At 46.3% G+C, this 552163-nt stretch overlaps 3 protein-coding genes and 1 non-coding gene across 6 annotated transcripts in view; 1 reads left to right on the top strand and 3 right to left on the bottom strand.

Moving 5' to 3' along the window:
- Window positions 1-76479: 76479 nt before the first annotated feature.
- On the bottom strand, window positions 76480-123389 carry GPD1L (glycerol-3-phosphate dehydrogenase 1 like). Its single transcript, XM_004603849.3, has 8 exons — window positions 123252-123389; window positions 101372-101549; window positions 96207-96347; window positions 93121-93259; window positions 87261-87373; window positions 81960-82193; window positions 81302-81408; window positions 76480-79286 (listed from the first exon to the last, which is right to left on the bottom strand). The coding sequence occupies exons 1-8, from the start codon at window positions 123296-123298 to the stop codon at window positions 79190-79192; spliced, it is 1056 nt and encodes a 351-aa protein (XP_004603906.1). The 5' UTR covers window positions 123299-123389; the 3' UTR covers window positions 76480-79189.
- An 89026-nt stretch (window positions 123390-212415) lies between these two features.
- Window positions 212416-512193, top strand: OSBPL10 (oxysterol binding protein like 10). Of its 2 annotated transcripts, XM_004603949.2 has the most exons (12): window positions 212417-212943; window positions 318560-318735; window positions 322743-322822; window positions 381912-382103; window positions 434784-434994; window positions 445897-446051; window positions 487607-487756; window positions 497075-497552; window positions 502960-503146; window positions 505143-505325; window positions 509885-510038; window positions 510954-512193. In XM_004603949.2, exons 1-12 carry the CDS (start codon window positions 212666-212668, stop codon window positions 510996-510998), a joined length of 2289 nt encoding a protein of 762 aa, XP_004604006.2. In that variant the 5' UTR covers window positions 212417-212665; the 3' UTR covers window positions 510999-512193. The 2 variants fall into 2 exon arrangements, with proteins under 2 accessions (XP_054992164.1, XP_004604006.2); XM_055136189.1 differs by lacking the exon at window positions 381912-382103 and having other exon boundaries at window positions 212416-212943.
- LOC129404536 (U6 spliceosomal RNA) lies at window positions 353934-354039 on the bottom strand. The gene has a single exon (XR_008629934.1). It is a non-coding gene; the product is annotated as a U6 spliceosomal RNA (small nuclear RNA).
- Window positions 512194-526114: 13921 nt separating the features above from the next.
- Window positions 526115-552163, bottom strand: part of STT3B (STT3 oligosaccharyltransferase complex catalytic subunit B) — an 82513-nt gene continuing 56464 nt past the window's right edge. For both annotated transcript variants that reach the window (XM_055136438.1, XM_055136439.1), the window contains 11 exons: window positions 545775-545873; window positions 544881-545027; window positions 543775-543823; window positions 541012-541166; window positions 539948-540159; window positions 537374-537561; window positions 536203-536374; window positions 535033-535206; window positions 532582-532695; window positions 529746-529958; window positions 526115-527736 (listed from right to left, as the gene is read on the bottom strand). In XM_055136438.1, coding sequence (XP_054992413.1) covers window positions 527656-527736; window positions 529746-529958; window positions 532582-532695; window positions 535033-535206; window positions 536203-536374; window positions 537374-537561; window positions 539948-540159; window positions 541012-541166; window positions 543775-543823; window positions 544881-545027; window positions 545775-545873 — 1604 coding nt within the window. In that variant the 3' untranslated portion in view covers window positions 526115-527655. The remainder of the gene's footprint in view (window positions 527737-529745; window positions 529959-532581; window positions 532696-535032; window positions 535207-536202; window positions 536375-537373; window positions 537562-539947; window positions 540160-541011; window positions 541167-543774; window positions 543824-544880; window positions 545028-545774; window positions 545874-552163) is intronic.

Here is a 552163-nt window from a genome sequence, read left to right as displayed (position 1 = left end):
AGCGGGACTCAGGGGGCCAAGGAAGGAGCGCGCGGGCTGGAGAGGGGGACGTGGGGGGCCAGGGAGGGGCGCGGGGGCCCGGGAGGCTCGTGAGCCTGGGAAAGGGACATGCGGGAGCCGAAGTGGGGGGGACGTGGGAGGCCAAGGAGGAGCGCGGGGGCTCAGTCCAGAGAAAGGGACCGGGGATACTAGGGAGGGCGCGAGGGCCCAGTCCAGAGAGGGAGGTTGGGGACCAGCGAAGTGCGCAGGGGCCGGATACGGGGACGTGTGGGGCCAGGGAGGGCCGCGGGGACCCGGGAGGCGCGCGGGCTAGAAAAGGGGACGTGGGGCACCAGCGAGGAGCCCAGGGGCCGGAGAGGGGATCGTAGGGGGCCAGGGAGGGGCGCTGGATCCCAGGAGACACGGGGCACTAGCTAGGTGCGCGAGGACCGGAGAGGCGGACGTGGGGGACCAGGGAGGGGCGCGGGGTCCCGGGAGGCGCCGCGGACCCGCTTCCTCCCCTTCGCGGGCCCCCGCTGGGAGGAGCACTCGGGGCGGCGGCGCGGCGGGGAGCGCGCGCAGCTAGAATTGGGACCCAGCCGGACCTTAGACCCGCGATCGATACCGGGTCGGCAGGCCGCAGCGTCGCCCTCCCGCCCCCTCCCGCGGGGCAGCGGCCACCAAAGTCCGGCCTCGCTTCCTGCCCCTCCTGTCGCGGACAATTTGAGGAACCGACCTAATCTCTGAACTTCAAGGGCGAGACGCCTCTGGCCGCGCACGGGGAACCCCCGTTGCCGGGCCGAGAGAGAGGGGCTAGGAGGGGGGGCGGGCTGCGAGGTCACCCCCGCACCCTTGGCAAGGAAATGTTAGGGAGTGGAGGAGTAACACCCAAACAAGGCTTGCGGGGCGGGAGCTGCGCAGAGTGAGCCGCATCCACGCATTCCCGCCGAGGTGGGGGGAACGGGAGGGGCGGCTGCTGGCGGTCAGGTGAGCCCTGAGCGCCCACGTGGCAGCTGGCATGACTCTAAGCCGGCGCTGCCGCGTCCTGAAGATGCAGGGGAGTCAACTAATATGCAGGCTTGGGTAGGACCTCTGGCCCTAAAGCACCTGGGCCAGGGAGTAGGGTGAGGGAGGGAGGGGGGGAGGGGGGCATCCCTCAGGTGTGAAAAGATGCCTAGAAACATGAGATTGTAGTTTATTCGGGATCCACCCGGAGTTAGAGGTCACTTGTGGTCACAAAAGAGGGGTTGCTTGGGGGGTGGGCGGGAGGGTCACAGCTAAAGCAACCTACATTTCTAGACATGAAGTAAAAGGTCAAGGTAAAGAGGGGTTGCTTTGGGGGAATCACAGCTAAAGCATCTTGCATTTCTAGACACTTAGTAAAAGGTCAAGGGACATTTTATCCATAAAGCCATGTCAGCTGAATAGAAAGCAAAAAAAAAAAAAAGTTAAGGGCTGGGGAGAGAGTTTGTCTTGGCTGGGTCCCCAGCACCGCAGGGAGCGACCCCTTGAGAGCAGGCCGGGTGTGCCCTCCTCCCCAGCCCCTCCTAAGAAAGGAAAGGAAGGAAGACCAAGACTAGCCTCAGGAAGTAAAAGTTAAATACTTGAAAGATAAGGATTTGGAGGAATTCCACCCTTGAGTCAGCCCTGAGCACCTCAGGCTCTGGGTAAGTGCAACAGAAGTGAAAACAGGTCACTTTCCCTAAAGACTTGTGTGGTCTGGGATTGCAGGACCCAGACCAAGCCGCGTCACTGGGTCCTGGGAAAATCAGAAATGAGCGTTCCCAAGCCCGTCCCAGGCCCAGGAATCAGAAGCTGAGGGAGAGCCCAGGAAAGTGTTAGCCCCAGTCCTCGCCAGAGCTCTGCCTTGAGCCAGTGAGGCCAGGGGAGGGAGGCAGTCTGTGCAGTGTGCTGGCTTTTAGGGAAGGCAGGAAGGAAGTCTAAAAACTCTATTTCTGTAATACAAAGGACAGTTCCTTCTCCCACAACTCTTTCGGACCAGATAGACTTCAATATTCAGATTTAGGGCTGGAAGGGACCTCCAAAGGCTGCGTAGTATGCTTTGCATATGGGAGGCCTAGGTTCTACCTCTGTCCCACGTGCCCCACTCTGCATTGTGACTGATGTAGCCTCTGAGCATCTGTCTGCAACTCCCTTCAAAAAAAAAAAAAGAAAAAAACCTTCATAACTCTAATGATTCTACAAAAAACAGTTTTTTTAGAATAAACCGAGCCAGAAAAGTTGTCACAAAATCAACACACAAAACTCAGTTGTTGGGGCTGGAGTTATATGCCTTGCATGTGACCGACCTGGGTTCAATTCCCAGCATCCCATATAGTCCCCTGAGCACTGCCAGGGGTAATCTCTGAGTGCAGAGACAGGAGTGACCCCTGTGAATCACCAGGTGTGACCAAAAAAAAAAAACCACCTCAATATGCAAATAATGAACTAGAAGAGAAGGAAATCAAGATATCAATCCCACTAAAAATACTGTTCAAGGGCCAGGGATATGACCCCGTGGTATAGAGGTGCGGTAACTGTACGTCAAAACCATAAGAATCAACATTACTGTAAGCATGGGACCCAACCTACAATCATTAGTTTAAAAATGATTTTTCTTAGGTGGTGACGTGAGGCTGGGGGTAGGAGGTAACTTTGGAGCATTGGTGATGGTGAGTTGGAACGTTGTATGCCTGAAACTCTACTGTTAACAAGTTTTATAAATCATGGTGCTGAAATAAAAATTGCAAAATTAATATAAATTTTAATATAAAGTAAAGGAGTATAAAAACCATATTCTTTTTCATTTAGAAGGATGAAGTGTACTTATCCCTTATACCACATAATAGCCCCAGTGAAGTCTTAAATGACACTTTAGTCAACTACTCTCATTTTCTGCAATAAAACTATACAAACAGCATGTGTGTGTGTGTGTGTGTGTGTGTGTGAGTGTGTGGTGTTTGGGTTATCTACTGCAATGTAACAAATGCTTCCCAAACATTCGTCCTTGAAAAGAACAACCCTCTTATCAGGCCCAGGAATTTGGGCCAGGCGTGGCCATCGGGTCCTTCTGCTCCTACAAAGCTTTCCTCTGTGAGTGCTCATCACTCACACTTACACTGCACTCCTGAAGCTTCAGTGTCCTCACAGCAGGCTGGCGCCCCGCTTCCAGGAGGGGCCATTCCTGGAGGGGCTAAGACTGCAGCTGCAGACCTCTTTGGCCCCGTCTGGAAAGCTGTACAGCAGCAGGGCTGCCTCATGCATCAGTCCTGAAACTCTGGACTTTATTCTAAAGTGCAGAGAAAGATCAAAAGAGAAAAGCGAGTCTGTCCTCCCATCAAAGACTTCGCGTAGCGCAGAGATGTGAGCTGAGACTTGGAGAAGGATGTGATCTGTGAAAATCTGGAAGGCAATATTAGAGCCATCAGAGCAGCCTACAGAGGTGGACCAGTGATAGCCCGATGACCAGAAGGAGAAGGCCATGTGCACACAAGACTGAAGAACCAGAAGGAGTGGGCTGTGTGCACACAGAGGCTGGAGAACCAGGAGAGGACCGTGTGCACAGAGATGCTAGAGAACCAGGAGTGGGTTGTGTGCACACAGATGCAGGGGAGCCAGAAGGAGTGAGCGGTGCACATAGAGATGCTGGGAACCAGGAATGAGCTGCGTGCGCACACCAATGTTGAGGAATTTGGGGCAACTGTGCAGAGAACTTGGGCGATACATTAGGTGGAGGTGTTTTTACAATGGGCTGTGTTACTCACTAGGCCAGTGTGATGTAGCCCTCACCCTTTGATCTGCTGTCTGACAAGATGACCCAGGGTCATACTCATTTATGTGGTACTAACCTATATTGCTCAACCCTTTTCCAACCCTAGCCCCATTCTGACCTTGCTTTTTTTTTTTTTTTTTTTTTTGCTTTTTGAGTCACACCCAGCGATGCTCAGGGGTTACTCCTGGCTTTGCACTCAGGAATTACTCCTGGCGGTGCTTGGGGGACCATATGGGATGCCGGGGATCGAACCCGGGTCGGCCGCGTGCAAGGCAAACGCCCTACCCGCTGTGCTATCGCTCCGGCCCCCTGACCTTGCTTTTATCCTATTTCCCCTCCTCTCCTAGCAGGTGGCCCCCAGTCTTGTGCCATGGTCCCCCACATACATAATTTTCTGATGCCTTGTGGTCCATGATTGAGAAATGCTGAGTAAGACCTTTCTCTTTATTGTTATTCTAATTTAAAATTAAGTATGCTGTTTCAGGTCAGATATGTCAATGGAGGTTAGAATTAGTGTATGAAAAAGTAGAAGAAAATTATTCTTTTGCTTGTTTGGGGACTATACCCAGCAGTGCTCAGAACTTTCTCCTGGCTCTGTGCTCAGTTATCATTCCTGGCAGAACTGGAGGAGATTATATGTGGTGATGGGATCGAACCTGGGTCAACTGCATATCTTACTTACCATAAAATCTCTTCAGCCCTAAAGAAAATTATCCTTTTGTTCACTCAAAGCAACTCCACATAGTTACTATTTTTCCGTAAAGACGCCGCCCCCCCACCCCCCACTGCCCCAGGTAGCAGGGTTTCCCCAAGAGGGCTGGAGCGATAGTACAGTGGGTAGGGTGGCTGACCCGGGGTCGATCCCCAGCATCCCATTTGGTCCCCCAAGCACCGCCAAGAGTAATTCCTGAGAGCAAAGCCAGGAGTAACCCCTGAGCATCGCTGGGTGTGACCCAAAAAGCAGCCAAAAAAAAAAAAAAAGAGTTTCCCCAAGAGCTTGGACCTCTTGATCTGATGCAGGGAGAAGAAGGTAGAGTCACTCCTGGAACATCCTGACCAAAATATCTGCCCTGAATCCAATCATGAGGAAAGCACAGCCAGACTGAAACCCCAGGATGTTTATCCATATCAAGTTCCTGAAAGACAAAGAAATATTGCAGAACTGCTCTACGCTACAGACAAAGGTGCCCTGGGCAGCTAAGTGCAATGTGAAATCCTAGAGCAGATCCAATGCCAGGAGAATAATATTAGTAAGACAATTAGTGAAATCTGGATAATATTTAGGTATTAGGTAACAGGTAGTATCAACGTGAATTCCGTGTTTTCTTATGCTCTTGTTACATAAAGCATTACCGTTTAAGGAATCTGGGTGAAAATTTACAGGAGGGGCTGATAGTAGAAAAGTTAAGGCATTTGTTTTGCATGCAGCCAACCTAGGTCAATCCTTGGCACTGCATTTGATCCCCCAACCACTGCTAGGAGTGATCCCCTGATTACAGAGTCAGGAGTAAGCCCTGATACGTCTGGATGAACCAAAACTGAACCAAAACGAAACATGGGGCTGTAGAGAGGAGAGAGAGTACAGTGGAGAAAACACTTTTCTTGCACATCACTGACTTGGATTAGATCCCCAGCACCACATATGATTCCCAAGCCCTGCCAGGATTGATCCATGAGCACAGAGCCAGGAGTAAGACCCAAGCACTGCCAGGTGTGTCCAAAAGTCAAAAAGGGAAAAAATAGCAACTTTTTTTGTTTCTCTGAAATTATTTCAAAAGGAAGTTATAAAAAATAAAAATGATCCAGGATGGATTAAAAATAGAGTTCTGTAATTCCAAATGTAGTTGCCAGTCTCCAAGTGCATTTAATTTGGTGTCTAATCCGCTCTGCAATTTCTGTCCCCCCACTTCCCTTTCATGTTAACGTTGTTGTGCAGAAGAGCTGGGAACTTAGTGGGGGAGTGGAAATGTTCTTCCAGCCTAGTGCCAAAGACTGATCTGGTCTTTCTTCGGTTATAAAAAAGAGTGAAAACAGAAGCCCAAATCCATCTGTTCACCAAGGGACCTATGGCTGTGGGCTTTGTTTGGGTTTGAAGAGGCTTTATCAATTGATCAGAGGTTTTCAATCCTTGGTGAGGCCGATAAAGTGCAACAAATAAATGGATCAGGGCAGATTTATTTCAGCACATCTGCTTGGATTGTGTTCTTCTGAACCAGACACACTTGGCCTTAACATTTAACTTCACAGAAAGTTCTTTTATTCATACAAAGGAGTAGTGTCCCTCCTTTTTTTTTTTTAATCTTAATACATTAAAGATTGTACTGGGTTGTACTTGCCTTTGTCAGTTTTCATGTGAGGCACAGGAACCTGAAATGCTTCACTTTCCTCTTACCATAGGGATATCCGCCCCTGACGTGCAGCTCAGACGAGAAAGATGTAATAGGGCTGGGGAGCTCGGCAGTAAGCATGGGCATTTACGCTCTCAGGAACATGGTTGTTGTCATGAATAATTGGAACCTAGTATTACTAGAAATCCTGGTTGTTTTTAGGAGGTTGACCCCATGGCTTCGAGGCTGGCCTCACGTTCCGGGGAAAGGGCAACTCAGAGAAGCGATCACCAACTACATTGTAGTCGAAGGCCATGTGGGGGAAGGGAGTTGCGGGCTGAATGAGGGCTAGAGACTGAGCACAGCGGCCACTCAACACCTTTATTGCAAACCACAACAGCTAATTAGAGAGAGAGAACAGAAGGGAATGCCCTGCCACAGTGGCAGGGTGGGTTGGGGGGGAGATGGGATTGGGGAGGGTGGGAGGGACACTGGGTTTACGGGTGGTGGAGAATGGGCACTGGTGAAGGAATGGGTTTCCGAACTTTGTATGAGGGAAGTATAAGCACAAAAGTGTATAAATCTGTAACTGTACCCTCACGGTGATTCTCTAATTAAAAATAAATAAATTATAAAAAAAAAAAAAGAAATCCTGGTTGTTTTTGTTGTTGTTGTTGTTTGTAAGCTACCCCTAGCAGTGCTCGTGGCTACTCCTAACTCAGTGCTCTGAGGTTACTCCCACTGATCATGCAATGCTGAGATTTGAACCCAAGTCTTATTACACACACAAAGAATGTGCTCCAGCCCATTGCACTGTCTCCACCCTAGAGGACTCCTGATTTTTAAATAGTTGGCAACTCAAGCCCGTTATGATGTGAGAGTATGTACATGGTGCCAGAGATTAAATCCAGCACCCTTATACATGCAAAGCATATATTCTACCACTGAGCTGCACTGCTGATTCCTTCATTATTTAAAACGCTGATGGGCTCTTTTTTTTTTTTTTTTTGCATTTTGTGTCTCACCTGGCACACTGCTCAGGCGCTACTTCTGGTTCTGCACTCAGAAATTAGTTCTGGCAGTACTTGAGGAACTATATGGAATTCTGGTGATTGAACCTGGGTCATCTGCATGCAAAGTAAAGGCCATACCAGCTATACTATCACTGTAACTCACCCCTCCTTTTTAAAAAAAGAAAAAGAACACAACTAGTGGTGCTCAGAGCTTATTTCTGGCTCTGCATTCAAGGATCACTCCTGAAGGGCTTGGGGGGGTGGGGGAGGACCATACGGATGCTGGAGATTGAACTCGTTTTGGCCGTATGCAAGGCAAGCGCCCCATGTACTATGGCTCCAGCTCCCTGATGGGCTGTTTTTGTGGGGAGAGTCATCGGTTGGCACCCACTGATTCAAAGAGGAAAGGCTCTCTTCTCTCTCACTAGTTCCCTTGGGCCTCCTGACTCTGTGGCCTTCTAGAAGACTGTTAGGACAAAGCATTTAGACAGAGAGAGGAGGACTCTAAGAGTCAGGTGACTGGGCAAAAAACTGAGGTCAGAGTCCAGGGGAATATAGAATAAATATTATGTCCTGAGGGTCAAAGAGAGTTTGAGGAAACCAAGAAAGAGTGTGACTAAAAGAAAAGGGCACTGGGCTAGCCCTGTAGTAGGGAGGCTGCCTTTTGCAAGCATGAGGCCCCTGAGGCCTTGAGTTATGATCCCCGAACCTGCACACATGCCTAGTGTGATCCTAGAGGCTCTGCTCTTTGGAATCCCCAAGATCACAGCCAAGTGTTCATTACCAAAACACAGCAACAAAGGGAAAGCTGCTTACGCTTGCCTTGCTTGCAGTTGATCCCAGTTCAATCCCTGGTGCCACATATCGTCCCCAAGCACTGCCGGGAATGATACCTGAACACAAAGCCCTGAGCATTGCCAAGTGCGGCCCAAATTCCTCTCCCTACAAACAAAGGAAGAAAGAATTAAAGAAAGGAAAAAGAGAAGGAAGGGTAATGGTTTTTTGTTTGTTTTTGTCCTTTGGGCCACATCCGGCTATACTCAGGGTTTACTCCTGGCTCTATACTTAAGGATCATTCCTGGTGGGCTTGGGGGACCATATGGGGGTGCCAGAGGTTGAACAGCCAGGCTAGGGGGCAAGAGACACTCTGTGTCACCACAGCCATGCTCAAGGCCCCTCTCCACACGTTCAGATGAGCCTCACGCATGAAGGAACTGGCGTGTGGGACCCAGGGCTGAGACCTCCAAAACTGCTCGGATTGGAACTGGGCTTCCTCGGCCCAGTTAGCCGCATGCATGCAAGACAAGAGTCCTGCCCACTATACTATTGTTCAGGATAAGGGTAATCATTTTGTTTGTTTTGTAGCCACACCACATCGGGCTGGAACGATAGCACAGCGGTTAAGGCATTTGCCTTGCACACGGCTGATCTGGGTTCGATTCCTCCGCCCCGCTCGGAGAGCCTGTCAAGATACCGAGAGTATCTCGCCCGCATGGCAGAGCCTGGCAAGCTACCTGTGACATATTTGATATGCCAAAAACAGTATGGAGACGTTACTGGTGCCTGCTCGAGCAAATCTATGAGCAATGGGATGACAGTGACAGTGACAGTGCAGCCACACCCAGCTGTGTTCAGGGCTTACTCCTAGCTCTGTACTCAGGATTCATTCTTGGCAGTGGTCAGGGGACCATATGGGGTGCTGGAGATCAAACCTGAGTTATCTGCATGCAAGTCAAGAGCCTCCCCTGCTGTACTATATCTCCAAACCCGAAGGGTAATAATTTTAAAAACAACAATTAGGGTAATACGCGTAAGAGTGTTACAAATCAGCTTTCAATGGGGTAGAGAACCTTAAAAGATGTAATGATCATCAGAACTAACTTAGGAGTGCCACATTGGAGGCTCTTTTAGGGTCAGGGGAATGAGATCCATCATTGTTACTGGTTTTGGCATATGAATACACCATGGGGAGTTTGCGAGGCTCTCCCATGTGGGCAGAAAACTCTCGGAAGCTTGCCAGGTTCTCCCAGAGGGAGAACTAGGTTATAAGATGTCTCGCGGCCGCTTTGCGCTTCTGGGAGCTTAATTTTATAGTCTCTGGATGTTGGCCATTGGTGGCATTACATGGCGCCAAGGGCAGTCCCTGAGTGTGACCGCCTAGCTACTGGAAAATGGGGAATCTGGGCAGAAGAGGCCAGTTCCGATCTGAGCAGGCTTGGAGGTCTCAGCCCCGGGTCCCACACACCTGGGTTCCTCTGCTGGTTCCTTCATACGTGAGGCTTGTCCGAACATGTGGAGAGGGGCCTTGAGCATGGCTGTGGCTGGGTTCCGGAGGTCTTTGGCCTTGGGAGCTCTGCTTGGGGCGGGGAGGGAAACTGAAACCCACCCTCTCCGAGGGGCCTCCGGGGAAGACAGCCAGGCTAGGGGGCAAGAGACACTCTGTGTCACCACAGCCATGCTCAAGGCCCCTCTCCACACGTTCAGATGAGCCTCACGCATGAAGGAACTGGCGTGTGGGACCCGGGGCTGAGACCTCCAAAACTGCTCGGATTGGAACTGGGCTTCCTCTGCCCAGATCCCCCATTTTTCAGTAGCTAGGCGGTCACATCCAGGGACTGCTCTCGGGGCCATGTAATGCCACCAACGGCCAACATCCAGAGACTATAAAACCAAGCTCCAGGAAGAGAGCGAGGCAGAGAGTCTCTTGCCCCCACGCCTGGCTTCTTCCCCGGGGCCCCTCAGAGAGGGTAGGCTCCAGCTTCCCTCCCCACCCGGAGCAGAGCTTCCATGGCCAAAGACCAGCTAACATAACTAACTTAAATAGTAGCTAATTTATGACCAACTTACTTATGTCCAGCATGGCCTTAATGCCTTCATTTTATCATCAATGATTTTGGGACTTCTTAGGCTTCCTGATGATAATAAAAAAAAGCTTTTGGTTGCTTCATTCATGGTGCTGGGAGCCTTGCACCACCCTGCCTGGCCAGGTGCTGGCTTCCCTTGAAGACTGTGTCGTGGGACAAGAGACAGCAAGAGGCCGAGCACAGGCTGTGGTGGGAGCTCCCTGGGAGGGAAGCCTGAGCGGAGCTGCGGTAACTCGGCCCCCAGCCCAGCTCTCCCCTGGTGTGACTCCAAAAGCCAAAAGAAATAAAATGGCATGAGGGTGAGGGCGGGGACACCGGACAAGCCAGGGAATTTCTGTCAGGCCTAAGGGGTGGTGGCAGGTCAGGCCCACAGAGGGGAGGACGGCAGGTCAGTCCAGGACACTTCAACCAGGAGGGGCATTGAAAGTGTCTAAGTGTCTTCCAGGACCTCTCAGCGTTTAGGACGAGCCTGATCGTCCGGGACAGATATTCATGGGCCTTCCCTGCACTTCTCTTTTTGCTCAAGAAACATTCTCTGTGCTGGAGTGATAGCACAGCGGGTAGGGCGTTTGCCTTGCACCCGGCCTACCCGGGTTCGATTCCCAGCATCCCATATGATCCCCCAAACACCACCAGGAGTGATTCCTGAGTGCAGAGCCAGGAGTAACCCCTATGTATCGCCGGGTGTGACCCAAAATGCAAAAAAAAAAAAAATTCTCCTTTTTTTTTCTTTCTTTTGTGGGTGAGGGGCACACCTAGCAGTGCTCAGAGCATACTCCTGGCTCTGTGCTCAGGGATCATTCCTGGCTAGGAATCTGGGGAGCATATGGAGTGCCAGGGATTGAACTCAGGGCAGCAGCGTGCCAGGCAATTACCCCACCCGCTGTACTCAAGAAGCATTCTTCAGTAGGGACTGGCAGAGGAGGGATAAATGTCCCCCTCATGCCGACTTCTGTGTGAGAGAGGAGCAGGGGTGCGCCTGTCTGAGCTGGCACCTGTCTGAATCGGGCAGAGATACATGACACTCTTCTGATTTGCAAACTTTCTTGATTTTTCAGCAATTTCACAAGTTAGTTGAAATTAAAAAAAACGAGTTCTTTCTATTTATAATATTTCCACAAAAACAAAGATTATGTTCAGAGAGATAGTACAGAGGTTAAGGCACTTACTTCGCCTGTTGCTGACTCCAGTTCGATCTCTGACCTTGCTTCTATCCGGGCCGTTCACAGTGGCCCTGAGACACCAGGAGCACTGCTGGGTGTGGCCCCAAATGCCCCTCCAAAAAGATTAACAAGAGGACAGGAAGGGGAGTGAGTGGGTAGCAATTAGCCTTCTCCCATAGGTGGGTGACCCCCAGGCCAGCTTGCGGAGTGGAAAATCCCTGAGGTTTGCTGAAGGAAGGGCACGCTTTCCTTCCACACGCCTTGCTGGGGCCCATTTATCACAGTGAAACAAGGAAATGGACACAAACAGGCAGAAACCCCTGACTAGACTGGTGTCCAGGAGGAGGAGGAGACCCCAGTGACTGGGGTGTCGGGTCAGAGGGGATATCTGCTGAGACCCGAGGCTCTTCCCTGTAATCTGAAGACAGCTGGGGCTAAGGTACCTTGGACTGGGTTGTAAGAACTGCTCCAGGTTCCACAGGCCCAAACCTATACACTCAACTAAGAGGACTGGGAAAAATTATAGACTCTCTTAAGAATTTGGATCAACAGCAATACCACTCCTGGGAATATATTCCGGAGAGGCAAAAAGGTATAGTAGAGATGACATCTGCATTTCCATGTTCATTGCCGCTCTGTTTACAATAGCCACAATATGGAAAAAACCAGAGTGCCCGAAAACAGATGATTGGCTAAAGAAACTCTGGTATATTTACACAATAGAATACTATGTAGCTGTCAGAAAACATGAAGTCATGAAATTTGCATATAAGTGGATCAACATGGAAAGTATCATGCTGAGTGAAATGAGTCAGAAAGAAAGAGACAGATATAGGAAGATCGCACTCATATGTGGAATATAAAGTAGCTGAGAGGTACAAGCTTACAATGTTGTGATTCCTGGCAGACATTTCTCTGGACTTAGTTACTAAAATACTAAAATACAGAAATCCAAAACTATGCTGCTGCTAGTGTGGCCTCCTGACCTCATATCTCTTCATTCTCAGCAATGGAAAACAAATTACCAAATGTTTTCTTTTCAGCAGATCGACTTTAGGGGGGAGAAACTCCAAATCAATAATAGTGAATTTTTTGTTGAAATATTGAATGTAATCAAAGTAAAGTGAAAGTAAAGTGAAATTTACCAGTTACATAAGCGGGGTGGGGGGCTGGGGAGGTAGGGGGAAGAGGGAAGGTATACCGTGATTCTTGGTGGTGGAATATGTGCACTGGTGAAGGGATGGGTGTTTGAGCATTGTATAACTGAGACTTAAACCTGAAAGCTTTGTAACTTTCCACATGGTGATTCAATAAAAGAATTAAAAAAAAAAGAATTTGGATCAGAAGTGAAATTTAGGGTTCTAGCGCCAACAACTTTTATAGCATTCAGATGTGAATTTGTCTGCTCACCGCTCTGGGTGGGAAAAGAAGTTTTCTCCCAAGATCATGATACCCAAAGCGCCAGAAACCTTCCAAGTGAAATCAGAAGTGCATCCCTAAAGTGGACAGCAGAAGTGAAAGAGGAAAAAAGATATATCACTTGTATCAATTGTCATCCCGTTGCGCCAGTAACGTCTTCATTCATCTGTGCTAGTGTAGCCCAATGGTATCTGCTCACTCCACGAACATAAAGAGCCTCAAACCATTCATTCAGGGTTTTGACAAAGAAGTCTGACCATTTCGTAGGTGGGCGGGCAGGCATTCTTTTGATGTCCCGTGGAATCCAGTCGGTAACAGCTCTAGTCCAGCAGTCATCTCTAAACCACATTATGTGTCCAGCCCATCTGATTTTTCATGCCTTGGCTAATAAGACAGCGTCCCTGATTCTTTTTTTTTTTTTTTGCTTTTTTGGGTCACGCCCAGCAATGCTCAGGGGTTTCTCCTGGCTCTGCACTCAGGAATTACTCCTGGCGGTGCTCAGAGGACCATATGGGATGCTGAGATTCAAACCTGGGTTGGCCGTGTGCAAGGCAAACACCCTCCCTGCTGTGCTGTCACTCCAGCCCGGTCCTTGATTCTTGATTATCAACGGAGGTCGAAACTCCGGATTCCTTCTCTCACTTGCGTATATGTGTATATATGTGTGTTTTTACATATACATATATATATATGTACCCCAAGAGGAATGATGCATCACATATGTCTCACCAGAAAACTCTGAGAAGAACACTTTAGGCCAGTAGTTTAGGGAACAGATATTTGCTTACCAGCTGGTTTGGCTTCAGAAAGACTTAATTGGAGGTTTTTTTAAAAAATAGATGATTAATGGTTTGATTGAGAAGAGTTGATAATGCTAAGGAATCTGAAGGCAGCTAATGTTACTGTCCAAAGAATCAACATAGAGCCAGATAGATAGTACAGCAGTTAACTCACTTGCCTGGCATGTGGTTGGTCCCGATTCAATTCCTGGCACTGCAATGTTCCCCCAAACAACATGAGGAGTGATCCCTGAGTCCAAAGCCAAGAGTAAGCCCCAAACACATTTGGAAGTGGTCCCCCACCCAAACCAATGACAATAAATCAAGCAAAACCCCCAAAACCCAAAGTATGCATTCTAGAAGAGTTGCTGTGAAATAAAGGTAACATGAATTATGAGGCTGCTCTAAAAACTCTACTGCCTACTTATTATTATTATAGCTTAGGGTACATGATTACAATAATGTTTTTTTTTAATTACAATATTTTTTTTGTTTTTTTGTTTTTTGCTTTTTGGGTCACACCCGGCGATGCACAGGGGTCACTCCTGGCTCATTCACTCAGGAATCACCCCTGGCGGTGCTCAGGGGACCATATGGGATGCTGGGATTCGAACCCAGGTCGGCCGTGTGCAAGGCAAACGCCCTACCCGCTGTGCTATCGCTCCAGCCTCACAATAAGGTTAATGGGGTTTTGTTTATTTGTTTTGGGGTCATACCTGGTGATGCTCAAAGGTTACTCCTGGCTCTGCACTCAGGAGTCACTTCTGGTAGTGCTTGCAGGACTATACGGACTCCAGGGATCAAACTCAGGTATGCCTCATGCAAGGCAAGCATCTTTCTTGCCGAATGTTTATGCCTAGCTCCTATGCCAACTTCTCCCTCATTTATTTCCTTTCTGGTTCTGTTTAATTTCGGGGCTACATCCAACAGTGCTCAGGGCTCACTCCCAACTCAGTGCTCAGGGATCATTTCTGCTGGGTTTTGGGGGCCCATATGTGAAACTAGGGATCAAATCTAGTAAGCCACATGCAAGGCAATACCTTCCCACGGTACTATCACTCCAGCCCATTCCCTTGTTCCAGTCTACTCTACTCATGGGAGAGTAGCTGTCCCTGGGGCACCACAATGGCTTGCTTTGGGTGTGTTGTGGGGGGGAGCCTGGGGGGTGGGTAACAAGGTGGGGTTATAAGAGCTCAAGTCATCCTTGCATCAGCTTTGTTATTGGATGACAAACCTCACTCTTAGTGAGTTTAACCCTTCCTTGGCAAAGTGAATCTGTAACCAGAAAAGCCAGTTAGCTCTCCTGGCTCCCTCAGAGGTGAGGCCTGAGGGAGAAGGAGCGGGTGGGATCATGCTTCTCCAGTGCCAGCCCTTGCCTTGCCAGTGAGTGCTCAGCGGTGCCCTGAGCTGAAGAGGTTTAAGGCAGTGCCAGTGAGGACGGATATCTCCGTGGACTCAAGCCTGGTTCAGTGCCGGGCAGCAAGAGCGGGAGAGAGAATGGGGTAGCAAGCAAGGGTCGTTCTCATAAACCCAGGACATTGTGAGGCCTCTAAAGATATTGGTAGGGGGTGGGGGGAGGGGCAGAGCGATACTACAGCAGGTAGGGCATTTGCCTTGCACTCGGCTGACTCAGGTTTGATCCCTGACATCCCATAAGGTTCCCCGAGCACTGCCAGGAGTGATTGCTGAGTGCAGAGCCAGGAGTAACCCCTGAGCATCACTGGGTGTTACCCAAAAAGCCAAAATAAATAAACAAATAAAATAAAGAGATCTGGGGGCAACCAAGATCGGGCTTGCTATAGAACTTTCCTCTATCATAGTGTTTTTCCTTGATTGTCTCCATTCCTACCAGTGGGTCCCCTCCACCCCATCACACAAGGAGGAATTTATGTAGGAATTTTGGGGACCCAAACTAGAAACTGCAATCCCCTCTCATTCTGAGTCTTTTTAGTTATTTTAACAACTCAATTGAGAGTCTAGTTGTCCCTGGTTGTCCTCTCTCCTTTCCTTCCTTTAATAAAAAAACTTGAATGTTTTAGTTGGATACACATTCACCTGCTTAAGGATACTTCTCTGATTTTATTGCAGTTAGGTGCGGCTGTCTTGTTAAACAAGTGAAAAATAATAGCTTCCCTTCGTACAGGTGGCAGGTCACTCTTCCAGAGGCTTTTTGTGTGGGAACCCATTTAAATTGTACCATAACTTCATGAAGTATTAGGAAACAGCGATCTGAAGTGGGTTGGCCAAGACCACACAGGTAGTCATTGGTGATGCTGGGATTTCCACCCGGAAGGTGGGGCCCCATGGTTTGAGGTCTGGTTCACAGGCAGTCCAAAGGGAATGTGGCTAGAACATTCAGGCCATGCCCTCAAAGGGGAGAGGCTCATTTTCTGTGACGTCACTCTCCCTCTGCTACGTGGCAGTCTCAATCTTAAACTCCAAGGGGGAAGCCAGATGTTTAGAAAGGCAGCACCATTAGGAAGGAACGAGAGAGCCCAGCTCCTTGAATTCTCTCAACCAGATTCCTTCTGCTCCACTTGGCTCATGAGAGAGCATGAAACTATCTTTAACCTTTGTTATTTGCGGCAGGGAAGGTGGTCTTTATCAGAGTAAAAGCAGAATAAGGAATGTATTCTAACTAACCTACCGAGGGGAGAGGGCAGGAGGCTACAGGGAAGAGAAGCCTATGTTTTTGGAAGGAGAGGAGGAAGAGGCACACTCAGAAGTGATCAGGGGTTACTCCTAACTCTGCACTCAGGAATTACTCCAGGTGGGCTCCGGGAGCTTTATGGGGTGCAAGGGATTGCATTCGGGCCAGTCACATGCAAGGTGGTCTATCCGCTGTCCTACCGTTCTGACCGTTCTGACCCAATGGATGCTATTTTTGAGCATCCATTCTAAAGCCAGAGTTTTCGCACATCCTCTCCTTCACGGCCCACAGAAGTTCTGCAAATAGGCTCTGGGAGCAGCATCGACACAAGGAAGCCGGGCTCTGGGGATGGCTGGAATCATGCTGCTGGTAGGTGGAGAGAAGGAGATTTCCACAGCCTCTTTCCAAAGGCATCTTCCTCAGTAGTCCACGGTGACCCCTCGGGGAGAGCGTGACTCATTCATAAGAGGCATTTCTACAACATCCATATCATGATTCATAACCCTTTTATTAGCTACCCCTCAAAGCAGGCCGATCAGATTGCTACTCTGAGTTCCACTTGGTAGATGAGAAAACAGACAAGACAAGCAATTATAACCCCACAGTCAACAAAAGGCCTAGATTTAGAAGCCACAGCTGCAGAACTTCCAGGCTGATGATTCTTCTACAATTAGAACCAACGTGGGAACCCAAGAGTCCTTATTCTTGAAACTCTTGTGGAAGGTCTTACTCTGCATCAATTTCAGTGGTGCAGGCTAGCTCAGTCAGGGCGGTCAGTAGCAGACCACCATCAAGAATGACCCCCGAGGGCCGGAGCGATAGTAAGGCAGGTAAGGGGCTTGCCGTGCATGTGGCCAACACGGGTTTGATCCTCAGAAGAGAGACCTAAAGACCCCCAGACTCTAGTTTTCTGCAAGATCCTGACTTCCTTGGTTCTAAGGTACTTGAAAGTAAAAAGAGTGGCCAGGGGGTCCCCACTAGGCATGTGCAGGTCAGCTGGGGCAGCCTGAACAGAACTGTGCATCTTCCACCATGACTTCCTGGAAAGGAAGTGAGTTGTCTACACTGTTTGGCCCTTCATTCCGCCAGCAAAGACTGGATATCACACCATGAGCACTGAGGAGAGAGCCATTCCCATCAAAACATGGGTGACTTGATGATTCAATAAGATCCTAAAATTTCATTGCCAGGAGGATCATGGGAGGGGCCACAAAAGAAATTACCCCAGGGGTTGGAGAGATAGTACAGGGGTAGGCACTTGCCTTGCACACAGCACACCTGTGTTTCCCTTCCCCTCACCACATATGCTCTCCTGAGCACCACCCGGAGTGATTCCTGAGCACAGAGCCTAGAGTAAGCCCTGAGTTCAGCAGGTATGGCCTGAAAAAAAAAAAAAACCCAAAACAATCCAAGTCATTTATTTTTTTATTTTTTATTTTTTTGGTTTTTGGGTCACACCCGGCGATGCACAGGGGTTACTCCTGGCTCTGCACTCAGGAGTCACCCCTGGCGGTGCTCAGGAGACCATATGGGATGCTGGGAATTGAACCCGGGTTGGCTGCATGTAAGGCAAACGCCCTACCCGCTGTGCTATTGCTCCAGCCCCAACAATCCAAGTCATTTAAGTTCTGTCTTAAAAACCTTCTCTTCCCAAGTTTGCTACCCTCTCCTCTCCTCTATTCACCCACCTATCACTGTATCACTGTCACTGTCATCCCGTTGCTCATCGATTGGCTTGAGCGGGCACCAGTAATGTCTCCATTGTGAGACTTGTTACTGTTTTTGGCATATTGAATACGCCATGGTTAGCTTGCCAGGCTTTGCTGTACAGGCGGGATACTCTCGGTAGCTTGCTGGGCTCTCCAAGAGGGATAGAGGAATCGAACCCGGGTCGGCCACATGCAAGGCAAATGCCCTACCCGCAGTGCTATCGCTCCAGATAACAAAGATGTTTTGTGACAATACACATACTTAAGCATTTTAGTGTATACAAGCTCTAATTCAGTCTCAAAGTGAACCCTTCTACACCTCTATCAAGTCGGCTTGGTGAATTGAAGCTAAAGGAACCAGGCTGTGAAACAGGTACTTCCACCTCTCCTCTGTGTGGCTGAGAAAAGAGTCTTGTGGTTGATTCTAGTTGAGAAATTTAGCTGTGAAGCTCAGCTATCATTCTGCTCAATACATCCAAGAGTGAGGGAAGCCAGCAGTTAAATAGGACAATCCCCCTGAACTACACTAAGTACCATATTGCAAACCCTCCACAAAAAAACATACTGAGTTGGTAGCCAGGATGACCAAGATTTCTACTCAGTAGAGGGGAAGTGATATAGGAAAGGAAACTAGTCATCTTCACTGGGTATTTTTCTTGGCTTCTTAATACAAATGTGCATTTTATGCCTGTAACTAATGGGAATAAAAATATCAAAATCACATGTAAGTGCATTTTAAGCTTATAATAGTCTAGTCAGTAATTGATATATATTTTTAAGTCAACTTAACTGTTTACTGAATACTTACTATGTACTCCCTCTCAGAGAGCCCGGCAAGCTACCAAGAGTATCCCGCCTGCACATCAGAGCCTGGCAAGATATCCATGGTGCATACAGTATGCCAAAAACAGTAACAACAAGTCTCACAATAGAGACGTTACTGGTGCCCGCTTGAACAAATCGATGAGCAATGGGATGACAGTGATACAGTGCTACAATGCACCGAGCACAATGTTCCTGTTTAGATTTAAAACAAACTGATTACCAAGAAGCAGTGAAAGCTGTCAGTGCTTCTGCGACAGAGAAAAAGGTAGAACAACAACATTGGGATGTAAATAAGTTTATGGACAGAAATTTTCATGGAATGGTCCTCCTTTTACTTTCTTACATTCAACAATGGCTGCTTAAAATGTTCAGAAACCTAACAGCAAAGGGCCACATACATCCATCTGACACACATTTCATTCATTTCTCTTACACACTCAATCATTTAATCAAAGTTTTTGAGCTTTTTCTCTATGCCATTTTTGGTGTATGACTAAATTATCTCTGTATTACCAAAATAACATATTAAATACTCAAAAAATAGTTCCATGAGACAGTGAGGGAAAGTATGCCAAGTCGGGACTTCTTTCCCATAAATATTGTTCAACTCTGCCTTCATAAACTGCCTTCAACCCCCAAACTGAATAAAGATGCCTTCGGAAATTGGGCTATCTTTCCGCCCTGGCATTAAAATCAAGCATATTTACTAGGGAAACCAAAAACATACCACATGAACCTACAGAAACTTAGCAAAGAGCTGAAATACAAAAGAAGTCACGATTCTGTTCCTTCCTCTTCTCTCAAAGCCATGGCCATGGCCTCTACCACATCTGGACTCTACCTGCAATTCAGGCTTCTACTTCCTGTTTTAATAAACAAAGCACTCTAGGGGGTAAATATTGAAAAGCCCACCTCTGTTTCTTTACAGGAACTGGTTGGGAAACTTCATTTTCTATCGCCTGCCAGACCCCACTCCCAGAGGTCAGTCTGCAGCCCTTTCTAAACTTCCCCCTTCTCTCTAAGCCCCTCCCCTCGATCTCAACTCCTCCCTTCTCTTTTGGGCCACACCAGCAGTGCTCAGGGCATACTCCTAGATCTGCGATTAGGGATCACTCCTGGGGGCACTCAAGCGCATGTGGGTTGCTGGAGACTGAAACGGGCTGGCCTTGTGCAAGGGAAGCGCCTTAGCCCTGTACTATCTCTCTGGCCCGCGCGCGCGCGCGCGCGCGCGCGCGCGCGTGTGTGTGTGTGTGTGTGTGTGTGTGTGTGTGTGTGTGTGCGCGTGTGCATTTGTGCTCACTTTGTGAAGGCAGAGAAAAGGGAAAAGTATTAGGCATCCTGACCCTTACCTCCAGCCCACATCACAAAAATTTTGCCTATCTTTTCCTTCCTTCCTTCCTTCCTTCCTTCCTTCCTTCCTTCCTTCCTTCCTTCCTTCCTTCCTTCCTTCCTTCCTTCCTTCCTTCCTTCCTTCCTTCCTTCCTTCCTTCCTTCCTTCCTTCCTTCCTTCCTTCCTTCCTTCCTTCCTTCCTTTCTTTCTTTCTTTCTTTCTTTCTTTCTTTTTTTCTTTCTTTCTTTCTTTCTCTTTCTTCCTTTCTTTCTTTCTATTGAGTCACCATGAGAAATACCATTACAAAGTTCTTCATGATTAGGTTTCAGTCATACAATATTCCATCTCCCATCCCTTTACTAGAAAAAGTCTAGTATTTTTTTTTATCTGATGTCCCAACTCAGGAGTTGTCTACTTCGCCAAAACCCTCAGCCTTATGAGCTGTCAAACCTGAGTTTCATCCTGGAAGTTACTGCAGATCCAGCCAGCTACTGTTTGCTTGGGGCCAGACAGTATCAGCGGGGAGATCTCTGAAGCCACTGTGGAACAATGTCCCTTTATACACAGCCACCTTCCCCAAGAGAGGGGATTCTGTGCCTCACTGTCCTCTCATTAACCTCCAGGAGAGAATCAGTACTCTTCCCTGCCCCCTCCCTGAGTGTCCATCATCACCCCAGCTCTAGGCTTCTCAATATTCCCATCAAATCTCCCCAAATCGCTTCTTTTTCATTTTTTGCTTTTGGGCCACACTGGATGGTGCTCAGTGCTTACTCCTGGCTCTGCACTGGGATCCCTCCTGGCAGGTGGTAGGTGGAGGTGGGGGATCTTGGGTGCTGGGGCCAAACCCAGGTTTGGTTTGCAAGGCTAGGCAAGCACCCTATGCACTGTTCTGTTTTTTCCTTTGGGAAAGAATCCTGTTTCAGGGCCAGGAAGACAGTTCAGAGAGCTGGAATGCCAGTCTTGCGTGCCCAAAGCCCAAGTTCGACTTCAGCATCTCTGGGTGGCCCCTGAGCATCAATGGGAAGGACCCTCTCAAAAGAGGAAGAATCATGTGTTTTTGGAGCAGGTTGAAACAGGTGTTGAAACTGAACCTAGAGGACTTAAATCCACAGGAATTGGGTGGCCGTAACAGGGCTGAGTCAAGGATAGAAGACTGAACAATGGTGGGATAGGACAGGAGAGGCCGTGCTAATCCTGCATGCTTCCGCCTCTGCTTCAATTCCTAGTTCCGCTATGGTCCCACAGCACCACTTAGGGGTCACTCCTGATACAGGGCCAAGAACAGGCCCTGAGCACCATTAGTATGGCCTGAACCCCATGCCCCTCATTCTCCCATAAGAAAAAAGACCTAATAAATAAATCAGGCACTTCCTCACATCTAACGCAAATAAGAAATATGCCCCCATTCCCTGTATCTTCCTGAATCAGGTCTTTGACGGGAAAGGCTTCTCCAGTGGCTGGGGGCCATGTGAGCCACATTCTATGTTGTTCTGGAGGTCATGTGGACAGAACCCGGGGCCTTGTGCATGCAAGACTTGTACCTCGGGGCTGGAGCGATAGCACAGTAGGTAGGCATTTGCCTTGTACGCGGTCGACCTGGGTTCGATTCCCAGCATCCCATATGGTCCCCTGAGCACCTCCAGGAGTGATTCCTGAATCCATGAGCCAGGAGTAACCCCTGTGCATCGCCGGGTGTGACACAAAAAGCAAAAACAAAACAAAACAAAACAAAACAAAAAACTTGTACCTCAGCCTTCTACACTATCTCCCGGGACCCCAAATCAGGCCCTGAAGATACAGGAGGAGTCCATGAACTGTAGCACTGTTGTCCAGTTGTTCATCGATTTGTTCGAGCAGGCACCAGTAACATCTTCATTGTGAGACTTGTTGTTACTGTTTTTGGCATATCAAATACACCACGGGTAGCTTGCCAGGCTCTGCTATCGGGCGGGATACTCTCCGTAGCATGCCGGGCTCTCCGAGAGGGATGGAAGAATCAAACCCAGGTCAGCTGCGTGCAAGGCAAATGCCCTACCCGCTGTGCTATCACTCCAGTCTGAGTCCATGAACAACAGGACAATTTTCATGGTTCATTTTTATTTTAGTTTCTGGGTCACACCCAGGAAAGCTCTGGGATCATTCCTGGCTTTGCACTCAAAAATTACTCCTGGCAGTTCTTGAGGGACCATATGAGTTGCTGGGAATTGAACTTGGGTTGGCTGAATGCAAAGCAAGCACCTTACCACAGTACAAGGCAAGGACCTTACTATCTTTCCACCCTCCTGCCCACCCCCAGATGTTGAGGAGGTACCCTCAAGAACCATGAAACCAGGGTAGGATGGAACCTGGGGCCCTGTGCATGCAAGACTTGTACCCCAGCCTCCACCCTACCCCCATTTTCATGATTCTTGGGGGTACCTCCTCAACATCTGTCAGATCCCTGCATCTGTGTGGGGTAGAGGGGTCAAAGGGTGAGGTCGACCCCTTCAGTGGCAGGACCATTGGGTGTCTGGGCCCTGAATGTGTTAAGGCTCCGAGGGTAATCGGCCTCTCTTTGCCACCCAAATAGATCAGTGCAGCAGGAGTGACTGACTGTGAACCAAACCTACCAGTGGGGGAAACTGAGCTGAAAGACAGATGGAAACCCTAGATGATGGCTATTTTTGGGAATTTTTTGTGGGACAGTACTTTGGGGGGGGGCTCCTGGAAGTGCTGGGGTTTAGACCCAGGCTTCCCACGTGCAGAGCCTGCGCACGCTCATGGAACTCTCCCTCTGCTTCTGACCTGTCAGCGGTGGTGTGCAGAGCCCTTCACCAGCTCCCTCAGCCTGGGGGCCAGGGAGAATTCAGAGGCTGCGGCATCATTTCTGAGACATGTGCTGAGGGACTGGCCTCTGGGCTGACTGAGCTTCTGACTGCACCGCCTTCCTGCGTCTCTGCAGCACAAACTCCCAGGTGTACTTCAAGGCCCAGTGCAGGCTTCTGGGACCAGAAGTTGCCGTTCCTGGGCCCTCTAGTTAAAGAATGAGTGTGCACACACACAGGCACATCCTTTACTCTTTCTTCCTTCATCATACTCCCGAGCACTTCTCATCACTGGCCATTTATATTCTGTTTCCCCTCTGCTAGGGAGAGCCTGTGAGAGCAAAGACTGTCTTAAAAAAAAATGTTTACCATAGTTTTCCCTTTCTTTCTCTTTTCTTTATTTTCTTTCTTCCTCCCTCCCTCCCTCTCTCCCTTCCTCCTTCCCTTCCTCTCTCTTTCTTTCTTTCTTTCTTTCTTTCTTTCTTTCTTTCTTTCTTTCTTTCTTTCTTTCTTTCTTTCTTTCTCTCTCTCGTTCTTTCTTTCTCTCTTTCTCTTTTTTCTCTTTCTCTTTTTTCTCTCTTTTTCTTTCTTTCTTTCTTTCTTTCTTTCTTTCTTTCTTTCTTTCTTTCTTTCTTTCTTTCTTTCTTTCTCTCTCTCGTTCTTTCTTTCTCTCTTTCTCTTTTTTCTCTTTCTCTTTTTTCTCTCTTTTTCTTTCTTTCTTTCTTTCTTTCTTTCTTTCTTTCTTTCTTTCTTTCTTTCTTTCTTTCTTTCTTTCTTTCTTTCTTTCCTTCCTTCCTTCCTTCCTTCCTTCCTTCCTTCCTTCCTTCCTTCCTTCCTTCCTTTCTTTCTTTCTTTCTTTCTTTCTTTCTTTCTTTCTTTCTTTCTTTCTTTCTTTCTTTCTTTCTTTCTTTCTTTCTTTCTTTCATAAAATCACTGTGAGATAGAATCTTACCTTACAAAGATGTTCATGATTAGGTTTCAGTCATACAGTGTTCCAACACCCATCTCTCCACCAGTGTACATTTCCCAGCACCAGTGTCTCCCATTTCCCTCCCATCACCCCCACCCCAGCCTGTCTCTATGGCAGGCACTTCTCTTTCTCTCTCCCTCCCTCCTTGCATCCCTCCCTCCCTCCTCTCTCTACCCACCCTCACTCCCTCCCTCTCTTCCTCCCTCTCCCTCTCCCTCTCCCTCCCTCCCCCCCTCTCTCTCTCTCTCTCAATGCTCAGGAGTTCTGAAGACCCCACTGGTGATTCTCCACCACTCAGCCTCACAGTTCAGTGCCAGGGGTGCTAGGAGTGCTGGGGTCTCCAAGGCTGTACCCAGTGGTACCCAGCAGACCGTGTGGGCTGGTAATCAACCTGGGTCAGACATGGACCTAACCACTAAACTATCTCCCAGCACTCTGGGTGGTTTGTGTTTGTTTGCCTTTAGTTTGGGGGCCACACCTGACAGTGCTCAAGGTTCACTCCTGGTCATGCATGGGGGACCATATCATCTGTGGTGCAGGGATCAGACCTAGGTCAGCCTTACCTGCTGGACCTTGACTCCAGTGCCCTGGATATATTTTTAAAAGATCCACCAGGATTTGTTGCTGGTTTGGAGGTGAATGTGAGTGAAAGAATTAAAAAGGACTCCAAAGCTTTGTCCTGAACACGAGGAAAGATGGAATCACCATTAACTCACTAAAATGGAAAGTGGGTAAAAAGGAGTGGGAGGTGGTGAAAGGGACTGTCAGGGGCTGGAGTGATAGCACAGCGGGTAGGGCGTTTGCCTTGCACACTGCCAACCCAGGTTCGATTCCCAGCATCCCATATGGTCCCCTGAGCACAGCCAGGAGTGATTCCTGAGTCCAGAGCCAGGAGTGACCCCTGTGCATCGCCGGGTGTGACCGAAAAAGCAACAACAACAAAAAAAGGGACTTTCAATCATTTCCCAGAGTGACATCGCAATTGTTGAAATAAAACCCTCTCTCTAGCTGTTTCCTGTCTTCTGGAAAACCCAGGGAAATATAAATACCAAATGAAAAGCAGTTTTCCTCGGAGACCTTTCTGAGGCCAATAGTGTTCAGTGCTGACATCAGGATTTTAGCCTGAGGTTCCTGGAGAGAAGTTGCTCATTTCATAAATAAGAATCCTGGAACAAGCTTGGCACAGACAGAAACCAGAGGGAAGAAATAAAAGGCAGCCAGAACACCCCTTCGCTGCCTGTTGCTGTTTGTTTGTTGTTTGTTTGTATTTTGCTTTTGAGCCACATTCAGTACTGCTCAGGGCTTACTCCTGGCCCTGCTCAGGGATCAATCCTGGTCATGATTGGAAGATTAAACCGGGGTCTACTGTATGCTAGGGAAATGCCTTTCCTCATCTATATTGGTTTTGTTCTTGATTAACAGATGAATTCATACATTGATTCATCTTCTTCAGCCCTTGCTGTATTTGTGTGGCTATCATCAGGGGCCACCGTCTCTTAGTGGCGTTTTTCCTGCACAAAGTATGTATCTCTTTGGATTTGTGCTGTTAGGGAGTCTGCAACCAGATGTGGGATAACTGGGTTGTACCGGATTTAATAAATATGGTCAGGAGGCTGAGCTCCACGGGGTTTGCACCTGGGCCGTTCACTGGGGCAGTCCCACAGTGGGGCTTGATACTTGGCACTGGCGAATCCCAGAGTAAGCAGCCTGAGAGAGCCAAGCGGAAGACATAAGGTCTTTCCTGGCCCAACAGTAGAAGTCACTCAGCACTGCTTCCTCCCCAAGTGAGTCATCAGGCTCAAGGGCTGGGGAGTTAGACCCGCCTCCTTTTGGAGCTGGAGCAATGTCAAATCAGAGAAGAGTACATGAGAACAGGAGGTCATGTAATGCTTTAGAAATATCATATGAAGAGGCTGGAGAGATAGTACAGTGGGTAAGATGCTTGCCTTGCACACGGCTCACCCCCAGTATTCCATATGGTCACTGAGCACTGCCAGGAGTGATTCCTAAGTGCAGAGCCAGGAATAACCCCTGAGCATCACTGGGTATGGGCCCCAAAGGGGGGAAATAAAACAGAACACATACTAGGTATAAGGCAAATCTATATATATATATATGGAGAGAGATTTATAAATATAGAAATCAAAGCAAGCATCCTCTCAGATCACAATGCTATAAAGATAAAAAAAAATAAGCATAAAAATGTGGGTGAAGGGGCTGAAGTGATAGTACTGTGGGGAGGGCGTTTGCCTTGCATGTGGCCGATCCAAGTTCAATTCCCGGCACCCCATATGAACCCCCAAGCACTGCCAGGAGTAATTCCTGAGTACAAAGCCAGGAGTAACCCCTGAGCATCGCTAAGTGTGGCCCAAAAAAAAAAAATGTGGGTGGAAAACAACAATTGAAAACTGAACAAAATGCTACTAAATAATAACTGAATGAAAGAAGGAATCAGAGGAAATTTAAAAAATTCTCAAAACAAATGAGAATGGAAAAACACGCTATCAGAATCTTAGTACAGCAAAAGCAATACTAAGGGAGAAATTTATAACAATACAGGTCAGCTTTCACTTATATTGAATATAGTATTAGAATTGGGGCTGGAGGAATAGTACAGTGGGTAGGGCATTTTCCTTTGCCTTGCATGCAGCTGACATGGGTTCTATCCCCACCATTCCATATGATGCCCTGAGCACCACCAGCAGTAATCATTGAGTGCAGAGCCAGGAGTAACCCCTGAACATCACTGGTGTGGCCCCAAAACAAAGCAAAGAATTCTGTTGCATTTCTACCTGTAAATAATGAGCTAGAAGAGAAAGAGATCAAAAAGACTACTCCATTCAAAATAGTCAAAAATATCAGGAGTCCAAAAACCTAGGAATCAAGTGAACAAAATATATTAAAGATCTATACCATCAACACTATAAGTAATTTATGAAAGAAATAGAAAAGGATCTCGTAAAATGAAAAAAACATTCCATGTTCATGAATTGGAAGAATCAAACTGTTCAAATGATAATCCAAACTAAATTATTATACAGATTCAACTCAATCTCCAGCAATATTCTGATGATAGTCTTCAGGGAATTGAAGCAATCACTAATAACAAAGTTTGTATAAAATCATGAAACACTCCAAATAGCTAAAGCCATACTGAGGATAAGAAATTAGATGAATTGTATTACTTGGCTTGAAGCTATACTGTAAAATTATAGTAATCAAAACAGCATGGTACTTGAATAAGGCTATATTCTCTGACCAAGGGGCTTGAATCAAGACCCAAAAGACAAACCTCCAGATCTATGAACAGTTTTTTTTTTTTTGCTTTTTGGGTCACACCCGGCGATGCACAGGGGTTACTCCTGGCTCTGCACTCAGGAATTACTCCTGGCGGTGCTCAGGGGACCATATGGGATGCTGGGAATCGAACCCGGGTCAACCATGTGCAAGGCAAACGCCCTACCTGCTGTGCTATCGCTCCAGCCCCTCTATGAACAGTTTACAACAAAAGATCTGGGTACATGAAGTTCAGTAGAGGTAGCCTTTCTAACAAGTGCTGTTGGGAAAACTGGATAAGCACAAATGAAAAAATGGAGTTGGACCTATATCTCACAACTCACACAAAAATAAATTCGAAGTGGATCAAAGACCCTGAGATTAGACCAGAATAAAATACACTGAGGAAAATATAGGCAGGATGCTTTAGGACTTCATATCACTCAAAGGTGTTTTCAATGATATGATTCTATTGGCAAAGATAACAGAAATAAAGGGGAAATGAATCAAATTAAAGAGATTCTTCATAGTAGAATTATTTTTTTTTTGCTTTTTTTTGGGGGGGGTCTCACCCAGCGATGCTCAGGGGTTACTCCTGGCTTTGCACTCAGGAATTACTCCTGGCGGTGCTTGGGGGACCATATGGGATGCCGGGGATCGAACCCGGGTTGGCGAACTCGGGTCGGCCGAGTGCAAAGCAAACGCCTTACCCGCTGTGCTATCGCACCGGCCCCTTCATAGTAGAATTAAATTGAGTTTAAAGTGTCATCATCATCATCACCCCGTTGATCGTCGAATTTCTCGAGCGGTCTCAGTAATGTTTCCATTCGTCCAAGCCCTGAGATTTTAGAAACCTCTCTCTACTGGTTCTTCCAATGATGCCGTACTAGAGGCTCTTTCAGGGTCAGGGGAAGGAGACCCAGCTTGTTACTGGTTTTGGCACATTAATACACCATGGACCTTGCGAGGTTCTCCCATGTGGGCAGGAAACGCCCAGTAGTTTGCCAGGTTCTCCCTGAGGGAGAAGTAGGCTATAAGGTATCGCGTGGACGCTTCCTTTTAAGTCTCTGGATGCTGGTCATTGACAGGATTACACAGTGCCGGGGCAGTCCCTGGGTGTGACCGCCTAGCTACTGGGAAATGGGAAATCTGGGCAGAGGAGGCCCAGTCCCAATCCGAGCAGCCTTGGAGGTCTCAGCCCTGGGTCCCACACACTTGGGTTTCTCTGCTGGTTCCTTCATGTGTGAGGCTTGTCTGAACATGTGGAGAGGGGCCTTGAGCATGGCTGTGACTAGGCTCTGGAGGTCTTCGGCAGCTGGGAGCTCTGCTCTGGTGGGGAGGGAAGCTGGAGTCCATCCCCTCCGAGGGGCTCCAGGGAACACAGCCAGGCGTGCAGGCCAGAGACTCTCTGAGTTTAAAGTGTACAAAGTAGAAAAGTTTAGAGTGGCTGTTCTGGTAATCTATTGCTGGTAGCAAAACATCCCCAAACTTGCTGAAGTAGAAAAATCTCCACTTTTATGTCAGGCAGGCACCTTTTAAATTTGGTTAATAAATTTGGTCACATATTCAGTGTTGTTAAGTCTGTGGTTTGGATATTTATCTCTGTCATTCCTTAATGACAATGTTCCTGGGTCCCCTTGATCCCTACCCCAGTTGCTTCTCATCTATCTCTTCTCCTCTTCCTCTTCACTCTATTTCTTTCCTTCTCCCTAAACTCTGGGAGGTAATCTAGGCATCCCTACTTTAAACGATTTTATTTCCTCATCCAGCTACTCTAAATACCACATATAAGTGATATCTGTGCTTGTAGCAATGAAGTTAAACATTTTTCCATGAAATTATTGACTATTATCATGCCTTCTTTTTTTTTTTTTTTTTTTAGGTTTTTGGGTCACATCTGGCGATGCACAGGGGTTATTCCTGGCTCTACACTCAGGAATTACTCCTGGCGGTGCTCAGGGGACCATATGGGATGCTGGGAATCGAACCCGGGTCGGCCGCGTGCAAGGCAAACGCCCTACCCGCTGTGCTATCGCTCCAGCCCCATGCCTTCTTTTTTTTACCTAAACATTATGTTAGTGAAATATTCATCACCCAAACAAATGTTCATAACTTGAACAAATGTCCTGATCACCTGTCAACTTTCTCATCCCTCCAATCCCATGATTTCTCCTTCCTTGCATTCTCATTTCTAAAATTAGGGCCAAGTGCTTACCAATATTTGATATTTTGAATTCCAGGTTATTTTTTAAACTCTATATAATACAGATAGTTAAGAAAATATGGCATTTGTCTTTCCTTCTCATACACATCACTTAAAGTTATACATATTGTTCATTTCCATAGAGGTTGCATTATTTCATCCTTTCTTACATCTGCATAGCAACCCTTTGTGTTTATATACCACAACTTCTTTATGCATTCATCTGTCATTGAACATTTGGGTTGTTTCCATGCCCTATATTTTATTACATGAAGCAATAAAAGATACATAAGTGTACAGTTTTTTTTATTAAATTTTATTTTTTTATTGAATCACCTTCTGGAAAGTTACAAAAGTTTCAAGTTTAAGTCTCAGTTATACAATGCTCAAACACCCATCCCTTCACCAGTGCACATATTCCACCACCAAGAATCACGGTATACCTCTCCCCTTCCCCCTACCTCCCCAGCGCCCCACCCCGCATATGTAACTGGTAAATTTCAATTTACTTTCACTTTACTTTGATTACATTCAATATTTCAACAAAAAATTCACTATCACTGATTTGGAGTTCCTCCCCCCTAAAGTCGACCTGCTGAAAAGAAAGCATTTGGTAATTTGTTTTCCATTGCTGAGAATGAAGAGATATGAGGTCAGGAGGCCGCACTAGCAGCCGCACAGTTTTGGATTTCGGTATTTCAGTATTTTACTAACTAAGTCCAGAGAAATATCTGCCAGAAATCGCAACATTGTGAGCTTGTATCTCTCAGCTACTTTATGTTCCACATATGAGTGCAATCTTTCTATGTCTGTCTCTTTCTTTCTGACTCATTTCACTCAGCATGATACTTTCCATGTTGATTCACTTATATGCAAATTTCATGACTTCATGTTTTCTGACAGCTACATAGTATTCCATTGTGTAAATATACCAGAGTTTCTTTAGCCAATCATCTGTTTTCGGGCACTCTGGTTTTTTCCATATTGTGGCTATTGTAAACAGAGAGGCAATGGACATGGAAATGCAGATGTCATCTCTACTATACCTTTTTGCCTCTCTGGGATATATTCCCAGGAGTGGTATTGCTGGGTCAAATGGGAGCTCAATTTCTAACTTTTTGAGAATCGTCCATATTGTTTTCCAAAAGGGCTGAACCAGTCGGCATTCCCACCAGCAGTGAAGGAGAGTCCCTTTCTCCCCACATCCACGCCAACACCGGTTGCTTTTGTTATTTGGGATGTGGGCCAGTCTCTGTGGTGTGAGATGATATCTCATTGTTGTTTTGATCTGCATCTCCCTGATGATTAGTGATGTTGAACATTTTCTCATGTGCCTCTCAGCCACTCAGATTTCTTCTTTGGGAAAGTTTCTGTTCATTTCATCACCCCATTTTTTGATCGGGTTGGCAGTTTTCTTCTTGTGGAGTTCAACCAGTGCATTGTATATCCTTGTTATCAACCCTTTATCGGATGGGTACTGCGTAAATATCCTTTCCCATTCTGTAGATTGTCTACATTCAGATAAAAAATCAGATCAAAATGGATTAAAGACCTCAACATCAGACCAGAATCCCTAAGGTACATTGAAGACAAGGCCGGAAAACCCTCCATGACATTGAAGCCAAAGGTATCTTCAAAGCTGACACGCCACTGGCCAAGCAAGTGAAAACAAAGATAAATAAATGGGACTATCTCAAACTAAGAAGCTTCTGCACCTCAAAAGAAACAGTGACCAAAATACAAAGACTATCATGTTTCTTTTGAAAAAAAAAATCTTCAAGTTCTTTGCCTGTGCTAGTTTTTTCCTGTTGTGTTTCTTTGTTTAGATATTAACCCCTTATCAGATAGATAGTTTGTACATATATTTATGGGCTAGGTCATCGTGATTGTAGAACTTTCTAAACTTTTTATTTTATAATTGTATATTTATCTTATATTTGTAAATTTTATTATGTGCTAAGTTCCTCCTTAAATACCCCTTTTAAACTTCAAACCGCGAGCATTTGTAATTTTAGATACTATGGATGTAAATTTAATAAAGAGACAGCACTCTATTCATGATGTGAATGAAAAGAAAAACGAAGGGCCACTTCACTGGACCTGGAGCTGCTCCCTGCTATGTTGTTCTATAACCAGTTCTTTAAGCTGTTCCCGTAAGACTCATCCTTCCAAAGCTAGGCACATTCCCTGCCCCGGATGATTCTTATTTGGGTGGCCAGGTTTGCATCCACTCCTCCACGATTTCCCTGACCCTCACTCACCCCACTCTATTTACGTGTGTGGATATGTGTATGTGTGTGTGAGTGTGTGTGTGTGTGTGTTCACTGCAACATCAATTATTAAAATCAAGTTACAAACTTGCTATGAACTTAGTTCTGACACTATTTAAATCATGATCAGTTGACAATATCAGTTATTGGGGAAAGCAAGTATTTGAGTACTTGTGTTAAAACAATTTTAAACTTAAATTTAAAAAATTTACAAAGTGATCAGACTGGAGCAATAGCACAGTGTGTAGGGCACAGTGTGTAGGCCTTGCACTCGGCCAACCCGGTTTTGATTCCTCTGTCCCTCTCGGAGAGCCCGGCAAGCTACTGAGAGTATCCCGCCATAACGGCTGAGCCTGAAAGCTACCCATGGCGTATTCGATATACCAAAAACAGTAACAAGTCTCACAATGGAGATGTTACTGGTGCCCGTGCTACAAAGTGATAGCAGAGTCTTACACAGACACACACACACACACACACACACACACACACACTACAAAAACACACCGTCTTTCTGCATGTGAAAAATTGTTCAGTTAATATTTGCGTAGAACATACCAGACACCAATTTGTAGTGCAGACATTCTAGGGGGAGAGAGAGAACCATAGCAACTACATGGAACGCAGGATCAAGAGTGTGGGAATAAGAGACAATAAAGAAAGGAAGGCGAGAGGACATGTGAGTGAGGCAGAAAGACTCAGATATGAGGCACTAGAAACGGCCTGCAAGGTAAAAGAGGTAGCAAGAGCAAAAGGAACGGTCAGGATGGATGAGCCAAGTGACAAGAGAAAGTAAGAAAAGTGAAGATCAAGGATCTCCCTGGGCGGAAGCAGCCAGTCTGAGTCAATTTTGCCAGAGGAGGCAGGAAGAACAAAAAGAGTTCTCACATCTTCAAGCCAGTTTCATGCTGGGGCTCCCCAATGGCTAAAGAGGTAACCTGGGATCAGAGAGGTTCCCCATTGGCCAAAGAGGCGACTGAACCAGGGAGGCTCCTCATTGGCTAAAGATGGAAACAAGGATCAGGGAAGTTCCCCATTGGCTAAATGAGAGACTAAACCAGGGAGACTCCTCGTTGGCTAAGGATGGAAACACCATCCTTTGGAAAGTTTCCTGTTGGTTAAAGAAGAGACTGAACCGGGGAGTCTCCCCATTGGTTTAAGAGGGCAGCTTGGGATCAGGATAGAAACTAGTGAATGCAGCAAGTGGCATATGGAAGTAGAAAATAACCCACAAAAGGGCATATGGAAGTCTCCAACCCAATCTCCCCAGAGGGTGAGAAAATGACAAGTCACAAAGGTGCAAAAAACCAAACCAAAACAAAACAAAAAGAACCGCAACTTCACTTTTCCCAAGGATACAAGAGAATAGATCACACTTTCTAGAAAGAGGGCCTCCTTATTCTCCTCATAAATAAGATTGAGCCAAGTGCTATTATCAGGGGAAGATGACTGATTCTGAATTTTCATGGTGGTGGTGGAGGGAGATAATCATAACTCAAATATATCCACATCTCCCTTTAAATTATATTCTTATCAGGCAGCAATCTTGAGAAAAATTTCTCTTACCAGGGTAGGCCTAGGGCTCAGCTAAGATAGAGAAGGGACCAACAAAACAATAATAGTTGGAAATGATCCTTTGGGACAGGAATTAAGTGTCAAAAGTAGGTAAAGGGATATACCTGATAACCTTTCATTATGTGTATTGCAAACCATAAGGGGCAAAAGGAGGGGCTGGAGTGATAGCACAGCGGGTAGGGCGTTTGCCTTGCACGCGGCCGACCCGGGTTCGAATCCCAGCATCCCATATGGTCCCCTGAGCACCGCCAGGGGTGATTCCTGAGTGCATGAGCCAGGAGTGACCCCTGTGCATCTCCGGGTGTGACCCAAAAAGAAAAAAAAAAAAGGCCAAAAGGAGAGAGAGAGAGAGAGAAGAAAAGTGCCTGCCATAATGGCTGGGGTGGGGGAGGGGCAGAGGCAGCAGGGAAACTGGGACCATTGGTGGTGAGAAAAATACACTGGTGAAGGGATGGGTGTTGGAATATTTTATGACTGAAATCCAATCATGAACAACTTCATAAATGTGTATATCACTGTGATTCAATAAAAAAATAGGTTAAAAAATTAATGCAGACAAGTTACCAAAAAAAAAAAATCTCCCCTGGAACACTGAAAGTCTTTGTCTCCCTGTATTTTTTTTTTTTTTTTTGCTTTTTGGGTCACACCCAGCAGTGCATAGGGGTTACTCTTGGCTCTGCACTCAGGAATTACTCCTAGTGGTGCTGGGGGACCATATGGGATGCTGGGAATTGAACCCTGGTCGGCCGTGTGCAAGGCAAACACCCTACCCACTGTGCTATCGCTCCAGCCCCTGCCCTGTATTTTTTTGTTTGTTTGTTCTTCCAAGGGGTTTTTCTAAGACTTTACCTCAGTTCTTCCTTTCCTCTTATGTTTCCTGTAAATCTGGGTTCTAGTGAGACTGAGCACATTTGCATCCCTTGCTAGTGAACAGTCAATGTTTGTGGTAAATAAAGGCTGATACCATAGGTAAATTCAAGAGAGGCCGGGGTTGGCTGCAGGCAGAAACAATCGCTGACCTAGTTTACTCTATGTGATTTCATGTTTTAGATTTCTGGGCTATCTCTGCAGTGCTCAGGGGCTACTTCAGACTGGTGTGCAGGGCGGGGGGGGGGGGTTCGGGGGGCTGGGTGATGCTGGGGATAGAACCGAGGCCTCCTGCGTGCAAAGCAAGCACTCCAGCCTGCTGAGAATTCTACAGCTCAGACAGCTGATTCTAAATCTTGCTGCCCATTGGATCTCCCCAGACCCTATCTAGGAGCAAAGAGGATAGCGAGGAGCATCCATTCTAACCTCCGGATGCCTGACCCTGCCTCCCAGCTCCCACCTCTCTCTAGCCGGGTAACTACTGACAACTCCTTTAACCCCTTGGCTCTTCGTGTGAATCCCAGGAATCTGCACAAGAGCAGCTGCTGCACAGAGCTATTGTTAGAACTGATCCATACTGTGTGTACAGCGCTGGGAACAGCCGCCACCTGTCGCCAAGTAACAATAACCGTCGGCAATTATGATCTCATGATATCATTGTAAGTAACAAATGAGTTCATCTGGATAAAATTCTCAGCATAGTTCCTGGACACAGGAATGTTAGGTTTCAATTTCAGCCTTTGTTCATTTATGCAGCAAATATTTGCAAGCTGTGACTGTGTGCCAAAGTCTGAACCGGGCACCGGGAGGAACAATGGTGAAGAAAATGGACCATAAATCCCCGATCCCCCTTCACCCCGCTGCCCTTTCTGATGTCTACATCAGTGGTTTTCAACGGCCAGTCCTGGGACCTGTGCCAGTTCTCAGGTGTAGAAAGGTTGGAGGTAGCACGCTGGTCTGCCTTAGCAATAGGGGTCAGGGCAGTCATAGCAGCGAGCCTACAGAGCTTGAACTGTAAGCCCCTTAGCTGTACAGATCCTTGCAATGATTCCGCAAGGGCCCTCAGTGTCTTTGCGGTTTTTCTGTTTTCAGTTTTGAGGACCAGACCTGGCTCTGTAGTCAGGAGATCACGCTGTACCAGAGGTCAGACTTGGTGGTACTGAATGCAAAGCTTAGGCTCCAGCCCTTTGAGCTCTAGCCCTAGCTCTGACTTGACTTTTCTTTTCTAACATTTAATTGAACCTACTTTTATCTATTGTCTTTGCCTTACCTGGTGGTACTCAAGACTTACTCCTAACTCTGCATTCAAGGATCACTCCTGGCAAGGCTTGGGGGAATCATATGGGGTGCCCCACCCACTATACTACCTCTCCAACCCCACTAGCTTTAAATTTTGGGGCGAGGGCAAGGGGGGGGAAGAAAGGGTGTTGGGCCACACCTGGCGGTGCTCTGGGCTAATTCTGGCTCTGTGGTCAGGGCTTACTCCTGGCTCTGTGCTTAGGGATCATTCCTGCTGGTGCTTGGGGAGCCCTTTTTGGTGCCAGGGATCAAGTCTGAGCCCACCATGTGCAAGGCTAGTGCACTCCCTGCTGTGCTATAACTCTGGACCTTGACTTTACATTTCTTATCTAATTTTATATATATAGCAGTGTGCCTTCTCTGGCATGCAGGAGGCCTGTGCTTAGTGGTCCCCTGAGCACTGCCAGGAGCAACACCCAAGCACAGAGCTGGAAGTAGCCCCTGACCACTGCTGGATGTGACCCAATAATAGAAGGCGGTACCCTTAGTAAGGATGTAGCTCTGGTAGTAGAACACATACCCTGCATGTACCTCATCCCAAAAGAAAAAATTCCTGATCCCAGTACCTATGTGCCTCTTCTGACTGTTGCCAAGTATAATTCTGGGTTCCAGCACTGCTGGGTGTCGTCTTTATTTCTTCTTTTTTCTCCTTCTCCTACTTCTCCTCCTCCTCCTCCTCCTCCTCCTCCTCCTCCTCCTCCTCCTCCTCCTTCTTCTTCTTCTTCTTCTTTTCTCTTCTTCTTCTTCTTCTTCTTCTTCTTCTTCTTCTTCTTCTTCTTCCTCTTCTTCTTCTCCTCCTCCTTCTCCTTCTCCTCCTCCTCTTCTCCTCCTCCTCCCCCTCCTCCCCTCCCCTCCCCTTCCCCTCCCCTTCCTTCCTTCTCCCTCTCCTTCTCCTTCTTCCTCTTCTTCTTCTTCTTCTTCTTCTTCTTCTTCTTCTTCTTCTTCTTCTTCTTCTTCTTCTTCTTCTTCTTCTTCCTCTTCTTCTTCCTCCTCTTCTTCCTCTTCTTCTTCTTCTTCTTCTTCTTCTTCTTCTTCTTCTTCTTCTTCTTCTTCTTCTTCTTCCTCTTCTTCTTCCTCCTCTTCTTCCTCCTCCTCTCTCTTCTTCTTCTTCTTCTTCTTCTTCTTCTTCTTCTTCTTCTTCTTCTTCTTCTTCTTCTTCTTCTTCTTCTTCTTCTTCTTCATTTTGGGCCCACACTGGTGGTGCTCAGTGATTACTTCTGGCTCAGTGCTGAGGGAATACTCCTGGCAGTGCTTGGAGAAGGTGTGTGCTGGAGGATGGATGCTGGAGATTGAATCTGTCAGCCTCAGGCAAAGCAAGTGCCCTACCTGCTGTACTATTTCTCTAGCCTCTGAGCATATTTTTAAAGGAGAAAGAGTCCTTAAAGTTACAGAAACTTCTGACTCCATAAAAATTGGATATAGGGACCTGAGTGTCCCTCAGGCTGTAAAATGCTTGCCTTGCAGTCATGGAGCCATTGGTTCTATCTCTGGCACCCCATGCACACCAAGTGTACAGCTTTCAGACCAGGAAAACCCATGTTGGTCAGAATACCACTTCTCTCCAGATGATTTTCCACAATGCTCCTACTGTGCAGGTTTCCGCAATATGCATGCAAATATACTTTCCAACCCGGCCCCATGAAGAGGGTGTTTGGATGGCAAACAAGACTTTGCTCTCTTTGAGTGCTACTGTACATAAAGTCTGCAGCCTCCCTCACCCCACACAGTTGGTCTGGGAAAGCACAGGCACAGCTCTTAAAGTCACATGCGCATATGGTTGCTGGAGCCCCACCAGGACAGGACTCTGAGCACAGAGCCTGGAGTAAGACCTGTGTGCTGCCACATGTGGCCCAACTAACTTCCCTCTCCGATGTCTTCAGCACATGCATAAAACTTATTTTGCAGGGGTTATCTCTCTGAGGGAAAATATTTTGGTTTTAGGAACTGGGAATGTTTAAGCAAGAAAGTTTGAAATAGTTCGACATTTTAACCTTAGTAAGGTGTGGTTTCATATCAATATCTTTCTAATATCAATAACTATTTATTTTCCTCCTTAAAAACAGCAGCATAAATAGAACTACCCATCATATAGGTCTTGGTATAGGGTAGATTACACAAAAAGTTAATTTACTCCTTAAGCAGAGAAGCACATATAATTATCTGCTGTGGTGGCTAGATTTTATCTTAGAGAGTTTTGGGACTAGCCGTGGGTGGAAAAAGAAAAGATTTGGATGGGAGCTTTCAAAAAATTACTCCATTAGAACTGGTTTATTAACTTTTGATATTAAATGTATATACCTATGGTCTACTTGTTCCAGAAACAAATTATATTTAACCTTCTTTTTGTATCCAAATGCCCACACAACTTTCAAAAATTATGCTAGGCAACCATGCTTTTAAGACTGCCCTTCTTAAAAACATTTCTAGAATGAAGGTCCTTCACAGATTAAATAACCTAATTTCACATGATTTTTTTTACAGATTAAATAACCTAATTTCACATGATTTTTTTTAACACTTAACTTTAGTGTACTGGGTATCTGAAATGGATGGTAATTTTTACTTCATTGTTTCCAGCTAGTTTCTTCCTTTTTATTCCTCTAGCACATTATGTTTTATCAATGTTCATTAGAGTCAGGGACATTCTGAGCTCCCATGTTTTGTCTCGGGGTCACACTAATAGTATCCCTCAACTCATAGCTGTCACATATAAATTATACTATCACCCTCATTATAAATCACTTTAGGTTCTGGTATCTCCCTGAAGAGACTGGGGTTTCCTTGTAGAGAAGAATCCTTCCTTCTTCCTTCCTTCCTTCCTTCCTTCCTTCCTTCCTTCCTTCCTTCCTTCCTTCCTTCCTTCCTTCCTTCCTTCCTTCCTTCCTTCCTTCCTTCCTTCCTTCCTTCCTTCCTTCCTTCCTTCCTGTCTTCTTTCCTCTGTCCCTCCCTCCCTCCTTCACTATTTCTCTCTCTCTTCTTCTTTCTTCCTCTCCTCCATTCCTCTCTCCTTCCTTCCTCCCTTCCTCCCTTCCTTCCTTCCTTCCTTCCTTCCTTCCTTCCTTCCTTCCTTCCTTCCTTCCTTCCTTCCTTCCTTCCTTCCTTCCTTCCTCCCTCCCTCCCTCCTTCCCTCCCTCCCTCCCTCCCTCCTTTCTTTCTTTCTTTCTTTCTTTCTTTCTTTCTTTCTTTCTCTTTCTTTCTTTCTTTCTTTCTTTCTTTCTTTCTTTCTTTTCTTTCTTTCTTTCTTTCTTTCTTTTGTTCTTTTTTTCTTTCTCCCTTTATTTTCTTTCTGTTCCCCCATGCCTAGAACAGGATCTGACTCAGTAAGTATTGACTCAAGGTTTGACATCAATTACTAAAGAACTGGTATTTCCTATTGAGATATATGTTAAGCCCAGTCTTAATGATTTTTCCTATTTACAGAATTGTGCTGGAGCCTGTTCACTAATCATCAATTGACCTTGGAGAGCTGGAGAAAGGAAGAGGTAAATGATAAAAATTAGAAGTTTATAGACAGGGAAAGCAAAGGAGAAGTTGACCTCAAGTCAGTATAAGTTAAAGCTAGGCAGTTTCCAAATATAAAATGACTTCAGGGGAATAGAGTGATAGCACAGCAGGTAGGCGTTTGCCTTGCATGCGGCCGACTTGGGTTCAATTCCCAGCATCCCCTATGGTCCCCGAGCACTGCCAGGAGTGATTCCTGAGTGCAGAGCCAGGAGTAACACCTGAGCATCACCAGGTGTGACCCAAAAAGCAAAAAAAAAAAAAAAAAAAAAGACTTCAGGCTATTTTTTTAACACGTTGTACTACTGTACATTTAAAGTTTGATTAATACATGCATAAACTAAGATTTCTTTTTTTTTATTTACAGAAATACCATGGCTGGGAAGATAAGTAAGTATAGGGTATGGTGTATCTGTGGCTGTAGAATGATATAGTTTGATCTTGAAAACCTGCAAATGGTACTATCATTTGCATTGTTATAACTATATGATCCTTTATGAAAGATCTGGTACCCTTGTGGAAAGGGATATTAAGATTTTATCTTAGGATAATGTCGTAGTTCACCTTCATTTAGCAGAGTCGTATAAATAGCAGCTTTGATTTGTAATTTGTTCCTCTGGTTGGTGAGGTGCGGAGAGAGCCACAGAACTAGGAGCTGGTAAGACAGAAGAGGAAAGAGTTCTCCGCGCTCCTGCTCGGGCCTCACAAATAGCCTAGGGTGCAGTGACATGAGGCCAGGACTCAGAGATGCCTTCGGATCTCTGCCCAGTGCCCTGGCAGCCCTGTGGGTTACCCTTAAACTGCAGCAAGCCCCCCACAATGTGTCTGGCACAAGACTGGTCCCACCGCCCAGATTTTTTGGCCCCGGTGTTCTCAGGCTGACGGGGGAGGGGCGGTGGGGGGAGGTGCATGTGGTCTTCCCAGGGGGAGTCAGTGTTCGGTCCAGAGCAATAGCACAGCAGGTAGGGCACTGGCCTTGCACACAGCCTGCCTGGGTTTGATCCTCAGCACCCCATATGGTTCCCCGAGCACTGCTCGGAGTACTTCCTGAGTGTAGGGTGAGGAGTGACCCCTGAGCATCGCTTGGTATGACACCCCCTCCACACACATACACACACACATACCCAAAAGAAAAAGAAGTTAGTCCTGATCCTAACCCAAGTCCCTGAGGTTTCTTGCCTCTTCCCTCAGAAAGGAATTTCCAGAGAAGATGAAAAGCCAACTCCAGGCATTTAATTCCAACTGAAGGAGAAGAAAGGACCTTGAGAGCCAGAACAGGGGTTAAGGCACAGGCTTCGTACGTGGCAGGCCTCAGAGCCTGGCACCACATTTCCCCATATCAGGGTGTGGCCCTGATCAGCACTGGGAGTAATCCGGAGTTCCCTCCACCCCCCCGCACTGCAGGGCTTCAGTCGGGTCATACCCTCCAGCCCTTACATTAAACTGCTACCCCAGGCAGCCTTGGCGACATGCACACACATATACACACATGCTCACACATGCACAAAATACATACCTGCATATGCACGCACAAACTCACACATACACATGCAGACACAGGCACACACATACAGATGTTCATGTGTGCCATATACACAAACAGTGCCACTAGAAAGGAGGGGAAGTGAAGGTGTTCAAGAGCAGCTGAGGGCCGCGGCAGAGGGAAGAGAGAGTTTCAAACAGCTTTGGGAAGGGCTTTTCTGTGGGGTTTTGCTAAGCGACCTTGACCTGGCATCCTCTGTGCTAGGGCATCGTCACGGAAAAGAACTTAGCACTTTTGGTTGTTTGTCTCTAGGTCATACCCCGCACGGTGCTCAGGGTCTCCATCCAGCTAGAGGCTAGAGTCTCAGGAGTCACTTCAGGGAGTGATGGGGAGACCACGTGGTGCTGGTGATGGAACGAGGCTCTCCCCATGCAAAGCTTGTGCTCCAGCCCTTTGAGCTGTCTCCCTGGGCCAAGGACTTTGAGTTTGCTGTGGTTTACTTTCACTTCATGATTAGGCCTTTCTTCCTGCTCATCACTCCTAGCAGGGTTGTGGGGGGGGGGGTCATGTGGGGTGCCTGGGACGGAACCCAGGTCAACAGGTGCGCCTACCCACTGTACTCTCCTCCAGCTCTCATTTTAGTTCTTTTTTTTTTTTTTGCTTTTTGGGTCACACCTGGTGATGCACAGGGGTTACTCCTGGCTCTTGCACTCAGATATTACTCCTGGCGGTGCTTAGGGGACCATATGGGATGCTGGGAATCAAACCCGGGTCGGCTGCGTGCGAGGCAAACTGCCCTATGCACTGTGCTATCACTCCAGCCCCTCATTTTAGTTCTTAATTTAAGCAAGATTTTATAAAAGGTAGAGCTGGAGAGATAGTAAAGGGTTATGGTGCTTGCCTTGCATTAAACCTGACCATAACATGGAGAGTATCATGCTAAGTGAAATGAATCAGAAAGAGAGGGACAAACAGAGAACAACAGCACTCGTTTGTGGAATATAACATAATATAATATGATACTGACACCCAAAGACAGTAGAGACAGGGCCAGGAATATTGCGCCATGGTTGGAAGCCTGCCTCATGAGCTGGGGTGGAAGACAGTTGGGATAGAGACGGGATCACTAAGTCAATGATGGTTGGCGGGATTGCTCGGGTTGGAGATGTGTGCAGAAAGTAGATAAAGGACCAAACGTGACAGCCTCTCAGTATCTGTATTGAAAACCATAATGCCCCAAAGTAGAGAGAGAATATGGGAGAAATTGTCTGCCATAGAGGCAGAGGGAGGGGTGGGATGGTGGTGGGGGGGGATACTGGGGACATTGGTGGTGGAGAATGTGCACTTGTGGGGGGATGGGTGTTCGATCATTGTATGACTGAAACTCTAACATGGAAGCTTTGTAACTGTATCTCATGGTGATTCAATAAAAACTTTTTTAAAAATTTAAAAAAGAACAACGCTGGCCATAGTGAAGCAGCACATGGCTCCTCTGATCACTGCCAGGGGTCACTCCTGAGTGCAGAGGCAGGAGTAGCAACTGGCACCACTGGGTGTGATCCGTAGCCCCCCACCAAATACTTTAAAAAGAAATCTACAGGGAACAGAGCATTAGTACAGAGGGTAGGGCTTTTGCCTTGCATGCAATCAAATCCAGGTTTGATCCCCAGCATCCTGTATGGTTCCCTGAGAACCCTCAGGAGCAATTCCTGAGTGCAGAGATAGGAGTAACTCCTGAGCATCACCATGGGTGACCCAAAAAGGCCCCCAGCAAAGGAAATCTATAATTTTTAAAATAAACATGATTTGTACAAAAAATATAGAAAGAAAGCCTTGAAAATGTAATTTTTTCCCAGAGGGTCAGTTTTACAAAATCTTATCGTTCCTATAAGGCAGAAGCAATCAGATTGCAGAAAAGCTAAGGGGTGAGCTATGGACTATAAACTCGGGTCTCTAGAACGTGAGTTGAGTTGTCGGACATGGCGATTGCTGCGTGATGCCTAGGGCAGCTGTAAACACACAGCAGAAACTCTGAAGACAGCTGGGGTGGCCGTGCTCTTCTCCCTCACTGTCCACAAGAACCCAAGGGAACATCATCATCTGCCGCCACAAGAGCAAGAACTTGTTCGAAAAAAGAGGGAAATGACCTGAGAAAGAGTAGAAGACAGCAAAAGACGAGTCCAGCCTGAGGAAATGTGAAAAGGAGCCTCGCAGAGTCCCCCTCATTGCACTCGGAGTGGCCCCCAGCTTCTAGCTGTCAAGTGACACTGGAGTCTTCAGGCTGCCTCGTGCCCGGTCAGTGTTGCAGTAACACTGTGCAGTCAGCACCTGCAGGGAACCCCATCTGCTGCTGAGATCTCACCGGGAACACGGAAGCTCCAGGGCCAGCCTTAAATACCTCAGTCCTTCACTGTGTCGAATGGATTGTTGTTTGACTGATGACTGTAACGCTGCCTCTGTGTAAGTGAGTCCATAAACCATTCCTAAGAGCCTGCAGTTCACTGGTGAAGTAGAGAAGATTAGGTGTGAACTACTTCAGAACCTCCGACAAAGAAACTGCAGCTTATCTCAGTAGCTGCCAAAGGTGGGTTCTCACCTCACCTCCACTTCCAGAAAGCATGAAAGTGGGCCCTGCCCGGAGGCAGAGACAAGTGCTCCACAATTAGTTCAGTGCTTCTTGTCAGAAGTTTCAGTCAAGCTGATCCTATGAGAGACGCACATCTTGTGCTGTGCTTCGTAACAACTGGATGCCCAGCACCACTGTGCCTGCCTGACCGTTGAACCATCCAGCCCTGGGGTTGAGTATCACTGGGAGTATCCTTGAGTTCCCTGAGTACCGCCTGGGAGCCTCCCGCCCCTCTGCCCCCTGGGATGGGGGAGTGTTACCTCAGATGCCTACTCCTGTTTTGTTTGTTTTGGGGCCATCCAACAGTGCTTAAGGAATACTCCTTGTTCCTGCAATCAGGAATCATTTCTGTTGGACTCAGGGGACCATATAGGGTGGCAGAGATTGAATCCAGGTTTACTGCATGCAAGGCAGGTGCCCAACCCACTGTACTATCTCTCCTGAGCGTGTACTTTTTAATTTTATTTTTTTTTCTATTTTGGGTCCAGAATCTGCAATGTTCAGGGGTTATTCCTAACTCTGCACTCAGGAATTACTCTAGATGGTGCTTGGAGTGTCATATGGAATACTGGGGATGGAACCTGGGTCAGCCATGTACAAGGCAAACATCCTACCCGCTGTCCCATTGCTCTGGCTTCTGTGATATGTAAGTCTTAGTTCTCCCTTTGAGATAAGCCCACACTCTCTCTTAATATTATTCTCTCGCTCTTTCCTTCTTCATTATCCCTAAATAAAACCGACTTCGCTCTTCGTCTTCACCTGAAGTTTTTTTCCTGTGAGCAAGAAAAGGCTGGGTAAGAATTAGGACCGACTGCTTCCCTGCAGAAAGCAGTTCCTCGCTGCAGTCTGGGCTCCATGTCTCCCTGAGGGATGGGGTGGCAGGAATCATTCCCTGTGCTGGTGAATAAGCAGAACCCAGGTGCAGTTTGATGACCACGGTGTGAGAATGGTGGGACATCAGGTCTGAATCGTGCAGGGACTCATGGCAGGCTCCGGTCAGCCCTACCTAGGTTTGGTGACTGAGAGGCAAGCTGTAGGCATCCTGCTCTGGCTCCCAGCTCTCTCCTCCCCACTTCACATTAGTCACTTGCAACAGTTGTGTCTGACGGGATGATAGTATACTAGTCAAAGTAGAAAATGGGGGAAATCCTTTTTTTTTAAAACCAGGTGTTTTAAAAAATCTTGCTGTAAACATGGTCAGAAGCTCCTTCGGTTCTTTATTCTTTTTTTTTTTTTCGCTTTTTTGGGTCACACCTGGCGATGCTCAGGGGTTACTCCTGGCTCTGCACTCAGGAATTACCCCTGGCGGTGCTCAGGGGACCATATGGGAAGCCGGGAATCGAACCCGGGTTGGCCGCATGCAAGGCAAACGCCCTACCCACTGTGCTATCACTCCAGCCCCTCGGTTCTTTATTCTGAAATAAAATTATTCTACTAGGCATCTCTATATATAGTATAAAGAACTATTATCATCATATTTAACTGAAAAAGAAGATGACAGGCCTGGGTATATGTCAATATCGAATGCCCCGTTATACAGAGGATTTGATGGGCTCTGTATTGGTTCCCATTCTGTACCACTTTACCTTAAATAAGATGTCTTAAAAGTGACAAACGATTTTGCTAGACCAGACACACTTATATTCATAATGAGACTAGAAAAAATTTATTAGTTGAATAAGAAAAAATATTTTTTTCTTATTACTTTTAAATATGTTATACACAGTAAAGGTTCTGCTTCTGACAGCAACCGACAGCATCTGCTCACAATCACAGATTTAGGGCGCGGAGGTAACAGCTGCTGCATACACATAGTCCCCCAGGGCCACACCTGAGTTCCTCAAAAGCCCCCGATTTTCATTTACTTTGGAAACACTTTCATCTGGTACATCATTTCGTTCCTTCTTCTGGTTGCATTTAGCAAAACTCAAGAAAACAAATAATACAGTGAGTACTTCCACCATGCAGTTTATGGTTAATAAGCAGGTGGCTTGGAAAGCATAATGGCAATATATTTGTATAGCCTGGAACCACGAAATAAGAAAATAACAGGTCAGAGAAATCCTTAAGGTTGAAAAAGGTGGGGCTGGAATTATAGTACAGCGGGTCGGGCCTTTGCCTTGCAGGTGACCAACGAAGGTTCCATTCCCAGCATCCCTTATGGTCCCCCAAGCCCTTCCAGGAATAATTCCTGAGTGCAGAGCCAGGAGTAACCCCTGAGCATCTCTAGGGATGGCCCCAAAATAAATAAACAAAAATATTTTCAAAGGCGCTGGAGAGAGAGTACAGGGGTAAAGTGCTTACCTTGTAATCTGCACCTCTGCACCAAACTTCCCCTGAGCACTGTGGGCATAGCCCCACCTCATAAAAAAAAATTTTTTTTGGCTTTTTGTGTCACACCTGGTGATGCACACGCATTACTCCTGGTTTATGCATTCAGGAATTACTCCTGGCAGTGTTCGAGGGACCATATGGGAAGTTGGGAATCGAACCCGGATCAGCCACATGCAAGGCAAACGCCCTACCCACTGTGCTATCTCTCCAGCCGCTCATAAAATATTTTTAAAAGATGAACTTATTGACAAAAGAAATGTTTTCTGGGGACCGGGAGCGTTTACCCAGGTTCAATTTGTGCCACCACATGGTTCCTTAACTATCACCAGGTACAGCCCCAGAGGTCCTGGCACCAGTCCTGGTACCCCACCCCCAGAGTCCCGGGGCTCTTGCACTGAACTGCAGACAAAGGATCTGGGCCTCTCTGGGCCTCCGTTTTCTTACTAATCAGTGGGCTATTAATAGTACCTGCCTCCTGGGGCCTTGACAGGATCACACACAATCAACTGAGCGAAGCACGGAACCCCGCCCAGCGCACAGCAGCTGTGTGACTATTGTAGAGTTGCACAAGATCAACTGAGGGGTCCCAATTCCAGGTGAATGGGGGAGCATGGAAGGAGGGGCTGAATTGGAAAGCCTTAGAGTGGCTTGGCTGAGGGGTTTTTGTTTGTTTGTTTGTTTGTTTGTTTTCGGAGCATTCCCAGAAGTACTGAGGGGTAATTCCTAGTTCTGTGCTGGGCTGTTTTTGTTTTTGTTTTTCCTGGACCGTGTGGTGCTAAGGGTTAAAGCCTGGTCTCCTGACACAGAGTATATCCTCCATTCCCTCACACCGTCTCTCCCAGACTTTTGAAACCATCCTTCAGGAGTTCACCAAAAGTTGACCAAATCTATCTGTGGGTGGGGGAGGGGGCAAGGGGAGGGTTGGAACGGAGTGGAACGAGGAAGAGTTTTTAGGGAGAAGGAACAGCCCTGTGAAGGAAGGAGGGCAGGAGTGAGCATATATATTGCACATGGCTCCCACAATTTTCTGAGAGAATCTCAGAAATGGTGGGAATGAGCTGGGCAGAGTAGGCGAGGGCCCTGTTATTGCAGGTTAGGAGAACTTTCAGAAAGCCTGGAAGTAGTTAGACAACTTCGACTTTCATTGTCTTCCTGAGTAAGAGATGGTAAGATTGCATCCTGTGTGCTTTGCTGCTCACTCTCAATGAATAGCCTCCTCATAAATGAATAGATTTGTGCCTGGAAGAGATGCAAGTCCTTTCTGTCCCGTGGGGGAGATTATCTTACAGGTTACAGGCTACTGTCCTTGTAGGATGTTAACCAGCTTTGTATCTAACTTAGCACACTCATTCTTCACTAAAAAGGTCTTTATAAACTTCAGTTCCTCACATGGTTCTTGAGCCTTCTTTTTTACTGCTTTACTCTTTACTATTGCTCATTAAATTGACTGCACGTTTATTCCATATTTGTCTTTAAATCTTATTTAAATGTTCGAATTGGGAGAGGTGCTGGGGGGTCACACCCTGAGATGCTCAGGGATTACTCCTGACTGTGTACTCAGAAATTACTCCTGGCGAGGTTGGGAGACCATCTGGGATGCTGGGGATCGAACCTGAATCAGCCATGTGCAAGGCAAACACCCTCCCTGCTGTACTATTGTTCTGTCCCTATTTAAGTGTTTTAAAACTATGCTAAGAGGTAAGAACTTTATACTGAAAAAGAGTCAGCAGCAGGCAGACCATGTCTTTCACGGGTGAAGCCCTGAGCTTGTCCCTAGCAGTGCCCCTGGCCCCTGCAAACAGGCAAACAAACAAACAAAAAAGGAAAGCATTGAAGTGTTTTACACAGGAGAGTGGTGTCACTCCACTGGGGTATTAGAAAGTTCATTTTGCAGCAATGTGAAAGGAATAACTGTCACTTACCTGAAACCCGCATGGAAGAGCCTGACAAGCCCCACGGGGAGCCTGGCAAGCCCCCCCCCCGTGGCATATTCAATATAACAAATATAAAACAATAACAGGTCGCATTCCCCTGACCTTGAAAGAGCCTCCAATCATTGGGAAAGATGAGTAAGGAGAGGCTGTTAAAATTTAAGGACTGGGACGAATGGAGACATTACTGGCGCCCGCTCAATTAAATTGATGAACAACAGGATGACAGTGATGCAGTGATACAGCGATACCGGAACCAAAGCCTGGAAATCCCTGGACATTTCATGGTGAAGACATCAGACCCAGTTTCTGGATATGCTGGGGACAGTCATCATTTCTGTATAGGGGTCAGAACCAAGGTGGAATGGCATTCTCACTGCAGTTCAGAAGGGCACCCCACGGCACAATGTATTAATAATCACTGTGGTAACCAGTGATCATAAATATGGCCGATTTACTGATTATTTCCCCCTTTCCTCCAGATGCTGTGGAAGTGATAAGGGTCAGGCACTCCTGGTTCAGTGCTCACACTCTCTGGTTGTAGTGCTTATCTTAGATCACACACTTGGGGTGGTTCCCCAGATCACAAAAGGATCTGAGTCCCCCAGGATCACACTCAGCATGTGAGGGCCTGCCAGAGGTTCCACATCCCTGGACTCAGCCTTTTTAATTTGTTTGGTACAGGGAACGGAGGGGGAACACAGAGTTGCACACAGAGCCTCATACAGCAAGGCAAGTGTTCTACTGCTGGGCTACATCTCTGTCCTCATATGCATATTTGGGAGTCATACCCTGCAGTGCTCAGGGATCACCTCCGGCGATGCTCAGAGGACCATATGTGGCAACAGGGATGGAACTGAGATCACCTGTATGCAAGGCAAGTACCTAACCTCCTACCCTATCTCTGCACACCATCCTTGTTAGTATTTTAATCTGTATTTTAGTATTTTAAGAAGTTGTGCCCCTGGGGGCTGGAGCGATAGCACAGTGGGTAGGGTGTTTGCCTTGCACGCAACCGACCCGGGTTTGATTCCCAGCTTCCCATATGGTCCCCTGAGCACCACCAGGAGTAATTCCTGAGTGCAGAGCCAGGAGTAACCCATGTGCATTGTCAGGTGTAACCCAAAGAGCAAAAAAAAAAAAAAAGAAAAGAAAAGGAAAAAGAAGCTGTGGGGCTGGAGTGATAGCATAGGGGGTAGAGCGTTTGCCTTGCACGCGGCCAACCCGGGTTCGAATCCCAGCATCCCATACGGTCCCCTGAACACCGCCAGGAGTAAATCCTGAGTGCTGAGCCAAAGTAACCCCTGAGCATCACACCGGATGTGACCCAAAAAAGAAAAAAAAAAGAAATTGTGCTCTAGGGTCACAGTGGGAAGCACATTAGCCAAATGGACTCAAACTAGACATTCAGAACAATGACTTAGTTGCAGCTCGCTTTCCCCTGGGCAGGACTCAGTTTATCTGATCTGAAGCTTCTCCAGGGCTCTCTGTTCTTCTCTCCATTACCTAAATCCCGGGAAGTGATGGGGAATCAGAAATACTCTCAGGAAGCTCAGGATACTCTGAGTACAATGACCCTTGTGGGAGAAAGTAGGGCTGAGGAGGACACACTCTTCCTGCCTCTTTCTGCTTTGATCCTGCAGCTATTCTGAGCTCGCTGTGCTGCACCAAGTCGGCCTCTGCAGCCACCACACGGAAGGCCTGGTACATACATTTGATCAGAGTAAAAATAACTTGTCTAGCCATTGTCATCAGCACATCTCTGCTTGGGAGAGTCTTTTTGGTGTAAATGCACTGAAAGGGCCAGGGGCCTTGTGAATAGCTTTTTCAAAATGTATTTTTAAACATGAATAGGTTGCATGCCTAGGGTCCTCAGGGCTCACATGCTGACTTAATATATATATATATATATATATATATATATATATATATATATATATGTTAGAGTTGCCAACACAGAGCATTTATCATTAAAATAATTTTACTTTAATGAGGGGGGCAGTTAGCAGGGGGAGATATTCCATTACTACACCAATTTTTCTACCATCAGTGGACCTATTTCTAGAAGATAAGCAGGAGCCACAGATTCTTTGCCCGAATGAGCACGAGCAGGCTTCTCCTGTCTGGTGCTATTTTCACGCATATGGTCTTCTCCACAGATGATACTTGTCATTTTTCAAGATGCTTGGTTGGGTCTGGAGTGATAGTACAGCGGGTAGCGCATTTGCCTTGCACATGGCCCACCCAGGTTCGATCCCTGCCATCCCATATGGTTCCCTGAGCACCACTAGGATTGATTCCTGAGTGCAGAGCCAGGAGTGACCCTTGAGCAATGTCGGGTGTGACCCCAAAAGTTAAAACTATGTATTTTTAAAAATAAGATGCTTGGTCTTTTAAAAATATTGCTCTGGCTGGGTTTATTTGTGGTGGAGAACGGGCACTGGTGAAGGGATGGGTTCTCGAACTTGTATGAGGGAAACATAAGCACAAAAATGTATAAATCTGTAACTGTACCCTCACGGTGATTCACTAATTAAATATATATATATATATATATATATTGCGGGGCTGGAGTGATAGCACAGAGGGTAGGGCATTCGCCTTTTACGCGGCTGACCCTGGGTTTGATTCCCAGCATCCCATTTGGTCCCCTGAGTATGGCCAGGGGTAATTCCTGAGTGCAGAGCCAGGAGTGACCCCTGAGCGCATTGCTAGGTGTGACCCAAAAAGCTATATATATATATATATATATATATATATATATATATATATATATATTGCTCTGGCATTAAAGGATGTGGCTCAGAAGGTTGAGCTCATGCCTTGCATGTTGAAGGCCCTGGGTTAGAGGGTTAGATCTCTGGCATTGCATCCTCTACCACCAGCAACATAGCAACAAAACATTGGGCTGAGTTTCCTTGGAGAACCAGCCTTTCCTCATTCTCAGCCCTGTGATTTATGATGACTGGGTCCTACCTCAGTTCTAAGGTGGGTTTAAGTCACCCACCTGACCACGTGGCTGAACCAGGAGAAGGAGCAGAACCCAGACAGAATGAGGGGGGCAGGGGGATGTTTGCTCAGCACCTTCCTGCCACGCCAGAGAAAATGGTTAGGCTCTCAAGGGAGGGCGATCAGCATAATATGAGATTAAACCACAAAACATAAAAAAAGATCTGTTCCTGGTGCCATCATTTGGACCCCAAATTACACTGCTCCTGAAACCAGCCCTGCCACTGGGTATTGGTTAGAGGTACCAATACAAAGCATTTATCATCGAAATAATTTTACATGGAGGTGAGGGGTGGGAGGGTTGGCAGGGGGAGATATTTTTGTTGGTTGATTTGTTTTATTTTTATTTTTATAATATGAAGAACACAGATGCTTGCCTGGTCCAGTCTGTTGCTAACATGCTTTGGATTTATCCATTTCCAGACAAATGACTCAAAGTATAAATTCAGGCTACAATTGGGGGTGGGGGGTACAGCTGGCTGTGCTCAGAGATCACTCCTGATGGTGCTCAGGGACGGAACCCAGATCAGCTGCATGAAAAGCAAATGTCTTTCTCACTGTACTATCTCTCCAGCCCCCATAATTGTCCTTTAAGATAATTATTTATGACTAAAAGCACTTAGCACAAATTGCTATGAGAGCTTCATATTATCTGAAGATTAGAAATACATCATGTGGGGCTGGAGTGATAGCACAGCGGGTAGGGCCTTTGCCTTGCATGCAACCGACCCGGGTTCGATTTCCAGCATTCCATATGGTCCCCTGAGCACTGCCAGGGGTAATTCCTGAGTGCAGAGCCAGGAGTGACCCCTGTGCATCGCAGGTGTGACCCAAAAAGAAAAAAAAAAAAGAAAAAAGAAATACATTATGTGGGTTACTCAATCAGAACCAAGCACCCTAAGTACCTCTCTGGACATTCTCCTTTTGTAGACATGCTTGCATATATCACCTGCGCTGTTACATGGGTACAGCAAAGAGGGAAACCCAAGCAGTGGGTTAAATAGGTTAAGTGTGGCTGAGGAAGTATTCACCTCTCGGAAAAGACTGGATCAAGACCAGGAGACCTATCGCACTGCAGGGCACAGAAGAGAGCCCAAGGTCACTCCTGGATGGGGCTCAGGTCTTGCGGGATGCGTGGCTCCACCCACTGGACCTTGGAGTAGGTAGATGATTGGACCACCAAGCCCGGGCAGGTCTGCAGCTGCTTGGAAACAAAGGCCTCCCCCTGGAGGTGGTGGTATGTGGTGTGGCCAGCGATGAGCACCCCCGGGAGGGCCACACATTATGGTTCTTACTCAAGAGGACTGGAGAGATAGCTCAAAGGGCAGAGTCCTGTGGCCACAGGTTGCATTCCAGCACCATGAGAAAATACCCCCGCACTGCCAGGATCACCTTGGTGACCATTCCTGGGAATGACCCCAGGCCTCCTGATCTGACTTGCGAGATTCCCTTAAAAACGGAAGGCCATGGAAAGGTAGCCAAGGGAAAGCTACCATGTCCTAGAGGGACTGTGGCCAGGAAAGGCACTGTCAATGTCTACAAAGCCCTTCAGCCATGGGGGTGGACGCTGGAGATGGCAAGATAGTCTCCACTTCTTTATGGCTCCTCTAGACTCTATATGGAGAAGGCTCGTGTGATGCCACACTCCACGCACAGGAGGAGTGCTTCAAAGATTCCTCCCGGGCTGGGGATGCACCTAAATAGTGGGGAACGCAGCCTGTGTGAGGCCCTGGAAGGAAGAGGAAGAGAAGAAGGAGGAGGAGGAAGAGGAGGAGGAGGAGGAGGAGGAGGAGGAGGAGGAGGAAAAGGAGGAGGAAAAGAATTCTGTAGTTCAGAGTATATGTTAAAGGGTACATTTGGAATTGAGGAGTGAGATATTTATAAGTGGGAAAGAAGAGTTGGTGTGTGCCCCCTCTCCCCTACTCTGAGTTAAGGCCTTCCTAAAACCATTACCAGTTTGGGAAGATCTCTCCCAGAGGGTGTTCTGTGCACTGGAGTGAGTGAGGCAGGAAAACAATGTGTAACTTTGCACTCATCCAAGGTACACCCAGCCCCCGTAATATGCTAACATGGAGAGTTTCCTCCAAATGATGCCATCCTGACAAGGAAGCGTTTGATAATTAGTTTTCCATTGCTGAGAATGAAGAGTACTTTAGTAACTAAGTCCAGGGAGATTTATGTTCGAAATTGCATCATTTGCCTTCCTGGGGCAGCATGGGGCTATGGCTTAGTTCACATTTTAGACCCCTGTGGCAATGAAGACAGTGTTCAGCCCGTTCCCTCATTAGCTATGCATTGACCACCTGTTGTCATCAGGCATGTCCAAGAGGACAAGGTGACCTGTACCTACCTCAGAGCTCAGGGTGGCTGGAGGAGAGAGGGACCTGCAAGGTAGCTCAGTCAGATTTGATTTTCGGCACCATGACACCTTTCTTCTTCTTTCAAATGGAATCACCACTAGATATGCAGTTACAAAGTTGTTACTGAGTTTTAGTTCTTCAACAGTTCTAATACTCATTCCTTTACCATAGCTGTTTTTTTCCCCTGCTTTATCAGGAAATATCAGTAACCTAACACTATAATTTGCCTTGATCTAATCCTTTACATACAGCCCAAAATGTTGCCTTGCACCTGTCGTCCTGTATATATGTATGTTTATTCTATTATCTTTGGGGGGGGGGGACACACCCATTAGTGCCTAGGGGCTCTTCCCAGTATGGAGCTGCGGGGAGGGTTTCACTCCTAGCAGTGGGGGAACATGCAATGCCAGAGGTCAGGGCAAAGTTTGTTCTCCAGCCTCTGTTCCATCTTCCTGCCCCCTGTCTAGTTTATTCTCCAATGTAGCGGTAGTTTATTTAGCTCTGCAAGACTTCCGGCCATAGATGGAGCCCAGGTCCTACACACAGGACATGCCAGATACTCTCCTGAACCAACCCCCAGGCCCTCCCTTTCATCTTGGTTACAGTTTAGCATTCTGATCTGTGAAAATCGCTTATTTAAAAGAGTTTGGGGCCAACCCAGTGGTGATCAGTGGCTCTGCTCTGGGATCAATCCTGGCGTTGCTTGGGGTATCATATGAAGTAACGGGGCTAGAACCAGGGTTGGCCATGCGCAAGGCAAATGCACTAACGCCTATACGATCTCTCCAGTCCTGACATCATTTAACCACTGATCATGTATCCTTTATGTATGGCATTTTATATAGTCAACAAAAAAGTTGACAACCATACACTTTAAGGATTTAATTATTTTTGGGGGAGAGGCTGAAGAGATAGTGGACTGAGTAGGGTACTTGTCTTGCACACGACAGCCTGGGTTCAATCCCTGGAACCCCATGGGCAAAGTATTTGGGTGGAGGGCTCCCGGGCAGGGGTGTCAGAGGTCCTGGGGCCAATCTCAGTGTTACTCATCGACTGAGCCTGATAGCTCAATCCACAGGGTTAGTGACTGGTGCTGCCCTGAGGTGACCAGGGCCACAGTGGGTGGGGGCTGGGCAGGAGCATGTGGTGCTGAAGACCCAACCAAGAGGCTTGTGAGCACCGGGACGCACCCCAGGTCCCTGAGAGCCCTTTCCTACCCACTTTCATTACTATATTCATAGTTAATTTTACAGAACAGGAATGGACATTTTGAAATACCACACCAATTTAAAAACCTGCAATAAAATACTTGAATGTATATATATATATATATATATACTGTTACCTGACATTTGAAAAAAATCTTCCTATTCTTTTTTGCCATTCAATTGATAATTTTCTTCTAATAGATCCTGACAGTTAAATGGAATTATACTAGTCAAAGCCTTTCAAGCACAATTATTGACATAAATACGTCCAAAGAGCTGGAATAATGTATATCCTTCAACCTAAAACTCTGTCGTGTGGAAGACTGTCTGAGTGACAGTTGCTCCACTAACATTTTTTTTTTTGCCTTTTGGGTCACACCCGGCAATGCACAGGGCTTCCTCCTGGTTCTGCACTCGGGAATTACTCCTGGCGGTGCACGGGGGACCATATGGGGTGCTGGGAATCGAACCTGGGTCAGCCACATGCAAGGCAAACGCCCTCCCCACTGTGCTATCACTCCAGCCCCTTCACTAACATCTTTAGCGAGATGCTTCTCACCTTTTTAGAAGGAAGCTTCGATCACTTAAGCATGATGTCATGGGCTGGGATGATAGTACAATAGGTGGGGCATTTGTTTTGCATGCAACCGACCCAGGTTTGCTCCCCAGCATCCCATATAGTCCCCGAGCACCTCCAGGAGTGATTCCTGAGTGCAGAGCCAGGAGTAACCCCTGAGCATCTCCAGGTGTGATCCACCTCCCAGAAAAAGCAGAAAACAAACAAAAGAAACCATGATGTCCAATTCACCCTCATTTGTGTGTTTCAAAAAGAAAACCCCTTACATCCTTATATTTGAGTCCTAGAAAGTCATCTGCTAAACCATTTTGTAGGCAAATTTAAAGCCTGGACCAGTCAGAATGATTCTATTCTCGAGCTCATTATTGAGCTCATCAGGTATCCACAGGAAAGCAGGCCCTACTGCATGAAGCCAGATAGCTGGACATTGTCCACTGGCCACTGTTTGAGCACTGGGAACTGCTCCTAAGACTTCCGGCCCCAGGTGCTTCACAGGGTGGAGGGCAGAGCCACAACAAGGAGCCTGGATATCGGCCAGCCTCTGATTTGTGCTGAGAGATAAAATGGGGAGATAAAACTGGCGCAAATCAGGAACCTCAAACTGGTTTCCATTTGTGCAGAAGCAGGCTGTGACCCAGGGCCTGTGTGTAGATGTGAGTTCTCCAAATAATTCTGATGAGGCTACAGTGAATGACCTCCCTGTGTATGCCTTTCCAGTGCACACAGACGTTAGACAATTCTCTGCTTTGCAAAGGCTTGTCCTCTGCCAAGGAAATTCCACATATGACATAGTGCCTTCCTGAGGTGAAGAAATAAAAGGGAAGCCTGTGGAAATAAACCCCAGAGTAAGTGTGACTGGGAAAGAAAATGACAAACTGGGTAATACCAATAACTAGTACTGTCACTGAAATAAAAAATATATATATTTACTGGGGCGGGCCGGAGTGATAGCACAGCAGGTAGGGCGTTTGCCTTGCATGCAGCCAACCCGCGTTCGATTCCCAGCATCCCATATGATCCTCTGAGCACTGACAGGAGTGATTCCTAAGTGCATAAGCCAGGAGTAACCCCTGTGCATCGCCGGGTTATGACCCGAAGAGAAAAAAAAATGTATATATCCTGGTTCAGAAAATTCCCCCAAATATAGCTGAAGTGAGAACCTTACTGACACAGAGAAATCATAATTTTCTCTGTAATTTAAGTCTACCAACTGCCCAGCCAGCAGCAGAACAGAACAGCACTGTGTGTACCTGTATAGAAATAGAAAATCAGTTCCCCCCACTCCCTCTAAGCAAATGTTTAACAAATATCAGTTTGAAAGGTGCCAAATTATTAAGCCGCCCCAAAAGTCTACATATTTTATTCTGGTTCTGAGGGAAGTAACTTCTTTTTCTTTCTTTCCTTTTTTTTTTTAGGGTCACACCCAGTGATGCACAGGGCTTACTCCTGGCTCCTGCACTCAGGAATTACTCCTGGCGGTGCTCAGGGGACCATATGGGATGCTGGGACTCAACCCCGGTTGGCCTCATGCAAGGCAAACGCGCTACCCGCTGTTCTATTGTTCCAGCCCCCCAAGTGCCTTCTTTTAAGAGAACCATAAAGCAAGAGAAAGCCAAAATTGGAAGGAGAAATAAGGACCTGGTCTCGGGGCCAGAGATCTATTATAGCAGGTAAGGCATTCACTTTGCATGTGCCTGACCTAGATTTGATTCTTGGCATCCCATATGGTCCTCCAAGCCCACCAGGAGTGAGCTCTGGGTGCAGAGCAGAAGTTACCCTGAACATTGCTGGGTGTGGCCAAGCACAAACACAAACAACCCCCCCTCGAGTGCACACACACAGCAAACAAACAAATAAAAAATAAAGATTCTGTAGCATCAGTAGAATTTGACCAGAAACCAGATCTGAGGTACACTGGCCCACGTAAAGAGAAGCTGGAATGACCCCAAAGAGGCCAGCTTTTCTCTGTTCCCGCCCGCCTCGTGTTGAAGCCCTTACTCTAACTGAAGAGAAAGCAGTGCTGTGGCTTCTTTGCTGAGCCTTTAAACAGTAAGTGATTAAGGGGCCAGACACTCACAGGCGCCTGGGCTACAGTCATTGACAGCTGGCCCTGAACCATTTTATTGAGCCATTTTATTTAGTCTCATGTCATCAAGGTTCATCTATATTTTCGAGTCAGCATTTTCTTCTTATTTAAAGGTTAAATAATTTTCCTTTGTTTATCATTTTGTTTATCCACTCATCTATCAGTGGAGACATGCTTTGTTCCTGTTTCAGGCTGCTGTGAATGAATAATGATGATAGGAGCGTGGTGGTATACAATGTATTGAATCACAATTGATTCTGAAGTCAAATTGCTGAATCCCACAGTGATTCAATTTTTAGTTTTTGGAAGGATCACTTTCTTGTTTTCCTAAACTGTTATACCAATTCACATTCCCACCTACAATGTACCAATTTATCTGCTTCTGACTAACACTTATTATTATTTTTTAAATGCTTTATTTGGTCAGGAGTGATAGTACAGTGGGTAGGGCATTTGCCTTGCATGTGGCCAACCCAGGTTTGATCCCTGGCATCCCATATGGTCCCCCAAACACCACTGGGAGTAATTCCTGAGCACAGAGCCAGGACTAACTCCTGAGTATCACTGGGTATGACCCCAAAAAGCAAAATAAATAAATAAAAAATTAAAAAGCTATATTGGGCAGAAGAGAGCACAGAGGGTAAGGAGTTTGCCTTATGTGCAGCAGATCCAGGTTTGATCCCGGCACCCTTTTAATCCCCGAAGCCCCACTGGGAATGATTCCTGAGTGCAGAGCCAGGAGTATTGTTGGGTGTAGCCCCACAAAAAAAGATTTATTGTTTTAATGGGGGGGGGGCAGGGTTTGACACCTGACTGTACTCAGGATCTACATCCGACTCAATGCTTTAGTATCATGCTGCTCGGTGCTGGGACCAAGGAGTGCTAGAAGGGAGGAATGCAAGAAAAGTAGTTCATTTTATTGGTTCTTTTAAACTACACCCACAGAAAAGGTCTTCAGTTAAACTTGATAAAGGGATGGCTGGGGTGGGAGAGAGGAGAAGATGGAAAGAAGGTCCCAGCAGGCAGCTTCCTTTCAGGGCCCCTCGCCTATGTCACGTCCATCATCAGGGATCTTACCCAGGCACATGTGACCTGCACAGAGACGAAGGAAAGCCAAAGGGACAGGGAGCAGCTGGGACACAGGCCTAGAGAGATCCAGTGACAAGTTAAGAGCAGCAGGCCACAACAAGGGGGACACAGGAGACAGAGTTCCAGTGCAGATTTCAGGTCAGGGAAACATATACTGGATAGAGAATGGCGGAGGGACAAGACCAGGCCATCATTTATACACTGGAGGTGAGCAGACAGTGAGGGACAGGACTTAGGGTATTGTTCACTGGACCAGGACATTGAGAGATAGGACAAGTGATGTTGTAAAAGGAGAGGCCTGAACATTGCAAAGAGAGCTGGACCCAGCAACTGTACAGTTTTTTTTCTTGTGAGTTAATTATACTTACAAAAATTTTTAAATGTATTGATTTTTGTTGAATCACCATGAACTAAAGTTACAAAGCGTTCATGATTGAGTTTCAGCCATACAATGATTGAACACCCTTCCCTCCACCAGTGTACTTTCCCACCACCAATGTCCCAGTATCCCTCCCGCTACCCCCACCGCACACCACCTCTGCCTCTATGGCAGGCACTTTCCTTATTACTCTCTCTCTACTTTGGGGCACTACGGTTTGCAACACAGTAGACATGACATCTGCACTTGTATGTTCATTGCAGCACTGTTCACAATAGCCAGAATCTGGAAACAATCTGAGTGCCCGAGAACAGACTGGTTAAAGATACTGTGGTACATCTGTACAAAGGAATACCATGCAGCTGGTAGAAAAAAGTGAAGTCATGAAATTTGCTTGTAAGTAGCTGGACATGGAGAGTATCACGCTGAGTGAAATGAGTCTGAAGGAGAGGGACATAAAACGTTAACTTCTTAAGCATCTGAGCTTTGTATAATCTTTCATTCAATTCTCAAGAGCCCATGAGTTCAGGAAGAGGCCCGCTTTCGAGCTAACAGTCCTGGGGCTGGACCTCCTTTATATCACAGCCTGTCCTCTAGCCTTTGAGCTCTCTCCTCAGCCCACTTTTTAAATAGCTCCCCCCTAGCTGAAGAGATAGTACAAGGGGTTAAGGTACTTGCATGAGGTTTCATCTGGCACCGCATGGTCCCCTGAGCACCACTGTCAGAAAGGATCATGTTCCAGCACGGAGCTGGGAGCAACCCCCAAGCACCACTGAGTGTGGCCCCCAAAGCTTAAAATAACCTTCTTTGTGGATGGGGAAATTGTTGGATTGTAGTTCTAAATATTTTAGGTTTAACATTGGTTCATCCTTTCTCCTCCTTCCTTGCCCCGGGGAGTTTAGCATTAAACTAAGCTTTGGGTCACACCCATCACAGTACTCCAGATGCACTTCCATTCCTCTATCTTTTCCTCTGTTTTGTTTTTTTTTTTTTTTTTGCTTTTTGGGTCACACCCGGCCGTGCACAGGGGTTACTCCTGGCTCTGCACTCAGGAATCACCCCTGGAGGTGCTCAGGGCACCATATGGGATACTGGGAATTGAACCGGGGTCGACCAGCCACATGCAAGGCAAACACCCTCCCCGCTGTGCTATTGCTCCAGCCCCTTTGTTTATCTTTAAGTTCTTTGTGTTCTGCTTCCCCTGTTAATCACCTACATTCCCAAATCAGACCCTGTGACTATAAGGTCAGATCTTTCTAAGGACTCTGGACTTTGTATTTGTAAGTGTAATACTGCTTTTCTCTTTCCCTTATGTTTGTTTGTTTGTTTTGTATAGTTTACTTTAGAGCAATGTCCTTTTTATATAGACAGAGAAAGACAGTTAATGCTATGCTTTTGTAACTTGGGAGTTAATCGACTCTGCATAATATTGACTTCTGGGAATCTGTCATATTTACTTGCTTAAGCCTCAGTTGCCCTTAGTTCCTAGCACCCCAAAAAGAGGGCCCCAACAAAGGGACTTGGATGGACCCAGGGCAAGCTGTGAGCTACCCTGGCATCTAAACGGGACAGGCCAAGTGCCATAAAACTTAACAATAAACTAAGAGCTCTATCATGGACAAATTCTGTCTTGATCTAAAGGATAAGGACCCTGCTGGGGTTAGGAAGGACTAACGTGGCCTGAGGACTGTAGTCTGGGATCTATAGCCACATGTCCCCAGGAGAGCCACTCTATATGCTTATCTTACTGTGTCCATACAAAATGACTAATGTAGAATGACTAAGTAGAATTAAGATGAATGTTTAGGTGGTTATTGGACTAAGGAAAGGAAAAATACACTCCCCTAGATGGTATTTCACCCTGAGGGGGTCACCTCGCTGGATGAGAAGAAACTTGCTAGAAGAAACTTCCCCTGATGAAAGAACTTTACATCTGTGACTTTACAACCACTCCTATGCATAATTGCTACCCCCAACCCCTCATGATTTGCTCTATAACTAAGGCTGTAAGAAGTGCGACCTCTCATGATATTCAAAATGAGCAATAGAAAATAAATTATCTAGCATCTGCCCCTGGCAGGCAGACTTGATGGCAGTTGAAAAACTCAAGCAAACTTTAATGCCCAAAAGTAGAGAGAGAGTATGGGGGAAATTGTCTGCCACAGAGGCAGGGAAAGGGGTGAGGAGAGGGAGATACTGGGGACATTGGTATTGGAGAATGTGCACCGGTGGAGGGATGGGTGTTGGATCATTGTATGGCTGACGCTCAAAGATTAAAACTTTGTAACTATATCTCACGGTGATTCAATAAAAAAGAAATCAATAAGTCAATTTGTGATGATTAGAAAGAAAATGAAACTAAGGCTGTGAGAGTGGGCACAGGGAGGAGGACTAAGGGAGTGGGAGAGACTGGAAGGAGGCAGAGGGAGACTAGGTTGGAATAAGCTGCAAATGATCACCAACCGGCCTGGCCCTCACTTCCTCCTCTGTCTGCCCATTGCCATCAGCCGTCCAGGATGGGAGAAACGGCTCCTGACCACCAAACACACGGAACACGCCCACATTATTTGTGAACACACGGGACATCTCATTGTGGAATGCTGCTTAATCTGGTTAGTGACATCAAACATTCTTTTAAGTGTCTGTTGACCATTTGTATATCTTCTTTGAAGAAAAATCTATTCAAATTCTCTGCTCATTTTTGTTTCATTTTATTATTATTATTATTATTATTATTATTATTATTTTGCTTTTTTTGGTCACACCCGGCGATGCACAGGGGCTACTCCTGGCTCTGCACTCAATAATTACTACTGGCGGTGCTCAGGGGACCATATGGGATGCTGGGAATCGAACCCGGGTCGGCCGAGTGCAAGGCAAACGCCCTACCTGCTGTACTATCGCTCCAGCCCCTCTCTGCTCATTTTTAAATTGAGTCATTTAGCTGTTTGTTGATGAATTGTGTTTTTTCTTTTCACTAAAAAAATGTAACCTTCTAGTGAAGGGGGCCACTCCCTGCAGTGCTTGGGAGTCCACTGCAGCTCTGGCCTATAAAGTATGTGAAAGTATGTGGTCCAGTCTTTTGAGCTATCTCCCATCCCTAGGTAACTTCCCTTTTTTTGGGGGGGGGGTCACACCCAGAGATGCATGGGGGTTACTCCTGGCTCTGCACGCAGGAATCCATATGGGATTCTGGGAATCGAACCCGGGTTGGGCACGTGCAAGGCCCTACCCGCTGTGCTATCACTCCAGCCCCGGTAATTTCTTTTTTATCAGAGATATGATTGGCAAATAATTTTTTCCCATTCCTGGCTATCTAAAGGAAATAGAAACAGATCTGGGAAACCTTTATAAGCTAGGTAGTAAAACAAGTGATAAAGAAATCCATGGATATAAAATTAAGTTAGGGGCCAGATAGACCTAGAGGAGGTGATACACTTACCTCGAATGCATCCTGCCCCAGTTCAGTCCCAGGCACCAAATATGGTCCCCCAAGCACAAAACCAGAAGTAGCTCCTGTGGGTGTGGCCCCAGACAAAGCGTTAGCTATGATAAAACTGTCATAAAAGTGAGGTAGTACAGGGGTTAAGGCTCTTGCTTTGGGCCGGAGCGATGTCAAACATTCTTTTAAGTGTCTGTTGATCATCTGTGTATCTGTCATGTCTGTATGTCTGTTAGCTGTCGTAGCTAACACTTTGGGGCCACACCCACAGGAGCTAGCACAGCAGGAAGAGCATTTGTTTTGCTTGTGGCCAACCCAGGTTCTATTTCTGGCATCCCATATGGTCCTCCTGTACCTCCAGGAGTAATTCCTGAGTGCAGAGCCAGGAGTAGCCCCTGAGCATTGCCAGGTGTGACCCAAAAAGCCAAAAAGAAATCTCTTGCTTGCATGCAGCCAATCCCGTTTCAACCCTTGGCACTGCATATGGTTCCCCAGACACCATGTATGGCTCCCTGTGCCCTGCCGGGAGTGATCCCTGAGCACAGACCCAGACGAAAGGCCTGAGCCTGCTGGGTGTGCTCCCCCCACCCCCAAATCCTAAGACAACTCAAAAGCCAAACAACACATGTTAAAATTTTATAATATACAACAAATTTCTAAGATAAACGACATATAGCAAGTGAAAATATAGCTTTCAGGGGCTGGAGCGATAGCACAGCAGGTAGGGTGTTTGCCTTGCCAACTTGGGTTCGATTCCCAGCATCCCATATGGTTCCCTGAGCACCACCAGGAGTAATTCCTGAGTGCATGAGCCAGGAGTAACCCCTGTGCATTGCCAGGTGTGATCCAAAAAAAGCAAATAATAATAATAATAATAATAATAATAATAATAATAATAATACATATAGCTTTCAATAAATGGAAACAGAAAAGATGCAGATAGAGTTATAAAAGAAGAAATGCATGATCCTTTCACACATTAAAGATTTTGTGGATGGAGGCTGAAACAATAGCACAGCGGGTAGGGTGTTTGCCTTGCATGCGGCTGACCTGGGTTTGATTCCCAGCATCCCATATGGTCCCCTGAGCATTGCCAGCAGTAATTCCTGAGTGCATGAGCCAGGAGTAACCCCTGTGCATTGCCGGGTGTGACCCATAAAGCAAAAAAAAAAAAAAAAAGGTTTTGTGGAAACAAAACCAACATCTCAACTTTCTGAAGGCCCTGATTTGGAGAAAAGATAGATACTCTTTAAGCTCTTTTTGTTGTTGTTGTTCTAGCCCACACATAATGAACTCATGAGCATTTCCTGAAGTTTCTTAAATTTCTGACTACACAGATGATTTTCTCCCTGGTTTCTGAAATGCTGCTCTCTGCAGATGGGCCACAGCTTCTGCAGAAATGATAACCCAGGAAGAAAATTGCTGGCTTTCCAGCTTGAACATTCCAGCTTACAGACTGAAGTCTCCTTAGCGAATTTTTATTCAGCTTTGTTCAACCACCCGTCTGTGTTTGTAGTGGATGAGCAGGCTCTTCTGAATGTCTTTAATTTCCTCCTGTTTTCACTGAGTTGTATTTAATCAATAAAGTGCAAGTCAAGATATCAGTTTTACCTATTTACTGAAAGAAATTTTCATTTTAGTTATGTGAAATGAGTGCCATGCCAGGCTCCCTGGTGTGACTGGTAAGTGATTTGATTATATCTATTGAGAGCTCGAAAAGTATACCCTTTAAGTCCCATAGATCTCATGCTGTCAATTCAACCATGTGTGTAGTTATGTTATATATACTAAAAATTTAAAAATAAAAACTTAAAAAATGCCATTGTGGCATTTTATATGTGGTTGAATATATTTTCTAAGAATGTTTCATACTACAAGAAAAACTCTTGATTTAATGTAAAATTAAGTGGGTTTAAAAAAAATAAAAAGAGAACAAGATAATCAATTTTTTATGATAAAGCCATAAATATAATATTAAAAGACTGAGAAGAAAAATAAAATATTTTAATTACTTTCTCTTTATCTTTTTGGATGGGGGCTACACCCAGCAGTCCTGTGCACCATGCTCTGTTCTATATCTCTCTGGCCTCTGCTTCCTAGAAATAATTTTATTCTGCTGCCACTTAACGATGGAACACTAAAATTCATTAAGTTTAATTTGGAATTGTGTCTGATTTTCTGTAATAAGGTCACTTAAGATGGGTGGGACTGGATGTGGTAGTTAGACATAGAAGAAATTGTGGGGGAAAGAGAGATGGGTTGTCAGAGGGGAGAAGGGAGGAGAGACAAAATTAAGCAATATGATCTAATCAATCCATGAGTCGAATGTGCTTGCTCTCTCTCTCTCTCTCTCTCTCTCTCTCTCTCTCTTACACACACACACACACACACACACACACACACACCCCACCCTAGGATGTGGTCCAGGAGTTTCTATGTAGAAACCAGTAGAGAAGTCAGCCCTGAAGTCAGAGAAATGGTACAGTGAGCAGTGCACTTGCCTTGCACGTGGCTGACCCAGATTCAATCCCCGGCATACCATATGGTCCCTCAAGCCTATCAGGAGTGACCCCTGAGCACAGGACCAGGTGTAAATCCTGAGCACAGCCAGATTGCTCAATGTGCTCAGTGTCCCCAAAATTAAATGAACAAAAAGAAGAAACAAAGAAAGAAAGAAGGAAAGAAAGAAAGAAAGAAAGAACGAAAGAAAGAAAGAAAGAAAGAAAGAAAGAAAGAAAGAAAGAAAGAAGGAAGGAAGGAAGGAAGGAAGGAAGGAAAAAGAAAGAAGGAAGGAAGGAAAGAAAGAAAGAAAGAAGGAAGGAAGGAAGGAAGGAAGGAAGGAAGGAAGGAAGGAAGGGGAAGGAAGGAAGGAAGGAAGGAAGGAAGGAAGGAAGGAAGGAAGGAAGGAAGGAAGGAAGGAAGGAAGGAAGGAAGGAAGGAAGGAAGGAAGAGAGAGAGAGAAAGTTAGCTCTCTGTTCTGTGACAAGAACACAGCATCTTTCACAGTCACAAGTTCTAAAAACAACAACAACAACAACAAAAAGATGTTCCCATCAGGAGATGTGGAGCATACGAGGCTGGAGCCTGTAAAGGGCTTCGAAACATCTCAAAAGTCCCAAGTTGCTGTCCTGGAGGGAAGGCTAATCTTGTTGCTAGGTCTCCTTAGAGTCACCAGTAAGCACCACCGCAGCCGGCAAACATCCGGCTCCGGTTACTGGGTCCGTTACCGGGGGTTTTATTTGAAAGAATGAAACCAGTTTTTAGAGTGGAAGAGGGCAGGGCAGGGGAGGAGACCAGGCCTGGCTGAAAGGGGAGAACAGGCGTTATTGACAGAGTACACACACAGGTGCGGGCTGTCACGTGACCAAGAGCCCAGGGACCTGCGCGGGAGGAGAAATTCCTTAGCAAAGATCAAACACGGGCTGCTGGCTGGGCCCAGGTCATGGAGCCCTGAGCCAGCGGCGCTGGCTGTGCGGATAAGAACAAAAGCCCCTGGAAGGAGTTTGCCTGACTGGCTGCCCTCTGACCCTGAATGGCCCATCCACCATGTTTGAAAACCCTCAGCAGGATCCAACCCCTCCAAGGAGTCAGTAGGAGAGAAATAAGTGTCCTGGAGTGGAGTTAGGGAAGCGTCAAGTGCAGGGGAGTTAACACTCTCTCATGTCTGGAAAATAAAGCAGGGCTCCTTGGCCCAGGATGAGAGGAACAGATCAAGTTAAACGCTGGGCCACTCAGAGACCCAGGTGGGGAAACTGAGAAGCCGATTGACCTGCGTTGAGCCGGGCTCTACCGGTGGGGTGTGGGTTTCAGGAAGCTCCGGGCCTTTGATTCCTGGGGAGGTGCTCCTTGCACCGAGCCCGGCAGGCCAGGTTCTGGGGTGACTGAAGCCAAGCAGACTTAGCGTTCAGGGCACCTCGCAAGGCGGGGTCTGAAGGCACAGAACCCAAAGAACTTCCTGCTGAGGGTCCCTCTCCAGCTTCCTTTGGCTCAGGAAAGTGCCCTCAGCCCAAGGGGGGCTTGCTGGGAGGGCCTGGGAGGCAAAAGCGGAGCAGGGTCTGCTATGGCAAGGAGCAGCAGACAAAGCCCCGATAAGTGAGAAAGCCTGCGAGGAGGTGGAGGCCGACACCCTGCCCGGCCCGGTCTGGTGGATGGGGAGGGCAGCCACCGACAGACACATGAACCCATGACATGACCGGGACCAGACATGAACCCCCAGGGATACAGAGATGCCTGGGAGGGAATCCTCAAGAGGGAGAAGGAGGGAGGGAGACAGACTGACCCCTTGGCAACCACAACTTCCTAGCAACCATCAGATCAGCTTCAGGTGGTATGAGAGAAGACAAATGCTGGTGACAGGCCCAGTTCCGAGGACACTGGTTCTCAGTGTAGTGCATCTGTTGGCAGGAGCAGGGAAAAAGTCAGACGGGGGCAAATATCAGGGTGGGAGCCGGTCCTTGCAGCGCAAAGGTGTAAACTTGAAAGTGAACAGAGAGAGAGAGAGAGAGAGAGAGAGGCAGAGGCGCCCACTGAGCTCCCTTAGGACCCTCCTGTCCATAGAGCCCGGAGCCCCCCTGCAGGAGGTGCGGGGGGGGGGGGGGGAGGGAGCAGGGGACCTGCCTGTACACTCTGTGCCTTCGAAAGGGCCACGTGGATCGTGGATCAGTGCCCTCTGCTGCACACAACGGGCGACCATGGGAGGCCTGTGGAAAAAATACTTTGGAATTCAAGTGACTTATGAAAGAGACTTGGGTTGGCTTCTAAAAGCAATCTATTGCAGGGTGTCTCGGGCCTGGTGGCACTGGGGAACCACTGGGGTCTGGCGGCGGGGGGGGCAGTCCAGAACCCCCCAATGACCCGGTAGACAACATCGTAGGTGAGGTCAAAGACCAGTATTGAACAAGGACTGGCCTTGCTCCAGGCCTCAAGATAAGGCCATCTTATCCTCAGTTTTCCCTTCTGCCAAAACCTAACCCTTTACTTTTGTTTAGGTTTGTAGATAAGATGGAGTATACCTCTGGGGACCAGCCTGAGGTGGGATTTTATTTTTTTTTCCTGGCACCCAACTAGTTTTTTTCCTGGCAGCCCACTTTCCCTTTGTTCTTTATCATCGTTAACACTTCACCCCCACAATTTGTATTAAACCACAGCCGGGTGTAAGCCGCAGGTGGAATGAGTTAAGTGGCTGGAGAGACAGTCCAGGGCTGAGGGACTTTCATGCAACCAACTCAAGTTCAATCACTGGCAAAACATAAGGTCCCCTGAGCCCCATTAAGAGTGACCCCTGAGAACCACTAAGTGAATGATGCTTGGAGGGCTCGCTCGGGATGGGAGATGCGTGCTGAAAGTAGACTGTGGACCAAACATGATGGCCACTTACTACCTGTATTGCAAACCATCACACCCAAAAGGAGAGAGAAAAAAAGAATGCACCTGCCACAGAGGTGGGGGGAGGAGGGGCGGTGGGGTAGGGGTGGCGGGAGGGATACTGGGGACATTGATGGTGGAGAATGGGCACTGGGGGAGGGATGGATACTCAATCATTGTATGACTGAACCGTCATCACGAAAGTTTGTAAGTCTGTAAAAAAAGAAAGAGTGACCCCCGGGGGCTGGAGCGATAGCACAGCGGGTAGGGTGTTTGCCTTGCACACTGCTGACCCGGGTTCAATTCCCAGCATCCCATATGGTCCCCTGAGCACTTCGAGGAGTAATTCCTGAGTGCAGAGCCAGGAGTAACCCCTGTGCATCGCCAGGTATGACCCAAAAGGCAAAAACAAACAAACAAAAGAAACAAAGAAAGAGTGACCCCTGAGCCTAGAGCTAAGAGTATGGCCTGAGCACTATGAGCACTGCTGGATGTGACTCCTCGCCCCCCCCCCAATTTTTTTTTAAATTTTTGGTTTGGGGTCTATTCATGGCAGTGTTCAGGGGCTGCTCTCTGCTCTGTGCTGAGGGGTCATTAGACCTGGTGGTGCTCAGGGGACCATATGCAGTGTCGGGAACTGACCTGGGGTCTGCTGCATGCCAAGCCAGCACTCAGCCTGGTCAACTCTCCTCCAACCCCCACAGCCCTCACTTTCATCCCCATCTTCCCCCTATACAAACCCTCCTGCAGAGAAGATGAAGACATCAGTCCACCCACTGTCAACCTTTATTGGCTTGTAGCCAATCAAGATTTCGGCAGTGGGACCAAGCTGGTCCAAGTGCCCGAGGTGCCAGAGGAAGCGCAACAGACTCAAATGCAGGCTTTGTACTCTAAAGGCCGGAGGAAACCCCAGCCCTGCACGGTCTGCTGGGCACGGCAGGGTGAGGCCCGAAACAAGTGAGGAAGGAAGGGAAACCACTCAGGGGGGTTGAGTGCATGCTGTGTGTGCGCAGGTGGCCAGGTTTCCACCCCTGGCCAGGTGTGATCGCCCAGCACGGCCAGGGAAAAAACTAAAAAGGGAGGGAAGAAGGGAGAGAAGGTTTCACTGTGCACAGCAAGTGGTGGTAGGTCTTGGGCACCGTGGTGGTGGTGGAGGTGTATAATTTCTTTCTTTCTTTCTTTCTTTCTTTCTTTCTTTCTTTCTTTCTTTCTTTCTTTCTTTCTTTCTTTCTTTCTTTCTTTCTTTCTTTCTTTCTTTCTTTCTTTCTTTCTTTCTTTCTTTCTTTCTTTCTTTCTTTCTTTCTTTCTTTCTTTCTTTCTTTCTTTCCAGGACCATACCTGGCTATGCATAGGGCCTGCCCCTGGCTCTGTCCTCAGAGATCACTCCTGGTGGGGCTTGGGGTACCTATGGGGTGCTGGGGATCAAACCTACATGACTTCTTGCCAGACAAGTGCCCTGCCCTCTATACTGCCTTTCTAGCCCCATGCAGTAACTTTTTCTGTCAAAACAATGAATATTAGATAATTGCAACCATATTATATAAGATGCAATAAAAATTTTGTTGGCAAAGCAGGTGGAGAGAGGGGAAAACTCAACGGAAATTGTACTAGAACATAGTGTTTCCGACTGGGTGAGTCACACAGGGCCTCCTTCAGCTTCCATCCTGGATCCAGGCAGTGCTTGGATCCAGCTAGATTCCGTCAGGGAGGGTTGGAGGGCATCTTAAGGGGCTCCGGCTGAAGTAGATGCTGCTGCCTGCCCATGAGACTGCATTTAGAATGATAAGGGTCTCAAGGGCTAATTCTTTGATTATGGAGATTGGACCTAAAGATTTTTAGTTTCCAGGTCACTGAAAGATCTTTTTATCATTGGGATTAAAAAGGCCTTTTAGACCTCGACCTGACACCATGCACAAAAGTCAGATCAAAATGAATTAAAGACCTCAACATCAGACCACAAACCATAAGGTACATTGAGGACAAGGTCGGCAAAACCCTCCACGATATTGAAGATAAAGGTATCTTCAAAGATGGCATACAACTGGCCAACCAAGTGGAAACAGAGATAAACAAATGGGACTACATTAAACTAAAAAGCTTCTGCACCGCAAAAGATACAGTGACCAGAATACAAAGACAATCTACAGAATGGGAAAGGATATTCACCCAATACCCATCCAATAAGGGGTTGATATCAAGGGTATATAAGGCACTGGTTGAACTCTACGAGAAGAAAACATCCAACCCCATCAGAAAATGGGGCGAAGAAATAAACAGAAACTTTCCCAAGGAAGAGATACGAATGGCCAAAAGGCACATGAAAAAGTGCTCTACATCACTAATCATCAGAGAGATGCAGATCAAAACTACCATGAGATACCACCTCACACCACAGAGACTGGCACACATCCAAAAGAACAAAAGCAACCGCTGTTGGAGAGGATGTGGTGAGAAAGGAACACTTCTACACTGCTGGTGGGAATGCCGACTGGTTCAGCCCTTTTGGAAAACAATATGGACGCTTCTCAAAAAATTAGAAATTGAGGCCGAGATGTGATCCCGGTGAGTCCCCTCCGCAGCTGCACGAGCATGACTCCAGAGGCCAGCTAAACTACTTTTGGTATGGGCAGCTTCTTGCAGAATGTCTCCAGACTGAGAACTAAGCCGAGGCCCCATGCCTGCCCAGGAGGGGAAAGGTATTTCTCTCTCTCGCCTCTTCCTTGCCAGGGGTGAAGGGCGAGGCGACTGCCATATTATGACGACCACAGATGAGAGTTACAAGCTTGCAATGATCCAATATCTGGAAGAAATCTCCCTGAACTTAGTTGCTAAAGTACAGAAATCCAAAATGCCGCGTGACCTCATATCTCTTCACAACAGGTCTGACTCTAGTGGGGAACTCCTAACAATAATAGTGAGGTTTTTGTTGAAATATTGAATGTAACCAAAGTAAAGAGAAATTAAAGTGAAATTTATCAGTTCCGGGGGAGGGGATGGGGGCGGGATGGGAGGTGTACTGGGTTTTTTTTTTTTTTTGGGTGGTGGAATATGGACACTGGTGAAGGGATGGTTGTTTCAGCATTGTATAACTGAGACTTAAACCTGAAAGCATTGTAATTTCCCACACGGTGATTCAATAAAATATAATTTTTATTAAAAAAAATAGAAATTGAGCTCCCATTTGACCCAGCAATACCACTGCTGGGAATATATCCCAGAGAAGCAAAAAAGTATAGCCAAAATGCTATTTGCACTTATATGTTCATCGCAGCACTGTTTACAATAGCCAGAATCTGGAAAAAACCCGAGTGCCCTAGAACAGATGACTGGTTAAAGAAACTTTGGTACATCTATATAATGGAATACTATGCAGCTGTTAGGGAAAATGAAGTCATGAACTTTGCATATAAGTGGATCAACATGGAAAGTATCATGCTAAGTGAAATGAGTCAGAACGAGAGAGACAGATATAAAAAGATTGCACTCATCTGTGGAATATGAAATAACAGAGTAGGAGACTAACACCCAAGAATAGTAGAAATAAGTACCAGATGATTGACTCCATGGCTTGGAAGCTGGCCTCACATTCTGGGAAAAAGGCAGCTCAGATAGAGAAGGGAACACCAAGTAAAATGTGGTTGGAGGCCACGTGGGGGGAAGGGTGATGTGTGCTGAAAGTAAACTAGAGGCTGAACACAATGGCCACTCAATACCCCTATTACAAACCACAACACCCAATTGGAGAGAGAGAACAAAAGGGAATACCCTGCCACAGAGGCAGGGTGAGGTGGGGGAAGATGGGATTGAAGGGTGGGAGGGATGCTGGGTTTATTGGTGGTGGAGAATGGGCACTGGTGAAGGGATGGGTTCTTGAACATTGTATGAGGGAAACACAAGCACGAAAGTGTATAAATCTGTAACTGTACCCTCACAGTGATTCACTAATTAGAAAATAAATAAATTTAAATTAATTAATTAATTAATTAAAAAAAAGGCCTTTTATATATTGTTTAGGATCGGGACTGGGCCTCTTCTGCCCAGATTCCCCATTTTCCAGTAGCTAGGTGGTCACACCCAGGGACTGCCCCCGGCGCTGTGTAATCCCTCCAATGGCCAACATTCAGAGACTATAAAACTAAGCTCCTGGAAGTGCGTGGCCTCGAACATCTTATAACCTAGTTATCTCTGGGAGAACCTGGCAAACTACTGAGAGTTTCCTGCCCACGTGGGAGAGCCTCGAAAACTCCCCATGGCATATTCACATGCCAAAACCAGTAACAATGATGGGTCTCATTCCTCTGACCCTGAAAGCCTCCAATGTGGCACCATTGGAAAGGATGAGTAAAGAAAGGGTTCTAAAATCTCAGGGCTAGGATGAATGGAGACGTTACTGAGACTGCTTGAGAAATTCAATGATCAACGGGATGACGATGATGATATTGTTTAAAATCATGATGCCTAAAATTTATAAATTAGGAAAAAGACCTTTTTAATTAGACAGCGGGGACACAGCCCAGTGTCGGTGCTCACCCTGTGCCAAGCTGAGGTGCTGGGGCCTGCTGGTCACTTACCCCCTGGCCAGTGTCTCTGTCCTCTAATCAACAATATCATCAGCCAGACGCCAAGCAGGACACAGTCCCCTACTGGTCAACTCAGGTGAGACCTGGGCTGTGCCTCTATGAGGCAGGAAAGTTTGGCCACATTCAGCTGGGAGAGAACCAACCTCCGTGTTCTTGTCACGCAGTGAAGCATTTCGTGGCTGGTGGAGAGAAGGACGTTGTGGCAAAAGAGTTTAGGCTTAAAGAAAGGCTGGTGGGCGCCATGCCTCTATGCCTTGGTTGAACAAGACTGAAGTCAACTACCTGGATTGGTCTTGAGTTGAGCAGAAATATGGACACCAGGGGCTGGAGCAATAGTACAGCGGGTAGGGTGTTTGCCTTGCATGTGGCCGACCAGGGTTCAATTCCCAGCATCCCATATGGTCCCCTGAGCACCGACAGGAGTAATTCCTGAGTGCATGAGCCAGGAGTAACCCCTGTGCATTGCCGGGTGTGACCCAAAAAGCAAAAAACAGAAAAGAAAAGAAAATGGGCACCAGCAGCCTCTCTATGCATTGACCAGAATCTAGACTGTTCGCGCTAACCCTGACCTCCTGTCACTCCATCCCATACGTGCAGCTTCCACGGCATCGTCCTTTGCCTTCCAGGCCCTCTGTCACGGCAAGGCCATGGCAGATCCTGGATACTTGAAACACTTCGCCCTCTCCTGTCTACCGCCTAAGGATACAGGCTGGGGGTCCCGGATGACTCCGCATCCAGCGTCCCTGAAGGTCCTGGAGGGCTAGGTCCACGCCCTGCTTACAAACTCAGCGGTGTGTCCGTTGCCAATACTGTTGGCTGGATAACTCTGTCCCATGTTGCCCTCCAGTGGTGACTCTGGGCACTGCAGCTCTTGGTTTTAAGCAGGTTCCCCATGGCAGGATTCAGGGGGGAATCCAACAGATACAGGGCCCCATCTCACTCACCCTGGGAAACACAAACAGACTACGCCCCCATGAGACACCGCTGCTATACTACTTGGGTTGGTCGCTATCGGAATGACTCAGGATGGGGGCTAGAAGACAGTATAGGGGTTAAAGCACTTGCCTTGCTCGCGGCTCAATTCTAGCACCCAGTATGGTCTCCTGAGCCCTGCCAGGAGTGATCCCTGAGCACTGAGCCAGAGTAAGCATCACCAGGTATAGCCCAAAAGCAAAATACAAGACAAATAAATGGAACTTTAAAGTGTGGGACTTGGGCTGGAGCTATAGTACAGGGGGTAGGGTGTTTGCCTTGCATGCGGCTGACCCAGGTTCAATTTCCGGCATCCCATATGGTCCCCCCCAAATACCTCCAGGAATAATTCTTGAGTGCAGAACCAGGAACAATTCTTGAAAAAAAAAAAAAGTGGCTTCAGCCGACTTTGCCTGGAGCTGGAGGGTGGAGGAAATGAGGTGAGGCTGAACCCAAGGGCACAAAGTTTCAGATACGAGATGATTAAGTTCTGGGGATCTCGTATGGGGACTGTAGTGTGGGGACTGCGGTTAACAGTTTGTGTTGTTCAGACATCCTCACTGAATCCCTTTGATCTACAGACCAGAATGTTCTCTCACCTCCTGAGCAGTTCCCTTCACAGGGCCACCAGCAATCTAAGTGTGGATTTGGCTTTTTCTCCACGGATCCTGCCACCCGGAAATGCCTTCAGGAAACAAGGAAAGGCAAACCACATGTTGTTGTTGTTTTTTTTAATCACTGTCTCTGTCGTCCCATTGTTCATCGATTTGCTTGAGTGGGCACCAGTAACGTCTCCATTGTAAGACTTATTGTTAATGTTTTTGGCATATTGAATACGCCATGGATAGCTTGCCAGGCTCTGCCATGTGGGCGAGATACTCTCGGTAGCTTGCCGGGCTCTCTGAGAGGGGCGGAGGAATTGAATCCTAGTTGGCCGCATGCAAGACGAATGCCATACCCGCTGTGCTATCACTTTTTCTGACACTATTTACAATTTTGTTTGTTTGTGTGTTTATTAGGGGGCCACACTCACAGTGGTGCTCAAGAGTTACTCCTGGCTCTGCACTCAGGGATTATTCCTGGTAGTGCTCAGAGGACCATATGGAATGCCAGGGATTGAACCCAAGTCAGCTGCAAGCAAGACAAGTACCTTACCAGCTGTGCAATCTATCCAGCCCCCTGCATTTTTCTTTTAAATAGAACCTCAGAGAGAGACTAACTTGTCCAAAGTCACACAGAATGTGACCCCCAAACCCTGCAAACTATGAAATTTCATGCTTTCTCATTGCCAAATAGTTTTTGTTTTGTATTATAGACAGTTCTTTATCCGTTCACCTATTGTTGGGCATTTGGGTTGTTTCCAGGGGGGCAGCAGTAGCCTCGGTGTAACTGGCGGGGATTTTCTGTTTGCTCACTTAAAGAAGGCAGATTTCTGGGGTGGGGCGGAGGAGCACTGAGAGTGTTTTGGTGTTTTTTCTGAAAAGGGGCCAGTCGACTACAGTAGGCATAGTCTGGGAAGCTCTGCTTTAGAAGCTTATGTTCCTGGAACTATTCCTGAGAGAGAGAGAGAAAGAAAGAAAAAAAAGAAACTAGTAAGCAGATGTCTGAGCACTTATTAGCACGCTAGAGCCAGAAGGAGAGCATGAAGACAAACGTTTGTAACCAAGGTAGACCCAAGCGGATGTCCAACAAGGCGGGGAGATCCAGAAGCAACAAAATCCAATCTAAGACACAGGCCAGAACAAAAGTAAAATCGCTGTATATACAAGTGTGTGGCTGGTTTTGAATGAAAAAGTCAAAATGAGACAACACACCCACACAAACCCAGCTTGTTTATAAGGAACGTTCCAAAGACTTGACCGCGACCAGGGAGCCAGCACAGGAGTAAAGGCAGAGCCCAGTTTGATTCCCAGAACCATATGGACCCTTGAGCATCACTAGGTGCAGCCCTCAGGGCCCTGAGCTTCTCTGCAGTGGCCCAGGGAGTCACTGGGCCAGAGCAACAATATGCCACGGTCCTAGCACTCACCACTGACCCCGTTTGCTGAGAATCACTGGGATTACCGTACCACGCCACCCCCACGCCACCCCTGCCTACAACTCCTTAACACTGTTTGGGAGATCTAAAGAAAATAAAAAATAAAAAATTTAAGAACCCCAAGAAAGAAATGATGTTAATTTTTGCTGGTTGCTAATTTAGAGAAAAGTCATTCCAAAGAGTGACCTCTGGTGGTCAGGAGGATCATAGTTCACTGAAACAGATTTTTCTCTTAATATGATTTCAGCTTTGTTTTGTTTGGGGGCTATACCCTGCAGTGCTCAGGGCTTATCCTGGCTCTGCACGCAGGGATCGCTCCTGGCGGTGCTTGGGGGACCTTATAGGGTGCTGGGGATCACACCCCTGTCAGCCACATGCAAGGCAAATGAGTACTGGTACTTTCAGTACTTTCTTTCACTGGTACTTTCTCTCCAGCTCCACTCATGACTTTTTAAGTGTTTTTAATTTTTAATTTTTATATTTTGTTTTTTGGGTCACATCTGGCAATGCTCAGGTGTTACTTCCTGGCTCTGCACTCAGGCATCACTCCTGGGGTTCTCGGGGGACCATATGGTATGCTGAAGATTGAATCTGGATTGGCTGTGTGCAAGCAAACGCACTACCCACTGTACCATCTCTCAGGCCCTTCACTCATGATTCCCCCACCCTCTTTAATATATTATAATTTCAGCCAGAAAAAGGGCTCAGTGGTGAAATATTTGCCTTGTGTGTTAGAGACTTACCTTAAAAAATACAACAAAAAACCTAATCAAGATGTCCTACTTTATATATATATATTGCAACCAGTGCTGTTCAGAGGTTACTCCTGGCTCAACACTGAGGAATCATACCTGGTGGCTCAGAAGGCTATTAGGGGTGCCAGAGATCAAGCCTTGGTTGGCTGCAGGTAAGGCAAGCACCCTACCTGCTGTACTATTGCTCCTGTCCCAGTTTTACTGCTTTGGACACTTTTTTAATTGAGTCACCATGAGATAAACAGCTACAAAGCTGTTCATGATCGGGTTTCAGTCATACTATGTTCCGACAACCATTCCTCCACTAGTGCACATTTCCCACCACCAATGACCCCAGTTTCCCTCCCACTACTTCCTGCCCCTAGCCTGTGTCTATGGCACTTTTCTTCTTTCTCTCTCCTCTTTTTGGACAGACTTTTGCAGTAATCCCATTACTATGAGCCACACTGCAAGGATATTATTTATATTTGCCAATATGGAAGAACTTCAAGGAGGTGACAACATGGATACTAAGAAACTAGAACCCAGGTCTTGGCCCAGAGAAGCCGGAACTTTCAATAACTAGAATTCCTACATCCCTCTTGGAGAGCCCGGCAAGCTACCGAGACTATCCCCCCCATATGGCAGAGCCTGGCGAGCTACCCATGGTGTATTCGATATGCCACAAAAACAGTAACAACAAGTCGTTACTGGTACCCACTCGAGCAAATTGATGAGCAATGGAATGACAGTGCTATGTTTATCAATAATAATAATATTAATTTATTTAGGGGGGATCCACACCCAGAGATACCCAGGGGTTACTTCTGGCTCTGTGATGAGGAACAACTCATGGTGGATTGGGGGGGCAATATGGGATGCCAAGGATCAAAGCCGGGCTGGTTGCATGCAAAGCAAGTGCCTTACCTCCTGTACTATTGCTCTGGCCCCAGATTAGTTATATCTAATAGCATGTCATGTACAGTCAATAAGATTAAGTTATTGTGCTTATTAGATCCTTATAGTTCTAGTTTTTTTTAAAAAAGGAGATCATAAACTTAGTGTATAAGACTACATGGTAAAATTTTAACAGAAAAATAGGGACTGGAATGATGGTACAGCGGGTAGGGCATTTGCCTTGCATGCAGCCAACTGGGGTTCCTGGCATCCCATATGGGCCTTTTAGGGCTATCGGTGGGGAGATTTTAGTTTTATTTTGCTTTTTGGGTCACACCTGGTGATGTATGGGGGTTGCTCCTGGCTCTGCACTCAGGAATTACTCCTGGTGGTGCTTGGGGGACCATATGGGATGCTGGGAATCAAACCTGGGTCGGCCGTGTGCAAGGCAAACACCCTATCCACTGTGCTATTGCTCCAGCCCCTGATTTTAGATTTTTCAGTTTACAGAATGGCTAGAAATGGAATAGACCGCATTTTCAAATTACAATCATATGAAAAATATCAGCAGTAAGCCTTGGAAAGGACAGGCCAAATGAAACAGAACAGATGTTTGAGGAGTGGGATTAGAGATGAAGCCATCTTTTTGGGAAAAAAAAAGACTTTTTAAAATTATGGTTCATGCAACAGAATACAGGCGCGGGAGGTGAGGGGCTGACTCAAATAAATAAAACTCTTAGCTGAGATTTTTAAAACATAGGATCAGCTACACAGATTTTGGTTAGGGTGAAATGTTTATTAAACCAAGCTTTTAAGTGATATCCATCTACAGTCTGTACACAAATATAGTACACATACAAGAACAAGGCTCTTTGATGGAAACAAGTGGGGAGAGCAGAGGCCTTTGGGAAGTGTAATACCTCACCACTCCTGGGCCCGTGCCAGAGGCCAGTTCCAGCTGAGAGTTAAATGAAAATCCACAGATGTGGGGAGAACAAAGAAAAAAAGATAAAGAAAAACCCAGAAGCATTCAAGTCCCATCCCTCCCTCCCACTAGGAGAGATTTCAAAAACAGATTATTTGTTCCAAATTATAGTAATGGATTATACCAAGGCATCAGTGTAAGTTTTACATTCACAGATTGGCTAAAAGAGTACAAAGTAAGCATTTCTTCTAGATGTCCCTTTCCCAGTTACCAGGATAAGAAATATGAATTTAAATAGATGAACCACAGGAAGTTATAAAACAGGTAACTCATAGAGTAATAAATATCTGTCACCAGCAGAGTACACACTTCGGAAATTTGCCTCCTTCCATAGGGTGCAGGAAAGTATAAGTCAGTCTAAGAGGTACAATCAGATTTGTAAAGAAAAAAACACTTAACTATAAAACCCAGGGTCAGAAGCTGAATGCAGATGAGAATAGACAAGAGACAAAATCCTGATTCCTTGCATCTAATTCTCCTGCTGAGTAGACACCACGATGAGCTTACAGCCCTTAAAAAGTCTTAAAAAGTATCACTTTGTTACCTATGTACAAACTTTTAAAAAGATTGCTCACTAGACAGGCGAAAATGGACTGATCCAGTAGTGGCACTAAACTCAATGGAACTTGGAGTCTATTTTCTGTGCTTTCATAGTTTTTGTTAGGGGGCTTAGAAGTTCCCCTAAAGTGTTCTGGGTAGTTTAAAAAATTCCCACAAAAACCTATTCTATAATTGTTTCAGGTATGGAAGAGGGTGGGGGGGGGCGGGAAGCCCCAAACCAGAAAAAGAAAAAAGCTAAAAATCTTAAAAAGGGACCGAGAAGCCGAAAACATGTAAGTGACTGTCCTGGTTACCCCTAACACGGGTCAGCGCTTCCAATAGTATCTGCGACGCCCTCCAGAACCGATGCCATCAACAGTGGCAGGCCGTGATTCCTGCGCTGCTTCTCGTGCTAATCCTGGAATCAGCAGCACTCGCTTGACATAATGTGCATTTCTTCTATCTTCTTCTAGGTGGCAATGCCAGGGTCAACATCAAGCTTCACGGCAGATTGAATGCACATGTCCCCAACTAAGAACCCACGTGAGCTGGCCTAAGGTCACCTCAGCCTCGAACAGTTTTCCCTGGGAACTCTGGGAAATTTCCGAGCCAAAAGCAATTCCACGGTGGGAAGGATGTCAGAGCTCGCAGGGTCCCACGATCACGCCGACTCACTAACAACACACATTCAACACCTCCCAGATGTGGCCCTTCCCAAACTCAGCTGGCCTCGTGGGACCCCCACGGCAGAGCCTGGGCTCTTGGGCCCCTCCTTTCTATGGAGCACGGTTTGAGAAAGGGACATGAAAAGTCCCTTTTCTCCTGTAGTGGTTCTCATCATGTAGTGGGCACCAGGAGGGGATGGGCAGGGCAGACCTGGCACAGCAGAGACCCTGCCCCTTTCTGGAGGGGCTCAGGTGGGGCCCTGGAACCTGCCCTGATGCCAAGGGAAGCAGTCGCTGCAGAGCCTGAGGCCACTCTGAGCAACAGCTGCCTGGACGAGGGGACGCCTCGCAGCAGCAGGAAGCCCTCCGGTGGCAGGGGAAGACCACCCATGCCCTTTGCTACCACCCAGTAGCTGGAGATCAGGTCATCTCAGTGGCACCTAAGAAAGTCCCAGTCCCTTGATGGGAAGACAGGATGGGACTGACCTCTGGATCCGCCTCCCCCCACATCACCACCAGGGGACCGGATACCATGAGTGCCTCGTTCAGGGCATCAGGGAAAGGCCTCAGGGAAACATGGGCATCAAAGGTAAAAGCATCAGACAAGAGTTGAGAAGGAGAAGAATGTGTCTCTCGCTGCTGGCAAGAATGGGGTGCACTTTCTCTTCTGCCAATGAACGCACGTCCTGGCAGCTACTCAAGAGGAAAGAGACTAAAAACGCAGAAAACTGCAGCAAGAAGAAGAGGGGGAAGTGGATTGATTGCCTGGTTACAAACATCCAGTAGTTAAAAAGAAGATCAACTCACAATCCAGGTAGTTAATTATGCTGGCTTTGAGACAGTGTTGAAAAGTTACAGTATGTGGATCTGATACCCAGCCAGGTTAGTGCTGGTTACATTTTAACATCTGCAGAAGGGGGGGAGGAGGAAGAAATCCTTCCAACACCTATGATCTAAAACACCGCGCTGGGATCATTCCAATCTTTGAAGCTACCCCAAGCGGGAGGATTTCCAAAGTAATTTTTAAAAAGGCTTTTTAATTTTGGTTCAGAGGAACATCTGCAGAAGGAGAAAGGAACTCAGGCTCCCGCCTTCATATTGGTGTGTCCAGCTGCTGCCCCGTAAGCCTCAGCCACCAGGCCACACCTCAGCATCCGAAAATGAAGCTGTACAAATTCATACATTTCCATAATTGGATTATCGTCAAGCCAACGTCCGGTTGTCAAGTCCTGGTTTCTCCAAAAGGCTGATCAGAGAGGCAGAACTTTCCTTGACCCAACAGCAGGATTCACTTTTTACAAATGCTCTGGGTGGCTCTGCAGACAGGACAGCATCTCCTGGACGGGCCTGCCTTCGTAGCAGATCTGGTAGACTGCGGTGAACAATGGAAACCTAGTTGGGGAGAAGGGAGGAGAAGAATCAAGCCACCTGGTTTTATCTGCTGGCTTTTCCCTCCCTCCTAACTGAGAGCAGGAGGTCTCTGCTCTACTCCCAGAAAAGTGACCACCTTCTACTTCCTTTCTGATCTGCTGGGTGCTGACACTGTATATATATATATATATATATATATATATATATATATATATATATATATATATATATATATATATATATTTGGCTTTTTGGGTCACACCCAGCGATGCACAGGGGTTACTCCTGGTTCATGCACTCAGGAATTACTCCTGGCGGTACTCAGGGGACCATATGGGATGCCGGGAATCGAACCCGGGTCGGCCGCGTGCAAGGCAAATGCCCTATATGCTGTATATTATCGCTTCTGGCCCCTCAAGCAAACTTTCAAAATAGGCAGAGTCCAGTGACCATATACACACACAGCCTAAAGTGAGCATCTGAGAACGCTGTTTTAAAGAATATTCTGAGCATGAATAAACTAGAATTCTACCAAAAAAAAAACAAACCCCAACATCCTGAAGAGATAGTACAGGTGTTCAAGTGATTGCTTTGCGCACAGCTGAACTGGATTTGATCCCCGGTACCATATCCCATCCCCCAGCACCGTTAGGAGTGACCTCTGAGCTCAGAGCCAGGAATCAGCCCAGAGCACAGTCTGGGTGACTGTCAGATGGTGGGGACCCAGTATGTCAGAAGCACAGGGCTGTCCTTTCTGCCATTCCTGGGCTGGGACGATCCCCCACCCTCCCCTCCGTCAGAGGCTGGTTTGACTTCATCCCTGCCCAGCTGGATGAAAGTCATTTCAGAGAAAATGCCAATGGCACAGCAGCGACCAATGCCCTGTCTGCCCCATCCCGGTACTGCAGAGGGCGCTCTCGGCTGGTGGGTGCCGGGGGAGGGCAGGCGGGGTGGGGTAAGGCTGCGGGGAGCACAGGCCAGCAATGCACAGTGCTCCAGGATCCTGAGCGCCCCACTGGTGCTCAACACGGCTGGAGCTCCACTGTGCTGACTGGGGGAGGGACACCCATGTGTGCTCCCTGAGCACTTTTTGGGGAGGCTCTTCCCAACACCCACCCCTCTCACCTGGCTCACCCCCATTCCCACCAAGGCCGGTCCTCGACGCCCCCCTCCCCTGGGCTGGTCAGCCTCCCTACAGGATAGTTGTCTTTCTATAATCACAATGAAGCCACTATGCAGGGGGCATGATTTGGCCACAGAGCGCACGTGCTCCCCACACGAAGACTGGGGTTCTGTCCCCAGCGGTGCACTGTAGCACTGTAGCACTGTTGCCCCGTTGTTCATCGATTTGCTCAAGCGGGCACCAGTAAGGTCTCTATTTTGAGACTTCTTGTTATTGTTTTTGGCATATTGAATATGCCACGGGCAGCTTGCCGGGCTCTCCGAGAGGGACGGGGGAAATCGAACCCGGGTTGGCCGCGCTACTCGCTATGCTATCGCTCCAGCCCAGCAGTGCAAACAAGAAAAAAAAAAAAAACAAATCATGACTCAGGATCTGCATTGCCAGGAGGGACCCACAGCCCCCAAACACCACGGGATGTGGCTCCTGTTCAAAGACTCTTCAGAGCCAGGGAATGGGGGTCGGGGAGCCGCAGTGCTGGGCTCAGTCCCTGGCCAGGCCTGGCCTCCCTAGCCCCACGTGGAGTGGCCCCCGAGCACTACTGGGACATAATGCCTAGATGTGGGCATCCAGCTCGTCCCAACACCTGCCAGGACTCTGCCAAGTGGCTGACGTCCTATTTTGTGAAACGGCTCATAGAACTGCACCTGGGTCCCGGAGCTCGGGCCTGGTCGGGCATTCTACAGGAACACTAGCGTCTGGGAGGGGGTTGAGGCTCACTGCCAGAAATGCTGCCATGCCCCAGAGCTAACTCAGTAACGCTCTAACATGCATGCTCCCCACGGAGGGACACCCACACCCTGGAAAAGAGGGAAGAGGACTTTCTTCCTGGGCTCCAGGGCCCCGGGGGACTTACTTGTCCACCAACCCCTTCTGTTTGAGGATGCGGTACACTTCGGCCGAAGTCTGGGGACCTTGCAGCTTCTGCCCGTTCAGCATCTCCTTCTCCAGCTCTTCAATGGTCTTAGAAGCAGAGCGCAGAAAACACGCGTGGTCAAGACGAGACCCAGGGGCTCAGAGCTGGCTCAGGTGGGGCGGGGTGGTGTCTGCTTTGCTGGCGTGGGGCCATGAGTGCCATCCCCACACAGCCCACACGCCCCGCACGGGACCCCCAGCACCGCAGTCAAGTGTGTGTGTGTGTTTCCTGGCACGGCACAACCAAACGTGCAACCCCTGGTGAGCGTGACAACGAAAAGTGAGTGAACACTGCAACCAGGTCCGGCTCTCGTCACCGCGAGAGAGCAGGGAAGGAAGGAAGGAAGGGGGAGCCTTTAGGATTAAAGAAGGAAGACTCTAGAGGGAAGGAAAGGAGGGGGCCACAACACCTTCCCCCACCCCCACTCCCGCCCCCACCCCAGCAAGTCCAGGAAAAGCAAAAGTGGCTACAATTAAGGGCAGAGGCCCGGGGAAGCAGCAGCAGCCCAGCAAACATCTTTCCATGCCCAGCTCCCCCCGCAGGGGCTCCCCCAGCCCAGGGTCTGTGCGGGGAGGGCAGGTCGAGGGCGGGGGCTCACCTTTCCGGTCTTCGCAAAGGCCTCGGCCACCCTGCGGTTGCGGCCGCCATAGCAAGTGGTGATGAGGTCGGCCACGCCGCAGCTCTCCAGGAAGGTGGCCGTGGACACCTGGCCCTTGCAGAAGATCCTGGCGAAGGCGATCATCTCCATGAGCCCCAGGCGGATGACGGCCGCCTTGGTGTTGTCACCGCAGCCCAAGCCATCGCTGAAGCCGGCTCCCACCGCCACGATGTTCTGGAAGGAGAGGAAGGGGGCTGCAGCTCCGGGTGTGTGTGTGTGGGGGGGAGGGTGTCCCGTCACACCCAGGAGGGAGGCTGTAGTTCGGTGTGTATTGAAGTGAGGCATCCTGTCACACCCAGTTGGTGTGTGTGTGTGTGTGTGTGTGTGTGTGTGTGTGTGTGTGTGTGTGTGTGTGTGTAGAAGTGAGGCATCCTGTCACACCCAGCCCTGGGCTCAGATCTGGGCCCCAGTCTGAGAGAGGAAAAGTCTCTCCCTCTTCCCATTTTGGGGACCCTCAGGTCAGGCTGGGCTGGCAAAAGATGCAGACAGAAGGGAGATAGAACAGTCAGTAGCTGTCTCAGGTGAAATGCTGGACACATTGACGTTCTGTTTGGTTTTGGGGTGCCTGCTGCCCCTTTCGTTAGTTAATTATTAGGCCACCCCTGGGAAGTGCTCAGGGGCCACGTCTGGGTTCTGCGTTGGTGATGCCCGGTGGAGCATATCCCGTGCTGGGGTCTGAACCTCCGTTGTGGTGTGGCTGCGCCTAAGGAAAGTGGCTTCACACTTCTGCACTGTCTCTGCCGGCCCAGCAGAAGTGGCAGGGCTGAGCCCGGAGCTCCAATGAGGGTGCCTGCGATTGGGGGGCTCCTGGCTCTCTCCCAACCCCTCTTCAGTCACGACCACCTCACGAGTCCCCCCCTCAACTGAGAACCTCATGGCTCCCCCTAGGTGACACGAGGGGGGAAGTACAGGGTTAATTCCCTGTTTTGGGGGACCCTGGCCCCGGCCCAGCTTAGTCACCCTATCATGGCTCTGGAAATGCTCGCTCCGCCTCCCCCGTCACCGATCACTGTCAAAAGGAGAAGGTACACCAGGGCAACTCAGAAGGGGTCTGAAGAGCATCCCAGCAGATGTCCTCAGAGACCGCCCAGCTGTGCATGAACCACAGAGTATTCCAATCGGCTGTGAAGGATTCTGGAGCTAAAACTGGGCGTGGCGCCTGGAGGCGAGGGGGGCTACCCTCCCACCCCATTTCCTGGAAAGGCGGCTCTCGAGGCCTGTCTCCCATCTCTGCCATTCCAAATGGAGCACACTGGACCCCGCCGGATTCCCGAACCTCTCCACTCCCACAAAGAGAGCAGATGGCCAAGGAGCCCTTGTCAGAACACCCTCATATGTTTATGCACACACAGACACAAAAGGTAAATGAAGTCATGAAATTTGCCTATTCATATAAATGGATGGACATGGAGAGTATCCATGTGAAAGGAGTCAGAAGGAGAGGGACAGACATTGAATGACTGCATTCATTTGTGATATATAAAGACATATAAAGTAGAAGACTAATATCCAAGGCCAGGGAAAACAAGGGCCAGGAGGGCTGGTCAATGGTTGGAATCTACCACAAGTGTGTACGGGGGGAGGGTAGATAAGATAAAGAAGGGGGCAGTATGACAATAGTAGCTGGAAATGATGACATTGGACAAGAACTGAGTGTTGAAAGTAGGTAAAGGATATTCCTGATAACCTTTCAGTAGCTGTATTGCAAATGCCCAAAAGGAGAGGGAGGGAGAGAGGGGAAGAGGGAGAAAGGGGGAGAGAGGGGAAAGAGAGGGAAAGAGAGAGAGAGAGGGACAGAGAGAGAGAGAGAGAAGGAGAGAGAGAGAAAGAGAGAGGGAGAGAGAGGGAGAGAGAAAGGAGAGCGAGATCGAGAAGAGAGAGAGAGAGAGAGAGAGCCTTTCCATAAAGGCAGGCTGGGGGGTGGGGTGTGATGGGAGGGATGCTGGGGACACTGGTGCTGAGAAACATACACTGGTGGAGGGGTGGGTGTTGGAACACTAAGACTGAACCCTAATCATGAGGAGCTTTGTAAGGGTTTATCCCACAGTGATTCAATTAAAAAATCTTAAAAACAAAACAATATTGTAAATTGGGGCCGGAGTGATAATACAGTGGGCAGGGTAGTTGCCTTGCACACGGCCATTCTAGGTTCGATCCCCAGCCTCCCATAAGGGGCCCCTAGCATGTTTGGGCTTGGAGGCCTCACCGAGTGGTGGTCAGGGCTAACTCCTGATTCTGACTCAGGGATCACTCCTGGTAGGATTCAAGGGCCCCTATGTGGTATTGGGGACCAAAACAGATTCAGCTGCATGCTAGGTAAGTACCTGAATCCCCCTGGCTATCTCCGCAGCCCCAGTCCCAGTTATTATTAATTATTATTTTTTTTATTTTGTTTTGTTTTGTTTTTTGGGTCATACCTGGCAATGCACAGGAGTTACTCCTGGCTCTGCACTCAGGAATTACTCCTGGAGGTGCTCAGGGGACCATATGGGATGCTGGGAATTGAACCTGGGTCAGACACGTGCAAGGCAAATGCCCTCCCCACTGTGCTGTCGCTCCAGTCCCCCTCCCCCAGTTATTATTAAGAGAAATAAAAATATGTTCATGTGCTAGAAAGAGGAGAGGACGGGGAGATGGCTCACAGGACTAGAGCACAAGCGTGGTATGTGGGAACTCTTGGTTGCATCCTATCACTGCATGATGCCTCCCCACCCCCCCACTGCTGGGTGTGGTCCAATAATCAAAATACTAAAAAGTAAAAGGCGAGAAGGGCATATAACATTGGGTGTGGAGATATTACCAGTGGCCTTCACTTTAACCCTTCTACTTCTCTGGAATGGGTACGCCTCTCAGCGCCAGGAAGAACCAAAGTGATCCCGACAGGAAAGAAAGCCATGGGCATCAGGCCTTGGCAGGTTCCACCCACCCGGCTTCCTGGACACCCAAACCAGAATTCTAAGTCGGTCTGCCCAGAGGAACCCAGGAACTGTGCTCCAGTGTCTGAAACCCGTGTCCACTCTGCCTGTGCAATACTGCTTTGAGTCCTTCCCCCTCTCTGTGCAACGGGTGATTAGACTCCAGGAATGCCAAAGTGCCTTGAGTCTCCGTTTGCGAAATCGCCTCTCTTATGCAAGCGGACAAGAAGAAAGGCAACAGATCCGGTTCCAAAGAACAGCCAAGGGAAGGATGATGAGTGGCCCTCCTCCCCCACGACACCATTTCCGGGAGGTGGGAGCAGGCACAGACCCACTCACCGACTTCCTGCCAAAAGAAATGAAAAGCGGTGCTGAGGTTAGCCACGGCCCGGCCCGGGCTCCCATTAGCCGGCGCTTTTCCGGAGCCCGCCCCCGAGAACCTTTCTTCCCCTGCGCACCCTTCGTTCTGGGCAGGATCTCAGTCTCTCCGCCGACCGCCCTGGCTTATTCAGTCACTTAAAAACAGCTTTGGAAAGGCACAGGCCAGTGCTGGGCAATTAGGCATTCACGGTACCCCTGCTGTCAAGTGGTCATTAGTTTAATGAAGGACTATTAAAAACACATAAAAATCCCAAGCAACAAAAATAAACAAGCTGCGAAACCAGCGTCTTGAATGTGCAACAGGGCTTGCACGTGACAAGCAGAAAGATGCACACAGGCCTAGGGAAATAGGCCCGGGGCTGTCTGTCAGCCAGTAATTGACTTTTTTTTTTTTTAATGCATATCATACAGGACATATGACCGCACAGCCACATGTTATTATTGTTCCAGAAAGTAACGTACAGTTCTCACTTAAAGAATGAATAAGGGGCTGGAGCAATAGCACAGCAGGTAGAGTGTTTGCCTTGCACGCGGCCGACCCAGGTTCGATTCCCAGCATCTCATATGGTCCCCCGAGCACCGCCAGGAGTAATTCCTGAGTGCAGAGCCAGGAGTAACCCCTGTGCATCGCCGGGCATGACCCAAAAAGCAAAAAAAAAAAAAAAAAAAAAAAAGAATGAGGTGGGGGTGGGGTGGAGACAGTATAGTGGGGAAGGCACTTGCCTTGCATGCACCTGGGTTCGGGACCCAGCCAGCACTACAAATGGTTCCCCAAGCCCCATCATGAACCCTGAGCACAGAGTTAGGAGTAAATTCTAAGCACTACTGGGTGTGGTCTGCGCCCCCCACATACTACAGGAATTTTTAAAAAGAATTTTCAAAAGGATTGCACAATTTCTAGCAAGTGTGGCAGGCGCTCTTTTAATCTTTGTTAAGACTCACCCTGACCAGGCAAGACAAAAGTCAAAATGCCAAATTCCTTTCCTTGGTCACTCAAATTCCTGAAAGGCAGCTTCTTCCAGGAAGGAAATGGCTCAAGACTTCAAGGGGAGTGTCCTCTCTAGAGTATTGGCTTACTCCCCTGTTTTTGAGGGGCGAGGGGTGCTAAACAGATCTGGTTCCAAGGGGAGAAGTGGCAGAGATGGCCATGTTGGGTCAGCCAATGTGGAAATTCCCCTTTTCCCTCTCAAGTCCCTGGCCAATGGATGTTGTCTCCTTAATCCAATCTTTTCCTTTAACTGAAAAAGGTGAAATTATTCCTTTCTAATTTCTTTTTTTTCTTTTTGGGGTCATACCCAGAGATGCTCAGGGGTTACTCCTGGCTCTGCACTCAGGAATTACTCCTGGTGGGGCTTAGGGGACCATATAGGACTCCGGGGATCAAACCCAGGTCAGCTGTGTGCAAAGCAAACAAACGTCCTACTGCAGTACTATCCATCCTGCCTTCGGTGAAATTATTCTTAGAAATGCCTCTGTGAGTAGCCAACTATTTCACCTCTATAAAGAACAAAACTGAAAAAAACCACTGACCCACTAGAGTAGCCTGCAATGGAGAGACCAAGTTCCTTGTTCCGCTCCAGATAAGTGGGAGAAATATTAAGAATTAATAAAATGACTCTGCTCCCCAGTGGAACTCTACAATCATGCTGTTCTCTATGTATTCCAAATATTAAGGCTGCCAATTTCCCAAAGAACAACACGCCCAAATAACAACACGCCACAATTCTCCCAGATTTACAAATCAAAGCCAGCCCTGATCTAGAGAGAAGAACTCAAACCACCCAGGAAAGCCTAGCGCAAAACAGGAAGTGACAGACAAGGCTCCCAATTCACCATTCTTTTCTGCCCTGAGCCCGGAGAACACAGGGGCCATTCTTCCGGGTGAGACTCAATGATGTGTGCCGGGGGACTCGTGGGGGAGTGAAAATAACAAGGCTGGCTTTACCTTGAGAGCGCCACAGAGTTCAACGGTGTCAGCATCATCGACCACGGTGATTCGAAAATTTGGAGTCTGCAGAAGTTCCTTGAAGAGCAGGCCATTTGCCATTACTTTGCTGCCTGTTGAAAAGTGAGCAAAAAGGAAATGATTTAAAAAAAAAAAATCTCAGGGATAAAAATTGGAGCAATAGTACAGCGGTTAGGGCATTTGCCTTGCACGTGTGGCCTACCCAGGTTCGATTCCTGGCATCCCATATGGTCCCCCGAGTGCAGAGCCAGGAGTTACCCCTGAGCATCACTGGGTTTGACCCAAAAAGGAAAAAAAAAAAAATCTCAGAACGACAATACTAAAATCAAGAGGCCCCAACTTACAAAGGTGCTGGTCAAGATCGGGGGTGAGGGCAGGGAACACTAGTGGTGAGAAGTGGACGCTGGGAGTGGGATGGGTGATGGAACATTGTCTAAAACCCAATTACGAATAGCTTTGTAAACCACTGTGCTTTTATAAAATGTAATTAAAAAAAAAAGAATCTCAGAACATTATACACCTGAAACTCAACTATGAATAACCATGTAAATCCCAGTGTCTGAGTATTTATGAACTAATTTTTTAATGTAAAAAGAAAAAAATAGTTTGTTCTTGGGCCATACCCGGTCATATTCCTGGCGCTGTGCTCGGGCCCCCATGTGGGATGCCAGGGACTGAAGTCAGGTTGGCCATGTGCAATGTAGGCCATGCCCTAGCTAAATGTACTATCACTCTGGCCTCCCTGAAGTAGAGTTTTATTTTAAAAAAAAAAAAATCTCTCATCTGAACTTTCACACCCAAGAGCAGTTCAGAATAACTTTTATTATAAAAAGTAATATACTTGGTGGGGCTGGAGCAATAGCACAGCAGGTGGAGCGTTTGCCTTGCACGCGGCCGACCCGGGTTCAATCCCCAGCACCCCGTATGGTCCCCTGAGCACTGCCAGGAGTTAATTCCGGAGTGCATGAGCCAGGAGTAACCCCTGAGCATTGCTGGGTGTGACTCAAAAAGCCAAAAAAAAAAAAAAAAGAATATACTTGGTAGAGAAAACTTAAAAATTAATAGGCATAAGTATCACAAATAGAAAAAGATTTTATATTCTACCAATGACCCATAATTCCAATGACTGCAAGGGTCCAGATGTTCATCAGCAATTTAGCCTGCCTCTTTCACTTACTCAAATATGAATCTACATAGCTTTTTCCAAAATAAATGGGAATAGAATGGATGTGTGGTTTTATAATCTGCTTTATTCCACACTATGACATGAATAATTTTCTGTGACAGCTGTTCTTTTTTTTTTTTCTCCCAGGTTTTGGGAAACAACCAGTAGTGTGGGAACTATTCCCAGCTCTGTTCAGGAGTGCGATGTTGGGGATTGAACAAGGGTTGGCTGCATGCAGGCAAGTGCCTTAACTAGCCCTGCACCATCTCTCCATTCCCTCCGTGGTATCTCTGCAACACCATTTTAAGTGCTTGCTCAGGGGTCAGAGTTACAGCATAGGAGGTAAGGCACTTACTCGCCTTGGCATGTGGCTCTGTGAGCCAAACCCTGGTTTGATTCCTGAGTGCTGCTGGGGGTCACAGCTGAGCCAAGAGCCAGGAAAAGCCCCAGAGCACCACTGGGTGTGCGTCCAAAATAAACAAAACAGAAAAACAGACCCCCCCCCCCACCAAAGCCTCTTCAGTATCTGACTGTGTACATGCGCCACGCTCTGAGTAGGGCTCCAGCGTTGGATCTGTTATTTTTTACTAAGTTTATAGCCTGATGTCTATGTTTACATCTGTGAAAATTACTACTCAACAGCACTAACTCGCTCATTTCCCGGGAAAGAGAATACGCTTTTCCCTGCCGTTAGGCTTGATGGCACATCGTCTCTGGACTGACGGTGGGGTGGGGCACGAACATCTCCGCCAGTAACTGTGAATTCATGCACACACTAACAGACACAACTCAGCAGCAGCTGGAACGCTGTTTGTGCAGCGGCGGATGGGTTCTGGGCCCTCCCTTTCTGTGTGAGACCAGGTCCCTGCCAGGAGGAGGGGCCAACAGAGGTCGGAGGGCAGAGTGACTAACCCTGAAGCCCAGCCAAGACCAGCCGCCCCTCAGCAAGTGTTTATTTTGTCTGCCACCAAGATGTTGGGATCGTCTGTCACTCAGGATCACCATGGCCCCAGCGCCCTGGTCCACATCCACGTGGCTATCCATTGCCTAAACCATGGAAATGCATTCCGAGAACATGTCTACTAGAAACCCATTTTCTCTTCTCCATGCATTACTCTGTCAGGAAGACGAGTTCCCCTCTTTCCAAATACTGGAACCAAATTCATGTCAACGGGAGCAAACGGCCCCAAAGAGTCCATCAGACCAAGTGGCTGAGTCTACACAGTGCAGTTCCCTTGTGTGGGTTGAACAAACAGCCCCTGCCCCCATAACTGCATTGCTGTACTTACCTCCCTGCCCCTCCCCATGGGCCACTGCTCAAAGGCCTCTAAAGTAAGGGATTCTCAGGTCTACAAAGGCCCTTTCCTCAAGTGCTTTATCGTCTGGCTGACGGGAGCCAGAAACCTGATCGCTGACCAAGGCCCAAGAGGATCGCTGACCAGGCCTTTTATTTGCTGCTGAGACAAGACTGGATCTGCCAGTTCCCCTGTGGCTGCAAATGCGTGTCCACTAAGAGAGGTGGGGTTGGATTTAAAACTATCTTCAATGTACTCAACTTTCCCTTTAAAAAGAAATTGGAATTCTAAGAATGCATCTGGCATATTACAATAGCCACAGACAGTGGTGTGGTAAGCTGGAACCCACAGCATTGGGTACAGAACAGGTAATGCCCAAGGACACTCAAACTCTACAGAAGCAAAATCAGAAGAATCTCCTTTCCTCACACCCAGCTTTAGAGGCAATCTTCTGAATGAGACTCCTGGAACCCTACGTCTATCTGAGCCTAGACGTTCCACATGGAGCTAGCGTATCCCTAAACTTAGCGTGCCTGATACACATTAGGGTTTTTTTTTTTTTTTGCTTTTTGGGTCACACCCGGCAATGCACAGGGTTACCTCTTGGCTCTGCACTCAGGAGTTACTCCTGGCGGTGCTCAGGGGACCATATGGGATGCTGGGAATTGAACCCAGGTCGGCCGTGTGCAAGGCAAAAACACCCTACCCGCTGTGCTATCGCTCCAGCCCCACACATTAGGTTTTGAAAAATCTCCTGAGTTGACGAAGAAGAGATTCAGTGAAGGGAGGGGGGGAGTGAGGGTGGGGGAGCTTTTGCCACTAGAGGTCACCCGAGTTCACTGTGCCCGCACATCCTGGTAGGACAAACTGAAAGCAATGCCCGTTTCTGCCTCTCCAAGACGCAGGGGTGCGAAGATTCCTGAGTCAAACATGATTAAAAAATGAGTTGGCGGTGGGTGTCATCGGGAAGAGAAATCTAGGTGACACAGTGCCGTGATCAAACACGGGAGAGTTAGCCTTGGTAGGGAACAAGCAATCCATATCCAAACCTCTATCACCTTGGCCCGCCCCCGGCCCAGGACCCTAACTTGAGTGCTCCTGTCTACAGTTCCCTTCACTCAGGTCCTCAAAGCTGACTGTAGCCAGGGACTCGATGGCTTTAGCCTTTCATCGTCTTCCACAATACTGATACTGCTCAGAAGGACAGGCTTGTGTTTTCTTACCCACTCCTTACTTTTGGCTTGTCCGGTATTTCCTCGTGATTGAAATCAGGTTACATAAGACAACTTAGAACAATGACCTAACAGTTCTTGAACTGTTTTGTTTAGGTCAGGTTGCCCCTAGCAAGCAGCTCGGCCAACAGGTAAGGTGCTGGAAGCAGGGGAAGAGGCACCGCTTACATGCATTTGCCTTTTTACAAAGATTAATGGGCCCACCAGGAAACTGTCCTGTGAGAAATCTGACTGGAGGCAGGTTAAAAAAAAAGGGGGGGGGGGAGTGGGGCTGGAGCGATAGCACAGCGGGTAGGGTAGTTTGCCTTGCACTCGGTTGACCCGGGCTCGATTCCCAGCATCCCATATGGTCTCCTGAGCACTGCCAGAAGTAATTCCTGAGTGCAGAGCCAGGAGTAACCCCTGTGCATCGCCAGGTGTGACCAAAAAGAAAAAAAAATCCTAGACAAAGTCTCCAGGTACTACAGTAAAGTTAAGTTTTTTTTTATTTGTTTCTTTCTTTGCATTTTGGTGCCACACCCAGCAGTGCTTAGGGCCAATTTCTGGATGTGTTCAGGAGTCACTCCTTGTGGTTCTTGGGGAAAGAGCTCATATGCAGTGCCAGGGATCGAACCAGGGTCAGTCTATGCAAGGCAAACTTTTTTGTTTTTTTAAGGCAAACATTTTAACCCCAGTAGTATCTCTCCAGCCCCAGATGCAAAGATGAAATGAAGGATTGAAGATGGGAGTCCCATACAGACAGAAAATGTGGCACCATTTCCAACCATCAAATCTGCAAAGCTGCTAACTTTTTGGCAGGGAGGCACACCTAGCAGTGCTCAGGGCTTGGTACACACGCATTGGAGAAAAAGAATTAAAACCCTTTTATGAAGGTTTTCCTAGCATTAGTGTTGCATGAAAGCTGCCAGAGTTCTCTGGTGGAGGATCTGGGGACCCACATTCATGTCTGGGTTCTCAACTGGAGGCATAAACCTGGGGCAGGTCACTTACTCTCAGAACCGTGGCTTATTCACCTGATTTTTAAAAATATTGTTACAAGGGGCTAGAGTGATATTTCAGCAGGTAGGGCGTTTGCCTTGCACACAGCCAACCCGGGTTCGATTCCTCCACCCCTCTCAGAGAGCCCGGCAAGCTACCAAGAGTATCTCGCCCATATGGTAGAGCATGGCAAGCTACCCATGGCTTATTCGATATGCCAAAAACAGTAACAACAAATTTCACGATGGAGACGTTACTGGTGCCCGCTCAAGCAAATCGATGAGCAACGGAATGACAGTGCTACAGTGATTGTTATGAGGGTCGGGAATGGTTGGGCCTTACCTGGATGTTTTGGGAGCCACACTGTGGGGCTTGGGATTTACTCCTGGCTCTGTGCTCAGAGACCACTCCTGGTAGGGCTCCGGGGACCATATACAGTGCTGATACCAGGGATGGACTAGAGTGGACTGCAGGCAAAGCAAGTCAATGTCTTAGTTCTTTCTCCAACCCCAAGAAAAATGGAGCTTCAAAGGCCAGCAGAGTGGCCCCTGCAGGTAACAGGCTGCTTCTTGGTTTGTTTGGTTCTTTTGGGCTTTTTGTTTCTAAGTTGTCGGTTGGTTGGTTTTGGTTTGGAAATGCCACTGCATTTTGATGCTCAGGGCTTATTCCTAGCTCTGCGCTCAAGGGTCACTCCTGGTGGTCTCAGTGCTTGCACAAGAAATATTTGGGAAAAGGTTACTCCAGATGCTTATGTGTGCCTGAAAATTAGGCACCTTTGCTTTTTTTTTTCTCCTTCAATTATTATTATTATTTTTTTGTTTTGGGGTGTGATATCCAAGCTGTGTTCAGAGCTTCCTCCTGGCTCTGCTCTCAGGGTTCACTTCTGGCCGGGCTCTGGGGGTCATGTGGATCAAACCCCAGGTCAGCAGCGTGCAAGACGAGAGCCCTACCTGCTGTACTGTCACTCAGGCCCTAACAGCTGCTTCCAGGAACCAGCAGCCTTGCCCTTTCCTGTGAGACCCTGGGATGTGTTCTGAGTTGACGGTGTGTCATTCAGATTCTCTTGGCTTTACCTTCCGGAGGCTGTTGGAACGCCTCGGTCCCACACCAAGGGCCCGTCACCCATACCCACACCTCAGAGCTGCCCCCGGGGCCCCGCGAGCGCTCACCGATGGTCGTCTCACAGAACTTCTCAGCGGCCACCTCGCTGGCGATGTTGGCACCCATCAGCACGCTGATGTCGATGCCCATCTTCTCCCGGATGATGTTGGAGATGAGCTTCAGCCCCTCGGGGCCCTCGTCAATGCCCTGTGAGGACAAGGGGAGTCAGGGGTAAAAAAGCAAGTCGAAGACTCCCAGAGGCCTGTAGGGCGAGGGCTCTTAAGGGGTGACCTGTATGTAGCCAGGCCGCCACGGGTGCCGGCTGCTGGCCATCTTCCAGAGTGGACCTGGGCAGGGTGCACAGACAGTCCCAAGAACAGCAGGAGGGGGCTGGATCGATAGTACAGCGGGTAGGGCGTTTGCCTTGCACACAGCCGACCCGGGTTGATTCTCAGCATCCCATATGGTCCCCTGAGTATCGCCAGGGGTAATTACTAAGTGCAGAGCCAGGAGTGACCCAAAAAGCAAAAAAAAAAAAAAAAAACCACACACCAAAAAAAAAAAAAAAAACAGCAGGAGGCGGAAAGTAAATGCATGATGGCCCCAGTGCAAGAGCAAGAGAGTGGCGAGGGACACACACACACACACACACACACACACACACACACACACACACACACACACACACACACACACACACACACACACACACACACACACACACACACACACACACACACACACACACACACACACAGAGTAGCCTGAGCACATTATTTTGCATATAGGAAACCGAATTCCACCCCTAGTACCAGATGTCCCCAAGCACTGAGCTGGGAGTGCCCCGAAGCCAAAACAAACCAAACCACCCAAACAGAAACAGAACAGGACACTGGAGAGTTCCACCCCCCCCCCCCCCCCCCCGCTTCTCTCATCCCCCACAACCCAGCCCCACCCCCCGCCAGCAGGATGCACTACCGAGTTCATCCTGGACACTATGGGTCTTACCTTTCTTGATCACCTTGCACATGTCCTGAAATAAGGGGTCATTATGTACTTGTATCTGTGTTTGCTTTTTTTTATTTTATAAAGGACACACCCGGCAGTGTTGGGGCGGGGAAGGGCACCAGATAACGCCCAGGATTTCACTGGCTGGGCACATGGTCTGCCACTGGAGTTCTCTCAAGTGGCACACTGCTTGTTTTCGGGTTTGTTTCTATTCACTCCAGTGTGGTGACCAGAAGGAAAAGGTTCCTATTTGTTTATTCATTCTATGACTGATTAGCTTCTGGGCTGATTCACTTTTCTTTTTTTTCTTTCTTTGGCTTTGAGGTCAGATTCAGAAGCATCAGGACTTACTCTGCACTCTGTGCTCAGGAATCACAGAATCCTGGTGGGGATCCGGGGACCATATAATAGGGTGCTGGGGATCGAGCTAGGTCTGCCATGTTCACGGCAAAGTGCCTTACAAAGTGTCTACAACCTCTCTGGCCCTCTAACTTTGATTTAATAAATAGTCTCATAAAAAAACTGCAATAGAGGTGCACATGCTGCCCGAGCCCATTGCTGCTTATGCCCATGTGGCCGAGCACATGTGGTGCCCGCCTCTCCCCTCTTGAGATGTGTACTCTCATGCTTTCATGTCTAACACTTGGATGTACTGCAGGGGTGCTCTCTGCTCTTGGAGATGTCCGCCTTCTCCTTGAGTGCACTACTCTCCACTATCTTCCGCTTTCTCTTCCTCCTCCCCTTCAAAACCTCTGAATAAAATCTGTTTCACTTCAAAAAAAAAAAAAAAGAAGAAGAAGAAAACTGAAGTAGAGTCTCTAGGAAATTCTAACCATTCAGAAGCTGCGGGTCTACCCCTGACAGTTTGGTGCATTTTTTTAAATGGACTATTCTAAGAATTTCATATGCAAAAAAAGCAAATATATATAAGATTTCCCAGGAATTTAATTATAGTGAAAAATAGTTGCCAAAATGATTTTTAAAGAAATACTGTCTTAAGAGCCAGAGAGATAGTATAATGGGTAGGGCACTTGCCTTGCACGTGGCTGACCTAGGTACAATCCCTGGCATCTCATAGGGTTCCCTGAGAACCACCAGGAGTGATTGCTGAGTACAGAGTCAGGAATAAGCCCTGAGCATTACTGGGTGTGGCGCTCCCAAAAAATGTTGTTTTATTAATGTAATTAGAAAGAGATATCCTGGTAGGTCTAATAATAACAATTTCAAAGTCATGATTAAAAATAGATGATATCTGGTATTTTTTTCTCCTTTTTGTTTTATTTTGTTTTGGGTTTTGGCCCCAACCCAGCAGTTTTCAGGGCTTACTCCTGACTCTGAGCTCAGGGTTCACTCCTGGCAGGCTCTGAGGACCATGTGGGATGTCAGGGATCAACCCCACGTCAGTCGCAGGCAAGGCAAGCACCCTACCAGCTATACTATCTCTCTAGCACAGACAAATGATATCTTTCGATAGCTGAAGGAAGCCACTATAAAGTGATAGAAAGCTTATCTGTGTTTTACACAGACAGTAAGGTCACAATAATACTACTGTCATGAATAGTCTGGGACCCAACAATACAGCTCAGTGAGGCAGAGGAGGAAAAAGCAGCAAACAAGCATAAATAAAAAAAGATACACCCCACCCCAATCTACATTCATAAATAAAAGTGCGGAGAGATAGTGCAGGGGACTGCAGACACAGATGGAGATGTGGGTCCTGCCAAGGCCCCCCTAGCACAGGACTGTCAGGAGGATGCACTTTGCATCCCTGCTGCTGTCCAGAGAGACCGGGAGCCGCCCCCCGCCCCTCCATGATGGGGGCTGGGCTCTGCGACCCGCTGACCTCCCAGCCAGCAGACTGTTTGGTTTTGTGGTCACACCTGGTGGTGCACAGGGATCCCTCCGGGTGGGGCTGGGCAACCATCTGGGGTGCCGGGATAGAACCCAGCTTGACTACACGCAAGGAAGCACCTTACTCACGGGTCCTATTGCTCTGGCCCCTCCTAGGTCATTTAAAAACAAAATGACAAACGCTAAGCTGGGCCACCTCCCCCTCTGTTCTGTATCTCTGGCAGGTGCAAGGGAGAGAGGGAAGATTCCCAGGGCCCCGGGCCAGTCGGCCGCGCTCGTGCCTGACTCACGTTACCTTGATCAGGGTGATGCCCAGGGCTTTCTTGGGCACTCTGCCGGTGATCTCGTCGCAGACTCTGTGGATGAACTGGTGGGGGATGACAAACACCAGCAGGTCTGCGTCCTGCACCGCCTCGCTGAGGTTCGGGACGGCGACCTGCAGGGGAGAGGGGAGGAGGCTTACTTCTATCCCCAAATCTGCCCTCCCAATGCTCCGATGTCCCCTGCACACACAGACAAGACAGATCACACACAGGATATGTGCTCGGCTTCCTTCTGCAGCCTTTATCCCTGGGCATGTGACTTAGTCACACCATGCCTCAGTTTCCCCATCTGTAAAAGGAAGTCAGAGGGGGATCACAGAAATACTGCAGAGGTTGCTCTGTGTTGCTTTCCCAAGCCCCTCTTTCTGCCTTTCCTTGCCTCACTGTTCCCCTGGGATCAGCTTTCTTGGGACTATTTGCACAGGCGCATTACTCTCTGCCTGCTCCATGCTTTCCTGTTGTAACCAAGCCATTAGTGTGGATGTGGCCCCTCCCCTCCAACAGGAACTGTTCAAGCCAAAGGGTATAGAAACAACTGGAACCAAGAACATATTTGCCAGGGCTTCTGGGGAATGTTTGGGTGTTTTCTGGAACAGTGTGGAATTTGGCTGTGAGGTCCGGAACAGCTGCAGTCATTTTATACACAAGAGGGAGAATCTGAACCAGGGGCTTCCGTGCACATCACGTCAACTTTGTAAAAGGCAAAGAGAAAACAAGGGAAGAAACCAGGCGTGCTGCCATCATTGAAGGCATTCACTGCTCCCGCACCACAGTGGGTTCAAACCACAGACTTAAGGCACTGGCTCAGCCTTTTTTTTTTTTTTTTCTTTTTGGGTCACACCTGGCGATGCACAGGGGTTACTCCTGGCTCTGCACTCAGGCAGGAATCACCTCTGGCAGTGCTCAGGGATGCTGGGAATTGAACCCGGGTCGGCCGCGTGCAAGGCAAACGCCCTACCCACTGTGCTATCACTCCAGCCCCAGCCTTTGGCTTTGTTGTTTTTATTCTTTGTTTTTGTTTTCAAAGCCAGGCATCAAACCCTGGTCTCATGCATGCAAGGCAGTGCTTGGTCACTGAGACATGTCCCGTCCCTCCATGGCGACACAGTCACTCCCCACAGGCCAAGGCTTTATCCATACCCACAAAGGTCTGGGGAATAGACTCCCCCCTTCAGAGGGGCTCCTTCCGGTGGGTGAGAGATTTGAGGACAGGTGGCACAGATTTATTAATTGGATACTTGTACCCTGGTATCGGGAAACCAATGCCTCCACTAAAGCATTTCTTCCGTGTGAGCCTCTAGGTGCCAGTGCACGAGTCCACCGAAGCTGTGTCCGGGGTTCACTGTGCTCACGTGGGCACCAGTGCCCCCCTCACACTCTGCCCACTGTCCCCTAACTCGGTGATGCTGACTGTGGGGTGGGGGCTCTGCTCTGTCCTCTCATCGCCAGAGCCCAGTGGTCTGAATTTTCAGTACAACCTTCCCACTCTTCTCAACCTGGCACTTTCCCATCCATCCCCAACACACACGCACACACGTGCACATGTACATACATACACACATACACACGCGTGCACATCCCCAGGTGTCTGTTAGAGCACTTCCTGACATGTGAAAGAAAAGACTGCAGCACTGCAGAGAACAGACCCTGGCTGCTTGTGCCCTGGTTGACCCCTTAGCAGCCTGGGACGCCGAAGAAATCACCTCTCTTCTCTGACCTTTTTGACCCCAGCAGGGATGGGATTAAAAGGCACCTAGGCACCTTCCTCTCCAGCTACTCACAGAACTCCTTCCTTTCTTTTTCTTTCTTCCTTTCTTCCTTCCTTCCTTCCTTCCTTCCTTCCTTCCTTCCTTCCTTCCTTCCTTCCTTCCTTCCTTCCTTCCTTTCTCCCGGCAATGCTCAGGGGTGACTCCTGGCTCTGCACTCAGGAATTACTCCTGGCAGTGCTCGGGGGACCATATGGGATGCTGGGGATCGAACCCAGGTCAGGTCAGCTGCGTGCAAGACAAACGCCCTACCCACTATGCTATGGCTCCAGCCCCCACAGAGCTCTTTCTAATTAAACATAAGTGTCAAGAGATGGGGGTCTCCCGGAGGGGCCTTGCCAGGGGAAAGGGGGTAAACTGAAGATGGTAGGAATGAGGGCCGGTAGGACTAGTCCGAGGGAGGAAACCTGCCACGAATGGGGGAAGGAGGAAAGGTGCAGTCAGGACAGAGAAGGAGAAGGGACCGCTATAACCATGGTAATTGGAAATGATCACTCTGAACAGGAACTGAGTGCTGAAATGAAATAGAGTGATATACATAATAACCTTTCAGTTAGCAGTATTGTAAACCACAGTGCCTAAAAGGGAGAAAGACAGACAAACAGAAAGAGAAGAAAGGTGTCTGCCATAGAGGCAGGCTGGGGACCTGGGGACGTGTCCAGGGTGGGGGCGATATGTGGGGAGAGAAGCTGGGGACACTGCTGGTGGGAAATGTACACTCATCAAGGGACAGGTGTTGGAACACTGCATGACTGAAACCCAATATCACAACAACTTTGTAATGGTGTATCTCACTGTCTAGCTGATTCAATAAAAGGCAGGAAGAAAAAAAAAAAAAGAGGTCATCAGCACAGCACTTAGCTCTGGGCGTGAGGCAGGATGAACTCGGCCGTTGGCAAACAAGCCCTGCAGACCAGCTGGCCCATGTCAGGGGACAAGCCTGCCTCCAGGGTGGAAGGAGGCGGAGAAGGGACGCAAAGGGAAGCAGATTCTCGGCAGCCGCCCCAGCTCTGCACAGTGCCGGCCCCAGAGTCTGGGCTCATTGCACGCAGCAACAGGTATTCCCCGGGCACAGAGAGGGCTGGCGGCACAGCCTGCCTTTCAAACAGCCTATTCAAGGAAGTGCAGCTGGCACCACGGGTTCAAGGCCACATGCAGACCGGCGGCAGTGAGGCCCCTTCGCCTCCCCCAGTTCCTTCCTTCCTCCCCTGCAGTCTCGGGAAGGCGGCCAGGCCATGGTGTTCCCCTCCCACCGCTAACGAGCTTGAATTTTAAAGTGCCAGTCATACAATGTTCTCTTTTCTCCTCTGTCTCACTCGGGAAAGGCAGCCTTGGCTCCAGGCACCAGGCGTCCTGGTGAGTCCACCCACTCAAAGGGGGCACCCAGGCGTTCCTGGGCACACAAGCTGCCCAAGGCTATCAGCGATTCCGGCTTGGGGATAACCGGAGCCATGAAAGTCAAGGGGCGAACTGTGTCCCCACCCCCGCCCCACATGATCGCAGGTGCGCTGAGGTGCTGACTCCAGCATCCCAGAAGGGGGTCGCTGGCAGCCGGCTAGGACGGTGATGATGATGGTGATGATGTTTGTTTGGGGGCCATACCTGGCGATGCCCAGGGGTCACTCCTGGCTCTGCACTCAGGAATCACTTCTGGCAGTGCTCGGGGAATCACCTGGGATGCCAGGGATCGAACCCAGGTCTGCCACAGGCAAAGCCAGCGCCCTACCCGCCCACTGTACTCTGGCTCCGATCCCCACAGACGGGCTCTTGACAGCTGTGATGCTGGGAACAAAGGGCTGGACCCATGGGATAAAGTCCACCTTGGAAGCATCGGGCTGCGGGTTCGAACCTGGCGCTGCCCTGTACGCCCGAGTGTGATCCCGGCAGCCCTGCCCTCAGGACTCACCGGCGCCACCGGTGTGATAGCCAACGCAGCTCAGCCAAGTGCGCATGCGCACCGAGACTCAAAGCACACCCCCGCCTGCGAACCCCACAACAGAATAAAAGTGGGTGAGCGTGGCAACCCAGTGTGAGACCCCCCCCCCAAGTTGTCACCGCCACAGGAAGAAACAAAGAAATGGGAAGGGAAGAGGAAAAATTAGTATATTAAGAGTGATTTGGAAAAGGCAATTTGGTCTCACAGTGACTCAATAAAATTTAAAATTTTTTAAAAAGAAGTAAAGGTAATTTGGTTAAAATGAGGTCGTGGGGTGTTTTTTTGTTTTGTTTTGTTTGGGTTTTTTCTTTTTTGCGTGGGGGGGATGAGGAAGGGGGACACTAAGAGATGGGTCAGTGACTACAGCACCCGATTTGCAATCCTTTGGCCACAAGTTTAATCTCTGGTGCTGTGCACGATCCTGCCTGTTCTACTGTCTGTGATCCTGGGTGCCATGAGCCTCGGGCTTCAGTGTGGCCAGGGGAGCACCCACGGCAGCTAGGAGTGAGTCCCAATGAGTACAGGAAAAAGCAGTGAGAGCACTTTGGCCAGGAGAGTGAGCCTGAGGGCACGGAAGGGGCTCCTGTGAGCATGGTGATGGAGCGAAAACCCTGGTCTCTGCAGCGGAGGAAACACCGTGGGGAAAAGGAGTCGGTGAGGAAGGGGTCAAGAGAGCAGGCCCTGGGAAGGTGACCAGGCCCTGAGAGGAAAGGGCAAGAGGAGCTACAGAAGCAAGCCTAGCAAGGACACAGGGGTGACGGTTAAGGAGAGGGCGTGAGACGAAGCCCAGACAGCCGACCCCTCAGATCTCAGACTTGAAGCCTCCAGAATTGTGAGAAAACTCGTGCTTGGGAATCACGAGACTCAGGAACAAATGATTGGGGGTCAAAATGAGGATGGACCCAGAGGTGACAGTAGGACAGTGTAGACTGAGGATGGGAGACACATCCAGGGCACCTGGGTGAGGTGCAGTAGCTTTGTACATCATAAAAGTGAACACTACTGTAACCCTAACCTAAACCGTCACATTCATAGAATGAAAAAGAAAATGAGGGGCTGGAGCGATAGCACAGAGGGTAGGGCGTTTGCCTTGCACGTGGCCGACCTGGATTTGATTCCCAGCATCCCATATTCCTGAATGCATAAGCCAGGAGTAACCCCTGAGCATCGCTGGGTGTGACCCAAAAATCGGAAAAAAAAAAAAAGAAAAGAAAATGAATGGCATTTAAGCCACTGGGTCTGTGGCAGCCCTCACTGACTTTCAAAGCAAAACTACTCACCCAAGCAACCACTAGGACAAGGGGACGAGAAAAGGCAAGAAGCTTTGCCATGGCCTTGTGTCCAGACACCATGGCAGAGCGTGTGGAGCTTGGAGAATGTAACCAACTGAATGAAACTGAATGTTAAATTTTAACATTTCACCCCCCAATCTTACCACATTTTCTGGCAGCTTGTGTCCAGGGAGATATTTCACATTCTCATGGTCGTTATTTATGATGTCCGTCAGTTTTCTTCCATTAACCGTTTCTTCAAAGACCCACATCTTGACCGTGGAGGCAAACTTGTTAAGGTTCTTGACATTATTACCGATGATTTTCGCAACAGCTGAACCCCTACAAAAGCAACCATGCAAAGAGAAAAATATATTGAACTCAATTGAGCAGAAGATAAGATTCTTTTTCCGCTTCTGAGTCAGATCAAGAGTTTCCCCAGGCATTTATTTATAGGGCCTCAGTCAAGCCAGGTGGAACTTAGTTGTTTTGAACTTATAAACAATTCCTGCAATCAAGAAAACCCCAGAGTCTGGTACAAGACATGAAAAGCAGCACCCTGGGGACTAGTGGGCCTCAGCCTCTGATGGAACAGAGTAGCAGAGGCATAAGCAAAGTCCACCTTGAAAAGAGAAGCAAAAAGGGCATGAAGAAGGGGCTGGAGAGATAGCACAGCGGGTAGGGCGTTTGCCTTGCACGCGGCCGACCCGGGTTCAAATCCCAGCATCCCATATGGTCCCCTGAGCACGGCCAGGGGTGATTCCTGAGTGCATAGCCAGGAGTAACCCCTGTGCATCGCCAGGTGTGACCCAAAAAAAAAGCAAAAAAAAAAAAAAAAAAAAAAGGGCATGAAGAAGACTCCACTGGGTTTTCACAGCCTCGGTGCCAGTGGGTCATATTTTAAATCCAACAGATTTAGATGTGGCTTACCAGGGCTGAAGCAACAGTACTGGGGTAGGGCTTGCCCTGCACACAGCTTATCTGGGTTCAATCCCCAGCACCATGCATAGTATCCGAGACCCCCCCTCAAGAGTGATCCCTCACTGCAGAGCCAGGCCCTAAGCATCACCGGAAGTTACATCACTGGATGGCACAAAAACAAATTTAAATAAATAAATAAAAGGAAAAGGATAAAACGTGGCTAAAAATAAACCGTCTCCCACCAACTACAACAGACCCGTGGAGGGACTTGGATCAAAAGGTCAGACCCAAGTGGATTCCAGCAAAGGGACAGAACGGGGTGCAGATTCTGGGCACCTGAGTGTCACGTTTCCCACCAACATCCGGCCCTTCTCATCCCCACCCTTCATCTCTAGTCACCAAACACACCTAGGGACAAAGTCGTCTTGAGTTCCCTGAGGGGAAACTGGTAACGGCACTCCTCTGGGCACCATGGAAAGGGTTGTGGCGATGCTCATCCTCACTTACAGCCCCCGTGCCCATCTCACTGCCGGTGAGGGATTGATGGGCCATAACCTGCTCATCAGAACTTAGCACCACTGCCGGGGCCACTGGATTGGACCAGGGATGGGCGGAGGGGGCGGGTCCTGACCCCAGCTGAACCAATAGGCTTCTCCAGCAGGATTCTGAGCTGGGAAATAGCTGGTTCCCCGGGCCCTACCTAGCTTCTGAAAATGCGGGTTGCATAAGCCCTGAGCAAAGCCGGCTGTGGCCCAAAAACCAAAAAGGAAATTAATGAATATTGTTATGAAAACAAACAACAAAAAGACTATTCGTGGGCTGGAGTGAGAGTATAGCGGGTGGGCATTTATCTTGTTTATAGCCAACCCGAGTTCGATCCCTGGCAATTCATATGGTCCCCTGAGCACCGCCAGGAGTAATCCTGAATGGAGAGCCAGGAGTAACCTCGGAGTATTGCCCAAACATACTATTTGACTTTAAGTGTTAGGACATCATTCTTCTAATACTCATTCTCAGGACAATTTGTTGTAGGGGTGGTAACAGAATGAGGGAAGGAAATTGTGCCCTTAAGGAGCAGCCTCCGGAGATCTTTCTCCTTAGTCTCTGATAAATCTGTCTTTCAAATTCACCACGTTAACCCATGCACTTGAACAACAATTAGAAAATTTCAAGTGATTGATTTTCCCTTTCTAGACAGCAGGTGGATAAACCAAGCCAGGATTCTCCACTTTGGCTCCACACTGAGAATAACCCAGGAGGATTTAAAAATTCAAAGTCACAGGGGCCAGAGAGCTATTACAGGAGTGAAGGTGCTTGCCTTGCACACAGCTGCCCTAGGTCTGATCCCCCTGAGCTGCCAAAGCACTGGGGGCGAGGCCAACCTGCCCCCACAGAAAAGAAAAGAGGCAGGAATCTCCCAGCATATCTCTATCACCTTTATTTTAATCTTGAAAGCATCTGCTCACCTACTCACAGGCAGATAGCATCTCGGCTCCAACTGTTCCCTGGCATCATTAATTACACTCACACACAGCCAAAGAAAGCACAAGGGATTCTGGGAATGGAGCAACTTCCTGGTGGACAAGGGTGTGTGTGTGTGTGTGTGTGTGTGTGTGTGTGTGTGTGTAGGGGGAGGAAGGAAGGAGAGAGGGAGAGAGAGATAACACCAGGAATCCAAGTTGAGTAAATCAAATGGAAAAATAGATCAGAACCATGACACCCCAATATCTTACTGATGCAATACTATACTTGCTTCTCCCTTTAAATCAGCCTCTTTCTTGGGTGGGCCAGATAAGACAGTATAGTGGGTAAGGCGCTTGCCTTGCACTCGGTCAACCCAAGTTTGATCCCCAGCACCGCAGCAGGTCCCCCAAGCAGGAGTGATCCCCGTGCACAGAGCCAGGACTAAGACCAGCGCACAGCCAAGTATGGCCCCAAATCAACATAAAATAAATTAATAAAATAAAGCAGCCCCTTGACGAAATTAAGCATTCTGTACCCAGAAGCAATCACGTAGCACCTGCTGAAATAGAAAATTCGAATGAAATTTGGAACTGTGAAGAACTAAGGTCACCACGCTACATCGTCACACTGTTGGGGGAGGGGGTCAGTGGGGCTTCAAACAAGCAAATAGAAATTCCGATTAGATTATTTACTCATGTGATGTCAGAAGCTTATTCATCATTTACTTTATTCTGGGGCTGAAGAAATAGTACAGCGGGTAGGGCATTTGCCTTGCACAAGGTCAACCCTGGGTTTGGTCCCAGGGATCACATACGGCCCCAAGTATTGCCCGGAGGGTTTCTGAGTGGCTCCAAAACAAACAAACAACAACAAACCAAAAGCATTGTTCACTCTCTCAGCTTCACTCAGTTATCAATGCACTACTGCATTTCAGGCACTGGGCGAGATGGTGGTGACAAAACAGAGCAAGGGCCAGCATTTGCTGCCCGCACAAAGCCTACCGCCCCCTCAGAGAAAGGAACCAGGCTACAGAAATTCCCAATCCTGTGTATAGTGAGAAGGGCAGGACAACCTGAGACGGACACTAACACGTTGGCCTCGACCATCACTGGTGCTTGTCCAGGAGCAGCCAGTTGGCAGCCACCGACAGAGAGCACTGGGCGAAGACTCAGGACCCTCGAACCTCTCCTGAGAAGCAAGGACTTCACAGACAGGCCGGGAGGAGCAGCAGAGTGGAGTTTTCCACAATGCACAGCAAACAGCAGGTATGCCAGCGAGCCAGGCCAGGCCAGCAGCCACCCAGGGGAGCCAGACTCAAACAGCCAAGGGACAGGAAGGCACAAGACAAAGCCTGAAGCAACCAGAGCAGATGAGCTCTGGACGGACAGATGAGCTCAGGACAGAGAGAGAGAGAGAGACAGAGAGACAGAGAGACAGAGACAGACAGACAGGCAGACAGACAGACAGACAGACAGACAGACACACACACACACACACACACACACACACGGTCCTTCCTTCCCCCTTCTGAGGAGGCAGAAACGGAGCTGCTACCCTAACCCGTGGGCAGGAGTGGTGGCATCTGTTTGAGGAAAGAAACGGTGACTCAGTTCAAAGACAAAGCCAGCGAGGACAAGCATGAAACAGTTCTAGCGCTGGAAAGGCCCCTTGACAATCCGAGGATTTTGAGCTCCTATGGTCATCGCTTATGATCACGCATGAGCTAAGTCCCACGAAACCCAGGTAATGCGGAACTTTGTGATCCTGGACGCTGGGCTCAATGGGACCCGGGAGCAGAGATCCTCTGCCTGCTTCTTCCAATCTCAGGGGACGGGGGTCACACCCTTAAACCACCTCCTGCTGGCGCCAGATAATCTCCTCATTGGTCACCCTCTAGAACTCACAGCTGCTTCTCCCGAAAGGGAGCAGAAAATGAGGCCCCCATAACCATGCCACGGGACTCTACACCAGGGGTGCCCCAGAAGGGGGCGGGTGAGAGCCCTCCCTGCCCCCAAGGGACCCAGCCCCAGTAGCCGACCTCCACTACCCCACCTCCGCCATGCTCCAAGCCGCTTTCCACATACTCGGGCCGAGCCTCACGCATGAGTGAACATATTCCTGGACCGCGAGGCTGCACATCATCATAAAGCACTGTAGCACTGTCATCCTGATTTGGTCAAGCGGGCACCAGTAACGTAAACACAGACTGGCGGGGGCGGGGGGGGGCAGGGGGGAGCTCCCCGTGTTGTATTTGATATGTCAAATACATAAAAATAACAGGTCTCATTCCCCTGACCCTGAAAAGAGCCTCCAATTGTTGGAAAAAACAAGTAAGGAGAGGCTGCTAAAATCTCAGGGCTGGCACCAATGGAGATGTTACTGGCACCCGCTCGAGTAAATCGATGAACAACAGTATGACAATGATACAGTGATGATCATCTTTCCTGGGGCAAGGGCAGGGACTCAAAGAACTGAAGCCTGTACTTTGCACCAAGAGCCCCAGGTTCAATTTCCTGCAACTGACCTGAACCCTGGACCCCTGACACCCATATGGTGCCTCTCCACTGAACCCGCCCCCCATGTCACCCCATATCAGGAGTGATCCCTGAGCAGTCAGGAGCATAGTTGGGCATGGCCCCCAAACCAACAATAGAGAAAGGGTGAAAAAAGGACTAAGAAGATTTTCCTTCTCTCGTCCTTCCTTCCTTCCTTCCTTCCTTCCTTCCTTCCTTCCTTCCTTCCTTCCTTCCTTCCTTCCTCCCTTCCTTCCTTCCTTCCTTCCTCCCTTCCTTTCTCTCTTTCTCTCTTTCTTTCTTTCTCTCTCTTTCTTTCTTTCTTTCTTTCTTTCTTTCTTTCTTTCTTTCTTTCTTTCTTTCTTTCTTTCTTTCTTTCTTTCTTTCTTTCTTTCTTTCTTATAATAAAGGAGCTGTCAGGGCAGTAGCAATAGTACAGTGGGTAGGTACCCAGGTACCTCTTAGGGTCCCCTGAGCACTGTCAGGAGTGATCCCTGAGCTGAGCATCACCAGCTGTGCCCCCACCCCCCAAAACAAGCAAATATAAATAAAGCAACCACAGTTCTTTTAGTATGCTCTTTATCTTGAACCCAACATTTCCTTTGTTGTTTGCCTGGCTGAGGGATGGTTGGGCCATACCCAGCAGTGATCAGGGACTATTTCTCAGGCATCACTTCTGGTGGTGCTTGGGGGATCATCTGGTGTCAGAGGATCAGGCAAGTGCTTCACAGCTCCTGTGTGCTCTCTCAGTCCCTCTCTACTCTGTCCCCTCCCCCTTCCACAAGCCTGTGTTTATAAAACTTCAAAAAAGTAGATCCACCTTGTCATCATAAAGGCCAAATGACGAGCTCCCAGCTAGCAGACCATGTGGTCAAAACACTGAAAGTTCTTCCTCTCTCAGATCAGGAACAAGACAAGGATGCCCACGCTCACTGCTTCTACTCAACACAGTACTGGAAGTCCTAGCTTCTACTCAACACAGTACTGGAAGTCCTAGCAGATAAGGCCGGAGAAAGAAACCGCGTAGGCAAATCTTGGACACGTGAAACGTGCTGTTTCGTGATTCTATGTGTTGAAAAAGATGTGCTCATACACAAATCCTGTTAGAACTAACAAATCAATCCAATTTCAGGAGACAAGCCCAACATAGAATAATCATCTGCACTTCTGTACATTGGCAAATGTACAGAAAAGTACAAGAAGAAAACAATCTCATTTACAGCGGCATCAAAGAGAAGAAAATTGGAAGAAACCCAATTAGGGAGATGAAAGATTGACAGAACTACAGAACACTGACATCAGAGCCCAGGAAAGTAAATGAAGGCTGCACGCAGGGCATGGAAGGCTCAAGTTACTGAAAATGTCCATTCTGGAACTGGAGAATGGACGTTTCTCAGTACAGCATCTAGGGCACTTGCCTGGAGCAAGACTGACTTGAACACCAGGTTTGATCCCTGGCACTCCGTAGAGATAGGAGAAAGCCCAGAGCACAGAGATAGGAATAAACCCTGAACACTGCCAGGTGTGGCCCACAAACTGTCACTGTCACTGTCACCCCATTGCTCATCGATTTGCTCTAGCAGGCACCAGTAACGTTTCTCCATTGTGAGATTTGTTACTGTTTTTTGCATATCGAATGTGCCACGGGTAGCTTGCCAGGCTCTGCCGTGTGGGCGAGATATTCTCGGTAGCTTGCCGGGCTGTCCAAGAGGGGCGGGGGAATCAAACCCAGGTCAGTTGTGTGCAAGGCAAATGCCCTACTGCTGTGCTATCGATCCAGGCCCACAAATAAACAAGTAAAAATATCCACCCTTGGCTGAAGATAGTACAGCAGGTAGGTGCCTTGCAAGTGTCCCATATGGTCTCTTGAGCACCACCAGGAGGATGTTCCCTAAAACAAACACAAAGGTCTATCCTACCCAAAGTAACCTATAGATTCAATGCCATCCCCGGCAAACTGCCAGTGGCATTTTGGTGGGGGCTGGGTTTGGGGGGGTGTGTCACACCTGGCAGTGCTCAGGAAATCAAAATATTGTCAGCCTCAGACAAGAACCCATTCTTCCATTCGTTACTTATGTGTTTTGCCCTGACCCAGGAGAAAGGGCCCCACCCACCGTTATTTTGTTGTTTGGGGGGGGGGGTTATACCCAATTGTGCTCAAGACTAACTCCAGGCTCAGCTTGGGAGATTACACATGGTGCAAGAGATTGAACTGGGGTCAGCTGCATGCAGGGCAAGTGTCTCACCCACCGTTCCCTCTCTGGCCCCTCTCAGTAACTTGTAAAACAGAACTAATCCGAAAACTCATGTGGAATCACAGAAACCCAGAAGTGCCACACAAAGAACAAAGAGAGAGGTCACATGCTTCCTGATTTCAAAATACACACATGATCCTTGAAAGAGGAGAAAAAGGTGGAAGGGGAGGTTCCTCTTTTTTTTTTCTTTTTTCTTTTTGGGTCACACCCAGCGATGCTCAGGGGTTCCTCCTGGCTCTGCACTCAGGAATTACCTGTGGTGGTGCTTAGGGGATCATATGGGATGCTGGGAATCAAACCCGGGTCGGCCACGTGCAAGGCAAATGCCCTACCCACTGTACTATCACTCCAGCGACCTCTCATTCTTTCTAAAAGTAGAAAAAACATATAACTTTGACTCCCCCCAAATTTAACTAGCACCATCTCTTGGTATCCAAGGAAAGCTGATTTCAGGGTGTACTTTCCCACAGCTGAATCTGAGGACATTTCTCCTGGGTGCCCTCTGAATCCGAGGTTCTCCATCTACAGCTTCAACCAACCAAGCCCAGTTGGCAGTGTTAAATGTGGGACCCCTGGAAATGGAGGGACAAGAGTATGTACTGGAGGGGGCTGGAGCAATAGCACAGCGGGTAGGGTGTTTGCCTTGCACGTGGCCGATCCGGATTCAATTCCCAGCATCCCATATGGTCCCCTGAGCACTGCAAGGGGTAATTCCTGAGTGCACAGCCAGGAGCAACCCCTGAGCATTGCCGGGTGTGACCCAAAAAGAAAAAAAAAAAAGAGTATGTACTGGAGGTGGGTGGGATCCACATAAATGCAGACCCTCACTGTTCAAGCCCATGCTTTTCAGGGGCAACTGGATAAAGATGCTACTATAGTAATCAGAAAGTCTTATAATGGCATAAAAACCACAGACAAGCCAATGAACATAGAACAGAGAGAGAGCCCAGAAATAAACCTGTGCACATACATACAGTCAACTGATCTTTAACAAAGTGTGCCAAGAACACAGCTGGGGAAAGGACAGTCTCTAGAACAGATGGTGCTCGAACAATCTGGACGTCCACAAGCTGATGACGGAAACTGGACTCTTCATGCCACGCACAGAAATCAACTCAAAATGAATTAGAGACTTAAACGTCCAATTTGATCTTGTAAAACTCAGAGGAGAAAACAGGGGGAGAAGTATTGTGTCACGGGTCTTGCAGAGAAATCTCACACAGGACACCTCAAGCCAAACAATGACAGCAAAGAGTAAAAAAAAAAGTGAGATAAGAGCCAACTAGGAGGAAACCACTTTTCCTTTCCGCAGCTCAGCGGTGGGGGCGGGGAACAGCGCGGGGTGACTGGGGGTTGCTGTGTTGGCCCCAGTGCCCCTCACAAAGCACCGGGCGGCTTGAAGACTCACGCAGCAGGAAGAGCCAGCAAGAATGCTCCAGGGTCTTGGGGCTGGAGGGACAGCACTGTGGGTAGGGTGTTTTGCCTCGCAAGCAGCTGACCGGGATCGGATCCCCAGCATCCCATCTAGTCCCCCGCCAGATAGAATTCCTCAGGCAGAGCCAGGGGTAACCCCTGAGCATCGCTGGGTGTGGCCCCAACACCAGCCCCACCAAAAACCAAACCAGCCAAAAAACTTGTTTAGTCAACAGTGGCCTGTTGAGCTTAGACGCACGGCTCCCGGGCGTGCTGTAGAGCAGAATCACCCAGCCTGGACAGCCACCGAGCCTGGACAGCCACCCACAGATACCTGCAAGCGGCAGCCAAGGTCCCGCCTGGAACCTGGGAAATGAAGGCGGGTGCTGCCTCCTCACAAGCATGCAAAGGGCTGAAAGTAGCCCACAGTGACCAAAGTGGCAAAGCAGGTGACACTTGGTGGACTACAGGGAGGCGGGAGAGAATTGGTGGTCCCTAGGGCTGAACTCTGAGTGGTTTGGGGGTTCTGGGGGGAAGAGGGCCTAGCTTCAGGGAGAAGCCAAGCCTAGCAAGAAGCCAAGCCTAGCAGGGAGAGAGGGTCAGGGCGGTGGGGAGGGGGGAGAAGGGGAGGGGGAGGGGCAGTGGGTGGGAGGCCGACTCTGACTTGGAGAGTTAGAAGTCCATCAGCTGTTCCAGGAACTGACTGGACACAGGGTGGAGTGAATCTGACCAGCTGAGGCGTGCTCGCGCGGCGCTGATTTCCAGTTTCTCCAAGCCTCAGCCGCCGTGGGATGCAGGCAGCACCCCACGCCCCATTCTTCACATAAAGAAGCTGAAGCCCTGGGCAGAGACCCGCGGAGGGAGATGAGGCTCCAGCAGGACGGCAACGAACCTCGGTTTGATTTCGAATCACCGCCAGGGGTCACTCCTGAGCACAGGGCCAGGACGAGCTCCTGAGCACTGCGGGTCCAATGAGCCCCCACCTAAACTCCCTCTCCCCCCGCCCCCAAAGGAAAGAAACTGAAGCCCAGAGACCCCCCCAGGGCAGGCAAAAGAACAGAGAGACGAGGGGTATGCTTCACCATTCGGCTCCCCTCACCCACCTCCAGCTGGCTTGCCCCTGCGCCGTCTCCTGCCCAATGCAGCAGCTCACCATGTGCGCAGCTGTCCTGCCCCGAACTCTCTAAAAGGGGGCCCCGTTTTACCAAGGGGTCCATCGCGGCAGCCAGGGAATAGCGACCTAGCATGGGCGCAGTCTATGGCCCTTCATGGGGTGCGGAATCTCTGAGCTGAAAAGGACCCACGGTCTCCTTCCTACCCAGGAAACTGAGATTCAGCCGGTCTCCATCCTTTAATACCTCTCCTCTGCGCTGCCCCCCTGAGCTGACCCTGAGCAGGAGCCGTGGGAGGGGCTTTCTCAGAAGGGCAATCCAGGAAGAGAAAAACCCCAATTATGAATAATTTCCCCACCCAGGGAGAGCTGCTGTTAATAGTCTGTGCTAATTCTTTGCAGTTACCCGGGGCTTTTCAAGTGCGTTCAAATGCCAGAGATTTAGATGCAAATGTCAGAAAGGAAGCTTTTTAAAAAATAGATTCGACCGGGTGCATATCTATTTGATCTCTAGACAGGGAAGCTTTCTAAGCTTAAAATGAAAGAAAGAAATCACAGAGGCAAAAAAGATCAATGTGAACAACTTCATATAAAGGAAAGAAGGGGGATGAGGGGGTGGAATTGTAAAGACTTCCGCCTGTCAAAACTCAACGCTGAGAGGAAGTAGCTTAGATACAATGTTACAGCTGGCAAGGGGGCTAAGTCCCCGACAAGGATATGAAATTAATGAAATGCAAAACACCTCATACCTGTTAGGAAGGCTATAGTCAAGAGAAGGGAAAGCCCAGAAGCCCGGGTGGTAGCTCAAAGTGCTAACGTGCATGTTTTTCGTGCAGAAGGTTCTGATTTGATCCTGGCATTGTATGGGCCCCTGATCACCCCTGGGAGGGACCCCCGAGTACTGTACCTTGGGTAGTTCCTGAGCTCTCAAGTACAGCCCCAAAAAATGAAAGAGGAAGAGAGAATGAAAGAGAAAAAAGAGGAAGAGAAAATCCTAGGTGTTCTGAGGATGTCTGAGAGAATTCGGGGCCTTGAGCTTTGCTGGTGAGGCTATAAAATGCTAGAATGGGAAACTAAACAGTGGTTCCCCAAGCCCCTAAAATAGAATGCTCATGACTCTACCATTCCACTTCAGTGGATGCTGCTAAAAGAATTAGGAGCTGGGTCATGAACAGAGAGCCTTGTTTACAACAGGGCTATTATGTTGTTTTTTTGGGTCACACCTGGCAGTGGTCAGGGCTTACTGCTGGCCTTGCTCTTGGGAATCACTCTCTGCCCCGGCGGCGCTTGGGGGACCACATGGGGTGCCGGGTATGGAGCCCAGATGAACCTTGTGCAAGGCACGCGCTCTACCGCCCTGCCGTGGCCCCGGCCCATACAGTAGTGCGAGTTACCAAGGACGCCAGTGCGAATAACCCCAGTGCCAGCCTGTGCCGACGCGCTGTGTGCGTTCAGTGGGGGCTGGCCTGACCCGATAAAGGAAAGCAGTTCTGACAGACTACACAGCACTCGGGAGCCTTGGCAACATTATGCTAAGTGAAATAAATAAGCCAGTAACCAGCAAGTCGGATGCTGGATGATTGATTCCACTTGCATAAGGTTGGGGAGGGCCAAGAGACAAGGCCGCAGCAGCGTTTAACCGGGAATCAGTTCCGGCCCTGGGAGTGAAAAGAGCTGGAGCGATAGCACAGCGGGTAGGGTGTTTGTTTGCCTTGCGCGTGGCCGACCCGTGTTCGATTCCCAGCATCCCATATGGTCCCCTGAGCACCACCAGGAATAATTCCTGAGTACAATGCCAGGAGTAACCCCTGTGCATCGCCAGGTGTGACCCCAAAAAGAAAATAAATAAATAAATAAATAAATAAATAAATAAATAAATAAACAAACAAACAAATGAGCTGAGCCCCAACGAATAAGGGCAATGTGGCGTGGCCTGAAGGGGGTCCACTAAGGCCAGTTCCCACCAGGGTGCAAAGAGGAGGAAAGGGAGAGATGGGAGTGGCTGGTGAAGCATCTGGACCCCACCGTCCAGCACCTCCCTCGGACTCTGCCCACTCTGTCGACCTGCATACGGAGTGGGCACAGGGTACTATCAGCCCACACACAGTGTGGGCACGAAACTCCTCTCCAAAGGGCCCAGACCTGTTAACAGTATTTCTCAGCCTTTCCCAGCCACGACTTGCCCCCTGAGCCCCCTGGTCTCTGCTGTGTCCTCCACATTTACTGAGTTTCACCTGTGACCCACTGGAATATAGGTGATGGGCACACACACAGGCCCCCATTAGGAAACCGCTGAAAGAAGACTGTGCTCCAGGCACTGCTTCGAGAACAATGAGTGGAAGTTGGAAGCAACAGACCTATTTTTTTATTCAAATATAAGATTTTTTTCTAATAACTGTCCTGCTACCTTAATCTTTGGATGAGTTGCTTTTTTTTTTTAAAAACACTGTAGCACTGTCGTCCCATTGTTCATCGATTTGCTCGAGCGGGCACCAGTAACATCTCTATTGTGAGATTTGTTATTACTGTTTTTTTAACATATCGAATATGTCATGAGTAGCTTGCCAGGCTCTGTCGTGCGGGCGGAATACCCTCTGTAGCTTGCCGGGCTCTCCGAGAGGGACGGAGGAATCGAACCCGGGTCAGCCGCGTACAAGGCAAACGCCCTACCCGCTGGTATATGGAATTAATTCTGAAAAACGCTACAAAATGAAATTTTTAATTTTCTAAAAATCTCATACTATCAATTTTTGATAATTTGTTCTATGAAATTGAATTTTATGTATCGCACAATTTTGTATGATACTAATTATCAAAAAATGTACCAATTTTAGGGGCTGGAGCGATAGCACAGGAGGTAGCGGCTTGCACGCAGCCGACCCGGGTTTGATTCCCAGCATCCCATATGGTCCCTCAAGCACCACCAGGGGTAATTCCTGAGTGCAGAGCCAGGAGGAACCCCTGTGCATCACTGGGTGTGACCCAAAAAGAAAAAAAAAAAGTACCAATTTTAAACCCACTATTTGATGACATAGAGCCTAGCTAACTGAGCACTTTCAACTAAGAACATCTGACCCACTGTGGATGTAAAAAAAAAAAAAATCACAGAAATGAGGAACAAACATCAAGCTAGGTTGAATGAGGAACAGAGTCAGAAAAAAGATAAGAAACATTGATGGAGATTGGAGACTAACAAGCTGTCACATAGAGATATGGACACTTAAAAGCAAATACAAAAGAATTCTGAAATAAGCCACTGACCAACCAAGTGGAAACAGAGATAAACAAATGGGACTGTATTAAACTAAAAAGCTTCTGCACCACCGCAAAAGATACAGTGACCAAAATACAAAGACAATCTACAGAATGGGAAAGAATATTCACCCAATACCCATCAGATAAGGGGCTGATATCCAAGATATACAAGGCACTGGTTGGAACCTACAAGAAGAAAACATCTAACCCCATCAAAAAATGGGGCAATGAAATGAACAGAAATTTTCTCATGGAAGAAATACGAATGGCAAAAAGGCACATGAAAAAATGCTCTTCATCACTAATCATCAGGGAGATGCAGATCAAAACAACCATGAGATACCACAGAGACTGGCACCACAGACAGAGACTGGCACACATCCAAAAGAACAAAAGCAACAGCTGTTGGCGTGGATGTGGGGAGAAAGGGACCCTCTTACACTGCTGGTGGAAATGCCGAGTGGTTCAGCCCTTTTGGAAAACAGTATGGTCACTTCTCAAAAAATTAGAAATTGAACTCCCATTTGACCCAGCGATAGCACTCCTGGGAATATATCCCAGAGAGGCAAAAAAAAGTATAGTTGAAATGACATCTGCACTCAAATGTTCATTGCAGCACTGTTTACAATAGCCAGAATCTGGAAAAAACCCGAGTGCCTGAGAACAGATGATTGGTTAAAGAAACTTTGGTACAGCTACACAAAGGAATACTATGCTGCTGTTAGAAAAGATGAAGTCATGACCTTCGCATATAAGTGGATCAACATGGAAAGTATCATGCTAAGTGAAATGAGTCAGAAAGAGAGAGACAGACATAGAAAGATTGCACTCATCTGTGGAATGTAAAATAACAGAATGGGAGACTAACACCCAAGAATAGTAGAGATAAGTACCAGGAGGTTGGTTCCAAGGCTTGGAAGCCGGCCTCACATGCTGGAGGAAGGGGCAGCTCTGATAGAGAAGGGAACACCAGGTAAAGTGTGGTTTGAGGACCAGCAGGAGATAGGAGATTTGCGCTGACAATAGACTATAGACCAAACACAATGGCCACTCATTGTCTCTATTTCAAACCACAACACCCATAAGGAGAAAGAGAACAAAAGGGAATGCCCTGCCACAGAGGTGGGGTGGAGGGGATAGGGTGGGAGGGTGGGAGGGATACTGGGAACATTGGTGGAGGAGAATGGGCACTGGTGGAGGGATGTAACAAAATGCAAATATGAAAGTTCATAAGTTTGTAACTGTACCTCACGGTGATTCACTAATAAAAATTTAAAAAAAAATTCTGAATTAAAACTGGCCTCTAGTACTGTAGTCCCACTGTTCATCGATTTGCTCGAGCAGGCACCAGTAATGTCTCCATTGTGAGACTTGTTGTTACTGGTTTTTTGTTTGTTTGTTTGTGTATGCTTTTTGGGTCACCCGGCAATGCACAAGGGTTACTCCTGGCTCTGCACTCGGGAATTACTCCTGGCAGTGCTCAGGGGACCATATGGAATGCTGGGAATCAAACCGGGTCGGCAGCATGCAAGGAAAACGCCCTACCCGCTGTGCTATGGCTCCAGCCCTTGTTACCATTTTTGTCATATTGAATACCTCACGGGTAGCTTGCCAGGCTCTCAGAAAGGACGGAGGAATCGAATCCGGGTCGGCCACGTGCAAGGCAAATGCCCTTTCTGCTGTGCTATCGCTACAGTCCAAAACTGGCCTAATAAGTGAAAATCACAAAAACCCCTTTCAAAAAGGGGAGAGCATATCTACATAAATAAGCAGAAAGTATATGTCTAAACATAAAATCCATCTTGAAGTCATGAATTATACCTTACACTTATAAATGAATTATGTATAGTATATATTTTACTGTTATACCATACACCTAATAAATACATTTTTTTTTTTGCGTCACACCCAGCGATGCTCAGGGGTTACTCCTGGCTTCAGGAATTACTCCTGGCGGTGCTTGGGGGACCATATGGGATGCTGGGATTCGAACCCGGGTCGGCCGCGTGCAAGGTGAATGCCCTTCCTGCTGTGCTATCGCCCCAGCCCCCTAATAAATACATTTTGATGATCAATTTGAATGATATTCCATCCTTCCTGTCTACACATGGTGAGAAACTGTACTTCTCTGTAAACTGTATACACAAGAGTATTCAAACTATGCTGAGTGTTTTGTTGCCATTGTGGAGCTTCATATCTGGGGAATTATTTATGAGTTTTGTTTAAGTTTTCCAAGGAATCTACAGGTTCCAAACTTGGGTTACTCCTGGTTCTGCTAAGGGGACCATATGGAATGCTGAGAATCAAACCCGGGTTGGCCACGTGCAAGGCAAATGCCCTACCCGCTGGGCTATCGCTCCAGCCCCAGGTTCCAAACTTTTAAGAGCACTGAAGCCTACAACTCACGTAAGTCTGGAGAGAAGAATCGTCATAGGACATAACAATGCTGGCTAAGGTGATAAGACAGTAAGGAAGAAGCTTGACTTGCACGCTTCCCAACCGACTTGCACGCTTCCCAACCGATTAGATTACAGAGCACTGCTAGGAGTGACTCCTGAGCACAGAGTTAGCAATATCCCCTGAGCATTGCCAGGTGAGGACTCTCAAGCCTTAGAGTTCAAAACCTATAAGAAAATAGACTGAGGGGCTGGAGTGATAGCACAGCGGGTAGGGCGTTTGCCTTGCACGCGGCCGACCCGGGTTCGAATCCCAGCATCCCATATGGTCCCCTGAGCACCGCCAGGGGTAATTCCTGAGTGCATGAGCCAGGAATGATCCCTGTGCATTGCCGGGTGTGACCCAAAAAGCAAAAAAAAAAAAAAAATAGACTGAAATTAAATCAAAATTCCTCTTAGATGGGTTAGGTCTGATATTCACCCAAATGAAATGAACGCACCCAGGAGTAAGTTCTGACTACCACTGGGAGTGGCCCCATAAAACCAAACCCAAAAATAGCAGTTCGTATATGTTTAAAAAAAAAAAAAAAAGGTCAACTCTGACTATTTTTAGTTTGGGTCTGCTCCCAAGGGAATCTAAATTCACCATTTTTTGGCCGGGTCGGGGCACACTCAGCTGTGTTCAGGGGTCATCCCTGGCTCTGCACTCAGGCTTGGCAGTGCTTGGGGAGTGATATAGGAAGCCAGGGATTGAACCTGGGTCAGCTGCATGCAAGCCAAATACCCTACCCACTGTTCTATCTCTCCGGCCCCTGAACTCGCTGTTTTAAATCCTCATTTTGGTTCTTTTTCTTTCTTTCCTTCTTCTTTTTTTTCTCTTTCTTTCTTGTCACACCTAGTGGTGTTCAGGGTCTACTCCTGGCTCAGCGCTAGCTGGGGGCACTTCTTTGGGGGTGCCAAAAGTGGAACCTGGGTTTCCTGCTCAAAAAGCATAAGCTCCAGCCCATGAAGCTATTTTTCCCCAGCCCTCCGTTTGATTTACTCCTAAAATACTTCCATGACAATGAAATGTGTCCTTCAAGTAAAAGTAGGTCTCTCACTGGAAATGGTCCAGAGTGTATGCTGGCCAGAGAGCCCGCTCAGAGGGCCGAGCACAGGTTCTGTATGCAGGAAGCCTAGATTGCCTCCTGAGCACAGCGCTGGGAGGAGCCCCCCACAAACTGCTAGCTATGGCCCCAAACCAGGAAACACGAGAGTGTCTGAACTCAGGGATGCTGGAGTTTGGAGGACCTGGGCTCCACTACTCCCTTACTAAGTAAATAAATCACTGGCATTGGAACCATTACTCTCAGTCTCAGTTTTGTCTAGGATTGCGCAAAGACTAGCACCTCAGGACCTGTAATGGGATTTAAATGAAGACCCAGCAGTCAGTGGTCATTGTAATGTTGATGTTGCCACCTCAGGAGGGAAGGGAGTGGAGGAGAATGATAAAGGAGGGTGGGGGGAAGAGGAGAAACTGCGATCCGATAAGGCTCGCCCGCCTAAGGCAGGAGACCCTGCGTACCGCGTGTCCAGCAGCAGACCGGGTTGTCAGTTCTACCAAGTTAGCTCAGCCCGGCCCTGCTCCAACCCACCGGCCTCTCTGTAAAGCGCCCTGTAGCTCCCAAAGCAGAGGTGGGTGTCACAGAGAAGGGACTATTTCTGACCTCCAGCAGCTAATTTCCTGACACTATTTCTGAGCTCTCCACGTGGGAGGAGGGCGAGAACTGCCGCTGGAATGGAGCAGCACAGACAAGCATTCAGAGGGCACCGGCTGACCCGCCCCTGACAGAACAAACAAATCTTGGGCACACCAGCTCGCGCCGGTGCAGGGGATCCAAGCTCTCCCTTAGCCTCCAGTGTCAAGGGTCAAACCAGCTGTGGGGGGATGGGAAAACCAAGGGCACAAACTCTTGCAGCTGCACCTGGGTTTTGCTCTTTGTCCCTTATCTTCCTTCCTTTTCTGCCTGGTTCTATTTAGTGACTTTGTAATGACAGTGCAGGTGCGGGTCAGGGATGACAAAACTAATAATAACTGGCTGAGAAGGAGAGCGCCAGTCTCCTGGGATCTGCTCATTAAACCCTAACCATGATCCTAGGCGGCAGAGTTGAATAGGACAAGCAAGCAAGGATTCTTGGAGAGAAGTAGGCTGCTCCAGGCCGCAGCTCTACTATGCAGGGGCCCGGCACAGGGAACTCCAACCACTCCCTTCACCACGGCTTTGCCCTCTCTCCAAGAGGAGCTTGGAGATTGTGTCTGGGTGTAGCTGCCTGGCTCAGAAATACAATTCCGAGGTTTACACTCTAGAACTGAATCTTGCACTGCATCTGGATGATCATCCCGAGGCTCTGATGAAGAAACTGTTTCAGGGGCCGGAGAGATGGGTACAGCGGGGTGCTTGCCTAGCATACAGTCAACCCAAGGTTTGATCCCGGCCATTGCATAGGGACCCCTGAGTACAGCCAGGAGTGATCCCTGAACAGAACCAGGGGTGAGAACAGCAAGGTCTGCCCCTGACAGAAAAGAAAGGGGGGGGAAGAAACTTTATTTCACCTTTGGGGGAGGGATGTTAAGTAGTTTTTCTTTTTTTTAATTCTGTGGTTTTCCTAAATCACTTAGGGCAATGAAAAAAGCTGGGCCAGCTAGGAGGCACTTCCCTGCATCCCCAGTAGGGGGCCGGCACAGCAGAACTCGGCAGGCTGCAGGAGGTCCCCAGTTCACCTCGGGCTGACCCAACCCAAGTCTGAGAGAATAGGACAAGGACACAGGGCACAGCTGCATCACCCTCCCTCTGTGCCCTTCCGGTGGAGGCTCCTCCAAATCAGCTAGGTTGGGAGTTCTGGTATCAAGGTTTGGGTACTGAGGATCACTGCCATGGGCAGGGCTCTGCGTTATTATACTGTGCGATTAGAGCCCTCTTTCAGTTCCCAGGCTAGAGTTTTAGATGTGGCAACATCTTTATCTACATAGGCATTCTGAGCAACTTCAAAGTCCCCAGCATATATACTGCTTAGGCAACCTCACATTCCAGGGGAGTGGGGCCCTTATCTAAGAAGAGATCCATCTCTTGATAATCAGTTTCCAAATTAGCAAAAGTCTAAAGTCCTGCAGGGAAGACATTGAAACCATTCAGCAAGTTGAGCTTCATTGGCCATTCTGATGCAAGCGGTCTTTGGATTGCCAAGTGAAGAAACACTACTCATTTATTAGGATTAAATATTTATTGGGCCTGGCGACCCGCCTGGAGTGCTTCCTCCTGGCTCCACACCCAGGGATCACTCCTGAAAGGGTTTGGGAGAACCCTCTGGGGTGCCAGAGATTGAATCCTGGTTGGCTGTGTGCAAGGCCTGAGCCTTAGCTGTTTGTTGAACCATCTCTCTGGCCCAAGAATCACTATGTACAAGACAACAGAGATGTGGTTCAAGTGGTAGAGCACAGACTTTGCATGTGTGAGGTCCAGGGGAGGCTCCCCAGCACACAGGGCTCCCTACCCACCACCATGTGACCTTGGGAGCCCCCTAGCACCCAACACAATTACAAAATGGAACGTCTACTCTTGTGATCAATGCATCATTCCACTTTCAGTTTCTTTGCACGTATTCTCCTTAAGCCCTAAATCTATTTCAGACCCTTCAGACCCAGCAAATGCCATAAAAGCAGGAACAGTGAGCGTCCAGTTATATCCCCTAATGTATCTGTGGGGTAAACACTTAAATGACCACCAGCACAGAAGCCCAGACTGACCCCTTCAGACTGTCTAAATTGTGACTCGATGTCCCTAAGAAGATCAGGGCCTGAAAGTAGACTATAGACCGAACATGAAGGCCACTTGATACCTCTACTGCAAACTACAACATCCAATAGGAGAGAGAACAAAAGGGAATGCTCTGCCACAGAGGCAGGGTGGGGTGGTGGGGGTTGGGGTGGGGGTGGTGGGAGGGACACTGGGAACATTGGTGGAGGAGAACGGGCACTGGTGGAGGGATGTAAACAAAATGCAAACATGAAAGTTCATAAGTTTGCAACTGTAGCTCACGGTGATTCACTAACAAAAATTTTAAAAAAAAAGGAAGAAGAAGATGGGGCCTCTCTCTAGGACCAGAGAGGCTGTGCCCTGGGGCAGTGGCAAGGAGGCCAGCAAGTGTTCACATAGAGCCCGGAGCCCAAACCATGGGCACATTTCTCGGGCTCTGGGCTCCAGTGTCACCAGCCAGGTTCACTTGCATTTCATTGGGCAGGAGGCAGTCAAGCAGAGAGCCAAGAAGCAGAGCTGTGGGAAGGCAGCCAGACTCCACTGGAGGGGACAGGCGGGTCACCTCACTGCTCCTGCTGCTGGTGCTACTCAGAGCAGCAGGGCTGTGCGCCTTCCCTGCACCTTGAAAAGGAGGAAAGGGGTTCTCACCCGTGGTTCTGTGTCAATGAGAACACGTGCTAAATAGGTGCTTTTCCAGTCCTGAGGGCAGCTGACATCTCATTTAAATAACCTTGTGATCAAAAGTAGCAAAGCCGGGGTTGGAGAGATGGTAGGGGATTAAGGTGTTTGCCTTACATGCAAAATGACCTTGGTTTGATACCCAGCTTCCCTAAGTTCCACTGGGAGTGACCAAAGCACAAAGTGACCAAGCCCCAAACCAGAAGTAACCATTGAATAGCCAGGTGTGGCCCAGAAAGAAAAAAGAAAAAGAAAAAAGAGAGGAAGGGACAAAGCCAGGCTTAATGCCCAAACTTAGTTCCATAGCAGATAAACATCAATTCTCTAACATATGCAGAAAAAATTTTGCTGTTGGGGAAAAATATGTGTGTAGAAAAGTACCTAATGTTCTGGTACATGCAGGGCAGAGAGAAAAAGGAACAAATAAAAGCATCCAACTTGTAGTTTCACAGATTTCCTTTGGCTAACACTGGTTTTCTCCAGGAAGTACCCTGGGGCACAAGAGTGGGTAAATGTTTTACTGGTTTGAGGTGTTTTGGTGCTTTTTATTTTGTGGGGGAGGGGGGATACTTTTAAAAAATAAGCATTTTATTTATTTTGGCTTTGGGCTACACCAGGCCATGCTCAGGGCTTACTCCTGTCTCTGTGCTCAGGGTCTACTCCAGGTAGGATGGTGTGTGTGTGTGGGGGGGGGGAGCAGGTGGCCACATGCAAGGCAAGTGCCTTACCCTTTTGCCTTTTAAACCTTATCTCTGTTTACCGAATCAAATCGAATCACAGATTTAAAAATTCATTTTCACCCAGTGTTTACTTAGCATATGCCAGGCACTTACTCTGCTAGATGTTGTTCTCAAGAGCTGGGTGAGCAGGAGTGGAAACAGATTATGAAGTAAATCATTACCTTTGCAGCTCCAGAAGTGAGTTACAGAAGCGTGGAGGAGGGCCACCAGCCTCACAGAGATGGGAAAGGAGAGAACCAGATAAGGTTTCCTCTAGGAAGCCCTTTCTAGGTCAAGTCTAAGAGAGTAAGTCAAGTCTAGCTGGCTGCAGGCATTCGTGCAGGGATGCCAGGAGCGCACCTTGTCAGAGAACTGGAGCTCCCAAGAACACCTAGCTACTAACACCAGTTCTGAGTGCGGGCAAAACAGTGCAGAGCAATGGGGTTAGAGGAGATTGTGTCTGTGTGTGTGTGTGTGTGTGTGTGTTCTGAGTGTGGGCAAAACAGTGCAGAGCAATGGGGTTAGAGGAGATTGTGTGTGTGTGTGTGTGTGTGTGTGTGTTCTGAGTGTGGGCAAAACAGTGCAGAGCAATGGGGTTAGAGGAGATTGTGTCTGTGTGTGTGTGTGTGTGTGTGTGTTCTGAGTGTGGGCAAAACAGTGCAGAGCAATGGGATTAGGGAAGATGTGTGTGTGTGTGTGTGTGTGTGTGTGTGTGTGTGTGTGTGTGTAGCCTGAAATGTTCTATGCTCTACTGTACCGGCTCTCCTACAATCCTTCCATGTTCACCCAAACCCATCACGGTATGAAAGGAACGCAAAGAGCTGGCAGTTATCAAGGGGGCACAAGAGTGCCTGGCACAAAGTGTCTGATAAATGCAGAAGTCAAACGAAGCCTGGCAGCAAGGTAAAAGATTTGCAAACACCTTCTTCCCGCCGAATATCCAGCATCCCTGCGCTCTCTGCGGACCAGGCCTTATCGGAACTCGGGTTTGGTTTTTTTCTCCCGATACAACGTTACTAGGCCACCGGGTGGAATAAAAGCCGCTCCTTTGACCTGTCACGACTTGAGGCGCAAAACGTCTTTTGGCCCTCGATTTCCTCGACACGGAAACTATAGCCGCAACGTTTGAGCCTCCTCCTGGCAAGTCTCGAACCAGCGATCCGGGATCCGGATCTGCCGCACTTTTGAGTCAGGAGCCCAAGAGCCGGGCGCGGCGAGCAGGTGCCCCCTGCGCGCGGTACCCGGGCGCAGGCAGGTGCCCGCGGCCGGGCGGCACTGTCTCTCCGCGCTGTCTCGCCCCGACCCGCAGGCCCGGGGCCTCCCAGGCCACTGCCTCGCTTGCGGCCTCCCCGGGTGCACAGTGCCCGGCCCGATCCCACCGCCAAGCTGCCCAGAGCGCCTGCCCTGCGCGCCGGTGCCCGGTGCCCACGCCGCGACAGGAGCGCGCGGCCCCTCCTCCTCCGCCCCGGGGAGGCAGGTTTCCTGGAGGCAGAGCGAGCACGCGCCGCGAGTCGCAGCAGCTCACCAGTTTCCCGAGCCCACGATGCACACTTTGAGGGGCGCCGCGGCCATGGCCAGGCTGGAACGCAGCTGCTCCGCCAATGCTCCCCAGGCCAGCAGCCTCGCCTCCCTCCCCACCCGCTCGGCCTTAACCCGCAGCGGCGCCCGGCGCCCCGCCCCTCCCACCTCTCCGCCAATGGCAGCGGCCGCCCCCGCCCGGGAGCCCCGGGCTACAGTGACAGCCCGGGAGGCCCCGCCCCCGATCTTCCCGAGATGCTTTACGCGCGCCCTGTTCGGCGGACGGCCTGGGCCCGGCTGGGTCCCCGCCCCTAAACCTGCCGCAAAGCACGCCGGAACTTGTAGTCCGGCCGCCACGCGCCCAATGCCCCCGCGGCGCCTAGCGGGCCACGTGCTGTCCGAATTGCTTGCGCAAAGCTTGGAGAGAGCTGGCTGAGCCCGGGCCCCCGCTGTGCCGTGCGAGGGGTCGCGGGGGGCGGTCTCTCGCGCATGCCCTTCTCTCCGCAAGGCATCCTTGAACTTTTTTTTTTAGCGAACTTGGGAGTTTCTGAGACCTCTGGGACCTCACAGTAGGGAGACCCCGGGCGCTTTTCAGGTTCAGCGAGACCTGGGTGCCTTGGTATCGCCCTTGCCACACCTTGGGCAAGACCTGCTCCCTCCTTGCCCTTCCCCGGGGCACCGGGAGAGTTTGTGGCTGTGAGACTGCTTCCAACCTCCTCCAGATATCTAGAACGTGCTTTCTTCGTTCTGTGTGGCTGCTTGATCCAGCACCAGGTTGGACGCTGCGGGAAGGACAAGGTCAACAGCCCGTTGGTACATTTTCACTGCACTGAAGTCTCTGGGTTTTTTTAAATTGTTTTTTATTTTTAATTCAGAGGTGAATTTGATTACAAATTGCATTCAAAATCGAGTCAGAGAACTGAAATAATAGTGGAAACCCAAGAAGCAGATTACACTAGTACTAGAAAAATAGGCCTGTTTGTCTTCTTTTCATAGTATGAAGAGTTTATCTAAGCTACTTAATGCTGCTTGCTGAAGGAAGAACTTAGATTGGATGATACATGTTTTCTCAGCGGGCTCACTGAAGGCCCTGCTCTCACTTACTTGCAGTAATCAGTTACCTACCAAGGGATGAAGCTGAAGACAGACTAATTACACCTCATTATTATTTTCTTGCATCTGTGTGACATAACTGATTTGTCCAATTAAACAATGAACTCGTGTACTTGGGTCTACATGCATTAAAAATTTTCATTAAATAATGAACCCATGTTTAGCCTTTGGAAGTCAAAAAGGCTTCTTTCTCACCTGGAGACTTCCATTCCTGTCCTGTGCGTGGTGCTTATTGATCAAGTACTGTGCTTTCTCCCCGCCCCTCCCCCACAGAAGACAGTGAGTAGTTCTTTATTTTACAAAGATAGTCGAAAAAGAGGAAGCCCGTGGGCAAGATGTTGGTAGAATAAAGAATGTGGTTTCCTTTCTGCTAGTTCAGCTGTGAACACTAGATGTGTAGTGATGGAGAAGTAAAGTGAAACTGGGAAAGTGGGACAGGAATGGAGGAGATAAATACAGAACACCGGTTGTGGTTATGGTAGAGAGTAGAGTTGTTACTCTTTATACCCTTTTGCAGATAGTGCCAACATTTGGAGGAAGTTGGGGAGAAGCTACAGTTTTGACTGGGAGTGAGGGTGGGGGAGCGTATTTTTTTGTTTGTATTTTTGTTGTTTTGCTTTGTTTTTGTTTTTTGGGTCACAACTGGTGATGCTCAGGGTTTACTCCTGGCTCATGCACTTAGGAATTACTCCTGGCGGTGCTCAGGGGACCATATGGGATGCTGGGAATCGAACCCTGGTCAGCCATGTGCAAGACAAATGCCCTACCCGCTGTGCTATTGCTCCAGCCCTGCGAGGAGGGGCAGGGGGGGGAGCGTGTTTTGAGACAGAGCCTCTTTGCCAGTGTCCCGCCTTGGTTGTCTAAGAGACGGTACTGATGACATTGGCCTGCTGCATGTCACCTTCCCCATGAGGGCTGGGCAGCCAGCAAGACAAAGAATGAACCAGTTTTGTGATAGGACAGTGCCAACTCTGCAGAGCTTGGAGACACCATGGTGCATCTAATTTGCTGCCTGGAGACAGTCTCTATGACAGCAGGAATGGTGTAGGCAAGTATCATGGCAGAACATCCCTGGCAACTGGCAGAAGCTAGACACCACTTTAGAAACAGCCCAGGAATCTGAGCTAGGTCACTGAGTTCACCCCATATGTTGTTCTTCCTTTTCTTCTCTTCCTCCTCCTCCTCCTTGGCCCCCACTGGTGATTCTCAGCCAACCAGGCTGGCAAGGTCAAGGCCACAGCCCAAGAATGTGACACCGCTCAAGCCCTGCACTGCCAGCGATATCCGGGCCACCTCCTGGTGCTGGGACCTCCAGGGCTACACCCTGTGATGCTGGGGGGACCTTGTGGTGCCAGGATTTGAACCGGGTCGGGTGCATGCTAGGCATGACCCCTACCTGCTGTACCACCTCCTGCCACCCCCTCCCCCCTCCCCACCACCACCACTCAGTTCTCTTATGTTGTCACCATCTACCTCCTCCTCGGCTCCTTTCCAACTTCTGCTGCTGCTCCTGGCACTCCCGTGTTGTTTGCTGTGGCTTCCCCATGCCGTGTGCTGTGGAGAGCTGCCGGCCTTGGGTGGCCTCACAATCCTCTCTGCTGTCGGTGGGGGCCGTCATAAGCCACCCCCAAACCAGGGCCTTCAGACAACCACATGCCCGTATGTGCACCTAGAAGGTGCAGTTTGGGTGCGGTTCTGAGAGGAAGGCCCTCTCCCCTTGGGGCTGTGACAGATGGGGTACTTAGCTGAGGATGGAGAGGCATGGGGCTGAGGGGAGGAATGCCCTGAGTGCCATGGGGGCGTGTGCACTCTGCTCCCGGCTTACTTGGGCTAACGGGGGAGAGCGGGGGGAGGGCACGCAGAGAGTGGAGCCCAAGGGGGAAGGCCGGGCAGTGGGGAGCACACGGGAGCTCTTCCAGACAGAGGGGCCAGCCTGGCCACAGACTGAATGACTGCAGAGAGACAGGCCAGGGCCGGCACTCAAAGGAGACACCAACTGATGCTAGAAATAGAGCTGGGGGTTGGTTTAGAACAGACTACTTTTGGGCCGGAGCGATAGCACAGCGGGTAGGGCATTTGCCTTGCACGCAGCTGACCCAGGTTCGATCCCTGGCATCCCATATGGTCCCCCAAGCACTGCCAGGAGTAATTCCTGAGTGCAAAGCCAGGAGTAACCCCTGGGCATTGCTGGGTATGACCCAAAAAGCAAAAAAAACAAAAACAAAAGAACAGACTACTTTTTCCATTGATCTGAGGGCACACCTGGCAGTGCTCAGGGGGGCTACTCCTTGCTCAGTGCCCAAGGGGTGCCTGCAGGCACGAGGTGCCATGAGCAGTACCAAGCCTTTGAATGATCTCTCTGGCCCATGCACATGCCATTCATTTACCCGGCTCAGAGTCTCCGCACATACTGTTTCAAAGGATAAAAAAGCAACGAAAAGCTTCAGGCAAAAAGTGGGCAAGTCCTGAGCACCGCCAGGAGCAATTCCTGAGTGCAGAGCCAGGAGCAACCCCTGTGCATCACCAGGAGTGACTCAAAAAGCAAAAAAAAAAAAAAAAAAAAGAAGAAGTGGGCAGGGGCGGGGTGGGGCTGGGCAGGGTTGGCTTGGGGTGGTGTTAAGCAGCTTCCCTGAGTGTCCCAAGTTTAGGTCACTGCGATGGGACAATTGTTCCTGGAACCTCTATGGCATTTCATACTAGTCAGTTTCACAGCATTTCACAAATGCTGTGAAATCATTCCAGGCCTTGGGAGTTGACAGAGCAAACGTTAGTTAGGAGAGAGAGCACTAGAGGCTGAGTGCATGGAGTGATGCCGGAGGCGGGGCTGCATTCCCTGTGCACCGCCCGGTGTCACCCAAAAAGAAAAAAAAAGTGTGTTTATTTCTCATTTTTTCTGTAGCAGTGGAAACATTCTCACAGAATTCTGTTGGTGGATTTTATTTTCCTAATTCAAGATAAGACCTATACTTGCGCCCCGCCCCCACCCCCCAAAGAAAGACTTTATCTACTCTGTCCTTCAATCAATGTTTCACCACTTTGATTTCTAGTTGTGTGTTATTCTCTTCTAACACATGTTCTCAGTACACCTGACTGGAATGAACTTACTCACCTTCGGTATTGCTATGGACAGTCCAGTGAAAAATTACCAATTTGGGGGGTCCAGAGTGATAGTAGAGGGGGTACGGCATTTGCCTTGCATGCAGCTAACCCAGCTTTTATCCCTGGCATCCCATATGGTCCCCGGAGAGCACTGCCAGGAGTAATTCCTCAGTACAGAGACAGGAGGAACCCCTGAGTATCTCCAGGTGTGACCCACAAAGAGAGAGAGAGAGAGAGAGAGAGAGAGAGAGAGAGAGAGAGAGAGAGAGAGAGAGAGAGAGAGAGAGAGAGAGAGAGAGAGAAGAAAGAAAAAAGAAAAGAAATTGCTAGGATATCTTTTTCTGGAAATTTATCTGGGCATTTATCTCACTTCCTTAGGGCATGGAATAGACTAACTGTTGACAGGGCCGCTGAGCACTGGCAGGAGTCAATGATAATCCGCTCTTATCAAAGTTTATCCGATTCTCAATGGAGCGTGGGAGTCAGGTGAGGGAAGCTGTGAGACTCTGTTACTTGTTTTAGTTTATTTGTTGTTGTTAGGGAGTTACCCCCTGGTCAGGGATCACACCTATGGTGCTCAGCGGCCCTGTGGTGCCAGGGTTGGAACCCAGGCCTGCTGCATGCCAAGCATGAGCTCTCCTGTGGAGCGCTCTCCTGCCCCACCCTGTTGTTTCTTTTAACACTCACATGCCTTTAACTTGGGAGTCATCCTTTAGCCAGATGGTATTACTATGGTTATTACTGTTAACCTAGTCTGGGCTACCAGTTAGCTTAAGTCACTTGGAAAACTCATTAACTTTTTTGTGTGTGTTGTGGGGTGGGCGGGTAGGGGGTAGGAGGTATTTCCAAGTGATGCTCAGCAAGCCCCCTGAAACCCCTTCCTGCAATCATTAACTGGACCAATGGGTTGATGTAAGGGCCTGAGGATGCGTTGCCGCTGAGGCCCTGTGGCACCAGGGACCCCTGGGGGCCACCCTGTAATGCATGGAGGCCTCCAGATCTGCTCCCGGGGATTCTCGGGGGATTGTGCAGTGCAGTGGATCAAACTGGGTTCAGTCACATGCAAGGCAAACACCTTAACCCCTGTACCAGCTCTCCAACCCCGGAACTTGCAATCCCCTCCCTTCCCCTCCCTTCCTTTCCCTTGTCCTTCCCTTCCCTTCCATGGTCAAGGGTTACTCCTGGCAGTGCTTGGGGGATCTTATGATTTGCCAGGGAACAGTCCTGGGCCAAACACTCACAAGGCAAAGGCCCCACCCGCTATCCTGTCACTCTGGTCTTGGAACTTGCAGTCTTCAAAGATGAAATAACCAGACTTAACATTGTTTCTCCTTGATTAAAAAACAAATACCACCTACCCTGAACTTGATTCTGCTCTTGAGTCTTTTCATTTGCTTACTCAACGGGTGTTCCCAGAAGTCCTTGCCAAGAAGCTGGGATACAATGTTGCAGAAAGAAACGGAGTGTCCTACTTGGAGGTGGCTCTGGGAAGAGACCTCACCCCCTGGGAACAGAGGAAGTCAGGTGCCTGCTGGAGAGAGCAAAGGCGGTGCTCTGAAGGGTGGGGGTAGAGGGTGAGGAGAAGTATCTGTGGGAGAGACAGCAGCTCACAGAAGGCAAAGACTCCCTGACGAAGAAAATTAGCCATTGAAATTTTGTTTGTTTCTGAAACCCTGAAAATCCAGTGAGTGTCATGGAGAACAGAAGCAGACTCAGAGGGTGCAGACCGGGAAACAAGGGCCAGCTTAGGGGAGTTGCCTACTAGAGGAATTTTTTTTTAATCATTAGGAGAAATGGGAACTATTAAATATTAAGGCTGATAGGTTATGTGAGTATCTTTGTCCTCTAAAACAGTGTTTCTCAACTGCTACCTTACATTCCTCTGTGACCTTCAAGGATGTTCCAAAGGGGTCACTCATGAAAATTGCATGGGGGAGGGCGGGTCAGGAAAAGGTTGGGAATCACTGTAAGAGATCACTCTGGCAGCAAAGAGAAAGCTGTGGAAGGAACCAGAAGCCCCAAGTGCAGTGAGGTAGCGGGGTGTGACTGTAATCCTGGTGGCTGCGTGGAGAGTAGACGTTCCACTGAGGACCTGGAGAATCTGGTGGGAGACTCTAGACTCTGGCTCAGGAGAACGGGGAAGGAGGCGATTTTCCAACAGGAAGCATCTCCTATGGGCATCGCTGCGCAGTGGAAGACACAGCTGGATGAAGACCTGCCTCAGAGCACCAGTTCACATGATACGAGATGAGCCACTCTCCAAGATTTCATTACAAGCCATTAAAAACACAAAATAGGGCTGGAGAGATAGCACAGCGGGTAGGGCGTTTGCCTTGCACGCGGCCGACCCGGGTTCAAATCCCAGCATCCCATATGGTCCCCTGAGCTAGGCCAGGGGTAATTCCTGAGTGCAGAGTCAGGAGTAACCCCTGTGCATCGCCAGGTGTGACCCCCCCAAAAAAAAAAAAACCACAAAATAAAGACAGAGTGATGGTACAGTGGATAAGGCGCTTGCCTTGTTTGAGGCTGACCCTGGTTTGATCCCTGATACCCCATAGGGTGCCCCAAGCACCACCAGGAGTACTTCCTGAGTGCAGAGCCAGGAGTAACCTCTGGGCATTGCTGGGTATGGCCCCAAATCAAAATCAACCAACCAAACAAAACCCCCAAATAAGAGCTACATGTTGCTTTAAAACAGTAAGGTAGAGGGGCTGGAGGTATAGTAAAGGGCTAAGGTGCTTGCCTCGCATGTAGCCAATGCTGGTTCATGTATGGCACTGCATGTGGTGCCCTGAGCCCTCCTGGCTCTGGCCCAAAGCCAATAGCAACAAGAAGAACAAGAATGTATAAATAACAGCAAGTGGAATGTGGCAATTCCCTTCCCCAGGTTCCCCTGTAGTTTCTCTTGTTAGTGTTTGATGCATCCCTGTAAATTAGAAAATAACACTCTCTATTACTTTTCCCCCCCCTCTTTTTGATTTTTGGGACACACACACACACACACACACACACACACACACACACACACACACACACAGCTACTCCTAGCTCTGTGCTTGGGGGGCTGCTCCTGGTGGTGCTTAAGGGACTCTGTGCGGGGGATGGAACCCGGGCATCCTGCATGCGAGGTATACATGCAATTTTTGTGCTGTTTCCCTCACCCTGTCTTTTTTCTTTTATTGCACAAAAGCAATTATACTAGCCAGCCCGAATCAGGATAAAATAGTTGATGTTCTAGCCTGGAGAGAGAGCTCAAAGGCCTGCAGTGCTGGTTTGCATGCAGGAGGCCCACATTCTGCCCTTGGCACCACATGGGCCCCTGCAACTGCTGAGAGCGAGCCCTGAGCACAGAGCCAGGAGCACTCTAATTCTGGGGGTATTGCCCCCTTAAGCAACAACAGCAGCAAAAATGAATGAGATGGCAGGAATACACCAGACATCTTAGCGGCTTCTGTCCTGGGCTGTCTGTGCTTCCCTCCCTCCCCCTCTCTGCTCACCCACGCAGTCCCACCATCTGGAGTGTCCTGCTCTCAGGGTCACAAAGCAGAGAGGGACAGATTGCTCACGGGCGCCTGACGGCTTCCTCCCTGAGGTGACACCTGTCCCTCTGCTCCCACTCAGGGACCAAGGCCTCTCTCCCTGTGGCCCTGACAGAGAAAGGCACAGGGAGGCTGGCAGTGCCTGCCGCCGCCCCCACCCACTGCCTTTCCCAGCGCAGAAGCTATTCAGTCATGCCGCATCAGCGAGAAAGCATCCTTAGGCGTAGTTTCGTTTCTTTGCTTTTGAGACACACCAGGCTGTGCTTAGGACTTTCTCCTGGCTCTGCACCCAGGGATCCTTGCTCGTGGTGCTGGGGCGACCATATGTGATGCCAGAGATGGAACCCAGGTCGGGCGTGTGCAAGGCAAGTGCCCTACCAGCTGGACTCTATCTCTCCAGCCCCTGTTTTTTGTTTGTTTGTTTACTTGTTGGGGGCCACACCTGATGGTGCTCAGGGGTTGCTCTTGGCTCTGCACTCTGGAACTCAAGGCTCTGCACTCTGCACTCAAAGATATTCCAAAGGGGCCACTCATGAAAATTGCATGGGGGAGGGCGTGTCAGGAAAAGGTTGGGAATCACTGTAAGAGATCACTCTGGCAGCAAAGAGAAAGCTGTGGAAGGAACCAGAAGCCCCAAGTGGGTCTCCTGCTTGGGGTCCCATATGGGATGTCAGGGATCGAGCCTGGGTCTACTGCATGCATGGCAAGTACCCTACCAGCTGTTCTATCGCTCTGGTCACCCTCCTTTTTAATTTGTTTTCACTTAAGCAGATTCCAATATTTGCTTCATAAAAAAGATGCTGCAGTGATTATCAGGTGTCATTTTTTGCACACAGATGAATCTATCTATAGGAAATTTTCCTATTAAGTGACCTTGCTGGATTAAAACCAACATATACCTTTGAAGATTTTCATTTGTTTGGTTGGTTCTTTGTTTATTTTTGTTTTTTTTTTTCTTTTTGGGTTACCCCGGTGATGCACAGGAGTTAATCTTGGCTCATGCACTCAGGAATTACTCCTGGCAGTGCTCAGGGGGCCATATGGGGTGCTGGGAATCGAACCCGGTTCAGCCACGTGCAAAGGCAAACGCCCTACCCGCTGTGCTATTGCTCCAGCCCCTGTTTGGTTGGTTCTTTGGACACACCCTGCAGTGCTCAGCGTTTACTCCTGGCTCCTGCTCTGGGATTGCTTCTGGGAGTGCTTGGGGGCCATAGAGGATTAAATTAAATTTGGGTCAACTGTGGCAAAGCAGGCGCCCTATCCTCTATACTATCTCTCTGACCCTTTAATTTTTTTTTTTTTTACTTAAGCAGATTGACCAAAATTTGCTTCCTAAAAGACACTGCAGTGAATATTCAGATCTCGCTTTTGCACAAGGTGGATCTATCTCTAGGAAATTTCCCCTGAGTGGCCTTGCTGACTGAAAGACCAGCATACACCTCTGCAGTCTGCTTAAATTGCTCTGCGTTAGGTTAGGGCAGCTGGCACCGTTCCTACCATGTGCGTGAGGGTCCGAGACCCCACAGCCCTCGTTAATCCCAGACTTCAGGGATTTTTACCAGTGTGGTTGGGGAAAATATTCTTTTGTTTGTCTTTTCGGCTTTTTGGGTCACACCCAGCAATGTTCAGTGATTGCTCCTGGAATCACTCCCTGGCAGTGCTTGGGGGGCCGGGGATAGACCGTGGATTGGCTGTGTGCAAGGCAAATGCCTTACCTGCTGTATTATCGTTCCAGCACCAAATATTCTTATTTTAACTTATGTTGTATTTCTCTCATTGTGAATAAAGTTGTCTGGTACTTTTTGATTAATGTAATCCAGATATTCTTTTTTTTTTCTTTTTGGGTCACACCCGGCGATGCACAGGGGTTACTCCTGGCTCTGCACTCAGGAATTACTCCTGGCGGTGCTCAGGGGACCATATGGGATGCTGGGATTCGAACCCTGGTCGGCCGAGAGCAAGGCAAACACCCTACCCACTGTGCTATCACTCCAGCCCCAATTAATGTAATCCAGATATTCTATAAAATTCAACAAAGATTTGCTGTTCATTTGGGGGGGAGGGGTAGAACTGGAGTTATAGCACAGCAGGTAGGGAACTTACCTTGCATTCGACCGACCCTGGTTTGATTTCTCCATCCCTCTCGGAGAGCCTGGCAAGCTACCCGTGGTATATTTGATATGCCAAAAAACAGTAACAACAAATCTCACAATGGAGATGTTAATGGTGCCCACTAGGCAAATCGATGAACAACGGGATAACAGTGCTACAGTGCTCTTTTTGGGGGGGTGACATATCCAGTGGTGCTGAGAGGATGCTCTCAGTGAGGTGCTCAGGAGTGCCCAGGCATCCCTCAGACAAAACATGCATACTGTCCTTTTATCTATCTTCAGGTCCTGGATTCCCACCCCGACCCGAGTACATCCCTCCTCCCCAACATTCCTTAGCTGCATGGAGTCCTAAGTTAATTTAGTAACCAGTTCACCCTGCTAGAACATGTAGCTAGCTTAATATAGCTCTAAGAAGTATATTATTATTATTACTGAATCACAGTGAGATGCAGTTACAGTTACAAAGTTGTTTATGATTGGGTTTCAGTCAGTCACATAATGTTCCAACATGGGTCCCTTCACCAGTCTACATTTCCCATCACCAGTATCCCCAGTTTCATTCCCCCTACACCCCACCTCTGCCTGCCTCTATGGCAGGCACCTCTCTCTCTCTCTCTCTCTCTCTCTCTCTCTCTCTCTCTCTCAAGAAATATAATGACATCTCAGATACTCTCTCCCCTCTCCTCAGAATGAAGATTGTTCATTGCTGAGTGATAGGTAACTTAACAGCCAGTGCACATGCTTTGCATGCTGGCATGCGGGAGGATCTGATTCCAACTCTGGTACTACATGGTCCCCTGAAGATTGAGTCAGGAGTAGCCCCTAAACACCCCTCAACCACCCCCCTCCAAAAAAAAAACCCAGTAATTGCCTTTGCTTTTTTTTTTTTTATAAGTGACATATTATTCTTCTGCTAATCATTTGCTCCATTGGATAGAGTGTTCTACCAGTTCTCTCCCTAGGTGAGCAAATGTATTACTTTACTTACGAATTCCATTATTTCCCCTTGGACATTTCCTCCCAGCACCATTTATCATTTACACTGTCCTGCATGTTCTCTCCAAATCTGCTTCTGGGGCCTCCTTTTTCCCATTTAACTTACCTTTTCCCCACTTAACAGGAGCAAATCATTCCACGGGCACTAGAAATTTTTGGTTCTAGGTCTCTAAGACCCCTGTTCTCTTCTCTTCTTTTCTTTTCCCTTTCTTTCTTTCTTTCTTTCTTTCTTTCTTTCTTTCTTTCTTTCTTTCTTTCTTTCTTTCTTTCTTTCTTTCTTTCTTTCTTTCTTTCTTTCTTTCTTTCTTTCTTTCTTTCTTTCTTTCTTTCTTTCTTTCTTCCTTCCTTCCTTCCTTCCTTCCTTCCTTCCTTCCTTCCTTCCTTCCTTCCTTCCTTCCTTCCTTTCTTTCTTTCTTTCTTTCTTTCTTTCTTTCTTTCTTTCTTTCTTTCTTTCTTTCTTTCTTTCTTTCTTTCTTCCTTCCTTCCTTTCTTTTTTTTTTTTTTGGGGGGGGGTCATACCCGGCAATGCTCAGGGGTTACTCCTGGCTCTTGCACTCAGGAATTACTCCTGGCGGTGCTCGGGGGACCATATGAGATGCTGGGAATTGAACCTGGGTTGGCCGCGTGCAAGGCAAATACCCTACCCATTGTGCTATCACTCCAGCCCCTTGTCCAGTTTCCCTTTAGCCCCAAGTAGCAGGGAGCCTCGCTGGAACCATACTCCGAAGCTTTCCTTACAGTGCTTGTGTCCAGTCCCGCTGTGTCAGCCGCAGCCGTGTCTTACTCTCTCCACAGCCCCCAGAGGCCTTTCTCCCTCCCCACTTTCCCAGGTGGGAGACAGACAGGAGGGAGCACTAGGGTCCCCCTGAGCGCAGAGTTGCAGGCTCTGTGACGAGGAAGTGCCCTTGGTGCGCTCACACTCTGGCCTCTGCCAGGTTCAGGAATTCCTCTCTGTCCTGATTAAGCCACTCTGTGTTGGCCTCTTCCACAATGCCCCGTCCTTCCTCTACGCTGTGCTTTGCTTTCCCTCCCTCTCTCTGGAAGCTTTTTGGACTCACATTTTATCCCTGGAGTCCTGAAATGCCATGACTATATCAGTCTTGGGTCTTTCTAAATTTGGTAGTGCACTTTCAATAGAAACAGTTGTTTGGTTTCGATTCTATAAATGTTCCTCTCTCTCTTTCTCTCTTTTTTCTTTTCTTCTAAGAATGAGCTTCTATTTGTCTTCTTTGAGGTTTCAGTCAGACCTTTTTTTCTGTTGTTGTTTTCATTTGGAGGGGTTGCGGGGGCATATCCAAGGATGCTCAGGAGTTATTCCTGTCTATGCACTCAGGGATCACTCCTGGCGGGGTATGGGGTTTCAGGGTTTGAACCCGGGTTGGCCACATGCAAGACAAGTACCCTACCCACTGTACTGTGTCTCCAGTCTGAGTCTGACTTTTATTTTTGGGGTGAGGGCAGCAGTCAGAAGGTTTAGGAGTGCAGAATGTTGGGGCCAGACCTAGGAGGACGATGCTCAGGGGCTACTGGAGTTGTTCAGAAGGACTCGCAGGGTCCAAGATTGAACCAGGGTCAACCTAGAGCAAGGGAAGGGCCTTAATCATCTCTCCAGCCCCACTGACACTTTTATCATTTGTCTTTTTTTTTGCTTTTTGGGTCACATCTGACGATGCACAGGGGTTACTCAAGGCTCTGCACTCAGAAATTACCCTGGCGATGCTCAGGGGGCTGTGCTATTGCTCCAGCCCCTAGCATTGTCCTTCTCCGGGAGGTCTTTTCTTTTCTCAGTTCTCTGCCTGCCATCAGGTTCATTTCCCAGATTTTTTTCAACTCTTTTGGTTTTCCCTCCTTCGCTCCCTTCCATATTCTTTCTTGTAATTATGAAAAAACGTTTTGGGGGGAGTGACTGGAGGGATAGTACAGTGGGTAGGGCACTTGCCTTGCATGCAGATGAACCCTTTACCTGCCTTCCTCACCAGGAGTGAGCCCCAGCACATAGCCAGTTTTTTTTTTTGTGTGTGTGTGTGGGGGTCACACTTGGCTTTGCACTCAGGAATTACTCCTGGCAGTGCTCAGGGGACCATATGGGATGCTGGGAATCGAACCCGGCTTGGCTGCGTGCAAGGCAAATGCCCTACTCGCCATGCTATCTCTCCAGTCCACATAGCCAGTCTTAAGGCTTGAGGCCATTTGGATGTGGCCCAAAATCCAAAAAGAAAAAGTCATTTGCATTAAAGAGGAGTCCTCAGACCTTCACTCTCAGCAGGAACTATGAGGTTATCTCCTTTCTGGCTTCTTAAGATGCAGTATCCTGATTTCCATGAGCTCTTCCCAAGGGCTGGGGATCTGTCACTGTCACTGTCATCCCGTTGCTCATCGATTTGCTTGAGCGGGCACCAGTCACGTCTCCATGGTGAGACCTGTTGTGACTGTGTTTGGCATATCCATTACACCATGGGGAGCTTGCCAGGCTCTGCCATGTGGGCGGGATACTCTCGGGAGCTTGCCGGGCTCTCCGAGAGGGGTGTAGGAATCGAACCTGAGTCGACCGTGTGCAAGGCAAACACCCTACCTGCTGTGCTAGAGCTCCAGCCCAAGGGCTGGGGATGGGTCTTGGAATTCCTGGTAGGGGCAGATAAAGAGATTTCTCAGGGCTGAGGAGAGGACCCAAAGGACTGAGAACCCTTCGCATGCAAGAGGTCCCCCTGGGAGACACCCCTCCCGGTCCCATTAGAGTTCTAGAAGTTATGGCCCAAAACCAAAAGGTAACAAAGAGATTTCTCAGCAGACCTCTGATCTTTTAGATAATATTTTGTTTATTTTATTTTTTTGTTTGTTTTGTTTTGGGGCCATGCCTGGCAATGGGGTCCATGTAGTGTTGTGAATTACACCCAAGACTCCTACATACAAAGCATGAGTCACCCTCCGTGTCATCTCCCCGCTCCTAGTAGGAGCCCTTCGAGAGAGCCGACGACACAGGCTGCTGGTTCCTTTGTCTGCTGATCTCTGGAAGAGTAATGTTAAAAGTCACCCATATAAGTGTAAGCTTTAATCAGCTTTATTCAAGAATTTATGGATCAGCAGTGTCCTATCTAGCAAGTAGAAAGGGTCTGCAAAAGTCTTGCACAGATAACCATTTCTGAGCTGACAAGTCGTCAAGCTCAGAAATTTTACAGAGGAATAGGAGGGGAAAAAAACCAATGTCGTGGAGACTGGAGTGACAGTACAGTGGGTAGGGTGTCTGCCTTGCACCAACCGAAGCAGATTCATTCCTTGGTATTCCATATAATCCCCCTAAGCACCACCAAGATTAATCCATGAGTGCAGAGCCAGGAGTGACCTCTGAGCATTGCCTGATTTGCTCCCCAAAACAAAACAAAATAGGGGCTGGAGCGATTGCATAGCGGGTAGGGGGTAGGGCGTTTGCCTTGCACGTGGTCGCCCCAGGTTCAATTCCCAGCATCCCGTATGGTCCCCTGAGGATCACCAGAGTCATTCCTGCATGAGCCAGGAGTAACCCCTGTGCATTGCCAGGTGTTGTGACCCCCCCCCCAAAAAAAAACCCACAAAATAAAAAAACCCCAACACAACCCAAACCTAAATTCAGTTATGTTCATGCGTGGAGGAGAAGATCCCAAGACAGTGAGGCACAGATGGGGGTTTCTAGGCTGCCCTGGACTAAGAAGGGGCCCGAGGCTTCGACGGGAAGGAAAGTTATTCCCGGGAAGCAGGAAAGAGCCCACGGTGGACGGAGAGAGCTCTCTGTTCTGCAGAAGGTCCTGGGCACAGAGGCCTTGACCTACCGACTCTGCCACGTTTACTTAAGCAACATGTCTTCGCCCCGTCAGCCACGCTTAGTCATTCAATTCCGGTGAGAGTTCACTGCCGCGACAGGCCTCGAATCAGACTTTAGCAATTAAGGAATCGGGCTCTTCCAGGGGCTCTTTGGGTGCTAATGGCCCACATTCTGAAAGTACTCAGGCCAAAGTGGCATGTGTATTTTTGTACCATGTCGAGCAGTATGCTAGGTGGCAGGGGCAGAGTCGCAAGCAGCACCTGACTCAGGCAGGCCATGGTACAATCTGATCTTCAGCGCGTCCCCAAGGATCATGTGGTGTGACTGTTCCTAATGGAAGTGGGATCTGGGCACAGAGCCAGTGACTCATGCTTGCTTGTCTGGTAGCAGGTGGGGACCGTAGGGACCTCTGTCATCTGACTCTGCGGACCTGTCCCTACCCATCCGGAGAGACTTTGCTACGTTAAGGCCCAAAGTTTCTGAGTGTATGTGTAGGGGATTTTCCTAATGATCAACTTGTGGCTCTAGTGTTTTGTTTTGTTTTGTTTTGGTGGGGGCGCTGGAGGGGGTGGGAAGTAGGGCTGCACGTGGTGGTCCTGGGGGCTGCCTTATGGCTCTGTGCCCAGGGGTTTCTCCCAGCAGTGCTGGAGGACTGTCTCGTGCTGGGGACTGAAGTGGGACTAGCCACATGCAAGGCAGGCGCCCTAAAGGCCTGTACTGTCTCTCCAGTCCCAACCTGTGACTCTTAAGCCCCACACACCTGGGTCAGGATGAAGCCCCCTTGCAGGAGCCAGTGAAGACGTGGTGACTCTCTCCGAGGGCTAGGAATGGTCAGTAGCCCCCTTTTCCTGGGGAAACAGGAGCACCTCTAGCATCCTCCAGGGAAATGCAGCGTTCGTTTTTGTGCTTATTCAGACAAGTCCACGTATTATTCAACTACCAAGCAACAGGGCTGAAAGTGGGAATGACTCAGGCCCCAGTTCAAAACTCTTACCAGGGCTGGAGTGATAGCACAGCGGGTAGGGCATTTGCCTTGCACACGGCTGACCTGGGTTAGATTCCCAGCATTCCATATTGTCCCCCGAGCACGGCCAGGAGGAATTCCTGAATGCAGAGACAGGAGTAACCCCTGTGCATTGCTGGGTGTGATCCAAAACTCTAAAGCAAATGCATACAAAAAACTTATAACCTTGCTGCAAGGTTCCTGAAAAGAAAAAAGCAAAAAACCTGAAAAACAGGCATTGTGCTCACCGAGTCCAAGGAATGCATAAGTGATTTTAGTACATAAATGGCTGCAATTGAGCTTATCTCAGATATGACTAATATCCGGATTTGTGCCACGGAAGTATATTTGAGGTTATATATGTATTCTAGGATATCTATCTATATCTCATATAAAAGAAGACATTTTTTTTTTGCCTTTTTTTGGGTCACACCTGGTAATGCACAGGGTTTACTTCTGGCTCTTCACTCAGGAATTACTCCTGGAGGTGCTCAGGGGACCATATGGGATGCTGGGAATAGAACCTGGGTCGGCTGCGTGCAAGGCAAACGCCCTACCCTGTGTGAAATTGCTCCAGCCCCACGGGAAGACTTATTATCAGAAAATATTACCTTGCCTGTTTTGTTTTGGAGCCACACCTGGCAGCGTTCAGGGCTTACTCCTGGTTCTGTGCTCAGGAAACACTTCCAGCAGTGCTAGGGGAATGTATGGGATGCCGAGGATTGACCCTGAATGCAAGACAAATGCCCTATCCGTTGCACTAATCACGTCCTAAAACAGCTTGTAAAGGTAGAATAGATTACCTTAATTTTCAGATCAAATATTTACAAAGTAGGTTAGGGAGTGAAAGCAGACAATGAAGGATTTGAGGCCAGGCGATATTCCTCTGCTATCTGTGTGGAAATTCCTGATATACCTGCAAGGCTTTAGCTAGACACGGAGCAGGAGAAGGCGAAGGTGACAGTCCCGACAGGGAGCAGATCAAGTCAGCTTCACATTTCCAGTCCCCTCTAGAGCAGGACCCCTCCCCCATGGCCTTTGCTTGTTCCCTCTGAGGTGTGTCCTTGGGCAAGTCTTCCTATTTGCTCTCAGGGATTGTGTCTGTTCTAGATGGCAAGATTACAAACTCTAATAATACAAGCAACTGCGTTTGAGATTTAAAGTTCAAGAGTTACCTACAAGGGGAAACTAGTATGGGATAAAAAAAACATTCCTTAGATTGGAGGGAAGGAAGTATTGACCCAAGGTGAGGTTTGTCAAGTGCTTCATAGAAATCCTTGTCCTGAAAGAACCGGGTTCTTCTATGGGTTCTTGCAGAAAACCATTGTTATTTTTATTCATTTACTTGAATCACAGGGAAATCCAAAGTTAGAGTTACTCATGATTGAGTTTCAGACAAGCGTTCCAGCACCAGTTCCTTCAGCTGTGTCCACCTTCCTCCACCAGTGTCCCCATTTCCCTCCTGCCCCCCAGCCTCTCTCTGTGGCAGGCACTTCGTGCTCCTTTCAGCATTCCTTTCTCTTTCAGAGTGACCACTTCCCTCCACCCGTGTCCTACTGTCCCCTCCCCAGACCTATTCTCCTGCTCACACCCCCAACGGCAAACTTCCTAGCGGAAACCAGTTCTTGAAAAGCATTGTAACCGAGCAATGGCATTTACCAAGGGCTCAGCCATAACTAAGCCCTACTTACTTCTTGTATTCATTTTAGGGTTTTTATTTGTTTGTATTGTGGGGGGTGTGGGAAGGGTAAACCAAGCACTGCTCAGGATTTACTACCGGCTCTGTGTGCCAGGATTACTCGTGGCAGTGCCAGGCTGGAGTGGGACTCTGGAATGGGGTCAAGGGCGACGCCATTCTAGACCCACAGTCCTTGCACCTTATCTGGGGAGCGAGACTGAGCAGGTGTGGTGACCCGCTGAGGGAGGACAGAGGGGTGCCCAGAGGACAGAGCAAAAGAGTGGATTCAATATAACCTTCATGAGGCCTTCCTGAGGGGCCTGGAGGTGCACAGGAGGGGCCAAGGGGAAGAGAGGTGGGCTGAGGCCTGGGATGGTGACCCCAGATGGGTTCATTGAACAACACAGGCGGTCTGCATGCCGGAAGGACAGGGTGGCTCAGAAGGCTCCAAGATGTGGGGACCATCGAATCAAGGACAATTCTGAGCTCCGTGTTAGAAAGTGTGGGCTCTGTCCAGCTCAGGGTAGCCCCCAAAAAGCTTTTCTCCTCCAGCTGTTGTGGGGCGGTAGCTGGTAGGGCTGGGGACAATGTCAGGGAAGGTGTAGAATCAGGCATGTGCTCGCCCTACACTGGGGCTGTCTCCCAGGCCCCGGGGAGCACTTTCACACTGTTAAGAGACAGAATCAAATTTTCCCTTTTGTGGGAAAATTTTAGGCCACACCCTTCAGCCCTCAGGCTCTGTGCTCCGGGGAACAGCCCAAGCAGCCACATTCAAGGCAAATGCCTTACCTCTTGTCCCGTCTCTTTGAAACACTGATGTTGGAAAGCTGGGATTCGAGAAAACTGAGGCCAGAAGTGAGGTTTCCCTTCCTGCAAGGAAATACTGACAGTCTGGCCAGGGCAGCAGTGGAAAGCACTGGAAGGCCCCGGGTTTATGGCAATTAGGAAACTCGGAATTTTATTTGGTAGTTGAATGGGTGCCAGGTAAGGAAGGGGGAGGGGTGGAGAATGATTGTGTGGGACCTGGGTGGCTAGTGGGCCTGAGAGGTGGAAGAGAGGAGCAGGAGGAGCACGGGGAAGCTAGCATGTGTGAGGAGGCGGGGCTGGAGCAGAGGGGACAGGGATAGGGCAGACCGCCGGTGAGGGGAGAGTGGGGGGGGGTTGAGGGTGGGAGTGTCAGTAGTTCATTGGTTGGTTAACTGCTTAGCTAAACACGTATGTAATTTTTATCTGTTGTTGGGTTTGGGGGGCTGGCATACCCAGCAGTGTTGGGGGCAGGGGAATTGCCGCTCCTGCTCTGAGGTTGCCCCCGTCCTTGAGGGGTAGGGTGAGGGCACATCACATGGCCATATCGCTCTTGTTCGCACTCCAGCCCTTTAACCCCTCTCTCCAGCCCTTTGGCTCATTTTAAAATTACTTTAGAACTTGCACACTTTGTGGATCACCCCCATCAGTGCATATGAAGCAACCTTGTTCTTTTTTGAAGCTTTATTGGTAGAGGAGACACATAGAAAATGCATCAAGGGGGGCTGGAGAGATAGCACAGCGGGGAGGATGCACGCAGCATACCTGGGTTTGATTTCCAGCATCCCATATAGTCCCCCAAGCACTGCCAGAGTAATTCCTGAATGCAGGGCCAGGAATGGCCCCTGTGTATCACCAGGTGTGACCCCAAAATAAAACTGTAGCACTGAAGCACTGTCACCCCCTTGTTCATCAATTTGCTAGAGCAGGCACCAGTAACATCTCCATTGTGATACTTGTTACTGTTTTTTGGCATATCAAATACACCACGGATAGCTTGCCAGGCTCTGTCGTGCGGGCGGGACACTTTTGGTAGCTTGCCAGGCTCTCCGAGAGAGACGGAGGAATCGAATCCAGGTTGGCCATGTGCAAGGCAAATAAATGCCTTACCTGCTGCTATTGCTCCAGTCCCCCCAAATAAAAAGAAAAAAAAGAAAAGAAAAAAGAGAAAAAAGAAAGTGCATCCAGGGCCTGGAGGGATAGTTTGGTGACTTAGATCTCTTGCCAAAACATAAACCAAGCATACAGCCATGAGTTCAAATCATCGGTGTCCCACATGTGCTTAGTTCAGTGCCAGCAGCTCTGGGGTCATTGTTTGTTTGTTTGTTTGTTTGTTTGTTTGTTTTTGGGGTCACACCAGGATTCTCAGGGGTTATTCCTGGCTCTACACTCAGGAATTACTCCTGGTGGTGCTCGGAGGAACCATTTGGGATCCAAAAATCCAGGTTGGCAGTGTGCAAGGTAAACGCCCTACCTGCTGTGCTATGGCTCTGACTGTGTCTGCAGTTCTGACCCCACAAAATCATTTCTAGTCACACCACGGTCAGGGTACTATTCCCAGGGAACCACCACCCCTCAGAAGACGTATGGGCACGCTGGCCAGGAAGTGCAATCCCTGGGGAGTGCATGTGAGAGCAGCACAGCTGAAGGAGCCCAAATCTTGGGGAGCACCACAGCAAAAACACGTGTCCCCTCGTCCCTGCAACAGCAGCAACAGCAGAGAAAAGAGGGAGCCGGAAGGGGGCAAAAAGAGAAAGGAATGGAGGTGCTGGAGAGATAGTGCAGAGGGCAAGAGGCTTGTCTTGCATGTGGCACACCCCGGCTCGACCTCAGCATCGCATATGGTGCCCCAAGTACAGCCAGGAGTGACCCCAACACCCCCTCCCCCGAAAAGGCACATGTGGCACACTTAGAAATCTGCCCCACAGATACACGATTCTAGAGCCGATGAGGCAAAATGGGGAGATATGTCCTGAGCTAACAGGATTGGGGCTGAGGCGTTAGGGGAAAGGGTGAGGGGGGGTCACATGACAGAGAGAGGGTGAAACGTGAATCGTCAGATGGACACAGCTGGGACATGCTCTATTCCTGAGCCCATGTGCAGAATCTGGCCTGAGACGACACTGAAGTTGGTCTTGGTCTGTGTGGGCATGTCGGGGTTTGATGGGAAGAGGGACGCCAGGGCCAGGGAGACAACTCCAAGGGCTGGAGCACACGCTTCAGATGATGGTCACAAAGGTACTTACACACCACCCCTAGATCCCAGAATATAACCGAACCTGCCCCTCTTCCCCACCACCACCCCCCTGTGCCCTTCTAATTCCAGCCCCATGCCCCTGGCTTCTAGAACTTACCATTCTGCCTGTTTTGAAAACGTTGCTAGTTTCTAGAAATGGTCTAAATGGAATTGTGCAGAACATGACCTTTTGTGTTGTCTTGAACTGTTGAGTGGCGATTTGTCTGCTGCGGGGGTCTATTGTAACTCATCAAACCAGGTCTCTCTCGGTGCTGCTTGCTTGTACTGTCAGACAACAAATCCCTCACAAATAACCTCAAAATAATACCCATTTATCAGGGACAGCTTCTAGCTTCAAGCAATTTAGAAGCCAGCTTGAAAGTGCCCACTCTCTTAACTCGGGGGAAGAACAGAAATTGGTTCTTTCCTAGAATTGGGATTATTACAGCAGTAACCTTCTTTCTGAAAAGGCGTCCCGGAGCACATGTTCTCTACCTGGTGACTCACCCTGTCCTTGTCGTGTGACCCCTGTCATGTGACCCCGACTCTCCTCTAAAGCCTCAGCCCCAACCCTGTTAGTTCAGGATATATCCCCCCATTTTGCCTCATCGGCTCTAGAATCTCTCTCCGTGTATGTATGGGACAGATTCTCCAGACATGGCGTGGTTTTCTTTTTCTTCTCTTTCTTCCAACTCATCTGAGGTTAATTTGCCAGTTTAACCAGCTGGAGATGACCCCACAGTGGTAAGGGGAAGTATCAACCCCATTCGATCCCTTCTGGAAGGGCATGGAGGGAAACGTGGAATGCCTTGTGGCTTTTTGGTCACAACCAGTGATGATATCTGTAGTTACTCCTAGCTTTGCACTCTGGAATTACTCCTGTGGTACTCGGGAACCATACAGGATGCCGGGGATTGAACCCAGGTCGGCCGTGTGCAAGGCAAACAAATGCCTTACCCAACTTGCTGTGCTAATTGCTCTGGTCCCCTCAGGACATAATTTTAAAAGAAGCTCAGTTGAAGTCTTGGGTGTTTGTTTGTTTGTTTTTTATTGCTTTTTTTTTGGTCATATCTGGCGATGCACAGGGGTTACTTCTGGCTCTGTACTCAGGAATTACCCCTGGCAGTGCTCAGGGGACCATATGGGGTGCTGGGAATTGAATCCTGGTGGGCCACATTCAAGGCAAACACCCTACCCGCTGTGCTATCACTCCAGCCCCTGAAGTCTTGGGTGTTTGTAGCAGACAAGTGGAGAAGGAATTATCAGCACGGAGGAGAAGGGAGAAGTGGGATGCTTCGTTTTGTAGGGTAACAGGGTCACACCTGGCAGGGCTGAGGGACTATGTGGGTCCAGGGATCAAACACGTATGCTTATATGCAAAGCGTGTGTTCCAGCCCTTTGAACCATGTCCCTGGCTCTGAGGAGGAGGAAAGGGAAGAAAGGGTAACGGAGGCTCTGAGGAGAGGAAGGGGGATGTAAGGAAGGAAAGCTGAGAGGTTCTGCCAAGCACAGTCCTCGGAGGGAAAAACATGGGTCAGACTCCACATTCCTGACCCGCAAACATTAGCCTTTGTTTTAACTGAGCTCGCTGCAGCCTGATTTTCTCATGTGCAAAAAGGGATGGATAGCAATGTAAGTGCCTTTAGTACTAATGGTAAGTAAGTGGCTGGAGCAATAGCACAGCGGGTAGGGCATTTGCCTTGCACGTGGCCAACCTGGATTTGATTTCTCCGTCCCTCTCGGGGAGCCAGGCAAGCTACCAAGAGTATCCCGCCTGCACGGCAGAGCCTGGCAAGCTACCTGTGGCGTATTCGATATGCCAAAAACAGTAACAACAAGTCTCACAATGTAGACATTACTGATGCCCGTTCCAGCAAATAGATGAACAGGACGACAGTGCTACAGTGCAGTAAGTAAGTACCTTGTGAGCATCACAGGAAATCATGCACATGAGGGTTGGCATGTGGCAAAGATGTCTGTCCAATGGACAGTTGGTGCTTGGGTAGTTTAACTTTGAAACTCGTTTTTAGTGGTTCAGCTTTAAAGAAAGGAAAGTTTCTCTCCTTCATCTCCATCACCCCATCTCTTCCTCTCTGCTGTGGCAAAATCATTATTTTCATGAAAGATTGAACTACTGTTTTGGTTCAAAAGAGAAAAAAAAATTTAACTTGCAGATACCTGGGAAAACTTTTAGATTTCTATAAGTGGATTTCATTTCCTTTTTTTTTTTTTGGTCACACCTGGTGATGCACAGGGGTTACTCCTGGCTCTGTACTCAGGAATTACTTCTGGTGGTGCTCAGGGGACCATATGGGATGCTGGGAATCGAACCCAGGTCGGCTGCATGCAAGGCAAACACCCTGCCCACTGTGCTATCTCTCCAGCCCCCCGGATTTCATTTCAAGTGTCACTGGTGAACTCTTTTTCTTTTTGTTTTTGGACCACACCTGGCAATTCTCAGGGATTATTCCTGGCAGGGCTTGGGGGACCATATGGGATGCTGGGGATCAAACACAGATAGGCTGTATTATCTCTCAGGCCCACCTTGCTTGTTTATTTGTCTGTTTGTTTTGCCACACCAGGCTGTGCTTGGGACTTTACCAACTCCGTACTCAGGGATCTCTCCTGGTGGGCTCAGGAGACATATGTGGTACCGGGGCTCAAACCCAGGCCGGCCGCGTGCCAGGCAAGCACCCTATCTACTGTACTATCTCTCTTGCTCCTCTGAAAATTTTATTTAATTGTTTTGCTTTGATGAGGAAAGTTAGAGAGAACAGAAGGAAGAACTGAAGTCTAAAGGACATCTACATTGCTGCAGACCAACCTCCCTCCCTCCCTCCCTCCCTCCCTCCCTCCCTCCCTCCCTCCCTCCCTCCCTCCCTCCCTTCCTTCCTTCCTTCCTTCCTTCCTTCCTTCCTTCCTTCCTTCCTTCCTTCCTTCCTTCCTTCCTTCCTTCCTTCCTTCCTTCCTTCCTCCCTTCTTCCCTTCCTTTCTCCCCTCCCTTTTTTTCTCTCTTCCTTCCTCCCTTCCTCCCCTCCTTCCTCTCTCTCTGCTTTTCTGTGTGGAGCCCTCATTTTGGCAGTGCACAGCACTTCTGTGCTGTGACTGAGAAATAAGAAACCAAGGGAAAGTGACTCAGCTGCTTTCATCCCTCCCCCCATCCCCAAGATGACTGACAAGTCACACACGTGGAAGGGGCGAATTCATCTGCTCACCACTCCTCTATAATTGCAGCATAATTGTTTAACTCTTCTGAGTCAGCCCTGTGGGGTGAGAGGAAGGGCAGGAATATTAGTCAAGCTCCGGGAGGCCTGCTCTCGGCCAGATTGGGTGGGGGAGGGAAGCAGAGAGATGGACATTGGCTTTTAAGTCATGGGCACGAGTAGCACCTTTAAAAATACTGGTGTGTGTGTGGGGGGTGAGTTGGGGGCAGGGGACTGGAGCCATTGCACAGCGGGTAGGGTGTTTGCCTTGTACTCGGGCCAACACAGGTTCGATTCTCAGCATCCCATATGGTCCCCTAAGCACTGCCACCAGTAATTCCTGAGTGCAGAGCCAGGAGTAATTCCTGTGCATCGCCGGGTCATATTATACCAGTGAGAATGGCCTGTCTGGAAAAGCCAGAACCTGCCAGTACTGGGGGGATGTAGTGCAAAGGGGTCCCCTCTCTCACTGTTGGGGCAGGTGCCGCCTCTGCGTGAAACAGTCTGGAGACTTCTCACCATTGATGCACCTGTACACCTGGATACAACTGAGATACTGGCAAGGGATTCTTGTGTGTGTGTGTATAGATGGGCTGGAGAAGTAGTTTAGCGGGTAAGACACTTGCTTGGGTTGCGGCTGATTCAAGTTTGGTCACTGGCACCACATCTGGTCCTCCCGGGCCCTACCAGGAGTGATCCCGGAGCACTACTTGGTGTGGCTCCAAAGCAAGCAAAATTGAAAACAAAACAAAACCAAACAAACAAACAAAAAAAGAAAACAAAGCAAGCAAAATTGAGAGTAGAACTTCTTTACGATCCAGTAATTCCACTCCTTGACATCTACCCAAGAACACAAAATCGCTCATTTGAAAAGATATATATGACATGTATGTTCGTTGCAGCACTGTTTACAGCAGTCAGGGTGGAGAAACAGTCCCAGTTCCCAGCAACAAACAGGCGAGGAGACAAAGAAGAGGTAGCGTATAGACACAGTGGAGTGTGGCTCGGAGGCCTTTTGCTGCCACATGAATGCCACCCGAGGCTGTTCGTTACACAAAATGAGAAATGAGTCAGCCTTTCCCAGTGAACTTATTCAGATGTGGAGTATAAACAGAATAAGACAAAAAAAAAAAAACCCAAAAAACAAGGGGATAGACTGTGGCCAATGAAAACAAACCTCCTGCCAACAGAACTGTGTTTATCAAGGGTGGGGGCAAGAAGAAAGGCAGGGGTAGATGCGTAAAAAGGCGCTTAGAGACAGTGACTGGAGGCTTATGGACTGGTGACATTTGCATGCCTAGAACAGAAATGTAAGCCATGGTTATCACACTGTCACTGTCACTGTCATCCCGTAGCTCACCGATTTGTTCGAGCGGGCACCAGTAACGTCTCTCATTGTGAGACTAATTGTTACTGTTTTTGGCATATCCAATACGCCATGGGTAGCTTGCCAGGATCTGCCGTGCATGCTCGATACTCTCGGTAGCTTGCCGGGCTCTCCGAGAGGGGCGGAGGAATCGAACTCGGGTCGGCTGCATGAAAGGCGAAGGCCCTACCGCTGTGCTATCATTCCAGCCCATGGTTATCACAATAGAAGAAAATGATGTTAAAGATAAATATGAAAATACGGATCAATTCTGGGGCCTGGGACCTGGGACCTGGGACTCCCTCAAGTGGTAGGGAGGTTTGACACCCCCTCCCCCCACCACCCAGCATTGCTCATGTCCTCCAGCACTACGGACAATGGTCCCACAACCCCTGAAGAAGAAGAAACAGCCACCACAAAATGCTACTGGGGTGTTGGAGCGATAGTACAACCAGTAAGGTGTTCGCCTTGCACGCATTAGACCGGGTTCGATTTCTAGCATCCTGTATGGTCTCCTGAGCACCGCCAGGAGTAATTCCAAATTAATACAAAGCCAGGAGAAACCCCTGTGCATTGCCAGGTGTGACCTAAAAAGCCCAAAAAAAAAAAAAAGCTACTGGATCCCAGCTGGCTGGAGCGATAGCACAGCGGTTGGGCGTTTGCCTTTCACGCGGCCGACCTGAGATCGATTCCTCTGCCCCTCTCACAGAGCCTGGCAAGCTACCCATGCGTATTGGATATGCCAAAACCAGTAAAAATAAGTCTCTCAATGAGAGATGTTACTAGTGCCCTCTTGAACAAATCGATGAGCAAAGGGATGACAGTGACAGTGACAGTGACTGGATCCCAAGAGATGGCACAGAGGGCTCAAGCACAGGCTTTGCACGAGGGAGGCTTGGATCAGTTCCCCCAGCACTGCCAGGTGGGATCCCAGCCACCACTTAGGCGGGACCCCCCCAAACCAAACCAAACTGCCATCAGGGGTCGGAGCAATCATACAGCAGACAGAGCGCTCACCGTACATGCAGCCAACCCAAGTTCAATCCTGGCATCCCATAGGGCCACCTGAGTTTCGCCGGGAGTGACCCCGAGCACAGAGCCACGTGTCAGCCCTGAGCACCGCTGGGAATGGTCCCCAAACCAGGAAAAACAGCAACCCAACAATCCTTCTGTCAACTTTGCTTGCACATTTCTGCTGCCAGAACCTCCCAGGCTGGCTGGCGGGAACCAAGTTCATAGTCACCACGTTAGTGCATTATTGATCTGGTCTCTGTTTCCTGATGGCTATTGCCATTACTCAAAGGCCTTTGCCACCCTCTATCAGCCTCTTTCTCAACACTCTTTGAAGTCTCTACACATTAATCTGTGGGGGTGGACGTAACTCAGTGTCTTATCACCCTCCCCATAACAGCTACTGCTAACATGTCCTTTTATTTTTAAGCCAGTCACGGCAGTTCTGACTCTGTGCTTAAAGATCACTCGGACAGGGGATTGAACCCAGGTCAGCCACATGCAAGGCAAATACTTTACCTACTGAACCATCTCTGGGGTCCTGACATGTGTTTTTACTCTGCGTGCTGGGAGATATCTCTTTAGGTTGCAGTGCCTGCAAGAGACCTGGGTTTGATCTCGGACACCTCATGTGGACCCCCGAACACCACTGGGTGTGGCCCCGAAACAAGTAACACTGTACTTTTCTCATTGTCATGCCCGCAAACGGGTTCCTTGTGCATCAGCGTCTCTTGTTTCTCTCAGGAGCCCAGAGGTGACCTGCAGCGGGCCCTGGAATGTTCTCTGGCAGAAGGCCTGCATCCATGGAAAGCAAGCATGGCAAGCAGCAGCGCCTTTAAAAACTCTCTCCCACCCCCAAGCCCGGCCCAGTGTCCCCGTAAAAGGCAACCCTCTTTCATTTGCCAGGCTTGCAGCCAGCAAGATGTGGAGTTACATTAAATCCTGTAGGTTACTTCACACTGCAAATTAACTTGAAAAGGAGCGCACGGTGGGTCGATGGGGATGGGTCGGTCAGTCAGTCGTATTCCTCTGGAGCCCTTCCCAGCGGGCATCCGTCCAAGTCAGCCTCGTTTGCCCTCTAGAGTTGGGGCCCTTCCCTGCAGGGTGGCAGGGGCATGCCAGAGGGGCTGGGGAGACTGCAGGAGCCCAGGCACGTGCTTGCATGGAGCTGACTGCAGTTGGACCCCAGCATCCCCGTGTGCCCCTCCCCCCAGCATCCCCCGAGGGACCCTGGGTATAAAGCCAGGAGCAGCTCCCCAGTGCCCTACAGGGGTTGCTCCAAAACAAAACAAAGAAAAGGGACACTGAGAAAGCTGAATGATCCTCCACAGCAGCGGAGGGACTGGAGTGACAGAGAGTGAGTAGGACGCTCGTAAATGGCCGATATTCAGGTTCGATTTCTGGCACCCCCATATAGCACCCTGAATCCTGCCAGGAGTGATTACAGAGTCAGGAGTAAGCCGTGAGCACCACTGGACATAACAACACACACACACACACACACACATACACACATACACTCTTCAGCAGACAGAATTTACTTCGTTGTGGGGGTGTGTGTGTCCTAGCTTAAAGTTGTTGGCTCACCAAAGGAAATCCCAAGTCCATGAAGCAAACAATCCCCCTCCTTTGCCTCCTCCCTCTCCTCTCCCCTCACACAGTCCCTGGTGACCTTTAACCTACTTCCTGACTCTGAATGGGCCTCACATAAACCGGGTGTGTCGGGTTGGAGCGAGCTCTGTGGGCTGAGCCCACACTTTGTCTGTAGGAGGCCACATTCTGCCTGGCAGTGCATGGTCCCTCACTGATGCCGGGAATGAGCTCTGACCACTGGGCCACATGGCCCACTAGCAATAAAGAAGTGAATGAAACATATGACCTTCTATGTCTGCCTTGGGATTTTTGTTTGTTTTTTTATGGGAGGTGGGTCATACCCGGTGGTGCTCAGGGGTGACTTCCAGCCCTGTGTTCAGAAAATCCTCCTGTGTGCTCCAGGGACCATGTGATGCTAGGAATTGAACCTGGGGCTTCTCATAGGACTGGTCAGTGCTCTTCCTCCATTTTTTTAAGCAATTTTATTTTTACAAAGCTGTTCACAATAATTTATTACATTCAATATTCCAACACCAATCCCACCACCATCACACCTTCCCACCACCCTATTTCAAGTCTTTCCACCAGTGCTCCTCCTTTGGCTCTCTTCCCTGACCCTTGTCTTCGGGGGATGAATTTTGATTTTTGTTTCACCAGTGGGGCTGGAGTGATAGCGCAGCGGTTGGGCCTTCACCTTTCACGAGGCCGACTGGAGTTCAATTCCTCCACCCCTCTCGAGGAGCCTGGCAAGCTACTGACAGTATCACGCCCGCATGGCTGAGCCTGGCAAGCTACCTGTGTGTATTGGATATGCCAAAAACAGTAACAATAAATCTCTCAATGAGAGACATTACTGGTGTCCGCTCGAACAAATCGATTAGCAACGGGATGACAGTGACAGTTTCACCAGTGCTGGAGGTCATCCCCAAGGCCTCACACATCTGAGGCAATTGCTCTGCCACAGAGGCACATCCCAGCCCGGCCCTTAGCTCTGGGATTGCTCTGGGATTATGGAAATCATCTGGGTGTGAAATGTCACTGGGGTTGATTGCATCTCCCTCCTACGGGTGATGAATATCTTCATTTGCTTATTGGCTGTTTATGTTGTAGGAAGATTTTGCTTCCTCGTGTTCTGGGTTCTTTGTCTCATTTAATCATTAGATGGACAGGAAAGAAACTACTTTTGTATTGATAGGAACAAAGATCGGAGTCCCAAGGGCAAGTTGGGCCACTGAAATCTCTAGTTTGGGAAGGTGGAGAAGGCATTAAGAGGCTCAAACGCCTAAGAGCAGAGGTCAATGGAGGGGCTGATAAGAATAAATGCTTGATCCTTAGATGTTCGCCCTGCCCCAGATACAAAATGACTCTCCTTTTGGGCCGGGCCCATTGTCTGAATCCTTGGGAAAATTAAGGGAGAGGTTCAGATCTGCGCAGGTAGATTTTAATTGCGTTCAGGCACTTAATCCAAGTGGATTACTTGTAGAAGTGCTTGAGTTGTGCTTTTTGTTTGTCTGGGGCCCACCCCTGGTAGTGCTCAGGGCTTACTTCTAGCTCTGTGCTCAGGGATTACTTCTGGTCGGGCTCAGGGTGTTGGAAATCAAACCCAGTCAGCCACATGCAAGACAAGTGCCCTGCATTCTCTATTATTACTCCAGCCCCAGCTTCCTTGAATGGCGCATTCTGTAGCTACTGTCCTGAATCCCTTCAGTGAAGCTTTGGAGAAATGTCTCATCGGTACTTTAACACCGGATTGTCTTTCTGCTGCTGGGTTAGATGGGAGTTTGTCGTGGAATCCCGATGCCTGCAGGACTTGGCGCTCAGGTTTGAAATCCTCTCTCCCTGGCAGCTGCTAATCGGTGACCAGGTCAGACAATGGTAGAAGCTTCTAGTCATCTCTCTCTCTTATAAAGAACTTCTCTAAAGGAGTGAGGTCTTCTTTTTTTTGTTTGTTTTTGAGCCACAGCTGGCTGTGTTCCTGGCTCCCTCCCTCCTCAGGGATCACTCCTGCTCGTGCTTGGGTGACTGGAGGTTGAACCGGGTAGGCTCCGTATAAGACAAGCATCTTTTTAAAAATTTTTTTCAGAGTGAAAAGACATTCATGATTCATTTTAATTCTTTAGCGGGTATACAAATTATAAAAATCTATGACATAACGTTAACTTTAAAATCAATTTACTTCCTAAAGCTCTCTGTTTATTAATACTTGTAACTTTAGCCTATTCCTTTTGGACATAGTTCTATTTTATAGTTTATTTCTCTATTTAAAAAAATTAGATTTATTATTTTCATAATAACAAATATACAGTGAACTACAAAACACAAAAGTCATCATCAGTGAGTTAATAGCATACCTACACGATAAATTTAATTGAATTAGAGGCATTTATATCTGACAGACAATCCAGAAACAAATATGTTGAATAATAAAAACCTGCTTTGTTCTCTTTTAAATTATTGAAAATCTAAATGGTAAATGTTTAAGACAAGCATCTTAACCGCCGTGCTAGCCGCTAGCTCTCCAGCCCCACAAAGGAGTGAGATCTTAGCTCCAGTAAACCTCCATTGCCCCATTGGACCAGTAGAAACTTCCAGCACAGTTTGTGGTGTTTCTTCCTACCCCATCCTTCAGGTTGCAGGTTTTTTTTTTTTTTCTGCTTTTTGGGTCACACCCAGCGATGCTCAGGGGTTACTCCTGGCTCTGCACTCAGGAATTACCCCTGGCGGTGCTCAAGGGACTATATGGGATGCTGGGAATCGAACCTGGGTTGGCCGCGTGCAAGGCAAATGCCCTCCCCGCTGTGCTATCTCTCCAGCCCCTCAGGCTGCAGTTTTACTCCCCCCAGTAAACCCACCACTGGTCTAACTCCAGCTCAGCATTTCTCCCTAAGAGCACAACCTACAACAGCCTGACGGAGACGCAGGCCATTACCCTGCGAGTAAATGTGATGCTTCAAGGGCTGACTGCAAAATACACCTTCATTTCTGTCTTTATCCTGCAGGGTCAGGAATTGAATCCAGGGCCTCACATATGGAAGGTTAGTGCTCATTGCTGAGCTACACCCCTAGTCTTATGATATGCTTTTTTTTTTCTTCTTGTTGGGTCACTCCCGGCAATGCTCAGGGGTTACTCCTGGCTTTGCACTCAGGAATTACTCCTGGCGGTGCTTGGGGGACCATATGGGATGCTGGGAATCGAACCCGGGTCAGCCACATGCAAGGAAAATGCTTTACCCACTGTGCTATCGCTCTAGCCCCTTTTTTTTTTTTTTTTTTTTTTTTTTTTTTTGCTTTTTGGGTCACACCCAGCGATGCTCAGGGGTTACTCCTGATTCTGCACTCAGGAATTACTCCTGGCAGTGCTTGGGGGACCATATGGGATGCCGGGGATCGAACCCGGGTCAGCCGTGTGCAAGGCAAACGCCCTACCCGCTGTGCTATCGCTCCGGCCCCTCTAGCCCCTTTTGATATGCTTTTAAAAACGTTTGCACCCAGGGGACCGGAGAGATAGTACAGTGGGTAGGACATTTGCTGTGTGGCCAAGCTAGGTTTGATCCCTGGTACCACATAGCTTTCCCCAAACACCACCAGGAAGTGATCCCTGAGTTTCAGAGCCCTGAGAAAACCTGAGCACTGCCAAGTGTGACCTCAGAGCCAAGCCTGACTCCCCAGAAAAGGTTTCCGCCTACATCGTGTAATCCGCAATATGAAAGAAGGTGTTATTAGTCAGGGGCTGCGAAACAGAGATTTAGACAGAGAGATGATGATGAGCCACTGGATTAGGGAGATGGGAAATGAGTTCATTTATTTTTTTTCTTTTTCAATCAGTGAAGAGGGGATGGAGTGAATGAATATAGTACTTGGGTGGGGGGGGAGCGGGGGAGCTTGGGGGGGTCACACCTGGCAGTGTTAAGGGTCTACTCCTGGCTCTGTGCTAAGGGTTGCTTCTGGCAGTCTTTGGGGGACCACGTGGTGCCAGGAATCAAAGACTCAAAGCAGGTGCTCTGGCTCTTTGAGCTGTCTCCTGTTTTTGGATGGTTTGGGAGCCCCCCTGGACAGTGCTCAGAGGCTCCTCCCAGGGGTTCAGTGCTTGAGGCAGAGGCCCACTCAGACATCCATGTGTCTTGGGGATCAAACCCAGGTCTCCAGTTTGCAAAATACGTTCTCCAGCCCTGTGAACTGTCTCCCCATCCACAAATACTAAGTTGTTTTTTCTTTTAACCAATTGTGTGGGCCTTTTTTTCCCATTGGAGGTTTGAACATCTATGGTAACTATGGCTTTTTTTTTTTTTTTTTTTGGTGCTTGGACTGAAAGCCAAGACCTCATACAAGCAAGGCAAGTGCTCAGCCATTGAGCCACACCCCTGCCCATCCCTTCCTTAGCTCACTCTGGCCTGGAGAATTCCCTGGGGTTCCAGACCTGCCTTCCCTTTCTGTTCAAAGTAGCTTCTAATGTAACTTTTCTCCTATCAACCAGTCTTCTGTCAATTTATTTCTTAGCAGCCAAAGAACCCCAAAGAGCAGAGGGATTTTTTTCCCTTCTCTTATGCCTCTCCTCTCTTTATTCCAGAAGAGAGAGTTAAAAAAGAATTCAATAATGATGGCAACAACTCCTGTGGCATTGTGGCATGACTCTCTTAAGAGCTGCTAATCTTATTCTAGGGTTAAGCATCTGGTGAAACCTACCATACTAAGTATGAATCACTTTAATGGAATCTTCTCTCTCTCTCTCTCTCTCTCTCTCTCTCTCTCTCTCTCTCTCTCTCTTGCTGTTTGGGTCACAACCAGCGAAGCACGGGGGATGATCCTGGCTTTGCATTCAGAATTTACTCCTGGTGGTGCTGGGGGGGGGACCATATGAGATGCTGAAAATCGAACCCGGGTCGGCCAAGCACAAGGCAAACACCCTACCTGCTGTACTATTGGTCCAGCCCCTCTTTTTTTATCCTATGTGTGCAAATCAAGGCATAAGAATCTGAAAAGCTTTAGGCTTTTCCTAATACAGCTTTCAGAGATTGTAATGCAGAATTTTATCACCCTTTTATTAGCAAAAATGTGCCCTTGTACCCTGTTCATTCCATTAGCAGGTTGCCACAGTTTACCTCTTTATATGTCACATACTCCTTAACAAAAAATAATAATGATAATAATAATTCTTTTAAGTGTCAGGGATTGAACCCAGGACATCAGAAACGCATACATATAAGGCCAGTGCTCTACTACAGGGCCATGTTCTAGATCCCCAGCCCCTAGAACTAACTTTTTTGTGTGAATTATAACAAATAATTGCTGGATCAGCCACACATGGTTGTTCTGGAGGACCACAAGGTACTGGGATCAGAACAAGAGCTCACACGTGCAAGCTATGTGGTCCAGTTCTCCGAGCCATCTCCCTGGGCCCTATAATTAATGTTCTTTTATTTGGGAGGCAGGGGCCAGTCACATTGATGATGCTCAGGGACTACTGGCTTAGTGCTCGGGGGACACTCATTTGACAGTGTGTGAAGGATCATGCAGTTCCAGGGATGAAACTTGGGCCTCCCATAGGCAAAGCAGCACTCCAGCCCTCGGCGTGGACGCCCAGAGCCCTGTAATTTAGTTCTGAAACTTAGGACTAGTGTCCATAGTTTGCCAGATCTCAAATTTCACTGAGTCATCTAAGTTCAAATTAATGAATTCTAAGTTCTTAAAAAAAAACCCCAATTTCCTGTTAAGATAAAAATTAATCTAATAAGATTAATACAGATATTTGAAAACCTTCCTGTAATTGAAACCACTTTAAATATCTTCAAATTTTGACAAATTGAGCCAAAATACAAAATAAGAGAGAGAGAGAGAGAGAGAGAGAGAGAGAGAGAGAGAGAGAGAGAGAGAGAGAGAGAGAGAGAGAGAGAGAGAATGGTATTGGACATAACAGAGGAAATGTTCAATAACATGATTTATAAAGCCTAGTACAGTTTGAACGGAAATCCATCAAACTGGTTTGAGAAGGCCCTAGATAATGTGTCCTGACCACAGGCATGAATTTACATGGCTGGTATTTTTTATGTTATTACTAATAGTTACATGGAATATTCTTGAGTAGGACATGAATTTTATTTCCACTCACAACAAATCTTATTTGATAATATTCTGTGCTAATGGAGAGTTTATTGGGAAAATGCCAGAGGCATTACTTCCTGTTGGTTTTCCTCTTTTGCTAACAAGACTTTGACACATATATCCACTGACTCGGAGGCAAACGTGAGAATCTCCGCTCGAGAGACATTAAAGAGGGTCTGAGCAGTGCTAACAGCTCTGCGGGAGACAGCTGCTCGGCGGAACTACAGGGTGTAGATACTGAGATGGAGTAAATCTCACATTCTTCTTCCTCTTCAAATTCACCAAAGAAATAGGAATCTGGAATTTCAGATGGAATTTCGATGTGAAGAAAAGAAAATGTGATTAATTTTTCTTTTCTTGCCCTTTCCTGTGTGTGCGGAAAGACTATTATACAAGAGGGAATTTATTCTTCCATGAAACCCAAATACATGACTTGCCGTAAGATCTTTTGGGGTGGCAGAGAAAGCACGGGAGGTAAGGGTCTTGTCTTGTATGTGGTTGACTGCTCCTGGCAATGCATATGGTCCCCAAACACTGCTAGTGTAAGGATCTGGTATTGATAATTTCCCCCTCTCCAAATCCACACAGAGTTCAGCCAGTAATGTAACACACAAGCGGGGTTTATTAAGCCAGCTAGCTGGGGTCAAACTCTCAGGCACGCAGGCCCAACAAGACCCTGAACAAGGGAGAAGCCTCAGGGTTTATAGTCAGTGCTTCCATCTGCTTCCATCATAGCCTGCACTTACGAATTTTAACAAAAAACCATAAGTGAAAAAGCAAGTTTCATGATTCGGAAGAAAACATAATTTCAAGCAGTACAAACAAGCGCAGGTACAGAGAGGTGATCTAGACATGTTTCCAGAACATTCTGGAGGCTGCTCACCCTGCTTGCGTCTGAGTGGCTTCTATAGACAGTGGATAACGGTTATGAAATGATTTGCCAAGGTCAAGTTCTCAGCCCAGATGTCCTTCCCTCATAGATGGCCAAGGTGTGTGTGTGGGGGGGAGAAGCGGGGTTTTAAGAAAGACAAAAAGGTCTAAGTAGAACAAGACGTGAAGCAGCAACCAGGCATGATGGGGTTGCTCCTGCCCCGCTCTGTGTCCAACACTAGAAGTGATTCCTGAGCACAGAGTAAGGAGCAGCCCCTGAGCACAGCTGGGTGTGACTCCCAAACACAACAAACAAAACAATATATTTTGGGGGCTTTCAAGAGGTACTTAGGGGGTCCTGGGGCCTACTCTCAGGGGTCACCTGGCTGGCAGTTCTATGCTAGGGTCTCAGTTGGCTTGTGGAGCCAGAAACCACCAGGGCCATCTTGGCAGTGCCCAGGGGCCGCCAGGCTCTCCCCAGTGATGCCGGAGGCCGTGGGGTATGGGGTCTGCAGTCAGGGCGAGTCCACGAATTCTACCCTCTGTACTACCTCCCTGGCCTTGGCCTGAAGATCTTGTGTATTTTGTTTTGTTTTTGTTTTTAGGAGAGTTGGGGGCCACACCCAGTGGTGCTCAGGCCTCATTCCTGGCTCTGTGCTCAGGGATTACTCCTGTGGGAGGGAGCATATGGGCCACTGGGAATCGAGCCAGGTCAGCTGCATGCAAGGTGAGTGCCATGCCCACTGCACTATCTCTCCAGCCCCACCGCATTAAGATATGAAAGTGATTCATCTTTCCGGGGCCGGAGGGAGGCATAGTACAGTAGATAGGGCATTCACCTTGCACGCAGCCGACCCGGGTTCAATCCCTGGCATCCCATATGGTCCCCCAAGCACCGCCAGGAATAATTTTGAGTGCAGAGCCAGGAGTAACCCCTGAGCACCACTGAATGTGACCCCAATACAAAGTAAAATAAATAAATACAGTGATTCATCTTTCCTATAGACCTGCATTTTATTCCAAGATAACCCTAAATGTATCAGACTCATGTCATCTGCATTTGCGTTTTCCTTCTCCTTCGTGTTTGCTTCAGGGAGAGATACATTTCCTGTGTTTGCTTGTTTCTCTTGAGTCTGTCTCCAAATATTTCTTTTCTTTTCTTTTCTTTTCTTTTCTTTTCTTTTCTTTTCTTTTCTTTTCTTTTCTTTTCTTTTCTTTTCTTTTCTTTTCTTTTCTTTTCTTTTTTCTTTTTGGGTTATACCCAGCGATACTCAGGGGTTACTCCTGACTCTGCACTCAGGGATTACTCCTGGCGATGCTCGGGAGACCCATATGGGATGCTGGAAATCAAACCCATGTCAGCTGCATGCAAGGCAAACGCCCTACTCGACGTGCTATCGCTCCAGCCCCTGTCTCCAAATATTTCTTGAAAAAACAACTAACATCCAGGCCAGAAGTGGCTGCAAAGGCAGAGCACAAGCTCCCCTGTGGGAGGCCCCGTGTGCCTGCACTGCCCCTAGGTTCCACTGCGGAGGCCTATCAAACAGAGTAACATCAGGATTCTGTAAATTCTTTTATATGTTTAAAGTCCTTCAGATCAAACGTTTGAAGAAAGTTTACAAAGAAAAAAAATGAAAGAAAAATTCACTGTATCACTGTCACTGTCAACCCGTTGTTCATCAATTTGCTCGAACGGGTGCCAGTAACGTCTCCATTCATCTTAGCCCTGAGATTTTAGCAGCCTCTCTTTACTTGTTTTTCCCACCGGTGCTGCATTGGAGGCTCTTTCAGGATCAGGGGAATGAGACCCATCATTGCTACTGTTTTTGGCATATCAAATATGCCATAGAGAGCTTGCCAGGCTCTGCCGTGCAGTAGGTTATTCTCGGTAACTTTACTGGTTCTCCAAGTGGGAGGACTAGACTATAAGAGTTCTCGAGGTGCATCTGGGAGCTTTGTTTTATAGTCTCTGGATCTTGGCTGTTGATGGGATTACATAGCCCGGGGGCAGTTTGTGGGTGTGACTGCCTAGCTTCTGGAAAATGGGGGATCTGGGTGGAGGAGGCCCAGTACAGATCAAAGCAGGCTTGGAGATCTCAGCCCCGGGTCCTGCGTACCTGGGTTCCTTGGCTGGCTCCTTCATGTGTGAGGCTCGTCCGGGCATGTGGAGAGTGGCCTTGAGCATGGCTGTGGCTGAGTTCTGGAGGTCTTTGGCTGCCGGGGCTCTGCTCGGGGCAGGGAGGGAAACTCAACCCGCCCTCTTCCGAGGGGTCCCGGTCAAGACAGCCAGATGTGGGGGCAGGAGATTCTTCGAAGAAAAATTAAAAACCCAAAAGTAGGTAGGCTTCAGACCTTAATCACATCTTGTTTGTTGGTTTGTTCTGGGGGAGACACACCTGCAGTACTCAGGGCTTACTCCTGGCTCTGTGCTCAGGCGTCACTCCTGGTGGAGTTCAGGGAGCATCTGGGGTGCCAGGGATTGAACCTGGGTGACTGCATGCAGGGCAACTGCCTTCCTGAGGTGCTGCCTTTCAGGCCCCCCAATCACATCTATTTTGTTTTATTTATTTTTTTTGTGAAGCAAGGCAGGTTTTATTGAAATTTATTTCAAAAGATGTGAGGGGAGAGAGGGGAGGAATTACATGTGACAGAGAGAAAGAACATAGGCTTCCCCAGTGTAGAAATAGGCAAGAAAAGAAACATCTAGACAAGCAAGTGAGATATGTGTTCAAGGGAGAACACGGCTTGAGGAGCAAGCCCATAACCACATCTTCTAAAAAGACATTGTGTCCAGCACTGGAGAGACAGCACAGAGGAGGGCCGGAATGGTAGTACAGTGGGGAGGGTGTTTGCCTTGCACACGGCTAATCAGGATTTGATGCCTGGCGTCCCATATGGTTCCCCGAGCACTACCAGGATTAATTCCTCAGTGCAGAGCGTTGCTGGGTGTGATCCCCAAAAAGAAGTAAAAAAACAAAAAAGACAGTACAGAGGAATCTTTTGCCTTGCATTTGGCTGAGTCCAGTTCAGTTCCCAGCCCCACGGATGGCCCCCCAAGTGTCTCCAGGAGCAACCCCTGAGCACAGATGGAACGAGGGTGAGCTGCGTTTATCCTATGCTCTGTCCATTCTCCCCAGCCCTGGCCTTAAGATCTTGTGTTTGGTTTTGGTTGTTAATTTGGGGTCTTCTGGGGTGGCTCAGAAACACAGACCCCCCACCCCCAAAATGAGAAAATTAAAAATGATGCTCAGGGGCTGGAAAGACAGGTCAGAATGTTGGCATAGTGGTTCCAGGGCCTGAGTTTGATTCCCAGAAAGTGAAGGTCCATCCCAGCACCATGGATGGTGAGTGGCACTAGGGGCCCCCACATCTCTGGGCCTGAGCAGCATCAGATGTTTGGGTGCAGCATTGCTTGGTCCTCAAGACCATTTAGAACTGCTGGGATGAACCGCCAATTATGTCCACGTATGAAACTCTAGAAATCCAAAAAATCCTTGCCTGCATATATGAACGCAAGACACATTTATTTTATTTTTTTATTTTTTTTGCTTTTTGGGTCACACATGGTAATGCTCAGGGGTTACTCCTGGTTTTGCACTCAGGACTCACTCCTGGCAGTGCTTGCGGGACCATATAGGATGCCGGGGATCGAACCTGGTCGGTCGTGTGCAAGGCAAATACTCTACCCACTGTACTATCGCTCCGGCCTTAGAATTCGAGTAGAACAGGCACCAGTTCTTCTCCCTAAAATTTTATAATTCTGAACTATTTGACTTTCTTTTCCTTATACTTTTTTTTTCTTTTTTGGGTCACACCTGGCAATGCACAGGGGTTACTCCTAGCTTTGCACTCAGAAATTACTCCTGGGGTGCTCAAGGGACTATATGGAATGCTGGGAATTGAACCCAGGTCAGCTGCGTGCAAAGCAAACGCCCTACCCGCTGTGCTATTTCTCCAGCCCCTGACTTTCTTTTACCCCAGTAGCTGAAGTTCACTAAAGTTCTCCTTGATTGTTTTTATTTATCTACTTTTAATTTTAATTAATTTAGCTTTTGGGTCCCACTTAGCAGGGTTGACTCCGGGCTCTGTGCTCAGGAATTATTCCTGGTGATGCTGCATGAGGTCTATATGGGATGCTGGGGATCGTACCCATGTTGACCATGTGCAAGGCAAATGCCTACTCGCTGTACTATCCTCCAGCCTCACCTCAATTATTTTTAATCTTTCTGATTAAAATTTAACCTTTTAATCATTTTGTTTGTTTTGGTTTTGTTTTTGTGCCATGCCTGGTGATATAAAGGTTTACTTCTGTCTCTGCATCAAGAATCACTCCGGTAAGCCTTGGGACCATGTGGGGTGCCAAGGATCAAACCTGGGTCAATGGCTTGCAAGGGAAGTGCCCTGCCCACAGTACTATTTCTCCAGCCCCATTCTCTCTTTTTTTTTTCTTGTTAAAATATTTCCTCATGTGCTAGACGTGTTCAAGGGGCCCAACTTTGATCTCCAGCTCCTCTTAATCTCTGAGCACCAGGCCAAGAGTAGTGCCGGAGCACCACTGGGTGTGGTTCAAAAAATTTCCTACTATCTTATCAGTGCCTTGAGATAAAGAAGTATAGTTGGAAAAAATGTGATTCCAAACAGAGAATAATTTCTTTAAGTAAAGGATACGCTTAGAAAAATCTTATGACATGCTTCCCTGGGAAAATTTAGATAAGACAAATTTATCCTCTAATCTTTTCTTTGACGTGATCCTCATTCTCATTTTATGGCACAATCTCCTTGGTGTTCTTTAATGGCTGAACAGAGTCATCCTTGACGCTGGCCAGCAGGCAATTTCGAGCAATGGTTTACAGACTCCTCCTAATGGGCAATATTAGGGCATTGACTGTTCTCAGATAGAGCACTGTTATTCGGGGCTGGAGAGATAGCACAGTGGGTAGGGCGTTTGCCTTGCACGTGACCGACCCAGGTTCCCAGTATCCCGTATGGTCTCCCGAGCACTGCCAGGAGTAATTCCTGAGTGCAGAGCCAGGAGAAATCCCTGTGCATCGCTGGGTGTGACCCAAAAAGCCAAAAAAAAAAAAAAAACACCCACTGTTATTCGTATGAAGAGCCATTTGGCGGTTGTTGCTGGTGGCGCTCAGACCCTACAGAACCATGGCCACTGGCCCTGGATCTGGGAAATAAAAATAGAACATCTGTGTGGCCTCCCTGCCTCCACCTCGCAGTTTGCTTTCCCCTTTAGGGAAATGAGATGATGCCTTTCACCCCTATTTTTATTGACTCTCTTCCCACAAGTATTATATTACTTGACTGTCAAACTGAACTCTCTTGGCAGAAACCCTAGAGTCAGGACGTACACCAGTGACCTTTGCAGGCACATAATGTTGATTTGTGATCCCGGGATCTGCGTTAGGCTGGCATTGCTCATGTGTGTACATAGGCGTTAGAACTACCCTAAAGGTCGGAGTCCTCAGAGACTCACTGCAAGAGAACTTACCCCAGGGACAGAGATTTCCCCAAGGACAATTTCCTTGCCTAGCCCTGGCAAGGACACTCAAGGAACTCAGCTGTGCCCAGCCCTCCTCTGAGTCGCTCAGACCCATTTTACATTTAAATTATCTGCTGCCAGGGGCCAGTGGTCCTGCCCCTTCCCTAATCAACCTCAAGGGAAAGCAGAGTTTCTAAAACATATTTTTTCCCTGGCAATCGAAGGAAGGAAGAAAAAATGGAGGGAGGGAAGAAAGGAAGAATTAAAAAAAAAAACAGAAGTCATTTGCCTGCACCTGGCCCAGGCTCAGTCCCCAAGCCCCACTAGAAGTGTCCCTGGGGCACAGAGCCAGAAGTCAGTCCTGAGCACAATTTGCATCTTAAGGGGAAAAAAGAAAATTAATCTACTTGAAATTAATTTTACATTGCAATCAGTAGGCATTTGTGTGTGTATGAGAGAGAGAGAGAGAGAAAGAGAGAGAGGGAGGGAGGGAGGGAAGGAGGGAGAGAGATATGAAAGAGACCAGGGAGAGAGGAGAGAGTGAGTGGAGAGAGAGGAGAGAGAGAGAGAGAGAGAGAGAGAGAGAGAGAGAGAGAGAGAGAGAGAGAGAGAGAGAGAGAGAGAGAGAGAAGAGAGAGTAGGGAGAGAGAGGGAAGACAGAAAAGAGTAAAGAGGAGAGGGGGGAAACAGGAGAGAGGAGACAGGGGAGAGAGAGAGAGGGGAGAGAGAGGAGAAAGAGGCGGAGAGAGAGGATGAGAGAGGGGGAAGAGGGAGGAAGTGGTGGAGGAGTGGAAAAGTGGGGGAGAGTTTCCAACTCACACTTGTGCTGCCTCTAAGTACGCAGGCCCAAGCAAGACCCCGAACAAGGGAAAAGCCCCAAATTTTATAGTCAGTGCTTACATCATAGCCTGCACTTATGATTTTTAACAAAAACATAAGTGAAAATGCAAGTTTCATAATTCAGGAAAAAACATACTCAATAGTACAAACAAGCAGTTACAGATAGGTGATCTAGACATGTTTTCAGAACATTCTGGCAGCTACCCACCCTGCTTGTGTCTGGGTAGCTTCTATAGACAGTGAATAGCGGTTATGAAACTATTTGCCAAGGCCTAGTTTTCAGTCCAATTGTCCTTCCCTTGCAGATGACTGGGAGGTGGGGGGAGGGGGAGAGCAGGGAGAAGCAGGGTTTTAAGAAAAATGAAAAGGTTTAAGTAAAACAAAACGTGAAGCAGAAACCAGGCATGATGGAGTTGCTCCCCACTTCGTGTCCAACAGGGTCATATCCAGAGATGCTCAGGGGTTACTCCTGGCTCTGTATTCACGAATTACTCCTGGCGGTGTTTGGGGGACCGTATGGGATGTCAGGGATCAAACCTGGGTCAACTGCATGCAAGGCAAATGCCCTATTCGCTGTGCTATCACTCCAGCCCCAGCAAACACTTTCAACATCAAGCATGGAGAACAATGACCAGGGAGGTGGTTCAAAGGGCTGGCATGCATGTGGCACATGTGGAAGCATGCATGTGGCACATGGAGTTCAATCTCCAGCATCAAGTGGTCCCCAGGAGCACTGTTGGGGGTGGCTCAACCCCTCCAAAGCACTTAACACTATTGGCAATTGCTTTATTTGTTCTAGTATTTCATTTTAATTTGGCTTTGGGGCCACAACCAGCTGTGTTAAGGGGTTATTCCTGGCCCTGCACTCAGGGATCACTCCTGGCAGTGCTCAGGGGACCATACGTGGTGCCAGGGATTGAACTCAGGGAACTGCATGTAAAGCAAGCACCCTACATGCTATACTTCCACTCCAGTCCTGTTCTAGCATTTTATTTTATTTTATTTACTCATTTATTTATTTATTTATTTGTTTTTTGGGTCACACCCAGCGATGCACAGGGGTTACTCCTGGCTCATACACCCAGGAATTACTCCTGGCGGTGCTCAGGGGACCATATGGGATGCTGGGAATCGAACCCAGGTGGGCCGCTTGCAAGGCAAACGCCCTACCCGCTATCGCTCCAGCCTTTTTTACTTTTTTTTTTTGATGTTCTAGCATTTTAACTTGTGACTGTAACATTAGAGATGAAACGAATTCACTGTCCAATCCCATTTGCTTCTCTCCCTTGGCTCTCCCTAATAGTTAGCGTTGAGGGTTTTGGCAGCCTCCAGCCCATATTTCATCCTTTTCATACTAATTATTGAGACCTGTTAGATCTGGCAGATAGCGTCCATTCACATCTCTGTTTATTAGTAAGTGTTTTTGCAGCTGGCCGGGCCATTCTCCCTCCGGCCCAGAGCGCTGCTCTCAAGGCGGCACCCCTGCAGGTGCTGGAGGGCTGTGTGAGTCTGGGCAGCTGCCGGTGCAGGCGGCTTTGGCGGGGAAGTGAAGCAGCTCTGCAGGGAATTTTGGTCCTGTGCCTGCTTCCTCGGCTTAGTGTGATTGTGGTTAAAAATAGCAGAGCTGTTCCCCGTCTGTAAAACTCAGATGTGTGCGCTCCCCCCACCCGATCCCACCACAGTGCTCGTGAAATGAAGGGAATGTGAGTGTGGGTGCTCCTTTTCTAAGAATGATCTTTGTTCACTGGACAAAACATAACGCCCAGGGCTGGAGCAATAGCACAGTGGGTAGGGTGTTTGCCTTGCACGCGGCCGACCAGGGTTCAATTCCTAGCATCTCGTATGGTCCCCTGAGCACTGCCAGGGGTAATTCCTGAGTGCAGAGCCAGGAGTAACCCCTGTGCATCACTGGGTCACTGTCACTGTCGTCCCGTTGTTCATCGATTTGTTCGAGTGGGCACCAGTAACATCTCTCATTGAGAGACTTATTGTTACTGTTTTTGGCATCGCTGGGTGTGACGAAAATAACAAAAAACAAACAAACAAACAAATAAAGTAATGCCCACAAAAATGAAGGTTTCCAAGTGTCCTTCTTTCTCTGATTTCTGGTGTTTGCAGGTGGGCACGTCACGGTGTGGTAGTCATAGAGTCATTTAGGGGCATGAACAGCTGACCCACAGGCACACATAGGTTAGGGGCATTGATTGGTCCCATGCAGTCAAAAATCCACATATAACTTTTTTTTTTTTTGGTGTGTGTGTGTGGGGGCTATGGTGGGGGAGGAAATGGGAAATAATCAAGGGTATTCCCATCTCTGTACTCAGGGGCAACCCTTACAGAGTTCAGGGGAGAAGGATTTGAACCAAGATTCGATAAAGCAACCGCATGCAAAGCTAATGACTTATCTCCTGTACTGTTTCTCAAGCCTTGTTTATTTGGTAGTGGGGGGGACCTCCATGCCTTGTTCAAGGGGCCTGGGGTCACTCCCAGTAAAGCTCAGACACTGGGCCTAATGGTTCGGTGATCTGTCCCACCAGATCACTGAATGGGGATGTCACGTGGCACCAGATGGTTGGACTCAGGGTCTTGCCTATGTTGCACATGCACCCCAGTCCTTTGAGCCGGGCTCATGGGCCTGCGAGCGACTTTTCACTCCCCTCAACTCAACTCCTTGTGGTTTGTTGACCAGAATCCTAACCAATTCCATAAACAATTGGTTTTCAGTTTATAGGTTATGGTTATTATGTACTGCATTCTTACCATAAAGTAAACTAGGAAAAAATACTACGAAGAAAATGATCACTGTATCACTGTCATCCTGTTGTTCATCGATTTACTCAAGCGGGCACCAGTAACATCTCTATTGCTCCCAGCCCTGAGATTTTAACAGCCTCTCCTTACTCGTCTTTCCCAGCGATTGGAGGCTCTTTCAGGGTCAGGGGAATGAGACCTATCTTTACTGGTTTTGGCATGATAAAGAAGATAAATTACATTTATGTAGCTTTTTGGTGGGGGGGAGTGTCAGGGAAGCTGCAGTCCACAGAGGGCACAGTTGTTTGGCAGCTCCCAGCTCCTTCAGGCTCCTTCTGATTACATGACTCTAGGTTCTGAGTTGAAATGAACAGACTCCCAATATTCTCGTTTGTTTGTTTGTTTGTTTTGGGGCTACACCTGGCAGTGCTCAGAGCTTACTCTTAGCTTTGCACCCAGAGAGCATTTCTGGTGGGCTGAGGGGACTGCCAGGGATTAAACTTGGGTTGGCCACATGCACCTACCCACTGTACTATAGCTCTGGCCCATTTTTTGGATTTCTTTTAACTGAATCACCATGAGATACAGTTACAAAGCTTTCATGGAGTTTCAGTCATAACATGATTGAACACCCATCCCTCCACCAGTGCACATTTTCTACTACCAATGTCCCCGGTATCCCTCCCACCACCCCCCTTGCTTTTGTTTTTTGGGGGGGTACACACCAAGCAGTGCTCAGGGTGTCCTCCTGACTGGGTGCTGAGGAATCAGTCCTCATATCAAGCATCATATATGTGGGGGGTCAAGACAGGGACAACCCTTCAACACCACTTTGTCATCTCTTGATAGATCAATGAGACTAAAACTCAAAGGAAGTACAGGCTTTGAAGGGTGAAATGGAAGAGAGGGGGATAGTAGAGATATACAGGGCTTTTGGTCTCCCCAAAGCCAAATATATGTTCTGCTCGAGAAGTAGAGAATCAAATCAAATATCTGGAAATAAAACAGCTTACTACAGAATAACGAGTAAGTTAGAAAGGAAATCAAAGAGAAAAATCAAAAGATTCCTGGAAACAAAGAGAATGAGGACATGAGTTACTAGAACTTGTGAGACACAGAAAAAAAACAGTGTTAAGAGGAAAGTTTATAGCTCTGCATTCACCAGGAAGGAAGAAAGGGCATACATAAATAACAACTTCACAGTCTAAGATCTTGGAAAATGACCAACAAAAGGAGCTCAAACTAGACAGGAGGAGGGAAATAATAAAACTTATTTTAAAAATATTTTTGTATTTACTTATTTTTTATACTTTTAAAAATTAAATCACGAAATACACCCTTATGAAGAAATAATAAGACTTAGAGGAGAGATTAATGAGCTGGAATCCCCCCAAAAAAACATCAAGAAGATCAATGAAACCAAGAACTGGTTCTTTTAAAAAAAATTAAAAGATCGATAAGCCACTAACAAGATCACAAAGAAAGAGAGAGAGAAATCTAATAAACTGAATCAGAAATGAAAGGGGGAAGTCACAACAGAAACCACAGAAATTCAAAAGATCATCAGGATTTACTTTGAGAACCCTTATGCCATGAAATAAGAACCTAGAAGAACTGGATACATTCTTTGATTTCTATAATCTCCCAAGGCTGAACCAAGAAGATTTGGAATATCTGAACAGACCTATCACTATCAAGGAAATTGAAATGGTAATCAAAAGTCTTCCCCCAAATAAAAGCTGAGGCCCAGATGCATTCACTAGTGAATTCTTTCAAGAAGACCTACTGTCAATGCTTCTCAAGCTTTTCCAGAACATTGAAGAATAATAAACACCCCCAAGCAGTTTATATGAGGCAAATATCACTCTGCTACCAAAAGCAGACAGAGACACCACTAAAAAAAGAGACTTACAAGCTGATGTCCCTGCTGAACAAAGATGAAAAGATCCTCAACAAAATATTAGCAAATAGACTCTAACAACTCACCAAAATAATCATATTCCATGACCAAGTAGGATTCATAGTGGGGATAAAAAGATGACTTAACATTCGTAAGTCAATCAATCGATGAAAAAATAAAAAACACGTGAGTATATCAATAGATGCAGAGAAAGTATTTGACAAGATCCAGCATCCATTCATGATAAAAAAAAAAAAACTCAACAAAAAGGGAGTTAAAGGAACTGTTCTCAACATAGTCAAAGCAATCCACCACAAACCCAAAGCAAGCATCATTTCCAATGGGGAAAAACTAAAAGTCTTCCCTCTAAGATAAGGCCCTAAATAAGATTGCCCAGTTCCACTGCTCCTATTCAATATAGTGCTGAAACAACTTGACATAGCAGTTAGATAAGAAAACTATATCAAGCACATCCAGATAGGAAAGGAAGAAGTCAAGCTTTCACTATTTGCAGATGATATGATACTATATTTACAGATGACACAATACTACACTTAGAAAATTCTAATGACTCTACAAAAAAAAAAACAACACCTAGAAACAATAGATTTGTAAAGTGGCAGATAACAAAAATCAATACCCAAAGTCCAGGACTTTCCTTTAGACAAATAATGAAAGATATTTTTTAAAAATTCTGTTCACAGTAGTTCTTCAAAAAAATCAAGCACCTGGAATCAGTTTAACTAAAAAAGGACCTACACAAAAGAAAAATGACAAACACTATTTCAAGAAATAAAAGAGGACATGAGAAAATGGAGACACATCCCTTGCTCATGGATTGGGATAATTAATATAACCAACATGGAAATACTTCCCCAAACATTATACAGATTTAATATAGCTACTATAAGGATACCCATAACATTTTTCTTTTCTTTCTATTTTCTTTTTAGGGTCACACCAGGCGCTGCATAGGGGTTACTCCGGGCTCATGCACTCAGGAATTACTCCTGGCAGTGCTCGGGGGACCATATGGGATGTTGCGAATCGAACCTGGGTCAGCCGTGTATAAGGCAAATGCCCTACCCGCTGTGCTATCGCTCCAGTCCTCATAACATTTTTCAAAGAAATAGATCAAACACTCTTGAATTCATACAGAACAATAAATCCCCACGAATAACTAAAGCAATCCTTGGGAAAAAGAAGATGGGTGGGATCACCTTCCTGGACAGTCTTGCTCTTCAAGCCCACGTTCTTCCTTGAATATGTTTCTGTCTTACTAGTCTCTCTTGCTTGCTTTTCCCCACTCTGTTCTCTCTTGAATGAGTATTTCCTTTTTCTTTTCTCTCACATTTTTCTAAGTAAGTTTCATTCAATGAAATCTATTTTGTTCCTGAGTACAGCAGGTTTGCCTTGCATGTGTGGCTGGTCTGTGTTCAATCCCCAGCATCCCATATGGTCCCCCAAGCACTGCCAGGAGTAATTCCTGAGTGCAGAGCCAGGAGTAACCCTTGAGCATGGCTGGGTGTGACCCCTTTCCCCCCTCAAAATAAAGAAATCTATTTTGCTTCATGGGCTGGAGTGATAGTACAGTGGGTAGGCTGCTTGCCTAGGCATGGCTGAACCAGATTTGGTCCCTGGCAGCCCATATGGTTCCCTGAACCCGCCAGGGATGATCTCTGAGTAAGAGTCAGGAGTAAACCCTGAGCACTGCTGGCTGTGATCCAAAAATCAAAGGGGGTGAAAAACTGTGCTGCTTCACTAAAGATAAATACACAAGTAAGTAAAAGACAAGACAATTTTCTCAGCATTTCACATTGAGTATGACATTCACCCATGGTGCTTCTGGTTGCCCTTTATTAGATTCAGAAATGTCTGTTTAAATATAAATTCAAAAATATATATTACTAACTTTCTCAGTGTTTTATACTTTTTCAATAATTAATTGTTTCATTTATATTTAATGTTCTTTCTATATGTCTATTCAGATCATTCTTTTACATCTATAAGGGTTGTCTTTATTGAAATCTTTTACTTATTAATGCATATACTTAAGTATTATCTATAATATAATAATTCTAGCATCTAGATCCAACATTTCCTTTTTAGGACAAAATACATGTTTATACTTTTATAGGTCTATTCAGATTTTTCTTTAAATTAAAAAAAGCCTCTCCTCTTACTAAATTATGTATTTGTTGAATTTATTTCATTCATGTAGAATTTTAAATGCATTAGCACAGGAAAATTTATACTATTAATTTTTAAAACGCACATACTTATAAAATTACAGTGTTTGAAAAACATTCTTTTTTCTATCAACTTAACATTGACTTACAATTTCTGGACTTTCAGGAGTTTATCTTTATCTCAGCAATTAAAAAAAAGAACTTTTGGGGCCAAAGCGATAGTCCAGCAGGAGGGCATTTGCCTTGCATGCAGCCAACCCGGGTTCGATTCCCAGCATCCCATAGGGTCCTCCGAGCACTGCCAGGAGTGATCCCTGAGTGCAGAGCCAGGAGTCAGCCCTGAGTATTGCCAGGTATGACCCTAAAAGACCAACAACAATAACAACAAAACAAATAACATAAAAAGCAATCTCTCTCTCTCTCTCTATAGATAGATAGATAGATAGATAGATAGATAGATAGATAGATAGATAGATAGATAGATTGCTTTTTGGATCACACCCGGCGATGCACAGGGGTTACTCCTGGCTCTGAACTCAGGAATTACCCCTGGTGGTGCTCAGGGGACCATATGGGATGCTGGGAATCGAATCCGGGTTTGGCCGCATGCAAGGCAAACACCCTACCCACTGTGCTATTGCTCCAGTCCCCCCCCCAAAATTTTAAAATTAAAACTAAATAATAAATGGAAGCCAAGGAGATGGTCCAAGGGGAAAAGGAGCATATTTTTAAAATTTCCAAACATGTATTTTTCTCCCTTAACTATTTTGGTAAATACATTTCTATTTTTTATTTTATTATTTTTGCTTTTCGACCATACCTGGCAATGCAGTCACCCCATTTGTGAAGCTATGGCATATGATCAATTTTTAAAAATGATGTGTGTGAAAACATTCTCTAAAATTTGGGGGATAATTTGGGGGGGGGATAATTTTTAACGTCTACTCAGAATGGGCTGGAGTGATAGCACAGAGGTAGGGTGTTTGCCTTTCACGTGGCCAACCCGGGTTTGATTCCTCCGCCCCTCTCAGACAGCCCGGCAAGCTACTAAGAGTATCTCACCCCCACAGCAGAGCCTGGCAAGCTCCCCCGTGGCATATTTGATATGCCAAAAACAGTAGCAGCAAGTCTCACAATGGAGATGTTACTGGTGCCCACTCGAGCAAAACGATGAGCAACGGGATGACAGTGACAGTGAGTGATATAAAGAAGCACAGTATGGGAGCAACAGATGGCAGAGGTCTTTGAACTGGAGAGTGAAATGGGAAATTTTGATTACAGGACTGAGCTTATCAGTCAGTGTCCGGAAGTGGCTCTGGGACCCTGGGATGGGAGATTCCACACAAACACTCTCCTGACGGTTCTGGTGCTGGAGTGTTGTATACACAAAACCCTCTCAGGAAAAACATTGTAAATTACAGTGCCTCCAATAATCAAAGAGAATCTAGTTACTCCAGTTAAACCTCATCTTCAAATAAGTTTCAAAAAAGAAGCTATTCAGTTATTTGCAACGGAACCCAACTCCGTTAGGTGATCTGTGCTTGTTGAATCCATGAAAACAGCACCGCAAAAAAGAAGTTCATTGAATAAAATGTAGCACTGTAGCACTGTCATCCCGTTGTTCATCGATTTGCTCGAGTGGAACCTGTAACGTCTCCATTGTGAGACTTGTTGCTACTGTTCTTGGCATATCGAATACACCATGGGTAGCTTGCCAGGCTCTGCCGTGTGGGCGGGATACTCTCAGTAGCTTGCTGGGTTCTCGGAGAGAGGTGGACGAATAGAACCCGGGTCGGCCGTGTGCAAGACAAACACCCTACCCGCTGTGCTATCGCTCAGACATGGAATAAAATAGTGTAATTAAATTCAATGAATGAAAGTTTAAAAGTTGGGAATATCAAATTGAGAACTTGGAGCTGGGGACAGAGCTCGGTGGTAGAGCGTTGGCCTTGTCAGCACTGCAGAAGAGCACACAGGGTTTCGACCAACTCTCTCCTCTCCCATGGAGCTGGACTCCAGGGGTAGAAACAGGGTCCAGACCCCGCCTAGCTCCCGCTGCCATCTCTGCTGGAGACAGACCCCGTAGCTCCTCACTGTGGTTCACAGAGGGGGTGCCTGCAGCTTTATCCGTCATTCCAGGCCAATGAGTTCCATGCAGTGCCACCAGCAAATGGACTTTGGGCAGCTGCTCAGTGAAGCCGGGGTGAAAGGGGGACTGCAAAGGTGTCGGGCTTGGCCTCTCTCCTGGGGGAGGCAAGACTTACAAGAAAGGACGCTGAAAGAATCCCCCAAATGCTGAGTAGATTAAAACCACAGTATATCACTATGACAAGGACAATGATGAAACTGTTACTGCCGCTGCTAGGACCATACAGCTATCTGGGTGAATGAAACAGGACCTGGGAGATTGTCCAAAGGGCTGAGTGCATGCTCAGAAGTGGTCCCCTAGGAAGATGGATTGTTTTTCTAAAAATTTGGAGTCACACCCGGCTATACTTAGGGCTTATTCCTGGCTCTGGGAGCACTCTTGGTGGGCTCTGGGGACCATATGTGGTGCCAGGGATTGACCCCCAGTCAGCAGTGTGCAAGGCAAGTGAGGCAAGTGCCCTACTCACTATACTGTCACTCCAGCCTGTAATTAAAAACAAACAAACAAACCCTACCTGACTTCTATTCAGTTATTTGCAGTGGAACCCAACCCTGTGCATGTTGAGTCTATGAAAACAGACTCAAGAAGATGCTTTTCAGAAATGACCAAAGCAGCAAAACTGGGGAATTGGTTTCCAGAACTGAGTTTAACTGAGGAGGGAGAGGTGGATAGGAGTTTTCTTGGGCCATTGATGGAGGCAAGCAGACACTCTGGTGGTGGGTGGAGCACGAAATGTCATATGCGTGAAACTATAACTTTTGTAAATCATGGTATCACAATAAACATGGGTGAAACAAAAACAAAGAAGGCGATTTTCATTTCAACTGTAGTAGAAGATTGCTTGTTTTTTTTTTGTTTTTGTTTTTTTGATGGCTCATGAAAGTTTATTACAATTTAAGTGAACTTTTATCAAGATCTCTCTCAGAGAACCTGGCAAGCTACCGAGAGTTTCCTGCCTGCATGGGAGAGCTTGGGAAACTCCCCGTGGCGTATTCTTATGCCAAAACCAATAACAATGATAGGGCTCATTCCCCTGACCCTGAAAAATGGGTCTCATTCCCCTGACCCTGAAAGAGCCTCCAATGCGGCACCTCTGGGAAGGACGAGTAAAAAGAGGCTTCTAAAATCTCAGGCCTAGGACAAATGGAGACGTTACTGAGACCGCTTGAGAAAATCCAATGATCAACGGTATGATGATGATGATTATCAAGGTCAGGTTTCTTCTTTCTATTCCGGCGATCCAACCAGATGCCTTCCATTGCAAAATTGCTCTAAAATTTGCCCTTGATATTTCTCCATGGTAACAGAAGATCTGCCTCTGCTTCAACTCCTTGTTCCTCGCCTTGTGATTGCTTGATTTTTGTTACCAATTCTTTCCAGATGTATTAGTTTGTGGTTTTTTTTCACATGTCTGTTTCTTATGAATTCCCACTTAGCCTTAAAGATTTAGTTCAAATGAAACCCCAGAGCTCTTTTCTTCTTTGATTATAATTATGCCTGTAAGTATCTGATTGATTATCCTTGAACTGGAAAAAGATGTCTTTATTATGGGATATCTCTAGCTAGGGACTCTAGGGAAACTGGCATAGATTACTTCCCAAATGCTTGTTGAATTAAATGGAATGTACTACCCCCTGGTGGCTGAACAGAAGAACAACTTGAGGCTTTGCTAAAGGCTAGGTCTGTCTTCAACATGGATTTTGCCTGATTCAGTTTGGGGGAATTTGATTCAAAGGAACTTGGTGGGATAATGGGGGTAGGTGGGTGGAGAGGGGTGATATTCCAACACTGGAGTACAGTGATGATCGCAGAGCCCCAATTTCCGAAGTGGCTCCTGCCCTCTTGGATGGCAGTGACCTCTCCACCTTACTTCTACTATTTCTCCTCACAATCCTCTTTCTCCTCTTCCTTTCTTCTCACGGGGAGGGGTGGGGGGCTTTTTACCCTCATTCCCACCAATTTTAACTTTTTCCCTCCCTCCTTTCTTGCTCCTGTGTTTTTGCTCCACTCTGTAAAATCGTGATTTCCACTTGACATCCTTATTTATGTTTGGGTTTATCCAGTGTGACCACACCTGGCCCTTTTTATTTATTTACCCATTTATTTATTGGGTGTGTTTAAATGTTCATAATGAATCAGATTCTAAAGTCAGTCATTGGTGTTCAGATCCAGAGATTTTAAAAAAAGAACTCTTCAAACAGTATAAAGCTCCATGTTCACAGCAATATGTTGTTTCCAAAGTTACTTCACCTCCCCTCCCTCCAACCTCCCATGGTACTGTTCCAGATATTTTAATTTTTAGCGATAGCACAGCGGTTGGGCGTTCGCCTTTCACGAGGCCAACCTGAGTTCGATTCCTCTGCCCCTCTCGAAGAGCCCGGCAAGCTACCGAGAGTACCGAGCCCGAGCAGCAGAGCCAAGCGTATTGGATATGCCAAAAAGAGTAACAATAAGTCTCTCAATGAAAGACGTTACTGGTGCCCGCTCGAACAAATCGATGAGCAACGGGATGACAGTGACAGTGACCTATATTATTAGCAGAGCGGGTAGGGTGTTTGCTTTGCATGTGGCCGTCCCCCTTGGAGAGCTCGGTAAGCTACCGAGAGTATCCCGCCCGCACAGCAGAGCCTGGCAAGCTACCTGTGGTGTATTTGATATACTGAGAACAGTAACAAGTCTCACAATGGAGACATTACTGGTGCTGGCTGGAGCAAATTGATGAACAACAGGGAAGGCAGTGCTACAGACTGTGCTACAGTGCTATATTATTTGCATCCTTTTTACCTGGTAACATTGTTTGTAATAAGTTTGCATTTCATTTTTTGGTTGCTATTGTTTGTTTGTGGGCCACACCCAGTGATACTCTGGGGTTACTCCTGGCTCTTCACTCAGGAATTATTCCTGGCATGGCTTGGGGGGCCCATATGCGGTGCTGGGTTGGCTGCACGCAAGGCAAACTCCCTACGTGCTGTATACTATTGCAGTGGCACAGCCACTTCATTGCTTCATACTTGCAATACTTCATACTCCCTACCCCAATGTCAGTTCCACTAAGCTGTCTCAAGTCCCTCCCCTAAGGTTGATTCTTATCTTTTCTCTTTAAGTTGGGGAAGGGGGGGGGTGGCGGTTCAGAGATCACACCTGGTCATGCTCTGTTACTCCTGGCTCAGTGCTTAGGGGTTACTGCAGGTGGTGTTCAGGGGACCATGCCTTGCCAGGGGTCAAACCTAGGGCTCCAGTATGCAAAGTCTGCCCTCTGGCTCTGAGTCAACTCCCAGCCTCTGTTCTTCAAAGAAAAATTTAGCAAAGAGCCTTAAGGCGAGCACAGAGGTAAATATGATCAAATGATCTTCCCTCAACTGAAGAGCAAACACAGTGAGATGGGTCCTGTGGTTTCGCTAAGGTCACACATAATCCAGCAGATTTGTGTTTTCCTTCCTGTCTCTAGGTGCTCTGCTCATGCGTAGTGCTTCCTCTGGATATCGTGATCAAACCTCTTGCCCAGATCAATTTAACAGTTGCAGATCCCCAGTTCTTCCCAGGCATCTGTAATCACTGGTTTCTTTAGAAAGATGTGAGGGGTGGGGACCAGAGCTATAGTTTAGCAGGGAGGGCACTTGCCTTGCATGCAGCCAACCTGGGTTCGATTCCCAGCCTCCCACAGGGCTTGGGAGCACCACCAGGTGTAATTCCTGAATCTAGAGCCAGGAGAAACTCTGGAACATTGTGAGATGTGGCCCCAAACACACACACAGAGGGAGAGAGAGAGAGAGAGGAAGAGAGAGAGAGAGGAGAGAGAGGAAGAGAGAGAGAGAAGGAGGGAGAGAGAGAGGAAGAGAGAGAGGAAGAGAGAGAGAGAGATAGAGATAGAGAGAGAGAGAGAGAGAGAGAATGAACGCAATGTCTGTAATTGCTGAAAGGCTCATGGTGAGATAGCATGGTAAAGCCAGAGAATTCTCTGACCTTGAATCTCAGCTCTGCCAGTTGCTAAGTAAATCACATTGTGTAGATTATGGACACTTTGGATTCCTCATCTGTAAGGAAGGCATGAACTCCTTTACTGACCTCAGAGGGTTGTTGTGAAGTTTAAAAATCTAAAGTACTGGGGCGGGAGCGATAGTACAGTGGGGAAGGCATTTGCCTTGCATGAGCACCAACCTGGGTTCGACCCCTGACATCCCATATGATCCCTCCTGAGCACCACGAGGAGTGATCCCTGAACGCAGAGCCAGGAGTAACCTCTGAGCAACACTGGATGTGACCCAAAACCAAACCAAACAAGAAAACCGGAGTACTTAGCAAAATAAAATGCTAGAGAAGCTCAATAAAAGATCACTATAGAGGCCAGAGAGATAGGATAAGGATTAAGCATATGTCTTGCATGCAGGGACCTTCATTTGATCACTGGCACCACCTGGTCCTCTGAGCATCTCAGGGCATTCCTGTGATGACTTGCTACCACCAGAATGGCCTGGGTAACCCCTGGTGGTATCACAGGGTCTGAGGAGAGAGAGAGAGAGAGAGAGAGAGAGAGAGAGAGAGAGAGAGAGAGAGAGAGAGAGAGAGAGGGAATGGGGGAATGGGGTGCCTGTAATTGCTGAAAGGCACATGGTGAGATAGCATGGTAAAGCCAGAGAATTCTCCGACCTTGCTTTGATCTAACAGCTTGATTGACTGAGAATTGCCACACTGGGATGAACCCTGTTCCCTGAGTTGTGTGCACATGTGCGTGCGCGCACCCCCCACACACACACCCCAGACATAAATAACATTAGTCTACAATACTAGATATTGTAGTGTGTGTGTGTGTGTGTGTGTGTGTGTGTGTGTGTGTGTATGTGTGTGTGGTGAGGAAGATGTTGCCAGGGATCAAATGAGGGGCCTCACACAGGCAAGGCATGTTCTCTACCACTCAGCCCCATCTCTGACCACACAGTCCATGCTTTAGGAGATAGTTTCACACTGTTTCAAATATACGCTACCACATTGTACCCTCTAGAGCACCAGCATCCTCCACACTGTCCACGGGACATCCTTAGCCCGCTGATCCGTTCCCCTCTCCCTGCCCTGCCCCCTGTAATCTCAGTTCTGCAGCCCAAAGCCCAGGATGTAGGGCTGGGAGGTAGTCCTGACCTTGGTCCTATCCCATGCAGGTGATACAGCTCCTTTTGTATCACCAGGGCCCCCCTGAGCACTGCTGGGTGGCCTGGGTAGTCCTTGCACGGCAAGGGCCTGAGCAGCACTGCATCCTTGGGCCCTGCCTCACTGCCAGGAATAATCCCTGGGTCCCCGAGCATTGCTTGGGAGGCTTCCCTAACACCTTGTCCCCCGCCCAAATCCAAAGGTTTGTTTTGCCTTGTCTGTTCCTTTGCTATGTGTCTCAATATCCCGCAGACAAGAGAAATCATCCAGTATCCTGATGTCTTTTACGTAGCATAAACCTCACCTGTTCCATCCATGTGGTCACAACGGCAAGATTTCAAAAGGATCCTGATCTTAAGGAAAGCACTCAGATACAGTGGCAAAGGAAATCTTTTGAGTCAAAACAGCCCATGCCTGTAGCTGTGAGACCTTTGGAAAGTGATTTGACTGCTCTGGAAATGAATGTATTCACCCGTACAAAGGGAACCTTCACACGCTTTACAGTTGATGAGTTTTTTTTTTTTGTCAAGTCAAACTTTTATTTTTTTTTATTTTTTTAATAATTTTTATTATATCACCATGTGGAAAATTACAAAGATTTCAGGTTTATGTCTCAGTTATACAATATTCAAACACCATCCCTTCACCAGTGCCCATATTCCACCACCAAAATCCCCAGTATACCCCCTGCCACAGCTCCCCCAACTGTATAACTGATGAATTTCACTTCATTTTTTCTCTACCTTGCTTACATTCCATATTGCAAAACAAAACTAACTATTGTTGTTGGAGTTTCCCCCCAATGAAGACAGCCCTACTAAGGAAGCATTTGATAATTGGTTTGTCATTAAAAGATTGTATGTTTTCAGTTTTTAGAAAAGGTCGGCTCGGATGTGTTCCAGTCCCGCAACCCGGAGCCGTGTTAGTTGCTTCTCAGTGTCGCCAGGGCTCCATCCGGAGAAGGTGTGCCTGCTGTACCTCCTCCGTCTGGATCCCTGGTGTTGTTGGCCCGGATTCGGGTCCGGAGCATTTCTCTGGCCGCGTTGCTCACCAGACTGCCTGGCCTCTTCTCTGTTGAAGGTGGGCTACCGTTGATGAGTTTTAATGAAAGCATCCCCTCAAAGTCAGGGATGCTTGGCAGAAAAGTTAGAGCTTAAGAGTGGAACTAATTCTCAGTTTCCTTGCTAATCCAGTATGCGTTTTTTTTTTTTTTTTTTTTTTTGCTTTTTGGGTCACACCCAGCGATGCACAGGGGTTACTCCTGGCTCTGCACTCAGGAATCACCCCTGGTGGTGCTCAGGGGACCATATGGGATGCTGGGAATCGAACCCGGGTCGGCCACGTGCAAGGCAAATGCCCTACCCGCTGTGCTATTGCTCTAGTCCCGCGTTGGGTTTTGAAAACAAAAGAATTGGATCTAGGAAAAATTGATGATGATCCAGTGAGTGGAGAGCTCGCCACGTGGGTCGTGTAGATGCCTAGTCCCAACTTTTCAGTTGAGATGTAACTTTCTCAATAAAGTTATAACTTTCTCAATAATCCAACACATTGGATATGGGAACACTCGTAGACAGGCAGTTGAATTGCTCCTGGATTAGCCTGCCAAGAAGCCATTCATCCTGGTCCACATTGCTCCCAATTCTATTCTATTCCATAGTGTTATTTTAATTCTGCCTCTCCAATCTGAACTTTTGGGCAAATTCAAACCTATTACAACATTGCTCTAGATTTTGACAACCTATTCTAATTACCAAAAACCGAATCAGAATTAATACCTAAATTTTGACTTTCATTATGCTAGGGGAAGCACAGTGAATATTTATTCCCTGATCTTTCATGAATGCTTCCAAATGAAGCTTCTATCCTAAATGGCTTTTAGTCCTTTTTTTTTTTGCTTTTTGGGTCACACAGACAATGCACAGGGGTCACTCCTGCACTCAGGAATTACTCCTGGCAGTGCTAAGGGGACCATATGGGATGCTGGGAATCGAACCCAGGTCGGCCGCATGGAAGGCAAAGCCCTACCTGCTGTGCTACCACTCCAGCTCCCTAAATGACTTTTAAATCCTTTGCAGACCAAATGAAGTTGCCATAAAAAAATTATGACAGGCATTTCTTCAAAGGAGGTATTCAGATAACCAGCAAGCATTTGCAAAGGTATTTGTCATCTCTGATTATCAGAGAAAAAGCAAATCAGAAAAAGAAAAAATGAGCGATCACCTCACACCACCGAGACTTGCCTGGATCAAAAGACAACCAGAGTTGGGGGGATGTGATGGCAAAGGAACTCTGGTTCACTGCTGGTGGGAACTGTCATCTGGCAGCTTCTATAGAAAACAGTCTGGAAACATCTGAAACACTTTAAAAGGACAGGAGAGATACTACAAGGGTTAATGCACTTGCCCTGAACACAGCCAACTCCAGTTCAATGCCTGGCACCACACATCCTTCTGAGCTCCGCCAGTAGTGACCCTGGGCACTGGATGTGGCCTCCAAACAAACAAAAATATTAAAATTGAAATGATCCATATGGCCCAGTAATTCCACTCTTGGTATCTATCCAGAGACTAGAAAAACATGAATTTAAAAAGCTGTGTCTAGGAGCTGGAGAGATAGTAGAGCAGTTAGGGGTACTTGCCTTGCAGGTGGCCACCTGCCAAGGTACTGCAAGTACCTTGCAGGTGGCCGACCCAAGTAAGGCCGACCCTTAATGGTCCTCTACCACTGCCTAGAGTGATTCATGAGTGTAGAGACAGGAATGAGCCCTGAGCACTGTCAGGTGTGGCCCCCCCAAACAAACAAACAAACAACCCCCTCTAAAAAAAAAGAGAAGAAAATATATATCAACATTTGGGGGAGGGGAGGGAGGCAGGTGCACCAGTGATGGGAGTGGTGCTGGAATTATGTGCATGATAAATTAACACTAACAGTATTGTAACTCACGGACTCTCTATCCACAAGAAAACATATACCTGCACTGCCATACACTGCGGCACTATTTACAATAGCCAAGTGCTAGAACAATCCAAGTGCCCAGTACACTGTGGCACACTCCCTAGCCACAAGAGGGAGGAAGTCTTGCTCTTTGTCACAGCACAGATGGAATTAGGGTGGAGGCTCTCACGTCTGTTTGGCCTAGTGCCCCCTTTTCAGAGAAAAAAAAAACAACCATCATTCAGTATCCTGAAAATCTAATTTGTTGAGGCGAACAAATCAGTGTCCCCATTGCTTCCAGTGCTACTCCTGCCTTGGGGATCATCCCGGTGTCTCCACCCGAACACCATTATCCACTTTGGGCAGACTTCTAAAGGATGTCGTGCTGAATAAAATGCCAGAAGGACAAAGACAATTCCTCACTCAGAGGTGCAGTATAATGAAACTGAGCAAGGCAACAGTGTCCAGTGAACACAAGCCTTTACAGGCCCTCACGCCGGGTTTCGGGGGACAGGGAGCAGGGGGAGGGTCCCATGGACAGATGAGGAGGGATATTTGTTGGCATTTCGGTGCTGGGTGTGTTGCGGTAGCATACTACCCTCCCCCCAAACGAACATTTTCACTCTAATAAACCATTGTTGCCCCAACATGCGTGTGTACACACACACACACACACACACACACACACATACACACAAGTCTCATGTTTCTGGAGCCTGAAGTCTAAGATGGAAATGGTGACAGACCTGGCTTGTCGGAACCCCTCCCCTTGCTTTGCAGGCTCCTCTCTTCTGGATCAAACCATCTCCCTGGGCACATGCACCAATGCCACCTCTTGCTCTGTTCTATTGATTTATTTTTAACATAAAATCTATTGTCTAGCAAGTTTTATTTGGGCAGGAAACTATGAGACACGCCTGATGTGCTCAGGGGCTATTCCTGGCTCTGTGCTTGAGAATGACCTTTAGCAGTGCTAGGGGGGACCCTGTGGAGGGTCAGGAGTCAAACTCAAAGGATGCAAGACAAACACTTCCTTCCTGTACTATCACTTTAGCTCCTTTGTAATAAAAGAATTGAGTGGGACCCACACCCAGTGGTGCTTAGGACATCCTCCTGGATCTGTGCTCAGGGATCACTCCTGGTGGGGACCAGGGATCATGCCACGAATTGAATCCAGATTGGTGACATTCAAGGCAAATACCCTAACCATTCTACCATCTCTCTGGCCCCAACATCTTTTGTGTGTGTGTGTGTGTGTGTGAGTGTGTGTGTGTGTGTGTATACGTGCTGTCAGGGATCGAACTTGGCCTGGCCTATGTGGCAAGTGCTCTTCCACTGAGCCTCATTCCCAGCCCTCGAAAGCACAATTTTATGCTCTGCACGTGTCTGTAAATGACTGCAAAAGCGCTGCCCATACCAATTTTGGAGTTAGAAATAAATTTTAACAAGTAGGATAATTTGCCAATCTGAATCTGAGGATAACGAGAGCAGACTGTCGGTATTTTTAAAACCTTTTCCCCATCTCAGGACCCTCAGAACCTGTCTCACCTATAAATACTTTCTTGTACACTATGTTACCTCTTGAAATATGTGAGCCAGTCAGCTCCAGCAGAGAAAGGTTTAATTTTTTTTTTCTGGCCATGGCTAACGTGACTAAAATTTCTTAGTCTTTCAAGCCCCAGAACAATGTGGCTTATTATACCTTTATTAATTTTTTTAAAATTCAGTGATCACCTCACAAACCCACCAATTTGACTGTTTTCCCATAGTCCGCTCTTTCTTTCTTTCTTTCTTTCTTTCTTTCTTTCTTTCTTTCTTTCTTTCTTTCTTTCTTTCTTTCTTTCTTTCTTTCTTTCTTTCTTTCTTTCTTTCTTTCTTTCTTTCTTCCTTCCTTCCTTCCTTCCTTCCTTCCTTCCTTCCTTCCTTCCTTCCTTCCTTCCTTCCTTCCTTCCTTCCTTCCTTTCTTTCTTTCTTTCTTTCTTTCTTTCTTTCTTTCTTTCTTTCTTTCTTTCTTTCTTTCTTTCTTTCTTTCTTTCTTTCTTTCTTTCTTTCTTTCTTTCTTTCTTAAGTTTGGGACATACCTGGCAGTTCTCAGGGCTTACTCCTTTCCTTTTGTATTGTGCTCAGAAATCACTGGTAGCAAGGCTCCCAGGACTGTAGGGGGCTCCAGGGATCAAACTGGGCTGACCATGTTCAAGGCAAGTGTCCGCGTAAAGCAAGTGCCAATTGCTGAGCGACATCCCTCACTCTCACAGGGGATATCTAAATGGCATTGTTCAGTATCAGGTAACAGAAATGCAGATGGAACAGAGTAGCTTACAGCCCCAAGGTCAGTGGGCTTCAGAGCAGAGTGGGAGGAACAGAGTGGCTCTCTGAGAATAGCAACAGATAACGCTGCTCCTCACCCAGCCTGCTCCTGGGGAACAGGGAGGGCTAGGGTCTGCATCTCTGCTTTCATGCGGGCTCGGGGGGGGGGGGGGGGGGGGGCGGGGCATGCAGTTAGTAGCAACCAGGCTTAGTAGCAACCCTGCTCATTATGGGGGTGATGGAAAAGTGATATGGCGTGAACAGAGGCAGCCTATGGAAGGCTTTTGACCTTTTTTTCTTTTTCTTTTTTTTTTTTTCTTTTTGGGTCACCACCCAGCGATGCTCAGGGGGCTGCTACTCCTGACTCTGCATGCAGGAATTACTCCGGGCGGTGTTTGGGGGACCATATGGGATGTCAGGAATTGAACACGGGTTGGCCGAGTGCAAGGCAAATAAATGCCCTACCCGCTGTACTATCGCTCCAGCCCACTGGAAGGCTCGTTAGCAGGTTCTGCCGTGAACAGGAGAGCATGTGGATCTCTTAGAATCCGAGTGCGACTGGAGAAATGGTGTGTGAAGAGGGCGGGCATGAAGGACTTCCGTATGTTTGCACAGGATACTGCCGCATGCGCGGGTCTGATCAAAGTCTAAAGTGGACTCCTAGGGGCAGGGAGGAGGCAGAGATGGGGACTGGGGGGAAAGCAGGCATGAGACAGAGGGCGTGGCAGGTGCTGTGTGCTGGGGAGTGTAATTAACTCAGTTGTCTGCACTTGCTTTCAGGAGTCTGGTGCTCCCCTTCCTGCTGTGCAAAGTCCTGGCACCTTGCTGGGGTGGGGGGCTGCCTCAGGCATCTGGGACAGATTGCTAATCTGTCTGTTGATCTGCAGAGTGGAGTGGGTCCCGAGCACCCTCCGGGACTTTTTTTTTTCTTTTTTTCTTTTTGCCCAGATTTTTTTGGTTTTTGGCACAGAAGAATAATTTTGCTGGGTGAAAACTCAGAATGGGGTTGGGGAACGATAATACAGTGGGTAGGGGTTTGTTTTGCACACAACTGATCCGGGTTCAATCCATGGAACCCCATATGGTCTCTGAGAGCAACCAGGTGTAATTTCTCTGTGAAGAGCCAGGAGTAACCCCTGACCCAAAACTGGGTGTGACCCAAAACTAAACAAACAAACAAACAAACAAAACAACCAAAGCCAAAACAAACAACAAAAACGAAACCCCAACCATCAGAATAGGGGGCCAGAGAGACGGTACAAAGGGTAAGACAGTATAGCTGCCTTGCATGCCACTACCTAGACACTGACCCGAGCTTAATCACACATGGTCTCTTGTGTACTGGCAGGAGTGATCCCTGAATGCAGAAGTAGGAATAAACCCAGAATACTGCTGGGCGTGGCAGAAAAACAACAGGAAAAATAAAAGTCAGAATATTTTGAAACTTAATACATAATGTTTCTCAAAATGTTAGAAACAAAGTTCTGAAAACTGTGATGAGGAGCTGGAGCAATAGCACAGTGGATAGGGCGTTTGCCTTGCATGCGGCTGACCCAGGTTCGATTCCCAGTATCCCATATGGTCCCCTGAGCACCGCCAGGAGAAATTCCTGAGTGCAGAGCCAGGAGTAACCCCTGTGCATCGCCAGGTATGACCCAAAAAGCAAAAAAACCCCAAAAAACATAAAACAAACAAACAAACAAACAAAAAACTGTGATGAATTCCCTCGCTGCATACTGCAAAAGCTCCAGAATGTTAGGGACCATCTTGGGGCTCCCTTCCAGGCCTCCTTGCCTTTGCCCTCTGTCGTGGCAGGAGAGGCGGCTCCTGGTGGAATGAGTGTGAGATGCTTCCTACATGAAGTGCAGAGCAGGTATTTGTCTCTTCCAGTATACACGCAGCAAAGGGTGCTGGAAAATGGGCCCTGCAGGTACCGGCACTCCCTGCCAGCCAGAGTGGAAGTGGAAGACCCTGCCAGCCAGACGGAGCTTCCAGATCTGCTCACCTCTCCATGACACTCAGGGCTGACTCCTGGCTCTGTGTTCAGGGATCACTCCTGGCAGTGCTCAGGTATGCTGGATATCACATCCAGGGCAGCCACATGCAAGGCAAGTACTTCAACCTCCACATTAGCTCTCTGGCCTTCTGATCTGCTTTTATTTATTTATTTTTTAATTTTGGAACAACATTCTGCAGTCCTCTTAAGCTCAGGGATCATGGGGATCATGCCTGGTAGGGATTGGGGGACTAGATGTGGTTTTGGGGACTGAATCTGATTGGCCATGTACAAGGCAAGTGCCCTGTTTCTTTGTCCCCTTATCTGCCTCCCTCCCAACCCACCACCCCCGGAGGTACCACCATGATCACTCTTTTTTTTTTCTTTCTTGGAGTTGCACCCAGTGATGCTCTATGCTCAGGAATTACTCCTGGCCGTGCTTGGGGGACCATATGGGAAGCTGGGGATTGAACCTGGGTCGACTGTGTGCAAGACAAATGCCTACTTGTTGTACTGTCGCTCCGGCCCCACGATCACTCTTTTTAAATTTTTGAGTTCCATAAGCACTTTTCAAATATAGGTTGTTTTGCTGTGGGGAATGTTGGTGAAGTGGGACATCAAACCCAGGACCTCATACATGCGACGCAAACACTGGAGCACTGTGCCCAGTTCCTGACCCCAGCAAAAATAAACTCAGAACATTAGCATAAAAACCAAGCCAGGAGGTAAAAACATACTCTAGGGGCCAGAGCAATAGTACAGCGGGTAGGTGTTTGCCTTGCATGAGGCTAACCCAGGTTTGATCCCCGGTATCCCAGATGGTCCCCAACCAGGAGTAATTCCCCAGTATGCGAGGTGTGGCCCCACAGCCAAACATAAAGATATCAAATAAGTAACATAAAATCGCTCCACGGCCTTTGTCTTGCGGTGGCAGTCATCAGATCCCTCGTCAGCTGCTCCTGTTTTCTCTTTCCAGTGCGGACTCCCTCATCTTGCCTTTCCATGCCGTTTGGCAGAGAACAGTCCCCACACACACGTGGACAGGTCAGAGTTCCTCGTAGTGGTGGTAACTCTTATGCTGGGGCCAGCACAGCCCCGTTCTCCCTTCTCCCTGCTTTGTTCCCACGTGTCTGGCCTCTGGAGACCCCGTCCTCAGGTGCTTTGTCCGCTTCCGACAGGCCCAGGCAGAGGTGAGCCCGGGGAGGCTGGCTCCAGCATGCAGTTTGTTCCCTCCTGAGACTGAGAATAATCCAAACCCTGGCTGGACGGGGGGAGGGGACCACCCTGCTCCTTTGAGGCAGTTTTGGTTTCTGGAGTCTCACTGTTCTTTCTGGCCCCTCTGCCTCGGACGCAGGTCGTCTTGATCCCCTGAATGTTCTTAGGAAAGTGGGAGGGATGGGTCAGTGCCAAGTCTCCAAGATGGACCTTCTTCTTCCTCCAGGATCAGCTCTGCTCACCAAGTGCCTGCGCGGTACCCCGCAGTCAGTGCTCTGCCGCTGGACTCACCTTTCATTTGCAGACCTGGAGGAGGATGCTTAAAGAACTCTGCCCCCAACAGAGAACACGCACACCAAGGGGCCTAGAAATTTCTACTCTCCGGTAGCAGAGTCTGGTATGATTTGATTGTTGTTGCTGGTTTTTTTTTTTTTTTTGCTTTTTGGGTCACACCCGGCGTTGCACAGGGGTTACTCCTGGCTCTGCACTCAGGAATTACCCCTGGCGGTGCTCAGGGGACCATATGGGATGCTGGGATTCGAACCCGGGTCGGCTGCGTGGAAGGCAAACGCCCTACCCGCTGTGCTATTCCTCCAGCCCCTGTTTTTTTGTTTTTCTTCCTTTTTTGGTTTTTGTGGGTCCACACCCAGTAATGCTTGGGGGCTGCTCTCAGAATGATGTTTTTTGGGGGGTCACTCCTAGACGACCTTGAGAGAGACCTTGTTGCTTCTGGGATGGAATCAGCTCCCCAGAGGCAGAGAATACTCCCCAGCTCTTGAGTGATCTCCCAGTCCCACTAGAACTTTTAATTAACTTTAATTAAAAAGTGGCTCTCCCCCTGGCATCCCAGGCATTCTGTTGACTCTCTTTACCCATACTTGTATTTCCTCCTGTTGGTCAGCATTTTCCTCCTTCTGATGCCCAACATAGAATTCTCTTCCCCTCTGACCTTTGGCCAGCGGGGAGGTCTTTCTTAACTTGAATTAAGTCAAAATAAAAACCCTCATTATAGCAGCCTCTTGGCCTGATTATCTGTCAGCCCTGTAGATATAGGAGGCAGTAGACAATAGCCTAGTCTGGTAGAATCTGCCTTCCTTGGGCTCCAATAAAAGATACAGATAGGTTGAGCTCAAATGTTTTTGATACGTACGATTTCTCCCAAGGACACCAGGCTGTGTCCAAAGATCCCAAAGTCTCCCCTCCCTTGGAGGAAGGGAGGCTTTCTTTTTTTTTTTTCTTTTTGGGTCACACCTGGCAATGCACAGAGGTTACTACTGGCTCTGCACTCAGGAATCACCCCTGGCAGTGCTCAGGGGACCATATGGGATGCTGGGAATCGAACCCGGGTTGGCTGAGTGCAAGGCAAACGCCCTACCTGCTGTGCTATTGCTCCAGCCCCGAGGAAGGGAGGCTTTCTTACCCAGTGGAGAACATTTTTTTCCCCTCTGAATTCACAGACTATTGGACTCTTTGTTGTTTGGAATTGGGAAAGGAGGAAATATTCCACCCATTCTTGGGTTGGGACCAGGGGTCTACCCAAGCAAAGCAGCCTCGCTGGGGAGCTGCTTCAGAGGCTGGTGTGCAACCTGTGGGCGAGGGAGCCCCAGGTTTGAGCCACAGTCCCTGATGATGCATGTCCCCTGAGCACCCCTGGGATCAACCCCCCAAGTACAGAGAGAGAGAGAGAGAGAGAGAGAGAGAGACAGACAGACAGACAGACAGAAAGACAGAGACAGACAGACAGACAGAGACAGACAGACAGAGACAGACAGAGACAGAGATAGAAAGAAAGACAGAGACAGAGAGACAGAGAGAGACAGAGAGAGTTCGAGAGAGAGAGTTATTTCTACTTTATACGCAGCCCTGCTTTCCTATCAAAATGCATACCACCTTTCCTGCATTTTGGCCTAAGCTCCACCCTCCCAGTACTGGAACTTTCTTTTTCTTTGTTGTTGGACTTGCAGGGGGGGGCCTGCAGTCCCCTGTGAGTGGTCCTTATGCTTTATGTCAGTGAACCTGACCTTGCCAGAGTGAGGTTCATTCTGGTGAGCTGAGCTGACTAAGTTGGGACTGTGATCCGTGGCCGCTAGGCCACAGGAGGGACCTGCGCCAGAATACAATGAGGAGGGATGTGTTCCCAAAGGGCAGCCAGGGGCAGCCAGGAGTGTCCTTGGCCCTGGCCAGCCTGTCGTTCAGCGGTTCAGCATGTCGAAGTTGGAGCCCCCTCTGAATCCCAAGCAGCAGTTTTCTAAGGAGTGAGCAATTAGTGAGTTTTTCTCCGTGAGCCTCAGTTTCCTCCTCTCTAAAATGAAGATGAAAGTTTAGTGAGGACAATAAACTTGGACGGTTGTAATTGTCAGAGATTGCCTAAGAATTGGAAATGGGGAGATGGCTCAATGGGTGTCCTTTATTTCCAAAATAATCATTTTATACATTTTAATCATTTGTTTATTTGTTTGTTTGTGTTTAGGTCACACCTGGTGATGTTCAGGGCTTACTCCTGGCTTTGCACTCAGGATCACTCCTGGAGGTGCTTGGAGGACCATATGGGATGCTGGGGATTGAGCCCAATTGACCACGTGTAAGGCAACCACCCAACCACTGTATTGCCCTCCAGCCCTCAGTGGGTGTCTCTTCTGGAAAAACTGGCTAGTCTGGGGACCCCCACCCCCCGCCATTCTACAGGAGTATGTGCATTTGCTTTTGGCTTGTTGGCTGAGCTTTTCTTTTCTTTTTTTTTGAAACATAATATCAGTATTTATACTGAAACACAAACAAAAAGCCTGAAGAGACAGAACAATAACTATAACTGAATGTAAAATTAAGGACTATTCTTCTTCCTTTGAGTACAAGAGATAAAATATTATAAACCTGGTAATCTTTTATTTGATGGTAGGCATTAATGTATTGAATATCCTCATTTTTTTCCTTTACATAACACTAGGTTTTGTTTTTGCAAGAAATTGTCATTTGTGGATCAGCTTGATCCTTCTATGACCTTTTATTTCCGAAAGCAAAAGCCATACCTCCAAATATTTAAGAAGACAGAGACAAAATACAAAATATTAGAAATTGGCTGACAATGAAAGCTTTACATGTTGAAATTAGAATACAGCTAAAACAATTGGCGAAGGGCTACATATACTCAAGAGCATGTAACAAAGACTGCACACTAATAAAGATTACACAGTAATGAGGTGGTTATTTATTTAAAATGCAAATAGTGATTTATTTAAAATAGTGGTTAGTTGTTTTAAAAACAACTCTCTAAGCCTGGGAAATAAGTTGAGAAAACAATGGTACTATCTCCTGCTATCTGTAGAGTACATAAATATCTTTAGTATAATTAATTCTTTTTGGTGGGAGGAGGGTGTTGTGTTTCAGGTAGCACCCAGTGGTGCTCAGGTACTGTCCTTGGCCGTGTGGTCAGGAACGACTCCCTCCCTGGTGTTGCTCAGGAGACCAATCTCAGGTTTGAACCCAGGTTAATGGTATGCCAGGCAAGTGCCTTAACCCCTGTACTAGCTCTCTGGATTCTGTGGTTCTAATTCTTTTGTTTTTGTTTTTGGGCCACACAGGCAATGCACAGGGTTTACTATCGGCTCTGCATTCAGGAATAAAGCATAAGGACCTGGCTCAGACAACTCTATCAACTGCCAGGGATTAAATTTAGGTTGGCTGTATGCAAGGCAAGCACCCTACCCGCTGTACTATCTCTCTGGCCCCTGTGATTCTCTCTCTCTCTGTTTTTTTTTTTGCTTTTTTTGGGGGGAGGGTCACACCTGGCGATACACAGGGGTTACTCCTGGCTCATGCACTCAATAATTACTCCTGACGATGCTCGGGGGACTATATGGGATATCGGGAATCAAACCCGGGTCGGCAGCATGCAAGGCAAATGCCCTACCTGCTGTGCTATCACTCCAGCACCTGTGATTCTCATTCTTATTTGAAACCGTATTCACATCTTATTGGTACCCTTTGAATTATTGAGTCAAGAAATTGTTAGCCCTGTGTTCATTTCATATTTGTGTAAGAGTCTTGATTTTACTTTTGTTTATTTATATTTTGCTTTTTTGGGCCACACCCAGGGATGCTCAGGAGTTTCTCCTGGCTCTGCACTAAAAAAATTACTTCTGAGGGTTTCTTTTGGGGGGGGGACCACATGGGATTCTGGGGATTGAACCCAGATGGCTGCAAGCAAGGAAAGCACCGTAACGTCCAGCCCCTGATTTTACCTTTAGAAATTATAATTTAATGCAGTGGAGGAGAGTAAATGTAAACACTTATTCTGCCTAAGACCCTCAGATGAGAATTGTGAGGATTACCTCATCAGAAAATGAACAGGTGACAGATGTGCCAACAGATGGCCAAGGACATTGCGGTCAATACAGAGCCTGGCCTGACAGTTCAGGGAAGGTTCCCGAAGGGGAAGCTGTCGGGACACGTCCTTTCTGACTGAGTAAATTTAGCCCCTCCTCTTAGAGATTTCTTAGTTTCAAGCTCAGGATCCCTCTAGGATTGTGCCACAAAGAGTCAGCCTTCGGGAAGAAGGGTCAGGCCAAGAGGAGCCAGGCTGGCCTGGCCCCAAGGACATCTGGATTCCAGGACTCCAGTGCCACCTGGATGTCTTTTCTGTCCTCTCCACTCTGCTGGGTGTTGGCTTGTGTCTCCATCCCTGCACGTTCACTGGGTCCACACATCCAGCAAGCGGGAGCGGGAAGGGGGTTGCCAACATCCTCAAGCCTTCCTCTGAGGCTGCCCCCGCTGCCCCGGGTGAGAAGTTTCTCCTCCATTGCTTGTCCCTGAATCCTCTCATCCGTGATGGTGCTAGGAACTCTCTATGTTCAGGAGCTTTCAGTTGTGACCTTGTAAGAAAAATGTATTTGCAGGGAAACTGTAGCTGAACTCAGGGAGTGAGTGTTGGGCTCCAGGAAGCAAGGGAGTGGGCAGAGTTAAGAAAGCAGGTTTTTTTGTTTTTTTGTTTGTTTGTTTTGTTTTTTTAACCACAATGTCCCCTCCTCCCCTACCATTGGTTCGGAATCTGAAGTATAATTTACCTGAAATAGGTTGGATTACATTGCTTGAGGGAGCACTAACCATGGTCAAAGGAGAAAAAGTGAGAGTAGGGACTAACAGGGAACAGAGCGGTCTCACACAGGAGCTACTGTCAGTAGAGTGATATTTTCCTACAGGGTGACTTGTCAAATGATGGAGTCATAGGAGTACTGATTAACTCTCTTTTGGGAGGGTGGGGCCGTAGAGGGGCCATTGGGAACCACAGAGGGGTTGAACTAGATGATAGTCCCACAATTCATTTTGCAATACCTACTGCAGTTTGTTTTGTGGCCACAGTCAGCTGTTTTAAGGGCTTACTTTAGGCTCTGTGCTCAGAGATTATTACTCCTGGCAGTGCTTAGGGGATTTCCGGCCCTAATTTGGCGTTTGTCCATTTACTTCTTTTTTTTTTCTTTTTGGGTCACTCCTAGCTCTGCACTCAGAAATTACCCCTGACGGTGCTCAGGGGACCAAATGGGATGCTGGGAATCAAACCCAGGTCAGCCGCGTGCAAGGCAAATGCCCTAACTGCTGTGCTATCGCTCCAGCCCCATGTCCATTTACTTCTGGGAATGAATCTTCTCCACCTTGCACGTAGCCAACCTGGGTTTGATCCCCAGCATCCCATGTGATCCTCTAAGCACCACCATGAGTAATTCCTGAGTGCAGAGCCTCAAGTAACCCTTGAGCATTGTTGGTTGTGGCCCAAAACCAAAAAAACAAAAACAAAACAAAAAAAAAAAAAGAAAAGAAAGCAAAATTAAAATGTCAATATAAGCCTGATTTTTTCAAATGTTATTTTTTTGTTTTGGGAGCCACACCCAGCAGCACTCAGGGTTTACTCTTGGCTCTGCACTCAGGGGTCACTCCTTGTGGGGCTCAGGAGACCATATGTATTGCAAGAGGTCGAACCTGGGTTAGTTGCATGCAAGGCAAGTATACTGTCATCCAGCCCCAGCACTGGTAGTTTCTTAATTGGACTTTGGTTCAAAAAAGACCTAATGACAATCCTATTATAGCCTCAAAGCATCTCACAAAACTGCCCAGGAAAGGGAAGACTAAGGAAATTGAAATTTATTGAGACCATGATTTACAAAGTTGTTCATAATCAAGTTGTTCAGGCATACAACATTCCAAAACTTACCCCATGACTAATGTCCCTTTCCCTCCACCAATATCTCCATCCCGCTTCCTCCCCCCTTGGCAGACATATAACACATTTGTTTTTATATCACTTGGTCCAATAAAACTTAAAGGAGTGGCAAATTGAATTATCAGAAAATAAATCAATAAAAGTCAATTTGTAGTGATGAATTGCTACATGTTTTTAACCTTTCCTAATCTAGTAGAGGACAACCACGTACACCATTAGTGAGTGTCTTACTCAATGCCACATGATGGGAAGTTTCTCCTTCCCTTTAAAAGAGCTCTTGGGGCTGGAGCGACAGCATAGTGGGTAGGGCATTTGCTTTGCACGAGACTGACCCGGGTTTGATCCCCAGCATCCCGTATGGTTCCCTGAGCACTACTGGGAGTAATTCCTGAATGCAAAGCCAGGAGTAACCCCTGTGCATCGCCGGGTGTGACCTAAAAGAGAAAAAAAAATAAATAAAACAAAGGAGCTCTTTTAATGCTTCTTGCAAAACTGGTTTCAAGGCTATGAATTTCCCTGAGCTGTTGCCTGTCCATGAAGCTCTGTATAGTTCCTTCAAATCTAAATGAAAGCTTAGCTGAATAGAGTATTCTTGGTGAGGTGTTTATTTCATTGAGTTTTTGTATTATATCCTTCCATAATCTTCTGGCTCATTGAGTCTCATTTGATAGATCTGCTGTACATCTAATGGGCTTTCTTTGTGCGTAAGTTCCTTTCGTGATCTTGCTGTACTCAATATTCTGTCTCTATCTTTGGATTTTGTCATTTTTGAGTATAGTCTTGGAGTTTATCTAATTTGATCTATTTTTTGCTTTGTTTTGTTTTTGGGTCACACCCGGCAATGCATAGGAGTTACTCCTGGCTCTGTGCTCAGGAATTACTCTTGGCGGTGCTCAGGAGACCATATGGGATGCTGGGAATCAAACTCGGGTCGCCATGTTCAAGGCAAATGCCTTACTCACTGTGCTATTGCTCCAGCCCCTAATTTGATTTTTTTTCACGGGGACCCTTCGCACCTCTTGGATCTTGGTGCCTGTAGACCTCAACTATGGCAAGTTCTTATTGATGATTTCTCTTTCTTTCTTTCTTTCTTTCTTTCTTTCTTTCTTTCTTTCTTTCTTTCTTTCTTTCTTTCTTTCTTTCTTTCTTTCTTCCTTCCTTCCTTCCTTCCTTCCTTCCTTCCTTCCTTCCTTCCTTCCTTCCTTCCTTTCTTTCTTTCTTTCTTTCTTTCTTTCTTTCTTTCTTTCTTTCTTTCTTTCTTTCTTTCTTTCTTTCTTTCTTTCTTTCTTTCTTTCTTTCTTCTTTCTTTCTTTCTTTCTTTCTTTCTTTCTTTCTTTCTTTCTTTCTTTCTTCCTTCCTTCCTTCCTTCCTTCCTTCCTTCCTTCCTTCCTTCCTTCCTTCCTTCCTTCCTTCCTTCCTTCCTTCCTTCCTTCCTTTCTTTCTTTCTTTCTTTCTTTCTTTCTTTCTTTCTTTCTTTCTTTCTTTCTTTCTTTCTTTCTTTCTTTCTTTCTTTCTTTCTCTTTATTGAATTACCGTGAGAACAGTTAGAAAGCTTTCAGGTTTAAGTCTCAGTGATACAATGATCAGACACCCATCCCTTCACCAGTGCACATGTTCCACCACCAAGAATCCCAGTATACCCCCTATCCCACTCCCTACCCTGCCTGTGTGGCAGATGATTTCCACTTTACTTTGATTACATTCGATGTTTCAACAGAAAACCCACTATTATATTTTGAAATTTGCCCCCCAACAATCAGACCTGCCAAAAAGGCATCACTTGATAATTTGTTTTCTATTGCTGATAATGAAGAGCGTATGATGTAGTGGCCACACAGTTTTGGATTTCTGTTATTTTAGTAATTAAATCCAGAGGGATTTATGCAAGAAGTTGCTGGGTTCCAAAATTGGTTTGTGTGCCTCTGGGATCATGGCCGTTCAGGAGATGAGGAACCGTTCATGGGTGGCCGCTCGGGGTCTCATCTGGGAGGGGAGCAGCACCGGTTCCACCTGCCAAAGGGGCCGTAGCTTAGTTCACAGTTTAGAAGCTTTTCTACCAGAAGCCGCTGGGTTCCAAAATTGATTTTATTGATAATTTCTTTACCCATGTTTCTTCATCATATTGCCTTCCTGTTTTTCAGGGGCTCCGATGATTCTTATATTGTTCCTCTTGACTTCATCCCATAGCTCTCTGGTATGTTGTTCATTTATTTTCAGTTATTTGTTTGTTTATTTATTTATTTATTTATTTATTTTTCAAGACACACTTGGTGATCTTCAGGGGTTACATCTGTTTTTTTTCTTTCGGGTCACACCCAGCAATTCACAGGGGTTACTCCTGGCTCATACACTCAGGAATCACTCCTGGCAGTGCTTGGGGGACCATATGGGATGCGGGGAATCAAACCTGGGTCGCTGCATGTAAGGCAAATGCCCTACCCACTGTGCTATCGCTCCAGCCCCAATTCAGGAGTTATGTCTGAGTCTGCTCTCAGGAATTAATCCTGGCTGTGTTCAAGGGACCATGTGGGATTATGGGTACTGAACCCTGTTTGCTGTGTGTAAGACAAGTGCCTTATCCACTGTACTATTTCTCCAGCCCCTTTTCAGGTTATTTTCCATGGTCTGCTCTTTCCTAGCCATTTTCTCCTCATCGTGACATTCCTTGATTTTTTTTGCTCAGCTTCTGTTATTCCTGTTCAGAGCTTCCACTGACTTTTAAATATCATCTATCCCATTCTTCCTTTTTATCATTTTTTTGACTATGGTAGTATGTTTCATTTGACTCTCATACTTTCTTGTGCTTTGCTGATTACCTGTACTATCATTTCTTTGAACTCATTGAACATCCTCATCATAGTGTTACTAAAGACACTGAGGATTTACTGGCATTGTGTATATTTTGGTGATACTGTTTTTGCTCATTAGCTTGATAGGCTTCTGCATGTTTTCCCCATTGGTTTTCTAGTGTTCTTGTTTTGCTCGGGTGACTCATTTTAGTTACCCCACCTGAAAGATGCTCAGAAATTCAGCTGAAGAACGCTCTCTGTTCTCTCTGACCATCCTCACAGAATCACAGGAAAAAATAACTGTCAGCAGCATGTACTTTGTTGAGTAAATATACCATGCTTCTCACTGGTGGCCACGTGCCTTAGGAGTTGTGGTGCGGGCCCTTAATATGGCTGAGTCAGGTCTGGAGGCTGCTGGGACCATCCCGGGAGAGGGAGGACTCTGTCTTCCATGCTGAAATAGGTCCAGTGATGTCAGCCAGACGCGAGCCTAACCTGGGATGGTGTAGCAGCAAGCAGGTCATAAAGTGCTCTTCTAAGATGTAAGTGGACCTGATGCTTGGAGACAATCCTGTATGCAAATTCTTCTGGTACACAGTTCTTCTTTGGCAGCAAGGAGCCTACAGAGGGACATTTGGTGAGGAGTTTCACTACCCAGGGCAGGATGCTGGTGGGGAGCATGACTCAGTGGTCAGACAGTCCACTGTCTTTCTTTCCTTTCTGTAGGAAAATGCTGAAAGGAAAACATAACTTCCACGCTCCCTTGCTTTTCAATCCTCCGCCATGGACACAGCACAGCTCTACTTAGCTGAGAGGCAGCAGTGTGACCTGGGGATGACAGCCATGCTTTCCTGATGCAAACAGAGGCCCAGAGGCGGAAGATTTGTCTCTAGCACACCACAGGCCACAGACCACAGCTCTGCAACCCCCGTCCCAAAAGGTGGTCTCACGACTTTGAGCTGAGAAACCAAGTAAGATGAAAAATCCTTCTCTCCAACATCTGCCAATTCACTCAGTCTTCTCTTTAAAAATGAATGATGTTCATAAATGCTCATAAGGAGACCATTAGAACTTAAACACTGTGTATTGATGTGGTAATAGTCATTCTTACGGGGCACCGCTTTGCACATAAATCGGGCATGCTTTTATAGCCAGGAAAAATTTACTGCCTAATGTCTGCTAGTAAATCCACGCGTGCGATGTGCCTCAACGTGTCTGGTCATGAAGTCAACCACCTTTTAGCTGCTGACAGGGCGCTGCCCTTACACAGAGGTGCCTACCGCAGCCTCAAGATGACTTGGCCACCATCACCTCCTTCTGATGGAGGGAACTGGGGAGGGGACAGAGGTAGAAGTCCTTTAGTTCTTCAAGGTTTGAAGTCACATGCTCACTGCCATAAGTTTTACATCTGTCCAAGTATTTGTCAAATTTCTGTTTACTCTGTTTTGTTTATTTCTGAACTCTCTGGAGAGTGGGAACTCATTATTTAAAACAATTTAAGAAAATTGTTTTTGTTTTTGATTTAGTGTACACACATATTCGTAGAATCACCTTGAATGTTAAATATAATCAAAAAGAAGGGAAGGGGTGAAAAGAGACTAGAGGAGAGGAAAGGAAGAGGGAAGGAAAGATGGAAGGAGAGTAGGAAAGGTAAAGGTAAAGGGGGGACAGTGGAGGGAGGAAGGAAGAAAGAAGAATGAAGCAGCAAGGAAGGAAGAAAAAATGGTAGGAAAGAAGGAGTAGGAGAAAAACGCCATCTGTATGTTACTTCTTCCTGAATATTCCCTGCCTGGGCTATGGTACAAAGGTCCAGGATGGTTTCCTGTAGAGCAGCCTTTTCTGTTTTAAACTCAAGGGAAATGAATTCTTACATTTGTAGATGCAAATTTGCCTTAAGGTGCACTGACCCCTTCCTTCCTTGGAAATTTATATTTTAAATCCTTCTTCAGATCATATCATGGGGCGACTCATATTTGGAGGTTGCAAAAACTTTCCAAGTAAAATAAGCCACAATCATGTCATTGTTCTCTCAGGCAACCCAGGGTGAGAAATTAAGTCTTTCCCAGAAAAGTAACAGAAAGAAAGTTGCAATTCTCTTAAATTTTAAACTTCTTTGGGCACTTGCTTTTCTTTAGAGATACATTACTTTTTTTGTTTTCAGGGTCAGGAGATAGTACAGGGGCTAAAGTGTTCATCTTGCACTTGACTTTCATGGGGTTCAACTCCCCTGAACACCCACATAGAGTCCCCTGAGCACAGAGTTGGGGGAAGCCCTGAAAACTAAGACAAGTGTCCTCAAAACCAAAACCAAACAATCCCTCCCCACCCACCCCCCAAAAGACAGTCGTATTTTACACATCACTTAAAACAACTGAAGTGGAATCCAACCAAACACATTCTCTCCTGAAATCGGTGGCCCCACTTTAGTGATCCAAGGATGTCTCTTTCTGGTTTTCTTTTGTTTTGTTAGGAAAAAGCTGGGTTGATCTTCTTGGCTGGGAGGAGTGTTGGGAGGGGATGTGTCATGGCTGGTCCCTCATGGCTTTTGTCCTGCATTGGTGACATTCCTGCATATCATTTCATCTTTGGGAAGATTTAAAAAAATGCAATTTGTTTTTTGTTTATTTGTTTACTTATTTGTTGTAGTTGCTAGCTGTGGAGACCAGACCCAATGTTGTTTGGAAGCCTCTAGGGCTAAGTTGCCCACGCTGGGCCAGGCAGAATGCCAGGATTGAACCCAGAGCCTTTTATATGTAAGCATGTACTCTACCATTTAAGCCATATTCTGGCTCCTCTACAATTTTTTTTTAACCTGTGGTATTTGTTTTATGGTCTTCCAGGAGCTTTATTAAAGCAAATAAATATCTAGATTTTTCCCTTAGTAGCAACTGGTTGACATTTATAGTACATTTCCATTTATAAGGATGCTCATATTTGATGTCTCATTTAGTCTTCAAATGCTTATTGTGCGGAAGGCAGCAGATGGAAAAACACACCTGCATTCCTACTCCAAATTGGGTTTGAGCGATGTCACCCCAGGGAACCTAAAAATTTTGGTAAGTGATGACAAGCATCCATCAATCACATATCCATTCATTCATCCATTCATCCATCAATTCATGTGCCTACCTATTAATCACCCATCTACCTGCACTTTCATCCACCCATCCATCTACCATCCACCCATCCACCATTAATACATCCATCCATCCAACCATCCATCCATCCATCCATCCATCCATCCATCCATCCATCCATCCATCCATCCAACCATTCATCCATCCATTATTTTTGTTCCAATATAGAGAACCCATTACTTAACTAGAGGGAACATAGGGCATTTTGCCTCAGATATCTTTTTCTTCTTCTGTTAAACATTTTCTTTAAAATTTTGATTTTAATGAAATTCTGCCATGTGAGTGAGATACTCTCGGTAGCTTGCAGGGCTCTCTGAGAGGGGTGGAGGAATCAAACCCAGGTCGGCTGTGTGCAAGGCCAATGCCCTACCTGCTGTGCTATCACTCCCAATATAAAATATAATCCAGATAAAATATTATCCAGAGTAATATAATTAAAAGTAAAAAAAATCTCTGAAAAATGTCTTCCGTAACATCAATTTCCATTTGGTTCTTTTTGCTTTTGTGTTTGTTATAGCGCCATGCCTGGTGATGCTCAGGGCTCACTCCTGACTCTATGGCAGGCTCTGAAGCACACAATGCAGAGCCTGGCAAGCTACCAGTGGTGTATTCGATATGCCAAAAACAGTAACAAGTCTCACAATGGAAACATTACTGTTGCCTGCTCAAGCAAATTGATGAGCAACGGGATACAGTGAGAGTGAATAAAATTCACTCTTTTTTTTTTTTTTTTTGGCAAGAGTGTGAAGTCCATGTAACCACCACCACAATCAAGATTCAGGGTACGGGGAACCCGGAGTGACAGTACCGCAGGTAGGGCGTCTGTCTTGCATGTGTTGACCTGGGCTTAATCCACAGCATCGCATATGGTCCCCCGACCACCACCTGGAGTAATTTTTGAGTACAGAGCCAGGAGTAACCCCTGAGCATTTCTGGTGTGACCCAAACCCCTCCCCCCTCAAAAAAAGATATTTAGAGTAAGTCTACCACCCCATCCCCTCAAACATTCTCTCCAGCTGCCCGTTTGTAGTCAAGCTGTTCTACCCTTACATGTTGGAAACTGCTGATCTGTTATATGCTGCCCCCGTTACTGTGGTCTTGCTTTTCTTGGAACCCTATACACTAAGTGGGATCACATAGTGTATGTTTGCGCTGACTTCTTTCACTTAGCATAATGTATTTGAGATTGTTCTGGTACACAGATCAATACTTTGCTCTCTTTTATTGCTGAACGGTTGTCTGTTGTAAATGCATCACTGTTTCATTTTAAAATTTTAATCCTCTTGAGGCCTATCTGTGCTCTCTGAAGGTTTTGGTGACAAAAGATTTTATGGCTAAAGTACAGGAAAAATCAGCAGGCAGATTTTGGGTGTGTGAACATAGATTTTCATGAAATTTGGACAAATAACTAGGGGTGGGCCAACGTGTGTATAGTTAGATCAATGACTACATAGTATGTCTCTATAGTTTCCATTTGCATTTCCCTAATGAGTAGGGACACTGTGCATCTTTGCCATCTGTATATCTCATTTGGGGGGTTGTGTGTTTAAATCCTTGAAAAATAAGACTATGTTCTTATGCCCAGTTCAAAATGTTACATATTATAAAGAACTGGTCCTTTGTAAGAAATGTGCCTTGCAAATATTTCTTCCCCTGGCTGCATCTTGCCATTTCATTTTGTTATCAGCATCTTTGCAAGGCAAAAATTTCTAATTTGTGATAAGGTCTCATTTTCAGTTTACTTTGGTGAGAGGGTGGTTTGGGCCATACCTGGGGGAGTTGTCAGGGGTTGTTCTCCCTACATGGTGTCAGGGATCGAACTGTGCTCGTGCATGAAAAAGCCTGTGCTCCAGCCCTTTGAGTTAATTCCCTGGTCCAATTTTTCTGATTCATAATGATGGATTGTACTTTTGATATTGTATCTATACTCAAGAGATTTCTTTTATTTTCTTGTAAAAGTTTAAGAATTGGGGAGGGAGTGATAGCACAACGCGCAGGGAGTTTGCCTTAGATTGCAGCCTAACTAGGTTCAATCCCCAGCACTGCATATGGTCCCCTGAGCACTTCCCGGAGTAATTTCAGAGTGCAGAGTCAGGAGTAATCCCTGAGCATCACTGGGTGTGGCCCCCCAAACAAAAACAGTTAAAAAAATTAAAATGTAAAGAATGGAGACAGCTTCTTTAAAAATTTTTTTTTTAAATTTTATTGAATCATCGTGAGATAGTTTTTATGTTTGGGTTACAATCTCACAATGATCAAACACCCATCCCTCCACCAGTGCACATTCCCCACCACCAATATCCCGGGTATACCCTCCCTTCCTTACCCTCCCCCTGCCTCTATGGCAGACAATATTCCCCATGCTCTTTCTCTAGTTTTGGGCAATATGGCTTGCAACACAGACACTGAGAGGTCATCATGTTTGGTCCATTATCTACTTTCGGCATGCATTTCCCATCCCAACTGGTTCCTCCAGCCATCATTTTCTTAGTGATCCTTTCTCTATTCCATCTGCCTTCTCCCCGAATGGACACAAAGGATTCTGGCAAAGGAACACATCAGCTTTTCTGTTGGAGCCTTCTGGAAAACAGAGCCCTCTTATACTTTTTTTTTTCCAATTTAATTTTATTATATTGAATCACCGTGAGAAAAAAAAAAAGCTTTCAGGTTTAAGTCTCAGTCATACAATGATTGAACCCTCATCCCTTCACCAGTGCACATGTTCTGCCACCAAGAACCCCAATATACCCCCCCTCCCACCCAGCTCCCACCTAAGTAGCTAATGATCTTCATTTTATTCTCTATACTTTGAATACATTCAATATTTCAATAGAGAACTCACTATTATTGTTTGGAATTTTTCCCCAACAACCAGGCCTGCTGAAAAGGCATCATTTAATACTTTCTTTTCATTGCTGAGATTGAAGATTGTCGCGGCTGCGCGGTTTTGGATTTCTGATATTTTAGTTCAGTTCACAGTCTAGATGCATTTCTGTAAGAAGCCGCTCTGGGTGCCAAAATGGGTTAGAAGACCTGTTGGATCATAGTCTTTATGAGAAGAGGGTCTGTTTCGACAGCAGCAGCTCCGGCTCTTATCTGGGCCGAGGGCGTGTCAGTAGAGCCCCCTTCCCATGATCGCCTATGAGCCACAGCATTGCAAATTTCCTACCTCTGGGTGGAAGTCTTAGGGGGTGGTTCTCGCCACGTGGACAGTGCTGCCGCCACCATTTTCCGAGCAGAAAAATAGGGTGGAAAGGGAAAATCCCTCCCCAAGTGGCACATAGTTGTAGTACAGCTCACAGTCTAGATGCATGTCTGTAAGAAGCCGCTCTGGGTGCCAAAATGGGTTAGAAGACCTGTTGAATCATAGTCTTTACGAGCAGAGGGTCTGTTTCGTGAGCAGCAACTCTGGCTCTTATCTGGGCTGAGGGTGAGCCCTCTTAGACTTTGATTGTAGCCCAAAGCCCAAATTTTTAAACTTCTGACTGCCAGAACTACACAATAATACAGTTATGGTTTTATTTTGTTTTTGGGTTCATGGATCAAACCCCGGATCTCACACATGAAGACAATTGCTCTACCATTAAGCTATATCCCTGGCTTCATTTGTGTGTGGTTTTATTTTCAATTTTTCAATTTTATTTTCATAAAGTTGTTCACAGTAATTTATTACATTCAATATTTCAACACCAATCCCACCACCATTAATGTTCCCACCACCATTATTATTTTGTATTTGTATTGCTTGTTATGAATAGTATGAGATGTCTATAAGGGTCTATCTCACAGTGATTCAATAAGAAGTAAAAAAAAAAGTATGAGGTGTCCTGGAATTCTAAAATTGTAAATAATTGAGGTCTGGAGACATCTCTGCAGTGAGCTGCTTTGTTCTGAGATTCACTTGTGAGTCTCTGGATTATGGCCATTAGTGCGCTTAAATGGCACCCGGAGGCAGTTGGTGGGCATAACAACCAGGACCCCCGGAAGGGTGGGGAGATGGGAAGGGTTGGCCAGTTCCTGGCTCCTTGAGGCCTGGGGTTTTCAGTCACTGGTCCTGCATACCTGAGTTTTTCAGAGGATTCACTTTCTTGTGTGGGAGTCTCTGGATGAACCTGTGAAGATTGGCCATGATGGTGGCTGTGATTGGGTTCTGGAGGTTTGTGGCTGCCAGGGTTCATTTGGAGTAGGCAGAGGGACAGCGCCTGCTCCAGTCTGAGGCACTCTGGTAAAATCAATCAACCTGCTGCTAGGCCCGGAGATATCTGCAGCAAGCTGCTCTGTTCAGAGATTCATTTGTGCATCCATTTGTATTGTTTTTAATAGCTTAAGTTTATCTTAATACTTCAAGGTAGCAAGAGGAAAGTGATACTGAAAAGCTTCACTGAACTGCCTCTGCACAGCTATTAGAAACCTGCTGGGGGCTGGAGAAAGAGAGAGAGAGAGAGAAAATGCTTCACTTCGTTTTTCAAAAGGAGACCCAAGTTCAATCTCCAAGACTGCATGGACCCCAGAGCATAGCCAGGTGTAACCTCTGAGCCCTGAGCTGTGAGTGGTACCTGACCATCCCAGGTACGGCCTAGTCAAATTCCCCAAAATTGATTGCAGGGGTTAGGAAGATGGCACTGAAGTTAGGGGCACCTTTTGCATGCATGGAACCCCGGGCCCTTTTTGGACTATGAAAACCACTGAGTATGGGCTTCATGATCCTGAGGACTGTCCAGGGCACTTTGTGTCCAGGACATGCAGGGGCACATTGTACCCTCGGGCCCAGCAGTGAACCATCCTTCGTGGTTGCCCCAGTGTCCCTGGGAGATACCTGGAGCCCCCTAAACACTGTTTGGGCACCTGCTCCCTGTTAAATCAATGGACTCTATTTCTGTGGGATTGTTTCTGATAGCTCTTCAGTTCTGTTTTTTTCTGTGAGTATATATTCTTAGCAATAGCACAAGATGCGTGCATGTTACATCTGTTTTACCCTGTTCTGAATTCTCTCCCCTCATTCAGGATGTGAAGATTGGTCATGGTCATTGGTCAATTGGTCAACAACCAAAGAGCTAAAAATGACACGCTTCAAGCAGCCACCTGTACTGGGTTATCTGTCCCTGAGGAACAGTCTTTCGCACATGGAGTGACTTCAGACAACAAACATTTATGTGTGTTCTTATTTCTGCAGGCCAGGAATTCAGAAGCAGTATCACTGGGTGCTTTTGGCCCAGCGGCTTACGAGGGTGCAGTTAGGCTGTGTGTGACTCCAGATGTCACTCTGGGCCCCAGCTGCCCTCAGGAAAAACTGCATCCATAGGGACTGCAGGACTTCCTGCTCCAGGTCGGGCTCCTCCATAGGTGCTCGACAGCGTGGCAGCCGGTGTCTCATCACCCAAGTGATGAGAGACAGAGACAGAGATCCTGAGAGGCAGAGACAGAGAGACAGGGAGACATAGATACAGGCAGGGCAAGGTGGGGGTGGAGAGGAGAGCAACATAGCAAGAAATCAGGGCTGGAGTGATAGCACAGTGGGTAGGCATTCGCCTTGCATGCGGTCTGACCCAGGTTCGATTCCCAGCATCCCTTATGGTCCCCCAAGCACTGCCAGGAGTAATTCCTGAGTGCAGAGCCAGAAGTAACCCCTGAGCATCTCTGGGTGTGACCCAAAAAGCCAAAAAAGCCAAAAAAAAAAAAGGAAAAAAAGACAGCAAGAGATCAGGTTAAAATCCAGTGTCGCAGGTAAGGCCCTCACCTCTCATGCAGCCAACCTGGGTTTGATCCTTGGCACCCAGTATGGTCTCAGAACCTCACCAGGAGTGATTCCTGAGCCCAGAGTCAGAAGTATGCCCAGAGCACAAAAAACAAACAAAGAAAGAAACCAATAAAAATCATTGTCACTGCATAATCTTGTCTTAATCTTGGAAATAACCTCTCACCCCTTTGCCTTATTCTACTCATGAGCAGTGGGTCATCAAGCATAATGGCAGGTGATTTTTTTTTGATGGAGGGGGATTTGAGCCACATCTGCTGATGCTTAGGGGTATTCCTGGCCAAGTGCTCAGGAGTGACTCCTGGCAGTGCTTGGGGGACCATATGCAGAGCTGGGGATTTGAATCAGGGGCTCAAACTCCACAGCTACATGTAAGACAAGTGCTATCTCTTTGGTACTATCTCTTTAGCTCTGAGAGATAGATATTTTTTCTCATCTTAAAAATGATTTTTTATTTCCCACCCTCCCACCGCTCCCCCCCCCCCACACACTTTATTTGAACACTGTGGTCTACAAACTTGTTCATGATTTGTTACAGGCATTTACTGGTCCAGTACCAATCCCACCACTGTCATCTTCTGAGACAGATTTCTTTAAACCTGGCTACAAAGTATCATAGGCAAATCACTCCCGCTTTCCTGAAGGAGGCACATGGCAGCCAACTCTTGAGAGTCTCTTTTACCATCACTCATCTTCATCTTGATGTCTAGGATCTGGTCATTGAAGCCGGGTCTAGGAGAGGATCTCAGGTGTCATTCTTTTTTTTGCTTTCTTGGGCCACACCCGGTGATGTGGGGGTTAATCCTGGCTCATGCACTCAGGAATTGCTCCTGGCAGTGCTCAGGGGACCATATGGGATGCTGGGAATCGAACCTGGGTCGGCCGCCTGCAAGGCAAACACTCTACCCGCTGTGCTATCGCTCCAGCCCCTCAGGAGTCATTTTTTAAGTTGAACTCCTGGAGCTTAGATCTTGTGCTCTGTGAAAGGAAGAAGGGGATGATTTTCCTGTTGTTCCCTAATTGTACAACAGTGAGAAGCAGGGAGTACCAAGGATGCAGGGTTCACAGTGATCCTCAAATCCAATCAGACAAATTGCAACTTACTTTCAAGGCCCCGGACCGGCCTAGAACATGGGGAAAATTCTCTGTGATTTGTGTCTCTTACCTCCACACCTTGAATCTGCCCTCTCCATCCACCTCCCCTTTGTACAAGAGGTAATATGTATTTACTCTATTTCTCTAACCCAACTTCATGAAGACAGCCCTATGTTTTCTTATTTGTTTGTTTGGTTCTTTGGGCCACACTCAGCTGTGTCCAGAGCTTATTCCTGGCTCTGTGCTCAAGGGTCACCCCTGGTGGTGCTCAGGGTTCCTTATGTGGTGCTGGGGATGGAATGGGGACCACGGCCAAGCAGCCACATGACAAAGCAAGTGTTGACCTCCTGTGCTCACTCTCCAGCTCCCCTATGTTTTCTTTTAAAAGTCAAATAGTTTTTCATCTCCCATTTTATTTTTGGATCCATGCTGAGTGTCCTTGGTATCAATTATCAGGGCGTGGGGTTTCCCTTTTTTATTCTTTTGCACACAATGATTGTTCCAGAAACTGTTTGGGTTTTAGAAAATGTTTATTTTTCTTCAACCTTGATTTCCTTTACTGTTGAATAGTCTTTGGAGAGACCTTTAAGTATGTTCTGCTGCTAGGAATTTGAGGAATTCTCCACTTGCAGGACAGCTAGGGCATGAGGTGCAGTGAAAATTCACTGCGCAGTTATCCTGAAATGCAGAACAGTGCTAGAGGTACCCGTCCCTGGACAGGCAGAAAGTCTGCCCAGAGGAGATGTGGCAGAAGCGACCCAGTTCCAACTTGGAGCCCTCTCAGAGCTATCAGGACCACGCCGGCCAGAGGGAGAGACCCCATGGAGAGAAGGATGCTCTGTTTTCTCGGCCCAGGGCATCCTAGACCATTCATCCGGGTCAGGATCTAACCAGCAAAAGGGGAGTTCTACGTTCTGGGAGAAATTTTATAACACGGTTTGTCCCAGTCCTTGCTTTTCAGTATCTAGTGATGGAATCATTTTAGTAATGGAAAAAGTAATTTAAAAAGATTTTAAAAAAAATAATAGCCAAAGTTTGGGGGCTGGAGCAAAAGTACAGTGGGTAGGGCATTTGCCTTGGACATGGCTGACCTGGATATCCCTGGCATCCCCTATGGTACCCCAAATACCTCCAGGAGCAATTCCTGAGTGCAAAGCCAGGAGTAAGTGCTGAGCATTACTGGGTGTGGTTCTCCACCCACCCACCCCCACAAAACACCCCAAAACAAAGTTTGGAATATCCCAGGGTGGGATGTGCAAATCAGAGCACATATATACAGAGGAATACAAAAATGATATAAAGAAAATTATCCATACTGAATGCTTCAGTCACTGAAGCAAACCATAAATTGTATTGCATATTTTATTGATACATGGGAATTGCCCATAAATATTTAATTTATATATGTAGCACTGTCGTCCTGTTGCTCATCGATTTGCTTGAGCAGGCACCAGTAACGTCTCCGTTGTGAGACTTGTTACTGTTTTTGGCAAATCAAATATGCCACGGGTAGCTTGTCAGGCTCTGCCATGTGGGCAGGATACTCTCGGTAGCTTGCTGGGCTCTTCGAGATGGACAGAGGAATCGAACCCAGGTCGGCCGCATGCAAGGCAAAGCCATACTCGTTGTGCTATTGCTCCAGTCCAATTTATATATGTACACACACATATATGTATATATGAAAGAGAGTGAATTTTATTTTGCAAAAGATTATTGACACCTATCAGGCTGGAGAGATTGTACGTGGGTAGGGTGCTTGCTTTGCATGTAGCCAACATGGATTTGGTTCCCAGCATTCCATATGGTCTCCTGAGCAGAGCTGGGAGTAACTTCTGAGTATTGCCGGTGTGGCCCCTCCCCCCAAAATAAATCAACAGCTATGTTTTTGCACAGAAAAGTGCCTGGAAAGGCACTTGTCTGCGTGTGCATGTGTGTGTGTGGGGGGTGTGTGTGTGGTGTGTGTGTGTGTGTATGTGTGTGTGTGTGTGTGTGTGTGTGTGTTTAATGGTGTTTCCTCTGGTTGGGATTTAATTTTACTTATTTATTTTGGTTTTGGAGCCATGCCTGGTGATATTCAGGGCTTACTCCTGGCTCTGCAGTCAGGAATCACTCCTGGTGGTCCTTGGGGGGATCATATGGGATGCTGGGGGTCCAACCTGGGTTAGCCACGTGCAAGGCAAGCACTGTACTATGGCTCTGGCCCACCTGTGGCTAGGAATTTTAGATCAGCTTTTTCTCCAACAAGGATATGACCACACTGTGGGTCTTTAGGCTATATCAAGAAATCACAGATGAAAATCACTGTGTACTCATGGGGGGTTGGAGGTGGAGGGGGGGAGGGTGACCACAGTTTGAGACTAGGGAGCAGCCAGTAGAACAGGGAGGTACAAGAAGGAGACAAGGTTAAAATGGGGCCATGGTTGGAAAAAAATTGGGAAACATGTTACAGATAATTTTTTTAATTATTTATTTATTTGAATCACTGCACGCCATTCTCTTCCTCCTGTGCAGTTCAGGTGCCAAGTCATTTGTCATGTTGAGTTCTTGACCTAGGTACACATAACTGTTGCATTCGGAGATGTTCATTCCATTGAGGGCAAATGGAACATCAGGAACAAGTCTGTTTTTCATGAACATTGTCTTTGTGAGATTCAGCTGCAGTCTGACCTTTCCACACTCACGGTCGAAGTTGACCGGCATTCATGCTGCTTGGCTGATATTTGGTGTTATGAGAACGATGTCATCACTGAAGCAGATCTATTGAAATAAAATTAATCAGTGAGACAATAGCATCATTTCCAACTTGGAATTGTGTTAATATAATGTGTATGTAGCTACTGAAAACTTACCTTATGATCTTTATAACCATTTGATTTTCTTGGATATACCGCCTCCGTATAATTGTAACGAAAGTACTCATACAGTCTATACCCTAATGGCGATGCTTCAGTCTTCCCACTGAATGGTGAAGTTACAGGAATAGCTCATGGCTAACGTTCAGGCCATGACTCTAACTGTAAGAACTCTGGGCTTGGAGAGAAACTCAGTTTCTCTCCATCTGTGTTCAGGAATAAGACCAGCATATACCTGGGCAGTTGTAAATAGTAAATGAGTCATCGTGCTGTGAACTTAAAACACACAGTACTTGGCACATTGTAAGTACTAGATAAATACTAGTTAGCAGTATTATTATTTGAAACAGAACACAATAGGCCAGATCTTCCTGACACAAATGTGACCATGCTGTTAATCTGGGTACCATTTTCTTTTTCCTTGTGGCTTGCTCATGTCACCTGGCTAATGTGTTGATGGTTGTTCTTGCTGGTCCATGAATGTCTTCCCATGGCTTTATGTGCCTCTGGCAAGAATGTATTGCAAGGTAGAGGAAGGAGCTGGTAGGCAACTCCTGGAAGCTCCCTACAAGCTTTCTAGGTGTGTGGGGTGGGGACCTCACACTTGCCAGGTATGTGCACCACATCCGAGCCCTCTCCCTGGCTCTCATGTGTATTTTCCTAAATGATTTACACAATCTGGATGGATAAATGGGATAAGCCCTTAAGTGGGACATAGATGTTTTGAAAATGTTTTTAAGATCTGTGTTCCAAATACTGTTGCCAATTTATATCCTTTGCTCTCAAGTAGCTTTTCTTTTATTCTTTTTCCTGCCCCTTCTCTTCCCTTTTGGTAGCTGCAGTAGCCAGGGCCAGGTGTTCATTTAGTTTTGATTTTTGCACACTTGGCCGAGGGACTCTTCTGCAGTTGAACTCATTTTGTTGTGCGGTTGTGACACATTCTGAGTATAGTGCCTGCTGGGGGCTGCACCCTTCAGTTGTGGTGCTTGCATGTGTCTGGCACATGTCTTGCACATGTTGTGCGATACATACATCTGGGGATTGCATTACACATGTCTTGCACACAGCTGGTGATTGCACTGTCTTGGTGCTGGGGGTTCCACACTGCAGAGGTTGGCTCCTGTGGTTTGGAGCTGGGATCAAACTCATCGGCTTATGTTTTGTAAAGCAAATGATTTTAGCCACTGAGCCATCCCCCAGGTACCCTCAAATTGTGTTTCTAACATAAAGATGGTTTATTTTCTAAAAATTATTCTACAGGTATCTCACACAGCGTGCAGGACTGGAATGACTCAAAGAAAGCATTCTGAAAAAGGTGACTTTTAATTCAAAAATCCGTGGGCGGGAAGAGATCAGAAGGTAGTAGATACAGAGTATTGTACACCTGGATTGTATGGAATGATGTAAACCAGTGTTACTACACAAACAAAAACACTCTTACGGAGCAGTTGATGAACTGCACATGGAGGGAACTACACACGCCTCTCTTATAGTGCTCATCTTGCCTCCGTGCTTCTGCTTGACTGACCACAGTCACTGCGTTCTTCCCCAGCCATTTCAGATCCCATGCTTTGGACTTGCTCTTGGCCCATCTTGGCTGCTATGGCCTGCGGTGTTGCTCCTTGGTGCACTCATGGGTGAAGGGACATTCTGTGCTGGAGATCATCAATCCAGGACCTCACACATGAAAAGCAAGTGCTCTCCCTCCTCCTCCTCTTCCTCTCCCTAGTCCTCCCCCGTGTAAGCACCTAGACTGGTCATTTAGTTAGTCTTACTGCTTCTTCTCACCAGTCATGGAAACATTTCCCTGAGAATTGCTGGGGCCGTACCATCTTGGAAAGCTTCCGGAAAGGCTCCGGTGTTAGAAAGGAGTTAGGTTTGGGGACTGCCCCATAATTCCATGTACTAGTCCCTCCCTCTGCCAAGCTGTTGAATTATTATTTTGGAAACTCAATTATTTCCCATCAATCTTATTTTCATTTCCCATGTGAGTCTGTGGAAGAGCAGTTTAAACCCACTTGGTAGTGGTTCCAACCCATTCAGTGGCCTGAGCATGGGAGCTGCAGGGCACTCTTCTGTGGCAGGCCTTCGGGAGGGCACTGCTGAATGGTCACAGAGGGCACCTGCTCCTCTTCTGACCAGTCTGTCACCTCAGGCTGAGCAGCAGCAAACCTGGAGCTGGGGCAGTCCATTCCCTCCGAAATTCGTCCTTAGTCACAGCCTTCTGAGCAGCAGCGGGCGCTTCCTTTCCAATCTCCTCAGGATCTCTGTAGCAGCAGGGATCAGGCATGATCTCCCATGGGTGTTCAGGGAAATGGTGCTTCGCATGCGCAGAACCTCCCGGGCTAGCATCCAGCCAGCATCATGGAGTGAGCTCCCCTTTTTGGGATCTTAATTTAGGATTTACCAAGTTGGTCTAAAAAGAAAGGTCAATTCGTACCTAAGAGACCCAAGTAAGGTAGCAAGACAACACATAAGAAATCAGGCCATATTTCCCAAATGTGTACATCCTTTCTAAACTTACACGTTCAAAATTTTATTTGTAGCAAGAATTAATATCAAACTCCACTCATTGGGCCAGAGAACCTTATGGTGTTTTCGAAAAACTTGCCCCTCCTGCAGGACGCTACCTACTCTTCTAACTGCTGAATTATTGATCTGCGTTATGGGTCGGCAGGTCATTTGGATGGGGTCCGCCTACCTACCTCGCACCCTTTGTTTTTGGTTTCGTCTTTTTCTCTCTCTCTGAGCTCCTTGAAGCTATTTTTGGAGGGGTGGGGTAATTTTAGAAACTTCCAGATTGCACTAGAGTTTTATATGCACAAACAGCGAGGTGGAGAGAATGCGGCCCACTTACTTTTTTGCCCAAGAGCAAGCATTTCACAAGGAGAAACTTCTAGCAGCTCAGGGTCTCCTGGGGCGAGCGTGCAGCTGGAGTGGGGGTGGAGCAGAAGTTACAGCTCGCGGTAAACTTCTATAGATCGCCTCAGCCTTCGTGCAGCCTTAAAGGTTTCAGAGTCTGGGGCAGATTCTGCTTCTCAAGTGCTTGGGAGTAGGTTTACAACCCTCGGAGAGCTTGGAAGTTGGCCAGGTCTGAGTCTTATCCGCACCGGGAGTCGGGTGAGACGCCCAGAGGCTCTCAATTTAGGGAAGCCCTTACTGGAACCCGAGAGTTCTCACGCCTCGCTCGGGTCTAGTCCTGGTACCCCTATAATGTTTTTGCAAATTTCCAGCGGGGGCGCGGGCTTGCAAGGCTCGCCTCTTCCACTGTCCTGCGCGCCTGCCAGCGAACCTGGAACAGCGCCGCTCGTCCCCGAGCTCGGCCGCCAGGCTGCCGCGTCCTTGTGCGCGCGCGTGTGTATGTGTGCGCGCGTGGAAGACACCAGGAACCCAAGTTCTGGTGTGTGTGTGTGTGTGTGTGTGTGTATGTGTGTGTGTTTGTGTGTGTGTGTGTGAGAGAGAGAGTGATGTGTGTTTGTGTGTGTGTGCGTGTGCGCGCGTGCGGCGCGTGCGGCCGGACTTGGTGCGGGAGACCAAGAGGCCGGCGGGGCGGGCGGGGCCGCCCCTCCCTCCCTGCCTCTGGGTCCCGAGATGGGTTGGGGGTAGGGGAGTGACGTGCCCCGATCGATTCTCTATAGCCCCCTCCGAGCCGAGAGGGGGCGGCAGTAGGAACGCGCAGTGTGGCAGGGCGCGGATGCTGGGAGCGCCCGCTCTGCAGCGCGCGTCCCGGAGCGACCCCCAGACCCGGACCCCGGGACCCGCCGGGGGCGCGTCCGCAGGCGAGGAGGACGTCACCCAGGGCTCGCTATCGCCGCGGGTCGCTCCGAACTTGCCGGGGAAACTAGTGCGGAGGGCGGGGCTGGGCCCGGGCCGCCGCTGGAGGAGGAGGAGGAGAAGGAGGAGGAGGAGGAGGAGGAGGAGGAGGAGGAGGGGCGGCCGCAGCTGCATCCAGCCCCGTTGGCTTCCTTCCCAGCGCTCCTTCGCCGCCTCCTCCTCTTCCTCCTGTATGAGTCAGGCATTTCCCGGGGATTTGGAACAGCCACGCGCGGCCCGAGTTCCCGGAGCTGTAGCCGCCGCCGCTGCTCCACGAGCGTCAGCGCCGGGGCCGCCACCGCGGCCGGGAGCACCCGCGTCCCGGGCGCGCACGGACCATGGAGAGGGCGGCCCAGGGCGCAGACGGCGGGGGCAGCAACAGCAGCAGCCGCAGCAGTAGCCGCGCCACCTCGGCGGGCTCCTCGCCCTCCTGCTCCCTGGCCAGCCGCGGGGTGTCCAGCCGATCGGCGGCGGCCGGGCTCGGCGGCGGGGGCAGCCGCAGCAGCCCGGGCTCGGTGGCCGCTAGCCCGTCCGGGGGCGGCGGCCGCAGGAGGGAGCCGGCGCTCGAGGGCGTGCTCAGCAAATACACCAACCTCCTGCAGGGCTGGCAGAACAGGTAACGCGCCCCCGCGCGCCGCCCGGGGCTGGGTTGTGAGTGTGCGTTCCCTCCCAGCGGCGTGCGGGAGGTGGGCCCCGTATCGGCCCCTTCCCGCGTCCCGGGTTCCTCTCCCAGGCGGAGTGCTCGGGAGGGACGAGCTGCGTTGTCACCCCCCCTCCGGTGCTGCGCCGCAGTGGCGGGGAGGGAGGTGACAGCACCTGAGGGCACCGGGCTGAGCTTCCCGGCTCTGCCCTGCGTGCGGGCGCCCGTACCCTGGGAAGGGGTGGGGTGGGATGGGGGCTGGAAAAGGGACGCAGAGGGAGAGCGAGCTTTACGCCCCGAGGCAGCAAGCCTGACCCCGCGTCTGGGCAGAGCCTGGCACGTGTCCTCATAACAGAGTTCATATACAACTTCAGTGTTTGGAAACACCAGGAGCAAAAACAACAGAAAAACCCGTGCCACTGATCCCCGGCGGCGCCTTCTGGCGCGCGCGCTGCCCCCACCCCAGCTGGCGGCTTGGAACCTTCAGTCTCGCCGCGAAGTGTAGTAGATTTGTGTAGTATCCTCTCGAGCTTTCGAAAGGGACACTTCACTATCATTCTCATCACCACCACCGCCACCATCATCATCTCCCTCTCCGTGCCTTTGAAGTCGCCCGCTTGCTGTGCCCTCGCGGTTGGGAAGTCTAGTTAAGGACACGTGTCACTATGAGGTTGCCAAGGGAAGGGGCCTCCCGGTGCCCCGCGGGTGCCGGTTACCCGGCGGGTCTCCTTAGCCAGGCGGGTTTGAAAGGAGCAGATGTGGCACTCTGCTGTTTACATTTTTAGTTTGTATTCGAAAACCCAGCCAGAGGGAAATACAAATGACCCCACCAGGAGAATGGGGCTTTTTGGAGAGGCCACGGAGGAGGTCTTTTGTCCCGCCTTTGGTAGGGCTCTTTCCTCTGAGCACATGGGGTTCCTCAGGCTGCTTGGGAGATTTGAATTTCCTTCTGGGAGCTCTTATCATCTTGGCCGGGTGGGCTTGGTTTCTTGGTCTTCACTCCAGGGAGTTTCTTCGCAGAGGTTCAGTGTTAGTTCCGACACTTCGGAGGTAATTTATAGGGGACGCCTGGGGAGGGAGATGAGTAGTATGGAAACTTCTCCTGTTTCTCTCCTGGTATTGGAGATACTTCCCAGTCACCTGGGTTGCCTTGGAGATCTATTTGCCGCTACTCTGTTAGTGGAAGTTGCTCTTTAACTTCTAAATCCTTTTGTTTCTCAAAATAGCCCCAGTGTCTGCTCTTGCCTCTCCTTTCCCCCCTTCAAAGCTGAAAAAGAATAGATAGAATGCGTGGGATAAGAGGGAGAGAGATGACTAAATCCGATTTCAGTTCTTGGCTATTTGTGTCATTTTTCAAGGTACCTCAGGTTACCTTGACAGAGACAATGTTTTGTGTTCTGGGCAGTCACTTTTCTGTCATGCTGTCCCCCTCCATCCCCGATCCTCCCCAAGTAGCTTATGAGACCCACAGAGCTTTTATGCGGGATTAAAGTTCTTTAAGTTGGGGATGGTATTTTACCTGGAGAGTATATTAAAGGATTTGTTCTATGGGGTGGATTTAGGAGTAGTTCATGCTTTTGTATAATTTGAAATCCACTGGGGGATTTAGGTTGAGGTTAGATGGAGATGAGGAATATTAACAACAACAACAGCAATATCAGATATGAGACTTTTTTTTTTGGTTTTGGGGTCACACCCAGCGATAAACAGGGGTTATTCCTGGCTCATGCACCCAGGAATTACTCCTGGCAGTGCTCAGGGGACCATATGGGATGCTGGGATTTGAACCCGGGTTGGCCGCGTGCAAGGCGCTGTGCTATTGCTCCAGCCCCCAGTGAGACTTCTTAGATGATGGCAGGTTCTAGAGGTGACGTGTGGGTCTGGTATACAGCTCAGACTCATCTTTGCTGCATTTGTTTACAGCTGCATGCATTGCTGGTTTTTATTACAGAAAATTCACATTTCTAAGTCTGCCTGGCCACATAGAGCATGTATTTAATTTATTATTTTTGTGGGGCCAGGGCCCACCCTATTGTGCTCAGGACTTACTCCTAGCTCTGTGCTCAGGGATCACTCCTGGTCAGGATGTACGATCATCCGTGGTTTCAGGGATTGAACCTGGGTTGGCCGTGTGCAAGGTGAGTGCCTTACTTGTGCCGTACTATTCCTTTGGCCCTAGTAAAGCATATATTTTTAATGTTCAGTGTCCTATTTAGACTTTCTTGGTAGCATTGTAATCTACCACCTCAGCCCCTGAGAAAGTCAGTTTGGGCCAGAACAGAATCTGAACAACATAAAGAGATGATCCCAGGAAAGGTAGCGGAACCTTTGGTTTTTTGGGTCACACCCGGCGATGCTCAGGAGTTACTCCTGGCTTTGCACTCAGGAATTACTCCTAGCGGTGCTCAGGGGACCATATGGGATGCTGGGAATTGAACCCGGGTCGGCTGCCTGCAAGGCAAATGCCCTACCCGTTGTACTATTACTCCAGCCCTGATAGTGGAACCTTTGGGACAGACTCAACTTCAAAATATGGGCCACTTGGCTTCCGATCCTTGGCTGAGAGAGGGTGACGTCATCAGAGCCCAGGGAAAATGTGCAGGGGGGGTTGGGGGGGGCTTTTATCATTCTATTATAGTTTACTCAAGACACTGTCTCAGCCTTAACAGCCTGGTAGAGACTGGAGAACGGGGCTCAAAGCTAATGCATCCTAGCAAACGATCATCAGTATTCAGAAAGTGACAGTTGCTTGCAGAGTTCACATTTTTGTGTTCAGCGATGAACTAAGGGCAAATGTTTGTGGGAATCATTTTGAGTAAATCCATTTGTGCTGTTCCTCCAGAGCAATGGCTCTTCCCCCTCTGTTTGGTTTTCACAGGAAGTGAGCTTCAGGGAGACGGGCCCTGGGAACTCGGGGAAGCAAGCCAGTGCCAGAGGAGGAATACAAGACTGTGCTCAGGTTGCCTGGAAGGATTTTAGCTGGGGAGGCAACACAGTCTGCCTTGGGCTTTAAATAGTTTGGTCCGGCAGCAGGGGGCAGATGAATCTTTCTAGGGGTTCAGACTGGCAAGCAGAGACCAGTTAGGAGCCCCAGCTCAGGGGGAGTCCAGCAAGAGATGCTGGGACTTGGGTTTGGGGCACAGGGTGATAAACAGACTTGCCGTAAGGAGGAGAGAAACTGCTGATAGGTTGAAGTGGAGAGGAGAGGTCAGGGAGGATTGTGTGTGGAGGCAGAGAGGCCAAGGCGCCCTTTAGGGAGACCAGGGTCACAGAAGCGGAAATATTTGTGGGTACCATGGAAGGCAACCTTGGGCTAGGATCGGTTTGTGTAGTCTCCCCTTGGTGAAAAATTGGTTGTACCAGCTTGCTGATGTCCTGTGGCCAACATTACTCTCAACCCCGGAAGAAACTGTTTAGGGAGTGTGCATATATTTGAAGTAATCCTTTCTAATTGGAACTGGGAAATGACATTTCAGTTTTTTTTTATTGTCACTTTTTGTGATTTGAAGAAGAGGGGACATGTACATAAGGAACCAGCTTTTGGTAATGGTAGAATTGTCAAAACTGAGAGAACTGCTGCAAAGGCAGATCTTGAATTGTTCAAGAAAAGCACATTTTGGCCAAAGAAAATTGTTGCTTCCCAGTGACCATTTTATTTGGATGGTCAGCAGGATGTGGACTCTAGGTCAGAGCCCTTCATCACCATTTGGTGCTTAGCTTCTGGCGCTGGTCCCTCAGTTGCACTGGGCGGCCATGGTCTCATGGCGCAGTGGGAAAGGTGTTTGCATGCATTGCATTGATCCCCAGCACCACACACTTATGGTCCTAGAGCACCAGGAGTGATTCCTGAGCACAGAGCCAGAGTAAGCCTTGCAACCCCCCGGGTTTTCTCCAAAACCAAAAAACAAATGGAAGGTCTGGCAAAGTGGTAAATTTATCAGAATCTCACATCGTCTCTTCTTAAGTGGATATTTTGTGGTGCATAACTATCTTGGTTTAGTTGCTTGTTGCTTTTTCTTTCTCCTCCTCCTCCTTGTCCTCTTCTTAGTTGTCTTCTTTGTCCTCTTCTTCACCCTCTTCTTCGTATTCCTCCTCTTCCTTTCCTTCCCTTTCCCCTCCTCTTTCCTCTTTTCTCCCTCTCCATTCTCTTTCCTCCTTTCTTCTTCTCTTTTCTCCTTCTCCCCCTCTCCCGCCCCTCCTCTCTTGTACGCTTCTCCTTCCCCGTTCTTTTTAATTGTTTTTTTTTCTTAATGTAGTTGATTTATTTATTTATTTTATTTGTCCTTAATGAATCACCCTGAGGTACAGTTACAGACTTAGAAACTTTTGTGCTTATGTTTCAATCATACAATGATTGAATACCCATTTTATTATTTTTTGTTTGGGGGCCATACCCAGTAATGTTCTGCATTCAGGAATCACTCATACTGGTGCTTGGGGAACTATGTAGGATACCAGGGATCAAACCAGGGCCAGCCATGTACAAAGCAAGCACCTTACCCAATGTACTATCTCTTCAACTTAGTTTCTGAGTGCTTTGGTTTCCCTGGGGCCATATTTAGCTTAACAACCGTGGGGTTCTTTGGAGAAATATGATGGCTCCATGTTGGAGGGTTCTAAGAACTTGAAGCCAAATGTTCCCATCTCTGGGGAGTGACTTACTCTCTTCCCCAGCCTTCCTTCTCTGCTGGATTTTACTCTTGGCACTTACCCACATTCTATCATGATAGATAAGTTACTTCTGGGTGCTTCCCTGCACTGCCATAGGCTCCTTGAGGACACACAATAGTTTTAAGTCTTGTCCACTGCCCTGATCCCTTGTTTAGGACAGAGTCTGGCATCCAGTAAGGGTTTGGGGATAGTGTTAAATGAATAGGAAAATACAAGAATAACAGAGTATAAATCAACCAGAATTTAGTTGTGCTTCAGCCAGTGTTTGCTGCTCTTAGAAGTTTTGGTTCTCTGCCTTGTTTTTTTCTGCTTTCTGTATCCCCTGCTCTCTGCTGTCCCCAGGGTTGGGTCTGACTTAGCTGTATCCTGTGCACCCCAGCCACAACTGTACAGCCACCGAAGAGTGGCCCCCTTTAGAGGGCCCCGTGTTCAGGGTTTGCTTCTCTGTTGACAACATACTTTGCGAATGCAGAGTATAGCTCCAAGCCATAATTTCCCAGAATTTGGGGCCTATGTGAGCTGTTTAGAAAAGTCAGTGGGGCAATAGTAATTTGTAAAACCATGAAAGTAAAATGAGTGTGTTTTGAGCCACCTCAAAATAATAATAATAATAACCTGAGAGGTGACTGGTGATGCCAGGTTAAAAATGGCTGCTCTGATTTTGCTGTCTTTGACCCCAGAATATCTGTTCACATATCTTGCTGTCTTGGTTGCTGGATTGTTCTGGGCCTGCACATTCAAATCCTTTAGAGACACTAGATTGCCTCATTGACATTAATAATGAAGGGGTGTTGCCTAGGTTACAAAACGGAGCATGACATGATTTATGCTTCAAAATATTTCTTGAGGGGCCAGGAGACGGTGTAATGGTTTAAGCTCTGGCCTTGCAAGTATGAGGTCTTGGTTCCACTCTTGGTACTGCCAGCGGGCACTCTGATCCTGGTATCTTCTGCTTTTGCAGTAATATCAGCAGAGGGAAGGAAAGGGGAGAAATGAAACCAAACAAAATTTTTATTGTGCACCTGCACCTGCTTTGGGTTTGCTACTTCCCTGCAGGAACTGCTCAGTTTCCCTTTAAAAACTGTAAGTTGTGTTCTAGAGCGATAGTACAGTGGGTAGGGCGCTTACCTTGCATGCAGCTGATCTGGATTCAATCTCTGGCCCATATATGGGGCCCCCTAGTCCAGCTCGAGTGATCCTTGAGCATAGAGCCAGGAGTAATCTCTGAGAACCACTGGGTGTGGACCCCAAACAAATAAATTTTAGGGCTAAATTGTAGAGCTAAATCGTAGCCCTAACTTGTAGGGCTGGAGAGGCAATATAAAGGTTAAGGCACTTGCCTTGCGTGCAGCTGACACAAATTTAATCCCTGCGTATGCGGTGCATATGGTTGTTGTAGCGCCGCCAGGGGTCAGCCCTAAGCAGAGAGCCAGGAATATCCCCTGAGCACTCTCCTGGGAGTTGCCCAGGCTCCAAGTCATTCTTCCTGAATCCAAATGCTGGAGTATTTGAGGCAATTAATACTTCTTAGAACTCAGTGGCTACTGTGGAGTTCTTTGGTAGGTGGGATTATGGATGGTTCTTATTCTCCTTGCTTTTGCTCTTTTCTATTACCTTTCCCCCCTAAATGAACTTACCTTCATTTCTCTGATTGAAAAAGTTATTGAGAAACAGAAAAGCTGTTCTTACCTTCTTACATTCTAACTCTGAATAATGGAAATTAGATCTTAGGGGATAGACTTGAAGTCTGTCATACTCTCAGAGAAGTACACATTTCATAACTAAATATAGCTCAGTGAATTCACATTACTAAGTCCCATTTAGTTTGGTTTGGGGGCCACACCCCAAGGTGTTGAGGAATTTCTCTCAGCTCAGTTCACGGGAACCATTCTCTGGGTGCTTGGGTCCATGTGGTACTGGAGAATAAACCCAGGCCAGGAAGTCCCTCATACAAAGCATATACTCCAGATCCAGAATCAGCAGCTACGTCCCCCCCTCCACGAACCCTCTTTGTAGTCATGGTCCTGGTGAGGGGGTCCCACACTTCTGACCCCCAGTTCCCAGTTCCCTCTGCTTGAATTTTCTGCTTTGCTTTGTGTGATTTTTTTGCACCTGACTTTTTTTTTCCCTCTCAGCATTTTGCATGGGCACTTGTTGCTGTGTATGGTTGCAGTCTGCGGGTTTTCATTGTTATTTGGTACCCCTAGGCATATTTATATCTATGGAGATTGATATTTGAGCTTTCCCCAGTTTCTAGTCATGCTGTGAATATCTAGTTTGTGTGTCTGATGAATGTGTGTGTGTGTGTCTAGGTGCATATCTGGGAGTCAGAGACTGACTTACGGCGTTTGCACATATCCAGGTTACTAGATGCTGCTGGGAAGAGTTTTCCAAAGTGGATGTCTCTGTTTCTACTTTTCCCAGAATAGCCGAGAGTTCCAAGTGTTCCACATCCTTCTCTTTTGATGGGATCTGTTGTTTCCATTTTTGCCAATCTGCTGGCTGTGTGATGGTGGCTCATTGTCTTTCCCTGATGACTATTAAAGTTCAGTATCTTTCCATGTGGCTCTTGGCCATTTGGATGCAATAGTTCGTACAGTGCTATTGAAATCCTTTGCCCATTTATGTATTGGGGTGTCTGCCTTTTTCTTCAAATTATCTAAGAGCCCTTATATAACCTGGAAATGAATCTCTTGTTGGCTGGATGTAAACAAACAGGCACTGTGTAGATAGCAAAACAAGGTAGAGTTTCTTTCACTTGTGACTTAATCATTTCATCTCTTACTGTTGTCTTGATAAACACAAAATTTAAATATTAAATGCACATTTCTTCAATTTTTTTGGCAGTTAGTTCTCTTCAACCCTGGCTAGCATCTTTTTTTTTTGGGTTTTATTTGTTTACCTTTTGGTTTTGGGCCAAGCCTGCTGCTGCTCACGGGGCTACTCCTGACTTGGTGTCAGGGCTTGCTCCTGGGGACCACTGGGTTTGGGAATTAAACCTGGACCTCCTGTAGTCAAAGCAGGTATCCCACCTGTTGAGCTCTCTCTTTGGCTGCATTGAAGAACTTTTGGGGCATGATAAGCAAACCTGGTCTCTGATGTTTGCTTTCCAGAAAACCAGTGAATTTTAAAATTAATTTGAATATGTCTTAGATGGCTGGAGTTAATACATGGGGGACATGAACTGAGAGCAGAAGCATTATTGGATGACATGGACTTCCGGTCTGTATCAGTTCCCAGTGGCCCTTTCCATGAACGACCACACACTTGGTAGCTTAAAACAATGGATATCTTCTCCTGGTTTCAGGGCTGGAAGTCTGGAATCAGTTTCACTCCTGGCAGATACAGTCCAGTGTTCTCTCAAGGGCCACATGAAAATCTAGTCTCTTAGACTGGGGTCATTATCCCGTGTGGGGTTGGTTTCACTGAAAGTATGGATCGTTTTAAAATTAATTTTAAGATTTACTTCCAATAAATATTTGATGTGTGTACCTATTTTGTTCTCTGGTGAAAAGGGGTCATGCCTGGGAAAAGTTTCGGAAGCCCTGCAGGATTATTCATGTCCAACCTCTTCCAGTTTCTGGGGCTCACTGGCATCCCGTGGCCCATGATCGCATCACTGCGGGTTTTGCCCCTCTCTTCAGGGAACCTGTTCTGGGTGCGTGCCAGATCTCCCTTATCTTCCTCTTTGGAGAACACCTGTTATGACACGGAGGGTTCCAGCCCTTCAGTCCCCACTCACCTTCCCGTTGACACGAGCCTTGATGCAATCACATTAGCACGATGCAATTACATTGCCCTCTTCTAAGGTAATAGGGTGACGTGATTCTTGTGGGGTCCTGGGATACGGACTTGGATGTTCCAGGGTGGGGTGGGGGTGCAGGCCGTGCATTCACAGCTTCCCACATGATTATGCTGCCGAAGCACCCACCGTCTCCCCATCCACCTCTCTCCCCACAACCTTGGTCGTTGCCGTGGTGACAGCCATCTCTCAGGGAAGGGCGCAGGTTGCCAGCAAGCCTGTGAGTGGCTTATTAGGGAGGTTGGTGATTGATTCATCTCTGCAGATGAGGCAGCCCCGGCAGGACCAAGGTAGGCCGAGTTGGGAGGGAAAGGAATTCTCATGTGAACCAGACAACCTAATATTGTCGAGCAGGCATATCAGACTTTTCTTTGGGGTTTCTTTGCCTGGTGTTGAGCATTTTAGAAATATGCGCATCGTAATCGGTGATTTGTCCCATCACCAGAATGACTCATGAGCCTGAGGCCTTTTTAAACAGGAGGAATGAACTGGCCTAAAACATAAGGTCTGCGGTGTTCTTCGATGAGCTTCAATAATCACCTCAAGAGCCAATGATCAGGCTCCCTGCAGCCCTGGCGAGTTTCTTGTGCTGATTTTCAATTTACTGCCCCTTCTCCTCCTTTCTGGTGTTTATCACCGAGAATGAGTACGGTCTGTTCTCGGATTTCTCGAGCATGAATCCAGTGCAAGAGATCTACAGTGAAGTCTGGTTTGATTTGTTTCTTGTGTTCAGTTTCCATACAGTTTGTGTTTGAGTCTCAGCGTGGCCATAGACTTGCCTTTCTCTTGGCTAAGTACTAGGGTAGAAATTGTGGGAGCCCAGGACGGGGTGCCTGTGGGAACCCCCAGTGCTTTTCAGTGTGGTGAGGCCATGTCACACCCACCCCAGCTTGTGTTTGCTCCCTTTTCCAGCCCCTTTCGGGGCTACTGCCCAGAAGCTGGACTGGGAAGGGTGGGGATTTGTCTTGTTTCCCGGGGTCTCCTGCTCGGGGAGCTGCAGACTGCAGGAAGCACACAGGCAGGGGACGCTGTGGAGACCCCCTTGCTGTTCGGTTTTGCCTCCTTTTTTGTGTGCAACCTTGGGCATGCCCCTTCACTTGGGGTCGTGGTCTCTTACGTGGTAGACGGGACTCCCCAGGGGTACGAGGCAGCTATGGCGTGGCCCAGCAATGTCCGTCCATGGACTGTTCTCATGGGCTTTGGCTGCTGGGCCTTGTGTTCAGCGGGTAACTTCATGGCATGGGGAGTGTGTGAGTAGGTGAGCACTTTAGATTCTGCATTAATGCAGGGCTTTGTCTCTCCCTCCCTCTTGATTCCCCCTTCCTTCCTCTCTCTCCTCCTGCTGTTGACCAGACTCAAGGTTTTACAAATTCAAGGTGAGTGTTCTACTGCCAAGCCACAACCCGGTCCCTGGACAGGTGTTATTATTATTGTTGTTGTTGTTATTATTATTATTAAGTACTTCATTAGAAAACTTTATTGAACACCGTAGAAAATGTCTGCAAATCTAACTGGAGCTGTAACTCTGAGGTGGGCACAAATCTTGTGTATGGTTGAAAATTCAGTATCTCAAAAACCAAAAAAAAAAAAAAATTTAAAAGCCAGGAATGTGGCTTAAGTCAAAGAGCTCATGCCTTGTATATGTGAGGTCCTGGATGTGATCCCTGTGAAACTTTGTGGTCTTCTCTGGTATAGGATGGGGCAGACAAAAATGCCTCATTGGCCACAGTTCATCTGCCTTTAATGGATAGTCCACAGATGATGTTAAAAATATCCAATGGCCCTTGACCAAAAAAAACAAACAAACAAAACCCCGAAAAACCCAACCTTCCACATTATAGGGTAGGGGGAACTGTCTTATACATAAATGAATATATATATATATATATGTATACACACACACACACACACACACACACACACACACATAATGAACTCAGCCCCCTGGGACAGACAGTCAGTGTGAGGGCCCAGTTCTGCGGTGCTGTGTGGACCCAGCAGTGATGGTAGCCATTTTAGCCACCTGAGTGGTGCTGTAGGGTGTTGGTGGTGTGCATCTGGGGGTATGCCCAGAGGTGCTCAGAGTCAGTCTTGGGGCCTTGCACATGCAAGGCAGCAGCTGCTCCAGGCCGTTGGCTCACCTCCCCCAGCCAAGTGACCTGTGGTTTAGCTCTCAGAATGGCTCACTGTCGCCGGTGGCTGCTCAGCCCGGGGTCGGCTTCTGTGGTGGTCTCAGAGCTCCGGGGAGATGGACACGATCCCGAGGCTCCGCTGTGCCCTGAGAGGCGGAGGGAGATGTTGGTGCCGGAAACGTGGGAGGCTTTTGTGCAGCTCTGCCTGGCTCCTGCGCGAGGCAATTTGGGGCCAGTCCAAGGCCGAATTAAAAAAGGGAAAGTGCCCTGAATTTGATTTCTGATAATAACCAGGCTGGAGCACATGTGGCCACAGCCTAGAAAGAAAGTGCTGGGTTTGAGAGTCGGTGGTCTCAGTCGTTCCGGAGCGGCCCGAGGTCGGTCTTGTAGCCAGGCCTGTTCTCGACAGGGCCTGGCTCTGTGGCGCCTATCCTCGTGTGCGGTGGACTCTTGAGAACTGTTTATGTTCCTATGTGGTTTGGCCAATTTCTAGAAGTATTTTGGCCAGTTTCTAGTCACACTCTTCTTTCCAGACTGTGCTCCCTGTTTGCCGGCAGCGGTGACCAGTGGCCCCGAGGAGTGAAATTCATTCAGTGAAATTCGTTTGGTGGGGGCACAATACCTGGCAATGCTCAGGAGTTACTCCTGGCTCTACACTCAGGAATTACTCCTGGCGGTGCTCGAGGGACCGTATGGTCAGCTGAGTGCAAGGTAAGCCCCTTACCTGCTACCTATTGCTCCAGCCCCATCACCTTCTCATTTTTTATTTAATATTGTTGTCTTGGGGCCACATACACCTGTGCAGAGGGATCACTCCCAGGGGTGCTCAGGGACCTTTGTTGGTGCCGGGAATTGAACCCCAGTGGGCCAATTGTAAGGCAAGGGCCTTACCCCCGTACTATCTCTCCAGCCCCCATCTTATTTTGTTTGATCCAGTCTGGACACCTCTGCTTCCTAATTAGATCATTTAATCATTCACATCTAACATCATTTATTGCACTACTTTTAACCTGTTGTATGTTTGAATAGGACTGGAGTGATAGCACAACGGGTAGGGCGTTTGCCTTGCATGCAGCTGACCCGGGTTCGATTCCTCCGTCCCTCTCGGAGAGTCAGGCAAGCTATCGAGAGTATCCCGCCTGCATGGCAGAGCCTGGCAAGCTCCCTGTGGCATATTTGATATGCCAAAAACAGTAACAACAAGTCTCACAATGGAGATGTTACTGGTGCCCGCTTGAGCAAGTCACTGAACAATGGGACAACAGTCTACAGTGCTCCTGAAGGGTGGGGAATCTGGTCTTCGGCCCAGGCCTCAGGTAGGTCGGCCTGCCCCTCAGCTCATCTCTGCCGTGGCTGTTCCATCAGAGCTGGGTGCTTCATGGCCCCCCAGTGTCACCGCTGAGACTGGTTTCCTGGGTTGCCCGTTGTTAACTGGAGTCTGCACCGCCTTGGCGTCGTCCCCAAGTCCAGAGCAAGCTGGCAGCATCAGCCCCCAGACACACTCCTCTTTGCGGATAATTAGGTCTGGCGGGGTGTTTGGACCACGAAGCTATTGAGTACGCTTTGGGGCAGATGCCAGATACCCTGTGAGAGGCGGGGACCCAGCCGGAGAATACGGGAGTCAGGCTGGCCTGAAGGAGCTGACCTCCCCCCGCGCCGGACTCACTGGGCGAGGGGGTGGCTGCTTAGTGCTTTTGGACTGTGGGTCGCAGTTGTCACTGCCTCTGCCCCCCTTGCGTGCTGCAGGCCTGGTGCAGGCAGTCGGCGTGAGGGAGTTGTTTCTCCAGCAATCTTTTCTTCCCTCTGCCTTGTGACCGAGCAGGCACGCTGCGGCCTCATTGCCTGGGTGGGGATCCTGGCTCTGTTATTTGCCCGTTTGTGTGACCCTGGACAGGTGGTTTGTTTGTTTGTTTGTTTTTATTGAATCACCATGAGGTACACAGTTACTAAGTTGTTCACGATTGGGTTTCAGTCATACAATGCTCCAGCACCTGTCCTTTCACCAGTGTGCATTTCCCATCACCGATGTCCCCGGTTTCCCTCCTGCCTCCTGCCACCTCCGCCCCACCTCAGCCTGCCTCTATGGCAGACTCTCTCTCTCTCTCTCTCTCTCTCTCTCTCTCTCATTTTTGGGCATCATGGTTTGCAATACAGGCACTGAAAGGTTATCATGTTAATCATGTTTATCCCTTTACCTCCTAGCACTCTGTTCAGAGCGATCATTTTCAGCTATCACTGTCATAGCGGTACCTTCCCTACCCCAGCTGCACTCCCCGCTCCACCCCTTGAAGCAAGCTTCCAGCTGTGGGCCTCCTGATCCTTGTTTCTACTGAGATTCTCCTTCTATGTTTTTTTTTATATCCGACAACTGAGTACAGTCATGTACTTCTATGTCTGGACAGGGGCTCTAACTGCTCTGTGCCTCTGTTTCTTCAAATGTACTAAGTGGATGACAGTATGTCTGTGTCGCAGAGATGCCAGGTCTGCCACAGAGCTGGCAGCTGCCACGGGGGGGACAGGGATGGGCACAGGAAACACTTGGATGCACTTAGCGGCGAGCTGTTGTTACGACGTGGTGGGGGTATTAACCTTGGGCGAGCACTGCTACAGGAGAAGACTTCACTCTGCAGTTTGGCAGTGGGGCGGGGCAGGGGGTTGGGAAGAGGGGGAGCCGTCTAGATTCTGAGTTGAATTTGGAGGCCTGGAAGGAGGAGAGGAGTTTGGTGGGGTAAGAATGCGGGATGGTGGTGGTGGTGGTTGGGCAGAGACAAGACTGTGCACCAGAGGCCTCACCATAAGGCTGCTCTATGAAGGACCCTGTTTGCTGCCGAAGCCACAGACAGAGCGCAAGAGGTTTGTGTTGCCAGGCGGGAAAAGGACCCACATTCTGCAAGCCTCAGGCACATTCCGTGTACCAGCCAGTTTCATCCACAGAATGGCCTGGAGCTTCTTCCACTCGCTCCCTCTCCCCCTCCACGCTCACACAGCCCATGTTTTGAGCTGGATGCATGCCTGTCCTGGATAAGCCTATAATCGCACCCCTCCTCCTTCCCCCTTGCCGCCAGGGATGGGCATGCGGTTACATTCTGGATGTGAGCAGAATGGTTATGCAGTCGTATTCTGGAGCCTTCTTCAAACCCTTTTCCTTTCCACTTAGAATATGGTTATATGACTGGAACTGGAACAGAGGCATGATGGCTGGAATTCCAGCAGCTGTTTTGAGCCTTGAGAGATGGTTGAGGACCTTTAAGAGAGATAAGGACAGTGTAGGTCTCCTGAGGACTTGGTTGATTAGAGTCACAGCACAAATCTGGAACTTCCAGTCTCCAGAATTCTCTGATAGGGGTGAGGGACACAGAGAAGCACCTTTTAAATTATTTTGGTTCTGGGATCATAACTAGCAATGCTCAGGGGCTGTTCCTGGCTCTATACCCAGGAGTGACCTTTGGTGATACTCAGGGGACCATATGCGTTGCTGGGGATTCAAACCAGTATCAGGCAAGATGGAAGCAGGTGTCTTAATTCAGGTGCTGTCTCTCCAGCCAAACATTTTTTTAAAAGAAGAATCACCATGAGATAACAGTTACAGAATTATTCATAGCTGGGTTTCAGTCATACAGTGTTCCAACACCCATCCCTCCACCAGGGTAGTGTCCCCACCACCAGTGTCCCCAGTTTCCCTCTGGCCTTTGACACTCTTCCCCCCCCACCCCAACAGCCTGTTGCTGTGGCAGGCACCACTTTCCTTCTCTCTCTTTCTCTCTATTTATTTCCTTTTCTCTCTCTTTCTCTCTCTCCTCTCTCTCACTCCCTCACTCTCCTCTTTTGGGCATTATGGTTTGCAGTACAGAAACTGAGAGGTTATCATGGTTGTTCCTTTACCTATTTTCAGCATGCAGCTCTTGTTCAGAGTGATCATTTCCAGCTATCTTTGTCATAGTGGTCCCGTTCTCTACCTGACTGCCCTCCCAAACCAGTACTGATGACAGTCATCAATCATGGACCAGTCCTCCTGGCCCTTGTTTCTACTCCTTAGGTATTAGTCTCATTCTATGTTTTTTTTTTGTGTGTGTGTGTGTTTAAAATATATATCCCTTAGGGCTGGAGCTATAGTACAGGGGTAGGGCGTTTGCCAACCCGGGTTCGATTCCCAGCATCCCATATGATCTCCCGAGCACTGCCAGGAGTAATTTCTAAGTGCAAAGCCAGGAATAACCCCTGTGCATTCCCAGGTATGACCCAAAAAGCCAAATATATATATATATCCCTTAAATGCATCCAGTCATCCTATGTCCATCCCTCTCCTTCAGACTCATTTCACTCAGCACGATACTCACGAGTTTATCCATTTATAAGTGAATTTCATAACTTCATTTTTCCTAACAGCTGCATAGTATTCCGTTGTATAGATGTGCCATAGTTTCTTTAACCAGTCATCAGTTCTTGGGCACTTGCATGGTTTTCAGATTCTGGCTATTGTGAATAGCCAAGCATTATTATTTATTTATTTATTTATTTTTGCTTTTTTGGGTTACACCCAGTGATGCACAGGGGTTATTCCTGGCTTCGCACTCAGGAATTACTCCTGGCGGTGCTCAGGGGACCATATGGGATGCTGGAAATCGAACCCGGGTCGGCTGCATGCAAGGCATGTGCCCTACCCACTATGCTATCGATCCAGCCCCCGCATCACAGTTTGCTTCTTGCTGACTGGTTGGTTCTGGGTAGCAACTTCTGACCTGAACTGTTGCTTTTCCCCTTGGGACTCAGTTTGGGGGCTCTGGCCTGTGATGAGGTGTGAGTACTGGCCGAAGAGTCCCGAACTGCTGGGCGTCCTTCTAGCTCATGGTGCATAGCAGGGCATGTCTGCAGGAGGTGCTTGGGAATTGTGTGGCCCCCAGCCGAGATGGGCATTCCAGTTCGAAGGAGGCACTTGGGGTCGCTCCTGTCTCTAAGATCCATCCTGTTACTATGAACCTTGTCACTCAGCATCACCAAGTGTCTGTGCGTGGTCCAGTCAGCTCACTGAGCACTGCTCCCTTCAGCGCTGAGCAGAAAGGGGGCTGGCCTGGGCTGCTGCTGCCGGTGAGCACATTCGGTCCCATCTACTCTGCAGCATTTCATGTTGACGTTACATTTTGTACCAGTGAGATTCTTTGTGGTCACTTTCATGGCTGGGCTTGATGTACCCATTTTTTTTTCTTTTTCTTCTTTCTTTTTCTTTTTTTAAATCAGAAGACTGCAGTTGATCCGTTGGCTCAGAGTGCATTTTAATATTGTTAGAGCCACTTTGTTAATTCAGAGTTTCCTGTAACTGAAAATTTTCCGGCAAACAGCAGCTCTCAGGATTCCTTTGGAGTCAGCGGATACGCAGGGAACTTTGTAATCAACATGAAAACGCCCTGTGTTTTTCTCCTGTCGAATAGCAAGATAGGCATTCTTTAGGGGTAGATGTAAATATGTGTTTAGAAGCTGTGTAGCAGGGAATGAGGGCCTGAATTTGGGTTGGTTCTGGGAAGTCATATGTAGGTCTGGTTAGAGCAGAGTTTTGTTTTTGTTTGTTTGGGACCCCTACCTGGCTGTGCTCAGGATTTATTCCTGGCTCTGTGCTTAGGGATATCTCTGGGCTGTGCTCAGGGGATCATGTGTAGTGTACGGGATTGAATTTAGGTTGGCTGCATACAAGGCGTCATAACCCCTGTACTGTCTCTTCAGCACTCAAGTAGATTATGAACAAAACCAAAACCTGATTTACTTAGGAGAAATGCAATGCTATTATTCATGTCAGGGAATCCTCTAAATTTCTGTTTATCTAAAGATGTGCCTCTTTTCTGCCCTCCCCCCAGATTTAGATCAGTTATTTGAGTTTCTAATGTTTCTTATTTTATTTCTATTTTTATTTTTGTTTTGAGCTGTAATTTGTAACAGCAAGTTCTTTTGTAACATTCTCTGCAAAATGTGCTTTTAGCGGCTCAATTACTGATCTGATTCTAAAGGACATCATGATGATAATCAGAAAATTTGTATAAGGTCTACAAATAATAGTACTGTATGCATGTTAGTCATTTACTTCTAACATTTGTAAACCAAAAAACTGAGAGGTAAAAGGACATTATGTAGTCAACTTATCTGAAATAGTTCGGGAAAAATGCATGGGTAGAGAAAGGAAAAATGATAAAGCAACTGGTTAAATGTAAACAGTTCTGTAATAAGACATAGTTATATTATTCGTATAATTTCTCTAAATGAGAAAATATATTAAAACATTTTACAGATATTTTGGCTTATTATGAAAATACCTATGGAGATGTGCAGTATTCCTGGCTGAATGGAACATATATAAATACAATTATTCTAAATACAATTATTCTGAGTTTTTTGTTTGTTTGGGGGCCACACCCAGCGGTGCTTAGGGTTTACTCCTGGCTCTGCACTAGGAATAACTCCTGATAGGGCTAGGGGAACTAACAGGGTGACAGAGATCAAACCCAGGTCACCTGCATGCAAGGCAAGTGTGTGGTCACTTACCAGCTGTGTGGTCGCTCCAGCCCCTATTATGTTTTATTTTTAGTTTTGGGCATACCTGGTTATACTCAGATCTTACTCCTGCGTCTGCACTCAGGGATCACTCCTTGGGGGGGTTGGCCGATATGGGGTACCTGAGATTGAACTGGCACTCCGTGCCAGACACAAGTGCCTTACCCACTGTACCATGTGATCAGCCCCCTTGTTTTTCTTAACTCTTGTTTTGAGCAGTGGTCACTGAGGGATCAAACTTTAGTCTTCATCCTGACTGGTTTGGGAGATGCCCCCGCAGTGGGAGAACAGTTTTTAGATGATTCCAGAGATGTATGAATCATAATGAAGCCCAGTGGATTTGTGAGCAGCTGTCCACTCTGCTAGGTCAAGCTGTCATATTTGCTGATGAAAAGACTGTAAAAGCATATTGGGAGAATTGTGTTCTTAGGCTGGAGCGATAGCACAGTGGTAGGGTGTTTGCCTTGCATGCAGCCGACCTGGGTTCGATTCCTCCGCCCCTCTTGGAGAGTCTGGCAAGCTACCGAGAGTATCGAGCCTGCATGGCAGAGCCTGGCAAGCTACCCGTGGTGTATTCAATATGCCAAAAACAGTAACAACAAGTCTAAAAGTGGAGACGTTACTGGTGCCCGCTTGAGCAAATTGATGGGCAACGGGATGACAGTGACAGTGACAGTGTTCTTAGGACTGTCATGTTGAGTTGTTTCGTCTGATGTTTGTCAGCTGCTTTGTGCCACCTGTGAATGGGACGAAGAATCAAGCAGATTATTTGCTCCTCTCTTACCCAATGTAGGAAAATTAGACTCAATTCTCATTTATAAGCGCTATCACACCTACAGCCTTATTAATTCTATTGTTTCGGAGTATGGTTTCACTTGTCTTAAAATTGCTTGTAAAACATTGATTGAATAAAATGATCTGAGGGAATGTGTCTTGGGCATTTTTGCCTGGTCATGGACCAGTGTCCCAGAGCCCTTCCCGTGTGGCTTCAGCCCTTTGCATTGCTTGACCGGAAGGAGTTGGCCTGGAGCTGGGTTCAAGTCTTTGAAGAACAGGTTCACATTATGTTCATATTATTTGTGGGGGCCGGGGGGCATGGCTATTCCCAGCAGTGCACGGGTGACTACAAGGCAAAATTTGGTCTTCTGTGCAAAACATGCTCTCCAGCCCCTTTGAGCCATCTCCCTGGACCCGGATGTTCGCACTTGAACTGTAATTCCCTTGGCTCATGGGGCCTGCTGCTAGTGGAGGTCAGCACACTCAACGTTTTTACCCTGTGAGGGACTTTACCCTCTGGGGCCCCCTTGGATACACGCCCTTGTGTATCAGGGGTGTCACACGTGTATTGTTGGAGCAGCTGAGCTGTGTTGTGGGGCCTGGACCTGGATCAGGTGAGGCAGTGGCTAGCAAAGTCCTACCCCTGACCCTGAACCTTGCTGTCTAGCTGCCTCTCTGGGCCATAGTGAGGGCAGGCCAGGAGCAAACCTAGAGGGGCGCGGTCTTTCAGAGGGTTGCAAATGCCATTCTCATGGGCCCGAGTGGTGGGGTGTGACTCCTGCCTGCATTCCTGGCAGGGCTTGCCTGGCTCTCACCCGCCGCTCAGGGGAGCTTTCCTCAGCAGGATGCAATGCTTACCTGGACACACTGCTGTGTCCTTAGCTTCGCTCAGTTTCCTTGTGTCAGAGGGGGCCAAGGAGACTACTTCCCCAGGAGGGTTGCTAAAAGGATGAAGTGACGTGTGTCGGGATTTCTAAGTGCTTGGCACACAGCATGGACGGCGAACTGGGGAGGCAACCCTCGCTCTGTATTCCTGCTTGGCGGGCAAACTGGCTCAGTGAGCACAGGGATTAGGGTCTCTCTCTTATCCTGGGGGTTGGTGGGCGCGGTGAATGCTATTTGGTGTACATCAACTCTCAGTGGGGCATTTATGCTGCTAAAGCTCAGCTCAACCCCCTCCCCCACCTTTTTTTTATTTCCGATTTTGGGATCACACTTAGTGATGATCAGGAGTTACTCCTGGCTTTGCACTCAGGAGTTACTCCTGGTGGTGCTTGGGGGGACCAAATGGGATGCCGGGATCGAACCCCAGTTGGCTGCATACAAGGCAAATGCCCTACCATTGTACTATTGCTCCGGCCCCCATCAACTCTTTAAGATACAGATTGTGAGAGGTTTTAACCACTGTTTAGAGAAAGATGCCTGGGAACCTTTTCACTCAGGAAAGCTGGCCCCATCCAGCCTGGATTTGGTATTATTAGAATTTCCCCCCTTAAGCTATTTTACTGAGCATGTGTGTGTCTCCTTGTGGTTTTAACTTGTGATTCCCTAATAGCTAATGATGTCGAACTGCTTTTCACGTGCTTGTAGGCCAGGAAGTTAAGCTCTTTGTTGATAGAGTGTCTGCTAGCACTAATAACTATCGCACTGAGAGTTTTCTTTATATCTTCTGCATACAAGACATTACTTGGTGATGGTATTTGCAGATACTTGCCCCCCCACCTGGATTTTTTTTTCTCATCTCAAATTTTGGCAAAATGTAGTTTATTAATTCATTTAATTTATTCTTCAGGGTCATCCTTTTGTTGTCATGTCTAAGAATTCTTTTTTTTTTTTTGGTTTTTGGGTCACACCCGGCGATGCACAGGGGTCACTCCTGGCTCTTCACTCAGGAATCACCCCTGGGGACCATATGGGATGTGCTCAGGGGACCATATGGGATGCTGGGATTTGAACCCGGGTCGGCCGCGTGCAAGGCAAACGCCCTACCCGATGTGCTATCGCTCCAGCCCCATGCCTAAGAATTCTTAAGCCCAGGATGTGAAAACTTTTCTTCTCTTTCCCTTCAAAAAGTTGTGCTGGTTTTCCTTTTTCATATACAACTGCTGTCTATTTGGGAGTTAATTTGTGTATGAAATGTGAGATTTAGAATGAGATCCTTTTTATTTTTGGCATTTGACTATCTAGTTGTTTCAGCATCATTTGTTAAAAGCAGCTTGGCTCTTCTGCATGGAATGGTCTCGTACCTTGGCCAGAATTCAGCTTGTGGGGATTATGTGGTGGGCTTGTGGTCACCGTCCTAGTGATGGATGAGTGACATTCAGTGGAGACTGACCACTCACTCACTCAGCAGGCTGGGCCAGACAGAGTTGTTGGCTGTGCTTTTTGGGAAGGAAGCAACATAATCATCCTCTTCCATCCCTTTTAAAGAGAGAGACTCAAACGTCTTCCTACCCCCGACTTAACCCTCTAGGAATGTTAGGGTGGGTAAGGGAATACTTGAAACTGTGAGTCACAGCCCCATATGGGGTTGGGTGCCTTTAAAAAACTTAAAAAAAACTTTAAAGATGTTTATTTAAGCATTTAATAGCAAAACAAAAAGTTAAGAGCAATCTGATTATCTTGGTAAAACACATTGGTATTGCACATTTTAATGATTGGTTTACGATCATTAAAAATTACACCAATATCTCAGAAAGTGGGAAGATGTTCAGAATATATCCAGAAGCCAAAGCAGCAAGATATAAATCAGCATGTGAAATCAGCATTGCTAAGGTATCGATAAATATATATTCAGAGAACATATTGGAAATATATATTCAGAGAACATATTGGAAGGGCACATGACAAAAAATGTTAAATTATCATCTCTGAGTGACTTTTTATGTGTAAGCTTTGGTTTTGTCTACGTTGTTCTCTGCTTTAGATCCCCTTTCCTCTTGGGTTTATACAGTGCTCATACGCCACTACTGTAAATAGAAATCAAAAGACTGTAAAATATAGTATTTATCTGCAATTGAAAGTTTCAAAAGATTTATCCCTAGATGCCTGTAAGATTCTCTCTATCTCTCTCTATCTCTCTCTCTATCTCTTTAAATTTTTGAAAATTTTGACATGAATCACCGTGAGGTACAGTTACAGACTTACAAACTTTCGTGCTTACATTTCAGTTGTACTCTCTCTCTTTTAAAACTACAGTTCAGCTAGTATATCAGTATCCTTTATTTCAGCTTTGGGGTCACACCCCACATTGCTCAGAGCTCACTTCTATGTTTGTGTTTAGGATTCACTTCTGGCAGTTGCCTAGAAGACTGTGTGAACTATTGGGGATCAAACATGGGTTGATTGGGTCCTATCTGTTGACTATTTCTCTGGCCCTCTTCTGTCCATATCTTAGCCACAAATATACCATTAAATAACACAGAAAAACTTGTTTTTTGTTTCTTTTTTCCATAGCTGGCTATGCTCAGGGATCACTCCTGGTGGTACTGGGGACCATACGTAATGCTGGAGATTGAACCGGTGTTGACTGTGTGCAAAGCAAACTCCTTTCCCACTTTGGTGCTAAAATTTTTTTGTTTCTAAATTTCTTTTTTATTTCTTTTCTTCTTTCTTTCTTTCTTTCTTTCTTTCTTTCTTTCTTTCTTTCTTTCTTTCTTTCTTTCTTTCTTTCTTTCTTTCTTTCTTTCTTTCTTTCTTTCTTTCTTTCTATCTTTCTTTCTTTCTCTTTTTGGGTCACACCCGGCAATGCTTAGGGGTTACTCCTGGCTCTGCACTCAAAAATTCCTCCTGGTGGTGCTCGGGGGACCATATGGGATGCTGGGAATTGAACCAGTGTTGGCCGTGTGCAAGGCAAATGTCCTACCCATGATACCATTTCTCCAGCCCCTTGAAGTAAACTTCTTTATAATTATCAGTTGTGGTTTGATTTGTAGGGCTGTTTCATATGCCTGTGTACTCCGGGATATGTAAACACTTCTTGGGTGGAAAGGGGTCGTAAGAGCAAAGAGTTGAAGAATCTCTGCTCTATTTACACCAGTGACTCTTGCCAGGACACTCCTGGGTGTTCCCTGTGGTCTGAGGGGCAGAATCACATAGATGGGAAGCCATGGTAGGAGACTAGGAGGCCAAAGGGTGGAATAAGGTGAGGCACAGGAAGGAAACAAAGTCAAAGGAGGATCACGGTCATGAAAGGGTTGAGAAGCACTGATCTAACTCATCTTTGGGACAAGGACTGGTTTTAGGGTTTGGTCTTCAGTTACATCTGCCCCTGGGAAGTTCCAGGGTCAAATTGGTCTATTTGTCTGGTTTCCCTCTTTCTTTTCTCTCCCACCCATATTGTAAATGACCTTAGATCACACATAGCTTAATAGGAATGATCAACAGTCAGCTCCGGAGAGGTAGGGAGAACATGTTACTCTTTATCTCAAAAGTACAGAGATAGACCCAGTCCATGAGCGGATGTACAGGGCTGGAGAGAGCATGAAGGGGTTAAGGCATTTGCCTTGCATCCTGCTGACTTTGGTCCCTGTGCCAGGCACCACATACGGTCCCTGAGGATTGCCAGGGGCCACTCCTAAGCACAGAGCCAGGAATAGCATGTGAGCAATACCAGAGATAAGCCACAGTCAAACAGGAAGTCTCATATGCAAGTGGAATCCAGCCTAGCTCCTGTATTCATTATGCAGGCAGGAGTGAGGGAGCTAGTTCAAGCACTGGAGCTCATGTGTGTGGCTCTGAGTTAAATCCCCAGCACAGGGGCCAGAGCGATAGTTCAGCGGGGAGGGCATTTGCCTTGCACATGGTCGACCCGGGTTCGATCCTCGGCATCCCATATGGTCTCCTGAGCACCGCCAGGAGTGATTCCTGAGTGCAGAGCCAGGAGTTACCCCTGAGCATTGCTGGGTGTGACCCAAAAAGAAAAAAAAATCCCCAGCACAGTGTGGTCCCTCAAGTTGCACTTGATGTGTCTCTGAGCACCATCTCCCTGAGCCACTGTTGAACCCTGTGTAGGTTTTTCGTGGGTTGGGGTGCTTCGGGCCAAGTTGTCTAAGGGGATCGCTGAAGACAAAAAGATGGAGCAGGGTTGCTTTCAAGAGGAGCTGCAGAGAGAGGGCAGAGCAGGGGCTTCTGGGACTTAAGGGAGAGAGTGAGAAGTGAGGCGAGGGTGCTCAATCATAGGACGAGGAAATATTCTCCCCTGGAGACTTGGCAGAGCTGGAACCATAGGGAAAGGGTCTAAGTCATGTCATGGGAGGAGGTTGTACCTGTTGGAGAGCTTCATGAAAGAGCTAAGGAAGGGACTCACCTGAGAGGGGGCCATCCTTCTGTCGGAGGCTTTGGGGAAGGGCACCCTGGGGGGGGGGTGGGGGAGCTGGGCTCTGTAGGGATGACTTGCCTGTTTGGTGGTTCAAGAGGGAACTGTCAACTGAACAATTCATTGATCAAAGCATTATTGTTTATTTTGGGGATGTACCCAGAGCCTGACAAGCTCTCCGTGGCGTATTCGATATGCCAAATACAGTAACAATAACAGGTCTCATCCCCCTGACCCTGAAAAAAGCCTCTGATCATTGGGAAAAAACAGTCAGGAGAGGCTGCTAAAACCTCAGGGCTGTGACGAATGGAGACATTACTGGTGCCCGCTGGGTACCAGTAACATCTCCATTTATATGCTTAATATAATATTATTAATAATATTGACCCCCTCAAGTTTCAACCATGTTGCAGATGGCAAGGATTGGCAAGTCCGTACTTTAAAACTGGTGCTACCTTCTTCTCATCATTTGAACAGTCAGCAGCTTTTGAGTTTTATCTGTGGATTAGGTTGAAACAACGTTAAGTTCCAGGAATCAAATCATCTGACTCCAGTCATACAAGAGAATATCCTTGTTCTTGGAAAAATCAGGAACTGTTCAGGGTAACAAGGAGAAACTGTTATAGAAACTGTTATTGGTTACATGGCTCAGTCATAATGTTCCAGAAAAACTTTATAAATAGAGAAGGTATGAGGGGACAGGGAAGGAGCAGGATGAATGTGGGTGGAGAGGTGGGAAAAAAGGGGAGAAAAGAGGAGGAGAGAGAGCTAGAGTGATGATAAAAGCAGATGGACCAGAGTAGTTGTGAATCAGGGTGGAAGACCCATGGGAGAGTTCTTTGTGATACTCTTACAGTTCTTCTGTGAAAGGTTTGAATCATCTCAAAGTGCAAAGATGGAGGAAGAAAGCATTAAAGGAAAGAAAGCACATAGCTTCTTTTTTTTTAATTTGCATGAAGTTGTTTACAATAATGGATTGTGTTCAAGATTTCAACACCAGTCCCACCACCATTACACCTTCCCACCACCATTACTTTGAATTTCCCACCACCACTCAAACCTGCTGAAGAGGCAGATAATAGATAATTTATTTATATTGCCCACTATGAATAATATAAGATATTTTGCTGCCGCACGGTCCTAGAAATCTAAAATTTTAGATAATTAGGGTCTGGAGAAATCTCTGCAGCGAGCTGCTTGGTTCCAAGATTCTTTTGTGTGTCTCTGGATCATGGCCCTTAATGAGCTTAAATAGTCGTAGGAGGCAGCTCATGGGCGTGACCTCCATGGTCCCCTGGGGGCCCTGGAGATGCGAAAGATTGGCCCATTCCACATCCCATGAAGCCTGGGGTTTTCCCTCACCAATCTTGAGTGCCTGCGCTTTTCATTGGGTTCTGGAAGATGGTGGCCGCGGGATTCCTAGGGGGCAGGTGGAGGGACAATGACTGCTCCCATCTGAGGCACCCCGGTGAAATTGGCCTGGTGCAAAATCTGGAGGCATCTCTGCAGCAAGCTCTCAGTTCCGAGATTTATTTGTATGTCTACACATAGCTTCTTCAAAAAAGTTTTTATTTTCAAAAAATTAAAAAAATTAGAACCTTTACTAATAGCATGCTACATGGCCTTAACCCCTAAGTCATGGCTATAAAATTAGAGAACCTGCTTAAATTTCATTATCTAGAAAGGGAGCTCTTAGATGCTTAACAGTATATCCACTGCTAGTTTACACAAACTAGCTTAGCATAATGTTTATAACTTACACATGCTAATGTATACTAATATAAAAGGAAATGTAGTGCTCCAAAAGTTTAACACTTTTTTTTTTTGCTTTTTTTTGGTCACACCCGGTGATGCACAGGGGTCACTCCTGGCTCATGCACTCAGGAATTACCCCTGGCGGTGCTCAGGGGGCCATATGGGATGCTGGGAATCGAACCCGGGTCAGCTGCGTGCAAGGCAAACACCCTACTTGCTGTGCTATTACTCCAGCCCCAAGTTTTTTAACACTTCTTAAAATTTAGGGGCCATGGGGGCAGAGTGATAGTACAGTGGCTAGGGCATTTGCCTTGCATGTGGCCGATCTGGATTCGATCCCTGGCATCCCATATGGTCTCTCCTGCCACACCAGGAGTGATTTCTGAGTGCAGAGCCAGGAGTAATCCCTGAGCGTTGCTGGGTGTGACCCCCAAACCAGCCAACCAACCAACCAAACAATAAAGCACACACACGAAAACCTTCCTAACATTAAGAGGCATGATTAACTGGCAGCTGTATGGATTCAGGCTGTGAGGTTCAGCACACTTCTTTCCCTTTTTATTCTGGTTTTTGGATCACACGTGGCGCTTTCAGGGCTTACGCCTAGTTCAGTGCCTTTTGTGTCTTTCAAGACACAAGTACCACGGCCTTCTTTTTTCTGGAATACTTTTTCTTTTTCTTTTTTTCCTGTGTGGGGGAGTTGCACACTGGAGCAGTGCTCAGAGCTGTTCCTAGCTCAGAGTGACCTTCGGTGCTAGGCAGGGACCACGACTGGGTTGGGGATTCAAGCTCGGGTTGGCCACATGCAAGTCCCCTCACAGTCTCCCGCCCTCTCCTTCTGTATTTTATAGAGATGTTTCCACACTTCCCTTCCCTTTGCTGTTGGGATGATGGGGGCTTGCACTCCTGATCATCTCGTGAGGTTTTCTCCTTGTGGTGCTCAGGAGGGGGTCACCCACTCCCGGCTGTGGGCACAGAGACTGCACACGCAGTGTGGGGCCAGCGACCAGGCAGCAGCAGAGTTGTCGAGATTGTACAGCGCTGTATGGGCACAGCGCTGGGGCTCAGATCTGCAGCCTCAGATTTGCAAGGCAGATGCTTCTTGCCACTGAGCCTTCCCTGGGCCTTTCTTTCTGTTTTATTTATTTTTTAATTGCATTTTGGGTCACAGCAGCGATGCACAGGGGTTGCTCCTGGCTCATGAACTCAGGAATTACTCCTGGTGGGGCTCGGGGTACCGTATGGGATGCAGGGAATCAAATCTGGGTCAGCTGCATACAAAGCAAACGCACTACCTACTGTACTGTACTATCCCTTCAGCCCCCCTCTCTTTCTGTTTTTAAGGAGAGGTTTTTTTTTTTTAATTTTTGGGTCACACCCAGCGATGCTCAGGGGTTACTCCTGACTCATGCACTCAGGGATTACTCCTGGCGCTGCTGGAGGGACCATATGGGATGCTGGGAATCGAACTTGGGTCAGCTGCGTGCAAGACAAACGCCCTACCCGCTGTGCTATTGCTCCAGCCCCTTCTGGGGGCTTTTGTAAGCAAAAAGCCTGGGTGCTAATTCTTTGTGGGTGAGTTTGTAGGGACAGACTTCTGTTCTCCTCCAGGGAGGAGGACTGGGTAGAGAAGGTGGTTGGTGCACAAGGAAGAGAGAGCTGGTGAGGGAACCTGTCCCAGTGATGAATGGTGGTGTGATTTGGAGACCGGGACACAAGGCAATGCAGGGGAGAGTGGAGGGGGGTGTCATAGAGCCTTGTCTCTGATGGCAGGGAGGTTCTGAGATGTTGGAAAGGTTCAGAGATGTTCACTGGGTTCCTTGCTGGTGAAAGGGGTGAGTCAGGGGACAGAAGCCTCCATTTCCCATGGGGGACGGCTGGTTTGAAACTGGGATTCGGCATTGGTAAACTTGCTGGCGCTCTTTGAGCTTCTCATATAGGTCAGCTGCATCTGAATAAGAAATTTGGCCAGATGACAGAATATTTAAGCGGTTCCCTTGTCACTTTTCATTTCCCTCCTGTTTATCATCCTTGATGCCCACGTCCTCGTTATCCTGAATGTGGCGGACTCAAAGCTGGTGCTGATGTGTTTTGTTTTATGTCCTGAGATTGTAGCTGGGGAGAAGAGGGGGAGGTTCTGACATGGCAAAGTGGGCTTGACTGGGGACAGTGTTTATTTTATGCAGCTTCCTGGGTTCCAGGGAGTGGGTGTTTAGTTTAACCCTCCCCCGCTCCCAGTCTCCCCCACACCTGTCTGCCACAAACACCGCCCAGCCAGCCAGTGCAGATAGGAATCTCTGGGGCTCCCTGTTTGCAGGATCTGCACTTCTTGTGTCTGGAGGCTATTTGGGGTGTCATTTCCCAGGGTTCCAGTTCACTTCCCTGAAGACTTTGGAAGACTAGCTTTATGGTGGAGTACACAGGAGCTTAGCAATCAATTTTTCTTTTATTTTTTTAAACCTTTTAAAAATTAATCAAGGTTCTGTGATTTACAATACTGTTGGTTTTGATGGTTTCCTACGTACATCTTCCAACACCAACTTCCTTCCCCCAAGTACCCCCAACTCCCTTTCAATGTCTCCCCCTGCCCCCCCACCCCCCCCACCCTGCCCCAAATGCAGTTCTGTAGATTGGTGCTCACATGTGCAGACATTGGCCCTTTGTTACTACCTTGATGTTTATCTTAATTAATTAATTAATTAATTAATATATATATATTTACTTTTTTTGTTTCACACTGGCGATGCACATCGGTTACTCCTGGCTCTGCACTCAGGAATTACTCCTGGCAATGCTTATGGGATGCTGGGAATTGAACCCGGGTCGGCCTCGGGCAGGGCAAACGCCCTACCCGCTGTGCTATTGCTCCAGCCCCGCTGTTTATCTTTAAATTTGAGAGAGATTTTCTCTATGGAAAGCAATATGGAGATTTCTTAAAAAATAGAATTCACAGCTGTGTTTGAGAGAATCTGATTTTTAGTGCTGTGACACAATGCTACAACTCAGGAACTTATCTTTCTCTTCTCTCTCTCTCTCTCTCTCTCTCTGTCTCTCTCTCTGTCTCTCTCTGTCTCTCTGTCTCTCTGTCTCTCTGTCTCTCTCTCTGAGGAGCCACTCCCTGCAGAACTCACCCAGTACTGGCCTATGGTTGTACTAGGAATCACCAACCTCATATTCGGTAATGCCAGGGGCCACCGGGCTATGCTATACCCAGTGGTACTTGAGTGGTATGGGGACTTTGAAGTAAGAAAGATTGATCTCCGGGCTTTGCCTATGCAGTGCACTTATGCTTTCTCCCTGGCCCTAACTGCAAATTTTTACTTCTCTTTCATTTGGAAGAGCTTATCAAAATAATTCAAAATTGCTTAAGTGTGTATGTGTGTGTTGGGGGGGATGGGGGGAAAGTGAACATTTTCCTTCACAAGATATTATTCTGGGGGTGTAAAGGTGCAAAGACGAACCTACCCAACCCCAGTTTCACAGGTAAGGGAATAGCTTTCAGAAGGTGATATTTAATTCACTATCCTGTTTGGAGCTCAGGGCCAAGTTAGAAGGGAATCAGATCTCTCTGCTTTGCAAACAAGTTTGGAAATGCTTCAAACAAGGATGCTAAATACAGCCTTTCTGTCTGTGGTTTTGTCTAGAGCAAAGACGACCCACTGGCTTCTTGTTAGCGGGCCGATGCTCTTAAGATTTGTTTCATATTCTGGTTTACTTATTAGCTGTTTGGGGTGACAGAGGAAACTTCAGAACTTTCAGAGAGCTTTTCTTGGATCCCTATTCTTGCAATATTTAAGTTTGTATTTGGGATATCTTATCTATCTCTCAGGGCAGGTTAATTTCCTCTACCTTGTAGCAAAGAGAACTTGGTTTGATAGCAACTTCCAATAGCCAGCCAGGCTCTGATTTCATTCTCTGGATTATGGATAAAGAACCAGCCTTTGGGGCTGCTTCTAATCTCTGGGCAGAGAGCACGTGTTGTTACAGTGTTGCTAAAATAGACTATGGACTTCTTTGTTTTGGTTTTGGGCTCACACCCACTGATGCTCAGGGCTTACTCCTGGCTCTGCTCTGCTCTCAGGAATTACTCCTGCTGGGCTCAGAGGACCATATGGGATGCCCGTTATTGAACCTGGGTCGGTCACATGCGACACAAGGTCCCTCCCTGCTGTACTATCTCTCCAACCCCAGAAAATGGACTTTAAAATTGAGGAGGGACCTCACCAAATTTAATTAGGCCACATTAAAAGCATGAGATTTTTCTATCCCTGCTGACGTTTTCTAGGGCAGACAGTGGCATGGACCTCATGGCCTTGGCCTGTTAGTACATGTTTCTCTTGCACGCTCTTCCCGTTTTGAGAATCTGCCAATTTGGACCCTAATTACCAAAAGTGTCTGGACCCTGTAGAGGTGCTGTTTAACTTTTCGGGGACACTTCCCATGGCGCACCAGTGAACTTTTTATGTATGCTGTAGCGGATTCAGCTGCGTTTAGGGCTTAGCAAGACTGTCAGAGGCCAGATAGTAAATAATCCCATCACAGGGAAGTGGAGGGTGTGTAAAATATGGAGGTGTGGCTGTATCACAGTCAAGCTGTATTTATGAAAACAAGGATGGGGGCCCAGGGAGATGCTCATTGGTTGAGCACCAGCTTTGTAGGTGAGGGGGGTGGGAGTTTGCTCTGGGGTGCTGCCTCACATGCCAAGGGCTGTTCTGGCAGCACTGTTGTGTTTCTTGGTACTACACAAAGTTTGCCACTCCCCCCGGTACCCCCCGATGGGCACTGCCATCAACGTGTGGGACCTCTGGCCATCAGAACGATGGCAAAATGAAGGAGAGGGAGGAAAGGCAAACAGGTGTGTGTGTGTGTGTGTGTGTGTGTGTGTGTGTGTGTGTGTGTGTGTGTGATGTGGCCTGTGGACACCAGGTGCTCACCTCTGATTTAATTTTTTTTTTATTTTTATGGGGGGCAAATCTTGGCTGTATCCTTGGCATTTGTGGGTGATGGGAAAAAAAAAGATCCAGTTCTTAGAAGCTAAAGTCTCAGTTGAGATTCAGCATCTGCGGTGGGGAGCATGTTGTAGTATTAATTTTCAGTAACTCTTCTATTGATTTAACAGGAAGAAAGACTTTGGGGGAAGGGGTCAATTACATCCCTCTAGGCTGGTTACAACTGTGTTTTTAGGGTTCATTTCTGCTCAATTCTGTCCTTTGGTGCCTGTGCCAAGTCTGAGGGAGTGTCCCCAGTCCCCATCAGGTGGCACTATAAAAGAGAAGAAGGCACCCATATATCTGACAGCTAGAGCTTTGGGATCGAGTGATACCCAAAAAATAGAGTCTGGATTTGGCAGGGCAGAGAATGTTAAGAAACGATTGGTGAGCGGCCCTGTCACTTTGCATGTTTCTGACTATTCAGTAAGACTTATGCTGTCTATGGCCATACCACCCTCAGTGTGCCCAATCTCATCAGTAAGACTTCTGCTTCGCTCATCAGTTAAGCCTTGCAAAATAGAAATGGTCGAAGGGCTAATCTTTGGAAGAAGTCAGGTCAGGGCCAAAGTAAATCAAGTAAATGGTTCTTCAGAGCCAAAGTGTCAACTTTAGGGCTAACATCATTTTGTGGCCCTTAGAGATTCGTGTCAGCATGAGAATTGCCATCTCCCCATAACCTCACCCACCCCCCACAACCCCTCTTGTAATCAGCAAGGCTAACCCAGGCAGTGTTTTCAGTTTTCTTTCTCATTTGCTGCACACCGGATAAACAAAGAATAACATAACCATACTTCAGGCTCTAGCCAACATGGGCCTAAAGATGTATCTTTCTTTTAAAAACAGATTTGTCATTGTTTAGCAGCACTGTAGGATTTCAGGGGTATGGATTTACACCCCTATATGTGTATAAAACTCAACTACACTGGTAACTGAGACTTCCCACTGGCAGTTCCTCCCATTTGTGCCCCTTACCCTCTCTCTCACCTCCCTTTCTTGTTTGCACCAAGTTTAGGAGTTTTGCAGCTTTTTTTTTTTGCCAGTTCATTTGGTTATTTCAGTTTTATTTTATTTTTGTTTTTTGTTTTTTTGGGCCACACTCAAGCAGTGTTCAGGGTTTCTGGCTCTGTGCTCAGGAATCACCCCTGGTGGTGCTCAGGGGATCATACATATATGGTGCTGGGATCAAAACTGGGCTAATCAAGTGCAAGGCAAGTGCCCTACCCATTGTACTATCTCTCTGGTCATCATTTGGTTAATTTTATCCTACATGTGTTGAAACCATCTGAGTAATTGTCTCCACTTCTTTACTTAGTTCACTTAATATTACTTCCATATTGTTCTCCAAAGATACAGTTTTATCATTTCTAGGGCAGAGTTGTATTCTATTGAACTCCATAGCTTTTTTTTTATCCTATCATCTTTCCAAGGGCATTTGGCTTGATTCCATATCTTGGCCTTTGTGAATAATGATGCTATGAACAAATCTAGGGGTGCAAATAGCCTTTTACATTAGTGCCTTCATATTCTTCAGATAAATATATAGGAGGTATCGCCAGATTCTGTAGTCTTCCTAGTTTTGGATTTTTAAGGTATTTCCGTGCCTTTTCCCATAGAGGCGAGGCCAATTTACCTTCCCCTGGGTACCTGTAGCTCTAGTCTGAAAGCTGGTGAGCAGCGAGTATATGAACAACTGAAGAGAAAAGTTTCTTGCTCTGGCAGGTGGGAAGGAGACCCATGGATGGAGGTCACGCTGCAGTCTACTGAAGGCTCTCATGGGGCCACTCAGGGCACTGGGAAGGTTGGTTGAAGTACTGAGTCCTGATTCGGGAGGTCTCTTGGTGGTAGAAATGTCACCTAATTAAGACTTGGAGTATGAGAGAGCAAGACTCCCCGGGGGAAGTGAAAGAATTTTTGAAGCTCATAACAAGCAAGAAAAGAAGAACCACGGGGCCTGGAATGATAATACAGGGGACTTAATTAATTAATTTATTTTTAATTTGGGAGTCTATTGCTAGGGAGGTGGCAAGGAAAAAGGAATTTTATTTATTTATTTATTTAAAATCAATACTGGGTACTGGGATTTATAATCCTGTTAATTCTATTTTCCATGCACAGACCATTCCAACACCACACCTATCACCACAGAGTCCTCTTTTCCTCCAATGTCCCAAGGACCCTCCAAGGGAAAAGGACCTTGAATTTTTGGTGATCTTCTTTCAGATTCTTATTTTAGGACTTTCTGTACCTTCTGAGTTTTTTCCTGTCCTGTGTGTATGTGTGTGTGTGTGGGGGGTTCTCGCTTCCTCTGGGCTGGTGCCTTATTAGGCTTCGGTTCTTGCATCCCCAAGGTGGGTCCGGCCTTCATGCTTTGTGTGGTGACAGAGGCAGTTCTTTCGCTTGTGCCATGGTTTTATTATTCCCTGAAACTCTTTCCATGGGCACTCTACCTGTCTGCCTGCTTCCGTGTTACTAGACTTCTCAACTTTGCCACACTAGAGTGTATAAATAGTACTATCTTATTAATATTTAATTTATGTATCCCTGATTATGACCAAGAGAACAGCTCTTTGGCTTAAGGGTCATTCTTTCTTCCTCTTTCATGAGATGTCAGCTTGTGTCTTTGTGCCTCGTTATTTATTAACTTCTCTGTCTTTTTCACACTGGTCTGGAGGAATTCTTTATATATTCTGAATACTTGTCCTCTGTTGGATATAGGTGTTGCAGAGACCGTTTCTTAGTTTCATAGCTGACCTTTTCACTGTTGCAGCTCTGCTTTTAGAAGCAGAAGTTAGTTATTCTTCACATTACCTTTCTTTTTTGCTCAGTACCAATGGACAGCAGTTCCATTCACAGGACGCAGACATCAGAGGGTCCCTGGTAGGTCCTTGTCATATCCTGGAGTGACCACACAAGTTAATTAGGGTTTTACCTCACATTACAAAGACAACTCAAACTTGTCACTGAGAGCCACTTCCACCTCTGATCCAAACCAAGTAAATTCACAAATGTCACTCTAGGTCAAGAAGTTCTTCCATTTAAAGGGGATGGGCTATGAATATTTTCTTGTATGATTATCTAGAAAGGTATTCTTAACTTTCAGCTGTAAGTTTCAGACTGGAGGAATAGTACAGTGTGGAGGGTACTTTCCTTGCACACAGCTGACCCCAGATTTGATCCCTAACACCCCATATAGTCCTCTAAGCTCCGCCAAGAGTGATCCCTGAGAACAGTCAAGAGTTAACCCTGGGCACTGCCGGTTGTGCCCTTCCCCCCTTAGCACTTACCCCTCCTCCGAAAGTTTCAAAAGTTTGCTGTTCTCATTCAATTCTCGTATCCATATGGGCTGCTGTGTCTGTGGCGTGAGGTAGGGATCCACAACCTTCTTATTCCTGGTGCTGTGCAGGGTTTTCCTAAGACTCGAGGGATGTGTCTGCATCTGGCAGCTTGCAGTTTCAGCACATCTGAAAGGTGAGCCGCTGCTCTTTTCACTGTTAATCATCTCTTTCAGTTATTTGGTGTCTTTCTTTTATCTTTTTGGGGCATCCCAAGTGGTGCTCAAGAGGTTCAAGAGGCCCTCTTGGCAGTTCAATGCGAGGGTCTGGAGTGCTGAGATTCCCCAGGTCACCCAGATGGTACAGGGGAACCTCCAAAGCCACACCCGATGGTGTTTGGGGGCATCCAGGCTCCATATAATAATGCTTCTGGGACCGTGAGGTGCTGGGGATTGAACAGGGGTCAGCTGCAAGCAAGGCTTGTTCCTTAGCCCTGCACTGTCTGTCCAGCCCCGAGAGGTGTATTTCTTCATGCAGCCATCTCTGAGCATGCTTCCGGAAAGGCAGTTGAGAGAGACTTGCATTGGTTGATACCTTGGCCTAGTACCATCCTCCCCCCCAACTCTTCCCTAATATTATCAGAAGCTTGATCTGTAATTTAAATCAAAAGACTAAATCATAATTAATGTGTTAATCATGTGTTAATCAGTTGGAATATTTATTTCCTTTTGGACCTAGCTGGGAGCTGAGAATTTCTCTGGCATCTTATCAAAAACCTGCTCCTATTCCCTGACCAGTCAGATAATTTTTTTAATTTTTATTTTTTTTAATTTTTATTTTTTTTAAATTTTTTATTGAGTCACCATGTGGAAAGTTACAAAGTTTTCAGGTTTAAATCTCAGTTATACAATGCTCGAATACCCATCCCTTCACAAATTTTTTTTTTTAAAGTGAGATTATTCTTCTGATTTGGGAGTTTGCCTTGTCAGCTTCTTATTGCCAGGATCTCTAACCCTCTAAACATGAAGATGGGTGGGAGGGGGAGTGATTACAACCTTAGTGCTGGGATCTGCCGAGTCTCTGCCTGAATGTCTTGGCCAAGACTGTACACATTGCATCGAGAACTCACTTTGGGGACCGTTTCCAATTCCTTAGCCCTACTTTGGACGAAAGGAGAGGCAGAGGGAACACTTCAGGAAGATTAAAACTGCTTAGCCACACTCCTGGGCCACCTTGAGGGCACACAATGAAATCTGGGAAGTAAACCATGAAACTTTATAAAGTGAACATAAAAGGCGCCATAAAAGCCGGAGGAATTGTCAGTTATATGGTGCACGCTGACTGCTCATTTATGACGGAGTGCAGCACTGAACTTCACTCCGGAGGCGAAAGCCCATGGCCGAAGGTAGGTGAAACCGCAGGCTGTTCGTTAACAGGCGACTTGGTGCTGCAGGCTGTCAGGCTGCACCCTGGGCTCCTTGCATGGTCCACGTTCTCCTTGCCCCTGGGGAGGCTGCTTCTGACGGGTCCTTTTCAGGGAGGTGAAAGATGCAGAGATTCATCAGAGCAGGACCCTTGCCTTTCCCCTCCTTCAGATGGGTTTCCTGAGCTTCAGGAGCGGCCTACATTTTTGTCCTGCCAGCCTGCCACCTGCCAAGATGCCTGGCGCTCTCGTGCTGGTTGGTGCTCAGGACAGCAGGAGGAGTGGCTGGCACCTGACCCCGGATTCTTCTGTGAACGATCCTTCCTGGCCAGAAAGGAGGCCCCTAGGCTCGAGGTGATCAGCAACAAAGGCCTCCTTCTCCCCAAAGGGCCCTGTCCCCAGTGATGGCACTGTAGGCTGATGACAGTGATTGAGGCTATAAACTCAGCCCTTTGACCCCAGACAGGCAGAGCAAAGTCTGTTCTACAGAGCATCTCAGGCGATTTTGTCCCATTCCTGTGTTCCCTCCCCTCTCCAGTCACTCAACTTTCTCACAAGTTTTTTAAATTTTTTTTCTACACCGGCAGTGTTCAGGGCTGACTCTTAGCTCTGTGCTCAGCGATCACTCCTGGTGGACTTGGAGGACAGTTGGGGACCAAATCTGGGTTGGCCATGTGTGAGGCAAGGACCCTGTCCTCTATACTATTACTCCAGCCCTTCTCCCTGGGTTTTACTGCATCCAAGGCGCCAGAATCGCTGCCTCAGCCCCTCTTCGAGGGCCTCCTGCCTAGGTGCACATTGTCTGTGTTTGGCCCGTGGCCTGGCACCCCACTTCCCACTGCCAGCACCCCCGGGCATCTCCCTACCTTGGCACATTCCTTTGCGTGTCCTCATCTCTTGGCTGCTACCACGCGGGACCCACGCCCTCTGTTTGCTCACCTGCTGCTTGTCAGTCACTGAGGTTGGCCATTGGCTGCTGGGCAGAGGCTGATAGGGTGGAGGGGTCATGGAGGGGACGATGTGACTCACTTGCTAGCCCTGGGCTGCCCCGGTGAGGAAAGAGGCTTTGTTTTTCTGAGGAGTGAGGCCTTGGAAGCTGTCCCCTGTGGATATGGAATATCTTGACCATGCTGCCTGATGTAGGGATCCCGGTCACCCCGTTGCCCCCATCATCATTGTCCTTCCCTCATCATGGCCAGAGGTTCTGTGGATCCTTCTTATTCCTACTGTGTCTCCTCTTCTCTGCAGAGTCTCACACCAAGTCTACACCCAGTGGTGCCATGCGGAACCAGTGGCTGGCTTGGGTCTTGCATGTGTTACACTTGTGCTTGATCACTGGGACTATCTCCTCGGGTCCTAAATAAATTCTCTGGTGCTGGGGATTGATGCCAGGGCTTCCTTCATTTGCAAAAGTACTCTCACCAAGCCCACCCACAACCCTAAATAAAAAAATTTCTTGGGGGGCGGTGGGGGTAGGGGAAGATACCTGATGGTGCTCAGGGACCATGTGGTGCCAGAGTTTAAACCTGGACATCCTTCATTCGATATACTCGCTTCAATCTGCTGGGCTATTTTTCTATTCCACAATAATTTAATTTTTCTTTTCGGGTCACACTCGGTGATGCACAGGGGTTACTCCTGGCTCATGCACTCAGGGTTTACTCCTGGAAGTGCTTGGGGGGCCATAAGGGGTGCTGGAAATTGAACCCGGGTCAGCTGCATGTAAGACAAATGACCTATCCGCTGTGTTATAGCTCAGGCCCTCCCAATAAATTTTTTTTCCCGCTTTTTGGGTCACACCTAGTGATGCACAGGGGCTACTCTTGACTCTGCACTCAGGAATTACTCCTGGCGGTGCTTGGGGGACTATATGGGATGCTGGGAATCGAACCGGGGTCAGCCGTGTGCAAGGCAAACACCCTACCCGCTGTGCTATATTTCTAACCCCTCCCCCCAATAAATTCTTAATTGAGGGCTGTCTAATTTTTCTTTTGTTATTAGTAAAGTATGAGTCCTTTTTAAATTTTAATAGTATCCAATAGGTACTACCTCAGACCTAAGGTACTTGGATTCAGTTACGCTGTTTTTGGTGATGCTCAGGGGTTACTCCTGGCTCAGCACTCAGGAATTCCTCCTGGGGGTGCCCAGGGAACCATATGGGATGCTGGAGATTGAGCCCGAGTTGGCCACGTGTAAGGCAAATGTTCTATCCACTGACTATTGCTCTGGCCCCTCAGGTTATGGTTTTTAAGTAATTGGACTTTATGAATTGCAGAACGAGTTCCAGGCGTTTGACAAATAGCCATATTTATATGCACAGCACACCCGTCACGTCAGACCAGGTCACAAGCTCCCTTGCTTAACAACCAGTAACAAGGGCGTCAGAAAGACGTGCCAGCTCAGTGGTCAGGCCGTGACCTTTGCCTCCACTTCCCCAGCATTCGGGAAGGGGGGCTGTGAGGCTTTTGTGGCATATGGCCAGCCGGACAACTGCTTCCCCGCTCCAGCCGTTATTGCTGTGGGTGGATGTGGGCCTGATCCTGTGGATGGTTCTAACAGGAACCAGACTTGGGGATTTTTCTGACTGCCCTAGCATTTGCCTTTTGTTCAGGATCAGAAACATGCTTCTCCTCAAACTTACACACACACACACACACACACACACACACACACACATAAAAAGGAAAATCCTACTGTGGTCAAACCATGTGGCCTAGTAGTTTTACAGTTTGCTTTTGGGGGTCAAACCTGCTTGTGTTTGCTGGGACCATGTGGTGCTAAGAACCCAGGGTCACGTCCCCACTAGTAGGTGCCTGCTCTACCTCTGAGTCACTTCCTTGCCTGTAGATGACCTGTGGACCTAAGGGCTGGACCTGTGCTACCCACACACCACCATTTGGAGATGGCTGGTCCAGATGGTGCCCCTGAGCATGTTTAAGTGACTCTGGGACTCTGCAGTTGGTGGTGCTGGGGTTGGGAATATTCCTCTGAATCAGAAGTCCAATGTACCTTTGAACCGGTAGAATTTGATGTGGCATTGGCTGATGAGGGAGGGAAGTGTAGGGGATCCCTTTTTCATAAAGTGACCCCCAAATGCCCATTGTTGATGGGGCATCAATCCTCTTTTCATGTGAACAAATCATATCATGTGGAATGGGGTGGGGTACCCTCAAAGTGACAGGCCAGCATCAGGCCTGGACTGAAAGAACATCGCTCTTTGGGACCTTCATGTGTTTGTGGGTGGGATGGGAGAAGCTAGATTGGCCCTTTCTACTACAGCCCAAACTAAATGTTTTCTAGTATTCGAATCGCCTCTTTGTCTCCTCAAGCTGGGGGGAAGAAGGACAACGGAACTTTTTGGGAGTGATGGCTGCTATTAGGAAGGTGGCAGTTTCATGTAACTCTTTCTCTTTACCCAGCTATATGTGAGCATACCACAGCTTTAGTAGAGCCGTTAGTTTAAAATATGGATGAGCAGTTTGAAGTTTGTATTTTTATAAGTAACTCGTACCACAGACCATCCAGCCTGGTCAGTTCTTTAAAAATAGAAGGAAAGCAGCCTCTGTTCGCTGCCACACCCTGCCAGATGAGATAGTCTCCAGCCTCCACACCTGACTTCCTCCATTTCAACTTCCACATCTCCTGAAGCTCGTCATCTCCTGTAGTTCCTCATGGAATTTGATGAGGAGACTTGACATTTCACACTGCTCACTTATGCTTCCTAGCATTGGGTGAAGTGGGCAGGGAAGGGAAAGAACGATTCCCAGTCTAACTCTTCAGAGAGTCCCAGGGGAGCTGACTATAAGGATTCACCCTCAGCACAGCAGGAGCACAGCAGAACCAATGGGGAAGATGTGGAGAAGGCCAGGAGCAATGAGTGAAAACAGTACAGAAGGCCTAACCAACACCAGTCAGCTCAGTAACTCCTCAGACTTTAGTGACAAAGTTGTGAGAATGTTTAATGAGCTCAAAAATAGCACAGGTAGTTGGCAAAGCACAAGAAAGTATGAGAGCTAAAATGAGAAAACTATAAGCATAAATGCAGAGTATGGGTAAGTGATGCAAAAACGCAGCAGAAGTTCTGAGCGGAAGAATAACAGCAGCTGAGGAAAAGATTGAGGAGAAGACGAGATGAAGGAAAGTGCTAGAAAATGACAGAAGATGGAAAGAAGAGTCTGAAAAGAAATGAATAGTGTACCAAGAGAACTGTGGGATGAGTTCAAGAAGAGAAACATAAAAGTCATAAGAGTCCCTGAAAAACAGAGAGGAAAATTTGATGAAAAAACAGTGGTTAAAGAAATCATAGATGATAGTTTCCCAGAGGTGAACATAGGCACAGAGATTAAAGAGGCCCAAGGGATCCCAGTGAAAATAGACTCAAATAGAAGAACTCCAAAACACATCATGCTCAAAATCACAAAATTCAAAGGTAGAGACAGACTACTAAAAACAAGATGAGCAAAGAAAACGAAAAAGAAAAGAGACTTACATATAAAGTAAAGCTCATAAAATTCACAGAAGATCTATCACCTGAGACTCTGTGAGCCTGTGGAGAATGGAGGGATGTCATACATAAACCCAGTGAAATGAGTATGTCACCAGGAATATCCTGTTGAGCTAGATTGTCACTCAGATTTGAAGGAAGGATAACAGAGCTTCAGGGACAGGCAACAGCTCAGGAAATCCATAGCCTTGAAATCAGCCTTGCAAGAAATATTAAAAGAGTATCACTAAAAGGCAAGACAAACTCCTCAGCATTTGACATTGAGTATAACATTCATTCATGGCGCTTCTGGTTCCCCTCTACTGCATTAAGAAAGGTTTTGTTTACTCCTATCCTGCTAAGTGATTGTATACATTCACAATGACAGATTAACTGTATCACTGCATCACTGTATCACTGTCATCCAGTTGCTCATCAGTTTGCTTGAGTGGGCACCAGTAACGTCTCCATTGTGAGACTTTTTTGTTACCATTTTTGGCATATTGAATACACCATAGGTAGCTTGCCAGGCTCTGCCATGCGGGCGAGATACACTCAGTAGCTTGCCGGGCTCTTCAAAAGGGGCGGAGGAATCGAACCTAGGTCGGCTGCATGCAAGGCAAACACCCTGTCACTGTGCTATCATTCCAGCCCAACAGATTAACATTTCAGTTATATCAAATGTTACGTATCTGATCAGGTGGTTTTTTTCTTTTTTTTGCATCCGTGAAATTGTTTTGGTTTGTTTTGGTAGTTAAGAGAAAAGAGAATTAAGAAAAATTTAAAGGGAGAATCCAAATAAACCTATAAAAATATAAAAGCTATGTCCAGCAGTGCTCAGGGCTAACTCCTGCTTCTGCACTCAGGGATCACTCCTGGTGGGCCGAGAGACCTGATGGGGATGATGCCAGGGATCGAACCCAGGTCAGCCCCTGAATGTAAGGAAAGCGTCTTATCTCGAATGCTGTTATTTGGTCCATCCGTAGAGATTTTTATTTGTTTGTTTGTTTTGTTTTTTATTTTTGGGTCACACCCGGCGATGCACAGGGGTCACTCTTGGCTCTGCACTCAGGAATTACTCCTGGTGGTGTTCGGGGGGACCATATGGGATGCTGGGAATCGAACCCGGGTTGGCCACCTGCAAGGCAAACGCCCTACCCGCTGTGCTATTGCTCCAGCCCCCGTAGAGATTTTTATTAAAACCCTTTACTTATTAGTGAAGACACTTAATGAAGACACTTAGTGAAGATACTTTCTATAATACAATATTTTTCTATCTAAAGTCAATTTTCCTTTTCTTAGGATAAAGCACACATTTATTTATTTTTATTTTTTGGAGGTGCTCAGAGCTTACTCCTGACTCTGTGTTCAGGTATCACTCCTGGTAGGCTCAAGGTACTGGAATTGAACTCAGGTCAGCTGCATGCAAGGCAAACGCCCTACCCATAAAGCACAGTTTTATACTTCAATAGATCTATCTATTTAGATTCTCTCTTTAAATTTTTCTTACTCTCTTCTTTCTTACTAAAAGTTAAATTTGTAGGATCAATCGATTTCACGTACATCTTAAAATGCATTAGCACAGAATTATTCATAAGAGTAGTTTTCATATTTATATACCTGTTAAGAAAAAGATATAGGTTTTTGGAAACATTTTTACTTTACCAGCTATCATTGATTTACAGTTTTATGGAATTTATGATTAGCTCTTTTAGCTATATCTTTAGCGTCATTATCACCACAATAAAAAAAAGAAAAGAAAAGAAAAAGAAAAGAGGGGTTCTAGCCCAAGTAATGAAGTAAAAAAGAAACAGTTGAAAGGAAGGAAGAAACATAAAGAAGGAACAACAAATAGTCAAAATCATCCAAATTGGGGCTGGAATATTGCATGTGGCTGACCTGGGTTTGATCCTGGGCATCCAATATAGTCCCCTGGACCTGTCAGGAGTGATTTCTGATTTCAAAGCCAGGAGAAATCCCTGAGCATCGCCATATATGGCCCCCCAAACAAAACAAAACATAACCCCCCAATAATCAGAACAGAAGAAATTGTCTAAAGAACCGAGCTTACGTTGGGGGAGACATTGGGAGGGTCCATGGGAAACTTGTGGAGGGAGGAAGGTTCAACGATGGTGGGTGTGGTGTTGGAATGATATATCCATGAAAAGTGTGATTAACAGAGTTGTAATGCCCAGTCCCTCAATAAAAATGCTTTAAAAAATAAAAGAAAAAGAAAATTTACTACATAGTCTGAGGGTTCAGAAGCAATTCTTTCATATTCATATTTTTGTGTCTAATGTTGATAATATTGTTATTGTGTTTTAAGCTTTTTAATTTCACCTAGTTACTTCCACATAAGACTTGATTGTTGCTAGTAGAATAACATATTGGTATGACTTTTTATGGAAGACAGATATATGCTCTTTATCAACAACTTAAAGAATGTTCAGGTTGGGGCTGGACAGATAGTCTAGGGGTTAAGATGCATGGGACACCTGGATCGCCAGGTGTGACCCAGAAAGTAAAATAAAGATGCATTTGACTGACTCTGATCCCGGCACCACGTGGTCCCCTAAACATTTCTGGATGTGGCTCTGGGGGCTCCAGCACCTCTGGGGAGCCTGGGTCACCCCCAGCATGTTAAGGCCCAGGCACTGCCTCTGAATCTGCATCCTTGGCTCTTGCATTGAATCCCCAGTGTTAAATCCCCAGGAATGGCCCCTTTGGCCCCGTGGGCAAGAGAGAGAGAGAGAGAGAGAGAGAGAGAGAGAGAGAGAGAGAGAGAGAGAGAGAGAGAGAGAGAGAGAGAGAGAGAGAGACAGAGAGAGAGAGACAGAGACAGAGAGACGGAGAGAGACAGAGACAGAGACAGACAGAGACAGACAGAGACAGAGAGACAGAGAGAGAGACAAAGACAGAGACAGACAGAGACAGAGACAGAGAGCAGAAAGTATTTATATTGTTTGAGGCAGTTATTTCACTTGTGGTATTACTTCCCATGATAGTAATGAGATAGAATGCAAAGGCCATGTTCATTGCTCTATTACTCATCCCCAGGAAAGACAGAAAATAGTCTAAATGAGGGAATGGTCTAGAAAGTTAGACTATATCCACCTGACGAAATAGAACGATATTAAGTGATGTTTCTGAAGAACACTTAATGGGGCTGGAGTTAATAATCTTTTTTTTTTTTCTTTTTGGGTCACACCCGGCGAATCACAGGGGTTACTCCTGGCTTTTCACTCAGGAAATTACTCCTGGCGGTGCTCAGGGGACCATATGAATGCTGGGAATCAAACCCAGGTCAGTTGCGTGCAAGGCAAACGCCCTACCCGCTGTACTATTGCTCCAGCCCCTGGAGTTAATAATCAAGGGAAAGTTATAAGATACGTAACAGTGATTTCTTGGGGTGCTATAGCATTTTCTTCGATGTTGTGCCTGAGCATGTGTTGTTTTTATAATCAGAAACAAAAAAATACAAATATGTAAAACTACTGAATGTATTTTATCAAAAATATAACTTAATATTTCTGCTCTTACATATATATGCCCTATTCCCCCAATTTAAAGACAGAGACTTGAACAAGACAGTGTTCATTACAGCATTTACACAAGGGCCAAAAAGTGGAATCAAGCCAGGTGCCCACCAGTGAGTGGATTAAAGAACTGTGAGTTCCTGATACAATGGGCTATTATTCAGCAGAGGAAGAAATGACATTGTTCACGCTGCAAACATGTATGAACTTTCAAAGCCCTCAAGTTGATCAGCCAGTGACAAAAGGACACCACAAGGATGATTCCACGAGCAGACAGGAACTTCACAGACACCAAGAGCAGACTGGAGACTACCAGGTCTGAACTGCAGAAGAGGGAATGGGGCAGTTTCTATTAAGAGTGATTAAAAAAAGGTTGTAGAAGTTGGGATAGTTCTCATGCACTTGGGAATATAACTATTGGCTACAAATTGAACACTTAAAAAAATCCTGTTAAATGGAAAATTCTTTTATTTTTATTTATTTATTTATTTATTTATTTATTTATTTATTTATTTATTTATTTATTTTGGAGGGGCCACACCTGGCAATTAGTCAGTTGGTCCTGACTCTGCTCTCAGGAATAACTCCTGGAGGTGCTTTGAGGACTATTTGGGATACCAGGGATTGAACCTGGGTCAGTTGCATGTAAGGCAAATGTACTATTGCTGTACTATTGCTCCGACACTGAAAATTCTATATACCTGATATGAATTTTTATACCTGATATCCTAGTTAAAAAAATTAAGAGCCAGGGAAGGAACTCAATGAGCACCACCACACATGTAAGGTCCTGGGTTCAGCCCCATAACCCCGTTCAAACCCCATCCCACCTCATCACCACCCCACACACTATCTCTTCATGTACATTTGCTTTCCTAAGCACTTTACCACACAGTATGTGTTTGCTTTAAATAGAAGTGCCCTTCACTTTTCAGTTATTTCAAATTTTGCTATTTCGCTTTTAGCTCACTAGTCTGTCTACAGTGTAAATGTGTTATTTGGAAGGTTCTTGGATGCCAGCACAAGATACTGATCACGAAACACAGAGTTAATCTCATTAGGGAGGAAAAGAATTTATGAAGAGGAATGTGTCGCTTTTAATATCAGGCCATATTTGCATTCTAGATGCGGAGGAGAAGGAAGAAGGAGAAGCATTGGAGATGGGCAGGACTTGATGGGAGTTCTGGAATGTGCAAAAGTATTCTGGTATTCTGGCATGTCAGAATCACTGGAAGAAACAGAGCGAGCACTTCTCTGCTTTGGGGAGTCATTTGGCAGCAAGAAGTGTTAAAACAAGAATTTCTATTCTCTACTTCCCCATCTTTAAGGGATTCTCTTCCCTTGAACACTGGCCCGTATTCGCTCCTATACAGAGCGCTGTCCTCTGGGAAGGCCTTGATGGTGGGGGGTGGGCTGGGACTGTTTCTCTGGGAGCTGGCTTCTTAGAAAATCCATCTAAACATGATTCTGGGTAGGTGGCAAATGGGGTCAGCTTGGCCCCGAACAATAAGCCAGCAGCCAGCCGGACCCCTCTTGGGGGCATTTGAGGTGCCTGGACTTGATACCTTTGAAATCTTGGTAAGTGTCCAGATCTCGGCCGGAAGACGTGTTGGGCTAACTCCACTCCCCCTGAAGCAACGAGAAGGGGCTGCTTTCATGTTCACCAGAGAGTCTGCTCTTTAAGTGGATTTATTTTTTTTCCAGAACAGCTCCCACTCTTTTCTCTGGGCCTCTTTTGTGAGCTGGCCAGGCCTCTTTGCCTCCTCCTTCCATTTGTGTGCCCAGCAGGCCATCTGAGGGTCCAGGCCTGGGTGCTTATATCATCACTTGGGTAGTAAGTAGAAAGTATTTCATTTTTCCCTTTGAAGTTAGTGTTCCTTAAACGCCAGTACTTCCCAATTCCATCCCTGTGTGTTCAGCTCCAGGAAACCTTTCTTGGAGAAGGGTCTTCCAAGCAATGCTCAGGGGCCCCAAGGCTGTACCCTGTGGTACTCGAGTCTAGGATGGTTCAACGCACAGGCCTAGTGGTGCTGTGGGGCAGTGGGCCACAGCTGGTGGGTGCTTGGGGATGGCGTTTGGGATATGTGGTGTCAGGGAGCAAACTTGGGGCTTTACACATGCAAAACATATGCCCTTGACCCTGAGCTAGCTCCCTGGGCCCTAGGGGAGAACATTTTTTGCATGTTCCTTTCATCCTTAGAACACACTTTAATCCTTGTCCTCAACCCCTGATGTAGCACTGTAGCAGTCTTACCCTGATGTAGCCCTGTAGCAGTCTTCTCGTTGTTCATCGATTTGCTTGAGCGGGGACCAGTAACATCTCCATTGTGAGACTTGTTGTTACTGTTTTTGGCATCTAGAATATGCCATGGGTAGCTTGCCAGGCTCTGCCATGGGGGTGGGATACTCTTGGTAGCTTGTCGGGCTCTCTGAGAGGGACAGAGGAATCGAACCCGGGTCGGCTGCGTGCAAGGCAAACGCCCTACCCACCGTGCGTCCTTATGGTTTGGGGGTTTAGATGTTGGTGACCAGTTGGACGAGTGTGTTGCAGAGCCCAGGGGATTGTGCTACCAGGAAGCACAGGGCATGGCAGGGCCTGAAGGAGACATCTTGATCTAGCCTCGGGAAGGGGAAGGGGCTCCTACGCAGAGTCTGGGGGGACATGGGCCAGTTCTCTAAGAGGTGAAAGGAGTCACCACATATTTCGGAAGTGTAAGGGTGTCAGCGTGAGAGCCATGAGGCAAGGGGAGGGACTATGGGTAGGAGTGGACATTGCAGAGATCAGGGGTTCGATGTTTCAGAGGCCTTGGCATGAAATCATGTGCGTTTCAGAAAAAAATTCCACTAGGCATTTAGCTTGGTCAGAATTTAATTTTAGCAAGATTACTCTAGTTGGACATATACACATATCACGAAATCCTGTTGGTCGTCGAGTGGCTTGAGCGGTCTCAACAACCTCTACATTTGTCCTATCCCTGAAATTTTAGAAGCCTCTAAAGGTCAGGGGAATGAGATTCAGCTGGTTACTGGCTTTGGCATATAGATACACCATGGGAAGCTTGCAAGGCTGTCCCATATGGGCAGGAAGCTCTCAGTAGCTTGCAAGTTTCTCTCAGAGGGAAAAGTAGGTTATAAGATATTGCGTGGCCACTTTGTGGCCGTGCGCTTCTGGGAGCTTGCTTTTTAAGTCTCTGGATGTTGGCCGTTGATGGGATTACACACACCTGGGTTCCTCTGCCAGTACCTTCATGCGTGAAGCCTGTCTGAACGTGTGGAGAGGGGCTTGAGCATGGCTGTGGCTAGGTTTCGGTAGTCTTCGGCCACCGGGAGCTCTGCTCGGGGCAGGGAGGGAAGCTGGAGCCCATCCCCTCCGGGGGGCCCGGGGGAAGACAGCCAGGTGTGCGGGCAAGAGACTCTCTGCCTATATATTCTCTATACATATATTACATAATATATAAAATACATGCATTATATACATATATGTGTTTATATTGTTAGGGTCTGGTGTTGATAATTTCCCCCTCTCCGAACCCGCATAAAGAATTCAGCCGGTAATGTAACACACAAGTGGAGTTTATTAAGCCAGCTAGCTGGGGTCAAGCTTCTAGGCACGCAGGCCCAAGCAAGACCCTGAGCCAGGTAAAAGCCGCTAGTTATATAGTTCTTGCTTACATCATAGCCCGTGTTTACAAATTCAAACAAAAACGTAAGTAAAAATTACAAGTTTCATTATTTAAAAGAAAACATACTTTCAAATAGTACAAACAAGCAGTTACAGATAGGTGATCTAGACATGTTTTCAGAACATTCTGGTAGCTACCCACCCTGCTTGTGTCTGGGTGACTTCTATAGACAGTGAATAGCGGTTATGAGACTATTTGCCAAGGCCGAATTTTCAGTCCAAATGACCTTCCCTCACAGATGGCCAGAGAGGAGAAGCAAGGTTTTAAGAAAAACAAAAAGGTTTAAGTAAAACAAAACGTGAAGCAGGAACCAGGCATGATGGAGTTGCTCCTGCCCTGCTCCGTGTCCAACAATATAATATATGTATATATAATATACATGTATATGCATACATATTTAGAGTACATATATATGTATACACACAGGGAGAAGTATGGTCATGTATAATAAATTGGCCACATCTTAGTCAATGATCACCAGTTTTGACCATAGTACTATCAGGAATCCATAGTAATCCATGCTACTATCATTCCCAACCATCTCCGTGAACCCTCTCCATCTTCCCCAGGGAGATCACCTGCTCCTTTCTCGTCACTTGCCTTACCTCTCTGTAGCCACTATCTGACTTTTCCCTTCCCTTACGTCTTTCTGGCATTCCATGTGGGTGGGTGTTGCACAATTTGTGCTCTGATGTATCTAGCATTGTCCAACCAACATGCACTATAGTACTGTAGCACTGTCCTCCTGTTGTTCATCGATTTGCTCGAGCGGGCACCAGTGACGTCTCTATTGTGAGACTTGTTACTGTTTTTGGCATTTTGAATATGCCACGGGTAGCTTGCCAGGCTCTGCCGTGCGGGCAGGATACACTGGGTAGCTTGCCAGGCTCTCGAGGAGGGACAGAAGAATCGAATCCGGGTCAGCTGTGTGCAAGGCAAACGCCCTACCCGCTGTGCTGTCCAACCAATATAATGATTCTAAATCCATCTACATGGCTGAGAGATAGCCTAGGGGTAAGGCCCTTGCCTGGCACAAAGCTGACTTGGTTTGCTCCCTACACTTAATATGGTTCCCTGGGCACCACTAGGGGTGATTCTAAGCATCATTGAGTTTGGTCCCCAAACCAACAGAAACAAAAGAAGAAACAAAGATTAAGTCCTCAAGCTGCGCTAGGCTGTGGCTCAGTGGTCGAGCCTTGCATGTGTGAGGCCGTGGTGTGACCTCTGGCACCACATAAACAAAACCCAAATAAAGACATCTGACTTTCTGCCTTCCTATTCATCCGGAAAAATGCAGTTAAATTGCAAAGTGACAAACTTCTCCCCCAAACTCTTAGCCCTATGTCATAGCCAGGATGTGAAGTTATGAGGTGTTTGTTTTATTTTTCTTTATGACTCCATGCTGTCCCCACCAGGCCTGAAGCTATGAGAATTCTGATGCCTTGTCCAGGAATGCAAATGAGAATGACCTCTTGAGAAGCCATTGTTTCAGGGAATAGCAGCCCCAATAAATACCATCTGTTGCAGGGCAATAATTCTCCTGAGCTCCTTTATTTTGTTTGTTTATTTTTGGGCTACACCTGGCTGTGCGCAGGGCTTACTCCTGTTTCTCTGCTCAAGGATAACTTCTAGATAGAATGTGACTCCTCCATCTGCAAGCCAAGTTCGCCCCTGAACCATCAACTGCAGCCCTCTCCTGAGTTTCTAACCAAATGTGTTACATTTTTCACCAAAATATATAGGTACACAAAATTTGATTGTGTGCTGTTTATATGCTTATATGAAGCAGCAGCATGTTCTTTTTTTTTCTCTTTTTGGGTCACACCCGGCAATGCACAGGGATTATTCCTGACTCATGCACTCAGGAATTACTCCTGGCGGTACTTGGGGGACTTCTATGGGATGCTGGGAATCGAAACCCGGGTCGCCATGTGTAAGGCAAATGCCTTACTCACTGTACTATAGCTTTAGCTCCCAAACAGCAACATGTTCTTCAGCAAAAGAATCAATGATAGTCTAGTCATTCCATATAATATTGGACAAGAGTGAAAATACAGTTCATCTTTTTATTTGGTGTGTGTGTGTGTGTGTGTGTGTGTGTGTGTGTGTGTTTGTGGTGCTGGGTGAGACTTCAGTCTTGTCCCTGTGTTCTAAGATTTTTCACAGGGGTCTCTTATCCGTGGGTTGTCATTTTTGATTGTTTGGAGGGAAGACCTGAATTTGAAAATGAAATGTCACCAGCGTAGCAGTGATCATGGATGTCATCAGTAGACAGCAGTGCAAATGAATGTTCCAGAACATAGTCACCAACATGGATATGTGTTCATACATAGTGTTCAAAAATAAGCAAATTATATAAGACTGTATAATATGATCCCCCTTTTAATATGGTGGAAAAGCATTGCTGTATATATTATCATTAGGACTTCAATCCAACCAGTAAAAGTAGTGACTGAAAAGCCAAATGTGGTTGTTCTTCCCCTCGGGGTATGGCAGGGAGTGTGGCTACCAGGTCATTCTTCTCGAGGCTTTGTTTCCTAGAGCAGGTGCCAGGAAGGGGCAGATTCATTGTATCTCCCTTTATAGCTTTTTGCTTGAATGAATGACTTGAGGGAGCGAGCTGATGCAGCACACAAGGCAATGGGTTTTCAAGTGTTTCAACCCTGACCCCCACAAGTATTTTATATTCCACATTCCCACAGGGAATACACTAAGGAGATGCGGAGACAAAGGTTTCGTGAAATATCTTTGTCCTTTCTGAGGTGCGACCTCAGGGTAGTCTCTCTTTTTAATTTTTTTTAAAAAATTTTTTATTTTACTTTTTGAATCACCATGAGAAAAGTTACAAAACTTTCAGGTTTAAGTCTCAGTCATACAATGATCAAACGCCCATCCCTTCACCAGTGCACATGTTCCACCACCAAGAACCCCAGTATACCCCCCATCCCCTGCCCCCCACCTGTGTGACTGATGATTTTCACTTTACTCTCTCTTTACTTTGATTACATTCAATATTTCGACAGAAAACTCATGATTATTATTTGGAATTTTTCCCTAACAATCAGACCTGCTGAAAAGGCATCATTTGATAATTTGTTTTCCATTGCTGAGAATGAAGAGGTTTTGGATTTCTGGTATTTTAGTAATTAAGTCTAGAGAAATTTCTGCCAGAAGTCATGTCACTGCAAGCTTGTACCTCTGTTTAGTGGGCTCTAAAAGATGGCAGTTGCAATGTCACCGTCACCGAAAGGAAAGGCCCAGAGAGAAAAACCTTTCCCCTCCCAGGGCGGTGTGGGGCCTTAGCTTAGTTCACAGTCTAGAGGCATTTCTGCAAGAAGCTGCTGGGTTCCGAAAGTAGTTAGTGGGCCTCCGGGATCATGGGTGTTCAGGAACAGAGGAGCCGTTCGTGTGGGGCCGCTCGGTGTATCGTCTTGTTGGAAAGCCAGGGTAGTCTCTCTTTTATTTTGTTTCATTATAGCATATGTTGCCTGCAGCCTTGTAAGTCCGAGGTTCACAGGAGGGAGCGATGGTTATGCGACGTTTACTGGAGCTGGTTGTGGTTGGCCTGTTGGGCACCGAGTGACTAGGTGTCAGGGCTGCTGCTGCTGAAGGAAACAGCGCCTGAAGCACGAGGCAGCCCTGTCCTTTACAAAGAATCCTGGGGCTAGAAATCCAGCAAAGCCAGGGCTGATAAATCAATCCTACTCTAGCTGGCTTTCCCAATAGTTGGAAGTCATGGAAGTCTGATGGGACAGGCAGGTGCAGAGAAAGTGTGGCCAGTCAGGTGTGTGTGTGTGTGTGTGTGTGTGTGTGTGTGTGTGTGTGTGTGTGTGTGGTGTGCGCTTGCGCGCGCATGTGTGTATGTGTGGTATCGGAATCCCTAGGCGTGTGTGTGTGTGTGTGTGTGTGTGTGTGTATGTGTGTGTGTGTGTGTCCATCGGAACCCTCAGGAGGAAGTTTGAGAGGAATCTGACTGACTGTGTCTCAAACATGTGCATCACTTGAGTCTGTGCTGGTTGCTGCTGACAGCTTTGGGTAGTTTCACTGAAGATGAGGGAGGAGGAAATCCCATTTAGGAGTCGGCAGACAGAATGGAGGGATGTCCATAAGCTTCACACGAAGAAGAGGAGAAAATAGCTTAGAGCTTGACTGTAGGTTTGAAGGAAGGGTTTCATTTTCAGGATGGTTCAGGGTCGCTGGGGGAGAGGTGAGTTTGAGGGGGTAGGAATGAACTTAGAGAGTCAGAGTTTGGGGAGTCAGGGGTGGGTGGAGTTTCGGACAGTGGTGCTTGTTGACTTGAGGAAGGAGGGAGAAGGAAGGATAGAGATAAAGGTGATGGGGGGGGGTAAGCAGAAGGTTGAAGGCTTCCTTCATTCTCTGCTGTATTTTTGAGAGTGGTTTGGGTGTGAGTGGAGGGGTGGAGGGGGTGGGGCAGGTGCTGAGAGGTGGAGGAGGCTAAATGGAGGAAGATCACTGTGGAGGGGCCTGGGAAAGCAGCAGAACAGTTTTGCTGGCAGCTTCGAGGGCCTGTTGAGAGTGGCGCTGTGAATCTACTGACACCTTAATGGTCCTGTGATTGTCTCTTTGGTATTGGGCTTCCCCAGAGGGGCCCAGAGGAAGCTATAGGTTAAGGATGGGGGTGGGGTTTCACCCGGCTGTGCAGGTGTGCTTAGAGAGCAAGAGCCTGGGGCTGGGGAGACTAACAGGTTGGACTGAGGGGAAAGAGGTGAATGCAAAGGCCCTCAGAGAGGGAGAGTGGAGAGGTCCTCGGAGAGTTGGGGTATAGTGAGGGAAAGGCGAGAGGTCTGAAGGGGAAGGAGTTTCAGGAGAAGAGGAAGTAGAAGGGGTTGTTTTGTTTTGTTTTGCTTTTTGGGTCACACCCGGCAATGCACAGGGGTTACTCCTGGCTCTGCACTCAGGAATTACCCCTGGCGGTGCTCAGGGGACCATATGGGATGCTGGGAATCGAACCCGGGTCCGCCGTGTGCAAGGCAGACGCCCTACCTGCTGTGCTATCATTCCAGCCCCGGAAGTAGAAGGGGTTGTTTGGCAGCTCTGGGATAGGTTCTGAGTGGGTCTCAGAGAGGAAGGGAGAAACAGAGATGTGACATTTGGAGAGGAAGGTTGAGTGCCCCAGAGGAGAGCTGGGCATGGTGTCTCGGGGAAAACTGAGCAGACTGCAGAGTCTTCAGTGAACCGGAGAGAATGAGAAAATGTGTGGGAGAGTCACCCACAGGTGGAGGGATCTTGTTTTGTCTTTGAGGTGTAAGAAGAGGCTGGTTTTTAATTTTTTGTTTGTTTGGTTGTTTGTTTGATACCTGCGTCAAACATATCTGCTTTCAGCCTTGAGAGGAAGAAGGAGGTTGGGGTGAGATGAGCTTGGGGTGAGGGGTCACGGGGTCAGTGGGGTTTGACAGAACGGTGTAGGAGGATGGGGTTGTGAGATTCTGTCAAAGTGGGGGGTGGGCCAAAAGGAACTTGAGCCTGGGTGAGGCGGGAGTCACTTTAGTGTTTGCTGTGCAATAAAGGATTGCTCTCTGAAAAGAGAGCCATTCAATTAGGAGGGTTGTTTTTTTTGTTTTTATTGCTTTTGGGGTCACACCCGACGATGCACAGGGGTTACTCCTGGCTTTGCACTCAGGAATCACTCCTGGCGGTGTTCGGGAGACCATATGCAATGCTGGGAATCGAACCCGGGTTGGCTGCGTGCAAGGCAAACACTTTACCTGCTGTGCTATTGGTCCAGCCCCCATTCAGTTAGGAGGAAGGAAGACGGATGTGCTTGGAAATAGATGGTGTTCAGAAATGTAAAATGTGCAAAATGTAGCCTCCTCCTTTAAAATTACCCAGAGTGGATGACAGGAGTATAGTTTAGTGGAAATGAATATGATGAATGACTTTCTTTAAAAATGTTGAGTATCGGGGCTGGAGTGATAGCACAGCGGGTAGGGCGTTTGCCTTGCACGCGGCCGACCCAGGTTCAAATCCCAGCATCCCATATGGTCCCCTGAGCACCGCCAGGGGTGATTCCTGAGTGCAAGAGCCAGGAGTGACCCCTGTGCATTGCTGGGTGTGACCCAAAAAGCAAAAAAAAAAAAAAAAAAAAAATGTTGAGTATCAAGATAAAGATTTATGTTTATTTTCTAAAAAAAAAAAGTGAGTGTTTCTTCTGGGAAGTAACACTGGAATCTATTTGTAGCAGCATTTAATTGCCAGCAGTCTCCACTAGGTCTGAAGGCAAGGTGGGTGAAAAAAAAGTGGGTGCAGCATGTGGGGAAGATTGACAGTCTCAATACTACAACCTGGGTTGATAGTATGAAAGAAGGAAAAATAATTTAAGTGTGGGAAATGAAACCTTGAGAAATTCTGGAGTTTTAGATTTGTAGGTTGTGGTGGGGGAGAAATTGGGTCAGGTGTTCAGGGCTTACTCCTGACTTAGTGCTCAAGGATCATTTTTGGTGGTACTTGGGGGATCTTGTGTGGTGCCAGGGATCGAACCCAGGTCAACCATGTGCAAAGCCAGTGCCTTACCCCCGTGCTGTCTCTCTGGTTCTAGAGTAGACATTTTTTTATTTTTTATTTTGCTTTTCAGGTCACACCCAGCGATGCACAGGGGTTACTCCTGGCTCTACACTCAGCAATTACTCCTGGCGGTGCTGGGGGACCATATGGGATGCTGGGAATCGAATCCGGGTCGGCTGCGTGCAAGGCAAACACCCTACCTGCTGTGCTATCTCTCCAGCCCAAGAGTAGACATTTAAAGCCCAGTTGGAGGGGATGGCGTGTGGCTCATCACTAGAGCAATTCCCTTGCTGTACTGGATTGGCCCTGGGTTCAAGCCCCAGCGCTGCCAAAATAAAATGAAATTCAGATTAGCAGGGTACGTAGCGTACCAGGGAGTGTGTTACATAAGGAAATGGCTCTTCTCAGTGAAGGGATAATGGAGAGGAAATGAGACATGACACAGCTCCTAAAGCATAAAAAAGGAAGGAAAGATTTTTCTTGCTGGGCTTCTGACTTCACCTGAAAAGTGAAGATGGAACCTCCTGATAGTGTATTCCCTGCCTTCTCCCAGCATGCAAATAGACTTTTTCAGCATCCCTCTGTCCTTTCTATTTCCCAGGCAGTATTTCTTGACATGGGTTGCTACAAATACTATTTTGACAGACCCTTCAAAGGAAGCAAGGAATTTTGTATTTTAGTTAGTTTGAAGGGCTGGAGTGATAGCACAGAAGGTAGGGTGTTTGCCTTGTATGTGGCCGAGCTGGGTTTGATTCCTCCGCCCTTCTTGGAGAACCCAGGAAGCTACGGAGAGTAAACTGCCCGCACGGCAGAGCCCGGCAAGCTACCTGTGGCGTATTCGATATGCCAAAAACAGTAGCAGTAAGTCTCACAATGGAGACTTTCTGGTGCCTGCTCAAGCAAAATTGATGAACAATGGGATGACAGTGCTACAGTAATTTTGAAAAGAGTTGTATTGGAAAACAGAAGTTAAACGCATTCATTTTCTGTGTGTCAGATGAGACCCCTTTATCAGATACACAATTTGAATTTCTGAGATAAATGGCAGGGACCTTTTCCAGTTGTAAAGTATCTGTACTTGTACCTGATAACCTTTCAGCATCTGTATTGCAGACCATAAGACTCAAAAGGAGAGAGAGTGAGACAGAGAGAGAGAGAGACAGAGAGACAGAGAGAGAGACAGAAACAGAGATAGAGAGACAGAGACAGAGACAGACAGACAGGCAGGCAGACAGACAGACAGACAGACAGACACAGAGAGACAGAGAGAGAGACAGAGAGAGGGAGGGAAGGAAGAGAGAGGGAGGAAGAAGAAAAGTGACTACCATAGAGGTGGGGTGGGGTAGTGTCTGTGAAGGAAAACTGGGGACATTTGTGGTGGGAAATATACACTGGCAAAGAGATAGGTGTTGTAATATTATAAGACTAAAGCCCAATGATGAACAACTTTGTAACTGTGTATCTCATGGTGATTCAATTTAAAAAAAAATCACGCTTTCCGCTCAGATGAGACCCCGAGCCACCCCACAGGAATGACTGCTCCGCTCCTGAACGACTTGATCCCAGAGGCCCACCAACTAATTTTGGAACCCAGTGGCATCTTGCAGAAATGCTTCTAGACTGTGAACTAAGCTACGGCCCCATGCTGCCCCGGGAGGGGAAAGGTTTTTCTCTCTCGGCCTTTCCTTTCCCCAGTGGCGTGGTGACTGCCATCTTTTAGAGCCCACTAGACAGAGGTACGAGCTTGCTGTGACGCTACTTCTGGCAGAAATTTCTCTGGATTTAATTACTAAAATGCCAGAAATCCAAAACCTCATATGCTCTTTATTTTCATCACTGTCATTGTCACTGTCACTGTCATCCTGTTGCTCATCGATTTGCTCAAGCGGGCACCAGTAACGTCTCCATGGTGAGACTTGTTGTTACTGTTTTTGACATATCGACTATGCCATGGGTAGCTTGTCAGGCTCTGCCGTGCGGGTGGGATACTCTCGGTAGCTTGCCGGGCTCTCCAAGAGGGGCAGAGGAATTGAACCTGGGTCATCCGCGTGCAAGGCAAATGCCCTACCACTGTGCTATCGCTCCAGCCCTATTTTCAGCAATGGAAAACAAATTATCAAATGATGCCTTTTCGGCAGGTCTGATTGTTAGGGGAAAATTCCAAATAATAATAGTGAGTTTTCTGTTGAAATATTGAATGTAATCAAAATAGAGAGGAAAGTGAAAATTATCAGCCACACAGGTTGGGGAGGGGTGGGATGGGGAAGTATACTGGAGGTCTTGGTCGTGGAGTATGTGCACTGGTGAAGAGATGGGTGTTTGATCATTGTATGACTGAGACTTAAACCTGAAGGCTATGTAACTTTTCTCAAAGTGATTCAAGTAAAAAAAAAAATCAAGTATCCATGCTGTTGTTATTCAGTGCAACTCTGGCATGACAAGAATGTTCCTCTACCTAGTGATTCTTGCTTGCTAAAAGGGGCCTAACACTGGTCCCTGGTTAAGAGCACATGCATCTGCAGCATAGGTGTTCCCGAGAAGCTGGTACCCCTGCCTTTGTCTTTTCTGCTGTTCTCCTGTGGGAAGGAGTTGGAGCCATTTATGCCAGGAGGCATAAACTGCCTGCTGAGAGTTGCAGATCAGAAAGATTAAGAGAGTTCTCCACGGCCTCATGAAGATTCTATTCGTGGGCTCCTGCACTCCGTCACTTTGGAACTGATTGTTCTAGTAGGAAAATAAAGTACTGCTTGGTTAAAGAGTTACAGTTGAGATTCTGTTACAATGCGGCCAAATGTAATAATAACTTTTACAAAGCATTTATTTTACCATGGGAACTTGTTTGGCTGCCTGGCTGGCTTGCTTACTTTCTGTCTCTGTGTCTGTGTCTGTCTCTGTGTGTGTGTCTCTCTCTCTTTCTCTTCCTTCCTTCCTTCCTTCCTTCCTTCCTTCCTTCCTTCCTTCCTTCCTTCCTTCCTTCCTTCCTTCCTTCCTTCCTTCCTTCCTTCCTTCCTTCCTTCCTTCCTTCCTTTTTCTCCTCCCCTCCCCTTCTCTTTCTGCCACTCCCCTCCCCTCCCCTCTTCCTTTCCTTTCTTATCCCTTTATGGGACTGGTTTGAGCCTTACCTGACGTTACTCAGAGCTTACTCCTAACTCTGTGCTCAGACATCACTCTCAGTGGTTCTCAGGTGGCCATACATGGTGCCAGGGAACAAACTGGGGTCATCCATGTGCAAGGCAAATGCCGTAACTTCAGTCTTCTCTCTCTGGCCCTATTTTGTTCTTGAAATTACCATAGAAGACATTTTGGGAAATGACTCCTTAAATAGGACTAGAAAGATTTGTTTAGCACCCAGCCCTCCTTTTTTTACGAGTTTGTAATTTCTTAATTTTTTTTTGTGAATTTAGGGCTTTAACATGGTTAGTTTTTAAACATAGAATTAGTCTTTGAATGATTTTGTTCTTGATGATGACAGAACCATTTTTTAAGCCTTCTTTTCTCAGAAAGTGAATGTATATGAAGCAACGACCCAGTGTCCTCTGGAGCCTTCCATGTGAATGAGTTTTGTGAAGGTGGAATTTTTTTCTAGTTCAAACACTCTGTGATTCCTCTCCTTTTCTATAAAGATGGATTTTTCTGTGATGGTTGGTTCAGTTATCAGATTAGAATGATTTTGAATTTGTGTGTGTATGTTTTGGGGGAGAGGAGGCCACACTCAGCAATGTTTGGGGGTTACTCCTGGCTCTGCACTCAGAAATCATTCCTGGGGCTGGAGTGATAGCACAGCCAGTAGGGCGTTTCCTTGTACGCGGCTGACTGGGGTTCAATTTTCAGCATCCCAAATGGTCCCTGAGCACTGCCAGGAGTAATTCCTGAGTGCATGAGTCAGAAGTAACCCATGGGCATCACTGGGTGTGACCCAAAAAGCAGAAAAAAAAGAAAAAGGAAAAAACAAAGAAAGAAATCATTCTTGATGGGGCTCAGGAGACCACATAGGACCCTGAAGATTGAACCAGGGTCGGCTGCATGCTAGGCAAGTGCCTTACTCACTGTAATGCTGCTCAGGCTCCGTGTGTGTGTGTGTGTGTGTGTGTGTGTGTGTGTGTGGCCTTACCACTGTTGCTTTGGCTCTGGCTCTGTGTGTGTATGTGTGTGTGTGTGTGTGTGTGTGTGTGTGTATGTGTGTGTGTAATAGGAGAGCTTGTTTCAGACCTCTCGTGATAAAGAATCAGAATGTAGCTTCGGCTACATCTCCCCCTTCTCCTTCTGTGTGGGATGGGACTGAGAACCCATCTGAGGCTTTGGTGTGGAGGCAGAGATGATGGAAGTGCTGAGGCTACATCCCAGAGCATCTCCTTCAGGCCATGGCCTCGACCCTGATGGTGTTGGAGGTTGTGGAATTCATTTCACAGATTTTTCTTCTTTTCCCATCAGCAAAGCTGGAGTATCTTCTCATTTGCCCAACTCATAGTAAAATCTTTAAACTATGTTGAGTTGCCCAGAATTGGAAGTACAGATTCTAGTATGCCATTTTTGTTGAAAAAAAGGACTTTGGCTTCATGAAAGTATATATTTTAAAACATTTAGGATTATCATAGTACCTCACATCCAGATCTTTCTTGTATATAGTTCAATGAGTTTTTCAGGGAGATGTGTAAGGTGCTCTTCCGAACCCCATTCCTTGCCCTTATTTGGTGCCAGAGCCTGATGAGTCAGTGCTGGGGGTCATCAGGACCCCTGGTGGTGCTCAGGGGCCACCAAAGCCACAACAGAATGCTTGGGGGGGACCATCTACCTGGGATTGGCATGTGTTGTCATTGTACCAACTCTCAATAAGTTTTAAGAAATGTATAAGTTCTGTTTATTACTACCTAAGTAAGACAGCATTTCCACGAGTGTAAAAAGTATATTTTCCTTATTAATGTGAAGTGTCCATGCTCTTCTTAAAACAAAAATGGTCTGTTATCCAGATTACAAAAATCTTAATCATTGTTGCTACTAAAAGTTTGCATATTGTTTTCATGTTAAACTTTTTATTCTCTCCTTTTTTTTGCTGACACCAAGACAATTTCTGAAAAGAAAGGAAAGAGATGAAACCATTTTGAAAATGATGTTAAAATAGCTTTTATTATATTGAGAACACATAATGTTCTTTTAATAGTATCCAGGTAGAAGAAGAAGTCCATTATTTTTTATTATGGGCAATTTAAGACATTTTAAGCTTTTCCTGTGGTTTGGAAAGATGAAGTGTTTATTAAGTTTGATTCATGGGGAGGCTGAAACCTAGATCAATGAAAATGTATAACTTTGTACGTTGTTATTTCTTTCTTAAATTGCGATTGTTAAGGCCTTGATCAACAAAGGCAGCATGAAGATACTTTAGCCATTTGTGCCTTTTAGGAAATGAACAGAATCAGTACTGGGGATGTGACACAAGTGGTAGAGCTCATTCCTGGCTCAGGAAGGCCCTGGGTTTGATCACCAGTATTGCATGGCCTCCCCCAGCCCCTACACAGCACCATCAGGAGTGGCCCTCATCCCTAATACCACTTGAGGAGGCTTACCAACTAACCCCCACCCCCCAAAAAAAATTTGAACTAACTTAGAATAATGAATCTAAGAGAGTGGGCAGACTGAGAAATGGCGGTGCAGATGAGTCCAGGACATTTGGGGGGTTTTGGAAACACCATTGAAAGAAATCTTTTATTTTATTTTATTTTATTTTTTAATCACTGGGGAAAGGCAGAAGTGGAGGAGGGGTGAGTGAAAGTTCTAAAGTTTCACTTTTTTTTTTTTTTTTTTGCTTTTTGGGTCACACCTGGCGATGCTCAGGGGTTACTCCTGGCTCCGCACTCAGGAATTACCCCTGGCCGTGCTCAGGGGACCATATGGGATGCTGGGATTTGAACCCGGGTCAGCCGAGTGCAAGGCAAACGCCCTACCCGCTGTGCTATCTCTCCAGCCCCTGAAAGAAATCTTTTAGGATAAACTTCTCTCATTGGTGAAGATCATTGTTTGGTTTTCTTAAGCCTTTCACCCTATAGGTTCTTTGAATGATAGATCATGCTTTTCCTTTCTTTTTTCTTCTCTATTTTAGCATTGGGTTTTTTCCCTGTACTTTAAATTTTATTACTTGTAGCTTTATTTATTTCATCTCCATTGTTATATTTCATCTGTGCTCAAGCTACTTATTTATTATGTTAGTTTTATGCTAGTGAGCTTTCTCCCCCTTGTCTATTTACATCGACTGAACTATCCATCTCTGTGTTGAAAAATACTACTGTGAGGACTGGGCGAGAGCTCAATAGACTGGAGCATGCACTTTGTATGCAGGGGGCTCAGTTATTTATTTATTTATCTATTGAATCACCATGAGATGCAGTTACAAAGCTTTCATCATTGAGTTTCAGTCATAAAATGATAGAATACCCATCCCTCCACCAGTGTACATTTTCACCGACCAATGTCCCCAGTATCCCTCCTGCTGCCCCCACCTCACCCACACCCTGCCTCTATGGCAAACAATTTCCTTCTTTGTCTCTACTTTGGGACATTCTGATTTGAAATACAGATACTGAGAGGCCATCATGTTTGGTCCTTTATTAGTACACATCTTTCAGCACACATCTCTCATCCCGAGAGGATCCCTCCAACCATCATTGACTTAGTGATCCTTTCTCTATCCCAGCTGCCTTCTCCCCCCAGCTCATGAGACAGGCTTCCAACCATGGAGCAATCTTCTTGGCCCTTGTCTCTACTGTCCTGGGTATTAGTCTCATACTATGTTATTTTATATTCTACAAATGAATGCGGTCATTCTGTCTTTCCTCTCTTTCTGACTCATTTCACTTAGCATGGTACTCTCCATGTCCATCCACTTATACACAAATTTCATGACTTCATCTTTTCTAACAGCTGCATAGTATTCCATAGTATTCTAACAGCCACATAATATTCCATTGTGTACATGTAGCATAGTTTCTTTAACCAGTTGTCTGTTCTTGGACACTCAGGTTGTTTCCAGATTCTGGCTATTGTGAACAATGCTGCAATTAACATACAGGTGCAGATGTCATTTCTACTGTGCTTTTTTTGCACCCCTGGGCTATATTCCCAGAAGTGGTATTTCTGGGTCATATAATGCTCAATTTCTAGGTTTTCTTGCGGAATGCTTATATTGTTTTCCAGAAAAGCTGGACCAGCCGGCATTCTCACCAATAATGAAAGAGAGTCCCTTTATCCCCACGTCCACACCAGCACTGGTTGCTCTTGTTCTATTTGATGTGTGAGGCCTGAGTTTGATCCTGGGCATTGCCTGCACTCCAGAGCACCCCTTGAAGGGAACCTTCCCTCTTCTCTGAGCTCTGAGCAGGAAGTAGCTCTTAAGCGTCACTGGGTATGGGTGCCAAACTAAATACATTTTTTTTCTATTAGAGGTCTACAACACAGTACAGGTATAGAACTTAATATTCTAACATCTGTAGATCAATGTAGATCAGTCTACTACCATTATGATCCCATTTTGATAGAAAGTCTAATTTCCTCCTCCTTAGAACCTAACCCCGCTTCCCCATGTTCCCCATTCTCTACCCCCTCTGCTAGTCACTATTTTGTTGTGAGAATCTAAGAATATATGTTTTGTTGGCTTTGTTTCAAGTATAATCTTATAGACTGGAGTGATAGCACAGCGGGTAGGGCATTTGCCTTGCATGCGGCCAACCCAGGTTTGATTCCTCCATCCCTCTCGGAGAGCCCAGCAAGCAATCGAGAGTATCCCACCCGCATGGCAGAGCCTGGCAAGCTCCCCATGGCATATTCGATATGCCAAAAACAGTAACAACTCTCACAATGGAGACATCACTGGTGCCTGCTCGAGCAAATCGATGAACAATGGGACGACAGTGCTACAGTGCTATAGTCTTATAGCTGACTGGAATTACTACTGTAAGCCTGACACTGACTTTCATGTGGTATATATTTTTTCCATGCTAGAAAAGGGTGTCATTATGGCAGGTGGGGTACACCCGGCCATGCTTAGGGCTTACAGCTCTATGCTCAGGGGTCACTCCTGGTAGGGCTCAGGGGATCCTATGAGGTACTAGAGATCAAACCTAGCTGCATGCAAGGCAAGCACTGTGCCTGTCGTACTATCATTTCAGTCCTGAAAAGGGTATCTTTTAATGCTCTTTTTTCCCTTCTAAGAGTGCATGCTGATTATTATCAGATAGATGCCTTTTTAGTGTCTATGTCCCTGATGTGTGATCAGTGCCCTAGAGATTCCCTTCTTATTTTTTTAAAAAGATTTTTCTTTTAACGGAATCACTGTGAGATAGACCCTTACAAAGCTGTTCATGATTAGGTTTCAGCCATAGAGTTTTAAAGATTCCTTTCTAGTCCTGCTGGATGAGAAAGAGGTAAAATAATTCAGGACTGACTGTCTCATGCTGTTCTGTGACTCATCTCTATTGCTGTGCTGTTTAAAAACACGCCCCTTGATAATAAACTGACTGTGGGATGATGGTTTTTATCTTTCTGCCATCTTCTTTATTACCTGTGGTTGAGGTAATAAAGCTCCAAGTTAAGCTTCTTGTCTAGATAAAGCCAAATGTGCACTTTGGGCATTATCAGCTGTGTTCTAGGGGCCATGTTTTCTGAGTCAAGGGTCAGAAATTGGGGTGGGGAGGGAGGGCAGGTTCAGGCAATAATTATTGTCTCACAGGGTGCAGATAAAACTTTGAGAGGTCACCTTGATGTGGGAGTCATTTTTGAAACTTGCAATTAGTGGTTTTTCACAGGCAGGTGGAGAGGCCAAATGGACAGGAAGCTCCGGTTATGTGTTGCCTGTTTTTTGTTTTTAAATCAATACCACTGAATTAAAGTTTTAAGTGCTCATTTTTGTTGGAGTTTAAAATAACATCTTCAAATCTCAGGGTTGTTTTTTTAAAAATTTTTTTGTTTTAGATCACACCTGAGGATGCTCAGGGGTTACTCCTGGTTCTGCACTCAGGAATAACTCTTGGTGGTGCCTGGGGGACCACATGGGATGCCAGGGATTGAACCTGGGTCAGCTGTTTGCAAGGCAAATACCCTACCCACTGTACTATTGCTCTGCCCCCCTAAGTTCTTTCTCTTACAGGGGGTTGTGTGTTGAAAGTGGAGGGTGATTGATAGAAAGAGAACTAAGCTCCTCTCCATCCTTGCTTGGTTCATAACCTTGCTTTAGTGAAGGCTCATGTTTTCTTTTTCTTTTTCTTTTTTGTTTTTTGCTTTTTGGGTCACACCCTGAAATGCACAGGGGTTATTCCTGGCTCATGCACTCAGGAATTACTCCTGGTGGTGCTCGGGGACCATATGGGATGCTGGGAATTGAACCAGACTCGGCCTCGTGTAAGGCAGACACCCTACCCGCTGTGCTATCGCTCCAGCCCTGGCTCATGTTTTCTTGATTCTCCTTTTCCTTCATTTTGTTAATTCAGCCTGTTCTTTTGGGATCTTGTTTGCCTCTTGTACCTTTGTGGCATCCTTCCTCTCCTTTTCCACAAGACCTAGGGTTTGGAGTGGATAAGAGGAACTTGAAGGTACGAACAGGCTGCGGAGACATGAAGTCACAGCCTGCCCTGCTGTGTGCCCAGCTGTAGTGGAAGTCTTCATATTGTCACTCTTCAGCCTTGAGGTGGATCAGCTCTTCTGGCCCCCGAACTTCACATCTGATTTCCAGAAGCACCACATTAGCGAAGGCTGAAGATGAAGATCAGGGCAGTTGCAAGTGAGCCTCTCCTGAGCCCGGAGCTCCACCTGACATGGTGCTCTCTATACACAAAGGGATCAGTCCAGACTCTGCACTCAGGATTACTTCTGGTGGTGGTTGGGGGATCAGGTGGATGTCAGCAATGGAAGACAGGGCTTGGCCATGTGCAAGGCAAGCACCCTCCCTGGGGTACTATATAGCGCCAGCCCTGAAACAAAAATGCTTCATAGTCCTTGATGGCCTTTGACCTTAGCCCTTGCTCTTTTCTTTGGGGGCCACTCTTTAGGCTTGCTCAGAGATGGGTGGTGTGGGGACGGATCCCCTGGGGTGCTCCTGCAAAGCCTATGCTCCAGCCTGCAGGCCACCCCTGTTCCTTCTTTGTGATGCATCCACAGGAGGGTTTCTGACCCCTTTCATCGACTTCCAGAATATCCCAAGGGAGCTCAACATCCTCTAAAACCCGCACTTCAACTGCTTGGAATTATTCTGATGTTGCTTCTGTTTTGTGTTCTGGAACATTCTGGAAAGTGTGAGTGGCTCATTTCCAGTGATTCCATCTTGGAGGCGAGGCAGAGTTGCTGGGTGCTGTGCTGGATGCACCTCGAAGCAAGGCAGAGGCTCACAGGAACCCAGAGCCCCCCCTCCAGACTCACCCTCCCACCGCCCCTGTCCTTGCTCTGTCTCTGCTCTCTTCCCATTTACAAAATGAATAGACTATTTTCAGAGCAGCTTTAGATTGATCAGAAAATTCAGCAGTGAGTACGGAGAGTTCTTAAATGCGCTCCCTACCCAGCCCACCTAGTTTCTCCCCAGCTTTACTGTCATTTATGTCTTCATTGGTGCATTTGTTACTCTTAGGCAGTAATGACCTTATTATTAACCCTTTGGATTTCTTTCCTTTTCAACCAAGTGCCTTTTTTCTGTTCAAGATCTCCCTCCTGGGAAAGTAGCTCAGTAGCTGAGCATTTGCTTTCTGTGTAGGGGGCCCTGGGCTTAATCCCTGGCATGGCTAAAAAAGACAACAATGCGGACCTTGCCTTGTGCTGATGAGGGTTGGGCATGTGGCCACACGGCCATCCCTTCCCCTGGTTGGGACAGCTTCCTGTCTTGTCTGGTTGCGGTTTCCAGGGTAGCTCCTCAGGTCTGTCGAAGGGCGCCCCTTCTGGAGGCTTAGCAGGTGTTTTCCTCATGATCAGACTGGGCTTCTGGGCTTTGAGAGAAGTCCGCAGGGATAAAGTGTCCTTGAGTGGTGGTGTTGGGGGTGAGTTTGGGCCACACCCAGCAGGGCTCGGGGTTTACTCCTACTCTGAGCTCACGAATAACTCCTTGCGGTGTTCAAGGGACCATAAGGGGTGCTGGGAACGAATCTGGGTTGCTGCATGCAAGGCAAATGCCTTGCCTGCTGTACTGTCTCTGTAGACCCTAATGCGTTATTTTTATGTCCTTCTCTACATCCTTGTCTCCCTGCCCCCCACCCCATTGCATATATATATGCATATAGATACACATATATACCTATATAAAAATAAAAAAATTATTTTTGATTTTGTTTTGGGGCCATACACAGCAGCACTCAGACACTCAGGGCTTACTTCTGGTTCTGTGCTCAGGACCATATGTGTCAGATATTGAACCCAAGTTGACTGAGGGCTAGGCAAGACCTCCCCCGGCGTCCCCCTCCCCACTGTTCTTTCTCCTTTTTTTTTTTTTTTTTGCATTTTGGGTCACACCCGGCGATGCACAGGGGTCACTCCTGGCTCATGCACTCAGGAATCACCCCTGGCGGTGCTCAGGGGACCATATGGGATGCTGGGATTCGAACCCGGGTCGGCCGTGTGCAAGGCAAACGCCCTACCCGCTGTGCTATCACTCCAGCCCCTGTTCTTTCTCCTTGACTGCAGGGTCCCTGCATCTACCCGAGTTAGGACTGTTACTATTACCCCAGTTACCTACAAGAATGGTGCGCACTAGGCATCTCTCCTGGAAAGTTGCTCTCTATCTCTCTTTTCATCCTTTGCACAATGGAAGAAGGAAGTCAGTGTACTAACCCCCACTCCAGAAGCGTACCCTCTTTCATTCTATTGGCTGTTTTTTAATTCTGCTGATATTTTATTTCATTGCACAGAGCCTTTTAAATTAACGAAGTCCTGATTTCGCTTGCCATTGAGATTGAGTCCTTAAACGCATTATCCCTAATATCATGGACTGTGTCACCTGTGTTTTATGATCTCAGCTCTCACATCCAGGTTTTAAAATCCATTTTAAGTTTGTGTGCATGTGTGTGTGAAGTGAACCCTCTCCTTTCTTGAGGAAAGATGATTTGCATGATCTACTTGGAATTCTTCCACACTAGAGGTTGGTCTCTTGTGGGTCAAATCATTACTCATATAGGCAAGGGACTGTGGATGTTTGCTTTGGGTCATGTTCAGTGCTTAGTTTTGTGGCTCACATTGACCTGGCTGTGGCCATTGAATTTCTTTCAGTCGTCCCATGAGTCCCAGTGCTGTGCCTCGCCATGTTGCCTTTTATTGCGTTTTTGGGTGCTACTTGGCTTTGGGCATTGGGAACCTCTCCAGGTTTGTGTCTTCTGTTCTCTGCCCAGTCTTGGAATTGGCCACTTCTCCAAGGAGCCCTGTTTTCCTTCTTTTGGAGTGTGGTATCAGAAATCCTGTTCTGGGTGCTGGCTGTGCTGGTCATTGGGGTACCTTCCTTTTCTTTTTTGGGGCAGGGGGCAATGCCCAGTGATGCTCAGGGATTACTCTTGGTGAGCCTTGGGAGGCCTGATGGGTGCCAGGGATCAAACTTGAGTCGGCTACCTACAAGGTAATTTCTTTACTGCTCTGGCTCCTCGGAGTCCCTTTCTTTTAGGTCCTCTCAGCGAAGAAGAAAAGACAGATCTTATATATGTGTAGATATTCATGGATGTATTATATATACACACATATGTATGTGTGTGTGTTGCTGTTTATGGGATCTTATACAGCAATACATGTTTAATCCATTCCTGACCCTCTGATGCCTCTAACCTGAGTCCAGCATTCCATCCAGTCCATTACTAGAACATTCTAGATTCCTTTTGTTTCTCTGTGCACCCACACTCCCAACAGTGAGACTCTTGGCTTATGCCAGCGGTGTACTTTTATATAACTGTCAACTCCATTGTGCCCGCAATGGCAACAGCTTAACACTTGAGATCAGTTCTAGATCTGGTTCCTTTTGCCTTTAGGCTGCACACCCCACTCGTTGCCCTGGCGAGTTAGCTCAGTCTCTTGCCCCACTCCTGTCAGCGAGGTTGTTTCTTATAACTGTGATGCACTTTGCTTCTCTGGTCACAGTCTGGGTTCTTTCCTGGGACCCCCTAACTTAGTTGTGTTTTTTCTTTTAAGTTATATACATCAAAGTTTGCACTGTGTGTTATATATGTTGCATGGATTTTGACCAACACAACTTAAAAGTATAGGTATGCGTTTAGTTTTATGCATAACGTTTTCATTGCCTATAATACTCTTAGTTCGCTTCACCTCTTAGTTCTTCTGTCCATCCCTCTGCAACCCATTGGCAACTACCGGTCCATTTACAGTCTCCAGACAGTTACCTTTTATACCTTCTACTTGAAGGATCTCCTTTTATGGTGCTTTACTGTTGTCTGGCAGTGCTTCGGGCTGCTTCCACTTGAGTGTTTGGGTATGGGAGGGGGTCACTCTTGATGATGTTTAGGGGATCATGTGGTGCCAGGTGTTGAATGTGGATTTCCTTTGAGCTCACTCCCTGACTCTACTTAAAAAACAGCAGCAAATGCTACAGTGTGTGTGTGTGGGGGGAGGGGGGCATGGGCACACATTGCAGTGCTCAGGGCATACTCCTGACTCTGTGCTCAGGGACCATTCCTGGTGGTGCTTGAGGGAACCATATATGGTGCTAGGGATCAAACCCGGATCAGCCATGTTCAAGGCAAATGCTATTTCCCCACTCCCTAGAAATTCTTTACATTTGAATCTCTTGTGTGAAGTACTCGCCTAACATAGCAGCTATTTAGAGTTCCCAGATGTTATTCTGTTCCCCTGGGAGATGTTAGAAGCTGAAAATATTCTCTTTAAGTAATGCAGAGGGTCATCTTGAGAATTGCATCGCATGACTGCCTCTCCCTGGGCCACATTCCATGTTGTTTGTGACATTACCTTGCAATCGGCAGTGCGCTATCTAATTTCCTGGACAGCGTGCAGGGTCCAACCCTGCCGTGACTTGCCTGCTGTTTCCTTTGTTTTTTGGCAGCCCATGATAGTGACTCGAGTGTATTCTGAGAGCACTTCTGGAAGACACTTTGGAGCCATGTCACCTCGTGACTCACTTCCCATTTCTTCTTCGTAAGAGCACCTATCCCCCTTTTGGAAATTCTGAATTGGAGAGATAGACCTCCCAGATAGATGTTTTACTAGAGTTCTATAAGATGTTGCCTTGGGAGCTTTGATAGTTCTGCTTTTTTTTTATATATTAGGATGAGAGAGAGGGAGATGGGAGAGGAGGAGAGGAAAACACTGTTCTTTGGGCTGGATTTCTAATCTTTGCTTCTAGGAGCTTCCTAAGGCCTGGCCACCTCCCTTGGCTTCTGTGAGATGTTTGAACCCCTTCAAGAAGCTGCCCTTGATTTAGTACAATTCAAGTTTGTTTCTGTTATATCCTGCGAGTGAGTCATTTGTTTGAGTATGGTCTTTTCCTCTGTGGATTCTGAGTTCCATCTATCAGACTTGCTCACAAGGGTTCTAACACTTTGTGAAAAGGTTCCAGGGGAAGAGTTGGGTAAAAGCACAGGAGGGAGAGGGTGACTCTGCCCGGGGCAGTGGCACCATCAGTGAACAAGGTGATGGGTTCAATGAGCAGGACACAGCATTCCCAGAGAAAGTGCAGGAGGAGCGGAACTCAGAATTCGGGCATGTTTGGGCTGGGGTTGGTGGATTCAGCCTATGAAGATTTATCCAGGGGCATTTCTCATGATCCTGAGGGTCAGAAACTCCAAATGGGCCTGAGTGGGTGAAATAGAATGGGTTTGATGTGTACAAATGTTTTCAATATTTCAACATTTGTTGGTGTCAAAACCCAAGTACTTTCACTACCTATATTATCAGTGCTGATCCGAATTCTCGAGAAGGCGCTCTGTAGCAAAGGCCTGCATTGATACTGACTAGGGCTTCCACTTGATGAATGCCCCTCCTCCCCCCACCTAGCTCGGCCACCCAGGACTTGCTAAGGAGCTCTGGTTTTTGTGTTTTCAGCAGGGGTAGGACCCATGTCTTCCCTCTGGCCTCACTGACCCTTTTCCTATCAGAGCTGCTTTCTGTTTCCTGGTGTTTGACATGAGAAATAATTCAGCATCTGTCTGTGAGGAGACTTGTTTCGCATTGGACTTGTCTTGCTGTATTTTAATGTTGTCATTAATACTGTTGCTTGTTTGTTTTGGTTTCTTGTTTATCTTAACATTTCCCCATCCCTTCCATTTGTCGGTCTTCCATCCCACCTTGGTTGTGTTCTCAGGCGTGTGGGGTGGCGCTTCAGGCCTGGAAGAGGGTTGCTCTGCCACTAAGCTATTCCTGTGTCCCATTATTACTGCTTACTTGGGGCAAAGGGTGGTGCTCTTCAGGTCTTATTCTTGGCTCTGTGCTCAGGGTTCATCCCTGGTGATACTTGGGGAACCATATGTGGTGTTGAATATTGAACTAGAGTTCAACTGTGTGCATGGCAAAAGTCTTTACCTTTTACTATTTAAAAAAAAAACAAAAAAGAATGCTTAAAATAATAATGGCTGGCAGAAATAGTATATTTTTTAATAACTAAGGATGGTTTTTATGTTTGGAAAGGAACATTTACAGTAGTTCTTGTTCTAATTATTGTTCAGTTTATTAAAATTATAAATTTAAGCAGTTGGTAGTTCTTAAACCGTAAGCTCAACTTGTAGATTAAATTTTATACACTAGTAATTTTCATGTTAAAGTGGTTTTATGTGCTGATGAACACTCACTTCCAGATTTTCCAAGTTAAAGTTCTTTGAGCTCTGAGAGCATCACAGATGGAATCAGATTTATGTAACCCTTTAAACTCTGATCACAGTTTGGTGAATCTTGTTTCTTTTTCTCAAACATTTTCTCTTTGTGGGGAGGGGATCTTCCAAGAAGTGCTCAGGAGGCTGGGGGTCCCCTCCCTGGGATTATTGGCCAACCAGTTGCTAATTCAGTGTTTGGACCTGAAGGAACTGTGCTGCTTGGATTCTGTGGGACTAGGGTTTACTCAGAACAGCCCAATTTTACCCAGAACACTCCGGGAGTGTGTGTGGGCTTCCAAGGCTATACCTGGTAATGCTCGGGGCACCCTGTGGTCCGGTGATTGAACCAGGGTCAGCCACGGTGCAAGGCAAGCACCTGAATCCACCAACTACCTCTCTAGCCCATTCTCAATCATCCGAGGCAAGCCTAATAGGAAGCTAAGGCACAGGCATCCTCAGTAACTCAGTAACTCTGGAGAATTAATAAATCAGACCAGAAAATTAATTTAGCAGGACCAATTTTCTTAACCATGTCAAGAATCTCAGTGTTCCTAAAGTAACTGAATTTATCTCATCTTAGAACAAACACACTTATTTAGAATGTGAGATTTCGATTTCTTTCTTTTTTAGTTTGTTTTTGGGACTACACCCACTGGTGCTCTGGGCTTACTCCTGGCTCTGTGCTCAGGGATCACTCCTGGAAGGCTTGGGGGAACCATATGTGGAATTGAATCCAGGTTAGTCGAGTGCAAAGCAAGCACCCTACCTGCTGTAATATCGCTCTGGCCCTAGCATTAGATTTCTTATCCATAGGGTTTTTTTTTTCTCCCAATATATCTTCCAGAACAGCGTTTTTCAACAAGGGGTCATAAGGCCTCCTCTGGGTCCCCAGGATATTCCAATGGACACAGGTGGAATATTGCACAGATGGAGATGGTGATGATGGCATGATATTTGGGGTCCAATGAGTAAAACTGGTGGGGGTGTGTGGCATAGGAAAGAAGGAAGTTTGGAAGGGGGCCAGGGTCACATAAAGGTGGTGGAGCACTGTTCTGGAGAGTACACTGTGCCCTGCAGAGGCCGAAAGGACAAGTGTTTCTGGGGCCCTGCCAGAGCCCACGTTAGACACGTGCATTGGCTTTCAGTGGTTGGCCACGTTCCATCTGTCTTTCCATAGTGCTGGCTCTTGAGGTCTGAGGCGCCATCTCCTATATGGGGGACACAGGCCTGTGTCAGTCCTGTCTGCACCCTCATGCCCTCAGCTGTCTCGGAACAGAGGCCTTTGGATTGGTGTTTTCCCCGAAAACCCAGAAGCAGGGATCTACTCTCTCATTCCCCACTGACGAGAAGGCCTGCTTCATTTGTGACCTGTCACTGCAGAAAGGTTTTTCCTCTGGTGAGACCTCGAGCAGGCTGGGCTCTTGTCTTTTAATTCTTTCCCCAAGGCCCTTGCTCCCTCCCAGGGCTGCTGTGGGCCTGTTCTCTGGCATGGTGTCTCAGGGGGATGCTCCCCAGTGGCAGCTGTGACGCTGACTTTGCCTTCTCTCACTGCTCTGCTCCTGGGCTCTTCCCGGAGTCCCATGGCTGATGTATCCAGTGGGAATGCAGGCAGAGGATGACCCCCACATTATGTAGGAAAAAAATGCCTGAAGGGAACTTCTCAAAATCCAGAAGTATAGCCAGAGAAAGATGTGTAATGGCATATGTTTGGTCTGCGTATTTCCTTGTGGGGACTGAGGCTGACAACAGCAACATTCGTAGAGCACTTAAAGTGGAGAAGCAACCGTGAGCAGCCACGGTCAGGCAGGGGCTGGTGGCTGAATCCACACAACCAGCTTCTTCGGCATGGACTCTGGTGTGGTTCATTGCAAAGAACACAGGAGAGGAGCAGGTGCCCGAGTAATCGTAAGTCACCGGTTTGCCGTGCTTCGATGTTAGGGGGCAAAAGGTGATTATTAAAGTGATACTTCCATCTTTAAGAGTGTTTAATGGAGCGAATATTTTTATTGCATTGGTTAAATTGTGCAGTAAATGATGAGCTTTGGGCTGTAGGAAGTGAATATTTAGTAGGAGAGCGTGTTGGTTAAGACTGAGCTAATTTAGGGGGAAGGTGCTTGAAGGTGAGAGCTATCTGCTCCTGCTCATGAGAACAAAGGTAGTTTAAGTAACAAACATGGGACCCCCGTGGCCCCTGTTAGCAGAGGCTGCTGCCTCTGCAGCCACCATGTCACAGTGGCTGAAAGCAGAAAAGATGAGCTTGTTTTCTTTTGAAGGAGGAAGTGCAGGGGGAACACTCTAGGGCATGTGCATTGAGTTCTGCACATTGGTTACTTTTGGAATGTTCTAGATCAGACCTGAAACTTCTTTCACTTGCAATCCCTTTCGCCTGAGATTTTAATTTTGCCCTTTTGGGCCATACCTGGACGTTCTCAGGGGTTACTCTTGACTTTGCCCTCAGGAATTACTCCTGGCAGTACTCAGGAGGCCATATGGGATGCTGGGGATTGAACCCAGGTTGGCTGTGTGCAACGCAAATACCTTGCCCACTGTACTGTTGCTCTGGCCCATCACCTGAAAAATTTTTACATGCTACTGGGTCTATTGGTCTATGAAGTAAGTATATAAATTAAACATTTACTTATAACACATCATGAAGATATTTATTTTAAAGCAAAGTTTAAAAGGTATGTGACTTCATAAGGATTTGTCACTCACAATTTAAAGTGCTTGGTCTAGAACGTAGACCAATTTCTTGAACCTTGTTAGTGGATCCATGCTGTTTGTTTTGATAACATTGAAGCAGTGTTGATAAGAGTAACTACATGTTGTGCCTAAATTCTTGACTTGCTGGAACCATGCTGGAATCACATCTAGGAGTTCCCCCTCACCCTCCCCCCACTTTTATTGAGGTGGAATGGATAAATAGCAACACAAGGTGAGTTTCAGGTGTTCAGGTGTACCACCGCTGATGGGATACACACCAGAATTTCATGAAATGGTTATCCCCAGTGACACTACTTAACACACCCATCACTTTACGTACTCAATGTTTTGAGGTTTCTGTTTCGTGTCTCCCAGGGGGTGCTCTGGGGACCTGGGGTTCCATCCTGGCTGATTCTTGGTGAACCAGGCTAGTTGGTCAGTGTTGGGGCCTTGAGGCATGGGGGATGATTTCAGCCACACTCAACGGTACTCAGGGGCCTTTAGAGCTTTGCCTCTGCAATGTGGCACTAGCAGGTTGAGGTCAGCTGCGTGCAAGGCATGCACCCTAACCGTCTTCCGGCCCCTTGGTTTCATGTGTAAGTGTTGAAAACTGTGAGGACATACTGTGTCTCAGCCCCTCAACCTGAGTTTGAGTGACCCACCCTGTGCCTGATCACTGATGAGTATAGTTCTAAGGGGTAAAGTGGATCCTAATTCTCTTCCCTTTAAAGTGCCTCCTTCTGGTGGTTTCCAACCTAAGTACCCTGTGAAGCTGCACTCATTGGCACACGGTGGTTGATCACCAGCATCCTCAGAGACTCCATAGTCTGATACTGAAGACTGGACAGACCCGGACTCAAATATTAGGAACTGGAAGTCTCATGTTGGCGTTCTTCTTGCTGGGCTATTTTCCCAGATCGTGCCGCAGGGAACATAGGAGGTATGTGGCCAGCAGCCCTGTTCTGGAGGGTAAATGAACAGAATGTAAGAGAATGCTGCCTGCTGGCACTGTGCAGTGAGCACGAGCATTTCTATAGCATCTTCTGTGCCCTGTAGGAGAGAAAGCCCATGTCGTGTGTCTGTCTGGGCCTGTCTGCCAGGCGATGAGGGCAGCTCTCACGATCCACTGATACCCACTGGCACACGGAGCCTTTGGGAAATGCTCCTCCTGGAAGAGGAGGGGCGGGCTTTAGGACTGGCTCCAGATCCGGTCCCCTCGTGGAAACATCACCCCCAAGGTGATGGTATTAGGAGGTATCAGGGCTCACGCCCACCTGTAGCAGGTTAGCACCCCTGTGATAGAGACCTCAGAGAGCTCCCAGGCCCCTTCATCATAGGGGAAGACCCAGCCAGGAGGCTTCGTCCAAGAACCAGGACCTGAGTGCTTACCTGACTGGTCGGCTGTGAGCCCTCAACTCTGCAGCCTCCAGCGCTGTTGGTACCAATGACCTGTTTGTAGTAAGTCTCAGGCCTTGTGTCTCCTATGGCAGCAGCCCAGACAGGCCAAGGCCAGCCTCTGCTTGGTTTTCTAGGACTAGGAGAATGCCTCCAGAAATAGGACAAAACCAGGGATGTAGAACTGCCTTTGATCTTGATTATTTCCTTTCAATGACAAGTAAAACCTTTGGTTTCTTAGATCTAGAAACTGTGTTGTCTTTGCTCAGATGTTATCGAGCAGGCCTGTCGTCTAAGGTGGCCCGAGCTGACTCATGAGAGGAAGTTTGATTCCTGGCTTTTATTTATTTGTGTTTATAAATCTAGCACACATGTGGCCATCTGTACCTTCTGAGGCAGTTTACAAAAGTCTGCTTGGACTCATTTATTTAAGTGCTCTCCTCTACTCGAGGTGTTAAAGCACAGCATCTCAGGCAGTTCAGTCCCAGATGGTATTTAAAAATCTTCAGTTGGGCTGGAGCAATAGTCCAGCGGGTAGGGTGTTTGCCTTGCACGCGGCCAACCTTGGTTTGAATCCCAGCATCCCATATGGTCCCCTGAGCACCGCTAGGAGTAATTCCTGAGTGCAAAGCCAGGCGTAACCCCTGTGCATCGCCAGGTATGACTCAAAAAAAAAAAATCTTCAGTTTCGGGATGGGAGAGATAGTCCAGCAGGTAGGGAACCTGCCTTGCATGTGGCTGACCTAATTTTGATCCCTTCCATCTCATATGGTCCCTCAAGCACCACCAGGGATAATTCCTGAGCACAGAGCCAGGGGTAAGCCCTGAGCACCATGGAGTATGATTCCCAAACAAACAAACAAACAAACAGTCTTTGGTTGAATTATTCTTCAGTTTTTAGGTTATTGTTTTATTTTTGGGGTGGGGTGGGGTGAACTTCTTAAGTGCTACTCAGGAGGTCTGGGGGTCCTACCAGCGATTCCCAGACAACCAGCTTCTCCACCTTCAGTGCCAGGGCCTGACGAGAATGAGCTGCTGTTTGGCCCTGCGGTCTGGAAGTGGTCAGGTTACCCGGACAGCTGCCCTAACCACTGTACTTTCTTCTGACCTTACTGAGACTATTCTCACGGATGCCTGGGTGCATACATACAAGTACAAATAAGGTATCCATGTTTGCTGTTGTCTTCCTTACAAGAATCTTGGATGGATTCAAGGTTACTCCTATAAAAAAAAAGTGCTCCGATGTGTCTTCTGAAATACTTTCTTGAGTAACAGAGACAGAAATGGCATGAGCAGGTTGTGAGAGTGGCTTGCTGCTACCCGGCCTGCCCGCACACCATCCATCATGCCCAAGGTGGTGGCAACATTGAGCACTGCTGGGCGCAGTATATTTTTCGTGCCCCTTTCGGCCCTGAAATTCTATCATTCTGTGACAGCTTTATGGAGAGTTTTTGTAGTGTTACAACAGTATGTTGTGGGCTGGATTTCAACTCTGGTATCTCCAAAGAGACGTGCTCAAAATATGTCAGATATGAAAGAAATAAGTTCAATAAAGAAAATATAGATTGGTTTTGGGGCATTGTAAAAGGAACGGAGTTACCCGGATTCCTTCATTGCGTTCCCTTGAATGAAAGATGCCATCAGTCACCTGCTGGTCATATCTCCTCAGTACCCTGTTTTCCCCAAGTTGACCATTGCTTTGCCTCATGACAGTGTGCATTTTGCCTTGTTATATTTCTGTGTCTTTATTGTGGGGACATCACTGTCACTGTCACTGTCATCCCGTTGCTCATCGATTTGCTCGAGTGGGCACCAGTAATGTCTTCATTGTGAGGCTTGTTGTTACTGTTTTTTTTTTTTTTTTGGCATATCGAATACACTATGGGTAGCTTGCCAGGCTCTGCCGTGCAGGCGAGATTCTCTCGGTAGCTTGCCGGACTCTCTGAGAAGGGTGGAGGAACTGAACCCAGGTCGGTGGTGTGCAAGGCAAACGCCCTACCCGCTGTGCTATCACTTCAGCCCATTATGGGGAGATGCAGAAGATTATCATTTTGTGAGAATGTAACCCAAACATGAAAGCTTGTAACTATCTCACGGTGATTCAATAAAATTAAATAAAATTAAAGAAAGAGAAGATTATCGTTTTAGCTATTTTAAGGCATCGAATTCTGTGGTCTCTTGTTCATGTTGTCTTGAACTATTGAATATGATGTTTTAAGATGGTTTTAATTTTTTAATTATTTATTTTAGAATTTATATATATATTTTTTCTTTTTGGGTCACACCCGGCGATGCATAGGGGTTACTCCTGCCTCTGTACTCTGGAATTACTCCAGGGTACAATATGGGATGCTGGGAATTGAACCTGGGTAGGCTGCATGCAAGGCAAACACCTTACCTGCTGTGCTATCACTCCAGCCCCGAGATTTTTTTAATTGAATTAATTTTTTAATTTTATAACTTAAGTAAGTCATAGTTTAGTTATAGGCATTCATCATTCCAACACCAATCCCTCCATTAAGATATTTTTTAAAGGGGTCAGCGCTGGCAGTGCTGGGACCCAGGGGCTGTTCAGGAAGTTCTCTTCTGGCAAGAGCCAAGGTGCTGGGGTGGAGGGTACTAGGGCTACCCTCTGATGCTGAGTGGGGGTGGACACGTGGGGTGGGGGACAGAACTCAGGACCTCATAGGTGCTAGCCGTGTGCTCTGTCACTGGAACCATCTCTCCAGCCCTACTTAGCTTGCTTGAATTGCTGTTCTCTCTTTTCTTTTTGTCTTTCTTCATGGTTTTGTTTTGTTTTGTTTTTGATCCACATCTGGCGATGTTCAGGGGTTACTCCTGGCTCTGTGCTCAGGAGTTACTCCTGATGGTGCTCAGGGATCAAACCTCACTCGGCTGCATACAAGGCATGCGCCATATCTGCTATGCTATCTCTTTCTGACCTTTCCCCCCCCTTCCTTCCTTCCTTCCTTCCTTCCTTCCTTCCTTCCTTCCTTCCTTCCTTCCTTCCTTCCTTCCTTCCTTCCTTCCTTCCTTCCTTCCTTCCTTCCTTCCTTCCTTCTTTCTCTTTTCCCTTCCTTCCTTTTTCCTTTTTTCCTTCTTTCCTTCCCTCCTCCCTCTCTCCCTTCCTCCCTCTCTCCTCCCTCCCTCCCTTCCTCTCTCTCTCTTTCTTTTTCTCTTCCTGCACCCCGCTCCCTTCTTTCCTACACCCAGTGGTGCTCAGGACATACTCCTGGCTCTGAGCTCAGGGATCACTTCTGGTAGAGCTTGAAGGACCCTACGGGGTGTTGGGGATCGAACCTGGATCTACCACATTCAAGGCAAGCACCTGGTACCATCTCTCCAGCCTCCCACTTAACATTTTCCATCAGTGCTTCTTTGTATAAGGACACAGAGAAATTCCCACTGGGGTGGAATGTTCCAGTGCCTGCTCTGTATTAATAAATTGAGGATGTTCATAAGCCAGGCCTGCCTTCTAAAGACAGCGATTTCCATAATACAGTTATATTTACAGAAGAAGGATGACTGACATTTGCATGTTTCCCGCTTGAGGCCACTTAAGCATCCCAGAGTGTGAAATGGTGGAATTATTACCTCCTGCCTGTTGCAGCTCCCTGTTCCCACGAGGGAGTTTATCTCGGGGCTGCAGCCATCACTGGGAACAGCCGCCCTGGGAACAGCGGCTCTGGGAGACGCAGCCTCCTTGTCAGCCTCAATGGTGACTTAAAGAGATTATCTGCCCAATCCCGTCTGTTGCCACCTCATCCACCTTCCTCTCTGCTCCTTCCCTCCTTCCTTCCTTCCTTCTTTCCTTCTTTCCTTTCTTCTTTCCTTCCCTCCCTCCCTCCCTTCCTTCCTTCCTTCCTCCCTCCCTCCCTTCCTCCCTCCCTCCCTTCCTTCCTTCCTTCCTTCCTTCCTTCCTTCCTTCCTTCCTTCCTTCCTTCCTTCCTTCCTTCCTTCCTTCCTTCCTTCTTTCCTTCTTTCTTTCCTTCTTTCTTTCCCTCCCTCCCTCCCTCCCTCCCTCCCTCCCTCCTTCCCTCCCCTCCTTCCTTCCTTCCTTCCCTCCCTCCCTCCCTTCCTTCCTTCCTTCCTTCCTTCCTTCCTTCCTTCCTTCCTTCCTTCCTTCCTTCCTTCCTTCCTTCCTTCCTTCCTTCCTACCTTCCTTCTTTCCTTCCATTTTATTGGTACTCAGACACATCTCATTTGGTTACTGCTATCTTTGACTTTTAGGCAGAACTGAGTAATCACAGCTGAAACTGTATGGCCCTCAGAACCTAGAATATGTATTTTCTAGGCCAGAGAGACAATGCAGGAGATAAGGCTCCGGCCTTGCCTTTCATCCTGCCAACCCCGTTTTGAATCCCTGGTGCCATTAATGGTCTCCTGGGCTCACTGGGGTCTCCTGATCACGCTGGGGGGTCTCCTGAGCACAGAGCCAGGAGTAGCCCCTGAGCACCACTGGGTGGGGCCTCCAAACAAAGACCAAACCAAACCCAAACCAAAAAGCCTTCTTATCTCTCTCAGAAAGTTCACCAGGTCCTCTTCTAGAACCTTCTCTCCAGACCCAAGTTTCCTGACAGTTCAGTCCAGCTTGCCGACTGTGTGGCTCTGCCTCTGGGGTTCCAGGCCCAGATATGGGTGGCTTGGAAGAGCGTTTTCTGGCCGAAGAGCTCAGGTTGTGTTTCAGCAGGCTCGAGGAGCCTGCTGGTTTGCGTAAAGGAAGCCGAGCCCTCTAATTTCTCGGGTGCTTATGTGTTTAAGAGGGGAGGATTCCGTGGAGGGCGGTGACATCATTGGTTGCAGAGAAGCACGGAGCAGAATTTCAGACACTGGCTGTGACGGGCACAGCAGAGGGAGAGGATCTCAGGGCTCTGGGGCTCTGAATTTTGCAAAGACAAATTTTGCAAATTCCCGTGTGACCCATGGTTATCTTTCAATTCCTAGCGTTCCTTGGTGCTCTGGGATTTTTTTGCCTCTTAGTGTCTTAGATGTATTTGTTTATTGTTGGGGGAGGGGTGTCCAATGGTGCTCAGGAGTGACCCCTGGTGGTACCTGGGGTCGATACATGCAAGGCAAAAAGGCCTTCCCTCCTATACTCTCTCCAGCCTGAGATGAAATCTTTTCTTCTTTTGGGTCACACGTGATGATGCTCGGGGGGTTGCTCCTGGTTCTTAATCCTGGCGGTGTTCGGAGGGGACCATATGGGATGCCAGGGATCAAAGCTGTGTGGGCTGCATGCAAGGCAAATGCCCTACCTGCTCTCGAGATTAAATGTCCTAAGGCGTTGGGTGCTTGGGTTCCAAGTGGGAGTGACACAGGTCGACTGACAGAGTCCAGTCAGTGTGCACATCCCCAGAGGGGAGCATCCCTGGAAAGAGGCGCTGCTCTCAAGGACATGAGAGACCCTGAACCGCTGGGGAGCCTTAGGGGCGCTGCTCAGTCCCAGGCCATTAACCGTGTTCATTTGCATCTTCTTGCTCTTGAAGTGTTTGCCAAGAGAGGGCCTTAAAGTGAGTTTTCTGGCCTCGAGCTGCAACCAGTGATGGCTTTTATCAGCCACAGAAGCCCTAGAACTCACGAGATCTTTTCCTTTCCATGTTGCATGTTTTTTCCTCTGGACTCATCTCCAGTTGCTTTCACAGCCTCGCCCGGCACAATGCAGAGAAGAGCGGAAGCCAAGCCCAGTGGGTATTCTGTGTGTGCCAGCGCATGTCTTCGGGTGGAGCGTGCTGTCTAGCAACTGCCGTTCTGGGTGATAACTGATTTCGCACTTCAGCAAAGTGGCGGATAAGAGAGTGGTTCGAGGGATGCAGGTTTGCGAGACCAGCCAATTGGAGAAGGCTGGCAATTGGGAAAGGTGCTTCAAACGTCATGTTGTTATTTCTTTTTTTTTTCTTTCTGGTTTTGGGCAACGTCTGGTGCTCAGGACTGACTCCTGGTTCTGTGCTTAGTGCTTAGGGGTCACTCCTAGAGGGGCTTGGGGGACCACCTGGGATGTCGAGGATTGAACCTGGATGGCCGTGTGCAAGGCAAGTGCCCTCCCTGCCAGTCTAGTCTCTCACTTCAGCTCCTCACGTTGTTGACTTGATTAATTAGCCTGGAGGTAGCTCAGTCTATAGAAAGGAAAAGGAATTAACTTGGTCATTAAGAATCCTGAGGAACACGAGCTCTGCTTTCCTATTTCATCCTTGTAAGCAGCCTCTTTCTACGCTTAATGATACTTCTCCCCGGTGACCAAAAGTGGATGTCTTTAGGCTCTGTACTCTGACAGATGCAGTTGTGGGAGCGATTTTAAGGTTTCCTCTTGGTTACTAATCACGGGCTAAGTGAAGGCCAAATCGAACAGTGTTGCAGGGAGCACGCCCAGAAGCTTCTTTATACATTTGCCCCCATGTGCTGTTGTCTGCAGGAGATTACTGTTCTCTGGTCCTTAGGATGCATCTGGGATGCTGTGTTGAATCAGGGAATTGAGACCTGCACAGGGAGGTCCCAGGATGCTCAGAGCCAAGCAAACACCCTTAAAGCAAGCAATAATCAGTGAGTCCAGAGAACCTTCTAGCTTACCAGGCCCGAGCAGCCTGCACCCAGGAACCAAAGGCCACGCCCATGTTTTCTTACGGGAAAATGTCTCAGCCAATGAACTCTTGCTCTAGATGCAGAAAGGAAGCTACCAAGCCAACTTGGAAGGTCGGGCACAAACAAGCAGGTTGGGGAAGCACAGACCATTGGCTCATGGTCAGTTCTCAACTCTGGCACCTTTGCACCTGCCTTTTGTCCCCTCCCAGTTTGACTGATCCAGTGATGACTTAAGACCTCACTCTGCTGTTTGGGTCCCTTGGGCCGAGCCAGGGAGATAGCACAGGACTTTGGGGTTTGAAAACACTCGATTCGCTTTCCTGCCTAGGACGGAGGCAGGAATAAAGCCTCTGGCACTGTCTCCTGTGCCTCAGGGCAGATTAGAGGAACAAACTCTGAACAACTGTCACATAAATCTGAGTATAGTAAGTGGATAATGATCCTTTGTCCCTTTCCTTAACCTTGTTCGTCCCCGAGAAGCATGGCCAGCTGGGGTAGGTGGTGGACACAGTGGACTTGGCCTCCTCTCTGCAGGAGCTGATTCAGGAATGAAGGGTTGGGCAGGAGGTGGAAGAGAGAGGTTTGAAAACACCCGATTCACCCACCTGTGTCTGGGTGGGATCCCTTGTCCCTGGACATGACTCAACTTGGATACTGTAGGAAGTGGTTTTATTTTTCTCTTTGTATTGTTTTTGGTGGCTGGAGTGATAGCACAGCGGGTAGGGTGTTTGCCTTGCATGCGGCCGACCTGGGTTCAATTCCTCCGCCCCTCTCAGAGAGCCCGGCAAGCTACCGAGCATGTCTCGCCCATATGGCAGAGCCTGGCAAGCTACCCATGGCATATTCGATATGCCAAAAACGGTAACAAGTCTCACCATGGAGATGTTACTGGCGCCCCCTTGAGCAATTATATGAGCAGCGGGATGACAGTGATGGTTTTGGGGCCACACCAACTGGGGGGACTATTACTAGCTGTTCTTGGGGGTGATTCCCAGTGGTGTTTGGGGAACAATGTTTGGACCCTGGGCCTCCTGCATGCAAAGTATGTAGTGTTCAGTACCTTGAGCTCTGTCTCACCCTCTCTTTTCTCTCCTCTTACTAACAGACTCACACACTGTCTTGCACACGTACACATACACTCTCACCTTCACTTATTCTCTTATTCTCACTCAAATAATACACTCATCTCACAGTCTGTAGTCACTCTCGCAAACTCATACTCATTCTCCCAGCCATCCACACTCACTCACTCACACTCAGATGCTCACACTCACCTCACATGAGTCTCAGTCTACCCTTACACGCTCGCTCTCACACGATATCACTCTCACACTGTAATAGTCACTCACTCTCATACGCACTCTCGGGTGTTCACACCTCACTCTCTCCATCTCACTCATACTCTCACATGCTCAGGCTATAATAGTCACTCTCACAAGCACACTCACACCCACTCTGACTCTCACACTCATTCATTCCCTCTCACATTCCCTCTCCATTCAGTCTTCCATACTTTTACACTCTTATGTTCATACTCACTCTCGTTCACACTCTCACACTGCCCCACACTCAAATACTCTCACTTGCTTTTATACTCACTCATTCTCACACTCCCACTCCCTCACACTCACTCACACCCGAATACTTTCACTCTCACCGTCAGACTCAGATATGCTCACACTCACATCCACTCTCACACTCATTCACACTCTCACTCTCTCACACTCACTCTCACTTGTCTGTGTTGTAACTTGAAATCAGTGGCGGTGTTGGGGGTGTCATCCAGAAGAGCTGCCAGGATCACACTTGGTGCCCATGTGGCATCAAACTCTCGGTCTCCTGTCTGCAAGGCAGGCACATTAGCCGTCAGGCCATCTCCCCATCTTGGGAATAGCACCTGTCACAGCTTTAGCCTCACCAGCCCTGTATGCTCAGGGCATTTCCGTTACTCACCTCCCGTGGGGCTCTATATTCTAAGCCCGTTTTCTAACCAGGTGGTGAATAGCCGGTGTAGTGCTCTGAATACTGCACCAAGCGAACGTGATGCACTGAAAGCCTTGTTTGAAACTCAGAGCAAGTCACCCCCACTGACTACGCATCACTTCTCATGGTCATCAAGCACAGCAATCACAGACCAGCTGTAAGTTGGGAATTACACACTGTGTTGGCACTGCGCCAGACCCTGTTTTAAACATTTTGAATCACAACTTATTTAATCCTCATGAAATTGCTGTTAAGATAAATATTTTCATTAATTCATTTGATTCAGATCACACATTTAATTACAGGTGAGGTCTATAGACACATTTGTAGTTGCCTCCAATTTAAGAAAAATTCTTGGGAAAAAAACCTCAAGATTGAGAATTCGGTCCATCAACTGATTCTTCTCTCCTCCGACTCCACCTGCCCGCCCCCCCAAATTGATTGAGAGTGGCTTTGTCTTTATTTCAGTTTGGTAGCAAAACACCAGCTGTTCCATACGCAGGCCCGAGGGTGCCTGCAGATTGGCCTTGATTTGGATGCTGAGAATCCACAGAGCAGTGTTTGTGGATATTCGATCCCGCCCAGTCTCTGTTTGGGATTAGGTGTTCCCAGAGGACAGACAGTCACCCCACCCCAGCCCCAGCCCCCATGCATACACCCTGACCTGGAGAACCTCAGGGTGTGGTTGTGGGACTCAAGCGCTTGTGGGCAGGTGGGTCAGATTTCCTGTTGTCCTCAGAGCATGTATTGGAGACACAATTGCGGTATTAACCTTGTGTGGGTGTCGAGTGGCATTTTTGCTTCTATTTGACTGTTATAGCTCAGTTGTATTAAGGGCCAGGTAGACCAGGCCACCAGTGGATTTCGTCTGGGACCCTGCGCAGCAGCCTGATCAGAGTGTTCTATGCATCATTCAGACTTCCTCTCGCCCTGGCTTCCCCGGGATCTGTGGGCTGGGTGGCTGGGAGGCTCCTGGGGAGTGTTTTTGGTTTCCTGCCAGCCTGAAGGAAGGAAATTGAGCTATAACGCTAACGCTGGGTTTGAGAAGGCGGATCGATGCGGAGGAGCCGGGGAGGAGGCAGGGATCGTGAGCTCTCCTGGATGAAACTCATCCTGCTCCCGAGAAGCCTTGGGCTGTCTCCTTCCGAGGAGGTTTGGGCGGACTCCTTTGATTAGAAATTATCACGTCCTCATCTGCGTCTCTAGCTCTAGACATCTGCCTTTGTCTTCCAGTCTCCTAATCTGTGCTCACACCTACTCTCCCACGGCCCTCGTTGCAGGAATCTAAGGTTGTGGCAGCTTGTTTTAAGCGCTCCTGATTTTTATTATTTCTGAGATGTGGACAATGCGTTGTTTAGGGGCCTGTTCTCTGTTTCCCCAGTGACTGTGAGGCTTTGGTTAGTGTAAGGCCCTCTCTGGTGTTTTTTTTTTTTTCCTTTTTTGGTCACATCCAGCAATGCACAGGGGTTACTCCTGGCTCTGCACTCAGGAATTACTCCTGGCTCTGCTCAGGGGACCATATGGGATGCTGGGAATCGAATCCGGGTCGACCGCGTGCAAGGCAAATGCCCTATCCACTGTGCTATTGCTCCAGCCTCATGGTTTTTTTTTTTTTTTTTCATTGTTTTCAATAGACAGTAGACAGTGCTGATGATAACACCGCATCATTAGCCATGATTTTATTCCCCGCCTGCTCCTGTTCTTCTCGGTGCGGGGGCCTGGAGGGGAAAGGAGACTAGGAGGGGAGAACCAGTCCCCAGGCAGCGGGGACAGCACTAGTGAAGGCAGAAGGACAGGAAATCATGAAACAGGAGGATGGTCAGTACCAGTGTGGCTGATGCAGAGGGGAGAGATCAGCAAGGAGACTGGGAGATGAGGCGAGAGCTTTAAGATCATAAAGGATTGAGGAATTTTTCTTGAATGCACTGGAAGACATTTAAAGTTAAATATGCTGATCTTATTACATCTGGAAAAAAATATCTTTTCCTTGGAGCTGGAGGGACAGTATAGGAAGCCAAGATGTTCGCCTTATACACGGTCAAACCTCATTCTACTCCTGGAACCACATATGATCCCCTTGAGCACAGAGCCAGGGATTAGTCTTGAGTACTGCTGATCACACCACTCCCCTTGCCCCCCCCCCGAAAAAAAAAAGGAAAAAGCCTCTCTCTTGAGTAGAGGAGGAAAGGATAAAAAGTGAGTGAATATGGGCGATGCTTTGTTTTGACCATAGCTATTGAAAAGTGTATCCAAAACCTCGGCCACCCTCCAGAACTCACGGCTGCTTCTCCCGGAAGGGAGCATAAAATGGGGCCCCCGTAACCATGCCACCAGACTCTGCACCCCAGCCTGTTTCCACTCGGGGCACCCCAGAGGGGGGTGAGTGAGAGCCCTTCCCACCCCAAGGGACCCAGCCGACTTCCACTACACAGCTGCCACCACGCTCCAGGCCACTTTCCACACGCTTGGGCAGAGCCTCATGAATGAGTGAACATATTCCTGGACCACGAAACACATCATCATAAAGGGAAATATATATACATATATATATATTTCCATGTATATACACACATACACACATGTATATATATATATATATAAATATATATATATATACCTTCAACGGAAAGGTCAGTGGGTTTTCATGTTTGCTGTACTCATGAGAATGCTGTCCTCATAGAAAGAGTATACCATCATAATTTTTTGTGATTATATAAGTACCCCCGAGCAGAGCCTCAATAGTTGAGGACCTCTGGAACTCAGCCACGGCCATGCTCAGGCCACTCTCCACACATTCGGATGAGCCTCATGCATGGGGGATCTGGCAGAGGAATACAGGTGTGGGGGACCCGGGGCCGAGGCCTCCAAAGCTGCTTAGATTAGGATTGGACCTTTTCCACCCAGATCCCCTATTTTCCAGTAGCTAGACTGTCACACCCAGAGACTGACCCCGGCGCTGTGTAATGCCATCAATGGACAACATCTAGAGACTATAAAACTAAGCTCCTGGAACTAATAGCCTAGTTCTTCCTCTTAGAGGACCTGACAACCTACCGAGAGTCTATTGCCCACTTGGGAGAGTCTGGCAAGCTTCCCATAGTGTATTCATATCCAAAATACAGTAACAGATATATACATACCTCTCGGAGAGCCCGGGAAGCTACCGAGAGTATCCTGCCCGCACGGCAGAGCCTGGCAAGCTACCTGTGGCATATTCAATATGCCAAAAACAGTAACAATAGGTCTTTTTCCCCTGACCCTCTAAGAGCTTCCAATTGTTGGAAAAGATGAGTAAGGAGGAGAGGCTGCTAAAATCTCAGGACTGGGCTGGAGTGATAGCACAGCGAGTAGGACGTTTGCCTTGCATGCGGTAGACCCGGGTTCAAATCCCAGCATCCCATATGGTCCCCTGCACACCGCCAGGAGTAATTTCTGAGTGCATGGGCCAGGAGTAACCCCTGTGCATGGCCGGGTGTGACCCAAAAAGCAAAAAAAAAAAAAATCATTAAAATCTCAGGGCTGAGTATAATATTAGAGACGTTACTGGCACCCACTGGAGTAAATCGATGAACAACAGGATGACAATGACAGTGATACAGTGATCCAAAACCTACATGTGATCATTTCTATGGATGTAGAAAGATGTTTAGCAGAAGGTGGCACCTATTTTTAATTAATATTCATATATGTACATATGTACACTATATGTATATATACACATATATGTGTATATGTGTGTATGTATATATATACATATATATATATATTTACAATAGCCAGAATCTGGAAACAGCCCACGTGCCTGAGAGCAAATAACTGGATAAAGAAGCTATAGTACATCTATTCAATGGAATACTTCACTGTTGTTACGAAAAATGAAGAAATGAAATTTACTATCTAAATGGATGGACATGGAGAGAATTATGCTGAGTGAAATGAGTCAGAAGAAGAGGGGCATATATAGAATAACAGCATTCATTTATGGTATATAAAGAAATATATATATATATATAGTATAAGACTAATATTCAAGGACAGGAAAAACAGTGGCCAGCAGAATTGGTCAATGGTTGGTAGCTTGCCACAAGAATGTCTGGGTGAAGAAGGGCAGATAGGATAGAGAAGAGACCAATATGATAATAATAGTTGGAAGTAATCAATTTGTACAGGAACTGAGTTTTGAAAGTAGGTAAAGAGATATACTTAATAAACTTTGAGTATGCATATTGCAAACTCTAAGACCCAGAAGGAAAGAGAGAGAGAGAGAGAGAGAGAGAGAGAGAGAGAGAGAGAGAGAGAGAGAGAGAGAGAGAGAGAGAGAGAAGAAAAGTGCTGCCATAGAAGAGGTAGAGGGGTCTGCAGGAGGGGAACTGGGGACTTGGTGTGGGAAATGTACACTGGTGAAGGGACAGGTGTTGGAACATTATATGACTGAAACACAATCATGACCAACTTTGTAACTGTGTATCTCACTGTGATTCATTAAAAATATCCAATAAGAATTAAATAAAGAAAAATATAAAGTCTCAAATATACTTATTACATGACATATTCTTCACTACCTTGTGTTTTATCTTTCTATATTTTTGGTGGCTGCTAATCTAATAGAGCTCTAGAGCTTCTCCTGGTTCAGTCACACCCAGTGGGGGATTAAACCTGGATTAGCTGTGTGCAAGACAAGTGCCCTAACCACTGTACTATTGCTCTGATCTCAAGTTTTTGACTTTGAAGTAGTTTTAGATTTAGAAAAGAGTTGAGGAGATTGTAGAAACATCCTTATATCCTATTTCCACAACTTCCTCTAATGAACACTTTTAAAATTAAATAATGGCCAATTAGAAATGACTAATTATAAAGTCTGTCTGGCACAAACAGACTTTGTCCAGAATGGTAAAATATGTCAAAGTATTTATTGAGATGCTGGGATACATTTAAGATAAGAATGATACAAGATTGCCAACTCACACTGATTTCAGAACAGTCTGTGCCATAGAATAGCACTGTAGCACTGTCGTCCCATTGTTCATTGATTCGCTAGAATGGATGCCAGTAACGTCTCCATTGTGAGACTTGTTGTTACTGTTTTTGGCATATCGAATACGCCACAGGTAGCTTGCCAGGCTCTGCCATGAGGGTGGGATACTCTCGGGAGCTTGCCGGACTCTCCGAGAGGGACAGAGGAGTCGAACCCGGGTTGGCCGCATGCAAGGGAAACGCCCTACCTGCTGTGTTATTGCTCCAGCCCTGATATATAATCATCTTAAAAAGCTCTACCCTAAGAAATTGCTAAGGCCTTTAAAAAACTGTAGCTCTTTTCTGCAAAACATTTTTCTGTGTTGATCACTCAAGTTCCTCCCAATATTAAAACAAAATTTATTCCTTTAATAAGTAAATGAACTGTGCACTAGGACTAAAGTACAGCCAGTGAGTAGAAGTCCTGTTGCGAGCATTCTTGATGATTTTAAAAGCAAACCTTTTAGTTATTTCTGCGGTAGATTTTCAACTTATTTTGTGTGTGAGCCCATGAGTGCGGGTCTGTGTTTGGATTTCATTTATCAGTTAAGACAGTTTCCTGCTATTTTGTTCTGCTGAGTTTTATATTTTCTCTCCCAAACAACCTCAAAAAAATCTTTATTGCAGTCCTTTTTTGCAGTGAAACCAGTGAACATCAGTACGTTTTTTTTTTTTTTGCAGGGCCAGGGTAAGAGGACTTCCCAAAAGGTTCTTAGGGGACCTGGGGGCCTCTCCTAGGAATTCTCAGCCAATGGGGTCAGTGGACTCAATGGTAGGGCCTGAGGATGGTGCTCTTTGGAGCCCAGCATGCCAGGGAGCCCCCTGACTTGGAGTTTCCAAGACCATGCCCTGCAGAGCTCAGAGACTTCAGGGCTGTACCTGGCATTGCCAGGGATCAAACCAGGTGTGGCCACATGCAAGGTTGTGTTTTTTTTTCTCCCAGCGATGCACAGGAGTTACTCCTGGCTTTGTATTCAGGAATTACTCTTGGTGGTACTCTGGGGACCATATGGGATGCTGGGAATCGAACCCAGGTCAGCTGCTTGCAAGGAAAATGCCTTACCTGCTGTACTACCAATCCATTCCTGCAAGGTTGTGTTTTAACCCCTGTCCTATCTCTCTGACCCTGTATTATAACATTGAAAATTGTATCCAAAATCTGTCATGTGATCATTTCAGTAGATGCTGAAAGACATTTCACAGAAATGGGCATCTATTTTTATACAGTGCTGTCTACCCAAGCCCTGTCTGATCATTTTTTAAACAGGACTTCTATGTTTTTCTTTAGAAGCTTTTCCATTTGTTCCTTTCCTTTGATTTTTAAATTTTACTATCATCAGTCTAGGTGTGGCTTATTCAGGCTTTTTTTGGCACTCTGAGTTCTTTCATTCTGAAGAGGGAGCTCATTTCTTTAATTGTGGCAAATTTCTGGTCTTTATGTCTTTAAATATTTTCTTTTCTCTCTTTATTCTTTGCTCCCCACAGCTGCTTTGAGATGGAAGCTGACACTTGGGTCTCATCTCATTCGTTTTTCCCTGTCTAGATCAGTCTGTTGCTTCCAGAGAGGGTCTCTGATGAATCTCTCCACTCTTTCACCTGCTCTACTAACTCTTTCTCTTCCCCTGTCCAAAACTCGTATTTTCCAAACCCAGTATTTTTTTTAAAAATTTTATTGAATCACCCATGAGATAGTTACAAGCTTTCATGTTTGGGTTACAATCTCACAATGGTCAAACACCCATCCCTCCACCAGTGCACATTCCCCACCACCAATATCCCCGGTATACCCCCCCTTTCCCACCCTCCCCCTGCCTCCATGGTAGACAGTATTCCTCATGCTCTCTCTCTACTTTTGGGCATTATGACTTGCAACACAGACACTGAGAGGTCATCATGACCAAACCCAGTATTTTCACTCGATGGGTTTTTATAGGGGCCCTGCCCCGTGCTGCAGCCCCCTGCCTCCCACTGCATCGGGTGTTACTTGGGAAGCCATGTGGTACTGGGACTTGAACCCAGGCCTCTCACATAAGCCTCTGCTCCATCACGAAAGTCAGAAAGCTACAATCCTCATTTGGTGGTACCAGCTGCTACTTTCCTCTTTACACTTCCAGGAGACTCTCCTTGTTCCTGAAGGTTCTTTAAAATCTTCAGTGTTTTTTTTTTCCTTTGTTATGTTTGGGCAGCACCCAACTGCGCTCTGGGCTTCCTCCTGGCGATGCTTGGGGAACCCCGTGTAGTGCCAGGGATTGAACTAGAGTTGTTTGCGTGCACGGCCAGTGCCCTCCCCACTGTATCCTCTCTCTGGTCCTGATTTTCTGACTTTCTCTCTTTTTAAAAAACTTATTTATGTAGTTGGTTTTGGGCACACCCGGCAATGCTCAGGGATCACTCCTGGCAGTCTCAGGGGGCCATAGGGGAGGAGGTCAGGAATCGACCCTGGGTCTGCCATGTGCAAGGCAAACACCCTACCTGCTGTACTACTGCTCTGGCCCCTGGCCCTTACTTTCCTTTATACTCTCTCAGGCTTACCTCTCCCTGTGTCTGTGTGTAATGGTTTCCCCTCTCTTTCACAGCAAACAGCCTTCTCTGGCACTGGGTTCCTTTTTGCTGTTGGCATGTGCCCTTCTTGACTGCTTCATGCCTGCTTTCTACTTGGGAGACAAGTGGCAGCTCGGACACTTGCCTGTCCTCCCAGGTGTCCTGGGGACAACTTAGTCCAATGTGGGCCCTTTCACTCTAGCCTCTGTGTCCCCATAAGGACTCAAGGGAAGGTTGGTTGACTCTACCTGCCTGTGGCCTGTAGCATGAGGCCCTGAGTGTGGGGGACAGGCAGGACCTGGCTGGCCCATTGGGCTTGTTTCTGTTGGTAACCCCCTAAGACACCACCAACCTCTCACTGTGGCCTTGCATGCTGGTACGTATCTGGCAGTAATCGTGACCTGGTAGGCCCCATTCACAGATTTCCCTGGGATCTTTCCCTTCTCTGTGGTGCCTTGTCCTTTCTGGACCCTTAGTGACCCTGCAGCTGAGACCCCAATCACCTCTGCCTCCCAACCCCTCATAGCTCTCTCTTTTCTGGGGCATTTCCTGGATTGAGTTCTGTGGAAGAAGACAGCTGTGCTGGCTCCCCATCTTGTCCAGAACTGGAAGAAGCAAGCTGTGAAGAAATAAAACTGTCTTTTGCGGTAAAGACATGTAGCTTCTATTTGATTAGATTCCCCGGAACTTGGGGCTTTTATGCTTAGGACTTGGAACCTTTGATCACCAAATGTATATAATTTAAAACTGTCTTTGGGAGAGTAATTACTGTTGTTATGGCCTCTGACAAATGATGCAAGAATTCTTCATCCTCTACAAAGTGTATTGGTGATCTGTCATGTGAGAACCCAGGGGGAGTGTGTGCTGAAAGCTTTATGATCAACAGTCAACTTTTCATTCCCATATCTGTCAGGCAGCTCTTGGACTTAGGGTTTCTTGAAATGAAGGTGCCATTGTTCGTGATTATCATACATAAGAAATGGATATATTGAGCATAATTTCTTAGGCTGTGTGTGTATGTGAAGGGGATAACACAGTAATGGTAGTCTGAGCAATTCATTATTGACTACTTCCTGAAACACTCTATTTGTACATTTTCAATATAGTATGGTTTCTCATCTTCATGAGCCTGATGCATGAAGGAACCGGCAGAAGAACCCAGGTGTGTGGGACCCGGGGCTGAGACCTCCAAGCCTTCTCAGATCGGGGCTGGGTTTCTTCAACCAAGATTCCACATTTTCTAGTAGCTAGGCAGTCACACCCAGGGATTGACCCTCAGCGTCATGTAATCCCACCAATGGCCAACATCCAAGCTCCTGGAAGCTCGAATGACCTCCTATAGCCTAGTTCTCCCTCTTGGAGAACCTGGCAAGCTACAAAGAGTTCCTGCGCACATGGGAGAGCCTCGCAAGCTCCCCATGGCATATTCATATGCCAAAACCAGTAACAATGATGGGTCTCATTCCCCTGACACTGAAAGAGCCTCTAATGTGGCACCATTGGAAAGGATGAGTGAAGAGAGGCTTCTAAAATCTCAGGGCTAGGATGAACGGAGACGTTACTGAGACCGCTCGAAAAATTCAACGATCAATGAGATGATGATGATAATGATGATGATCTAGTTTGCTTTTTCTGGATTTTGCATTATGTTGACCCAAGTGCTTGGAGTAGCTTCAGATTGGCTGCTTTTGACTATAGAACACACTTGTGGACCTTTTCAGATGATCTAACAGTAAGCTTTGAGGGCAGAAACAGTTATACTGAGCTTCAAAATACCATTGAGCTGGAAGCAGATTGGGAGAAGATGAGAGAGACAAAGTTCAGTCTATAAAACCTGAAGGTCGTGGTGCCCCTGTGTGTGAACAGCTGAGCATGTGCAGGAGAGAAGGCAGGAGGACGGGCATGCTGTCCTCAGCCTCACGCTGGCGCTCTTGGTTTGAGAAAGAAGAGAAATAGGCCAGTTGGTGGGTGGTCAGCAGCCCTGACCACACCTGGCTTCAGCTCCTGTATGACTCAGTGTCTGAGCTGAGGCCACAGACCTGGGTTTCCACCAATGAGCCGCTGTGCACTGTTCTCAGGAAAAACTGAACATGCATCTTGGGAAACTGCTGGCGGACATGAGCAATAAACGTTTGGGAGAGAAGCAATAGGGGAAGAGTTCTCTGTGGCCTTCTGCACCGGCAGGAATGAAGGCTTTGGCAGTAAGTAGGGGCCTGGGGTTCAGTGGTCTTGAACTAAACAGATCAGTGTGTGTCAGAAGTGGAGTGTTGTTCAATCCTGACCTTCCGGCATTTCCGCAGCATTAGACCACGAGGCTTTCATCTCCTAACCTGTCATCCTCCTTTTCCTCTTTCACCTCTGCCCACCTTCTGTATTTTCACTTTTTTTTTTTCTTTTTGGGTCACACCCGGCGATGCACAGGGGTTACTCCGGCTCTGGACTCAGGAATTACTCCTGGCGGTGTGCAGGGGACCATACGGGATGCTGGGAATCGAACCCGGGTCGGCCGTGCGCAAGGAAAATGCCCTACCTGTTGAGCTATTGCTCCAGCCCCTGTATTTTTACTTTTTAATATTTAAGTTCTTCATTGGTTCAAGGTCCTCTCCCCAGGCCGCCCCTTCTCCCTGGATTCTTCCAGACACTTTGTGAAGCAGCGGCCACTTCCTGTGATGCTTAGCCAAGCATGTGGCTGTACTGGCTGAATGCTCAGACCAACAGACTCAGGGCTGCACAGTGTTGAGGGTTGATTCTGGGGCTTTCTGCAAGCCAAGCACATGTGCTCTGCCATGTGAGCTAGCACCCCAGCTCCTGTTTCTTTGTTTTGGTTTTTTGGCCACACCTGGAAGTACTCAGGAGTTACTCCTGGCTTTGTTCTTGTGAGTTGGTGATGCTTGAGGGGGCCAGGGGTGCCGGGGATGGAATCTGTGTTAATCTCGCTGTATTAATCTCTCTGGACCTCCTCCAGGCAAAACATTTGCGTGTGCTCAGCCCATTGAGCCATCTTTCTGGCCCTATCCTGGTATGTTTTCTGTGCAACCTCATTCCTGCCATTGTCTTCTCTGCTGCTTATTTATAATTGATTTTTAATGTGATATTTCCAGATCAGAGCTCCTGGGAATCCCCGTTCCATTCATCCAGCCAACAGTCTAACAGCTTTTCCTCTGCCAACATCCCTGATGTGTGGCAGGGCTGGACACACACTCCGCTGTGCTGCTCTTGATTTGTGATGCTCACACACATTGTGATTGTAGCCACCCAGCAGTTTTAAAGGTCTTTCAAGTCCATGTTTGCATCTTGTCTCCCATGCCGTCATTCTGTTACTTCTACCGTAATCAATGCTATTGCCAGGAATGCCGGAAAAAAATTATAAAAAACATATCTTTACTAGTTTTTGGTTTTGAAGTCATACCTGGCTGTGCTCAGTGCTTCCTCCTGATTCTGTGCTCAGGGATCAATCTTGGTGGGATTTGAAGGACTGTCTGTGGTGCTTGGGATTGAACTCAGGTGAGCCATGTGCAAGGGAAGTGCCTTGCTCACCGTATTAATCTCCCTGGCACCTTAACATCTTTATTAAGGCATCGTTTCCACACCATGAAATCCAGCCATTGCAGGTGTAGAGCTTAATCTTGGTAAATTTATGTATTATTTTACACCAGCATACAGTCCAGTTTGAAAAGCTTTCTGTCACTGGACTAATTGCCTCTAGAAAGTTTATAGTTCCTCCTGTTCCCATCCTCGGCCCCACATCACCCCTGGTCTGCACTGTGCCTCTGGAACTCCATCCTCTTTGGATTTGGCTTCTTTCACTTGGCGTATCGACGAGTCATCCACGTGAGAGCATATGACAGCAGTTTTATTCTCTTTGTTGCCAGTTAGCGTCCCATTGTGTGGCGCCATCACATTTTATGTATTTGTTCACCAGCATGTGACCCTTTGTCCCCAAGAGCACCCTCCTAGTTCAAGCACGTTTTATTCTCTCCCACTAGGAGACGGTGATGATGGCTACTTCTCCCCTTTGCTGAAATGAATCTATTCTCTGCTACTGTTATCCCCCTGCCTCCCCCCCATGCCATTCCCTTCAGAGCTGGACCGTGTCTGCCCCCCTGGCAACAACTATTCATAGCATTGGTCACAGTCTCTGGCACATTGTAGGGACCCAGTTATAGAACTCATATATAAAAGGAGTCGATTCTTATAAATCAGTCTGGGGGCCAATGCTAACCTCTTCAAAAGGTTAGGCCTATATAGAGTGTCATTAAGCCATTAAGCAAGTAACCGTGTGCCTCGTGCTTTATCCAAGTCTCAGAGCCTGGGGACAGCTGAGCGCGGTGAGAAGCAGGTGTGAGTCTTTGCCAAGTCCTATTTCCATGGTGCCTCCAGTAAAGAGCAGATGCGGGCCGATTGTTGGCATTGTCGCCCGTCCGCCAGGCTGCTGACGGAGAGCAATGTGAGCCTGAGCCTTGGCACCTGCGTTTCAGGATGGGACGTGGTCTCTGGGAAGGTCCTGCTTTCGCACCAGACAGATCTTCAAGTAGCAGCATTAGTGGAATGGCCTGCAGGAGAGTTAGCCGGCTTCCTGTGTGTCCAGTTGGGCCTCAGCAGCAGGGCTGTGCACTTGACCCAGTGCAGGAAGACAAGGGGCGGTGGTTCTCAGAAGGGCCCACGGGAGCATCGGGACCTTATTGAGTTCAAATCCTCATCTTCCATCCCAGAGCTTCTGGATGAGACTCTGGGGCAGAGGCCTGGGAGGCTGACTGTCCTGGTCATTCTTAGGAAGCAAGTTTAGAAACCGTTGTCTAGGCCTGGAGTTATTCTAAACATTTTCCCACTGTGGCCCTCTCCTGGCCTTGTTTTCTTCCTGTGACCCCCCCCCCCCGCCCATCCTCTAAGATTTATGCCATGTGCTCCCCTTTATGTGATTTTTACCTGTGGCCTCTTATATCCTGGGGGTGCGCGGGTAGATGTGACACCCCAGTTGTGAGTTTAGAAACCACTGGTCTAAGTTATTCTACTTTTTCCCCACTGTGGCCCTTTAGTTTCATGCCATGGGCTCCCCTTTATGTGATTTTAACCTGTGCTCCCCTTGGAATATCCTGGGGGTGCATGGGAGGAGATGTGGGCCCCAGATGAGAAATACGGTCTAGGACATAGTGAATTCTCTTCCTCCCAACTCATCTCTCTCCTCTGTTGCGTCGTGCCTTTGGGAACAGGGAAAGTGGGGCTCAGAGCCTTACTCAATTTGCTTGTAGGGAAGCTGAGGCTGGAGCCTACTTAGGATCCAGGTAGTTTCCTCTGCATAAACCAGACGAGCTAATCTGGCCCCTCTCCAGCATCTGCAGCTGAGTTCCCTGCGTTGTTGACAGTGAGAGCGAAAATGTTCATTGTCAACATATAACTGATGGGGTTCAGCGCTTATTTCTTCTCTATTGGCCTTCCTTCCTTCCTTCCTTCCTTCCTTCCTTCCTTCCTTCCTTCCTTCCTTCCTTCCTTCCTTCCTTCCTTCCTTCCTTCCTTCCTTCCTTCCTTCCTTCCTTCCTTCCTTCCTTCCTTCCTTCCTGCCTTCCTGCCTTCCTGCCTGCCTTCTTTCCTGCCTTCCTTCCTGCCTTCCTTCCTGCCTCCCTGCCTCCTTGCCTCCCTGCCTCCCTGCCTGAGATGTTCAGGGCTTACTTCTGGCTTTGCACTCAGGAATTACTCCTAATGGTGCTCAGGGCACCATATCAGATGCCAGGGATCCAACTCGGTTGGCTGTATGCAAGGCAAGTGCCCTAACTGCTGTTCTATGTCTCTAGCTCTGAGGGACTTAAGTGACTTCAGTGGAAAATCGTTATTTTCCACTGTGACAGGCCCGGTAAGAGCTCAGGGTCTAGGGGTGCATGCTTTGCTGAGCAAGGGCTGGAGTTTAGTCCTAAGCATTTGGTGGCCCCTTGCACCTCTGGGTGTGCTCTGGAGGCCCCCCTGCCCCCAGCACCCCTGAGTCTTAGCAGCAGGGCTTTGCTTGCTTTTTGCTTGACCTTTGCTTGAGCATTGAACCAGCTTGAGCTGTCTAAGTATCATAGGGTGTGCCCCAAACCTCTGTGTACTGTCTGGGAGACCTCTCCAAAAGCAAACCAAAATACACCCACAAATGACTCCTTTGTTCTTGCCAGCAGGAGGTGAATTTCCCATATGAAAACATTCCTGGGAAGAGTACAAGGGCAGAAAGCATTCTTATTTGCAGAGATAGGAGGTTAGAACTAAAAACCCATGTAAACAGTTTGTCCCTTTATTAATCTCCAAGCCACGCCACTTTCCCTCTCACTTCTTTGTTTACAAGATGTAAAAGGAGACTGCATGGGTCATTTCTCCAGGTCCCATTTCTTTGAGACTTCCACACTTAAGAAATGGAATTTTTTTTTTCTTTTTCTCCTGTTAATCTGTCTCATGTCATTATAGTTAGACCAGCCAAAGAACCAGGAAGTGGGAAGGATTTTTTATTTTTTTTTCTTGTAGGGGACATAGGGTATTTTCTGATTCACTTAAAATAGTTCAAAAGTTCTCACCTTCAGGCATTGGAAACTCAAGAGTCAGAAGGCGATGAGGCAATATTCTGAAAGCCGGGTTAATCCTTGTTGGACAGGTCTCAGCTCTTGCTTTTAATATTAAATCTCCCAGTTTTTAAAAACAGATTGAATTCTCAACCTGGGTTAGCTCACTTTGACTCAGACCTGGACTTTCTCAGACGGTTCCCCAGGCAGCAGACGCCTCTGTGGCTGGGAACACACGCCAATGATCAGATTATGATCCGAAGGCCCACGCAGTGCTCTGCACAATCTGATTACGAGGGGCTCCATGCCACGTGGCTTGCCCTTTCCTGAAGCTTTCTCAGGAAGGCTTCCAGAGGGACTGCACCAAGGACTCCCCTGCCTGCACTTTAGGGATTTAAGAGCTGGACTCCCCTAGTCCAAGACAAAAGGAGGTCATTCACCTCTGATCCTACATTCTTCTTGGTGCTGGTGACATCGGGGTGCATAGATGTTTGCTGAAGGAAAAATTGGGGTTTGGGGAGGCTTGACAAATCAGAAGCAAAAGCAAAAGCATGAAGCAGACCCCAACGGGGGTTTTTATCCTGGCTCTGTTTTTGTGGTTTTATGTTAAGGTGTTTTAGGAAAACTTTGCAATGCGTGCACCTAGCTTCCGGCCTCATCACAATCAAAGATTTTGCTTCTTAGGTGTGGGTGGGAGTCGGGACTCTATTTAGGTGAATATGTATTTGTTTTTGTTTTGGGGACACACCCTGCAGTGCTCAGGGGCTATTCCCGACTCTGCTCAGGAGTGACCCTGGTGGTACTGGGGGGACGATATGTAGTAACTGAGGATTGAACCATGATTGGCAGCATGTTCTTTGGTTTGTGAACATAGGAAATCAATTCTGTTCACTCTATATAATTAAATGACTGTCCATTGAATTGCAAAGTAAAATCCAAAGACGAATTTTTGAAAGACTGACCTGGAATTAAGTTGGTGTTATTTGTTTCTTTAGAAGGCAAGACCTTTATGAGGATTTTATTTGGCAATTCCACTTGCTCTCATGAAGCCTAATCTCACAGTAGGGTTGACTTTCCCATTTGGAATGAATGAAATTGCTGACACTTCCAGATAGAGCCACAAGCCCCGAACAGCCACTTACAAAGCTGTGACTCTGCAGGAGACCAAATGTCATTTCTTTCCTCCCAGGGGGATGTGACCGGCAGACGACTGCCCTTCTTAATGCCATCTGGACCACTTTCTCCTGTGCAGGCTTCACGCTTGCTCCACCTTCAGAGACTGTCCTTTCTGCCAGATGCTTTCATTGTTATGCGATTTCTTTCTTTTTTCTTTATTATTATTATTAATTAATTAATTAATTATTTTTTGAGGGGAGGATCATACCTGGTAGTACTCAGGACTTACTTTTAGGTCTGAACTCACAAATAACTCCTCACAGGGTTCAAAGGACCATCTGGGCTAGAGGGCTTGAACCCAGATGATCCCTTCATTTAAAATAGGAGGGGGAAGGTTGGAGAGACAGTACCAGGGTGCTTCAGGGTGCTTTGCACACGGCCAACTCTGGTTCTATCCCTGACACTACATAGGCACCCCTGAGCATTATCAGGGGTGATTGCTGAGCACAGAGCCAGGATTCATCCCTAAACATTGCCAGGTGGGCCCCCACACCCCAAAAAGAGAAAAAATATCCCCACCCAGCCTGAGCGATAGCTCACAGGCTCTATCTCTTATAGTCCCCCAGCGCCTAACTGGGAGTAGCTTCTGAGCATTGCTGAGTGTGGACCCCAAACCTAACAACAACAAAATTTTTTCCCATTCCCCCCATGTCAAATTCCCCCTTTGTTGATGAGGGACACCCGTGCAGTGCCTGGCATGGGAAGCGGGAGGCACTCAGTGTGCTGGGGGGAGCCAAACTTTCTCCCGGCTCTGGTGGGGATTATCTTGCATGCCTGGAGCAGCGCGTGCAGAGCTACTGTCACTGCGACGTTGAATGTAGGTCATGTTGGGCACGCGGCTCCTCCAGAGAAGGCGGTGCTGGCACGGAGAGAATTGGACTGTGGGCAGCTGCAAGGAAGCCAGGCTCTTTCCCCTGAAGGGTTTGCCCCACACTGTGGGGGTGGGACAGGTTTCAAGTCAGACCTGGAGCTGGAGATGGGAAGATGCTTCTGGGAAGATGCTTCTCAGGTTGTCCTGGGGTCTGCCTTAGCAGACGCTTTTCACTCAGTGTGGTCCTTGCCTGTTATGGGGGTCTAGAGACATGGAGGGGGTAGAAAGGACAGAGAAAGAGAGGGATAGAGAGAGGGGGGAGGGAGAAAGGGAGGGAAGATGGGAGGGAGGGAGGGAGGGAGGGGGAATAGAGAGAGGGAGTGAGGAAGGGAGGGAGAGAGAGAGGGGAGAGAGAGGAGAGACACCAAGTCTGTGTTCTATTCTCATCCCATGTACAAAAACTCAGCTAGACGATGCCTCCTTAACTAGAAGGAAATGTGGGGATTGCATGCTGGCTGGGTCTTCCCGAAGAGGGGGAAAGTTGATGACAAGTGATTAGTGCCTCTCAAAGTGCAGCTGCACCAAAATCTCCTGAAAGCTGAAACACCAGCTTCCTGGCCTCTGCTGTGGCGTTTCTGCCTCAGCGGGCTTCGGCGGGCCCTGGGATGATGTCCTTCTCAGCAAGTTCCCAGGCTGTGTGGAGGCAGCCCGGGTAGGGGCTGCACCTGAAGTATCCAGTTTGGTGACATATTTTTGTGTCTTGATTATTTCCAACGAATCCTGAAAACCAGAATGTCTTTATCGTAGTGATGTGAGGAAGAGCACAGAAGGAAAAGGATGAAATAACTTTGGTCTGGCCAGGGGCTTGTCAAGATAATTAGAGGTGAAGATTTCTTCAAATAATGGGTGTTTGAGAGCAGGACTCCTTTTCTTTTTTTTTAAATTAATTTTTATTAAAAACACCATGATTTACAAATTTGTTCATTATGCAGTTGTTTCAAGCATTGAGTTCCAACACCACCAGTGTGTAATCTTCCCTCTACCAATAGCCCCAGTTTCCCTCCCAATCCCAGCCTGCCCCCTTTGGCACATAACAAATTTATTTTTATCTCTGTGGATCACAACCAGATGTTCCAGTATTTTATCACGGTTGTGCCAACAAAGATCCACACGTACAGGATTTTAGCAGACACGCATCAGTTCTCCGTGACAGAGCGAGTAAGTCCACCCGCTGTCGAACACGTTCATAAGAACCTGCAGCTGCAGGAGCCAGGCCTTGGGGACACCTCCCTGCCGAGGGTGTGGGGAACGCTTCTGAGTACACAGCTACTTTGTTTGGGGAGCAATAGCACAGTGGTAGGGCGTTTGCCTTGCACGAAGCCGACCTGGGTTCGATTCCTCCACCCCTCTCAGGGAGCCTAGCAAGCTACCAAGAGTATCCTGCCCGCACGGCAGAGCCTGGCAAGCTACCCGTGGCATATTTAATATGCCAAAAACAGTATAACAACAAATCTCAAAATGAAGACATTACTGGTGCCTGCTCGAGCAAACTGATGAGCAACGGAAGGACAGTGCTTATTCCAACAAAACTTTAAGACTTGGCAAATGCTGCAGAAGACCCAGGTATGCGGGACTTGTGCCTAAACACTCCAGGCTCAACAGAACCAGGCTTGGGTGACCTCCCTGCATCTCCCCCTTTTTCCTGCCACTAGGCAGTCACCCCCACAGGCTGCCTCTGGTGCCACATAATCTCATCAATGACCATGATCCAGAGACTCAATAATAAATCTCTCAGAAGAGAGCACAGGATGATTCGCCTAGTGTAATCTGTGTAATCTATGGTGTAATCTGTGTCTGCCTCCAGGCCCTGTGCCAGCTTGTTTCATTAGGGGTAACCTGGAGGGGGGCAGGTGAGGTGCCCTCCCTACCCCAAACGAGCCAGCCCTGGCAGCTAAAAACCTCCAGAACTCAACTGCTGCCATGCTCATGGCTGCTCTCCAACGAGCCTCACCATGAGTCAGTCTGTTCCTGGGCATCTCATACTTTACACCACTAATACACCAAGAGTAGCACACCACATTTGATGGGATTTAAAGTAGAAGGCAACCAATCTTAGGGGGAAATATATTTATACATACATATATATAAACACAAGGCTCAACATGTTACTAACCTCTTATAGAAGGCTTAATGGCTCCTGGGTGACATACAACAATCTCCACACACTTTCCTCTGAGAAACATTTTTGGATCATTTTTAGCAGATTAGTCATAACAAGCAATACAAAATAAATTATTTTGGTTCTGCTTTGGGGGCGGGGTTTGGGTTTTGGGATGAAAGCATCCGAAATCTGATGGTGGGAAGGTGTCATGGTGGTGGGATTGGTATTTGAATATTAACTGTAACCAAATATTGTGAACAACTTTATAAAAATAAATAAATATAAGATAAAAAAATAAAACTGTTCTCCAGATTCTGCCTTTAAAAAAAAACCTAGTAAATAGGATGATCAGAAAATAAATCAGTAAGAGCCAACTAGTGATTACTATATGATTTTTGACTTATGTAAATATAAAAATACCTATTCTCATATATATATGTTTTCAACTCTGAAATCTAAAGTATATTACATTGAATTTTATTTTATACTTGGATCTTGTTAGGGTAGTAATCATGTGTTACCTGTCATTAATAGCACTGTTAAAGCAATTCTGTGTTAATATATTTTGGAGTATACATGGAATAGGTAAGGCCGACATATGTAAATTTTCTCCTTATACTTTATATAACACTGTGATTTGCAAAGTTGTTCATAATGATTTGTTGCAACCATTCAGTATATTCAGACTCTAATCCCACCACCATCGCGCTCTCCTTCCACTTTTGCCTCTAGTTTGCCCAACTACCCCTTAAGCCTCTCCCAGGCAGGCTCTCAGTAATTTATTTTATATTGCTTGTTGAGAGCAGGACTCTCAAACTTGCCATCCATCTTCCTTTTTTGCCTGGGAAATGAATGCAGTAAGACCGAACGTTTTGGATTCCCTCTGTGGTTGATTTTTGAATTAACCTTTGGTCATTGCATGTTCTGAAACCTTTCACTACTGCCAGTTTTTTCATGACCCCCATATTCGGCTAGGTGACCTCATATAGGGTCATGGCCTGTAGTTTAAGAAGCAAGGTTCGGGGCTGGGCTTACCAGTACTGCAGGTGAGGTGCATGCTTGACACGTACTCTCCTTGCTTTGAGTCTCAGTACCACATGCTCTTTTGAACACCACCAGATGCAGCCCTGGAAGGCCCCCAGCACCCACACCAGTTGGGGGAGGTATTCCCAGCACCACAGGGTCCAAGTAGCATTGGCCTGGTTTGCTAAATGGAGCTGATAGGGGCCCTTGACCTCCTGAGCATTGCTCGGAATCTTCCCAAAAAAGCTAAGCTTCAGAGCTGTGGTACGGAATGTTTGGCTCACTGGCCACCTGTGAAATCATGTGATCTAGCACTGTACATGATAGAGAGACACACGTGCCTCTTGTGGGTGGCTGATGCGCATCTGCCTGTACTGTATGGTCCTCTTTTGAGGTTGTAATTTTTTTTTTTGGCTTTTTGGGTTACACCCGGTGACGCACAGGGATTACTCCTGGCTCTTGCACTCAGGAGTTAACTCCTGGCGGTGCTCAGGGGATTATATGGGATGCTGGGAATCGAACCCAGGTTGGCCACATGCAAGGCAAATGCCCTATCTGTTGTGCTATCGCTCCAGCCCCTGAGGTTTTAAATATCTACATGTCCTGGGCAAGAAAAGGTTTCCTGCCCTGGCTTATAGCATTGAGCCATGGTGCTAATCAACTGGACCTGGCTTTGGGCAGGTGATGGACAGGAGCCTCTGTCTGGGACCATGACGAGTAGCATTCAGCTCTCTCAGTTCTGTGAAAGGAGGAGGGCTTGGGGGGAGGAAGAGCATACAGGAGAGGCAATAGGGAGAAGTTCTGGGGACAAAACATCTGTGAGAACCCAAGGAGAGCTGGCGATTGCTGGGAGCACTGTGCCTAGTTCTCAGATTCAAATACCAGGGCTTAGATTTCAGGTTTCTTGAGTATCCAAATAGCTGAAAAGTGGGGATAATGATGCCTGTGAAGGCATTGTGAGAATGAATTAAGGTGAAACTTTGGAGACCTCCTTAATTTTTATTTATTTATTTATTTATTTATTTATTTATTTATTTATTTATTTATTCATTTATTTATTGCTTTTTGGGTCACACCTGGCCATGCATAGGGGTTACTCCTGGCTCTGCACTCAGGAATCACCCTTGGCGGTGCTCAAAGGACCATATGGGATGCTGGGAATCGAACCCAGGTCGGCCGCATGAAAGGCAAACGCCCTACCCGCTGTACTATTGTTCCAGCCCCTTTGGAGACCTCCTTGGTTTATGGTGGTTATATAGACTTAGGGGAAAATATGCACCCTACAGTTGTGTTAGTTAAGAGGTCAGCTTCCAACAGCTGTGTACACACACACACACTTGTTTTTTTTTCTTTTCCTGGTTGATATTTATTGGGCCATATTCAGCAGTGCTCAGGGATTACTCCTAGCTCTGTGCTTAGGGAATCACTCCTGAAGGGTTTAGGGGATTATCTTGGGTGCTGGGGATCAAACCCATATAGCTGGATGTAAGGCAAGTGCCCTACCCGCTGTACTATCGCTCTGATCCCAGCTTCATACATTTCAATGTTCTAACAACTCAGCAGCTTTTGAAGGGAAGAATAAAGATGAGTGGAGAGAAGCATGCTTTTATGTCTTTAATAAGTACAGGGCCTTCCTAGGGGGCGGTGCATGATCTCACCGCACTGCCCAGCTTCCTAGACCTGGCACTGCTAGGGGCCTTGCTGGCCTCGTAGCCAGCTCTATTGCTGTTTGCGTTTCATCCCAGCACCCTGCCCTGCTGAGCCCAGCGTCCTTGTGCAGAATGTGGTGCAACTTCATGTCAACGCAGGGAAGCCTCCCGAGTGTGTGGTAGCAGGCCTGACTCATGTTCATTCAGTCTGGCATGTCTCAGAGACGTGAAAACATTTGGCATCATCTCATGAGTTCCCATGAATCAGGGGCTTTGGCAGCATTTTTCCATCATGAAATTTGGAAGCGCTTTCTCATCATCAGTGAGCCAGTGTTAACCTTCATGCTGAAGTCACTTGCAGGCTCTATGCTGGGCCCTGGGTGGCCAGCACAGATCTTCAAGGTGGGCAGTGCCTCGTGGAGAAAACAGACCTTGAACTTGATCCTGCAAGTGTCGACTCCAATGGGGTTGGGGCCGTCAAGGACAGACGTAAGCTGTGATGAGAGCTAGTGGGAGGACTATTTTGATCTGGCAGGAGAAGCTTCTCAAATTGGTGGTATGTGCCCTGTTTCTGAAGACTGAGAAATTAGGGTAAGAAACAGAGAGGACCTAGTTCTAGGCAGAGGGCCAGCATGCAGCGTATTTCTCAGACTTGCACCAGACATTTGCTTCGTTTTTCCTTCCTCAACTGCCTTGTGACTGATTTGTGACTGATGGAGTGTGCATGTGCCTTGTATCTCAGATGACGTTGAACTGTGTGAGGAGACACATCTACTGAGCATGCACTTGGGTATCAGAGCAAAGCCCAGATTCAGGAGATGTATCTAGTAGTTGTTGTAGGCTGCTAACAATCTTTTTTTCTTAAAAAGTTGAACTTTTAAAAATTGTGCTTCAAAAGGAAAAGGAGAGAGAGAGAACAAGTAGGAAAGTGCCTCCCATAGAGGGGGGTGGGGGATGGTAGCAGGGAAACAGGGGACATTAGTGGTGGGAAATGTACATCAGTGGAGGGATGGGTGCTGGATCATTGTATGACTGAAACCTAATTATGAACAGCTTTGTAATGGTCTATCTCACGGATATTCAATTAAAATTTAAAAAAAAATTAAAAAAAGGTAACGTGGAGTTCATGCCCAATTCAATCAGCATAATCAATGGCTGAATAAAAATCAGTACTCCTACATTAAAAAAAATTGTGCTTGACTTTATTCCAATGCCATGCTGTTTTAATTACTATTGCTTTGTAGTATAGTTTGAATTTGGTGGAAGTGATACCTTCCATCTTCTTTTTCCCAAGGACTGCTTTAGCTATTGGGGGTCTGGGGAGAGTTATTGTTCATTTAAATTTCAGGAGTATTTGATATATTTCTTAAAAAAAAAGACAAGGTATCCTTATAGGAACTGCATTGAATATGTAAAATGTTTTGGGGAGTATTGCCATTTTGGTGGTGCTAATCCTCCCAATTTATGAGCAGGGGATAGAGTTTCCATTTCCTCGTGTCCTTTTTTATTTCTTGAAGTAGTGTTTTAATTTTCTTTTCATTCTCATTTACAATAGTATTGAAGTTGCTATTTTATACTTCTAACAAGTTTTATTTATTTTGTTGGGAGGGAAGGGCTGGGGTTTGGCTCAGACCCAGCAGTGCTCAGTGTTCACTCGTGGCTCTGTGCTCAGGGATAATTTCTGGGGGTGCTTTAGGGACTCTATGTGGTGCTAAGAATTTGAAGCCAGGTTAGCCACTTGCAAGGCAAGCATCTTAACCCCATGTGCTATATCTGGCCTGTGCTAATAATTTTTAGACTGTCAAAATGTATGCCCTTGGGCCAGGGAGATAACTGCAAGTGGTCAAACACACGTATGGCCCTGAGTTTGAGAGAGATCAGCGGGCTGAAGCTTTGAATGATGGAGGTCCAGGTTCCATCTCCAGTACTGTATGGTCCCCTGCACACAGCAAGAAGCAATCCCGGAACACAGCCAGGAGCCATCCCTGAGCACTAAGACAGGAGTAGCCCCTGAGTCTTTGTGACTCCAAAACAAGAAAAAGAAAATCTCTTGGTGTGCATCAGGAGTCCAGTTGACTGAACAGCATGGGTGAAGGGAAGGCAGCTCAGTGGTGACTGAGGGAGAGGAAGAGGCTGGTGTGGGTGGAGCAGGAGGCTAGAGGGTGGGTAGGAGAGACAGGATGTGGGAGGGTGTTGGGCAGAGCCTGGAGGCCACAGGGAATCTGTGTCTGGGATGCAGACTCCCTGTTCTGGTGGAGAAAGGTTTATCTCTGCTGCCTCCCAGTTGAAGGAGCCTGAGTAACAATGGCCAGAATCTTGGCTCCTGAGATCCGGGTGATTTGGGCCAAGCACAGTTCCTCTTGTTTCACCTGGGATGTAGAATCTGACGGTAACTGCTCCCCAAGCTGATAGCGCCTGCCGGACAGTTTCCTAGGGGTGGCCTGCCAGCTTCTAGTTCCCTGCTGGTGATTCAGTATCCTGGACTCCTCACAGGCCCCAGGCCCCTGGCAGGAAGGGAGCTCCGGGCCAGCGCACTGGTGCATGGTGTGGGCTTGGCCAAGTCCAGCTCTCGAGGAGCATGTTGGTCAGGGCATGGCCCCGTTGCTCTACGCTGCTGTTCTGAGGTTGACTGTGAAGCAGGAGTGGGGTCACACACCCAAGCCTGAGGCTCTGGACCCTCGCCCAGAGGACCCCCTCTGACTTGGGGGTTTGAAGTGCTGTTCCTCGGGGACTGGAATCCAGGGTGTGGGTGCATAAAGGGGACCCGGCTTTCTGGGACTTGGACTTTGGAAGTGGGTATTAATTACAATTTTTGTTTGGGGGTCACTCTTGGTGGGATTTGGGGACCAGATGTGGGTCACTCCTGGTGGGGTTTGGTTTAATGCCTTCACCCCTGTACTATCTCTTCAGCCCTTATTTATTTATTTATTTGTTTAACTTTTTGGGTCACACCCGGCGAATCACAGGGGTCACTCCTGGCTCATACACTCAGGAATCACCCTGGCAGTGCTCAGGGGACCATATGGAATGCTGGGATTCGAACCGGGGTCGGCCGCGTGCAAGGCAAACGCCCCACCCACTGTGCTATCACTCCAGCCCCTTCAGCCCTTATTTAAAGTAAAAAAAAATAAATTTTTTTTTCAGTGTTGGGAACCTTTATGGGTAGTTCCATGTGGGTGGTTCAGTGTGAGGGTCTGAGTATGCGACATGCCGGGACTCAGGCCCTACAGTGCTGGGGATCACCCAGACCACCCCAGCCCAACCCACGTGTCTCCACTGCTGTCCTGTCTCGGGCTAGCTGATGTCCTGGAGGAGCCACTGGGGAGAGAGCTGACGCCCTGCGCTTTCTCTGCACAGGTACTTCGTGCTGGACTTCGAGGCGGGCCTCCTGCAGTACTTCGTGAACGAGCAGAGCAAACACCAGAAACCCCGCGGCGCCCTGGCTCTGTCGGGCGCCATCGTGTCCCTGAGCGATGAGGCGCCCCACATGCTGGTCGTGTATGCTGCCAACGGGGAGATGTACAAACTGAGAGGTGCGTGTGCGGCGGGCCTGGGCCATCCTTAGGTTCCTCCTGAGCCACCTTTGACCTTGGGCCACCTTTGAGGACCACTCACAGGTGTCTTTTCCTGGGGTGGAAGTCCAAATGGCGCCAGCAACCCTTTGTTCTAGTGCACCAGGGATGAGAAAGATGAGTGATGGCAAAGCCAGCAAAACTTAGGAATTCTGAAGCCTTTGTACTAGCCTCTATTTTCTTTCACCTTATGGTGTGCATCTTCACAGTAGTACCCTGGGGGGCTGTGCTGGAGGACTGAACAATCTTTTTTTTTTTTCTTGATTTTTTTTTTGGGGGGGAGGCACACTGGACAGTGCTCAGGGCTTACTCCTGGCTCTGTGCTCAGGGATGACTCCTGGTGGGGCCCTGGGGACCCTTTGCAGTGCTTGGGATCGAACCCGGCTGAAGGCATTGCAAGGCAAGAACCTTCCTCTCTGTACTGTCTCTCCAGCCTGCTCCTCTTCTCTTTTGTTTCTGGGAAATGGGTGTGACTGGATACCCTTACCAATGAGAGAGAGTTTTGTTGTAATGGGAGGTCCTGCTGCCCCCAAGGTGCATTCGTCATGCACAGCTTCCAAACGTCACCCTTGTGGACAGCAGTGTAATTGGATTGTTAGAACATTCTTCCTTTGCTGTGTTAGGGTTGTCCTGCTAGAGAATTCTTTCTGCTTTGCCCAGTGAAACAAGGTGACAGCAGAAACAAAGATGAAGTGCTTTCATGTACACACTTACATAGTGTAGTTACACAACTAGCGGGAAGGCGGTTTGCTTTCAACATTTGGGAGGTGGTAGATTTTTCTGTTTCCTATATCCAGGTAAAAGTTGCATGTAAAGAAAAGGTCTTTGATTTTTTTTCTTCCCTCCCAATTCCAGAGAACTGAGATCAAACTCAATTCATTTTTACCTTCCTGTCCTCAAGTTTTACTATCAAGAGATGGAATAAATGAGTGTCTCTGTATTATTCATATATGAGTTATATTTCTGAATCTATAAAGCAACCCAGAAACCTATGACGTAAAATTCCCTGTAGTTGGAGAGTGAAGTTTGTATAGTTTGTGGGGGAATGTGGCTAAGATTCACGGTTTTCTCCTGAGATACACGCAGTGTGTGTGCCTGTGCGCTGGATTTACATGGTTCTCAACTCCAGTTTGCTGTTTATTGCTTAATAAATTGTCAGAGCAGAAAACAATGGCAGGTGAAAAACTAAATGGCACTGCCCCTCCGCCTGTGGTGTAGAAAATGACACAAAGCAATAGAAAAATAAAATCAGACTCATTTGACAATAGAGCCGTTTTGCCTTTGAGTTACTGTTACTGCTCTGGAATGTGAAACCCCAGGGTCTCTTGTTTTGTTTTAAAAGATAGTTTTAATCCTATAAACATTTTCTTATTTGCGTGAAGTAATTCCCAGGTCAAATTTAGTTTAAATTTATCAATGACAGGAAAGACAGGGTACATTTCTGCGTATCCATGTCTGGGCTTTGCCCTCCCCACAGGACCTGGGTCTCTGTTCTCATTTTGACTTTGAACATTTGTGGAGTGTTGGATCTTTCATGTCAGTAGATGCCCAGTTTATTTTTTGCTCCCAGCCTTTGGATACTGCTTTAAATGGGAAATTCACATTTTCTAAGGAAAAATCCTCTAGCTCCTGCAAAATTCTTTGTCTTTGGAAACAAAGTTCACTGGGAACTACTCTAATGTATAGCTTGTGTTCTCTATCTTAAACCTCTATTTTTTTTTGGAGGGGGTCACACCCGGCGATGCACAGGGGTTACTCCTGGCTCTGCACTCAGGAATCACTCCTGGCGGTGCTCAGGGGACCATATGGGATGCTGGGAATCGAACCCGGGTCGGCCGCGTGCAAGGCAAATGCCCTACCCACTGTGCTATTGCTCCAGCCCCACTATCTTAAACCTCTAGCTGAAGTTGTGTTTTATACATAAATGGTACGTGACCCCATTTTTGAAAACAATGATAACTTCCAAGGGAATCATTATTTTCACTGTATTTCATCTTTATGCCTTTAATATTATGATAGGCTTAAAGCAATTATGCAGGTTAAATTGATTTAACTGTTGTTGGTCTGCTATTGTTATTTTAAGAAAATAATTTTAATGAACCTGCAATGTGAAGGTACAGATTGGCAGTTATGTCTGGCAGCTAACTCGTAGTTTCATGTCTCTTTGAGGGGAATATGAAGATCTCTGAAGGAAGAGATCTCTGATTCTGGGTATCCAATACTGTCCAGTCATTAAAATAAACCTTGTCCAATCAATAGTATATTAAATAACATATTAAATAGTAATTCAGGGTCAGAGAGGTAGCTCGGAGATTAAGGCGCTCGCCTTGCTTGTGGCTGATTCAAATTCATTCTCTGGAACTGCATATGGTTTTCTGAGTGCAGTCTGCAGTTATCCTTGAAGACAGAGTTGGGGTAAAACTCTGAGTGCCAGGTGTGCTCCCTAAGCCAAAGCAAATGAACCAAAAAATCTAGTCATTCAACTGAATGCTTATTTTATAAATTCCAATAGTTGCCATATAACTCTGATAATACAAGATCCTGAAAAAACTTGACTTCTCTCTTCATATTAGGCAGAAATATTTTAAATTTTAAATATTCAAAATTTTAAAATAATCATGCAATGGCCAAAGGAAGCAGAACCTGAGAGCTACTCTTCAGAATTGAGCTTACCACTGTGGTGATTGGGGCTGCGGGGAGAGACCGTGAAAAAATGGGGGAGGGCAGTGGACACTCTGGTGGGGCGTGTGGTGCCAAAGCATTTGTATGCATGAAATCCTATCTTGAACAATATTATATAAACCATAGTGCTTCAAATAAAAACTTAGTAAGCACACATAGTTATAGCTTTCCATTTTAAAGAAGTGGAAATGACTTTTTTTTTTGCATTTTGAGCCACACCCGGCAATGCACAGGGATTACTCCTGGCTCTGCACTCAGAATTACTCCATTACTCCTGGCGTGCTCGGGGGACCATATGGAATGCCGGGACTCGAACCCGGGTCAGCTGCATGAAATGCAAATGCCCTACCTGCTGTGTTATTGATTCAGCCCCAAAATGACTTTTTTAAAGAGAAAGTTGGAAAAGAAAAGCAGAATTGTTCTTTGATATTTCAGAATACAGTTTTAAAAAAGTTAAAATTTATTTAAGTTTTCTTTCTTTTTTTTTTTGTATTTGGGTCTGGCTATGCACAGAGCTAATTCCTGGCTCTGCACTCAGGGATTACTTCTGTTGAGGCTTAGGGGACCATGTGTGGTGCCAGAGATTGAACCTGGGTTTGCTGTGTGCAAAGAAAGTGCGCTACTCACTGTATTATTGCTCCGGCTCTAAAATTTAAAATTAATTTTATTATAGTATAAAAATGATGGGCTGGAGCGATAGCACAGCGGTTGGGCATTCGCCTTTCATGTGGCCGACCCCGAGTTTGATTCCTCCGCCCCTCTCGGAGAGCCCGGCAAGCTACCGAGAGTATGGAGCCCGCACGGCAGAGCCTGGCAAGCTACCCATGCGTGTATTGTATATGCCAAAAACAGTAACTATAAGTCTCTCAGTGAGAGACGTTACTGGTGCCCACTCAAACAAATCAATGAGCAATGGGATGACAGTGACAGTAACAGTAGTAACAGTGATAAAAATGATTGTATCCCACCACCACCAAAGTACCCATGGCCCTATACGAGTGTCTTCATAGTGCTTCTATTTCGTTTGGTTTCAGAGATATTTTTCTGTTGCATTAAATAAGTGCTCTGGAGTGGGGGCGGCAGGGCCGGTGGTGGAGACTGGGTGTGGTGTAAATAAGTACGGGCTGCTGCAAAAGTTCATGACCTGCATTTTCTTTTTCCTTCTTTCTACCTCTATCCCTCTATCCCTCACTTCCCAATTCCCCATCACTTCGGTGTGTGTAACCTTGAAATAGGTTGAATGTGTTTTGGAATAATCCTTGCAAATGTTTCTTTCTCTGTTTTAGCTGCTGATGCAAAGGAGAGACAGTTCTGGGTGACTCAGCTTCGAGCTTGTGCCAAATACCACATGGAAACAAGTTCTAAGGTAGGTCACCAGGGAACTGGGAGACTTTTGGATAACTCGGATGGCTTCCCTTCGGCCCCATGATCTGTTTCTTCGGGGAAACTGTTTTCTGTTAAGCGGTCCACCATAAGGGGATCCGTACATGCTCTGCTACATTTAAACTTAACATCAAGAGACAATCATAGGACCCACTCATAGGTAGAATGAAGAGGCCACCAAGCTGTTGGAACTGATTTCACAAAGATACCTCTGCTGCTTTCCGTGCTGTCTGACAGCTATAATCGGGCTGTTGAGGAGCCTGGATGGGTGACTTAATTGGGGGAGGCAAAGTAGTCGGATTTTCTGTTCACGGAGATGAGTTATTGTGACTGATTCTTTAATGAAACCTAGATCTACGTATTGATTATATACTCAATATGCTTCTGCCTTCCAAAGGTGTGGATGTGTTTTCGGGCAATGGAGGTTTGAGTATGAGACATTTTCTTCTCTGGATTTGATACGAGGTCTTGAGTCAGGAATGTGGTAGGTAGGAGGGTAATATTAATGGATTGGGTAGGGATTCTGATTATTAAAAATCGAATGTATTTGTGGAAATAAATACTAGTTTAAATGAATGTTCAGAGGATGCCCCACTTGGAACATGAGTTCAAATATTGCGTCTTCTTCCATCATCAGCACGTCTCATACAAAGGCCCACACTTGAACCTTGGGATGACCCCTTCGCCCAACCACTTGTGGTCTTTCTTGGGGGCACAAGCTCAGTCTGGCTACTATACCTCCCTGTTGTGCCACCAAATAAGACCTGAAATAATTTCATTGCAAAAATTTTGTTCTTTTTTTCCCTGTCCAGAGAAATCCTGTCTTCCTGGACTTGCTCACATAGCTCTGGTCGCTGTGGTACCCACTTGACTTTTCCCTGAGTAGAATCTGGGTGATCAGCGTAAGGTCCTGTTTCTAAATGCTTCACCTTCTGGCCTCCTTTAACTAGCAGGAACTAGAGTAGGTGTTTGGGACTTTTCTTTCTCAGTTATACATTGGCCACTTGTATTTTCTCTTGGGCATATCACCTTGACCCATTTATATTCTTCATCTTTGTTTCCTTGACTTGCAGCTCTATGAGTATTAGATCCATTTGTCTTTTGACAGAAGTTTTTACTGTCAGTATATTCCCTTAGTAGTGTATTTGTATTTTGACTTAGTCTTTTGTTTTGTTTTTGGGCCATACCAGTGGTGCTCAGGGGTTATTTGTGGCTCTGTGCTCAGGGATTACTCAGGAATTACCTTTCCAGGGTAGTTAATAATTCTGTTGAAGTCAAATCAGTGATTCTATTTAATTTCAGGAGTAAGGAGCGAGGTAGAGAGACCAGAGTAAGAATTTAGAAGTGGGGACCTAATAGGATTTATTGTTTGAGAACTCGGGGTGAGTCGTCCTCACCTTTCTTGTGATCACTGCTTGGAGCAGGCAGGGAATAGTCACATGTATACTGTGCACACACCTAGTTAATTCAGCAGAAGCATTATCTGTTGGGAGCCTGTGCTAGTTAAATATTAAGAAAGTTCTTGTCCTGGGGATGTGTGTTTAAAGGCTGGTTTATAGAAACCATTGTCTTGGGGTTACACATTCTAAGGGCTGACTTTCTTGTTTTTCTAGCGGGCTCTTTCCCGTTCTTGTGGCAGAACATGTTGCTAAGGTGTATCAATATATAACCAAGGAAAATATCACTGACACTATGTAACTATAGAAAAACATCATTGACGTCTTGAAACCCAGTATATTCTAAAATTAACTATCCTGAACATTCCTGAATATTTTTCTAATGTATGCTTCCTTCTAGAGACCTATAAAAGTCTGTTGCTTGTTCAATAAAGATGCTGCATGAGCATTGCTTGTCCGGCCCTCCTTACCCCGGTGCCTTTCTCCCTTCGCCTTGGGGACCCTGTTCGACTTAGCTGCAGGGGACATGGCAATTATTAAATCCAGTACTGGAGTCAGGAGTTCAGAGTGAGCGTGCGGTTAGACTGAGAGCAGGCACCCGGATGTCCTGTTTGCATTCCCTGCCGGCTGGCAGCCTGCTCTGCATTGGGGTCATTGGGAGTATTTGCTCAACCTTCTCTTCCTTCTGTTCTTCCTGTTTCTCTCTCATTAAGTCACATCCTTTCCCAAGAGATTTTAAAGAATATTCTACCTACAACTGCTTGGAACTTCACCTTGTAAACACTTTTTAGTTTTGGTTTTTTGTTTTGGGGCCTCAGGGCTTACTCCCGTGTCTGCACTCAGGATTGCTTCTGGTTGGGGAACTCTATGTGGTATCAGGGATTGAACCCCACTTTGGACACATGCCCGGTAAGTGCCTTACCTGTTGTACTATCTCTCCAGCTCTCTTTGAAAACTTCTAATTTAAAATTAAATATTTTCTGGAATAAATTATTAGGCAGATGAAATGGTGCTATTATTCAATCATCCCCAAAAAGGTAAGGAAGCCAGATTCCATATATATATGTAGGATAATCAGATTCCTGCAACTTGGGGCTAGCTGATGACTTTCAAGACCGTGCAGTATTAGCTCAATGGTAGAGCATCTGCATGTGTGTGTGTGAGCTTGGATTCATTCCTCTGCACTGCTAATAATAGTAATAATAAAAAAAAATAATAGAAATAACAATAATGTTTAGAGATTTGTTCCAAAAACTCAAGTATGCCTAAATTACTCAGTCCAGAATTGAAGTATGAGGTAAAAATGAAATTGAGGGTTTAGGGCTCTAATACAAGGGTTAGAACACATGCTTGGCATACACCTAACCTGGTTCTGTTCCTGACACCACATGCCCCCTGAACGCTGCTTACTGAATGTGCCCTGGTGGTCTCCCCAGTATAGCAGAGCCTGAGCAACACTATATCTTCGAACCCTAGCACTGACCACAGACCGTGTGGGCTGGGAAATCCTCAGGTACTGAGTGTAGCCCCTGAACTTAGGAGCCCACTGTGAGAATGTTCTCTCTCTGTTCACATATTATTTTGCTTTGCTTTTGAAAAGTGCAAGTGGTCCTCCTAGGGCTGGGCATGTTTTGTATGTAGGAAAATCCTGATGATGATTATGCCCCCAAAACCCCAAACACAAAAGTCTTTTTCTTTTTTTTTTTTCTTTTTGGGTCACACCCAGTGATGCTCAGGGCTTACTCCTGGTTCATGTACTCAGGAATTACTCCTGACAGTGCTCAGGGAACCATACGGGATGCTGGGAATTGAACCCAGGTGGGCTGCGTGTAAGGCAAACGCCCTACCCATTGTGCTATCACTCAGCCCACGAAAGTATTTTTCTTGTAGAAAATTAGGTAAGGCATTTATTGCTTGATTACTTTAATACACCAGATTTTAAAAGGGAGGAGATGGTTGAAAAACTCAGGTACATGGGGTTTGTGACTGAAATCTCCAGGCTCTCATGGAGTCCAGGATGGGCGATATCCCCCTATCGTACTGTTCTTCCAGGAGCGTGGCAGTCACAACCATGAACTGCCTCGGGTGCCACATGAGACCATTAACTGGCCATGATCCAGAGACTTATAAAAAAATCTCAGAAGAGATCAGCAAGCTGAAGAGATGCTTCTGGACTCCAAAGTCGCCATAAAAATTTAACTCCAACTGTATCACCCCATTCAACATTTTAGAATTCTTGGAGCACAGACAGCTCAAACTCTACACCACTGATACACCAGGAGTATACTCTACATTGGATGGGATGTAAAGGAGGCAACCAATCTCAAGAAAATAGTAAAATGCTAGGCTTAGCCTGTAAAACCATGTTAGCAATCTCTAATACAAGGACTTAATGGCTCCAGGGTAAGATATAACAATCTTCACACACTTTCTTCTAAGGAAATTTTTTAGATCATTTTTAGCGAATTAATCATAACAAGCAATGCAAAATAAATCATTTAGGACCTGATATTGGAGCAGGCTTGGGGGATAGTTGGGAAAATTGAAAATAATGGTGGGAAAGTGTAATGTTTATGGGATTGGTGTTGGAATATTGAATGTAATAAATCATCATGAACAACTTTATAAAAATAAAATTAAAAATACTAGTATTGGCATGCTAAAAAATTAAAAATAAAACAAAAATAAAAAGGGGAGAGGTAGTTTAGATAGTCCAATCCTTTTGAGTGTAAACCTCATTGAGACTTGCCCCATCGTGATGGTATGGTCCAGAGTTCACCATAGTAAACTACCACCCCAGCCCAGAATGTCCCCCTCGCACCACCACAACCACCAACTTTCACAAAGCCTGCCTTCTCAGAAAGCTCTAATGTTCCCCCCTCAACTCTTGGCCACCTCTGATCTTTCATTCTAGTTTTGTTTCTAGAATGTTCTCTGAACAAAATTAATAGCCTTACCTATTGGACTTTGTGGCAGAATACTTTTTACCCCTGTGTTCTGCCAATTTGATCCTGTCTTGATTTTAGCTATTTTATTGAGTTGTGGGAAATTTTTGTTCATAATATTGTTACTTGCAAAAATCAAAAGTGGCTCCCTGTTTTTAACATCTCAGATGTAAAACAATATGTCTGAGTTCCCAGGTTAAAACAAAGTCTTGATCTTCATTGTCTACAGGGCTGGGTTCCTGATCTAGCCCCTATGGCTTTACATGGCCATCCAGGAGGGCCATGGAGCTCAGATTTGAATTGGGATCCTCTGGTGGCTTGTTGGGGCCTCACACTTGCCTATTAAAACTTCTGAGTTATACCCTCCACGGGTAGTGGGAAGGGTGGGGGAGGTCGTGGTCCCTTTTAAGTTTCTGCTTCTAGCTGAATAGAAATTGCCAGACAGAATTCTTCCTTCACCATCACTCAAGTTCATCCTGTGACCCTTTGTGTTTGAGACCAAGTTGTGGGAGGTATGAAGCTGGCCTCTGTGAACATGACATTGCCTTTTTTTCTCTAAAAAATTTAACAAAGCAAAAAAATTCTAATTTTTTTTTTGTTCAGGATAACAATGGTTTGTAACATGATGTAGATTTAAAGTGCATAGTATAATAGTTAAAATATCTGTCTATATTATATACTTATCCCCCCCAATCTAGTTTCCATCTTTCACCATGCAGTTGATGCCTTTTACCCAACTCACGTGTTCCCTGCTACGTCCTATTGCTTTATTGTTCGTTTTGACTTTTAGACCTTAGCTAACTATACCCCAAGCTTACTTGTGACTCATTGCTCAGGATACCATATACAGTGTCAGGATGGAACAGAGAATGCATACAAGGTGTTTGCTGTATTCCCTATGCTATCTGTCTAGCTCCCAATCTTACTTTTTTTTTCTTTTTGGGTCACACTGGCAATGCACAGGGGTTACCTCCTGGCTTTGCACTCAGGAATTACTCCTGGCGATGCTCAAGGGACCATATGGGATGCTGGGAATCGAACCCGGGTCGGCCGTGTGCAAGGAAAATGCCCTACCCGCTGTGCTATTGCTCCAGCCCCCACATTTTACTTTTATAAAGTATCACATTGCCTGGGGCCAATAGCACAGCGGGTAGGGCGTTTGCTTTGCACGCAGCCGACCCGGGTTCGATCCCTGGCATCCCATATGGTCCCCCAAGCACTGCCCGGAGTAATTCCTGAGTGCAAAGCCAGGAGTAACCCCCGAGCATCGCTGGGTGTGACCCAAAAAGAAAAAAAAATAAAGTATCACATTGCCTGGAAAAGTGTTCGAGAACTGTATTGAACCATCCACATGAGAATTGACTTATGTATGAGTTTGAAAGTATCAAAAGTGCAGGAGCAGTTGCCTGGTTTCTCCAAGTGTGTGGTCCTTGGAAACCATCAAGGCAGGGAATGAGGGCTCAGGGAACTGGGGGAGGTACAGCAGTGGGGAAGCCATGACCTGGGTACCAAATAGTGATAGAACACACTGCCTCCTCCTGCCAGCAGTGCTGTGAGGCCTCTCTTTAAAATCTGCCAATAAGTGACGGAGCTGGGACAGGCGCTTTGGTGGCTCACCCACCCCCACCTCCTATCCTGGTTTTCTGTCTGGAGCTGGTTGAAGGCTCACTGTGGGGTTCTCCCTCAAGACCTCCATCTTTCACAATGTTGAAGGGGTTTCTGTAACCGGATGCCTGCAATTTTAGTGCAGTCCAGGGAATCCTCCTCCAGTCTCCTAAATAGAGCCAGTTGTTCTGGCCTTTGGCAGGGAAGTTTGGGATGTCAGCCCACCCTGCAAAGCAAGCCTTTATATACAGGAACTTTGAAGTAAAGAACCTATGGATTGAATAGGTTTGTTTCCTTTCTTTCTTTTGTTAAAAAAGTTAATCTATTTTTGTTGTCATTGTTCGTTTTGGGGCCACACCCTATAGTGCTCAGGGGTTACTTCTGGCTCTGCACTTAGGCTCACCCCCAGTGGGGCTCGGGCCCCCTCTATGGGATGCTGGGGATTGAACCTGGGTCATCCACGTGCAAAGCACGTGCCCTACCCATTGTACTATCACCCTGGCTGCTGAAGATAGATCCCAGGGCATTGCTCCTCCCAGGCTCTTTGCCTGAGCTCTCTCCTGGCCTCCCCCATCCATGTTTCATTTTGCAGCATTTTGGTCCCAAAGAAATGCCGTGGGGGAGGGGGAATGAAAGATTCGTATCAAATCCCAGCTCTGCTGATCCTGTGGTGGGCATACCTGCTTGAGCCACTTTCCACCTTCCCGAGCCTTTGTTATCCCCTTGTGACCACGTGCATTTCCTAAAGCAGCTGTGGGGCTCCGCAAGAGAAGGTTGGTTGAGAGGCCGCTTGAGTGAGCCCGTTCTCTGCAAGGCTTGGGGCTCGGGGCTCGGTGCTCATGCTGGCTGCCTGGGGTGACTGCTGCCTGGTGTCCAGCATCGCCCCACCTCTCGTGTTTTGATAGTCCCTTCGAAAAACCAGGTTTGCTGTTGCGTCCATTTGTGGTTTTGCCTGTTCTCAGACAGGCCCCATTATTTTCAAATGGCTCTCTCCGAGAACTTGGGGTCATTCAAAATGGACACAAGTCAATATTTGGGGGTAGCAAGGGAGTTAGAGAAACTCATAATGCTGTTTTGTAAGTACTTTTGTCCTGTAGGAAAAGTAGAATAATGAGGACAGTTGTGAAGTGGTTCAGAAGCTTTTAAGGACCTTCAGATCTTGCAGATTTTATTGGCATTCATTTGGACCAGTTAAGAGAATTAACCGTCACTGTTGTCCCATTGCTCATCAATTTGCTCAAGCAGGCACCAGTAATGCCTCCATTGTGAGACTTGTTGTTACTGTTTTTGGCATATCGAATACACCACAGGTAGCTTGCCAGGCTCTGCCGTGCAGGTGAGGTACTCTCGGTAGCTTGCTGGGCTCTCTGAGGGGGGCAGAGGAATCGAACCTGGATCGCCTTCGTGCAAGGCAAACGCCCTACCTACTGGCCTATCGCTCCAGCCCAAGAGAATTAAAAACAATTAAAAAAAAAACCCACCCATTTGTATCTTTCCTTTCAATTTTTATTTAGGCACTGTGACCTATGATACTGTTAATAAATGGCAAACTATGTTCCAGCTTCATAAGCATCACCAGAATATCAGCATACTCTACCCCTGTCTTTTATTTTGTTTAATTTTATTGAATCACTGTTAAATAGTTACAGGCTTTCATGTTTGGGTTACAATCTCACAATGATCAAACACCCATACCTCTACCAGTGCACATTCCCCACCACCAATATCCTGTCTACCCCTGCCTTGAGGGCTCCTGCCGCCACACCTAACCTCCTTGGGAACCTTATTAAAACCTTTAAATCATTAGGGGCCGGATAGTAGGTAAGGAGCTTTCCTTGTACCTAACCAACCTGGGTTCGAGACCTGGCACCACATATGGTCCCCTGAACCCTGCCAGAAGTATCCCTGAATGCAGAACCAAGAGTAAGCCCTGAGCACTGCGAAGTGTGGTCCCCAAACAAAACAAAAGATAATATATTTTGCGTGTCATGTTTACAATAGCATTAATGCTCTTGGCCTTGGTGTATGCAGTGACTTCAGCCACCAAAGTGCCCCCCAACACCCTCTTTCATGAACCAGGTGTTACCTCCAGCCCACCTCTTTATTCTCCAGGAGAATTTTTGTTTGTTTTGGGCCACACTCTGTTGGAGTTGTGAGGGATCCATGAGGTGCCGGGGATTAAACCTGGGGCTCCCAGGTATGTGCTTCAGACCTCTGAGTTATCTCTTCATGCAGATGTATAATTCTTCTTTAGTTTTGAGGCCACACCTGGCTGTGTTCAGAGATCACCTCTGGCAGTGTCAGGATCAAACCTGGGTCAGCAAGTTCCTTATCCGCAGCACTATGGCTCCAGCCCCCAGGTGGAGAATTCTTAAAGATGAGATGGAACGGAAACTGGCTGTGTTCTCATTCTTTCTTTGATTCTGCTCATTCAGGCCTGGAAAATGGATACATTTTTGGGGGTCCCTTGTGTGCCTTGTTTCTCACTAATCTGCTTTGATGCTAATTGGGCATTAGTCTCCTCTTCCTTAGTTTTTCAGTCCCGAAATAAAAATGTGCAACATGTAATCATGACACTTCTCCTTCAGAGGTTTTTAACCACTGTAACGTGGTGACAGCTTATTCCTGTTGTGGGGGTACAAGCCTTCTCTTTCTTTCCTTCTTGTGATGCTGGGATTCAAACCCAGGGCCTTGCACATGTGAGCCGGGTGTTTATCGCTGAGTCATACCTCCCGCCTAGGTGGTCCCAGTTCTTGGGGGAAATTCTCAAACTTTTAAAATTTATTTTCATTTTATTTATTTTTTTGCTTTTTGGGTCACACCTGGCGATGTACAGGGCTTACTTTTGGCTCTGTACTCAGGAATTACCCCTGGCGGTGCTCAGGGAACCATATGGGATGCTGGGAATCAAACCTGAGTTGGCTGCGTGCAAGGCAAACACCCTACCTGCTGTGCTATTGCTCCAGCCCCAAACTCTCAAACTTTTTATCTGGGATGCAAATAACTTCTATTCTGACCTGTCCCTGTTCAGCACGAACTCTGATGAGTTCACCGCTCATAGCATGAGAAGACTCTTCCCCCATGTAATGGAAGCAGCGTGATTTAAAAGGCAGGAACGTGACTCAGACTCATAGTAAGCCTCTGAAAAAACAGGAAAGTCTAAAGGGAAAAAGTCACTTCAGGTTCCAGCTCCAAACCTTACCGTTGTCACTCTTGGGAGCGCTTCCTATGGTCATAGATCTGTGGGTACATAACATACCACACCATCTGGAGCCCTTCCTGGCCCGGAGAAGGTGCCGATGTCTTTTGGGGGCCAGTCTCCCCTACCCAACAAGGGGGCTGTTGAACTCAGGCCTCACTGCTGATGCTGGGATGCTTTTAGCTTCTGGTTATCCTGGGAGTGTGCCTGGTGGCTGTGGGTTTGAACCTGTTTGGCATCTCCTGTAGCTTTCCTTCCTGCGCAGCTTCTGCCCCTCCTGTCAGGATCAATCACTCACCCTTGTTTCCTTGCTCTGCCTTTGTTGAGAGTCACAGGAGATATCGAGGAAACAAAGGGACCTCTTGACTGGTGATTCACCTACCTACCCACCTGGGAAATGTAACTACTGGTGCCACCCCAATCCCCTTTTCTCCCCCACCCCCGCACCGCCACCTCCTCCCCCTGCAGTTCCCTCATGAAATTCAATAAGGAAGCATTGTAGTCGTTTATCACATTCACTGTGTTTGAGATCCTTTCTTGGGGCTGACTCCATCCTTTCACTTACCACCTTGGAGTCCGGTGCTGTTCCCAGCTCTGTGCTCATTCCTGAGCCCTGGCGGTGATCAGGAAGCAGAGGCAGTGCTGGGGATTGAGCCTGGGTTGGCTGCAGGTAAAGCAAACGCCTTACCTCTCTGCTATCTCTCCGGCTCCTGCTTTCTCACCTTGAGTGTCTGATTACTGTGCTTCTTTATAGCCAATGCTATCATCAAGGCAGTAGGTCCCGGAAATGGACCCTTTCTCCTTCTCTCCTCTTGGTATGTGGGGATGATGCCCTGTCCTTGCTAAGTGGTTCTAAATGAAATTGCAAAATTTCAGGTGCTGTCTTAGGCAGGTTTAGTTACAGAGAAACAGGATTGTCTAATAAATACCTTAAAAGTCTCAGGAGGTCTTGAAATGTAGAGCAAAATCTGCTGAGTTTCAGAATATGTGCCTGTATGTATATATTCATATATATTCATGCCATTTGCCGTCCACATCACATGCATTTTCCCCTCTCCCCCAGAATTGTACTGGCATCCTAATTCACAGGAGGCTTTGTGATACTGGAACACTGTCTTCTCATGGTGGCTGGGCAGGGGTGAGGATAGAAATGGGCAGCTGTCTCTCTTATGGAAGGACTAGCATCTGGTGAGGACCTGCCCATGTTCACACAAGTTCTCCATGATCAATGAGTCCTGAAGCACAGTCTGTAACTCACAGTTTTCACTTAAAAAAAAGTTTTTGGCTTTTGGGCCATACCCAGTGGTGCCAGGGCTTACTCCTGGCTCTCTGCTTAGGGATCACTCCTGGCGGGGCTTGGGGGACCACTTAGGATATCGGGGATCGAATCAGAATTGGGCACATACCCACTGTCTCTCTGCCCCCACAGCTTCCACTTTTGTCATGATTCTATCACCTCCCCCCTCCCAAAAGTGGAGAGCTTTCATCTGGATGCTGGGCTGGTCCAGGAGGGCTTGCTCTGGGGGTCTTCTGCCCCTTGTCAGATGCACCAGAGAGATGAGTGAAGTAGCCCATTGTCAGGTGCATTCCCACCTCCTGTGTTTAGACATGTCTGGAGAAGTGAGAGGCACCTGTGAACTTTCAGGGAACTTGGAACTTTTGTCTGTTTCGGGGAACTTGGGGGTGGAATTCTGTTAGATCCACAGCATAGTCTGAGGAGTGAGATTTTGAAGCTGTTTCTCCTGACAATCTGGGTTTCTGATGATAAAACACTGCAGGCTCGAAGAAATAGTATGAAAGTTATGAATACTGCCAAGAGTGACCCCTGAGGGCAGAGCCAGGAGTAAACCCTGAACACTTCTAGGTGTACCCCACAGTTTCCCCCCCATCCCAACAAAATCAAAATTAAAGGCTTTCTGTCCCCTGTGTGTGTCAGAGAGCTTTAAAGTGAGGATTTGATCACTTGTTGGGGTGTTTTGTTGGGGTTTTCCTTCGCAGAAAGCCCAGTGACATCTGCAGGAGGTAAGACCTCCACAACTCCCAGGCCTCGGATGCCAGCCCAGTGTCCCTGTGCCACCTCACTCCACCACTGGCATAAGAAATGAATGTCAAAGTACTGAAGCCAATAATGAAGATATATTGGTGACTAAGCTTTGAGAGTGTGTAATTTTGCTCAGCTGTAGAGGGCGGTGTTTGTGACTACTGAACAGTAGCGGGGCTGAGGGGTATCTGACAGCAGTATTGACCATCTCTGTTATGACTTCACCAATCCTGATGCCTCTCAACAATTTGGAATAACTCAGAGAGAGAGATAGAGATAGATAGATAGATAGATAGATAGATAGATAGATATGGAGAGACAGAGACACACAGAGAGAGATGGAGAGACAGAGACACATAGAGAGATGGAGAGACAGAGACACATAGAGAGATGGAGAGACAGACACACAGAGAGATGGATAAACAGACACAGAGATATGGAGAGAGAGAGAGAGAGAGAGAGAGAGAGAGAGAGAGAGAGAGAGAGAGAGAGAGAGAGAGAGAGAGAGAGAGAGAGAAGAAAAGTGCCGTGGCAGGCTAAGTTTTTTGGAGGGGTGAGGGGAAAACTGGGAACATTGGTGGTGGGAAATGTACACTGGTGAAAGGATGGGTGTTAGAACATTATATGACTTAAACTCAGTCATGGACAACTTTGTAACTGTGTATATCACAATGATTCAATTTAAAAAAGTAGAATTACAAACTTTCTTGTTTCTATTTTTAAAAAATTCATAAAAACATTTGAAGTATAAAAAATTAGGACCAAACTTGGTTTGAAAACTGAGCTGGCTACAGGATACAGGTATGTATCCTCCATAAAATTGAAAAACCACATTCTCAGCTACTGTCTTTCTATTGCACAATACCCACATTCAGCATATCAGACAACATATGGTGGCTGTGCTGGAAATTTCTGTTAGAGCATGCTGATAAAACTTCTTTTTTTTTGAGATATCATAAGTCCTTTTAAAATAAGTTTAGTCATTTTAGTACATTCATAAAGTGGGGCAGTCATTATTACTGATTAATTCCAGAATGCCGTATCGTCCTTAAAAGAAACTTTCTTTGCCTATTAACAGTTTCTCCTCATTACCCGCCTACACTTTTTCCTCAGCCCCTGGCAACCATTAACCACTGTCTCCATGGATTTGCCTATTCTGGGTGTCTCATATTAATGGAATCATTAAATATGTGGTCTTGTGTCTGACCTATTTTACTTAGCATAAATGTTTTCAAGATTCTTCATATGGTAGCATAAATCATGACTGATTTATTCAGCTTTTTTATGGCCAAGTAATATTCTGTTGTAGAGGCCTGTCACTGTGACCAGTTGATGTTTAGTATCACTGTATCACTGTAATCCCGTTGCTCACTGACTTTAGTCTGTTGTTCTTTTAGGTTCTGGGCTGTCATGAGTAATGCTTCTCTGAACAGTGATGTTCACATTTTTTGTGTGAGTGTTTTAATTTCTTTTAGATATATACCTTAAAAAGAGGACTTCTTAAGACATATGGTAACTGTTTAACTTTTTGAGGAATAACTAGACTTTCTTGAAGTATCTGTAGGACTTTACAATCATTTTTCCATGTACGAGATTATAATTCAACTACCTCTTTGGCAAAGTTTCTTATTGCCTCTTATAATCAAAGCCATCTTAGTGGGTATCAAGTATCAGATTATGGGTTTGATTTGAATTGTCCTAGTTACTAATGAGGGTATAAACCTCTTTATGTTCTTACTTCTTATTGGCCTTATATATATATTTTTTTTTAGTTGCATCTGAGTTTATCAGTGACATCGGTCCTAGTTTTATTTATTTGTTTAGTGAGCTATACACAGTTGTGTTAAAGGGTTGCTCCTAAATCTAAGCTCAGGGTTCACCCCTGGCAGTGCTCTGGGGATCAGTGCGATGCCAAATATCAAACCCAGGTCGGCCACATACAAGGCAAATGCCCTCCCACTGTATTATCACTATGTCCCCATAGTTTTATTTTATATAACTTCCATGTCTTTGGAAGTCAGTATTATATTACCACCATAAAATCCATTTAGAAGAATTACTTTTCTTGCATATTTTTGAGAAAGCTTGAAAGATTTAGGGCACCTTTGAAGGTTTGGTCAAGTTCACTAAGAGAGCATCTGGACCTGGCTATTCTTTGTGAGAGACTTCTGGTTACAATTCCAATTGTAACCAGATTGTTCTTAATTGGTCTATTCAGGATTTCTATTTCCTCATGATTCCTTTGAAAGTTCTATGTTTTTAATAATTTGTCCATTTCTACCCTTTTCCTCATGGTAGTGACAGAAAGTTGTCCATTGAAGTATAATGAACCTTTTTATTTCTCTAGTATCTGTTGTAACATTTTTCCACTCCCAATTTTAATTATATTTTCATTTTTTTATTAGTTTATTTTTAATTAGAGAGTCATCGTGAGGGTACAGTTACAGATCCATACATCTTTGTGCTCATGCTTCCCCCATACAAAGTTCGATAACCCATCCCTTCACCAGTGCCCATTCTCCACCACCCGTAAACCCAACATCCCTCCCCCCCTCCCCAGTCCCGTCACCCCCCACCCCACCCTGCCACTATGGCAGGAAATTCCCTTTTGTTCTCTCTCTCTGATTAGGTGTTGTGGTTTGCAATAAAGGTGTTGAGTTATTGGCCTTATATTTTATGTTCTTATCTCTTCTTTGGAACAATATCTATTTAAATCCTTTGTCATTGTTTTAATTTTTTTTCTTTGGTTTTTGGGCCTCACCTTTCTGTGCTCGTGGACCAACTGTGGTGCCAGGAATTAAACCTGGGTCAGTCACATGCAAAGCACACACCTTATTCGCTGTACCTTCTCTCTGGCTCACATTTGTCATTATTTTTTGAGTTGAGTTGTTTTCTCTAGCCTGGAGACTAGAATCCTTCAGAGAGAGAGAGAATTTTGAAATATTTTTCTCCCAACTTTTGAGTGTTTTCACCTTACCATCTTCTTTAAAAGTTGTTCCAGAGACTTCTGAGTACTGCTTAGGAAGCTTCACCCTCCTCTCCGCCAATTTAAAAAAGGAAAGGGCGAGTTAATGGACTCACCATGCAAAGTGGAATCAGGATGAAATGTCATTTCATAAGCACTTTGCAAATACCAGTTCTTTTTATAACACAAGCCCCTGGTCCCTGCTAGAGCATCTGTGTTGGCAGGAGACCTGGTCTCTGAGTATGGTCCTTCCTGGAAGAGGATCACCCAAGAGTGGCGGCAAAGAGCCTTCCCCACATCCTTTTCTAAGGATTCCCCTGGAAAGGTTTGTCATTGTACAAGTAGCAATCTTCCAGTGTAATCCAGACTTAGTCAGTGAGCTGGTTCCCTCTCACTGTCTTTGGGCAACGGGATGAGAACTAGCTCTCAGAAACTTATCTGGGGCAAATTGTTTCTGAGTCTCAGAGCCTTATCTGTGAAATGGGGACAGTGTTCCTTGTGGGTGTGGAGATTTTGCAGTCTGTGGTGCTGAGGTTAGGCTTCCAAAGGAGAGCATTGGGTTAGCTTGTATAAGGGATGTGGGCTGATGGGGGACCTTGCCGTGTTGGGTCTCATAAAGGGATCATCCTGGGAAACAGCCAGTTCCCGACTGTGAGACTCCAAGTGTGTGGCTTGTGAATATATTAAATGAGGTAGTCGAAATGGTATTTCTGATAAGTGAGCCTCCAGTTGGAAGATCCTTTCAATCTCCCATCTACTTAAATAAGAAAATTTATTAAAATTTCAATGATACTTTTTGAAAAGGGGGTGAAGTGCCAGACAGATTGTGTAGAGCTTAAGGTATTTGCTTTGCCTGCAGCCATTCCTGATTGATCTTCAGCCTGCATATGGTCCCCAGAGCACCACCAGGAGTGACCCCTTAGTACATCCAGGTGTGGCTCAAAGTTCAAATAAAAAAAAAATGAATAAGTAAAATTTGTAAAAAGGAAGCAGAGGATGGTCTCCTGTTATGGAGCCAATCAATCAACCATTTATAAAGGGCTGGAGAGACAGTACAGTGGGTGGGGCACTTGCCTTGCACATGGCCAACCTGGGTTTGATCCCCAGCACCCCATTTGGTCTTTTGAGCCCAGTGGGAGTTATCCACGAGTGCAGTCAAGAGTGAGCCCTGAGCACAGCTGGATGTGTCTCCACAAAAAATAAACTTAGAAAAAAACCCAAACAAACAGTTGAAGAAAGTACTTGTGTGTGTGTATGTGAAAACACTAATACCCCTGTAAGGAAGAGAAACAGGAATTGGGAATTTATTTATTTTTAAATTGTATTTCATTTTTTAAAATTGTTTAAAAATTTTATTTTCATAACGTTGTTAACAATAATTGATTGCATTCAATATTTCAACACCAATCCCACCACCATTACACCTTCCCACTGCCATGATTTCAGTTTTTCCCACCACCACTCAAGCCTGCCCCTCAGGCAAATGCTAGATCATTTATTTTGTATTGCTTGTTATGAATAGCATGAGATGTCCAGCGCTCATAGAATTCTAAAATTTTAAATAATTAGGGGCCAGAGGCATCTCTGCAGCGAGCTGCTTGGTTCTGAGATGCCTTTGGGAGTCTTTGGATCATGGCCGTTAATGTGCTTAAATGGCTCCCAGAAGCAGTGTCGTTGGCGTGACAGCTAGGACACACAGTAGAGGTGGGGAGATGGGAAGGAGCAGCCTGTCCCCAACCCTTGAGGCCTGGAGTTTGCAGTCATTGGTCCCAGGTACTTGGGTTTTTCATTGGGTTCTGGAAGTTTGCTGCTTCCGGGATTCATAGAGGGCAGGTGAAGGGATGATGCCTGCTCCTATCTGAGGCACCCGGTGAAATCAGCCTGGGCAAAGTCCAGAGTCAATCAGCTCTGCAATGAGCTGCTCTGTTCCGATATTCGTCTTTATTTTATTTTTATAAAGTTGTTCACAATAATTGACTACAACCAACATTCCGACCCCACCACCATCACATTATACCTTCCCACCATCATATTTCGAATTATTCCACCCTGATCCCCTCAAGCCTGCCCCCAGAGCAGAACATAATAATTTACTTTGTATTTCCTGTTATGAATAATCCTCTAAAATGATCCAAAAATGTTTCCTTAGAGGAAAGTGTGTGAAGATTGTTGTATCACCCTGGAGCCATTAAGCCCTTGTATAGAGTATGAGATGCTCCAGAAAGTCTAAGATTTTAAACAGGGTGATACAGCTAGAATTAAATTTTTAACTAGATGGTGACTTTGGGGTCCAGAGGCATCTCTGTGGCTTGTTGTTCTCTTCCTCTTCCGAGGTTTATTTGTGAGTCTCTGGATCATGGCTGTTAATGATTTTAAATGGTGCCAGGGCAATTTGTAAGTGTGACTGCCAGTTAACGGAAGTGCAGGGAATAGGGGGGAAGTCACCCATTCCCAGCTCTGGGCGAGCCTGGAGATTTTAGTCACAAGTCCCGCATGCTTGGGTTTTTCAGCAGATTCACTCATGGATGAAGCTCGTCAGAGCCTGTGGAGAAAGAATTGGGAATTTAGGGTTGAACAGAAGGTAAGGATTTAGGTGTACCCTTTAGAACTATTGCAGCTTTTATTTGGATGCATTGATTATGTGTGTGTGTGTGTGTGTGTGTGTGTGTGTTGTGTGTATGTGTGTGTGTGTGTGTGTGTGTGTGTGTAAAAGTGGTTCAAATTTAAATTTGTAAAACTTGTGGAGAATGCAGCTGGGGGCGGGGAGCATGTGCTGGCTAAGTGGTGAGTGTCTGGGCCTCACCCGCATAGATCCTTTTGTCTGCGGGAAAACTTCTTTCCAGCCAGGCACTGATTGACCTGCTTCTCATTATGTTCTCCACTTGAAAGTCTTAAGCCGAATGTCCTTGAAGAAATTTGATAATTCCAAATTCCTGCCAGCTCAGATTAGGCTTCTATTCTTGTTACTTGCAATTGATTTTCCTTGATATGGTTTGAAGTGTTTAAAATTTAATGCTCTTTGGGAAAGTATTCCTCCTGCCCCTTTATTTGAATTAAGTCATGATTAATGCTATAGTCTGGGTGGGAGTGAGTTCACCCCTTGAGAGGAAGAGTCCATGGGGGCTCTGAAGGACTCCCCTTAGAGAATGGTGGGGTTGATGTCCCCTGAAAACACAGTAGCTGGCCCTTGTGTCTCAAACAACTTAACTTGGGGCTGGAGAGATAATACAGGAAGGGACTTACCATACATATAGCTGACCAGGGTTCTATGTGGTCCACCACACGTGGTTCCCCCAGCTCTATCCCCCAGCACCTCCAGGAGCAGGAGTGGTCCCTGAGCAAAAGTTAAGTCTTGAGCATTGCTGGACATGGTCCCAAAAACAAAACAAAAGTTTGTTTAGTACATCTTACCATGTAATATACTAGCATGTCCTAACCTGTACTGGGCAGGGTGTGTATGTGGGGTGGGGTGGAGGGGTTGGAACCTGGATCCTCACAATATTTTAAGAATGTGTTTTTCTGGTTTTGTCTTTGTTTTCAGTGGTTCCTGGGATTGAACCCCAGGCTTTGTACATGTACCCTGTACCTCTGATCTCCACCCCCAAATACTGTCTTCCCACTTGTTGAATTAATGTTTTCCCCATTATGACCCTGAAGGGTGAGGTGCCAGGGTTAATATAGAGACTTAGTGCTCACACTTTTTCTCCTCATGAGCAAGACCTAGGGGGTGGGGGTGGGGGGGCTTAAAGCCTGATAAACAGCCTGTAAGAGTGTGGCATTAGCTCTGCCCAAGATTTACTGTCCCTGGGTCTCTCTTCATGTGTTCTGCTGTTGGGTGATTTTACTTTTGTGTTATATTAAGCTCAGTATCGTTTTTCTTCTGTAATTTTTCACAGATAATTACCTTTTGGGTTCTTAAAACTGAGTGTAAAACATCCCCTCCTAAACACACTATCAAATTAAGCAAATAAAACAGTTTAAGAACAGCTTTTATTAAAACAATAAAGTTTGGGGACTTTTTTATTGTCTTAATAAAATGCAACAATTTTGCATCTCTTCACAAGCATAATTTTGAAATTAGGCTCCTGCCTTGCCCAGAAGGAAAGTTTGAGTGTTACCCAGGATGATTAGTTCAGATTAGATTAAAAAGATCTTTTTTTTCCTAGATAAAGGATATAGTTTGCCAGGCTGATTTCACCAGGTGCCTCAGATGGGAGCAGGCATCGTTCCTCCAACTGCCCCTATGAATTCCGGCAGCCTCTAGCACCCAATGAAAAACCCAAGTACGGGGCCGGAGCGATAGCACAGCGGGTAGGGCGTTTGCCTTGCACGCGGCCGACCCGGGTTCGATCCCCGGCATCCCATATGGTCCCCCAAGCACCGCCAGGAGTAATTCCTGAGTGCAAAGCCAGGAGTAACCCCTGAGCATCGCTGGGTGTGACCCAAAAAGCAAAAAAAAAAAAAAAAAAAAAAAAAAACCAAGTACCTGGAACCAGTGACTGCAAACTCCAGTCCTTAAAGGATCAGGGACAGGCCACTCCTTCCCATCTCCCTGCCCCTATAGGGCCCTAGCTGTCACGCTCAGGAACTGCCTCTGGGTGTCCTTTAAGCGCATTAATGACCATGATCCAGAGACTCCCAAATGAATCTCAGAACCAAGCAGCTCGCTGCAGGGGTGGATCTGGACCCTAATTATTTAAAATTTTAGGATTCCAGGAGTACTGGACATCTCATGCTATTCGTAACAAGCAATACAAAATAAATGGTCTAGCATCTGCCTGTGCGGCAGGCTTGAGTGGTGGTGGGAAAATTCGAAATCAGGGTGGTGGGAAGGTGTAAGTGGCAGAGCACGTGGGGCTCAGGGAGTTGGGTCCCCAGCACTGTCCTCTCTCCATCTCTGCCCCAGCACTTCCTGGAGCCCCCATGTGCCACGCAGCTTGACCTGTACCATTTACTGAGCACCACAAGGAGTGTCTGCTGCTAAGGCAGGTCTGGGATGAGGAAAAGTGAGAATTCTAAGGTATTTGGGTATTTCCAACCCAGAACACACACACGCACACACACACACACACACACACACACACACACACACACACACTGTAGTCTTTAACATTGCTGATATCATTTAAGCTGAAGAATGTTGTGGAGATATTCCAGATTTAATAAGGCTAGACACAGTTAAATACGATACCTGTTCCAACCAGACCTGGTTTTTGTCCTGACAGCTTTGGAATATGGACAGCAGGTTTGTAAGGAGATAACCATGAGGGATTGTGTGAACATGTGCTGTTGTGTTCCGGAAAGATGCTGACGTTGGTCTTGCTTAGGGGGAAAGGAAAGGCCTAGTAGGTGGACCATCCTCAAGTGGTGTAGGAAATAGATTTTCCATGTGGATGTATGGTTAGGTGATTGAGGTTGAATGGTAAACAACTAAGAATGGTAAAATGTTTCACTTAATAGTTTTTTTTTTGTAACTTTCTATATATGTAGCACTGCACTGTTGCACTGTTATCCAGTTGTTGATCAATTTGCTCCATTGGGCACCAGTAGCATCTCCATTGTGAGACTCATTGTTACTGTTTTTGACGTATCGAATACACCACTGGTAGCTTGCCAGGTTCTGCCATGTGGGCGGGATACTCTCTGTAGTTTGCTGGGCTCTCTGAGAGGGATAGAGGAATCGAACCCGGGTTGGCCACGTCCAAGGCAAATGCCCTACCTACTGTGCTATCACTTCAGTCCCTCTATATATGTATATGAAATAATTTCCATGTAAAAAGTTTTCTTTTTCTAAAGTTATTTGGGTTTGGGGTCACCTCTGGCAGTGCTCAGGGTCTACTTCTTGGTCTGTCCTGGGGATTGCTCCTGGCAGTGCTTGGGGGACCATGTGGTGCTGGGATCAAACACAGTTCCTTCCGTATGCAAAGCCTGCAGGCAGTCTGTTAGTTTTATCTCTCTCTCTCAAAAAAAATTTTTTTTAATCTTAAATTCCTTTGGGGAAACAAAATTCAATAATTTACATTTCAGCATTTGAGTTATTGACTTGTTACCTAGCTGAGACTAGTCACCTGAATCACTGAGCATTTGAGTAAAAAGAAGTTTTATAGAAACCTTGCAATTATGTTAATATGGAAAACTGGGTAGAACATTGGGGCTGAGAGAGGCTATTTTAATGTTATAAATAGATAATAGACCTCTAATAGAGTTATAATGATCTTATGTATTATATATACATACATATACATACATATATATGTATATAAAGAACCTACGAGTATGTAAGAAATGTGCCAGAAATAATCAAAATTAATGAAAATGCTAAACAGGGGCAATATTATTATCAACATTATTGCATCTAGTCCTTTTGTTTTTTCTTGGGCCACACTCAGATGTGCTTCAGGCTTACTCCTGTCTCTAATCTCAGAGGGCATTCCTGATGGTGCTCAGGGGAACCACTGCACCATATGAAGTGCCAGGGATTAAACCTGGGTCAGCTGTGTACAAGGCAAATGCCCTACCCACTGTACTATTTTTCTCTTCCAAAGGTTGTTCTTACATGCTAAGTTTGAACTTCCTAAGAGGATAGTTAAAACTAGATTATAAAACTAGATCACTTTAGGTAACATCCCTGTATATCTACCAAGGTCTCTGATACCAGAAGACTTGTCACCCCCACCCCCTGGCCATTAGTGTCCCCCAACGCAGGTGGTGCAGACCAGTTAAATGGACAGTTTTGGTTTCGAGTCTCTTACAGCAGAAGGCAGAGCACTTCCTAAATTGCAGAAGTCAATGAATATTTCCCAGCCCCTGAAGGGAGAGAGATTTTGTCTGCCATTGATCTCTAATCTGTAATGCAGAGAAAAGAAGACATTATAGAAGTTAGTCAAGCATTTGGTGGGGGGGGGGTGGCAGTTATCAATGGGGTCACATCTCTCCATCACTCACCTACCCACCCGCTTGTTCTCCACATGACAGTTTAACTCTACCTGCAGTTTTTGACTTTTCCAGTCTCATATCTCTGCTCCTGTTGTCTGTTCCTCATTGCTTTTTAAAGTCCTTGCCAAGAGGAGACACCTTTCCCCCACCCTCAAACCTGGAGGGCTTGTGGAAAAGTCCATTGGGGTACAGATGCAGGAACAATTGAAATGGAATGCTGAGTTCCATTAGTAAATTGACACCTGCCTCCAAGACCTCTGTATTCTCATTGGCCAAATCAGCCCTGGGAAAAAGTTGCTGATATGTAATAACTTATTTAAGATATTAATTTTTTCATTCATCCACTTGGCAGCTTATCTTAGAGGCATCTTCTTTTTTATCCCAAGTAAGCCCTGCTGATAGCCAGCCTCGAAAGCGCTTCTCTGTGCACTGGGCAGTGGGCTTTTAGAAGCTGTGCATGGAGAGTGGTCCAGGGGGTAACGATGCTGCCTTGATTCCTGGCACCGCATGTCCCCTGAGCACTTCCAGGCAGACCCACACACCTCCAAGACTGAAAAACTCAACTAACAAACACAAGCTAAAAAACAAAACTGAAAATTCTTCCCTCTGTGGGCTCCACTCTGTCCACAGTGCTATGTAGCAGCACATAATATTGAAGCTAGGAGGGGCTGGAGCAATAGCACAGTGGGTAAGGTGTTTGCCTTGCACGCGGCCGACCCTGGTTCGATTCCCAGCATCCCATAGGGTCCCCTGAGCACCGCCAGGGGTTAATTCCTGAGTGCAGAGCCAGGAGTAACCCCTGTGCATCGCCGGGTGTGACCCGAAAAGAAAAAAAAATATTGAAGCTAGGAGTTTCCAAATTCTCATCACATGTTACTCTAAAACAAGAACAAAACAGGAAACTAGTTTCTCCCATGGAGAGAGTTGGTTCAAACGTCACAAAAACATGTTCTCCCATTTAAAAAAAATGATAAAGGGGCTGAAAGGTAGTACACAGGTGAGACACTTGCCTTGCATGTGGTCAAATCCTGGTTCAATCCCAGACACCGTGTATGGTCCCTTGACCACTGCCAGGAGTGATCCCTGAGCACAGAGCCAGGTGTAAGCCCTGAGTACAGCTTCCTGTGGCCATAAAACTAAGCCAAAACAAAATAATAGACTAAAGGACAAAGGGTGTGCTAGAGTTTCCTAAGTTCCTTCCTTATTTGTCACCTGGTGCCAGGATTTCTCAATCCCGGCTTTGCTGCTGTCTTAGGTGTTTTTATTCTGAGGAGGCTATTTTGAGTTTTGCTGAATGTTCAGCATCCCTGGCACGTACCTGCCGTGTGCCCATAGTACCTCTTACTGTGCAAAGTTCTCGGGGGCAGCTTTGTCTTTGTGGGGGTGTCCCCCACTCTGGGATGGGGGTGCCTCCACCTGCTGTCCTTCGGGACCATCCATTTTACAGATGGGGAAAGAGAGGCTCAGGAAGGTGAGCGGCCAAGTTAGCCAGGACATGACAGTCGGGAGACTTGAAGCCACCTCCTGTGTCTGCAAGTGGCAGGCTGGTGACCAGGGAGAAGCGAGGCCAGCGTGTGTGTGGGGCCGCTTCTGCAGTCGGGCTCCTTGCGGATTCCCTGCGGGCTTCCTGCTGTCTTGGCAGGTGTGAGGCAGCGCATCCATCACGCCCGCAGACAGGGACCCAGATGGGCAGAGCAGAGCGAGGATGCTCTCTCAGTCCCCGTCCACTCTGGCGAGAGGGTCGCCTCAGGCAGCCGTGCAGGGATTCTGCCGAGAGGAAGAAGGTGGCAGCGTCCGCACGTGTTGCTGCAGAGGCTGCAGGCGCGCGTCCTGAGGCCTCTCCTCCCGCTGGCCCTGCGCGGCCGGATGGTGGGGACGAGCCCGACAAGGTACCACTGAGGCGGCGTGAGCAGGGCCGGGCCGCCGGCGCTCCGGATGGGCTGCGTGCACTCTGCAGCGGTCAGGCCCCGCAGCGGCGCGTCCACCTGCTTCCTCCCGTGGTGGACCGATACGGAGAGGGCTTCCGGCCAGCTCCCGCGCCCCTGGGCGGCCCAGGTAAACGGGAGCTGGGGCCCTGCGGGTGGAACTTAACCCGGTTTCTTTGGCTAAGAGAAGGGCCGGTCCAGATAAACCTTCCAGTCCCGCAAACCTCCCGGGAGTTCTCTGCATTGTGAAACGGAGTATTTATTCTGCCCCCAGAGGGACCGTGCTGAGGGAGGAATCTTTTGAGAAGCTGATTGTTCAAATGTTAAAAGAATATTGGGGAGTTGGTTGCTTTTTGAAACAAAGCCCTTATGTATTTGGGAGGGGGGTGAGTGCTCAGGGGCTGTTCCTGACTCTGTTCTCAGAGGTCACTCCTGACAGTGCTGGGGATTGGTTTGGCTCCACGCAAGGCAAGCGCCTTGAGCTCTGTCCTCTCTCCTGCTCAAGTCCTCATGCTTCTGCGAGATGTGCTGCGTCTGAGATAATGGCCTTGCCTCTATAGTCCCTTGGAGTTGCCATGTCGTTGGCACTTGACCTCCCAGTGTCACAGGCTTACTGGGGGGGATGGGTGTGCATTCAGATGGAGGGCTGGGGCATTGAAGTGTGCCTACGGTTCTGCCATTGGCCTTGACCTTGAAGCTCTTTGTTACTTATATTGTAAATAGGTGGAGCTTTTCCCCTCCTGTGTGGAGGTGTTTGAGGACAAGTAAATCAATTCTTGGAGAAACTGACTCAAAGCAGCTTTTGCTATCACAGTGGTGACGAATAGTCTAACGGCGCTTTTTTTTAAGTGCAGGAGGTGCAGCGTGAGTGACCCCAGATCTACCTGTGACCTTTGTGTTTTTGTGGGGATGAAGGAAGAACATTTCTCTCATATGCGTTTCGCATCATTAGTGCACACAGAATAGGTTATTTTTTGGGGGGTGGGGGGTGTTTTGGGCCACACCAACTGGTGCTTTTGGGGGCTACTCCTGGCTTTGTACATGTAGTATCAGGGGCCAAGCTGGGGTGGCTGTGTTCAAGGCAAGCACCTTAACCTGTATTCTCTCTCTGACCCCACAAAGTAGAATTTTAGTTTTCCTTCTTTACATGTTGAACCCGCTTTGCTGCCCCTTTGCCCGTTGTCTCTTCATCCTCTTCCTCACTCCCCCCACCCAGTAGCACCTCTAGATGTTTGCAGCAGTGCCCATGAGAGGGAAAGGGAGTTGGACTTGATGCCACTATGTGCTTTATCGATTTGTTGTTGTGGTTTGTTTGTATCTTTCAGGGAGTAGTCTTGGAAACCTGCATGAATCAGTTTTAGCTTAGCTGTGTGGGTCTGCCATTCGCACCTGTGTGGCCTTGCATGGAGTACCTGGACTACAGTTTTCTTTACAGTCTCTTCATGGCATTTGGGGAGAGGGGTATGTAATGGGCTGTTGGATTAGGTAGTTGCCAGTTGTGCTATGACTGGAATGCCAGTGAGAGCTCAGAGAAGGAAATCTTCTGGTTTGGTTTCTGTGTACATCAGAACCCAGTTTTCTTATCTAAAAAAGAGATTTGGACTAGATGATCGCAGATGATTCTTAAATCTTTTTGTATGTACCTTAAACGTTATAAAGTTATAACTGAGGGGCCGAATGATAATACAGTGGGGTGGGGTGTTTGCCTTGCATGCAGCCAACCCAGGTTTGATCCTTGGCACCCTATATGGTCCCCAGAGCATGGCTAGGAATAGTTCCTGAGTGGAGCCAGGAGTAACCCCTGAATATTGCCAGGTGTGGCCCAAAATCAAATGAAAAAGTTACATTCTGATCTCTTATTATAATTCATTATTATGGTGCAACAAGCATCCCTAAACGTAACACTTTATTTTGGTGGTGGTGGGGGTACACTGGGTAGTGCTCAGGCACTGCTCCTGGCTCTGTGCTTAGGAACAACCCTTGGTGAGGCTCCAGGAAGTGTCTGGTGCTGGGGATTGAATCAGGGTCAGTTGCATGTGAAGAGAATGCCTTACTTCCTTTATTACCTCTCTGGACCCCAGACTTAATGTTTGAAACGGTAGTAACATATATAGCTTAGTGTTGCTGGGCTCTCTTCTTGTGTGAGTGGGACTTGGTTGATCTTTCTTGGATTTACTTTTGTGTCTGTAAATGGTTTGTAAGTAATTGGGGCCTGGTATCTTACCCTTACTCTCAGGCCTGGTGGTTAGTTAGCTGGACTCAAGTGGTGTGGGAGAGGTGATGTGATGAATTGCATGTTCGTCATCCACTAGTGGACAGCCCAGGGTCTGCTCACAGGATCATGACTGCCAAAGTAGCAAGAACAGAAGCTGAAAGACCTTGAAGCTCAAGTTTGGATTTGATATTGTCGCTTCTATTGCATTTTCTTGCTCAGAGCAAATTACGAGGCCAAGCAAATTCAGAAGGAAGGAAGAGAGACCTCACCTTTTTTTTTTTTTTTCCTTTTTGGGTCACAATCCTCACAATTTTAGGAAATGCTTATGGGTTACTCCTGGCTCTGCACTCAGGAATTTCTCCTGGTGGTACTTGAGGAACTATAGAGGATGCCTGGGATTGAATCTGGGTCGGTTGCATGCAAGGCAAATATCCTACTTGCTGTACTATCACTCTGGCCCCGAGATATCACCTCTTTTTTTTTTTTTTTTTGCTTTTTGGGTCACACCCAGCGATGCTCAGGGGTTACTCCTGGCTTTGCACTCAGGAATTACTCCTGGCGGTGCTTGGGGGACCATATGGGATGCCGGGGATCGAACCCAGGTCGGCCGCGTGCAAGGCAAATGCCCTACCTGCTGTGCTATCGCTCCGGCCCCCAAGATATCACCTCTTGAGGGGAAGAACTGCGAAGTGCGATGGCCAGCTTTGCAGTCTTGCCTATCCAAGAAAATGAGCCCTTCACATAACAAAACCTAGAGAAGAAAAGAACTGTTGGGACAGAGAGAAAGTTCAACAGGCTGAGCACGTGTTTTACTTGTAGGATGCCTTTTTTAAAAAAAAATTTATTTTATTGAATCACCGTGAGATAGTTACAAGCTTTCATGTTTGGGTTACAATCTCACAATGATCAAACACCCACTCCTCCACCAGTACACATTCCCCACTACCAATATCCCTGGTATACCCCCTTTCCCACCCTCCCCCAGCCTCCTTGGCAGACAATAGTCCCCATAATCTCTCTCTACTTTTGGGCATTATGGCTTGCAACACAGACACTGAGAGGTTATCATGTTTGTTCCATTACCTGCTTTCAGCACGCATCTCCCATCCCAACTGGTTCCTCCAGCCATAATTTTCTTAGTGATCCCTTCTCTATTCCATCTGCCTCCTCCCCTCCACTGATGAAGCAGGCTTCCAGCTATGGGGCAATCCTCCTGGCCCTTGTATCTACTGAGGAGGCCTGGGTTTGATCCCTGGCATTTGTATAGCACCATGGGGAACAATCTCTGAGCACAGAGTAGAAAGTAGCTAGATATGACCCCAAACCAAAAGAAAACCAACCAAACAAAAATACTGACAATAAAAAGAAGGGACAGACAGATGCTGAGTATGAGAATTTCTTTCTTTCTTTTTAGCCACATCCAGTGATACCCAGGGGTTACTCCTAGCTTTGCAATAGGAATCACTACTGGTGGCGCTCAGGGGACCATTTGGGACTCTGGGGATGCTGGGGAGGTTGGGGATTGAACCTGGGACGACTACATGCAAGGTAAACACCATACCCCTTGTACTATTTCTTCAATCCGTGAATATGGAGAGTTAAAGATTTTTTTTTCTGTTAATGTATAAATGCTCTTGAAATTTTTTAAAGGAGATGCAAAAAACAAAACCCTTCCTGCACCAGTACCATCTTTTGCTAGATACTTTGCCCAACATCAGGGCATCAGTGTCCCTGGACATTGTCCAGCATCAATGTCCAGTACCACATTGCTGCTGTTCTGGGACCATATACTGGAGGATTTTATAGCTGAATCAATGTTCTGTGATCCAGAACATGCACTTCTAGTTGGAATGTAAAACCAGAGCTGTGATACTGTGTGAGAGACCCACCAGTTTTTACCTGGAGGGCCAGAAGTTTGTGATAAGCTCATTCTAGCAGGATTGTGAGTAAGTTACATTTATTGAGCGAAGAAGGGCTGGCATGAGAAAGGAGAGGTTTGCAACGTTGGTTTGAATGAAGTGTCCATGTCCTACAAAGACCAAATCAGGAGGACAAAGACCATAGCCAGGGGCTACAGGGTCAGGCAGATCTGAGTTTAGGGAGCAGATGTGGTGGGGGTCACAGGTGCTCCTGGAGGTTGTGCCTGGGTCCTGATAAACATGCTTTTATCATCACTGAGCAAGAGGAAGTGAAGCGAACTTCAGTTCTTTCGATTTTTTTTTTCTGAGCTGGTGAAAATCAACCTGAAGCTCCACATAACCACTGTATTTGTTCTTGTATATTCTGGAAGATGAGAAAGGAGATACAGTGTTTGTTCATGAATCTTTCATTTTTAGGTGGTTTTTTTTTTTGGCTTTTTGGGTCACACCCAGCACTGCACAAAGGGTTGCTCCTGGCTCTGCACTCAGGAATTACTCCTGGCAGTGCTCAGGGGACCATATGGGATGCTGGGAATCGAACCTGGGTAGGCAAGTGCCCTACCTGCTGTGCCTTTCCAGCCCCTTATTTTTAGTTTTTTTTTTTTAATCTATGTATTTCACTTGCCAAACATGAAACAGTAATATTTCTTTGGTTGGGGGAAGGTTGGGCTACACCCAGTGGTGCTCAAGGCTTATGCTCAAAGCTTGCTCCTGACTCTGTGCTCAGGGATCACTCCTAGCAGTGCTGGGGAACTATTTGTGGTCCTGGGACTGAACCAGGGTTGAGTGCATGTGAGACAAGTGCCTTCGCTCTTGTACTCTCTCTCTCGCCCTATACTTCTTATTTGATTTCGACTATTTCCCTTGAGTTTCAGATACCCAGGAATAGCCAGGAAAGTCAAATGAAGAGTAGTTTTTTTCCATACAGTTAATGCAGAATGTGTTTTTCCTCTCAAGTGGCCTAGAAACATGGTTCAGGAGAACCATTTTGTCTGTGACAAAACTATTGGGTGCCAGCCCAATAGTCTTTTCCTTCCCTGGTCATGCCAGTAAAATCCTAATTTGCTCTGCAGTTAATGGTCTGAGTCTCTGAGATGAAATTGTGTTTGGTCTGAGCTCCTGGACAATCCATTTCCTTTTTGCCAGGCACTCAGCTCATCAGCCCCGTGTGGCAGTGGCTGGTTATCTGACCCAGTTTTGATGGTGACTCATTAGGGGTTGGCTGCTAGGGTAGCTGAGAGAGTCCCTTGGTCTCACCTCCTGTCCTTCATACACTGGAAGGCAGCCAGCTTAGCACCTTGAGGGACTGTGCCTTGGGGCTAAAGAAATATGCTGTGGGTGGCTGAGCAGAAGAATGGAAGGAGCCATCAGATTGATTCTGGAACCATCCATCTCAGAACGTCTTGCTCAGCAATAAAAGGGGCCCTGGAATTTGGGCCACTGTCAATTTTCTGTTACTTGCAACCTAGAGTGTTCCTAAGTGATAGCACTGTCTTGATCAGATGAAATCAAGATAAAATCTGACATACTATTCATTCGATTCCATTCTACCATGTGGTACAATGCTATGAACATTTGTTGTGCTTTTACACAGCCTTATGCATTTACATGCTTGACTCTGAGGAGAAAAGCATTGCAGCTGCTCTTTGTTGGTGTGTGTGTGTGTGTGTGTGTGTGTGTGTGTGTGTGTGTGTGTTGGGGTGGGTGGGGCACACCTGGTGGTTCCCAGTGCTTACTCCTGGCTCTGTGGTCAGGGATCACACCTGTTGGACTCAGGGGACTATATTGGGTCCCGGGGATCAAAACTGGGTTGGCTATATGCAAGGCAAACACCATATCTGTTGTACTATTTCTCCAGCTCCTGCAGCTGCTCTTATGATAAGCTTAAAATCTGGGCAGAGGGATGAAGTGAGAGGTAGGTCTCTGGTAGGCAGGCTTATATCCTGTTTATTTTGGGCTCAAAATACAGTCTTCTGGGCCAGAGTGATAATGCAGTGGATAGGGCATTTGCCTTGCATGCACCCAACCTGGGTTTGATCCCTGGCATCCCATATGATCCCCCAAGCACCGACAAAAGTAATTCCTGAGAGAAGAATGAGGAGTAACCCCTGAGTATCACTGATGTGACCCCAAAAGATTCCCCCCCCAATACAATCAACAGAATCAATTTTGGGATGGGAACTAACTATTCTTTAGAATGTATGAAACTAGGAACCAGAGAGAAAGTATAAGAATCAAGGTGCTTGCTTGGAGCTAATCCTGTTTTCATCATTTGCACACATATGGTTGCTGAGTACTGTCACTGTCAGGAATGATTCCTGAGCACAGAACCAGGAATAAGCTCTGAGCACTACTGGATGTGGCCTTAAAACCAAACAACAAAAATTTTAAAAATGCATACATTATTTTTTAATGTATGGACTGGAGCGATAGCACAGCAGGTAGGGCATTTTCCTTGCATGAGGTGGACCCGGGTTTGAATCCTCCATCCCTCTTGGAGAACCCGGCAAGCTACCGAGAGTATCCCGCCTGCACAGCAAAGCCTGGTAAGCTCCCTGTGGCATATTTGATATGCCACAAACAGTAACAACAAGTCTCACAATGGAGACGTTACTGGTGCCCGCTCGAAAAAAATTGACGAAGAACGGGATGACAGTGCTACAGTGCTACAATGCTGCATACATCATATATTGGTGTTTGGTTTTAGAGTTGTATATACACACATATATAGGGTATATATATCTACATATATATATATATGTGTGTGTGTGTGGATTAGGGCATATGCTTTGAATGTGTAGGGCTGTGGTTCAATTACTGGCACCACACGTCCTCCTAGCATTATTGGCTTGGTATGTCTAGGTGGTCACCAGCACCATAGGGCCCTTGTAGCATAGCATCCTCTAGCCTTTGCATTGAGCCATCTGGCCTGGAAGGCCAAGAATCAGCAGGAGTGTCCCTGGGGCTCTCTAAGCTCCACTTGGGAGCAACCCCATCCCCATAGTTATTTTAAAATAAATAAAATGGAGACATAGTACAGCACCTAAGCCATTTGCCTTGCATACAGCCAGCTCCAGTTTGATCCTGGCCTTACAAATAATTCCCTGATCCTCACCAGGAGTGATCCCTGAACATAGTGCTAGGAGTAAGCCCTGAGCTTTGCTGGGTCTGACCCAAAAGACCAAAAGAGGAAAAAAGTAAACTTCTCTTTATTTTAAATACAGCAGGAGGCTGTAGAATGGTTTCTAAATAACGGAAGAAAGCTCCTGGTATGATTAGAATTTAAAAAATGGCATGCAAGATTTTCACACCTAGAATTCATCCTGCCATAGAGATGGGGTGAGATGGGCTTGACATGCAAGTTTTAAAGGAAAAGCAATTTTGCAAGAGTTAGAGAGAACATAAAATGAGCTTCCCAAGGAAAGGTGTACAGGAGAAGAGGAGAAAAGTTCTAGGCTAACACACAGAAAGTGTGTGTGGAGGGGGTGAGTGGGGGGGTGTGGATCGGGGAGAACACAGTTTTTTAGTGTGTGTCGAAACATAGCACACCATGGTCAGGATCAGATCTGCAAACACCAACACTTGATGGCAGCTTTCTGTGATGACAAGTCTAATGGGATTATCTGGGATTGGCACCGGCTGTGTCCTAAAGGATCTGTAGGTGATGCTTCTGCATAAGTTGGGCCAATGGGAGGCTCAGATGGAGGCCATGTGAGCAAAAGGAACCCGAAGCTGTCAAGAGGGGCGTGAGTGTGACTCTCTTTCCTCTCCTTCTGGCCTTGGGTGAGCGTCCTTCTCCCACTGGTATTCCCTGAGTTGGCCTTCAGCTCCACTGTGGGCTTGTCTCCTGCCAGCAGGCTGCCCCTTCTAAATTCTGCTTCTAGACTCTTCTTTCTTACATGTCCCCAGACCTAGAGTTTGTAATAGTTTCTTTTTTTTTTAAATTTAAAAATATGGAACGCTTCATGAATTTGCATGTCATCCTTGCACGGGGCCATGCTAATCTTCTCTGTATCATTGCAATTTTAGTATATGTGCTGCCAAAGCGAGCATGAGTTTGTAATAGTTTCGCATTGTTGCTGATCTCTAGGTTGCCTCCAGATAAACAGTTTTCCCTATTAAGTATTATCTTCTGTATCATAGTTTTCCATATTAAATTTACTTCCTTTTTTTTTGACAACACAATTTTTTAATTTAAAAATACACCTCTTATCCAGCAACACCACTTCTTGGCATCTATCTTTAAAACACAAAACATTAATTTGAAAGGAAAAACACCTATGTTTATTGCTACACTTAGTACAATAACTGAGTTATGGAAAGAATCCAATTTCAGATATATGGATCAAGAATTTGTGGCATACATACACAAAGGAATACTATGCAGCTCTAAGAAAGAACAAAATCATATGATTTATGGCAACATGGATGAAACTAGAGGATATCATGCTGAATGAAGTCAGTCAATAGGAATGGGACAGATATAAAGTAATCTCTCTCTTGTGTGGGACTTGAAGAGATATAGAGAGGTAGCAACAAAGACCTAAAAGAAACATAATGGGAGGGTTGACCCACACAGTTGAGTTGGGGGCAGGGATGAGAGGGAAGGGTATTGGGGAACATGGGGGAGGGAAGTGGATGTGATGTTAGAATTATGTTCATGAGAAACCATTATTAATAGTATTGTAAACAAAAAAAATCCCAGCTTTGTCTTAAAATGTATTTTAAAAATAAAATACACTCTTGTTCCTGAGTTTGGGGTGAGGGTTTGTGAGCCCACATTTTGAGAACTGCTTGGTGGTCAATACAGATAGGGATTAGAGTGATGGCAGTGAGTGAAAGCAGAAATGGACACGTTCTGTTTTAAAATTTATTTTAATTAATTAAATTAATTTTTAATAATGTAGGAGTACTGCTATTTGTTTAGCCATGGATTAAGCTGATTGAATTGGGCATGAACTCCACATTACTTTTTTTTTAAATTATATCACCGTGAGATAGAGTTACAAGTCTTTTATGTTTGAGATTCAGCCATACAATGTTGGAACATCCATTCCTCCAACAGTGCACATTTTCCACCACCCACATCACAGAGAAATGGAGACTTTCAAGGAGGCAAATCTAGATCAAAACAGTGACTAGAGCATGTCTTTAGGAAAGAATGTGTCTTTAGAATGACTTGAGTGGAGTCTGGGAAAGGAGAAACTAATTTAAGGCAAATGATCTATCTAACAGAGAGGTCAAGGAGACGTTGATATGTCCTTTATGTGAAAGTACTTTGTAGGTCATAAGAAATCTGGAGTTATATTGGGGACTGAATGGGCACATGTGATTCCTCTGAGGAAAAATGAGAGTTGCAGAGAAGCCACAAGAGTTCTTTGGAGACACAATTACATTCACCTAACTGAAGAGCGAATCTCAGAATTGTCACACAGTTAGATGATGGAGGAAAAATTGAAGACATTGATGAGATACCAGATGTACGCTCAGATGCAACAGACAGTGGGATGGCTTATCACCCCCAAAGCTTCATAAGGCGAGAGTGCTCAGTAGCATCAAAGCTGTGGCAAAATAAAGAAGGACAAAAGGGAAAGATTTGCCCTCAGGAAGGCCAAGAAAGGGGCATGCTTTATATTTAGCAACCAGCTTCAGATTAGTTTCCAAAGTGACCTTTTAAAAATAGATATTTCGCCCATTTCTCCGCGCCCGCACCCCCAGAATGACTGACGAAGAGGATCGAGCTGCTTGGGACACCGGCAGCCCACCAGCAACCTGCAGTATGTGACTTGAGAGTTTCTGCCAGGTCCCCCGAGCGGGGGCCTGGCGTTTCTCTTTTTTTTTCTTTAATCTATCTCTCTTCCCCTCAACCTCTGGGCACAGCACAGCATCTACCCCACTTCTGAGCACAAAATGGAGAGACGCACCCAAGTGCGCGGCGCGGCTGGCGGGGGATCGAGGGCGGGGAAGTACCGGTCTCCGCCCACATCGGACACTTAAAGAGAGTGCAGCCACGTGGGCTTTCCCATTTCTCCGCGCCCGCACCCCCAGAATGACTGACGAAGAGGATGGAGCTGCTTGGGACACCGGCAGCCCACCAGCAACCTGCAGTATGTGACTTGAGAGTTTCCGCCAGGTCCCCCGTGCGGAAATCTCTTTCTCTCTCCTTCAACTTTTTCCCTGGACTTTAGACAGAAACCCAGAACCGCGCGGCCGCGACCTAATGTCATCTTAGTACCAGCAGTATGTAATGGTTCCTTCTTAATGGGTCGGACTTTTGTGGGTGATCCTAACAAGTATAGTAAGTATTTTGTTGAAATATTGAAGGCAATCAAAATGGTAGCCATCTCTCTAGACTGAACTAAGCTATATCCCCACGCCGGCTGAGAAGAAATATCCTTCTTTCTCGGGAAGAAACGTGGCGTGGTGTCAAACATAGTGTGATGTCCATTAAGCAAACAGACCAGGTGGCGTGGGAATGGGAAATAAGGGGAAAAATTAGGTACATGGACCAGCGGGACGCTGGTGGTATCTCGAGCCGGAGCCGATATCAGTGCAAGAGCTTTGGTTCCAGAAACTGCTTCCAGACACTCTACTAGACTATCAACTAAGCCAGAGCCCCACGCTTGCTGATGACGGGAAATAACCATCCTCTTCGGTTTTTTTCCCTTTGTCAGACAGCGTGGCGATTACTAAACAGGCGTGAACTCGGTGGCGCGGGGCAAGGGGGAAAAAGAAAAGTTATGTAACAAACAGCAGGACTTAATATCTCTATATGCTTAGTAATGGAGAATTATCAAATGCCTCATTGGCAATAGGACTGTCTTTTTCTTTTTGGGGGGAAACCCCAGCAACGGTAGGGAGTTGTGTGTTGAAACATGGAATGTAATCGAGATAAGCACAAATGAAGTGAAACTTATCACGTACAAGGGTGGGGACTAGGGAGGTGGGAGGGGGCGGCAGATATACTGGGAGGGTTGGGGATGGAAGATGGGCACTGGTGAAGGGAGGGGTGTTTGAATATTGTATAACTGACATAATCTTGAGAACTTTGTAACTCTCCACTTGGTGATTCAATAAAAAAATAAAAAAAAAATAAAAATAGATATTTCTGGGGGCTGGAGCAATAGCACAGCGGGTAGGGCGTTTGCCTTGCACACGGCCGACCCGGGTTCAATTCCCAGCATCCCATATGGTCCCCTGAGCATGGCCAGGGTAATTCCTGAGTGTATGAGCCAGGAGTGACCCCTGTGCATTGCCGGGTGTGACCCCAAAAGAAAAAAACAGACATTTCTACATGTGACTATTATTCAGTTGCTTCGGGGTTGCCATCTGCAAAGTACACATCCTATCTAAGTGCCTGATCACAGGAAGACTCCCTCTTAAGTTGGGTTACTAATGCCCAGAAAACCCAAGGAAACTCTTTTTTATTTTTTTTGCTTCTTGGGTCACACCCAGTGATGCACAAGGATTACTCCTGGCCCATGCGCTTAGGAACTACTCCTGGCAGTGCTTGGGGAACCACATGTGATGCTGGGAATCGAGCCCAGGTCGGCCCCATGCAAGGCAAATGCCCTACCCGCAGTGCTGTCACTCAAGCCCCCAAGGAAACTCTTAAGCGGTGTCACTACCGGCTCCAGAAAGAGGCTGACTGCTCCATCTGTTTGGGGACCTCGGGAAAGAATCTGTTTGCTCAGACCTTCCTCCTTTGGGAGCACGTAGAACAGCAGAGCATTTTAAATGTGGATTTGGTAGAGCGATTACTTTTGCTTCCCTCCCCCCATCCTTTTAAGGTCCTATTAGACCTTATGCTTTGTAGACACTCTGGGTAGAATTTGAGCGAGAACTGCTTGTTCCAAGTTCTGTTCTGTGTGCGATACAGTTGATGTTATGAGAAAACTCTGTAATAATATAATTAATTCATTAACCTAGTTTTTCCCCCGCTTACAAGAGTAATATAATTTTAAATAGGAAAATCTGGAAAGAGTGATATGATTTCTATATTCTCTAAAACATCCATTGTTAACCTTTTGTGATTGTTCAGATACTTTTTATTCTGTGTTGGTGGACTTATTTTAGTAGGGTCGCACTTAGCAGTGCTAAGGGTTACTCCTGACAGTGCTTAGTGCTCAAGGGAGTATTCAGGAGGAGCATGTAGTAATCTATCCTGCATGCAAAGAGTAAGATCCAGCTCTTTCTCTGGCCCACTCTCTGTCATCATCCTGAAATAACACTCTGCATGCATTAAGAGCTCCTTCCCTTTACCCATTTCCCCAAGCCTTGGCAACTATCATTTGTTGCCTCTCTCTACGTTTTGGTTTTTCATACCTATGGAATGATATGGCTTTTGTTGTTCTGATGTAGCTTTGAGGTTTAACCATGTTGTAGTGTGCGAGTCCTTCATGGCTTTTTATGACTAAGCTCCACAATTTGTCCATTCATCAGTCATTTCTATCTTTTGGCTATTATGAATAGAACAGCTGTGAGATCCAACTTGTTACTTGCTCCTAGGTTGTAAAGTACACAGGTTGAAACTGTCTCCTTGGATTATAGCAGCTCACGAGTAGAACCCACACATTTTGCTTCCTGCAAAGCATATCTCTATTACAAATCCTTATGTAAGTGGGTAGCCTCTCGGAAACTTTGACTTTTGAGTTACTGTCACTGTCATCCCATTGCTCATCGATTTGTTCGAGCGGGCACCGGTAACGTCTCTCATAGTGAGACTTATTGTTACTTTTTTTGGCATATTGAATACGCCATGGGTAGCTTGCCAGGTTCTGCCGTGTGGGCAAGATACTCTCGGTAGCTTGCCGGGTTCTTCGAGAGGGGCGGAGGAATCGAACATGGGTCGGCCTCGAAAGGCAAATGCCCTACCACTGTGCTATCACTCCAATCCGACTTTTGAGTTAAAGAAAATAAATGAAAGAAAATCCTCAAGTAACATCTTGTTCTGAGTCAGCTGGGTTGTTTTTATTTTTATCATGTCAGTTGAAACTTCAACCTGCAGAGAGTAAAGCTGGATGGGAAAAGACCAAGAAATACCAAGGTGATGAGTAAGCAAGCAGATTGTTTTGGCCATTGCCCACATCTCGGGAACTAGTTCGTACTTAACTGTTTTAGCTCAGATCCCCAGAAAGCAGAGACTGAGAAAACCCCAGGAGCAGGAATTCAGAGCAGATGGAGGAGTGAGTCTGGGAAAAGTGAAATATGGGACGAAACAGACATCCAAGTAACACACAATAGTGCTGGTTCCATTGTGGCCAATTAAGCTGAATTCCCAGTCACTTCCAAGAACCATATAGAATGTGCTTCAAAAATTTCTATGCCATGTACAAAGGGTGGAATAAGTTCTAATCAGATTTCATTGATTTGCCATTAGTTTATAATATAGTAACATTTTGGGATCACAGTTTCACGTTCTGTGTATAAGCCTCGTTACACCCACCACTAAGCTACAGTGCCAAAACACTATAAAAACGTGCCCCTTCTCCACCTACCTCTTTCCCCCTTTCCCTCTGCTAACCGCTGATTCCATGGTCTGTGAGTAATTTTTATTGGGTTTAGCCAGATCATTTGCTTTAGTTATTTAAATTCACAGATAAGTGAGACCATCTGGTAATTGTCTTTCACTTACTGATTGACTTTGCTTGGCATCATTTCCTTAAGTTCCACCCGGGTTGTCTCAAAAGACTTGTTTTCATCTTTTTGTTTGTTTTTTTTTCTGGGCTGCTCTCAGACATGCTCTGGGTTTATTCCTGGTTCTATGCTCAGGGAAGAATTCTAGCTCTGTGCTCAAAGATCACTCCTGGCGGTGCTCAGGAAGCTCATATGTGTTACCAGGGATCAAACTCAAGTCAGCTTTGTGCAAGGCAAGCACCTTACCTGTTGTACTCTCTTTATAATGCCTGGTTTTATCTTTTAAAAAAGATTTTTATTTTTATTAAAGAGCCATGATTTGCCAAGTAACTGATAGTTATGTTTTAGGCCCACAACAACTGAATTCCATTCCCTCTGCCATTGTTAATGGGATTTGTTTTTTTAAATAGATGGGTAGCATCGAAATTGCTATGTAACACAGTCTCTTTACCCATCCATTCATCCATGGGCATTTAGGCTGATTTCATGTTTTGGTGACTGTGGATAATGCTGCTATGGATGTAGGGCTGCAAACCATCATCTGAATATTAGTAGTTTCAAGTCCTTTGGAATAATGGATAAATGCAAAGGCATAGTTTTATTGGATCACATGGTATTTCCCTTCATATGTTTGTACGTGGGCTGGAGCGATAGCATAGCGGGTAGGGCGTTTGCCTTGCACGCAGCCGACCCTGGTTTGATTCCTCTGTCCCTCTCAGAGAGCCCAGCAAGCTACCGAGAGTATCTGGCAAGCTCCCTGTGGCATAGTCGATATGCCAAAAACAGTAACAACAAGTCTCACAATGGAGACGTTACTGATGCCCGCTCGAGCAAATCGATAAGCAACGGGATGACAGTGACAGTGATGTTTGTGTGTATAGACATGGGATACATGCATATATATTTAAAATATTTAAAATAATGTCCATTTTATTTTCCATAGAAAGTGTACCAAGTTATATTCCTGTCAACGGTTCTTTCCCTTTCTCCCACATCCTTGTAACATTTATTGTTTTCCAGTCTTTTTGATGTGATCTGTTCTTGTGGGTGAGAGGTACAATTTTGCAGTGATTTTGCTTTGCATTTCCTTAATAGTAAATGATCTTGAGCTTTTTAATTTTTTTGATTGTCGTTGGGCCATCTATATATTTGGAGCATTATCTAGTCAAATGATTTGCTCATTTTTTTCCAGTGGGATGTTTTATGTTGTTGTAAGTTGTGAGATTTCTTTTTTTTTTTTTTGGCTTTTTGGGTCACACCCAGCGATGCACAGGGGTTACTCCTGGCTCATGCATTCAGGAATTACTCCTGGCTCTTCTCGGGGGACCATATGGGATGCTGGGAATTGAACCCAGGTTGGCTGTGTGCAAGGCAAACGCCCTACCCACTGTGCTATTTCTCCAGCCCCGTAAGTTGTGAGATTTTTAAAATGGATTTTTACATAGGAAGCCTTTGCCAGATGCATGATTTGCAAAAGATGTCCCGATTAGTAGGTGGCCTTTTTGATTTTGTTCTAGTTCTTTCCACCATAAAAAAAGAAAAACATTCTTAACTTGATGTTGAGCCATTTGCCTAATTTCTATTTGTTTTTCTTGCCATCAGCGTTGTCTCCTGGTTCATCCCAAGATGAAAGTTCAGAAGTGGGGGATGGAGTATTGCATTACTGGCTTCCTACTTCCCCCACTTACCATTGCTCCCGGTTGTGCTATGCGCATGTCCACACTCCTTTGGACTTCCGGGATTGCTATTCTGCCTGTGCTGAAAGTAGATTCTCATTAACTGGCTGAATTGGCTTCTATTGAACAGCCCCAGGTCAGAAAGCAGAAAGTAAATAGCACAGCTGAGACCCGGTGCACTGACACCAGGGCAACACTCTGGTTGCTGGAGCTCAGGGTGGGCCGACAGGGTAGGAGTCACTTTCACCTTTTCTCAAAGCTTCAGGAATGTCCAGAATTGAGGGTTGCTGATCACGGGGAGTTTTCTCAGCTTGGCTCCCTGTGAAGGTCATGTACTTGTCCCAGGCGCCTTAACCTCTCTCTCTTTTTCTAATCTTCCATTATTCATTTTGATGGAATTAACGCCAGTTGATCCTCTAGTGTTAAACCACCGTGGCTGTTAAAGCAGTAGGAATCCAATTAGATTTTAATAAAAGACCAAATCCTCTTTAAAATGAATAATTTGGACTCCAACAGGTAGCACAGTCTCTGGAGACGGAGAGAAATAAGGAACAATCTCTCATGTACTATCATGCAGGGAGTGATAAGAGTTTAATTTTCTCCTTCATGGGCTCAGTCCGTGATGACAGTGATATGCAGAGAGGCTCAGAAGCACGTTGTGTCCTGAGAGGAGCTCCTGTGTTTCTGTAATGCCCAAACACCTCTTGCATCTGTATTTCCCATTTCTCTGTGTCCTTGGACTCTAACATAGCACTGACCTCCCAAGGAATATGCAAGGAAATGCTTCATCTCTGTACTGAGCTCAGGAGCTCTTTGCTGAGGTAGTATTTGCACCGATAAAATTTATGGAAACTGCTTTATTGCAGTTTACTCATTGGACAACAATATGCTTCAGTCTAGGGCTGACTCCAGGAGAAATCCTCTTAGCTTATGATATGGAGACTGAGTTTCCTAATCCAAAACACTTGGCTCGAGCCAAGGTAATATACACACACTTTAAGCATGTGTGCAACTTTTTAACTTACAAGCCTTATGCACCACTCTTCAGCTGTGCTTTCACAGCCCTTTTATCAAGCTTGAGTTGACGAGTAGAAAGTGAATCAGCTAGCTTGCAGAAAGCCTGTCTGTAACACCTCACCTATAATCTTCTCTTTTGGCTTTGGTCACAAACAGGATAAACTCACATAGAATTCTTCAACATTTTTTTTTTCTAAATGGTTTTCTAGTCTTTGTTAGTATGCCCAAACCTAATAGAACATCAGTATTTAAAAAAGCAATGCACTTCTTTTTTTAAAAAAATTTTTATTAGTGAATCACCGTGAGGTACAGTTACAGACTTAGAAACGTTTGTGCTTGTGTTTCCAGTCATACAATGGTCGAGTGACCATCATCCACCACTGCCCATTTTCCACCACCAGCATCTCTCCCCCTACCCTACCCCGCCTCTGTGGCAGGGCATTTCCTTTTGCTCTCTCTCTCTCTCTCTCTCTCCTTTTGGGTGTTGAGTGCACTTCTTTTTTTATATTTATTTATTTATTTATTTTGCTTTTTGGGTCACACCCGGCGATGTGCAGGGGTTACTCCTGGCTTTACACTCAGGAATCACCCTTGGCAGTGCTCAGGAGACCATATGGGATGCTGGGAATCGAACCCGGGTTGGCCGCGTGTAAGGCAAACGCCCTACCCGCTGTGCTATCACTCCAGCCCCTGCACTTCTTTTTTAAAAAATTTTAAAATTTTAAAATTTTTAAAAATTCATATAGTTGTTCACAATAATGGACCACTTTCAATATTTTGACATCAGTCCCACCACCATTACACCTTCCCACCATCATTATTTTGAATTTTTCCGCCACCACTCAAACCTGCCGGAGAGGCAGATGCTAGATAATTTATTTTGTATTGCTTGTTATGAATAGCATAAGATGTTGTGCTGCCGCGAAATTGGCTACACACTCCTGGGATTCTAAAATTTTAGATAATTAGGGTCTGGAGAAATCTCTGCAGTGAGCTGCTCGGTTTTGAGATTCTTTTGTGTGTCTACGGATCATGGCCGTTCAGGAGCTAAATTTCAGCCATACACAGTTCGTGGGCTGCATATGGCTGACCTCCAGGGTCGCATACAGATGGGGAGATGAGAAGGACAGGCTCACCCTCTGCCCCTGAGGCCTGGAGATTGCCACCACTGAACCTGTGTACCTGCACTTCTCACTGGGTTCTGGAAGTTGGCGGCTGCCGGGATGCTTAGGGAGCAGGTGGAGGGACGACAGGTGAAATAGGACTGGTGCAAAGTCCGGGAGCATCTCTGCAGCGAGCTGCTCATTTCTGAGGCTTGTTTATGTGTCTTAGCAATGCACTTCCACTGATATTTTTCAAGGTGTGCAAATTGGTTTCAGAAAGGGGATTTTTTTGTCATGTGTATGTGCTATTTTTGTTTTTGTTTGGGGGAGGTCACACCCGGTGGTGCTCAGGGCTAACTCTTTGTTCTGCTTTCAGGGATTCTGTCAGGCTCGGCAGCCCAAACTAGGTGCAGGGGATTGAACCTGGGATGGCCATATGCAAGGCAAATGTCCTAACCACTGTACTATTGTGATCCCCCCGCCCCCCCGCCATGTACGTTTATCAGTGTATGCAGTCAGTGGTCTAGAGAGCTAGTTCAGCAGGTAGGGTGCTTGCCTTGCACACAGCTGACCTGGATTTGATACCCAGCCCTACACATAGTCCCTTGAACATTTCCAACAGTGATGCCTAAGACAGAGGTAGGAGTAGGCCCTGAGCCCTGTCAGGTGTGGTCCCCCAAACCTCACCCCCACTTCCCCCCAAAAAAACAAACCCATGTGCAGTCAACATAGTAAATCAGCAGAAACAGAGTAGGGACTAGATCTATCAATTGATTTTTTTGTAGACCCCCGTGATCAGCAGGTGGGGTCAGAGGGTGCAAGCATCAGCAGAGAGAGGCTGAAGCCACAAGCCATCAACTCCTCTCTGATTCTCCCAGGAAAGTGGAGGGAAATCCAATCAGTTGGTTAATCTAAGACATGAGCTTCTACTATAGCATTTTTGCTCTCTCTCTGCCTTTCTGAGATTGGGCAGCACAATTGTCCTCATCTATTATGATATGACCTACACTCTTCTGATATTGCCTCTTTCTGCACACTTCCTGAGGGGAAAAGTTTGTGTTTGGGGGAGTGTTGTTATTCCCCAGCTTTGCCAGATAACCATTGAAGGAACCAGGTTCTTCAAAGTTCTCTGTTTAGAATGACTGCGTTCTAGTTCTCAAACTACTTATACTTGTGGTTGCCTGTACTTTTGGGGGTGAGGGACACTGCTCTCTGAGACATGTGGAGCCAGAAATCTAACTCAGACTTTCACACATACAAAGCCAGTGCTCTGCAACTTGAGCTATATGCCCCTACCCCGATCCCCTGTCTTAAATTCATTGGTAAAAGTGAAATTTGGAAATTTATTATTTTTTCTCCTTTTGTGATCCTGAAATTAGTTTATAGGAAATGAGCATATTACTGGCTCCTATATGTTTGCAAATTATAGTCTAGGGATTCTTAAACATGCAAGACATTATCTAAAATTTTTTTTTAGCTTTTAAAAACAATCCTAGTTGAGTGCTAGCATAAATTTGTGAACCTATGGTATATTTCTGCTTTGATAAGATGTGCCCTAGGGAGGGGTTATGTTGATGTGTGATATGTCTCATGCACATGCTATATAGGTATAAAAGGTGCAGCAGAAAAGAGGAATGCAGGATGAACCGTCACCTAGGTTCTTAGCAAAGCCCACACTTTGAGGAATATTTCCTAATGGCGTCCTTGAGTTTTTAAGGTTCCTGCAGACTTCTGTGGCTGTTGCCCTTTTGTAGGTTATTGGGATGCCATCTAGCTAGACTTCTGAGTTACTGGCGAATCTTGCATTTCTGTCTCAACTTCTTTGGGAGGCCCAAGTTTAGAATAAGTAATAGGAGGGATTTATTGCATGCAGGTGTCTGCGTACTACTGAGGCAGGTTAAAGGTGGTGTGATTAAATTTTTAGAGTGTGAAACGTTTTGAGACACAAGTAGGAGTGCCCTTCTGAGCCTCATGCTTTAGTGCCTGAGCATTTGGGAAGGAGATAATGATTGCCTCTAAGTAGGCAGGAGTGCTCTGTCAGAGATTAGTTATTGATTGGGAGAAAATCAAATTTGCTTCTTGAAATGTTCAGTCTTAGAATTGCATTGGACTTTTCGTCCCCCATGGCTGGCTTGACCCACTGGTGGGTGACAGAAGTTTAAACGTGAAATAAGAATCCTTTTTCCAACCCTGTTGTGGAGCGATCACTTATAGGTTTTCTTGGCATGCGGTCTTTTGTTCTGTGATTCATTCCTGGCATAAACTGTCATCTGGGTCGATTATATTGAGATGTGAGAAGTCAAGAGAATGGAATAAATCACAGAATGCCCACCTTCAGGGCACCAGAGACACACTTTTACTCTGACAGAGTCTTCGGCAGAGATTCTGTGTCCCAAGTAGGCATATGTAAATTGTATGCAAATAGCAATTTAATACCTGAATGTAGCCCCAAGGAGAAATGTTTATTGGATCCCATTGTTCTAATTGGCTCATCTTTCTGAGTGTCTGCCTTTCAGCCCTGGGTGATGCCAGGCACTCTCGCTTGCCCAGCAAATTGTCTGTATTGTCTAATTCAGGAGCTCATCTTTCCAGCCCATTACCTTGCTGGCTTTAGCTTAGACTGCTCAGTGCTGTGTATCCTACCACCCACCCATACTGTTCTTGCTGAAGCCCTTTAGGGGACCCCCTCACCTCAACAGGTGGACTGCCTCACTCCCCCTGCTTCTAGCCCCCTGCCTCCAGGACCCTTTGTACTTGAGTTTCTTCTGAAAACACAGTTCCTTCCTTTGCTTACTCTTGCTTCATTCAAATTTTTAAATCAAGTACCATCATCTGCTGAAGATTTACCTGGCCACCAGTTATAAACTTGGACAGCCCTCTCACCTTTCTCTGTCTCTGCTTTATTATTTTCGATGCTAAGACACTTTATATTTCACTGATTTGTTTGTATGATTTTCTCACATCATCAGGATGTGAGGCAAGGAGTTGGTTTTGTCCGTTATAGTTCCTGCTGTGTGTAGTGCCTGGCCATGTAGGTGCTCTGATGCTTGTGGGATCAGCTGAATAGTAATGGTGTTGGTTGGTCGTGTTTGTGGAGATTCAAGTGTGAGAGATGGGTTCTGTCGGAGTTGATTTCGCCTTGGCACTGTTTGGGTCTCCTGGATCAGTGCACAAACTCCTTCCTCGTGTTGGGGAAGTTCTTAGCATTTCCTCTTCCACCAGCCATCTGGTTCCTTTCTCTCTTCCTTTCCCTCTGGAATTCCTTTAATTCTTGAATTCCTAAAATCTTCTTGCTGTTGACTATGATATATCTTAAATTTTCTTTATAAAAAAATCTTCTTTCCTATTAACTCTTTTTTTTCTTTTTGGATCACACTCAGCAATGCACAGGGGTTACTTCTGGCTCTGTACTCAGGAATTACCCTTCCCGGTGCTCAGGGATGCTGGGAATCGAACCTGGGTCGGCCGCATGCAAGGCAAACACCCTACCCACTGTGCTATTGCTCCAGCCCCTTTCCTATTAACTCTTCATTATTGATGATGTCATGTGGCTTGTCTTTGAGGTCTCTAATTCGATTTTTGGCTTCTTCCAATTTGCTGCTGAGTTCAACAAACATTACCCATATTATTGAATAACTGATTAAGGACCTTTCAGAATTAAAAATATTAGTGCCGTGTATTTTAGTCATACTGAGCTGATAGTGTCTCTTTGGGGATTGGAATACAGTATGGGATTGTGATATTAGAAAGAAACTTTACCCTGAGTGCTAATAATAGTATTCACAAAAAGTTGTGGGTCTTGTTTATTTGTTTGTTTGGGGACCATAACCAGTGGTGCCCAGGACTTACTCTATGCTCAGGGGTTGCTCCTGGTTGGACTTGAATGATGACATGGGATTCTGGGGATTGATATTGAGTCAGCTGTGTGCAAGGCAAAGTTCTCTCCCCATTGTACTATTGTTCTAGCCTTAGTTGTGGATATTTTAGACCTCAGATGAGTCACCTCTAGAAGGCAGTGCAGTATAAGGGCTAAAAGCATAGACTCTGGAGCCAGCTTGCATGGATTTTAATCCCATCTCTGTTATTTACTACCTGTGTGACCCAGGGGGAAAAGGCTGAGTCTCTCTGTGCCTCATTTCCCTCATCTGTGAAATGCAATTTATACTACCTACCCCATGGGATTATAAAGAGGATTGAATATAAGTTGTGTACATAATATTGAATAGTAATATTTCTATTACTTAGTATCTACCATAGATATAATTATGTTAAATGATTATCATCGTTATTGGATTATGGAAAATCCATCAGTCCAAATAAGACCTCTTTAAATTTTTTTTAAAACTCTTAATGGATTTCCTTTTAAAAAAATCAATTCTCATTCCCATTGTTTCTTTTAGCATCAGTATCTTGAATATACGAACCTATGCATGTATTTTAAATTGATATAAGTGGTGTTGTTGCACAAATTGTGTTCTTTTCTTTTTACAACCTTTAAACTCAGCAGTATGTTTTCAGTTTTATTTATGCCACTATACATACCTCTAAGTCATTACTTATAACTGGTGCGTGCATATTATTTTATTGCATGCGTAGTCCACATTTTATCTATAAAAGTCTTGCGGAATTTGTTAATGTTCTGTTGTTCCACAGCAAAATAAAGATAGAATTATACTGAATCAGCAGAAAGAGGGAATCCCCATGCTTTGAGAATAAAGTATCTGTACGAATCACAAAACCCTGAAGATAGGGTGTGGGGGAAGGTGCAGAAACTGAGGGATGGATGTGTGGAAGATTTTGAAATCTGGATTGGCCACTTCTATATGGATGTAGACTATTGAGAGGTTGTGAGGGCCCAGGAAAGTGCTATGTGATAAAGAAGCCAAGTGCTTGAGATGTTTTAGCCCTATGAGGTCTACCCAAGCAGGCTGGGCCAGATCATGAGTTAGGGATTTGGGAGCTGCTGAATTTCCTGCTAGAGAAGAGTGAGCAGGATTTATTTGGGTGCTGAAAATGTTGGGAGAAAAAGCAAGCTAAAAAATGGCATTTTCCTTCCATTTGCAGGAAGTGGAAATGTGATTCTGTGCTGGCGCTGACTATCCAAAGATCTGGCATTTGCGTGTATAATTATGGGTTGAGGATGATGTGTTTAGAAGCAGGCTAGAGAGTGTCTGTCTGTGAACCACCGCTATTTTTTTCCTTCATACCTGTTTGCAGGTGTTTGCTTGTGTGCCCTGTTTGCATATTTGCTTGTGAGCACACGTGTATTTAAAGGACATTGGTATAAGGTTAGTAGGAAATGTCTATTAAGATAATGTGTAGATTACACTGGACAATGATTTTTTTATGCCTGCTCATTTAAAGTTGAGACTCCTCTGCATTTAGGCAAGAATTGGAAAGAATCAACCAAATTAAAATAATTTTGTAAAATTAATCAGGGAATAAATTTGGCAGATGCCTCATTTAAATATCTTAGTTCTCTGTTATGATTGTTTTGTTTGTTTTAAGCTTGAGATAACAGAACATTTAAAAAACAAAAACAGGGCAGGTGAGATAGTTTAAAGACTTTGCTTTGCATGTGCTGAACTCAGTTCAGTCCCAGCACTGGGTACCACATATGGTCTCCTGAGTACCACCAGGGCTTATTCTTGAACACAGAGCCAGGAATAAACTCTGAGCACCACTGGGTGTGGCCCCACCTCCCGCCCCTCAAAAAAAAAACAAAACAACCCAACAGAATATTAAAAATATAGAAACAAGGACAAATGAAAGGTGGATATGAAGTTATAAAACAAACTATTAGAACTTTATGCATTAGAAGCGTTTTATTTACATATCAACTACTAAGAACACAAAATTCAGAATAATTTTAAGGTCCTGATGTACTGTTTCAAAAATGGTAATTTTTCCCTTTATTGTTGATTCTGAGATATATGTACATTTGGAAGCAACAGAATGAGTCGCATTTTTTGTACATTAATTTAATTTTTAGGGGAGAAAAATATTTTTCAGGGAGAAGGACTCTAATGAAATGATTTTAGTTGTTTAAATTTGTTTTCAAAATAATAACCAGGCTGGTTTGATTTTTTTTCTCTCTCCCTTGGGCCATTTTATTCTAAAATATAGCGATTTCTATTCTTTCACTATAAAACATTCAAGGAAGTGAGGAAAACATGCACAAATTAGGTGTCATTTGTGTGCTGTTAGAATTTATTGACTCTCAGCAACTTTTCCCACCAGAAAAAAATGTTTATGGTAGAAATGGTTTATATATTTTTTTCACATTACTCCTTTTCAGCTTTAAATTTTAGCTTCAACAAGCTAAGTATAAATCTAAAAAATGTTTTAAGGGTTATTTTAGGACCAACTGATGACCTTTTCAATTTGGGATTTGAATTTTATGCCCAAATATTAGCAGAAAATGACCCGTTATTCATTTAATATATTCTTTGATTTTTTTATATTCATGTTGTATTAGAGTGCAGGTGAGTTTTTGAAATGATGAAATCATCTTTTAAATGTATTTTTCTCTGAAAAGTACATTTTAAACATACTTTTATCTCTTCTCTGAAGCAAACTTTTAATTTTTTAAAGTATTTCTGATGGTTGCTCTTACTTCGTAAAAAAATGTTAAAAGTTTAAGCCCCTGTCTGCTGAGAGACCTACAGATATAACCTGTTAGGCCAATGCATTTGATGCCAGCACCACTCACAGACATTCATTATCACCAATGTTTGAAGTTCTCATTCCTATTCATAAGTAATAATAAAAATGAATTGTCATGTAGTGCATGCTTTACTACCTTGATGTGGCATGTACTTCACTACCTCTAATTTTTTTCTTCTTAATGCAGGGGCAGTAGGATACAAATGAAAATGCATGATTTCACTCAGCCACACAGCTCCTGCCTTGTGGAGCCCAGATTTTTAAATATCTCTATTTTATTTTATTTCTTTTATTTTTAATTGAATCACAGCAAAATGCACAATTATAAAGTTGTTTATGATTGGGTTTTAGTCACACAATGTTCCAACACCCATCCCTACACCAGTGTACATTTTCCACCACCCCAGTTCCACGCCCTGCCTCTATGGAAGGCACCTTTCCTCTTTCTGTCTGTCTCTGTCTGTCTCTGTCTCTGTCTGACTCTCTTTCCTTTTGGGCATTATAGTTAGCAATGCAGATACTGAAAGGTTATCATGTATATCTCTTGACCTACTTTCAACATTCTGTTCTTGTCCAGAGTAATCCTTTCCAACTATGACTATCATACCGGTCCCCTTAGAGCCCAGATTTGATCACAGGCTTCTGACTTGAGAACTCTGTAACCACTGCCCCACTCTGCCTTGGTGAACTAGATCCTTTCACTACTCTTTTGGTCATTGGTGTGGTCCGGAAGACTCTAGATAATCTCGTGCTTCTGCTCTCAGCTTTCCAGTTGTCTCTCTTTCTCACCCAAGTGAGAAATACCGGGAGTTCCTCCTCTCCCTTTCCCCAGCATCCTTTCCTTCATGCCGTTTTTGACCAGTAGACACAACAAGTGTGTATGGCCCTTCTTGACAACCTTTACTGGAGCGTCACACCTGGCAGGCTCAAGGCTTACTCCTGCTCTGTGCTCAGGCTCACTCGAGGCAGTGCTTGGGAGAATCTTATGAGCGCTGGGATTGGCCATATGCAGGTCAAGCTCCTCACCTCTGTGCTGTTTTTCTAGCTCCCTTATTGGCAACTTTAAGACATTGAAGATTCCAGTGAAGGAGATAGGGAAAAAATAAGAAGTTGGTCAGTTCCATACAGCATGATTATTGTCAAATAATTGGCCAGAATCTGCATGTCAGCACTTGGTGCTATCTGTGATCACGCTGTCTTCTTTGGAACTGGGCCATTCCCATCAGGCAGATTTGTGGAGGGGGCCGGGACACCAAGGATGATTCTCTGGGGGTAAAGAATTTATCTTAATCCCTAATAGAAATCCTAATAGTTACCCTGGGACCTGCTTTGCATACTGGAGCCTGGATTCCATCCCTAGAACTGTAATGTACTTTGAGCACAAGCCAGGAGTAGCCCCTGAGCACCACTGAGTATGGTCCCAAGACAGAGAGAGAGAGAGAGAGAGAGAGAGAGAGAGAGAGAGAGAGAGAGAGAGAGACAGAGAGACAGAGAGAGACAGAGAGACAGAGAGACAGAGAGACAGAGAGATAGAGAAAGGAAAAAAACCCAATACCCTTGACTCAGACTTTTTACCCCCACAGACAGCACACTTGGCATTTCTAGTTGGCCCATTGCAATAAATATTTGGAGCAAAAACATACCATGTTTTCTGTAAAATGCTGATAATATTTTAAATTAGTAATGAGGATGCATGTGTTATTTATATTTTTTATATATTTGGGCATAGTCTTAAAACAAGACCTTGACATCCTTGGTTGCATTTTGGGAAAAAAAAAACAGCTTGTTTATAGACGTGTCTTTGGTTTTAATACTTATGAGCTTTCCCCAAAATGAACTTTTTTCTTTTTCCCCTGCTCAGACTTGAGAGGAGACCATGGTGTTAATAAAACCTTGAGATGCTTACAGTTCACGGAATATTAAAGGCTTTCCAACTCAGATTTGCTGCATGTGAAGTTAGACGAAAGTCATTAAGCAGTGATTATGAGGTTCACCCATCGCGGAAAGAGTGTGACTCCTGGGGGAATGTCTTGATTTCTGGCCGTTGAGGGTGCGGCTGCTCCAGATTGAGACCCTTGCCAGACAGTCATTTGCTCTGCTCCCAAGGTTCTTATTCTACTCAGATTCAGGAAGCATTTCTCCCCCACCTCAGAATGCAGTTGCTGACCACATAGGTTCTTTAGTAAGTCATTATATTTTGGGCTTTAACCCCACCTGGATTCCAGAGAAAATGGTTTCCTCTGATTCTGTGCTAAGTAACTTTGGAACGTTGAAAAAGTCAATAAGGCCTTAATGGATGAAGTTTTAAGTGATGCAAGGAACGAAATTAACTTTGACCATTCAGGGCTGTGCATTGGGCACTACGCTAAGCATTTTATGTCCCTGATCTAATTTAACTTTCGTGATGGCTTTTAAGGGTCAATATTTATTCTGTTTTTAAAGACTAGGAAATTGATGCTTAAAAGAAAGCTTAAATAACTCCCCCAAGTTCTACCTGAGAATCTTGGCTTGGCTTCAAAACCCAATGAAAAAAATCTACCTTTTCTGCGTCTGAGTAAGCCCTCAATCAAAATGCATTTTGGTAGACTCTTAATTTTATTTATCAGGCTATCCTGACTGCACTGAGGTATCGTGCAGTGCTGGGGTTGAACTTGTCCCTCCTGTGTGCAAAAAATCCACTCTAGCCTGGTCTCCAGCCCTGCCCAGGTTACTTTACTGTCACTAAAGTGTTAAAAAAAAAATGGCTCCACCGGCCCCACCCTTAAGAAAAACACCCCAATGAAAATGACTGAGACTAAATGTGATGCTCATTGTATTTTATTATAATTGAGGTATATACAATTCTAAATCCACAGATATTTTTTGAATTTTTATTAGTGAATCACCATGAGGTACAGTTATAAACTTATGAACTTTCATGTTTGCATTTGGTTTACATCCCTCCACCAGTGCCCATTCTCCTCCACCAATGTTCCCAGTATCCCTCCCACCGCCCCCACCCCAACCCCCACCATCCCACCCTGCCTCTGCAGCAGGGCACTCCCTTTTGTTCTCTTTCCTGTTCAAAATCCACAGATTTTTAAGATAACCTCTGCCTAAGGTAATTTCAAAGCAATGCATGGTTTCCCAACTTGATCTGTTTTACAGTTAATCATGTTCGAGTTCAAGTCCCGAGGACCTTTATGAGCTCCTGTGGTATCTGGGCAAAATTCTGATTTCTCTTCTGACTCCCACCCACTCCAGAGATCCTTGGCAATTTGTAAAATTGGAGCTCACTTATATTTGACATCATTTAGAACCTTGTTCTGAGGCAAGGGCCCGTTCCTCTGTCCAGACTTTCTGGAGTGCCTTGAATAGTGCTACCATATCTTTGTCATTCCAAATCCCACACCATCTTCAGCCTGTTGACCCTTAGAACAGCCTTCTGGGACTAAGTCCGATGTGGGTGCTTTTCCCTTCCTGATGACTATGGAATTCTGGCTATATTTTCAAGTTAGCATCTTGTCAAGCTCTTCCTTACTCTGTGTGTGTGTGTGTGTGTGTGTGTGTGTGTGTGTGCATCTTAAATTCCTAGCGGGACTATAAATGTCTGTGATGAAAGGCTGTCTAGTAGGTCTCCTGTCTCTCCTTGACCTACCCTACAGAGTTGGTCTTCTCCTTGGCACAGAGCAGGCATTAGTAAATATTTAGAAATTGAAATAGAGGGATTAGCATGAATCCAATATATCTTCAGACTGCCTTTTCTCAAGCAAAAAGGAAGCATAGGAACATTTGGGATGCAAATTTTAAGTAACATTTAAAGAATTTGAACTGGCTGTGCATTCACATGGTTCAAACAGAAGAATAGAAAACTCTGGCTAGTGGAAAATCTCTCTCTCTCCTAACCCTCTCCAGTCAGCTTCTCCATAGGTAAGTAGCTGTTGGATGCTTCCGAACCATCTAGGAGATGCTGCCCTATTGGTTATACATTCAGGGGTTCTCCTTGAGGTGAGAAAGCTTTGGAGACATTGCCTCAGAGGCTAAGGAGAGTGCCAAAAGGGGCACCAGCTCCCCATAATTTGTGATCTTTGCTCTAGCGAGGGATCCAGCAAGTAGCCATCTCATTAGATTCTCAGGTGTCTTTCAAGTTCAGTACTCCTCAACCATTTACTGGCCATGGCTCCCTCCGCACTTGGTTTCTTTCCCGTTCCCCTCCCTCTGCCCTACTCTTTGGTTCCTAGTCTCATACCGTGTTCCTTCATATATGTAGTTTTCACCTGTTGCACAAGGGGCCCTATGGCCTTCAGTTGGGAAACACTTTTCTACAGTGCGCCTGTTTTATTTGTTTGGGACCACACCTGGCAATGTTCAGGGCTTACTCCTGGCTCTGTGCATGGCAGGGATGGGGGTAGAATATGATGCTAAGAGTCCATCTTGGTTTGGTCAACTGCAAGGCAAGTGCCTTACCCACTATACTATCACTCTGAAGTGATAGCGCAGTGAGTAGGGCGTTCACCTTGCATGCGGCTGACCCGGGCTCGATTCCTCCATCCCTCTCAGAGAGCCTGGCAAGCTACTGAGAGTATCTTGCTCACATGGCAGAGCCTGGCAAGCTACCAATAGCGTATTTGATATGCTAAAAACAGAAGTCTCATAATAGAGACGTTATTGGTCATTACTGGTGCCTGCTTGAGCAAATCGATGAGCAACGGGATGACAGTGATACAGTGATTTTAGAAATTTATTTTTTTACCTTATTTACACAGTGTGGTTTACAAGTTGTTTATAATACAGCTATTTTGAGCATTCAGTGCTTCACCACCAGAGTGACCTTTCCCCTGCCACGTCACCATTTCCCAACACCACCTCTCTTCCACCTACCTCCTGAGCAGGCACAAAATAATTCATTATACATTCCTCATTGCAACTAAATGGCTAATGGAATTAGAAAATGTATTTTAGTGAAGAAAATTTGTGAAAATTGTTATGTCTCACCATGAAGACATTAAGTCTTGGAGGGTTTGCTAAACTGTTTGTTGTTAGTTGAGCCTTCTATTTGACTTTTTTTTAATTTACTGAAATTAATTGACTTCTATGTGACTTTCCCATCTAATTTGGTGTGCTCTACTGGGATGTCAGAACTATGGAATTTGGAGGTGTCATGTGGCTGCACATGCAGCCATGCGCTCCAGAAGCTCTAGGATCTGAACTGATTAGTTTACATGATACTGGCTTTGGGATGTGGCTGTGGCTGCTGGGTTTCCAGAAGTATGAGGGGGCTCAGGGAGGTTGCCCGTGCCCACTCCTGAGAAGGCCCCAGAATTCTCATCTGGAAAACTGGTGTGCCTGAAATTTTTATCAGTTTGGTGATTCTGCAGATATTATTGAGAAACAGTTGAGTTGGGCTGTTGGTATGGTGGCAACCTTGGGGTGTGGGTGTGGCTCCTCTCCATTTTAAAAGAAGAATTTCCCGCATATTGTTAGAAAATTACAAGCACTTATTTTTCATAGTTAACCCGGAACTTTGTGTACTAAGTAATAGTTCTATACCTTGCATTTTCCACTTAACTGTAGAAACATTTTTCTCCAGGTTGACTCCTAGTTGCCTATCACAGCTGCTAGTGGTGCTATGGAGTCGTACCACTGTTACTTCACTTGTCCTAGGTTTGATGTGCCTGTTTGTCCTTAAATCTCCCGCTGCAGTTACTGCAGCCCCTGCCCGTCTCACCTGTGCTCAGGTGTCTGGAGCAGGGCTGCTTCAGCTTTTTCACTCACCATCACGTTTTATCTGAGAAATGTAGCACAGGCAAGCACTGCCAGAAATGCCTCGGGTTTATTATGCAGTTGGTTGCTTTGCTTTGTTTTACTTTTTGGACCACACTTAGTGGTGCTCAAGGGTCACTCCTGGCTCTGTGCTCAGGAATCACTCCTGGTGGGGCTTAGGAGACCATAGGTGGTGCTGGGGATTGAACTTGGGTAGGCCACATGTAGGACAAGCACGTTACTTCTGTACTATCTCTCCAGTCTCCAGTCTCTAGTTAATTTTAAAATTCATTTTTGCTCATTGCCTATTCAGAAATCTTTTGCTATTGTCATTTATGTGCATTTGTGTGTGTGTGTGTGTGTGTGTGTGTGTGTAGAGAGAGAGAGAGAGAGAGAGAGAGAGAGAGAGAGTGGGGGGGAGGGAGATTCCACTATACTACCCCCACAGTTTAAGAAGGTGGAATGTGTAATCTCTGGACAGCTAGGGAAAGCCCTGGCAGCTCACCCTCTTGCCACTCACATTTGGTGGTCTCGAGCTGCTTCCTCACCCAGTACAGCCAATGCCATGAGTGGACGAAAGAGGAAACAAGGTTTCCAGGCTGGTTGGTGATCAGTTGCCGTTTATTCCATTCTCTGCACGCGCCTTTCCAATCTAACAGAGCTCCCCATTCTAGTCTCATGCTGCCCCTCATTCCCGTCTCCTCCTGTCCCTCCCACTCATCTCTCCGTCCTCCCTCTCACAGCCGTGTCTCTTGTCTCTCCATGCGCCTGCTCCTGCTTTCTCCCCCTACATTCTTCTCCCTCTGTCCCACTTGCTAGTCTCTTCGTGCTCCATCTTGCTGCCCTGGTCTCTCTCTAGTCTCTCACCAACTCTCCAGCATAGCGGGTAGCCACCAAACCCTGTTTGTCTGGTAGCAAAATCAACATATCAAAAGCCCTTCCCGATCACCCTTCAGACTCAAAGGAGGGAAATACACCTAAGGGCGTTTCTCCTCTCCTTAGTCCAATAATTTAATTAACATCCTAATTCTACTTCTTAATATTAGTTATTTCGTATGGACACTGTAAGAGATATATTGAGCTTGTAGGGTGGCTTTCCTGGGGATATCTTACTATAGATCTCAGAATACAGTGCTCAAGCCAGATTAATCTTTCCTAACCCTAGCAGGGTTCCTTATCTAGATGTTACTTTTTGGATCATGACAGACTTTGTCAATGACTATGCTCTTAACTTATAGTTAAGTATTACGGCACTTTGGCCTGGGCCATTTTGATGCCAAGATAGCTCACAGCTTGCCCTGGGTCCATCCAGTCCCTGAATGGGACACTGCCTTTGGAGTGCTAGGAAGTAAGGGCAACTGAGGCTTAAGTCCAGAGAACAGATGCCCAGGAGTGAATATCATTTGTAGTCAGTTAACTCCCAAGTTACAAAAGCATAGCATTAAGTGTCTTCCTGTGTCTATACAAAAAGTACATTGCTCTGAATTAACTATGCAAAGGACTTAAGGAGAAGAGAAAAGCAATATTTACAAGTTAACAGAGTCTGATTAGGAGATAAAGGTGATTCACCAGTTGGGGAAGCAGAGCACAAAGAAAGAAGTTACAAGTAAACTCAGAGGACTGGGAGCACTGTGATGGGAGTAACCCAATAAACCTAAGCTCCCTGTGGCAAGACAGAAAGGACAAACCAATGTTATCCTACAGTGGAATTTTGAGAGCCCACTCCTAGTGGTGGCATTGCCATTGTAGGGGGTTGGGGAGGCACCTGGGCCACTGTGACAGGGAGTGCCAGGGTAAATCTTGCCCCCCCCCTTTACTGGGTTACTGTTATTCACATGGTCCCCTGTAGTCTGTTGACAGTTGGACACTCAGACTCGTGGGTGTTTGCCCATCTGAGGAGTGAAAGGTGGCATCTAATTGTGGTTTGAATTTATACTTGTAAGTACAGCTGAACATGTTTTCATACTGGTTTAAGGGCTATTTCTATTTCTTTCTTTTTGGTGTGTGTGTGGGGGGGGGTTCCTTTTTGGACCACACCCAGCTGTGCTCAGGATTGCTCCTATTTCTGCACCCTGAAATTACTCCTGGTGAAGACCCTATGGGGTGTGGGAAATAGAACCTAGGTTGTCCACGTGCAAAGGCAGTGAAATAGATATCGGTAGTGTTGTTCCAGCCCTCTATGCCATTTGTGTACTGTTTGTGTTTTGTCCTGTCTTAATCATTGTTAATTTTTTTAACTTGAAATTTTTGGTTACCAAGATATTTGTGATTGAGTTTCAGACATACAATGTTCCATCATCGGCCCCAACACCAGTGTCCACTACCCTCCACTAATGTCTTCAGTTGCCCTCCTACCCCTGCATCTCCACCTGCCTCGATGGCAAGTACTTTTCCCCTCCGCCCATTGTCCTAGTGTTCTCTTCCCTTCTCTCTCGAACCCCTCCCCAGTGGCAAGCTTCCTACTAAAGACCAGTTCTTCTACTTTTTATTTATTTTGCTTTTGGGCATTTGATATTCCTCTAGACATTTCTTTATATCCCACATATTAGAGAGATCATTCTGAGTCTGTTCTTTTGGTATTTTTGTTTTTGTTTTTGTTTGCTTTTTGGGTCACCCTGGCAATGCTCAGGGGTTACTCCTGGCGCTGCTAGGAGGACCATATGGGATGCCAAGAATTGAACCCAGGTTGGCCACATGCAAGGCAAATGCCCTACCTGCTGTGCTATCGCTCCAGCCTTCTGAGTCTGTTCTTTTCCCTCTAAACTCACTCCTTTGTTGTTCTTGTTCGAGGGATTATGTTTCTTACTATAAACAGGAATGATGGTGCTTGTATCTGGTCGAAGATATTTTTTCTCATTGTTTATTTAGCTTTGTTGGTGATGGGAGTGGTTTCTTTTTTTATTTATTAATTTATTTTATTCACATCTAAAAATACTGTCTTGATGTCAAATATATACAAACAATTAGAGCATAAACATAATCACAATGCAGTGGCTTTATGTGGAAATTGATATCTCCCTCACTAGGCTGACACGTATTCAACTAATATTCTATTTTTTTTAAATATAGAAAGATGTATTATTCCCTTTGAGCCAGGAGAGTCTAAGTTTCACATGCAGATTTACTGCCACTATAGCTGCAAAATTTCCTCCAACATGCCCCACTTAATTGTGTAAACTGATCAAATTCCCAAATGATATGCAGGAGGGCATACACATCGTGTCAATGTATGTAAAAATAACAGAATTCTTTCTCTTTGTATGGAATCTTTATGGAGATACAAATCTGTTCTTTCAGCTCCAGTGTCAGGAAAGCCTGAAAACAACATTTGACTATTTCACATAGTCTCCTAAAGTTGTGTGTATTTGAAGTGTTAAAAGTCAAGATGTATTTAATTATTTTATCTTTTCATGGGAATAAGGTGGGAGTGGTTTCTTAAAGTCTTTTTCCTGTGCAGAAATTTTCTGGTTTTAGATAATCAAAAAAATTTTTTTAGCTTTTCTTTCATGGCCTTTGGATTTTGAACTCATAGAACTTTTCTACCCCCCAAGTTTACATATCTTATTCGATTTTTTTCTACTTGTCTTTGATCCACTTGAGGTCTCATCATCTGAGAGATGAACCCAGCCTTGTTTTCCAGATGACACCCATCATTCCAACACCAGTTATTGAAAAATTCTCCACTAAATTGAGATACCATCTTTATCACAAACTAAAAATTTTGCTTGTGTTTCATGGTACGCCAGACTGTCATAGAGGTTCATTGATCATAACTTAGTACACTCATTTGTTCAAAACACATTTTTAAGTACTTAAGAAAATTGCTGCACAATGAAAAAAGCGTCAAGGCAGTGGGATAAGCACAGCAGAGAGACTGACTGCGAGGGGAAGAGGAGTCACTCAGCCAAGAACACTGAGTTGAGTCTTGTAGGTTTCAGACTTAGAGTTTCCCAGCAGGAGAGAAAGAATATTTGGGCAGTAGGGATGGATAAGTGCAGAGACACACCCATGAGCATACTTTTGGGTACCTAACACAACCACCATGTTGGACAGGAGGCACAGTGGGAGAAGGTGTCAGAATAGCTCATGGTGACAGCAGCTTCGAGCCAAAGTAAGATTGGGGCTTTCATCATATTACAGCTCCCCTGGTGTGAGTTTCAAAGAGAAGGCATGGGGGCTTGAAGGGCAAGATAGCTCAGTGACCAAGAACCATTCCCCTGGCTGATCCACGGTGACAGACCGACGGATGGATGAAGGACTGGGGAACGGAGAAACAGGGCCTGGGCCCTGGGCCAGTTGGTAGTCAGTTTATTTCTCTCTCCTCCCCAGCGTAGTCCAGTCTCTCCCTTTATAGCACAAAAGTAGTTGTAGTATAGTTTTGGGTTTAGTCCCAGTCATCATAGTTCCCTCATCCTCGTCTCCTCAGTCCTCCTAGTTCCTGTCCAGTCCTTCTCTTTCTAGTCCCCTCTTACCCCTCGCAGCAAAGTTATGTAGAAGTCATGAAGGGTGGGGGTACACATAGGTGGGGTTAAACGTTACCATAACAACAAACAGAGGCAAAGCCACTCCTTTAGGGGAAGTTCTAGGAGATTAATTTAAGGACACAATCTCATCAGAGGGTTCAGCACTCCAGATTACTAGGAGATCCGCTCAAGGGATGTATTGCTTTCTCCTTTCCTCAACTAGTGATCCATTTAACCAATCATAGTAAATTTACTTCTTATAATATTTCTGGACTGGAGCCATAGCACAGAGGGTAGGGCATTTGCCTTGCACGCGGCTGACGCGGGTTTGATTCCTCTGTCCTTCTCGGAGACCCTGGCAAGCTACCGAGAGTATCCTGCCCGCACGGCAGAGCCTGCTAATATTCCTAGTCATTTTGTATAAACACAGTCACTGTCACTGTCATCCCATTGCTCATTGATTTGCTCGAGTGGCGACCAGTAATGTCTCTATTGTGAGACTTGTTACTGTTTTTGGCATATTGAGTACGCCACAGGTAGCTTGCCAGGCTCTGCCATGTGGGCGAGACACTCTCAGTAGCTTGCTGGGCTCTCCGAGAGGGACGGAGGAATCGAACTCAGGTTGGGCACATGCAAAGCAAATGCCCAAACTTCTGTGCTATCGTTCCAGCTCATAAACACAGTATATATGTGTGTGTGTGTGTGTGTGTGTGTGTGTATACATATATATTATATTAAGCTTAAAGGTTGGCTCGCTATATATTCTAGACTACAGTCCTCAGACCAGGTTAGTCTTTCCTAGCCCCAGCAGGGTCCTTATTCAGTTATTTCTTTTTGGGTCATAACAGAATTCATTTCATGACCATGCTCTTATTATACTTATGGGGCTTAGCTTGTCCCCTTTCGATGCCAGGGTATCTTACAGCTTGCCTGGGGGCCATCCAGTTCCTTCTTGGGACCCTCATTTTGGAGGTGTTAGGAAGTAAAGGAAATTGAGGATTAAGTCAAGTAAATATAATGGATGCCCAGGAGTCAATATTATTTGAAGTCAACTCCCATGTTACAAAGCAAAGCATCAACTGTCTTCCTGTGTCTATACAAAAAGGACATTGCTAAATAAACCATGAAAATGACATAAAGGAAGGAAAAAAGCCATATAGGATTATTAGTGCTAGATGGAACTGGGTGTGCATCAGGGGCACTGTTGTGGGAGTAACTCAATAAACCTAAGCTCCCTGCAGGAGGAGCAAGGAAAACCCAGTGTTATCCAAAACCTTGGGAAGTCTGCCATCTAAATAGATAAAGGGGAGGGAGTATGAGGTCCAGGGTCCAGAGAGATAGTATAATGGGGGACCGTGCTTGCCTTGCATACGGCGGACCCGAGTTCTATCCCTGGCACCCCATGTGGTTTCCCAAACCCCGCCATGTGGTTCCTGAGCACAGAGTAAGCTCTGAGCTTACTTAGGGGAACCACACTCACCAGAAGTGCCCCCCACACCAAGAACCACGCCCAAAATATTCAAAGAAAAAAAAGAGCATGAGGTCCAGACTAAACAGAAGTCAGTACTTAGCTGTATTCTGCAGGTCGGTTGTTGAGTTTTGACACCTGTTGCTTATTCTAGACTACTCCAAGCTCCCGAAGCCGAAGTCTCACATTGCTCCCCCATGGAACACCCAATTCTGCGTCTCCCTGTAGCCAGAGACACCTCATTGCGGGGGCTCCCGGCGTTGTCACAGTCACGCATCACAAGTCGCCTGCAGCTGCCCGAAGAGCCAAGAGTCAGTATTCCGGCCAGCTTCACGAAGTCAGAGAGGTAGGCTTTGCTCTGAGGCTTTGCTCACTTCTGGGCTACGTGGTCCTGGGGACTTGAGCACTGCAACTATTGCTCCGCCATCTTCCCTTCCTTTCTGCCATTTCCATGACAGCTTTTACAATCTTGGCCACAGTGCCTTCTTTCACCCTCCTGGTTTTCAAAACAAGTGTTTCTGGGTCTTTGGTTAAGCAGATCCTTAGGTGGCCGCTGGGAGAGCTCAGAAATCAGAGTACCCCCAGAAACAGGGGTTGAAGGGTGGGTAATGGGGTCAGGGGTTCCAGCCTCTATGTTGGAACTGAATAAAGACGTAAGCAGAATTCACCTCTCCCCACCCCGGCTTCACTTTATGAAGTGTTCATTGCCTCTTTCTTCCCGTTGCAGACACTCTCCAAGGGGAGTGTTGAGAAAAGAACAGGGCCTGTGGCGGTGGAAGACTATCACTTGGGAGCAAGTCTTTCACCCTGAGTTCTGAGTCTGCATCATGAAAGGACACAGGCATGACCAACCTCTTCAGGGAGATGCTAATAATGTGGGAAATCCCTTGGATTGTGAACATCTTCCATCTGCTGAACATATATGGGTTTAGGTTTTACTTCTCATACCTTGGCAAGTCATTAGTCAGGGGGTTGGGCGGGGGTGTCTCAGATCCATAACATTCATATTCTCCTTTGCAACTATTATTGAGAATAGATTGTATGAAAGTAATGAAATTGATCTTGGTGGGCTAACTTCTGTTGAGTTCCAGTGTTGCCCAGCAGCTGCTTTGGGGTAGAGCAGTTGGAAGTAGCTGAGACTTACCTCTGTGCCAGGCTGGAAAACGGATTTCCCAGGAGGCTAGGGTATGTCTGCTGCTTGAGTCAGCATGTTTCTCATTTGATTCTCTGAGTATCACTAGCCAGACACTCAGAGAATCCCTGTTGGCTGGTTCTTTTAGTCTGATTCTGGCTCAGATCAGAAAATCTGCAGTAGGGATCAGATTGATAGTGCATTAAGTAAGGTGCTTTCCTTGCATGTAGCTGAGTCAAGTTCGATCCCCAGAATCTTGCATGGTTCCTTGAGCCCTGTCGGGAGTGACCCCTGAGTACAGAACCAGGAGTAAGTTCTGGGAAAAGGCAGGTGTGGTCCCCTTTTACCTCCCAAAAGAAAAGAAATAGAAAAAAAGAGGGAAAAAATCTGCAATCTCACTCAAATCTTATAGGTAAATCACTGTCATCATCATCACTGTTATCCTGTTGCTCATTGATTTGCTCTAGTGGGCACCAGTAATGTCTCCATTGTGAGAATTGTTGTTACTGTTTTTGGCATATCGAATATGCCATGGGTAGCTTGCCAGGCTCTGCCGTGCGGGGAAGACACTCTCGGTAGCTTGTCGGGCTCTCCGAGAGGGGTGGTGTAGGTACATATGAAAGATCTTTTTTTTTCTTGATAAACATATATCAAGATTTCTTTGAATTAGTGAACCTGGCTTTAAAGAGTTTGGTTTTTGTACATTGGAGGAATTGTAGATGGAGTGGTCCTGCAGGTTTATATATTTACATTTTTCATACCTGTAAGAAGCACTATGGGTCAGGATATTTACATTTTTCATATACCTGTAAGAAGCATTATGGGTGGGGATAGAGCTAAGGGGTAGAGTACTTGGCTAAATATATTGCTGTCTTCATCATCACTGTTATCCTGTTGCTCATCGATTTGCTTATTTTAATCTCTTGCTTATTGGGTAAAAAGGTATTATAGAAAAAATTTGGTATACTGTGTAGAATAGAGTAATGACACCCACCCTCAAACTCAAGCGTTGTTCACTGTCCTTCTCACATGTTTTGTTTCCTCTCACCACTTTATTTTTGCTAGAGTATTTAAAGGAAATCTTAAATATTTTATCATTCCAGTAAATGCTTCAGTATGTATCTAACAGATAAGAGTTTTAAAAAGTAACCAGATAACATCTTGTCATGTTCCTATAAACCTCATGACAGATATGTTTTGTAAGTGCTTGAAAGACCTTAACCTTTTAAAAAGAAAAAGATGAGTTCAAAGCTCCTATTGTTTTGAGAGTTTAAAAAACTTAATTTTTTTTTTAGTTACCGTGAAAGTACAAAGTTATTCATGATGGAGTTTCAGGCATGCAGTGTTTCGACACTCATCCCTTCACCAGTGTCCACTTCCCTCCGTCAATTCACCCATCCTCCAACACCACCCATTTCTGGTTTAAAAACTTAAATGATAACACATCTCTTCATTGGCTCACTGATATGTGCTGGAGAGATAATAAGCAGGGAAGGTGCTTATTTTGTTTACTGCCAACCTGGGTTTGATTCCTGGAACCACATATGGTTTCCCTGAACCCCACCAGGAGTGATCTTTGAGCACAGAGTCAGAAATAAGCACTGAGCACCACAGGGTGTGGCCCAACACCCCCCCACTCCAAAATAAAATAAGATTGATGAGAGAAGGCCTGATAAGTATATATAAAAAGGTAGGGGTTGTTGTGTTCAGTTAAGTGAAGGCCTAAATTAAAACTGAGTTATGTCAGTTTGATGTTTCTTCAGAAGTGATTCACTATGAAGCTCAAATCTTGTCTGCTTCCAATGTTTCAGTCTTAAGCTTTAAGAATAACAAAGGCATGTTCTCTGTGATTGGATGTACATAAAAGCTTTTAATTGTCAAGTGTTGCTTGATAGTGCAGCTGCATGTGAGAAATGTGTGAGGTGACATTTTCTCTGCAAACATGAGACTTCGAGGGTGCACTGTAAGGGATCCTCATTCTTTATGTGGTCTGTTATAAATGAAACATTGTTGAATGACTTATGACTGCATGTAAAGTAGATATACAAAGTAGATAATGCATGTAGATTATGTAAAGTACATATTGCAAAAGAAACCTGAGGAAAGAAGTCAGAATTATCCCAAATCATACCCACTTTTAGGTAGCCTTTCAACTTATCTATTTCTAGCAGAAAAGAGTAATGTTACATAGAAAGACGCACAAAAATGATCTGTGCATGATCCATAATTTTAAGTAATGATTTATAAGTAATGGCACGTATGCTGCTTTTTACTTTATAAAACTACTTTCTCTTCATTTTCATATATGGAGAAAGTTGTTGGGATTTCCCATAAAGTTAATTTTTTTTTCTTTTTGGGTCATACCTGGTGATGCACAGGGGTTATTCCTGGCTCTGCACTCAGGAATTACTCCTGACGGTGCTCAGGGAGACCATATGGGATGCTGGGAATCGAACCCGGGTCGGCCGCATGGAAGGCAAATGCCCTACCCGCTGTGCTATTGCTCCAGCCCCTAATTTTTTAAAAAAAGTTTAAAATTTTATTTTCATACAGTTTTCACAATAATTGTTTACATTCAGCACTTCAATAAAAATCCCACCACGATTACACCTTCCAATATCATTATTTTGAATTCTCTCACCACCACCCAAGCCTGTCCCATAGGCAGGTGCTAAATAATTTATTTTGTGTTGCTTGTTATAAATAGTATGAGATGTCAAGTGGTCCTGGAATTCTAAAATTTTTAAAAAATATTTGGGGTCTGGAGGTATCTCTGTGGCATGCTGCTCTCTTTTGAGATTCATATGTGAGTCTCTGAATCATGGCCGTTAATTCCCTTAAATGGTGTCCAGAGGCAATTCGTGGGTATGTCTGCCAGGAAACTGGAAGGGCAGGGAAATGGGGGCAGGTTGCCCACCCCTGACTTTAGGAAGCTTGGAGTTTTCACTCACTAGTCCCGCATATCTGAGATTTTCAGCAGGTTCATTCTCATGCATGGGTGGCTTGGGACAAGCCTGTGAAGGTTGGCTTTGGCTGTGATTGGGTTCTGGAGGTTTGTGGCTGCCGGGGTTTCATTGGGGCAGGTGGAGGGACACCTGCCCACCTCCAACATGTCCTGGTGAAATCAGCCTGGTGTGGGATGGAGAGATATCTCTGTGGTGTGCTGCTCTCTTCTGAGATTTGTGAGTCTCTGAATCATGGCTGTTAATGTGCTTAAATGGCCTGTTTGATCTCCTTTGAGATTTATTTATGGGTCTCTGAAGCAAGGCTGATAAATGAGCTTGTATAGCTGAGCCAGAAGTGGTTTGTGGGTGTGACTCCCACATACCAAACTTTTGGCTGTTTAATTTCTTGTGAAACTTGGTCCCAAGTTGTTGGGTGCTGGCTAGAGGCACAGCAGAAATTTGGGACTATCATGAAGCCTGAAAGCACCATCAGGCTCTGATGTACTTTCCCCACAGGTACAGGTTAATCTGCTGGGCAGCACCATACCCCCTAAAGTTAATTTTGTTCCCAAAAAATTCAGTGAAATGTCTCTCTATATTATAGATATTTTATTTATCTCCAGGTGATTGCTTCTATCCCCATATATTACTGAAAATTGTTTTTTTTTGTTGTTGTTGTTGTGTTTTGAGTCATACCTGGTGATACTTAGGAATTACTCCTGACTCTGTGCGGGAATTTCTCCTGAGGATCTATAGAGATGCTGGAAGTCGAATCTGGGTGGACTGTATGCAAGGCAAGCTCCTTACCTACTGGATTATCTCTCCAGATCCTGAAAATTAATTTTAAGTGAGTTTGTTGAGATCCATTTAGAAATGGTGGTGGCCGAGAGAACTGTAGGCTGTGGTACAGCTCCAAGGAGACTGGAAAGTTTAGGTTCCCTAATGTCACATGCAGCTTTTCTCCTGGTTGGAGAAGAGTCAGTATTGCCTGGCATTTGGCATTGTATACTGTTTTAAGTTGAGCTTGTGAACCTTCAGAAGAAATTTTATCCATTTCAGAAAATTCTACCATTTTCAAAGATTAATAATTTCTGAGTCTCTAGACCTCTGTATTTATCTACAAAATAATCAGGAAAAAATGGGTAGCATTTTTAACCCAGCTGCCCAGGGAAGATAAACTTCAGACCATTGAAGTAGCAGGGAAAATCATCATATAGAAGACAGATGTGCCTGAATTTCTGAAGAAGAAAAGAAAAATAGCCCCGCCAAAGGCAATAGGATAAACATTAAATGGAATGCCACAGCCTGCGTGGAAATAAAAGGATAATTTAAAAGATTAAATGGTGAGCATCCAGAATGTGAGGAATTGAGATGCCAAAGGTCAGTACCCAAAGTTCTTTCTGCCAGTGGCTGGGAGAGATGAATTTGAGATATTGTCCCACCACGGGGAGCTGGGATAGCCTAGCCAGCAATTCCCGAAATAAAAATGAAGACCACTTTGTCCATCAGGTTCCCAGAAATAATTACAACCTATTATTATGGGGGTGTTTATAAGTGTTGGCAGTTCCTGGTGGTACATAGGAAGTAAACAGAAACAAAGCTGTGTTGCCCTGAGTTCAGAAATCCACCCTTGGAAACCATTCCCTGAGGACTGGAATATGTATGTGGAATTGGGGGATTGCCAGAAAAATAAAAAGCAACATGGGGTAAGGGGACAGGACAAAAAAAAAGTTTGGGTACATTCCTTACTAAAAGCTCAGTTTTATATAGAACATTATAGAATGATTAAACAATTATATGCTTAACACAAGGAATGATTATATAGCAGTTCAAGCTGGAAGTTGTTAATATACATACACATACAGTAGTATGTGTATTTCATATAAAATCAAATACATAATAATACACATTTTCTTTTTCCATTTGAAGTTCAGGGATTATTGAGAACAGTGGTTCCAGAATTTTGGATTTTACTTGTCAACTTAAATTTAGAATGTGGAGAGCAACACAGCCTTACACATTTTTAAATTTTGCCCAGAAGGACATTTAAAAAGCTCAGTCACAGTTCTACTTTCACCTCTTTAAAGCACTTTTAAATGCCTCCTCCCAAATATAAAATCAGAGTCCCGGGTCATTAGTTACATGCAACATTTAATTTGATGAAAAACTTGCTGCAGTTTCGTTGTCTTTAATATTTTATCTGGGCTTGGAAGAGTCCGTACGTCAATAGCTCTTGGCCCAGGAATCTGCCCTGAATCCCTGCTTACCACTGGGTTCTGACTTCGAACTGCTGCCAGCCTGCTCCGTTGCCTCCTATATTCTTCCTAGTTCATTCTCTGTCTCCAGCAGCCCACCTTCCCCCTGCCATGAGAGACTTCTATCCAAATGTACCCCCCAACCACCACCAAATTGAGCCTCCCTAGCTCAACTTCCTGTTCCTAGCAGCACCCCTCGTCCTAACTCTCTGTTGGCAAGGACACCGACTGCCCAGTGGAACTGTCTGCTGTGTTCCCTACTACTGAGAGCTCTTTGAATTGAGATGTAAATGTAAAAGGCATGCTAGGGTTCCAAGGCTTAGTGCACAGTTAGGTAAAATGTTTACCCAATGTTTTAATATTGTGTGGGGTGATATTTTCGTTTGCTTGTTTGGGGGCCACATCCCACAGTTCCCAGGGCTTGTTCCTGGATGCTCAGGGCTTACTGCAGGCTCTACATTCAGGCATTACTCTGAGCCAGGCTCAGGGTTGTGGTATGACATTTTCCCCCTTCCTCCTGGGGTTCTCCTCTCTCTCTCTCTCTCTCTCTCTCTCTCTCTCTCTCTCTCTCTCTCTCTCTCTCTTCTCTCTCTCCTCTCTCTCTCATGGGGTTGTCTCTTCTCTTTCTCATATTTTCTTTAAAAACAAGCCAAGTAGCTTTTTTATTCCTAAGTTAAACTGTTCTGGTTAAAAATAATAAAACTCCAAACCAAACTGATGTATTATCTCAAGTCAGGAGGCTGGAGTCTTACACGATGGTGTGGACGGGTTTGTTCCTTCTGGAAGTGCTGGTGGAGAATGTGCTCCAGGGCCCTTCTCCAAACTTCCAGTGATGCTTGGTGGGGGTACCCACGGGTCTCTGGTCCTTTGATACCCAGGCTCCTTTCCCCCTGCGTGCCTCTAACTCCTTGTAACACTACTCGTTACTGGGCTTAAGACCCAGCTATGTCCAGCACAATCTCATCTTCTCATCTTAACTAATTTCCTCTGTTGGACCCTCTCCCCAGCTAAGGTTCCATTCCAGACTTCTGGGAGGCTTGAACACACTTTAGCAACTAAGTTCTTCTAGGTCCCAGCACTTAAAATGATTCCTCCATTTCCACTTGTGGTGGGATACAGGGTGAAGACCCTGCAGGTATGCCCAGGCTCCCTGGGAGGCAGGGCTGCCGTGGCCCCCTGCTCCTCCTTCCTCACTGCTGGGCTGCCCAGACTGGCTGAGTCCAGGAGCAGGGACTGTAGTCTTCTCACCTTTCACCGAAGAGGGGACTGAGGAACCCCGCAATTTCTTGAGATTCCAGCGGGGCTGATCCAAACTTTGGTAGTGGGTAGTGGGTGGTGTTGCCTTGCTGTGTGTGGTTCTTTACTGGGACGTGGGGATTGATGTGTACCTGCATACAAAGAGGGCTCACGCTCTATTATGAGGAGGACCATATTTTCCTAAATCCTTAATATGGTGAGGTGGGGTTCACTTGCACTGGGCAGCTGAGGATGGGTGAAGGTTGGTTCTCAGTGTCACACCCCAAACAGTGCCAGCAGCTGGACTTTAGCCCAGGGGAGTCTCAGGCCGAGGCCCCCTCTAGTCTAGTATACCACGCCCTCTGTCCTGCTTCCACTAACCCCAGATGGGTTTTGCCTCCATTGCTCTTTTTTCCCTTTTAGGAATCTCTGGGCTGGAGTGATAACATAGTGAGCATGCGCCAATCCGGGTTCGATTCCTCCCCCCCTCTCGGAGAGCCCGGCAAGCTACCGAGAGTCTCCTGCCCACATGGCAGAGCCTGGCAAGTTACCCGTGGTGTATTCGATATGCCACAAACAGTAACAAGTCTCACAATGGAGACGTTACTGGTGCTCACTTGAGCAAATCGATGAACAATGGGACGACAGTGCTACAGGAATCTCTAGTCATTTTCTTGTGCAGGTGCTGTGGCCCGAGCTGACACTCTCCTGGTTTCCACAATCTCATCTTGTCAGGGCTCATACGCATCAGTGGTGCTGCTCGTGCACCCTTTGGTAGCAGGACTCCCTGGGACTCACATTGCAGGTTTAGGCCCTAGGTTGTCACACTGGGAAAATTATTTGAACTTTGCCCCAGCTGTGAATGAGGGCACCAGGCAGTGTCACCAACTCAAAGACCTTTGTCCTTCCTTCAGAACTTAATGTCACATGAAAAGAACATGATAGAGTTTCTTTCTGAAGGCTATTCTGCCTCGACTCATTTCTAGTCTTTGTTATTCTCCCTGGTGCTAGGATATTGTGCTAGGAAATAGGTTCTGTGAAGAAATATTTTTATACTTTTGTTTTTGTGCTACACCTGACAGTGCTCAGGGCTTATTCATGGCCCTGTGCTCAGAGATCACTCCTAGTGGTGTCGGGGGACCAATATGGATTGAGCCCAGGTCAGCCACATGCAAGGCAAGAGCCCTACCTGGTGTATAATAGCTCCAGCTCAATATTTCTGTACTTTTCATAGAAATTCCTAGTATCATTTATTTCTTAAAGCTTATATTTTAGAGATTCTAATGTAAAGCATTCACTGCAGGATTTGTGCTGGTATTCTGATTGGGATTAAATAAAAATCATAAATCTATACAGAAAATTTCCTCCTGTATTTTGGAAGGAAAAATAAAAGTTATGCTATTTGAGTACAAATTTTAACTCCACATAAGATAATTGTCTTTCTGACATGCTACTAGAGAAATATATTATTTTATTTTGCTTTTTGGATCACACCTGGTGATGCACAGGGATTACTCCTGGCTCTGCACTCAGGAATCACCCCTGGCGGTGCTCAGGGGACCATATGGGATGCTGGGAATCGAACTGGGTCGGCTGCATGTGAGGCAAATGCCCTACCCACTGTGCTATCGATCCAACCTGGGAGATATCTTTTAATCTTTTTCTTTTCCTTTTTTTTTTCACTGTCACTGTCACCCCATTGCTCATCAATTTGCTTGAGTGGACACCAGTAACGTCTCCATTGTGAGACTTCTTTTTTTTTGGGGGGGGCGGTGTAGTGTAACTGTTCCCACAGGCCCACAGAATAAACATCTATCAGCTTCACACTCAGGAGAGAAGAAGGTGAGATGATGATTTGTCACTGACAGAGAAATTATCACAGTAAGGCATGTTATTTAGAATTTACTAACATTTGGGCACATAAATCACCATAGTAATACTCTTAATTACACACTGCCTTTCATTTGCAATTCTAAAAAGAATTTATGGCCAACTTGTGAAGTGTGACAGAGAATTTAAGCTCTGTACTCAGAGAGTATATTGATGGAGATGACTCAAGAACCGAAATTTGTTCTGAAAAAGAGAATGGAGATTTCTCAAAAAAAAAAAAAAAACAACTACTAAAAATAGAACTTCCTTACCACCCAGTGAGATTTCTCTTCTTGATATCTACCCCTCCCTCCCCCCCAACACAAAATCACTAATCTAAAAAGATATAAGCTAAAGATAAATTTTTATGTTTATCACAGTGCTTAGTTCAATAGCCAGGATATGGAAACAACCCAAATGTTTGAGGATAAAGAAGCTGTGGTCTCTATACACAGTGGACTGTTATGCAGGTGTAAGGAGAAATGAAGCCATGAAACTTGCTGCAAGTTGGATGGAACTGGAGAGCATCATGCTGAGTGCAATAAATCAGAGGGTGGATAAGCACCGGATGTCTCAGCTCTGTGGTGTTTAGGGTATAGACAGTATCAAAACAAGCCTATAGATAGTATCAGTTGATAACAACCTCTGGGTGCTGGAGTACAAACTGAGAGCACCAGATTTGAGGTTTCGGGAACAAATTATGGCCTAAGGCACAGACCAGGGAGTCTTGAGCACCTTGATGGTGTTGAGGTGAGACCAGCTATGTACAACAAGATCCACTGAAGCATGTTTCCTTAACATCGAATAAAAAGTCAAAGTTAAAAATGGAACCTGAACCGGGTGGCGGGGCAAGTGCTTGGTTGCACCGAGTCTGTTTGAATAACCTGCCATTTGATGAGATTCCCAGACCTTTTGCTTTGCACAGAGGTGGAAGAGGAAACATTTTGGTTGATGTTGATGGTGACCAAATATGCACAGTCAGATTTAGAAAGTCCGTGTGTATCTGTAGAGCTGTCAGGGACCGTACATTGACAAGGTCTTTCTGAGTCTTGTTCATCTCCCACACTTACCAAAGCCACTGCTGTTACCAGCTTCTGGATTCGCCTGGCTTCTCAGCTTGTGTGTTTCTATGTGCCTCTGGGTTTGTGGACAACCTTGTTTTAGAAACAGTCTTGTTTCCACAATAGCACTCTAGTTCCTGGTACACTCTGGTGTGTGCTGGGTGCACACCCTGATTGTGTTGTATGTACGCACTGTCTTTCTCCCTCCCTCCCTCCCTCCCTCCCTCCCTTCTTCCTCCCTCCCTCCCTCCCTCCCTCCCTCCCTCCCTCCCTCCCTCCCTTCCTCCCTTCCTTCCTTCCTTCCTTCCTTCCTTCCTTCCTTCCTTCCTTCCTTCCTTCCTTCCTTCCTTCCTTCCTCCCTTCCTTCCTTCCTTCCTTCCTTCCTTTTTCTCCCTCCCTCCCTCCCTCCCTCCCTCCCTCCCTCCCTCCCCTTTTCTTTCTTTTTTTATTTCTTTATTTCTCTTTCTTTCTTTCTTTCTTTCTTTCTTTCTTTCTTTCTTTCTTTCTTTCTTTCTTTCTTTCTTTCTTTCTTTCTTTCTTTCTCTCTCTCTCCCTCCCTCCCTCCCTCCCTCCCTCCCTCCCTCCCTCCCTCTCTCTCTCTCTCTCTCTTTCTTTCTTTCTTTCTTTCTTTCTTTCTTTCTTTCTTTCTTTCTTTCTTTCTTTCTTTCTTTCTTTCTTTCTTTCTTTCTTTCTTTCTTCTTAGCTCTTCTTTTTATTTTGGCTTTTTGGGTCACACCCGGTGATGCTCAGGGGTTACTTCTGGCTCTGCACTCAGGAATTACTCCTGACAATGCTTGGGAACCATATGGGATGCTGGGGATCAAACCCAGGTTGGCTGCGTGCAAGACAAACACCCTCCCCACTGTACTATTGCTCAGACCCCATATGTGCTTCCTCCACACTGTCTCCATGTAAGAACTCTCTGTTGCATAGTGTCTACAAAGTGCCCTTTTTGTGTGCGGCTACAGCAGGAACCACATACTGCAAACACTGCTTTTGTGAAAGAGTCCACTCCAGGCCCTCATCCTCTGTGTGATCATGGCGACCCAACCACAGACACTTGCACAGGCTTTTGCTGGTGGCCCCACAGGGAATGCTGCCCTCCACACACTGGTCTGCTGGATTCCCGGTCTGGAGGGAGCCGCTGTCCAGTGCTCTGGACCAGCCATGCCTTTACATGGACCCGCGTACCTACCCCAGGACCATCCCTTCCTAGGCTTTGGATCCAAGTCTCATCAGAGACACAGACTTTTCTGGCACATTTCGGTTGGCTCTGGAATCTCCGTGGTGTGAGAAAGTGTGTGAGAGAAAGGGTCCCCTCGTGCTTTCGTACTGGTGTCTCTTTTCCATTACCATTGATGGAACAGTCCACTTTCTCCTCCTGCCAGGGCGCTGCCCCTGGAATTCATTCTAGAGTACCTGGATCGGTCTCACTGGTCTATCTCTTCCTTCTCATTCATGTGTCAGCCTTTCATAGGCCGAAACTGGCATTGCTCCAATATCTGATCAAGTCAAAGTGCCCTGGCTAGCCCTCAGCCATGCCCCTTTCTCCATGCCTTTGGCCCAGTACCAGTGCATGAACACTCATTTGGCAAATATCAGGTCAAACATGTCTGAGCTGCTGCCAGGTCTCTACAGATGGCTGTGATGTGACTTCATAGGCAAGCCTCCACCTCCTTGCTGTCTCCTTCAGGCACTGCTGTGGCGGACTGAGAGTCGATGCCAGCCTTGAGGCTGGTGGGATGCCAGTCCACAAACTGGATGTCATGCCTGATCTTGGGATTGGCAGCATTCACGTTGTATACCACATCTCCACGATACAGCATGTAGCAAGTGAAGCATTTGCCACATGACGGTCATACTTAACCGTGTGATCGTAGGCTACAAAGCAGCAATGTCCTGTCAGCCCCTCCTGCTGGCAGTTCATCAGAGTTGGGTTGTCGAGTTCTTTTGTGGGGGATGTGTAAAGTGTGCATAGCTGTTGGGGCTACACCTGGCAGTGATCAGGGGCTATTCCTGTCTGTGAGCTCAGGATGGACCCCAGGTGGTGCTGGGGGACCATATGTGGAACTGTGGATTTGAACTCAGGTAAGCCACATGCAAGGCAAGTGTCTCTTAAATTTATTTTTGGAGGGGGACATACCTACCTGGCTTCCTCTGAGCCTTGATCTCAGGGATCACTCCTAATGGCTCTCGGGGGATTATATATGGCGCCAAGGATAGAACTCCGGTTCTCTGTGTACAAGGCACTTACCTGCTGTCCTATCCCTCAAGCCCCCAAAGCATCTTACTTCCTGTCCAATCTCTCTGGCACCAGCTTGTCTAGGTCCTAAAAGATTAAAAAAAAAACCACAACCCTTGACTGACACCTCCCTCCCTTAAGTTTGCCTTCACTTATACATTACTGAAGATTTGAAATCTGAGTGATACTCTTTCCAGAACAGGCTAATCATTCCTCCCACAGCCCATTCAGAGTTGTGTGTCCCTTAGGAGCATTTTCAAGCCTATAGATCCTACATGTTCCTTTCAGTCGCTAAGGGTTTTATCCTATTCCTACTTCTGCAAATGGCACTTTCTTCCCATTATGTTTTTTTCAAACCTCACTGGGTGACATAAACAGGTTGGGTATAGTTTTCTTCAGGTAGACTTTATTCCCAGAAGTTTTAATACATTGTTATTGTTTGTTATAGTTTATTGTTGATTTTCTTGGGTTTTACAGCTAGGCAATCTTGTCTATTGCATCTAGGATTATTTAACTCCTCCCATTTTACTTACTGATCTTTGTGGCCACACTTGGTGTTGCTCAGGGCTTACTCATGGCTCTGCACCTAGGGTCTCATTCCTGGCATGCTTGGGGGAACCATATGGGGTGCTGGGAATGGAACCTAGGTTAGCTGCGTGCAAAGTAAATGGCAAATGCCCTATCCAGTGTACTACTGCTCCAGCTCTCTTCCCTTTAAAAAAATGACCAGTCTTTCCGCATTAATGGTAAATAGAAATGGTAACTCTCAGTCTCTCCTACTCCTAATTTTGCTGAAGGTGTTTGTAGTTTCCTCATTAGGCTTCATACCTGCATGTGATGTATAATCTGTAAAATGTATTTTTTGTAATGGTAAACATATTGAAGTATATTGACATTTAAAAAATATAGATGAGGGCCAGACAGCTCAATGGGATGAACACCAGCTTTATTTTACTTTTCATTTTTTTAATTTTTTAAAAAAAATTTCTTTTTTAAATCTTTTAAATTTTTCTTTTTAGTCACCACGAGATACAGAGTTACAAAGCTGATCATGGTAAGGTCTCAGTCATACAATGTTCCAGCACCCATCCCTCCACTAGTGTCCATTTCCCACCACCAATGTCCCCAGTTTCCCTCCTGCCACCCCCCTCTGAGCCTGTGTCTATGGCAGGCACTTTCCTTCTCTCTCTGTCTCTCTCTTTCTCTCTATCTCTCTCTCTGTGTCTCTGTCTCTCTGTCTCTCTCTCTCTCTCTGTGTTTGTGTGTGTCCCCTTTGGGGCATTATGATTTGCAGTACAGGTACTGAGAGGTTCTCATGGTTGTTCCTTTACCTGTTTTCAGTGCGCAGTTCTTATCCAGATGAGCACCTGCTTTAAATGCAGGCGGTCAGGCACAAACCTCGGTACCACATGTTCCCCTGGAGCACTGCTGTGGGCACCCCCTCTCCCCATATTTTATTTAAAAAAGAAATAGAGAAGAACCGAATTCATTGCTGTTATTGCAGGCCTGCAGTCTGGGAACACAGAAGGAAAAGGAATAGACGAGGCCTTTGCTGTCAGGAAGCTCCGTGATTAGTGGCACAGACAGGAATAGAAGCGAGTAATTGATACATGTTGGGTTCTATGGAGCAGAGCCAGGAGAGGGATCAAGATGAATGGAGGAAATGTTGTTAAGTCTCTTTAAGTATTTTTTTTCTCCCTTTGTATTTCATTTGCTATTAGGGTAGACCAGCTCTTTCCCAAATCTCTCCCTCTCCCCATCTCTGTTTAGTCTCCAGCATGCAGCCCCCACCCCACCTGGCCATGGGGACTTCCGAGCAAGCCCTGTGATTGATTTGCTCTCACTGCACTGGTGGGTATTTGCTTGTTCTCCTATTATTTCCAGGACACTGATTGTTTAAGAAATGAAGCGAATTTGCTGGGGAGCAGGGTGATTTATCACCTTGGATAAAGATACTGTTGCTAAGGCAACGGGCTGCATTCCCGGGTACCACAGTTTGCAAATGTGACACCTGATGACATCCTGGCACCCCTGTGAACTCCCGGGGCCACCAGTGCTCCTGTTCTGGGCAGCTGTATTCCATGTTCTCTCCGTGCTGCTGCAGGAATGCCTGCCTCTGCGGCTGCCCCACCCTCCTGTCAACCCACCAAACCTCCGCGATGGCAGGAGAGGATCGGGAAGGACATTAGCTGTCAGGGCACATGTGAAACCCTCCTTTCCAGGGTACCCTTTTCTCATCTTGGATGAGGCCAGACTCATCATGGCCAGTTGCTCGTCTGGCAAAAATCAAGATGGAAATGGTAACTCTGGCGTGTTTGTTCCTGATGTAACTTTGCCCCGTTCTCTGTGTAATTCTTTTTAACAAATATGCAGGGTTATTGATACTTCCTCAGCCCCTGACCCAGCATCTATATTCTAATTCCAGAACATGTCCCAATTTCTAAATTTTTTTTTATCTCTTCCTTTGTCCTCCACGTCTCTTTCCTTTCCCATGGAGCTTGACCCTACGTTTCTCCATGGCTCCTCTCTCCATCATGATCATGGCTCCAGACCACTGTATCTTCTTGCCTTAAAGGCGCCCTGCTTCAGCTGCTGCCCCCCACCTAAGTGAATCTTTGGACGCCACGTCAGCTCATGGAACTATTTGAAAGGGCCAAGGCCAGAGTGTAGTACAGTGGGAGGGCACTTGTCTTCCATGTGGCCACCCTGGGTTCAATTCCTGGCACTGCACATGGTCCCCTGAGCCTGCCATGAGTGATCCTTTAGTACCTCCACTGTAGCCCCCAAATAAAAACTAAAGCTTAGATGAATTTCCGGGGTACCTACATCTTGACCATTTCCATCTTAATTTTGCCTGCAGGTTGCCTGTGGCTATGGGTCTTACCTCATTTCTTAGGCCATTTTCATCCTTTAGCCACCTACTCTTGCCTGCATAAATCCAAACACCCCTATTTCTGGGTCTTTGTATCCACTGTTTCACATACCGCCATCCACATGGTTCCTCCTGGCTGTGTATGAGGCTGCGCCACCCACCCCATCTCTATCTACCTCTCGCCTTAATTTTTTTGTTTGAACTTGCTTGCCACTTTTGTGTCATCTGATGCTGTCTTGTGGACGTTTACTCCTTGCTGGTGTTTGTCCCACCATTCAGTGGAAATCTCCATCTCCTCACCATCAACTCAGGAACTACTGATTGAATGAATGAGTGACCTTTGGACTGGGGTGGGGGAGAACTCTCAACTATCAGAAGTGTTGAAATATGAGTGAAGAGCATGACTAGTACGCTTGGTCCCATGTGTGAGTACCTCTCAGTATTTTTTGTATGGTTTAGATTTTTGGTTTTTGGACCACACTTAGCAGTGCTCAGTGCCTGCTGCCAGCTTGGGGATCAAGAGATCACGTGGTGCCAAGACTGAATCCAGGAGCCCAGTAATGCCCTGCCGGTTGAGCCGTCACTCTGGCCCCTCTGCTCAGTCTTTTATTGTGTTATTGTTTTTTTTTTTTTTTTTACTTTTTTTGTGTCACACCTGGCATTGCTCAGGGGTTACTTGTGGCTCTGTACTCAGGGATTACTTTTGGGGGTGCACAGGGGACCCTGTGGGATGCTGGGGATTGAACCTGGGTTGACTATGTGCAAGGCAAGTACCCTCCCTGCCGTGCTATTGCTTCGGCCTCTGCCCAGTCTTCTAGGAAGAGGGGCAGGGTGCAGAGCAAGACTTTCTGGGGATAGTTTTGGGTGAGTAGGTAAGGGTGCCTGCAGAGATGAGCAGTGCATAGAGTGGGGGTGTCTGTAGGGGCCGGGGAGGAGGGTTGAGGACCCAGGGCTGGGGGCTCTGGCCCTCCTGTTCTGGTGCTGGAGGAGACAAAACTGGGGAGGCACCGAGGACTGTGGCTACACAAGTGGGGTCTGCAGCCAGGCTAACAGGACTTAACTCTATACCTGCCATTTAGTGGAACTTAGTGTCGCAGGTGGACCATTGTTCCTCCTGTCACCCAAGTAAGCCAGAGGGCCCAGTTCACTAATGGGCACATGCAGGAGAAGAGCTGTTCATTAGTCACATTCGCTGATGTGCCACCTGCACGCTCGGTGGCCTCAGGAGCACCAGGAGTTTAGAGCAGTTGGCACCTGCTGAGTTTTCCTTCAGCTCCCAATGGACGTTGCTGGTGTGTTTTGCAGGGGGTTCTGGATGGTTCATCTGTGAGCAGGAGCAACAAGCAGTGTGGGGAGCTCATTCAGGACGAGGCAGTGCTCAGCGACCTGCCTGCCTGCAGGGATGTGGTGGGGAAGTCTGGACCACCTCCCAGAGGTGCTCAAGGCTGTTCCTGGTTCTATGCTTAGAAGTTTCTGCTGTCTTTGGAGCCAATTCTTTGAGAAGCTTGAAACACATATTCTGTGGCTTTAAACCAGCTCTGTGGGCCACTGGGAAATGATGTGTAAACCTGGAGGAGCTGGAGTGAGGGCTTGTTTCCCTCTGTGGCATCTCCTCCACCGAAGATTGCAAGGGCCTGTCTTCCCTCTCTCCCTCCCTCCCTCCCGCTCTCCCTCCCTTCCTCCCTCCCGCTCTCCCTCCCTTCTTTCTTGCTTCCTTCTTCCCTTTACTCCCTCCCTCCCTCCCTCCCTCCCTCCCTCCCTCCCTCCCTCCCTTAACTCTCCCTCCCTCCCTCCCTTCCTCCCTTCCTTCCTTCCTTCCTTCCTTCCTTCCTTCCTTCCTTCCTTCCTTCCTTCCTTCCTTCCTTCCTTCCTTCCTTCCTTCCTTCCTTCCTTCCTCCTTCCTTCCTTCCTTCCTCCCTCCTTCCCTCCCTTTCTCCCTCCTTCCCTTCTTTCCTTGCTTCCTTTTTCCCTTCCCTCCCTCTTTCCTTCCTTCCTTCCTTGCTTCCTTCTCCCCCTCCCCTCCCCCTCCCCTCCCATTGTTTTATGCATCCAGCATCCCAGCACCAGAGTATCCGGTCCCCTTCTGTCCCAGCATCTCCTGTCCTCTTGGTCTTTTCTTTCTCACTTATGGAATGATTGCTCCTGCAGACCTCTCAGGATGTCACCATGGCTTCTGCCTGCTTGGAATGAGGCTATAGATCTGCTCCCGGCAGGGAAAGACGCCCCCTGGACCCTGTCCTGCTGTGGGAGGGCTCTGCCCAGGAGCAGCTTGGGACTCTCAGAGAAGCAGAGTATGCCGCCAGAAGCGGGGCACCTGGTGAGAGTTCAGGGCGGGAGGAGCAGGATCCTCAACCCGAGATTGGGGAACACGCAATTCTATTCAGTCCTTCCTTGCTGTGGTGCAGGCAGCAGCTCTTTCTGTGGGAACTTGGGGATGGTGGGGGTCACATGACCATGTTGCGTCCTATCCGGACAGTCCTACATGGATCATTTAGTTCCTTGTAAAGAAACACAGGTCCTATACCCCTATGAAGTTGCTGCTTCTGTTTGCTTGACATTGACCATCTAGAGACCTGTTACAAAGTTGCCGGGCCTGAACCCTAAGCTCTCAGCCATGGGCTGCCTTAGAGACTGCCTTGTTGTCTGCCAGATTTATAAGAAGGGAACATTTAAGCAGTTAATTTGGTGTTGGGGTTGGGGTAGGGTGTCAGGAAGGGTGGGGGATAGTAAAAAGATTATTTTGTAGCGGAATTAAAATCTAAGAAGTTAATAAAGCCTGGAAGAATTTCGTTTCTGGCTTACTGCAGAAAATCCTCATAGTGAAAGTCACAGGATATTATGAACTGAATCATTCCAATAATGTTCTTCTTATTAGGGACTCATATGATTTCAGTAGCTCCTAAACTGTCATCGGTGTGGTGTTCTTTTTTTTTCTTATTAAAATAGAATTTAAATGTGTGCCATACGTTTTCATAGCACATCGAAATGCATGGTGTGGCTCTGATTTTAGCTTGCCTCCCAAATGTGACTCATTAAATGCATTTTTGGCTGTCACCCTGGATGAGTTGATTAGGATTGTTTATTCTGGAGGCAGAGAGATAGTACAATGGGTAGGGCACTTGTTTTGCATGTCGCTGGCCTGGGTACCCCGTATGGTCCCTGAGCATGGCCAGGAGTGACCCCTGAGCACAGCTGGGTTTGCCCCCCTCCCCTCCGCCCCCCAAAGGATTGTGTATTGTGTATGCTATGATAATTCCTTTGCTCATTTCAGTGAGAGAAGGTGTTTTGGGAAGATGGAAAGCAAAACCCTTGAGAGTGAAGGTTTCATGTTAGTTACCTGTTTGCTGGTTGATCTCTTTTATTAGCACACTACAGGGGTTGAAAGGTGTTTGCCCAACATTCTCTGGCCGTGTGTAGCCCTACTCTGTGCTAGTGGGTGACGGAGAGATGGCATCTGCAGTTTTCTCTTCTCCCAGAGCCCAGTTTCAGGTGCATACCAGTGAGATAAGTGACAGCCCAGCAACCAGAACTGTTGAAATGTTAAGGGGCTGCTTCCTAGTCATGAGCAGTCCACTTGCTGACTGGGGAGCTGGTCCGGGGGTATCATGGAGGGCAGCGAGTGAAGGAGGGTGTCTCAGTAGGGCAATGGGTGGTTTCCCCATGCGAGTGGTTGGCCTCCACAGCCTCATCAGCATTGATTTCAAATTACTGTGAAGATTAGACCACACCTAAGATCCCTATCTGCTCAGAACTTCTTGCGTGATTGTCAGTTGATGGATCAAAGTGAATGTATCATTGTGTATCACTGTATCACTGTAATCCCGTTGATCATCAATTTGCTTGAGCGGGCACCAGTAACGTCTCCATCCTAGCCCTGAGGTTTTAGCAGCCTCTCTTGACTCGTTCTTCCCAGTGGTGCCGCATTGGAGGCTCTTTCAGGGTCAGGGGAATGAGACCCATCATTGTTACTGTATTTGGCATATCGAATACGCCACAGAGAGCTTGCCAGGCTCTGCCATGTGGGCAGGATGCTCTTGGTACCTTGCCAGGTTTTCTGAGAGGGAGAACTAGGCTATATGAGGGAATCTCAACCCGCCCCGTTCCAAAGGGCCCTGGTTAAGGCAGCCAGGCGCAGAGGCAAGAGACTCTCCGTCCCTCTCTTCTGGGAGCGTTTTTTATAGTCTCTGGATCTTGGCCGTTGATAGGAAACTGTGCCGGGGGCAGTTTGTGAGTGTGGCTGCCAAGCTACTGGGAAATGGGGGTTCTGGGTGGAGGAGGCCCAGTCCCGATCCAAGCAGGCTTGGAGATCTCAGCCCTGGGTCCCGCACACCTGGGTTCTGCTGCTGGTTCCTTCATGTGTGAGGCTTGTCTGAATGTGTACAGAGGGGCCTTGAGCATGGCTGTGGCTGGGTTCTGGAGGTATTTGGCTGCCGGGGCTCTGCTCAGGGTGGGGAGGGAGACTCAACCCGCCCCCACCTCTGAGGGGCCCCGGTGAAGACAGCCAGGTGCAGGGGCAAGAGACTCCGCCAAGTGAATGTAAGCAGAGAGTATTTGGAGGAGGGAAGGGGTGAGGTTGGATGAGGGGTTTGGGGTCACACCTATTAGTGTTCAGGGGCTGCTCCTGGCTGGGGATGGGGTAGGGGTGGGGTGGGGGAACCAGGTGCTGTGAGTGAACACAGGCCTCCTGCAGGCAAAGCATATGCTCTGGTGCTTTGAGTCAGCTCCCCAGCTCACAGCAAGTATTTTTTAAAGAGATGTTTCTTTGTAAGTGTCTAGGGGCCTCTGTGTGTGATTTGGGGCAAGCCTCTTCAATGGCGACGAGCCTTCGTTTCTTTCCCTGTTGGAGACAGCCCGGTATGTGTTGCTTGTTACATTGCTGACATGCTCATAGTACCAGCATGAGTGTGATTCATCTTCCTAGCAGCGCCGGGAGGCTGGTCCCGTTTTGATCCTTCTGCAGATTTATGGAAGAGGCAGAGAGGGGGATGGTCAGTCACTTGCTCCCGGTCAAGTGAATAATAGATGGGTGTTGGGATTCAGGACCACTGGCTGACTTCTCAGCTCACAGTCTCCATCATGGTTCCTTTTTGGTCTTCTGCTTTCTCTGGGCATATTTTGAAATCACACCCAGGAGGGGACAGCGCCTGGCATGCGTACCCTGCAGGAGGACTCGGGTTTTGATTGATTGACCTTGTTTGTCTGTGAGTCATTTCTTCTTTTGTTCAGTCATATTTTTTTATAGTTTAGGTAACATGGTTGCAGTGGTGTTTCCATTTATGGTATTGAGGTAGAGAGTGACGGCACCCTATCCCCCTGCCACTAGAGTGCCTGACCTGCCACCATTGTCCCTGTGCTGTGTCACCTCTGGCGCACCTTTTCATTCACCTTCCACTTCCCCCACTTTTAGGTGTCTGAGCTTTGTGCTCTGAGGGCCAAGTGTTTGTCATTATTTGATACTGTCTATTCTCTTGTTTGTCTCTATAGGACTGTGACAGTTTTCTTTGATTCATGTTCAGACTGTAGAAAAAAACTTGAAGAAACCGGATCTGCAGCATTGAGTAAAGATTTACTGAGTTGGAATAGACTAGATGAAATTTGCCTAGTCCAGAAAATACAATGCTGGCCACTTACATAATTAAAATGTTCTTAGGGAAGTTGGATAAATTGGTTCAAAGGGGTCAGTTCATATGGTGAGGGATCAAATTGGACTGTTAGCCCTTCCTCCTGTTATGGATGCATTTGTGGAGAAACAGGACTTGGGGAGACGGAGAGATAGTACAGTGAGTAAGGCGGCCAACCCAGGTTTGATCTCTGGCACCCTTATGGTCCCCTGAACCTGCCAGGCACTGAGGGCAGAGACAGGAATGAGCCCTGGGTGCAGCTGGGTGTGGCCCCATAGCAAACAAAATAACCAACCAAAAAAGCAGAGAAATGACAGGACATCTGAGAAGCACTGCAGAGTTTCCAGGTGAGAAGTAAATCACCTTAGAAAAGTGTATTAAGGGGGCTGGTCATTAGGGTCTTCTCCAGGTGGACAGGCGTGAAGCTCATCTGAACAAACTTCTTCCTGGTAGATGGAATGAGGGGTGGAGATTTTGTTTGTAAATTGACAAGTATGTCCATTTTTGTGAATTGATGTCCTGCTTATAGGCTGGGTATTAGAGGGAGAGCAGAAAGCTTTTCTGGGGTCTGCTTTGTTTCAGTTACCTTCAGTTCAGAAACATCCTTGTACCAAAGTCGCATATCTGGGGAGGGGGGACATAATCTGCTACTGTTTAAAGGCAGGGCTCTTCTGAGGCAAATATTTGGCATGTGTGGGGTGGTGTCACACAGTGTGATTGGCATTGCCAGCATGCAAACCCATTTTTCTGGTGCAGTATATAGTGGAGATAATGATACCCATACCGAGTGGTGACACAGGTTCACTTTGCCCAGAACTATGTGCTTTTTTTTTTTTTTTTTTTTGCTTTTTGGATCACACTCATTGATGCTCAGGGGTTACTCCTGCTCTGCACTCAGGAATTACTCCTGGAGGTACTCAGGGGACCATATGGGATGCCGGGGATTGAACCTGGGTCAGCCATGTGCAAGGCAAAAGCCCTACCCGCTGTACTATCGCTCTTCTCTCTCTCTCTCTCTCTCTCTCTGTGTGTGTGTGTGTGTGTGTATGTTTGTTTTGCTTTTTGGGTCACACCCAGTGATGCTCAGGGGTTGCTCCTGACTCTTCACTCAGGAATTACTCCTGGCAGTTCTGGGGAACCATATGGGATGCTGGGAGTCGAACCTGCATCAGCCATGTGCAAGGAAAACGCCCTACTCACTGTGCTATTGCTCCAGCCCCTGTGTGTGTTTTAACGTGCTCTCTCTCTTTCACGTGGAAAAAATACCCATGACTGGTCATAGGGTTCACAGAAATGGTAAATTGGAAAAGTAGAAACTTGGAATAAACTGCTTCCAGTTCATTTTCTCTCTTGGGCCTTGAGGGTCAGGGGGGTTAAATGGTTTGTCGACGGCCACAGAGTTGTGTCTCTGACTTATGGCTTTTGTTTTACCATCACACTTCAAAGACTATCATGAGAAAGAGTCACTTTCAAACAACACAACACAGAGGAAAGGAAATTCCATCTGAGAGGGAAGGATGAAGGATATAGTCAGTCTTCTAACTTGCCAGCAGACGGTCACCTTGAGTTTCTCTGTAGTTCTAAAATTGTTAAGGTCGGCCCAGGCCTCTGGAAGGGACATGAGAACGGGGAATTGTTTCCAGAGGGAGAAAAGTGTCTGATGACAGCTGGGAGGGAGGGTGTGTGAATGGAGCGGACACTTCCAGGGTGCCGACACTGGCAGAAAGCCCCTGGAGAGCTGCCGCAGTCCTGAAGGATGGTCCGCTGGAAGGAATCATCCCTAGCAGCGTCTGTCCAGCCTGGGGTGTGTGACAGTGTCTGGAGACTTCTGCTAACGGCCCTGGAGAGGGTAGCAGCCAGGCTTGCTGCTAAGCCTCCTACAGCACGCACGGTGTCCCCCACAACGCTCCCATCTAAAATGTCCAGAGTCTTGAGGTTGAGAAAACCTCTGTGTTAGAGAGAGGGACAGAAGTCCTAGCCCCAGTCCTCTGATTTTGAAAAGGCAAATTCTTTAATTTCTGTTCTTAATACTATTGTTTCTGTGAACATAAACTTACTACCAGTATAGTGGGTAGAGGGCATTTGCTTTGCCCACGGCTGACCCAAGTTCCGTCTCCAGCACCCTGTAGTGTGTCCTAGACAGGAGCCCCACCAAGAGTCATCCCTGAGTGCAGAGCCAGGAGGAAGCCCTGAGCATCACCAGGTGTGGCGTCAAAACAAAAACCATTCACCAGCAGTTGACTTTTGCCCGGGAAGCTAGAATGTCTTCATGATGTAGTTATTTTAGAAACTGGAAGTATGTTTTTGGTGAGGGGGTTGTTGCTATGTTCTTGTTTTGGGGTCACACCTAGCAAGTGCTGGGGGGTTGCTCCCAGCTTTGGCTCTGGGGTTGGAGATAGGGTGGAGGGGGCACTCCTAGTGCTGCTTGGGGTTCGTGTGGGGTGCCTGGGATCAAACCTGGGCCTCCCATGTACAAAGCATGGGCTCAACCCTTTGAGCCATCTCGCTGCCCTTTGGAGGTGCCTTGAAGGAAGATCATTGGAGAAGCAGTTAAAACATCATCTTGTTTCAAAGCAGGTGCTTAGTTTGGAGTACTTAGCCCCATTCCCTTATACAGCTTCCCTCCTCAAGCCCACACAAGCAGGCAGCCTCCAGCTCAGCTGCATAAGCAGTCAGCTCTACGATCAGACACTGCTTTTTCAGTTTACAGTGTCTAGAACCCTTTGGATGTTTCCATTTTTGGCGCATGTTCTTTAAGCGACAGAGGTCCAGAGATGCTGCAGTACCATGTGGGGTCTGTGCCGGTCTGAGCTAGTTTGGGCGGGTGCACATGCCTGGCACTGCTCATTTTGCTGGAGCCCAAGGGAGGGAGAAATGGCACCTGAGGAAGACAGAGGGTGGCAAGGAGACCGAGACAGGGAAGGGAGTTCTGTCCCGTGGTTGGATTGTGACCGGGAGGGCTGGGGGAGAGTGGGCTGAATCCATAGTTATTTTCTATTTCCGTAGAGGCTACAATCAAGGGAATTTCACACTTGTTTCACACTTAGCTTCTCTGAAAGCCAAATTGTGTGTGCTCTCAGGGAAAGAGCCCGTTACTTTTGGGATCTTCCAGTGTGTTTGGATAATGGAGCTTTGTTATAATTTAGTTGTTTTTGTGGGAACAGGGCTTCCAAGTGGGGCTTCCAGGGGGCCCTCCTCATGATTTTTGGCCAAATGTGGGTGGTTTTCTGTTAGGATTCGAGGATGCAGCGCTGCTTGGGCCTGAAATACTGGGGATTACCCAGGCAACCTTGGCAGTCCCTGGGGGCTTCCAAAGCTGTACCCAGCAAAGGTCAGGGGACCACGTGGTGCTGGGGATCAAACCAGGGTTGGTTACATCCGAGACATGCGCCTAAACCCAATACTACCAATACTATTTCTCCAGCAGTTTCTGGAGAGATTAACACACATGAATATCCCCCAATCCTTAGGCAAAAAAAAAAAAGCTGTTGTGATTTTTTTTTCACTGTATCACTGTCACTATCATCTCATTGTTCGTCGATTTACTGGAGTGAGCACCAGTAACGTCTCTATTCTTCCCAGCCCTGAGATTTTTTTTATTTTTATTTTTTTAATAAGAATTTTATTTTATTGAATCACCATGTGGAAAATTACAATGCTTTCAGGCTTAAGTCTCAGTAATACAATGCTGAAACAACCATCCCTTCACCAGTGCCCATATCCCACCACCAAAAAAAAAAAACCCACACAGTACACCTCCCGTCCCGCCCCCCCACCGCACTTCCCCCCCCCTTGTAACTGATAAGATTCACTTTACTTTCTGTTTACTTTGGTTACATTCAATATTTCAACACAAACCTCACTATTATTGTTAGGAGTACCCCACTAGAGTCAGACCTGTTGTGAAGAGAAAGGAGGTCTGGTTTTGGATTTCTGTACTTTAGCAACTAAGTCCAGGGAGATTTCTTCTAGATTTTGGATCATTGCCAGCTTGTAAACCCCATCTGTGGTTGTCATAATATGGCGGTGACCACGCCCTTCATCCCCGGAAAGGAAGAGGCGAGAGAGAGAGAGAAATACCTTTCCCCTCCTGGGCCGGCATGGGGCTGCGGCTTAGTTCTCAGGCTGGAGACATTCTGCGAGGAGCTGCCCATGCCGAAAGTAGTTTGGCTGGGTCTGGATTCACGCTCGTGCAGCTACAGAGAGGCCGCACACACGTGCGGCCCCCGGGGGTCACATCTGGGCGGCAGGAGGGCCTGGTGCCACCCACCTTCCCAAGAGCACCCTCGAGTCCTTTTGCTGCAGTTTGTGTCTTAAATCCCATCTGTGGTCGTCATAATATGGCGGTCACCACGCCCTTCATCCCTGGAAAGGAAGAGGCGAGAGAGAGAAACACCTTTCCCCTCCTGCCAGCCCTGAGATTTTAGCAGCCTCTCCTTTCTCGTCTTTCCCAACGTTTGGAGTCTCTTTAAGGGTCAGGGGAAATGAGACCTATCGTTACTGTTTTTGCATATCGAATATGCCACAGTAGCTTGCCAGACTCTGATACAGGCGGGATACTCTCAGTAGCTTGCCAGTCTCTCTGAAAGATATATATATATATATATATATATATATATATATACATATATATATACCTTTCATATATATGTATACCTATATATAAAGTATATATATAGGTATACATATATACCTATACCTATATATATAATTATGGAAAATGGGTAGGAAGTGTCTTTATAATGTCCGTGCAGTCTGGGAAGCCTGGAGCGTGGCAGCGGTTGGGTAGTGGAGGTCAGCTGCCAGGGCTGAGTCCCTTGGGGCGGGGAGGGTTCTCATCTGCCCTCCTCTGGGGCACCCTGGGTGAAAATAGCCTGGCAGGGAGTCCGGAGAAATCGTTTTTTGTTTTTTTTTTTTTAATTTAATTGTGGATTTTGGACCACACCAAGTGATGCTTGGAGGATCCTGCAGTGCCAGGGATCAAACCTGGGGCTTCCTGCAAGCAAAGTTTGCAGCTCAACCCTTGGAGAATCTTTCCAGAGATTCTTTAATTTTTAAGTAACTGTGAGATTTTTATTGTCTCGGATTCTGGTAGTGAGAAAGGGGCATCATTCTGCAACATGCTGAAAATGCTGAATTTGAAAGCTTTACTGGGCTTTCTTGAAAAGTTAGAAAAGCTTCACTGAAATGATAGATTTTACATCTTCATAATTTTTCCTTTCCAGAATTGAAAGGAACTATTGAAAATAACACAGAGTATCTGAGTGTTTAAAAGCTACTGGAATGGACCTGAGTTCCTTGACTATAATATATCTTGCTCATCTTTTAAATTCTCCGGGAACCTATTCCCTATCCAGCCTTCCATCTTGTATGCTTTAGTGTGGGACTGAGAGTCATTTGCATTCCTTTTACCATTTTTGTAAATATAATCTTTATAAACCAATTTTTCATTGTAAGCCCTGTGTGTTTTCTCTAAGATCATAATAAATATAACAACCTGTTTTTTTTTCTCAATGGTGGTAATTAGTTCCTAAGGGCATAAAATATACTTATAATAGATTTCAAGTTCCTCTGGCCATATATAGCTTAAATCAGTCAAAGCTTTCTAAAGTGAAAGTAGCCAGGGAGCCGTCTTCTGTAGGCCTGTAAGAACTCCGTGAGTTCTCAATGGTAAGGTTGTAAGATAAATGCACATCAGACTACAGCTGGCATCAGACAATTTTTCCTATGGTGGGTGCTTTTAGAAATAGCATAAAATTATCAGGTGAAAATGTTAGGTTCCCAGGGTAAGTTGCCTCTTTGTTATTATTGTTTCTTAGGCCATATCCAGTGGCTCTCACTGGACCATGCAGTACTGGGGATCAAACCTGAGCCTTTTACATGTAAAGCTTGCAGTATATATCTCCTTCTGTGTTTTCATGTTTAAAACTTTCATGTTAAAAACTCCCTTTCTGCACTGGAGCGATAATACAACAGGTAGGGCATTTGCCTTGCACGCAGCCAACCCGGGTTCGATTCCCAGCATCCCATATGGTCCCCTGAGCACCGCCAGGAGTAATTCCTGAGAGCACCGAGCACCGCCAGGAGTAATTCCTGAGTGCAGAGCCCTGAGCATTGATGAGTGTGACCCAAAAAGAAAAAAAAAACCCAAAACCAAAAAACTCCCTTTCTGTGTTTTCTCGGTCTGTCCAGGAGATTCCTCCCTCTTCCCACGTGTTGAAATACTGTGGTTTAACTGGCTTGTACTAAATGGGACTTTTTAGCCCAGGAATGTGACTTCCACATTAATTTTTTTTTCCCCTCTAAGAGCTGCCATGCACGCACTCCCCAGACTCTGGGGTTTAAAAAGATGCTTTACGGTTTTTCAAACGACAGAATTTCTCACCCAGTTTAAGAGCCAAATCTTTAGAAGGACCAGATGTTCCAGTGTTAAAAATGACACTTCTATTTTAAAACAAAAATGTTTTGTTTTCCATTAAAAAACAAAAAGATCACTCAGGTATTTATTTTTTTCCATGACATTTATTTTCCTGATCCAAATGGACCAGAATCAAGCCCTCTCCATCCCTCTTCCCTTCTGCTTTTGGGAAGTTATTTGCAAGTTTCAAATGCCGGGGCCTTTCCGTTAGCCAGCCAGGGAAGCCTCCACCATATGGCCTAGGTTTAGGGGATAACATTCAACAGAGTGCCAGCAAGCATATCCGTTTTCTGCACCATCTGGCCTTCACACACTCATGGAATAGTGGATCTTTCTTGTCAGGGTTTGGTGATCTGATTGGAGCACTGTTGGCCTGTGTGGGTCACAGCTCGTGGGCGAGCGTGAGATGTTTATTGCTTGAAGTCGGGGGTGGTTGGGACTCTCAAATCATCACATACAGCCTTTGCAGTTCCAGTGCACTGTACCTCTCAGCTCTGCTGGCATCCTACTGGCCTCTCTGTCTGCAGAAGGTCAGAGGAGTATCCCAGGACTCATCCCGAATCCCTTGTCTGGGCTGTTGTACCTCCACACATAGGATTTCGGAAGTGGAAGGTTAGATCCTAATTTCTTATGATGCAGAATCCTAGGATTTTGGTAGCTGCGATGTGCATGCCAGGTCTTTGCTTTCCGAGGAGACATCAGGATTTTGTTCTGTTAGAACACACGTAGGGCTTCACAGTACTGCCATCACTCGCAGCTGTCCAGGGAAGAGTCCTCCCAATTTTTACCCTTGGCCAGTGGTCTGTGTGACTGCTTGGCATATCTCAGTTTCCTTGTCAACACAGATAAACATCATAGTTAAAAACTTTTGCCAAGTCGCAGGGCTAGAGCGATAGAACAGTACAGTGAGTAGGGCACTTGCCTTGCATGCAGCAGATCTGGGTTTGATCCCCCACATCCATATGGTCTCATGAGCCCGCCAGGAGTGACTCCTGAGTGCAGAGCCAGGAGTAACTACTGAGCATCACAGAGGGTGGCCCCCAAATAAAATATTTTTTTTGCCAGCTTGCTCGGCAGAAAAACCAAAGAAAAAATCCAGCACGTAATTGTTTTTCTCATTTTTTTTTCTTTTGGCTTTTTGGGTCACACCTGGTGATGCTCAGGGCTGATTCCTGGTTCTTCACTCAGGAATCACTCCTGGTGGTGTTCGGGGGAACCATATGGGATGCTGGGAATCGAACCCAGGTCAGCCGCGTGCAAGGCAAATGCCCTACCCACTGTACTATTGCTCTAGCCCCATGTTTTTCTCATTTCTTGAGAGAATGTTCTCATGTTTACTGATTCATTGTCATTTTTATTTTGGTGATGGTGTTGTTTTAGGTTTTATCCCATGGTTTCCTGATTATGTGAAATAGGGTGGGACTTCAGTTACCATTTACATGCCATTAGAAAAAAATTTAAAAAAAATATTTCGTATTGTTGTGAAGTGTTTACAATAAGAATCAGTCAATAAAATGAGAATCATTCCAACTCAATAAAAGATCAGTCAAGTATATTAACACTGCCTGTAATTAATGAATAAAGAAGTTTGGTATATATCCACAATGGAATACTATACATTTGTGAGAAAAGACTAAATCCTATAGTTTGCTATAATGTGGGTGGAACTGGGGGGTATCATGTTAGGTAAAAGCTCTCAGAGGGAGAAGAACAAAGTATCAGATGAGCTCACTCATTTGAGATACAGAGAAACAAACCATGGACAGACAGTATCAAACAAAGACAACACTTGATCTAGCATTACAAAATTCATTAACAATCAGGTATGTGGGGAGAGAATGAAGATTGAACCAGAGGTTACATCTATACAATGGAATACTATGCATCTGTTAGAAAGAATGAAGTCATGACGTTTGCATATAAGTGGATCAACATGGAAAGTATTATGCTAAATGAAATGAGTCAGAAAGAGAGAGACAGACATAGAAAGATTGCACTCATCTGTGGAATATAGAATAATAGACTATAAGACTAACACCCAAGAATAGTAGAAATAAGTACCAGGAGGTTGTCACCATGGCTTGGAGGCTGGTCTCTCATTCTGGGCAACTCAGAGAAGGGAACACCAAGTAAAATGTGGTTGGAGGTCATGTGGGGGAAAGATGATGCGGGCCGAATAGAGACTAGAGACTGAACACAATGGCCACTCAACACCTTTATTGCAAACCACAACACCTAATCAGAGAGAGAGAACAAAAGGGAATACCCTGCCATAGTGGCAGTGTGGGGTGGGGGGAGACGGGACTGGGGAGGGGGGGAGGGATGTTGGGTTTACTGGTGGTGGAGAATGGGCACTGGTGAAGGGATGGGTTATCAAACTTTGTAAGGGAGAAACATGAGCACAAAAATGTATAAATCTGTAACTGTAAAAAAAAAATAAAAAAATAAATGCAACAATAAACAAAAAAAATTGAATAACAGAAAAAATAAAAGATTGAACCAGAGGTGACATAAGGAGAGCGTTGAAGGGTCATGAGAATTTCACTGGTGCTAATGCAGCAACTTTATATATGATATTCTATTGTAGCCACATTGCCTAAACTATAATAGGAAAAAGTACTTAACTGCCTGTGTATTTAAGAGCTCCACATTCATGCCCTGCTACTCAGATTACAGTGCCAAATTCTCTCTCTTCTGCTAAGTAGTTCTGGTAAGCCTCTCTATCTGTCCTGATCTCATCGATTCTGGCCTGTTGATCTGATTCCTCCCACAACATGATACAGCCTCAGTGTCCTGTGATTCTCACAGCCCTGGCCCTGCTGACCACCAATTACCCACCTCCCACCTGCCGGGTTTCTTCTTTTCCAGAGTCCCTTCTTCCCATTGACCCTTGCCACTCCACCCCCGGCTGTGAGCCCTCTCAGCCCTTTCCTTGCCCTTTTCCTGCTGACCAGTGCCTATGGAAGTGTCCACACAGCAGGCTGCCCAGTTTTGTTAAGATGTCAGGGGAATGTAGACTTTCTTTTGACAAACCCTGGCTGCTGTCTTGGGGTGAACTCTGACAAGATCTGAAGAGTAACCCCTTGGTGGCATCTTTTACTCAGACTCTGGATGCGTTCCACTGAATTGGGGCTGAGGGGCAGGTGTGGGGCGGGGCCCTCTGCCCACATCACTTATAGGATAGGATAATGTATCTGACAGTGTTTCATTGAAGACATGTATAAAACACCAGGAATACACCACTGCTGTGATTTTTCTCTGGGTTATAGGTAAATTTCATTTTCTTCTATGCCTATTGCAGCATTGTTATAGTAGATAGATGGATAGATAAATACAGATAGATTATTGCTTTTTGGGTCACACCCAGCGATGCTCAATGGTTACTCCTGGCTCTGCACTCAGAAATTACTCCTGGCAGTGCTCAGAGGAACCATATGGGATGCTGGGAATCAAACCCGGGTCGGCCACGTGCAAGGCAAACACCCTACCCACTGTGCTATCACTCCAGCCCCCAGAGAGCTGTCTTCACAGCTGTGCCATTCAATCCCAGGAAGCAAGCATATCCAGTTTAAATCACTTGCCTCATCTTAGTGAGGATGAGTTGGTTTAGTTTCCTGCCTGGCTGGTTTCAGAAGACTGCCAGTTACTGTGGCCAGAGTGATAGTATAGCGGTTAAGGTGTTTGCTTTGCTTTTGGCCACCCCAGGTTTTATCTTTGGCATCCCATATGGTCCCCACAGAGTCAGAGACTAAGCAGAGGTCATGTGGATTGCCCTTCTTAATAGGTATGAGACTGTGTCTTGGAGGCATGGGACATTCTGGGAGCTGGACAGTGGTGTTGGCAATGTTACATTACAAATACACAAAATGTCACTGAATTGGGTGCTTTGAAAAGATTAATTTAGCTTGGAAAGTGTACTTTGGGTAGAACACTTGCTTTGCATATGTCAGACCCGGATTTGATCTCCAGCATCACATTATGGTCCCCTGAGGACAGCCAGAAGTTATCCCGAGTACAGAGCCAAGAGTTAGCTCTGAGTATAGCTGGGTGTGACCCCAAACAAGAATTAATTTCATATCAAGTAATTTCCTGTCAAAATCTTTTGTTCTATTTTATTTTATTTTTTTGTTTTTGTACCACAAGTCAGTGCTCAGGGATTACTCCTGATTATTTCACATAAATGAATTCACTGTGACCTTTTGTGTGGTCTCCATCATTTAACACAATGGTTGGTGGTTTATTGTGCTGTAACACTTTCCTGTTTTTTATTCCTTTTTATGTCTGAATAATGCTTCAATGGTTGGATAGCCCATAAAATTTGGCATAGCCATTTATCTGTTGGGAGACATTTGAGTTGTTCTATCTTAATGCTATTGTGATTATTATGGCCATAAATATGCAAATTTGTGTATGTGAGGAATCGTTTTCTGTTACTTGGGCTTTATACTTCGGAGTGGATATTCTGGGTCCTGGTAGTTCTGTTAAGCTTTTAAGGAAATGCTGAACCATTTTCCACTGTGATACCATTTTACTTCTTCAATGTTGAAGGTTAGAAGTGAGAGTTCTAATTTCTCCACATCCTCACCCACCCTTATAATTTTACACCTTCTGATTATAACCCTCCCAGAAGGTGTATTTCAAAGTAACCATCACATTCTTGCATTAGAACCATTTTCAAACTTTTAAAATCCCCTTTCCTGAACCACTCCTTCCACACCACACACGATGAAAACTCATTCCTCCTTTCTTCCCATGTTAATAAATGTCTTCCTAGTTGCTTAGATTTCCAAATCTTGAGAGCTTTTTGTCAGTTTACTCTCTTTATTTCACAACAGAATCCTAAGAAGCTGCCATCGAATTGTTGGAACATTTAGGGAAGCGCCTCTTGATATTGTAGGTTCTTTTTGGGCTAGTTGAACCTACAAATGAGCATCACACAGGTTAGTCGAAGATCAATTACTTGTGTAGAGAGTGTACACACTCTGCTAAGTTCTATAGGAACTGGGACCCCAGGGATTTTCTCCTTGAGCTAATGAAAGGGCCAGGGACCTGGGACCCCAGGGAAGAGGAGGAGAATCTTACATGATGAGTTGACTCTCACGGCAAAATCCCATGCACTAGGTGTGTGCCCTGCCATAAGATAGCTTCCTCCAGTAAAACTATTGATCAGAGAAGGAATTACTCAAAGGGATGGAGCACATGTTTTGCCATCTAGGAGGCTTGGCTCTACATGGTCCTCCCACACCACCAGGAGCAACCTCCAAGTACCAGGTTGGGGACGCCTCCTAGTACCACAAGGTCCCCCAACTTCAAAAATAAAAAGTTAAATATATTGGGCGAATATTCAGATTTTCTTGAAACCTGCAGTCTTAATGGATCTCAGTTTCACAAAACAAGTTGATCAGAATTAGCAGAAGCCTTCAGTGTCTTCTTTAAGAATATACTCTAGGGGTCAGAGAGATAGTAAAGAGTTAATGCTCTCACCTTGCATGCAACACACCCCAGTTCAACCCCCGGCACTGCATATAGTCCCCTGAGCACAGAGCCAGGAATTAGTCCTGAGCACTGCCAGGTATGGCCCAACCCCTCTCTCAAACAAATTAGATCTCCACCCCCACTCCCCACCCCCCATCACATCTTCTTTCCCAGCTCTGGCGTGGAAGCCTACAGTGGGTGCTGGTAACTGGTCTTCTTTGCTTCCAACTTTCTCTCACTGCTCTGCTGTCAGTCCAGCAGCCTGAAGACATCCTTGTGAAAAGTCATATCATCTCCTTGATTTCAAATCTGGCAGCACTGAGGTGGCTGAGTCAGTCTGCAGCAGGGTAAATGCATCACTGGCCTGGGGTGTTTATGTGCCAAAAGGCAGGCAAGGCTCTCAAAGGCTCCTGGATGTGTGTCAACAACTTGATTATCCCCTTTCAAGTTAAGACAGTGAGACTGCTGTGAGCACAGACTTTTCATGTGACAGGAGAAAGAATGAGGAAACAAGGTCCCCATTTTGCCTGTTTCTTGCTCTCTACTCTGCCTGTGTTGGCTATTGGACTGGTCACTTTTCTGCACATTGTTTATTCAAAGTCTGTTTGCATTGGTTCACTCATGGCAGGAGCCCGTGCCTTGAAGAAGACCCTGATTAAACCAGCCAAGGATTAAGAGAGGGTTCCCATTCTTCTTCCCACAAACTTTAGTAGCTGTAAGAAAATAGTACCCTGTGAACTGTGAAGAAAACGACCTCCCTCCTGGGTAACTGCACGGAATCCATGGGTGAACATCATTTAGCCACTAAAATGATAGTTTGAACTGTGAAATTCAGTAAAAATTAGTTGTAGAAAGGCTGTGCAGAGAATGATTGACCATAAAAAAATGGAATTTGAGCAGCTGCATTCTATATTCCAATCAATACTTTAGAGCTCTTATGCTATGTCTTTTGAGTTTATTTTTCTGAACTTGAATAACTGTACTGGGACGATTGTGCCAAATGACTATTTATCACGCAATTCAAAAGAGATGGAGTCACATTACTCTGCCTGTTTTGAAGTGGAGCTGTATTGAATAAGAGTGTTTTGTCTCCGGAATCAGAAGCCTGTAATTTCTCAAAGAGAGACAGAGACAGAATGGAATAGTTTTGATGACCTCCTCCTCCCTCCTCCCCTTCCCCTCCCACCTGCCACCACACACACACACACACCACACACACACACACACACACACACACACACACACACACACGCTTACATTCTGTACATGTACATACAGGAGAATACATTTTCCTTTTGAGACTTGAGTTTATTTGTATTTGTTGGATAGTATTAGGTTCCAAAACAACATTTTAATAATTAAAAAGTACAATATATGCAAGCCTTGGATTCTGTAGCTGCAGATTTCCCTGCTTGCTCAAACTTCCCTCTGACCCAGCCCTGAAGGTGTGTGATGCTTCTTGGTTACTCACAGAGAGTCAGAGAGAACTGCAAAAAATGATGCCACCCCTCATGTGCACGCTGCCAGGTTCACAAAGTGACAACTTCTGTTTCGGCTCTCCTGGAGCAAGCCAGTCACCTTTCTGCAGTCTCTTTAGTAAAATGATTTTTGTTGCATTTTAACTTACTTTGTGATTTTGGTTGATGTCACTGTTTTATTTTTTATTTTTATTTTTTGGGACATACCCAGTGATGCTCAGGGACCACTCCTGGTGGTGCTTGGGGGATCAAGCAGTGCTAGAGATCAAACCAGGGTTGGCTGTGTGCTAATCAAGAGCCTTACCTGCTGTGCTATCTCTCCAGCCCAGGTGTCACTGTTTTAAATGACCTCCACATGCAGAAACCTTAGCCAATGTTTCTGGGTGCATGAAGCAAGATTATGATGCCTGTTTAGTGGAGAAATGGGTGTGTTAGGTGTGCTTTGTTCAGGTGTGAGTGCTCTTGGCTGTACTTTTAATGTTAATGAAGCTAAAATAGGGTATATCCCAAACAAAAAGAACCCTTTTCTCATCTGCACAAAAGTCTGCTCTAGAATGTGCTAAAGTAACATCTATGAGGGGCGAAACTATGGGAAAGATGGGAAAGATGGGAAAACTGCCAAATCTGTGGATTTGTGATCATGGAATTAAAAATAAATAAAGGTATATAATAGCTGCATTGTCTGGACCTGAAAGACTAAGACATTTTGATCATATTAGCCATAGCCAGGAAAAAATTAAATCCTCCTCAGCTGAAGCTGACGGGCTCACATATTTCAAAAGGTAACACAGTGTGACAAAGTTATTTATAGGTGAGACAGGTTCTGAGGGTCCTGAGATGGGGAAAAGGTTTTAAAAATACAGTCTGCTCTCATTATCCTCGGATTCAGATTGGCAAATGATCCAACTTGCTACAATTTATTTCTAACTCCAAAATTGATACAGGCAGTGCATTTGCAGTCATTCGCAGAAGCGTGCAAAGCATAAAAATGTGCTTTCGAGGGCTGGGGATGAGGCTCAGTGGAAGCAGCGCCAGGGAGACCTAGGGTTTCCGGGGCCACACCCTGTGTCATGCTGGGGATCATGTCCCTGTGCCCATCAGATGAGGCAGGTTCTGGGCTTGCTCCTGTTGCCATGGGGAGTGGGAAACAAGGATGGAGAAAGGGAGCGCAGTGCAGGACAATGCAAGAAACCCTGCATCAGGGACTGGAGGGAGAGCACAGCGGGTAGGGCGTTTGTCTTGCACACGGCTGACCCGGGTTCGATTCCCAGCATCCCACACGGTCCCCTGAGCACCTCCCGGAGTTATTCCTGAGTGCAGAGCCAGGAGTTAACCCCTGTGCATCTCCGCTCGTGACCCAAAAAGCAAAAAAGAAAGAAAGAAAGAAAGAAAGAAAGAAAGAAAGAAAGAAAGAAAGAAAGAAAGAAAGAAGGAAGGAAGGAAGGAAGGAAGGAAGGAAGGAAGGAAGGAAGGAAGGAAGGAAGAAAGAAAGAAAGAAAGAAAGAAAGAAAGAAAGAAAGAAAGAAAGAAAGAAAGAAAGAAAGAAAGAGCGAGCATCAGGGGCCTGTGGATGGGGTTGGAATTCCAACTCTGACTTCTTGGAGGCCCAGGCAAGTGACTCAGCACTTCGGGGTTGCATCTTATTGGGGTGGGGGTGGGAGGACTGTATTTTTCTTTTCAGAGGGGAGGTAGGTTGCATTTTATTTTGGGGGGAGGTGAGACTGCATTTTACTTTTAGGGGGTAGTATTCTCCCTAAAGGTGTTCAGGAGGCCCCAAGGACCCCCTCGGGGATTCTCGGCCATCCAAAGGGGCTGTTCCATGAGGAGGCCTGAGGGAAGCAGCACTGGGGAGGCCTGGGCCACTGCCTCGGGGCCTCCGGGGCGGGACCCTGTGATGCTCTGGGGAAGCACGTCATGCTGGGGATCCATCCCAGTCAGGCACAGCGATGGTATCTCCCAGCCTCTGCGTTTCCTCTTTAGTAAAATAAAATGGACGGCGAGGATGAGTGTTTACAACAGCGAGGCTACAACTGATGTGAGCTACACAGGTGCGTCCTTGCACTCTCAGGAACACACACATGCATTTGCGCTGGGAATGATGGTTCGGTCTTTGCTCATTTGGGGTTCCCGTAGGCCTCCTAAACACCACTTGGAAACCCCACCCCCAGGATAAATAAATTAAATGTGAAATGGATAAAAGGGAACTGGAAAGATAGCTCAATGGGCTGGAGAACAGATTTTACTTACAGGAGGCCTCGGTTCCATCCCCAGCATCCCATGATCCCCCATCACCACTGGGTATGGCTTAATAAAAAAAACAACAACAAAGAATGGATAGAGCTACTTTCTTTTTTGTGATAGAAGAAGTAAATGATTTTGTAAGATAAAAGTATGTTTGGAGTGGCTTTTTGTTTGTTTGATTGCATTTTGAGTCACCTGATGATGCTCAGGGTTTACACTTGGCTCTGTGCTCAGGGGTCACTCCTGTTGCGGCTTGAGGGACACTGCCACTGAACCTAGATCAGCCATGTGCAGGGTAAGTGCCCTACCACCGTACCACTCGTTTGGTCCAAGCTAATACATTTTACACTGGACAATATCGCTTCATAAACAGGCTTTATGTCAATGCAGCATAGAAATTTCTTACCTCTGTTTATTTCTCCACTGGGGTTCATCTTCATTGTTGTTCACATGTTTTGAGAGGTTTCCCCTCCCACTGTCAGAAGAACTCCCCAGTACAGTGTCATTTCATCTGCAGAGTAAACTGTGATCTTATACCCATGCTGGTGATAGCACCTTGACCACCTGCATGAGGCTTGCTGTATATCGGGGACCTTGGTAGTTCACATGTACTGACTAATTCATTGCTCATACGGTGCCTGTGTGCTAAGAACTATGAGGAACTTCTTCTTACCAAGTGAGGGCCCAGTATGATTAGGCATCATGCTTATGTTTTCACTTTGGTGCAGTCCTCAGCCTACAAATGCCACCCTAAACCCTGCTGTGTCCTTCCCATCGAGGGGTGAGGAGTTGGGGGCTTAAGGAAGGTGCTCCCCTGACCTGTAAGCAGATTCACTAAGTAGGAACATTGTACCTGTTGAACATTTTTAATTCATACAGTATCTATTACCAAAATAACGATGCATGTTCAGTTTTAGGTAAGCACTGTTAAAAATTCAACATCTATAAAAACTACATTAAGTTCACCACTGAAGTGCCATTTTTGCTCTTCACCATTTTAAATTTTTCATGGGGATACAGAGCCTCTCAGATTGGCGACTGAAGCCATTTATTTTTCTTTTATTTTTTTAAAATTTAATTTTATTTTTATAAAGTTGTTCACAATAATTTATTACATTTAATATTCAAACACCAATCCCACCACCATTATACCTTCCACCACCGTATTTTGAATGTTTCCACCCCAAATCCCAAACTGTGCCCTCCAAAGCAGAACCAAAATAATTAATTTTGTATTGCTTATTATGAATAAGCCATTAAAAATAGTCCAATAAAGTGTCCTTAGAGGAAAGTGTGTGAATATTGTTGTATTTCATCCTGAAGCCATTAAGCCCTTGTATGAGAGATTACAAACACATTTTTTAAACCTCATCAAATGTTGTGTGCTATTCTTGGTACCTCACTGGTGTAGAGTATGAGAGGTTGCTAATTCTAAATGTTAGGAATTCTGAAAATTGTATAACAGATTCACTCACAGGTGAGGCCTTTGTCACTGTTTTCCCAGGCGCTTTATTTCTGAGACTCTGGATCATGGCCCTTGATGAGGTTATATCACAGCAGGGGCATTTTGTGGGTATGACTGCCAAACTGATGGTAAATTTGGGAGGTGCGGGGAGGAGGCCCATTCCTGCCCTGAGTGAGCTTGGAGATTTCAGTTATGGGTCTCGCATACCTGGGTTTTCCTGCAAATTTACCCATGGGTGAGGCTCGACTGGGCCTGTGGAGTGGCTGTGATCATGGTGGCGATTGGGTTCTGGAGGTTTTTTTGGCTTCCAGGGCTCTGTTGGGGTGGGGAGGGAAACTCAACCCATCCCCCTCCAAGTTGCCCTAGTGAGGACAGCCTGGCAGGGCATCTGGATGTTCTGTGTTGCCCTGTTCCAGGAGCTTTATTTCTGACTGTCTGGATCGTGGTCGTTGATGAGATGAGCCATTTATTTTTCTATAGTTTGTAATATGCCAGTATCAGATGACAAACTCCTACTTCTCTGACTGGCTTTGCAAAAGGGACTGAATTGTTTACTGGGAACAGGTCACAAATAATAAATGGTTGAGAATTATAGCAAGAAATAATGCCATTAAAGAAGTCTTGGAAATTGTAGATGAGATTTTAAATGGGCTGTTAAAGTCTGATGAAGTTGTTATATGTCCCAACTTTTTTGTCCAAAGGAAAGGAAGTGTAAATATGTTTTTTTCCCCCTGTTTAAATCTGACTGGTAGCCCCTTGGGACATAAATGGGGAGCTTGGCATGACAGGAATGAGGTGAATGGTATCTCCCCTGGAAGGATTCTTTGTATTCTCTCTTCATCTTCCTCATCTGTACCGAGCCTTACAGCTTTTAACTGACCTATTTATTGATTGATTATTGGCCACAATTTCTTTGAGAATCTAAGGACTCTTTCTTTCTTTCTTTCTTTCTTTCTTTCTTTCTTTCTTTCTTTCTTTCTTTCTTTCTTTCTTTCTTTCTTTCTTTCTTTCTTTCTTTCTTTCTTTCTTTCTCTCTCTTTCTCCCTTCCTTCCTTCCTTCCTTCCTTCCTTCCTTCCTTCCTTCCTTCCTTCCTTCCTTTCTTTCTTTCTTTCTTTCTTTCTTTCTTTCTTTCTTTCTTTCTTTCTTTCTTTCTTTCTTTCTTTCTTTCTTTCTCCCTTTCTTTCTCTCTTTCTTTCTTTCTTTCTTTCTTTCTTTCTTTCTTTCTTTCTTTCTTTCTTTCTTTCTTTCTTTCTTTCTTTCTTTCTTTCGTTCTTTCTTTGTTTCTCTTTCTTTCTTTCTTTCTTTCTTTCTTTCTTTCTTTCTTTCTTTCTTTCTTTCTTTCTTTCTTTCTTTCTTTCTTTCTTTCTTTCTTTCTTTCTTTCTTTCTTTCTTTCTTTCTCTCTTTCTCTCTTTCTCTCTTTCTTTCTTGTTACACCCGGCAATGCACAGGGGTTACTCCTGGCTCATGCACTCAGGAATTACTCCTGGCGGTGTTCAGGGGACCATCTGGGATGCTGGGAATCAAACCCTGGTCGGCTGTGTGTAAGGCAAATGCCCTACCAGCTGTGCTATCGCTCCAGCCCCCTAAGACTCTTTCTTTTGGTGGCAGGGGAGAGGGGTGTTGGGTCATACCTGGTGGTGCTCAGAGGTTGCTCCTGACTCCGCACTCAGGAATTATTCATGGTGGGACTCAGAGGGTCCCACCAGGAATACTTCCTCTGTTCTCTAGCCTATAGGATGCTGGGGATCCAACCTGGGTTGGCCATATTCAAGACAACTGTCCTACCCACTGTACTATCTCTCCAGCCACTGAGAACTCTTAGGAGGAAAATTTCCTCTGTCTTCATTGGCCTTCCTCTATCCAGAGTTCTCTTTGTCTGAACAGCCCTCGTAGCTTAACAACATAATTTACACAGCTGTTTGGTTGTCCTATGAGCATGTTATGTTTCTGCTGTGCACTTTTTAAAACCCTTGAGGATACATAGTCCATTGTCCTTTCTAACTTGCTATGGATCTTGGCACCCAGGAGACCACTTGACCTATTTTGAACCTTGTTCCTGCTATTTCCTCACCAGGGAGCATTTTCTGGCCTAAGTCCCTTTCTTTGTTTTCAGGGGGCAGCATGGGGTGGGTAAAAATGGGTCATTGTTCTTTTTTCTTTTTTTTTCTTTTTGAGTCACACCCGGCAATCCTCAGGGGTTACTCCTGGTTCTGCACTCAGAAATTACTCCTGGTGGTGCTCAGGGGACCATATGGGATGCTGGGAATTCAACCCGGGTTGGCTGCGTGCAAGGCAAATGCCCTACCCTCTCTGCTATCGCTCCAGCCCCTGGTCATTGTTCTTTAGGTTAATTTTCTTCTTACTCTTTAGAATTATGGTGGCCTTAAGGAAATTTCTACCCAATGCAAAAGCCAATAAATTTTTTTCTTAAATATAGCTTTAGTAAAATATACTGTATTAGGTTAGAGGAATAGTACTGGGCTTAAGGCACTTGACTCGCACCCTGTTGGCCCTGATAAGAATCCTTGACACTGCATATGATCCCCCAAGCACCACTAGGGATCACTCCTGAACACAGACCTAGGAATAGCCCCTGAGCACTGCTAGGTGTGTCCCCCCCACCCACAACAAAATCAAGCAAATAAACAAACTGTCTGTTCGTGTGGACATATATATGTCTATACATATATTTCAATAATTTTGAAGAAAATTTTAAGTTCTTTTAAAATGAGATGACTCACACATTTTAGAGCTGTAGTGCTTCAATGCTTTGGGGTGGAAGGTATCTCCTGCCCCCAGAAGCCTCTGAGTGGAGCCCATGAACATTTTTTCATGCTGTGTATTGCCGTTTACTGCTCCTAAACATACACAAAAATAAAGCCAATTTATCCCCGGAGTGAAATCTGTATTTACATTACAGTTGTGCAAAGAATTACAGCGCATGTTTATTTGGCAGTTGGGAAACATGGGAAAAGATCCGAAAGAGTAGCTAATATTGCACATTTTTTAAAAGGTTACTTTAGAGCAGGTGAATTCACACCACACAGAGAAGTCGGAAGGGAGCTAGTAATTTTGGGGTATGTTCTCAACTGAAGGAGCAATGTGTTTTTCTTCTGTAAATGCTTGTATTTGCTGCAATGAGGCAACAGACACAAACAGGAGGAGAGTATTTTCATTGACAAAGAGCAAATTGGAGGACTACAGGCCCCAAGGCTGAAAGAGGTGTTTAGGGCTTCTCTGGAAGCTTAATTAGCCCCACTGTGTTGTAGCCAGGTGCCAAAGGAACATGAACTCAGAATGCTTCAGATCAAGAGATCTTCCAGGCAAAGATTGGAGAGATGCTGGCTGGGGTGACTGGTGGCTACTATGGGAAGTGCTTCCTGGAGAAGCTCTTCTCTAAGCTGAGCGTTCAGAACATGCTGAGTGAAGTCAGTCAGGAGGAAAGGGCGAGATACAGAAAGGTCTCCCTCAGATGTGGGGCTTAGAGATACACAGCAAGATAGCAACAAAGGCTCGAAGGCAACACAACAGAACTGAGCCATAGAACTGAGGTGTTGTTTTTGTGTGTGTGTGTGTGTTGTGTGTATGAGTGGGGGGGGTGAAGGTGTTGAAAGGGAGGACCATTGGGGGTTTTGGGAGAGAGAGGTGACTACACTGGGGAGGAGAGTGGTGTTGGAATTATATAAATGGGCAGCCAACATTAACAATATTGTAAATTACAGAACCTCAATCATTTTTTTAAGTAAAAATATGAAGTAAAGCCCAGACAGTAATGAAAACAAAACAACCCTATCAGGACATTGACTGAATTGCCAAGAAAAGTTTTCAAGGCAAGACAATGTGAGAGAAAGCCAAGAGATGCACAGGAGATCCAAAGATCCACAGGGAGTATCTTTCTAGAAGGCAGAGACGGGATTCACAGCGAGTCACTTCTTAGGACAATTCCTTGTGATTCTACCTTCTTGGCTTCTTCTTTCTAAGTAGTTGATGCCAGGGTCAGACATTTTCCTTTTCTTTCTCACATTGGATAATGGTCAGGGGAAAAGAAGGATTTGTTTTCATTAAGAAGGGGACTGTTTTAATCACATTTCTGTAAGGAAAACCTCAGAGGATTCTGGAGGGAGAATTGGCTAATGCTGTAGTCAGAGCTCCTTGGCAATTATTTTAATTTCCGCAGAGTTAATGGAAGTTTTGAACCAATGAACTTGATAGGAGAAAATATTGAGGTAGCACGGCTAATTAGACTGTTCTCTGGGCTTTAAAAATCATCAGGAGACTAATCACCTGAGAGAGGACGGAATTGAGTTCTTGTCTTATAAACTTCTTTTAACTTGGCAGACTCCGGTGAGTTTGAATTATGTGCTGATGTTACAAATGAGAGAAAATAGGAATGGGTGATTGGGGTTTTGTTGGCACTCCGTGTTGATTAGAAGTCTTTGTGAAAAGTTAGTTAACTTCCAGAATCCTCTGACAGGAAATTGTGACATACTGGCCTTCACATAAGACCGGCATTACATGTAGGAGAAATAGCTCATGATTTGGTTAATCACTTCAGACAGAAGTGTTGACAGTTTATTCCAGTTGACATATGACATTTTCTCATGAGGTGAGTTTTTAAAATAATTGTAAGTGGTGTATGCATGTATGTCAGAAGTCTGTGTTGGATTACACATCAAACAGAAGTAGATGAGAGATCCCTTGTACTGTTGGGGTGGGTCGTGGATCCACCGAGGCTGTATCATATGACCTCAGCTCTCCACAGCCCTATTATCAATGGACAGGGTCCAGGTCAGTACCTGACCAGCACCATCCAGTGTTACTTTCTCTCAAATCTGCTATATAAGATTGGGCAGCTTTGACTCCAGTGCCCTGTTTGCATTTGAGCAGCTGGAGTAAGTTCAGTTGAGGAAAAGAGCAGAAAATCCCAGTCAAGAGATCATGTCACCTCTGAAGGAGGGAGAGAATAGGAGTTCTAATAGATCCTTCTAATAATAGTTCTGGTATAATAATAGTCAGTATTTTATAATGCGAGTACAATATTCTTATGATAATCGTTCTAGTATTCTAGTAGATCTAGCAGACCTCCTCTTTCCTGGGTCCATGCAATAGATCTGCTTCGTGCATAGGTGCTTTTCCGTTCTCTGCTGCTAAACTCCCTCAGTGACCAGGACCTGCTCGACCCTGAGAGACATTCCAGAAAATAATGAAACTTTGAACTCTCTCTGCTGAGATTACCCAGCTGAAAATGACAAGTCAAAAATTAACCTTCCTGTTCATCCCCAGGACTTTGTGCCTTCTTCTTTATGTGTTGATTTTAAACATTCACTGGCTGTTGCTTGGGAAAAAATAATGATTTTTAATTTTTCTCTTTCATGTGGCTCCCTTTCTTAACGGCATTTAGATTACCTTTGTTCTTACAGGCTGGAAGCAGGAAGAGAGTGGCTAGCTCTCAAGCTCTTGAAGAGACGCCTTCTTCATATGCTCATTCACTAATATTTTTCAACAATATTTTGTTTGGGAGCCATTTCCAGCTGTGCTTGGGGCCTATTCCTGACTCCGTGCTTAGGAATTATTCCTGACAGAACTCAGGGATTACACGGGGTGCCGAGTACAGCACCCTACCTGTTGTACTCTCTCTCTCTCTCTGACTCTCTCTCCGTCTCTCTCTCTCTCTCTCTCTCTCTCTCTCTCTCTCTCTCTCTCTCTCTCTCTCTCTTCTCTGGCCCCATACTTTCTTTGTTAAAGTGTTAAAGGGCATATGCCAGAGATATGACAAGTGTCGGGGTGGCTCCCTGCCAAGTCATTTCCATGTTAGAAAGCAATTTCAGAAGCAGGCATCTGCGAAGGTGGATATCTCTTTTGCAAAGGACAGTATATTATATCATTATTCTACCTCATATTTGAACACTTTGAGGATTACACTGTAGGCAGTTTGTGTGCCGAAATTGTCTTTTCTCTTCTATAAAATGGTGACTGCAGTGTCATTTATTTTATCTAGTGGGGATAAAATAAATATTAATTACAGCGACTTATCCCATAACATAATTTTCCCTCTCGGTTTAATGAAGCCGATTCCTGATAAATGCATTCTTCTCTTCCAGAGTTTCATTTGCCAAGTCTCAGATGCTGTAATGGACTCGCCAGAGGCTTGAAGTTCTTGGCCAATTTTTCCCTCTCTTACAAGTGCCCTTTGGAGATGCATTTATTTCCTGAAAATAATTGGTGCTAGTGAAATTAATTTTAGCTGGAAGAGAGAGCTATGTTGTTATACTCTTGACTGCTACTTTAGATAAATATTTGAACTAGAAACAATCATTACATTTTGAAAGAGAGTAGTTGGCATTTAGAAGGTATGCTACAAATATCTAGTGTGAAATAAATATACGAGACCAACTGGAAATGAATATATAGTTCTGTTGGCATGTTTTTCACCTTTATGCCAGTTGCAGGGATGCTGGTAGCTCATAGGTCACCAGGGTAGTACTGGGGGGATGTGGGGAAATGAGGTGCCAAATTTGTGCTGGGGAGATGAGGGATCAAAGTCAGAGCCTTGTAATGAAAGGCATAGGCTGTTCCGTTTGAGCCACATTGCAAGCCTTTGGCTCATTTTCTTGAGGAGTTTTTAGATGCTGCCTTCTTCCCCCTGCAGAATGAAAGCATATCACCAAATGGAGATTTTCTAGAAAGGTGGCAGTGCTTTTTGACTGGACTGAGTGAAGTTCCATGTGAAATATGCACAAAGGTAGATTGTCTCAGGACAATGGCTTCATTTCGTACTCATGAATCTCTTGGCATTTTTTATGCAAAAAAAATCCATGGAGCCTTTGTTGAGAAATAGTTTGTCCAGAAACTCCTCAAGTGAAATCATGGTAAAGCAAGTATTTTAGCTTAGGGTTTTTCACATGACATATGTTTATGATTAGAGAAGCAAGCATTTAATTTTCACCTCGTGGGCAGAACAATTCCTTACCCTCTATATCATTCACTCTGGGGTTATGGATCATATTTTGTTTTCTTGGGATCATACCCAGGAAGAGTTTGTGATCCAACAGCAGGGAGCTTGTGACAAGCTGAGCTGAGTTAGACAGAGTGGTTGGACCAGTTTTCTTTTGAGCATCTATTTCCTTTCAGGTAGGGAGACCATGCTAGGTTGGCCTCAGATTGTGTTGTTTGTGCATTCTCATTTGTACATGCACATGCATATTTGTATGTCCTTGTTTGTGTGCAAGCACGTGTGTGTGTATGTGTGTGTGTATGCACTCGCACACTCTAGGGATTCTAGATTGACCACAGGGCTGCAGAGTTTGGCGTGTCTTCTGGAGTTGAGGCAGAAGGGACAAAGCAGCTTAGATCCAGTTGACATCTGCATGTCTGTAGATTTCCATTTGGGTCCCAGAGTGGTGTAAAATGGGAATCACAATAACCAGGCCTGCTCTGTGACTAGCTCCCTAGTGAGGTGGAATGACACGAGATGGTAATCCACATGCCTGCCTGCACACACCAGTTGGATCTTTCCCTTGGTACAATATGCCTCTAGCCTGCACCTGGGGTGTGCATCTGTAGGCAAACATGATTCCTAGTAAAGTGCTCTGAGAACAGTAGAGCTTCCCAGTCTCCTGGGCCCTGCTTCCATTGTTTCTGGAAACAGCTGCTACTGATGTGCCTTTGATAGTGAAGGTGAAGGAAGAGAAGAGAAGGAATGTGGCTAATTGCTTCCCTCCCTTTCCTTTCCTTCTCTTCCTCTCCCAGCCCATCCCCTGCTCTATTTTTGCTTTGTGTTTGTTTTTATGGACTGCCTCCAGAAGTACTTGAGGGCTGTTCCCACTAAGGTACTCAGGGGACCAGGGATTGAGTCCCCATCTCCTGCATGCAGAGCGTACATCGCATGCCTGTTGATCCATCTGCCCAACCTCTCCATTTTTTTCCTTAAGCTTAAATGCTGGTTCAAAGCAGAACCAGGGCCACGACAGGTTTGGTGTAAGTGAAAACTGCTCTTCCTCTTAGCTTTTAGGTTCTAGGGGAAAAGCAGTTGGACAAGGTCCAGGTAGAAACTCATTCTCATACCCCAGTTTCCCCTGGTTTCCTGTGTCCTTGACATCTTTTAGGAGAGGACTAGGACTGCTTCGAGAACTTTCTTGATCCGCCCGGTTGTCCCAGCGGAAGTCCTTCCATCCCTCCCTCTGGACTTCAGTGTTCCTTCATCGCCAGGGACTCTCTGGTCCCTGCCCTACGTGGGTGACCTCACCACCACCCACACACTGATTGGAGGGAAGGAGACATGCTCTCTGGATTCCCTTTCATCTTGCTTAAATGGTTCTCACAACATGACAACTTTTTAGAGCTTTCTGTCTTCTTTTCCTGGTCAAACTCTGGAATCAAGTTCATCAGCAGTAAATGTACAGTCCCATGAAAATCTTCAGCTTTTATATGTTTCAGCTGTTACTGTCTTCGTAAGGTGTCAAAGCAGGGAGCCTCTCTTGAATCTTTCTGGTGGTAGAATAAGGTACTGGTTGTTCAGGAGTGTCACTTGAATCGACTTTATGATTTGTCCAAATGAATTTTGAGGAATAGGTTGTGTGTGTGTGTGTGTGTGTGTGTGTGTGTGTGCGCGCGCAGTATTATATATTTTAAAATTTATTTTAATGTAGAAAAAACCGACAACTATTGATACAATTCTAGAATTAAAATTGATTAGATATCAGTTCCAATATTAAAATCAGTAAGTATAAAAATCAACTTATGTGAAACCTGGTATGTATGATTGTGAGGTTGTTAAGTCCTTGTCTAAGATGTTATTAAGCAGTTTGTTGCTAGTTGAACCTTCTGTGTTATTGACTTTGTTTGTTGAGTTTAGTTGGCTTCTATGTTACTTTCCCCATTTAATTTGCTATGCTCCAATTGGAATTTCAGTATCCAGGAATCAGGAGGTATTGAACAGCTGCATGTGTGGCCGCACAGTTCAGTCAGTATCTATGGTCTGGGTCAGTGAATTAATGTGGCAGTGTCTGGGTCAGTGAATTAATGTGGCAGTGTCTATGGGAAGTAAATGTGGCTGTCAGGTCTTCTGGAAGTATGGGAGGTTTGGGGAAGGCTACTCACCCCCACTCCAAAAAACACCAGAGATCTCAGCCTTGGCACTGGGTTCTTAAGTTATTCACAGTTTGGTGTGTCTTCTGAGAATGTTTGTGAAGTGGTGGAGTTGCTTTTGGTGTGACTGCAGTGGTGAGGTGTGGGTGCAGCTGTGGGGGCTTTCAATGGGGCGGGAATTTGGCCCACCCACTTCCTGAGGGTACCCTGGAGATTTTAGCGCAGGGATTTGTGTTTCCATGAATTTTAGTTGCTTGCATGCTTGTCTTGGGAGATTTAGTTGGGAATGGGTAGATCATTTTAGTAACTAGTATCTTAACATGGGCTGGAGCCATAGCAGAGCGGTTGGACGTTTGCCTTTCACGCGGCCGACCCGTGTTCGGTTCCTCTGCCCCTCTCAAATAGCCTGGCAAGCTACTGAGAGTATCGAGCCCGCTCGGCAGAGTCTAGCAAGCTACCCGTGCGTATTGGATATGCTAAAAACAGTAACAATAAGTCTCTCAACTAGAGACGTTACTGGTACCCGCTCGAGCAAATCGATGAGCAACGGGATGACAGTGATCTTACCGTGGTCTTCAACCTCCACTCCACAGACATGGTCAATGTAGAAGGGTTGAAAGAGCACTAATCTCTAATCCATCAGTGTGTGTTAAAACAAACAAACAAACAAACAAACAAACAATAACAACAAAACAAAGAAAACAACTGCTTGTTGTCTTCATGACATTTTTATCATGACTTATTTTTTTTCTCCATGTTTGTCTTTACCCACTAGTGTACCTGCCCTCACACCCTTTGCCTTGAAGAAAATACTCAGCTGTGAGGGCAGCAGGGGCCAACCATGTGCTCTGTGCTCCAGACCTGCAGGGACTTCATCTTATCCCTCAGCCTTTCTCTTATACCCTTCACCCCGCTATACGGGACATGTGGTTAATTCATGCAGTGGCGTTTGGGTCTTTGTCTTTGGTTTTTAAAATTGGTGAAGAAAAAGATTTCAGAAAGAGATTTAAAAAAAAAGGGGGACCATTTGTCTACAGTGGAGGGAACACAAATTGCTAGTTTTCTTCCCCACTGTGAACCAGCATTTTTTATCAGATACCTCAAAATTAACGTGAAATACTCTGAAATCCAATAGTTCATCTTCTAAGATGTATTTATTTACTTTTGGTTTGGAGGCCCCACTTGGCTGTACTCAGGGCTTACTCCTGGCTCTACACTCAGGGATCACTCATCCTGGATTGGGGAACCATATGGGCTGCTGGGTATAGAAGCAGGGTCAGCTGTGTGTAAGGCCAGTACCCTGTCCATAGTATTATCTCTTCACCAACCTGAGATTTTATTTTAAGAAAAGAATTTCAAACTTAACCTATAAATAATCCTCTGTGTTAAATATTCCTTTTGTGCTAAAGAAAGGGGAGAAGAAATTTCAGGTATGTGGGATGGTGGGACACATGAGCAGTGTGCCAACCTTATTTGATTTTGCAAACATCACAGTATCACTGTCACTGTCATCCCATTGCTCATCAGTTTGCTCGAGTGGGCACCAGTGATGTCTCCATTGTGAGACTTGTTGTTACTGTTTTTGGTGTATCAAATATGTCACGGCTCTGCCGTGTGGGCGAGATACTCTCGGTAGCTTGCTGCCTTTGTTACAGGATGGTGATGCCTCTGGTCATGGTAGCCAACTGCCAGAGAGCACTGGGGCTAAGTATGTGTAGGACAAGAGCCTTAATCCCTGTCCTATCTCATTAGCCATAAGATAGGATGTCTTGGTTTTTTTTGTTCTTTATGCACTACAAGAAAGTAATGCTGATGAGCTTCAGAAAAGAGGTCTACTTTTTTGAAGGCTGGTAGCAGTGATGAATCTTCCTGTTGAGGGTTGTAATTTACTGTCAGTAAGCCTGTGGGATCCTTGAAGTGGAGAGGGTGTCACATTCTGAATTGATTGTCAGAGCTGTGGAGATGATTTTTACGGTGCCGGAAGGCCATGGTTTGAGCCCCCCACCCAAGCACTGAGACAGAGCAGCAATATCCACTGAACACCACTGGTGTGGCTCCCTAAATAAAACAAAAGAATTGGTTGTTGAAATTGTTACTGGCTATAGCTTTTTAGTGGCACTTTCATCATTTTGTATGTGGCCTCACGTAGAAAGTTAGGTAGAGTGGGGCCAGTAGACAGTATGGTGGTTGGGATGCCTGTCTTGGCTTTGATCCTCAGTACTGTGTGGTCCCCTGAGCATTTCCAGATGCAGTGCTGGAGGCTCCTGCATCACAGTCCTGGTTGATGGAGAATCATGGATGAAACCCGTAGGCCTTCTGAACATCTGCTGGGAGGTCTTAATTCTCTCCTGAAAAGTTAGCTGGAAGGGAACCCTGGGGAAGCAGCAGGAGGTTGCGAGTTCAGCCCTACCCCCACCCACTCCAGTGGGGTCTCTGCAGCACCCAGTGTGGTTGCTTCTCTCCTGTTCCCCTGTGTGATCTGCAGTGCCCTACAGCCTTGTGTGCCTGCCATTGGTCACTGCCAACAGCATCACTGAGGTGAAGGGAAGCAGAAAGTAAGATGAGAAAGAGAATGAGCAGAATTTAGTTCTTTCAAGTCTGCTGAAGACTTTGTCTCTTGGACCTGCATGTCAGAAATGCTCAAGCAAGAAAAGCTCAGAGCTGGGAAACTGGTGTTTTGCTCCTTTTCTTGCCATGCCAGGTGAAGCTAATGCGGTCTGAAGACTGGCACGCATGGAGGGTGTGAGTAAAGAGGAGAGTTCTGTTTCACCTCACATGGAAAAGGGAGGGCAGATGAATATTTGTGGGGGAGGGGGCTGTTGAGTGACACACACTGTGCTAAGCTCATCTTAGTTTTTTTTGTGTGTGGGGGGGTGGGGAGGACCACACTTAGTGGTGCTCAGGGCTTATTCTTGGCTCTGCACTCAGGAGTCACTCCTAGTGGGCTCTGGCAACCATATGTAGTGCCAAGGATCGAACCCAGGTTGACCTCATGCAAAGCTAACTCCCCACCCACTGTACTATTGCTCCAACTTATCTTAGTTTTAATGTTCCTTTCACCCTGAAGCATGTGGAGATCCATCCACTGGCATCTTACGCCAGGAATTTCTTTGTCCCACAGGTCAAAGCCCTGATCTGTGAGGCATTTGATCCCCCAACTCAGGGCCAGTGGCCCTCTGGTCACTGAGACCCAACCCATTGCCACCTCCCAGGGCCCATTTAGCCTCTGTTCTGTTCCTGCACCAGCTCTTAATAAATTACTTTTCAGAGAGCAGATATGCAGATTTCCTCTCTGGGCATGTCCTCTGTGGTGATTGAGTAGATTTTGTGAGTCACTTTTGGCTTTTGTTGCCTGAGATTTGCATCATAGTTTATGTGTGTAAAATAGCATTTATTCTATAATATATAATCATAATACAGTTCATTCTTCTCATTGATTAAAAACGAGTCTATCCCATGCAGTTAATGACTTGATTTTACTCACCTCCTCTTTTCAGTGTTGTAGCATCAAGAACATGGTCTATGAGACCTTTCATCATATACTTTGTTCTTCCCTCCTTAAAATTATTTTTTATTTTACTTTTTTGCTTTTTGTGTCACACTTGGCGATGCTCAGGGGTTACTCCTGACTCTGTATTCAGGAATTATCTCTGGCAGTGCTCAGGGAACCATATGGGATGCTGGGGATCGAACCCGGGTCAGCCACGTGCAAGGCAAATGCCCTACCCACTCTGCTTTTGATTTGGCCCCTATTCTTCCCTTTTAACACACCACTTTTATAAGACAAGATTTTATTGCAGGGATTTAGGGAAAATTACAACAAATAGCTCAACGTTTTCTTCTCTCTGATATAGGTGGATGTGGCCCTGGTTCCCCCTCCCCTGTCCCATCTTCCCTGTCATATGCATACATCCTTCTACCTTGCCTCTAGTACCCTGGGAGTGACCCCTCTAAAAAGAAAGGATGTAGTATTCTATGGAAAATGGCATGCTTCGAGGCTGGGGCATGGCTCAAGCCATAGCAGTTCTGCATATGGCTGACTGTCAAATATACTTAAACATTTTTCCTTGCTTAAGTGAAACTGGACCCAGTTGGTGGTATTTCTTGACAAATTGGAACCGATCATGCAAATGGTGTCCCTTACTGAATCTGCAGCTATGCGATGTCATTTGAGTCCGGTCATTTCAGTAGACTCGTGGCATACTCAGGATCTCTTATACCGCAGTCAGAGAAGATGCTGCTTTGTTTTTGAAGCAGATGACTACTACACTGGTCGAAGATAGCAGGTATTTGTTTCCAGATAGGAGCAGAGAAAGAAGACAGTGTTTACGTGATGAGCTTGGTATTCAAGGCCTGGGTCTTGAGAGCAGTTGGTTGGTTCTCAAGCATATGACTATATGGGGAGTGAGGAAGCTTGAATGCTGCTGTTTCCCAGGACGCCTGTTTTCTTTGCTAGGAAAGAAAACTTCCCCACTTCCCCACTCTGAGATATCTTGTCCACAGAATAGACATAATGATGCCTAATTTGGTGAAGAACAATGTGTGTAAGCACTGGTAATACTGGGGTTCATTAAAGGATGGTGGATGCCAAAGAAAGAACCCAAACTCCCCACACACGGTCTGTTCCAAAATGGGTGTGCACTCAACACCCGTTGCTTCTTAATAGATTGTCAAACAAGATGGAGATGAAAGTCACAAGAAATACCTTTCTACTTCTCAAGTCCCTTTCTCCTTGGAGCAATTCCAAGATGTAGTTAGACCTCAGTATACCTTGTAGCCTTGTAATAATAAAAACCCCGTCACAAATCCAGTGTCAGTTTGACATTTCTTCAGTCTTAGAATAGACCTGACTTTGGAATTGCTGGCTCTCCACTCCCTCCTGCTGTTTAACATGGGTATGAAAGTTACATCCTACGTAGCATTGTGAGGTGGGGTGATGTGAGGTGAGTTCAGCCACTGGGGTTCAGTTTCATTTGCACAGATCCTAGCCCCAGATTTTTTTTTAGTCACACCTGGCAATGCTCAGGGGTTACTCCTGGCTCTGTACTCAGGAATTACTCCTGGCGGTGCCTGGGGGACCATATAGGATGCCGGGGATTGAGCCTGGCTCAACCACATGCAAGACAAACACCCTACCTGCTGTACTGTTACTCCAGCCCTCCACCCCCGTATTTTACTTCTGTGACTCAAACCTCCAGGAGGGCACCAGGCAGTTAGGAATGGAGTCGAAGGGGAACCAAGAGATCAAGAGATTAATTTTGCTATGAGTCTTGTGTGTCTGGTCTCAGATAACCTTCCTTAACAGAGGCCTTAGAGATGACCAGAGGACTTTCCTTACTGCATTCAGTAGCTTACTGACCCACAAGATCTGTGCATAATCCTTGGCCCCTCTGTGAGTTATAATGGTTCCTTTTACATTGAACCTCCTCTTTGGGTCAGAGCTGCGGGTGCAGTAACAGACTCCCCCAGGCCCACCTCTCTGGAGGACAGGGGTGTACACCCCCCATCTGGGTGGGATTTCTCTCACCACTGCCCTGTGCCTTTCCTGCCACTCCCCAGGAGTGGTGGCTGGCCTGCAGAATGGAGGAGGCGTTCCTCTCACTGTTTTGCTGTTTCTCCCTGTGCAGATGATGAATCAGGTGGAAGGACAGCAGAAAAGCCTGGTGCACGCCATCGAGTCCCTGCCGGGCTCCGGCCCCCTCACTGCCTTGGACCAGGACCTGCTGCTCCTGAAAGCTACCTCGGCTGCCACCCTCAGCTGCCTGGGGGAGTGCCTGAGCCTCTTACAGCAGAGCGTGCACCAAGTGGGCGCCCCCAGCCACAAGCCAGGGGCCTCAGGTAAGACCCCACAAAGGAGCACCCCGTGGGCCCCCTCCTGTCTAGCCAGTCACGGTTCCTCCCTCCCTCCCTCCCTCCGCCCCTCACCCCTGCCTCCCAGGGTCTCTGTCTTTATCCCTCCTCCTTTCTCTCCCCTCTTTGGGATCAGCCCTTCTGTCGACTACTTTGAAGGAGAACACCTGGGCCCGGCTGATGGCTCAAGTGACAGTCCCCCAGCATGTGTGAAACCCTGGGTTCAGGTCCCCTCAAAATATAGGAGAGTGTGGCCCTGGTCTCCCCCCACCCCCACCCCTTCCCTGTCACACGCATACGTCCCTCTGCCTCGCCTCTAGCACCCTAGGAGTGACTTCTTTAAAAAGAAAGAATGTGGGGCCGGAGCGATAGCACAGCGGGTAGGGCGTTTGCCTTGCACGCGGCCGACCCGGGTTCGATCCCCGGCATCCCATATGGTCCCCCGAGCACCGCCAGGAGTAGTTCCTGAGTGCAAAGCCAGGAGTAACCCCTGAGCATCGCTGGGTGTGACCCAAAAAAAGGCAAAAAAAAAAAAAAAAAAAAAAAAAAAAAAAAAGAAAGAATGTGGCATTCTATGGAAAGTGGAATGCTCAGGGCCGGGGCATGGCTCAGAGGGCTGCAAGGCATGTGTACCTGCTGGAGGCCTGGGTTCAAGCCTCCTCACTTGGTTCCACCGGCACCACCAGGAGCAACCCCTGGGCCTGGAGGCAGGTATAGTCCCTGAGCAATGTTGCCTGTAACCTAAAAATGAAACAAAGTGGAAATGTTTGCATCAGCATCTTTTTCGAACCCCTCCTAGACATGCTGCCGCTCATCCTCTGCTTCTTTCCCAGTTAGCTATGTTTTGCCTTTTAAAAAAAGAGTGTGTGTGTGTGTGTGTGTGTGTGTGGTGTGGCGTGTGTGTGTGTGTGTGTGTGTTTGGGTCACATCCAACTGTGCTCAGTGCTTACTCCAGGCTCTGTGTTCAGGGATCACTCCTGGCAGTGCTCGGGACCGTTTGGGGTGCCGAGGGTCAAACCTAGAATGGTCATGTGCAAGGCAAGTGTCTTACCCTCTGCACTGTCTTTCCAGTCATAGGGCAGCTTTTCACTCAGGAGTTGCTTTTCAGAACCTTTGGTTCATAGCCTTGGCTCCAGGCTCCTTGCTGGCGCCGTTGTCCATGTGTTCACCATGTCCCTTCTGATGCTCTGTGGTGGGCACATCCAACACCCCCTGGCCGTGCCCCTGAAGCCAGTGTGCTCCTGCATGGCCCCTTCCCAGCTGTGTGGCGGTGTCTCTGGGATACCTCCTCAGAGCATTTCTGCTTCTTAACAAGAAGCTAAAGGTAGTGAGACACTCCAGTAAGATGTCTCTCTCCCTCTGAGATATGTATTGGAACCTTGGAGTAAGGAACAATGAAAGCAGGAGGTCCAAGTCACAGCAATGAAACTCAAAAATGTACCTTTCAGAGAGGCAGGCTGCGGGGCTGGAGCGATAGTACAGTGGGTAGGGTGTTTGCCTTGCATGTGGCCAACTCAACTTCAATCCCCAGCATCCCACCCATATGGTCCCCTGAGCACCGCTAGGAGTAATTCCTGACTGCAGAGCCAGGAGTAACCCCTGTGCATTGCTGGGTGTGACCCAAAATACCAAAACCAAAGAAAAAAAAATAGAGACAGGCTGCAAGGAGCCCAGGGACACTGATGGAGGGAAGGTGACCCTCAGGCTGTGGGAGCACTTGCCCAAGCCCCAGGGTTCCTAGGGCTTCGTGTGGATCAGGAAAGTGAATAAGAGTCAGGGGGCTCCAGTGCCAGAGTCTGTCTTCAGGAGGAAGGCAGAGAGGGTAGAAAGAACAGGTAAGGCTCCTTCCCTCAAAGTCTGAACCCCCATCCGCTCCGAGACTGGATCTGTCCTTCTTCAGTAATGAATGTTGTCCGCCAGGCTGCTGGGGAAATCAGTAAAGTCTGTGGATTTGGAATAGGATTTCATCCATTTTTCCATGTTGTCTTACTAAGCTTTGACTTCTGTGTTTGCATGTACGTTCGGGTATGATACTTTTTGTTCCTTTGGGAGGTCAAATCTAGGATTTCATACACATAATGCATGTGCTCTACCACTGAACTACACTGAGCTTTTTGTTTTGTTTAAAGAAAAAAAACACAGCAAAGTATTTAAGAGCAAAGATATATCATGCCTGCAATGTTCTCTTAAGTGGTTAAGAAGTTTTTATGCGCTTAGAGAGATGGAAAAGATAAACGATCATTTGGAGAAATGAGAGATGAATGCATGAAAAATTTTAAAACTATGCTTGTACCTTTCTAGAAGTGTGAACTGAATAATTTATCTGAGCGGCGGGGTTGGGGGGTAAGTGTGCTTGGGGCATATAAGATACCAGGGATCAAACTGAGGTCAGCTGCATGTAAGACAAATGCCTTAACCCCTGTACTGTTTCTCCGGCCTGGAAATTAGTTTTATTTTAAATATAAAAAATAAGATACATGTATACCTGCTCTGAAAAATGAGAAAAAGATATTGTCTTTGGCTATAGTTAGCCCACTGGGTGGCCGATTCTGGGTTGGGCTGAGAACTCCAGGCAGAGGAGGATGTTTGCTAGGATGAAGAGAGCCGAGCTTTTGCTTGTTTGGGGGCCACATCGACAGTGATTAGGGTTTGAAATTACTCCTGGAGATGCTTGGGGGCCTCTATGAGATGCTGGGGATCCAACCTGAACCCAGTCGGCCTCGTGCAAGGCGAACACCTTGCCCACAATACCATTGCTCCAGCCCCGAGAGCCCAGCTTTTGCCTTGGCTCAGCTACTTAGCTGTGTGGCGTTGGGCAAGTCACCCACTCTGAACCATCTCACCCACAGAATGGACATAATAATGCCTAATTGGTAAAGAAAAATGTATGTAAAGACCAAGACCAAGCACTGGTAATACTGGAGTTCATTAAAGGATGGTGAATGTCCGAGAAAGAACCCAAACTCCCTCCACACTTTCTGCTCCAAAAATCCAATCACTGTTCTGCAGTATTTTCAGTGATATTGAGGTCAAAGAAATGGCAGAGGCAAACCTTCCAACAGAGAGGTGTTTTTTGTTTTTGGGTTTTTTTTTTTTTGCTTTTTTGCTTTTTGGGTCACACCCAGCGATGCTCTGGGGTTACTCCTGGTTCATGCACTCAGGAATTACTCCTGGCGGTGCTTGTGGGACCATATGGGATTTTAGGAATCAAACCCGGGTCAGCCGTGTGCAAGACAAACGCCTTACCTGCTGGACTCTCGCTCCAGTCCCTCAACAGACAGGTTTTAATGCTTTTCATCAACCTCAGTTGCCTCCTTACCTCGTTGATGATGTGACCCCTGAGCAGGAGAGCTTGGTGGTACTTTCGGCAGCCAGTTAGTACTGAAACTCTTCTTCTAGCCCACAGGTCCAGTCTCAAGCTATCTGCACTTTTGTCTTTGGATTCAAGTTTTACTAGTATCTTTCTTAACTTATTAACTACAGTCTCAATTTTTTTTATTAAGACACTATGATTTACAAAGCTATTCATAGTTGAGATTTAGGTATACTATATTCCAACACCAGTCCCACCACCAGTTTCACTTTCCCTCCATCATTCTCTAAAATTTCTAAAATGAATCCCTAAGGTGTGCTTCAGCGCTGGTCTGTAGCAAACCTCTTATTTTCCACCCGATTTCTCTTGTCTTTTTTTTTTCTTACTTTTTTGGGTCACACCTGGTGATGCACAGGGGTTACTCCTGGCTCATGCACTCAGGACTTACTTTTGTCGGTGCTTGAAGGACCATATGGGATGCTGGGAATCGAACCCGGGTCAGACGCGTGCAAGGCAAACACCCTACCTGCTGTGCTATTGCTCCAGCCCCAATTTCTCTTGCCTTTATTTTGCTTCACTCTGGCATCTTTATTTTGTTTTACTTTATTTTGCTGATAGGGCTTCCCAAGAAGTGCTCAGAGGCCTGAGGAGTCCCTCCCAGCAATTCTCCACTAGCCAGGCCAGGGTGTCAACGTGAGACCCTGAGGATGTGATGTTGCATGGGCCAGGGGTCACCAGGGCTGCACCCAGAGTTGTTAGGGAGGGGGTGGGAGTCTCTAGGGCTACACCCAGCCTAGGTGACCATGGGATGCAGGGGATTGAACTGGAGGCTGGCCCCTGTGCTGTTTCTCCGACCCCCCTCTGACATTCCTAAGAAGTGGAGGGGTAAAATATGTGGTGTGGTGACGGATTGAAATGAAAAATGTTTGGGAGGAAGGGGCACTGAACAGTGTCCCTGAAATTAGGTCACAGACGGTGCCTGTCTCTCCCAGTGGTCCCCGCTCCACCTACCGTTTGTCCTCCCGCTCTGTTAGCCATGTCCAGCAAGGAACTTGGCTTCAACTAGGCAATAGAGGAAGCCGGAAGCCTTCCCTGGCTCTCCTGTTCAGGACAGAGATGGCCTATGAGTGTGGAAGCTTGTAGAGAAATTCTTTCTAGGAAATCTCATCCCAAATAGCATGGATGTGTTTCACCTGCTCAGACAAGAGGCTGGGGGGTCTTAATGCAGCATCAGCAGTGCCGGCGTCTTGCGGGATTCCTCCTGGACCCTGCTTGGTTCTTCTCCTCAGACCCGTGCTTGATGGTGTCTCACCTGCTTTCATCTGAATCCGTTAGGGGAATGGGATGGTTCTGCTTGTGTGGCCAGAGGCTTCCTGGTTCTCAAAGTGCTCTGAGAAGATGTGGAAGGAGCAGAGTCAGCCCTGTGCCACAGAGATGGAGAACAGGAGAGAAAGCACCTCTAGTTCTTTTGCTTCCTTTTCTTCTTGACCCTTTAACCTTAATTTATTATTATTATTATTATTATTATTATCATTATTATTAAATCACCTTGAGATAAACAATTACAAAGCAGCTCGTGATTGGGTTTCAGTTATCCAATGTTCCAACACCTGTCTCTTCACTAGTGTATATTTCCCACCAATGTCCCAAGTTCCTCCTTCCAGCCTCTACCCCCAGCGTGCCTCTATGGCAGGCACTTTTCCTCTCTCTCTCTCTTTTCTGTTTCCTTTTGGGTATTATGGTTTGTGATACAGGTACTGAAAGGTTATCATGTTTATCCCTTTACCTCCTTTCAACACTCAGTTTCTTGTCCAGAGTGATCATTCCCAACTGTCATTAACCTTTTTTAAAAGTTATACTCCAAATAACACAGTTCCTCAAGTTTGAAAAAGATTCTTCTTGAGTCTTTGAAATCTGTATTATATATGGGGGTGGGAGGGAGGGAAACAACCAAATTAATCCATAATCCATGCCTCCAAGACGTCCTAGCTGCCTGTAGTAGAATAGGTCCCTGGGCTCTCAAGCTGATGGAATCCAGGATGACGGTGACCTCAAGAGTAGCAGCATGAAATCTGTTTCTTTTAGGTGCTCTCGTAGCCTGATGTTTGCTGGTAAAGAAGAATGACTGTTATGCCGGGCTGGGTGGATGGAAATCCACATCTCTTTAAGGCCAAACCTAAAAGGATCAGGATTTCCTTTAGAGGCCCCTTGGGAAGGAGGCCTGGCTTCCACAAAACAAAATGCTGTGCCCTTTGTTCCTATGTCAAGTAGGTTTCCCCAGCCCTTGCATTGTTGTTTTCGTAGGCCCCTTTTCTAAAGCAAAAATTAATCTGTAGACTTGTCGTACTTCATCTTCTGCAGTGTTTCACTGTGTCTTTGGGGGAATAAGTTAACTTCCATTTATTTCCCCTTGTTGCTCCCTGGTGCTCGTTGCCTTTCAAACCTATTAAGCAACAAGACTGGAGCTGGAAAATATTTTGGTGTTTATCTGCCTGCCTCCTCCCTCTCGTGACCCAACTCTCCCCCTCCCTGCCCCCTGGCCCCCACTGCCCACCAGCAACACATTTGGGGCTCCCTGACCAGCATCTGATGTGATCTCCAAGGGCTCTAAGCTACCATGCTTCTTTTACCACCTGTGTATTGAGAGGGATGTAATGGAAAGAAGGTCACTTGGCTTTTCCGTTGAGGCTCCTCTTACACAGTTCTCTTTTGTTCTCGGTGGCTCCTAAATTGGCTTCCGCAGTTTTAGTGGAGGCCAGTGATCGATGGGGTAGATGAAAGTGAGTGAGATTCTTGCTTCCCCAATCCAGAGGCCTGCTCTGATTTTTCAGGGTAAAGGCAGGCAAGAGGATGCATGGAGCTGGCTAAGCCCAGGAGACTTGAGATGGGTTAGGTGGGTTACCAGAGAGTAGGAGAAGAAGTTGGTTTGGGGTACAGAGTCGTTGCTGTCTTATAGGCTCCTTGCTCAACCCAGGGACCATGGTGCCGGGAAGAGCTCCTCACTCATGGCACCCACAGTGTGGAAGGGCTCAGGCTGATGTCCCTTCTTTTTCCACTTCTATTTCCATGGTGTGTTTTTGACCATCTTTCTACCTTATGGGATTATTCTTTCTATCTTATGCTTATCAGACACCATGGGCAGTCAAACCCACCATCATCTTTTGACCTACGAAGGAAGGAAATAGAAATCTGCTAGGACAACTCTGACTCCATTGACTGTACATTGAGGTACATCGTCCAAGATTAAATGGGCATCTCAGGGCTGGGAAGCAGCAGGTAGGGTGCTCACCTTGCCTATGCTGACCATGGCTTCAACACAGGCACCACATGATCCACCAAACACCAAATATAGCCCTTTGCCACACATTTCCAGGTGGCCTGGGTAATCCCCGCACCACAGACTCTAAGCAGTATAGCATTCCCAGGCCCTCACGTTGAACTGCCAGGGCAGGTTGACTGAGAATCCCATTTGGAGGATCCTCACCAAAAAATGCTTATATGCAGTATTTTTTTAAAAAGTGTCCCTTCTCTGATTCAAAGTGAAAACTATCAGCATTTTATTTTTTATTTAAAATACTTTTAATGAATCATCGTGAGATATAGTTAAAGACTTACAAACTTTAGTGATTATGTTTTAGTCACACAATGCCAGAGTACCCATCCCTCCACCAGTGCCTATTCTCCACCACCAATGTTCCCAGTATCCCTCCCACCACCCCCACCCTATTACCACCCCCCCACACACACACTATCAGCATTTTAAACACATAGAATTTAACAGGATGAGAACTAGGATGAGACCTAATGCTGTAAGCCTTTTTTTTTTTTGAGGGAGGGGCATTAAAATATCATTTGTCTTGATTACAAAGTGTCTTGGGGCTTTTTTAAATGTTACCCCAAGGTAGTCTCTGCTCTCACCATGGTCTCAGGCTTGCTCATCTCTGCATTTAACTGGCTTCATTCCCCTGCTCCTTAATTCGACTTCTTGCCTTTCTACATTGGCGCATACCTTTCTTGATGCATGCTTTCTTCATAGCAGAGGGGCATTTTGGAGTCTCTCTAAGCTTCTGAGGCGACCTTGAGCTTAGAGTGTAAGAGCACGGGCTCTGGGGCAGGGCTGCTCTGGTTCCCTTTTTATTTTCCCTTTTGCTGATTTCTTGCCCCTCTGTTTCTTCCTCTGACAAGTGGGTATAATGGTGCGACCTACCTCCTAGTCAACAGATTGTGATGATTCAATATGTAAATTGTGGCAGTAGGCCTTGGCACCTAGTCAGAGGCGATAAATGTTGACTCCTTGGCAGAGGAAAGAGAATTTGACTGGGGATAAGCCCCCTACTGCTACTCCCCCAAGCTCCTTGCCTCCGCACATATCTGTACCCTTTTCCTACATTCTTTCTGTTTATCTTTTTGCTTCTGGCAGTTAGTATTGTAGCAAAATTCAAACCTAACTACTTCCCCACTCCCCTTCCAGTCAGATCTGATTGTTTGTTCAGGGTTTACTCCTAGCTCTCTGCTCAGGAATCACACCTGGTGGAGCTCATGGGCCTTACGGGGTACCAGGGATTGAGGCTGGGTCAGCTGCTTGCCAGGCGAGCACCTTACTCACTATTCTATCACTCCACCCTCCCGAGGCAGATCTGATTTTTCCTGCCTAAATAATTAGAAAAAAATCACCTTGATTTTCATTGTTTAAAAATGTTGGCCCCTTGGTAAGCGGGGCGTTCGTCCTATGCCGTTGTCTCTGCTGCTGTGTGCACATGAAATCTCAGTAATGAAACGCCTCAGGAAACATTGTCAAGCCGTGTCTGGAGGGGAGCCCCTCCCCGTGCTGTTGTCGGAGTGTGGGGGCTGTGTGGCAGCAGCCCCCCCGGGCCAGCTCAGCCATCACCCTTGCATCTGTCCTTGTTTATTGTCTATCCCGAGAACCCGCTCTCTCCGCCGGAAGCAGTGCTCCACTATCTCTTACATCTCTGCTGTGCGTCTTCCCCTTATCTTCTGTCTCACCCTTGGCATCTCTCTGTCCTTGGCAGCTGCACACTGGGAGACGTTATCTTGACACTTGTCTCGGGTTTCTGCACTATTGATGCTCCTGTTTTTCAGGTTTCAGAGTTCATTTAAAATCTCCTAATGCTGATTTAGTTTCTCTGGAGTTCCTCAGTCTTAGCTTTTTTTTCCCCCTTATTTCAGGAGGGCTTACACTGGTGTGAGATGAGCCTGTGCCATTCCTGCTTCCTCTGACACTTTGAATGAGAAACCCTAAACATGCCTGCTTCCTTTGAGACTTCTGATATTTATTTCTCCAAGTTCTGTACAGTTCTTTCCATTTTGCTGAAATTTCCCTTCAGCTTCAAACAAAGCAAATCCATCAGTGCTCGTTTCTTTGTGCAGTAGGATTTCTTGGGGGTGGGGAGTACCTAAGTGACTAGATTTTTGATATTCTGACTCCCTCAGAGATTATTCATAGCTCTGTGCTCAGTGATCATTACTCCAGATGGTGCTCTGGGGGTCATACTGGATGCCAGACATCCAACCCGGGTCACTTGTAAGGCAAATGTCTCACCCTTTCTCTGGCCCCATCTTGACTGTTTCTGGTTTTTTTTTTTTTTTGCTTTTTGGGTCACACCCAGTGATGCTCAGGGGTTACTCCTGGCTCTGCACTCAGGAATTACCCCTGGCGGTGCTTGGGGGACCATATGGGATGCCGGTGATTGAACCTGGGTCAGTCGCGTGCAAGGCAAACACCCTACCAGCTGTACTATTGCTCCGGCACCCTCCAGCCCCGATCTTGACTCTTTTTAAGTAGTGTTACATGTATTCACTCAGTCAAGTAGTCTCCAAAACTTATTTCATCTCCAAAGTTGGCTAAATAATAACTCCTCGTTTCTCCTGTCTTTATTCCCCTCAACTACCATTCTACTAGTACTACTACTACTAGTACTACTACTACTAGTACTACTACTACTATTATTGTTGTTACTGTTACTATTATTATTTGGTCATCTCTTGCTTTTAGAAAGCTCTGGCATGCATATTCTTCTAGATAGTCTCTGTCTTCCAACATGTAACATTCATTGGGCACATATGTAGTGAACACACTCTCATTGCTAGACCGTGCTCCAATTCTGGGGACACAGCTAGGAGCCAGAGTAGGATCTTCCCTGCCTCCCACAAGCTCACTTTCAGGGGGGAGAGTGAGCTGTAAGTAAAGAAATGAGGTGATCCCAGGAACCCCCGGTAGGTCTAAATGCTGTGAAGTCAGTAGAATGTTTGAGGCAACAGGGGATGCTTTTGGGGTGCTACTTGGGCCAGTAGCCCAATCCCAAGGGGCTTCTTAGAGCCCGTGATGACGTGCTGCCCCTGGATGTGTGCTGGGCATCTCTCCCACACAGGACAGAGGGATAGCCCTCGGTGTTGGAGTAAAGACCCACCCAGAGGCTCTCCCCGGTTCCTGAACTGGCGGCACTTGAATGGCACCACGCCCCTCATGGTTGCGACTTTGTGCCTTGGGAGAGAAGGCAGCAGCGGCACAGGGCCGTCTTCAGAGGCCACTGGCGTAGATTGTGTTCCTTTTGCAATGAGAAGCCCCAGGAGGCTTTTAAGCAGCAGTTAGGTGATATGATGACAAAATCACACCCAGCAGCTTTCTCCATTAAAAAAAGGCTGTGGGATCCAGAGAGATGTTACAGTGGGCAGACTCAAGCTCCGTCAGGAGAGACTCCTGAGCAGAGTTGGGAGTAAGCCCTGAGTACCACCGTGTGTACACCCCTCTCCCCCACAAGCAAACACACAGTTTAGACTTGGGTTAGAGGATGGTCTGCACAGGAGCTCAGAGCAGCCCCGGGCGGCCCTTGCTCGCCAGCCTCCTCTGTGTGGGTTCCCCAGCCGGATTCCTGCAGCGGGGACAGAGGTCACTGGGTCCTGGCAGGTTTCTCTCAGAGAAACTCCCACGGAAAGCCTGATGGAGAGGATTAGGGACGGAGCATGTGAGAGGCTGAAAGGCTGAGCTGTAGAGTCATATTTACTTTAGCCCTCTGGGATTTTGTTTCTGCAAATATTTAGAAAATGTGTTTAGGAAATTGAAAGGTGCGAATACTGAGTTCCCTGGGGCTAGAGATCTAGTACTGGGGAGAGGAGAGGGGTGCTAAATGCTTGTTTTGCTAGTAGCTCACCCAAGTTTGATTCTAAGCACCACCAGGGGTCACTGCTGAGCACCGCCAAGTGTGGCCCAAATAAAAGCAAACCCAAGAATATCGCAAAATCAAGAATTTTTTAAAAGAAAAACACTTGGTTTTGGTGACATATGAGTAAATTTTGTCCAAGGATGGGGAAGTAACAGCCCACGGTGATTCTAATAATTGCAGGTAGGCAGAAAGTGTTTCTAAAGATCCGATCTGAATCCACACTTGGTACCCCATTCTAAGTGACCCATGACCCCCATTACTTAACCTGGCCTAATTAAAACCAGCCCCTAAATTAAAACCAACCATACCTCTCCAGACAGCTGGGTCCGAATGTTTCTTGAGCTTTCCATGTCCCATCTGGAAACTACTTGGCATCATTCTAGGTCTTTATTTCAGAAAACATCATGGGATGGCACGGGCCCAAGTCACATTCCACAGAGCAGCTGAAAAACGGGACATTTGGCTCCCTGCCATCAGCCAGTGCCAACATAACCTGGGCGATTCTACCCAACTCCGCCGAGGATGAGCCCACCCTGCCGCCGGAGCCAGAGGTAAGCGAGCAGCACCCCCGTCCCTCCTTCGATGGCTTGTGTTACCGCTTGTTCAGAAAGTTCTCATATTTGTAACTTGCTCGTCTGTGTGTTCAAGAGGAGGCCAGTGACAACACGGAAGCGCCGCCTGGGGTGGCGAGTGGGCTCCGTGCGCGCTGTTCTCGCGCCGGGCCGCTGCCCCGGGCGCACCGTGAACCTCCAAACGCGGGAGCTCCTGATTTCGGGAGAAATTCGGTTGAAATTCGGACGCGCCCATTCCAACAAGGCCGGTGATGCCTGTGGACGGGAGCAGTTACAACATATCGCGGCTGCTCTGGGTGGCACCTGCTGACGATAGCTTCTGCCTCACCCGCATGCTTTAGAACCAGGCCAGGGTTCGGGGGTGCTGGGCCCACACGCCTCCCAAGCTTTGCGCTGCGGCCCAGTCCCCGGCTGCGGGGCCACTTCCTGTGGGTTGCGGGAGGAGATGGCCCTGCAGATCTTGACCCCGAGGCAGGCTCCCCACAGTCCCAGGGCTCTGTCTCCGGCTCCCACATTCTCCTGTCCATGCTGCTTCAGTGTTAGCTGGACCCCAAATGCCACCTTTCCTGTTGTCAGTTGTTCTCTGGGTCTTGACTGAGTTTTTACATTTTTTTTCAGTCTTTTTTTTTTTAAATTAATTTACTCTTTTATTGAATCGCCATGTGGAAAGTTACAAAGCTTTCAGGTTTGTCTCAGTTATACAATGCTCGAACACCCATCCCTTCACCAGTGCACATATTCCACCACCAAGAATCACAGTATACCTCCTCCTCCCCCCCACCTCCCCAGCCCCCCACCCCGCCTGTGTAACTGATAAATTTCACTTTACTTTCTTCAGTCTTCTTTTGAATGTGCATATTCGATTGACCTGACCATGTGACTGGGGCTGGAACCTGCTCGAGCAGTACATTAAAGATAGTTCTTAATTAAACTTGCGTTTGCCAGAAAAATTGTGGCACCCTCCATAAAATCTCCTCTGTAAGGTTGAAATCCCCTCCAGCTTCTTCAGTTCTTTGGCCTTGGCCGACCATGGGAAAGTTCCTCCGACATTCCTGTGATCTTCATCTCCTCAGGCCATGCATGGGTGGCTCGGCTCTGGCTAATGCAGTGTCGTTCTACCCGTAGGGGTCATGTTAGCCTTGGGAAGGTGCCTTGGGTGAGGTTTTGCTTCCACGTGTACCTCGAGGTTCCAGGTTCCGGTTGCAAAGGTTTGCAGCAGAGACAGGGGTGAATTGGGAGGGAGTTGGCAGCTGAGGAAATGGAAGGAGTGCCAAGGCCACAGTGCCCTTTTGTGAGTCTCTGGTGGTGGGCGATGGGATCTGTGGCTGCTGTAAAGTTGAAAAGAAAAAAGTGTTTTCTTTCACTTTCCTGGAAAAGAAACTGTGGGGATTCATTCATCCCATAATCAACTTCTTTCAGGTCTCACTCTGAAGAGCAGCTCGGAGTAGCAAAGTCACTTCTTTGGTCTTCAGGGATGATTTTGTAGAGCCGCTGTCTCAGCAGTGGTCTCACAAAGTCTGACAAGGGCTGTTGCCTCAGAAGCTTGCCTTCCCAGGGCGAGATGCTGGGGTCTGACCAGCAGCCTCCTTCTTCGAATCCTTCATAGTGTTTCTTCTACTTATCCCAGGGCTAGAGAGAGCCTCCACAACTTTGAGGTTTGAAAGACCAAGTCTGTTCTCCCTACAAGACTGCAGCCCTCTTTGCTGTGCTAATCTGTAGCCTTCCAGAGGAGCGCATATAATGTGCATAAAGAAAAATAACTAGTTCTTCCATCACCCCCTGCTCTCCCCCACCTCAATGGCAGGGGCTTTTCTTCTCTCTCTTTCTCTGTCTCTCTGTCTTGGTCTCTCTCTTTCTCTCTCTCTCCTTTTGGGCATTGTGGTTTGCAATATTGACCCCGAAAGGTTATCAAAAATATCCCTTTTACATACTTTCAATTCTCAGATCTTGTTCAGCCTGGTGCTGGGAAATGTACACCGGTGGAGGGATGGGCGTTGGAATACTGTGTGACTGAAATCTAATCATGAACAGCTTGGTAAGGATCTATCTCACAGTGATTCAATTAAAAAATTGAAAAAAAAAAACCCCACTAGTTCTTGAGGGTTGAAGTGATAGTATGGCAGGTATGCTGTTGGCCATGTATATGACCCATAATCCCTAGCATCCCATATGGTCTCCCAGCACTGCTGGGAATGATTCCTGAGTGTAAAGACAGGAATAGCCACTGAGCACTGCTGGATGTGCTCCCCTCCCCCACCCCAATTAAGACTACTTCAGGGGCTTAATCAAAGTAAGGAAAGAGTCAAGTGAAAAATGTCTGCCACACAGGCAGAGAGGGAGTGGGAGGGGGGTTATGCGGGGGTTTGGTGGTGGATCAAATATGAAAACTTTGTAACTGTATTTCACAGTGATTCAATAAAAAATAATTTTAAAATAAAAGACTACTTCAGGGGCTGAGAGAGAGCACACTGGGGTTAAGATACTTGCTTTACATACTTCTGAATCCCTGGCACCACCTATGGCCCGTTGAGCCTTATCAGGTCACATCAGCAAGGCCAGGAATAACCCCTGAGCACTGCTGGGTGTGACCCACTCCACTCCTCTCAAAAAAGAAGAAAGAGGTAACTAGTTCCAAGTTCAACTTTCAAAAAATACTTTGGGGCAGAGAGAGAGTTTGGGGCCAGACAGATAGTACAGCAGGTAAGCACTTGCCATGCATGCTGCCAGCGTGGGTTCGATCCCCAGCACCATACATGGTCCCCTCAGCTGGCCAGAACTGATTCCTGAGCACAGAGCCAGGTATGGCTATAAAACAAACAAACAAACAAACAAACAAAAGTACTTTGAAGGAGAACAGACCAGAGAAAGCTTTCCCCCTTAATTAACAGCACTCATTAATCTCTGGATGCCAATTTTGCCCTTAAACCTGTCTTCAGAGCAATATAAGACTGTGTTTCCTAATTCTTCACAGTTGGGAGAGAGAGCTATGGACTGGGATAGGATTTTGATGGTTTTCTGAGAAAGGAGAATTAGAGTTCTTTTTCAGAGACTCCCCTCAATTTTTTCCAGTGACAACTGGTTAGTGATTCTTACAACCCAAACAGCAGTTGTGGGCGAGACAATATTTTTATTTTAGACCATTGTGCTTTGTCACTTTTTGTCCCTTAAAAATTGAAGCTAGCAACTTCTTCCTAATGGTTTTTCTGTCAGGAAATAAAGGAAAATGTTTCCATTGCTTTTCTTTGGTACATTTTAGAAAAAATCACTCAAGATAAAAAAATTTTTTTTATGAGAAGTTTTCTTAATGCCCTTGAAACAGGGGAACACAGTTACAATGTGGGAATTATTGGGAAGTTAATTTTAAGAGTTGTAGTACTTTAGCTAAAAGCAAAACAAAACATTTTCTTCTGGCTTCTTATAGATTGCTTCGGATGTCCATGAGCAATTATTAGAATATAAAAGATATGTGTGGGATTTTTGGAGGATGCTTCCCCAAGTGGTGCTCAGGAGATTGGAGGGTTCCTTCTTGTGGCAAGGGGGCCCTCAGCTCAATGCAGGGACCCTACCGTGCTGGGGATTACCCAGGCCACCCCAGTGGGGGTCGGCTTGACTAACTAAAGATTGGGGTAGGAGAGCCATGTGGTTCTGGGGGGATCAAACCGTGGTCAGGGACATTCTTGGTATCTTATCCCTGTACTGTCTCTCTGATAGTGTGTTACTCTTTAACACCCTGACTCTGGAGCGTCCCACTGGTATTTCACACTTGAATGCAGTTTAGATACCAGCTGTAGGACTGGCATTGTGTTAAATATGGCCAAGTGGTAAACTCCAGTCTGGTTCTCACAGCCACTAATCCTGCAGTTTGGCAGGTTTCTCCAGCCCACCGGGAGACTGAGGGCTCTCACGCCTCTCCTGAGGTACCGTGAACTTGCTAGAGTGGCTCACAACACTCCAAGAAACTCTTACCGGGACAGTTGGGGAGTAGGGAACAGGGAGAGTTCCCAAACATCCCTCCATAGCACATCCATGTGTTCACCCTGCAGGCCTCTGAACCTGACCTAGGGCTTCATTCGAGATGTTTGATCCAGTAATTAATAACGTGGCTGGGGAGATGGTGCAATGGGCAGTGCCCTTGCCTTGCACACAGCTGACCCTGATTTGATTCCCTGCACACCTCCAAGCACTCCCAGAGCACAGAGCCAGAACTAGGTCCTGAGCAGTGCTAGGTGTGATCTTCCCTTCTATCCCCCAAAAATCCAAACCAAACAGAAATACTTGGCAGTTGGTGGTTGAATTCCATTCCTAGCCAGTTTCCCTTCTAGGATGTCCAGGACTCAGTCACTTGGTTGGTTTCCCCTAGCATTCAGCCTTAGTTCTTAGATACCCAAGGACAGATTTTAAAAAGCAACAATCCCCCCAAATCTCATTTGCATTTCAAAAGATGCCTTTATCTCTCAGGAAATGCTCAGGTGTTCTGGAGCTCTGTGCCAGAATGGGGACAAAACCCATAAGTGCGTGTGTGTGTGTGTGTGTGTGTGTGTGTGTGTGTGTGTGATCTTGTAAGTCACATGGTCACACTGCTCTCTCTCCTAGTGCGTGTGTGTATCATCTTGTAAATCACATGGTCACACTGCTCTCCTAGTGTGCACGCTCGTGTGTGTGTGTGTGTGTGTGTGTGTGTGTGTATGTGTATCATCTTGAAAACCACATGGTCATACTGCTCTCTCCTAGTCCTGGCTTACAATGAAAATAACTGGATGGATGGAAATTGAAAGCACTTTCAAGCACAGTTCGTTTAATTTTCAGCAAAATAAGACTCAAAGACTGCTGTGTGTTTTTACACTACAAATTAGAGGAGAACAGCAGTTGGCTCTGTTATCAAATTCAGTGATCTTAAAATTTTTTATTCTGCCAGGGCTGGCTCCGGCTAAATGTGATGCTGAGATATTCTTTCATCATCAAGTGAGTTGTGACCTTGGTTTTTTATCCATGTGCTGAACAATTTTTCAGCTCTTTTAACACGGTTTGAAATAATAAAAAGGTGTTGCCATGCTTTCTTCATCACAGGATGCCTTGTTTGAGGGTGGAAGTGGGATGGGGGAATCCGCTGGCTGGGCTGATCAGATGCCCCCTCCTTCCCCAGAGGAAAGCGAACACCTCCAATCCCTGTTTTTTTTTTTTGTTTTAAATATATTTTTTAATTGAATCACTGAGATAGACCATTACAAAACTGCTCATGATTGGGTTTCAGTCATAGTGTTCCGACACCCATCCCTCCACCAGTGTTCATTTCCCAGCACCAGTATCCCAGGTTCCCTCCCATCACCCCCAACTTCCCCCCTACACACACACACACACACACACACACACCTGCCTCTACAGCAGGCACTTCTCTCTCTCCTTGCTCTCTCTCTCTTCTCTTTCTCTCTCCCTCTCTCTCTCTCTCCCTCTTTTTCTTCCCCCCTCCTTTTGTGCATGGTGGGGGTGGGAGTGGGGGTGGGGCGAAAGGTAGGTAATATAGAGAAGGGAACAGTAGGACAATGACAGTTGGAAATGATCACGCTGAACCAAGAACCGAATGTTGAAAGTAGGTAAAGGGATATGCATGATAATCTTTCAGTATCTGTATTGTCTCATTTTCGGGTGGAGGGGGACCTCCCCAGCAGTGCTTAGGTGACCTGAGGGCCACTCCTGTACTTGCCAACTGTGCAGTCCCTTCAGTGCCAGACCCTCCTTCCCCCACCCCCCACCTCTCCCCAGGGCCAGCCCAGTGGCATAGGGGCAATCCCAGTCTTCCTTAGTGCGGAGACTAACTAACGGCAGAGCCAGTGTCATAAAATGCATTTGTGAGAGATTTAGAAGCCTGGGAGGGGACCACACTCCTGCTATAGGTGCTGCAGGCAGACAAGACCCAGGAGATGGGAGTGTCATGCCCCTTGGAGTAGGCGCCTTCGTCCGACCTGGGGGATGTGAGCCCGACCTGGGGAATGGGGACTGGTGGCTCCAGCCTGCCAGAGTGATGACATGTCCTGCAATTTGGATCCTAAGAAGGCTTTGCTTCTTCTAATTTTTTTTTTTTTTTGCTTTTCGGGCCACACCTAGCAATGCTCAGTGTTCCTGGTTCTGCACTCAGGAATTACCCCTGGGGGTGCTTGGGGGACCATATGGGATGCTGGGGTTTGAGCCTGGGTCGGCCGTGTGCAAGGCAAACGTCCTACCCGCTGTACTATCTCTCTGGCCCCAGGCTTTGCTTCTCTAGCCTGCCCAGCGAGTCAGTGAGCTCCTCATTCCCAGAGCAGATTCCTGGAGTGGTTTGTCCCTCCATTTTGGTGTGACTGGTCAGGCTGCTGGAGTAGGACAGCAGAGAGGCCCGGGGACACATACCTGTGACCATATAGCTTCTCACCTTCTTGCAGGATGTATCTGAGTCAAACTCCCTTAAAAGGAAGGCAAAGTCCAGAGATAGAGTACCACAGGCTGGACTTTTTGTTTTGCACACCACTGACCTATATTTGATTCCTAAAATGCCACATACTATTCCAAAGCCTTCCAGGAGTTATCCCTGAATGCTGAGCCAGGAGTAAGTCCTGAGCACCTCCAAGGATGGCCAAAACAAACAAAAAAACAGTAAGGCCAAATGGGGGCTTCGGGTGTGGCTCAAATAGACCCCGCATATGAAGACCCGAGTTCCATCCCAGCATGCTCCTGCTCCAGTTCTGCTGGGAATGGCCCCTACAAGAAAATAGGTGACATGCATAAAGACTAACATTTACCTTTTCAAAGTGGTTTCATCAATTTGAGCAAAGTATGGGCTAGTTCCATCAGTGCCCTCAATCCCTTGGGTTTCTTTATGTTTTAACTCCTTTTCCTAGTCCTTGGAAACTTTGATCAGTTTTCTCCCTGTCAAATTTATCTTTTCTAGAATGTCACATGAATGCAAACACAAGGGCACGCAGCCTTTTGAATTCCACCTTTTGCATTGTTTAACATGACATACTTGAATTCCACTTTCAGCGTGCTCAATGGTAGTTCACGCTTTCTGTTTTTTTTGGTGTTGTTTATTTGTTCGATAGTTTGTTCACACCTGACAATGATCAGGGGTTACTCCTGGCTCTGCACTCAAGAATTACTTTTGGTGGTGCCCAGGGGACCATATGGAATGCTGCGGATCGAACCTGGGTCAGCCAATGCAAGGCAAATGTCCTACCCACTATACTATCACTGCAACCCTACTCTGTTTTTTGTTTGTTTGTTTAAATTTTGGTGGTTTGTGCCACTGACTCTGTGCTCAGGGATCATTCCTGGTGGGGACTCAGAGACCATATCAGGAGTGAGGAATCAGATTGGGGTCAAGCACATGCATGACAAGTGTCTTACACATTGAACTCTGTCTGCAGCCGAGTTTATGCCTTCTTAGGGTGGAGTTGTATCTATTGTGTAGAGAATTGATTTATTCAGTTACCAATTGAACATTCAGTAAATGTTTGTAGTATCCTCAAATTCCTCACAGGGAAAACAGAAAAAAAGAGATACTTAAAAAAAATTGTATTAATCACTTGAGACAAACATTTGGTACCTAGACCCCTGCCTTGATCTGGGAAATCAGATGGACAGTGAGAACTGTTAATCTTGCCACTGGAGACTCAGAAGTAAAGGGTTTGAAGCTTGAGCCTTACGGGCAGCCTGTCAGCTCTTATCAGCTCTGGGAGGTGATTGTTCCATTAGGAGCTTTGCTTGATTAGTTGTCTGAATTGCTGTGGCTACAGTGCTATTAAGAAACCACACACCCTATCCGCCCCCCAATCTCCACCAAATCTTGCAGGTTTCGAAAGACCTCTCATAATATCCCTAAGTACCGAGCATTAGATCAGCATAGAAATTAGCCAAATGGATTTTTTGGTTAGAAAAATAGCAGGACTGAGTTTTCAAGTAAGTCATTCATAATCCCACACCCCTAAGGGAGGAAAATTGTTTTACGAATAAAGGAAAGAGACAGATAGAAAAGATTGAACTGAATTTTGCCTCCAGAAGAATTTTCATGCTCGGGTTCAATTGTCATTTTAGCACTGAACTTTTGAACCACTTAACAGCATATAAAGATGCCAATTTGAAATCTCCTGACATCCAAGTTGAAGCTGGGCCAGTACAATCCCCTCAGCATATTTTTATCATCTTTCTTCCTCATCTTTGAGCTGTGCAGCTATAGAAATGTTGATCAAGGCCATGCATCAGACACAGGATACTGGTTGAATTTTTTTTGAAGATAAGGCAATATGCTGGATTTTTAAAAATCATCTGAATAATTCATTTAGCACACATTTTCAAACTTATATAGCTGTTCAAAATATTTGACAGATATTTACTTGTCAACCTTTTAACCAAGAAATGGGATGATAATCACTGACTTATAAAGATTGGAAATAGCTATTGGATTCACAAATTCCAGATGGTTGCTACATAGGAAAGGTTGATCGCATTTAGTTGCAAGAAAATTCATGATTGAGGTTATCCTTATCCTTCCCCTATTCTGTCACCGGATCAGTTATGGTATCTCCTGTAGAAGAAGAGCTTTTTCACCTTTGAATTATGACTTGTGATTCACTAAATCTTAGAATTATAATAGTTACTGTTACTGACCAGTGGTAGGGACAAGATTGATAACTGGACTTTTTTCCCCTAAGCCAGTGTCATTTTCTGACTTACCATTACACAGCCTATGTCTGTCAGATTCTTTCTGCTGCCACTAATAGAGAATTTGACAATTACTATCTCAGGCAACATGTAAACTAAATTTTCTCACACAATACGAACTCCACCAGTGAACCAGACTAGATATAGCAACTTACCACGGCCTTAAAGATAACAGGCTTCTAAAAAGCACAATGAAAGATCCTCGAGAAATTAAGAGATGGCATTACCATCTGGTCCAGCAGTCCCATCTGGGGGCGTTTATTTATCCACAAAAACTGAAATTAGGAAATCAAAGGCAAGACTGTATTCTGTGTTCCTCATAGTGTTTTTTATAGCAGCCCAGACATGGAAATAATCTGATGGCCAGCAGCGAACGAACGAATGGATGAAGAATAGGCAGCACTCACCTCATTCACATTAGCCACAGGAAAGTCACATCATTCGCACACTGTAGATTATGATTTTGGCCATTTAAAAGAGGAAATTTGCCATACTTTCCAACATGGATAGACCTTGAAAAGATTCTACTGAGTGAAATCAGGTGGTGGTGAGGGGAGAGGTACTGCCGGGCTCCACTCTGAGGCGGGAGGAGGAGTCAGTCTCAGGAGCAGGGTGGAGGGTGGTTATTTCAGGGGCCATGAGGAGGGCACGGTGGGACTTACTGTTTTGAGTTTCAAGTTTTAGTCAAACAAGAAGAGAATGTTCTAGAAATATGCCCTAAAGCAGGATACATCTGGTTAACTATCCACTTAAAATTGGCAGGGAGGCAGATCTCATGTGATGCTTTTTATCACACAAACGAATTCCCTCAAGGAAAAAGGAACCAGCCTTCTTCATTCTTCTTCCTGCCAGCTTTTCCTCGTGCTCGTCACTTGGTGGCTGCAGACCAGCTCTGCCTCAAGCATGATGTTGCACCCCAGGATCTTTTCAAACCAAGGACGTGCTCATCTCAAAACCCAGGGGGAAGAGGTCTTTTCTTTTCTTGTGACTTTCGTAGTCAGAATGGGACCAGGTTTTCATCCAACACCAAGAACTGGTCCGCGGTAGCTGGTTTTCCCTGTCTGCTGTGTACTAGTCCTGCCACGGCCTGTGGCTGGGGACAGTGCTGTTTCACATCCTGACACAGTCTCATCCAATGAACCTGAGCTCACATTTCCATCATCAGGGGAGGAACAGGGCTCAGACCAGGCCAGCACCTCTAAATCACAGGCACCTTGTGTAGTCTAGGCCCCCTTCCAGAGAAACAAATAGACCCCCACTCAGTGCCCCCAGGAATCTACCTTCTTTAAGTGTACAGACAGAAAGTGCCCCCACTTCCCTGCCTGTGGCACCCAAGGCTGCTCTGGCCTCCCTAGATCCTTCCAGCTCCACCTCCTGCTCTTCAGGGTATCAGCCACCCGGGGAAGCGCTGCTAGCCACAGCACCCAGCCGACTTCACTCACACTTTCCATCCTCTGGCCCTTTCATCTCCGAGGCCAGATTCTCAGAGGGGCAAATCTCTGACACGTCTTTGAAGACTCCACAATATTTGGGAAACAGCTGTGTCCATCACAGAGGTTGTAAATATTTGCTAGACACACAAATGGAAGTTCAGTTCCCTTTTTGCTGTTCACCACCACAGATCTTGTTTCTCCCACGACCTCATCATCCCTTTCCTCGGGTGCTTAACATCCCCTACTACAAACCCCTGCAGAAGTAAGTGTAACTCACCGAGGGACTGATGAAGTCAGGAAGCTGTTCTGATCCAGGTCCCTTCACAGCCAGTCTTGGGGCGCTTCACCATTCTGTCTAGCCTTCAGCTTTAACTTACTCTCCCAAGCACTCTAAGGTGATGGTTACATGTGGAATTTTTTTTTTGGGGTGTGTGTGTGTGTGTGTGTGTGTGTGTGTGTGTGTGTGTGTGTGTGTGCAGTGCTAGTGCTTGAACCTGGGCCTTGTACATGCAAAGCCTGTGTCCTTGAGCTACTTTTTCCAACCACCAGGAGTCTTGCTACAACGTTTTAGAACTGGACAGCTGCATTTTTACCCCCGCATTGAGGACCTCTTCTTGAGTCATGCGAGGTGGCTGAGCACTGCCAGGAACACCTTGGTTTGATTTTTTAAAATTCATTTTTTGTCATTGCAGGTCAATACCTTTTTACTGTAAGCACAGCTCCACCACCCTCACATTCAATGTGGCCTTCTCCCTCAATGACCCCGTAGAGGTCAGGACCCACAGTTTAGGCAGCTCAGGTGAAATATCCACTGAGAGTCCTTCATTTTTGATTCTGACATGAAAAGAATGAGAAGCGACTTGGTCATCTGCCTTACTTTGCATCTCTTCTGACTCATTAATCTAATGGGAAAGTGTCCACCCATCAGGAGATTGTAGATGATAAGCTTTGGAGTTATCAGGCCCTCAAGGTTTTTTCAAAACCAGGAAGATCCATATTCCTTGGATTTAGAAATACATGGTTTCCTCATGCGTCTGTGTGTGAGTGAAGTCACTGACCTTTCAGCTCCAAATTATTTGTTTCATTCCCCAAGAACTGAGCTCCTGTGTGCTGGACGTTGAATTGAGGACTCCTTTGTTTAGCAGTTTGCTATAACTCCCAACTATGAACTGAATTGCGTCCCTCCCCAAATTCCTCTGGTGAAGCCCTAGTCCCCAACATGACTCCGTCGTATAGGAGTTAAAGTTAAGTGAAATCGTAAGAATGGAACACTGATCTGAGAAGCCTGTAGTCATACAAGAAAGTGGAGGAAATTTTATCATTGGGTATCCATTGATCAGAGGCCTGTCCTTATTCCAATACCATGTACTTTTGATCACTATAGCTTTTTAAAAAAAAAAAATGTAGGAGTACTGCTATTTATTCAGCCATTGATTAAGCTGATTGAATTGAGCATGAACTCCACATTACTTTCTCTCTCTCTCTTTATTGAATTACCATGAGATACAATTACAAAGCTTTCATGCTCAAAATTCAGCCTTACAATGATCTAACATCTATCCCTCCACCAGTGCAGTTTCCACCACCAGTGTCTCCAGTGTATCCCCGGGCCCATCCCAGTCCTCACCTTGCCTCCATGGCAGACAACTTCCCCAATACTCTCTCTCTCTGCTTTGGGGAATTATGTTTTGCTCGAATTTTCCCACCACCATTCAAACCTGCCTGCCAGGGGCAGATGCTAGATCGTTTATTGTCCATTGCTCATTTTCAATATCTTGGGTGCCTCGACTGTACACTTCTGGAATCCTAGATTGTAAATTATTGGGTTCCAGAGACATTTCTGTATGGGACTAATCCATTTTGGATTCAACTGGGCATCTCTGGACTAGGGCTTTTGGTGCACTAAGATAGCTCCCAGAAGCACATTGTGGGCGTGACAGCCAGGCCAAAGAACTGGTGGGGAGCCAGGGAGGGCTGGCGCCTCTCCTGCCATGTGGCCCGGAGATTTAGTCTTGGAACCCACACACCTGGGCCTTGCTTATGGAAGCTCTTGATCACCGGGATTCCATCTGGAGTAGGTGGGGAGACTGCACCTGCTCCATCTGGGGTGCCCCGGTGAAATTGGGTTGGTATGGGGCCCGGAGAGATCTCTGGTTCTTTGGTGTCTTCCGGGACTCACTGCTGTGTCTCTGGCTTTTGATCTCTTTTGAGATTTATTTATGGGTCTTTGAAGCAAGGCCATTAATAGAGTTTACAGAGTGGCGCTGGAGTTGGTTTGTGGGGGTGACTGCCAGTGCTTCCATGTGTATTGGGAAGTGGGGGGAGGTAGCCCACCCCAACTCCATGAAAGCCTAGAGATTTCAGTCACAAAACCTGCATACCTGAATTTTCAGCAGATTATATCTTAGTAAGGTCCATCCTGAGATAGTGGAGACAGGCTGGGGGAATGGCAGTGATTTTGGATTGTGGAAGCAAGTGGCTGCTGGGGACTCTGTTTGGGCATGCACAGGCTAACCTGCCCCCCTCTGATTTACCCCAGTCTGTTCAGCCATGTGTAGGTCAGAAATTAACTGTGGCTTTTAATCACTTTTGAAATTTATCTATGGGTCTCTGAAATAAGGCCAATAAATGAGCTTGTATAGCTGAGCCAGAGGTGGTTTGTGGGGCATGGCTCCCATATACCTAACTTTTGGCCATTTAATTTCTTGGTAAACTTGGTCCCAAGTATTTGGAGTCCAGATAAAGGCATAGCGGCAATTTAGGGGTATTAGGAAGCCTGAAGGCACCATTAGGCTTTTGATGCACTCGCCATGTAGGTACAGGTTGACCTGCTGGTGATACTATACCCCCTGATCATTATAGCTTCATAATACAGTGCCAAGTTAGGTAATGAAATACCTCCAAATTCCTCATTTTTCAGTATGACTTTAGCTATTTGTGGTCTTTTCTAATTCCATACAAACTTGATTATTGAGTTTTCTAGATCCTGGAAGAATGTCATCTGAATTTGAATGGGGATTGCATTGAATCTATATAATAGCTTAGGTAAGATAATCATAAAGCTTATGATTATATATATATAATAGCTTATATAGCTTATATATATATAATAGCTTATGTAAGATAAATCTAAATCAAGACGACAATATTGATTCTTCCAATCCATGAGCATGGAATATTTTTTCATTTCCTAAGTTCTTCTATCTCTTTAGTGATTTAAAGTTGTCAGGCAGGAGTGATGGTACAGCGGGTAGGGTGTTTGCCTTACATGCAGCTGACCCAGTTCAATCCCCTGCATCCCATATGGCCCTCTGAACACCACCAGGAGTAATTTTTTGAGTGCAGAGCCAGGAGTAACCCCTGAGCATTGAAATTTAATGTTAAGAGCATTGACACCCTCCCAAAATAAAGTTATCATGGTATAGATCTCCCACATGCTTTGTTAAGCTGATTCCTAGATACTTGATTTTTTTGATACATTTTAAATAGCCTCCTTAATCTCTTTCTCCTGATTCATTCTTTGTATATAAGAATGCAACTAATTTTTGTATATTAACTTTGTAGCTGGCCACTTTGCTATATTGGTGTATTGTTTCTAGGAGCTTTTTTTTTGAACTTTTTAGCATCTTTTATGTACATCATGGTGTCATCTGCAAATAGTGACAATTTGAGGTCTTCTTTTCCAATGTGGATACTTTTGATTTATTTTTCTTGCCTAATGCCTGTAGCCAGGACCTCTAGTACTATGTTAAATAAATGAGAGTGGACATCCTTGCCTTGTACCTGACCTCAGAGGGAATTCTTTCAGTTTTTCACCATTAAGGATGATACTGGCTGTTGGCTTATTATAGATGGCCATTATTATCTTGAGGAAGGTTTCTTGCACCCCATTTTTTTTAGCATTTTTATCATGAATGGATGTTGAATCTTGCCAAGGCTTTCTCTGTATCAACTGATATGATCATATAATTTTTATCTTTTCTTTTACTAATGTGGTATATATTAAATTCCCACGACAAAGTCCCATATATATGGACAGTTAATTTTCAAGAAGCGAGCTGAGAATATGAAATGGAGTGAAGATAGCCTCTTCAACAAATAGTACTGGGAAAACTAGACAACTCTGTTTAAGAAAAAGCTGGATCCATATCTTACACTCACTCAAAAGTCAATTTAAAGTGGATCAAAGACTTTAAGTTATTACTAGAAACTATAAAGTACACTTAGGAAAACATATGCAGAACACTTCAAGATTTTGAATTCAGAGGAATCTTCAGTGATTTGTCACTGGCAAAGGCAACACAATAACAAATAAACCAATGGGACTACATAAAATTAAAAAGTTTCTTACACAGCAAAAGAAACATGTACTAAAACTAAAACACAGCTGACTGAATGGGAAAAATATTTATACTCTACACGTCAGATGAAAGTTTGATATTTATGTTATATAAAGTGCTCACAAAGATCAGCAGCAAAATTAAAAAACCCTGTCAAAAATTGGGGAGAGGAAATGAATGGACATTTCTCAGGCTAAGAGGGGTCGATGGCCAGGAGGCACATGGAAAAATGCTCAGCATCACCTTTCATCAGAGAAATCTAAATCAAGACGACAATGAGATATCAATTCATGCCAGTGTAAATGGCATACATCAAAAATAGTAGCAACCATCTGTGTTGGCAGCGATTGAAAAAGGAACTCTTCTCCACTGTCTGGGACAACCCCTGTGGAAAACAGCATGGAGAGTTCTCAGTAAACTTAGAATTGAACCATCATATACCCAGAAGTTGTACTTTTGGGCATCATTGTGGGTGGGGGTGGAAGGGAATATGGGAACACTAGCGGGTGGAGGGAAGTAGAAACTGGTGGTGGGATTAGTGTTGAAACATTAAATGCCGAAAACTCAGCTAGCAATAACTTTGAAAAGCAAATTTTAATTAAAAAAATAACTAAAGGAAAAATAAAAAGAAGGTGAAAGGAGGAAAGGGCACTCTCTCTCCACCTTGAGAACTTACAAAAAAAGGGAGCTGTGGGCTGGAGAGACAGAACAGCAGGTAAGGTGCTCACCTTGCACACAGCCTGCTTGGGGTCGATCCCTGGCACCCCATAACTCTGTCCCCTGAGCCTGCCAGGAGTGATCCCTGAGTGTGGAGCCAAGATTAAGCCCTGAGCACAGCCAGCTATAGCCTCCCCCCAAACAAAACAAAACAAAAACCAAAGAAGGCAGCTGTTTGTCCGCCCAAAGAGGCCGTTCACCAGCACATACCCATACAGACTGGACGGCAGCCTCAAAAGCTACCAGAGAACAAACTCCCAGGATTAAACCACAGAGTTGGTGTTTCGTTGCTCTTTTCTAAGGTCTTTCCTGTTCTGTATCAGTGGGGGTTAGCTTTGAGCACAGATGCTCAGGCATGCCAGGAACATGCTCTACCATGGGCATCCACCCTTCACCCCATTAGAGTTGATGTGTTGTCCTGGACATAGCTCCACACATTAGTTCTCCAAAGTTCCGTTTCTTTATGTGGAGATCAGAAGCGGGAGAGATGGAGCTTGGTTTTAGTGGTATTTGCACTAGATATCACTAAGAGGTCATAGAGACTGTAGCTGCTGGTCTGCCCGTGGCCCACAGCCATTCAGAGAGCACCCAGGAAGTGAAACCTGGAATCGGAAGTCATGGTCTATGACCATCCTGTTTGCTTCCTGCAGCTAAGAGCTTTCCATCTTGCAAAAATTAAAAACCAATTTCTGCCTCCTTTTTTCTTAAGAAAGCAGTAACAAACGCAATCAGCACGTACCAAGTGGAGCCCGGTGACTACTAGCTTCCAGTGTCTCAAGCGAGTCTTCCTGTCCATGTGGCATGATGTGGCTTCCTGTATAGCTTTGGGGCATCAATATCCATCTAGACTACTCTGCCCATCTCTTTTTCCTTCTTCCTTTTTCCTTTTTTTGGGGGGTGATGGGACACATTTTGTTTGCTTGTCATAGGCTGTTGTTTGAAGGTGGAATATAATGGAAGATCTCACCTCAGACCTTTTCAGCTGCCTAGTACAGTGTGTCTGAGGGCCTTTCGCGGATTTCCACCCCAGAAAAGTAGGTCCTAGGGTGTCATCTTGGGAGTCATCTCAGGAGAGTTCACTGGGTCACTTCCCATCTCTTCCCCATACACTCAGCCCTGTACTGCTTTGTGACATAAACACCCACCAGGGGGCTGGGAGATGGCTGCCTTGGATCTGCCCATTGTGAGCTGGCACCACGGGGAAAATACCAGTGCCAAGTGGTATAACCTCGCCTGTCCTCCTGCAGTACCCCGAAGATTAAGCACTTTGAAAACAGTGAATGGGAAGGACTTGAAAAATCCGCCAGACTCTAGTGGGGGGTGTCCTCCTTTGTCTCTGCCTTCTGGTCATTTCTGTTGCCACGAAGAGAAGGGAAGAGTCAGAACCGAGGTGAAGAGGGTGTAGCGATGTGGTATGATTTTTGGGGGGTATTATTTGGGGTATCTCTTTTTTACTCTCTCAACGTAGCCCCCAAATAGACAATTCCCTCTGCTTCCCCCCTTCGCTTGCCGAGTCCCATGACATTATGCCTGTTCGAAATGAGCTTTTCACCATCTGCCCGGCTTACATTTTTATTTGCTCATGACGAATGACTATTCTCTAGGTGATTTATGTGTTGCCTGAGATGACGTTCACTTTCCCATGATGGAAAGTCAATGCTCAGAGATTTATGGTCTTGGGGGAAAGAATGTTATGGAAGAAAAGAGTAAAATCTTTTCTCACATCGACTTTGGGCCTTGCCCAAATTAATCAGTGACTTTCTTGTGTCTCTTTTGCAATTCGAATGGATCCCGTAAAGCTGGAGTGCCGTGCTTGGAGGTGGCTTGCTGTGGGCAGAGTCACAAGTTGACATTTACATTTTGAGGGCAGGGGGCTTGAGCAGCTGGGCAGAAAATGAACCATGTGAATGAAACCATGAGAGAAGGAGAGCCAGATTGTTGATTTTTAGACCCTTGGATCTAGGGCTCAAGCAACCCACTTCACGAACCCTTTGGAACATATGGCTTCCATCCGGCGTTCCTTCCTTGTCCCGCCACCCTGGGACCAAAGCTCTCTCTGCCCCTGCAGATGGTAGAGCAGCAACGTCAAGAAAATGTGGCTCATGAAGTGATGGGTGCAACCAGGGGACCCTCTATCCCACCATCTTCCTATGATAACCAGGGACTCTTAGCCCTCCCACAGTGAACTGGTCCCTCTTCTTGTCCTTCTTTGCCACAGACAGCTAAGTGGGGCCCACCTGTCACCTGGGCTCTATTAACTAAGAGATTCTCAACAGATAGTCTCATGATAAATAACAGTAAGAAAAGGCAGAAGTCTGGCGATGTGACTCAGTGGTCAAAAACCTTTCTCGCTCCTGGAAAGACTTGGATTTGATCCTCAGTACTGAGGGGGGAAAAAGGTGTTAGAAAGCCACATAGAGTAAAAGATAACACAACCATTTTGGAAATGAAATGAAGCTTAATTGATAACTGTCAGTTCTAAAAACTGTGGATTGTCCAAATCTGTATTGTTTCTTTCATTTCATCAGAGCCATCCTTTCCCTTAAAAATAACAAATCATAGAATTTTCCTGTTTATAGTTATTTTTAAATTAATGTTTGAAGAATATATAAAAATTAACTTACTATAGCAAATGTCTAGTATTTAATACATTAAGTTAAAGGTTTTTGTGAATTAGTTGGGAAATGGCCCGATCCTAGTGAATGATATTGTCTTTCACAAAATGCATTTCAGATTCCAAATACCTTCCTTTAATAGCTCATGTACTAAAATACAGAGGCAGTTTGTACTTCTGACTTTAGAAAGAAGTACATTTTGCTGTTTAGAGAGAAAACAACTCCTTTGGGGAAAGTGAAGTTTGCTTGTAGTACTGTGATACTATTTCATGGACCGGATCGAGAAAAGAAATGAAGCAAGAGTAAAGGCTATTGTTTTTCATGTTTAGCTGCCTTTTAAAATTCCATTATGGGAGCTTTTAGAACCAGAGTCATGCCATGGGATCTTACATAGAATTGCCATAATTGGGTAATACTTGCCTGCAGGGTCTGTAACTCAGAACCCCTGGCTCAGACTGAGATCAGAGATTCTTTCATAATTTTGTGTTTGTTTATGAGCCTTGTTTTAAGGTGTTCAGAGGGCCCTTCCTGGTGGTGTTGTCGTGGGGGGGCCACTGAGTGCCAAGAGCCTCCCACGTGACTGGGCTCTGCTACTGGGTCACATTTCTGGCCTGTGTCAGGACCCTAACAAGTCGGTCAGTGATGAACTAGTCGGTGAGCAGTGATTCTTTTCTGATTTCCTTTTGTGGCCACACCCAGCTAAGCTCAGGACTTACTCCTGAGTCTGTGCTCTGGGGTAGCTCATGATGGGGACCCTAGATCAAAGAGGTGCAGGACATGTACTTGATTTGCTATACTCCCTTTCCAGTCCTACCATCAATACTTTTTTATTAAATTAATTTTTATTGAATCACTGTGAGATATAGTTGCAAAGTTGTGCTTGATTGTGTTTCAGGCATACAGTGTTCTAACACCCATCCCTTCACCAGTGTATGTTTCCCACCACCAATGTCCCCAGTTTTCCCCTCACCTACTCTAGCTTGCCACTTTGGCAGGCACCTCTCTCTCTGTCTCTCTGTCTCTGTCTCTCTGTCTCTGTCTTACTCTCTCTCTCTCTCTCTCTCTATCTCTCTCTCTCTCTCTTTCTCCCCTCTCTCTCTATTTTCTTTTTGGCATTATGGTTTGCAGTACAGGTACCGAAAGGTTATCCTGTTTGTCCCTTTACCTACTTTTTGCACTCAGTTCTTGTCCAGAGTGATCATTTCTAACTATCATCATAGTGGTCTCTTTCTTATCCTAACTGCTCCCTCCCCACCCTCCATTGCCATCAATACGTTTTAACCTCATGTCCTGCAGAGTGGAGTGCAGGTGGTCAATTGCGGAAAGCCTTTGTAAATTCCAGGCACCCACCTCACAAAACGCAAACTTCTTGTTTCTCTCCTGTGAGTACACAGATTCTTTGGAGAAGCTGTTGGTTGAATGTGAGTTGCAAAGCCACATGAAAAGGATCCTGTTCTGGATAATCTCATCATTGAGCATTGAGATGAGTTTGATCTTTATTCTCAGTCCCAGAGGTAGTTCTTTCATTATCATTTGGGAGGTAGCCTGTGGCTGATACTCTGTCATCTGCTGCTGGCACTTTGTTTCCTGCCTCTCGAGGCTTACTTATAGTTCAGCGACTCTTAGTCTGTTTGACTTGCTGTGTCCTTAGGACATATGCAAGCGGGGAGGAGGCTGAGAACTGCTTCTCCTTGCTGTCTGCCTGGGCCCTGATGAGGGGCCAAAGGGGGCATTATCTGGCTCGAGCTCCCCTTTTAAGTCTTATGATATCCCATCCCCAATCACTTTATGATGTTTTGACTGGATACCTTCCCATTCGATGAGATCACCCGGTTCTTCCCTCTCCTTCCACTGTTAACTGATAGACCTCCTGAGTCATGGGGAACCCAGGGGCTAGTCCTTGCAGTACTGGGTTCAGCAGGTTCACTCTACCCAGTGGTGTTCGAGAGAATTGAACTCAGCTTGTCTGCGCTAAGGCCCCTGGAAAAAGCATCGTTAAATGGCTGCATTTCCGGGATGGTGGGAATGATGTCAATGTTCTTTCATGAGCATTTTGCTCCAGAGTAGATGTTGGTGTAAGCTTTCTCTGATGGGCGATTAGCATGATGTGTCTCGGGGGTCCCTCGCTGTGGCGGCTGATGGAGCATTGCATTCAACCTCAGCTCTTTCATTTCCTGCCTGGGAAAGTGCTGGCCTGTGAATTATCAGTGCTAATGCAGAGGCAATTTCCTCATGAAAATGGTGTAGAATTAGAACTTGGGGAGTAGCACCGGGGCTAGAGGAACACAGTTTGATCACTGCTGTCACATACCCTTTCCCCTCCACCTCCACCCCTTCACACTGCCAAGTACAGCCCTGGAGGCCCCCAAGCATTGCTGGGTGTAACCGTGGTCATCTCTGGCACGTGGTGCTTGAGCATCACCCACCCTGAGTCTCTAGCATTGAACCTTTTGTCCGGGTTAGCTGAGGGTTCTGGGAGTGGCCCCTGGGCCTCCGGAACGCTGCTTGGAGTCAACCAAATTATATGCAATCATATATTCCAGTGATCAGCTGATTGCCAGGTACCTAGTAGGTATATAGCAGTCTCTCAGCCCTGATTAAGATTGTTCTTGGGCCTCCCCATTGTATCCTTATTTGCTCCTAACAGATAGGTATGTTAGGAGAAGCCCCGCATGCCTCTGTTTGTCATACTATTCTGATTTCCTTAAGTGAGATTCAGTTTCTCCCCTTCAAAAGCATAGCCTCGCTGTATAGGATAACTAATTTGTTTGTACAGTGGCGCATGGCTTACAAAGGGCTTTCATTAATAACATGCTCAAATATTGCTTCTCTGAATGGAGCCTCTTAAGCCACTAAGGCAGTTTTATACAAAGGCTGATGTCTTGCCTGTGTTCTTTCTGAGGAAGTCCTGAGATCTGGCACTGGTTGGCAGTATGGGCCCAGGTTGTAAGAAGGGGTGCCCAGGTAGGCTGATTTGCGCAGTAATCAGTTCATTTGTTTTCTCTTGCTGATGACATATTGACATATATTTCTTTTTGACAAGGGTGGTAAAGGGGCTTGGGCCACACCTAGCAGTGCTTCTGGTTCTGTGCTCAGAGATCACTCCTGGCAGGAACCGAGGAATTACATGGGGTTCCTCCATATGAGCTGGGGATAGAACCTGGGTCAGTCACATGCAAGGCAAGACCGCTCCTTGCTGTAGTATCTCTCCGGCCCCACATTGCCATGTATTTCTAACAGCCTGAAACAGGCAAGTGAGTTATTTTAAGTTCTGTAAGTTAGATATTAAATGCAGATATCACTGGATTAAAATTCAGGTGCTAACAGCTGCATAGTATTCCATTGTATAGATGTACCAAAGTTTCCTCAACCAGTCATCCGTTCTGGGGCATTCGGGTTTTTTCCAGATTCTGGCTATTGTAAACAGTGCTGCGATGAACATACATGTGCAGATGTTGTTTCGATTGTACTTTTTTGCCTCTCTGGGATATATTCCCAGCAGTGGTATTGCTGGGTCAAAAGGGAATTCAATATCTAATTTTTTGAGAGTCGTCCAAATTGTTTTCCAGAAGGGCTGAACCAGTCGGCATTCCCACCAGCAGTGAAGAAGGGTCCCTTTCTCCCCACATCCTCTCCAACAGCGGTTGCTTTTGTTCTTTTGGATGTGTGCTAGTCTCTGTGGTGTGAGGTGGTATCTCAAAGTTGTTTTGATCTGCATCTCTCTGATGATTAGTGATGCAGAGCACTTTTTCATGTGCCTTTTGGCCATTCGTATTTCTTCCTTGGTAAAGTTTCTGTTCATTTCTTCGCCCCATTTTTTGATGGGGTTGGATGTTTTCTTCTTGTAGAGTTCAACCAGTGCTTTATATACCATTGATATCAACCCCTTATCTGATGGGTATTGTGTAAATATCCTTTCCCATTCTGTGGATAGTCTTTGTATTCTGGTCATGCTGAGTGAAATGAGTCAGAAAGAGAGAGACAGACATAGAAAGACTGCACTCATCTATGGTATATAGAATATCAGAGTGGGAGACTAACACCCAAGAACTGTAGAAATAAGTACCAGGAGGTTGACTCCATGGCTTCGAGGCTGGCCTCACGTTCCGGGGAAAGGTCAACTCAGAGAAGCGATCACCAACTACATTGTAGTCGAAGGCCATGTGGGGGAAGGGAGTTGCGGGCTGAATGAGGGCTAGAGACTGAGCACAGCGGCCACTCAACACCTTTATTGCAAACCACAACAGCTAATTAGAGAGAGAAAACAGAAGGGAATGCCTTGCCACAGTGGCAGGGTGGGGTGGGGGGGAGATGGGATTGGGGAGGGTGGGAGGGACACTGGGTTTACGGGTGGTGGAGAATGGGCACTGGTGAAGGGATGGGTTCCAAACTTTGTATGAGGGAAGTATAAGCACAAAAGTGTATAAATCTGTAACTGTACCCTCACGGTGATTCTCTAATTAAAAATAAATAAATTTAAAATAAATAAATAAATAAATAAATAAATAAATAAATAAATAAAAAGAATTCCAAAAAAAAAAAATAAAATAAAATAAAATTCAGGTGCTGGCAGAACCACTTTTTTTGTTGTTGTTCTGAAGGTTGCAAAAGAGAATTTGTTTTCTTGGCATTTTTGTTTTGTTTTGTTTTGTTTTGTTTTAGCTTCTAGAAGCTGCCGGCATTCCTTGGTTTGGGGGTCCCCTTCTTGCACTTTTGAGGCTAGCAGCATTCCTCAGACACTCTGCATTCATACTCACACCTCCCTCTCTTCCTTCTCTATATCTGGCCTGGCGATTACTTTGGCCCACCCCCATGATTGAAGCTATTGGTCTTTAAGAAGGGTTGACTTGGAGCCTTAACTCCACCTGCATCCTTAATTGGCCAAGCCTAACATAGCCTCAGGTCCTAAGTTGCAGGTCTTAGATATCTCTGGGCCATGGTTCTGCCTGCCACAGCAAGTGATGAGTTGGTTGGCATTCTCTGAATACATTAGATATTACCGGGGAAATAAAAAATGGAATTGACTTCTATCTTGAAATAGAGTACCTCAAACGGTGCCCTTTGAGAAAAGCAATCAGCTGAGCTGGGAAGAATGCTAACTGGCTTTCCTTTTTGTACACAGTGAAACTACTTCAAATGTCATATTCCCAGTTGATCACTGGTCATTGTCCTGTCACCTCCTCCAACAACCTCCCATGAGCCTCAGAATTAAATCAGCCATAGAACCATAATGTCATCTTTGACAGTTCATACATCTCATAGCTTGGCAGTGGGAGGAGGACTTTTAAGATTCTTGTGGCAAGCAGCCATTGTGTGAAAAACACAGCATAGGACCAGAGAGGGGGTACAGCACTTACCCTGCATGAAGCCAACCCTGGTTTGATCCCCAGCATCGAATCTGGCTCTCCCACCAAGGGTGGCCTAAACAAACAAATAAACCAACCAGTATAGAACTGTAGACATTCAGAAGTGAAAGGCCACTATTTCAACTCCTTTTTTCTGACATTACTCCCAACAAAGGTTTATTACCGTGTCTCTCCCGGAAATTTGTTTGCATAGTAAACAGGTATACATTTAACTTTTTAAATTCTGTACACCATTGGAATCACACTACAGATAATACGTATAGATAATGTGGCTTTTTAGTTGAACAGCATGTCTTAGCTGTTTTTTCAGGTCAATATATACTCTGTATTCCTTTTAAGAGTTGCAGGTAATTGACCTCTGCAAAAATATGAGAATTCATGTAGTAATGCATCTCAGTTTATTTAGTCAGAAACTTATTTAGACCTTAAGAATGACATTTAGGTTATCCAGTTTTTTGTTTATTTTACAAAAAGCTGTCTACATGTATTTTGTATACTTGGGCAAGTATCTTTCTTTTTTTATGCTTTTTTAGGTCATACCCTGGAGATGCTCAGGGGTCACACCCAGTGATGCTTAGGGATTACTCCTGGTTCTGCTCTCAGAAATTACTCCTGGGCTCAGAGTATGGGATGTTAGGGGTAGAACCTGGGTCAGCTGAGTCAAAGCAAGCGCCTGACCTGCTGTACTATCTCTTCAGCCCCTGTCCACTTTCAGGTACATTTTTGGAGGTAGGAAGTGAGGACTATTATGGAAAGTCACACCATAAAACCTTTTCATATGAGGATCTGAGGATCCCTTCACTTGATTGAGTTGAAAGCTCCGACAGCCTTTTAATTAATTTCATAACTTAGCCGGAGCATCAAATGAGGTTCTAGAGTTTTGTGTGTGGGTGTCTAGTGATACCCAGAGCAGTGAGTGTTGTGCTGGTCTATGTTTTTTTGTTGGCTGTTTCATAAGGAAGTCAAGTAAACCTGCAAGTTCACACTATGATTCTGTTCATTTATCCTTCAAAGGAAAGCTCATGCAGACCTTCCTATCAGAAGCCATGAGCTATTTATTTATTTATTTATTTTTGCGTCACACCCAGCAATGCACAGGGGTTACTAGCAGCTAATGTGCTCAGGAATTACTCCTGGTGGTGCTGGAGGGACCATACAGGATGCTGGGAATCAAACCCAGGTTGGCCGCGTGCAAGGCAAATACCCTACTATCATTCTAGCCCAGGCCTTCCTATCAATGCACTGATTTGATCCTGATTATACAGGTACTGGTCATCATCTTCCCTTGCCCTGAAGCCCGTGTCAGATGAGTAGAGTCTGCTCCCATCCAGGTTGCTGGTTTTAAAGGAAGTTTCTATGTAGGCTGCCTAAGTTGGGAAAAGCCAATAGTTTCATTTCTCACAAACAAGACATTTAAATGAAAGTTAAATCTCTCTGTCTCTCTGTCTCTGTCTCTCTCTATCTTAAAGCAGCCGAAACAATGGACTGTATATGGCATGATAAACTGCTCAGTGAAACTCACCTGAGGGTGTGTTCCAAGATTGTGCATTGTGAATAGGATAAAGACTTACTGGTCCAGGAGTAGAACATTCTCTCAAGATGTTCACCTAGGGACAGGAAACCTAGCTCAGAGAGTTCTCTTAGGACGATTCTGGACAAGTAGAAATTGTGAGCACCAGAGAGAGAGAGAGAGAGAGAGAGAGAGAGAGAGAGAGAGAGAATAACAGAAACAGGCTCTTTGTCTTTGAGAGGGAAGCATGTCTGGCCTGAGTTCACACATACCTTTACATTTGTTGTCTTCTTGTTGTGGTAAAGATATGCATCACACGTTTCTAATCACCACCAAGAGTCCTCCCCACGCATCGTTCAGGGTACTTGAGGAGGGTGACCATCATCTCGTAAGTTTTCCCTGCAAGTTTTCACTGAGTGAAGCATTTGAAGGCAGGGTACAACAGAGTATGATAATGGGACCATTTTTAAAAGGAGAAGCTAGAGTTAGCCTCACTTGGATTTTATAGCTGTGGAATAGTGTGAAAAAAACTGAATTGCTGCAATTACCCTCTTAGAGTCTGAGTATCAATTCACATTTGAATAAAAGTACAGGGAAGTCTTCTTATACTGTCCTCTGTTACGGTGGCTAGAAAAATGGACATATTTAATGCAAATGAAAGCAGCAGAGAAAATGCCATGTTCATGAGCTAAAAGGTATTTATTATTGAGGGGGATTTGGAGATTGTAGTTGTAATGAGCATTTATTGGTCCTTCCTTCCTGATTGTACAGTTAATAACTATGGTGGAATTGTCTTGGGCTTCTTTCTTCTTTTTCTAAAAATCACTAGGGCCTGTTTTCTTCTCAAATGTTCCCCTCAGTTTGTTAATATTTACAGAAATCAGATAATAAGTATATGCATTTGCCTCAGAACTCTTTTAAAGACATGAAAATTCTGAAAATACCCAAGCTTTGAATTTTTTCTAAAATTTTTAGTTCTTGGCTCAGCTTGAGGTATGAAATTATCGGATCTTTTGTGAGCCAGGAGATACTAATCTAGAAACTACCTCTTAGAGGGAAAAAAAAATCATAGATTTGCCCAATTTTGACTCTCAAGGCTGGCATGCAACTGTGTAAGTATTGATACTTGTCTGGCACATAGGGAGCCTGCGATGAACACGAGCTGTCATTGGCCTGGAGAGAACATTATCTGCAGAAGAGTTCTTAATGCACTTCGCTTTTTCCATTATTCATGATGCAAACCCTTTTGGCCTGCAAAGAGCAGTAAATGCCTCTCCCTTTTAATGACTTGTAAATCAAAACTGCTCTGTGGTTTGTGATGCCGCTGGTTATTGCCTTTGTGTTATCGTACCCACCACCAATTTCCATTGGAGAGAATCAGTTGGGATTTCCAGGTGAGAGGCATAAATGATTCAAAGAGATAAATGCAAAGTCAGCCTGGTATGGCACGTGAGGAAAATGTAATCCTCTGTCAATCAAAGTTCGAGTTTTCTGAGATTCTGTTTTAGGGTTATCAATGGAAATTTCTTCAAGTTCGGGTTTAATGTTGAGAGAGATGGTTTTCTTTCCCAAGACGTGCCTACACACGTTTCTGAGAATTAGCTGCGCCATTGGCTGTGTTTGGTCTCCGTGGCATGAAAGACCCTGCTTTGTCCACACGGTTTCTGAGGATTGGATTTGGGGAAGTGAGAAAGGACCTGGATCTCCTTTTGAGGATGCCTTCCCTGCTGCTGTTTGCAGTGCCTTGCAGCCCCTCAGGGGCTCTGATATTACAGAGAAAGTGCTCCAAATGTAGAGAGCTTCACAGGAGGGCTGGGTAAAACACAGACTCTGCAGGGGGTAGACGAAGGAAATGGGGTTTGTTCAGATTTGCAAGAAAAAAGAGTTCTAGAAATCTCTTGCCTGGCAGTGCAAATAAAGTCAATAAAACTGAACACTATGCTTAATATGGAAAAGCATTCAGTTGGATATCAAGTGATTCCCTAGGTCATCATTCATGGAGCCATACACTAAGATCTGGATATTGTGCCATGTTTAAATTATGCTTCAGTTAAAATGAAAAGCCAGCGCCATGAAGATGACCCAAGGAAGTGGTAGAACACAGGCCTAGCATGCATGGGCCCTGAGTTTCATCCTTGTCACCACACTGCCCCTGCTTTCCATCTTGCCTGGTGTGGCCCCTATTAAAAATGCTTTTTAAAGAATTAAAAAAAATTTTGTTTAAAATTTTTGCTTTTTGAGTCACACCTGGCTATGCTCAGGGGTTACTTCCGGCTCTGTACATAGGAATTACACCTAGTGGTGTTCTGGAGGGCCATAGAAGATGCCAGGGATCAAGTCTGAGTAGACTGCAAGCAAGGCAAATGCCATACCTGTTGTACTATTGCTTAGGTCCTATTAAAAATGCTTTCAAGAAGAAAAAAATAGTCCATAAGATAGGCATGCACAAGATAGCCCCTACCCCTGCAGATTCAATCTTCTTTGCCTGGGATGGGGGTCTAGACCAAGTCTCCAAGGAGGCGTTCCTTGCTCCACCTCCTCTGAAGTAATAATGTAGATAATAATAATAACGAGATGCAAGCAGGAACAGTCATCCCAGTGTGATGGGCTGCCCCACAGGCACGTGTCCATTCAGTGGTTCTTTAATTTTTTAATTCTTTGATTTTTTGGGTCACATCCCAGCGATGCTCAGGGGTTACTCCTGGCTTTGCACTCAGGAATCGCTCCTGGCGGTACTTGGGACACCATGTGGGATGCCGGGGATCGAACCCTGGTCAGCCTCATGCAAGGCAAATACGCTCCCTGCCGGACTATCACTCACTACCCACTTATTATTATTATTATTTTTAATTTTTAAAACTAAAGCATCATGCAACATAATTACAAAGTGATTATGTTTCAGGTGCAAAATGTTTCAAAACTAATCCCTTCACTAGTGTCCACTTCCATCCACTAATGTCCCCAGTTTCCTCCTGTCCCCCAGCCTACCTCTATGGCAGCACTTTTTTCTTTTTCCATTCTTTCCTCCTTTCCCCTCTTGTTAGTCACTGTGGTTTACAATACTGTTACTGACAGGCTGTCATGCATGTCACTTTTCCTCCTTTCAGCACCCAGTCCTCATCCAGAGTGACCGCTACCCTGTAGCACTGTCATAGTGGTCCCTCCCTGGCCTCTCTCTGCCCCCAGGGGCAAGCTTCCTAGGGAAGATCCAGTTCTGCTGCTCTTTGTTTCCATTGCTTTGAGGCCATTTGTTATTCTGCTACTGTTTCCTTAAACCCCACATATGAGTGAGATCATTCTGTGCCTGCCCCTCCCTCCGGACTCATTTCATCCTGAAGGATATGCTCCAGTTTTCTGTTTCTGAGCTGCAGGTGCTCATGAAGGGGCATCTCGTGGTGTGGCTGGGAAGGTTCGGCACCCAGAGCACTCTGCCGTGACTGAGCTTTCTGCTACCAGGGAGCCACGGTGGGCACCGTGTCTCCTGTGAGCAGCCCTGGTGGGGGGGCTCGGGGCCTGCCTCTCCTGTTCTGCCCAGAAGCGTCCATGGTGGAGGCAGCAGAACCCAATGGGGAGCATATGAAAAGGGTAGGGCGGGCTGTTCCCACAGATGATGAAAATGCTGGTTCCAGGCTGAACTTATAAATAATAAGCCTCAGGCCACAGGTTCCCCCACCCCACCCCCCCAGTATCCAAACATGCCTGGAGCCGTTGAGGGGCTGAACTGTAGATTGAGGGAAGTTCAGGGTAGGAAGAAGCAAGAGGGAGTCTGAGAAGATGGGTCGGCTAGAAGCAGCCCGGCTGCTGGGCTGAGTGCATTTTCTCTCTGGGCCATAGAAAGCTGAGGGAGAAGTGATGAGGGGAGAAAGGTACCGGGGGTGCAGGGAGGGGGATGCAGGATTAATCATCCTTGGTGGAGTCTGCAGTGGAGACGTTCTAGAGGGTGTTGGGCTCAGACAGGTGTGATGGCAGCAGTCAGGAAAGGGAAGGGATGTCGGGGTTGGGGTGGGCAGGAGCCTGCAAGTTGGGGTGCTGGAAGGGTCAGGAGGTATCCAGGCCCAGGACAGACATGAAATGTGCATGAAAATGTGGATGTTCCGCCTTCAGTTTTAGGTGGCTGTAAATGAGAAGGAGATGAGTCATTATAGTAGCTCTCCCCCTCCCCCCGGGTCTTAGCTCCAGCTTTGATTTACAGCTGCTTGTAATCCGCCCTCCCGGCGGCTTCTGGCTCAACCCCATCCCGCCCCCAATAAGGTTGTGGTTTTCTTTTCCAATCTTATGACCCCTCCCACCGCTACACCCATGCCCCCGTGAAACCACAAGGCCACAGGAGTCAGGTGGGAGGGTCCCTCCTCTCGCCCCACCATATCCCCGGGATCTGTGTGCTGCAAAGAGGCAGAGAAGGGATAGTGGACTTTCCCTTGCTGCTCGAGTCTTCCAGAATATTCTCAATGCCCCATCATCCATCCCTGCCATCACAGTGTTGCTTCCTTAGCCATCCTCAAGACTATTCCTTGACCTCTTAAAACCCTTCCCTAGCTTAAGTGTTTGCTTCATTTATTCACTCAGCTGTCAGTATCGGGCACTTCACCGTGGTGGCAGAGAAAGCAGTGAGCAACATAGTGGTGGTTCCAGGGATCCAAAGTTCTGCAGGGGAAGGTGGGATGAATGGCTTAGAGTGGGTTGGAGAGTGAGTCCTGCTGGGAGAAAGAGAGCAGGGAAGGAAGGGGTGAATAGGGCCAGAGGGATGGGGTCGGCCCACTGTCCAGGTAGCATATGACTAGACCTGTTTGAGCCAGGCACATCTCCAGGAAGAGGAGTGACAACAGCAGTTGTAAAGGTCCGGGGGCAGGTATAGGCTTCACATGTTCAAGGACCAGAGGGTGGCTGGTGGGAGGCTGCCCAGGTTGAAGAAGGGGCAGTGTGGTGAGAAGGAAGGCAAGGGAAGGAACGGGCTGAGAGGCTGGGCCTTGGGCATGGCCGGGCGCTGAGAGCGGGGAGGGTTTTGAGGTTGCAGGAGCTGCTTTAGGATTTAAGATGCGTCTGGGGGTACTGTGAGGAGACGTAGACTCCAAGTGGGGGGCCGGGGCATTGACTGGGGAGCTGTTGGTGGTAACTGGGTGAGAGATGGCGGTGGCTTGGACTCGGGCAGCGGAGGCTGGTGAGGAGTGGTTGAATTTGGAGTCTCATTTGCAGGACAGGCTGGTGCCCGGGACACGGGACAGAGCCTGAGCCCAAGAAAGGAAACCAGGCGACCCTCTGGCTGAGAGACCAGGAGGATGAACGCGTCTCTCCTTGAGATGGGCCATGCCACGTTCTGGATATGCGAACTGCAGGTCCACTGGGGGCTCCTGCGGTCTGTGTCTTGGGCTGTGGGTAGTGTGCAGGGGACTCGCTGGCAGAGCCGCTGCCCAGAATCCTGCCCAGGGCCCCGAGGCCAGAATCCCTGCATGGCAAGGTCGTGCTCCCTCTGGGCTCTAGGAATAGAATTCCTTCCTGCCTGTTCCAGCTTCTAGGACCCCCTGCCCCCCTCCAACGTTCTTGGCTAGTGACTTGCTTCCTCCGGCCTCAGGGCCTGCAGGAGCGCCTCTAGCAGCCACTCTGTGGGCACCTCCTGGGACCCCAGTCAGGAAAGACGCTCGTAATGGGGGGGAATGTGGAGATCAAATCAGCTCCACCGCCATGTCCCCGTCTCCAGACTCTTTTTTTTCCCCTTTTAAAAATTTTTTTTTTTATTTTATTAAATCACCATGAGATAGTTACAAGCTTTCATGTTTGAGTTACATTCTTACAATTGTCTCCAGTCTCTTAAACCGCACCTGTAGCACCTCTTGGGTTGCATAAAGCAACCCAGTCACAGGCCCAGGGAGCAGGATCTGAGAGTCTCCGGGAGCCTGACAGCCTTGGGGAGCTGAGTGGAGATGCTGGAGCTGGGGGGCAGAGGGCAGACGATGAGATGCAGGGCTTGAAGCCCTCAGTGGGGAGACAGTGGAGGCAGGCTTCTTCGGCCCCCTGCCCAGTCCTCTTTCCTTCTGCCGGGACGGCCAGGCCTCCTCCTTCCTCTGGAGGCTCTTGAATGAGAGCTGGAGTCTCCCCGGCGCCCCACGCCCTACTCTTCTCCGTGCCTTGTTATTTGACTTGGCCTCGTGCATCTGTCTGACGGCTCTGGCTGATTTAGAGACAGAATCGTAGACTCTGTGGTCTGCGTGACTGACTCTCCTTTTGGCTGCAAATCCGGAGGGTGGCCTGGTGTGCTTCAGTTCTCCTGAGTCTATTTTTATTATCTTTATTATTTTCCTGAGCTCTCTATTTTTTTTCACTCCTTTGAGCGGGCACCAGTAACGTCTCTCGTTGTTAGACTTATTGTTACTGTTTTTGGCATATCCAATACGCCACGGGTAGCTTGCCAGGCTCTGCTGTGCGGGCGTGATACTCTCGGTAGCTTGCCAGTTTCTCCGAGAGGGGCATAGGAATCGAACATGGGTCAGCTGCATGAAAAGGCGAATGTCCTACCGCTGTGCTATCGCTCCAACCCTTTTCACTCCTTAAAAAAAAAAAAAAAAAAAAAGTAAAAGGAGCTGATCGTCCAATGAGTAGGGTGTTTGCCCAGCATGTGGCTGACCCAGGTTCGATCCCTGATTCCCCCATATGGTTCCCTGAGCCCTGTCGGGAGGAATTCTTGAGTGCAGAGCCAGGAGTTAGCCCTGAGCATTGCCAGGTGTGGCCCCCAAACCAAAGAACAAACACACACACAGAAACCTTGTCTGGAGTGCCCGTGCTTATCAAGCCGGCTTCTGTTGTGGAGATACTGAGAGAAAGCCTGCCTTGCCAAGGATGCCCGCCGTCATGGAGGGGGCCTCGGTGAGCAGACTACCACCGGCCAGCTGTGAAGTCACAGCCGCCTTTCCCCCCAGCCTGTGGGTGCCCTCTGAGCTCCCCGCCCCTCGGGCCACTAAGCAGCCAGTCCGCCAGCCCCGGAAAGGCAGCCTTAGGGGAGTGGTTGTACAAGGAATTCTAAAAAAGATCTAGAAGAGAAAGAAATGAGCCTCCCTCTCCCGGAAGAGATGATTCTAGAAGATATTTCATAAGCCTGGCTCTAAAGATGCCCAGTGTGTCAGTGCCATTAGAGGAAGCGTTGGGGGGGGGGTGCTCAGGGGTCCCTGTGAAGACCCCTGTGCTCAGCCAGTGTGAGCCTTCCCGAGTGGTGCCCCAGTCTGTTGAATGCAGAGGCCGAGCTGCTTTGAGCCTCAGTAGCTGACGAGGCACTGTTCCAACTGGGGTGCCGGCCAGGGTCCGGGGGGGCGATGATAGCTTTCAGCTGTGCTGCCTGCTTCACTGGGCAACCGCTCTCAAGTCTCCTGCTTTAAAGCTGCTTTTCACGCCTCCTAGTCCTAGCATGGGATCTCCAAGCGGTTTCTCCCCCATCTTTCTCAGGCCTCCTTGAGTCTCAGGTGGCTGTGGCTGGCTGACCCACTGCTCCCATGACCCCCAGACCACGCTGGGCTCCTAGGCTCCCTGTTGCCCCCCCAACCCCCACCCCCGTCCCATCTGATTCACAGCCCTAGCAGTGCTTGTCTGTGCGACTCCAGATCGTGGCCCTGCACTGAGATCTTGCTTTCTAGTATCTGTGTTTCCCATCTGGGGGCAACCGTAAGTTCTGGAAAGTGAGGCTGCCTAGTCCAGGCCATGGACTGTATGTGTGTGTGTGGGTGGGGGGTGCTCTTCCTGCCTGTGGCCCCAGAGTGCTTGGGGAGAGCCTTGGAGAGGAGCTGGTGCTGCCGGATAGAAGGGGGCCGCCCATGCAGGGGGGCAGGCCCGTCAGTCATGGTTTCGAGGTCCACATGTCCCTGGTCCGCTGAGGCTGATGTCTTGGGCAGGGGTCTATCACTGGGACCAGCTCTGAGTGCCCTCTTCTAGGACCTTGACATCCTCTGTAGACATTGAACGGGTCCCTGGCTCTGATAGTCTCAGGATTCCATCCCCCCCAACCCCCACCCCTGGTCGGGCTTGCTCCCTGGGCCCTTCCAGGGCCCTCCCTTGCCTGACCTCCTCTCCCATTGCCAGGGGGCACTCACCCCCAACCTGGCCCAGGAGGCAGCTTGCAGAGCCCTGGGCTGCGGGGAGTCCTTCAGTGCAGTTGGGTCTGAAAGCACTCGGTGATGATCACCTGTGAGGGTCTGATGCCAGCTCGAGACACCCGGCCTGTCCATCTAGGCCTGCAGGCGGGCAGCCTTCAAAAGCCTCCACCGCAAGTAAAGGCCTCCCCTTCCTTGCTGCCGCTGCTTCCTTTCCTTTCTCCTCTCGGTTTCCTTTGCTCCTTACTCCCCTCTCCACCTCCTTTTCCTTTCCAAAGGGCTTTTCCCAGCAGATGTGTGGAAACCGGAATCCCTGAGGCTCCCCGCCCCCGGCCAGAGGCTTCCTTCCGGTGCCTGCAGGGGAGCACCCGTGGGATCCTCTGACTCTCCCGGCTGATGGCCAGCCCCCCACTCCCACCCCCACTCCCGGACGTGACTGCCTTCTGCCTTCCAGAGGTGTGTTTTATTGAACATTCGCCTTTCTGCAGGTCGGGCCCTTTGCTCAGGAAGAGCACCTGTCCTTCCAGTCTATGCGAGCCAAGTGTGGTAAATGTGTGTGTATGTGTGGTTAGAGCCACAGAGCCGCACAGCCCTGGCAGGCGGCAGAAGGATTATGATGTCATTGGCCGCCCATTCAGCCTCTCCAACATGGCAGCTGGGAGCAGCCGGCTGTGTGGACATGCTTGGACTTGGAGCCGTTAAGGGGAAGAACCAGCTTTTCCACCGGGTGTCTCCCACAGTGGCCTCCTCGTATCTACCTCCAAATGGCCAGTTAAGGTGCCCCGGGCACGGCAGTGGCCTTCACCGGCGGTCACCTGACTCTGGACGGGCCCCACCGGGAGGACAGTCCATGTGAGGAGCCTTCCACAGCCGCCTGTCAGCAGAACCACAGCGCATCCGCTGTTCCGGACACCCCCTGAAGACATGTATGTGACGCCCAGAAGCTCTGTGGCATGACTTCCGGCCTGAGGGAAGCCACCATCTGTCGAACGGAGAGAACCTGCACCCAGCAGCGATGGCCTTCCTGGGGGGCATTAGAAACAGGCTCCAGAGAGACTCTTCTGGAGGAGAAACCCCACCTGTGCCCAGTGAGAGGAAGACAGTAGGTCATCGGGAACAGTCGCTTGGTGTCGATAGGACAAAACTTGCTGGCGGTGTATGTCCTCGGGGGAGATTCTGCCTCCAGGCATGTGCTCACAGGAGCCTGGCCTCTGGGAGTCCCATGATCAAAGTTACTCGGGGAATTGAGGGACAGGAATGCCAAGGAACTTCTGCCCTCTTCGTGCGCCCTCGCCTCTGCTGATGTCTGTGAACTTGTGTGCAGTCAGACCAACTCTGCGGCTGCGACACTCTTAAAACTTTGGGTGGTTAGATGGGGCCTTAGACAATGTCAGCTGTTCCTGTGAAAGATGCACAGTTCAGTCAAGTAATGACTGACCATTTGGTGAAATGTGCCTGTAAATAGGAAATGAAATGTCTAGAGTTAAAAGCAACTAAAGCCTTGGTTTTATGGATTTCATAAATGCCATCAACATTAGTTGATGAATCCTGTATCACTAGAAATGGGGGAAAATATGCAGTAATGTGTACCTCTTAAAGGCTCGGATCCCTCTGGCCCCATTCCCTACCCCTGTGTTTCTGTTTGTCCCCATGGTCTGTCATTTACTCATTCTCTCTGATCCTGTCACCTCTCTCCAGGTCTCAACTTGACACAGAACCTCTCATTTTCTGGAAAAATTAACGTCTGGACTTTTAGCTCCTGCAGCGAACAAAAGCTTCTCTGAATCCTGGTGGCCATTTTCTGCATGTGTTTGCATGCTCGGTGTAGTTGTTGGAATTGCAAAATCAGTCCTATGGGAGGTCCACTCAGTCCCTGGTCGCCCCTCTGCCCTCTGGCTGTCTCCCAGGGTGTCTGTCTCATTTGAGGATACTCCAAGGTGCTGCTGGGTCTTCCTTGCCCACCAGCCACCAGTGTACAGATGTTGTTCTTGATGTAGAATACCGATTTGGCCATTGGTATTCCATACCCTGGTCCTTGGGATGGTTCAGGTCACCAGTGTGCAGAGCGGGTGCCAAGCTGGGAGAGCCAAAGATGCTCTCCCTGCTGGCCTTGTTTTCTCTCCCTGGTCAGGGAGATTGTGGGATAGCTGCAGAACCTTTGAGATCAGCGGGTTATGCTTTTCGGTGGAAGATCTTTGTCTATATGGAAAGACCTCCTCCCGGAAGCTTATTTGCTTGAGTCAAAGCTGACCTAGGAACCCACTTTAATCCTTGCTGGAGGACACCACCCCTCCCACCCCTACCCCGCCCCCACTCACGGTGCATGTCCGTGATTTCAGAGGTCTGGCGGTGAATATGCTCTTTGAAGGTTGGGTTATGCCACCTTAGATGCCTCTTTCCAATGCCTCAACATGGAGGATTCCAGCCTTAGAATTAAAACACTGGCTTATTAGGTGTTTACCAATTAAAGGGACAGCACTCATTCTCCCATCCCCTCTGGCTCTCTGAGGATAGCTCTAAGAAAGGAGGAGACGGGAAGAAAGGAGGACACTGGGGTGGATGCTCTGGGGAGGGCCGAACGGAAGTGAGTTTCTGTGAAAGGGAGTAGGTCCGGGACGTACCGTGGGATGCGGGAGGGAGCTATAGGAGGATTTTGAAGTGAAATATGTTTCATGGTTGGAACTGACCGCAACCACCATTAAATCATGTATGTGTCCTGAATAAAATACATTGGCATTTCAGTTTGCTTGGAATTTGCCTTTGTCTTAAAAAACCAGATGTTGGTTCAGTGGAAGAGCTGAAGGGCAGAGAGATAAGGCAGCAGGGTGGGTGCTTGCCTCACAGACAACTGAGCCTGCTTCCGTGCCCAGCACCCCCGATGGTCTCCCAAGCCCCTCCAGGAGCGATCCCTGAGCTCAGAGGCAGGAATAAAGCTTGAGTACAACCGGGAATGGCCCATACACCCCAAAAAGGAGAGCTGCAAACACAGTTTAATATTCCCCATGTTCTGGTTTCCGACTGTGAAGACTTGAACCCTCCTAAACCTGACAAGTCACGATTTTGCTTTTGGCTGTGGCCCTCGACCACAGCCGTGGATATGCTCCTTCCTGTATCAGAGGAAGCCTGTGACTTCCTGTGGCAGAGTGTCTGACAGGGCCTCCAGTAGTCCTGTTTGGCTCAACTTCATTTTACAGATATTGACTAATTAGCAAACATCCCAGTCAACAGGGAACAACGGGCAGATGCTTTTGGTTTTAGAGGGTTTATGGGGAAGGCGGGGCCTCACCTGCAGGCACTGTGGCTGTCTTTGGCGACCCTGAGGCTCCATCTCTCTGGGGGGATGGAGCAGGGTTAGGGGCCAGTCCCATAGCTGGGGCTACTCCCAGCTCTTTGTTTGGGTTTTATTCCCAGTGGTGCTTGAGGGACTCTGTGGTGCTGGGGATCAAACTGGGTTAAGCAAGTGCCTTAACCTCTGTGGTGTGTCTCTGGCTCTGAGAGTCCATCCCAAACACAGCCTTGGGGTGCTCTGGTCCTTGGGTGGTCAGGGGTCAGTCTAAGTGCAAAGACCCCTCTAGGAAGCCCAGGAGAACTCAACTTCCAGGGTACAAAAGGCATTTCCCCTAGCCCTCTGGGTTCTTTCTTGGGTTGGCAAAGCAAATGAATTAATGTGACACAGAAGGAGAAAAGAACAAAGTCCATTGCAGGTATATGGAGAATATACGAAGATGTGAATTCTAAAGCAAATCGGGCCAGGTGTGGGTCTATGTGCTGAGTTTAAGGAATGAGACAGGGTTTGCGAGGGAGAAGACGGGGGACTTGGGGACACGGAAAAAACATTTCTACAGTTAGATGCTGCCTTGTTGTACACATTGTGTCTATGATAGGACATGATTTCTGGGGATATTTCTGGTCAGTAACCCCAGCTTTCACTTTTCTTAGTACTTAGGGGTGGTCGGGGTTTCTCATGACCTTGCAACGCTTCAGTTGACTTCTAAAATGAGTCACGTGCCAGAGTGACATATTAGGGTTGGGGGAGGCGTGCACCCCTAATCTCCTCAGGAAACCTGTTCTTTAATTCCTTTCCCTGGCTGAAGGCTCAGATACAACTCTTTTTTTTTTCTTTTTGGGTCACACTCGGCGATGCTCAAGGGTTACTTCTGGCTCTGCACTCAGGAATTACTCCTGGCAGTGCTCGGGGGACCATATGGGATGCTGAGAGTCGAACCCAGGTCAGCCACATGCAAGGCAAATGCCCCAACCACTGTGCTATTGCTCCAGCCCCTCAAGATACAACTCTTACCTGAAACATCAAGGCAGGTGTCTTGAGATGTCCTAAAACCCTGATTAAGGTCCCTCACTTGATGACACGGGTCGCAACTGGGCCACTCAGGAGCTCTCCTAACCGCTGACCTGCCCATGAGGTTTTTGCTGTCCATCATTTAACTTGTCCTTCTCCTGTTCCTGATGAGATGCTTGATTTTCATCACACTCCTGTGGTAGAAATATTGCCGTTTTTGTAAAAATGCTCATTTCCTCTCCCTCCAGTGTCTGCTTCTCTGTAAAACGCACTGTTTTTAAAAGCACGGTTGCACAGTGAACACTGCAGTGTGCTTTGTTGTTCCCTTGGTCTTAACACTGTGCCAGAGCAATGTCTGTTCCACAGCTCTGCGTTGAAAGGATGGTCCTTTCAAAGTGTATTCGAGAAGTCAGCTCTTTGTATTAAAAAACAAAACACATTCCAATTCAGCTTTATCTTCTGTGTACGGACTTTTGTGACTGGAATGGCTTTTTGGCAAAGGCCCCTGGGAGACAGGGGTCTGAATATGCTTCTTGTGCTTTTGTTCTGCCTTGGCACAGTAAAACCGTTTCCTACTTTGGTTTCTTCTGTGATTCAGTCCCTGTTCTGCCACCTTTAAGCACTGCAAGATACTAATTAGTGCTTCATCAATGGGGAATTGAGGGTGGTGCGCGGGGCAGAGGCCCCCGGGAGAGAAACAGAATTTTGTTTTTTATTTGGGGTACTTCAGGCTCTTCGTGTTCCTGGATCGAGCAGACGCCATGGGGCTACACTAGCATGTGACAGAGACAAGTGGGGACGTTACTGGCACCTGCTCAAGCAAATTGATGAACAGCGGGATGACAAGTGATACAAGTGATACAAGTGATTTGGGGCACATCTGTGGTGCTCAGGACTTACTCCTAACTTCGTGCTCAGGGCACATTCCTGAAAGTTCTCAGAGTGTGCTGGGGTTCAAACCTGAGCCTGTCACGTGCAAGGCATGTGACCTACCTGCCTGCTATACTATCTCTCCCAGACCTGTAACAGAACTTTCCAAGACAGAGAAGGTTAGATGTAAATAGCCATGGATATGGGCCTAATGGTGGAGATTAGCAGGGAGAGCCAGTGACAAGTATGAGTGTTTTGAATTTTCTAGCAGAATCAAGAATTCCTTGAGCCTAGACTGTGGTTGAGGGATGTTGGTGTTTTGGTGGTAGACAGGGGTAGTAAGTAATGCTTTGAAAGAGGTGTGAACTCGTCCTCCTAAAACGGGCCATGCTGTAAGTCTTTATCTGAATCAAGAAAAGAGACCCTCTGAAGGAAGGTATCTTTCTTTGCAGCTCCCCAAAGCTGGGTTCTTCACTCCCTGTTTCTCACTGGGTGCTTTGGGTGTAGACATTGCCAATGAACCTCTTTCAGATGAGTTGACCTGCTAAGTGCACCCACGTTTTTCTTCACACGCCCTTGTCTTGGGTCCAACAGCAGAAAGTTTCACCTTTCATGCCCTCGGACTGATTGTTCCAGGCTGGGTGCTGGGGATCAAACCTCTCACAGCTTCACGAACAAACCCGAATCACGGCTGACCCCCAACAACAACCATCACCCCAAATCCCAAACCCCGTTGCCTTACTTGAGGTTGGGGAAGAGAAGTGTTTGCAAGTCACACTCAAGGAAAAATGATCAGTGCTCAGAAGCTGTGAGTGGCTGAATTCTTGCTGGATCCTGGTGTGGGTTCAGGGCTCAGTTTGCAGCTGATTTGTACCAGTTCAGGCAGCGGTCACCTCAGCTCCTCGGGGACCCTGCGAGTGAGTCAGCTTCGTTCCCTCTGCAGAGATTGGTGAGGGGGAGAGCGGGAGGGGTCAGCCTGCTGAGTGCACACAGGCGGCAGGATGGAGCTGAAGGCAGTCTGGTTTCTGGAAGTCCTGGACAGCGGGATTTCAGTTTTCAGAAAAGCGGACAAAAGTCTGGGGTGCTGTGTAGTCTGTCAACATGTCACCCCCAGGGGGGGGGGTGATGAGTGAGTGGAAGGTGGCAATTTCTCCGTGCACAAGCTGGTGGGTGGTGTGCGCGCTGGAACTTACATTCTGCTTCTCCAAACTTGTACCAGCCTCCCTTGAGCTGTGGATGGTCTCGTTTGCACTTGGGACTTGGTGAGAACAATTCATGTCAGGCAGGAGTCATGCCTGTCCTTAAAATGTCATTTCTGTACCCCTTGGCATCGGGACCGCAAGGCCCCTTGGGTACATTGGATTGTTCTTTTTTTCCTACCAAACAGGATGCCTGTTCATAATTCCGATGCCTTGGAAAAGATTTGCCTCTGTGCTCGCCTCTAAGCATGTACTTGGGCATGAGCACTCACAGTGAAACTTAGACAGGCCCTGTGACTTTAAAACTCACCCCAAATTAGAGGAGGGGGGGAGTGGCACCTCCTGTGCAGCCCCACCAGCCAGCTCGTACACACCCTATAACCCGGCAGATGGGCTCACCCAGCAAGATGGCCACAGGACCAACTGTGCATGCCAGGCTCCTGGTGCTCCTTTTCCTGATGTCCTAGTGGAGAATCGGAGTGACCCATCTTTACCAGCACCCCCCTCTGACTCCCCGGAGGATCCCCAGTTATTTCCTTTTATTTTAGCAAAGCCTCTTGCTCTTGATGATTGGATGACACATTTCCAGGGAGGCTTGAGAGCGAGCCGTGCACACACCGGAAGGAGAGCCTGACCTTGAGCTAGGGGAGTTGAGCCTGGGTGTACCCTGCCCAGCACCTCTCTAACCGGGCTTATTCAGAGACAACCAAGAGTCATTCAAGACCGAGTTCTATCTCCATTGCTGTTTGATCTGTTTGTTGTTATTAACATCATTGTTCATGTTATTTTTCTTGCTGCTGTTACCATTGTGCCAGCTGTGCTGGAGATTGAACCCAGGCCTCATGTGAGAGACTCGTGGTTTTTTACTGAGCCACACAATGAGCAGTGTGTGCTCCTGGAAGCGCCGTGCTCCCTCCGGGGAGCGTTGCCGAGGAATGGCTAGCACGTGAGAGTAGGCCAGGCAGTTTCTCCACCTTCACGGCTAAAATAACAGCTGGCTTGTGTAGGTGCCATTCCATCAAATGAGGTGACTCTGTCTAATGAGGTTTGCTGGGGCCTTGGGCAGCCTCTGTCCTTTTGCACTGAATAGCTTTGTGCTCCGGCATTTCTGTCTATTTAAGTTGATTATGTCTGACAAGTCATCAGTAATGAGCAACAGTGGTATGAGGTCCTGTGCAGAACACTTTTGTGCACTAGATATTTTAACCTTAAGAACGCAGATAAGCGGGGAATGGTGGAAGGGGTATTCCAAGGATAACTCACTTTACAGGTTCTTGATAATGGGTATTGGAAAATTGGGCCAGAGAGATTAATACAGCAGGTAAGACACTTGCCTTGCATGCAGCCACCCCTGGTTCAACTTTCTGGCACCACCTAGGGTCCTCCTAAGCACTGCTAGGTGTGACCCAAAAGCCAAAAGCAGAAAGAAAGAACAAAAAGTAAGGTGTTCTCAATAAGCCTTATTTTCTTAAGTAACTTGTCTGCTTCTTATGCAATTTGAAAATTTGGGGTTAGTAATTGAATGAGTAAACATACATTGGGAAAGACTGGGCCTATTGGCCTGGATTATTATAAGACCCAGAATTTTTCCATAAATTTTCATTTGTGTCTCCCTCCTAAACTAAATGCCAATGCTGAGCTATTTTTTTTTAACACTTGCTACAGTGATGTAAATTGATGTGAATAGAAACAGTTTCAGAATATTATTTCTTGATAAGGTAATTTCAGCCTGCCTCAGGGGCGTCAACCTTTCACTTAAAAACAGGAAAATTTACCTGAGATTTCAAGAGTCCCAGGTTATACAAGTTGATGGCAGGTAATATTTGGGAGCAGTCAAGCTAAGGACGTTTAGGCCCATATGTGTAATATAGACTATAAGCTTTAAGAATGGGGAAATGCCAGGCTTGGCATGCAGAGGGCCCAGGTTCAATTCCCAGCACTGCAGGATCCCCAAGTCCATCTTGGTGGTCCAGATGGCCCCCAGCATACCCAGGCCCAAGCAATACCAGACCAGTTATCTCTAGGATTGGCCCTAGACAACTGCCCTCATCCCCTGAGCACTGATTGGGAGATCTCCCAAAGAATGGAATATATGCTTCCAGTGTTCCTTTCTGCAGTCTATATTCTTTATATGTAATAGTTTCTTGAATGGGGGTTTTTTGGTCAGGGAAAGCTCATAGACCAAAAGGTGTTCATGAATGGAGGATGATGGGAAAGAAAAGAGGGCGTGTGTCAGATACCCTAAATGGGACCCGCACAGCCCAAAACATCCTCTACCTAATGGCCAAGAGGACTGGTTTGTGGGGAGCTCTTCTGAGATTAGAAATGCTATCCTTTGGCCTTGGTTAAGTCTATGGGTTTCTTCTAGCTTATGTGGGACCAGCTGGTGATTTTTTTTATCGATGATCTTTTTTTTTTTTTTAGCCAAATTCAAGCCCTGAATTGGTTTTGTCTGAAGATGAAAAAAGTGACACTGAAGATAAGGAAGAAGCAGAGTTGGGTGTTGTGGAGGATCAGCGCAGTATAATTCTTCATCTGATTTCCCAGCTCAAGCTCGGGATGGATCTAACCAAGGTGAGTGCTTGCCTCTCACTGGGTTTGCATCAGTGGCTGGGGTTACCACGCCCTCCTACACTCTCCTAACTTCTTCACACACGTTTCTTCACTCTGGTGAGTCTGGGACAACAGAATGGAGAGGACCGGAGATCAGAGTTCATAGTCATGGGCCAGTCTTCTTGGTGTAATTATGCTGTTCTGACCTCAGGCTCATCCTCCAAGCCTGAGCCTAACATTTGGTTCTCTGGGTGGAAGGGGCCGGAGAAAATAAGAAAATTCAGAGCAGGAGTTGTTTTCTGCTGTGTCCCGGTAAGATTGAAGGGGAAGCTGCAGAGACAGGAGAGACATACGAGCTGTAGAGAGTAAGCATGGAACCGGGAGAAGCTTTCCTGGCTGGTCCTTGTTTGGGGACACAACTCACAGTCTTTGTGTGAAGAAACAAACCCTGGCCAGGAGAGGTACCTCCAACTCTCTTGGTGCTGAGCTCAGCCAGGACATTTCTCAGGAGCTTCAGCAAGAGAACTAGCCCCAACAATCAGTGATTGGGGCTCGCTGAGACCCTTCTTCACCCCAACTCAGGCTTCCTTCTGGAAGCACGCAGGACAGACAGTCCTGAAAGGAACCAGGAGGGTTGTGTGGTCTTCAGAGGGGGGGGTAGGGAAGTGGGGGGTGGAGACCTGGTCTTTGCCTTACGACCCACCTGTTCCACTGCCAGCCACGCCTTCCAGTTCTCTGATGGGGAAAGCAGGTGAGAACTGGAAGCCCCAAGTGGAGACGGGGCCCAGGGCTGCACGGGATGAGTGCTCCATCTCTCACTTGCAGAGTGCTCACTTGCAGGTGGGGCTGTGGTATTCCAGGGCAGAAGCTGTTGGGGACAGAGAGTTACTCTGAGGGAAGAAAGTTCTAGATTCTGAAGCCTGTGGCAGAGAAATAGCCCAAATCACTGAGGGCAGGCATAGCCTGTAGAAATCACTGCAAGGGCAGGTCGGTAGATTCCACATTATTTACCTCAGACTAAGCCAGAAGCCATGGAAGAGAGAAGCAAGGGTGGGTGGGAGAGACCAAAGGGCAAGATGGCACCATAGTGGCTATTGTTAGACTGAGCCAGAGGAGTGATGAGTTGTGTACCTGGGAGATGGTCCCTGTTTAATCAAAATACTGGAGCCATGTTGAGGAGCTGTCTGACCATTCTAGAAAGTTCCTGACTTTTCCATTCTCAGTTTTCTACTTGGCTCTTCTCAGCTTTGTCGCATAACGCTGACTTCCTTTCATTCTCACTTTATCCTTCCTATCTATGTCTTGCTAGAGGCATTTATAACATGCTTGGAGCTGGGTTTTTTACATGTATTTAAAAAAATTTTTTGGGTGGGGTGGTGGGAGGGATATTGGGAACATTGGTGGTAGAAAATGTGCACTGGTGGAGGGATGGGTGCTCCATCATTGTATGACTAAAGCTTAATCATGAAAGTTTGTAACTATCTCACAGCAATTCAATCAAAAAATAAAAAATATTTTTGTTTGTTTTTTGGCCACACCCAGCGTTGCTCAGGATTACTCTTGGCAGACTTGGGGGACCATATGGAGTGCCAGAGATTAAATGCAAGTTAATGCAAGGCAAGCAAGCACCTTAGCCACTGCACTATATAACACCCTGGCCCCTGTTACATATTTTTGAATAAGAGGACTGGCATTGTCAGGGTGATCAGCCATCTCTCCATAAAGGTGGTTCCCACCCCCCCCCTCTCTCTCTCTCAGCTGGGCCTTTCCTCAGTGTGGGTAGCCTTGGTGGAAAAGGGAGAGAAGGAAGGAAACACACCTGGATTGAGCTTAGGGAGAAGTGAGCACTGGTAGAGAAAACAGGAAGGAGTGAGGCTGATGGGCCAGGCCCAAGGGGAGAAGCCAGTAAGCCAGTGTTGGCCAGATGACATGTGTTGTTGGTTGGTGCGCTGGATTCCGGGGTGATGGCGTGTGTTGGTGGTTGGTGAGCTGGAACCTGGGGTGATTGCGTGTGTTGGTGGTTGGTGTGCTGGATCTTGGGATGGGGAAGGGAGCCAGGTCTGACCATGTGTTGGTGCTGGTGCAGTGATTCTGTTTGAGCCTCAGGATGATGAGAAGATGGTGCCTGGTTTGAAGCAGGTAGGAAGCATGAGCGGGTGGTCAGAGGATGTTGTACCCTACTCAGCCCAGCATGTAGGATGGGGGCATTTGACCATTTTCAGGGAGAGGAAAGGCAGCAGAGAGGAATGCCTGTGTTCAGTTACAGAGCATGGAATTCCAGGGCCTACTCTAGACACCAGGAGTGCACCGGGGACATGAATGGTGGTGCCTTCCCCCCAGGCTGGTCTGCATGTGTGCATGTGTGCATTGACATGCTTGTATGGACTTGGAGATGGGCCGGTCAGAGCAAGCACTTGGGCTATGCCCCTGTGATTCTCTTGTCTGTGTTTGTGTGTGTGTGTGTGTGTGTGTGTGTGTGTGTGTGTGTGTGTATTCCCTGGGGCCTGCTTCAATCAGCCCAGAAGTGGGAGGGAGAAAAAGAGCAATGTGCTGGGGTGAGGGCAGGGAAAGGGTTTTTCAGGATGGGAGGAGGATAGAGACACAGGAAAGTAGTGTCTCCAGGGAGCACGTGGCCAGCACCACCAGAGTCTGGATTGCAAATGTCCAGTGAGACCAGTGAGCTCCAGGAAAGGGGAGCTGCCAGTAGGAGACTTAGAGAACTTTAGGATTAAACCGAGTCGAGGTTTGCTTGCTTGGCACTGCAGAGGGGAGGGTGTAGCAGAGTGGCGGGGGGCATCTTGAGGGTAGGCATCCCTAAGGCTTTGTTGTGGCCCCTGCTGGCTCTAGGTGGACCATGAACCTGCATGGGAAACTGTATGGGTTCAACAGGCCTAAGGTCATGGGATCATGAACTGGACATGTCGGGAATATGAGTGAAGATGGGCTGTTGGTTGTGAGGTTGTGGGTCCACATGGGTCCATTCTTCAGCAGATCTAGCTGACCCTCCAGTCATGTGGATTCAGACTGAAGGAAGAGCTAGGACAGCAGGCACCGGTGAGTTCTAGACAGGCCAGGGACTTGGGGAGGCTGAGAGAGATGCTGGCTATGGGGTTAGCCTCTCATAGGTTGCTGAGAAGGTGGAGCGAGATCATGGATTTGAAGTTCAAAGTGCTGAACCCACTGTGAGTTCTAAAAAACAGGCTTGGGCATTTTGTACATTTTGGGCAATGATTGATCTACTTCCTTTTTCTCAAGAACTGATTCACTTAAGCACCTAGGTGAGTTCAACTGCTGCTTTGATGAGTAGTAAGCCTGTGTTGTGGTCTGCCGTTTGGTCCCTGAAACATTCAACGACAAGTTTGTGTCTAATCTCCACGGTCCTTACCGCTCCCTGGGGCTCTAAACCAGGTTGCTGATCCTTGATTCTAGCAACCTCCGGCCAAGCACAAGTGCTTTCCAGAAGCTCAGCAGGCATGAGGCTGATATTACTCTCTGATTAAGTACTCACCCCCCAGAGAGGAGGTTGGAACTCTGCTATTCTCTATTTTATAGCAGAGAAAGGAAACCTTGGAGAGAGGGAAAAACTCGCCCTAGCATCCATGGGTAGAGCTGCTAGGATATGGACTTCTGTTCCCTATCTGTAGGCTGAGTTCTCAGGGACAATGTACCTCAACGGATGTATGCTGCTTGTGGAGTATATATCTTCTTGAAAAAAGTGACATTTTGTTTCAGACTCTCCTACCAAAATGTTAAGAAATGCTTTTCCTTATGAAATGTAGAGGCAAAATAATTTTCCCTCTACCCTTCTGGGTTCTTGAGGACACCTAATTCCTTCTAATAAAAAAGACCAAGAGAAGGAAAACAGAAATTTAATAAGATGGTTAATTTCGGGCTGTCAGGGAGAGATGATGGAGAGCAGAGGGACTCCCCACAAAGTGAGGGGTGCAGGAATGGGAGAGTGTCAGAGGAGTGACCCCGTAAACAAGGGAGTGATGTGGTACAGAGCTGAGCCATGGCTTCACCCCTGAGAGAACTTCGTAGAGATACTGTTCTGGTTTCCTTCTGACACCCTTACTTGTAAGGGAGGCACCTTTACAAGCGGCCATTTCAAATGTTGCTCCCCGAGTTAATATCTGCTCATTTGGGGAGCTTTTATTCCACAACTGCTGTTGCCTAAAAAAAGATGATCGGTCCATATGCCAAGGACGCTTCTTTGGGGGTGGCAAATTTTCCCCTTCAGATCTAAGCACTCTGAGATATGGGTAGGAGGCAACCTGGAGCTTTAAGGAAACCGAGGGAGCAGCGTCCTGTTGGCTGAGACAAGAAGGCATTGGCATGTGAATTCTCTCTTTATTTTCTAAAGTTGGATGGATGGACTTCCCCTGGTTTTTTTGGGATGACATAGATCTGTCTCGGTTGGTAGCCTCTCTTCTCCTGATTGTTTTCACAGAGTCCACTTGTCAGTGGAAGGACAGGGCAGCATGTAGATGGTTTGCAGGACTGTTAAGTTCACTGATGTGTCTGGAGGAGAACGCGCCTGCTCTTAGCCCGTCTTTGAGGAACCTGCTGTGCTCCCTGTGGGCGGATGGGACTGTCACTCTCGCTGGAGGCCCTTTGCCTTCTCTGTGGGCAATCATTTATTTCCAAGTCCTAAAAGTCCATCATGGAAATTTAAACATTTGCATCTCGATTGATGCAACTTTGCTTGTAATTAATTGCTCTGAGTGCAGATCCCCTCTCCCCGCCCCTTCTCTGCAAAATAGTTCATTGTCTTAATTATGTTCCTGGGAGAAAAGGCAGCCCTTATGGATGGCTTGATAAATCTGCAGTAGCGATTTTTGCCATTTAGATGCCATCAGTCTGGACAGTGGGGCCATCACTCACCTCTGCTTTGAAGGTAGACAGCCCAATTAGTACTCGCTCCTTACTGGCTCTGATCTCCAGATTCTGTCAGGCAAGAAACAGATAATAAAGTGACTTATTTGCAAAGGTACCAAAAAAAAAAAAGAAAAAAAAGGAAGAAGAGAAAGAAGAAAAAGCCAGAACAATTGTATGAGAGATCATCCCAGACCCCAAATCTGCTTTAATGGGAGAATGTGACATCTTGCTCAAGGTGCCAGTTTTGAAAGGTGTTGGTCTCAGATTATGTGCAAGCAGCGGCAAGAGACAGGAGAGGAAGTCGTTTCTCCATCCCCAGCCCAGGGACTCCATCTCTGCAGGCTCCGTTCCTGTAGCTCCAGAAAAAGCCAGTGTCACTGTCAGGGGCAGAACCCCATGGACTGGGTGGGTCTGTGTCGTGCTACGGTGGAGATGTGCAGCATTGGGGGTGTGAGGAAGGCAGTTGGTGTAACCTTGGAAGCAGGAGCGGTCAGAGGAAGTAGCAGAGGTGACCCGTGAGCTGAGGCGCTATGTATCACTTAGACAGGAGGAGAAGAGGGCGGCAGAAAATGGAAACAAGAGGTGTGGGGTGAGTGGGTGGGATTGATTTGTGGTGGGAAGGCAGGGGCCCAAAGGGAGGGACAGCGTGAGAAGAAGCAGGTGGGTGTCTCTGAGGCTTTCAGATGTGGGCTGTGGTACTGACGAAGAAGGTGGGTCTGACACAGGGCAGGAAGGCTGGGCAGGGAGCTCAGAACAGCCCTGGTGCTGGGTTTCCTGCCCATCTGGCCCAGTGCCTTCCATCCCTCTGTGTCCTCACCTGAGCAACTGGCATATTTTTTTATTATTATTATCACCACTGTCACTGTCATCCTGTTGTTCATCGAGTTGCTCAAGCAGGCACCAGTAATGTCTCCATTGTGAGACTTGTGGTTACTGTTTTTGGCATATTGAATACGCCACGGGGAGCTTGCCAGGCTCTGCGGGTGAGATACTCTAGGTGGCTTGCCGGGCTGAGATGGAAAGAGGAATTGGATCCGGGTCGGTGGCGTGCAAGGCCAATCCCTACCCGCTGTGCTATTGCTATTGCTCCAGCCCTATTACATTATTATTATTATTATTATTATTATTATTATTATTATTATTATTATTATTATTATAACAAACCCCTGATTTACAAGTTTGTTCAGAATGCAGTTGTTTCGGACATGAAATGTTCCAACATTAATCCCACCATCAGTGTGACCTTCCCTGCGTGGATTTTCCGAGCTTCCCACCTACCATCCCTCTCTGCCCTCTTGCAGGCACAAAGACATTTACTTTCTATTGTTTATTAGAACACAAAGGCAAATGGAATGATCAAAACTTAGATCACGTCAGTTTGTGACTCCTTTGTTTTCTCGCAGTGGTGTTGCTGAAGTCTCTGCTTGGGGTGGCCGGGCTGGTGGGGTGCTGGTTGAGCCTTCTGTGTTTTTGTTCAGGTTCATTGAGCCTGAGCACCGGCTATTGGGTTGCCATCTTGAAGATTCCCCTTTTGGTATGTTTCTGAGTCTGGGCAGTTTTCTTTTCCTCCCTTAGCAGAAACCCTTAAGCTTCTGCGATCAGAGATGTTGACAATTCTTATCTTTTGGTACATTGCCTGATGCAGCTAAACACTGGTAGCTGGTTCGGGTGCGGGCATTCTCATGGCCTGGTGGCAGATTTGAGGCTTCTGCCCAGTGGGGGAAGAGTGTGGGGTGTGCCCATGGTCTCTCATCGTGCCTGTTGACCAGGTGTTTGTGCTGATAGCCCAGACGTGGAAGTCTGCTCTCTCTCCCCTGACTTCCAACCAGAGGTTCCCCTGGGCCTGGGGAATGGAGCGAACTGGAAATGGGGTTCCTATGGGGGTGCTCTGACTATGCAGACTTTTGTAACTTCCTTTCGTGGATTTGTCTTCATTTAGGGTGTTTGTGTGGGCAGGGGGAGGGGTCCTCTAATTTTGCTTAAATTTATATGCCCCAACCTGCATGGCCTGCCTAGGGCCCCCGTGAGTGAGTGCAGGCAGAAGAAAGGGTAGTGAGTGCCTGGTGTTCTTTTAGCCTTTGGCGGGGAGTGTGGCGAGAGGGGGTCATATCAGGTGGTAGTTCTCAGGTGGACCATGGGGCCTTGGGGCTCAAACCTGAAGCTCCCACATACAAACCATGCATGCCAGTCCTTCGAGCCAACTCCCTGACCCCCTGGCCTGCTCTGCTGTACTCTGCAGTGGACACCGGATGGGAGGAGGAGGGCACAGCTGCCTGGCCCTGGGTGTGAGTCTCTGGGGAAGAGCAGTACTGAGACTGCAGTGCTGTCTGTTCAGTAGTCGCTTGTCCCCAGGACAGGAAGCACACGCTGACTCCATTTCCACCCCTGCTGCTACATAGGGTCCCTGAGCACTGGGAGGGGTGCCTCCAGACAAACAAACCAACAAAAAGAGACGGGAGTAATAGCAGTAACATCCAAAGGCCATTCTGAGTGAGGATCTGCAACCAGAGACGCGGTTTTGTTGAGTTGGGGTTGAAGGGAAAGAAAGGAATCACCGTGAATTGGCCTAACTTGTGTTCACATAATCCCCACTCCCACTCCGTGTCTCCCTCTCGCTACTTTTTCTAGTGTGCTGTGAAAGCAAAATGGAATGACAAAGTGTAAATAAATCGGGCCAAGTGATAGTTCAGGGGTTAAGGCACTTGCCTTGCCTGTGGCCAAATCGGGTTTGATCCCTGCCACTCTCTATGGTTCCCTGAAACCCACCAAGAGTGATTCCTGCCCCGAGCCAGGAGTAAGCCCCGAGCACTGCTGGGTGTGATCCCTCCTGAAGTAAAAAACAAAAAAGCAAGTGGAATGGGCTGGAGCGATAGCACAGTGGGTAGGGCGTTTGCCTTGCATACAGCCAAGCTGGGTTCGATTCCTCCGCCCCTCTCGGAGAGCCTGGCAAGCTACTGAGAGTATCTTGCCTGCATGGCAGAGCCTGGCAAGCTACCCATGGCGTATTGGATATGCCAAAAACAGTAACAACAAGTCTCACAATGGAGATGTTACTGATGCCCACTCAAGCAAATTGATGAGCAAGTGGAACAATAGATAGCAGTCATCCGGCTGGGTTGCCTGGAGGACCGTGTGAGCAGCTAGAGCCCTGCGGGGGTGGAGGGGGCTGTGGATCAAGGTGCAGGGTCTGCAGTGCCCTGGATTGCCCAATACAAGCACTGCAGGGAGCGTCAGCCTCACTCAGCACAGCCCCTACCCCATGGGTCCTTGTCCAGTTTCCTTGGTGTCCAGGACATCTCTGGGCTTTGTTCTATCTGGTCTCTCTTGGGGAACGCCCCCCATCCCCCCTGCTCTGCATGAGGAGGACACATAGCCAGGTGGTGGGGGTGGGTATCCTGTATCCTGGCTGTGGACCGCAGGATAGCCAGGGCCCCCTTGGGCCTCCCCCCGTCTCCCCCACCCCCAGGCCAAGGGAGGGATGCACTGGGTGTGTGGAGGAAGTTCAGCCTCAGCTGGACTAGGATAGGGTGACCCAGCCGCAGCCCGTGGCCCCTCAGCCCTCACTGGGGCCACGGGGAGGAGCCGGCAGGGGCTCTGCTGACCCTCTGCGTCCAAACCCAGGGACTGTGTGGCAGGAGCCAGCTCAGAATGTCTGTGCCCAGGTAGCCAGTCATTGCCAGAGCTCATTCGAGTGAGAAAGAGTTTCTCGCTCCTTTGCCGAGTGTCCAGCTTGCCATCCTACGTGGAAGGTGTTGCGGTTACTTTCCTGGCGCTCCTGGTGGGGTTTCCAGACACTTGGGGGGGATGGGGCATGGAGCCACTTGGGATGGGTGAGAAGTTGCTTTGCCCCTTCCGTAACAAAGCCGTGGAGAGGTTTTCTGGTCATGGGGCCCAGCCCCAGCCTTGGGCAGCTCCCAAAGCATCCGTGTGCCAACCCTTCCATAGCGCGCTCTCTTCTCTGTGACTTCCCCTCCCTGCGGTTAGCCCAGCCTTGTGGCAGCTCCATGGATGGTGGGGGTGGGGGTGGGGGGTTCCTCCCCTGCCTGGACCAGGTGGAGTGTCATAGGAGCCTCTTCTCATAGAGAGCTCCAAATGCCAGAGGGTTCTGGAGCCCCTTAGACAAAAGCCCCACAAACCCTCGCATCTCTGTTCACGCGAGAACTCGGAGGTACCCGCGTGACTGTGCCAGAGCCCAGGAAGGACAGGAGAAATCCTCGCAAGTGATTTTCCTCCCATCTCTGCCTAAGAGGCAGCGCCATCTGTGCTGAGAGCGGGGTGGTGGCTTGAGCACAGACACGTCCAACAGAAGCCACCTGTGGCACGGTTTGGGTCCTGCAACTGGGTAGGCGCAGCTGGGTGTGTGTTCTGTCTTCCCTCCTGGGTCACGCGCCCAGCCCAGAGGGGACCACTCCACTGTCTGGCAGAGAGGGCTCGGGTCTGACTCTCTCCCTCCGGCCGCAGGTGGTGCTTCCCACGTTCATTCTGGAGCAGCGCTCCTTGCTGGAGATGTACGCAGACTTCATGGCGCACCCAGACCTGCTGCTGGCCATCACGGCGGGGGCCACGCCGGAGGAGAGGGTCATTTGCTTCGTGGAATACTATCTCACCGCCTTCCATGAGGGCCGCAAGGGGGCCCTGGCCAAGAAGCCCTACAACCCCATCATTGGCGAGACGTTTCACTGCTCCTGGGAAGTACCCAAGGACAGGGTCCGGCCTAAGAGGACTGCCCCCCACTCGCCTGCCGGCCACGAACACCCCATGGGCAATGACCCGTCCAAAGGCTACAAATTGCGGTTTGTGGCAGAGCAAGTGTCCCACCACCCGCCCATCTCCTGCTTCTACTGTGAGTGCAAGGAGAAGAGACTGTGCGTCAACACTCATGTATGGACCAAAAGCAAGTTCATGGGCATGTCCGTGGGGGTGTCGATGATCGGGGAAGGTAAGTCATGGCGGACACGGGACGGGGCTGAGACACTGACCGTGAAGGATGTCATGGCTGGAGTTGGGATTGGGGTAGGATGTAGACTGGGAAGAAGGTGGCGGGTGGTCTTGTCATTTTGATTTACTAGTATTTTTTTTATTTGGGGGGGAGGGCATACCTGACAGTACTCAGGACTTACTCCTTACTCTGCAGTGATTCCTGGTGGTGAACGGGGGGACCAAATGGGATGCAGGGGATTAAACTCTGCTGGGCTCTGTTCAACAACCGCCTGACCCCTGTGCTGTTTCTCTAGCCCCAGGGTCTTGTGATTTGTCTTTTTCTTTTTGGGTCATACCCGGTGTTGTACAGGGATTAACTCCTGGCTCTGCACTCAGGAATAACTCCTGGCAGTGCTTGGGGGACCATGTGGGATGCTGGGAATTGAACCCGGGTTGGCCGTGTGCAAGGCAAATGCCCTACCCGCTGTGCTATTGCTCCAGCTCGGGTCTTGTGGTTTTAAAACCAGGTCCTGGTAATTTTATTGCCTACATCCCTGGCGGCCATCTTCCCACCGCCCCGTTCCCCCAATCTTCAGCCATGCATGTCTGTGAGCGGGGGACGGGGGGTTATTACCACCCTCCAGCTTTGCATGAATATTAGAATTGGCTCCAAAACTGTGGAAACGTTTTGTTATTCATTCTCACCAATGTTCTGGCTCATAGACAATGAAAATAATAGTACTTCAAAATCTGCTCTCCTAAAGTGTCCCCAGGCGGATCTCTCAACCGTGCTAGAGGTTCTAAGGCTCTCATCACGCCCCTGGGGGAACAGACGCTCCCATTTTAGCTAATAGCTGTGAATGAAGTTTATTCATTGTTTGAAGGAATCCGCAATAACCCTTGTTAAATTCCAGCGGCTGTGTTAGTGGTTTGTCAATGTCTTTCGTGGCACAAATCCCTCCGAGATGGTAAAGACCGGAGACTTCCTTCCCACTAGGAAAAACAATCCAGCCCAACATTTGGCTCTAGTAGGTTTTTGGAAACTCTTTCTACACCGCAGGCGATAAAAGTATCTTTCATTCACTTCGAGCACCTTTAGCCAGGTAGCTCATCTCTAAATGCAGGGACCTTAGCTGCAGTGACATGCTATCAGCAAGTGTCTTAAATTCACGTGAATTCACCTTGCAGTCTAGAGACTGCTCTGCCTTCCCATGTTCCTCAGTTCTGGCACCAAGAGCCTCTAGTTGAGACCCTGGATTAGCCGGGGGCCCCCACTTTAATACCCACCTGTGTTGCCCGGAGTCTGCAGCCGTCAGCTGTTTCTGTCCCGCGCCGCCCCTGCCCCGTCCAGAACTGTGGTCAGTAAGTGGTGTCACCTCTGAATTGAATCTCGTGGAGGGGTCAACAGCAGTTCTGAGAGAGAAGTGATGTGTCTGTGGGTCCCCCCTCCTAGTTCCTCTCTGGAACCCCATGATCTTCAGAGGAAAGTCTCCTCTGGCTAGTTCCCTCCCCCCGCCGTTTCCTTTCTGGAAAGGTCCCGTCTTGCTATGTGAGCTCAGATCATGAGATGGTATGAAATGGTGACTGAGTGGCCAGACGGAAAGCCTTTCTGCTTTGCTGTGTGTTTATTGGATCCGGCTCTGGGGGTTGCATGAGAACCTCCCAGCCCGTCACCAGGCATGGTCTGGCGGGGGGGGGGGGGGGGGGCTGCTCATCTGGCGCTTTTCAGCTCCTTTTCTTTCATTAAAAATGAACTTTCAGGCCAGACAGAGCTCAGTGACCAAGCACATGCTCTGCACAGCAGGGACCTGGGTTAGCTTCCTGGCAGCATATGGTCCCCTGAGCAGTGCTGAAGTGACCACCCCCCACCGGGCACAGAGCTGGGGGTACAGAACTAGGAGTAGTACGTGCACACTCCCAAGTGTGACCAAAAATGAAGGTATAACTTGTGATTTTTAAGTAACTTAAGTTATAATTATTTTAATTAATATTTTTTTATTTTGGGGGCCACACTCAGCAGTGCACAGGACTTAATTCTGGCTCTGAGCTCATGGATCACTCTTGTCGGGGCTCAGGGTCTGGGGTGTTGGGGATTGAACCTAGGTTTGTAGTGCAAGGCAAGTCCCTTATAATTATTCTCAGCCCCTATTTTATTTATTTATTTACTTATTTATTTTCTATTGAATCACAATAGAGAGTTACAAAGCTCTCATGTTTGAGTTTCAGTCATACAATGATCAAACACACATCTCTCCACCAGTGCACATTTTCCACCACCAATGTCCCCAGTATCCCTCCCACCCCAACCCTCCCCCTGACTCTATGGCGGACCATTTCCCCCCATACTCTCTCTCTCTCCTTTTGGACATGGTTTGCAACACAAATCTTGAGAGGTTATTCTGTTTGGTCCTTTATCTACTTTCAGCACACATCTCCCATCCTAAATGATCCCTCCAACCATCACTGACTTAGTGATCCCTTCTCTATTCCAGCTGCCTTCTCCCCCAGCTCGTGAGACTGGCTTCCAACTATGGAGCAATATTGCTGGCCTTTGTCTCTACTGTCCTTGGGTGCCAGTGTCATATTACGTTATTTTATATTCCACAAATGAATGCAGTCATTCTATGTCTGTCCCTCTCTTTCTGACTCATTTCACTTAGCATGATGCTCTCCATGACCATCCACTTATAAGTAAGTTTCATGACTTCATATTTCCTAACAGCTGCATAGTATTCCACCGTGTAGATGTACCAAAGTTTCTTTAACCAGTTCTCATCAGCCCCTATTTTAAGTAAGCCTAGTAGGTTCCTTTTCATACAAAGAAGATACATTTTGTTTATTTGGGTTTTGAGCCACACCTGACAGTGCTCAGGACTTCCCCATGACCCTACACTCAGGAGTCACTCCTGGTGGTGCTTGGGGGGCCCATGGGGTACCAGGGATTGAACCCAGGTCACCCGAGTGCCAAGAAACTATCTTTTTTTTTTTTTTTTGCTTTTTGGGTGGGTCATACCCTGGCTCTGTACTCAGGAACTACCCCTGGCGGTGCTCAGGGGATCATATGGGATGCTGGGAATTGAACCCATGTCGGCCTTGGTGCAAGGCAAATGCCTTACCGGTTGTGTTATCGCTCCAGCCCCCAAGAAACTATCCTTAATCTCTCTGGCCATGGTCCTGCCAATGGTCTCTTGGTTATTCTACTTCCTGAGCTCATGTTGTTTGACCTTAGTACCATTTCCCACCTGCAAGCTCATTCGAGGACGAGCTTCAAACAACAGTACCAGAGCTGCCCAGTGTCTCCACGTGCCGTGGTTATACACTGGAAGGACACAGACACAGACACAGACAGCCTGGCCTGCTATCATGAGCCTGGGCAGGACCAGGCCTAGAGTGTTCTCTGGGACCACTCTGTTCCCTGGGGTATGGGGCAGGGGGCAGCCAGGGCCCCAGGGCGGGTGTTTGCTGGCCTAGTATTGGCTTGTTGGAGGACAGGTCTGCTCAGCCGGGAGGGCTGTTCCCCCCCCCCCGCCCCGCCCCACCTCCCCACACACACAGCCGGGCGCCTCCGTTCTCAGGCTCAGGCGTGGTGGTGTTCGGGGCACACACACTCAGTCCTGTGCTGGCCTGGGAGTGAGATGGAAATGCTGCAGTGAGATGGAAATGCCCCCGTCCTGCCCACACGCCCACAGTGCCTGCCTGTGCCCCCAGCGTGAGCGCTGCCCCTCATGCTGGGAGGTCCAGGCCCTCTGCCCAGGGGACAGGCCCACAACCGGGCCGGTGGTATCCCGGGAAGGAGCATAGGGCCGCTGGTGCCTGGGCCCTCGGAGCTCAGGCCCACTTGCTCTGCCTCCCAGACTGAGGCCGGTCAGGGCAGATTGTGTGAAAAACTGGACGCAGCTTCCTTGGGGACACGAGAGATGGCATTGGGGACCCCCTTCGTTCAGATGGCCTGACCAGCTCTGAACACATGAACACACACACACACAAACACACACACACAAAAACACACACAAGCACGGGGCTTCTGCTAGCCCCAGAGTCCAGAGCAGACACACAGGTGCCCTGAGTTTGCTTTACCTCTTCCTTCCTCGAGACAGTGTGACAACAGTGGCCCAGGGTGGTCAGGGCTGAGGGGTTAGTGGGTGCAAATCCCAGCACTCCTGTCCATGGGGAATCAGGAGGGGAAGATGAAAAGGACTGGAGATGAGATGGCCTGTTCAGGAGAAACTTGGAGAGAAGCTCAGAGAGACCTGGGCATTAGCGTCCTTCAGTAGGAAACCCGACTCCCCTGGAGGTGGAGAACCTTCTCTTCTTAAAACACATGTTTAAACCTTGAGATTCTGTGTTCACAGTGTTGTCATTGATTGTTTCTTGTGCACATAATTTCAACACTATGCCCATCCCCTGTGTATCCGCTTCCTGGCCCAAGGACCTTCTCTTTTTTTCTGTTTATATTTATTTGATGCAGGAATGGGGCAGCACTGTGGATCTCTGTTTGGTTGGCTCTCGGGAGTTTTATTGGGCTTAAGACATGCATGATGTGGAACAGAGAGATAGAACATATGCTTGCCTCACATGCAGCCAACCCGGGCTAATCCCATCATCCCATATGGCCCCTGGAGCCCTGCCAGGAGTGACCCCTGAATGGAGAGCCAGGAATAAGCCCTGAGCACTCACTCCCACACAAAACCAAAATAAAACAAACAGAAAAGCAGCAGAGTGCTCACTCATCTCAGCTGGGCATGTTCCCTCCCAACAAAACAAAAAGAACATGCAAGATGGGAAGATAGAAAGGCTGGGCAGACCAGGATCTGTGGGCAGTTCTCTGCTTAAATATCCCAGACACGAAGCCTGGGTCTGTTCTTGAGGCTTTTTCTCTGGGATGTTCTGTTATTTATTTGGAGGGGGGCACAGCCAACAGACCAAAGCCAGAACTGCATTTCAGTCCTGGGAGGCAGGTGAGTACAAGGCCCAGACTGCAGTACCCTTGGGACATGGCATGTTTGCAGGACCTTTGCACATGCTCTGCCTTCTGCAAGGAACACCTTTTCCCCTCCTCTCTCAGCCTACTCTCCTCTTACCCAGCTCAAGTGCACTTTCTCAGGGACCTTCTGTTTCTATTTTCTATTCCTTGGTCAACCTCCCTGGCACCGGGTACCTTCTGCCCTTTCACCCTGGCCACTTGCTATTGCCTGGTGGGTCACTCATGAGCACCCACCTTCCTGCTCTGCTCCTGAGGGCAGAAAGTGGGTCTGTTCTGTCTGCTTGGCCCTTGCATCTCTGCACCGTCGCCACACAAAAGGACACATGCCAAGTAGAGGGTGCCCTGCAAAGGGGCTTGTGCCTTTCTCATTGGCGCAGTCTTTCTCGCCAGTGGCTCATCCCTGCTGTGCTCGTGCCTGACGCTTCCTCCTCTCTCCCTGGAGGGGTCCTGAGGCTCCTGGAACACGGGGAGGAGTATGTGTTCACCCTGCCGAGTGCCTACGCCCGCTCCATCCTCACCATCCCCTGGGTGGAGCTCGGAGGAAAAGTCAGCATCAGCTGTGCCAAGACGGGCTACTCTGCCACCGTTATCTTCCACACGAAGCCTTTCTACGGAGGGAAAGTCCACAGGTAGGCTGGCTGCGGGCGGGGGGTCCTTCCTCCCAGGGAAGATGGGCTTGAAAAGTCAGATAAGGGAACAGGGAGGCAGCACAGAGGCTAAGGTGTTGCCTTGCACCAACTGACCTAGTCAGATCCCCGGTGCAAGCAACTGACCCAGTTCGATCCCTGGAACAGCACAGTGATCCCTGAGCCCAGAGCCGGGAGTAAGCCCTGAACCCAGATATATTGTTGAAGGGAGGGAGGAAGAAGGAAAAGGAGTGGGGGAGGGGAGGGGAGGGGGGAGGGGAGGAGAGATACCACACCCTGCCATAGGGCGTGTTTTGAAGGGGCCCAGTGGAAACAGGGTGAACCCCTTTGGGGGTGCTTTGGCAGCACATCCACAGCGGGGAGAGGTGCGACCAGCAGGGGATGGGGCTCGGTAGCAAGCAAGTGAGGCCCTGAGCTGGACACCCCCACCCCACAGGATCACTCAGCAGCATTACTGAGCTAGGAGCCGCCCCCAGCACCTCCGGGGGTGGCCAGGAAACAACAATCCAAAGCAGGGAGGAAGAAGGTTTGTTTCTCCTTGCAGTAAATGCTCCCTCCAGAGGCCTTGGCCTGCCCTGGCGGGAAGCGGTTTGGAGGTTCTGTCTGGGAGCACCCACAGGGCTACACCTCTCCAGGGCTCCCCTTTCCGAGCACCCTGAATGCCAGTCCCCTGAGAGATCAGTACTCCGCCCACAAAATGCTCCCTTCCCCTTACAGAGCTGGGTCTTGGCTACCCAGAGACTGGAGGGAGGCTGCGGGGGCGGGGAGGGGGGCGCCCACTTGTTCTCCTCATTCCCCCTGCACCAGCCCCCACCTTAGCCGTTCCTCTGGGAAGGTTCTTCTGGGGTGTCTCTGAGGACCAGGGTATCCCTCTGTGGGCATGTGGGGGCCGGGGCACAGCAGACTGTGGGCGAGGCTGCCTGCTCCCCTGTTCCATGCTGGGTTCTTGAAATCAACTGTGGGAGATCCGTCAGAAATTGAACAATGCTTCTCCAGTTACAAGACCCCCTGACACGGAATGCAGCCGGATGCATCCTGTGCTTGGTCCTTCCTCCCAGAAGCCTGGCGCAGTTCAGAGTTCCCGGGTGGTGGGGGTGGGGGGGAAAGAGCTTCCAGGCTACCTTTGAAGCAGCTTAACGTGCCCTGAGCTGGACAGGCCATGCTTGGCTTTTGGGGACAAGTCTCTAGCTGGGGAGCCCCACGGGCTGCGGAGAGCTGCTAGGTGGAGCGAGAGGGAGGTTTTTCTCTCACCCCCGCTGCTCATAGGGAGCTTGCCCGGGCCAGGTGAGTGGCACCGTCTGAGGGCTTGGGAAAGCTCGGTGGCAGGAGGCCAGAAGCCCCTAGTGAGGGGCGGGCATGGGTGCCAAAGCGGCAAGACTCAGCTCTGCTGGCCGCCTGTAGGGGCTGGGAGGTCCTGGGGTGGCCCGTCCCTATTTCCAGTATCACCCCAGTGGACCTGACCCACAGGCTGATTTGGGCTCCTCCAAGGACTGGAAAGTTCTCCCTAGACTCCCTCTTGGGGTGGTTGAAATGAAGCATTGCTAGATGCTATTTCGGGGGAAGAGGCAGACACGGCGGTATGTTTTGTTCTCACTGAATTGCTTTGTTTCCACCCCAGCAATTACACCTGTTTTTGTTTTGTTTGGGGGCCCACACCCAGCAGCGCTCAGGGGACCAAACTTCATCACATGCCGGGCCCTCGTGGGTACTGTCTCCCTGCCTCCCTCGAAACGAACATCTTGTATAAGCTTTGCATAATGATCCAGCCTAGGAGAGTCTCTCTGCTGCGTTACTGTTGACGATTCTGCAGATGCTTCATTGCCTTCCAGTGTGTCCACCGAGGCTGACCTTTTCTCTGTCCAGGGCTTATTTGCTCACCGGAGCCAAATGGCAGAAAAGAATCCCTATTCCCCACAACGAAATCCCTAAACCAAAGTGCCCGTTGTGAGTCCGTCTCTGGCTCCCCACTCCCCCGCAGGGTTACAGCAGAAGTGAAGCATAACCCCACCAACACCATCGTTTGCAAAGCTCACGGCGAGTGGAACGGAACCCTGGAGTTCACCTACAACAACGGGGAGACCAAAGTCATCGACACGACCACGCTGCCCGTGTACCCGAAGAAGATCCGTCCTCTGGAGAAGCAGGGGCCCATGGAGTCCAGGTAGGTGGGCAGCTGGCCACTTAGTGATGCCTGGCCTTTCCCGCCAGAAGAAGAGCTGGGAAGCCCGAGCAGTGGAAATGAGCCTGGCCTGGTGTTCTGGCGTACGAGCTACTCTACTGTTCTGCCTTACTCAGGAGAGAGCCCCTCTAGCTTCAGGTTCAGTTATTCAGGCAGGGGTAGCGGGGTGGGGCATGTGAAAAGTCAATAGCAGACTTTATTATCATTCTTTATTTATTTTATAAAGTAGTTCACAATGTTTGATTACATTTAGCACAGTGGGTAGGACGTTTGCTTGCACGCAGCCCACCCAGGTTCGATTCCTCCACCCCTCTTGGAGAGCCCGGCAAGCTACCAAGAGTATCTCGCCCCCATAGCAGAGCCTGGCAAGCTCCCCGTGGTGTATTCAATATGCCAAAAACAGTAGCAGCAAGTCTCACGATGAAGACGTTACTGGTGCCTGCTCAAGCAAATAGATGAACAACTGGACGACAATGACAGTGAATATTCTAACACCAATCCCATCACCATTACACCTTCCTACCACCATATTTCAGATGTTTCCATCCTGAACCCTGACCCCTGCCCCAAAGCAGAACTGAAATAATTTATTTTGTATTTTTTGTTATGAAGAACCACTGAAATTGCTACAAAACAGTTTCCTTAGAGGAAAGAGTGTGAAGATTGTTATGTTTCACAGGGACCATTAAGCCTTTCTATATTATTACTGTCATTATTATTATTATTATTTTTGGCTTGGGGGCCACACCATAGTGAGCTCAGGGCTAACTCCTGGCTCTGTGCTTGGGGTTCACTCCTGGCAGTGCTTAGGATCAGATGTGATGCTGGGGATCGAACCTGCTGTTCCCTCTTCTCTGGCCCTATAACCTTTGTCAGCTGAACTGGCCTGCTGATAACTTATGAAGTTAAATATAGAAAATTGTTGGTAATGAAAGGACCTTACAGGAAGCACTGAGATACTTTTCCTTTAAAACCTAAAAACCCATAAATCCAAAAAACAGAAAGTATAGATTCCAAACACAATTCCAGTTCACTGCTGCCTCGCCCGTCCTTCTGGGCATACAGCAGGGCTGGGGCTGGGCGGCCTCGCTGCTGTGTGGGTTCGTTCACTTCCATCCTGTATTCCACTTTTGGGAATGTATTCAAAGGGGAAACTCATAGTCATAAAAGATTGAAACATACAATTGGGTATTCTATTCGGGGACAACGGCAAAAGAAAGAAAAAGCAGTCCTCTGTCCAGTGATCTGAAAACAGTTGAGTAAGTTAGTGTCTACAGTGCTGCATAGGACCAGGCATGTACTTTGCCTGCTGACAGTTTAATTCCTGGCACTCTAGGGTCCCCCAGCACTGCTGGGAGTGTCTCCAAACACCCTTTTCCCCCCAAATGAATATTCCACTCTGTTAATATATTGCCTTACGTAGGGGGTGATGGTTAGGTATGGTTACGTAAGTACACAAGCCTTATATTTTTGGAATACAAATATTTGATTTTTTTTTTAATTCTAGGAAGTTAGTAAACTGGGGTCCATGGGTCATACGCAGCCTGTGGCTGATGCCTGTGAAGTTTAACAGGAACACAGCCAGAAGCAGTCAAGCAGTTATTTAAATATTGTTTTCAGCTTATTCCTTGCTGAAATTAAGTAGTTTCAGCCAACGCCATATGGCTACAGTGCCTAAGTGTCTGCTATCTGGCCCCTCCTAAAGAATGCTCGCCAACCCTGCTTTTATCTAAAAGCATTTTACTCTTTAGAAATACGTAGGATTACACTGAAATTACAGATGAGCCCGTGAAAAGGTTTGCTGTTATAAGAAGTGTGTAACCATATGGAAACGGTGTTTATCGTGTGGGACAAAAGCAGGGATGCCACTTTGTGCATAAAAAAACAATCTAAATGCATTTTATTTATTTATCTATTTGTTTATTTATTTATTTATGCTTTTTGGGTCATACCCGGTAATGCTCAGGGACTACTCCTAGCTCTGCACTCAGGAATTACTCCTGGCGGTGCTTGGGGGAACATATGGGATGCAATGGATTGAACCGGGTTGGCTGCGTACATGGCAAACGCCCTACCCACGGTGCTATCGCTCCGGCCCAGTCTAATGCATTTTAAAAGAGCAGAGTATTTGTACTCTGAGGCCTAGTACACTCCTATTAATGTTTGTTTGGGGACAGTGAATGTTTCTTGTCGGTGTCCATGTCCACCTGAGTAGAGGCCCTGAGTTCCCCGCCTGTTTTGTAAGAGAAACAGGACAAGGGAGAGACTGGGAGAAGAAAGACACAGGCCTGGCCCATGCTGCTTTGGCCGAGCCTCTGGAGTCAGGAGCGTGGGATGCAGGTCACCTGACAGTGAGAACAAAGCCAGGGACCCCTCAGGTCGTCCCTCCAAGGACATCACTGGGGTTGCTCAGGCAGAACTTTTGTCGCCTTGGTGAGCCTTGGAAAGCCAGCACCAGGGCCTGTGTCAGACAGGGGCACCCCCTCTGTGGTCTCATGCCCCTGTGAGCATGGAGCCGGACTCTGGCAAACAGGATGCCCACCTTGTCCCCCGGAGGAAAGTGCCCCCCAGCAGGGAGGCTGGCCCGTGACTCCCTTCCTGCACAGGGCACTGGCACACTGGGCTGCTGCCCCCACCAGGCCTCACTGCTGAGGCCGAGGCTGTCACTGTGGCCTAGGGGGCCTGTGGGGAGACCTGGGGCTCCAGCGGACACCGGCTCCGGGGAGGCCTCTGGAACTCAGCTGTCCCCTAGAAGGAAACCACTCACCCGTGGGGCGATGAGGAAAGAGTCCCATCTGCCCACCCTGCACAGTCTGCTCAAGGTCCTCTAAGCAGTCCTGCGGAGACCCCCAAAGGCAGAGCCAGTGTCCAGGTGCCAGCCCTGCCCTGCCCAAGGCCTGTACTGGCCTTCTTCCCCCCTTTACGCTTCACTCCCTCGCTGGCTTGCACCCTGTAGCTCTGAATGCCCCTCTTGTTTGTTTTGTTTTGTTTTGTTTTGTTTCCACCTGGGTCTTTTCTGTGCCTCCCTGCAAGCCCTACATCAGAGATGCTCTTGGCATCTGGATGAGAGAGAGCCAAGCTCTTCAGCTGGGGCAAAGGGGGCGGTTCCTGTCATCCCTTCTTCCTTCTTGGCAGGGGTAGGAGGGGTGGGGGGCTGTGTCTCTGCCCTTTATTTTATAGTTTTTGGGCCATGCCCTACTGCTCTCAGGACTGGCTCTGAGCAGACTCAGTGGGTCGTACAGGGTGCTGGGGATGGAACCTGGACTGGCTGCATGCAAGGCAAATGCCCTACCCACTGTACTATGGCTTCGGCCCCTACATCTCTGCCCCTTGAATGTGGGGCCTTAAGTTACTAGGAAACTTGGCACAGGAGGACCTGGCCTGGTGAGCACCTCACCCTGGGTTTTTGTTGCCTCCCTCTTTCTCATCAGGCAGCAAGAATGGTAGAAGTAGAGAGGATGGGGGAAATTGTCTGCCAGAGGGGTAATACTGGGGACATTGGTGGTGGAAAATGTGCAGTGGTGGGGGGATGGGTGTTCGATCATTATATGATTGAAACTTAAACATGAAAGTTTTGTAACTGTATCTTATGGTGATTCAATTTAAAAAAAAAGAAAAAGAATGGTAGAAAGAGCAAGGTCTGTGAGACCAGAGGAGCCTGGCCTTACCTCCCAGTTCTAGAAGATTCTTCAGCCATAACATCAAAGTCAGCTCTGCTGACCTGGCTTTCTGGCCTCCAGAATGCCCACTGATCCTTAATTCTGAGCCCCCTTCACTGTCCCTTTCCCCCTTTGTGGGAAGCCCTGACAGCCTCCCATCACACATGTCCACACCCGTTTCCTGTGCTGTGACGGGTCCTCTTCCCTGGGAGAGCTCCCTCACCCGTCAGTGAGAAGCCTGAGCTGTCTCTGCGTGAGTCCACCCAGCCCCACGGCCCTCAGGGAGGGAGGCAGCCTGGTGGGGTGCCCTGCTTCCCCTCAGCGCCTCACCCGCCACCACAGAGGCTATGTGAAACGGGGTGACCCCCGGAAGGTCCTGACTGTGGGAGCCATATTCTGGGGAGTGTGGCAGTCTGTGGGGGGCTGTTCTGTGGGAGGAGCATGACAAAGGAGAGACTGGGACAGGCCCCTAGCGTGAGACCCCCAGCAGATGCTGCAGCATCAACCCCGCACCCGGGCCCCTCTCCTCGTGCCAGCTCCACTTCGGGGCACCCCAGTTGGTAATGGGTGACCAGCAGCTGACCATGGACAGGTCATGCCACCTTCTTACACTGCCCTCCTGCACCTGTCACACCTCCCTCCCTGAGCCGCTGTGTCGAGTCACTGTCCACGGGAGATGGTCGGCAGGAGGACAAGGCTCAAGGAGCATCTTCACATAGTCTATGGCCACACTGCCACCACTCGTACTAGATCCCTCCTCAGACCCTGGGAACCCTGAGTCCCAGCAGCCCTGGGTTCAAGGCCTGCCTCCCTTAAGATGTCCTGAAAGGCCATCCTAAGTGTCATTGCCCCTGACTTTTCTCTCTCCCCCCCAACCCCCAGGAACCTCTGGCAGGAGGTGACCCGCTACCTGCGGGTGGGGGACATAGATGCGGCCACGGAGCAGAAGCGCCATCTGGAAGAGAAGCAGCGGGTTGAGGAACGGAAGCGGGAGACCCTCCACATGCCCTGGAGGCCCAAATATTTTACGCAGGAGGTGAGTGGGCCCCAGGCAGGTGGTCCTGAGGAGAGGCGGTGCGTGTTTGTGACTTAACTGCAGAGGGAATGAAGATGGTGGGTAGTGGTGATGGTAGGGGAAGGGCAGCCTGCCCATGGCCTTGGCTTTGGCCAAGCTGAGCCCTGGAATTGCTTGCATCAGAAAAGCCCAGGCACCTGCCGGGAATCCTGCCCGGCCAGGCCGTGGGATGGCAGAGCGGGATGCTAGCCAAGGTTTTTAAAGAAAAAAGGACAGGAGAGATAGTACAGTGGATAAGATGCTTGCCTTGTACACGTGGACCCCGACACTACATTGGGTCTCCCAAGCCTCACCAGGAGTGAGCCCTGAGCACTGCCTGGTGTGGCCCCCAAAGTAAAGAACAAAACATGACTCTAGTAGCAGGGTTGCTCTATTCCTTTCTAGCCTAGCACCTGTGATGAATGCACTTTCGGTTCTTGCCTCACTGAGCCTCCTGCACTGCTGTCACTTCTTGCGTGTGCTGGCCAACTGGTAGCCAGGAGTGTCGAGGGCACCCCCAGTCCTCTGCAGGCTGCCTGATGGGGGTCACTGGTTTTGGTGAAATTCCTCATGCAGGTCCTGACTCCTTCCCTCTCCCAGACACTCATCCCATGTTGTAACTCCCGTCACTTTCTTTTGACACACGACCTTCCTTGATAGAAACCAGCAATCATTCCATGGGATTTCCTTCTGCAGTGTCAGGAGGTGAAGGTCCCATGGGCTCAGAAAGCATCGGGGCCAAGGGGCGGGGGAGCGGCGTGGCTGGGCTGGGAGCTTCCGGGAACGAGCTGCAGGTAGTCGCTGCTTTCCTGGTGCAGAGCTTGGGCTGGGGCCACGCCTAGCTTCTCCCCGCATCCCACTGAGGCCCGTCATGATATCGCTTTCCTTCTCTTCCAGGGTGACAGCTGGGTCTACTTCAATCCCCTCTGGAAGGCGCACTGATGGGGTGGCAGAGCAGAGCTTTCAGAAATAGCCGTTTTTGTAGGAATTAAAGTGGTACAGTATCAAAGTTCGGCTGGTATGCGCTGAGAAGCTTGGTATCATTCAAGAAATCATACCTGAGAAATTATATACTGTGAAAAATGAATGCTCCCCCCAACTCTGCTTTAGGATTGAGTTTCTTCAGGAGCGACCTGGGGCCTGTGTGTGTGCAGAGGTGGGCACTCAGCGCTGACTGTTCACATGCATGCACTCAACACAGCTGCTGGGAGGATGTGTGTAGACATGGCACTTATCGAGGTGTAAGCGGGTTATTAGGAGCTCCCTTTTTAATCAATGAGGTTTGATGTTTTCTATTCTTCATGATGCCAAAAACGTTTTGCACTGACAAAGGGAGCCCCATTCATTTCCGATCCAAACAACGGTGAGCTAGCCGTGGCCCATTCACATGGAAAAAAAAGTGGTTCTGCCTGATACCTGTGTAGATGGCTATTATATCAGTCCAAGAACAATACGTGCTAGTTCCGGTTGGATGGAGAGTGGGCAGGAAGTGGTTAATTTTTCAGACTGGAGCACATCTGGGAGAATTTAGGCTCAATTGGGTTTTTTTTTTTCCTCCCAAAAACTTGCCCCTGACAATTATTCATACTCAAAGCACTAAGTCACACATCTCTCAGAAGCTGCTTCTTTACAGTAGAAAACAGGACATTTGGAGACTTTGTTACTTTATGATGAAAAAGGGCTTTAGAAGTTAAATACACGCAGGCATATCTGAACAACGCACAGCCACAGCCTCCGCCTCAGCTTTAGTTTGGGAAAAGAGCAAACTTTCCTGCGGACGGTTTTGTTTTTTAATATACCTTTCTTCTTTCACCCAAACTGCAAGAACACCACTGTGATCAAACATACTTACAGCCTGCATAAGCGTTCCATGGATTCTGTTGAATTTGTCTTCAACCTTTATAGATGACGTTGAGATATGGCTAGATAAAGCAAAGGGGAAACTGAAATGTTTGATTTTTGCTCAATGCTTACTTTATTTTTTACTGTGCCACTCCAATGAGAATATTTATAAAATCCAGTAGCATGAGTGCTTCTCTGTAGTAATACTAATTTTGTGCCTTTCGTCTGCTTTCTGAAGACCAATTGTTCATGACTTTGTAGATATTAGACAAATATATTTCGATTAAATACCATACCTATCAGTGTGCTGTTGTCTTATTTCTAGGGATTCAAAAGATCTGCCGAGGGGCCAAGAGATAGTATAGTGCTTTGGGCACTTTCCATTCCCAGCACCACATGGTCCTCGAGTATCTCTGGGCATAGCCCTGGAGGTGGCTCAGGTACCCTCAAGTCATTGCACTGAGCCACTTCCTGGTTGGTCGAAAATTGCCAGTGAGGCCCCGAAGCACCTCAGTATTACCCCAAAGAAAGTTCTGTTGGAATTGGTGGCTCTGATCTGAATGAGCTCACGTTTGATTGACTAGGTACTAGTTTGTTGTAAACAGCAATTCTATTCATATAAAGTGCTTTAATTCATTATCATCTACCAGATAAACACTATGGATTTTTTTTTCTGAAAAGTTCCTAATAACATAACTCATACCTAGTGAGAAGTTACTGCCAGGTAAAATCACAAATGGTCCTGTTTTAAGATTTGGGGGGAGGATGGGATGTGGGTTTTGGGCCACACCTGGTGGTATTCAGGGATTACTCTGGATGAGGCTTGGGGACCGTCAGTGGTGCTGAGGATCAAACTGTGGCCAGCAGTGTGCAAGGCAAGATACTCAGACCTATGTCTGAAAATAACTGGGAGACTAAATGTTTGGACCCATTTTGTTTCAGAGAGGGAAAACAATAAATGTTAGAGGGGAAAACACAAACCTCATTGAGATGGGAAAGTGACCACTGGTGTTTTCAGGTGTTACAGGTGTTAATCTAAAGTATAGTAAGTAAAACATATACTTGAGAGAATATGTACAGCAATCAAAGCACTTGCCTTGTACACAGTCAATCTGGGTTTAGTTGCTAAGCAGCACATATTCCTAGGTACCACTAGGAGTATACCCAGAGTACAGCTGGGTGTGCCCCCCACAAAAAGAAAAGAGGGAGGGGCTCATTTTGCCTTTTAAAAATTGTGAAATATGTATAAATGATTATATACTTACATGTCCCCCACAACACAGACTAAGGTATGTGTGGCAATACCTTAAGCTACCATACAATATCCCCTTCAGATATTGAACAGGGGTAACCCCACCATCCTAACTTTACAGCGATCATCCTGTTTCTTAGATGTATACTGCTATGTATTATTACTAAAGCTTGTTTTTGGTTTTGAGTTAAGTTCAAAGGAAATTGTATCAGTTTGAGCTACTTTTTTTTTTTTTTTTTTTTTGCTTTTTGGGTCACACTCAGCGATGCACAGGGGTTACTCCTGGCTTTGCACTTGCACTCAGGAATTACTCCTGGTGGTGCTTAGGAGACCATATGGGGTGCTGGGAATCGAACCTGTGTCGGCCACGTGCAGGGCAAAAGCCCTACCCGCTGTGCTATAGCTCCAGCTCCCCTTTTTCCCTTTTTTAAAGATTAGGTCCATGTTATGTTTGAGCTGCTCTGTTTGTTTGCAGTGCACAAACCAAACCCAGAACCTCAAACATGCAAGGCAAGTGTATTGCTATATCCCCAGGGACTATATTAACTACAATAATTTGTTAGCATTCCTATTCTGAGACTGCGTTTTATTGTAATTTGTTAGTGGTAAACTACACGTAGCAAAATCATTTGAACAATATAAATGAATGACATTAAATTCACATTATTGTGTAACTACCATAACCATCCAGCTTGTTTCAGTTTTCTCCAAACTGAAACCCAGAATCCGTTACAAAGTGATTCCCAGGGGCCCTGAGAGAGTATAGCAGGGAGGGTGCTGGCCCTGCATATGAGTATGATCCCCAGCATCCCATAGGGTGCCCTGAGCCTCATCAGGAGTTATTCCTCAGCACAGAGCCAGAAGCCCTGAGCACAGCTGGGTGTGACCCCGAAACAAACAAAAATTACTCTCATCTGCAGCCCTTAGCCACTTTGTGCACTTCTGAACTTATCTAAGTAGCTCATGTAAGTTCTCCATTGCTCGTTATTTTGTTAATCAGGATTTGTTTTTCCTTTTCAAAGGCTAATACTCCATTAGATATTTATGTACCACATTTTGCTTATTCATTTACCCAGAGAAACTTTTAGGTAGTTCCCATCTTTTAGCAACTGTGGATAATGCTGTTGGGAACATGAGAATGCCAGCATCTGAGTCCTGGCATTCCATTCCTTTGGGGTAGATGTGCCCAGAGGTGGAGCCTGACTGTAGGAAAATGCCATGCTCCATTTGAGGACTGCTGTAGTCATTTCCACAGTGACTATACCATTTTGAAATTCCACCACCTACATAAAAGGCTTAAATTTCTCCACATTATCTGCAGTGCTTGGAAGTTTCCATAATCACTCATGGGTAAGGAGTACTCTTGGCTTTTTATATATATATTTTTGGTGGTGTTGGGGATGAAGATGGAACCTATGGCAAGACACATGCTTTTATCCCCCACTGTCCTCATTCTCCACTTAGTGATGCTGGGTGTGTTTTTGGGCTGTCTTCCTTGGAGATTTTTGTTTGTTTCTGGGCTGTCCCAGCTGAGTGCTCATTCGTAGTGGTACTTGCAGGACAACAGGGTGCTGGGGATTGAACTTGGGACTGCAACATGCAAAACATGCTCTCCAGAGAGAAATATTTTCAGATCAGGCTATTTTGTGTGTTGACTCTGTAAGGTTCTTTATTGTTGCTTTTTCTCTGTTGATGGCATCCTTAGCACAAAGGTATTTCATTTTGATCAGTTTGATTCGCGTGTTTTTGCATCATAACCACGGAATGCCAAATCTCGTTATGTTTCCCTTGAGTTCTATGGTTTAGCATTTGTATGTGGTTTTAAGCGGCTAGTTTTTTTCATGTGGGTATTGTGATTCCCTAAGATTATTTGTTGAAAAGACTTTTCCCCTCTGCTGGTTTTAGAATCATTATCAAAAATCATTAACCATCTGTTTAAAGGTTTATTTGTGGGTTCTTTTTCAATTTGTTTATGGCAGTGACACGGTTTTTGATTACTCTATAAGTTTAAAATCAGGAAGTAACTTCTCACCTCCCCTTTGCCCCAGGTTTGCACTTAAAGGCCCCTTTAAATTCCATGAACTTTAGGGTACAGGTTTCTATTTTTACTAAAGACATTGCTGGATATTTAAGGCACTGTGTTGATTCTGTAAGTTGTTGTATGGCCATTTTAACAATATTGCATTTCATTCCATATGCACAGCATGCATTTTATCACCTTCCAGGAATACCTTAACGTTTTCAGTGTAGTTTGGTACCTTCTTAGTTTACTCTTAAGCATTTTATCCTTCCTTGTGCTTTTATAAATAAACCTCCTCAGTTCCCTTTTGGACCACTCATTTTTAGTGGATGAAACAAGTGGAATTTTTAAAATGTTACAACTTTGTTGAGGTTTTCCACAAGCTATTAGTTACTTTTATTTCCTTTCCAATCTAAAAGCCTTTAATGGTTTTAAGCCATACCCAGCAGTGCTGAGGGGACCATATGCAATGCCAGGGACCTATCCAGAGTAGGCCAGGGGGCAAGATAACTTTGCCTTAACTCCTGGACTCTGTCCAGCTCCAGGTAGTTTTTTTTTTGAGGGGGGGGTCACACCCAGCGATGCTCAGGGGTTACTCCTGGCTCTGCGCTCAGGAATTACTCCTGGCAGTGCTTGGGGGACCATATGGGATATTGGGGATCGAACCCGGGTCAGCTGTATGCAAGGCAAACGCCCTACCTGCTATACTATTGCTCCAGTCCCCAACCGGGTAGTTTCCTTTTATGCCCAGATTTATCATGAAAACTTATTGAGCTGTCAAATATTTTGTTCTCCCCTTTAATGAATTGTATTAGTTTCATGGACCCCATTTAAAAAAAAATGAATCCCCATGAACTACAAAGTTATTCATGATTTTCAAGCATACACTAGACCCCCATGTTTTTACAGTGATATTCCTTAGAATACTGTTCTGTAATTATAAATAAACTTCTTCAGTTCCCTTGGACTTTTGTCGTCACTTAAGAATTCCAGGCTTCTACTGCAATCTGAAAGTAGTGTTCCAGTTTGGCAAGGTATTTTTAGAGACGGGCAATGCTGTTACCATTAGCTTATATGGAATAACTTTTGAGTGTTTTCACCCTATCAAATAGGAAAGCTCGTAGTAAGGGGAAAAAACTAAAATGGTTGACCTCAAATGAGTTAAGGTTCGTGTTTTGTCTTAAGGACAGCTTTCATTTATATACTTTTTTCATTTGCCACAATTGAGGATTGCTCACTTTGGTAGTTGCGTATCAGGCATCCCGACTCCACCAAGCTTGCAGCACTGCCATGCCTCCACCTTTAAATTCTTGGTAGAATTACCAGTGATGTCATTTAGCCCTGCCTGGGTTTTTCCTGGGAGATTTGAAATTACTGATTCAGTTGGGGGGTGGGGGGGTGCACGTTCAAGATTGCCTTGGAAATCTCCCTTCTTGAGGTAAAGCATCCCCTAATTGAACTGTTCCTGGCCCCCCAAACTGCTTTAGCATCTGCCCAGTCTGAGACAGTATCATCCACTTTGGGAAAAATGAATCAAGGTCATTCAACTTATTGATAGTTGTTCATATTCCTTTGATCTTTTTCAGAGATCCCAACTGATTCACCTGCTTTTATTTCCTTTTTATTACCATGACTTTGTGCTTCTCTCACGATCTCTTCCTTGATTATTATAGGGTGGTCTGTGTTTGACAGTGTTCAAGTCTTATTTTCGTTCGTCTAGCTGTCTTAGCCATCTCTACGGGTTTGAAAGCTGTCATTTCAGATATTTCATCCTTCAATTCTGTCCGCATTTGCGTCCTCTTTTTTTGAAGCTCTGGTCTTTGTTTCTTCCCTGAGCGTTGTTATTGGCTTAACCAATGAGCAGCAACTATCTGCATGAATAATTTCTCCATCACCAAAATAACACACAAGAACTACCGGAAGACAAGCACCCTCCCTGCTTCAATCCCCAACCCATGATCTGGTTTTCAAAGCCAGTTTGACAAACATACATCCAGAGGACCCAAGGGGCTTCACCTGCCGAACTACTTATCTAGTTATCTCAGAGGCAAGAGCAGGTGGACTGTGTCTAAGATTCATTGAGCCTGGCTCAGTGGTGACTACAACAGAAAAAGGTAAGCTGAATAGCAACATTTATTCCCCTTTTTCCCTCCTTGGACACACACACACACACACACACACACAAAGCAGTGGATCTAATGATATATTGGTAAAAGCATAAACGCCAGGGGGTGGTGATTTTGACGTACAGCAGTATTTCCTAAGGTGGGGAAAACTGTCATAGCCTCAGGTTTAATTAGGAGATACTTTCCATTTCTGCACAATATTTTTTTTCTTAAAAATGGTGCCTAAACAAAATATGTATGGGAACCTCTGACATAAAGGAACTTGTTTCAAAATGAAAGAACTAGATAAAACAAGAAAAAAAGACCTTAGTGAAATGGATAGCTATGCAGTCTACCTGACCAAATAATCTCAAAAATGCTCACCAAACTTAAAACATGCGCAAATTGAGATCTCCAAACAAATCACAGCTGAAGAGTAACTGAAAAACACCACACAAGGGTTTAAATTATGGAGACTTGATGGAACTGAGTGAACAAACTAGAAAAAAAAAAGGGGGTGGAAGTAACAATGCTGCAAACTAAAAACAAACAAAAAAACCCCTCCTTAGCAGAAATGTAGGACCTCATAACATGGAATAACACTTAAATTATAGAAATTCCATAACGATATTTTTTGCAAATATAATGACTACAGACTACAAACTTCTAACCTGGAGATGGAAACAGATAACCAGGTCTGAAGTAGAGTTCCAAACAAAATAATTCCCAAGAAATGATCTTCAGCCAATACTTTATAATTCAAGTGTCCAAAGTTACAGATAAAAAATAAAAAGCAGTTAAGAAAAACTTGTTACCTAGAAGGAATAATCAAGCCTCAACTGCCATGTGATATATGAAATGAACTTGATATGATCTTCTCAGTAACTTTAAGACATTATATGAAACATCTTCCCCCCACACACACAAAAAAACAACCCCTAAATTCATGGAGTTTAAACAGCATACTCCTGAAAAACTGTTGGGTCAAGAAAAATTCAAATAGCAGAAACCATTAGAAAATGGGGCATAGCAACAGCAGTGTTAGGGGAAAGTTATTGTGAAACAGGTTAATCTCAAAAAAACAATCAGTACACCTAAAAGAACTAGGAAAACAACACAGGACAAATGAGTGGAAGTAAATAGTGAAAAAAAGACAATACAAAAGATCAATGAAACTAAGCTGGTTCTTTGAGGAGATTAAATTGACAAACTTTTTGAAAAGGCTCGAACTGAGAAAGATCTTAAAAATGCAATTACTGTAAGTATTTATATGCTAGAAATTAGGTAACCCAGGTCTAAACTAGTGGGTAAGGTGTTTGCCTTCCACAGGGCTGACCCAGTTTTTTTAAAAAAATTATTAGTTCACAATATTTGATTACATTTAATATTTAAACACCAATCCCACCACCATTACACCTTCCCACCACCAAATTCGGGATGTTTCCATCCCAAGCCCCAATCCTTGTCCCAAGACAACCGAAAGAATTTATTTTGTATTGTCTGTTATGAAGAACTGCCGAACATGCTTACAAAAAAGTGTTCATAGGAAACAGTGTGAAGATTGTTCTATTTTGGCAGGAGCCATTAAGACATTCTATAGGATATCACTATCACTAACATGTTTAAGTTTTGGATGATGTGAGCTTTGGTATATATATTTTAAAATATGCATATATGCACATATATATATACTTCTCACTATGATTTGTTGCCTACTGTCTGAACCCCATCAAATATGGTGTGGTAATTATGAAGAATGAGTAGGGAGTGTCTTTGATGTGTCAGCAGCTGCGCAATCCAGGAATATGTACACTCATATGTTCCCCAGTGTGGAGAGTGGCCTGGAGCGTGGCGGTGGTTGGGTTGTGGAGTTCAGCTGCCGAGGCTGGGTCCCTTGGGGCTGGGAAGGCTCTTATGCGCCCCCCTCTTGGGGCGCCTCAAGTGAAAACAGGGCTGACCCAGGTTTGATCTCTGGCATCCTGTATGTCCCCAAGTACCACTAGGAATGATCTCTGAGCATAGCTGTGTCTGGCTGAAAAAGAAAAAAATATTACGAGAACCTATAATAAATTGCTACATGCCAGGGACTGGAGAGAGAGTAAAATCTGCTTTGTAGACAACATGATTTTACAAATAGAAAATCCAAAAGTCTCCACAGAACGTATCTTAAAGTATCAAACAGTTAAATTGTAAGCTACAAAATCTAACCTAAAAATTGTTAATTATGAGCTAGCGAAAGAGAAAATAAAACTCCCAATATTAAAAAAAACAAGGAATGAAAGATCTGTATATTGAAAAGACCTGTAAATTGAATTGCAAGACATTGCTGAAACTGGAAACACAAAGAAATGGAAAAGAATTTCAAACTCTGGGGTTTGTAGCACTGATATTGTTAAAATTTTAACAATACTCTACATACATTTTACATACTCTACAGATTTACCATAATCCCTATCAGTAATCCAGTGTCGTATTCCACAGTTTAAAAGGAAAATAACCAATAATTTTATGAATCTGCACTAGAACCCCAAATAGAAAATGCAATCTTGGGAAAGAACAAAATGGAGGTTTCATACTCAGTTGACTTAAAACTATCAAAACTGATCAATATAAAATACACAGATCAATGGAAGAAAACAGCCCAGAAATAAGCTCACAATTTTATAGGTAATATTTATGACAAAGGAGCCTATAACACAATGGATACGGGAAAGTGACTCCAATAAATGTTGATAGGAAAACTGGTCATTCACACGCAAAAGAATGAAGCCCACAAAAGTAATAAAAATATCAAATGAATAAAGAAATAAATATGAGTTGAAACCATATAATACATAATAGAAAATATAATCAGTATGGTAAGCTTGATATTGTGAATTCTACTCAAATAGCAAAAGACATTACACACTAAGAAAAAATGGTACCACATCAATGAAAAAAGCATCTGAAAGTAACCATCAAAGACAAACCATGAAAACAGATGATGTATAGAAAGGTACTCTATTAGAAAGCAGTATGAACACTTTTACCAAAGACAAAGACGTTCATTAATACTAATTAGGAAAATGCATTTTAAATTTACAAGAAAGCATAACACTAAGAGTGTAAAATGTGTTGAGGAGGATGTAGAGAGAAAATCCTTGTATCTTTGTTAGCAGGAACATTAAATTAATAAAATCGCTAAGGAAAACAAGATGGAGACTCTGCATGAAGTTCAATAGTACTGTATTATCCAGCCACACTACTGGTATTTATCCAAAGAAAAACAAAATACATCATTTGGGGAAAAAAATAGGCCTGAAGGAGTACAGTAAAGCACTAATCTTACATGCAGTTGACCTAGGTTCAATCCCAGAGCACCACTGGGTGTAGCCCTGTAACAAAGCATACACCCTATGTGTATTACTGTCTAGAATAGTTAGGAAGTGACTGATAAATGGATAAAACTGTGTATTATATACACACATGTACACTGATATATATGTATGATACATATATATATATATATAAACACAATACACAATGGAACATTCAGTCATAATCTTCTAGAGCCAGGGCAATACTTCAGCAGGTAGGGCACTTGCTTTGCACCTGGCCAACCTGGGTACCCCATACGTTCACTGAGCCCTCCAGTAGTAATCCCTGAGAAAAAAGCCAGGAATAAGCCCTTAGTATCATTGTGGCTTACTCCTGGCTAAAGGGGGCAAAACAAAAAACATTACAGATCAAATGAGAGATTGGCAGATGTTTTATCAAAAGAATGTGAGAATGCACTGTCACAGTAAATCACATAAACTCCAGTTTTTATTAAAGCAATTTCACAAAATGAAAATGTCTCCAGGCTATTTTTCTAAGTAAATAAAATATTGAGATTGTGACTATCTCAGAAGCACATTAGAATTATCACTATTATTAGAAAGCAGGATAAGGCGTAAAATGCTTTATGTTTTAGGACCCAAGCACCGTCTGTAGCACTGTCCTCCCGATCGATTTGCTCCCGCAATCCCTGGCACACTCCCAGAAATGCCTGGACATAGTCAGGTGCGCCTCAAACCCCTCTAATGCCAAAAAGCGCTAATGAGCCATGAGTACATGCTTTGCACATGGTGGTCCAATCTAATCCCTGGTTAATCCCTGGCATCACAAAATCCCAAGCACTGCAAAATAAACATGAACTGACAAATTAATAAAAACTGCAGAGGGAAATGAAGCAGCAAAGTAATGAGGGAGAGAGAAGATAGGGAGCAATTATCAGGACAAAAAGGATGTCATTGTAAAAACCACATTTAAGTAAGAAGTGATAACAATTTCATTCTATTTGAAAATTTAGGTGAAGTGGGCAATTTTTTTTTTTGATAAAACAACCAGTAGTACCCAATATGGACATAAGGAATAAAAATGCCCATGGAAACAATCGAGTCTGTGAAACAACTGCATCAGTAATAGTTTGGTGAAAATAAATATCTAGGCCCAAATGGTTTATACAATAAATTTTATCAAACTCTCATTATCCCAGGGATGCAAATTTAGTTTAACTCTGAACAAAATGCTTTCTGTGCCAGAGCAACAGTACAGTGGGCAGCATACTTTTGCACATGGCAAATCTGGGCTTTATCCTGGGAAGCCCAGGTGGTCCCCTGAGCCCGCTTGGAGTGATCCTGGAACAGGAGCAAGCCCTGAGCACAGCTGTGTGTGGTCCAAAAGCAAAAAACAAGAAACAACAAAGGAACAATCTTTTGCTAAAACTAATTTATAATGAAACTCATAGAAAACTGGGTAAAGGTCCTCAATCTGATAAAATATATATACAATTACCTGAATACCCAAAACTTCCTTTATAAAATAGCGCACAACACAAAAATGTTACCTTTTCTACGCAGTACTGTATTAGGGTCCTAACCTGTGTGTAGCAATTGAAATTATATATCCATTGAAGTGAAAAAACTATTATTCCTGATCCTTCACTTTTACACAATATTTGAATAAAAACAGAATATTTTAACAATTTTAAACAATTTCAACATATAAGCCCAATATAAAAAGATAAATTTTGGTAGTAGCACTGTAGTCCCATTGTTGATCAATTTGCTTGAGTGGGCACCAGTAGCACATCCATTGTGAGACTTGTTGTTACTATTTTTGGCACATCGAATACGCCATGGGTAGCTTGCCTGGTTCTGCTGTGCGGGCAGGATATTCTCGGTAGCTTGCCGGGCTCTTGCCGAGCTCTCTGAGGGATGGAGGAATCAAACCCCTGTCGGCCACATGCAAGGCAAACGCCCTACCCTCTGTGCTACTGCTCCAGTATTTATCAAAATTATTAACCTTGTAGGACCAGATAGTACAGTGGGTAGTGAGCTTACCTTGCAGGTATCCAACTGGGTTTGATCTCCAGCACCCTAAATGGTCCCCCAAGTCCTCTATGATTGATCCCTGAGCACAGAGCCATGAGTAAGCCCTAAGCAATGCTGGGTGTGGCCCAATAGCAAACAAGTAAAAATTAACTTTGTAATATAACTTACAAAATATGCAAGACTTATTTAATACAGAAATTAAAAATGGAAGTGTTAGGGTTAACTAGCAGGCTGAAATCTTAAATGTTAAGATAGCAGCTTTTGAGATTCCCAGGGTCTCTTGAAGGGACACTTGAACAGAGCATCTTGTGACTCTCTACACATGACAGTAATCAGTGCTCACTGCCCCAACTTTGCAGGCTTAGCGCTATTTCCTTCCCAGTATTCTGCCAGTTATCAGAAAAAGCCTTTCTAAAATGCAGTTCCTTTAAAAATAATTCTTAATGTTTTCCTGTCTTTTGTATGTGCTTTTAAGCTCTGTGTCTCTACACCTACTTTGTCGTCTCTAGGAGCCAAAGAATCTATGTTCTTGTGCCCTTCAATGCCTATGTAGAAGGAAACTTTATAATTCTTTCCACATTGTTCTTTAATCTTTACACATGTGATCTCATCTGATCTGTCACGGTGATATCTGTTCCATCAGGAAGGATGGGCCTTTTGGGGGGTGGGTTGGTCGAGGATCACAACTGACAGTGCTCAGGAGACCATATGTGGTGCCAGGGATTTGAATGAGCGTCAGTGGGACAGAAGACAAGGTACTTAGCCCACGTGCTATCTTTTGGTCTAAGATACTCCATTGTTTTTAGACGGAAAGCTCAGTATTTAAAGGAGGTAATTCCCCCCAATTAATCAACTATTTCTATACCAAATAAAAGTCAATAAAGTTTTTTGTTTTGGGGTATCAAAATCTTGGATCTAAAAACCAATCAGCCATAATGGATCAAATGAGCTAGAAATGGGAGTAGAAAAGAGGTATTCTCAGACTATACTAGACTCCAGGTATACATACGTACTCTAGTATTTTATATTTGTTTCTAAAAAAGTAGTACTGCAAAATTATAGAAAAAGCATGATCATACCAATAAATGATACATCACAGATATGTACATGCTGAAACATGCGGAAGACACAGCTCATTCCATAGTTAATTTACAAAAAACAAAAGGGATGAGATTTGGGCCACATTTGGTGGTTCTTGAAGCTACTCCCTGCTTGGGACTGATTCCCAACAGTGCTGGGGTTCAGAGGGGAAGATCATGTGGCACCAGCAACCAGAACCAGGCCTTCTGAACATGGTACATATGCTGCTAAACCCGGTGAGCATTAGCTCTGGCCTTGGACACTATCTTTAAAGCCCAGGCTAGGAAAAAAATTTAGGTCGGGCAGAGAGAGCTAGTTAACAGACTAAAGCACCTGAGGTTTAAAAAAACTATTAAATTCTTACACAGCTTGCAATATAAATGACAGCTTATTCTGAGAATATATAAAGAACTCTAATGCAGTAAAAAGCACAGAAAAAGGACTAGAACCAATACCTTAAAAAAAAAGACTAATAGTAAGCATCATTAGTAACTTGGAAAAGGCAAATTAAACACAAAATAATCATCCACCCTTCAGAAAGGCAAAACTGACATTGGCTCATTAGAGTGCAGGACTAACAACCTTATTCTATCTAGTAATTCTACTTATTAGGTGAATACCTGCAAAAATGTATGTACAAAACTCCAAGAGAGATTAAGAGAATATTTGTAGACACATTATTGGTAATGTCCTTAAATTGGAAACAATGCAAACATCCACACAGCAAACAAAAAAGTGTGTGAAGTAGGCAGGGAGGGAAATGGAATGAAAATATATAGCTACAAGAAACTTACTGGATGAATTTCACAAAAAACAGGGAAAGTTAGATTACAAAATACCGATTCCATTCAAGAAGCAGGTAACACTAAAGTATAATTGGAAAAAAATAAGTAGGTATTAAAATCTAGAAGTCATAGAATATGCCTCACAAGCAATACATTCATTACCTTCAGGGGTGGGGAATGGAAAAAGCCATTGATAGGAAGGGGCCATGAGAAAACTTCTGGAGTGCAAGAGCTATTGTGGGTTGTGGTGACAAACTGGATTATTTGCGACAATTGTTACCTTTAAATTTCTTCTTAAAGTTCAAAGTTTTAAAAAGGTTTATTTTGAAAGAAAATTTGGACATCCTATAAACCTTGCTAGGTCTTGCTTTCCTATGATGTCAGTTACAGATTGCTCTGAAGGTTCTATATCCATGCATTTATTCCATTTACCTAAAGATTATGAACAAAAAGGCAGATGACTGACAAAACCTTATCAAGTACCAGCAATGTCAACAAAATGAGAATTTTTGAAATTAGTCCTACCGCCCCCCCATCCTATCCAAAAAAGTTCAGATGGGAACATTTGTTACTTTTTAAGCACAATTTTTGTTGTTGAGTTTTTTTTTTTTTTTTGCCATACTTGGCAGTGCTCAGGATCACTCCTTGCCAGTAATCAAGGGAACTATGCAGTGCTGGGAGCATCACACCTGGCCCAACCACACACTTAAAACAGGCTGTACCTCCACATATCTTACTCATATGGTCCTGTAGCCATATAAACAACACTGTAGAGCAGTATTTCTCAACTGGGGGCCATATAGTGGGCCCAGATTTTGCGGGGGTGGGTGGAGGTCAAGGGTTTAGAATGGGAAGAGAGGCACATGAAGGAAATAAAGTTGAAAGGGGATGGTGAGAGTCAGATAAAGGTTAAGAAAGATCCTTTGTTCTATAGGACGTCTTCATATTATAGACTCCAAACTCTGTCATGAGATTCAGATGAATCAAAACCCTAAAGCTGCAAAATCAAGCAGCTAACAACTTCAATTTGAAAATTGAATTTCATCTTTGACTTGCTGCCTTGTTATAAGAGGTGAAAAAAAAATTATGTTTTTGATTCAAAATCATTGTCCTCTGCTCCTTCCTCTAGCCCACCATGTGACACAAAGTTAGTGAGTCCACATTATCCTCCACCCCAATGTTTAAGCTACTTTAATTTCACGTTCCTGCCACTATAAAACTACAGACATAATATAACATGGTGTTTCACTAAGACAAAAGGATGTTATCCCAAACTGACCTAGGGAAAAATCTTTTCAGCTCTTAATTTGAATATTCTATAATGATGAACTGAATGATTAAACAACAGAATTTTATGCTGCAGCACTTTGGTTAGTGTCCTATCTTTACTTAATGAAGATGAAATTCTTAATTGTTTTGCCACCTTTCTCCATGAAAAGCAAAAAATTTAAGCTCCATTCATTCTAAGGTATGAAGGCAAAAGAGTTGATGTAGTTGAACTTAAGACTAGTTCAATTCTTTTCCTATATATTCTCCAAAACCTTTGTAAAAGAGAACAAGGAAGAAAGTCTTCAGTATTGTTACCCCTTTTGAAAGTAAAAGATTTATGAAAAACAACACTTTACACAAAATTTGAATTAACTTTATTTCCCCTACAGTCAACAATTTATCTGCATTGAATTTTAAAGCAACAAAGTAAAATAAAATTCCCCAAATAACTAGGTATCAGAAATCCAGATTTAGTTACACTTTATTTGTGAAAATGTTCAGCCATTTTATTGGTCTGTAAAAGAACCATCATCTGGGTCAAAAATGAATTCTATAAATCAAAGAATATTCTACACTTTGGAAAAGAAAATCAGCAGTAACATTCTTACTGAATATTGGAAATTACACTTTTCTTCATAAAAGGTACATACTATTCTGCACTTTTCCACCAAAAGCAGTGGTGTAAGTTATGCTTGTTTATATATATATATTTAAAAAAAAAGTATCTCCTGTGGCAGGAAGAAAACCCTTTCTCTTTCACTTTTATTAAACTGGAGAAACTTTTCAAGTCTATATAAAGTTGCCTATAAGCTGGAAAATGAACACGTTCAATCTCCATTTATTTTTTAGTGCATTTTTGACAACTGTCACATTTTTAATAAAAGAACATATAGCATTGAAGAGTGTTTCATCAAATGCTCAAGGGATTTAAAAATATGGAGGACAAAATCATTGTAATGGATAAAATTCAGAAAACGAGAGAAATCTAGGCAAAGTTTACAAATCCTTTGACATTTTGAATAGTCAGACATGAACTTCAGTTACCAGTCCACTTTAAGGGTTTTTTCCTTTATTCTTTTTATGTAAACATAGCACTAACCTCAGTACTAAGACAGCAAAACTCCCTTCTGGTAAGCAACATTTCTACACAGTTGCCATGATTTCCAAAGGATATAAATTTAGCCCTTGAATGAACAAAAATGTATGAGATCTGTTCTCTAAGTACCTAGTGAAAACAACTGCTAACAGCAGCAATAATGTGTCAACACAAAAACTGAATCAATTACTGGGAGATCCATCTTTGAAACAGCAGCTTCTTCTTAGACAGAGCAAACAGTAAGAAACAGAAAATGTACATTTGATGAAACATTCTTTGCACTGGAGAAACATGAAAATAAATATAGTTCAAGGAAGTATAATTATTTTTCTAATACCTCTTTCTCAGACCTGTACTAGTTCATCTGTTCAAGAAGCTCCCATCACATTTTGTCTTTTGTACTTTACATATTGCTATTTGGATAGTTCAAATAAAATGCAGGTCTTGTAAAAGTAAAAACATTGACAAGTATCATGTGCCAGGGACCAAATTAGAGGGTTCTTTGGTGCAATTAGTCCAAATTCTCAGATTTGAAGGAGTATGTACCAATAAAAAAAATCTGCTGCTAGACTTTACAGCAGTGCTCTGTCTTGCTTCACATTACATATTGAAAATAGCTGTTCTCAATAAACCAATTTTGTTTTTTAAAATCAGGCATTGCCAGAAAAAATTGTACATTAACCTGGACCAGTGATGGTTCTGTACCCTCGGTTGCTGTGAAACATGACATGAGCTAAAGGCAAAGACCGGTTCTCACAAAGACAACTGCTTCAAGTTAGGAACCAGAACAGTGTATTTAAACAGTCTTCTTAGATGTTCTCTTGCCTTTCTTAAAAACTAGTTTATTTTTAATGTATCCACGCTTCCTTTTTGTAGTCTAAAAGGAAAACAGAATGCATAGTGTCAGTGCAGGTTTCTTACAGATTCAAATTATCCACACGTAGTTTACTATACTGTGATGATTACTGAGACACATATCAGCTGTTTCAAACTTGTCCTTGGAATATGTTACCTTACAAAGGCAAAACATAAAATAAGGGGTACAACTTAAAATTGTCAAGAAATCAACTTCTTTATATTATTAGTCTTTGGTATCTTCCATGAAAATTCTTCTTTGAGAGACTGAAATACCCCAGGTACATATGCAACTATGCTGCTTAGTCTGACTCCATGTGTCTTTCTCTTAAAAAATTTTAGCTGCTCACATATATCGTTTGTGAAGCTTTGAACTATAATTGCTAGTACCACAGCGGTGTTTTAACTTGGCAGCAGCAGGAAGCTCTCAGAATAACTGTTCTTCTCACTCTCCTTCCCCAACACCCACAAGTAAAAACCGGAAAAGGGCTGTGGGGGGAGGTGAGGAGGGATTAGGAAAGCAAATAGTCAAATGTCTATTGCTAGCTTTTGGAATATGTATTTGGGACATATGAAACAGTCTAATTTTTACTTATCCATTTGCTTATTTGGAGAAAACAGAAGGTTACAAAAAAAATCAACAGATGCAGCAAGTGCAGTAGTTTCTAGAAAATGTAGGCCTTGATTAGGTCTAAGTACCTTAGGAGTAACTGAGCTTTCATTCTGAGAGTATATGCTTTGATTCCTATATTTATGTTACTCACTTGTTTCTCCTACCATATGCCTGTGAGAAACCGTATCACTTATCATTTGCTTTAACAACTGTATTATCAACTGTATGTGACATTTAGATTCATTAGTCTAGATATGATCACCTATATCCAGAGCATAAAATATTCATTTAAAATTTCATTTTACATATCATATAGCTCACAGCATGTTTATGCAGGAATTGAAATAATCTAAAATCAGGATATATTTTAAGTATTTTTAATGAAAAATAGACAATTACTTTAGTAATTTAAAACAGCTAATATAAGTATCTAAAGCTAAGCTTAAGTCTTAAATATGTGTACATATATTAGACACAGACCTAAAATGTGGATAGTATTGTACAATATCACTGTATCACTGTAACTGTCATCCTGTTGTTCCTCGATTTACTCGAGTGGGCACCATTAACATCTCTATCCCTGCCAGCCCTGAGATTTTAGCAGCCTCTCCTTACTCGTCTTTCCCAATGATTGGAGGCTCATTCAGGGCCAGGGGAATAAGACACATCATTACTTTTTTTGGCATATCAAATACTTGCCAGGCTCTCCCCGTGCGGGTGGGATACTCTCGGTAGCTTGTGGGCTCTCCGAGAGGTATGATTGTACAATATAACTTTAATATCTCATTACTTCCCATCTCCCATGGTAAGTCAACTATATACTCATTTTTGTAGCCTTTCATAAGTATTTGGCTTAAGTGATTAATAATGACCTCTAAAAAAACCCATTGTCATTATTCATTATAAAACCACAAATCTCATTATTCTCATTTAAAAGCTTTAAATTAAATAAAAATTAAATTTAAAAATAGCTATTTTAAGATTAATTGGGGGGATATTCAGGATTCAACAAATTTGTGCTTATTTATTATGGAATAATATAACATCTTTCCTAGTACTAAGAAAGGAATAAAATGAAATTTACATTTGCTTTGACTAAAAGATAAGATTTTAGTCACACATTTTACAAGTAAGTCTTACTAAAGGGAATGGCACAAACTGGAGTCAGAAAATCTCTGGAAAATCTCAGTTTGATTCACCAATTAACCACTCTGCTGTCCAGAAAAAAAGTTAGTTTTTTTAACTGGGATAGCCGAAGTGATCAGACTAAAGGGAATTTCCAAAGAAAGTTAGTCTTTTTCCCCCCCTTTTTCTTTTTTAAATGTAAGCCACAGTATTTTTACATCTGGTAAATGGAAATTAGTAATTTCTCAATAATACTTTTTCAGACAAATCAACAATCTTCACTTGGTACCTACCTTCTTTGACAAATATTTCTGTTTTGGGACAATGTTGGTGACTCGAGGTTTGTGGTCTAGTGTCTCCCTGTTATCAAGTGCTTTCACTTTATATATCCTTACAAGCCAATGTTCTGATGTAAAGGCTTCCTCCAAATGTTTGAATTTAATGTCCTTGTTTCCAATCTCTGCATTACGTGTACGATCAAAACCTGGAGGTGTACGAAAATCCAACTGCAAAAGTAATATTAGTAGTGCATATTAAGCATATTAAAAAGCACCTGTTATTAGGAGTACTGGTCTTCAGTAGGAAGCTTGTCCCTAGGGCAGGGTGCGGGGGGATAAGTTACAAAAGGGAACACTAGGACAATGGGGAAGGGAAAAGGTGCCTGCCACAGAGGGGACAAGAAGGAAACTGGGGATATCAGTGAAGGGTAGAGGGCACTGGTGATGGAACTGTTGTTGGAACTGATGCTGGAACAACATAAATTTTTGATTTCATGTAATTCAGTGTGGTTAAAGAATATAAATAAGTTAAAAATTAAAGATCTTATTAGATATAAGTAGTAAATATTACCACTATAGTCAGACTCCTCTTTAAACTAGGAAAACAGAATCATAATAATTCTTATATACTAACTAGGTAGAATTCATGAAGAGAATTCACGAAGAGATAGAATTCATTTAGAATTCTCAGACTAAATTCATGAAGAAAAAATATAAGAATAATTAGAATTTCACTGAATTTTTAAAGAATGAATGAGCAGCCTGCAGGCATAATAAAAAAACAACAGCAAAATGAAATTCATCAGAGCCTTTAAGAGGTATATACAGAGCACATACAGAAGGGACTTCTTTTCTGCCTCGAGGCCTTGCACTGTTCCCTCAGCTCAGAAGTTCTTCATTCATCTCTTTCAAATGGCTGCAACTCAAATACTAGGAAATACATATTTTCTCATCATATCTTTATTTTTCTTTTTGTGATGGTACTTGAGATTGAACCCACTGTCTCACACACACACACACAAGAATTATCTAGCATTTTACCATTTTCTCAGGGGAGGGTGTGACACCTGGCAGTGTTTGGAGGCACAAAGCAGTGTCTCTGAATTGAGTCCAGGGCTCCCAGATGTGTTCTACACATTCTACCCCTTTGAACTACCTTCCAGGCCCTAATACTTGCTTGAGATGGGTAGCTGGGAAGTCTCCTCCTTCCTTTACTTTCCCTTGATACTGTTCATTTCTGAAGATTTGTTTTTAAAATTACCTTAATCATCCATCAGAATGGATGGCACCCTTAATATAGAGTATAGCTCCCACATCACATGTTAATAAGTACAAAAATAACCAGTAATATTACATCTTGAGAGAGGGAACTACACAGGGGATTAAAAATCCAAACAATGGTAAGATTTGTAAGAGATAACCTCCTCCCACCCCTTGTATAGTACAGCATATAATAGGGCATTGCCTTGCACACAGCCTACCCACGTTTGATTCCTGGCACTCTATAGGGTCCCGAGCTCTCCAGAAGTAATCCCTGAGCATAGAGCCAGGAGTAAGCCCTGAATAGAGTCCGATGTGGCCCCAAAACCAGAGGGGACAAAAAGGAAGTGTATGGGGGGGGTTGTATTTTAAGAAATTCTCAGACTAAATTTATGTTGGCACAAAAATGGAGCATGAATGAAGGTGTCATAATGCTCCTGCATATCTATACAATAAACTTGGAATTCATGTCTAAAACGTATTGTTCTGAGAAGGAAAGGCATCAAAATGAATGTAAACAAAAATATACCTTAAATGCTTATAAGCTTAAAGGTTTGGCAGCAAAATAAGCTTAAAGTCTTATGTCTCTGGTGCTATGATTATTGAGTAGAAACTAATCTTTGATTTTCGGAGGTAGCTAATTATTAACGTTTAAGTGTTTCTTAGCATGAGTTTAGGGATCAGGCAGCAATGTTCAAAACAAAACCAATACCTATATTTAGTACTAATTTGTTTTCCCTATTTTTCAGTCACCTGCAGAGTACTTCTGAATGAGTAATAATGAAACATTATGTTGATTTCAGGTATTTATCTAACATTCAACAGTTCCAAATTAATAAAAAAATAAGTGAAATCAGGTTTCAGTGAAGTCTTAATATGGAGTATGTGTAACATGGAACTATAGAGAGCTATAAAAACCAAAAATTACCAACAATGAAGGGGTGAAAAATAATACCACATAAAGCCAAAGAAATTAAGTCATCAGTCCAGCCCCCTTCTAGAGAGACATTAACATGTTTGCAATTATCTAATTTGAGAGGCAGATCTCAAACTCAGGTACCATGGCAGTAAATTATCTGTTCTTATTGTCACTAAGCTGCACATTCACTCATTTGGTGGATCCTTAAACTTTTATATCATTATTCTAAAAAATCAGAATATTAGTTATTGATATCTGTTCAATAACTTGAACAGATAATCCAAGTTATCCATAGAAATGTAGAATAGGGACAGAATGAATTATGTGAAGTCATACACTTGAGCTCTTTAGTTTCAGGCTTTCCCACAAGAAGCCGAGTAACCTACCTAAATGACAATGTTACCTTAGTAAGATTGCTCCTGGGAGACTAATGTCTTGTGAAAGGAAGGAGAGGTGGAATTAATAAGCAAAGTCTGGGTTTAAACCTAGTTAGTATTTTAAATGAAACCTTTGATCTGAAAGTATTTTACTAATATTTTACAAAATTGTAAAATAGGAAACTATGCTAAAGGAAACTTTAGTATACTTTTCCATTATCACCCCGTTTTCTAGAAGCAAGTAAACTTTAAAAAAAAAAACTTCGGAATAAAAATTGTTAAAAATATAACTCACCTGCATTTCTCCAAATCTATAGTATGACATTTTATACATAAGGCAATTCAACATAGTGGGAGATCCTGCTTTGTCTACACGAAATTCTCCTTGTGGGGTGAAATAGTCACTTTCCTACAAGAAAGAAACCAAAAGGTTGTGTGTTAATTCAGCATAGTAATTCAAAGGTATAGTTTTCCCACTTCATTTCCCATTAATAACCAGCTTTTGGGGCTGGAGCGATAGCTCAGCGGGTAGGGTGTTTGCCTTGCACGCAGCCTACCCAGATTCAAATCCCAGCATCTTATATGGACCCTGAGCACCACCAGGAGTAATTCCTGAGTGCAGATCCGGGAGTAACCCCTGTGCATCGCCAGGTGTGACCCAAAAAGAAAAAAAAAAAACAAAAACCAGCTTTTGAACCATCTCTACAAATTTATCTTTACTCGAAAATCAAAAGTATGGTGATAAAAGATAATGGTTTAATAAAAGCCCTAAAAAAATTATGGAGTTCTTTCAAAGCTAAGTGTGGAAATCAGTTATAAAACTAGATTTCTGATCATGAACAAAATATACAAATATGTGTTGATTTATTTTCTCTAATAAGAACCATAAGAAAACAGTCACCACTAGGTACTTTGGGGAGTAATACTTTTACTATATAGATTTCTCTACATTTTTTTTGAACATTACTGTATTATCAACCTGCAAAATTTTAAACTACTGAGTATAAAGCACAGAGTTTAGGTTTTATACACAAATAAAAATAAGTGTTCAAAGCATGTATTTTAATTTTGAAATTTTAACACTGCTAAAGCAAATTCGTGTAAGAGAATCACACCCTGAGAAAATCAAAGATCAACTTAATCCAATGATAGAATTGTTTATTAATTAGTTAAAAGAAACTGTTATGGCCATTTACATTTGAGTAAGAAAAATGGGCTTGTGACAAGATAAGGCATGTATTTTCCCACAAAATTATTTTATTCTGGATCAACAATGAATCTTACTTTCAGATACTGTGCCTTTACCACAATTCTGAATGCTCATTGTCTTATCAGCAACACTTTGTAGGGAAATATAGGACACAATCTAACCATGATATAGGTTATATGTGATTTGATTATGAATATAAACATGAAGGCAAAAAACGGTTTCTGTGAGGTGACAAGTCTGAGATCAGGAACATATTCCAAGAAAGAGGGTAACATATATATTAGATGAGCCAAAGAGACAAAGCACACGAAAAGTATTACCTGCTACAGTAGTCTGATAGAGCAGAGACAGAATATTGGAAAAAAATGATAGAGGAAAAAGAAGCCAGAAAAATTAAGGAGTTTTATGAACTGATGTTAGCAGTTTGTTAATAAAGTTTTACCAAAACTTAATTACAAAGATTATTTCATATTCTTTACTGATATTACTATAAATTTTCATTATCACTGTCACTGTCATCCTGTTGTTCATCGATTTGCTGGAGTGGACACCAGTAACGTCTCCATTCGTTCCAGCCCTGAGATTTTAGCAGCCTCTCCTCACTCGCCTTTCCCAACAACTGGAGGCTCTTTCAGGGTCAAGGGAACGAAACCTGTTATTGTTAACTGTATTTGGCATATCGAACATGCCATGGAAAGCTTGCCAGGCTCTTCCGTGAAGAATATAATATACATGCTCATACATGTGGAATATAATTTAAGGTACTATATACATAGAATGTATTACGTAATATTAAGAATATAACATACATGCTCATGCACATGTGAAATATAATTTAAGGTGCTATATACATAGAACGTATTGTGTACTATTAAGAATATAACGTACATGTTTATACACATCGTGCACGACAGCCATATGATGGCACAATAAATGAGCACTGAGAGATGAGTGGTGAGAGATGAGTGGGCTAACAAAATGTGGTATAAAAAGAAGACTGCACCTCAACCTCAGCAAGAGATTCCCAGCTGGGGAGATGCTCCGGGGCACAGGCTTGGCATGCAATGCAAGCGGCCTGGTTTGATCTGCAGCTCTAAAGGCTCCTCCTGAGCATCTGAGTGGCCTCCCCCACCCTCCAAAGATTTAGACTTAGAAAGGCAAAGATGATTATTCATAGTATCCCCATTAGTGATATCCTGAGGATATCTTAATTACTATTATAATAATATAGGAGACTAGAACAAGACCTAGTCTCAGAGCATCTAACAATAATTCAAAATAACCAAGCTGACATCGGCAGGATTTTAGTTTTAAATTCTGTCTGGTTTCAAAGTTTTTTCCCTCAATGTATTGAAGTTTTTTTTTAAGCTGGCTAGGGACACTAATCAATGTCATAGAAAATTAGAAGAGGGAATAAACATACACTATCAAAACTGGAGTGAGGGCTAATTTGGTGGAAATGATGATAAAAACAATCATTGCACAATTCACAAGAGAACCATTTAACTGTATTACATATACAGTCTAGTTTCTTACCCGAATGTCTTTTGGATGCTCCCCTTCAGCTATTCTAACCATCCAGAGGAACTTGTTGATGTCATCACCTGAATAACCAATGACGCCTCCAAAAATAACCAAAACATAATCTACATCCAGAGTCCTCATGATTTTATAGGCTGCAGATTCATTTGAAGACATAGCTTTTCCTACCTAAAGAATAAAAATAAAGAATTAGTATATACCATAAGCTAAAAATAAAAATGTACATTTTGACCTTAATGTAAAATACATTTAAAAAATTTAAATTGCATGGAATCCTTTTTATAAAAATGACTTGCTATGAATTCAAGAAAGTTACTAAGATATTTACAAGTACCTTGCTATGCACCCAATAAAAGAAATTTCAAAATCAGTACACGTATTATTTTCTTAAGCTAACACTTTAAATATAAAGCAAATGCTTTAAAACATAACTTTTCTTTTGCTATGAGGCCACACCCAATGGTGTTCATGGGTGTTCTGGTGGTGCTCAGGGTGCCAGGGATAAAACCTGGGCCTCTCACATGCAACGCATACTCTCAGGCCACAGAGTGGAGAACTCTCTCTGCAGCTCACTTCAGTGAGCTATCCCTCTCGTCCTAAGAAATACAATTTCTTATAATGGATGATCTAGGCAGTACTGATAGATTTTCTCCCAATCTTCCAGAAATGGTGATGAGTTACAAGTACAGAATTAAGCTACATGTCACCTATCAAAAAAAATGACACCCAATATCAAAATTACAGGTGTGATTACCTTAATTTATGTAAATTTATTATTTAATAGTTATACCAAACCCAATTTGTCAGCCCATAAAGTGTAGTGAAGCTGCTTTACATATTTATAACTTTCTTGATTTACAAAATGTTAAACAGAAATCAAACCATAGCATTTTCAGTTTTAAATTTTGCCTAACTCTCCAATGAGCTAAATATATCATGAAATCTGCCACAAATTACTCTACAATTCTGAATGCTTAAGTATGTAATATTCTTTAAAATAGATAAGTATATCTTGAACCCACTTTACTAAATAATGTGTAAAGATTTATTTTTAGATTTCAGCAAAGAGTATCTGTACCCACATTTTTCCATCACAAATGAAGCCTGACTGCTAAGCTGTAAATAAAGATATGTAATTTTACTTTTTGTTAATCAAATTCTTACCAGTGCTATGTGGCTGTTATTCCAGGTATTATTGTCCACCAAAGTAGTTCTATTAGCCATTCCAGCTATCTGATAGCCATAATCCCACCAAGACATCACTCGAGCATGTTCATCTGTATTTTGTCTTAGCCAAAAGTAGGCTTCTCTAAAGTCATCTAAAATATTCCTGGTGCTGAAAAGAATCACAATGTTCTTTTAAATGAGATGTTACAGGTGTGACAGGGGCAATAAAAATCTAAGTGTAGAGAGTCAGTGAATCACTTTACATTTTAAGAATGAGAACTGCTGATGCAATGGGAGACAAAAAAAAATCAGTGAAGAATTAAATTAATGCTTCATAACTAATACAGAAACAATTCTCCTGGATATCTTGCAAAAAGCATTTCTCATTCAGGAGCTGTGGGGTAGTATTTATTTTCTATCAGCCTAACCAGCAGCCAAGTGAAGCAGAAACCACGGTTCTGGCACGCCCCTGGTCCTTACCATGTGGCCTAACAGCTCACACTGCTCGGGCTGGAGGAGATGCAGTGCTGCTTGGGCCATGGTGCTAGGGGCCACCAGGGCCACCCGAGCAGTGCTCTGTACGTGCTTTTTGAGTTTATCTCCCAAGTCCTAAACCAATGAGTCTAAAAATCTATGTATATAAATATCACCTGGAGAGTTTATTAAACCAGAGACAGCTGAACCTTATCCACAGGTATCTGATGCAACAGGTTTATGTTGAGCAAGAATTCACATTTCTAATGAGTAACCTAGTAGCAGTGTCTCCACAAACAACGTTCTGGAAAAAAATCAATATATCTGACAATATATTCAAAAATATTATGGAAAAGACCACCAAATACAATGATTACGTTCTACCCCATCTCCACCTAAGAGGATACAGAAATACACAAGAAAGACACAATGAAGTATAATCTCACAAATAGTATTCTACCTTTGAATTTGATATTTTTGGGTGGGGGAGGGAAGGAGTGCAACTCCCGGGAGTACTCAGGAGTTATTCCTGGCTCTGTGCAAAAGCTAGGATCCAGGAATTGAACCTGGGCACCCAGCATGCATTCAGCCCATTGAGCTCTCTCTCTGGTCTTGAATTCTACCTTTCTTTAGAGATTAACAAAACTGGATTAACAAAATTGAAAATCCTCCGGTAGCTAAATTATTTTCTTACCCGTCATGATTGTAAGAGGCCAGCACCACACTTGGACTGGAATAGGCATTGCTTGTGACCCAGGTACAGTGGACTGCAAACATCATCAACAACATCAGCATCAACATGGTGACAATGCTTTTTATATTAGGGCCTAATCCCTCTTCGGTTTTTTCCTGTTCAGTTACATGTTTCCTCACTTTACCTGCCTGAAGATTAAAAAAACTGGTTAAACCAATTTACCATTTGACTTGCTTCATTAAGACAATCAGGGGTAAAGATGAATCTATCAATTGAATTCTTTGAGAAAGAAAATGTAACTAGGTATTGGTGTAACACATGTAACTATGTGTTGGTGATACAATGTTTTCTATAAATCATCAAGAAGATCCTAAAATCAAATGTTACTGAGAAAGATCCCTAAGAAGAGACCCAACCCAAGAGACAATCACAGATCAAAATACCTCCAGTGAGAACCGTTTTCAGTCTGGAGAGAGAGTATGAAGGTTAAGGGATATGCCTAGCATGAAGCAGCATACAGATCTCCAAACAGTGCCAGAGCAGAGCCAGGAACGTCCTATCCCCCAAAAGAAGTGAGCTTCTAATATGGTAACCTTCACTTTATTTTTTTCTTTTGGGTCACACCCGGCGACGCTCAGGGGTTACTCCTGGCTCTGCGCTCAGGAATCACTCCTTCCTGCCAGGGCTTGGGGGGACCATATGGGATGCTGGGAATCGAACCTGGATTGGCCACAGGCAAGGTAAACGCCCTACTGTCACTCCAGTTTATCCAAAATCACTCCAGCCACAACCTTTACGTTTTTACTTAAAAATGTTTTATTCCAAACTTCTGAAATCTGAATTCATCATCCTAAAATTGGCAATGTTCAAGTATATTTCAGACCATATAAAACTTCAGAAAAATACAGTACTAGACACAGCTCTTTTGTTTTTTAACCCCTTCTCCCCACTTTGCCATGGTGGTGTGGGCCAGACCCAAGGTGCTCAGGTGAATATATGTACTACAAGGGATTGAACCAGGGCTGGTGACAAGCAAGGCAAGTACCTTACCTTGTACTAGCACACATGAATGCACCCACACACAACCTGTCTTCTAATTTCTAACCTCCGAACTTTCAAACATTTATATTTTTCACAACAACAACAAAAAAACAGTAATAGGCTTTAAGTTACAAAGCTACATAAAAAAAATGACAAAACAACCACAAACACAAAAGTAGTATGTAACTTAGAACAAATCTTTATGATCTATATTGGTCCTATGGTAAGGAAGAATTTCTAGTAATTTTTTCTAGGAAATTTGTTTATTGATGCTAAAAAACATCAATACATTAAATTAGCAAAGTTTAATGTCAAAACAAGCACTCATATTTCTTCATGCCCTTCCCTACAGAAGCACCTTATTTCTTACAAGTTGTTTACACATTAGCACAAATATAAACCTGCTCTGTGACATGAGAGTAATTGATCAACTATGTTACCTACTTCTAACAAGCTGGAGGATTGGACTTAGGTTGTTTTGTTATTGTAAAGGATGTGTTTTGGGAGGGGAAGGGTCACACCCAGTGGTGCTCAGCAGCTACTCCTGAAGGTACTGAAGGAATCATGCAGTTCCTGGGGCCTCCACATTCAAAGCCTGAGACTAGTCCTCTGAGCTATGGCTTGGCTCCTGGATTTTTGCATTTTTTTTTTGTTTGTTTTTAAATCAAACAAATCTACTGAGCCCAGGGAGATAGTAAAAAGGACTGGAGATCACGTTTTACATGGTGGACCCCTAGGTTCCATCCTCAGCACGACATGGTCTTCCCCCCAAGCAACCCTGGGTGTGACCTAAAACCAAACCCCTCTGCCAAAGCAACCAAAAAATAACTACTTTTCTTTTTTTTTGGCTTTTTGGGTCACACCCAGCGATGCTCAGGGGTTACTCCTGGCTTTGCACTCAGGAATTACTCCTGGCGGTGCTTGGGGGACCATATGGGATGCCGGGGATCGAACCCGGGTCGGCCACGTGCATGGCAAACGCCCTACCCGCTGTGCTATCGCTCCGGCCCCAACCAAAAAATAACTACTTCAGCTCCTTTATTTTATAATTCAATCAACCAAAATACCAAACTTTAAAAAAATCTTCACAGACAAGCACTTGTGTACATTATTCCAGAAAGTTATTATGTTCTTATGGAGTTGTTCTCCACTGTTGTGGGGGGTCATACACAGCAGTGCTGGGAGTAGTCTGGGGGGAAGAGGAAGGGGTGGCACATGGTACCAGGGACTAAATGCACACAGGGCCTTTCCTCTATTATCTAAGACATACTGCCAGTTCACATAAAATTCTCAGGCAAAATGAAACCTGATTAGACCAGTAAGAATTCTTTCTCTGATAGATACACTGTACTCTCGCACTGAGCTAAAAAAGACCAACAAGGATTCAAGCAGTAAAACAAACAATAGAAAGTAACTAAAAATATCAGTTGCCTTAGTTCTTATTAATCAAGTTTAGTGATATGTACAATTCTTGCTGTAGTGGGAAAATTATTCACATAGAAAATTTTAAAGGCCTTACTTTAGATTCCCCACCTTATCATACAGATTTCCTGGGTTTCTTTTGTCGTCCTCATCACTGCTGTCCTCCACAGGTGGGTTTTCCCTTTTCAGGTCATCCCCCAAGTAGTGCTCAAAAACATTTGAGAAGGCAATTGCAGACAGCATACAGACAACTGGAGTCAAAGTCAACATCAGCCGCACCATCACTCCAGCAAAGTAGACAGCGCTGATCGCATATAGAGCAACTGTGAAAACAAGTTCTCTCTTAACACTTCCATTTTCTTAGCAAACTGAACTAAATTTGCAATAGTGATTTCAGTGATACTCAGAGGCTGGGTCTCATATACTTATACTAACATCAGTACTATAAACTCATTTTAGGCTTCTGAGGGTTTTTGTTTGAGGGCTACACCTGGCAGTGCTCAGGACTTACTCCAGGCTCTGTACTCAGAGATCACTCCTGGTGGGACTTGGGGGACCATATGCAGTGCCGGGCATTGAACCTGGGTTAGCCGAATGCCAGGCAAGGGCCCTACCCACTGAACCATTGCTCTAGCCCCAAGTTTTAGTTTTTATCACATGCAGAACTTCAGCCACTACAAATTCCCCTCATGGCACAAGAACAGTAGTTTCTGGTATTTGCTTATTTTTTTTGTCAATTTAGATGGTTTAAATATCAGATCCTAAACATTTGGCTGTAAAGGTCTGAATTTCAAATCTTAATATTTAGAAATATATATAGAAATTTATCAGTGAAGATGGTATGTATTTAAAGCTTATTCTTTGCTGTAACACTGCGATTTGGACAACTGATGTCCCTGCAATTTTTTTCTATTTATAAAGTCAAGACCATACTGTCGTCAGTTATAATTTCAAAATCTCAGCCAAGGAAAATAGCATTAACCTTTCAGAAAGCAGAAGAAGTAGAATGAAAAATTTATACACTGATTCTAAATTTAAAGTTAATAATTAGAATGTATATATAATGCAAATTTACAGATTTTATCCTTGGGTAAGTCCTTAGTAAGATAAAAGAATTTATCTAAAACAGTCAGTCTGGTAAAAACAAAACAAGAAACAAAGCTTAAATATCTTACCAAACACTCTTTCATCGTTGATATTTTTAATGCAGAACCACAGGCCTGCTGGGAATGTACACACAAGGATATGTAGATCAAAGAAGAAAGACACCCAAGTTGTGGGTTGATGTTCAGACACTGATGCAATAATTGGAATGTGTATTTTTGCGTACCTGGTATTAAAAGAATTATTATTAAAAATTAAATAAAACAGATTCTTTAGGTAAAGCAAATTTTCCTTTGGGTTATATACATATGGTTGATTCCTATTCCTACCCCTTCCTGTTTGCCAACATTACCCACTATATTGAAAATAAATCTTTTCTGTATTGATAAAATAAAAATTAATATGCCCTTCTAAAGTTGGAGAAATTACTTAAGGCCAGCATTGGTTCTAACTTGTGCAGAAATTGATTCTCATATAGGAATTTATTCTGTAGTTTACCTCAGCATCTACTATGCTTGCAGCAATGAGTTTCACTACCTTTTAGACTTAATAATAGCAGAAATACCTTATCCAATAAGACATCGTATTGCCACAATATCTTTCTTAACAGTGACAGGAGGCAGGTGAGGGAAATGGAAAAATGAACAAATTATTTCTGAAATTCAAAAGTAATACAATCTAATCTAGCACTTTAACCTAATTGGAACAATGTCTACTACTGCAGGTTTCCTTCAAACTGACCTAGGAGTCAAATTAAATGTTAGCTTCAGTTTTGCTCATAATTTGCTTATGTTCAATTAGACCTGGACATAACTTGAGGTATCACATCAGAGGAAAGACCCATTCAATGGCTGTTTGTTGAACTATGCAAGAGTAATAAAAGAGAACAGCAGGAATAGGGGAGAGAGACAAATTATAATCAAAGAATGTATTCTTGTGCTTTAAAAAACATTTTAGAGGTTCTCTCCTCTCACAAGAAATCCTTGTTCTTTGTTAAGCCCCCAACCCTGTCCCATTTCTATAAATCAAACTATTTTACTTCTGTAAAAAAAAAAAAAAATTAAACAGAATCTAGGGGGCTGGAGCAATAGCACAGCGGGTAGGGCGTTTGCCTTGCATACGGCCGACCCGGTTTCGATTCCCAGCATCCCATATGGTCCCCTGTGCATCGCCAGGTGTGACCCAAAAAGGAAAAAAAAAAATTAAACAGAATCTGGAAAAAACCTGAGTGCCCGAGAACAGATGACTGGCTAAAGAAACATACACAATGGAATATTATGCAGCTGTTAGAAAAGATGAATTATGAAATTTGCATATAAGTGGACAAACATGGAGACTATCATGCTATGTGAAATGAGTCGAGAGAGAAGAACAGCATAGAAGACTGCACTCATTTGTGGAATATAAAGTAACAGAATGGGAAACTAACACCCAAGGATAATAGAGATTGGGGCAGGAGGATCACTCCACGGCTTGGAAGCTGGCCTCACATGCCGGGGGAAAGGCAGCTGGGATAGAGAAAGGACCACTAAGTGAATAATCAATATCCCATAATGAATAATGTTTGGAAGGCTCGCTCAAGATGGGTGATGTATGCCGAAAGTATACTATAGACCAAACATGTTGGCCACTCACGACCTGCATTGCAAATCATAACACCCAAAAGGAGAGAGAGAATAAAAGGGAATGTGCCAGCCACAGAGGCAGGTGGGGGGGATGTGGTGGGAGTGGCAGGAGGGATACTGGGAACATTGGTGGTAGAAAATGTGCACTGGTGGAGGGATGGGTGCTTGATCATTTTATGACTGAAACTGTAATTATGAAAGTTTGTGGTAAGTCTGTAACTGCACATCATGATAATTCATTAAAAAATAAAATTTTTTAAAAAATTTTTTACTGAGTCACCATGTGGAAAGTTACAAAGTTTTCAGGTTTAAATCTCAGTTATACAATGCTCGAATACCCATCCCTTCACCAGTGCTCATATTCCACCACCAAGAATCCCAGTATAGCTCCACCCCGCCCCCTTCACACCCCTAACCCCCCCACGCCCCTAGCCTTCCCCACTCTAAGCCCCCCCCCGCCTGTGTAACTAATAAATTTCACTTAAAAAATAAAATTTTTACAAATTTAAAAAAAGAAAAAAATTAGAGCCCAAACATTTTATAGATGTCATCTTAATCAAATTTGTTTAAAGGAATGGGGAAGAAGGGATAGTCTACTCCTGAGGGTGTTTGGGCTCAGCAGTGCATGGGACACATACAGTGCCTGAGACTAAACACAGGGTTTCACATGTTAAGCACGTGTCCTATCTACCATAAGTTATATATATACTTGGCCCCTGAACTAGCTGTCCAAGTTAAAAAAAAGTGTATAATACATTTTATAATAACGCTCATTAAAACACACTTAATAATCAATATGCTTAGAGATTAAAATAAAGAACTTTGAAAAATGTTTTTTAAAAAAATACTTTTTCTTTCTAATTAGAGTTTATGGCTTTAAACAGAGTACCTAAATATTACTAAAAGACTGGGACTTTGAATTCTTTAGTAAAAACAAATCAATGATTGTACAAGTGTTACCTTAAAGGTCTGTACAAAAGAAACGAAACAAAAGAGAACAAAGAACTGCTCACACAGAACTGAGTATCATTTATGAATTATGCTAAAGATGCATTCTAAAGAGGTATGTAACACAGATAAAATACAAGGGGTTCAACATTTTACGAAGCTAGTATATGCTAGAATTTAGGAATGTTCCCCAAGTACTGAAATACTGACATACAAAAACAAAGGAAAGGAGGTGGGATGGGGATGAGGCTGACTACTTACCCAGTATCCCATAATGAATAAAACCTGCCACTCCACGGTGCAATGTAACCTTAGAAAGAAAAATGTAGATGAAATTAATTATTCTGTTTTGTTGAGTTTTTAACTTAACACTCTGAGCAGTGCTTGGGGTCACCAGCGCTACCCTGGTTGTCTTCGTGTCACCAGGGTTATATCCAGCAGTGCTGGGGTCCCTCAGGACTTGTACATGTTAGGCATGTACTCTCACCACTTGAACTTCTCCCCAGTCCTGCTGGCTTTGTTTGTCTTATTCACTCTGTATTTATTGATGTTTATAATTCAAGAATTTCCATGCCAACATATTTCATAGAGTTGGCAATCTAGATAATATTAAGTCAGCAGAAATCAGATAAAAACAAATACCCATCATCAAGATTTATTTCCATAAAATCCTAAGTTGGTTAAATCCTAGAAAATTGTTCAATTCTCATAATTTTAGTTGACTAGTAAAATGAAGGTTTTTAGATAGCACTGGATCACCTTTCTTTTGAAGGGTGCCTGTTGGGTCACACCTGGCAGTGGTCAGGTGTTCTGTTTTGCTGAGTTTTTACCCAACAACACAGCAGGTAAATCTCTCCTGCCCCAACCCTAGCACTGGATAACTTCTAAAAGGTGGACATGTTTCAGTGATCTAATTCCAAGTAAAGAATTCAGATTTTACTCCTGTTTAATTGTTCATAATTTGATGAGCAAGGCTAGTACATAAAATTGACCAAGAATTTGACTTATTCTAGGGAATAGAGAATTAAAAGGCAACTGAGAATCTATGAACAGACTGAAACAGATTTGGCTATGAAAAATAGAGGGAAGAGTGTATGTACATGAAAGAGAGCAAGCAACCAGTAGGTTTTGCTTCAGTTTGAGCCTATTCATCTAGCAAAGGATGCTTGGAAATTTTGCTAGAAGCAAAATTAAGATACTATTAAAAAGAAATCACAATTTGTGCTTTTATGATTTTAAAACCTATTATTTTTATAGCATTCATAGAGAACAATATGTAATCTATATAATAAATGGTATGTGAAATTGTATTGTCCTTTTAATAACAAGCCAGAGACAAGATTTACATCCTATAATTGTTAACCTACCTGTATATGTTAAATAGATGACACTAAGGAACACAATGCCTGCAGCTAGTGATACACCCAAAAAGAAAAGGGTCTGGAATTCTTGTTTTGTTAATCTGTCTCTCAGATACTGTAAGAAAGCATAAGCTTGCAGCAATGCAAAGACACCTAATTAAAAAAAGGAAACAGAAGTAAACAACAAAGTACTTTCCCAAGTTCATACAAAAATGCTATTTAACAGAACTGCTTAGAATACCCTGTGCCATTCATATCAAAGATTAGTAATTTCGCTAACAAAATTTCCTTTGCTAAACGACAGCCATGTTTGGCATATTATGCATTTTCCAAATTTTGGCAAGTTAGGTATCCGGCAGATTACAAATAAAAAATTTTACAACTGTTGTTATCAAACAACAGTTATATAATTGGTATGTGTTGTGTGTGTTATGAGAGGTGAGTGGTACACTGGTGATGTACCATCCACTCTCCCTGTCAGGACCCCAACTCCCTTGCCTTTCAGCATCCCCGAAACTCAGTTGTGCAAATCAGTTCTCTTGCTGTGCTGCCTTCTTTGGCCCTCTACTGCTACTCTACTAACACTCTCCTACGGGTTTTTTTTTTAATTTTAAAAAATTTTAAATAATAAAAATTTAAAATTTTTTATTAGCGAAACTCCATGTGGTACAGTTGTAGACTTACAAACTTTTGTGCTTGTGTTTCAGTTATACAATGATCGGGTACCCATTCCTCCACCAGTGCCCATTCTCCACCACCAATGATCCCAGTATCCCTCCCACCACTCTCACCCCATCCACCCCTCCACCCCGCCTCTGTGGCAGGGCAGTCCCTTTTTCTCTCTTTTTCTCCTTTTGGAACACTCATGTTTTTAAGAGGAAGAAAAACACTTTTTCATACCAGCAGCTGCCATGTGTTCACTTGTTCTGATTGGCTGGAATCCCACAAAGGGTATCTGCATGGATAATATTAAACCCACAATGTAGAAAGTGCTGTATGCTATAAAGACAAAATAGAAAATAAGGATAGTTTACCACTACCATTAAGTATCTCAAACACAAATGTATACATAAAACTGAAATATTTTAAGAATAGACTGTTGGAATGATTCTATTACATATCTGATGAATAATTATATATACAAATCATCAGAATTACATTAAGGTCATTATTTAAACACTAATTTGATCCCCAGAAGCTACTATTATATGTGAAATAACTAAGCATTATTTCAACTGGCATTATTCTAAAGTACATATGATCTAATAAATATCATCATATATGAGGCTGCTATTGTCTCAACTCAGATATGTCACTTATTAATTCCATAATACTATGTACAGTCCTCTTATCAATTTAAAAAACAACCAACCCAAAACCATGTCTGCCATTAAAAAAAAAAAATAAAGCAGCAAGTACACAAAAATCAGGCTATGAAACAGAAATTTCTGAGTATCTAGTCTAACAAGGAAAGTCTATCTGCTCTTGGCTTATTAAGTATCTTGGCTTTTAACAGTCTAATCTACAAGCAAATTATAATTTGTGTAATAGATGCTTCACATTTAGACAAATTACAGATAAAGGACTTAGAACCATGGTCATTAACACACTGACCATGGCACTGCCATTTTACTTTAATTAAACCGCATTTGGGCCCAGAGAGGTAATTCAGCGGTTAAGGTGCTTGCCTTACAGGGAGCCAACCTGGGTTTGATTCCTGAAACCCAGTATGATCTCCCTAGCATGGGAGTAATTCCTGAGTATAAAGTAAGGAATAGCCTCTGAACATCACTGGATATGGCAAAAAAATAAAATTAAATTAAATTACATTTAAGTGTGAGTCACTCTGGTATACTCTGGAATAAATGTTAAAAATTAGAAACAGAAATAAAACTCATTTAAAATAAGCCAATGTGAAAATTATCTAATTAATAAAACATTTACTTCAATTTATGAGTCAAAATTTAGGTGGTGGCAAATGACATTATTATTATTATTTTAAAGACTAGGGAGTCCAGAGAGATAGTACAGCAGTTAAGACACTTGCCTTGCAAGTGACCGGCCTGTGATTGATCCCTGGCACCCCACCAGGGGACCACCACTCTGGGGACCACCAGAAGTGATCCCTGAACATCACTGGGTATGGTCAAAAACAAGATGGGAGAACAGAGGAATATTTAGGAATAGAGAACTAATATGGAATATGTGCCCACATGGTATACTACTCTTCACCAAACTTAGCTAAGAAAGGGTATTTATATGCTTTAAAAAACAAACATAAAACTTTTCACAGAAGGTAGATTAGAGGCTAATCATTTAAAGGTTAAGTTAGGTCCCAAGACAGCTGGAAAGAAATGACTACAATGTTAGGGGTTGGGAGGGGAGAAGGGGGAGAGGAAGCTACCAGGAATGTAGCTCAGTGAAGGAAACACATACTGTTCAAACTTTAGGACCAAAAAAGGAGAAGCTCAAGTGATTTTAATAGGAAGGGCCAATGACTATTAAAAAAGTTTCTGATGAACCCAAGGTAAAAGAAATTGGCTATCTAGAGCAGCATTTCAACTGGGGATTATATGGACAGCCCAGGATATTCCAAAGAGGGCCACAAGTGAAAAATTTCTTAAGTAGTTATGGCATGAGTCTAGGGGGTCAACTAGTAGGATATGGGGGGCCATAGGATAAACAAGGTAGAAAGGGAGCCACCACTGGAAAAAAGTTGCAAAATGAGTAAGAAGAGGTCTAGAGGAGACAGCAAAATAAATCTATCCAAAATAATTACTATTAATGAGATATCTGAACATAAACTCATTAAAAAATTTCATGGCAAATGATTTAAACTGTCAACCAACTAGGTTGAACTTTCTAGACCTTTGAACTTATATACATCTCTTTTGTAAATCAATCCTATGCAGACACCTTGACAAAAGCAAGAATGGGGGGGTGGTAGACAGGGAGGATAAAAGACCACTATGTGATCTTAAGTAACTACTTAACAAAACTCTTCATTTTCATCACTACAGAATGTGTGGTTTGAAAAATGGTGATTTGTAGATCACTCCTAATTATAACAACCTAAAAATCTAAGATTAGCAAGTCTTTTTAGTTTGTTTGTTTGTTTCTCTGCCACATCAGGTGGTGCTAAGGGCTCAAACCTGGCTCTGTGCTCAGGGATCAATCCTATCAAGCTTTGGGGGGGACAATATGGAGTGTCAAGGATACCAGATCAACCACATGCAGGAAAAGCATCTTAACCCACTGAATTATCTCTCTGGGCACTGATCAACAAATCTTTAAGACACATGGAACTAAGAAATCAAACCCTAGAAACTAAACAAAGGCATAAATAGAAGTCAGGCCTGGCAAAACTTTATATAATTCATGCATTTTGCATTATCACAGCTGAAGTTCACTTATATCCAAATTCCAAGATTACATTTGAGGCTGGATTTCTTAATCATAAACACTGAATACTGTATCATCTAAAAATTTATATTTTAGGGTCTGAAGCGGGCTGGAGCGATAGCACAGCAGTTGGGCATTCACCTTTCATGCGGCAGACTCGAGTTCGATTCCTCCACCCCTCTCGGAGAGCCCAACAAGCTACTGAGAGTATGGAACACGCAGGCAGAGCCTGGCAAGCTACCCGTGCGTATTGGATATGCCAAAAACAGTAACAATAAGTCTCTCAATGAGAGACGTTACTGGTGCCCGCTCGAGCAAATCGATGAGCAACGGGATGACAGTGACAGTGACAGGGGCTGGAGCGATAGCACAGTGGGTAGGTGTTTGCCTTGCATGCGGCTGACCTGGGTTCGGTCCCCTGCATCCCATATGGCCATATGGTCCCCCACGCACCGCCAGGAGTAATTCCTGAATGCAAAGCCAGGAGTAACCCGAGCATCGCTGGGTGTGACCCAAAAAGAAAAAAAAAAAAAACCAAACAAAACCCATATATATATATATATATATATATATATATATATATATTTTATATATATATATATATATATAAAATAAATCTTCTAGACGATACAATCTGAGTGAAAAAGCCTTAAAAAAAAAAAAGAGGTTCAATCCCCAGCACTCACTCCCCATATGGTCCTCCAAGCCCACCAGGCGCACCACTGGGTATAAAACCCTGAACCACTGGGTATAGGCCGCCCCCTTCCCTATCTCCTACCCCCCAAAAGAAAATTATAGATGAGGTGTTTTCTTTGATGTTTGCTCAAATTCATGCCTAAAATTATTTTCCCAATTTAGCATTTTAATGCAACTTTCTAGCAACACTTGCCATTAATGAAGTAAACACTATCCACAGAAGCAGATACACTAGAGTTCAAGTTTATAATAAGTATGATGAAAATGAGGTCAAGAAAAAGAACCGAGTCTAGGCAACAAATGGCTAGAAGGGACTTTTAATTTGTATTGTTTTGTAAGCATAAATTGATGTCAAAATAAAACTAAAAAAAAAAAGGTGTCCAACAATTCTTTGTTTGGATATAGCTATTTGGTTATAATCAAGTTTGCCTCATTTATACCTACTAATCTATAATGATTAAAAAGCTAATAAATGTGATAGATAACATACACAATCTAAATTTCTTGTGAGGGAATAGGAGGACCTGTGTCTTCTATGCTTTTATATATTTTTTTGATCACTGATCCTGAGACGTCTACATAGGGGGAATAAATATATATTTCATCTCAAACTTTAAATATCTAAGTAATAATTTTATCAAATAAAAATTAGAGTTGTTTGCCCACAAATATACATGATATACACAAGAAAATATAAAACATTACAAACACATCTTGTTTAATACTACTCTTTTTCCTTCAATCTGTAAAACTGGAATATCTCCATACTTATTTCAATCCTAATCACAATTCTGAAAAACAATCCTGAATGCTGCAATCCTAAATACTGACATCTGGAAAGATCATAATCCCTAAAGTCTAAAATTCCTCCAAATTAGAAAACAAAAACAAAAAAAAAAAAAAAGAAAGAAAGAAAAAGAAAAAGAAAAAATAAACAGGTTAAAAAAGGCAAGAAATCCTGTCTCACCTCCCAATTATTCAAGGATTTTTAACAATTCATGCATTTATGGCTCTGCTTGCCTTCAATAAACACTTTCACTGGACAATAAAAAAATTCAACAAGCTCAGTGACACCCTGTGAGCCCAAAATGCCTGCTGACAGTGTTACAAAATGCTTTAAATGATCTAATCTGTCTGTGATCTGATAGTTCAAAAGATTAAAAAAAAGATAAATAGATAAAACATATACTCAACAATAAATCTAACAAAGAAAAACTAATGCAAACTTCACTTCAAATACTGACAGTACTTTCAAACTGACCATTTTTCACTGTTTCTGGGTTTGTATTTTTTGTCACTCTCGTAGTGCTGAGGGCTTATTTCCAGCTCAGTGCCTGGGGAGGTCACCTGGGCCTTTCATGCATGTGGAGGTTTGTATTTGGTGCCAGCGATCCTATCTCCATTTTTTGTTTTAATCTATACAAGTTATGACTTGGTGGATCCACTAATTCTATGCCCATATGGAAATGGGCATAGAAAGTGAAAAAAGCAAAGTGTTTCATACTTACTAGAACATTTAAATTGGAAGATTATCTCCAAACTCACAAAAGATGTGGAAATAGATGTGATCAGGTTTCTACAATTTAATTTCAAATTTATTCTAATGTCAATTTTTTTCTATTTTAAATTGTCAGAAATAATTTTTGTAGTTATTTTGTAGTATTTTATTCTATTATTTCCATTACTGAAAATATAAATCATGGATTTATATTCCTAATTTACTTTATACTATTTTTTTCAAATGTTATTTGCACAATATTAACTTTGTATGAAAATGCTGAAACCTCATAAGGCATCAAAAGGTGCCTTTTAGTACTCCTGCATTTATGAAAGATTAAATTACTACTGCCATGTGTTTTATTTTTTAAAGTGGTCTATGAAATATCATTTTGCTTCTCGAGCTCCCTTTCAAATACAAAGGCCTTAAATATGCTTTCTATTATCTCTTTCCCCCCATCAAAACTAAGTTTTCAGGATTTTGATCTTTGAGGATTGTCCTTTTGGGTATTTCAGATGAAGTATTCGATGCACAAGATTGTTATCACTTGGTACACGCCCATCCTACAGTCACCACCACGGAAATGGCCCAGCTCCACAGCTTCATGACTAATCTCAGAAGAGATGCAAGTCTAACCGCTGAAACTCACAGGCACATGGGTTTTTGGGCTGCAAACTCTGGAGCTCCACTGGAGGGGGGCAGGTCAAGTTCCCACCTTACCAAAGTCAACACAGCCGCCGCCGTACAAATGACCAACTTCACTGCTTCACAACTAATCTCTGAAGAGATGCCAAGCTGATGAAAATCCCACATACATAGACCCTAGAGCTCCTGGGGTGCATGGCCACAGACACTTCAAATTCCACAGTACTGACAGCACAGTAGGAGCAAATTATATGGGAAAGTGGCACAGAAGTAAGCTAAATAAGCAAAAACAGCAACACAGAAAGCTCAAATAGCAACAAACAGCTCAGTAAATCCTCAATGATTTTCACAACACCACTATGAAGTATAATAATTTTCCTTTATTTGAATTTTTTTTTATAACTTCACTTACTATTTCATTGTACCAAGCAATAGAAAATAAATTATTTTGAGCCTGTCAAGAGGGCAGGCTGGGGGGGAGGGAAACTGGGGACAATATTGGTGGGAAGGTCACACTGGTGGTGAGATTGGTGTTAGAACATTGAGTGCCCCAAACAATTATATTAGAACAACTTTGTAAATCACTGTGCTTTAAGAAGTTTTTAAAAGATGGGGGGAGTTATATAATTTGGGATTATGATCTAAGCCCTTTCAAATTAAAACTCATGTTTTCAAACACAGAGTAAAGAGAGTAAGACATGTGAATAAAAGGAAGTAACTCAATTCTTAAAGACACACAGTTGGGCCACATCGAGACAGCTCAGAGGGCTGAGCATATTCTCTATATGCAGGCGGCTAGACTACCTGCCACTTCATTGTCCCCTGAGCACTACCGGGAGCAATCCACGAGCACAGAGCCAGAATAGCTCTCAGTATCTCCAGACAGTAACCCAAAGAAAGAAAGAAAAACACACTCTACACTGCAAAAATGAAAACTCATGCTTTTCCCCAGGCACTGTATTATGGCATCTAATAGTGCGTATAAAAACTGCATCTAAGAAATGTGTCCAGACTCTGCATTAGGTTACCGGCACCGGGCCACCCCAGG

Source organism: Sorex araneus, chromosome 4 (assembly GCF_027595985.1).
Source record: "Sorex araneus isolate mSorAra2 chromosome 4, mSorAra2.pri, whole genome shotgun sequence".
NCBI lineage: Eukaryota > Metazoa > Chordata > Mammalia > Eulipotyphla > Soricidae > Sorex > Sorex araneus.
The sequence above is the reverse complement of the archived record's forward strand: the minus strand, read 5'-3'. Positions and strand labels throughout refer to the sequence as shown.

What these genes read in the sequence shown, in the direction of transcription:
- GPD1L (XM_004603849.3), bottom strand. Translation starts at nt 123,298, where the DNA reads ATGGCCGCGGCGCCCCTCAAAGTGTGCATCGTGGGCTCGGGAAACTG. An exon ending in ATCGTGGGCTCGGGAAACTG is followed by an intron (nt 101,550 to 123,251) that starts GTGAGCTGCTGC and finishes TTGCTTTTGTAG; the next exon opens with GGGTTCAGCTGTTGCGAAAA. An exon ending in ACAAGCTGCCAGAAAATGTG is followed by an intron (nt 96,348 to 101,371) that starts GTAAGATTGGGG and finishes TCTCCCCTGCAG; the next exon opens with GTCGCCGTCCCGAACCTCAG.
- OSBPL10 (XM_004603949.2), top strand. Translation starts at nt 212,666, where the DNA reads ATGGAGAGGGCGGCCCAGGGCGCAGACGGCGGGGGCAGCAACAGCAGC. An exon ending in ACATGGAAACAAGTTCTAAG is followed by an intron (nt 322,823 to 381,911) that starts GTAGGTCACCAG and finishes TGCTTATTCTAG; the next exon opens with ACTACTCCAAGCTCCCGAAG. An exon ending in TACGGAGGGAAAGTCCACAG is followed by an intron (nt 503,147 to 505,142) that starts GTAGGCTGGCTG and finishes ACTCCCCCGCAG; the next exon opens with GGTTACAGCAGAAGTGAAGC.